Source organism: Rhineura floridana, chromosome 4 (genome assembly GCF_030035675.1).
Source record: "Rhineura floridana isolate rRhiFlo1 chromosome 4, rRhiFlo1.hap2, whole genome shotgun sequence".
In the NCBI taxonomy this organism is placed as follows: Eukaryota; Metazoa; Chordata; class Lepidosauria; order Squamata; family Rhineuridae; genus Rhineura; species Rhineura floridana.
The window spans coordinates 158,788,452-159,321,004 of NC_084483.1; the positions used below are offsets into that span (position 1 = coordinate 158,788,452).

The 532,553-nt window shown below is 42.3% G+C and overlaps 4 protein-coding genes and 1 pseudogene across 11 annotated transcripts; 4 read left to right on the forward strand and 1 right to left on the reverse strand.

Moving 5' to 3' along the window:
- Positions 1-58,863: 58,863 nt before the first annotated feature.
- On the forward strand, positions 58,864-64,942 carry MRPL33 (mitochondrial ribosomal protein L33). Its single transcript, XM_061624936.1, has 4 exons — positions 58,864-59,043; positions 60,888-60,906; positions 62,842-62,948; positions 64,635-64,942. The coding sequence occupies exons 1-4, from the start codon at positions 59,022-59,024 to the stop codon at positions 64,682-64,684; spliced, it is 198 nt and encodes a 65-aa protein (XP_061480920.1). The 5' UTR covers positions 58,864-59,021; the 3' UTR covers positions 64,685-64,942.
- RBKS (ribokinase) lies at positions 64,634-170,271 on the reverse strand. 6 transcript variants are annotated; one of them, XM_061624932.1, is made up of 9 exons: positions 170,223-170,271; positions 138,068-138,200; positions 136,577-136,729; positions 134,960-135,023; positions 130,102-130,164; positions 113,293-113,457; positions 108,169-108,260; positions 98,616-98,804; positions 64,634-65,991 (listed from the first exon to the last, which is right to left on the reverse strand). In XM_061624932.1, the coding sequence occupies exons 1-9, from the start codon at positions 170,228-170,230 to the stop codon at positions 65,818-65,820; spliced, it is 1,041 nt and encodes a 346-aa protein (XP_061480916.1). In that variant the 5' UTR covers positions 170,231-170,271; the 3' UTR covers positions 64,634-65,817. The 6 variants fall into 6 exon arrangements, with proteins under 6 accessions (XP_061480916.1, XP_061480919.1, XP_061480917.1 ...); XM_061624935.1 differs by lacking the exon at positions 170,223-170,271 and adding an exon at positions 170,035-170,157; XM_061624933.1 differs by lacking the exon at positions 170,223-170,271 and adding an exon at positions 169,935-170,157 and having other exon boundaries at positions 136,628-136,729.
- On the forward strand, positions 164,188-164,306 carry LOC133384627 (5S ribosomal RNA; annotated as a pseudogene).
- A 125-nt stretch (positions 170,272-170,396) lies between the features above and the next one.
- On the forward strand, positions 170,397-398,178 carry BABAM2 (BRISC and BRCA1 A complex member 2). 3 transcript variants are annotated; one of them, XM_061624941.1, is made up of 12 exons: positions 170,397-170,482; positions 179,002-179,154; positions 190,302-190,378; positions 201,890-201,984; positions 213,829-214,023; positions 214,487-214,561; positions 241,314-241,423; positions 323,070-323,169; positions 333,400-333,470; positions 334,999-335,081; positions 363,726-363,879; positions 393,990-398,178. In XM_061624941.1, exons 2-12 carry the CDS (start codon positions 179,027-179,029, stop codon positions 394,051-394,053), a joined length of 1,152 nt encoding a protein of 383 aa, XP_061480925.1. In that variant the 5' UTR covers positions 170,397-170,482; positions 179,002-179,026; the 3' UTR covers positions 394,054-398,178. The 3 variants fall into 3 exon arrangements, with proteins under 3 accessions (XP_061480925.1, XP_061480924.1, XP_061480923.1); XM_061624940.1 differs by lacking the exon at positions 393,990-398,178 and adding an exon at positions 368,279-368,788; XM_061624939.1 differs by lacking the exon at positions 393,990-398,178 and adding an exon at positions 364,400-365,457.
- On the forward strand, positions 280,867-286,776 carry LOC133383717 (uncharacterized). The gene is made up of 2 exons (XM_061624938.1): positions 280,867-283,215; positions 283,975-286,776. The coding sequence occupies exons 1-2, from the start codon at positions 281,649-281,651 to the stop codon at positions 286,200-286,202; spliced, it is 3,795 nt and encodes a 1,264-aa protein (XP_061480922.1). The 5' UTR covers positions 280,867-281,648; the 3' UTR covers positions 286,203-286,776.
- Positions 398,179-532,553: the final 134,375 nt, after the last annotated feature.

A 532,553-nucleotide genomic window follows, 5' to 3' on the forward strand; every position in this document is an offset into this window, starting at 1 on the left:
ACCCCATTTCTTCTTAATTTCTCATTTCCTGCATAAAATATTTTGTAGTTGCCTGATTGGAAATGTCCCATTCCCATCCATTTTAGTTCACTCACACCAAATATTGTAATGTTGATGCGTTCCATTTCTTGCTTGACAATTTCTAACTTTCCCTGGTTCATGCTTCTCACATTCCATGTTGCTATTGTGTGCATCGTACAACTCCGGACTCTCCTTTCGCATCTGTGCGCATCAGCCTCTGGGCTTCCTTTCGGCTTTCACCCAGGTGCGTCATTAGTCACAGCGCTACTTGTTCTTGTCCTTTGTTCTTCCCCAGTAGCTTGGTGAGTGCCTTCTGACCTGGGGGTCTCATCTTCCAGCACTATCTCGTGTTGCATTTTGGATACTCTGTTCATAGGGTTTTCGTGGTAAGAGATATTCAGAGGTGGTTTACCATTGCCTTCCTCTGAGTTTGGATGCATCTTAGTCTGGTGTTTCAGCTTTGACCATTCCAACTTGGGTGCCCCTGCTAGGAGTCTAACCTCTTGGTCTAGACTCTTGACGGCATTGCTCTTAGCTTCTTCAACACTCTCAAACCCCCTCACCACATTAAGGTGTGCATCAGAAGAGGAGGGATATGTATGTGTACATATATTCAATCATGTGAGCAGTCTGAAGCAGTATAATCCAGACACCAGTTTACCACCTCCCCTGCTGTTTATGAGAACTGTGAAGTGGACCTAAACATAAAGGAAACATTTCCACCTTAACTTTGATGGGATAATATCAGAAACTAAAAAGAGCTCTGGTAGATCAGGCTGATGGCCCATCTAGTCCAGCATCCTGTTCTCACAGTGGCCAACGAGATGCCTGTCAGAAGCCTGCAAGTAGGACTGGACTGCAACAGTACTCTCCCCGCTTATGAGTCCCAGCACCTGGCATTCAGAGGCATACTGCCTCCGATGGTGGAGGTACTACATAGCCATCATGGCTAGTAGCCATTGATAGCCTTGTCCTCCATTAACTTGTCTAATCTGCTTTTAAAGCCTCCAAGTTGGTGGTCATCACTGCCTCTTATGGGAGTAAATTCCATTGCTTAATTATGTGCAGAAAATTCAGCATTGTTGAAAGCGCTCGATGTATTGTATGTGGTGCATAGAGAAGTTTTCATATTCCTTTTGTAAAGTAACTTTTTAGTTCACACCTTACTTCAAATTTCAAAATAACTTCAAACTGCAGAACATGAGGAAAAGGTCAGTCACCACCATTTTTAACAGAAGGAATGAAACACACCTCCCCCCCCCACCGGCAAATTAGGTTTAAGAAGCCAGGGGCTTTTGATGATCAGAACTAAATCATTGTAAGAGGAGGTCTCTACTCAATCCTCATAAAGGCATATAGGCAAATATTGTATTTCTTCCTTTGTTCTCATATTTCAACAATTGTTTCTGTTGAGAACCATTTTCCATGCAGGACATGCTTTAGAATCCTTCTGTCATTTATTATCATAATAAATATTATCACAACATACCTGAAAAGTAGGCTGGGGTGAGGCCACTCAACAATCATACATACAGAGTGGGATTTTATCTGTGAACACTTGAATGGGATTGACTTATTTTTATTTAATTTGTAATGATCACCATTATGATTATATCATTTCTGCATCAGGATCTCAAGGTGGTGTATGTGATTCTCCCCCTCTTCAGGTAGGTTAGATTGACAGTGACTGGCCCAAGGTCACCCAGAGAGCTTCATGGCTGAGTGGGCTTTCAACCCTGGGTGTCTCATGTCCAACATTCTAACCCAATACTTTACTGCCTGTCTAGTGTGTTATGATCACATTATTCCACTGCTCTGTCAATTGTTCTGCCTTCTAGACTTTCTAGGCTCAAATCAAAATGCAGCTCTTAACCTTTAAACCCCTTCATGCCTTGGGGCCAGGGTAACTAAGGGCCAACTGTGTGCCCATGTGCCTGTCCAAACACTAAGATCCTTTACAAAGACTCTGTTGGGAATGCTTTGATTTGGATTCCTGCATTGAGCAGGGGGTTGGACCTGATGGCCTTATAGGCCCCTTCCAATTCTACTATTCTATGACTCTTCCCTGGCTTTCTTCTCTTTCCGAGATGGATACCAGGAAAGGGCATGTTGGTGGAGGCACCCTAATTATGCAATTCCAGCATCAGGCAGATTTTTTTTAAATTTTCCCTAGCTTTTTAGTTATTTAATTTAATCCATTATATCTCTGCTGAGGGCTGGTGGGTTTGTGCTGCTCTTTTGGAGTCTGCTGCTCTTGGTAGTGCTGTTTCTATGCTTTAATTGTTTTAATTATATTTGAAGGGTGGAAATCTGTAATAAATGCATACATCATAAGAACATAAGAAGAGCCTGGTATCACATCCTGATCTCACAGTGGCCAACCAGATGCCTGGGGGAAGCTCACAATCAGGACCTGAATGCAAGAGCACTCTCCCCTCCTGTGGTTTCCAACAAGTGGTATTCAGAAGCATGCTGCTTCCAACTGTGGAGGCAGAGCATAGCTATCAGGATTAGTAGCTATTTACATGCTGCTGGATCAGCAAATCAGTCCCACTTTTTTAAAAAAAAAAAGTGACGTAAAAAGGATTATTACATCCAGCATGTGACACACTGCAATAAATTATACGGGCAAGGACCAGGAATCTGTGGGACTTCTGGAGGGCCAATGGGCTGTAGCTATAGCACTCAGTCAGGCCCACACCACTGCTGGCTCCACAGCTCTGTAGTTTAGAAGTGTAGACTGCATATATGGACTTCACATGTGGCACATTTGCCAAAAAAGCTGGCTACCACTGGATCATTGTAACTAATTTAGTTGGAGAAATATGTGCATATCATATGACCAATCCAGGAGTAACTATGCCTTTCTGTGATGTAGCTGTGGATATATTAATCTTTAGTAAAGTAATGCTCAAGATTCTACAACAAAGGCTCTTACCATATGTGGAGCAAGAAATGCCAGACGTCCAAGATGGATTTAGAAAGGGAAGAGGCACCAGAGATCATATTGCAAACATACGTTGGATAATGGAGCAAGGAATTTCAGAAGAAAATCACCCTGTGCTTGTATAGATTACAGCAAAGCCTTTGACTGTGTAGATCATGAAAAGATGGAGGTTTTGTGGGTTGGTGGTTCTCAGGTCCAGGAGTTAGGTGGATGGCTTGTTTTATACACCTGATGGAACAGGGTCATGGGTTAGGAGTGCTTCTCAATTCCAAGAAGTCACTAGAGGCCAAAATAGCCTTGGTGGTCAGAGCTGCTTATGTCCATCTCTGATTGGTTCTCTAGCTATAGCTGTTCCTGGACTAGGACAGCCAACCCACTCTAATAACCTCCTGTGTAGACTACCGCAATTCACTCCACATTAGGCTTTCCTTAAAAATAGTCTGGAAGCTGCTGGTGGTGCAGAAAGCTACAACCCAGTTAGCAGGCACATCCAGACAAGATCATACCACTCCATTCCTAAAGTCAATGCATTGGTTACACATAAACTACCAAGCCCAACGCAAGGTACTGATATTAGTCTATAACGCCCTAAATGACCTGGGGTCTAGGTACTTGCCAAAACATGTTTTCCAATACTTGTCATCCCAAGCTTTAAGATTTATCAGAGTCCAATCATTGTTCCATCAACCAGTGTGGCAGGCAAGACAGTGACACGAGATAGGGCATTCTCAGTGGTGGCGCCCTGTTTATTGACATACAATTGAGATATGACAATCTTCTACATTATCTCTATTTAGATGACAGGTATAAATGTATTTATCTGTTCAGGTCTTTGGAACCTGATTATATCGATGCCAGTTAGTGTTTAAGCTTAGTGCTATAATTTTTATAACAGATATATGGTTTTATTCTTCTTTATTTAATATTACTGTTTTTATTGTATTTTGTTGTGTAAGTTGCCCTGTGCTCCAATCTGGAGGGGGGGCAGGGTATAAATCCTCTGAAATAAATAAATAAATATGCAGGGATTGTACATTTATATGGACAGTGAATTTTTAACATGGAAAGTGTCTCAGCTGCCTTGTCTAGAATTTTGTATTTTTGAATAAGTTAGGTTCTACACTGCTGTGTTTTCCAACCCTCTTGTGCTCTTCTGTCTCACAGAATCTTTTTGTACATTTGCCTGACATTTGTCTGAATATCCCACAATGCAACTGGGAGCACTGTGAATTCCAGATGGCTATTTAATTTGTACAATTCCATCTGTTTCTGTAAATCAGCACGTCTGGGGCCATGGCCCATAATGAACTTTCTGAGTCCAAAAGCACTATGGTAGCCCTTCAAACACTGAATAAGACGAAGTTTGGTGATGGGGTTTCATTGTCCCCAGAGGTAGCTTTGGAAAGAGAGCCTTTGTTTTTCAAATTGGCAACTGAGAACAGCTAATCTGGATGTCAGTTTCATAAATGAGCATAATAAGTCCTTTTAAATGTGCGGTTAGAAAATGAGCATGCTTTTGTGTCTGTCTGGTGTTTTTATTCAAGAAACAATTTGGGATTAAATCTAAGCAATCAAAGTCTATTCAACTACTCCCATCCTGTAAACAACACATAAATAGGGGGTTGTGTGCTTTGTATTGAGCTAAGCTTGAACTGTACTGCAGGCCAGTCCTTGTTGCCAGCACCAGGCTTTAGGTGATGCTCAGCACAGTGCCACTGATGAGCTCCCACCCACCCAAGCCAGCACACACATGCCACACCCTCAGTGGTAGCCTCACATTTATTATTATTATTATTGTTGTTGTTGTTGTTGTTGTTGTTGTTATTGCTGGCTTCTATCTACAGTGGCCACATACCACCTTACTTTACCCAGAATGCAATACTTCAGCCCATAGACCAATGAGGGTCTATCAACAGGAGGGGGATATTTGAAACTGGGTAGTAGTTATAAAACATCTGCAGATCTGGAGGTGGACTTTTTAAGGAGTTGCCTCATCACCACTGCCTCTTTTAGGACAGCAAATATGACCCCTCTGTTGTAAAGAGGCATTCACCACACCCAGTCTACCCCCTCTGGCTAGATTGCATTAGCCATGAAGAGCGAGGGTGAAGAGAACATGAGGTAGGCTGCACAGACAGATTCAAGCATCTAGTCCACATCCTCATGCTACAAAAAGGTTAAAATGATCCCACAACATCTGAGCAGATGTGGTCCTGGACATCTCATTAGGAACTATTACGAGCATCAAGGTTGGTGCAAATCCAAGTAACTTGATCCTCAGAAATGTCGAGGAAACCGGTCACAGCAAGTACCCAAGAGTTCCTAAACCAAATTAGTTTGGCTGTATTGCGGTACCCCTTTCACCATTTGAAATAAATCTGCTTGATCTCCACCTGAGGCTGCAACAAAAGGATTGCTGGTAAACTCCCTTTGCAGTGGCGGCTGGTGGTCCCAGTGTCAGTAGAGCAGTGGAATCCACTCCGGGTTTTAGTTTGAACTTTCAAGGAGCTGTCCGAGGTGTTCAGCAAAATCAATTGCTTCATCTAAAAAGTGAGTGAAATGCAGTCAATGGACAACTTAATCTCCAGCACAGCAAATTACTGTTTTTGATCTTTTTGTTTCAACAGAATAATAGTGTTGTCTAAAATGGAGCTACAATGAGATGTGGAGGCTGTGTTTCTGCTTAGGGGTGAGTTGTGTGGTTGATTTAAATTTGGGTACATGGGTGACTATATTCTGAATCAGGGAGCATGTGTTTATGGGGGAGTGAGTATGACTGTGTCATCGAACTGTGCACATGATGTACGTGTTTTGTGTACATACAACAAAGGTCCCTTTGGATATGCCAACTGCAAGGGCTGGAGCTAAGATTTCTGAGCTGCAAAGGTCATGGCATCTGCTCAGACTGGAAAATCACCCCCATTAGCCTAGGCTGGAAGGAACAGAAGGGACTCCAAATGAAGCATTTATAACGGCTAATGCTACATAAGGGATGGGAAATATAAAGACTCCTTCTCATGACCTCTGATCTTATGAGTAGAAGTGTATAGGATTCTACTGCAACAAATAAGACATTTTTCATTTATAGCCCATCCATCTTTATAAATTCTGGGGAGGGGGCTTCCAGTATATACAAAGTAAAAACAACAGTACAGAATAAAAAATGCCCATCTGTCAAAGCTGGCCCATGGGGGTGAGGGGAGAGAGTGAGCAAGCAGAGTTGAGCTCCCTGCCCAGTCAGCTGAGCATCTGCTTTCTGCAGGGATATTATATCGGGTGGGACAGGGATGCATTTGGGGAGAATAGCCTTGAGGGCCAAATGGGGAGGTCTCACTGGCTAAATCCAGCCCGGGGGGTGGTAGGGTTTCTTTGTGTGGACTGTTCAGTGTTTGGCTTTGTTCTATTTATTCTCAGTTGTATTGACCATGTTTTTAACTAGTTTTACTGCACATCGCCTGGAGGCTTCCAAGAATCTCTGTGAGGACTTCTTCTCTCCAGCTTCTCCACTCTACTACTCATGATCCCAGGCTGCTCAGGCTTGCCAGACATAGCAAATATGCATGCTAATTCCAGTCATGCACATACAATCATGTCTTGTTTGGCCCTTACAGGGGAATCAAAAACTTCCCTAAAGTTAAATTGCCTTTACCCGCCTTCTAAATAAGAGCAGCGGCAAGCACTGACAGAAGTTCATAGAAAGAGAAGAGGTCTCTGCAAAGATGACTCCTCCTCCTCCTCCCCCCATAAGGTGATAACAAGGGGGAGATAATAGAACCTTCCCCCTAGGTTAGTGGATAGGAGGATTCCCAAGGAGAGAAGTGTTTCCTAAAATATGCTGGACCATTTATAGAAACAGAGCTGTATGAGGCCTTGTAGGCCACCAAGTTCAGACCCTTCTTTGATGTAGGAAGCCTAGAGCTAGAAATCCCTGACAGATGGCTGTCTACATGGTGCAGATAGGTCAATTTACGGGAAGGGGCTGTAGCTTAGTGGTAGAGCATCTACTCTGTACTGTAGAAGGTCCCAGGTTCAATCCCTGGCATCTCAAGGTAGGCCTGGGAGTGACTACCTGCTTCTAGTCCTGGGTCAGTGCAAACAACGCTAGGCTAGATGGACCAAAGGTTTAACTCAGTATAAAGCAGCTTCCTATGTTCCTGTGCTTCCTACGTCCTACTCAGGAGTCAGACACAATAGTCTGACAAGTCCCACCACCTTTTTTAGATGGACATGTGCATTCGCTTATTTAAAATGTGGCAAGCCAGGCCTGCTGCATTTCAGGACCCTCCTACTTTTTATGCTGAGTGAGGCCCTGGACTTCTGCCCTGAAATCCCACCTAGATGGCACCACGACTATCCAGCCACGGCTGGAAGGCTTGCAGCAAAGGAGAGCTCTCTCCCCCACTCCCTGCCGTGCCAAATAAGTGGTGTTGAACTGCTTTTACTATTAAAAAGTTTCTCCTAGTGTTCAACCAAAATCGACCCCCCTGTAACATAAGCCCATTACAGTAGGGCCCCGCTTTACAGCGTTCCGCTAATACAGCGGTTGTGAATTGTAGAAAGGCTCCGCTTTACAGCGCTTGTTCCGCTTTTACGGCGGTTTTTTGCCGCTGGGCACCATTTTGGTCAACTTAAGTCAATGGGATCCGCTTTACAGTGGTTTTTGCTTTACAGCGCGGGTCCGGAACGTAACCCGCTGTATTAGTGGGGCCCTACTGTAGTTCTAGGCCTGCCCTCAGGGGCAGCAGAGAGCAAGTCTTTGCCCACTTCTCTGTGACATCCCTTTAAGTATTTAAAGAGTGCTATCAGGCCCCCTCTCAGTCTTCTCTTCTCGTGGGGAAGGGCTATAGCTCAGTGGCAGAGCACCTGCTTTGTATGCAGAAGGTCCCAGGTTCAGTTCCCACCGTCTCCAGGAAGAACTGGGAGACGCTCCTCTCTGAAACCTGGGAAAGCTGTTGCCAGTCATTGTGGACAAAACTGAACTATGGTTGCATTCAGTATAAGGCAGCTTTCCATGTTCCTGTGTATGACTTGTTTCCATACCATTGACCATCTCTGCTGCCCTCCTCCGGGCATATTCCATCCTTTCTGAAGTATGGTACCCAGAAATGGACACAGTACAGTAGGGCCCCACTCATACAGTGGGTTACGTTCCAGACCCCCACCTAAAATCGAAACCCGCCGAAAAGCAGAAGAACTCCTTCAATAAAATGGTGCCCAACACCCGAAAAACGCTGTAAAAGCGGAACAAGCGCCGTATGAGTGGGGCCTTACTCTAATTTTAGCCGCCATATTAGCAGGCCGCCAAAAAGCAGGGCCCTACTATACTCCAGATGTAGTCTGACCAGTGCAGAATAAAAGGGAACAATTATTTCTTGTGACTGGGAAGCAATGGTTCTATTAAGGGAGCCTAAACTCACATTCACCTTTTTTTGCAACCATATCACACTGCTCATGTTAAGCTTGTCTTGTGATCAACTATCACCCTGAGATCCTTTTCACATGTTCTGCTACTCCCAAGCCAGGCATTCTCCATCCTATGAAATATATTATACGGTGATAAATCAGATATAACAAGGATTCTCTTTTTATCTCTGTTATCCCTATAAGATGCTACCCCAGAGGCTACAATAGGAACATCTGCCTCTTCAGATCATAAAGAAATAGAATTCAATAAACAAAGTGTGGACAATGTTTGTGAAAATGTTCTCTCATTTTTTGTCCTCCTTGTTCTATAGCTATTCCACAAACCCTGAAAGAACCATAATGAAACAGCTACTTCAAGGGATAGACAATCTGAAGTTTGAATTCCAGTAGGGGGCTCTAATGCTATAGCAATAGGATCGATGGGAGAGCAGGCTGGCAAACCCAGTGGTGGAGAGTGGAGGGCAATTTCTAAAGTGACGTTAATTAATGAGTGCATGTGCAACTAAGGAAAAAGTCATCACATCCCACTCAAAAGACTGACCTTGATCCCCCTCTGGTTGCATTCTTTTCATTGAGTAGGAGATGTGGAAGCTGTCCTTTGTACACACCACAGGGAGAAAGTCTTCATGCAGGCTGAGTTTCATTCAGCTGCCAACTCTAAGAGTGTTGTTTTTCTTGTCTTCTCGTTTTCAAGGAGCACTTAGCCAGATGGCCTGGGTTGTGTGTGTGTGTGTTTTTTAAAATGCATTGTGCGTTGGTTGGATGTGTGCTTGGAGGAGCTGCCAGCTTCACACACACACAAAAAAAAGGAAGAAAGAGCAAAAGAAAATGCCATTTGGTATCTATCCTTGGTATCTGGCCAGCACTCTGTTCTACAAAAGGCGGAATCTTAGAAGTAACATTTCAGTCTTGGAGAAACTTTCATAAGAATAGGAGAAACCAGGACAAAGGTCCATCCAATCTAGTATTATGTTGCAGCCAGCCACCAGCCAAATACACTTCAGGATCAAAGACCAGGCCACGAAAGTGACGGCTCTTGTTCTTTGTCTCCAGCATCTGATATTTAGACATGGAAGGATGCCCATTTATGCATTGGCCTCCCAAAAGGGGACAAAAGAGGACACTAATTTGCATCAAATTTGCATATGCTAATTTATACATATAGTTGCACATTTGGACATAATTACTATAATTTAAATAGAAATACAATGCATCTCACCATACTGGGGAAGGCTGTGATCAGGTGGCCTTGTATCCCTATTTAGTCTGCACTGCACTCAAGAGTGGGGAACCTGTATCTCTCCAGATATTGCTGGACTACAGCTCCCATCATCTTTGACCACTGGCCATGCTGGCTGGGGCTGATGGGAGCTGGAGTTCAACAACATGTGGAGGGCTACAGGTTCCCCACCATTGTACTATTGGTGGGCAATGACAAGGCCCCTGCTGTCCCTTCTTTAACCCAGACATGGTCCAGACAGCACTTCAAACAGAGGACTTCTTTAAATAGAGAACTGCCCTGTGTAAAGGCCACCTTATATGGAGATCCCATTTAGTTGGTTAATTCCCATTGATAGACCTATTCACTATGCATTTGTCAATTCCTTTTAAAAAGCCTTCTAAACTTGTAGTCATCACTATATCTCTTGTGATAGTCAATGCCATGCATTCATTCTAACTAATTATTTATAGGTACTCCTTTTTGTTTGTTTCAGCTAAACCTATGGCAAATCATCTTAATTTGTGACTCCATATTCTAGTATTGTGAGACAGGGAAAAAAATGTTTATCCACACAGTTTATAACTGTATAAACGTCTACCAAATCTTGTGTACAATATATATCCCCTTGTTTATAGCTATGGAATAGGCAACTGCAAACATTTTGTGTACACCTTAAACTTTCATGTGCATGAACTGCATACATTCATGTATACCCTTTCCCACCTTTTGATGTATCTTATATTGACCTCTGGAGAGTCTGAGAGGCCACTCTCTATTATTCTCTCTTTCGTCTACAATTACATAATGCGAAGAAAAACTATTTTGTGTTTTGTTCTTGTTTGTAAAATTGATTCTTTCTGTTTAGAGGTTAGGCGATTCAAAAGAGTACAAGAGTTGTAACAGGTCAGCCTAGGAAAGTGAAACGTAAAGAGAAACTTACAGTGCAATCTCACACATATCAGCTCAGCCCCACTCAGTTCAGTGGGGCTTACTCCCAGGTAGGTGTATATAGAATTGCAACCTTAGTTTGCTATAGGGCATAGAACGAGAAACTTAGCAAAACTCTACTTACCTTCTGATTGGGCAAGAGGGTGGGAGGTGGATTAGAAGAGTGACTGTCAGGGCCAAATCACATGTAGCTGTGCCTTTAATTGCAGGGTGGTCCTAAATGATGCTGGCAAGCAATTTGTTTTAGTGGAGGTAGCCAGGAAATCAAGACTTCCACTTGGTAGTAGTGCTGAAGACCACAAGACAGGAGTGGTGAAGTCAGCCACTTTGCTTCCTCTCTTTCTCATGGTGCAGGTATAGCCTGTGCCACTATGCCGAGTCTTTTATGCCTTGCCTGGAAATGGAGCTAGCTCTTTCTTCTGTTCCTGCTTATTCCATGCTGTTGCTGTATCCCCATGTGCACAGGCAGCCTATATCATCCATAGAAAAGCCCAAGTTGCTCCGAAAAGATGCTCCCTGTTTTTCTCAGGGAATAGAATGCACAAATACATGTGGCATTACTAAAAGGCATCTGGTTAGCCACTGTGGGAACAGGAAGCTGGACTAGATGGGCCATGACCCTGATCCAGCAGACTCTTCTTATGTGTGTACAGTACATTACCCAAATTCATTCCTTTAGCAAGATTATCTGGTTCAAGCATGTTTTGCCAATACCAGGCTTCTCTGGAGGCTTGATGACAGTCCTTGGAGACAGCTGCTCACCAAAGCAATTCAGAAAGGGTAACCTGATATTAGGTTTGCCAAGGTTTGCTGGCCCCCTCAGTGGGGCCAGGGGATGACAACCAAGCTGAGCCTGGGGAATCAGAGACGATGGCTGTGGACACATTTGCAGTTATACTGGTTTCATTGTATCTCTACCGCTGTGTTGTGAATCTGGGGTCATACAATATCAGTCAAACTCCATTACTCCAAAATCTAGGATTTTTAAGATCAGATGCATTTCCCCTTCAAGCCAGCTTCACAGGGATCTCAGAACTGTTTGATCCATCAACCTGTTGCAACTCCCAGGTGTGTCCAGTGGATACAGATATGCTTTGCTGTGGGTGGTCCTAAAAGGTCTGACATGAGCAGTCAGTAGTGCGGCTGGGTGAATTCCAACCAAGCAATAAAGATGTGTACAGCTTCATTTCAAACCACACCTAGACAAAGTGGTCTTGCTGCTTGTTAAGGAACTAGTGTGCACGTAGCTGTACAAATCTGTCAGCCAGATTTGTGAGGCAGGCCAGATATGACAAGCTTGGCAGAATCTATGGTTTTGTGACATTTCAGATCCCAGTACTTTTATTCCAGACAGAACACAATTTGACTGGTTGATTCAGTAAAATACTGGCTGATTTGTTAGCTTGCTGCAGGTAGTTGCTAAGGTATACAGTGTCGATTTTCTGACCTGGAACATCTGAGGGACTGTGAAAAGAGTGAGGGGTGAAAAAACACTGACCACTTCAGCCCAACAATTAGTATTTTGTCTGTTCAGTACAGCCCAGAATCTACTGAGCATAGGCCTATGTCTGCCTTTATACAGTTAAGATCCAAACAATTCATACAGTCCCTTTCTCTCTGTTTTACCTGCAGGGCTTAGATTGCTATTTACTAACTTTCTTTCTGACAGAGCTCCCTTGCCTTTACTGGCTCAACCACAGGCAGAAATACAAAAAAGAACAAGAGATGAAGGGACAGCTTCATCTGCTGAAATTCTCCTTGCCATACAACTCTTGAAGGCAAGGAATGACATCAGGAAAATGAACTGTAGCAATCCTAAGCAGGATTGATTTTGGGGATCTATGGACTTCTTTAATTGATTTATATTATATTTATCTATTAATAGTCTGTTTAAATAAAATGGGAGATAGTGCCTCTTTGAATGGGTGAGGACCCCAATAAGTATAATTGATATTTTAATAATTCATAACAATATTATGTTAATAATATATTAATAACTAGTAAGAATAATTGCCAGGGCTGGCCCAAGACTGAAACAAAAGAACAAATAGTGCTCTTCCCTCAAGTTTAAAGTGCATATTAGTACCCCAAGCCAGCCAATTTATTTAGCACCTGAGGCAGACAATACCACAAATACCACTTCATGGGAGAAAAAATTAAATTAAATAACTAACCATTTGCTGCCCAAAGCAGTCACCCCACTCTTCCTAATGGTAGGGCCAGTCCTGATAATTGCCAACCAGTGAGAAACCTCTGGACTTAGAGCAATAGTGATAAGGATGTGGATACTGAATCAAAGGAAGCCATATTTGAAGGTATTCTCTACAACACTGTTCTTCAACCTTGGGATCCCAGAGATTGTTGGACTACAACTCCCATCATCCCAGATAGCATGGTCCATGGTCAGGGATGATGAGAGTTGTAGTCCATCAACATCTGGGGAGCCAAGGCTGAAGAACACTGCTCTGCAACTCAGGTGCTGAAGTGCTGTCAAAGAAGATATATTTGTACTTAAGAAGGATGTGTATGTGTGTATGTGAGTGAGTGAGTGAGAGAGAGAGAGAGTGCAACCATTAAGTCTGTATATTTCCTGATCATATCAAATTGTTTTCACTGAAATGACCAGAAATCAAGGACCATTAGGTTGACCAGCATTTCCATAGCAACAGAGGCTGAGGGCAGAGTTGGGCATTTAATTCAGATAGTGTTTATCCTCTCTACAGTAATAAACCTGCCATCACATTACTCTTAGAACAGCTTTGGTTAATCATGATAATGCACAATGCACATTTGTTGATAAGGTGATAGGGTGGCTACTTAGGAAATATGCCAGGCCTCCTGCAGCTGTAATAGTTGGGTAAAAGAGGCGATTTCAGTGGGTGTAGCTTGCATAGTACAGGCTATACCTACTGAAATGTCCTCTTTGACATAATTGTTAAAGGGGCAGGAACTCAGTCCTCTTTCTCAGCCAGCCAGTCTACATGATGAGGCTGACATAGGATCCCCCAGGGGGAGGAGTAGAAAAGGGGTTGCTACTTTTTAATGATGTGAGCAGGAGGATTTAGGACAAGGGGCATATTAAGTAAGGGTGAGTAATGTCCTTTTCTGCATTCAAGACCCCTGCTTTAATTTGAATCTGGTTAACCTGTAGACCCACTAGTATGGAAAGGGTATGTACCACAGTGTTCTCAACAACTATGTGCCAAATTTAAGGTATGTGTATCAGTGACAGTTATGTTTTGGGGAACATAACTGTCACTTTGAAAAGTTATAAAAATACTTGGAATGTTTATCATAATACACCAGTAAAACCCAGTGTTGGCCTTGCTCACTCCTGCCCCTCTGGGAAATGAGTGTAGTTGAGCTTGGATTCTCATTTGGAACTTAGATTGGTGTCTTGAATGTGCACACCAACATTTTTTCCTGTCCCTCAGTTGTCAAGAGCAATATTACATGGTGGTTTGTGGTCTGTCTTGCCTACTAGGACCCAGGGTCATTCAATGAAGGGAGACAAAAAGTAAGTACTTCTCCACACAGCACATAGTTGAACTATAGAATTGACTGGTACAAGATGTAGGGTTGGTCACCAACTTGGATGGCTTTAGAAGAGGATTAGACAAATTAATTATAAGGCTATCAATGGCTACTAGCCATGATGGCTACATTATACCTCCATTGTTGGAGGCAGTATGCCTCTGAATATCAGTTGCTTGGGTTCATGAGCAAGAAAGTGCTATTGTGCTCATGTCCTGCTTGGGAGGCATCTGGTTAGCCACTGTGAGGACAGAATGCTGGACTAGATGGGCCTTTGGTCTGATCCAGCAGGGTTCTTCTTACGTTCTTATGCTCCACTTGAAAATAGGTGCAGGAGTTCAGCTGGGATTCATAACCGAAATGTAGAATGGGGTCCTCAATATTTACAGAAACTGTCTTTTCCAGGGCTGGTCTGTCTGAACATGTTTGTTCCCTTTTATAAAATAAGAATAAACTATATGTCAATTCCTGGCCTGCAGGATGTTTATAAAGAGCCCCGAGATTAGATCCTTGCATAGGAGGTGGGTGCTATGCCCACACATGATTGGTGTTAAAGTAAAATAGAAGAAATCAGTTTCTTATGTTCAACCTATCTATATTTATACCAACAGTGTTACAAGCTGGCATATAATGCTGATGTATGAGTTCTTCCTCAGTGACAGTCTTCCATTTCCATCTGGTTTGTTTCCAGTTGCTTTATTTGATCACTTTTACTGCTTTGCATGTCCCAAATAGGCAGCATCTGCTCCTATTTAGTTCTCAGCAGCTGTGCTCTCTTCTGTTGCCTCTAACTTCTGCATCTTCAGATTAAAGAGTTAAGATTTTGCCTGGATTTCTTCACCATTGCATTTGTTCAGCTGAATGACCAGTGGACAGTAAATTAACTGCCAGGTGTGTGGGTTTGGTTTTTTTAATGATAATCACATTCTAAAGGGGTAAATAGGACAAATGGTTATCAGCACAGGAGCATCTGTTATCACATCTATTATGCAGAACAATTTGATTTAAAACAATAATCATTGAGCTAAACTGGCTTTGTTTGAACAAGTTTTACTTAGAATGCAATCCTAAACGTGTTTGTTCAGAAAGATGGCACATTAAATTTATTTTATTACATTGATTATATTCCTCCAATGAGTTAAAGATGCTGTGCATTTATCTCCCCCTCCTCATTTTATCCTTAAAACAACCCTGAGAGGTAGGCTAGGCTGAAAGACAGTGACTGGCCCAAGGTCACCCAGTAGCTTCATGACTGAGAGGGGATTTTAACTCTGCTGTCCCAGATCATAGTCTTGACACTCTAGCCATTACACCACACTGACCCAATGGGACTTAGTGCCTAATGAGTGTTCTTGGGATTGCAGCATTGAATTGTGGATTGTTGCATGACCAATGGCTAGCTTCTGTACTGGCCAATGGCTCCTACATGAGTGCCTTGGGAATCTGTGAGCCCATCAGGTCTGGGAAATGGATATCATTCACATGGATGCACTATTTGTGTGAACCGGTACTTCCATATCAGAGTAGCCTAAATATCCATTGCCTTCCAGGTCCCCCAGATCTGTACCAAGCTGCCCACGCAGGTGGAGAGGCCATTCTCTGTGTCCTATCTAGTATGGAGGCATGGTTGGTGGCAATGAGATTGGGCCTTCTCAGTTGCTACATTGGCCTCATTCATGTGTCATGGTAAGCACATCACAGTAAGCCATGGCTTAGCATGCATGAGCCAATTGCACCAGCTTCATTCCTTCCTGGTGCTCGGGAGAAACAAACCATGATCTCTGGCTTAGCATGATGTCTGAACTAGGGATTGTTGTTTGTTCTGCTGCAAACCATGACATTTTTTTAACCAAACATGGTTTTTTGGGGTGCAACAAACTATGATCTCTGGTTCAGATGAATTTTTATACACATTTTTTTAACAATTTACAGATTGATTTGAAAACAGGACAGAAGGGACTTGTGAATGAATACATGCAACATTGAAATGAACCAGAAATAGACTAATCTGTCTGCCCCTAAAATCTAAAACATGATCTACCTGGCAAGGCAAAGGTTTAGATTGTTTTCATCTGTTGTACCTGCCTCTGTTGTTGTGATAGTATTGTTTTATAATGATATTGTAATATTAATTGGTGTAATCTTCCATGAGTAATGCATATGCGTTAAAAGGACAGAGCAGAAATTCTTATCAGTTGGATTCAGACCTCCCATCATTACTAGAGTAGCCTCACTGAAATGAATGGGACTTATTAATCACGACTAGCTTCTCCCATTGATTTAAATGGGTCTCTCCTAAGTGTGACTAAGTTTGGATCCAACCCTATATAAATCAATAAAATAAATACATTGCAATTTGCACCGATATAATGGCTTGGAAAACATTGTGGTTCATACCAGTCTTGTGATGCGCACTTGGAAGATAAATGCCTAATATGAAACAACCTAAGACTATCTGGGAGCACTGACATTGAAATCTTAGGGTTGTTTCATATTAGTATTAGTATATACATTAAGTATATTGTATTTGTTGACTTTTATTCTGGCTTTCAAAAAACGAATGCTTAAAAAAAAAACCCTCTCACAGATCCAAGAGAGTTTTGTGAATTTCATCTCAAAGGGAAATGAAATGTGGTTCCACTTGGAGAATCCTGTTTTCTAAATGCCAGTTTCCCCCATTCTTGCTCTTTACAGATATGGCAGTTGTAGATAGTGGAATACTGCCCTGCAGGGGAGCAATTGTTTTTTAAGCTCCTCGTGTAATCTTAGTTTGTTATTGCTAAAGAGTTCCCTGACCAGGAGGCAAATGTTCAGCAGGAGCCAGAACTATATATAGCTGAAAGTTCCTAAGGGGGTAAAAAGCCAGCATGGCTGCTGCCTGACACACAGATGCTTTGAAATGCTTGCATGCATCTCGGGGACTTTGCTCATGTATCACTGGCATCTCTGTTTATGGTGCAACAGAGACCTAATCTAGATGTGGCTTCTGGGGCTGTTTGTAGCAGACACTCTCAAAGATCAGAGGAGTTTGTGTCTGTAGTACCAAGCAAGGCTGATAAACATATGTTATTATCTATTATTATTATCTTATTATTTCAATTTATGCATCATTTGACACAAAAAGAGTCTCCAAGCAGCTTTCAAAATGTAAAAACATAAAGCATGGCATAAAATCATAAAAAGAACAATGCATTACAATAACTGCCATATAATAACCTATAAAACCAACGGTAGCAAAAACTTAAGCAACGAGACACACCATGTATAGACAACAAAATCTTCGTCATCTTCAAATGCCTGGGAGAAGAGATACTTTCTTAGCTGGTGTCGAAATGATGTTAATGATGGTGCTAGGCAGATCTCACTGGGGAGAGAATTCCACAGGCAGGGAGCACCAACCAAAAATGCTTTCTCTGTTGCAACTAGGGATGGAATGATCTGTCCATTTCAGTTTTCTCATTTTTTTAATCTTAAATTCAGTTTTCCACACAAAAAAAATCTCCATGAAAATTCTTCAGCATTTTAGTGCGAATTTATCCTAATAAATACATTTTGTATGCAGTTGTCACTAATGTACACATTTTTGCAAGCAATCTATCCTAATGCATTATTTTCACCAATATATGCATTTTTAGGCACACTTTCCCCTTAATATATGCATTTTTGGAAACATTGCTTGGTTGGAGAACTGCATCACAAAATTCACATATGGGTGAATTTCAAAGGCTGGCTGTGTTTTGGTTTTCATATCATTTTGGACTATCATACTTTTGGTTATCATATTTTGGACACATAATGAAAAGACATGATTCACTAGAAAAGACAATAACAGAAGGGAGTAGAAAAAGAGGAAGGCCAAAGAAGAGATGGATTGATTCCATAAAGGAAGCCACAGACCTGAACTTACAAGATCTGAACAGGGTGGTTCATGACAGATGCTCTTGGAGGTCACTGATTCATAGGGTCGCCATAAGTCGTAATCGACTTGAAGGCACATAACAAATTATTTTGGAAAGTGCAAATTTGATAAATTTGGCTTGAAATGTAAACTGAAATGAATTTCTTGCCCTAGTTGTAACTGAACCTCCCTCAGAGGGAGCACCCAGAGGAGGGCCTTGAATGAATATTGAAGGACTGGATATTAGGAGAAGCACACAAAAAGATACTGGAGTACTGAAAAAGCTGTTAGACTCCTGTGCCATATTTTCTATCTTTGAATTGTGTGCACACACACAAAATAACATATTTTCAGATCTGACTTAGACAATTGCTTACTATATTTAGTATTTCATGAGACATTGTGGAAACATTTGTATTGAAGGAGACAACAAACTCCTCTCCGTGCAATGCAGCTTGACAATCCATCCTTCTCTTGCCTTATTTTTTTTAACAGTTCTTTTATAAATTTGCTCTTTGTTCTTCGACAAGCATTATGCAGGCCAACCAAATGATAAAGAGAAGGTTCCTGAATCTTTGGGTAGAATTTTTTTTTTGCAGGTTCAGCTTTTTGAATAAGTCTCTCCCACTAAACAATTATTAAAGATTCTGGAGCACTGTCCTCTAATGCATCTGCCTTCCCCTACTCCAACTAAGACAGATCTTTCCATTCTAAGCAGTAAATTAGGCCAGAACTCTTGGAGGGAGGTCTTCTGTATCTTTAAAAGTTGTGCAGGGAGAAGGGAGAATTCCACCTTGTGGTTTTTCTCATTACAGCATTGCAAGAACACCTGCACTTGGCTGACTTTCTCTTTTCCTAAAGATACAGGATCAGTCCCAAGCCATGAACCTGGCAACCCTAGTAACAAAGTACATGCAGTTGCTGCAGAAAACAGCAGCTGGATATCTAGTTCCTCCCTCCTGTTCTGTAATGTCTTGGGCAACTTAATTGTGTCTAAGTCAGGGATGGAGAACCTGTGGCCCTCCAGATGGTGTTGGACTCTATCTCCCATCAGCTCCAGACAGCATTGCCAAAAGTCAGGATGATGGGAGTGGAATCCAACAACATCTGGAGGGCCACAGGTTCCCTATCCCTGCTTTAAGCCACAACATTGTGCATTTCCCACCAGAAGCCAGGGATGGAGAAACACTTCTGGGAATGTTTCTTGCCACTTTTGCGCCTTTACAAGCTCTGCTCAAATCATCTGGGGAGGTTAAAAACACAGGGGAGGCTGATCTGTTGGGGCTAGTGCTTCACTGCCCCACCAACTTCAGTCTGTCCTTTGCCAGCCCCCACCTGTCTGCCTTCTTATTTATAACCAGTCCAGGGGGTGGCCCTGGCTATCAGCTTCCTCCTCCTCCTTAGCCTCAGTGTTGCTCTTGGAGAACTCATTAGGGAAGAGGATGGGGACATCATTTGATGGGGACAAAACTATAATTAGTTGGTTCTGCCTGTTATTGGCTCTGGCTCGCCAACTGTTAGGCTCCCTGTCTCTCACCCCACCAGTCCCACTGGGCTTCAGCCACCACCATAATACAAACATACAGGTGAAATCCCTTCATTGCCATTGGTTCTCTGTGCTAAGAAATGATTTATTCCAAATAATGTTAGATTCATATTGTAAATGCTTTTTATAAGCAATGTTGCTTTTTTAAAATAAACTTTAAACATCATGACAAATTACACACATTGCATGACTTCAGAAAACGTCCTGAATAAATCCCACAGTGCAAACAATTTTTCCAGCAACAGAAAATCCTGGTTTATTGGGATAGGAATAAGTATCTTCAGTTCTACAATTTTGTGACTCTAAACAGAGAAGAAGCCCATCAAGTGCTATTTGTATTTTGTGTTGGACTGTCTTTGAACATATCTAAGGCAGATTTTATACCAGTTTAACTGACAAGCCATCCCACAAAGAGTTCTGAGGATTTTAGTAGGTGAGAATGCTGTTACAGATTCCTTTATCTGTGTGCACACTGCACAGAGTTATAGTTCTGTTATCTGGGGAGAATGAATGGCCATTAATCAGTCTGTGACATAGATGTCCATCAAGGATTTTAAAGTTAATAGGATTGGGAAGCAGTTATTTGTTTGGTGCTAGAATGATCTATGATCAAAGTGGTTGGGATGCCCTGGATCCCTGAGCTGTAATCTCCACATACTTGCTCTAATAGTTTTTTTTAACTCCGGCTTTGAATCTGTGGTCAGTGGACATTACAAAAGAGCAACACATTTACATCCACTCTCTGTACTCTCCAGTCCCCACTGAAATCACAGCATGGTGTTTCTAAACAAGTTGTTATGTAACCCTCTTCCCCCACTTCCAAGGGTGTGACAGGAGAAAGGACAGATGGGCAGCTCTTATGAAATAGAAAGAGGAAATATCTTTTGGCAGGGACTGAGCAAAGGTCATGGTATACTCTGTGTGTGTCCGCAGAGATTTCAGCAGCATGTATATTATGAGGTAAAGTGGGATTGTAGTGAATTGGCAGAAAATAAAAACAGGTTTTGGGGAACTAACCCACCAAGGAAGTTTCTGATGCAAGAAACCGTCTGCTGAAAAGAGAGAGTTTAGATACATGTTTGCTGATCTCTTGGGTTCTTACACTTCCCTTTTTTATAGCAGGGATGGAGAACCTGCAGCCTCCAAATGCTGTTGGACTGCAACTCCCATCATCCTCACCATTGGCAGTGCTAGCAACAGCAGATAAGAGTTAGAGTCCAATAATATCTGCAGATCAATAGGTTCCCCACTCATTTTATAGATTGTTTAGCTCAGGGATAGCAAAGGTGATGCACTCCAGATGTTGTTGGATTCCAACTCCCATCAGCCCTAGCTAGCATAGCTAATGGTCAGGGATGATGGAAGCTATAGTCCATCAATATCTGCACCACATTGGCTATCCCTGATTAAGTCTATTGCTCAACGGCAGTTGAGTGATAACTAGAAAGAGCAATTCTGTGCTTTGGCTTTTCTTTTTATAGCCACTTGTCAAAAATGTGAACAGCTGTATTAAGGTTCATGGTTGGTCTATCTTGAACATCCTTCCCCAGCCTAGTGTCCTACAGATGTTTTGAATTGCAACTCCCATGAGCCCCTACCAGCATGGTTCTTTGCCTGGGTTGGTGGGAACTGTAGTCCACAACATCTGGAAAGCACCAAGTTGGAGAAGGATGCTCTAGACCAGCCTTTCCCAACCAGTGGGCCACAGATGTTGTTGGACCACAATTCCCATCTTTCCTGACCATTGGCAATGCTGGCTGAGGCTGATGGAAGTTGTGGTCCAACAACATCTGGTGGCCCACTAGTTGGGAAAGGCTGCTCTAGACCAAGGGTAGCCAACACGGTGCCTTCCAGATGTTTTGGATTACAACTCCCATTAGCCCCAGCCAATATGGTCAATGGTTAGCAATGAGAGTTTTAGTCCACAACATCTAGAGGGCATCATGTTGGCTTTCTGGCTCTAGACCGATATCTATTACGTATCCAAGTGCAGATACTTGAGGAAGTTTTATTTTTAAACAGCCCAGAGTTCTAGGAGTTCTCACAGTATGGTATATATCAGGGTAGGTGTGTGAAGCATCTTTTATAAAGTAGTAGCAGATTCTCTCTTCCATAAAAAATTATTTATTTATTTAATTTATTTATTTATTAAATTTTTATACCGCCCCATAGCCGAAGCTCTCTGGGCGGTTCACAACATCAAAATATCAACATACAATTTAAAACCACACATTAATCAATTTAAAACATGACTCATTAAATTTAAAAAAAAAAACTATACTAAACTAAAATACTAAAATACTAAAAATACTAAAATGCTAAATGCTACAATACTGAAATGTTAAAATGCTAAAATGCTAGAATGCCTGGGAGAAGAGGTAGGTCTTAACCTGGCGCTGAAAAGACAACGATGTTGGCGCCAGGCGTACCTCATCAGGGAGATTGTTCCACAATTCGGGGGCCACCACTGAGAAGGCCCTTTTTCTTGTTACCATCCTCCAGGCTTCCCTCTGAGTGGGCACCCGGAGAAGGGCCTTCGATGTTGAGCGCAGTGTACGGGTAGGTTCATATCGGGAGAGGCGTTCCATCAAGTATCGTGGTCCCAGGCCGTGTAAGGCTTTATAGGTTAAAACCAGCACCTTGAATCAAGCCCGGAAACATATAGGCAGCTAATGCAAGCGGGCCAGAACCGGTGTTATATGTTCGGACCGCCTGGTCCATGTTAACAATCTGGCTGCTGCATTTTGCACAAGCTGCAGTTTCCGAACCGTCTTCAAAGGCAGCCCCACGTAGAGCGCATTGCAGTAATCAAGTCTAGAGGTTACCAGAGCATGGACAACTGAAGCAAGGTCGTCCCTGTCCAGATAGGGGCGTAGCTGGGCCACCAACCAAAGTTGGTAGAAAGCAGTCCGTGCCACCGAGGCTACTTGAGCCTCAAGTGACAGGGATGGTTCTAAAAGTACTCCCAAGCTACGAACCTGTTCCTTCAGGGGGAGTGCAACCCCATCCAGGACAGGTTGAGCATCCACCATCTGGTCAGAAGAACCACCCACTAACAGCATCTCAGTCTTGTCTGGATTGAGCCTCAGTTTGTTAGCTCTCATCCAGTCCATTGTTGCAGCCAGGCATCGGTTCAGCACATTGACAGCCTCACCTGAAAAAGATGAAAAGGAGAAGTAGAGCTGCATGTCATCAGCATACTGGTGGCAATGCACTCCAAAACTCCTGATGACCGCACCCAGCGGCTTCATGTAGATGTTAAAGAGCATGGGGGACAGAACTGACCCCTGTGGAACTCCATACTGGAGGGTCCAGGGTGTCGAACAATGCTCCCCAAGCACTACCTTCTGGAGACGACCCGTCAAGTAGGAGGAAAACCACTGCCATGCAGTACCTCCAACTCCCAACTCAGCGAGCCTCCCCAGGAGGATACCATGGTCGATGGTATCGAAAGCCGCTGAGTGACCAAGGAGAATCAACAGAGTTACACTCCCCCTGTCTCTCTCCCGACAAAGGTCATCATACAGGGCGACCAAGGCTGTCTCCATGCCAAAACCAGGCCTGAAACCCGATTGAAATGGATCCAGATAATCGGTCTCATCCAAGAGTTTCTGGAGCTGGTCCCCAACCACTCGTTCTAGGACCTTGCCCAGAAATGGAACATTTGCTACCGGCCTATAGTTATTAACAATTTCTGGGTCCAGGGAAGATTTCTTCAGAAGCGGTCTCACTACCGCCTCTTTCAGGCAGTTAGGGACCACTCCCTCTCGCAATGAGGCGTTTATCACTTCCCTGGCCCAGCCGGCAGTTCCATCCCTGCTAGCTTTTATTAGCCAAGAGGGGCAAGGATCCAACACAGAAGTGGTTGCACGCACCTGTCCAAGCACCTTGTCAACGTCCTCGAGCTGCACCAACTGAAACTCATCCAAAAAATCAGGACAAGGCTGTGTTCTGGAGACCTCATATGATTCAACTGCTATAACATTGGAGTCCAAGTCCTGGCTGGTGCAAAAGATTTTATCTTAGAAGTGCCTAGCAAATTCATTACAGCGAGCCTTACTTGGTTCTACCATGTCCCTAGGGCCAGAATGTGATAGCCCTCGGACAATTTTAAAGAGCTCCGCTGGGCGGCAGATAGATGCTTTGATAGAAGTAGCAAAGTAACACTTTTTTGCCGCCCTCACTGCCCCTAGATACAACTTGGTATAGGCACTTACCAATGCATAATTGCATCCATCAGGAGTCTGTCTCCATCTGCACTCAAGCCGTCTCCTATATTGTTTCATCGCTCTCAGCTCTGGAGTGTACCATGGAGCCGTATGAGCTCTATACAAGAGAGGGCGCGCAGGAGCGATCATGTCAACCTGCCCAGGTCGTTTCTGTATTCCACAGTTCAACCAGGGTTTCGACAGGAGCGCCAGCCCTATCAGCCGGAAAACTCCCCAGAGCCCTTTGAAAACCATCCGGATTCATTAGTCTCCAAGGGCGGACCATCTTAATGGGTCCCCCACCCTTGCAGAGGGGAGAAGCCATTGTAAGTCTAAACTTCAACAAGCGGTGATCTGTCCACGACAAAGGGACTGATGTAAGATTCCCCACATTCAGATCACCATCTCCATGTCCAGTTGTGAAAACCAAGTCTAGAGTATGCCCTGCTACATGTGTTGGGCCAATAGCATGTTGGGACAGCCCCATGGTTGTCATGGCAGCCATGAAGTCCTGAGCCACCCCAGATAAGGTGGCCTCAGCATGAACATTGACATCCCCTAGCACCAACAGTCTAGGGGATCCCAACAGTATATCCGAGACCACCTCCATCAGCTCAGTTAGGGAGTCTGTTTGGCAGCGGGGTGGGCGGTACACCAACAGAATCCCCAATCTGTCCCCTTGACCCTTGCCTAATCTTTTATTGAATTCAATAGCACAGTTTACATTTGCTTTTTCTAATGGCAGAGAGTTTTATAGACTATGTTCTGTGCCAACTACACAGACATTGCTAGCTATAAATCTGGTATGTGTTAAAGTTACATAAGAAAAGCTCGGATGGATCAGGTCAGTGGACCATCTCATCCAGCATCCCATCCTCATGTGACCACAGGGATGCCTATGGGAAGCCAGCAAGCAACAGGCTTTCCCCCAAAGGATCTTTGCAACTGTTTGGTGAGAGTGCAGCAGAATATCCTCTGTTAGAGAACCTTAGCCTGTCTCCAACCTCTTCCCTTGCACAAAGGTTCTCTAGGGAGAGGGAAGAGTATTAAACCCATTTTGAGTCTGCAGTATAGATAAACCCTTAGTGTCAAAATTCTTTGTATCTGCTGTGCCAGCCAATAAGCACATGAGATACCCACTATGGTGTCACAAATCCTACTTCATGCATTGTGCCAGCACTGCAACTTAGCTTGAGAGATTGTGCTGGCATAACAGAATAGGACAGTGCCAATCAGCTGAAGAAAGAAAGAAAAAGACACCACCATCAGCAGATTTATTTATTTATTTTATTCAGCTTATATCCCGCCCGACTAGCAAACAGCTCTCTGGGCGGCAAACATAGAAACATATACAATAATAAAATTACAAGATCAATATAACAAATATAAAAGTACATCATCTAAAATACCAATTACAACATTTACATAAATAACTTAGATTAAAATGCCTCAGAGAAGAGAAAGGTTTTAACCTGGCGCCGAAAAGATAATAGTGTCGGCGCCAGGCGTACCTCCTCGGGGAGACTATTCCACAATTCGGGGGCCACCACTGAGAAGGCCCTAGATCTTGTTACTATGGGTTGGGACCCGGAGGAGGGCCTTCGTAGTAGACCGTAGTGTACGAGCCGGTTCATAACGGGAGAGGCGTTCCTGCAGGTATCGTGGTCCCGCGCCGTATAAGGCTTTATAGGTTAATACCAACACTTTGAATCTGGCCCGGTAGCATATTGGAAGCCAGTGCAGGCGAGCCAGAACAGGTGTTATATGCTCAGACCGCTTAGTTCTTGTTAGCAGTCTGGTCGCCGTATTTTGCACTAGCTGTAGCTTCCAAACCGTCTTCAGAGGTAGCCCTACGTAGAGCGCATTGCAGTAGTCCAAACATGAGGTTACCAGAGCATGAACCACTGATGTAAGGTCCTCCTTACTCAGATAGGGACGTAGCTGGGCTACCAACCGAAGTTGGTAAAACGCATTCCGTGCCACCGAGGCTACATGGGCCTCGAGTGATAGGGAAGAGTCTAAAACGACTCCCAAACTACGAACCTGATCCTCTAGGGGGAGTGTAACCCCGTCCAGGACAGGGTATGTATCCACCATCTGACCAGAGAAACCATCCACCAGCAACATCTCAGTCTTATCTGGATTGAGTCTCAGTTTGTTAGTTCTCATCCAGTCCATTGTCGCGTCCAGACAACGGTTCAGCACATTGACCGCCTCACCTGAAGAAGATGAAAAGGAGAAGTAGAGCTGCGTGTCATCAGCGTACTGATGACAACGCACTCCAAAACTCTGGATGACTGCACCCAACGGCTTCATATAGATATTAAAGAGCATGGGAGACAAGACCGAACCCTGCGGGACCCCATATTGGAGAACCCACGGGGTCGAGCAATGTTCCCCAAGTATTATCTTCTGGAGACGGCCCGCCAAGTAGGAGTGGAACCACTGCCAAGCAGTGCCTCCAACACCCAACTCCGCAAGTCTCTCCAGAAGGATACCATGGTCGATGGTATCAAAAGCCACTGAGAAATCAAGGAGAATCAACAGAGTTACACTCCCTCTGTCTCTCTCCCGACAAAGGTCATCATACAGGGCGACCAAGGCTGTCTCCATGCCAAAACCAGGCCTGAAACCCGATTGAAATGGATCCAGATAATCGGTTTCATCCAATAGCGCCTGGAGCTGGTCAGCAATCACTCGTTCCAAGACCTTGCCCAAGAATGGAACATTTGCCACTGGTCTATAGTTGTTAAAGTCCTCTGGGTCCAAGGAAGGTTTTTTCAGGAGTGGTCTCACCGCCGCTTCTTTCAGACAGCCAGGGACCACTCCCTCTCGTAAAGAGACATTTATCACTTCCTTGGCCCAGCCAGCTGTTCCATCCTTGCTAGTTTTTATAAGCCAAGAGGGGCAAGGATCAAATACCGAAGTGGTTGCACGTACCTGTCCAAGCACCTTGTCCACGTCCTCGAACTGAACCGACTGAAACTCATCCAACAAAACATGACTAGACTGTGTTCCAGACACCTCATTAGGACTAACTGTCATAAAATGGGAATCTAGGTCCCAACGAATGCATAAGATCTTATGCTGGAAGTGCTTAGCAAACTCATTACAGCGGGCTACCGATGTATCTACCATGTCCTGTGGGCCAGGGTGGAGTAGCCCTCGGACAACTCTAAAAAGCTCCGCTGGGCGGGAGAGAGATGACTTAATAGTGGCGGCGAAATGTTGTTTCTTCGCCGCCCTCACCACACCTACATACTGCTTGGTAGAAGCACAAACCAGCGCATAATTGCATTCGTCGGGAGTTCATCTCCAACTCCGCTCAAGCTGTCTCCTATCTTGCTTCATCGCTCTTAGCTCCGGAGTATACCAAGGAGCTGTATGAGCTCTACAAAGGAGAGGGCGTGCAGGAGCGATCGTGTCCACTGCCCGGGTCATCTCTGCATTCCACAGATTAGCCAGGGCTTCGACAGGAGCTCCAGTCCTATCAGCCGGAAAATCCCCCAGAGCCCTTTGAAAAGCATCAGGATTCATTAGTCTCCGGGGGTGGGCCATTTTAATAGGTCCCCCACCCTTGCAGAGGGAAAAGGCCACTGAAAGTCTAAACTTCAGCAAGCAGTGATCTGACCATGACAAAGGGAGAGATGTAAGACTCCCCACATCCAGATTACTATCCCCATGTCCAGTAGTAAAAACAAGGTCGAGAGTATGCCCCGATGTATGTGTTGGGCCACTAACACGTTGAGACAGCCCCATGGTTGTCATGGCGTCCATGAAGTCCTGAGCCGCCCCAGACAAAGAAGCCTCGGCATGGATGTTGACATCCCCCAGTACTAATAGTCTGGGGGATCTCAACAATACCTCCAAGACCACTTCCGTCAGCTCAGTTAGGGAAGCCATTGGGCAGCAAGGTGGGCGGTATACCAAAAGAATTCCCAGTCTGTCCCTCTGGCCCAACACAAGGTGCAAACACTCCAGACCCGTAACTGCATGGACATGGTGCTTGGTGAGTGAGATGGAACTCTTATAGACCACAGCAACCCCACCTCCCCGACCCTCAGATCTCCCATGATGCTGAACCAAATACCCCGGTGGGCAGAGCTGGGAGAGACTAACTCCACCCTGCTCACTTACCCAGGTCTCGGTTATGCATGCCAGATCGGCTGCCTCATCCATAATCAAATCATGGATGAGGGAGGTTTTATTTTGTACCGATCTGGCATTAAGAAGCAGCAACTGGAGATCTGAGGGTTGGCTGAGAGGACAACCAACAACCCTGCGGATATGAGAGGGACCGGAACAAGGCACAGCCACTACATGTCTGGGCCTCATTCCCCTTACCTGGCATGTCCCTCTCATAACACCATACCTCCCTCTGCCCGTCACTACGGCAATTGGGGGCCCCTCTAGTCTCCCCACTTGATAGAAAGATCTCTTCCCCAGGCACATTGTAAACTATAATACAAAAATACAAACAACCATATATACAAACATACACACTCACACACAACACACACTCACTATACAACCACACCATTCAAATTCAGCCAACATGCCAAAACCTAGGCCCGCATACTGTGCACGCAGATGCCAGCTGCAAGATCTCTCTTCTTCCCACCTAAACAGTCAGATGATGGTAAAGGCCCACAAAAACGTCAGCTGCGGTGAGAAACAAAGCCGCGGCGGCCACAAGGCGACAGCAGGCCAGGCACAGAGCAGCAGCAGTCTCTATGGGCAAAGCCGCAACGGCGGCAGTGACGGAGAAGCACACCGTAGCAGCAGCCGCAGAGAGGAAAACAAACAAAAAAACAAACAAACAGACACAGCACACACAAAAAAACCCAGGCCACCTCAGCCAGCCGGCTTATGTATCCCTCCAAAGAGGGACAGGTGATGGGAATCAGTCACAGCTGGCTGGGTACCTGGGGCCTGGTCCTGCAGATGTACGTCTGGCAGGCAGAAGTCCACAGGGAAGGATGGTGGAGATGGTGATCCAGCAGCAGCAGCAGCAGGCTCTCCTTCCCTGGGCAGCAGTGTTCTTCTCTTCCTGCAGGCACTGGGTCTCCCAGGCCACCTCAGCCAGCTGTGGTACCCTCCCACAAAGCTGTTACGAGCAGAAGGAGGATCTGACAGGGCAGGGGTGGGGTACCTGCCTGTGTCTCTCCAGATGTTGTGGGACTCCAGCTCCCACCATCCCTGGCCATTGCCAATGCTGGCTGAGGCTGAAGGGAGTTGGAGTACAATGATATCTGGAGGGCCACCAGTTCCCCAGTTCTGTAGTAGTAAGGCAAAGTCTGCTGAGGCTCAGCGATGCAGCATGCTCAGGGCATTCCAGATGCCCTAGAGCCATTGGATGAATACAACCATTTACCAAGCAGGATCTTAAAGTGGTGTTTATTGAACCAGTTAGGTAAGTGGATCCTCTGCAGCCTTTAGGGTGGTCATGTGTCCTACACTGCAGAGGGCAGTCCTCCATTTGAAGGAGTTCTCTGTTTGAAGGACTGACTGGCCCAAGTTCAGTTTAATGATCAAGAACCCTAAGAAGGGAAAGCAGAGGTCCTGAAGTACGAATGCCCATCAACAATTAGCACTTGAGCAGCAAGGTGAACAGGCAGACAGGTCACCTGGTCACAGTCTTCCCCCACTATGGAGAGTTGCATTTGCATTTCTATATAAATCTTAATAATTTGTTCTAAGTTTGCATCTACATATATAAATAAGAATATGTATCCTTCTTTGTCCTCTTCTTTGGCTGTGTATTTCCTCGTTTAGGGTGCTGTGTAAGTGCTGTCCTACAAGCCTCCTGTTAAGTGATGAGAAGAGCTTTCTCTATCACCCTCCCATTTCCTCGGATTTCAGCTGTAAATGCATCCGATAGACAATCCTATCCACTTGGCAAAAAGTTAAATTGACCAAGTTACCAAACCATAAGTCACCACTTTGTAAACAGTTGTCTGTATTCCCATCTACACTAATGTATGAGTATTATGTTATATCACAGTCACATCCACATCATACATTTAAAGCATTTTACACCACTTTATAAACAGTCATGGCTTCCCCAGAGAACCCTGGGTACTGTAGTTTGCTGAGGCTGCTGAGCGTTGTTAGGAGACCCTTATTCCCTCCAAGAGCTACAATTCCCATAGTTCCTTAGGAAGAGGAATTGATTGTTAAACCACAAGGTAAATGAATGAGGGTGCCTCCAGACTGTCACTATTTTGCAGGAGAGATTCAAACGCATTCTGAAAATTTAGACTTGTGCAATTAAAGTGGATTCAAGCACTCTTAGTGTAACAAATCCACTTAAAAACCCACACAGACTTTTTGCAGTTAGGGAAGTGATGGGGAAATGTATGGAAAAGTGTGGAATGAATGAATGATTAACATGAAGATGTATAAACACCCTGCAAGTAAATCAGGATAAATGCTCATTGTTGCATAACTTTCCTGCAAACAAGTCAGAAACAATGCTCAACAAAAGACCGGATATAACCTAACCTCCACATAAGCTTGTACAAACAAGAAAATCAGGATGAATGCTCAATAAATATATCATCTGGAGACGCCCTGAAAATGTAGTATAATTAATTAATTAATTAATTAATTAATTTTCTAGGTAGCCCCTCATCCAAATGGATCTCAGGGCAATACACAAAATATCATACAATCACATATAAGATCAAAACAGTCAAAACAAAACGTAAGAGCCGGCTGGATCAGGACAATGGCCCATCTAGTCCAGCACCCTGTTTTCACAGTGGCTGAGCAGATGTCTATATGGGCAGCCCAAAAGCAGGACCTGAGCACAACAGCACTCTCCACACTTATGATTCCCAGCACCTGGCATGAGGCATACTGCCTCCGACACTGGAGATAGAATATAGCCACGTCATCTCTAAAGGAAGGGGGTTCCATAACCGAGGCACTGCCATGGAGAAAGCTCTATCCTGTGTTAGCATCAGGCCATGCCTATTGGAGGGACCACAAGAAAGCAGGACCCAGCTAGGCAGATATGGGATGAGGTGGTCCTTTAAATATTTGGGCCATTAGTTGCTTAGGGCTTTATGCACTAATGTGAACCTCTTGAATTTGCCCCAGTAGCAAATGGGCACCAGTGCAACTCCCAAAGGATAGGTGTGTGATATGATTTTGCTTTCCCATAGATCACTTTGCCACATATTCTGCACTAGCTGCACTAGGATGGACAAGCCACGGACATGACAAAGAGTGGCCTTTGAAGCTGCAGGAACTCAAGTTCATTTTATGTGCACACACTGACACACATCCAACAGTGTGGGAGGCATTTCTCTGAGATGCATTCTATGTTCCTTGGGAGACTGTGTGAATATTGCAAAGATGAGTGTGGAGCCAACCTTGTGAGTTTTCCCCACCTGATCAGTGTCATGGCTGAGTGGAAAAGACCTACCTGATTGGCCTCATCCAAATATTCCCATACTCTCCAGTGCCATGGGATCACATATCTGGGAAGCGGCTCTCATGCCACTAAGTTCATATGGGAAAGGGCCTCTGCCTGAACTGCTCCCTCCCCGGAAGTCACAGATGTCTGTTCTGGGTTGCCAAAATACTGCATGAAAGCATGCTTACCTATATGAAGAAATACAGTGTTATGCATAGCACAGACTATCTTCAGCTTTGGGACTGGCTAGGTGCCTGCTTATTTACTGTGGGAAATGAACACAAACTGCTTGGAAATGTATACAGGTTTCATGCACTGACCTTTTTTCTTAGTATTTGTTTGTTATGCTTTGGTAACTGACAGTTCATAGCACATACAAAATATGAGCACCAGGCCAATATTTACATTGTTCTGATATATTTAGCCTACCACCCATCACTTCTTTCATCTCTCTCTCTTTCACTTCAGTGTTTCACCTCAACAGCTAGGTTACAGGTGCAGGGTTTTCCCTGCCAACATTGCAGGTGACTCCCTTGCCTTCTTATTCAATGCCAGGAACATAGCCACACCTGTTTGGCAATGAAAAGGGACCCAGTTGCATCCTGAAAGTACAGAGGGGATCATGTACACAATGATGATTTTAAAAAGGAAAGGAACATTGCAATCACAATGTGACAGGCCTTTTATTTTCTGTACTCAGGAAAAAGGTGTGGCATGATCCCGAATTGCTCTCTCACTCACTTTTTGGAGACTGGCATCTTTGTTAAAACAGATAACTTCATGTTTTAAATAGTTGCCCCTTAAAAAAAATATATAGCTCAGTTCTATACATCATAGGTCTTTTATTGGTAGGCTGTGAGCCATAACTTGCTTATGCCCTAACCCAGGGGTTCCCAGACCTTGGTCCATGGACGAGCTTCATTTAGGTGGTCCGTGGTACGTCTGCATCAAATATTCATACTGACTTTGAATTGTATTTTATTGCTGCTTTTATTTCTCATATTGTATTTCATTTTGCATTCTATGGAATGCAAACTGTAATACAATATAATATAATAGAAGCAATGCAAGTACCATTAAAAGTCAAGCAGCATCCAGCATTGCACATTACAACTGCTACAACTGGCAGAAAAATCACGAAAATCAGAAAAATCTGCCAAGATCATCAGCAATTTTCCAGTGGTTAATTGGAAAAAGTTTGGCAACCACTGCCCTAACCTAAGTTGGGTTGCCCAAAAAGCACAAGTACTATTTCCCCCACTTTTTTTCCCAGATGACAGAGAGAAAGAGAAGGAGAGCAAGAGATGGGATTATTTTATATATTGCTTAATACCAAAATAGGCTTCTAAGCACAAGCATTAAAGCAGAAAACATCCATAATTAGAATACACAATAAAACAATTCCATTAAAACATTACAATATAAATATCTATAATGAAAACATACAATAAGATAATACTGTTAAAACAAAGCAGTAATTGAAACAGGAGACTTAGGTTGAGAGATCAAGAGAATGCCTGTAAAAACAGGTCAGATACATCTTCAAAAGCCGACAGAATGGCAATATAGACAGGACCTCTCATATTTCAGTTGGGAGTGCCTTCCATAACAACAGTACCACCCCAGTGAAAAAGCCCACTTCAACATCACCACAAGCTGATAATCTTTATGCTGTGGAAAGCCTAACGAGATTCCATTTGTTGATCTTAATGCCCTTAATGGGTAATGGAAGAGAAGTTGGTCTTTCAAGTAACTTGGTTCAGAATTGTTTAGGGCTTTAAATGTAAGTAACAAGACCTTAAAACTGGCTTAGAGGCTAATAGGCAGCCAGTGATGTTATAAACAATACGCCCCAGTCCCTTTTAGGGATCCTGGTAGCTTGGATCCGCTCCCAATACTCACCCAATAGAGCTTAAGAACGAACGAAACAAGATGGAGGATAGAGTATATTTATTTCTAACACGTGCACGTGGAGAAGGGCCAAGCCAGTTCTGACAGACTCTGCTGGGTTGGCCTTTTTATAAGCTTTATTTTACTAATTATGCATGCATCAATCTCATCATATCTACATCATAACTACATCATTAATCCATGCCCATTTCCTCCTGGTAACCATATTAAGAGATTGTTTTTCACACTTGTTATGTTCACATTGACCTTGTATCTCTGCAACATAGTTTGCAACATAGTCTGGGCACAGGTGCATTTGCAACTAAAAGCCTGTGAGAACAACACAGTTATCTATTTTGCAGACACAGCTTTAAACAAACAATGATTCTTCAATTCAGCAAATTAGCATTTCTCCTTCCACACACACAAGTAAATTAACCATCAGCATTTTAGCACAAGCAAGGTGATTCCCAGTTCATTTCTACTATGAATTCAAAACAGGCCTAATATTTCTTTTTACTTTAACCATGCAAAGAAAGCTAATTAAACAAAATATGTTATTAATTCAGACAAGTAGAATTCAGTGTCACAATTCCCCCCTTAGAAGCTTTTTGAAATTTATATCATATAGCTTCTTCATTCTGAATCACTTGTTGATACATAATTCTACCATACATTTGCATGCTACTTTTAGTTACTACATTATCTATTATGCTATGAATACCATTCATGACCACAGGCATTAAGCAAGGCAAAAGCATACATCCCATTAAAATCAGAAGAACCAATACAATCATTGTCTTCATTCCTCCAAACCAATTGAACCAACTTCCCCAAGCTCCAAGATTTATTCCTTTCCAAGTTTGCACTGGGACATAAGCAAGCTTTTTGATCTTATTAGCAATGTCTTTTACTACATTGCCGTTGTCATCAATTTTCACACAACATTCTGTCAAATTAAGGAGTCCGCAGACACCTCCTTCTTTGGCTAACAAATAATCCAAGGCCAGTCGGTTTTGAAGTATCGCTTCTCTCATTTGAGTTGATTGATCAGCAAGCAAGGTTAAAGCTTCAGCTGTTTGATTGGTTATTATCTCTATTACCGCCTGAAGTCTAATAAGGCGATTCAAAATATATATTGGGCCACGGTATCCTGCTGAACCATCTTGTGCCCATGAAGCAGGATCATAATGTTCAATGATCCTTTCTGGAGGCCAAGTGTCCCTCCAACCATTATCTTGGCCTTTTGTCAAAGAAAGATCAAGTGCCCTTTTCTTTCTTTCAGACTGTTCTTCATCAAACACTGGGACTAAAGGATTTAAGTTTCCACCTTTTATGGTATACATTGGCTGTATGATTCCAACATAACAAATGCCAGTCCAATTTAAGGGAAGAATTGCATAAGCCTTTTGATCACAAATCCAATAGTGTCCTTTCAATGCAGGCATAGTAGTATTGTGTAAAATTGGGGACTTTTTATTATAAGGAATGTAGTAGGTATCTTTTGATCCAAGAGGACCTGTGACAATACGGTATCCTTTCCCCAAAATAAAACTACATTTCCATAATTGAGATTCATTTCTGTAGGTACATTTGGTATCATTATTGGTTTGGTTCCATACTGCCCAATAATTTTGAAATCCTAAAATAACAGTTCCATTAAGGTGCTTCCATAGCCAACCTTGTTCTTTTAAGATGGTAGGAATCGTTAGATTCCTTTCTTGGCAGTCACTCAATTGAACATCCGTGTAAGGATCTGAACATTTAGACCTGCATGAACTCCGATTACGTGCACCAGGAATACATGAGCACCATGTTCCATTTTTAAGTTGGATATGTGTATTATTCCATCGGGAAACAAATTTAGTACAGTTTGTAACTGGACAATCACTAATGGAACAATATTCACGCCATCCCAATGTCCAATTACATTTACTGGCTCCAACATATTTGCCTCTCAAAATATCCTGTTGGAGACAATATTTGCCCAAACTTGATTTGTACAACTCCCATTCATGTGGCTCTGTCCAGGTGCTCAAATTAACATGTACTTCACTTTTATTACTTAAAAGCCAATAGGGTGCAAGGGGAAATCCTATCCATGGCCATTTTAAAAATCCTTTTGGACTTCCACAGATCCAACAATTTGTAAGGTTAAACCCTTTAGCTACTTCTTGAGTGAGTTCAACAAACACATTTTCCCTTTTTTCCTTCTGGAATGAGCTCCTTTGATCTCTACATATTCTCGCTTCTTGAGTGGAAAAAGGAGTTGGGAAGCAGATATATACCACAAATAAAGAAGTGAGACACAAAATAGTACCAAGGATAGGCTTAAAGCCCAGAGAATTAATATCTGCTGAGTTTCTTCCCATTTTGACATGAGATACAATTTAGGCCACAAATCTAGTACACAAATCTAATACCACTGTTTGGAATTCTGTGATTCACCCAAGTCCGAACCACTGTATGCCACTGATATGGTCTATCAAGACGTGAACCAATTAAAGGTGGTCGTTTCTGAATTACTACTACAGGAACTCGAAGATACCTTTGATAGTTCCTTTCATTTCTTGCAGCTATTATTGCAATTAATGGGGAAGGTGGAACACTTCCTCCCATTGACTTAAAGACCTTGATCAAGGACGTAACGACCTGCCCTTACACGCCACACTCGTCGTCTGTATGTGAGATTCGCGTCTAAATCAGGATGATAATAATACTGTCTAGGATCTTTTGGTATATTGGCAGTCAATGGAACATGGGGCAAAATAACTTTTACTTCAACATGTCCCCAAGTTTGCAAATCTTCGAATCTCCAATTTACAGTGTATGCTTCCGGTGGCAATATTGGTGGAGACCCTCCCATCTAGGATCTTCTAGCACTTGTACGCTAACAGCTTGGATGGGAAAAAAGTTTCCCATACAATCTCAGTCTTTCTGTTTCTTCAACTTGAGCTTCAGGTTGAAACCCGGTATGGTTTCCGATAATCTCTTTTCTTCTGGCGTCTGATCCTTCGCCTTTCCAGAGGGGGAGTCCTTGGCTACTCCCTTCACTGGTTCCTGGGTAATTGTAGGTTCTGCTTTCTTTATCCTACTGGCATGGACCCACCGCTTATGGCCTACGAGCTTTACTGCCGATTCGGTGATCAAAATGATCTGCTCCGGTGGTCCCCACGTGGGCTGCAAAGGCTCTTGCGTCCACTTCCGAACTCGTACCCAATCTCCTGGTTGGTATTGGTGTATGGCCACATCCAAGGGTAACCTCTGAAACTCACGATTGTGCCTGTGAATAGAAGACAAGACACCCTGCAAGGCAGTAACATATTCTAATAATTGTCTGTTTCCCAATTCCCCATTAATCTCTGTCTGGGGCCCAGGCTCAATGGGAGGTCTGCCAAACAGTGACTCAAAGGGAGTCAGTTTTGTTTTTCCCCTGGGAGTGTTTCTCATGATAGTCAAAGCCAAAGGTAATGCTGTTATCCAATTTAGCTTAGTCTCTTGGCAAAGTTTAGTCAACAAAGTCTTAACCGTCCGGTTAGCACGTTCGACTTGACCGGATGATTGTGGTCTCCATGGGGTATGGAGGTTCCACTTGAATCCCAAGGCCACACTTACAGCACAAATTATTTTACTCACAAAATGTGGGCCTTGGTCTGACTCAAATGTCTCTGGCATAGAATATCTTGGAAAAATTTCCTTCAACAGTATCTTCGCTACTGTAATTGCTGTTGCTGCTCGCATGGGAAAGGCCTCTATCCATCCTGTCAATTGATCTATTATAACTAGCAGGTACTTATACCCTGCACATCTTGGTAATTCTGCAAAGTCTATTTGTAATCGCTGGAAAGGATAGTAGGCCCATGGTCTTCCTCCCATCGCTGGCGGTGGCTTTGGAGCAGGATTAGTTGCTGCGCAGATAGTACATCCATATACTGCTCGCTTTGTTTCTTCATACAATCCTGGTGCAACTATTTGTCTAATTAAAAGATCCCCTAAAGCATTGCCTCCAAGATGAGTCTGTTTATGAGTCTCTAGTACAAGAGCTCGAAGCACTGCCTTTGGGACAAAAATTAATCCTGTAGGTAATTGCCACCAACCATTGGATAACTTCTGAGCCCCATACTTTATTGCAGCATCTTCTTCTTTCTTAGAATATTGAGGGATCAACTCTCTCCATGGGATCATGATGCTCATTAAATTCTTCTCCAACGGCTGTCCACTCAATGCTGCTTCCTTTGCTGCTTCATCCGCTTGGTGATTCCCCTTTCGCCTAGCTGAATCTGATTCTTTTCCATGGGCCTTCACATGAATAATAGCTATCTTGTTTGGTAATTGAACACATTCCAAAAATTCCTTTATCATCTGTTGATGCTCAATTCTGTGTCCATCACTTTTAATAAAACCTCTTTCCTTCCACAACATAGCAAAAGCATGTGCAGTTTGGAATACATACTTAGAATCAGTGTATATATTCCCTTCTTGTTTATCCAATTCTTTCAGGGCCTCTATGGCTGCGGCCAGTTCCGCCATCTGGGCTGAGTAGGTAGGCGGCAATTTAACACTCTTTATAGGCTTCAAGTCCTCACATACGGCGCAACCTGCATACCGCTGTCCATCTATTACCTTCGAACTTCCATCCACATATAAATGTCGTCCTGCTATTGGCTGGTCAGTCAAATCTATCCGAGGTTTCAATGAACATTCTAATGTCTGGATACAATCATGTATTAATTCTCCCGGTTGGGGCAGTAGTGTTGCTGGATTCAAGGTATTACAAGCTTTCAGATGTAAGCCTTGTCGTGCTAGCAGCTGCTGTTCATACTGAGTAAGCCTACTTGGGCTAAGAACCTTAGCTGCCTTCTCTCCCAGGATCCTTTTCAAATCATGAGGTCCTAGTACTTCTACTGGGGCTCCCATCATGATCTTTTCAGCTTTCTTTAAAAGAATTCCTGTAGCTGCCACAATTCGCAAACATGCTGGCCATCCTCTTGCTACAGGATCCAATTGAGACGAGTAGTAACCCACTGGTAGATGGTCAGGGCCCCACTGCTGTGTCAAAACTCCACTCGCAGTTCCCTTGTTTTCTGAAACATAAAGTCTATATGGTTTAAGCCCATCTGGTAAGGCTAAAGCTGGTGCTTCTTGCAAAGCTTGTTTGATATTCTCAAAAGCTCGGTGACATTCTTTAGTCCATTTCCAATCTGTTTCCTTCTTCAATAACTCATACAAAGGAGTGGCATAGGTACTGTAGTTTGGTATCCACTGTCGGCAAAAGCCAGCCAAACCCAAGAACGATCGTAGCTCCCTAACATTTGGTGGTGGTGGTAAACCACAAATCGCTGTCCGCCTTTCAGTTGATAACATTCGTCCCTCCTGTGATAGTTGGTATCCTAGGTACGTTACTTGCTTCTGGTTCCATTGTACCTTATCCTTGGACACTCGATATCCACAGGCATACAAATGATTCAATAAACTCACAGCATCTTGTTCATTGCTCCTCTTATCTGGGCTACAGATCAAAAGATCATCCACATAGACTAGTAACGCTGACTTTGGTTGTCTTTGATACCATGGTCCTAAATCTTTCTGTAAAGCCTTTGTAAATTCTGATGGGGAACTGATAAACCCTTGAGGCAACACAGACCAGGTTAGCTGACACTGTTGATGATCAACTGGATCTTCCCATTGGAATGCAAAAAGGTCTTGACTATCTTCATGAAGAGGTATTGAAAAGAATGCATCCTTTAAATCAATAACAGTAAACCGGGTAGTATCGCTAGGTACATGAGCCAACAGAGTATGTGGGTTTGGCACTACTGGAACATCTTCTAAAACTTTTTCATTGATAGTTCGCAAGTCTTGCACCATCCTATACTGTCCTGGGCGGCCTTCCTTGGGAACTCCAAATATGGGGGTATTATGAGGACTAGTAGTTTGATGTAACCATTGGTAATGGATAAAGTCCGTTACTAGTTCCTTCAAACTCAAGCGTACTTCTAGCTTCAAAGGAAATTGACGTACTGGAGTTGGGCCTACCCCAGGCTTCAATCTGACCTTTACTGGTTCAGCATTGACCGCACGAGCAGGATTATTCTTTCTGGCCCAAATATCAGGATGGATTTCCTCTGGAGGCTCCCACTGTTGCTTCTCTTTAACTTCTAGCTCCCCCCTTAAGGTCATTTGGAAAGCGCATTCTTGTTGCTTTGGTATCATTACTTCCAGGGTTTTTCCTTTAAATATGATTTGGGCTTGAAGTTTTGCTAGAAGATCTCTTCCAAATATTGCAATAGGGCAATCATCCGAAACCAAAAACTGATGTGTAAAATATTGTTGCTTATCTTCTCTTCCTGGAAGGTGTACCTGGATGGGTTGGGACAAAGGGACTCGACGACGGTGTCCTTCTATTCCCATTACATCTTTGGTTTCTTTAGTGAGGGTCAAGGGTAGACGGGACATTGCTCGTGGAATCATAGAGAAGGCCGCTCCTGTATCTACTAGTCCTTGGATCGCCGAATTATTCAGGGTAAGGGACACATATGGTTCTTCCCGCGAGCCGCCCTCATATCCCATCCACCTTCATTCTGATTCCTCCTGTTCCCCTTTAGCAGCCATCATCCGCTCATAGGGTGGATTTGGATCAAGTGGGCCTCCCCGTCCATCTTGGCGAGGTCTAGATACCTCCTTATTTCTACAGTCTTTTGCCCAATGGCCTTTCTTCAAACACCTCGCACACTGGTCCTTCTCCAATCTCCTCCGTGGCCCCCTTGGCTTATCCGTTTGGTTTACACTAACCACTGCCGCAATCAAGTCGCACTGCTTTTCAAGCATGCTACATTGCTTCTTCATCAACTTTTCTCCTTCCTTCTTAGTCAATTCATCCCTATTCACATAAACCTTAAACGCGATGTCCATTATTTGTCCCAGTCTCATACCCATCACCCCTTCCACCTTCTGCAACTTCTTCCGAATATCTGAAGAACTTTGGCCAATAAACAAGGAAATTAAAAGCCGTTGATTTTCATCCGCCTCTGGATTAAGAGTGGTAAACCTTCGCATAGCTGTGGTAAGACGATTAAGAAAAGAAGAGGGAGTTTCCTCTTTCTCTTGATGGATTTCATATATCTTTGCCACATTCATTGGCTTAGGAATGGCATGTTTAAGTCCATGTAAAATTAATCTTTTATATCTAGTAATCTCAGGGGCTCCTATTCCTGGGGTCTGAATCCATCTACGAGGTTCTTGTGTCGGTAAAACATGTACTGGGGCTAAACCAGGTTCATTACCACCTTGTCTCTGCTCTTCCAATGCAAGAGCCGTGGCCTGAGAAAGTACTAGTGACTTTTCTTCTGAACTGAGAAGGGTATTCATCAATGTCTGAATATCAGCCCAAGTAGGGTGGTGGCTAGCAAAAATAGTCTCCCATAGTTGGCAATATTTATCTTGGTCTTCTCTCAGGCCTGGCGTCTGATTTTTCCAATTATATAAATCAGAAGTGGTAAAGGGCACATGTACATAAGCAACTTGTCCCTGGCCATCCAACATCTCTCGCATTGGTGCCATAAGGTGAGAGGCATCGGCCAAAATATCTTCTGGTGCAAGACTATTTCTCCCTTCATCTCTACTTATGGGAGTGGAGCTATATGTGTGCCCACTCCACAAGGTATGTCCATCCATTCCTTGGTTCTCCCTCCTAACTTCCTCAATCATCTGGAGACGTGGGTCAATCATTTGGGGCGAGGCTCCTAAATTCTGGCTTTGTCGCACAGAATAAGCATAACGATCCAAAATATCATATTCTTGTCGTATTCGCCTTAAGGATTGACTTAAATCCTGGAACCTCACTGCAGTTCCAGACGAAGTCCCAGCAATAGGTGATTGACTTGAATCCTGTTCCATTGCTGTACTTCCAGAGGAAGGGGTTCCAAAACTGGCGGACTGGGTCTGCTGAACAATAGACTGTTGATACGTTGGGGGCTGTACTTGAACTGATGGCACAGCCTGAACTGACGATTCAGCCTGAGCCTGGGTAGGTGGCTCAATTTGGGCTGGTGGCAATTGGACCGCCTGTGGTGGCTGAATTCCCTGTGGTGGCACTAGTAATACTGGTGGTGCTGGCAAAGGAATGGCCGGAGGTGGGGCCGTAGGCGAAACCAGCCATTCTTCTTCTTCTGCCTGAAGAACTGGGGGTTTTATTTCTAATTTCTTTCCCTTATTAATTTGGCATTGAGCCAAAGCCATTTCCAGCGCACACTCTGAAGGTGGGTCTAGGCAGATGATTCTCCACCCCCTAGCATACCACCACGATGTTAACTCGTCTGGCAGCATGTCAAAAAGGGTGGCTTCCAACCGCCGAGCCCTTGTAATGTTAAACGTTCCTCCCAGTGGCCAATCAATACCCAGCTCCACCCATGCTTCATTACAAAACATTGACAACTGCTCTTCATTCGGGACCGGCCCTCCAGAAGAGACAACACTTTTCTTAAACTCAGAGAAATTTTGCAAAATACATTCAAGGGGGGTCATTTTCCAAACGCCCTTTTTCTTTTGAGTCTTTCCAGACCCTTTCTTAACTTCCCTATGTGCTGTCTTCTCTATCCTCTCTTGTTTTGACGCACCCTCCCCCATGTTCCCTGTCCAGTCCTATCTGCCCTTTGCAGATGACGTATGACTTTTGGGGGTAGCCTCTCTGTCTACCTGGGGGGATGTCTGAGACAAAACAACAGACAGATAATATTCCGATGCACCCTTCCCCTCCCGTGTCCAAATGACACCCGGGTAGCCTCTCTGTCTAGGTAGCCTCTCCGTCTACCCTGGGGAGATGCCTAACACGGAACAACGGACAAATGACGTACAACACTCGCTTCCCGGTTTTTGCAGCCCTTCTCCTCGCGGAGGTAGGGAAACGCGCTACTCACGGTCCTCACTCGCTTCAGGGTAAACCTCTGAGGATAAGCCCTGTCTCATACACACACTTTCACACACCACTCTCTTCACACTTAAGCCCAATGAGCTCTTACCCCTTTCGAAGAGACGTTGGAACGTTGAAACCCCCTGCTCTTCTCCAATCCTCTCCAACCTTGTTTCGATTTAAAAGGGAGTCATCATGGGAATACCTCGTTGCCCCAATCTGCTCCCACAGGCTTGGGCAGGCTGAATATAGCCTGGAGCGCTCTTCCCAACCCCTGCAGGGACCACATCCAAGGCAAAGAGGAATGCCAACAAAATGAGTCCCGGTGGAGTCGCCAAATTGTTATAAACAATACGCCCCAGTCCCTTTAAGGGATCCTGGTAGCTTGGATCCGCTCCCAATACTCACCCAATAGAGCTTAAGAACGAACGAAACAAGATGGAGGATAGAGTATATTTATTTCTAACACGTGCACGTGGAGAAGGGCCAAGCCAGTTCTGACAGACTCTGCTGGGTTGGCCTTTTTATAAGCTTTATTTTACTAATTATGCATGCATCAATCTCATCATATCTACATCATAACTACATCATTAATCCATGCCCATTTCCTCCTGGTAACCATATTAGGAGATTGTTTTTCACACTTGTTATGTTCACATTGACCTTGTATCTCTGCAACATAGTTTGCAACATAGTCTGGGCACAGGTGCATTTGCAACTAAAAGCCTGTGAGAACAACACAGTTATCTATTTTGCAGACACAGCTTTAAACAAACAATGATTCTTCAATTCAGCAAATTAGCATTTCTCCTTCCACACACACAAGTAAATTAACCATCAGCATTTTAGCACAAGCAAGGTGATTCCCAGTTCATTTCTACTATGAATTCAAAACAGGCCTAATATTTCTTTTTACTTTAACCATGCAAAGAAAGCTAATTAAACAAAATATGTTATTAATTCAGACAAGTAGAATTCAGTGTCACAGTGATATGTGCCTAGTAAGGGTCACCATTCGTCACTCAGGCTGTGGCATTTTGTACCAGCTGCAGCCTCCAGACTAGCCATAAGGAAAGCCGCACACAGACTTTGGATTGGCTCCTACATGAGTGTTCAGGCCTATATAATGATGGGGCAATACAGTAGAAATTAGAAAGAGGGGGTGGTGATGGATGCATGCTTGTATTCACTGTAATATCTCATTCCACTTCTCCATTATTTCTGTATTTATTTATTTGAAACATTTGTTAGCCACTCTTTAGGCCTCGCTTCCAGGGCAGCTTACAGATAAGACACTAATATGTGATAAATTTATACAAAACAAATAAACCACAGTAGGCAGTACAAATCCAGCACCAAAGCAAAATAGAACACTAAATTAAACTAAACTAACAGGCCTTGTCAAATAAAGACCATCCACACATGAGGAAACTGCATTACTCTTCTGGTTTTCTTCCAAAAGTCAGATTTTTAAAAATCCAGTTTGAGAAAATATGGAGAAAAGACTCTGGGAAAACACAGATGGACAATAATTGGATGGTATTGTAATACGGATGGCCTGTAAAAAGTGAGAGAATCAGACATGGCAATTCTACACTAAAAGCCTAGTATGGAAGCACCCAAGATTCTAATCCGGTACTGAAAAGAGAATGGTGGGTGCCTCCAGACTGTCAGTACTTTGCAGGAGGGATTTGAGTGCATACTGGAAATTTAGGTTAGCCCAATGAAAGTGGATTAAAGCACTCTGTCACCCTAGTAACAAATTATTTTAAAAAGAAAGACTGTGGTTAAAGAAGTTGTCATATAACCTCCTCACAAACAAATCAGAACAAATGCTGTATAAAGACCAGATCTAATCTATGCTCTGCACAAGCTTTATTCAAGCAAATCAGGATGAATACTCAATAAATACATCATCTGGACTTGCCCATAGATGGCGGCAGGATAACTTTTCTGGAAATGAGAGAATTCCAAAGATGATGTCAGACCTCGGCCTAGCTCTGGAGTCCTGTTTGGGTGTGGGCAGAGGAGGATCAGAAGCGCTAGGGATGTGGTAAATGCTGGACTAGAAGTCAGGCAAACAACAATGAGAAGAGGCCAAAGGCACATGCAGAGTCACATCCAAGCATAACCTTGAGTTCCAACACAGCCAGCCATACAGGGGCTGGGTGAAGCAGAAGCAGAAACAGATGCAAGGTTAAAGTCAGGCAGAGATGTGAGGCAGCAGTGAGGTAGGCCACACACTCAGTATAAGTTGCTCAAACTGATTGTTATTGGACTTGACTGCAATGACTTTGTAGAGCGTGTGTGGCACACTGAACTGGAGTGCTAGGAAGCCAACTTTCTTTCTTCAGGCTGTAACTTCAATCTTAAGGATGCCCTTTTCCTTAAGGCCTAATCTGACTGTTCTTCTTATAAAACAGAGTACCTATGGCTTCTGAGGCCCCAATTTAGGGATGGAGGAGAATATCCCCTAAATAGGATTTAGTACCGGATTTTGACTGAATCTAACAGTCCACTGGTTTTTTGGACCGGCACTGATTTCATCCAGCAGGCCACAGCTGTAATCGGCACGGCTTTTTTCCTGATTTTTATTTATTTATTCATTTATTTTATTTATTATTTTATTTATATCCTGCCCTTCTTCCCAGCAGGAGCCCAGGGCTGCAAATTTTTCCAGATTTTACGTAATTATCTTCATAATTACAATTGCTATTATCCACTAACTTCCATGGATTTACAAAAGCATTTGTTAAAAATTACATAATTTTTTTTACCACCAAAAAACTCAACAGTGGATCAAATTGGCAAGTGCAAAAGCAAGCGGGATTGAACAACGGACTATTGGAATACAAGCAGATCAGAATTAGACAGCAAACTCCATCCCTACCCCAGTTCAACACACACACACACAGAGAGAGAGAGAGAGAGAGAGAGTTTTACAAATTGAATGCCACAACAGAAAAGACACTGTCAGATTACTTTTAAAAAGTAATAAATTACAGTTACAGTTACATGGCCAAAAAAAGTAGTAATTGCCATTACAATTACAATTGCTCTGAAAGTAACTGATTACTTTACTTTTCTTCCAAAGTAATCACTACAATTACATTTCAGTTACTTTTTTAAAGAAAAATGCCTACAAGGTGCTGGCCTTGGCTGCTGCACACCTAAGTAGCCTAAAACAACATTAAAAATAAACACACACATGCAGAGGTAGTAGAATAATTCTTTTTATCCATAAGATAGCAATGGTGGTCTCTCTGCTGGTAAGGGAGGTGGGGAGGGAGGCAGAGGCCACTACTCAGATCTTTGCACATCAAACGAAGCGCAACCCTCCCCAGCCAGCCAGCAAGCATAATTTCTCTCACTTAACCACCTCCCGGACCCTGCCCTGCCACCAACTAAGGGACACTCACTCAAGCAAACATTTTCCCCTGAGATGCAAAAAAGTTAAAATACTGCAAGTGCAGCACAGTAGCTAGAGAGGGTGGTGGAGGCCACTTTGTGTGCCAAGTGCAAACACAGTACATTCACTCTCTCTCTCTCTCTCTCTCTCTCTCTCACACACACACACACACACACACACACACACACACACACTGTCATCTTTCACCTCCACAGTTCTTTATCTCCATTCTGCTGCTGCCTCCTTTATCCATGTTCTTGACCTCCGGATCCTTTTCCCCTCCACTCCATTCTTCACCACCACTATCCATTTTTTAAAATAATTGTTTTCTCCACTCCACCCCGTCTCACTCTCCGCCTCCTCCCTCGTCGCCTCCTACCCATCCACAGAGCATGAGGAAAGAACGACACTGCACAGAAGCCCAGTTTGAGGCACATGATTTTCATCCACAAATCAGAGGAGCGGAAGACTTCCCCTGTTCTCTGCCCCCCCAAGTAATGCCCAAAAGTAATTCTGGAAATGTTACAATTACTCCACAAAAGTAGTAAAATTACTCCTAGTTCTATTACAATCAAAATGTAAAGGAATTACCCACTCCTTACTCAAAAAAGTAATGAATTACAAGTAATTCGTTACTTGTAACTACTTACTTCCAAGCTCTGCACCATGTCCATTGTTTTGGACATGGATCAGGGCCTCTGGGATTGGTCTTAATGGTCAGACCATATATTAGACTTTAGGTGGAAGTTAGTCAGAACATTACAAAAATGGTTTTTGTAAACTTTTATTATATGAAATAAAACATAGTATGTGTACAAGTGAGTTTCCAAACTGTGTGTTTCCAAAAACTGCCATAACATTTGCTTGTATAGAACAGGTTATGCTTCTTATATTTTTATTTGGATTTGCATCACATTCTCATAGGGTGTTGACAACTCTTCAAATCAAGAGTATCTGGGTGGGCCTGGGGCTGGCCAAGGGATGAAGAAAGGGATGACACCTAGTAATACTGGGAAGGTTGAGAAGCAGAGCTCCACTGAGCTATCTCTTCCCCTAATGTGTACAGCAGGGGTCACCAGTCTGTCACCTGCAGGTGCCATGGCATCCACAAAGGCCTTCAATGGCACCCCCAGCAGGCAGCAGGCAGCCCAGATTCTGAACTTACATTTTAAAAAAGTAAGTCTGTAGCCTCTAGCCTTCCTAGAATGAAAGTTATGGAGCAAAACATTCAGATACCTTTCTAAGCAATTTCTGTGAAATGAGCCAGCCTGGCTGCTCCTGCCTTTCAGTTTTATTAGCCAATGAGTAAAGTCAGAGCTGTGTTTGATAAGTGAGTTGTTTGAACACCAGGCAATAGGAACCCCTGGGCTCCGAAAGAGCTGCTGTTTTGCCTTCCCTTTTAGTCCACTTTTCCTACTTCTATCTTTTTTTAAGTCCTTGGAATCTCCATAGTTTGCCCTTTCCCCCTAACAACCAGGATGCATCTTTCCTGTGCTGAGTTCACCTGAGATCAGGTAATGCCTAGAAATTATTTTCTGCAAATATTATTACAGCTTTAAAGAACAGATGACTGATAGTGTTGTTGTTTTTTGACAACTGGCCTGAAACAAAAGTACCGTTCTAGGCCAGTTTCTTTCTGGTCATTTCTAGTCATCTAGGTTTCCTAGATCTAGCTAAAAGACTTAAACCCACAGGTGGTATTCAACTTTTTGCCCTAGCGCTACAGTTAGCGCTAGAGCAATGAGGTTCCCCCCCGCTTCCTCTGTGTCATCCTCAAATCTGCTCTGGAGGATTTTGGGAACCCCCAGAACAGATGTAGGGGGTGCACAGTGGAAGGTGAGGAAAAGATCGGTCTACTGCTCTACTGTTCAAGGAGAAATCCTTGTGCTGACGGAAGAGTTGCCTCAGCACTATGTTGAGTACAACCCTATGTTTGTTTTTCACCTCTTAATAACTTACCTGCATCCTGCTATAGCTAACACATATTAAAGGCTAATATTTTTTGCAATTTTTTTTCTGTAGAGAAAAAAGGTAAAACTTGCATATTTGGAATAAAGCCCTAAGGGAATACAGAGCTTATTCTTGCCATGTTGTAAGTGTCACACAGCCTGTCTCATCCATTACTAATGTTATTTTTCTAGTCCTGAAAAATGCTGTTTTTATGTTGTTTCAGTATCCTAAATGACTAATATAATGCAATCTATAATCATATCACCTAGTAACAGGTGGTGGTGGTGGTAATGTAAGAACTGTATTTTTTTAATATCAAAAGGATTTTTATATTGATTTTAATCTTTTTGTCCTCTCAGTTTCTCACTTTTCTAATGTTAAATTCAGTTCTCTACATTTCTGCAGAAATCTGCAATTTTTTTAAAAAAATCCTCATGAAAATTCTCCACCATTTTAGTGCAGATTTCTCCAAATAAACACATTTTTGTAGGATGTTTTGACAAAGGTACACATTTCTACAAGCCATTTCTCATCACATCATGCCTTTTTGCATGTTATTTTCACTCATATATTCATTTTTATGCATACTTTCCCCTAATAGTTGGTGAACTGCATCCCAAAATTCTAATAAATGCAAATTTTTGAAGGATGGCTGTGTTTCAGTTCTCACATTGTTTCAGAAAGTGCAAATTTGATAAATTCTGCTTGAAATGCAAACTGAATCGAAATTCTCACACATCCCTAATTGTAAGTCACTTTTGTGAAGAAAAGTGACTAATACATTTAATAAATAAATATAAGATAAATATTACTAGTAACGCTTGTGACAGATGGGGCTAGGATCCGCCCTTTTCCATCATTAGCCAATCCCGCAGTTGGAATGTTCAGAAGAGGCAGAGTGGAAAGGGCTGCTTCTTCAGTTAGAGAGAGAGGGGGGGAGAGAGTTGTGATGAGGGAGAAGAGATCAAACTGAGCTGGAGTCTGGTGTGATTAATTAATCTGGGTTGGGTTAGAATCAGAAGAGGGAGAAGGAGTATATAGAGGGTTAGAGGAAGAACGGGGTTAGGCAGGAATGGGAGATGTTATGAGGTATTAGGAGAGGAAAAGATTAAGGAAGAAACATTGAAAGAGAGGGGTCAAGGAAAGGCTACATCTGTAGCAGCATAACAGGCATGCCAGTTATACACATTTGTCTTGAAGAAGTTCTTGATTTAAAAATAAAACTTTTCTCTTTGCTTTATCCTACAGCCTGGCTCTGGTTAAATGTTGGGGGTTTAGCAAGGTTTTGGAATAACTGGGGAACCCATATGGAATGTGTCACACACCTGGAGTCATATTGGGACATGCATTCTCACCATTTACATTTCTGCTCTTATTTTGGGCAGTCACCTCACGGGCTGTCAGTGACCTAAGGGAGGTTACAAAAGGTAAGTGAGGTGGAACAGCTGGTTCCAGTGAGGTGGACCTGGCTTTCCTCATCTGGAGGTTTTAAGGGGGCTGTCACAACTCTCTTTTGAAATGTGACTATTTGGCAGCACATCACTTTATTGATTGATTGATTGTATTTATTGTATTTATATACCGCCCCATAGCCGAAGCTGTCTGGGCAGTATACAGTAACTAAAAACATTAAAAACAAATATACAAATTTAAAAACACATCTGTTAAAAACAATTTAAAACACAATTTAAAAACACATGCTAAAATGCCTGGGAGAAGAGGAAAGTCTTGACCTGGCGCCAAAAAGATAACAGTGTTGGCGCCAGGCGCACCTCGTCAAGTGCATCAATCCATAATTTGGGGGCCACCACTGAGAAGGCCCTCTCCCTTGTTGCCAGACTCCCAGCCTCCCTCGGAGGAGGCACCCGGAGGAGGGCCTTGCATGTTGAGCGTAGTGTACGGGTGGGTTCGTATCGGGAGAGGCGTTCCATCAGGTATTGTGGTCCCAAGCCGTGTAAGACTTTATAGGTTAAAACCAGCACCTTGAATCAAGCTCGGAAACATACAGGCAGCCAATGCAAGCGGGCCAGAATTGGTTTTATATGTTTGGACAGTCTGGTCCCTGTTACCAATCTGGCCGCTGCATTTTGGACAAGCTGCAGTTTCCGAACTGTCTTCAAAGGCAGCCCCACGTAGACCGCATAGCAGTAATCTAGCTTGGAAGTTACCAGAGCATGGACAACTGAAGCCAGGTTATCCCTGTCCAGATAGGGGCATAGCTGGGCCATCAAACGAAGTTGGTAGAAAGCACTCCGTGCCACCGAGGCTACCTGAGCCTCAGGTTACAGAGATGGTTCTAGGAGAACCCCCAAGCTACGAACCTGCTCCTTCAGGGAGAGTGCAACCCCATACAGGACAGGTTGGACATCCACCATCCGGTCAGAAGAACCACCCACTAGCAGCATCTCAGTCTTGTTTGGATTGAGCCTCAGTATATTAGCCCTCATCCAGTCCATTGTCACAGCCAGGCACTGGTTCAGCACACTGACAGCCTCACCTGAAGAAGATGAAAAGGAGAAATAGAGCTGCGTGTCATCAGCATATTGATGGCAAATCACTCCAAAGCTCCGGATGACAGCACCCAACAGTTTCATGTAGATGTTGAACAGCATGGGGAACAGAACTGACTCCTGCGGAACCCCATACTGGAGAGTCCAGGGTGCCGAGCAATGTTCTCCAAGCACCACCTTCTGGAGATGATCCGCCAAGTAGGAGCAGAACCACCTCCATGCAGTCCCTTCCACTCCCAACTCAGCCAGTCTCCCCAGAAGGATACCATGGTGGATGGTATCGAAAGCCGCTGAGAGATCAAGAAGAATCAACAGAGTTACACTCCCTCTGTCTCTCTCCCGACAAAGGCCATCATACAGGGCAACCAAGGCTGTTTCCATGCCAAAACCAGGCCTGAAACCCGACTGAAATGGATCCAGATAATCGGTCTCATCCAAGAGGGTCTGGAGCTGGCTTGCAACCACTTGTTCAAGGACCTTGCCCAGGAATGGAACATTTGCCACAGGCCTATAGTTACTAAGATTTTCTGGTGCCAAGGAGGATCTCTTCAGGAGTGGTCTCACTACTGCCTCTTACAGGCAGCCTGGGACCACCCCCTCTCGCAGAGAGGCATTAATCACTTCCCTGGCCCAGCCGACTGTTCCATGCCTGCTAGCTTTTATTAGCCAAGAAGGGCAAGGATCCAGGATAGAAGTGGCAAAGCAGTTGCAAGCGCACTTGGAGGAAGCGGATTATCTGGATCCATTTCAGTCGGGCTTCAGGCCTGGACATGGGACTGAAACAGCCTTGGTCGCCTTGGTAGATGATATGAGGAGGGCATGGGATAGGGGCGAATGCACCTTCCTTGTCCTCCTTGATCTCTCAGCGGCTTTCGATACCGTTGACCACGTTATCCTCTTGGACCGCCTGAAGAGGTTAGGCATGGGGGGCACTGTATTGCAGTGGTTCCATTCCTTCCTGTCTGGTAGGTACCAAATAGTGGCATTGGAGGATGAGGTCTCGGATCCTTGGCCTCTCACTTGTGGGGTGCCACAGGGTTCCATCCTCTCCCCGATGCTGTTCAACATCTATATAAAGCCGCTGGGGGCAGTCATCAGGAGATTTGGGCTGCAATGTCATCAGTATGTGGATGACACGCAGCTCTATCTCTCATTTAAATCTTCACCGACGTTGGCTGTAGAAACCCTGTCCAAGTGCCTGGAGTCGGTGAGTGGCTGGATGGGAAGGAATAAGCTGAAGCTGAACCCTGACAAAACTGAGGTGCTGTTTGTGGGAGACAAGGGAAGGCTGGGGGATGTGGACCTGGTGCTGAATGGGGTACGATTGCCCCTGAAAGACCAGGTCCGCAGCCTGGTGGTCATTCTTGACTCCCAGCTGTCCATGGAGGCTCAAGTCTCGGCTGTGAGCTGGGCGGCGCTGTATCAACTCCATCTGATACGGAGGCTGCGCCCCTACCTTCCCAACCATCTGCTCCCACCGGTGGTACATGCCCTGGTCACCTCTCGCCTAGACTACTGTAATGCGCTCTACGTGGGGTTACCCTTGAAAACGGTCTGGAAGCTGCAACTGGTACAGAAGGCGGCGGCTCATCTGATTAAAGGCAGCCGCTGGCAAGATCACATCACTCCAGTGCTGAAGGAGTTGCACTGGCTACCGGTTGTTTACCGGGCCCAATTCAAGGTGTTGGTTTTGACCTTTAAAACCCTACACAGTTTTAGCCCAGTCTATCTGAAGGAGCGCCTCCAGCATCGTCAGGGATGCCGCTCAACAAGATCAGCCTCAGAAGATCTTCTCTCGATCCCACCGGTTAAAACAGCTAGACTGGTGAGGACTAGAGAGAGGGCTTTTTCAATAGTGGCCCCCACCCTGTGGAACTCTCTCCCAAATGATCTCCGCTATGCCCCTTCTATGATGAGCTTCCGCCAGGCCTTGAAGACCTGGCTCTTCAGGCAGGCTTTTGGGGTGGGTTAGGTTTTTACTGTTATGGTTTTAAATTTTAACGTTTTAATGTATTTTTTTTATCTTGTACGTCGCCCAGAGTGGCTGCACAACCAGCCAGATGGGCGACTAATAAATTTAATAAATAAATAAATAAATAAATAAATAAGTGGTCGCACGAACCTGTCCAAGCACCTTGTCAACGTCCTCAAGCTGTACCAACTGAAACTCATCCAAGAAATCGGGACAAGGCTGTGCTCTGGATACCTCGTTTGATTCACCTGCTATAACACTGGAGTCTTAAGTCCTGGTGGATGCTAGAGATTTTATCCTGGAAGTGCCTGGCAAATTCATTACATCGGGCCTCAGATGGTTCTACCATGTCCCTGGGGCCAGAGTGTAATCCCCGGACAATTCTGAAGAGCTCTACTGGGCGGCAGATTGATGATTTGATGGTGGCAGCAAAATATTGGTTTTTTGCTGCCCTCACTGCCCCTAAATACAGCTTACCATAGGCACTTACCAGTGTGTAATTGCATCCACCCGGAATTCGTCTCCATCTGCGCTCAAGCCGTCTCCTATATTGTTTCATCGCTCTCAGCTCTGGGGTATACTATGGAGCCGTACGAGCTCCACACAGGATCTCCAGGAACTGTTGAAACTTCTGGCAAGTTAGGCAGAGCCAGACCATCTAGGTCACTGCTACATATCACAAGGCTGTTATTTTGAAAACTGATAATATGATGTATATTGGGGAAGAGGGTGAAAGTAAGTTGGTGTGTATAAGGTGAGGTGATATCTGACTTCTGTTGATGAATGTGCGCACAGCCTTTCACCTGCCCCTTCAAACGTCTGAAGTGTTAGGTGGAATAGAAGGGTGAGTGACAAAGTTGAGTGAATTTGAATGACTGTGCTTTTTCAAAGCAGATATGGGCAGTGGAAGGATCTCGCAGATTTGTCCAACTGTAGAAGTCCATTTTCCCCCAAACCCTGGCAGTCAGCATTGCATCAGTTTATAACACCATCCAGCTCCCACCAAATGTCACAACAGGGGCTTCTGAAGGACCATTATTTCCATGAGGAGAAGGGGAAGAAAGAGAAAGAGCCTGGTGAACTGCCACCAGCCATCTCCCTGTGGCGGCTCCCCCTTGCTCCAACTGTCACTACAGGGGCTTCTACAGAGTCACCTTGGGTCATATCCATGCCTACATTTCAAGCACATTTAAAGTACATAGATACCCCGAAGAATCCTGGAAACGGTAGTTTACCCCTCACAGAGCTACAATTCCCAGCACCCTTAACAAACTACAGTTCCCAGGATACTTTAGGGGAAGCTATGTGCTTTAAATGTAGGTGGTAAGTAAATGGACGTGACTTCGTTATGAGGGGAGTGGAGAAGAAGTCATATTACCGCTTGTTCTAAACCAACAGCTGTCTTTCCCTTTCATTGTAACATTTTTTAAATCGAAGCTTATTGTTGTAATAATCTTATGTACCACTTCATATGCCTCAAAAGTGGCATATAAAGACCTTAAATAAATAAATGTAGAGATATGGGTTTATTCCCCCTGCAACTGCTGAATTAATAAAATAAAATTTAGACTCTTGTGAGTTGTTGTTGTTGTCGTGTACCTCCAAGTCGACTATGACTTATGGCGACCCTATGAATCAGCGACCTCCAAGAGCATCTGTCATGAACCATCCTGCTCAGATCTTGTAAGTTCGGGTCTGTGGCTTACTTTATGGAATCAATCCATCTCTTATTTGGCCTTCCTCTTTTTCTACTCCCTTCTGTTTTTCCCAGCATTATTATCTTTTCTAATGAATCATGTCTTCTCATTATGTGTCCCAAGTATGATAACCTCAGTTTCATCATTTTAGCTTCTAGTGATAGTTCTGGTTTAATTTGTTCTAACACCTAATTATTTGTCTTTTTTGCAGTCCATGGTATGTGCAAAGCTCTCCTCCAACACCACATTTCAAATGCGTTAATTTTTCTTTTATCCCCTTTTTTCACTGTCCAACTTTCACATCCATACATAGAGATCGGAAATACCATGGTCTGACTGATCCTGACTTTAGTGTTCAGTGATACATCTTTGCATCTGAGGACCTTTTCTAGTTCTCTCACAGCTGCCCTTCCCAGTCCTAGTCTCCATTTTGATTAATGACTGTGCTGAGGTATTGATAATCCTTGGCATGTTCAATGTCCTCCTTGTCAACTTTAAAGTTAGATAAATCTTCTGTTGTCATTACTTTAGTCTTTTTGACGTTCAGCTGTAGTCCTACTTTTGTGCTTTCCTCTTTAACTTTCATCAGCATTCGTTTCAAATCATTACTGGTTTCTGCTAGTAGTATGGTATCATCTGCATATCTTGAATTATTGACATTTCTCCCTCCAGTTTTCACACCTCCTTCATCTTGGTCCAATCTTGCTTTCGTATGATATGTTCTGCGTATAGATTAAATAAATAAGGTGATAAAATACACCCCTGTCTCACACGCTTTCCGATGGGGAACCAATCAGTTTCTCTGTATTCTGTCCTTACAGTAGCCTCTTGTGCAGAGTATAAGTTGTGCATCATCTTGTGAGAAGGTATGCCAAATTCTCATCAAAAGTCTCCACTCTTATTTATTATTTGATATCAATGAACAGTAGGGAAAATGGCAGTGACATCATTTGTTCTTTGCAAACAGGCAGATTATTTAACAAAATAAAATGAAATCCTAGTTGATGATGTCTTGAGATACAAAGACATTTTAACTCACAGGCCAGTTGAAATAAACCATCCTGAGTGTTGCTTTTATATTCTACAAATTCTACAGTCAGATCCTATTTCAGGTTTTGCTCCAAATGAGACAAAAGTGGATCGGACAAAAGAATCCTAATGGCAGCACTATCTGATTGTCCTAAATGTTCCCTCTCCTGTTTCAGATGTTCCTGGAAAGCCTATTATTTGTGTAATGGGTCTAGATTTCTACAGGACTGTTCAGAACACTGATTAAATAAGTTTTGGTTGTATATAGATAAAATGGAAACAAGGCACAACATGTAAAACAAAATCAGCAGGGCCACCAAGAAGCCTGTCAAATCGACTCCCAATGAGGATGTCATGTTACTCCAGACCTCAGTTTTACTGTCATCCATTTGTTTTCATGCCATATAATATCACATTAACTAGCTGTTATTATGCATTCTTTCTTGGCCTCATTAATGTGCTTTCAGTATGTCAGGCTGACATATAGTTGTTGCACTGATAATTGCAGAACATTCAAGGACCTGGTACATCAATATTAATTCCTACATTAAGTTTCTCTAACTGAAATAGGAGGGGGGAAATAATTCCTGTATCCGATTGTATGTATAATAACCTCCTGCCAGAGTGTTTATTACCCAGCAAGCAAGCAGAAACAGATGCATCTTGGTTTATGTCCATCACCACCTACTTTTGTCGCTCATGTTATTACATTATCTGAACAGTTCAAATCCAACCTCGTTTCCTGCTGTAGCATGTTCCTGGAGTACGTGCAACTAGCATAAGACTGTTTTGATGGAGAAGTAGCATGCCAAAGCATGCCATGGCTGCAGGGCTGACCCAAGGCATTGCAGTGCCTGAAGATGAAAATTCAAATGGCATCCCTCACACAGTATTCATTATTATATTTTATTCCACTTTTCTTCCAAAGAGCTCAAAGTGGCATACATGGTTCTCAGCCCTTTCCTCTATATTTTATAATTACAATAACTATGTGAGGTAGGTTGGCTAAGAAAGAGTGACTGGCCCAAGGTCTCCCAGTGAGCTTTATGGCTGAGAATGGACTTCTCCAGGTCCCAGTCTGAAACTCTGGTCTCCAGGTCCTGGTCCAGTATTCTTACACCACACTGCCTCTCTAGTCCAACCCCATATCACACTAGCGCTTTTGAACAGCTTCTGATTATTTTAACTCCTGTTCATTACTTGTTCAGAAGAATGTTCTAGTCATTTGTGCCCCATGCATCAGTTCTGTTCATCTTCCACTTTGATGGCCTGAATGGCACCTCAAATCCACAATGTTGATAATGCAGGCCAGAATATGAAAGAGTTTTCATGCCATATAATATCACTCAGTTTTAAAGTCAACAGCACTTTCTAGCCAGTATCAATTTTATATTCAGATTCTACATGCATTTGAGCCTCATGAGTGAAAATGCCTTTACATCAGAGGTAGCCAACATGGTACCCTTCAATGTTTTTGGATGACAACACCCATCAGCCACAGCCAGCATGTCCAATAGTTACGGATGATGGGAGTTGTAGTCCAGCAACATCTGGAAGGCGCCACGTTGGCTAACCCAACCTTACAGGGCTACAAAAAAGTAAAAATATGATGACAAGTGCTGGGTTCAGATTCATGCCCAAGAAAAACATTTGCCTATATTTAATTACCATGATTTAATAAAAGTTTCCAAGATACAGTTCTCAAATAATTTGACAACTGGCAAAGCTTGGCACAACAGGGGCAGTGGGGACTGGGAAGAGAAAAGAGTTTAGGGATACATGGTTTGTAGGGAAAGAGAGAATAGTAGCAATCCATCAGAATATTTTCAGAGCTTGTCTTCATGACCATATGAGACAAAACTTGTATTTTGAAAAGAAAAAAAAATCTGCTTCTTACAGTCCAGTTCTAAGCATGTTTGTATAAAGGTAAACTCACTGAGTCCAGTAGGACATGTTCCCTGGGGTGAACAGAATGGCAGCTTTAGGGGGCTAATTGCTGTGCTACTTACTCATATTCCACAATTGCTAAGTGAACCTGCAGAGACATGGAATACACATAGAGCCCAAATATCTGGTCAAAAGTGTATTTTATGCATTTCTAAACTTTACAATGCATACAAATATGTGCACCATATGTTTCATAAGTAGCAAAAGAGAAACTCATGTGATGAGGGAAATAAAACCACATTCCACCATCTGTAGACACACCCAAACAGTAGCTGAAGTTTGGGGAGGCAATGTCTCAGTTGATCAAAGGGAAGTAGCACTGTGAGGGGCTTATGATTGAAGCTCCTCATCATGCCTATCAGCTGTTAAATGGAAGAAGACCCTTGCCCAGTCTATCTGGCTTGTTCAAAGGGGGCCTGCTTGTCTGGCTCAACACAAAAAAATCTACTGGCTGCAGTGTTATCCAAATGTCCACTAAGAAATGCCACATGATACACTAACCACCACCACGTCACATAGTGCTGTTATTCTGCAAGCAGCTCTCAGTCACACAAAGTATACTCCTGATTTCTCACAGCAACTATGCTGTTGCCTGCAGATGGGGTTTTGCAGTACTTGTTTCCCCCTATAATTTATGCATTTATCTAAAGCATTTTTACTCTGCTCTTCAGCCAAAAGAACTCCCAGTGTGGCTAACATAAAATGAGTAAAAACAAGATGGTCCTTGCCTGCAGGCTTACAATCTAAAGTGGTGGGGAACCCTTTTCAGCCCAAGGGCTGCATTCCCTTCTGGGGAACTTTCTGAGGGCCACAGGCCAATGGTGGGTGGGGTCACAGGCAAAAGTGGGAGATGCAATGAATGCAAATTTTACCTTTGTATAGGAGGGTAATTTCTACACATGCTCACATATCACTCTCTATCCTATATCCGGACAAGCAAGAGGCATTATCAAAAGTCAAACGCACATTCCAGCCTGGCAAAAGCACAAGGGGTGCAAAGCATGGCCAGTGAGGGGTGTGGCCTGGGAAGAGTTCTGAGGGCCAGACAGAGGGGCCTGAAGGGCCACATTTTGACCCCAGTCTGAGGTTCCCCGCTCCTGCTCTAAAGAACACAATGAAAAAGGGATAAGGAGGGAAGAGGAAACTTACGCAAACTCAGGCACCAGATCTTAAAGTTACACTGTAGTTCTTATAATGACAAACAGGAATGGAAACAGTTGAAGGAGGGGGGGAGTCTGACAGAGCTGGTTTCTCGGAAGAGCCAATGGTATGGTCCACTTCTCATCCCCCCCCCTCACCCCGCTGTAGCCTAATGAACAGGTCTCTGATGTTCATTCTCTGCTTCTGGATATATAGTTTCTTGCAGAATTCTCTTTCCCTTTATGCCTCAGTTCTTCCACTGATCTCAGTCTCTGATGTGGAGAAGCTGTGCTCTTCAATACAAGTTGGAAGGCTGCACTGATCTACTGCATATTGCTGGCAGTTGAAACCACAGAAGGAATCAGTTAGAAAGTGTATATGTCAGACTTTTCACTTTAAAAGCAGGGAAATGGGCATTGGCTCTTTAAACAACTTCTTCAGCCGGCTTCAAATTCTGGTAAAAGAAAATTGGTTAAGACTATGAATTACCATGCAGATATGCTCTGTAGGTCTCAAGCCACATCTTTCCCTCCTTCCATGTTACTGCCTGCCTGAGGAATTGGCTGAGTTTTATTTATTTATTTATTTAAAATATTACATACATATATATACACACACACTATATATATATATATAGCTGGTATTATAGCTCTTGAATGGTATGATAGATTTTTAAACACTATTTTTAGGCGCTTCTGAGCCCTTAAATGTGTCAGATGCAAGACCAGTCTGAATTTATAGTCAGAAGGTGAAGCAGACATGTCATAGCAAGGAAGCAGATGCTGTAACAATGAAATAAAAAGAGCCTGTATTACTTGTCGCTTATCACATATGAGAGAAAATTCAGTACTCATCCCCAATTTTGACAATTCAGCTCTGCGTAGATGGAAGACAATGACTGAATCATAGTAATACAAAGGTCATGAAAAAGTCTACAGTCCCTAATCTCAAATCAAGTGACATTCATTGATCGAGTGCCAAGCTATATGGTAATTCATTCAAACATATGCAAATTAAAACATTTCCCTTGCTTAGCTGTTGGGCGCGGGGAGAGAGATAAGGCTCAATCTGAATTGTTGTGAATATTTGTTCTGGAGAGCGGCAAAGGGTTAACGCCATAAAGGTGGAGACATGACCGTGAACAACAGCGGGCCCAAGAAAACAAGAGGAGGAGCGTTATGGGCGGTGTCTGGGAGGACAAAAGTTGAAGAGAGAATGAATCGGGAGGAGCTCAGTTGGGCAGTTTCTTTTTTCCCCCTCAGAATGAGATAGGCGGAGAGTTGCGACCCGGAAGTTGAAATGCGCACGGTCCGGAAGCGCTGGCGGCAGCCTGAAGGAGACGGCTAGCTAGATCTTCGTGGGGAACGGAGCCAGGCTGGCGTTGTTGCCGCCACTGCCATGTTTTTGACGGTGGCCAATTGTGAGTGGGGGAGGAAAGGCGCCAGAACCGCTTTGGAAAACGGCTGGCTGTGGCGGGGATGGGCCCCGGCCGATCCCGAAGCGTAACGGTTGCCGGGGTGCCTGGGAACACGGTAGAGAAGAGAGCTTCCCGGCGAGCAGCACTGCTCCTTCGGGAACCATGTCTCCCAGGGTGTAGCACCGCCCCGCTGCTGGGGTTTACTTCGATTCTAATATAGCAGTGCCCCCCCCTTTTCGGTACTTCTCAGGGGGCTGGTTTCTCCTGTGGCTCTCGATCGAAGACCACATGAAACAAATATGGTAGCTGGCTGATTGATATTACCTTACCTGCAAGGCACTCTCGTTTCTGGGACCCTGGCTGTTTCTGCTTGTCTGCTAAATATCTATCCTATTCTTCCTCCTAGCAACTGAAATGGTTTTCTTCCTAATTGCTCTAACCCCCCCCCCCATTTTAACCTCATAACAGCCCTATGGGGTACGTTCAGCTGAGAATTAGTGACTGACCCACTTGAGTAATTGATACGTATATCACTTCAGGTATTATGCGGGGGAAGGCCAAGCTTGCCATTGAGTGTACTTTGCCAGGGAACTGTAGCCAACACCGGCTCCTTGATGAATTTAGCTGACATGCACATTAGTTCAACATTCTCATGGGTTTAACTTAACATGTATGATGGGTCCCTTAGCCTCATTCACTGAATTTTTTGGGGGGAGGAGGAATTATTAGATTGTTATAAAGCATGCTAATTGCTTCATCACCCCCCTGTGATTTTCACAAGTGGTAATTGTAATTGAATACTGAAGTAGACAGTCTCTCCCACCACTGCTGTCAGGTCTCTTTTTTGTTTTTGCACAAATGTGAATAAATATTGCTGAGTTATCATGAACTGTTACAAAAAAGCCCATCCAGTCCAGTTTGTATATATGTTATCCATGACTGAATGACAGCTCTACAGTTTGTTTTGCGCATCTGGGATAAATGAAGTAGTATGAAAGCAGAGCATGCCTCTGGAAGTACATAGAACTGATCCCTGCCTGACTGGGATAAAGGAGATAGACTTGAATAGTGGTGATGTGATCACATTATATATATGTGATGATATACAACAGTAAAAAGGATAACTGAATGAAAGTCCTATTCTCAAACTCTTATAATGTGTTTGATCCTATAATTGATCATAGAAATGTCTAAAGTTCATAGGCCTACAGAAAAGTGTAATTTTTAGGCAGGCAAAGAATAGGGATTGTTCCTAGAGAATCTGAAGAGTGAATCATGTCAGAATATAGAAGGATTAGAGAAGAAAAGGCAGAAAATGAGTAAGGTCTAAAGAGAAGGTTTAGCTTGATGGGCAGAATGAAACATGGGCTTGAATAGGTGAAGAAGTGCCATTGGTGAAAAGCATTAGAATGGCATTTCACTTTCACTTTAGAACTGGGATGGGGAACCTGAGGCCCCCCAGATGTTGTTGGGCTACAATTCCCATCATCTCTGACCATTGGCCATGCTAATTGGGGCTGGTAAGAGTTAAGAGCTTTAGAACCCACCTGCTATTCCACCTTGCTGACCCATCTGGTTCATTGCAGCCTAGAAATACACTTAAGTTCTTAGAACTGCTATGTAGGAGCTGCTGGTGTAGAAGCCACACATAGTTTGGTATGTCTGTGCATTTAGAAAAGCATTTTAAAAACATGGAAAGACAACGTTCCTTTTGGCCACTATTTAGATGGTTAATACCCAATTTCTCAGTTCCTCTTGTGGGCAGGCATAATGCTGTACATTAACACAGAGTACAGAACATGATGGTAAAATATTTTCTCTTTTTCTTTCTTGTTCTGCAAAACCAGTGGCCAAGAGCAAATCAAAGTAAGTGAAAACTACCTACAATTCTGATTGCTTTCTGCCTACTGGGAGGAAGGGTGGGATCTATATAAAAAATCAGGTTATCAGTGGCCTTGTGTGGTCTTTGTTCCTGTTTATGGAAATTATGGTTCTTCTGTAATAGATTGTTGCTTGTCTGTAGCAATGTCACTACTGTCCTTCTACAGCAGGAAGAGACGTAACCACATGAGATTTTATGTACGCAATGTATGTGAGAAATTGGGGCCTGATAGTACTGTGTAAGAAATCTGTGACAGTGTTGTTTGTAACCGATTTTGTTAAACGGTTTGACTTGTTAGGCAAGTACCTGTTGAAGCAGAATATTTGGGGCTGAAATTGATGCAGAAGGCACAGTTCATTTGTAGTGAAGAATAGTGACAAGGGGCTTGTGAGGACTATGCAGTGAAATCTTGTAACCTGGAAGGCAGGTACATAGAATTTTCCTGTAATAAAGTATGGGTTGTATCCATTTAAGTCATTCTTTGACTAGAGTTATTGAAATAAATATATTTTTGTTATGTCTTTTGATTTCAGTGGGTCACTCTGAGTATGACTTAGGCTGCAACCCTAACCTCCATTTACCTGGGAGTTAGTCTTACAGCTGAGTAGATATGACTAGGACTGCACTGTTAGTTGGTCCCTCTATGTTTGATTTTTGAACACTAGACTTGGCTTAAGTTATGTTAGTTTTGTAAGCCTTGTATTTATTTTATTTATTTATTAGTTTATTATACTTGTATACCGCCCCATAGCCGAAGCTCTCTGGGCGGTTTACAGTAACTAAAAACAAATACAATTTAAAATACATCTTTTAAATAACAATTTAAAACACAATTTAAAAATTTAAAACAATATAAAACACATGCTAAAATGCCTGGGAGAAGAGGAAAGTCTTGACCTGGCGCCAAAAAAACAACAGTGTTCGCGCCAGGCGCACCTCGTCAGAAAGATCATTTGGGGGCCCTCTCCCTTGTTGCCATTCTCCGAGCTTCCCTTGTACCAGGGTTTCAGGCCTATACAGAGCTCTGCTGTTAAACCATATATATGGTAGTTCATGTATATTGCTGCAAAGCTGTATCACTTAAGCTTCTGGGTAGATATTAGGGAAAAACTCAGTCATTCATAAGGAATAGTGATATTCAGTTTACCTTTATTTTTGCAGGGCACAAATGGTTCATACAAATGTCTGGGAGGTGGTGATAGTGGGGAGAATCAAAACAGTCTCATAATTAAGGTGCAGAGCTTTTAAAAATCACCCTTCAGTGGAGCTTTTGCTAAGCCCCTGCTGTCTTTTGAAAATATCCCTCCAATTTTATTAGTTCAATCAAATTATGAACATACAAGTTTAAAGACAGGTTTTAAGGGAACAAATTGGCCTCAGCTTCATTAGTAACTGAATAAAGAGACATAATCTCCACCCAGCTGCTGAATGATGAAAAATCATTTGTGATTCAGGAGACTTAAGTCTGCTATCCTATATACACTTAGCTGTGAGAAAGTCCCATTGAATTCATTGAAACTTACCTTTCCATAGACATACACAGGGTTGCTCTGTTAAGAGCGTAAATGTAAGTCTGTTGTAGTATCTGTCTTAAAAATAGTGGAGATTCTGGGGGCTTAACAACGTCTCCTTTTTACAAAGCGTAACTGTTGTAAAGGTATTTTAATTCTGTTTTACTGTACTAGGGAATGAGAAAGAACAGTTTATTAAACAAAATATATCTCAAAGTATAATTATTATTCTTATACTGAAGGTTTGGTAATATAACCTTATCTAAATTTAGTAGGAAGAAAACAAACTAAATTTGTTAATATTGATAGCCCAACTTTATGCATCTTGAAATTAAATGACGAGTTATGGTAAAGCAGTAATAAATGGCAGACAGTAGTTCACCTTCTTATATTTGTTTGATATTCTAGGTATATCCTTGTGAGGATGTTGAGTGAAGCAGGAACAGGTTATTCTTTCAATATAAGAAGAGCTCGGCTTGGAGAAAAGTTGGTTAAACTGAGATATGATCCTTTTGGTAAGAAGTTAGGGAATAGTTTACAATGGTGTTGCAAACTGTACATAATTTGGCTTAACCACTTCTTGAATGTGAATAGTATGCATGTTCAAATTACCTTACAAAGATTCATCCTTGAAGTATCCTGATGGTTTTCAAAGGAGCAATGGATGCCATTAAAAACCTCTGAGCTATATAGAATGAAAGTGTCAGAGTGTGGGATGGCATACAATAGTGGATGAAATAAGACCTTTTCTGAATTGCATGAATGCTAGTACTGTTTAATAAGAACATATGGACTAGATTGCTTGAGGTTACATTGTAGCAATTTTTAGTCTATACTGTCAAAGGTAAACATTAAACTTAATATGGATACAAGCTTACATTTAGATCAGTTTTAAGTGATTGGTGCATTTGCCTCTCTTTATTCCTGGGGAAGCTGTAAAAACTGCAATTTCAACCTTTGCTTAATGGAAGAGTTGAGCGAGTTTGCTAGCTTACATTTATTGGCTAAAAAGCAGACTAGTGAATTCACCAATTTATTTATTAGCTAAAAAGGAACACAATAGTCGTACATGTGTCTGGAAGACAATCTGCCCCACTGATTTTTTTAAATGATGCTTGCTTACATATCATGTATTCGGGAGCATATAAGCCAGTGATTCTGAGCACACTTGTGTAGGCATTCTTTTGACATGTCAAAATGCATTCATTTCAGTATGACAGTTAGGAAAATACTGTGGTCCTGGAAGCTAATGCAGCCCTGAGACCTGGCAGAGCAACCATCCTTGGCACTGTTGGTAACATGCTGTTGGTGCATAAGGGCACCTGTAATGTCAGTGTGACATGGGAGGCAAATACTGTCCTGCCAAGACCTTGGATAGTAAGGATTTAGGGACAGTTTTCTTGACTGGTAAGTGGTGCTAAATAGCTCTGCATCTCACCAGAAACTGAATGTCTGCATTAGCTGCTGTGGTGCTGATGCTATGTTCTAGCTGCAGTGAGTTCTACAGTATAACCACAAAAACATTTGCCTTAATAGGAAGAAAAACATGGATGCTCTATAGCTCTTAAAGATCTGTCAGTATTAACAGTAGAAGATATTGATGAGCTAAAGTCAAGAGCTGGTAATCTGCCCTGATCCTTCTGCAACTGCCTCTCTTCCCTCCCTGTACTAGGCTAGGCCCAGCATTTATAGAGTTAGGACCATAAATGTTAAAGATGGATATGAATGAGAGGCAAGGAGGTAATATGGATAGGTATAGCTAGAAGGAACTGCAGGTCTAAGTACGCTGCTGATACGAGTGAGGCAGTTGAAAGAGTTATTTTAGAAGTTATGTCACTGATGTAAATTAGACAATTGTAAACACAGGCTGTTTTCTTTTTGAAAAGCAGAAAATAGTAAAAAAAATACTCTGAACTATTCTAATTCATAATAGCAGATTCCCCCATCTGTATGTTTGACTGTTGTGTTTTATAAAAATTTGGTGTTGAATCATTTATGCATACAGAAGATTTCAAACTTCAGAGGGATTCCATTTGTACACAGGCATTTGGGATTGTACTGACAGAAGTGTGATATTATGTGGCAAGATACACATGACTGGGTCAGTCATTGGTCTGTTGCTTATGAGCTTGGTCGTGTATGTAGGTTTGATGAGGCCTTTTGAAAACCTAAGCTTTTTTTGTTTCCTTTTCCATTCATAGTTAAAAACTATGTCCTCTTCAGAGAGCATAAAAAGATCCGTTCCCTGTAGTTGATGACTGGCTAAAATTAATTCATACATGAGGCAGACTCATGGGGGGAAATGCTAAGTCGACGACCCTGCAGTGTTCTCAGAAAGAAGAGGAAATGGACTGAGGTGGCTGTCTCCTGTGATTTGAAGGCCATTGTGAACAAGAACAATGTGGAAAAAGAAAGTTGTTGGTGTCTAGCCATGGATCATCATCAACAACTTACTTATCTTTTTGAGTTATTTTTACAGCTCTCAAATAATAAAATCCCCCCCCCGTTGTCTCTGTTTTTCATTTCAACACCACTGTGGAATTGCCTGCATTCTTGAGAAGGTTTATTTCACATAGCAATAAAACTAAAACTAGTAGTACTTTAGTTTCCAAAGTGTTCTTCGCCATCCGTCCATAGAAGGTACACAAATAATCAGTTCTCAGTTTCAAGGGAATATTCCTTAACAGCTACAGCTTGCTGGGCTTTCTGGCTACATAGTTGTATCCAAATGTTTTGCCATGGTTGAAAATGTTTCCAGTGAAACCAGTATTAAATCCCGCTCAGTTGAAGGCTTTATCAGCTAATTTCACCTAAAGCAGCCATTCCAAAAAATGTGAAGTATACTTGAGAGAGTGTTGCTATAATACTTGCATAGTCAGCTAGCCTCTTGTTAAATATTTGTGGTGTTTGCTGGTCCAGTATAAACACTGAACAAGAGTAGTTCCAGTTTTGTCAGTTGTTTGCCAACAGAAATTTCAGTTACCTGAGAAGTTTCATGCTTTGAAGATCTTGCCCTTTTGAGATCACAACTGCAGAAATGAATTTGTAAAACATTTATTAAGGCATCATTACAACATCAAAACAAATTGCCTCTCTTCACTTAACCCTTACTGGATTTGAAGAAAGAGAGTGTCTTGTTCACAGATCTGAATCTGAAGTGCTGCATCTATTTTTCTATGTCCTGGAATGCTACTGCAGTGAGTGATATACCCTGCAGACCTTAAAGGGGCAAGGACTTTAAGTAAGGGTATGTGTTCTATACAACTGTCCCTTCTTTTCAGCATTGACATGGAAGTTGTTGAAATTATGAATAATCAAGAGTGTACTCTTACCTGAACAAACTGAAAATCAGTGACCACCTTTTTGACAGTGTAGGGGAACAGCTTAGAATAGACCTTGGGGCAATTCCTTTCTAAATGGATAGGAAGTCTGTGTCCCTGTTGCTTGGACACTAACAGATGCAATGAAGTTACTCTTCCTCAGCATTTCCTCTAGAGGCAGATTGGGATAGTAAGCCAGATAGAAAGCCAGTGATCCCACAAAGCTGTCGCCTGCTCCCTAAAAGAAACAAACCAAAATTACTGCCACTTCAGATGTAGTTATATAGAAAGTCCTGTAAAGGGAAGGTTTGTCTAAATAAGCATCTTCGCATGAAATCTGAGGTTAATTGTCCGTGTGATTTACATACATGTTCCGCAATAAATACCTAGAATACGGTGAAGGTTGGCATTAATATATAAATAGTGATAATCTTGGATAACTACTTTCAGACACTCAGAGAGTTTATTTCCCTACCTTAACACACTAGTAAATCCAGACAGCCACATGTAAATTACTTAAATTAATTTGTATATTTCTGAATTGGGGACATGGATAAAGCTATCAGTGACTACTATCCATAATGGTTATGTACTACCTCCAGTGATGGAGGCAGTATGCCTCTGAATACCAGTTGGTGGGAATCACAGGTGCAAAGAGTGCTGTTGTACTCATGTCCTGCTTGGGAGCTTTCTATAGGCCAGGGAGAACAGCATATTTTTTTATACAGATGTAATATACTGTCACGTGGTCTATATAGATAACTTTTTAAAGGCAAACAACGTGAGTGTTTTAATCTCCTGCACAACTTAATGTAACAAAATAAGGGTATTCGATCTCTCGAAAGGCTGCATCCTATGTTAACACAATTCTCATAAATGTTTTATAAATCATAAAAGTTTCAATCCCGTATATATCAACATACTGTAAATATGCTCAAGCCTATGCTTGAGATCCATCTCCTGCTACAATGAAAAATTTGTCCATCTGTTCATAAAATTGTAGCTTTGATTGTCTGCCTTGCTTCTCAGATAAAATGTTAACTTAGCCATTGTAGTGAATTTCCATACTTTTATCATACCACTATGGGATGGTAGGTTGTCTCCACTTTTTCACACACAGAATTCTTCCCGCTGTTAACATGTAAGAAATTATTTTTGTTTTGATTGTACAGATGCCTGCATATAATTCAGGTTTTTCTTGGACTATGGTGTCCTCAAATTTCATTTATGTCCTTGCTTATTTTTCCTCCATTCACATTTCCACCACATATGAAAAAAAAATCACCAGGGTGTTGGTTTTTTTTTTTGGCATTTCCAGCATGTTGTGGGACTAGAATGTTGGACTAGGTGAGTCTTTGTTCTGATCCAGCAGGGCTCTTACATTGTACATTCTTATTCACAACATTTGTGTCAAATTATCAATGTTCATTCCTGAAAGTTTACATTCACCAAACATGTATAATCTGCAAGTTATAATGTGAATGACAGGGACACAACTATACTACAAATGTAGTACAGTTTCAGAACTGCTTAACACATGGCGTCTAAAAAAGATTAGAGATCTCTCATTACTGGCATCTGTACAGAATTCATCTTTCAAGATTCTTTGAGAAGGTGTGAAAAACACATTTCATATTTTAAATCTGTAGCACAGAGGCCCCTACTCAGCAGTCTAGCAGTCATCCTTGGTCTTTGAAGCTTCCTTCTGCATGGCCAATGTCCATGTTTGTGTGTGGTTGCTTTGCTCCCTGTGCATGTGCACACCCACCCACACAGTGGGTTTTTAGTAGAAGAAAGTCCCTCAACATCCTATTCTTCATGTGTAGTTCTTTGCCTCTGAAATCCAGCTGTGCTGTACATCTGGAGGTTCTAAAAGGCTGATGCACTTCTAATTCCTGCTGTTTATGCAGCTAAAAATGTAGGCACTGTGTTGGCTTCCTCCTGTCCCTGGTAGCCCTCATTGCAAAAGGGGATCAGCTTTGAATTGCCGGCTGCATGTTTCTGTCTGTGTTCTAGCCCAGAAAGCTAATATGCTTAACTGCCTGTAAGATTACCATCAAGGTGACATGAAAATTTTCATCTAACTTGGTGGTGGGGGGGGGGGGAAGGATCCTGTCTGATAATACACAAGGAGCTAGATGCTTTTTGCAATATACTCCTTTGGTGTGGCTACATTTAGAATACTATGTACAATTTGGTTTATCTGTCCTGAAAGAGGGTTCCATGGAGCTGAGAAAGATACAGAAACTGAAAAGATAAAAAGGCTTGAAACACTCAACAGGAGGCAAGTCTTGAGTATGTTCATTTGTGAGGCACATAAGCACCACTGCCCTCCAAGAATGCCTTCTTTCCTACCCATTTATTACAATAAAGAGAATAGACTAGGTCCTAAAATATGTATCTCAGATGTCAAAGGACAGGGTAAAGAGGTGTGCCTTCATCATATGATGAAAACTACGTCACAACGGTGCCACAAACAGCTCCGTGGGGAGGGAATTCCATAGCTTAGGGGCTAATCATAGAGAATGTCCTCTCCCAGGTTGCCCCCCCCCAAAAAAAAATTATGAGAGCAGTGGAATTACCAAGAGGGCCTCATCTGCTGATCTTAACACTGGAGAGGGTCTGTAAGGAAGGATTTTAGTTCATCTTCCACCAAAGCTTGATCCACCTTCCACTAACACATGGATGAGGAACCTCAGTCCCGGGACCAAACCAGCCCTCCATGCTTCTTTGTTTGGCTCTCTTCAGGCTATACTCTTCACCAGCCCTGCTTCATGTTCTCGAGTATTTTTGCCTCGCTGGAATGTGTCCTTGAACACTAATTGTCTTGCTTGCCTGGATAGGGTAGCTTTACAACTGTACAAAGGTAAAATTTACATCTGTTCCTATGCCCAATTTTGCCTCCCTCCCCCGCACTGGCCTGTGGCCCTTTGACAGTTGCACCAATGGGAATGCAGCGCTCGGACTTAAAAAGACCCCCACTAACAAGTTTATTTGATTTCAAGGGTTTGTCTACTCTACAGATGACTAAGTCTGGACCTAAGCCTAGGCCTCTTGCATTTTATTGTTTCGGCCCCAATGTAAAAAGTGAGGGGGGGGAGTGCAGATAGGCACCATGATATTTCCTGTGGGGAAAGTCTAAAATAGTGGTTCCCAACCTTTATGAGTATGGGACCCCCTTTATAAGCTCAAAATGTTTTGACCCCTCTTACCACGCTAATTGTAATTTTAGCTTCTGTTAATTGAAAAAATGCTGCGTGGCAAAATTACATCTCCAAATAACTCTTTCCATAAAAAGCTCCCTGCAGGCAGGGAGGTGTTGCTTTCTTTTCTTAATGCAAAGGTCCAATCAAATTGGTATTTCCCTCCCGCACACATACATAGTCTGAAGATGTACAGTCCTGTCTCCCAACACCAGTGGGTTACAGTGTTATTTATTTATTTATTGCATTTATATACCGCCTCATAGCCGAAGCTCTCTGGGCCGGTTACAACAATTAAAAACAAGTATACAAATTTAAAACCATACCTAATTAAAACCCATAAAAACCAATAGGCAAGTTAAAAACGTGCTATATCAGACCCTCAGTGCAATTTCTACCAAGCTGAAGTGTAGCTCCTTAGTGTTTACTGCACACGCTTAATTCCATAAAATACCATTATAATCTATAGATCCTAACGAGCACTTTGATCAGGGAGACGATACAACGTCCCCAGTACTAAATTACTCTGCCTATCAGGTTGGAAAATGTGATATAATCATGCCTCCATGTTAGATTCTTTCTCTGTGTGTAAACCCAGATGCACTTCTTTCCTGTTTGCAGTTAAGTATAAGCCATTGACAAAAGTAGTTCTTGTCCTTAACTTTGCATTTGGCAATGATGGGCAGTAGATTATTTTCTTAAAATTAAACTCTTTGTTTTTCTAGAAAATGAAAATGAGGTTTTCCAAATAAATAACCCTTTTCAAAATGACCTAGGGTTGTGGTTTGTTGTACTCTGGAGAAAATGGCTGATCTGGATTCTGAGCTATTTGTTGAAAAATGGCTATCTACAAGTGGTGGCCTTAACAGTAATGGCTGTGATGCTGCACTCTTACACACTTAAATGGGAGGAAGTCCTACCAAATTCGGTAAGACTTACTACTGAGTAGACATGCATACAATAGCACTGTTAGTCTATGTATGCTGATGTACTTGATACAAAGACTGGCGTGTTTAAAAACGCACGCACAACCATTTACTGTTAAAATACTTAGATGTAAAATGGTCAAAGAAATCTCACAGGCTTTAAAAAACAAATCATGACCATTTGCTCATAGCATTTAAAATGTCTCACATTTGATTCTCTATTAGTTACTATATAATTAGTAAATATATAGAATGATATTTCAGGAAAATTACTAGCAGGACTGTAGACTAAGATCCAGGGTCAAATCCCCACCCAGCCATGAAGCCCACTGGGTGACCTTGGGCCAGACACAGTCTTTCAGCCTGACCTATCTCACAGTGTTGATGTAAGGATAAAATGGAAAGGGGGGTAACCATGCACATCACCTCGAGCAACTTGGAGGAAAGGTGGGATATATGTGTAATAATACTTAAATAAATAAATGCATTTCAGCTGCAGTATGTGGACCCCAGCCTCAGCCAACCTGCTAAGCAATGTGGTAGTGGTAGGGATGCTAGATTATGAAGACAAAAGGGTGGTTAAATTTAGCAGGGGGGTTAGTGCTTTTAGACCTTGGGATGATCATCAGAACTGATGACTTGGTTAGGACTTGGTTAGTGTGCACTTGGGGAATGAGAATGGATCCAAAGACAGATCAGCGCATGCACACACACAAACACACCTGCCTCTCCTGCAAGCATCTGTAGGCGTGCATACATTTGGCACATGGGAGGGGGAATGCCCTGAACTGCCACAGCATCTTGGAGAGACATGGGGGGGTGGAGTGTAGGTGGAAGAAAGGGGGCGCTGATACACACAGCCTCAGAGATGGAGGGTGAACAAGTCCTGAGCTTCCTCACTGCTCTTTGGCTCCATCTGGGCTGAAGGTGAGATCTGGGCGGCCTTGCAAATAAGAGTAATATTTAAAAGGAGACAGCAGTGAATCAGGAGCCAAGAAAGGCAAGCAGGCTGGCTGCCAGGAAGGAAGGGGGAAACAGCCTTTCCTTGCAGCCTTGCTTCTCTTTGCTTCATGAAAAGCCCTGTCCTCTCGCTCTGAGTAAGGGTGTCGTCAGCAGCAGCAGTGCGAGGAGATGGGAGTCGATGATAGTAATCCCCTTTTCTTCCTGGTAGCTCCACCCTCAGCCTCCTTTGGCATCTGCCACATGTTTTATAGGCAGATGCTTGGTCTTGGCGCATCTGAAAGACACTCTGGCGCTTCAGCAAAAGTCCTTGCCTCTTGTTTGGAGCAAGGGGGAGGTGTCATCTGCAGCGGCAGTGGGGAGCAGACAGTGTCCAGGGAGTGAAGCTTTTTTTAAAAACATTAATAAATAATTCATTTCTTTACTGTTTGCAGCCCCCCTCTGGATTACTTCACAGCCCCCTGAGGGTCATGGCCCTTAGGTTGGAAACCACTGGTCTAAAAGGTTTGTGACTTTAAAATAAAATTGCAATTTATAAAGATGTGAACTACATGAAGAGAGAGAAAATATTCACAAAAGAATAGAAGTTGGATTTACACATCAAGATTCCTTGGCAGTAGGTTCAAGACTGACAAAAGGAAATGTTTGGAAACCACAAAATAAATTAATGGAATGACTGTATTAATGAAATGTGGTGGTGGCCATTTGCTTAGCTTATTCTCTTCTTATAAAGAAGTGGATAAAGTCATGAACGACAATGTCTATCAATGACTATTAGTCACTGCAGCAAAGAATGGAACTGCTATATGCAGAGACAATATATTTCTCATGTAAAGAGTGGCTTTATTTTCCAGTTCTTATTAGGCAACAGTTGCTGTATTTTATGTCCTTGAGCTCTTCAGAGGAAAGGCAGGGTATATACGTTTTAAATAAAATTAAACAAATAAAATTCCACCTTCTTTCTCTATTGGTCTATCTTTGGAAGAGTGATATCTTTCCTAATGGCCTTGAATCAATAGCAATACAAAGTCTCAAGTAGCAGGAACACAGGAATCTGCATTCTAATGAGTCACAACGTTGGGTCCATCTAGCTCAGTATTGCCTACACCGACTGGCAGCAACTCTCCAGGATTTCAGACGGGGTCTCTCCCAGTTCTACCTGGGGATGTTGGGGACTGATCTTGAGATGTTCTGCATGCAAAGCAGATGCTGTACCACTGAGCTACAACCATTTCCCAAGGAAATTATATCAAGCCTACATCTATCTGTATTTTGTACAGATTGTAAATATAATGAGTTAGTCCATAGTTCATGATTCCATGGTAACTTTATATAATAGCCTGAGAAGCTCTTTAAGGACAAGTGCATTATAACTGGAAATGTTCTTATGGGACAGCCTTATTTCCCCTCTATGAAGAACTTTTCATTCAGTCCCCTTAAAAAAATAAAAGGATATTCTTCATTGTACAAAATAAAATACTTTGCCAAAAGTACATTTTGGACTACACAGATAAGGGCATGATGCACGTTCCCTTCAACAACAACACTCAAGCCAGCAGTGGCAACCTCTGCCAACCTCTTTTTCAGAGTTATTTCCTCTTAGGGAAGAGTCATTGTGCAAGGCTCTAATAATAATCAGTCATTTAAAAAAGAATTTAGAAGTGGAAACCAGAAGTGTGAAATCAACGTGCAAGTCAAATTCTGCTCTGGTGACCCCAATTGTACATTTAAGTACTTTTCTGCTTTATCACACCAATTGCATTTAAAATGATAGCAAGTGCTGAAAGGAATGAAATATATTTAAAGACATCAAGGGAAAATGACAGCTTTAATAAACTGATGTAATAAGGTGGTGGATAAGACCAGGCTTGCTGCACTCAGAAAAGAAATTTACTTTGAATGACACCTGTTCTTCCTGTTTCATGCAGATGTGCATTAAAGGTAGTCTGAATGCTCTTTTAAAACAGAAAGGGCTAACTTTGATATCAGTGATCGGTAGAAGAGCAGTGGGGAGAGGCAGGGAGACAATTAGGTCCCCATTCTAAATTCCCCTGCCCTCCAGCACCTCCACTCACATGCCCACACGCATGTGTTTGTAAAGGCCATTAAACACTTCGCTTCGTAAAGTGTGGTCTGGGTATCAGAACTGGAAGTCAGGTCATCTCAAGTCGCTCTGCATGCTCCAGTTATTCCCGAGATGAGCAGTAAAGACACAGAATTTAGCTTTTTCTTTCTTTTTAAAGTACATTTCTGGCCCTTTTGGCTTTGAAGAAATGCTTGAAATTGTCTGGGGCAATGACTGAAACAGGAATGGGAAACCTTCTTTCACCCGAGAGTCATGTTCCCTTCAGGACAGCCTTCTGAGGGCCACATACCAGTGGTAGGCGGGACAGAGGTGAAAGTAGATGGAGCTACAAAGGTAAATTTTGTACACACTACACACACACCCCTTTATCCCTCATCCAGATAAGCAAAGGAAATTATCAGTGTTCAAGAACATATTCTAGCCTGGCAAAAACAATTGGTGTATGAAAAAGAGGCAGTGAGGGTGTGGCTTGTGGAGTGAATATTTGGCCTGTGGAGTATTCTGAGGGCCAGATTGAAAGGCCTAGAGGGCCACTTTTGGCCTCCTGGTCTCCCTGAAAAATGAAATGGATTGCCTTCAACTCAATTCTGACTGATGGGTGACCGTATGAATAGGGTTTTCATGGTAAGTGGTGTTCAGAGGTGGTTTTACCATTGCCTTCCTATGAGGCTGAGAGACAGTGACTGGCCCAAGGTCACCCAGTGAGCTGCATGGCTGTGTGAGGATTCGAACCCTGGTCTCCCAGGTCATAGTCCAAGACAACCACTACACCACACTGGCTCTCCCTACCTCTGGCCTAAAACCTTTGATGCCAGAGGTGTGACTGAAGTAGGTTTCTGGTGGGGCTTTAGTGCCCTGCATAGCTGCTCCACCCCCAAATATCAGTATAAACTGTTGTTGTTAATTTATATACTGCTTATATGCCAAATGGCTTCTGCTCTGTGCAAAAGTATGCATATTGGCATATTTTGCATAATTTATTCTTATTAAATAATTTAGTCCCCCCCTCAGAATTTTGATTGCAGGGGTGCAATTTCTTTGTTAAACAGCACACACAACCTTAGATCAAGGTTTGTATAGTCTAATATTTGCAATGTCAGATTTCTCTATGACAAAAAGTGAATTGCTTGTTTTGGGAGAGCTGCCACAGTTTGGTGAAATGTGGATGAAATCTGTTGGTATTCTATAGCAGTGCATTCCTGTGCTCTTTCACAACTCATTCCTTACTTTTAAAGCATTCCCAAAATAGGCTTGTGTAGTTTCATATTTAAAAGCACCAGGGAAAGGATCCATAAACTCTGCTTCAACTTATTTCATTCCTCACCAGTAGGAGATAAAACATGTATCTGGTCTGTTTCAACTTTGACATATTGCTTCTCATTTGTCATTCGATGGCCTTGGCCAACAGCTCCTCTCCCTCTTTTTGTTTCTTGCTATTTTGTCCTTCTTTTCTTCCATTCTTTCAACCTTTTTTTTTTTGGCTTCCCAGTCTGTAATATCCTTATGTTTGAGATTGCAAAATTCTGTATTACACAGTTAATCATGATTATGTTTGAACTTTAATCAAATTCTCTGTGGTACCTGCAATTCCTTCTAATCTTGTATTGTCTGCAGATACAACATGCATATCTTTATTCCAAGCCATTCATGCATATGTCAAACAGCTCTAACCCTTCAATAAAACAATAGCTAATAACTTCCTGCCATTTTGACACTGATCCATTGATTACTCTCTGGGTGTGGCTTCCTAACATGATCGCTATTCATCTTAATTCACCTCTCTATTCATGTACTTCCAATTTACTTATACACATGTTGTGTGACAAAATCAAAAGAGACTGCCTACGAGCTGGGTATTATCTGCTCTGAATGTCCCACAGCTTGGGACTACAATACCCATCAGTCCCAGCCAGCATGGCCAGAGTTTCTTTTTCCATGTTTGTCTACCTGCAGGCTGCTGGAGTAGAGGTCTGTCTATCTTTGAAGATCTCACAAAGACCCATAATATTTTTTAACTTAAGATTTCTTCAAGAATAGTCAATTTTTGATGAGTCTTTCTCCTATACTTTTGCCATTAATTTGTAGCCAAAGTACTTCAAGATGAATTAATTTTCAGGTTAGTTCCCCAAATGAGAACAGATGTCTTCACTACATAAATACTCTGTATTCGTAAATCCTGATATCAAGATTCCATGTTGGAGTCTGCAACAAGTGAAGTAACCCTCATATTACTGTCTGTCTTACTATCTAGGCTCTTTCTTTTTTCTCATTTATCTTTGCCTTGCAAGTCTTTATCAAAAAAAGGAAAACATATTCAAACAAAACAAAACCTGAACTTCAAAAAACAAGTTATTAAAAAAACTCACTAAATTTGCAAAGTTTATCTGAGTGGGTGTTTTGTTGGAGTGCTGCTAGCTTTGCTGTATGTTGTGTTTAGTGTGAGCCCTGGGGTGCACTTTGGGCCTTCTCCCAGCTGTGTGGGAGCTGCTCATCATCCACAACTAGCTCTCATGGGCTGGCAAAACATTTAAATTGCTCAGACATATGGACAGAAGTAGGCCTGTCCTTTGGATCTGGCACTGCACTGCGGGGAAGTGTCATTTCCACTCAGTTGGGTCCTCTCCATGCGGCCATTTAAATGTCCTCTCAGACTCATAGTTCACAGGGAATCAGCTCCCATAGTGCAGGAAGAATATCTGAAGAACACCTATGAAACCCCCACTTCTCTGAAACCCCCACTCTTGGGATCAGTTGGAAAGATTCTTGTGCTGGAAGGACTGCTGTTGTTGGATTTCTGTTAAAACTCTACAATTAAGCAGCTACTACATAGCCCTTGATGTCTGTAGATACTACTCAAAAACATTATATGGAGTGTTGTTTGAAAAGTATCCTAGTGCATCAGTCCTCAGGAATTTGTACCCACTTCCAGACAGATTTCCTGATGGTTAACCCCATGCATTTCTGAGAGATGAGCCCAGATAGAGTGTCTAGTGTGTGTATGGTTTCATTTCTTCTTGAAAACATCCTACTTCACAAAACCATTCAAGATCAAAGCATACAGAGACCTGGAGAGTTATCTAGTTTGTGGTGTACATTGCAAAAGAACCAAAGAGATACGCAACAATCAATCCTGTACAATCATCCCTCCCTTCTGTACATTGACCTAAAAAGAGCTCTGCAGCCTGTTAATTCTTGTCATCTCCAAAACACTTCATATTCTCAAGGCCCATCAATCACCTGGAAGATAGGAAATATCTCACTTTTGGACAGATTTGAGAACAGGCACAGCAGTAAAATGAATATACATTTTTGGAAGTGTCTGCTAGTTCTGAAGATCCAGCCTATCACATCCCTCTAATTTCTGAAGGATTATTGCAACTCTTGTCTTGCAGCACTACAGGGACACTCATGAAAGCTTTATTTACCGTTTCACTTCTAGTTTAGATATAATTTACCAAAGTCATCAGTTTCTGGCATGGTGACATTGTTCTCACCAACATGCTGCATGTGGCCTAGGACAACTAGATGTGGAATAACCTGTTAAGATTGTTGCATAGACTTCAATAGACAGAAAACTATTGGTGTGATGTTGCACAAACTAGTCTTAAGTCCTCTCTCAACCGTTAGCCTTGTGTTTGGAATTGAGCCCTCAGTATCTAAAATATTCAGGTACCCTCTATTTCCAGTTGGGTATTAATTTGCCCAGTGTTGAATATAGATTTTTAATAATGACTGATGTTCAGGAACTCTGCATTGTGCATTTCCAGAAAAATAATCTCAGTAGTCTTTTAAATTCATTTGTGCTGTGATTTACAGAGGAAGTTATTCTCTTGAACCAATATAATGAAGAATCTCTGTGAAATATTTACTGAGAAACAGTGTGAGAGAGAGAATTGTTCAAGACTTACTGATTATGATAGTTTTGATTCTGAGTCACTATTTCAGAAAACTATGGATGTGTCATCTCATAGTGAATTCTCTTTTCCCTCTGACTTAATGGTCATTAAGAACATTAGTAGCCTCCTGCTGGATCCAGAATCATTTTGTCTTAGCAGCTAAAATTCAGAGGGAAGACGACTGTGTGTGTATTTGTTTTGTGTGGGGAGATGGGCGCACAACAATCAACACACAATCTTGACAGGAAAGGGCTTTGATCCAATGGCATGGGTACCACAACAATTGGAAGTCTTTTATCTGCTGCAGCCTTCATCTGCCTTCACAGCTGTTGTAACATACACATTGTTATTCTCCCTGTTCTGCCATTGAGAACATTCTTGGGTCATTCTTTGTCTGGGTTCCTCTCCCTTGACCTTACCACCATGGGTGATCTTACTGGGAGTAAATTACTCCAGATGGCATCACTCACAGGATTCACTGGAACACACAAGCCCACTCACCACTGCAAGGTGACGATCCAGCGAGTGGGAAATTCAGAGGGATACAGCTTCTAAATGTGCAGGTCCCATTAGGCTAATAGCTGTTGATCAGGCATATCCAGGAATGGTCTAATGAAGCCACTGGCTATAAAGACATCTTGTGCTAGTGAATTTCATACATGTATTATGAATTTTATGAAGAACATTCTTCTGTCTATTCTGAATCTGTACCTGATCAATTTAATGGGGCAACCCCAAGTTCTAGTGCAGCCTTCCCCAAACTGCTAGCTGCAATTGATGGCACCAGGTTGGCAAAGGCTTTTCTAGCGTTATGGGAAGAAATGAACCATTTTTAAAATCTTCTTTCTTCTCCCCATTCATAATTTTATCAATCTCTTTCAGGTCCTTCTATAGTCATGCTTTCTTTTAAACTTATAAGCCCCAAACATTTTACCTTTTCCTGGTACAGAATGTCATGGCCTGGGCAGTGAGAGGTGCCTCATCAGACACATATCATGCTAGTACTGAGGGATCGGCACTGGCTGCCTATTAGCTATTAGGCCGGCTTTAAAAATGTTTACTTGCACATAAAATCCTAAACAACTTTACACTAGGTTACCCGAAAGCCTGACTTCTGCTCCATTGCTCTGTAAGGGCATTAAGAGCAGCAAATGGATTCTGATGAGCCTTGCTGGGGCTGGATGATTATCTGCCTGTGGTAATGTGAAAGTGGGATTTTTCATTGTACCAAGTCTATGTAATTCCCTGTTGAAATTTGAGATGTTCCATCTGTATTGCCATTCTGGTGGCTCTTAAATACTCACGTGTTCACACAAGCATTTTCTTGATCCTTTGACCGGGATCTCCTGTTTTTACTGTTATACTGCATTTATGATACTATTTTACTGCATTTTAATCATGGATTTCCATTCATTTTGTGCTATTTTGTTTTCATATTTTGCAAATCACTTAGAAGCTGGTTCCAATATTAAGCAGTATATAAATCAATAATAATATGTTCCCAGTATTGTATTACTTTGTTCCAACCAGTTCCTTTCACCGTGACTTTGTGAAGGAGTTTGTTCCTCTTATGTTTTCTAGTTTATTGGACTCTTATGCCCTCTCTGATATTGAGGAGCACCACTTTGTTCTTTTCTGTTCTTTTATATCTCCTAGTAACTGCATCCCACTGATACTCATTGTTCCACCAAGGACTCTCATACAAGCACTTTTCAAACGAAAAGGTGGCAGATAATGTTACTATCCTGTGGGGCTCATAGGCTGAAGTATGGACCTTCCATTTTCCCGAGTTAATCTTATCTGATCTGTGGTCTTGGGGATAATTTTGGTAACGAATGCTTTATAATAATGATATGATTTTGCATAGCTTTTTTTAACTCTACCATTAATACTTTCTTAGGTAGCTGGCACCTTTTAAGATGCACACAGTGAATCTGGGAACCTCCCGTTTACCCACCTTTTCATTTCAGCTATTATTTATTATGGCAGGCAGTGGCATTCTCAGGGTTTTCTCATCATCTTCTACCTGATCCTTTTAAATGAAGATTTTGGGGACTGAACCCAGGGCCTTCTGCATGTAAAGCAAATGCCCTATCACTGAGTTATGATCCCCTCCGCCCAAATAAAGGTACAGCCCCTGCTTCTCCTCCCACAACAGGGGTAGAACTAGCCACTTTCTGTTCCACAACTGACAGCCCTGGCCAAGGGAGTCAGCCTTCATTAAGGATGGGGTTTGCTGCCTAGTTCTGATCCACTTGTATTCCGATAGTCCGTTGTTCAATCCCAATCTGCCCTTTTTTGTTCCTGCTTGCTTTGGCATTTGCCAATTTGATCCGCTGGTGTGTTATTTTTTGGTTGTGAAAAAAAGTGTAATTTTTAACATAAATGCTTATGTAAATGATCACGGTGTTCCATGTGGTTTATTTTTTCCTATTTATCACACCTACACATTGTTATGAATGCATCAGTTTACAGGAAGTTACGAAGATAATTACAGAGAACATCTACGTACTCACAGGTCTTCTGGGAAATGTCTAGTAAAGGCAATGTATCATGTGTCATTGTCAAGTCCAGCATTCCCTTGCCCCAGCTCCAGTTCACTGCATGTCACTTGCAGAGGGTAAGGGTGGCAAAAGGCAATTCAATGGAACATACGAAGATGCCTTATATCAAGTTAGAGCATTGGTTCATCTAGTTCAGCATTGTCTACTTTGACTTCAGATGGAGTCCTTCCTAACCCTACCTGGAGGTGTTAGGGATTGAAACTGGGATCTTCTCTGTGAAAAGAAGATGCTTTGCCACTGAGCTACAACCCTTCCCCAATGACACAGAACAAAGGAAGTTGCCTTATACTGAGTCAGGTCATTGCTTCATCCAGCTTACTATTGACATCATGTCACACTTATATGTCAGTGGGAGGCATGGGTTGGCTGTGTGTATTGTCTCATTTATACTCCGGACATGACATTAAAGCAGTCTCCATTTTGGGGTCAGGGGAAAGAAGGATGGACAGGTGTTATAAGGATCAGTGTCCCTCTTGACACTTGACATTGCTGCTTGGGGCATTCACTGATGGATTGTTACATTGCTCCCTACCTATTCTCTAACACAGCAATGGCCACAGGTTTGCCCTCCAGATCTTGTTGTCGACAACTCCCATAATCATTGCCATGCTGGCTGAGGGCACCACACTGGCTACCCTACAGAAAGACTCATGACAGGGTCATTGCCCAAGCCTGCCATTTTTAAAAACAAGGTAAGTGCCCCAGTTTTCCACTCCAAGTGGCCATCTGACATACCTCTGCGCCAACATATTGTCTCTCACAGAGGAGTATTCTAACCTGTAGGGTTGGAAACCTTCCCACCAGCAGTTCAACTTGTGAATAACGTCCCCACCCACCCTGTTGCTTGATATGGTAAATTATGGCATTTACTTGCATGTAATACCTGTGCTATTCTTTGTTTTAGTGGACTGCACATCCAAACATAAGAAGGGCCCTGCTGGAAGTGGCCCATCTAGTCCAGCATCTTGTTCCCACAGAGGGCAATCAGATGCCTATGTGAAACACACAAGCAGGACATGAGTGCAACCTGGCATCTGAATGCTAGCAACGTGGGTGTCATCTGACTTTCAAAGGTAAGGGCATTTCAGACCCAGGGTGCCACTATGGATAAAGCCTACCCATGTGTCATTGCCATGTGTGCAGTTCCTGGAGGCGGAACTTTAAGGAGAGCCTCCTTTTAGAACCATTGTAACATGGTCTCAGTTGGTGGCTCCACTCCAAAGATAGGCTTTTTGCATCAGCTGCAATTTCTGATCTTCAAAGGCAGCCCTATGCAGAGTGCATTATAGTAATCCAAGTGGAAGGTTATCAGAGCATACGCTACTGAGGCAAAGATATCCCTATCCAGGAATGGTTGTCCAGGACACCTATCTTTCTCCAGGGGCAAGGTGATATCAAAGAGCACTCCCAGACTATGCTCCTGCTCCTTCAGGGAGAGTGCAACTTTGTCAAGAAGAGGCTGTTCCCCTAATTCCCAGACCTGGGAATCACTTCCATCTTATAATGATTTATGTTCAATTTATTAGCCCTCCTTGCAGCAGCCAGACATCAATCTAGAACCTGCACGGCCTCACCTGACTCAGATGACAAGGACTCTGCACCATCTGTGCTTAAATGTCTAAAGGGAGCTCCAAGAAGTTACACTTTCTGCCTTACTAGCTGTTCTCCCCTTGTTCTACAGTAACTGGTTCCAGTGACCGGTTCCAGTGACTGAGTAATGAGGGGAAGGCACTCTGCACATCCCTCTAGGCGTTCCCTTTTATTATTTTTTTCACACACACCCTAGGATAGCCCTGGAATTGAAAACAGTGTTCTGTGGCTGGGCTCTGGTCAAATTAAGACCTAGGGCTGCCTTACGTATGAGCGGTGAGGCTCTCTTTAAACTCAGAGGGAGAGCATGATGAGATATTGATTTTCATCATTGTCTTGATTTAGGGCACAGCTCACAATTCCCATCTCTCCAACAGCTGGATCTCCATTAAATTTTGCATTCCCATCTGGAAGGAGACTATGAAAGGCTGCAGGCCTTCTCCCCCTTAAAATGAGGGATAGAAAGGGATTTAATTAGGGAGCTGGGTGGCTTAGAAATAAGACCAGACCATGACCTGGGTGGTCTTCCAGCTCTCCTGCTACATATGTTAAGACTGTAAGCGGCACTGTGCAAACCTGTTTACATTTGCTCAATTTGCTTACATTATGTTTCCATTCATTGATCAAAAAGTCATTTATACTAAGTGGGGGGAAAGGCCTTTTTTTAATCATATGATGCTGTCTTGAACTAGGCCCTTGGGATCCAGTATTACGAGGCTTAGTATCTGGCTGTGTGGCAGTGAATCAAAGAGCAACCCTTGGCAACATATCCATTGCTTCATTATATGGAGATGATCTTTGAAAAATCTGTGCACCTCCCGATGCCTCATATTTCCTCTCTGCAAATTAGGGATAATAATGCCTTCTGATCTCAAAGGATAGCCAGATGCCCCAAGGTTTGCAAAGTACTTTGCAATTCTCAGATACATAATACAGGATTGTCAGCAAATAGAAGCAGTGGAGGTCCCCCCCTGCCCCTGGTTCTTTGTTAAAGGATCAGTTGGGATGGTGCCTAGAACAGTCCTAGTGAATGACAAAAAGCTCCTACATGCCATTGCAAATGCATGTGACTATTACTCATTCTCCTTCACATTTGGCTCCTCATCTGCAGGAATACCTGCAAAACATATTGACTCCAGCATGTCTCATCCCAGTAAGGACCATCTGCATGTGCTGAGCCTGACTAATCTCTTTGGCCCTAAGATTGTATTCTTATGCTTGCGCTATCCCAAATGTAACATCAATGCAGTGCTATATCCTATCCCCATGTAATGGAAGGGGCCGGTAGTCTTGCTATATAGCAGGAGAGTCATTTGGTGGATGGATCAAATTGGGGGGCACTCACGGAGTGTATTTCTCTATGCTGTTCAAACTTGGCAGATGGATGCTATAGTCAAGCAAGCACTCTCATTTGCTCTTAAGAGTTGTGATGGAACAATGGCAAGAGTCCAGGAGACTGATGATATCCAGTTGTGTCTGGATTCTGGAGCTGGAGGGCAATCACTTACTCAAAAATGTTCCCTAACCACTGAAGGTTGGAAATACAACGATAACTGGCTGAGGAGTATGTGCTCCATGGCTGATTTTTTTAGAATAATCCTAAATAACTGCAGATTTAAGGCTTAACAGCAGGGAAGGGGAACCTGTGGCTCTCCAGATGTTATTGGACCTCAATTCTCATTATCGTTAACCATTGTCCATCCTGGCTGGGGCCGATGGGAATTTATGTCCAGCAAAATTTGGAGGGCCACAAGTCTCTCATTCCTGCTGCATGGTTCCCCTACCTTCTTTGAATAAAGGCATTGCAGCAGTAGACATGATACTCACACCACAGTGTACTTCACTAAAATTTTGCACTAGCTGGGAGGTCACTTTCCTAGTCACAATTGCAAATGCCCCTGCCAGATCCTGCAACATGAGTAACAAGTGCATGTTTGTTGTGTGAAAAGAGAAGATGATCTGGAAAGGCCCCAAGGGTCTTTATTGGGATCAGAAGCTGGGATGATCTAAGAGACCTTGGTCTACGATAAAGCAAGTCAAGTCAGAGGGAATGATTTCAAGTCATGCGACTTTCACAGCCAAGCTGAACTTTAGGAAATAATAGATGCAGTGTTAAATAAAATTTAATAGCTGCTGATTGGAGCAGCTGGTGGGTTAATTTATTCTGTATGGCTCTTTGTATTATAAAAAATCGTTGGATTGCATATTTGTAGGCGAGAAAGCAGAAGGCTAAGTCACAGGGTTATTTTGGCTGCATGATAAATAAAGGGAGCTATTATACTATCACTATCTGGAGCATAATTTTTTTACAGTAATAGCCTCCACCTCACCATGCTGGTGTATGTGATTAACCACAATTAGAGCCCAATTGCTTGCCTACTCTTAACAGTTGCCACTGTTAACAGCCCCCTCAGTACCATTTTTCACTAAAGTGCAAACAGATATGGTAGGAAAAGGTTAACCACCCTCGTTCTGGTGAATTGCAGAAGTCTCCCTCAGACACTTTGTCTGCCAACGGCTTCATTTACTAGCAGCTGCTTTTTTCCATTGTCAGGAGGCTAACTGGAAAAAAAATCACTGTTCTTTGGGCAAACTGCATACTAGATAGCAAACACCAAGGGATATTATTGAATAGCAAAGGCATTTGATAGTATTAGAGCCAACCACAGGTTCCACTTCTGCTGATGCACAGAATTTTGAGTAATCAGTCACTGGATTAGGTTCAGTATTTATAACCTCCTGAGTCATAGCCGTTAGGCCACAAAGTCAGGAAACAAAGAATGGCTGTTTTTTAAAAGGCCTTTTTCCAAGGTTTATTTATATATGCTTCCATTTTATTTTATTTTTCATTCCAGTAGAAATTACACTTTCCTGGCTTGGGCCTACTCCAGAACGCAGAGAAACATTAAGGTGAAACCTGAAGAGTAGATAAGAGTTTGAAGAGAGGATGGGAAGTGTTGAGGAATGGAGTCTCTGGGATGGAGAACTGACCTAAGTTCTGTCACAGCATTCTGCTGAGATTAACCTTAGGTGTGGAGAAATTGCTGTTACAAATGGGAAGAATTCCTACCCTTATGCAGTAGTAATACAACATTTTATGTAGGATAAAATCATAAAATGGAGTTTGAAACAAACCGTTGTAGTCATCTAGTCAAATTCAAGAGTCCACACATACCCAGGCACCAGTTTTTGTTGTTGTCTACACTATTAGTGAAGGTCATGATTGGAGGCCTATGCAGGCCTCCACAGCATGAACAACACTGGTCCCCTCCAGACTGGGTTTTTTTTTTGCAGGTGCATTCTGCAACATCTCACTGATGTATTAATTGTGCATTAGTGGAGGATTTATACTGGACCATCTACATATCATTCAGCTTTATTAGTTGTTCTGCTATGTCTGGAGGTGCAGCCAAAGCAGGCCACCCTGAACCTCATGGAACGTTTGTGATATAGAAAGTTACAGGACTTCAGCAGGAAGCCACGGCACATTTACCAACTGGAAATGAAGCAGTACGTCTGTCCTGAAACTTTATCAGGCACAAACAGTATTGAAAGTGGGGTCGTGTATAAGCGCCCCAATACCATCATGAGCAAAAATCATCATGAATGTGCAATAAAAAACAAATCTAGAGGGCCCTATTATGAGTCTCCCACCCCCAACTCAGACCGGAAGATATCTGCTTATTCCAGGTACCCACTTAGCTTTGCCTCACACAGTTCCAGTTTATTTATTTATCTGGATGTTTATAACTTGCCATTCAATGATAAAATCACCCTGCTTACAATATATCAGAAGAAACTTGAAAACAAACATAACAACAAAATAAACAGCATCATAAAACTTCATCACCACATCAGCAGAAACAAATTATCAAAGGCTCAACTGAAAAATATCTCCTGGAATAAAATAGTCTTAAGATCACGTTTAACAGTAGGCAAAGCAAAGGCCTGATAAACCTCAAACCTATTGCATAGTTTAGTTGCTACAACTGAAAGGATTCTTTTTACAAATGAGCATTTTCCCATAAAAGCGCTTCATGGAGAATGGAAGAAGCCTATAGCCAATCCAAGATATTCTACTGCCTAAGGCAGACAAAATGCTTCCCTCTCCCCACTTTCTACTTATAGAAGCCACTTAGACTTGAGAGTTGATGTTTACTTCAATACAGTAACAGAGCAGCATTCTCCATTACACTCGAGGGTGGCAGGCTAGCTCATGGGACATAGGGTGGACACACATCTCCTGACTAGGGATGGGGGAGAAATTCAATTCAGTTCACATCTAAAGTCAAATCTATCAAATTCACTGTTTCCGAAGCAATATGAGAACGGAAACACAATGATCCTTCAAAATTTGCACTTATTTGAATTTTACAATGCAGTTCTCTAACCAAAGTTTACAAAAATGCTTATAATAGGGGAAAGTGTGCGTGAAAGTGAATATATTAATGAAAATAACATACAAAAATGCATTATAGTAAGAGAACGTGCATGCAAAAATGTGTACACTAGTCACAACTGCATACAAGAATGTGTTTATTAGGATAAATTTGCACTAAAATGCTGAAGAATTTTCTTGAAGATATTTTTTGCAAAAATTTTTAGAAATTGCTGCAGAAATGTAGATAATTCAATTTTAGACTGGAAAACTGAAAAATGGAGAGAACTGAAATGGACAGATCCTTCCATCCCTACTCCTGACCCTCAACATCTGCCATCTGAGGCAGCCACCACACACTAGCTAACAGGAGGACCAGCTGCCAGGCCCTGAGAAACTACCACCTTGCTCAGCTATTTATACGGTGAAATGCAGGTCAATATGTTTTATTGGCACAAAGAGCCCCCCTTTTGCATCTTGATATAAAAAGACATGGGGGAGAGGGAAGTTTCATAGACGTTGTGACTGTCTTGACAATTCAGGATTCTGGCAATGTGACCTATTGCAGGCAACCTCAGAGCTTCAGACAGAAGGCAATTAGACAGGAGACATTTTATGCTTGTTGCAACATTCTGGTGTAACAGAGCAGGTGAAAAGTTGCTGGTTTTATCTTAAGAAGACCATTATCTCCTAAGCCTACTTAAATACACCCCTGTGTATTTATTGTTATTTTCACTAAGGGAAAAAGTGGTGTGGTGTCTTTTAGAAATGGGGAAGGGAAGGTGGGAAGTATGTGAAAAGTAAATTTTGAACAGACACATCAATTCCCAGTGGAATTTTCTTATTCTGTGAATTAATTTTATTCTAACTTATGACTACTAAAAGTAGGGTTGCCATATTGCCCGGTTAGCCTGGTTTTACCCGGATTCTATGCATGCCACCCAGCGCCCAGCTAGCCCCTTAGGTGGCCCGGATTCTCAGCTTTAATTAAAAAAAAAAAGTTTCTAGGTGGTCCGGTTCTCGAGATACGCATAAAAACGTCAGCCGCCCCCCGACTGTTAAATCTTTCTTTAAACAGTACAGTACTACAGCACTTCCTAGCTTTAACCCCGCCCGTTCAGGATTGCAGCCAATCAGGGATTGTGTTTCAGTTTCATTGACCTGAGGCAGTGTCTAGAAAACAAAATGGTGGTTTCACCCCCTGTTTATCTGAAAATCTCATAAATTGGGTAAGTATATACATTTCAGTTTTTTTTCTCTTGTGTGCAGGAGTCAGATCTTGGGCAGTGTTTTGAAAACCTTCCCAATGCTTGCTTTTTGTAAAAGCAATGCTAATCCCATATGCCCAGAGTAAATCCCATTGAATTCAATAGGACTTACTTTTGAGTAGACATGGTTATGAATGTGCTGAAAATCAATGGGACTTTGGAGTGAATGTAAAAAAGAATTGTGTTTGTGTTCTAACTCTTTCTGCCCCCTTCTCCAGTCCTATTTTAAAGCAAGTAGGCAGGGCTTACTTAGGTATTACAGTTTTTATTCTGTAGGAAAGTAATACTGATTTTTTTTAAACTAATACTGATTTTTCTGCAATGACCAACTGGTTTGACAATAAACTATTATATGGGCTGTATGTATTCGTACATCTGCAGTGTGTGCATATGGAGTCTTCCCAGCACCCCTGTGAGGTAGGGTTGGAAACCAAGGCAGCTCACAACAAGAAATAAAGCCATTTAAAATCCAATAACCATAAAAACAAGTATAAACAGTTGCAAAACAGCGTAAAGTGGCATGATTCGGAATTTTGGGTTGTGTGAATGAAGTTGCTTATCACTTGAGGTTGCATTTCTGTCCCTGTTTGAGTAAGCCCCACTGAATACATTGGGACTTGCTTCTGAATAAATAAACCTAGGATTGCACTATAAATATCTTTACAGTTTGTGTAAATAATAAATATATTTGATAGTCATGCTTATATAAATACTTCTTCATTTATCATATTTTTGGTTTTTGGTTAGGAATCCTGACTGGTTGTGAGATGCTTAGTTTTTTGCCTTACTCATAGGAATCTTGTTGTGGTTGGTATGGTATTACATTTAGGAAAGTGATACTGCCTTCTGTGTTGTTTTTTTCCTATTTGCATTTCACTTATCTTTAACCTCACTCTGTTACAGCCATAGAAGCAACAGCAGCATATGCAAGATAATTAACTCCCATTAGTGATAAGAACAAGAATTTATCATTATTATTTCAATTAAAACAAGAGGCTTATCAATACTTTGAAGAGGACCAGATATTTATTTTGTTTCTGAGCCCAGGACTGGGTCTTTCATGATGCCCGGGGGGGGGGAGCAGGAGAGTAGTCGATAAGACAGACATCCTGGCATTGATAATCGAATTAGCAAGGTATGTGTGGGGTTGTTGCACACTTCCAGGCCCAGTTTCATTCTGAGTATGGAGGTGGAACCTGTGTAGATGTGGTTGATCAAAGGGAGAAGAAATTTTGAGTTAAGCAAAGCTCTGCTTTTATAAAACCTAAGAAATATACAGATACTTTGAATGTCTGAGTGCCTGCACCAGTGGAACACTGGAGGAACTTGTAAAACTTGCTGCAACAGTATTTAGAACTGAGCATGTGGTGTGAAAGACTCCTTTTCCTAACATTTTGGCTTCTTTTTCTCCACCCACCACATCTCTGAAATATATCGTATATGGTTAACCGTACTGCTGCCCTGACTTACTTTATGTTTGTTGCTATTTTGTGTTTTTATTATGTTTTTATATTGATTGTGTATTTTTATTGTTTTTATTATATTTGTAAGCTGTGCTGAGCTCTGTTTTTAACAGCAAAAGGGCAGGATATAAATTCTCTTAATCAATCAATCAATACTCCATAGTGTTGGAAACTCGAGTCTAGGCATTTAAGGCTGAAAATGTTGCTTTTAAAAAAAAGATTTCTCACATCTTTCCCCAGCTTTTGGTGGTAATTCCTAGGCACAAAAACAAAACAACTGGACAATCCAAATATTAACATGCAAATATTTGCATAATATGCAAATAACATGCAAATATTTGCATAATATGCAAATACTTTACATAATATGCAAATTAACCTGCCTGGATTTGTGTAACTGGAATATGGCAACCCTAACAGGTGCAGCATAATCCTATGCATGTTTATTCAGGTCTCATGGATTTCAATAGGATTCCCCTAGTAAGTAAGTATGCATAGGACTGCAGACTAACAGTGTAATCTTATGCATGCCTACTCAAAAAATGAGAAAAGAACCCGTAAAAGTGCAATCTTAAGCATGTTTATTCAAAAGCAAGTCTCTTTGAGTTAAATGAGGCTTACTCCCTAATATGGGAGTAAGCTACCATGGGCAATGGTCAGGAACGATGGGAGCTGTTGGCTACCCCTGCCCAAATGAGTATGCTTAGGATTGCGCTGTAGGGCTGCAGTCCTATATCCATTTACATTGGAGGAAGGGCAACTGAATTCAATGGCACTTACTTTTGAGTAAACATACTTAGGATTTTATTATATTTTTTCATATATAGTTAAAAGCTAGTTTGGTCTCCCTCTCTTTGCACCCAATAGGGATCAGAGTGCATTTTGATCACCATTTTGTTCACCATGGTGATCTCTTAAGCAGCAAAAGTAACTTGTAACTTTTGACAGTAACTTGTTACTGCGTGCTGTTTGAACAGAAGCAGTACTGATTTATAGTCTTTACAGATTCCTGTCCTGCAAAACATCCATCTTAATAACAAATAGTGCAAAAAATAGAAACAATCTGTTCTGTTTATAGCAGGATACATTTATGAATGGTTTTCAAAACAGCACTCTTTTTTTCTTTAAGCTCAGTTTTTATGAAATGAGCCCAAGATACATACATTTTAATTTTTTTATTATCTCTACTGTGAAGGAAAGACTGTAATTTTGGTATGGTTTATCCCAACCGACAGGAAGATTCCTGTTTTGCAATCAGTACTGCCAAGTGTGTGGCGAACATAGAGGCTGCATTCAGACTATCGTATCTCAGCTTAACAGCCGAAATAGAAAAGAGCTTTTCGGCTATTCCTGTAGCCCCATGGCTCTTCTTTTTGTGTGAGTGAGAGAACAAATCAAGAAATCTTTATTAACTCACTTTCCATTTTGTTCAGATATGGGTAATAGTCAACTAAGCCCTACTCAGAGTAGACCCACTGCAGTTAATAACTCTAAGTTAGTTATGTCTATTAACTTCAATGGGTCTACTCTGAGTAGGCCTAGCATTAAATACCATCATAAGGTTTAGAGCCGCAGAACAAGCCAGACCTATTTATTTATATATGAAATACATCATCTGCCCTTTACCCAGTGGTCTCTAGGCAAGTTACAATGAATATAATGATAAAAATACACAATTTAAAATTACAATAAAATAAAAGTTAAAGCAGCAGCATAACAGTATAGTACAATACAACCAAGGGATGTGGACCATCTAAAAACATCACCTCACCTAAGCTATAATTTGAAGTTGCTTTTGACCATACTTTCTAAAGTGTTGGCTATGGTTTCCTGGATAAAAGGGGAGACTATAGTTAATTGAAGACTTTGTGGTTTGTTTGTTCCCAGCACAAAGGAAAGAGTGAAGGGTCTGTGCGGGCAAACAAAAAGGCCTATTCATCTCTTGGCTGAGATATGACTGTCCAAACTGTATAGAATGTCAGTGCTCCCGGTAAGATTTCTAACGAAGGAGCAGGCATCCTCATGACTAGTGTCTGCACATGCTGTGGTTTGGGATACCCTTATCATCCCCTGGCTCAGGCACTGGAAGGTGCTTGTGGCTTTCACCAAGCCTCCTAAGCTTCCTCCATGCTCATGCAGCCCTGTGTTTTCTCTGTATGGACCGTTCATTCCAGATGAAAAAGGTGCAGTGCAATCCAAAGCATGTTTTTTTGGAGGGAAGTCCCATCGAGTTTAATGGGATTTACTTCTAGGTAATTGTGTATAGGACTGCAAACAAAGTGAAGATTTTTCTTTTCTTCTGTTTACTGGACGGTGAGCTGAAGTGGGCCAAATGCTGACTACAGGTGATTCACTACAGACGTCTTAAATGGAAGAGTTTTTAAGAATTTCTTCATTTCAATAAGCATTCTGCAGTTGCATGCTTGGCCATATAAAACAGTGCAATTTATATATGAGTGCTTGTTGGTTGTGGAAGGGAAGCAGGGAGAAAACCTTAAGGCTCCACCTACAGCTCAAACTTAAAACATCTATTTTATTTATTTATTTATTTATTTATTGTATTTATATACTGCCCCATAGCCGAAGCTCTCTGGGTGGTTTAATTTGCACGTCTGTTTACAAGACTTTTTCTGCATGATAAAATTACAAATGGCAGCATTTAGCCCTCTTCAGCCCAACAGCAGTGTTCAAAACAAGTGGTGCACACACACGCACAAACACACTGCTAGAGCGGAGGGCCCCCTGTAGCTCCAGGGGCCCTTGGGCCAGTGCCCCACCTGGCCGCCCTTTAGAACTGGCCCTGGTCTTTAGCATTGGATATTTAGAAATATACCATCTCTCAGTGCCAATTTTCTGAGGGGAGGGTTTGGCAAGATGCTCTTTTTGCGGGAAGCAGTGGCGTCACTAGGGTTGGTGTCACCCAGTGCGGCCCGCAGCGCCTTCTCTCTCTGAGCGATTGGGTGCATGGCGGACGCCCCTGGCGGGAAGTCCTCCCTGAGTGTGCCCATTTCCTCCTCACCACTGCCCTTTCCTGTGCCTCCCCCTCTGGGCCCCACTTTGCACTACGTCCCAGAAGGAGAGGACAAGGTGTGCAGGGTTGATGCTTCTCCTTGCTCCTCTCACTGCTTGTTGACTTAGCGAAGGCAGGTGAAACAGGTAACAGTGGCAAGGAGGAGGTGGAGTGTTAACAGGAGGTTCCAGGAATTGGACCTGGTCCTTGGGAAGTAGCATGGAGGGCTCCAATTAGCTACACGCGCGCATTGTTGCCATCAACAAAGATGGCAGCAGATGCTTCAGCCCCTTAGGGAAACCTCGGCCGCCATCTTGATTGACAGCAAACCTGCATGTGCTGCAAAAAACAATGGAAAGGTAGGTGAAGCATGGGGATAGTGGGGGATGGCGGGCAGCGCGGAAGCTCCTGTCTTGTGGTCTGCGGATGCTTAAGTTCCGCGGATCACGGAGGGCCCCAGGGCAGGCTGGTACCCAAGGGTCCTGGCATGCCTGGGGCAGGCCCTGCTAAAGACAAACAGCAGGGAAGGGCTGCTGTGTTTTTCTTGTGTCTTGTCTTTTTGTTTTTTTTCTTAGACGCCCATCTGTAAGCCTGCAAGGCAGGGACTGCCTTATTTTCACTGACTGTATGTAAGCCGCTCTGGGAGTCTGTTTGGCTGAAGAGAGGGTTACAAGTGCTCTAAATAAATACACTAATAGGCAAAAAATCTTGCAGGTTAAGAGTATACCTATAGCCAACAGATATTTCTATCAAACTTTAAAAAGCAGGGAAATTGGGCAGCTATAGTGAATGCACCAGGGGAGCAGGGGACCAGACATCATCTCTGAGATATTGTACTGCCCTACAAATTTGTCAAAATGCAAACACCATTTGGGTTGGTCTTACCAAGGAATGTTACCAAATTCTTCCAAGCTACACAGGAAGTGGATTGGACTGTGAAAGACTGTGAAAGTGGATCATTTGCATGCTTATTGAGTTCAATGGTATTTACTCCAGTGCAATCATGCTTAAGATAGGTAGAACTGACAATGGGAAGGGGGAGGGGGAAGGGAGGGGGAAGGAGGTGATTGGAGGGGGAGGTGACTGGAGGGGGAGGGGGAGGGAAGGGGCAAGAGGGAGGGGATAAGAGGGAGGAGAAGGGAGGGTGGGCTTGATCAGTAGCATACATTTTGAGTTCAGTGGGATTTATTTCTGTGCATTCATGTTTGAACATGGAAATGAACTGCCTTCAGCTTGATACCAACTTATGGCAACTCTGTTAATATGGTTTTCATGGTAAATGGTATTCAGAGGTGGTTTTACCATTGCCTTCCTCTGAGGCTGAGAGGCAGTGACTGGCCCAAGGTCAGCCAGCGAGCTTCATGGCTGTGTGGGGATTCAAACCCTGGTCTACCAGGTCGTGGTCCAACACTGACCTGGGGGAGGGGCACAGAGGGTAGGAGGAGGGGGAGGGTAGGAGATTGGTGGGTACTGGGCAGAGGGGAAGTCCCATTCCCTTCCAAAAGGAAAACATTGTGAACAGTATCATTGCTTTTCAGCGTTTCCCCCACTTTTTTATTCTACAGCAGGCAAATGTTGCCTCCACCCAAATTTAAACGAAAGCTGTCCCTGACATCCACAACAGACCTTTATTTCACTTTAGACAGTCACTGCTTCTCCAAAAGAATCCTGGGTAGTTAGTGAAAGGTGCTGAGAGTTGCTAGGAGATGTCCTGTTTATTTATTTATTTATTACATTTATATACCGCCCCATAGCCGAAGTTCTCTGGGCAGTTTACAGCAATTAAAAACAATTTAAAAAATCAATCAGAGTGGCCGACTGTTAAACCACTCTGGTCACTGGACCTCTGTCAGGAGAATAGCAGTCTCCTCTCAGCACCCTTCACAAACTGCACTTCCCAGGATTCTCTGAGGGAAGCCATGACTGTGTCACGTGAAATCAATGTCTGGTGTGGGTGTGGCCCCCTGATTAGCCAAGCCAAACAGCTGTGAGTCTGGCTTTTAGAACACTGACAGTTGGTTCTTACTGAGCATGCCTGACATTATCATTCAGTTCAATGCAAAATTTCTTAAATGAATTAAACATCAGCCAGGCATTTTTTTTAATTTTTAAACTGCAGAAGGTGAAGAGTATGGGGCATGGTCAGTAACAGGGTTACAGGTCCTCTGTGAACATGGCTGATTTTTAATGAATTTCAATAGATTAGGAGAACTCTCAGAGAAAAAAGTCCAAAAGGGGTCTATTTTTTCTCTCTCTCTCTTTAGATTTTGAACTCTCGATTCTTTCTGATTGTTTTGTTTATCGCCATGAAAATTGAGACGGTTGTTAAGCAAGCGTTTCTGAGTTCAGGACTATACGTTTTGTAAGGTTTTGTTCTGAAGTGATCTTTTGGGAAGCATCAGAATGGCATGGAGGTATTTTCAATTTAACATTGCAGAATGTGAAAAATCCACGCTGGCTATAGTATACAGCCACTCTTGTGGCTGTATAATAAAGTAACTTTTCCCCTTGATTATGTGCTTGTAGGCTTCCTGAAGGCATCTACCTGGCTGCGGTTGAAAATAGAAGGTTGGATTCAGACTTGTGCTTAGTGTATTTTCCTGTTGTGGTGGAGAAAGGGTGGGCAGTAAGGACATAAGAAGAGCCCTGCTGGATCAGGCCAAGGGCCCATCTAGTCCAGCACTTTCTTCTCACAGTGGCTAACCAGATGCCCCTGGGAAGCCCACAAGCAGGACCTGAGCACAACAGCACTCTCCCAACCTGCGATTTCCAGTAACTGGCAGTGATTTTTACCAATCCCTCCATCCTCTTGTAGTCCCTGAGAAGCTGCTCTGCAGGGTTGGAGGATGCTCTGGTACGGGGGGCTGCAGGGGAAAATAGGTGAAAACTACCCCTTTCCTCCAGTGGGAAGTTGGATCCTAGTTCCCTCTGCAAACACAAGAAGCCCTTGTATTTGCAGAGGGACAAGTGTGGATACATCCCAGTATTCTGAACCAGATGGACCCTTAGTCTGATCCAGACAGACTCCTTTTTTGTGCTGAATGAGCCTCACATCCTTAATGATAAATGTTAGACAGAAAATGCAGACACAATTTGATCTTGACAACTTTTTGAAAACCAAAAGCTACTAACACAACATTTTTCTGATGAATCTGGTTCATAATATTTGTGAAACTATTTTAATGCCTTTCACAGTAAGGAAAAAAAGGGAGAACAAGTTATATGATAATAGATTATTAGCCAAAGAGTGAGGTGCCAATAGTGCACAAGTAATGGACAACTAATAAGTACATTTGTTTCACTAAGCACTTCATTGTTATCTAATCAGTAAAAACTTGTCTATGAATACTCTTAGCCTAACCGCAAAGAGATAATCGGCGTGGACCACAACGTATGAAGGAAATACCACTTTAGAACAAAGGAAAGTAGACTGAAGACAGAGTCATGAGAAGCATATGGCTCAACAAAATAATATGAGCTTTCATTCCCAAAACAAAACATCAGCACTTTTATATTCAACCAACAGCTGAGCTCAGTCCAAACCATGGTTCAGCCTCAGAACCTGATTTTCAATGCCAGAATAAGCTTGGGATGTGGAAAGAAGCAGCAAGTGCCATACACAGAGATGAGGCTTTCAGTGCAGAGAGCGAAGTTTGAATCCTTGCACCTATCTTCTTGGAAACTGATCACTGCTCAAGATCAGCAAACACAACAACAACATTTCAAAGGGTAGCAGCTCTGCCAATAATTCTGTGTTTCTTTGAATGAGGACACTGACAAACCTTTCTTAGTACTCATATATACTGTGAAAATACTTAGGACCTTTCTGAAAAAAATAACAAAAGGATTTTCATCTGAGCCCAAGTAACAGGAGCCCAGGTCCAGCATGGGCAAGATCCTGTGATGGAGAACCAGTGTAGTGTAGTAGTTAGACACAACCCAGTACTAAAAAAAATTCCACTGCACAGTCCAAAAGGTACAGCAGATCTAAGGGCTGATGATTAGGACCTGGGAGACCAGAGTTCAAGCCCTTGAAGCTCACTGAATGACTTTGGGCCAGTCACTCTCTCTCAGACTAACCTAACTCACAGGGTTGTTTTTTGGATAAAACAGCACGAGGAAGAACCTTGTACACCACACCTTGAGCTCCTTAGAGAAAAGGTGTAATATAAATGTAACTAACTGACAAACAAACAAATGAACAGCATGGAACAGCCATGCTAGAGTGATGGTGTACGTGTTTGTGAGAAGGAAAAGGGGAACTCCTCAGCAAGACTATCCCCATCCTAAATCCCAGTCATCAAACCACTGTTCTGCTATTTCATTAAACCTTCTTTTCTTCCTTAACCTCTAGGCTGTGCCCTTCCCCATGTCTACCACTTGTATATGCACCCTGTTTAATTGTGAAAGCTTCATGAAACAGCAGGGCAGCAGTTATGGCTATAGGGTTCCAGGATTGGGATATTTTGCCAGGGTTTCTCCTTCCACCACCACCCCACCTCAATTTTAAAAATGTTCACAAGCACCCAAGCACCTTTGCTTTAATTGTACAGTGGGGAGTGCTCAGCCTCTAAAACAGTTAGAAAAATAACTTAAAAGAGATCTCAGAATGCAGAGGAGTAAGTAATTGTTCATCAGTAACAAGTAGGCAGTGACCAATGGATACTGATTACAGTTCTACAGCCACAGTACATTTGGTTAAGGATGGAGGACAAATGTGAATTTGATTGCATTTTAATGAGAAGCTATCTAATTTGCACTTTTTCAGACCAGGATATGCGAACTGAAATACAACTATTCTTTTAAATTCAACTTCCCAAAAAGTTGAGATACAGTTCTCCAACTAAGCAATATGTACAAAAATATTAGGGGCAAAGGTGCATAAAGATGCATATTAGTGAAAACAACATACACAATTTTTGGGGAAATTGCATGCGAAATGTCTATATTAGTAAAAGCTGCATACAAAAATGTGCTAGGAGAAATTCACACTAAAATGCTGATGAATTTTCGAGAGGATTTCCTTTTTTAAAAATCACAAATTGCTGTGGAAATGTAGAAAAGTGAATTTAAGATTGGAAAAATGAGCAACTTAAGAGAATCAAAATGGATAGATTTGTCCATCTCTACATTCCCCCAAAGAACAGGCTTTTTTGCAGTAAGGACAGTGATGTAAAAATGCACTGAAAAGTGTGGGATGACAATTGTATCATGATGTTGTATAACCTGTCCACAAACAAATCAGAATGAATGCTCAACAAACAGCTGGTGTTGTATAACCTCCCCACAAACATTTTGCAAACACATCAGGATAAACAAACAGGTCTTCTGGAAGCAACCTAGGAGACAGAGACTAGCTTAAAGTCACCCAGTGAATTTCGTGGTTTAGCAGGGATTTGAACCTACCTCTCCCTGGTTCTAGGTCACATCCACACCATAAATTTAAAGCATATTTATATCACTTTGACAGTCATGGTTTTCCCCAAAGAACTGTAGTTTACTCCTCATAGAGCCCAACACCTTTAACAAACTATAGTTCTGAGGATTCTTTGGCGAAAAACCATGCCTGTTAAAGTGGTACAAGAGTACTTTAAATTTATGGGGTGGGTCCCTAGACCAACACTCTAACTACCACATCACCCTGCTTCTGAGGTTTCCTGTTTCCACCCCCCTCCCCATCCCCCAGAACTGTTCAAAATTCACTTTAGCATGACAGCAGTTTGAAGGGAAACCCAGAAGCACACAGCAGCAATTAATCTTAAGGATGAAAAATTCGTGTGAATCACAAAACATGCAAGAATTGCTGCTTGGACCCTGGTTTATTTCTGCAGAGATTCATGGCCTGCTGTTAAAGGCTTAGGAGGGGGGAACGCCTGTGAGGAAAACTCTCAGAAACGTTCAGGTGTGTATATAGATGAATATGCTTGCCAGCCCCTTTGGATCTTGACTACTCCTGTACAGAATTCTGGTCTGCTACTGTTGGAGGTGTAAAGAGGTTTCAAGCCAGTCACAGTGGCAATGTGCACAGATGACCAACATCAGCATATATTTGTTTTCTTTGCCTTCCCCTGAATTGAACCAGCTCCCCATAACAGCAGGTACATAACAGCACAATGTTTTGCCTTTAACAAAAGTAGGGGGGCATATCACAATTGCTGCAGGAGAACACGTTACATTTCATGACATCAGACAGTTAAAATGTATAGTTAGTACATACAGTGCTTTCAGCAACATCACCAGAACTACTCTGGATTTACATCAGACAGAACTGTGAGTACAAAATGTCCTAGCTCCTGTAAATGTGGGTGAGATAAAATTGCTATCAGAACCTTAACTATTGCCTTTCTTGATGGTTGCTGCTGCTGAACAAATAATCCTAACATTCTATAGAAGAAGTGTTCAGTCAGTGCTTGATTATAAATAGGAAAGGTACCGGGGGGAGGAACCCCAATCTTAAACTTTATGAAAGATGCAGGTCATTGACCTTACAAATTGCAACAAAATTTATTTGGCACGGGATGCCACTTCTGCCTTTTTAACTATGCCCTGTGGAATTTGAGCACCTGATACTACTTAAGCTCTACAAAGCAAAGGCTTTTGCCAGTACAAACAGTTCAGGCATGTGTGGACAGAATCAGTCATTTAATTTTGGGGAGTCCTGAGGAGAGAATTGCTGGGTGTCTCCTTTCTCCCACCATAGAAAGTACAGGGGTGTTTGAGGTGATGGTGCTGAGGGATTATGTCGCCAGCTTGCACAAGTAACAACAGAGTTATCACTAACTCAATTTGCTGCAATACAGAATAGACAAAAGGCCGAAGGAGGAATACAGTGATTTCATCAGTACATACTGGTCTGGTCTTTCTACAGAATGCCAGTGTTTAAACCTTGGGTGATCTGACATTCACTGTGCAATGGGCTGGAAGATGATGGTTTGTTGGCATGCATTAAGACCACATCTGCACCTTACATTCAAAGCAATATTACACCACTTTAATTTATTTATTACTTTTATACCCTACTTTTCTTTTTCATGAAACCCAAGGCAACTTACATACGGTTCCCAAGCGGTCTCCCATCCAGGCACGGACCAGACCTGACCCTGCTTAGCTTCAGCAAGAAGCTGGCCTTATGTGTCTTCAGACCATAGCTTGAGACCAGTTAATAGTTATGGCTCAAAGAATCCTGAGAACTGTAGTTTTTTAAAGGTTCAGAGAGTTTTAGGAGATCCCCATTTCCCTCACAGAGCTACAATCCTGGACTGGTTTAATGATCAATCCGTCTGCTCAGGGAACTCAGGGAATTGTAGGTCTGTGAGGGGAATAGGGGTCGACTGATAACTATCAGCACCCTTAGCAAACTACAGTTCTTAGAATATTTTGGGGGAAGCCATGACTGTTAAAAAGGTACAAGAGTGCTTTAAATGTTAAGGTGCAGATGTGGTCTGAGTCTTGTCCAATGATATGGCTTACTCTGGGTTTTTAGTGCTCAAATAATCTTCCTCTGATAACTATACATACCGTGGTGTCCACAGCAGTGACCTTCTGAGCCTGAACATGTTTCGGGATGGGTTCCTTTGTGGAGACCACCACACAACCCTCTGGACCCAAGGTTACAATGGCTGTTTTACAGCCTCTCTCTAGCAGGATCAATCCCACACGCCCAGCATCTTCAGCATTACCAACTGCAATTCCTGTTAGAAGTTCTGCCTAGAGGAAAACATTAAATCAAATTTGTCAAAACAAAACAAAAACCACATCAGCTAGCATCTGTAAAAAAAAGTTAAAAACAAAAACACTGAATGAGTTGTTCAAGAATATCAGTGCTGTGAAACATATATGTAATATTTAATATTAAATGTACTGAGAATCAATGCCATGTAGCAGGAAATATAGTAAGAGGTGGAATAAATCTCTCTGGGAGCACAGATTAATGGATTAACCACTCAGCCATTATTTTATTATTTTCACTAATGAGGTATAGTACTGACATACGAGGGCTCATCCACACAGTGGTTTACTGTGTGTTTGGTGCCACTCACATCTCCTTCTAATTTGCATGGTTCACATGATGTAACTGGCAAATAGAAGCTATCACACAGTTTCCCCCCTGTAAATCTGTACTAACCTAATCCACTGATAATATTTATTTATTTATTTATTACATTTATATGCTGCCCCATAGCTGAAGCTCTCTGGGCAGTTTACAGCAATATAAAAAGGAAAGGAAAAAAGTTTTCACTCCGTATCTTTAGTGCTTGTACACACTTTGCTCTAATGCTTTTAGGTGGGTATGTCAATCGTTCCCCTCTCCATGCCCACTATCTCCTCCTCCCTTCTTTCATTTCATTTCCTGTGAGCTGACAAGCAACTTCCAGCTGCTCTCCTCCATTCTGCTGGCCTTTGTTATATTGCTGGAAATGGTGCCGTTATTCTTCTTTCCCCCCTGTGCGCAAATGAGTAACACTGCTCAAACAAAGATCTGTATTTCAGCTGTCTTGTACTAGTGAAAAACAAATAATTGCATTTCCGGGTTGTTGTTTTTTAAAATGGAACCTACTGCAGCTGGTAGAACAAACTGAGCATGGTCAGTTGCCAAGCAACCAGAGGGAGTGAAAATGTTAAATTGGGGGGAGGTCATTAGGAAACTGTGTGATTGATCCTTCCCCTCAGTGTGAATAGAAAACATTGTGTTTGCAGCTGACATTGAGCTGTGGACGGTGCAAATAGAAACAGAGGTAAAAACAGAGTCTTTAGTACAAAGTAATGCTCCCATGTGGATAAGTCCCGAGACTTAGAAGGCAGTATTCAACTAACTTTTTGTGCTAGAATTAGGCTGTGAGCACACTAGTTGCCTACAACAGAGCGGTTGCATTGGCCACACTTGGAGGGGGTAATGGGTTGATTTGCCAATCAGTTGCAAAATTTGTTTGAACCTATTTTTTTTTAAAAAAAGTGCACTCATGCTGGTCCCACCAGGTTTTAGAGTATAAAGGGGTGGGGTTTGACTAGTATTGTGTGCCCCTATATTTAAGAAAAAGGAGGTGGAGTTGCACTGGAACCGGCAGAACAGTAAGTGTGTCTCTACCCTGAGTGCTAGGACAATGGGGTTCCTCCCTCTCCTCCCCTGTGCTGTCCCCAAATCTGCTCTGGAGGGTTGGGTAAACCCTAGAACAGATTTCAGGGAATGTGCAAGGGAAGGCGACAGAGAGATTTTTCCATTGTGCAGGGAAAATCCTTGCGCTGATGGATGATCTACTTAGTGCTATGTTGAATACAACCCAGAGTACTGGGGTGAAGAGTAACGTAACAATGATAAAGATCTCTACAAATAATGAATTCAGGGCTTTGAGGTGCAGTCAATCCCAGCTTCCTAATTGTGCATGATACACATGTTCAAAAGCATAGTTTTGAAACACTGATACATTAAACAAGCTACATTTTTAGGTGCATATATAAAAAAAACCCACCTAGTGTAATGTATGAAGTGGCCAACTGTGTACTCTGCTTGTAATGGGGATTCCATCATGAGCTTACTTTGTTTAAAGGAGGTAAGAGATTTTCTATTGTTTATCCATGGAGCTGCTTTGCAAAACAATATGCAAAATAATAAAAAAGGCCGTGTTCCTTTCCATGGGAGGCTATTTTGAAAAGCTGCCGTAGGGGAAAGTAAGTGTATATGGATTAGTTTTGAAATTAACCATATATTTTGGAGGGAGGGAATAGCTTGGCTCATTTCTCAGACAATCCAATGTGAGCTGGCAGCAGGAGGGGGTCCACCCAGTGTGTGTGTGTGTGTGTGTGTGTGAGTGAGTGAGAGAGAGAGAGAGAGAGAGAGTGGTTTTGAAAAATGCGGAGGCAGAGAGAGAGTTAGCTGGAACTCAGGGTGCACTCTTTCAGAATGTCCAAGTTGCTCTCTGGGAATCTGCCTCATGGATCCATATATGCTATCCTTGTACCTTTATCGATAAACCATATATTATAAAGTATAACATTTTGAGCTGGAAGGACCCTTGGAGGCCATCTTATCCAAACCCTTGCTCAATGCAGAATTTACTTAGCATCCCTGGCAGATGGCTGTTCAGTCTCTGCTTAAATACCTCCAGGTAAGAAGAGCCTCCTGCCTCCTGGGGCAGTCTTTTCCACTTTCAAACAGCTCTTATGGTTAGCAAGTTTCTCCTAATGATTAGCCATCTGCTTCCTTACCATTTCCACCCATTACTTTTAGTCTAGAAATGAAGCCTTGTAGTACTGGCCCCAGCACTTCTCACTACATTAGGAAAATACTGATTGCTATTGTTGTTGAAAGATGTTGCTGTTGCTTTTAAACTATGTTAATATTTTGTTATTTAATTTTTTGTAAACTGTATTGTTTTTTTCTGATGTGTATTTTGTATTTGTGTTTATTTTTTGTGAGCCACCTTGGGGGCCTTTTTGGCCAAAAGGTGGCATAGAAATAAACCGTACCGTACCATGCCTCTTTCAAAAAGTGGGGAGCATGTTACAATGCTGCAATGAGGTCCTTGAAGGAAGGGCAGGTTACAAAACATAAATATATATATATACTGCTCTTGTTCATTTTACGGATTATAATACCTTGTTTGGCACAGAACGTTGTGTGTCGACTTAAGCATAGAGAGCACCCACACAGTCCTTGATCATTACTGTCTGATCCTCCTTCTCTGCTACACAGTATACAAAGATGGCTGCAGACTGTTTAGAAAAAGACAGATGCCTTTAGGAGATTCTGCTGCATCTGCCATCTGAAAAGTGTTGCCTCCAGCTGTATGCAACAACTGCAGTGCAGCTGAGATACAGAGGAAAAGAGGGGCACATAAAGGACATAGTGGAACAGGCCGGGAGCTAATTTCCCATAAAGGTAGCAGACACCAGACAGATGTTACATGCCAAAAGTTAAAATGTACTATGAAGTGTCAATTGTGAAATTAAATATAAAACTGCTGGGCTGTGTTGGAAAGTTCCTCCCTCCAATAAAATCACTTTAAAAAAAAGTTACAATTGGAGGAAACAACTAATGGCTGCTTTAAAAAAGAAAACTAAGACACAATTGCAGGAGGCCAAGTAGGATATTTTTAATAGCTTTCTATAGAGGATCACGTGAAAGAGATTCCCCACCAACACGTTTTGTAAATGGCATAAAACATTCACAGGGAGATGAGCAAATACTGAAAATAATTTTAAAAAACCCAAATTATTTATGTTGTTAATCCACAAGTCAGTCTACAGCCAACATGGTGGCCTCTAGAAGTTATTGGACCACAACTCCCATCATCCATGACCAGCCATGCTGGCTGGGGCTTATGGGAGTTGAAGTCCAACAACATCTGGAGGGCACCTCGATTTACAGCGTTCAAAGGGAACGGCAGTGATGCAGAACCAAGCTCGCTAGGTACACAGCCTAACTTTTTGTTTGGTTGGACCCACTCTTCCATGAAAATATCTGAATTGCCAAACCTTTAGGAAGATGACCAGATATGTCTGTACAGTCTCTGTGGGAAATGCAAAAATGGCAGTCTGCCCTCCAGCCCCACCCCATTTTATTCAGCAGCCAGATCACTCCCCCCCCATTAATAAGGGTTTTTCACTTGCCTTTAGATCCACATTACACATCACTTGGAGTTGTATGGCTGCTAATACTTTGATTATTGTTCTCACACCCTTTAGCTAATGTTTAATCAGGGGTCTGAAGGGGGTTCTAAGCACATTCAGCTGAATGTGCCTTGATGTCCCCTTCAGACCTTCACACTAAACATGCACATGTTGAGAGTGGAGGGGGTGAGGCCAGTGCATCGGGCCAGTGGGGCAGAGCCAGTGCATGTGACTCAGGCCCCTTACACATTTTTTTGCTTTTACATTCAGGCCGAACACTTAAAGAGGGCCTGTGCCATTACCAGTTGTGTTGTGTGGATAGTCACCATGCTTATTTGCATACATTTAAGCTTTAATTGAATTGTCACAGATTTCACTTTTTGCTCTTCATTGCCATTTGATGTCAATGTTTCCAACTCTCTACCCCCCTTTATACTCTTGTATAAAGACCTGCCAAATGAAGACAACACATGAATCTGATGAAGTGGAATCTAATCCATGGAAGCTTATGCCATAATAAATGTGCTTCTAGACTCTAGTAGTTTGGACTACTAGAGACCACAGCTTCTCCTTTGGCTGAAGATCTCCTGTTTCCTTTACACCTTTGTCTTTTGTTGCCCCTTATGCCTAGACTGAGCATGCATGTGATTTCTCCGTTCTGCAAAGTCATCTTTTCTACTAAACCTTTCTCACTTCTTTTAATCCACAGTCCAAGCCCAACTACATCTAACTGCATTTGCTGACATCTGTCCTGCGCAAACTCGAGGAACTCAGACTCGGACACGGCTGTAGTTTTTTTGTTTTATTGAAGTAAGAGAAAGTTTCAATTCAGTGCACTTCATGAATCTACCTACAGCTTACTCAGAACTCAGCATCTCTCTAGGACTAACTTGGCACAACTTGGTGGCATAAAGATGTTCACTCAGCAACTAACCCTCCCCCTTCACCCAACTTAAGTACAGCTGGGTGCCCCCCCTGCTTGCGTGTACCCTGAGGCATGGTTTGAGGCGGGCATGTAGTCGTGAACTCCTCCTGAGCTGTGTTTGTTGAATCTCCCACTGCATCCCCCCCTCCTGGACCTGGACAAAGGTGGGGTCTCAGTGTCAGTCCCATCCTCTCCCTCTACGGGCGGGAGGAGTGCTGTCTGGTGTTGGAGGAGTAAGAGGCCGGTCTGGGGGTCCCTCTTGGGTGCCTGGAGATGGCTTGTCAATACCCAGAGCAGGGGCTGCTTCGATGCCCCACCCCTTGCTGGGTCCTTCCCTGGCCAGGACGTCCCACTCCAAGTCTTCCTCCCCCCTCCTGTGCATTGATCCACCCCCAGCTAGCATGCCTCACAACAACATCCATGCCAGACTATCTTTGTATCTGCCTCCCTGCCCTTCTTCTGCCTTCTGCTGTCTACCTCACTAGTGAAATTTAGGACCAAACTAGCATACTTTTAACTGAAAATGTTTAACTCTCCTGAGAACCCAGTTATAGGATATCCTAAAAATTACTGGAAAATAAATAAAAAATAAACTGTGCATATGTTGAACATGTGTTTGCTGCATGCACATGTAAAGTGGGAGTTGGGGTGAGGTCAACCCTTTATAGAAGAGGAACATGGAGGGCAGCAAAATCCAAATAATTCCACCTTGTGCTCCAGCACTTTTAAGCATTTTCCCCAGTGCTCAGCAGGCAGAAAATTGCTTAAAGCAGGGGTGGGGACCCTCCAGCCGTATCTGGCTTTTGGAACTCTCCCGAGGCCATGTCCCTCCCTGGCCCTGCTTTGTGGTTTTGCCTGGCTGGAATGTGTGCTTGAGCTCTCATAACGCCTTTAGCTTGTCTGGATGGGGGACAGAGAGGGGTTTGCATCTGTGTGTAGAAACTAGCCTGTTGTACAAACATAGAATTTACATTTGTTGCTCTGCCCACTTTTGCTTCCGGTCTACCCACCACTGGCCTTTGGAAGGTTGCCCAGAAGTTCCCTATACCCGGCTTAAAGTTACAGAGTGAGGTGAAGTGGGAGGGGGACAGGTTTTGCTTCTCTTCCCCACATGCTCCTTTTTGTGGAAATAACAGCTCCCCATTGCATAAGGCAAATACATGTTCAATAATGTATACATGATTGCCCTGCATGTCTAGTTTGCTTTGAGACTGCATGTGACTTGAGAGCAGAGGCCTGTCTTTTTTTGCCTGGCACTTTCTTTAAAGTGCCATGGACATGATGGATGTAACACCTACAACAAATTTCTATTAAGTTTGAAATCATTTATTAGCACACAACCTTAGGGTTTGGCTTCCACAGATCCAACATCTGATATACTTATTCTGCATTTCTTTTATTAGAAGTCTTAGAAATAACAGAGAACCAGCACATTCCTGGGCAAACCTCAGGGATTAGGCTGTGCTACATCTGGTGCACAGTGAATTAACAAACCAGTTTCAACAGGCTTGATCTTTCTGGGAAAAGTCAGAAAAAAGTCCAAAGCTAAGCAAAAAATCAAGAACTGATAACTTTGCAAGATGCATTTTCAGTATTTTGTACATGAACCACGTACAAAGAATTAAAAGCTGCCCAAATAAAACTTTATTGAAGCAATGCAACACACGCACACACACACACACACACACACACACACAGAGAGAGAGAGAGAGAGAGAGAAAGAGAGAGAGAGATGTCCTTTGTGGTAGATAGTCCATTGATCTCAAAACCCTGCTTTGCTTCATTCTAGCACAAAAATTCATAATGAACAAAATGTTTTAGAATACCAAGTATTTGTGTTTGTCAAAGCATCCACAGTGTTTAGTGGATGTACTTCTGTCCAATGAATATCTGAGGGATACAGCCCACATGGCAGAGCTTGCAGCAACTTTTGATACTTCCAAGGCTTTGGAATGTCAAAGAATGGTTTAATGCCACTGTTGCTGAGAAGATAAATGACAGAAACTTCCTGTCTAATCCCATAACTGTTATCAGCCAATCATAAACGGATGATTACAAGTACACCATATGAATTATTAAGGCACCTGGCAGAAACTTCACAGTCCACATGGACAATGGAGCATAAATTTCCACTTCCCTTTAAAGTAGGTGACTAGTCACTGCAAAAAGTCAGATGGATGTTAATTCTGATGCACTCTGAATTTTCGTTTGCTTTATAAATATTTCAAGAGGATGACTGGCAGCTAATTTCCTCCGCCTTGCCCACAATCTTTTGCCAAACCAGAAGGGGTAACAATAAAGTGACACCTAAGCCTTGCCCACAGACTACTTTGATTTTAAATCAAGTACCTATCAACTTTTAAAGACTATGCCTGCATGGTGGTGCCTGCACCCTGATTGACATAGGATAAGTGATCATGTAAGAAACAGTTCCTCTTTAAACAGGAAAAATATAGTATGGAATTACCTGTGGCAAATTGTTTGATTTTGCAAGCAAGGTGTACCAAGTACCACAATTGCACCTGCATTCACAGAACTGTGCTGAACCACATAAATAAACCTTTAAAAGTACCTTCAAATTCTGCAAGGAACGTTCAGACACACAAAATTTTATATATAGCGGGCAGAGTGGCAGGGGAGAGAATAGATACCTAAAGCAACAAGCAAGTTCTTTTTATCTATCAGTATACTGTTTTGTACAGTCAGTATAACAAATTTAAAAATCAATCCATTTAACCTTTCATTAAGTAGCTTGAAGGCACATAACACACAAGTAGCTCTCTTTTATAAATAGGCAATATTTTTACTGTATTATCCATAAACCCTACTACATGGGATCTCCAACTTCTCAACATGCTGCCCTCAGTGGGAGGAAACCTGGAAAAAGAAATGGCGTAATTCTTTTCATCCTTTGGATAACATGGATGCATGAGAACTAGTGTGGACAGAGAACTGGGCTTGGATCTGGCAGACCTGCATTCGTATCCCATTTCTGCCATAGACTCACTGTGTGGACTTGCAGACATGGTTTGGATACAAGAGAACAAAATCCAGAGACCGGAGGCGCCAAGAGAGAAGTTCGCTCCTTGTCTGCATTGCCTTCAGTGAGGCAGTGTGCAGGTTTGGGCCATTCTTTAGTGTTATGAGAATGAGCCTATTTATTTATTGTTTATTTAAAGCATTTTTACCCTGCTTTTCAACTGAAAAAGCTCCTGAAGCAGGTTACAGATCAATAATAAAAAAGACAGTCCCTGCCTTCAGCCTTACAATCTAAAAGATGCAACAAAAGGGGAAAAGGGATGGATTGGAAGGTACCAGTTCTTACTGTTCTTATAATGGCTGGCTGGCATGGAAATAGTTCAGGGAGCCTGTTGGAATGGCCATGGCTATATGACAGATGAGAGAGGACAGAATAGCCCCACTTCTCTTTCTCTGCTGCAGTCTGATGGAATCCCCCCACCTCCAGCTTGTGCACTCTGCTCTCCTCCTCTGCCATGGCCATAAGGAATTCAGAAGCTTTCACATTTATTTTTGATTAACTGTAGTTTGCCATGTTGTACAAACCTCGACAAACTGTGGTTAATCTTAACTATTGTTAGTGAAAACAAAACAAACTTCAAAGTTTATGAAGTAGCTTGTTTTCACTAACCACAGTTAAGATTAATCACAGTTTAGGGTTCAGCTGGCACACTAAACTAATGGTTGAACTGAAACAGAAGCAGAAGCTTCTGATCTCCTTATTTATTTATTTACATTTGTCTGGCTGCCTAACAATGTATGTAATCTGGGCAGCTCACAGAAATTAAAATAATAAAATACAATATTAAAAATCCAAAACAAAATATTAAAAGCAAATTAAAATTTGTTCTTTCTGGTAGATATACAGTGTGACACAAATCATAGATCTGAAAAGTCCATATAATAAAAAAACACGTTAATGAAGAGGCCTGAGTGAATAAAAAGGTCTCACCTGTTGCTGAAAAATGTAAGGGTGGCACCAGGTGAGCCTATCTGGGGAGGGTATTCCGTAACTGGGTGCACCACAGAGAAGGCCCTCTACTAGGATCCATCTACCTCACTTCATCTAGTGAGGGCACTTGAGGCAGGGCCTCTGACAAAGATTTTAAGGACTAGGTAAGTATATACCAAACATAATATTTTATGCTGGAGAAGAGGGGAGGGGGAGCATGTGAGCCAGGGTTCAGCTAGGTTTGTTCTTGTAATGTTAAAACATAGTTAAACATAACATCCAAACCCAGCCATTGTGTGAAGCATAAATGGCTTTCAGGGTGGTAGTTCACACCCATGTTTCCTCCTGCTTTGCTATATGGCTATAACCAGTGAGATGGAGACAAAGATCTTTTTGGAGAATATTAGTTCTATTTCAAGAGCTATCCAGACTATTCCATGTAAAGTCAGTATTGCACAAGACAACATTTTTAGAACAAGTTACTTGCCTTGTAATACAGAAAACTCATTATTTTCAAAGTTGCATCTGTCCAGAGTGACCAAAATCATTGTTATGGGATCTGTATTTACCTCACTTTCATTGCAGCAGATGATATCAGAATGGGTATAAAATTGAGGATCAAGGTCAGCAATAGCTGGAGCAGGATTAAATAAAGTCTTCACTGTAAGAGAATGAAAACATTGTCTAAATCAATGGCTTATAATGCTTTATAAATAACTGGCCAGATTCCAGTGAACAATGTGTGTTGTTATGGCTAAGGCAACTTCAGCTCAACATCCCCCCCCGATATACAAATTACTTGCAGACACAGAAACCTCCAGCAAAATATCCTATTTTCTGATGTTACAAAACAAAGTGCAACTCTAATTCATAATAACAATGGTTTAGTTAATAGATTTCATAAGAATTATAAACCCCCAGAGATCATTATATGCATCTGTCATCAAAGAAAAAAAGGGAAATTAATTAGCAAGACGAAGACTCTGTTGAATTCAGAAAACAGAAAGTTCCATTAGTATTTAGCATTTCTTGAAGATATTCCATCTAACAATCACAAGGCAGTTTGCTACTGTTGATTTAAAACACAAAGATGCACAGGAAATCAGCTGACTGAATTCCATGGAAGAACCAAGCACAAAACACAGCTTTTCTTACACAGTGTGCTTTATCAACCTTCCATATAAAGTAAGCAATTCTCCAGGATAGAAACTTAACTGAGCTTGATATTGGTTATCCTCTTTACTCATCATTGCAGCAGAAATACTTCCAACATGGAACATGGCAGGAAATAAACCTCATATAGTAGAGTGGGCAGACTAGGACCACAACACCCAGTAAATAAGCAGCCTGGAGGATTCAACAAATCTGTTAATCCCACTAGCTCTCTGAAGTTTGGCCCTCCAAGGGTACCTATTCAGCTAGCTACTGAACCTGAATCCATTCTCAAAATTTTTGTCACAATTAATGCCTTGATGTCAATTGCTTGAGTCTCCGAAAAGATGCATAAGGAGATAGAAGGACACAGTTCTCCTGCAGTACTCACTAATGTACTGGGTGTAAGCTAAAGATGGACTCAAATTTTCATAAATGTTATGACAGTCTAACGGGACAAGCTGTGCTCCAAGCACTGGGGGCTGAATGAAAGTGATTTAATTTTCAGGGCTGCGGAGAGGGAGTGTACTTGCATTTTGATTTCAAGACACCATAGGCATATTCCCCCCTCCATTTCTCCCCACCCACCATGCTTTTCGTAACCTTTCTGTTGATATGGTATGCAGGAGTGGCAGTCCTAGTGCAACTGGAATCCATCCCCCACCACCCCCATGCTTCCGTGGGGGAATGATACATAATATACTTCCAGTGGCATTGTTGGGGAATGGTTGCTCTGGCTGCCGCACTGGGAGCAGCCATCCCACCCTCAGCATCCTCCCACAGAGGCATTGTGAGGGTAAATGGCCCCGGATCACGCATGGACAGGGGTGGGGAACTTTGGTCCTCTGGATGTTGCTGAAATACATCTCCCATCAAAATGATTCAAGGCTGATGGGATTCGTAGTCCAGCAACATCTGAAAGGCCAAAGGTTCCCCACTCCTGTTTTAGGAGGGAAAAAAATGAGGGGGATTTGTCTAAGCTATCCATAAATTGAAATGTAAGCACAAACAGACTGGAAATTAAAAAGACTTTCATCACTCCACTCCTGCAAATGGCTGAAAGCTCCTGCTGCAACCATTGCAGTACAAGAAGATGGCTGCTAAGGAACATCCAGGCCTACTGTGGTGTGACAGAATGATAGAAAAGGAGCTGGAATAGGACTACGGAGGTCCAAGACAGACCTATAAAATGCCAGCAATAACTTTCATCTGAAGGGATGGGGCAAACAACTGCCTCCACTCTACTGTTTGGAGGATGGTAGTCGACACAATGCTTTCCAGCCCCATCACGACACACAGGGGTAGAAAAGACAAGCACTATCTAAGTCTCTACTTTCAGGACTGCAAGCCTAGTCAGGGGGCTGCAATATGAAGCCTGCAGGCTATGACAAGACAGCTGAGGTCCATGCACTGTCATTATGTGGTGGTTCACTTTTCTTTTGAACAAAGGACAAAAGTCCCCATCTCAAGGAGGGAAAACAGATTTAGCAGGCTGGACATGGCAAAATCAGGGATGGGGTGCCTTTTCTTTTTTTCTTTTTTGTTTACTATTGAGGGCTGCATTGCTTCGGGGTAATCTGTTGGGGGCCATATTTTGGTGGTGGGTGGGGCTGAAGTCTTTCCTTCCTCTCTTCTACCACCCCTTCTCTCTCCTTCCCCTTCCCCACCCAATTGAGCTACTAGGAGGAGGGACAGATCACTATTGCCAGAGATCTGAACTGACTGCTTGCAGATGGCTTTTGAAATTAGGCCAAAGGTTGCCCACCCCTGTCCCAGGTGATTGAATGCAGAACGGTGGGTGAAGCAATGTTTATGTTTAGACACTTTTGAGAAACCAGGAGATTGTATTCAGCTAATTCCTACTCAGGGTGGACTGCCTTCAAGTCGATCCCGACTTATGGACGACCCTAAGAATAGGGTTTTCATGGTAAGTGGTATTCAGAGGGGGTTTACCATTGCCTCCCTCTGAGACTGAGAGGCAGTGACTGGACCAAGGTCACCCAGTGAGCTTCATGGCTCTGTGGGGATTCGAACCCTGGTCTCCCAGGTCATAGTCCAACACTCTAACCACTACACCACACAGGGTAGATCCACTGAAATTAATGGACCTAAGCTAGTCATGTCTAATAACTTCAATGGGTCTACTCAAAGTAGGGCTGGCATTGAATGTCACCTGCGGCCTATAAACGTGCAAACTCAGCTATTACATTTAACTAGGAAAGTGAACAAGAAGAATAGCATTCAAGGTCAAAGTGCTCCCATTACTTTGGTATCCTGGATTTAATGACCTGTTTTGGCATTGTGTCGGTCAAAAAAGAGCCCAGCACTAGCAGAAAAGCTGCCATAGGGAGCTTTAATGACTACTAGTAGGACACTGACACATCGGCGAGTGTAATCCCGTCAATCTGTAGCCTTATAAAACCAATGTACTGTAAGGGAATGGGAACAAGAGGGCTTACAACTACAAGCTTCCGTTTCCCCACTTTCCTCTTTCGAGCATGGCATCTGGGTGTGCATCTGTTAAACACAAACAGGCTAGTGTTCTTCCTCACATAACTCCCTGCATTAAACATGTGGAGACTGCAGACTAAAGGAAAGGAAATGTCACTAACACACTCCAGCTGGGAAGGTGTTTAAGACTACATAGTGTTAGCGAAGTGTTCATGGGGATCTGGTTATACAAGGCAGTTTGACATGTTTGGCCTCTCATCTAAGGCAGAGGTGGCCACAGATTTACTGGAATATAGATCACACTATGATGAAAGATGGAACAGGCTTACAGGATGGTTCTGAACTTTTGATGACACAGTCCCTTGCACTAAGTTGCTAATGCCTTTCTTGCTCACCTTCACCCAATGGGATTTGTCTTCTTTTGTTTTAATACTTGTATGAACTAATGAAACTTTTATTAATTCTTTTTCCATTCTACAAAAACAGTAAAGAGTCTTGCAGCGCCTTCAAGACTAACAAATTTATTATGGCCACTTCATCATATCCACAAGGTTGCTACTGTACCTTACAAATACTTATTTGTAGGTATGCCCCATTGAAACAAATGGGATTTCTACATATATTTTTTTACAACACAATCTTACGCAGGTTTGCTCAGAAGTAATTCCCAATGAATGCAATGAGGCATACCTCAGGTATTCGGAAAATTTTTGCAAATTACTTGGGAAGACAGACGGACTAATGTTAGCGTTTTGGAAGAAGCAAAGACTACCAGTGTTGAAACAATGATCCTTCAACATCAACTTTGCTGGACCGGCCATGTTGTTCAAATGCCTAATCACCGTCTTCCAAAGCAGCTACTTTACTCCCAACTTAAGGATGGAAAACAGAACATCGGTGGACAGCAAAAGAGGTTTAAACATGTTCTTAAAGCGAATCTAAAAAAATGTAACATGAACATCAACAACTGGGAAGTCTTCGCCCATGAAAGTCCCAAATGGAGGTTGGCTATTATCAAAGCTGCTGTGGACTTTGAAGAAGCATGAATACAGGGCGAATGGGACAAACGACCTAAGCGGAAGGCATATCAAACAAATCCTCGCTGCGACTATCTTCCATCTGGAAACCTATGTCCTCATTGTGGGAGGCTGTGTGGATCCAGAACTGGCCTCCACAGTCACTTGCGGACCCACTGTTAAAGACCTTATCTTGGAAGACAATCTTAATTGGCCAAGAGTGATTGCCAATGAATGAATGAATGAACCTCATGTAAATGTGTACAGGACTGCAGTCTTAGGTATTTCTAGGGTAAATATATAACAGGTAAGGAGAACAAGGAGGGGGACTGTAGGGGAAAGCAACTTCCAGAGGGTGGTGGTTGCTGAGTAAAGGGCTTTGTAGAAGAATTTAGTTTCACGAAACTTGGCTTGTTATTATGGATAATGCAACAGTTAAAAGAATCTGATCAATTTCTGAACAAGCCATCTTCAAACTATGGAGTTTCAAAGTTGGCTTGTTCAACTAACCATGATTTCCAGGATTGGACATAATTACAAGCAAGGTTTTGTGGAAAGTGAAGCTAAACTCTATTGAAGTCCTCCTCTCAGCCATTCAGGAGGAGGAAAGAGGGGCACATGCAAGCCCAAGGCTTGCAGTGGCTTCTTTGTGGCTCATACACATGATGTTTAACCGTGGTTTAATACAGCCTTCTCCAACTTGGTGCCTTGCAATTGTTTTTGGAGTGCAACTCCCATAAGGTCTACACCAAGCATGGCTAATGATCAGGGATGGTGAGTCTTGCAGTTCAAAATATTTAGATAGCACTAGTTTGAGGAAGGTTGTGTGAAATGTGCCAGTGAGTGTGTGACTGTTATGATCACTGAGATACAAGCTGTGCCACGCCAATCCAGTGAAATCACATTTTTGCTCCCCTCTCCAAGTCAGTAGATTATACTGGTCCTAGCTGCTGAATACCAGTCACCTTCTTCTTCACCAATTATTTTTAAAAATAGTTCTAAAACCCTACTGCCTTGAAAGGATGTAAAGCATTTAAAAAGTGAATAAATAATTGAGGCAGATTATTATCTTACCTCCACTGGTGTGGGCCATTTTCAGGGCTTCCAGGGAAACAGACGGGGTTATTTCAAGTTGGCAGACCATTACTTTGGCTTTAGAGATGACATGAGCAGCCCTCTTTAAGTCATCAGAATTCAAAAGCAAATTCGCTCCCGCAACAATGACAATAAAGTTTTGCCCTTAAAAAGAGAGAGAGTGAGAGAGAGCTTTTAAATCATTAAAACTAAATAGAACCATTCCTTTCTGCCACCTAAAAGGCAGAGCAAAAGGGATGGTTGTACGGCTTTCCCCTTCTTTTCAAATGGAGCCTGCAAATGGGAAACTTCCTGCTGGATTGTAGTCTAAAAAAATAGGATGGCTGAGCTTTTGAAAGGTCAAGCCTATGCATCAGATACATGAAGTGGAAAGGCAAACTGTTAAGTTAATTGATTGCCAGATTTTCACTAAGTTTCATTAAGAGGACATTGCAACTGAAATGTGTCAGTGGAATACTTCTTGGTCCGATTCTCTGAACGCAAATAGAACACCTCTCCCTATACCACGAGCTTTGAGGTCAGCCCTGTTTGTGGTCCCCCACCACCTTCACCACCGCAAGATGCAAAGAGGCTGATGACATGGGAGAGAGCGTTTTCTGTAGTGCCCCCCCCCGGACTCTGGAACTCCCTCCCTGGGGAAATACAGGCCATATTCACACCATACATTTATTCCACTATTATTCCATTTTAAACAATCATGGCTTCCCCCAAAGAATCCTGGGAAATGTAGTTTGTGAAGGGTGTTGAGAGTTGTTAGGAGACCCCCTGTTCTCCTCAAAGAGCTACAATTCCCCGAGTGGTTTAACAATCAACCCCTCTCCTCCAGGAACTCTGGGAATTGTAGCTTTGTGAGGGGAATAGGGGTCTCCTAACAACTCTCAGCACCCTTCACAAATTACACTTCACAACTATTTCACACAACTATTTCAAGTGGAATAACGGGAATAAATATACCCTGTGAATGCAGCTAAGGTCTGTACCCATAGTGGGTAGTTTTAAGAAATAAATCTTTTTTTCGCCAGGCATTTGGCTGAAAGGTTTTTATTTTTCTGTTTTACTGATCTGCTACTTTGTTGTTTGTTCTGTAACTTATGGAATGTTGTTACTGATTTTAAAAAGTGGCAGCTTCCAGTTGAGCATCCCCAACTTCACTGCTTCTCAGCTGTGCCAGATGAGTGTGTGTGTGTGGGGAGAGAGTGTGCCCTCTAGGCATGTGCATGAGAGAGACCCATTTTTTTCCTGCCCACTACTGACATGGAACTCTCAGAGGGTTGTCCCTTGGCCCAAAAAAGGTTTCATACCCCTGCTCTAAGTTCTTTTAATATGGGCTCTTGGGCTAAAATTAAGCCAGTGTGGAGAGGGAAATCATTCTGACACTTTATGTTTTAGCATTTATTTGTTTTTTTTTTTTTAAGAACAAGTACCGTAACCCATGACTAGAACTTGGAATTGAGTAGACTAAAAAATCTGGAATAAAATAAATGAACATCAAGTGTCGCTTATTTTAAAATAGCCAACTTCCTTGGCACTCCTTACAACAGACATCACAACTTCATATTTATATTCTGATGATGACATAAGAACTTGGGTAATTTTTACTGCACCTTATTCCAAGAGAGAGGGTTGGGAAGCTTGACAAGGGCCTGCATTTATCATAACGTACTATCAGTTCACTATAGAATGGAGCCCTGCCTTTAGGGCATGTTTCACATGGGAACTCTTGTACATTCTACTTCTCCAAGCCAGGAAATTGATGTAACTGTCTCATGTGATTACACTCCTGGTGTCTCCGTGACCCCAGGCCAGGGGGCGTCAATGCTGTTTCAACACACACTACACTAAGCCTGATTCTCCCCCTCAACAGTGTCTGCCTGCTCATGAGCTACTTCTATCTCTAAGGAGTGTTGCTAAGATTCTTGCCTCCACTATAATGGTCCCCTGGGTACAGGGGGTTGCACCCCAGTGCTGAATCAGTTCTAGTCTAGGTAACCACTCTGGCTGGGACTGCTGCTGAGGCATTGGTGCAATTGTTTAAGAACCAGTCTGCATCTGTGTTGGAACTGCTTTTTAATATGTTTTTTAAACCTTCTTCATCCCCCCCAAACATATTTAAAACCTTTTAAAAAAAGATGTTTTTAAAGCTTTTAAAAAAATGCTTTTAAATATGTTTTAAGATATTTTAAAGTCTGTTTTTATGATGTTTTAAGGTGTTTTCAGTGCTTTTCTTTGCCGCCCTGGGATCCTGGTGGGAGGAAGGGCGGGATATAAATCAATTAATAAATAGTTGTTATGTGCCTTCAAGCCAATTACGACTTATGGCGACCCTATGGATCAGCAACCTCCAATAGCATCTGTTGTGAACTCCCTGTTTAGATCTTGTAAGTTCAGATCTGTGGCTTCCTTTATGGAATCAATCCATCTCTTGTTTGGCCTTCCTCTTTTTCTACTCCCTTCTGTTTCTCCCAGTGTTATTGTCTTTTCTAGTAAATCATGTCTTCTCATTATGTGTCCAAAGTATGATAACCTCAGTTTCATCATTTTAGCTTCCAGTGATGGGTCTGGTTTAATTTGTTCTAATACTCAATTATTGTCTTTTTCGCAGTCCATGGTATGCACAAAGCTCTCCTCCAACACCACATTTCAAAGGAGTTGATTTTTCTCTTATCCGCTTTTTTCACTGTCCAACTTTCACATCCATACATAGAGATCGGGAATACCATGGTCTGAATCATCCTGACTTTAGTGTTCAGTGATACATCTTTGCATTTGAGGACCTTTTCTGGTTCTCTCATAGTTGCCCTCCCCAGTCCTAGCCTTCTTCTGATTTCTTGACCATTGTTTCCATTTTGGTTAATGACTGTGCCAAGGTATTGATAATTCTTGATAAGTTCAACGTCCTTGTCAACTTTAAAGTTACATAAATCTTCTGTTATCATTACTTTAGTCTTTTCGACGTTCAGCTGTAATCCTGCTTTTGTGCTTTCCTCTTTAACTTTCATCAGCATTCATTTCAAATCATTACTGGTTTCTGCTAAGAGTATGGTATCGTCTGCATATCTTAAATTATTGATATTTCTCCCTCCAATTTTCACACCTCCTTCATCTTGGTCCAATCCCACTTTCTGTATGATATGATCTGCTTATGGATTATACAAGTAGGGTGATAAAATACACCCCTGTCTCACACCCTTTCCGATAGGGAACCAATCGGTATCTCCATATTCTGTCCTTACAGTAGCCTCTTGTCCAGAGTATAGGGTGCACATCAGGACAATCAGATGCTGTGGCACCCGCATTTCTTTTAAAGCATTCCATAGTTTTCATGATCTACACAATCAAAGGCTTTGCTATAATCTATAAAGAAAATTTCAGATTTTCTTCTGAAATCGCTTGCTCCGTTCCATTATCCAATGTATATTTGCGATATGATCTCTGGTGCCTCTTCCCTTTCTAAATCCAGCTTGGATGTCTGGCATTTCTTGCTCCATATATGGTAAGAGCCTTTGTTGTAGAATCGTGAGCATTATTTTATTTGCATGGGATATTAAAGCAATAGCTTGATAATTACTCAATTCTCTGGGATCCCCTTTCTTTGGAATTGGGATGTATATTGAACGCTTTCATTCTGTGGGCCATTGTTAAGTTTTCCATATTTCTTGACAAAATTTGGACAGATTCGGTCTCAGTAGCTTGTAGCAACTCTATTGGTATGCTATCTCTTCCTGGTGATTTGTTTCTTCCACCTATTTTAAGAGCAGCTTTCACCTCATATTCTAAAATTTCTGGTTCTTCATCATACCGTTCCTCCATGAATGAATCTGTGCTTACATCTCTTTTATAGAATTCTTCAGTGTATTGCTTCCATCTTCCTTTTATTTCATCTCGGTCAGTCAGTGTGTTCCCCTGTTGATTATCTTTATTTTCTTTAAATTTCTCTAATCTTTTGGAATAGGACTCTTGTTCTACCCTTTTTGTTTTCTGTTTCTACACAATAACTATTGTAATAGTTCTCTTTGTCCCTACTTACTAGTCGTTGTATTGTCACATTTAGGGTTCTAACAGTGTTTGTGCCTCCTTTTGCTTTCCTTCTCTCTTTAACTGTTTTAAGAGTTTGGTCAGTCATCCACTGAGGTCTTTCTTTTTAACTAGAAGTATTTTTTTTTTGCATTCTTCCCTGATAATGTCTCTGACTTCACTCCATAGTTCTTCTGGTTCTCTGTCAACTAAGTTTAAAGCCTCAAATATGTCCCTTATTTCATCTTTATATTCTTCTGGGATGTTATTTAAATTGTATTTTGGCATTATGATTGCTTTGTTGGTCTTCTTTAGCTTTACTCTGATTTTGAATATGACCAGTTCATGATCTGTACTGCAGTCTGCTCCTGGTCTTGTTTTCGCAGAAAGTATGGAACTTCTCCGTCTTCTGCTACCAATTATATAATCAATTTGATTCGTATATTGACCATTGGGTGATGTCCACATGTACAGTCGTCTTTTTGGTTGCTCAAAAAATGTGTTTGCAAGAAACAAACTACTGGCTTGACAGAATTCCGTAAGTCTTTCTCCTGCTTCATTTCTGTCTCCTAAGCCCCATTTCCCCACAATTCCTAGTTCTTCTCTGTTCCCTACTTTTGCATTCCAGTCCCCCATGATTATCAGCACATCTTGTTTTGGTGTGTGATCAATTTCTTCCTGTACTTTTATGTAAAATCTCTCCAATTCCTCTTCCTCTGCGTTTGCAGTTGGAGTGTACACTTGGATGATGGTTATGTTAATAGGCTTCCCGTTAAATCTCATTGATACCACTCACTCAGACCTTGCGTAATAGCCCCTAATTGCTTTTGCTACATCACTTCTCACTATTAAAGCAACCCCGTTTCTTCTTAATTTCTCATTTCCTGCATAAAATATTTTGTAGTTGCCTGACTGAAAATGTCCCATTCCCATCCATTTTAATTCACTCACGCCAAGTATTGTAATGTTATGTTCCATTTCTTGTTTGACAATTTCTGTCTTTCCCAGGTTCATGCTTCTCACATTCAATGTTCCTATTATTTATTATTTTATTTATTTATTCAATTTGTATCCTGCCCTTCCTCCCAGCAAGAGCCCAGGACGTCATACAACTCTGGACTCTCCTTTTGCATCTGTGTGCATCAACCTCTGGGCTTCCTTTCAGCTTTGTCCCAGCTGCATCATTAGTCACAGCGCTACTCGTACTGGTCCTTTGTTCTTCCCCCGTAGCTTGGTGAGTGCCTTCTGACCTGGAGGTCTTATCTTCCAGCACTATCCTGTACTGCATTTTGGATACTCTTTTGATAGGGTTTTCATGGTACTAGGTATTCAAAGGTGGTTTATCATTGTCTTTCTCTGAGTTTCCAATTGCCTTCATCTGAGTAAATAAACGGAAATGGAAATGGACTGCCTTCAAGCTGATTCTGACTTATGGCGACCCTATGAATAGGATTTTCATGGTAAACGGTATTCAGAGGGGGTTTACCATTGCCTCCCTCTGAGGCTGAGAGGCAGTGACTGGCCCAAGGTCACCCAGTGAGCTTCATGGCTATGTGGGGATTCAAACCCTGGTCTCCCAGGTTGTAGTCCACCACTTAACCACTATACCACACTGGCTAAATAAATAAAAATAAACATAAGAAGAGCCTGCTGGATCAGGCCAGTGGCTTATCTAGTCCAGCATGCTGTTCTCATAGTGGCCAACCAGATGCCCATGGGAAGAATCTGTTTAAGCTGCTTTTTTTTTTTTTAATCTGTGGGCACTTCCATATGAGCTGCTTACTAAGCATGCGTCCTGATTTGTTTGTTGGGAGATTAGATGATGTTGTGTCAAAGCAAGTCTTATCCCACACTTTCCAGTGCATTTTTCCATCACTTTACTTATCACAAAAATTCAGATCTTCTGGGGTAGTGGGTTTATTGTGCATGACCTCCCAGTCAACTGTAATTACACAACCTGAATTTGCCAGCATGTGATGAAATCCCACCTGAAAATAGCCATAGTCTGGAAGGGTCCGGTGTCTTGCCCATTCCTACTGGGGCTTCTGAATCCTTGTAATTTCGTCCTTGCTCTCCCCAGGGGAGGCTTTCAAGTGCTCTAGTGGTGTGTGCTGAGACACCAGGACATTGGTATCAGTGGCATCACATCACCTCCAACCTGGCTGTTTACTTTTGGTTGCATACATTGTGCCACAGAGACACCTACAAGCATGGCAGCTCTTGACAGGATTAATAAGTAATTGTTACAAATTCAGTGGAAGAGTTACTTCTTCACATGCCCACTCCTACCAAATGCTAATGTTGGGGCTTGCAAATCATGAATGGCCCCTCGGTTGGTTGTGGATTGCTGTAGCCTGCAAATAAAGAGCTATGCTTCAGGAGTCTTTTTCTTGAATTAGACTTCAAAGTGCCTTGCGTGCAAAGCTTGCCTCCTAAAAATACTATGACAAGGATAACACTGTGATCTCATAGGGAGGAATTCAAGCTTTCCAAAGCAATTAGGCCTTTGAAAACACAGCTCACATTGTCACGTGTTAAAGTTTACTTTGGTTAAAGCCCAGGTTTCCCCTCTTTCTTTTCCCTAACAGACAAAAGGCCTGCTCTCAGAACATGTGGAGGGAGGGGGACATGCATGTTAGTCCCACCCCCAATGTCCTCACTGGCTCCACCCCCACCCTTCACATGCTGAGCAGAAAGGTCTGAAGGGAGAATATTTACACATTCAATTTTACCTCTTAGCACTTAGAATCTTTACTTCTGAATTCATGTATTCAGCTAAAATGGATATGAAAGTTGGACAGAGAAAAAAGTGAGTAAGAGAAAAATCAACTCATTTGAAATGTGGTGTTGGAGGAGAGCTTTGTGCATAACCTGGATCGTGAAAAAGACAAATAATTGGGTGTTAGAACAAATTAAACCAGAACTATCACTAGAAGCTAAAATGATGAAACTGAAGTTATCACACTTTGGACACATAATGAGAAGACATGATTCACTAGAAAAGACAATAATGCTGGGGAAAACAGAAGGGAGTAGAAAAAGAGGAAGGCCAAACAAGAGATGGATTAAGTCCATAAAGGAAGCCACAGACCTGAACTTACAAGATCTCAACAGGGTGGTTTACAACAGATGCTATTGGAGGTTGCTGATTCATAGGGTCGCCATAAGTCGTAATTGACTTGAAGGCACATAACAACAACAAAGTGCATTCAGCCAAATGCATGAGGATTCCCCTTTCATACCTTCCTGCTCAATGTACTAAATTCTGAGGTGGCACATGTTTTCAGTGAATGTCTGAACAGGGCTACATTCAATGAAAGAAACCTGCCCAACATGAACATGCCAGCCAAGAGTCTCTAGGTCGCACCTATTGTGCTCTGCATAGTGTCCATGTGGGGTCAAGGAAGGAGTCTGTGGGTGGAATCCAATGTGGTAGTAAGGTAATTGTTCTGTCAGCGTAAGGATTTCTGCTTGCACACCAGAAGCGTCTCACCTCCCCCCCTTATGCCTAAATATGTTCTAGGGGTTCCCTCAAGCCTCTGGAGCGGCTTTGGGAATGGTGCAGGGAGTGCGCAGGGGGAGGAGAGGGGGTAAGTTGCATTGCACAAACAATCCTTCCACGGATGGGATTCATTAGCAGAATACTGTTCCATGTGTAGTTTGTGGGGCTTTTGGGGCCCCCGGCAAATTGTCTTTGGGGTCAGTAACTTGGATTGCTAGAATGAGGGGCTAGTAACTTAGGCTGCTTGACTGTGGATTCCCAGCAGTGCTACAGGTCTCCAGAGAATCCCCCTCCTCTTCCTGGGATGAGGTCCTTCTGGAGTCATAGTTGGGTTGGACTCTGAGACATAGTTTGCACAAACTTCCACAGGAAAAAGGTAACAGCAACCGTTTGAAAGGTTAATACAGAGCATTACTGAAAAGTTAGTCCTTGAAATGAAGCAGATGATCCCATTGGCTGGAAAGTTTCCCAAACATAAGAAGGAATCAACTTGTTGAATCACACCAATGTTCTATCTACTCCAGTTGCTTATCTTCAACCACGGCTATCCAGATGTCCCTGGAAGATTCTCAAACAGTGCATGACTGAGATAATTATCTCCAATGCTTGCACTAGTGCCTCTGAATCAGGGAAATACTCTACTGTATCCAATGAAGTCATCCTGTTTATGCAAGGACTTCTGCGTGCCCAACACAATTTCCCCTCCTTCTCCTTGTATTCCTCCCTTAAAATCTGCTCGGGGGGGGGGGGACAGGGATGGGAATTTCTACTGTACAAATGAAGTGCTTGCCCAAATGGATACCTTCAATGGATGCAACCCAGAATTTCTGAGCAAAAGGTTCCATTTTTACCCATCATGGCCATTAAGAGACCTACCCTCAGTGGTTGCAGGGTTATTTTTAAAAAAGAGCCACATAAGCAAGTGCCCAACAACTGCATTTCATGTCATAGAATATGATTAACTATTGACAGCATGAAGAAGTAAGTCCCTTGGTCTGTTCTGAGCAAATAGTTGAGAGAGACACTGGATTCTAGAAGGTCGGCCAGAATCTGGAGCACCGGCCTTCATCAAGTGGATTAGGACCCCGTACCAAGGTGTTAGGACCTCAAGCTAATGTGGGTTACATTAGGGTCAAGCGGGGAGAGACAGAAAAAAGTGGGGAGCAAATGTGCTGTGCTTTCAATACTTGTATCTACACATGCTGAAATTCCCTCTTCAAAACAACTATTGAAGGTGCAGGAACCATGTCCTGTTTTTCACCAGGCCACCCACCCTATCTATCTATCTATCTATCTATCTATCTATCTATCTATCTATCTATCTATCTATCTATCTATCTATCTATCTATCTATCTATCTATCTATCTATCTATCTATCATCTATCTATCATCTATCTATCATCTATCATCTATCATCTATCATCTATCATCTATCATCTATCTATCTATCATCTATCTATCTATCTAATCTATCTATCTATTTTATTAGCTGCTTTTCTTCACAAAAGTGAATCCAAAGTGACTTACAATCAATAAAAAGGTTAAAACCAATATTAAAAACACAGTATATAAATATAAAAGGCAGTGGGAACAGCAGCACCCCTAAAAGAGGCTACAACATCAAAAGCCCTCCAAAAACCCTCCAAAATTAAGAGCCAAATACCTGGGAGAAGATAAATGCTTTGCCTGGCACCTAAAGATAGATAATGATGATGCCAGGTGTGCTTCCCTGGGGAGAGCATTCCATAAACAGGGGGCCACCATGGAGAAGGCCCTTTCTCATGTTATCACCCTCTGCACCTCCCTCAGAGGGGGCACACAAAGAAGAGGCTCTGATGACCAATGCATTGTCTGGTTCATATGTGGAGATGTGGTCCTTGAGATATTGGGGCCCTGAGCTGTATAAAGCTATATAAGCAGAAAAACAGCACTTTGAATTGAGCTCAGAAACTAATTGGTAGCTAAAGCAATTGTGCCAGAGTTGGTGTTATGTGCTCAGACCATCTGACCCTGGTAAGTAATCTGGCTGCTGAATTCTGCACCAGCTGCAGTTCCTCAACTGTCTTCAAAGGCAGCCCCACATATAATGAATTGCAGTAATCTAGCCTAGAGGTTACAAGAAGTCAGGCTATCCTTGTTCAGATAGGGTTGGAAGCTCGCCACCAAGGCCACTTGAGCCTCAAGTAACAGTAATGGATCCAGAAGTACCTCCAAGCTATGTACTTGCTCCTTCAGAGGGAGTGTAATCCCATCAAGAGCAAGCCATGTCCCCTCCATCTGGTCTAGGGAACAACCTACTAATAGGGCCAGTTTATTGGCTCTCATCCAGTCCATTACTGAGGCAAGACACCCATCTAGCACATCCACTTACACCTGAAGATGTAAAGGAAAGAGAGTAAGTCATCAGCACACTGCTGACAATGCACTCCAAATCTCCAGATGACTCCACTCAGAAGTTTTATGCAGATGTTGAATAGTATGGAGGACAAAATCAAATCCTGTGGAACCCCACACTGAAGGCTCCATGGGGCTGAACAACCAACTCCCCAAACACCACCCTCTGAGAGTGACCATCCAAGTAGGACTGGAACCAGTGTAAAGTGATGCCATCCACCCCCAGCTCACACAACCACAGATGATGATGATGATGATGATTTATTACATTTGTATACTGCCCCATAGCCGAAGCTCTCTGGGCGGTTTACAACAATTAAAAACAATAAAAACAAATACACAAATATACAAATTTAAAAACACTTAAAAAAAAATTAAAACACATGCTAAAATGCCTGGGAGAAGAGGAAATTCTTGACTTGGCACCGAAAAGATAACAGTGTTGGCGCCAGGCACACCTCGTCAGGAAGATCATTCCATAATTTGGGGGCCACCAATGAGAAAGCCCTCTCCCTTGTTGCCACCCTGCCAGCTGCCCTCGGAGTAGGCACACGGAGGAAGGTCTTAGATGTTGAGCATAATATACATGTGGCTTTTTGTCAGGAGAGGCGCTCCATCAGGTATTGTGGTCCTAAGCTGTGTAAGGCTTTATAGGTTAAAACCAGCACTTTGAATCAAGCTCAGAAATGTACAGGCAGTCAATGCAAGCAGGCCAGAATCGGTTTTATATGTTCGAACCATCTGGTCCTTGTTACCAATCTGGCTGCTGCATTTTGCACAAGCTGCAGTTTCTGAACTGCAGCATCTCAGTCTTGTCTGGACTGAGCCTCAATTTATTAGCCCTCATCCAGTCCATTGTCGCAGCCAGACACTGGTTCAGCACATTGACAGCCTCACCTGAAGAAGATGAAAAGGAGAAATAGAGCTGCGTGTCATCAGCATACTGATGGCAGCGCACTCCAAAGCTACGGATGACTGCACCCAACAGTTTCATGTAGATGTTGAACAGCATGGGGGACAGAATTGACCCCTGCCGAACCCCATACTGGAGAGTCCAGGGTGCCGAGCAATGCTCTCCAAGCACCACCTTCTGGAGGCGACCCGCCAAGTAGGAGTGGAACCACTGCCATGCAGTCCCTCCCACTCCCAACTCAGCCAGTCATCCCAGAAGGATACCATGGTCGATGGTATCGAAAACCGCTGAAAGATCAAGGAGAATCAACAGGGTCACACGATTCCTGTCTCGCTCCCGACAGAGGTCATCATACAGGGCGGCCAAGGCTGTTTCCGTGCCAAAACCAGGCCTGAAACCTGACTGAAATGGATCCAGATAATCGGTCTCATCCAAGAGGGTCTGGAGCTGGCCTGCAACCACTCATTCAAGGACCTTGCCCGGGAATGGAACATTTGCCACCAGCCTGTAATTATTAAGATTTTCTGGTTCCAAGGAGGATCTCTTCAGGAGTGGTCTCACTACAGCTTCTTTCAGGCAGCCAGAGACCACCCCCTCTCGCAGAGAGGCATTAATCACTTCCCTGGCCCAGCCGACTGTTCCATCCCTGCTAGCTTTTATTAGCCAAGAAGGGCAAGGATCCAGCATAGAAGTGGTTGCACGAACCTGTCCAAGCACCTTGTCAACGTCCTCAAGCTGTACCAACTGAAACTCATCCAAGAAATCGGTACAAGGCTGAGCTCTGGATACCTCACTTGATTCACCTGCTATAACACTGGAGTCTAAGTCCTGGCGGATGTTAAAGATTTTATTCTGGAAGTGCCTAGCAAATTCATTACAGCGGGCCTCAGATGGATCTACCATGTCCTTGGGGCCAGAGTGTAATAGCCCCCAGACAATTCTGAAGAGCTCCGCTGGGTGGCAGATTAATGATTTGATGATGGCAGCAAAATATTGGTTTTTTTGCTACCCTCACTGCCCCTAAACACAGCTTACCATATGCACTTACCAGTGTATAATTGCATCCACCAGGAGTTCGTCTCCATCTGCACTCAAGCCGTCTCCTATATTGTTTCATCGTTCTCAGCTCTGGGGTATACCATGGAGCCGTATGAGCTCTACACAGGAGAGGGTGCTCAGGAGCAATCGTGTCAACCGCCCAGGTCATTTCTGTATTTCACAGTTCAACCAGGGTTTCAACAGGAGCGCCAGCCCTATCAGCCGGAAAACTCCCAGAGCCATTTGGAAACCATCCGGATCAATTAGTCTCTGGGAGCGGACCAACTTAATAGGTCCCCCACCCTTGCAGAGGGGAAAAGCCACTGTAAATCTAAACTTCAGCAAGCAGTGATCTATCCATGACAGAGGGACTGACGTACGGCCCCCCACATTCAGATCACCAACTCCATGTCCAGTTGCAAAAACCTAATCTAGAGTATGCCCAGCAACATGTGTTGGGCCAATGGCATACTGGGACAGTCTCATGGTTGTCATGGAGACTATGAAATCCTGAGCCGCCCTGGATAAGGTGGCCTCAGCATGGATGTTGACATCCCCCAGAACCAACAGTCTGGGGGATCTCAACAGTACACCTGAGGCCACCTCCGTCAGCTCAGCTAGGGAGTCTGTTGGGCAGCGGGGTGGGCAGTATACCAACAGAATCCCCAGTCTGTCCCGCTGATCCAACACAAGGTGCAAACACTCCAGACCAGTAGTCACATGGACAGGGTGGTTGCAGAGGGAGATGGAGCTCCTATAGACCACAGCAACCCCCCTCCCTGACCCTCAGGTCTACCCTGATGCTGAACCAGGTACCCTGGTTGGTACAGCTGTGAGAAACTGACTCCTCCCTGCTCACCACCCAGGTCTCGGTTATACATACCAGATCAGCTGCCTCATCCACAATTAAATCATGAATGAGGGATACCTTATTAAGCACCAATCTGGCGTTTAGGAGCAGCATCCGGAGGTCTGAGAGCTGGCTGATAGGGCAACCAACAAACCTGTGGGTGCGGAGAGGACTGGAACAAGGAACTGTTGTTAACTGCCTGGGCCGCGTTCCCCTTACCTGGCAAGTCCTCCTCATCATGGTTGATGATATCAAAAGCCGCTGAGATCAAGAGTGATTAATAGGGACACACTCCCCCAATCTCTCTCCTGACTTAGATCATCACAGAGTGCGACCAAGGCAGTTTCTGTGCCAAAAACAGGTCTAAAGCCCTATTGAAATGGATCTAGAAAATCAGTTTCATCCAAGAGAGCCTGGATCTGGCCTGCAACCACACACTATTAGGGACATAAATGCCATTTATCATCGTCATCATCATCATCAATAGAATAAAACAGAACAGGAGATACAAACATATTGTAGGAAAGAGAAAAAGCACCTTTAAAAAAAAATAAAAATTAACAGTGGGACCTTGGTAGCAGTTTGGTGTTAAAGATGGGTCTCAGCTCTCAAAAGGCTGAGGGCTACTTCTCTAGAGCATAATAAAGAGGCAACCCAACCCCTTTATAGCAGGGTGCTAAATATAAATACAACAATCATACATAGAATAATTTACTTTTCGAACAGCGCAGTTGTATATAAGTATAACCTATAATTGCTGCCCTGGGCTCCTACTGGGGGAGAGAAAGAGAGAGAGAGAGAGAGAGAGAGAGAGAGAGATGACTGCTAACTAGAAGTAAACTCCATTGAGTTTAAAAGGATTTACTCCCATGTAGGTGTATTCAAGACTGCAGCCTTAATCAGGGAGTCACTGGATGTTTACCAGAAGCTTAGGTTTGTAGCTTAGGTTATACCCTGAATGACCCTGGAAATCTGTGCTGTGGTAATGTTGAAATTTCCAAACTGTGAAGGAGAGCAGAAGACAAGCTGGCCAAAATTTGCAGCTGTTGCTTCATATGCAGCATCAGGCTCTTGCCACTGGACAAGAGCAACCAAGCTCTGGCAAGCACTTGTCTCTACAACCAACCTGAGCAGCAAATTCAGGATTCCTATGTAGTATTTTCTAAATCACTTTTCTGTGATAAACAAGGAACAGTTGCTTGCCAAGTGACAGTGTTCAAGCAGCCAAGGTCAAGTTATGGGTGTAGCTCCTCTGTATTTACCAGCTGCCTATGTGGTTGAAAAGCCCAACATGCACTCTCTGAATGTGCTACAGCTGCCAAGTTTATTAAGCTCACACACAAGATCTAGGTAATATTCTCCCATTCCCCTCCAGAGTTAAAGTATGTGTTTGACATATTTTCCTTTCATCTCACATCTTTACATGTGTACACACACACATGCAGAAGCTTTTACTGGTACTAAGGTACTCTTAAGACCTTTTGTACTCAAGCATCTGCATGCACAGAAAAAAGTCTGACTTCAGTCTTTGTGTAATGATTAATTAATGGCAAAAGATACAGTTAAGCTGAAGCAGGCTTGTGCTGCTTTCCTGGGCTGGCTCCAAGTTTGAAGGGGCCCTCAGCAAACTGTCCCTGCCGCCTGCATTGTTGGGCCCAGCACTTATCTGGTAGTGTTGGTGGATGGCAGCACTGCTACAATGATCTGCAAGCTGCCATTTTAATTTCCAACAATGTCCAAGAACAATGCTACCTTGGGGCATTGTAAGAAATTAAAATGTTGAGCAACCTCCCCAGGGGAGGTTGTTAGCATAGTGGTGGGCCCTGCCTGGACATTGGGCCCTTGGCAGCTGCTCAAGGAAGCCATGTACTGGTCCTAGCTTCTATGTATATTGACCTATTATGATAATCTCATCTAGATTAGTTCATTCTTTGATTCTGGTCTCAAGACCGTCCAATATCCTTTGAAGCTTCTCAGTCACAACTTGTCACTACATCTGAACAGAGCCCATAACAGGGAACAAAGGAGATGTTATTCTCAATCTCAACCAGAATTACAGGCTCCAGGCTACTATGTCTCCTTCAACATCATTTTACTAGGCAGTGACAAAAAAAGCGCAAGAATCTTGGAGATGTTGGTCATGGAATAACATAGGTTAGGGCTGAACATAGGTTGGGGAGGTCCTTCAGAGTGGCATAGGGATGTTGTGCAGAGGGGGTGGGAGGAAAAGAGGAAATCAGAAGAATCCCTTGCATGAATGGAAAAGCATTTTGCCCTCCAGATCCCATCCTATATCTATATGTGCTGATCTATGCTGGATTTTTTGTGGAACTTATGCATGGGGAAATGGAGTTCAACCTTCAGTCTTAAGCAATAAATTCTGGGCAGGGTCAGCTTATCTGTAATAAACCTGATGTAGATATGACTGCTATTTAGCTCATATTTAACAAAAGTAGCTCCTAGAAAAGAGTATGATGGAATTTGATCAAGGATAACAGGTTTCAGCCAGTAGGTCAACCACCATCCTTTCCTCTTACAAGCCAGGAATGAATGTTTTTCTTTGGTTTTGTAAGGGCTAATCTACACTTTACAAGATAACAACTCCAATTTAAGAATAAGTCGAACCATGTAGAAAACTGCAGAGAGCATTTGGAGGGAGAGGCAACACACGTTAGTCTTGGGTAAGCAGGATGCTACCATTCTGTGAGGGCCTGCTAAGCCCCAAAACACCCTGACAAAGACTCACATATGGGTCAATGAAGTATCATAGCATATATACAGCCCGGCCAGAAATCCCCAAGCTTGTCTTCATGCTTCCTCTTATTCCCAGAAAAAGGAGAGCAGGACAGAACTGCAGATTGTATTGCTACCAAGCCTGCAGCAAAACAAATATAAACTTGAGATGATAGCAAAACCTTATAAGAAAGGATAGAGTAAATGGGAAGAGTAATGTTGTACTGAATAGTGTAACGAACTTGATATCAGCAAGGCCAGCCCCCTTGACAGTGAATGCACAGGATTGAGGGTTCTTGCTTTCTCCTTTCCTCTGTATCTATACAGAGTCCCTCTATGTCGAACGTTAGTTCAACTAAGCTCACAGGTTATCAACTGCACTTGTCTACTGCAGGCGGAAGATAGAGGAGACCCCACTCAAGAATTCTTGAGTCTTGGGAGGTATCAGAAGTTTTCTGTTTGGGAGTCAGACTTCAGACAGCAGAACAGTCTTTATAATACATGCTATTTATTCATATATTGCACACTACAACTAATAAAGTGCATTCTAGGTGGCCTAGCCATCATTACAGAAACAGAAAAATAGCAATACATAGCATGAAAAAAGTTGCTGGATATCCATTTAATATCAAAGTAAAAGCCTCTGAAGGAACTTAGTTAAAACAAGTTACAATAGATGAAGGGCTGAGTTAGAGCCAAAGTTACAAAGTACATGGAAATACATGTCATAATACATCACCCATCAGATATCATGGATGGAATAGATGGATGGTTCTCTTGATTTCTTTGACCTCCCACTCCAGCAGAGCTGAGGGGTCATGAGTGGTATAAAACCTGGCCTTTTATCCACTTTCTTATCAAAAGATATTGGCTATGTGCCCAAACATCTTATGTCTATGTATATTCCAGCTGTGCTCATAGGAAAATTACAGCTTTAGTCAGGACTTGAAGGCAAAAGGGGGGATTTTAAACTACTGCTTTACTAGTTGGCCTTATGCATGAAGCAGACTTTATAAGCTATTTCAGCACGTCTTAAGCATATTCTAAGCAATATAAGCAAATGTAAATGGTTTCAGCACATTTTATGCATATTTCAAGCCAATATCTGGGCTAGCCCATTGCAAACTGTACAGCTATCCTCCCTAGTTTTTTGTCTGTTTTTGGTGATTTTTTCCCTAGAAACATGATGGGAACTGTAATTTTCAGTGAACATTAAACCACAGTGCAGCTCAACCTAAGGAATATGGGACAGATAAGTTTAGCCTTTGGAATTCCAGAAAAATGGGTCAATTTGATATAATTAACGGAACTGGAGAAAATCCAGCATATCACAAGATACCCACCTTCGCTATTGACAATGATTGAAGCAGCTCCAGTTGCAGCTTCCTCAGTTTGGTTCACAAATTCTAAAAAAATTAAGTGTAATATTTTAACACAGTACTTTCAGCAATAAATAAATAAACAAACAAACAAATAATGCAATTTACACAAGTGAAAACTGGAACAAACTCACTGGCACATAAAAAATGTGGAGTGCTGTTACAAGTGTAGCAATGCCAGGAAACCCTCCCTCCATGTTAAATTACACCCACAAGGCAGCAAAATCAAACTCAAAATTAATTAATTATGGTTAATTTTCTGCTTCAGCAAAAGCTGATTTTTAACACAGACTTTACTGGAAGATGCAGTGTGCCGTTTATTCACGTATAATAAGGCAAAATAAACATTTATGTGACTTCTGCACATAACTGTGTACACAGGTATACATTTATTCTTCCATGCCTACATAGGAAAAGTCCCATATGTGACATGGCCTCAGGCCCCAGCATAAGAAGAGCCTTAGCTGGATCAGAGTTTACTACGAAGCATGTCCTGTGGCACTTAGTTGGGCTTAGTGTGTTTAGGATTACAGCCTAAAGGTCATAAGAACATAAGGAGAATCCTGCTAGATCAGACCAAAGGACTATCAAATTCAAGATCTTGTTTCCCATTGTGGCCAAACGGATGCCCATGGGAAAGTCCACAAGCAAGACATGTGCACAACAGCACTCTCCTGCTGGTGATCCCCAGCAATTGGCATACAAGGGCATACCGCTTATGATAATTGGAGGTAATACATAACCATTGTGAGTAGTAGCCATTGATTACCTTATTTTTAAAGTTAACCAGTCAGAGGCTTCTAGGCCCACAAGTAGGCATGAAAGTGATAGCCCTCCCATGTTGTTCCCTCTCTCCTGAAATTGGTATTCAGAAGAATACTGCCTCTGGGCCTGATGGTTCTGTTTCTGTATCATGTTTCATAACTACATATAGCCTATACACCTTTAATTTCTTTTTAAATTCACCTACGCTAGTGGCCATCACCACACTTCACAGCATCACTTTTTATAACTTCATTATACATTAAACTGGTTTGGATAATCATATCTCAGCTTATTAAGTTGAGATATGCATGACCTTTTTTGTTCACATGGAACCTCTTCACTCTGCCCTTTGCACGAGCTGGAATTAAACCAGGGAGCCTCTAATGATACACAGTTCCTGTTTTATTTGAACAGGAAAACCATGGTCGAAAGCAGTGGTTCTCAAACTTTTTTGGTTCGCAGCACACTGTAAAACATATACAAATTTTCTGGCACACTTCGTGTACACAATTAAAAATATATTAATATATAAAATAAAATTATAACATTTGCACAGCTTTCATGTCCTATTCTAAGGTCTTACTTCTGAATAGATACAGTCTGGATTGCACTGTAAAACATTATCCAAACTCCTGTGCTTGTTTGTGGAGAGATCACCCTTTATAACTGGGGTTACCATGGTCTTGTGTGCCCTACTACCACCTCGATCTGGACCTGGACCTTCACCAGTAACCCCAGGTATACCCACATAAATTCAGTTTTTTCTGATAATAGGGGGACACACACACACCGAATATTTGGTCACATCCACACCACACATTTCAAGCATAGGGCTTTCCCCAAAGAATCTTGAGAAGTCTAGGGTGTCAAGATGCTGTTAAAAATAAAGGCTGGGTCTTTAAGATAAAATAAAAAATGGAAACACTTATTAACACTGGCTATGGATCCTATTGTATTTGCCTTTTCGATTATAAGCCTGAGGGCAGGGTGTATCTTTTAAAAAAATCTTTGAACAATACCTCAAGTATTTTAGGCATTACAATGACGATGATGTCCACCACAACCTGAATCCATCCAGAACAAATCATGGGAAAGTAGGGCAAGGGTGTGTGGGGGAGACCATATCTATTTCACTACCTTCCCCCACCTCAGAAATAATAGAAACCTGGCAAGCACCCTTAGAAGGGGTGGCCCTGAAGGGACCGAGGCGGATGTGAGAAGGGTTTCCGAGAGGTGTGTAAAACCAAAGCTCTACCCCCAGCTCTCCTCACACAACACGGCCCGATGAAAAAGACCTCAGCAAGGCTCGACCTTCCCTTCAGTCAATCAACTTCCGAGCTGTAGCGAAGGCTTTCCAGAGGAAACCTCCACCTCGAGCGAGCCCCTTAAGAGCCAATCATGTTAAGGCGGCTTGAGATGGAAGGCGGGCGGGAACTGTGGGACCGAAAGGAGAGGGCAGGGAAATCCACTCTCCCTAGCTTTGCCGCCTTCTCATGCTTCCTTTCCTGTCCCACCCACCCCCCAGCGCGTGCCAGTTCCCTCTCAAATGGGTTTCTTCTCATTTTTAAAATATACTTTCATAATATTCGCAGCACACCTAGCCACCTCTTGCGTCACACCAGTGTGCCGCGGTGCACCATTTAAGAATCACTGGTCTAAAGACACTGGCTTGTTCCAAAGCTGGTAACCATAGTTTCCTGGTTTGGATGAAACAGGACACGATGGTTAATTAGAGACTTCCTGCTTCAATTGTGGCTCATGGGAAGAGGAGAAGCAAAGGGGCAGCAGCTGCAGACCAAATGCTGGAGCACTTTCAGCTTAATAAGTTGAGATATGATTGTCTGAATGCAGACACTGTGTGTGAACAAGTATTTTCTTTGCCTGTCTTGAACACACTGCCAATCAATTTCACTGGGTGACCAAGAGTTCTAATATTATGAGAGGAAGTTTTTTTTGTTTTACTCTATATTCACTTTCTCAGTTCCATGCATAATTTTATACATCTCCTATGCCTCTGCTTTGTTGAGAAGAGGAGGATTTTGCATATATGGCTATAGATGTGGATACTGCCTCTGGAACTTTCCAAAAGAAGTTCCCCTTTCGACTTCACAAACAAGTATGGCCACACATATGTGAAAGCGACCACACAGGTGGCTGTTTTTCCTTGTGTGCAATATCCAAATCAATACTTAGAAATGCCACTTAGGTAGCTATTAATACTTAATTGTAACAAGAGTATGCTATTAAAATGGCTGTTGATTTGGGTCCAGATTAAAATCAAATAAAATCAAACTGTGGATTTAGAGAACAGTTTGTGTTGCATCGCTACAATTTATCCTTGAGTCCTTGAGGAAAGACTGTAGCTCAGGTGTAGAGCACATACTTTGCGCGCATAAGGTCCCAGGCATCAACCCCTTGCGTCTCCAAATAGAATTGGGAAAGATTCTCGCCTGCAATCTTGGAGAGCTGGTTCTAGCCAGTGTAGTAAACAATGCTGAGCTACATGGACCAATGGTGTGACTCACTGTAGGACAGCTTCCTATGTTAGTATAATTTTATTTATTGTTTAAAGAATGCTTTTCACATTCTTCAGCCAAAAAAGGCTTCCAGATCAATAAAAACGATAAGACTCTGCCCTCAGGCTTCCACTCTAAAAAGACAGAACATAAAAAGTAAATGCAGCTTGTCCACTGTGTCACATGTGTTGGAAACCTCTCATTTAGATTACTGTAATGCACTCTATGTGGGGCTTCCCTTAAGGTTGGTCTGAAGACTGCAGCTGGTGCAGAATGCTGCATCCTGAGTAGTGAGAGGAGTCCCTTACCAGGCACATATCATGCCCAGGCAAAGCAACCTGCACTCACTGCCTATTAGCCACCAAACCAGTGTTGAGTTCTTATTTAAGCCCTAAACAACTCTGAACCAAGTTACCTGACAGACTGACTTCCCTTCATCGCCTAGTAATGGCATTAGGTTCAACAAATGGAACCTGGTTAGTCTTGCCATGACCTAATAATTAACAGCAAGTGATGATGCAGAGGCGGGCCTTTTCACTGGTGGTACCAGTGTTGTGGAATGTACTCCTTGCTGAAATGCCTCATCTGTACTGGCATTCTGTCAGCTTTTGAAGATGTACCTCTTTACACAGGCATTCCCTTGATCTCTCAAGCTGAGTTTCCTGTTTTCATTATCATGCTGTTTTAATGGGATTGTTTTATCGCATATTTTAAATATGGTGACCTGGGAGACCAGGGTTTGAATCCCCACACAGCCATGAAGCTCACTGGGTGACCTTGGGCCAGTCACTGCCCCTCAGCCTCAAAGGGAGGCAATGGTAACCCCCCTTTGAATACCGCTTACCATGAAAACCCTATTCATAGGGTCGCCATAAGTCAGGATCGACTTGAAGGCAGTCCATCTCGGTAGCCTGAACCATATGTATGTAATTGGTTTTTATACTTGGCAACTGCCTAGAAGCCTGTTTTAATTAAATCATCATCACAGAGGGAAAAAGTCAGTGGACATGACTAACTGAAGTCCATTCATTTCAATGGATCTATTCTAGCATTGGTGCAGAGCAGGGCAGAGCAGCACCCTCCCAGTGGCAGCAGTACTGTGACAAGACAAGGATGGGGCAGGATGAGGAGACAACAAGATCAGGGGAGCTCTAGGGTGGCAATGACTCTGCAGGTGAGCATGCACTTGCAGGCCCTGATACCAACCTAGAGCTTTCCTATGCAGTCTCACCCCCCTCATACCCAACCTGGCAAGTGCGGCACCATTGGAAGGATGCCACTGCTGTCCTTGCCCTCCACACACTGCTGGTCTACTCTCAGTGGAGACTGGTGGCTCCGATGTCAGTGGGGCAGTGAATCTGCTCCGGGTTTTAGCCCGAACTTTCAAGGAGCTGTTCAAGGTGCTGCAACTCAGCACCTTAGAGAGCTCCTTGAAAGTTCAGACTAAAACTCACAGCCTCACTGACACCAGAGCCACCAATCTCCACTGTCTATTTTATGCTTTAGTTGGATACAACATAGTTAATATGTGAAATATTTACCTGTAGGAATCCCATTTTTTGTTAAGTTTCCAATATAATCATTGCCAAAGGAATCCTTCCCAACCTACACAACAAAGGTTAAAAAATTAGATCTTTTACATTCAGCTGATGTGACACAACTATATATCGTACATAAGTTAAAGCATTGTATTCCAAATGCAAACATTCTGTGTATGCAAGGGAAAAGAGATACATTCTTTTCATATGCATCTTGACTTACTGAAGCCGTAGTCCCAGCAAAGTTTAACATGCAAACATTCTGCATTTCTGCTTTGTTACACCATTACAATTAAAGAAATGTTAACAGGCATTCTACTTTGCTGTGTAGCTGCAACTCATATTAGGATTCTAAGATGTCCCACTTGGGATCTCAATCACTGTATACAGTGATTGCAAAATAAAAACACTTTCCCCGAGTGTAGCGTAATTTCTCTCTGGGAGAAGAAAATGTTTAAAATGCAAAAATAGGATATCCATAAAAATAAGCTGTGCAAAACTAGATTTCATAAGTGAGCATTTAGTACCAAAGGCTGAAAGTGATTTCAAAATCAAACCACAAGACATAGCATTTTGGGAGATGCCATTAAGAAGCCATTAAGGATTATCACTGTTCCTAAGAAAAAACATGGAAGACAAGGATGTTTGGGTGATGATGGACGGTCATGGTCACAAACCAGAGAGGAATAATGCAAATAAACATGTAATGTGGTTCCTGAAATCCAGCAGGAGCAATTTGTAGTTTTAGGACTCCCAACTGGGCCTGGATTCCTATGCATGTTTCCAAAGACCTGTTTTTAGCTATGCTTCCCGAGAGTGTTATGGGTGGTTCAATGCACTACAACAGTGCAGAATGCAATATCTAATCATTTGTATGCCAACATCTTATCTTCAAAAACTTTCATTTCTTTCTTAAGCCCCTTCCTTCAAACAGTTGATAATGAAAGCTAGACTTTTTGGATGGGAACACAGTTGTCTATACAAGGAACTTTAGGTTGTAATTCACAGCTTTCCAATTAAGATGCATCTACCAATTTCTAAATTTTCCTCTGAGAGGATAACCCAGGAGTATCCAACACAGTGTTGTTGGACTACAACTCAGACAATCCCTGATCATTGGCCATGCTGGCTGGGACTGATGAGACTTGAAGTCCAACATCATCTGGAGGACACTATGTAAAGGGAACATGCAAGTTTGCTTATTCTAGTACTATGTTGCCACCCTTGGCATAAGCAGTGAATATAGAACATGAAACTAATTTCCAGCAGACGTTACAAATAAATGATTGTTGCCATGATTGCTGCATATACCCCTAGATTCTGGAAGCAAAACTAAACATTGTCCTATTATTGCAGAAATCTCTTTCCCAGGAATGTGGAGCCTGCAGCCCTCAAAATGTTATTGGACCCCAACTCCCACCAGCTTCATCCAGTATGGCCAAAGGTGGGATGATGGGAGTTGTAGTATAACATCTGGAGGGTCACAGGTTCCCCATCCCTGTGGTATACTACACTTATTTATCCACAGCTTAATAACATTTTTCTCTGGCTCTCCATCAGTAAATTTTCATGTGTTACTGAATGCCTGTCATTGTAATAGATATCTCATGGTTTACATACAACAGCTTCAAATATAGGCAAGCCTGCCTCAGGGAAGTGTCTAGATCCAACCTGCTGCCTTCCAGATTTTTGGACTTCAACTCTCATCAGTCCCAACCAGCACATCCAGTGTTCAGGGATGATGTGTTGGACACCAGGTTGGTTAAGATTGGTCTACAGAATCAAAATAAACTGTTAATATGCAAATTAATTATATTGGATGGGAGGAAGTATTTGCAAACATTTATTATTACACCATCTGTTCTGCATAACTAAAATCTATGGTTAACTTTTTTGAAATATGTTTATTTTTTATTGCATAGGAATCCCAATTTTCTTACAAAAATAACAAACCTAGTAAGATCAATATGGGGAGGGGGAATTAAGCTGGAGTTTAAGATGTCATAATTCGTTCTCCAAATTCATTGTAGTCACAGATGCACTCACAGCATATTTAAAGAAAACAGCAATATTGTTTCAGAGGATTAATTCACACATCTGTCCTGCAACCAACAGAGGTGCAGCTAGCATCGGCCCAGGACTGGAAAGCCTTCTACATTCTATACCCTGAATGCCACGGCTTCTGCTTACAAAGCACACCTTAGGTTCAGAGGTTGCTACTTTCATTCTCAAACTGTACCTTTTGAAACTGCTGCAAGGGAATAAAATAGAAGCTCAATAAGATACAGTGGGCATATTGGTGTTGGGTGGTCTGTTCAATGTGGAGGTGGGCCACACTTGCCTAAAAGTTCACGTTCACAGCTTGGAAGTGCTTCTCAGTTTGCTCCTTTAAGTTGACATGATGTCTGTGCCCAGGAGCATTTTTCACCAGTTTTGGGCCCCTTTCTGGAAGATCAGGACTGAACCATACAGCTCTTGACTTGACTAATGGCATCCATGGGATTGCCCCTGAAGACAATTTGGAAACATTAGCTGGTCCAGGATGTAGAAACAGTTTCCCCCAGCACTAGTTCACTGCAGCATTATTAGTAGTATAAGGTGCAGGTTTTAGCCTTCGAAAGAGGGATGGGGAACCTGTGGCCCTCCAAATGTTAAAACTACAGCTCCCATCATCCCTGACCATTGGCCACACTATCTGGGGCTGATGGTCAGGGATGGTGGGAGTTGGGAGTTCAACATTTGGAGGATCACAGGTCCCCATTCCTGTCTTAAACAATGAATCTGGGATACCTGGGATATTCCTATATATTCCTTCAGCAGAACTATAAATGGTGCTACCACCATCTCAAGTAAGAATACTGTTCCTAGAAGCAGAGCTTTTTGTAGTGGTGGCCCCTGTTGTATGGAACTCCTTCCTCAGGGAAATATGCCATGCTTGCCTAACTATGCTTTCTATTAGGCTTCTGAGGAGCCAGCTAAAGCACACTTTTAGAAAGCCGCCTTGAAACCTGCATTCTCAATTTGTTTTTGTTGTTGGTTTTAAAAATACATGCGCAACAATATGAATATTTGTGACAGATGCGAAACCAGAGGATGCACGTCAGTGCTTACCTTGCAGATCATTGAGGCTTTCGCCCCAAGTCGAGCAGCTTGGACACACTGGTTGGCCCCTTTCCCCCCAAATCCAGTGAAAAACCTGTGGCCATGTATGGTTTCTCCAGCTTTCGGTAGACGTGAAGTAAGACTTGAAATTAAAAACAGAAAAAGAAAAAAGATATTGCTTGCATGAATTATCAACTGAAATGATAAGAATCACAAACTTTTAATAGTTTAATAGCAATACCATTTGTTATTTATTATTATTACATTTTATATCCCACTTTTCCTCCAAGGAGCTGAAGGTGGTGTACAAACATAGTTCTCCCCCTTCCACTTTTATCCTCACAACAACCCTGTGAGGTAGGTTAGGTTGAGAGACAGTGACTGGCCCAAGGTCACCCAGTGAGCTTCATGGCTGAGTGGGGATTTGAACCATGGTCCCAGCTCGATCCCCAGCAACTGGGGAAAATATTAAATATTACACAGGCTCCATCTCTGTTATCTTTTCGGCACCTATTGAAAACCTTCCTCTTTCAACAAGCCTTTCAAGTTGAGACCTTATCCCAGTCTGCGTCTGGTTTGGAATTGCTTTTTAGGATGTTTTTAAACATTTTTTAAAAAAAGTTTTTAACCTTTTTTTAAAAAAAGATGTCTTAAAGCTTTAAAAATGTTTTTAAAGATGTTTTGTTTTAATGTATTTTAAAGTCTGTTTTTATGATGTTTTAAAGTGTTTTTAGTGCTTTTGTTTGCCGCCCTGGGCTCCTGCTGGGAGGAAGGGTGGGATATAAATCAAATAATAAATAAATAAATAAACAAACAAATAAATAAATAAATAAATCTGGCACTTAGCAGCATATCGCTTCTGATACTTAAGGCAATCACTACATCAATCACTGGAAACCAAAGCGAGGAGTGATTAGATGCAGGGAGCATTCAACAAGCAGTCCCAGACACACACAGAATTGGTAACAGAGCAACAATGTTCACCAGAAATAGTCAGATCCAGTCTGAATCTTTTCATAATGTCACTGACTCTGCCTTCTCCGAAGCTCCCTCAGAGCTAGCTTCTGTGAATACTTGTGCCTCTTCTTTGCTGGAGTATAGCCGTGCCTCTCCCCTCATAGCAAAGCACCCCTGATGCAGAAGTGGGTATAGTCATAGCATAAGTGTTGCATTGAGGGTGAATAAAAAACTTTCTAGAAAGGCTCCCACAGTTCATTAAAGGATGGGATAAAAGGTTTATCTATTTGTTTCATTTTAGTATCAAGATAGCATACATGCCACTCCCATACTGTCTTCTCAGTAACCCTGTGAAGAAGGTTTGACAAGAGAGAGAAAGAGTGACTTCCTCAGGATCACCCAGTGAGCTTCATGGGTGATATGAACTTGGATCTCCCAGGTCTAAGGACAGCAGCATTAACCATGACACCACACTGGTGATGTAGGTACTGATGCTGACAGTACCATATTGCTCAACAGCTTAGCACAGGGATAGATAACCTTAGTAATCTCCCACTGTTGTGTTGGACTACAACTCTCAGCATTCCTGATCATTGGCCATGCTGACTGGGGCTGACGGGAGCTGGAATCCAACATCTGGAGGCCCACATTTTCATCGGTGGCTTAGCACAAGAAGATGAGAAAGATAACATTTGCTGATCTGATGAAAACCGCTAAGCAATTTCTATGCAGTTCTTATGTATATTTATCTATGATATGTTTAATCAGAAAGAACAATTCTTCCTCATCTACCCTGCATGTTAAGCATACTCCCTAAAACTCATCTATACATAGTTCTGGAAGGTTCACTTTTACTGATACAGCTATTAATAAAAGAAAGCCTTGTTATAATGTAATGCTATTATCTTGTCACAGATTTCTGTAATGAGAAGCAATTATTAGATTTTGCTTTTCATCAAACTAGCTTAAAAAGCATTTCAGACCTCTCCTATGAACTGACAATGATGAGTAATCTGTGCGATTAAGGAAGCGTTAGAATTCTACACTTACTGACATTGCCACAAAAACGATGTATAATACATCAAAAAACATACATACGTTGAAAATGGCAGTATTACAAACTAAACAACTTTGTTAGGATGTTCAAATAATTGCATACAGTGTTTTCTAGGGCAATTCATAACTTTTGACTGCCATCAACTTAAGTCCTATGCAGACTTATCAGGGTTAATTCCTGTTGTACTTGGTGGTATTACTTCTGATGTAAGCATGGTTAGAACTGCATACACTGCAAGTGAAATTGGTATGTGCACACCACTAACAGAGTCTACAGATGAGTTAACATAATCATTTCCATTCCATTGTATAAAGCATACTCTGTAATGTCATCAGAATTAAATTAAATTAACTCTTTAGCCAATTATGTTCTCAGTTTAATTGTGCATGTTCCCAATTAATCTCGACTTTCATTAATATAATAGCCATTTTGCATTCACTGTTCTTTTTTTGGCACCATGTCACCTATCATGGTGCTTTGGCAATACAGGAAGGCTCCAAAGGGTTCTTCTCAAGGGACAGAATGGGATGATAGATAGATAGAAATGCCTAATGTGAATCCTCAACCATTTTGGGCCTGGGGACATGTTTGGAATTCTAAGACTGTAATGGGCACCACAGAATAAATACCCATTTCACAGGTGCATAACTACTGCTGCTCAGAACTCCTACCACCATCACCCAGAAAACAGGCAAAACATCTACATCCCCTCAAAGCAAATGAAACAAAAAAGCAAGCAAACCTCCACAAAAACAGACAACATCCCCAACCAAAAACCTCATTTTAAAAAATAAAAATTGGGAATTGACAGAGGTGGGCCCCAAGAGAGGTGTCTGAGGGCACCTTGATGCCCAAGGGTGCCACACTGGGGATCCCAAACCTATATGGTAATTTGTTGTGAGGCTTGCCATATTTTGATTTCAAAATTTTGGGTACCTGTGAGTAGCTGGGGGCAAAGCTTTTAATTAAGGAGGGTCTCAATTAAAATACCAAACAATGCCCCGAGGAGTGAATTTCCTTCTTAGGTTGAGGCAGGAGGAGGAAGAGGCGGCAGTGGTGGCTACATGTGCATTCCTTGCTAGGTGCACACCCCTATCCACATACTGGTGCAAGTGTATGATACGTTATTTCTGTTTTGCTGTAACGTGATCTGCATGTGTTGTACACCACCCAGGAATCTGATTTGATAAAAGGTGGGGGGCACAGGAATAATTTATTTCTTATACATTCTCTTCTCAAACAGAGCCCAGAACACCTTACAACATTCATAAAATTCAACATTAAAAAGAAAGTTAAAACACAATCACCATAAAAGACAGTAACACCGGCAAATCACACTCAGTTAATCATATGAGGCTACTCCCACTATGCTCAGAGGGCCTGCAGAAATAGGTAGGTCTTCAACAGTTGCCTGCATGAATTTAAAGAGGACAGGTGTATCTGTACTCAGAGTTCCATAAATGGGGTGCTGCCTCTGAAAAGGCTACACTGCATATAGTGCCCCCCTGCAAATCATACTCAAAGAGAGTACTATAAACAGCCGCCGCCGCCCCGATCTCAAAACCTAGGTTGGTTGGTACTGGGGAAGGCACTCCTCCAAGTACTTTCTAAAAATAAATGAGTAACAAAAATGAGCACATGTATTCAACATGACATATAGATTGAGACCATTCATTGGCCAAAATTTACCTCTTTCCCGAAGAGGCCATCAGAAATCCCATAGTACTGCTAAATTAATTCTCATTTATAGCTTCTGTTCATAGGTCCTTGCATTTGTTACATCATAAGAGAATCACCTGGAAAATTCTGATACGATCTCCTATCCCCTGTTGCCTCAGGGCTGTAGTTCCAAAACCTGTTTTCCTACAGACCGTTTGAAAATTGCTGAGGGTCTTGGTAGATAATGGTTATTCTCCCGGGTGGAACAACTGTAATGCACTGTGCTAGATGCTGTAATTGTAGTTTTACTGCTTCTTTTGTTTCAATATTGTATTTTATTGTTTTAATTTGAATTCCATAGAATTCAAATTGTAAGTGTTCTTCACAGACATGCCATGGACCATCTGAATGAAGCTTGCAGAGAACCACAGTTTGGGAACCCCTACCTCAGAATGAGCAGATCAGTGAGTCAGTCATTGGTAGCACTGTTCATCCAGTAATTAACATATACAGGGGAAAAATGAGACAGATTGAGACTCTACTACCTGGGGCTGGGATAGACCATTCAGGGAAGTAGTCTGAAAGCCATTTCCATTGTAGTACCTGCTTCCATGCATGCTGGCTCCATCAGCTCTAGAGAATTATGAGGGGGAAGCTACGGAGGACCTATATGCATGCACCATGCAGTCTTAAATGCAACATGTATATTGCAATCCTGTGCATGTCTTACTCCCATGTACACATGTATAGGATTGTTCACTAGCCTTAGTGAACTTAGTCTAAAGTGAACTAAATTAACATGATGCAGTTTGACCTTTACTCAATTTTTTTCTGGTGACACAGAAACAGTTGGGCACATTTATTGGGATCTTTGCATGCTGACCAGACAACAACAGTAAAGACCCCACCAATGGTTCATCTTCATCAGATTCATCGCAACCAAAGAGTTTGATTGGAAACTTCCATCAAAACATGTTTCATTATGGAGAGACTTAGGGATCATCCACAAGGTGGCTTACTGTGTGTTTGGTGCTACTCACACCTCCTTTAAATTTGCATGGTTCACATGATGTTACTGGCAAACAGAAGCTACCGCTTAGTTTTCCCTCTGTAAATCTATACTAATGCAATCCACTGATGAAACGAAAAGGGGGGGGGGAAGTCTTCACTCCATATTTCTAGTGCTTGCAGACACTTTGCTCAGATGCCCACTCCAATTCCTTAATTCATTTTATTTCCTGTAGGCTTTATTTCCTGTAGGCCGGTTGCTCTCCTCCATTCTCCTGGCCTTTTTTATGTTGCTCCAAATGGTGCCTTTATTTTCTTTTCCCCCTAACTTGTGTGCAAAAGCATAGCACTGCTCAAACAAAGATTTATATTTCAGCTGTATCCTAGCAGAGAAAACACAGATATTCGCAATTTTTTAAAGGAACCTACTGCTGCTGATAGAACACACTAAACATGTTTGGTCACCTAGCAACCAGAGGGAATGGAAATGTATAATTAGAGGGCGGGGCCACAAGTTAAAAGTGAAACTAATCCTCCCCAGAGGAATGCCTAATTGTGTGAATGGGAAACAGCAATTGGCAGCTGACTTTTAAGCAGGAACTGTGGACGATGCAAATGAAAAGCTAAGGTAAAAAAAAGTGTATTTCCTATCAAGAAATGCTCCCATGTAGATGAGTCCATACTAAGCTAAACATTCAACAAATCACAGCATCCCAACAGTCAACCAGAAACTAATTAAACTAGGATACAAACACACATCAACTCATAATACACACCATAACAAACACGACAAACTTAGCAGGCAAACTTAGACACAGTCAATAGAAACCACACATTCATAACTCTACCTCAGTCTAAACTCATTGCAAGGAACCATTTCCCACCCTCATCCTCTTCGCCATACTTAACATACTTAACAAGTATGGCTAAGACCAGTTCATCTCGCTGACATAATTTTTGTATACAAATACTGATTAAAAAAAAAATCTCCATAACACTGACATTTGGAGAGATTTGGATAATAATAAAAGAAAGTCAGATTTGAGGTAATTAACTGTTGTGTCAACCAGTAATTGATCCAAAAAACCACTATGACAGAATATCAATATACCCCCAGAGATTCTTTCTATACCTCCTCCTGCACACCAGGTGAATCCTCTGCTTGTCTAGACATGCTCATGCCCCCTGCCCTGGAACCAAGTTCTCCCCAAATGCAGCAGAAGCCACTGGAGAACAGAGATTAATTGGAGTATTGTTTTTAATCTTTAACCAAGCCATTACCTGGTTAGTTACACTAATTAATAAATACATGCTCTCAGTTTTATGTGTTTTTGTCTGTCTTAAAATGTTTACAATTTTGAAATTTGGGTGTAGTTTTAAAATTGTTTAAATATGTGTTTTAATTGTAGATGGAAGTTTTAGTTTGTACACCGCCCAGAGAGCTTCGGCTATGGGGCGGTATAGAAATTTAATAAATAAATATAATAAATAAATAAATAAATAATAATAGATCACATAAATGTGTAAAGAATGTGAAAATATTTTTTGTTCAAGAAGATACAAGAATGTAACCATATGACTTAAATCTCTATTCCATACTCTACCAACAAAACAAAACACCCTTCAATAAAAAAAAAATGGGGAAAAAATCAATGGCCATTAGCCCCAACTGCGAAATAGCACATCCACTTTCAGAGTCAGCATGTACTCATTACCAGTTGGTGGGATGCAACAATGGGGGAGGATTGTGCATTCAGACCCTGTCTGTTGGCTTCATAGAAGCATCTTGTTGTCCACTATAAAAACAAGAAACTGGAGTAGGTGGGCTCAGTATGACCCAGCATGGCTCTTCTTAATCGAAGAGAATTTAGCTACACTTTTACACACACGTCAACCACTTGTCATGCAGTCTACTCTCCTCTTCTACAAGGAGAAGCTAAAGCACAGCAATTTTACTTCTTTATGTGTGTCAGCAGTGTGCACTACAACCCTATGTAGTAAGAAGTAAGTCCCAGTGATGCTTAGTCCCAGTTAAGCGTGCATAGGATTGAATCCTCATGATGGGGTGGCTAGCCTGTGGCCCTCTACATGTACAACTTCCATAATCCCTGACTATTGCCTATGATGGCTGGGGCTGATGGGAAATGGATTCTCATCCCAGAGTACCACAAAAGGACATGACCTAGTCAAATTTAAGCACATTAAAAACACTGATTTTATCTACCTCTGTATCTAGACCCTCCGTGGCACAGAGAGGTAAGCGGCGGTAACGCAGCTGAAGCTCTGCTCATGGCCGGAGTTCGATTCCAACAGAAGGAGGAAGTCGAATCTCCGGTAAAAGGGGTCGAGGTCCACTCAGCCTTCCATCCATCCGTGGTCGGTAAAATGAGTACCAGGCATATGCTGTGGGGTAAAGAAGGCCAGGGAAGGAACTGGCAATCCCACCCCATATAAACGGTCTGCCTAGTAAACGTCGCAAGACGTCACCCTACGAGTCGGAAACGACTCGCACTATAAGTGCGGGGACACCTTTACCTTTTTATATCTATCTCAATCATTGAAATTGAAAGGAATTACAATGTTTCTAGATCATGTCCAAAGAAGTACATATTGGGAGAGAGAGAGGGGAGTGCAACCCTGCTCGTTCTCTCTGATCTCTTGGCAGCTTTTGATACTATTTATCACAGTATTCTTTTGGAGTGCATCAGGGAGGTGGGAGTTGGGGGTACTGTGCCTCAATGATTCCGCTCATACCTCCAGGGCCGCTTCCGAAAAGCAGTTATGGGAGGCTACTCTTCTGCAGCAGGGATACTGTCCTGTGGTGTTCTGCCTGATTCTATCTTGTCTTCCATGCTATTTAACATCTATATGAAGCTACTGTCATCAGAAGATTTGGAGAGAGGTGTCATCAATATGTAGATGACACCCAACTTTCCATTCCATCTGAATTGGGAAAGGCAGTTGAGGTGCTGGACTGGTGTTTGGAAGTGCTGATGGGCTGTATGTGGGCCAATAAATTGAGGCTGAATGTTGAAGAGACAGAGGTGTTATGTGTCCAGGGTTCTCCTGTCCAGGAGGTGGAGAAATAGCCTGTTCTAGACAGGGTTGTACTCCCCTCAAAGGAACAGGTCCACAGCTTGCGGGTACTCCTGGATCCAACATTGTCACTGGAGGCTCAGGTAGCCTCAGTGGCTAAGAGTGCCTTTTTGCAGCTCTGGCTGGTTTGCTTCAGCCCTTTTTGGACAGAGATGACTTGGCCACAGCACACCATGTTATGGTAACTTCCAGATTGGATTATTGCAATGCGCTCTATGTGGGGCTGCCCTTGAAGATGACTTGGAAACTTTAACTTGTCCTAAATGCAGCAGCCAGATTACTGGCTGGAGTTCCTTTCAGATCTCATATAACCTTTGTTTTAAAACAGCTGCATTGGTTACCATATTGTTTTCTGGGCCCAATTTAAGGCATTGACGCTAGTGTTTAAAGTCCTAAACAACTTAGGTCCCAAATATCTGAAAGACCGCCTCATTCCTTACAGACCCTCTTAGGTGTTGAGATCAGCAGAGGAGGCGCTTTCACCACACTCGGAAGTTCAGGTGGTGGCGGCCTGGGAGAGGGCATTCTCTGTGCTAGCCCCTACATTGTGGAATTCCCTCCCCTCCAAGGTGCATCTGGCAACTTCACTATACAGCTTTAGGCAAATGCTGAGGACCTCTTTACTCTGGCCTCTGACACCTAATGCATATAGTTTTAGTACCCACCTTCTTTTTTTATTCTGATTGTTTTTAACTGTTTTAAGATTGTATTTTGTTGTAATCCACCCTGGGACCTCTGAATGAAGAGTGCACCATAAATCCAATAGTAATAGTAATAATAATAGCAACAACAACAACCACAACTAAAAAATCCATAGCTATCAATGGAAAGAGATACATTTTTATTCATGGTAGTGAACATAGGACAGGAATAACTATATTTAATTGTGATATAAATGGTTCCTGCAACACAATGTTGCTGTATGGAGTGCTCCTCTGCAGGACTTCAGGCAGCCATGCTCTCTTTCAGGATACCCCATTCTACCACCCTGGCCTTCTATTTTTTTTCCCTCCTCGCAACAGGCAGCCAGCATTCTTTGACTTTTGAGCATCGTCAGTCTTCATTATTCCATCCCCCCTTTATGTTTTCCTAAAGTTTATTATTATTATTCTCTGAAACCACTGAGGTTCCCCTGAACCTGCTGATACTTCCCTCTTGGGTGGTGCTGTTCTGACTATGTAAGGGTCCAGATGCAGAGAATGAGTTCATTATTAGTGTACATTTTGCATGCCATAAAAGAGATTAAAATAATGTGTGCTCACTCATGGATTTGCATCTTCACTACAGAAGTATACTAAAGATAAGGATTGTAATAGAGGTCTTCAATGGAGAGTGATCTTCCTATAAATGGTGGTGCACAAAATTTGTCACACACCAAGAGTTTTTAGCAGAAGTCTTAAATGACAAGGGAATACATTGATTTGAAGAAAATACTTAATAACTAAGGAAACGGCAAAAGAACTGGCAGGGAAGCATGTTAAATGCCACATAGCAGAAGATGTTTACATAGGACTTTGTTCCTGGCAACAAAAAATGTTATAAGGGTGTTGACAACACAGCACAATGTTCAGTTTGTGAATATCTTAAAATATGGTGAGATGGAGTGAAAACTTTGCAGGGGATCCAAACATGTCTCTCAGCCTCCAAAGTCCAAGTAAGTGTAAGTGACAAAGCCACATGAGGGGGAAAGAGGGTGACAGCAACATAACATGATCAGAGTTGCTGATGTAATGTATTTTTTTTTAAATCGTTTAGCATCAAGGAGATATATTATGAACTTTGAGAAGTCTCACCCTATAGTGGTGAAAGTATGAGAATTTCAGGTTGATTACAGGATCAGCACAGATGTCTCTGAAGTCTTGCTGTTGGCTCCTCATAACTTTGGTTAAGGTAACCAAAATGAGGGCTGATTTGGTACACATGCTCAGTAGATAGCCAGGTGGCTAACAGAAGAGCCTAGGTGCTTGGCCCAAAATGTTGTCTATGTAGAATCTTGTTTATATAGTCCTGTTGACTCTACCTTTGGCTGAGCTATAAGAGTGAAGGAAGTCCGTATAAGATCTGGGCCAGATCTGCTTCTGTGTGAGTTGAGTTTTCTCATTTCTATGGAGAATCAGTTCAGGATGCAAGGAGATACATCAGGGTGAGAAATGAGTGGCTCTAGTCAGAGTGGCTACAAGGAATGTGGGCAATTGAGCATATTTGTGAGAAGGCAGGATAAGATGGCCTGTCACAGCATTTATGTAAGAGATGAAAAGGCAGGACAAGGATCCCAACCATACTTTAGTTTTGATAATAGGCATTTTACATGTTTCCTCATTTCCTACATTCCTTGGAAGCTGGGGGCCAATTATATTATCTGCTCAGCATTCAAGATTTACAAATTCCATTTATTCTCAATAAAGGATATGTGAAGGTGCTGGTAGCACAGAAGAAACTGTATCATCATAATGCAAGCACCCAGAAGCAGACAGTAGGCATTATTTGACTATTCTTTTGAACCTTCTTAAACTTCAGCATTAACCACTCTGTTAGACAGGGCCCAATTTCTGCAGTCTGGCACACCCTACTCACCTTTAGCACCAGATCAACCACTGAAGTTAATGTGATGCCACACATCACGCTTTTTACACCACCTTCTAGACCAGGCGTGGGAAACCTCCAGCCCACAGAGTTACAACCCATCATTCTTAAAATTCTTAAATGGATCTCATTCTTGTTCAGTTCTATTAATCCTTCACTTTCCTTGTCTAACTCTTAAGTTCCATGTAACATAGTTTAATGAACCACTCTTTCAGAAGAGGAATTTCCTTTCATTTCCAATATTTTGCATGAAGCATCCTAGCTGCTAATATTATATAAAAGATTAATATCAAAATCCTATTGGTATGAAATATGATTTCTTGCTAAAGCATTTTTTCCTCTGGAAAGTCCACCCAACAGTAGATAACATCGACTTTATCCATTCCACACTCGCAACACTGAACATTACCAGTATCAGGTACAGTATGCTTAAAGCAGTTAAATACCATTTGGTCCATTACTTGAGTTCTCTATTAACAATATAAATGTGATATATTTATTCATTTTTGTCCATATATATTTCTCCATATCCTCTAGAATCCTTTCTCTTATAATTCCTTCCCATTTTAAATTATAATCCATTTTTTGTCTTCTCCCTTATGCAGTATAACTTCATACATTTCAGACAGTATTTTCCTGTTTCTCTCAAATTAATCTTTCAAAAGTATTTAACTGTCTCAATTCCACTCCCTGATTTGTTTAAACAATCTCTAATTTGAAAATATTTGAGCACTAGCAGCCTTATATCATTCAGTTTTTCCCTCATCTGACTGAGGGACTTGACCTCACTACTATAAATCCAGTTGGTAAATTTATCAACTCCAACTTGTTGCTCATTAATAATTCCATTTTTGTAAGATTGTCAGTTAAATAACAGTGCCCAGTGGAGATTTTGATGGGCATAAATAGTTTTTAAATTTACCCCATACCTTCCATAAATTTGGACTGGTACTACTAATCCCCTTTTCCAGTTTTTATCTTAATTTTCCTTCCGCAAGAACACATTTGGTACAATTCCAGCAAAACATTTTTCCAAATTGTTTATAGAACCGTCTCCTCTTTCATCTGATCTGTTTCATGGGTTGCATTAGACCAATAGCTGATATCGAAGTATGTTTTACTCAGAATAGACCCATTGAAATAAATAAGCCTAAATTAGTCATGTCTCTTAATTTCAGTGGGTCTACTCTGAGTATAACTAACAGTGGATATGACCCCAAATATATAATTTAAGGAAAAATACCTCTATAGATGTCAGAAGGTCTCTGCTGTGACCAGTAGTCCATAAATTTGTTAATCCAGAATGCTTGAACCTAGAGCCACTTTGCTTTGAATGGAACAAAGCCACTTTATGTGGTTTTGAAGTTATACTGCCTAATATCAAAAGGTTACTGATCTCTGACAAACATATTTCTTAAATACATATGAATGGAAGGTTAAGGTCACAGTCTGATACATACTTACCTAGAAGTACTCCACTGACCATACTGGGACTTACTTCCGAGTCCCATGTAATCTGCATAGAATGCTGCAATGTTTTACATTAATTTCATTTTGAGGGAGTAAAGTAGTGCTTTCATTGCATGTTTCTTTGGAATTAGCTAAAGAGACAAAAACAGGGTCACCGTGTGACAGCAAATTGTAATGTTCCAAACTGAGGTATGGCAACAGAAATTACTCCACGTAATTCAATGCATAAACTGTAGTCATTATACTATGATTTAAATGTGTTCTTTCCACCCAAGTACAGAAGATGCTTTTGAGTGGCTAATTTTATTTTATTTTAAACACAACTATTTTCCTTCTAAGATCAAACGATACCAATTCATTTATTCCATTGCCCATGCTAAGGCCCTTGAGAATTAAGCAACAGTTTCCAAGCCTCATCTGGGCTATAATGCCGAGGAATTTGGTAAACGCAAGCCTTATCTCACAATCCATAATTTTTAATTGCCAGCACTCAGTGGAATGCCTCGATCTTCCACTGATGGCATCACAGTCTACTGCCATGGAAATAGTCAGCACTACAAACAGCGACCTCACCTCTATGGAAAACAGAGAAAACTGTTTAAAGTGGAAATGACAGCTGGGATAAATCAGCCTTCAAATACAAGAAACACTTACAGTAGCCTACTTAAACATATACACATACCAGTAGGACACACAACTTCCTGAATATGTCCATGGGTCCTTAGCACTCTTGCATTATTTCAACACCATCTGAGAATTTACTGTTGTCCTCCCAAAGCTGACCAACATCTCCAAACTCTGTTCCTCAGTTACCAGTATCCTGCACCCAGCTAACCTCTAATGCAGCCTTTCCCAACCAGTGTGCCTCCAGATGTTGTTGGACCACAACTCCCATCAGCCTCAGCCAGCATTGCCAATGGTGAGGAAGATGGGAGTTGTGGTCCAACAACATCTGGAGGCACACTGGTTGGGAAAGGCTGCTCTAATGTGATTGTGGTTATGGGCACCAAAGTTTAAGAAGGCTGTCAACAAACTGGATTGTGTCCAGAGGAAGCTAACAAAGATGGTGAGAGTCTTAGATGACAAATCCTATGTGGTAAAGTTGAGGGGGTCATGTTCAGCCTGCAGAAGAGACAATTTTAGAGGCAATACCAGAGCCATCCAAATATTTTTAAGGGCCGTCACATAGATAATGGAGCAAATTTGTTTTCTCTTGCTCCAGAGGGCAGCACATGAACCAACAGGTTCAAATTATAAGAAAAGGGATTTGAACTAAACATTAGGAAGAATTTCTTAACGGTATGAGCTGTTTGTGAGTGGAACAAACTGCCTTGGAGGTAGTGGGCTCTTCTTCATTAGACTGGCCATCTATCAAAGGATGCTGTAACAGCAGGTTTCCTATGTTGGCAGGGGGGTGGAACACAGAGCCGCCCCTAGGCATTGGGAAGCGGGGCAGTTGCCCCGGGCCCCGTGCTTTGGGGAGGCCCCGTGCTTAGTGATCTGCTCACCAGCCAGCTCCTCCCTCCCTGCCTGCTTGCCTTCGCCAGGCAGGGTGCAGCACTCACTTGCTCTCTTTCCTCCCAGGACGGGGGCTCACTTGCCTGCCCGCCATGCTGAAGCCGCCGCCGCTGCTCCTGCTGCAGTCAGCGAGTGGTAGCCCCCCCCCGGGGACAGCGAGCTGGGCCAGCAGTTCCGGGACCAGAGCCTGCACACCTACGGCGGCGACTCGGCCAAGACCATGACCCGGAGCAAATGTGCCCCCCCAACTTTGCTTTTGCCCCAGGCCCCACACATGCTAAGGGAGGGCCTGGTGGAACAGATGACCTTTGAGGGCATTTCCATCTCTATGTTTCTATGATTCTTAGCTCCCCATTTTGCCCCTTGCCATATTTTTTATATTCCTGCCACACACCAAGTACGTTCCAATGCAAACCACAAGTTGTAAACTATAGTACAAATCTTGGTTACAGATCACGGTTAGTTAGACTAGAGAGAAATAAACTATGAGCCCAGGTTTGGACAGTATGCTATAAGCCAAACTATTGCTTAGTATAATACAGCAGAAAAACAAAGAAGGAAGAGCAAAGAAGTCACAACCTCCTTTCTGGGAACCTGCACATATGCACTAAGCCATGACCTTGGTTAGTGTGATGTGCAAACCAGGCCATTGAAATTAATGTGCATGACTGATTTAGGTCCATTAATTTCAATGGGTCTACTCTTAGTAGAACCCAAACGAACCACACAATACAACTGTCAGGATTCTGACACACATCTCGGTGGTTCGGATAATACCTTCAGTGATCCAAGGTGCCCAAATTTCTGTGTATTTGCATATCTGGGATAAATAAAAATATATCCACACATGCCCAATTACTATAGGGAACAAAATCTGTGACTACAAACCATTTGGAAAGTGTAAATCAGAAATGCAACCAGCCATTCTAAAACATCTTTAATTTTTATGTCTTTTTGTCAAGTGCCTGCATGCAGATCTGCGAAACATATTTGCTGTGTTGTGTGGGTGAACAGATTTAATTACAGGCTAACTAACAATGAATTGGAATGATAACTCAAACGTTTCATTGAATGTTTATAGATGCATTTAAGGGTGGATGGAGAAAAGGAGCCGGAAGGTGGCCTCAGGCTCATTAAGGCAACATGAAAGAAGGCACACACATTCTGGAGGAGGAAAGGTGGAAAAGTCTAGGCAGATCACAGGGTGTGTGTGTGGAGGAATGTAGACAGAGATAAGGCTTGTGCAGTTAAGTAGAATCTTTTTCTTGCCAATGATCCCATCACAATTTTCAAATCTTAGGGAGATACAAATCTATAAAACAGGTTTTGCTGAGATCTATGAAGGGAATGGAAATGACTTACTTTAACTGGCAAGAGAAATAAGGAGACCAAGAAAGTATGTTCTAAAAGCAGCACAGATCATGGTGGCATATCAAAGGAGTTGTACAGAGCAGAAGCAAAAGACAACCATGTGCACAGATTTTAGAGCAGGGTTGAGAAACAACCCCGTGTTCAGTATTTTGGGCTTCACTGGAAATATATATCTTGAGCAATTGGCCTCACCCTCGTTTGCATGTCACAGTTAGCCAAACTATGGCTTACCAGGACCACTTGTGGCCAGTGAGAGAGGTTAATATGAGCCCAGGTTTGGATGACACACTAAGCCAAACCTTGGCTTAGCACAGCATGGTATGGGAGCAAGAAAGATGGGAGTGGGTGGAAGCAGCTGCAGGCTCCTCTCCAGAAGCCTGTATGTTTGCACAGTCCGAGGAAGCTCTAATTTGGCTTTCTGTGACATTCTAACCACACCACTGTGTATAACCTTATTAACTGAGTCCCACAAGTCTTTGTGGTAGACGAAACTAAAAGATGCTAATTTCTCGAGGTCTACTCAGTGCTTTTCATCGGTGAACCACAGTCTTAACAAATCTAAATCTGATATATCCAATATATCATAAAAGCTAATTTGTTCTACAGTATTCTTATTCAGCATGAGAGGTGTGCTATATATTTAAACCAGTATTGTGCCACTTTAAGCAGTCATAGCTTCTCCTCAAGAAACCTGGGAACTATAGTTTGTTAAGGACGCTGAGAGTTGTTAGGAGACCCTTTTCTGCTCACAGAGTTCCCTGGGAAGACGGATTGACTGTTAAAACATTCTGAGAACTGTAGCTCTGTGAGGGTAGAGGAGTCTCTTAACAAAACTCAGCACCTTAATAAACTACAGTTTCCAGGATTCAAGGGAATCCATTGTGGTATGATACTCCAGATGGGGCCAGTCTCAACTCAGTGACATAACAATTTGCAAGCACCTCTAAGAAAGTAAGGGAGTAAGACAAATAGAAAACCTCCATTCTCCTCAATAGAGAATTATCTCGTGTGCAGTTCAAAGTTTGCATGAACATAAATGTTCTTGCGCAAGCTTTTGTTAGACCTAACCCCACAGCTTACAGAGAAAGAGAATGGCTTTGTTGTGTATTTTCTCTAGGGTACATTCAGCATTCTTGTCGTTTATTAGCAAGGGACACCCTGAACAATGTTACCACCCATGGGCGTTCATAGGAATTTTTCTAGGGCAGGAATGGGGAAGAGAATACTAAATAAATATATGCTGTGTGGTCTGCATTATGTTTTATATTTTATTTTTGTACACTGCTCTGGTATTCCCTGAGTGTGGAGTGCTTTATAAATTCTGAAATAAAATAATACTGTTGCGCGCCTCCCCCAATCTCTGAGCGGTGAGATTTCCGGGGTCCCTGCGCTCATCCAGGGTTTGGTTTCCTTTGGGAAGGTCAGCGGAGACTATGGTGTATTTATGAAATATGGCTTATTTATTTACACACATTCCAACCTGAGCTCAACGATGGAGGGGGGTTCAAGGCATCAGCAGTCCAATATCCAGCTTTTCCATCTGGGTTGCAGGAGGCACCCCAAATGCCATGGTAGAGAGATCGCCTCTCTGCCTGCCTGCCACCCCAGCCATTCTCTAGAACACACTCAAAACTACCAGCCTCTGCTGGGCTCCAGGAGGGGTGGGGATCCTCTCCTGAAGAGCTTCAATGACAAAAGGGTCTACCTGGCCCATTCACCGTTGCTAGGCAACTGATCAGCCCATTACCTTACCTGGCCAATCTATTTGGTTAACAAAAGACTCATTTGACCAGCAGAGAGTTCCTCATTCCGAGGCACAGATCAGAGGCTGGAAAGGGGACACACAGGAATCATCCATCCCCACCCCCATGCTCATAACAATACAATAATAAACAAACTAGCATTAGATAACAGGTCTACCTTTACTGGTAAATCAGGCAACTGAGTAGCAGTGAGGCATGGATAGACCTGGCCTACAAAAAACTTGTATTATAAATCTGCTTCTTTTCTTCTGAGTGGGTAGACCTGCTATCCATCTACAGACAGACCTGGCACCCAGACAACATCTTTGTACTTAAAATCTCAGTTCTTTCTCATGCTCCTTGTAACCGTTCTAGCCCTGAACCAATTCCACATCACCTCTCCCACCCTGAATTTTCTTGAAAAAAAATCTCCAACATACTTCAAGGTTGGCATATGCAGTACATATGCTAGTCTAACTCCTTCCAGCAAAATGGGTGTAGCAGTATTGGACTACTTTACAAGGCAGGCATTACCCATGCTCCCACAGCCACCCATACAATATGGATATAATACTGCACTTCTGGTTCTTGTTCTGTCACTTGAAGGTCATGTGGCCTTGTTTTTTTTTTTTGTATGAAATAAGACCCAAGTTAGAAAGATCATGAACTCCTGCCTTTCCTGCTATCTTTGTTTTGGCATGGATGTACAGTCCTTCTTCCCAATCAAAGCTACACTAAAATCCTGGATTGTTTTCTACGGGCAGCAGTTCCACCTCCAGCAGGGAAGACCAAAATACAGTAAAGCGCATAAAAATGAACCAAGACGTTCCTTCTCTAAACCATGGATGTGTCACTCTCACCTTCCTTTTTTATAATAGCTAGCTCTGCTTTCCTAAATGTCAGTCATTGCCACCTATTCACCGAAAGGTGGGAGGAGGCTAGTTCCTCCAATTTTGCCTCACATCTCGAGGTCTACATGGGCGAGACACTTGCTTTTAAAAAAATGTAAGTTGGGAGTCTGGGGATTACTGTGCATTCGAGGGGGCAATTGCTCCTTTGGCACCCCTATGGATGCCCATGGCTGACCCAAAGGATAAAATTTCACACACATTCTATGTATAGAAGACTACTTGTCTGGTCCTTGAATTTTACTTTTAACACTGGAAACCTGACAGTGACCTCAACCACACGTGAGGCAATAGGCTAGTTTATGCAGTGCATGGCAGGCTGTATTGCACATACAGTTCTGTCCCCCCAGCAACTCACTACCCTCAGTCCCTAGCATCTGCTGCCTGAAGCATCCACCTCACTCTGCCCAATGGTAGGGCCAGCCCTGGTTGCCACAGTAAAATGAGAACAGAAGGCTCATGCCTCGCAACAGAGTGAACAAATATGGCAGGGATTTGTAGCATGCACAATACTAAGAATGGTTAAGTCCCATTGAGTTCAATATAAGTGTATTTAGGATTGCAGCCTTAGGGTACAATTTTCAACTGGATTTGCACAGGCTGAGAAGTGTTAAGAATGTTGTGGAAGCCAAGCTAGCCCCTTCGTGGGAGCCCCATGGCTCTGGAATTTGTTGGCAATTGGGCTCTGCCAGACCACAACTTTGAAGGCTTTTTGGAAAGGTTGGGGGTTGGACGTGATGGCCTTATAGGCCCGTTCAAACTCTTCTGTTCTGTGATTCTATGAAAACTAATCTTTTCCCAATGGGTTTCCCCTTAAGTATTTTTTTTAATTGATCTTTATACAGGGCTGCCCTTGTATCTTGTCTCATAGCTGCAACTAATGCACAATGCAGTGGCCAGATTGCTCACAGGAGCAGGTTACTGGTAATGTGTTACTCTTTTGCTGTGAGAGATGCACTGGTTGCTGATTTGCTACTGGGCCAGGTTCAAGGTTCTTGTGTTAATTCATAAAGCCCTAAAGAACTTGGATCCACAGTACCTTACAGACCACTTGATTCCTTATATTCCACCTTGATCGGTGAGATCTTCTGATGGAGCACTTTTGGTGCTTCCCCAATCATACTGAGGTTAGATTGAACTTTACCAGGGACCAAACCTTTAGTGTGTCAGGCTGTGCCCTATGGAACTCTTTGTCATAGAGGTCTGCAGGAGTCCTTCTTGCCTTCTTTTAGATGTCTTCTGAAAACAGTACTGTTCAGGCAGATCTTTGAAATGTGATTTTTTTTACCAGCAAGTATTATTATATTTTTATGTTGTACATTGCCTTGTTAATTGTTGACTGTGGTTATATTTTAGTAAATTTCTGGGTTGCTTACTTGCTCTATTAGCTGTTGGTTTGCTGGTATTTTACTTGCAAGTTATAGTACTATATATTTATGTTTTTATTGGAACCTGTTTTGGAAGAGTTTATTCCCAGAGATGGCATAGAAATATTTTAAATAAATGCTATGCTGGTGGAACACCAGATATGCTGCTTGCATGACAAATAAACCAGCAGAACTCCTCCAGTACAACAGCAGAAGATTCTGTTAGCAGAGCCATTCCTGCCTTAACGAAGTATAGGATTGCTCTGCCCTTCTTTTGCATATATTTATCATTACTGTTTATTTTGACTTTGTGTGAACCTTTGGTGGGTTGATGCTTTTTTTCATTCTCACAAATATAAGGCACATGTTTTTAATTGTTCCCCCACAGCCAATCAGCATATTAACAATCATTATTAACAGAACTGAGCACAGCATGGAACTAAAAATCAGGATGCTGTTCCTATCTTTCGGTGGTAAAAATAGCGAGCCAGAGGAAAAAGAATACCCATGAGAGGGTAAGATTTCAAATATAGTTTGTCCACAACAAGAAACATACGTGCTTGGTTTCAGGGTTATAGCTTCTCTTGTTCTCAAATAAATTAGAAGGAAGCATTATTGTTGCTCTTATTATTCCAGCACAGTTCTCTGCATTTTATTTCATCTATTACCATTATTTTCCACTTTAATTCCAGTTATTTTTATTGTGTCTTGTTCTCATTAGCCTTTTGCACTGGATGAAATCTTAAGCCAGTGCTGGCCATGTGTAGGTTCCCTTCGTTAGCGTTCCACAGTATTCCCACTATACTGCATGAATATATATGTTGATCTGGAATTAAATTCCACCAGAATAAGACAGCATGTTGATGTCTGTAGATTCACTTAATGAGATCAAAAGACTAAAGGCTTTGTGAACCTACTGGCAGCAAGACTCTGAAAGTCATTTTCAGTCCTTTCCCACATAAACCTTCCTGAATTCTAAAGCAGGATAGGGAACCTGCGGCCCGCCAGTTATTGTTGGACTAGCAGGTGAGGCTAATAAGAGCTGGAGTCCAAAATTATCTGTAGGACCACAGGTTCCTATTTGAGAAAATCATGTTTAACATCCCTTTTCCACAGAGGTTTAATAGATTAATATTTTATTAAATATAGAATATTATATTCCCACTGTCAATGACAAATTAAAATGCCAGTGCTGCCAATAAACATTTAAAATTCTAACATTGAAATGCTTACCAACAATCCCCAATGTTGGCAATTGTTTAGTGTCCATAAATGTGTCCAAGCCTGTGGCACTCCTTTCCAACAGATTAGACAAGCACCCTCCTTGCTGATCTTCAGGTGCATAACAAAGACTTTCTTATTCCAGCAGGCATTTTAAATGTATTGCTTGGGTTTATGTTCAGTTTTATGATGAATTTTTATTGTTTTATTCTCTGTATGGTTTATTTTCATGTACACCGCTTAGAAATGCTAATGATTAAATGTTATATAAATGCTTTAAACAAAGAAACATATGTTTATAATGCAGTGGAAAAACAGAGTGTGCTTTCGGACATCACAATAAATCAGTTTATCATGATGGGGAAAAGCCACAGTGAGCCTCAGGTTTGGGATTTACTCCCTCCTCTTCAAGCACAGCTCTGAAAGAGTTTGCTTTCTTTTTTAAAAATTAACCACAGTTTCACATAACATCTGAAACTCTGGTCAGTCTTAACTATTGTTTGTTGAAACAAATCAGCTTTATAATCCATTTGTTTTTATGCCATTTTTGTATTTTCCACATAGGTATTTCTTTCCTTCCGTCTGGGCTAAGTATGTATTGAATATGCAGCCATTCTGCTGCGGTGGTATCCCAGTATAATGTGAGCACAGGATTCATCTGTAAGGTTGCAATTCTACACACAGTTATCAAGGAGTAAGTCCTGTTGAACTCAATGGGGCTTTCTTCTGGGTAGACATACTGTACACAGGATGGTGCTGTAAATATATTTCAATATGTACAAGATCCAGATCTTAAACAAATCTGTCTGTGGTGTTACAGAAGTAGAACATTTGCCTGTTCTTTGTTGCACTTAAGTCAGTGTGGACACAAAAGTAATTTTAGTTTTGTAAGAGATGACATACTTTATTTTTACTTTTAGTTTGCCCTATCTAACTAGGTTTAGGGAAAGGACATAAAAGCTTCATAAAGGAAGTAAAACATCTCACTTATTATTCGTTGGTATTTATATATAATGTGATCAAAATATTTGCTTAAATTAGTGGTTTTCAAACTCTGTTCCTAGAAACGCTGGGATTTGACAAAAACCTTTCAGAGATTTCTTGATGAAAAGATAGGCAGTGATGGATATGCTGCCTGAAAGACAGCTGACATGCTATTTCTGATCTTTCTCTGCAATGCATAGTTGAACAGAAGTAACAGAAACATTCCAGGGTGACAACTGGACCTAACAGGCCTGGCTGTGTACTTATCAACTGAGTGCACACTAGACCAGGGACGGAGAACCTTTTGCAGTCCAAGAGCTGCATTCTCTCACGTACAAACGTCTAGGATCTGCCTGCCATTAGTGGGCAGGGCAAGAGGCAGAACTGGGCAGACCAACAGATGCAACTCTTACCTTGCATGGTAGGCTATATTCTGGCCACACAAAAGTTAGAGGTTTCCACACACACACACACACACACACACACACACACACACACACACACACACACACACACACACACACCCCACACCCCACACCCCACACACACACCCCACACCCCACACCCCACACACACACACACCCCACACACACACACACACACACCCCACACACACACACACACACACCCCACACACACACACACACACACCCCACACACACACACACACACACCCCACACACACACACACACACACACCCCACACACACACACACACACACACCCCACACACACACACACACACACACCCCACACACACACACACACACACACCCCACACACACACACACACACACACCCCACACACACACCCCACACACACACCCCACACACACCCCACACACACACCCCACACACACCCCACACACACACCCCACACACACACCCCACACACACCCCACACACACACCCCACACACACCCCACACACACACACCCCACACACACCCCACACACACCCCACACACACACACACACACACACACCCCACACACACACACACACACACACACACACACACCCACACACACACACACACACACACACACACACACACACACACACACCTCTCCATTACCCATCCAAACAAGCAAGACAAATGATCGAAGAGGCATCCTAGGCAGGCAAAAGCACTTCACTCACTGACCCAGCTTTACACCCTGGAGTAGTCAGAGGAACAGGAAGGGTTCCAAGAGCCACACAGAGAGGACTGTAGGAACACACTTGGCCTGAAGGTTCCCACTCATGGCCTAGACCATACTCCAGAATCCTCTGACACTTGTAGAAATTTTCCAGCCATCTTCAAGAATTCATCAACTGGGAAAAGTGTTCTTGGAATCTACTGACTAAATAAATAAGTCACCCATCACTTCTGTAACACGTTACAGCGGTGTCAGAACCATGTAAGCCTTTCATTTACAGCCGACAGGCGAAAGCACCATCAGTTGTCTTGTTCTTGTTTCAGCTGGACCATAGCTCAATGGGAGCTGCACGTAGAAGATCCCAGGTTCAATCCCAGGCATCTCTACTTAAAAGGCAATGGGAAAGTGCCCTGCTTGAGACACTGGTGAACTGCTGCCAGTCAGAGTAGTCAACATTGGGCTTATCAGACAAATAGCTCAACCTGGTATAAGAAGCCTCTGAACCAAGAAGGGAAAACTGGAGTGCTTGGTCTTAAATAATAGCATTGATAGTATAATGGAGTATAATGGAAGCATGGTGGAACCAAGAAAACCAGTAGGGCACAGTTATCCCTGGATATAAACTATATCGGAAGGACATAATGGAGGTGGTGAAAGAGGGCATTGAATCCAGCAAGCTAGAAACTCCCAAAGAGGCAGACTCCTCCGCAGAATCATTGTACATGATGATATTAGGCCCCAAGAGTAATTTAGTACTGGGGACATTCTTGTTTTTTTAACTACTATTTATTGAAGATTTTTACATACAGTTTGTAATTGGTACAACATACATTCGGTGTAGCAAACAAAATACAATGCATCTCTATTTTGAGAGCATAGAATAATATAATTAAATTCTTTCCAACAAAAACCTGTGTTGTAGTGCTGGTGACATTCTATTGTCACCCTGATCAAAATGCTCGGGGAGATCTTGAGATGAAAAAGGACATTGAGGAAGCATTCAAACGAGGAAATAGCTACATATGTGTTCCAGTCATGACAAAGAAGTAAAGTTCCTAGATACCCTAAATGACTGTGACCTAGAACATTTGGTCATTAAACCAACCAGAGAGGAGGGGACCCTGGATTTAATCTTAAGTGGTACCCAGGACCTGGTGCAAGATGTGTTTTTGAACCAATTGGAACTATTCATAGTGCTATTCAATTAAACATACATGTAAATGGCCAATTGCCAAGAAAATCCAACACAGTCACATTTGATTTCAAAAGCGAAAATTTCCCCAAAATGAGGGGATTGGTAAAAAGAAAGTTAAAAGACAGAGTCAACAAGGTCAAATCACTCCAAAATGTTTGGGAGTTATTTAAAAACACAATATTAGAAGCCCAACTGGAATGTTTACCGCAGATCAGGAAGGTACCACCAGGGCCAAGAGGATGTCAGCGAGGTTAATGAGCAGAGTCACAGAAGCTATTAGAGGCAAGGAGGTTTCCTTCAAAAAATGGAAGTCTTGTCCAGATGGGGAAAATAAAAAGGAGCACAACCTCTGGCAAAAGAAATATAAGAAGACAATAAGGGATGCTAAAAAAGAATTTGAGGAGCACTTTGCTAAGAACATAAAAACCACCAACAACAAAATTATTTAAATACATTCAAAGCAGGAGGTCGTATAGGGAGGTGATTGAACCCTTGGATGACAAGGGAGTCAAAGGTGTGTTAAAGCAGGATAAGGAGATTGCAGAGAAGTTAAATTAATTTTTTGCATCTATCTTCACAGTAGAGGATATAGGGTAGATCCCTGAACCTGAACTAACATTTGCAGGGAGTCTGAGGAACTGAGACAAATAATCGTGACAAGAGATGAAGTTTTAGATGTAATGGACAAAATAAAAACTGACAAATCGCCAGGTTTGGATGGCATCCACTTGAGACTTTTCAAAGAACTCAAATGTGAGATTCCTGGTACCTCACATCTGCCTCCATACCTGAGGACTGGAAAATGGCCAATATAACACCAATCTTTAGAAAGGAACTCATGTGGGATCCTGGAAATTACAGGCTGGTTAGCTTGACGTCTGTCCTGGGAAAACTGGTGGGAAGTATTGTTAAAGATAAAATAACCAAGTATATAGAAAAATAAGCCTTGCTGAAGCAAAGCCAGCATGGCTTCTGCAAGGGTAGTCTCAGAGCTTGGAAGTAATTAGTTACAAAATACAAATTACCTGTAATTCATTACTTTTTTGAGGTTCGAGTGGGTAATTCCTTTACATTTTGATTGTAATAGGAGTAATTTTATAACTTCTGAGGAGTAATTGTAGTTTCCAGCATTACTTTTGGCCATTATTTGGGGGGGGTGAACACAGGAAGTCTTCTGCTCCTCTGATTTGTGGATGGAAATCATGTGCCTCACATTGGGCTTCTGTGCAGCACTGCTTTTCCCTCATGCTCTGTAGGTGGATAGGAGGCGACAAGGGAGGAGGCGACAAGGGAGGAGGTGGAGAGTGAGATGGGGTGGAGCGGAGAAAGCAATCGTTTTACAAAATGGATGGTGGTGATGAAGAATGCAATGGAGGGAGAAAGGACCTGGAGCACAAGAACATGGATACAGGAGAAGGAGGCGGCAGCAGAATGGAGATAAAGAACTGTGGAGATGAAAGATGACAACGTGTGTGTGTGTGTGTGTGTGTGTGTGTGTGTGTGTGTGTGTGTGTGTGTGTGTGTGTGTGTGTGTGTGTGTGTGTGTGTGTGTGTGTGTGTGTGTGTGTGTGTGTGTGTGTGTGTGTGTGTGTGTGTGTGTGTGTGTGTGTGTGTGTGTGTGTGTGTGTGAGAGAGAGAGAGAGAGAGAGAGAGAGAGAGAGAGAGAGAGAGAGAGAGAGAGAGAGAGAGAGAGAGAGAGAGAGAGAGAGAGAGAGAGAGAGAGAGAGAGAGAGAGAGAGAGAGAGAGAGAGAGAGAGAGAGAGAGAGTGAATACTGTGTTTGTAACTGGCACACAAAGTGGCCTCCGCCACCCTCTCTCTGGCTACTTTGCTGTATTTGCAATGTTTTAACTTTTTTGCATCTCGGGAAAATGTTTGCTTGGGTGGATGTCCCTTAGTTGGTGGTAGGGCAGGGTCCGGGAGGTGGTTAAGTGCGAGAGATTAGGCTTGCTGGCTGAGCAGGGGGGGGGGGTCTGCACTTGGTTTGATGTGCAAAGATCTGCGTAGTGGCCTCTGTCTCCCTTCCCACCTCCCTTACCAATGGAGAGACCACTACTGCTATCTTATGGATAACAAGAATTATGCTACTACCTCTGTGTGTGCATGTTTATTTTAATGTTGTTTTAGGCGACTTAGGTGTGCAGCAACCAAGGCCAGCACCTTGTAGGCACTATAGTTTTTTTTAAAGTAACTTAAGTGTAATTGTAGTGATTACTTTTGAGTAACGGCAAAGTAATAAATTCCTTTCAGAACAATTGTGATTGTAATGGTAATTTATTCCTTTTTGGGGCCCTGTAACAGTAAATGTTGATTTATTCCTTTTAAAAGTAATCTTCCAAGCTCTGGGTAGTCTTGCCTCACCAACCTGTAGGAATTCTCTGAGAGTGTCAACAGGCATATAGACAGAGATGAGCCAGCTGACATAGTGTACTTGGATTTACAAAAAGCGTTTGACAAGGTACCTCACCAAAGTCTCCTGAGTAAGCTTAGCAGTCGTGGAATAAGAGGAGAGGTCCTCTTGTGGATCAGGAACTGGTTAAGCAGCAGAACGCAGACATTAGGAATAAATAGACAGTTTTCCCAATGGCAGGATATAGAAAGAGTCCCCCAAGGATCGTTACTGGGACATGTGCTTTTTAATATGTTCATAAATGATCTAAGGGTGAGCAGCGAGTGGCTGATACTAAATTGTTCAGTGTTATTAAAATAAAATATATTGTGAAGAGCTCCAAAAGGACCTTTTCAAACTGAGTGAATGGGCAGTAAAATGTCAAATCAAATTTAATGTGAGCAAGTGTAAATGATGCTTGTCAGGGCAAACCCCCTTAATTTCACATATATACTCATGGGGATGCCTACGGCCATACTACCCTGAACACGCCCGATCTTGTCTGATCTCAGAAGCTAAGCAGGGTCAGGTCTGGTTAGTACTTGGATGGGACACCACCTGGGAAAAGCTGGTACCATAGACTTAGAGGAAGGCAATGTTAAACCACCTCTGAATGCCATTATCCATGAAAACCCTATGAATACGCCCAAAAAGATTCATATGGTCACCATAAGTCGTAATCGACTTGAAGGCATATAACAACAACAAATACTCATGGGGTCTGAACGGGCAGTGACTGACCAGGAATGACACCTTGGGGTTGTATGGATACCCCAATGAAGATGTCAACCCAGTGTGCAGTAGCTGTGAAAAAGGCAAATTCCATGTTAGGGATGATTAGGAAAGGTATTGAAAATAAAACTGCTGATATCATAATGCCACTGTACAAATATATGGTGTGATCACATTTGGAATACTATGTACAGTTCTGGTCGCCTCACCTCAAAAAGGATATTGTAGAGTTGGGAAAGTTTCAAAAAAGGGCAACCAAGATGATCAAGGGAGTGGAGTGACCCCTATGAGGAAAGGGTGCAGCATTTGAAGCTTTTTAGTTTAGAGAAAAGGCAAGTAAGAGGTGATATGACAAGTTTATAAAATTATGCACGGCATGGAGGCAGTAGACAGAGAGTTTTTCTCCCTCTCCCTTAACACTAGAACATTCAATGAAGCTGAAAGATTCAGGACACATTAAAAAAAAGAAAGTACTTCTTTACACAGTGCATAGTTAAGCTATGGAACTTGCTCCCAGAGGAGGCAATGAAGGCCACCAACTTGGACAGCTTTAAAAGAGGATTAAACAAATTCATGGAGGATAATAGTATCAAAGGCTACTAGCAACAATGGCTATACTCTGCCTCCATGGTTGGAGGCAGTATGTTTCTGAACACCAGTTGCTGGAAATTGGGGGGGGGGGGAGGGGAAGAGTGCTCTTGTGGTCAGGTCCCGCCAACAGGACCTGAGCACAAGAGGTCATCTGGTTGGCCATTCTTGAGAACAGGCTGCTGGACTAGATGGGTCACTGGCTTGATCCAGGAGGGTCTCCTTATGTTCTTATGTCCTTAAGGTAGCTTCCTTTGTTCTGTTTGTTTGTTTGTTTGACTTAGTTTAAATCTGTTACTGGATCTTTGACAACTTCCGATTATTGTGAGTTGCCTCAGGGACTCTGGTTTAAATTGGGATACTAACTGAATAACATCAAGAAACAGATCACATGTAATGACAAAACATGGGATCCAGTGTGGACTGCATCTTAACCATCTTGTGTAAACCACAGATTGTATGAGAATATTGTACATGTGGATGGAAACTAAATAAGTAGTTACTTTTGTCTTAGTTGGAGGGAATATGGTCACTTTATTCACACCGAGCACTGGGAATTAGAACTCTTCAGTTCTCCTTGTATATTCCACTAAGAGCTGACATATTAACTCCAGAGAAATGAAAAGGCAAAGTCTATAGTGACGCAGTTTCATTAGGCTATGTCTATCTGTAAGAATGTGCAAACTTTTAACTTTGAATATTATTCCCTGCCTCACAAAAAGCTATGTGAATCTCAAAGAACTTCAAAAGCTTGACTGCTTTCCCAAATTAAAGTTGGTTTATGATGCAGGAAGCATCACAGTGGTACTTTAACTACCTTTTGTATTCAGTCATTATACTAAAAGAGATAAAGTTTTTCCCTACTTTTTCAGTTGAACTAATATGCGCAGAGAGATGACTGCAATTGCAAAACAAATGATAGCATTTATTTTGGACTTATTAGGAGCACGATCCTGTGTATACATCAATGTAGTCCACTCCTCTGTATATTTACTCAGAAGTAAGTCCCACTGAATTCACAGGAACTTACTGGTAAGTGTACATCTTAAGCAGACTTGGGAAGACATCTCGATGAAATCTATTAGGCTGCAGCAGAGAGAGAAGGGAAGTGGGGTTGCTATCACCTCTGTTGGAAGACCAGCTTCATCAGTCTTTTTGCCCCTCAACTGTCAACTGACATCAGCCTTTCAAGCAGGCTACAGCAGAGGGAGAGAAGGGAAGACGGGCCACTGAATTGGCTCTTCTGAGATATCAGCAACTTTTGGCTCCTCTCCCTGAATTCTTCCCATCTGTCTTGGTCATTATAATAACTTTATAACTATAAATCCCCCTCTAGGATGCACACCTTAATGTGGTGAGGGGGTCTGAGAGTGTTGAAGAAGCTGACAGCAATGCCATCAGGAGTCTAAACTCCTAGCAGGGGCACCCAAGGCGGAATGGTCAAAGCTGAGACACCAGGCTAAGATGCATCCAGATTCAGATGAAGGCAATAGTAAACCACCTCTGAATACCTCTTACCACGGAAACCCTGTGAACAGATTATCCAAAATGCAACACGAGATAGTGCTGGAAGATGAGACCCCCAGGTCAGAAGGCACTCAGTGGGCTACTGGGAAGAACAAAAGACCAGTACGAGTAGCACTGTGACTAATGATGCAGCTGGGTCAAAGCCGAAAGGAAGCCCAGAGGCTGATGTGAACAGATGAAAAAGGAGAGTCCGGAGTTGTATGACACACACAATAGGAACACGGAATGTGAGAAGCATGAACCAGGGAAAGTTAGAAATTGTCAAACAAGAAATGGAACGTGTCAACATTACAATACTTGGTGTGAGTGAATTAAAATGGACAGGAATGGGACATTTTCAGTCAGGCAATTAAAAAATATTTTATTCAGGAAATGAGAAATTAAGAAGAAATGGGGTTGCTTTAATAGTGAGAAGTGATGCAGCAAAAGCAATTAGGAGCTATAACGCAAGGACTGAGCGAGTGATATCAATGAGGTTAAATGGGAAACCTTTTAACATAACCATCATCCAAGTCTATGCTCCAAAGGCAAATGCAGAAGAAGAGGAATTGGAGAGATTTTACGCAGAAGTACAGGAAGAAATTGATCACACACCAAAACAAGATGTGATGATAATCATGGGGGACTGGAATGCAAAAGTAGGGAACAGAGAAGAACTAGGAGTTATGGGGAAATGGGACTTAGGAGACAGAAATGAAGCAGGAGAAAGACTTACTGAATTCTGTGAAGCCAATGATTTGTTTATTGCAAACACATTTTTTGAGCAATCAAAAAGACAACTGTACACGTGGACATCACCAAATGGTCAATATAGGAATCAAATTGATTATATAATTGGTAGCAGAAGATGGAGAAGTTCCATACTTTCTGCAAAAACAAGACCAGGAGCAGACTGCGGTACAGATCATGAACTGGTCGTATCGAAAATCAGAGTAAAGCTAAAGAACAACAACAAAGCAATCATAATAGCAAAATACAATTTAAAGAACATCCCAAAGAATATAAAGATCAAATAAGGAACAGGTTTAAGGCTTTAAACTTAGTTGACAGAGAACCAGAAGAACTATGGACTGAAGTCAGAGACATTATCAGGGAAGAATGCAAAAAAAATACCTCTAGCTAAAAAGAGAGAAAGACCTCAATGGATGGCTGAAAAACTATTAAAATTGTTAAAGAGAGAAGGAAAGCAAAAGCAAGAGGAGATAGAAACACAGCCAGAACCCTAAATGCAACAATACAGCGACTAGTACGCAGGGACAATGAGAACTATTACAATAGTTATTGTATAGAAATAGAAAAGGACAACAAAAAGGGTAGAACAAGAGCCCTATTCCAAAAGATCAGAGAAATGAAAGGAAAATTTAAACCAAGAGTAGGGAGGTTGAATAATCTACAGGGGAACACACTGACTGACAGAGATGAAATAAAAGGAAGATGGAAGCAATACATTGTAAAACTCTATAAAAGAGATGCCAGAATGACAGATTCATTCATGGAGGAACCGTATGATGAAGAACCAGAAATTTTAGAATGTGAGGTGAAAGCTGCTCTTAAAATACTTGGAAGAAACAAATCACCAGGAATAGATGGCATACCAATAGAGCTCCTACAAGCTACTGAGATTGAATCCAAATTTTGATAAAAATCTGTCAAGAAATATGGAAAACTAAACAATGGCCCACAGACTGGAAGAGTTCAATATACATCCCAATTCCAAAGAAAGGGGATCCCAGGGAATGCAGTAATTATCAAACTATTGCCTTAATATCCCATGCAAGTAAAGTAATGCTCAAGATTCTACAACAAAGGCTCTTACCATATATGGAGCAAGAAATGCCAGACGTCCAAGCTGGATTTAGAAAGGGAAGAGGTACCAGAGATCATATTGCAAACATACATTGGATAATGGAACGGAGCAAGGAATTTCAGAAGGAAATCACCCTGTGCTTTATAGATTACAGCAAAGCCTTTGTTGACTGTGTAGATCATGAAAAACTATGGAATGCTTTAAAAGAAATGGGGGTGCCACAGCATCTGATTGTCCTGATACACAACCTATACTCTGGACAAGAGGCTACTGTAAGGACAGAATATGGAGAAACCGACTGGTTCCCAATTGGAAAGGGTGTGAGACAGGGGTGTATTTTATCACCCTATTTGTTTAATTTATACGCAGAACATATCACGCAGAAAGCGGGATTGGACCAAGATGAAGGAGGTGTGAAAATTGGAGGGAGAAATATCAGTAATTTAAGTTATGCAGATGATACCATACTACTATCAGATACCAGTAATGATTTGAAACGAATGCTGGTCAAAGTTAAAGAGGAAAGCACAAAAGCAGGACTACAGCTGAACATCAAAAAGACTAAAGTAATGACAACAGAAGATTTATGTAACTTTAAAGTTGACAATGAGGAGATTGAACTTGTCAAGGATTATCAATACCTTGGCACAGTCATTAACTAAACTTGAGACAATAGTCAAAAAATCAGAAGAAGGCTAAGAATGGGGAGGGCCGCCATGAGAGAACTATAAAAGGTCCTCAACTGCAAAGATGTATCACTGAACACTAAAGTCAGGATCATATAGACCATGGTATTGCCGATCTCTATGTATGGATGTGAAAGTTGGACAGTGAAAAAGGCGGATAAGAGAAAAATCAACTCATTTGAAATGTGGTGCTGGAGGACAACTTTGCGCATACCATGGACCAAAAAAAGACAAATAATTGGGTGTAGAACAAATTAAACCATAACTGTCACTAGAAGCTAAAATGATGAAACTGAGGTTATCATACTTTGGACACATTGTGAGAAGACATGATTCGCTAGAAAAGACAATAATGCTGGGGAAAACAGAAGGGAGTAGAAAAAGAGGAAGGCCAAACAAGAGATGGATTGATTCCATAAAGGAAGCCACAGACCTGAACTTACAAGATCTGAACAGGGTGGTTCATGACAGATGCTTTTGGAGGTCACTGATTCATAGGGTCGCCTTAAGTCGTAATTGACTTGAAGGCATATAACAACAACTATGAATCAGTGCCGAAGTTTGCTTTCTCCCCCCTTCTCCCTTTTGTGTTGTGTCTTTCACTTTGTAAGCCTGAGGGGAGGGGCTGCCTTAAAATTTGATCTTTGTGAGCTACTTTGAAAGCCTTTTTTGGCTGAAGAGCAAGGGGGGGGTTATAACTGAAATAACTAAGCAAACTAAATTTCCAGAGAATTGGGCTGCATGACTGCAATGTTAAACACACAACTTCTGCCTGTGCCCCCACTCGACTTTGTGTACAGCTTAAAACACTGAGCCAGTGCAAAAACTGAAAAACTGGACTATAGCGAAGGATCCTTTTTGTAATACTAACCTCACCAGATCAGTCATACAGGATCCCACCACCACGACCTCAGCAACTGCCATACCAGACACAGGTTTATTAGCAGGATCCACCGCAATCTCAAATCTACCTGTTCTCCGCAGTAGCCCTCTAGCTGCCCCTTAATACCTTTCCACAACTCGCTCTGTCTGCAGAGGTCCTTCGCCTCCCTGATGAGTTCGCCGCCTAAGGCGTTTTACTCAGCCATTCCCCCCACACCAAACTTCGACTAACTTTCTGCAGTAAACAAAACGAGCTCAGTTATCATAATCACAGTACCCTATCATAACCTTGGTCCTCGGTCGGACGACTTAGAGAAGATTTTTTTTTCAGGCGCGCTTTAGCCGCCTATCTATACTTAGAAAGCCCCGATTTTTTTTATTTCTTTCCTTGGCTTTCGAGGACTCCTCGGCTGCGCGCCTGCTTTTATCAAACTTTCCGCGGGGGCGAGCACGTAGCGTTCGAGATGGTGTGGGAGGGTTTACGCAGGCGCACAGGGTGTATGGGTAAGGCGAGTGGTCGGTGCCGGTTTTTTGGAGGTTTGTTTGTATTCTCCCTTCCCCCCCATGCGGTCTCCAAGTATACGCAGTAGTAGTGGTAGGGGGAAACCAGAAATAACTGCGCCCCTTCAGATGGGGGGGGGACACGCGTTTGTGTGGGATTTCCCCTTCTTTCTTGGAGCAAAGCATAAAATATGGGAGTTGACTTTGGCGGGGGAAGGTTACAATAACCCTTCAAACCTGAGTATTTCACGATGGGGTGATGAGCTTTTTGTGGGACCGCCATAATTTAAGCTACTGTAAATTGTAGTGAAGTGTGTACTGTGCTTAGTAGCCAGTGGTACTACTAATTATGAAATATTACTACCAGGGGTGTAGTAGGCCGAGGTCTCAGGGGGGCCTTAAACTCCTTAATCTTTAGGGAGCAGGGTCTCCATGTCTGCAGCATCCTACAAGCCAGTCAGCATGAAAGGGGATTGTGTTAGCCACTGAGAAGAATATTCTAACATGCTTCTTGTCCTTTCCTGCTGATTGGAGCCAATCAGAGTGAAAGGAGCTGAGTCAGCCACTGAGAAGACTCTCCTTAGCAGCCAACGCTCTCCCCTTTCATGCTGATTGGAGACATCCGTTGTTGTGGGACAGCACATTGTACATTGCCATGAAGGCATTAACAAGGATCTCATTCTCAACCCAGCAGCAACAAAAAAGTGGGGGAGTGACTACCATGAAGGGACCCTGCAGTTCCAAATTTGCCACCTCACTTCTGATTAATGGAATCCTTCTAATACTGGCTGCTGTACATATTGGGTTTATGTGCCCTTAATACTTGATACAGGTAGAAATCCAATAGGTAAGGTCTCATGGTTAAGATTATGAGTTGGGAAGGCCTTGGCTCATCTCTGTGATCACCACTTAATTGTATCAGCTGCAGCCTTCCACCTGCAGGATTGGTCTAATAACTCTAGTAAACTGTATAGGGCGGTTGTAATGAAATTTATGTAATATATGTAAAGTATGCTTTCACCACTTAAGAAAGATTATATCAGTTCTAAGTATTAGAAAACTGGGGAAAACTGCGTGTGGAGGTATCATCTGAAAACAAAGAATAACCACCATCAATATGATAATGGGATCTTGAATAACTGTTGCCAGTCAAGAGTTGACAATACTGGGCTAGATTAATCAATGGGCTTACTTGGTATAAGATCATTTCATATGAAGATTGTGTAAAGGGTATACAGGTGGTCACATGTTTATCTTATTAACGAAGAGCAGTTAGTACAAGTTTGATTTTTCTGGAAGTTATGGACCTTAGTACCTTCTTTTGAGAGAACAGACTGTCAACAGGTTTTAAACGGATGGCTGCCAGCCATCCTCTGTTCAACATTTTTCCTGATGTGGATTCTCCATTCAGCTATTGAACTTATTCCTTTACTTTTCTTCAGCATCCTTATAACTTTAGGCACTTTTGTATTATGTAAATGTTGTGGGCAGATACAGATTTGACTTTCAGTATTGTGTCTGACAGTGTGCGTGCCCTTATGGGCTTGAAGTTTATACCAGAATGCTGATAGAGCTATTGTAAAGTGTTTATTCTATAAAGTGTTTAGATTGCCATGTGATACTGATGCCTTTTCCCATCCAGGATCTTGAAAGTGTTTGGTAGGGAGCTCACAGAAGATGAGTGACTGTATGATGGCTCACTATCTCCTAGGGATTACCCATACTGGATTCCTTGCGGTTAATCATTGGCCTACTTTTATTTGATTTGTGTGCATAGCAGTTGGAGAGCATTTTTTGAAGTTGTTGATGATGCCACCATACCGTCATCCAACCTAGGCTTTGAATCAGTGTTGTTAATTGCTATTTGATTTTGACCGAATGGTTGCATTGGAATGTAAAAAGAAAAAAATATGTTTTTTTCTCCCTTGAAATAGCCTGGGTGAGCCCCAGGAAAGGGCCGTAGCTCAGTGGTAGAGCACCTGCCTTGCATGCAGAAGGTCCCAAGTTCAACCTCTGGAATCTCCAGATAGGGCTAGGAAATACTTCCTGCCTGAAACTCGGAGAGCTGCTGCCAATCATTGTAGACAATACTGAGTTAGATGAACCAATAGCTTCACTCAGTATAAAGCAGCTTCCTATGTTCCTAGGTTTGCCCACTCTCCCTGCGCTTTCATTTCCATTTTTATGTAACCACAGTTTAGTGTTTTGCCTGAATGAGGACAAACTATGATTAGTTTTAACTGTGATTTAGACTTGGAAGCAAACCAGCTGTAATCCTTGGTGTATGACGCTAACTTGTTCTATTTAATCCATAGTTAAGACTAACCACAATTTTGTACATAATGCCAAACTAGTTAATTTAAATGGAAATGAAATCATACAGTGTCTTCCTTGCAGCTGCACTAGAAGAGGAGAGGGTGTGTGGGGAGTGAACAAACTTCAGGTTTGTTCATGTGTGAAAAAACAAAGTTTATTGTAGTGCCCAGTTGAGCCATGACAAAATTAAAATAGTGAAAAAAAAGCCCTGGGAATGAGAGACAGACATGTGAAATGGCCTCGAACCATACTAAGGGTTAGAGATATCTCAGGAAAAATAATGGGAATTCAACAGTGGAAGGATTTTATGCTTTTTATTGACTACACATTTCTTGACATATACAAGTCACACATAAGACTTTGGGCGCAGCCAATGAATCAGAACCAAATAGGTTACAAGCACATAATGGAGCTCTCAGCTCTGTTATATATTACAGTTCAGTATTATATACAGTGTCTTGCAAAAGTAATCAGACCCCTGACCAGTGCTGTCATATTACTGAATTACAAATGGTACATTGTAATTTTGTTCTGAATGATGATTTTATTTTGAAATGCTGAAGCTCAAAATCAATTATTGTAGGGTGATGTTAGTTTTATGTTGGGAAATGTTTGTAAGAAACAAAAAAATGAAGAATGTTGCTTGCATAAGTATGCAAACCCTGTGCTGTGGAAGCTCCCACTTTACACAGATAAAAGAAATTGCCCCGTTGAGGACACAGTTACCTTACCATTGGCCTCTACCTGTGAACCATTAAAGTTGCTGTCACATTGTCAGGATAAAAACCCCATTGTTGAAGGATCATTGGTCAGGCTGTGGATCTGAAGGAAAATGAAGACCAAAGAGCATACTACAGAAGTGAGAGATAATGTAATACAAAGGCATAGATTAGGAAAAGGGTACAAAATAATATCTAAGTGTTTGGATATCCCAGTTGGATCAATAATCAGGAAGTGGAAGCTGCATCACACCACCCAGGCACTGCCAAGAAAAGGCCGTCCCTCAAAACTCAGTGTTCGAACAAGAAGGAGAGTTGTGAGAGAAGCCACAGAGAGGCCAACAATTACTTTGAAAGAGCTACAGAGTTCAGTGGCTGGGAATGGAGTGATGGTGAACCAGTCAACCATATCAAAAGCTCTGCATAACACTGGCCTGTATGGGAGGGTGTCAAGAAAGAAGTCGTTACTCAAAAAGTACAGACTGAAAGCACATCTGGAGTTTGCCAGAAATCATGAGAGTGCCCCATCTGCAATGTGGGGAAAGGTTTTGTGGTAGGATGAGACCAAGATAGAGCTTTTTGGCCAAAACTCAAAAGCGCTATGTGTGGTGCAAACCTAACACTGCCCATGCCTCAAGACACACCATCCCTACAGTGAAGTATGATAGTAGCAGCCTCTTGCTGTGGGGCTGCTTCTCATCAGTGAGGACTGGGCTTCTTGTTCAAATTTAAGGAAGAATGGATGGAGCAACATACAGGGAAATATTGCAAGAGAACCTGCTTCAGTCCACTAAAAAAACTGAACCTTGGGAGGAAATTCACTTTTCAGCAGGACAATGATCCCAAGCACAAGGCCAAAGCAACGGTGGAGTGGCTAAAGAACAAAAAGATGAACGTCCTATAGTGGCCCAGTCATTGGCCCAGATTCCCATTGAGAATCTGTGGTGCTCTTTGATAATTGCAGTCCACAAGCGACATCCAACCAATCTGAACAACCTGGAGCGAATCTGCCAAAAAGAATGGGCCAAAATCCCTCCGACACTGTGTGCAAAGGTGGTACATACCTACCCCAAAAGACTTAAAGCTGTTATTGCAGTGAAAGGTGGCTCTACCAAATATTAATGTGTGTGTGTGGGGGGGGGGGTTGGACACTTATGCAAGCAACACATTTCAGTTTTTTAGGTTTGTTACAAACATTTCCCAACATAAAACCAATGTCACCTTACAGTAATTGATTTTAAGTTTCAGTGTTTCAAAATAAAATATCATACATAATGAAATTACAATGTACCATTTGTAATTCAGTAATGTGAGAGCATTGGTCAGGGGTCTGATTACTTTTGCAAGGCACTGTATTGGTCTTATACATCATTATACATTTCGGTATACAGGTAACATTTTATAAAAGTATATGGTTCTATTACTTGATAATTATACAAGTTAGAATGCAAACAAGTTGTTTTTTTCTGTTAGTACATTTCAATACACTTCTGTCTCTTATCTTGAAAGAAATGGAATGATCTCACTCTTGTAGAAGGCAAACCTTGGACCTCTTATCTAGCAGCATAGTGGTATGTTGGATCAGTCTGTAAGATTGATACTGAATGCAGGAACTTCTCTCACTTTTATAAGAATTTCTCAAGGCTGTGACCTTGGTCCACAGTTGTGTTCTTCTCAGTTGCCATCTCTACGTGCCTCCCGCCAGAGGCAGCAAACACCTCATGTCCCCTGCCAGCAGGGACAACAAACAGGAGTTTATCAGAACAACTAGTCAGTTTTACAGAAACAGGTGTTGTCCACACCATATAAGGAGCTTTCTCCCCTGGCTCCTATGTGTCCACAGGCAACTGCAGCTGGAAGCTACGTATCATCATCAGTACTTTGGCTGACTGCCCAGAACTAGACAAAGGAGGGGGAAGCAGAAAAACTTCTTCCCTTTTGACCTTTTTCAGGCTATAAGGAGGTTTGCATATCTGGACATATAACAGCCTATATATTTGGATTAAAACATGCACTGTAAAGACTCTTAAATGGGAAATACATACATTGAACATGGGGCCAGCCCACAACACATGCATCTTGTCTGGCTGCTTCTGATCATTGTTATTGTTCATGAATCTATTGCTGTGTTGTCAATTTATTTCTATAATTTACAGTATATCCTGTCCTTCTGCCAGCATATCTTGCAATGGGAATATTCTGTTCTGGTTCCATTGCTGGCTTCAGGGCATTAAAAGGAGCTAGAGGTGGAGAACCTATTTGGTTCCATGGGCCAGATCCTAATCAGGATCTGCCTTGCAGACCGTTATGACATCACATGATTGGCAGGTGGAGGGGCTCCCATCTGCCAAAATTCCTTGCACGTCTCTTAAGTCTCCATGATCTAGGACTTAAAGGAAGCAGGGGAGACTTGGAATAGCCCCTTCAAAGTCTGCCTGCACATTCCTTTTTTTTAAGACTTGAAAAGGGTTTTCTGACAGCTTGTTTCTTCTGCTATACTGTATCATGATTTTAACTGTCAAATTAGCTGATAATGACCTCCCTATGCAAAATTCAAATAGCAAAGATATGTAAGAAGACACCTACTGATCAATTATCCGTCAGTTGTGGAACTGTCTCTTTGCGATTGCTGTGCCAGATGTTGATCCTGAAAGTTTTCCTGGCAGTGTTGCCAAATTTTATTTTGGCAGTTAGGTTTGAAATTATTTTAGTATATTGATATGTTCACATGTTTTACATTTTTATTCATATTATCAGTTTTATGAGTTTTGTAGTATCGTGGACCAGATAGTACCAGAATAATCCAGACATTCCACGGTCTTGTGGCCTGCATAGAAAAATATTGTGGTTGCTGTATACTTGTGATGCTTCACTGATTTATAAACATGTGTATAAACAGAAGAAATGTGAGACATCAAGGTCCCTCTGAACAGCCGGCTGGCCAGGGAAGTGATTAATGCCTCTCTGCGAGAGGGGGTGGTCCCTGGCTGCCTGAAAGAGGCAGTAGTGAGACCATTCCTGAAGAGACCCTCCTTGGACCCAGAAAATCTTAATAACTATAGGCCGGTAGCAAATGCTCCATTCCTGGGCAAGGTCCTGGAACGAGTGGTTGCGGGCCAGCTCCAGACTCTCTTGGATGAGACTGATTATCTGGATCCATTTCAGTCGGGTTTCAGGCCTGGTTTTGGCACGGAAACAGCCTTGGTCGCCCTGTATGATGACCTTTGTCGGGAGAGAGACAGGGGGAGTGTGACTTTGTTGACTCTTCTTGATCTCGCAGCGGCTTTCGATACCATCAGCCATGATATCCTTCTGGGAAGACTAGCTGAGTTGGGAGTGGGAGGGACTGCATGGCGGTGGTTCCACTCCTACTTGACAGGTCGGCTCCAGAAGGTGGTGCTTTTGGGGAACATTGCTCTGCACCCTGGATTCTCCAGTATGGGGTTCCAAAGGGGTCAGTTCTGTTCCCCACGCAGTTCAACATCTACATGAAACCGTTGGGTTCGGTCATCTGGAGCTTTGGAGTGCGTTGCCATCAGTATGCTGATGACACGCAGCTCTATTTCTCCTTTTCATCTTCTTCAGGTGAGGCTGTCAATGTGCTGAACCGGTGCCTGGCTGCGACAATGAACTGGATGAGGGCTAATAAACTGAGGCTCAATCCAGACAAGACTGAGATGCTGTTAGTGGGTGGTTCTTCTGACCAGATGGTGAATGTCCAACCTGTCCTGGATGGGGTTGCACTCCCACTGAAAGTGCAGGTTCATAGCTTGAGGGTTCTCCTAGAACCATCTCTGTAACATGAGGCTCAGGTAGCCTCTGTGATGAGGAGTGCCTTCTACCAGCTTCGGCTGGTGGCCCAGCTGCGCCCCTATCTGGACAGGGATAACCTGGCTTCAGTTGTCCATGCTCTGGTAACCTCCAAGCTAGATTACTGCAATGCACTCTGTGGGGCTTCCTTTGAAGACGGTTCAGAAACTGCAGTTTGTGCAAAATGTAGCAGCCAGATTGGTAACAGGGACCAGATGGTCCGAACATATAAAACTGATTCTGGTCCGCTTGCATTGGCTGCCTGTATTTTTCCGAGCTCAATTCAAGGTGCTGGTTTTGACCTATAAAGCCTTACATGGCTTGGGGCCACAGTACCTGATGAAATGCCTCTCCCGATACGAACCCACCCATATACTACGCTCAACATCTAAGGCCCTCCTCTGAGGGAAGCTCGGAGGGTGGCAACAAGGGAGAGGGCCTTTTCAGTGGTGGCCCCCAAATTATGGAATGATCTTCCTGATGAGGTGCACCTGGCGGCATCACTGTTATCTTTTCGGCGCCAGGTCAAGACTTTCCTCTTCTCCCAGGCATTTTAGCATGTGTTTTTTTTAATTGTTTTAAATTTTTTAAAGTGCGTTTTAAATTGTTTTTAAATGTTGTTTTAAACTTGTACATTTGTTTTTACTGTTTTTAGTTACTGTAAACTGCCCAGAGAGCTTTGGCTATGGGGCGGTATACAAATACAATAAATAAATAAATAAATATAAACAAAAGTGAAGATTGACTGAAAGGCAAAATACACTTTAATCATTTATCTTATTTATCTTATTTCTGGGAATTTCAGTTTATAGCCTGTTGTGTTTTTATATGGGTATAATAATATGCTAATATGTGATCTCATATGCTTTTCATCTCCAAGTATGTAGTACATGCTAAATTTTCTAGTATTACTAAGAGAGACTTTTTCCCCAATATTTTCCAATTTTATTTGGATAAAAATAATAACCGGAGCATATATTTCAGTTTTGACTTATCAAGGTATTTTAGGTCTTTGCTTTATGAAGATATTGTTTAGAATAGAGAGTAAGTTTTGTAATAAACTTCAGTGATTGATACTACACAATTCTAAATGTGTTGACAATCACTAAACTCTTTGAGAGATTAATAAAAAGGGCACTGTCCAGTTTCTAGAGCTGAAATAAATATCTGGCCTCTACAATTTGTGATACATTGAGTCAAATGCAGCCCACCAGCTGAGTCTAGTTGCCTGTGGAATGCTTGACAACCACCACCCCGCCCCTGCTTTTGGCAGACCAGGCAGGTAGGAGAACCAGAAGATTTATCAAGTCAGTGGTGAGCTGTGCTCATCTTGGATGGTCATAAGTTGCAGCGTACTTCATAACGGATGAGTGAACAAAATAAGGGAGCCATGTTTTTGTAAGTGAGCTAGTTACTAAATATTAGTATTGGCAATGTGATCTTAAATATGGGCCATAGTTGAGTAGATGGATGAGTGCTAGTCCATCTCCCTCCCTATTACTACTTGGCTTTGCTCCCATCTCCTTTCCCTTGTTCCCCTACTTTTAGCAGTTCTTCTCTTAAGTTCCCTGCTTCCTTCATTTTTTCTTTGGCGCCCTTGTCTTTGTGCCTGCCTCATCTGTATCCGTGTGCCAGCTCTCTGAGTTGTCACTTTTTAAGGAAGTATAGCATGGATACCCTTTGATACTCTCTCAATTATTTCCCTTGCAGAACTGAGTACACCTTTTAAATTAATATGTCCCCTGAAGTTGCCTTGAACAAAATATCTCCATCACTTTCTCCTTTGATTTCCAATGTGGTCAGGAATGGAAAAGTAGGATTGGATGCAACTAACTGTTTAAGGATTACAGATCTGAAATCTGGGTAAGCACCTTCAATGTTTTTTTTAATAATGTTTTTAACCCTTTTTTAAAGGTGTTTTTAAAGCTTTTTTAAAAAAATGTTTTTAACGTTGTTTTGTTTTAATGTATTTTAAGGTCTGTTTTTATGATGTTTTAAAGTGTTTTTAGCGCTTCTGTTTGCCGCCCTAGGCTCCTGCTGGGAGGAAGGGCGGGATATAAATCAAATAATAAATAAATAAATAATGTATATGTGCCTTCTATTCAAAGTACCAATTTTTGTTATGTCAGTAATACCTTTAATTTATCTGGAATGAAGAGATTCTTTAAGGTTTTATGGAACTTTTAAACAATGCTGTAGAGATTGTAGTTTAATATATACTGCAAGCACTTGCATTAACATTCTTTTTCATCACTAGGTTTTTTATTAATTGATTTCAGAAGTGAGCCTAATGCATTTGAGCATTTCATGTCCATATCATGTTTTCATTTCTTAACCTTTTCTGTTGTCTATCTTATACATTTGACTATTGCCATCCTGATTGAAGCAATGCGCTCTATGTGGGGCTACCCTTGGAGGCTCCAGCTTGTGCCAAACACTGCAGCTACACTGTGGATGGGGACAGACCATTGCCAGCCCAAGCTCCAATGCTCAAAGGCTGCCCATACGTTCCTAGGCCAGGTTTTTAGGTTCTTGTATTAATTTACAAGGCCATTAACAACTTGGATCCAAGATACCTCACGGACTGTCTGATTACTAAAGTCTTTGGGGGAGTCACAGTCACTGGTCCCCCATGGCTCAGACAGACACACAGCTCGTATCCATCAGGAGCAGTGCATTCAGTATTGAATTTTATGGAGTTCCTTTCCAGTTCCATACATCCCCCTCCCTGTTGAACATCCAGTGCCTACTAAAGACTTTTTTTTATTCCCGTAGCCATTTTAACTGAATTCTGATTTTTTAATTTTAACTGATTTTTATTTTCATTGTATTGAGTTTTTTGTACAACACTTAAACAGTTGGAATTAAGCGATATATATATTGTCAAAAGAAATAAAAAATATGCTTGTATCATCCTTGGCTCACCTACTGGCACAGAGTTTTCAATTTGTGTTCATTTGTGCATGTTGATTCCATTATTTCTTTAGCTTGCTTCAAATGTACAGTCTCATTGATTGCTTGAGAATTGATAAGCAGAAGCTGAATGAGCTATCAAACGACTGCTTTGCCATGGACCTCGGTCTATGTCTAGTCAGATACAGAGAGTTGTGGGAATCAGTCCTAAGTTTAAGCTTCTGTTCTTAGACATTTATAGTCCAAGTAAACACAGTCTTATGTACTACTGTTTTATGTGAATTATTTGGGAAGTCAGGAATTAGCAACATAATTCTATCTTTTTCACTTATGGTTATCATAAAGGAATTATAGTGTATGTTGGCTAGAGAAATGTCTTAGGACTGGTTGTGGGCAGTATTCAACTAAACAATTGCATGTGCAGAATGACTTCTGTTTGCGCGAAGGGAATCCCCCTCCCCTTGTGGTGCCCCACGCCATCCCCAGATCTGCTCCGGGGGCTTGAAGAAAACCCCAGAGCAGGTTAGGGGGCACACAGGATGGAGAAAGGAAGAAACCCTTGTGCTGACAGAATTTTCACCTTAGTGCTATGTTGAATACAACCAAATGATAGCATACCTCATTTTTGATCCCATAGAGCCTGGCTGGGAGTCCAGCTTCTGTGAGTTCAAATCCCCACTCGTGTCTCCTGGGTGTAAAGGGCCAGCTAAAGATCACTCCACAGTGAGTGGCTCAGGGGTTACATGCCCTGCCACCTGTGCAGCCTTGGGCAAGATGCATAGTCCCAAGGAGCCCAGTTTTCCTCCAGCTGGCAGTTGCGGACAAGGAAGGGGCTGGCTTTTGCAGCTGTGGCAAGCTGAGCAGGCCCTAGCCAGCTGGGGAGGTCTAGCCTCAGAGGCAGGCAATGGTAAACCCCCTTTGAATACCGCTTACCATGAAAACCCTATTCATAGGGTAGCCATAAATCAGGATTGACTTGAAGGCAGTCCATTTCCATTTTCATCAGGATATATTACTATTTTAAAGTAGTTCTATCAGATGTGTGCACTGTGCATCATGTCAGAGTCAGATCCTGCACTACTTAAGAGTTTTTTTTGCAGTTGGAGAGGTGTTGCCAGAGTTGTTAAAGTTCAGACTAAAGTCTTCATTCCCTAAGGCCTGTCACATTATTATAAGCAGATTCTTCCATGCCCACATTTATTATTGCTGGGAGGCATTCTTATTATACAGTCTGGATCTGTTTTGTTACAGCTTGAACTCAGTGTATCTGTTCCTTTCCTCACTATGCTTTGTAAACAGTTATCCTTCTTTTTAAATATATAATTAAAATCTGTGCCCTGAAAGAGTGTGAAATTTCTCATTTCATGTCTAAATTTGTCAGTTTCCTTTAAACTTTACTCCTTGTCACAGGTTAAAAGCCCTTTATTATCTCTGTCACTCTCCTTGCAGTTCTCTTAAAGATTTTCATGGCATGGAGATGAAGTGTTGAGGAAAAGCTTGTCTGTCTGCCTGTCTGACAGTTGTCAAAGGCACCAGAGCTACATAACGGAGAAACAATGGCAAGCCTAAGTAGAGTAGAAACTAAGATACACTTCCATTGTAAAAAATAATTAACTTGGTATGGTCAATATAAAACCGGTGTAACCTTCCAAAAGTTGACCACTTCCCCAAAAGAATAGACAGCCCATGTTTATGGCTGAGGAAGGACTTTCACTCTAGAAAAGTACCATAGCTTAGTAAAAGCTGAAAAAGCTCACCCTGGACCTGTTGGTTTCTGACAACTACCGACTAGTTGCAAACACCCCCTTTTTAGGGAAGGTGGTTGAGAGGATTGTGGCGCAGCAGTTGTAAGTACTCTTGGATGAAACAGATTATTTTGACCCATCCCAGTCTGAGTTCAGGCCTGGTTATGGGACTGAATTGGCCTTGGTCGCCCTGATGGATGACCTATATCGGGAGAAGGACAAGAGGAGTGCGACCCTGTTATTCTTACTTGATCTCTCAGCGGCTTTTGATACCATTGACCATGGTATCCTTGTGGGTTGACTTGGTGAGCTGGGTATTGGAGGCACTGTTTTACAGTGGTTCCAATCCTATCTCTAGGGTCGATCTCAAAGAATAGCATTGGGTGACTGCCTTTTGGCCCCCTGGCAGTTGTGCTGTGGGGTGCCACAGGGTACCATCTTGTCCCCCATGCTGTTTAACATCTATAGGAAGCCCTTGGGAGCGGTCATCAGGAGATTTGGGGCAAGGTGTCAACTATGCTGACAACACCCAGCTCTATTTCTTTGTAACATCTGAATCAGGATTGGCCGTGCAAGCCCTTGACTGCTGCCTGGACTTGGTGGTGGGCTGAATGAGGGCCAATAAACTGAGTTTGAATCCTAGCAAGACGGAGGTACTGTGGTTGGTGGTTCCCGAATTTGGATAATTGGTCAGTTGCCTGCTTTGGGTGGGGTTGTACTTCCTCTGAAAGAGCAGGTCCGTAGTCTGGGGTGCTCCTGGATCCATCTTTGTCACTAGAGGCCCAGGTGACCTCAGTGGCTAGGAGTGCCTTTTACCAGCTTCGGCTAGTAAGACAGCTGTGTCCATTTCTGGACTGGGAAAGCCTGACCACTGTTGTCTACGCACTGGTAACCTCCAGGTTGGATTACTGTAATGCACTCTATGTGGGGCTGCCCTTGAGGTTGGTCCGCATCTGGTGCAAAATGTGGCAGCGAGATTGCTCACTGGGGCAGGGTATCGCCAATACCCCGCTACTGAAAGAATTGCACTGGCTGCCCATTTGCTACCGGGCCAAGTTCAAGGTTCTAGTTTTGGTGTACAAAGCCCTCTACAGCTTGGGACCAGGATACCTGAAAGACCGTCTTACCCCTTATATACCCAATCGATCACTGCGCTGTACAGATGAGGGCCTCCTGCAGATACCATCTTATCAGGAGGTCCATTCTGCACAACATAGGAAACGGACCTTTAGTGTGGCGTCACCTACCCTGTGGAATTCCCTCCCCTTGAATATTAGGCAGGCATCTCTGTTATATTTTCGGCGCCTTTTGAAAACTTTACTCTTTCAACAAGACTTTTAAGTTGAGACCTATCCCAGTCTGCATCTATGTTGGAATTGCTTTTTCATGTTTTCATAAAAACAATATGTTTTTAACCCTTTTTAAAAGATGCTTTAAAAGCTTTTTTTAAAAAAAATGTTTTTAAAGTTGTTTTATTTTGGTGTATTTTAGGGTCTCTTTTTGTGATGTTTTGATGTGTTTTAGTGCTTCTGTTTGCTGCCCTGGGCTCCTGCTGGGAGGAAGGGTGGGATATCAATCAATCAATCATTCAATCAATAAAAACACATGCTTTGCATGCAAAAGGTTCCAGGTTCAATCCCTCCAGTCCTTAAGTGGAGATTTGAAAGACCCTTATCTGAAACCCTGGAGTGCTGATTCCATTTGGTATAAGCAATACTGAGCTAGACGGACTAATTATATATAAGGCAGCTTCCTATGTTCATAAACATGACTCTTTCACCCAGCCAGAAGGCCACCAATAGATGTGGGATGGTAGCTCTAACTTGGTAAACATCCAGTGAAGCCTCAGTATTATTTTGTGTTGTGTTAGCCTCAATCACAAGTCCCAAGAAGCACTAGTTGTACATGTCTTTTTTTTACTGCAGAACCTCGCTATAACGTGAGGGTCTGGGGACAAAGGACATACCCATGTTATAGGGCGTCCACATTATAATGAAAACCACTTTCTGTAAACAGTATTTTACTTGGGGTACATAGTCATACCCATGGTATATCCAAATCCACGGTTCAGGGAGCCGTGTTATAGCAAGGTTCTACTATATTGTTTTTATAACAATTTAACAAAGAAGATAAAAGAAAACAGAAGAAGAAAAGAATGAAGGGGAAAAGGCCCTCATCAGTTCACATTAGGATACAGTAGCCATCAATACATCAGCTTAATTTAAACATATAACTTGTTATAAACTATCCAAATGTCCAAATAGGTGTCCACATGAAATTGATGTTTATAAGAAATATGCTCAAATATAACAAGGATAGTGAGGTTCTCAGACCATTGTATAATAGATGGTGGGAGTTTATCCTTTCAGACTCGAAGAATAAGTCACTTAGCAACCATAAGGGCTCACAAAGTCCACTTTTGTTATCCTGCCATTAGGTAATACATTTCAGTGACTGCCACTGCTGTCAAGCTCTAATGCTATGACACGTTTCTAGGCTGATTTCTTCATTATTGGGTCTAGCCTGACAGCTGACATTTCTGAGCTGTGGGGAATAATCAAGCACAGCTCACACAACTTAATAAGCATATTAACATAGGGATTTGCTCATATTTTAACATACAACAGTTTGCTGGGAAGGTGCCATATAGCTTATTTTATTATAATATATTTCAGCCTGTTTAAGGACACTCAAGGTGACTAACAATACTCATGTTGTTGTTATGTGCCTTCAAGTCGATTATGAAATATGGCGGCCCTATGAATCAGCAACCTCCAATTTGTTGTTTATTTACTTTATTTATTTATTATTTGATTTCTATCCCGCCCTTCCTCCCAGCAGGAGCCCAGGGCAGCAAACAAAAGCACAAAAAACTTTAAAACATCATAAAAACAAACTTTGAAACACATTACAACAAAACATCTTTAAAAACGTTTCTTAAAAAATCTTTCAAAACATCTTCTAAGATTAAAAACGTTTAAAAAAAGGTTTAAGAACATATTAAAAAGCAATTCCAACACAGACGCAGACTCTGATAGGTCTCAACTTAAGAAGCTTGTTGAAAGTGGAAGGTCGTCAGTAGGTGTTGAAAAGATAATAGAGATGGCACCTGTCTACTATTTAAGGGGAGGGAATTCCACAGGGTAGGTGCTGCCACAGTTGTTGTTGTTATATGCCTTCAAGTCGATTACGACTTATGGTGACCCTATGGATCAGTGACCTCCAAGAGCATCTATTATAAACCACCATGTTCAGATCTCGTAAGTTCAGGTCTGTGGCTTCCTTTATGGAATCAATCCATCTCTTGTTTGGTCTTCCTCTTTTTCTACTCCTTTCTGTTTTCCCCAGCATTATTGTCTTTTCTAGTGAACCATGTCTTCTTATTATGTGCCCAAAGTATGATAACCTCAGCTTCATCATTTTAGCTTCTAGTGATAATTCCGGTTTAATTTGTTCTAACACCCAATTATTTGTCTTTTTCACAATCCATGGTATGCGCAAAGCTCTCCTCCAACACCACATTTCAAATGAATTGATTTTTCTCTTATCTGCTTTTTTCACTGTCCAACTTTCACATCCATACCTAGAGATCAGCAATACCATGGTCTATATGATCCTGACTTTAGTGTTCAGTGATACATCATTGCATTTCTCCCTCCAATTTTCACACCTCCTTCATCTTGGTCCAATCCTGCTTTCTGTATGGTATGTTCTGCATATAGTTTAAACAAATAGGGTGATAAAATCACCCCCCCCCGTCTCACAGCCTTTCCGAAGGGGAACCAGTCGGTTTCTCCATATTCTGTCCTTACAGTAGCCTCTTGTCCAGAGTATCGGTTGCGCATCAGGACAGTCAGATGCTGTGGCACCCCTGTTTCTTTTAAAGCATTCCATAGTTTTTCATGATCTACACTATCAAAGGCTTTGCTGTAATCTATAAAGCACAGGGTGATTTCCTTCTGAAATTCCTTGCTCAGTTCCATTATCCAACGTATGTTTGTGATATGATCTCTGGTACCTCTTCCTTTTCTAAATCCAGCTTGGAGACTGGCATTTCTCGCTACATATATGGTAAGTGTCTTTGTTGTAGAAACTTGAGCATTACTTTACTTGCATGAGATATTAAGGCAATAGTTTGATAATTACTGCATTCCCTGGGATCCCCTTTCTCTGGAATAATAATACTTAAGATACAGATAAGCAATCAATAAACAACAATTTTTTTAAAAAAAATTAAATGTTCGATTGTTTATTTTTATCTTATTATGAGTATTGTTCATATGTGTCTTATTATGAACAATATTCATAGTAAGATACAAATAAACAAACAACAAATCAATTTAAAAAGATGAAATATTAGCAGCAGTAAAACTTAAAACTACCAGAGTTGGACATTGCCTAGGTCAAATGCACATCTGAACAGCAGCATCTAAACTTGGTGACTAAAACAACGGTACCTGATGGGACCAATTATGCCCATATGTACTGCCTGTCATTTAAGATCATCTGGCTCTGGTCTCCTTTGTGTACCTGGAATGAAAGATGTTAGACTGGCAGGCATGTGGGAGAGGGCCTTTTCAGTTTAGAGAAAGGCGACATGATAGAAGTATATAAAATGATGCATGGCATGGAGAAAGTGGCTAGAGAAAAGATTTTGTCCCTCTCTCAGATGACTCAAACTCAGGCATCCAATGAAGTTGAATGTTGGAAGATTCAAGACAGACAATAAAAAGTACTTCTTCACACAGTGTATAGTTAAACTATGGAATTTGCTCCTACAAGAGGCAGTGATGGCCACCAACTTGAACAACTTTAAAAGATGATTAGACAAATTCATAGTGGATAAGGCTACCAGTGGCTACTAGCCGTGAAGGTTATGCTCTACCTCCATAGTTGAAGGTGGTATGTGTCCAAATACCAGTTGCTGGAAACTGCAGGAGTGAAGAGTGCTCAGGTCTTGCTTGTGGGCTTCCCATGAGTAAGTGGTTGGCCACTGTGAGAGCACTGCTGGACTGGATGGGCCATTGGTCTGATCCAGTAGGCTCTTCTTATGCTCTTACATATTTGAATGCAAGCTGCTGGGGATCATGAGCTGGTGACAGTGCACTCATGTCCTGCTTACAGGGTTCCCATAAGCTTCTGGTTGGCCACTGTGGGAACACGGCACTGGTCTAGATGAGCCATTGGCCTGATCCAGCAGGGCCTTTCCTGTTTTATTTTCCTGTGTACCCAGCCAATGTATTTCATATGGTAGTGGGGCACAGAGCAAAGCTGTATCTGGAGGATTTTTAAAGGCATAGGTGGTCTTCAGATATCCAAGCTACATAGTGCTTTAAAGGTAAGAACCAGCTCTTTGGTCTTGGAAATTAATGGAGAGCCAATGAATAGTACTGGTGGTTTCTGGTCTGAAAAATGGGCTCCCATTATGAACTCTAGCTGCTGCATTCTGTACCGACTGAAGTTTCTGAAACCATCTTCACATATAGTATGTTGCAGTAGTCTAATTCAAAGATGATCATCACAGTCATAATAGTGGCCTAGTCTGTCTTTTCTGGGTGAAGGTGGTGCACTAAGCAAAACTGGGCACAAGTATTCCTAGCCATGGTTGTTACCTAGACTTGTTGGAGCCTTCCTGGATCCAGGAGCACTCTCAAGTTGTTGTTGTTGTTGTTAGATTTATATCCAGCCCTTCCTCCCAGCAGGAGCCCAGGGTGGCAAATCTGGTCCACTAGGCAGAGTGCAAACTCATCTAGAGCAGGGCAAAATCCTATACCCTCTAAATTAGTTAAACCCTTCAGCAACTGACACTGTATTTCTTCCATTATTTAGAGTAATGGTTGAGGGAAGATCATGTTTCCAAATATTAGTTTTTTTTCTACTAACACATTTGTGTTGGTTTTATGAAATGAATTTGATATTGAAAAATTGGACTCTTCAAGAAAGTTAGCTGTTCTTTCTCTCCCCCGAACATCCAAGGTTTAGTCATTTAGAACTGTTGTTCTAGATTGCCCATATTATGATGCTGCAGTGCACATTGTTGGACCTGCTTCCTCTGCTCTGTGGATGGTAGCAGAGCAAAAGCAAGCAAGAGGCAGCTGTAAACGATCTGTAAACACTGCAGGATATACTTCATTGTGTTTTCAAGGAATGTGAAGAATGTTCTTGCATGTTGCATACATCTGTTTGATTTATATCTTGGACGCCTGTATTAAATGCTCAGTTTTCTCACTTCCCTTTCTCTTGACAGCTTTTGTAGCTCCTTAAAAGTATTTTGCTAACTAATACTTCTTGCTCAGAAAGTACCAGTTTTTGAAATCGTTTGTGTAGCTTTATCAAAAAGTAATTTGGCAAAATGCAACTGCTGTCAGCTCTTGTGTCTCACTAGTAAAAAAAAATTTAAAAGCAGAATCTAACAACCTAGAAAAATACTTAGTATTGCTTTTAAGGATGCTATTATTAGATCTCTATTATAATGCAAAGTATATCATCCTTTCTCCCCCTGGTATTCTGTAGTGAACTAAAAGATGGGGTTTATTTGCAAAATCAGAAATACTTTATTGTATTCCAACTGGTATGTCTGGTTTGGAGAAGAGAAGACTGCATTAGGGGAGGGAGAGATGTGATAGCACTCTTCAAATACTCAAAGGGCTGCCACACAAGAGGAGAGCAAACACTTAGCCTCTGCTGCCTCAGAGGACAGGACTAGATTCATTACAGGAAGGTAGATTTTAATTAGACAGTGGAAGAAATGTCATGATAGACAGGCCAGTTTGACAGTGGACCCAACTACTTAGAGGGGTAGAGTCAACTTTCTATTGTGTATGCTCGAGCTTGAGGTTGGACTAAATGCCCTTCAAATCCATGATTTATGAAGGCAGTTGGAATTGCATGTCAAGTTATAGCTCAGGATGATGTCCAATAAGCAATAATTTGCTTTTGGTGATGTGCTTTTTGGCCACCTGTAAAGTAAAAGTGAACTGTCAAGGATCGCTGACCCTATGTGATTGTTACGATGGATGCTGGAGTCTGATGCAAAAGATGGATCTATCCATGAGTTTGAATAGGCATTAGGAACAGCTGGCCATATTGGGCAAAACTTAAACGTGAAGCTTTAACGATAGACTGTAAGGAAAGTTACTCACAGGCCATTGATTAGTCCCAGCATTTCTCCCTGTGGTGCAACCCTCCCATGAATCTGTGGTTACTCACTGCTTGATTTTGATTCCGTATCAACTGTCAACTGTCTCCTCCCTCTCTACATCTTGGGGAAATGCAGTGGCTGTTTAGCAATAGCAATGACACTGAGCATGACTGAAGGAGCCCATGGCAGTATGCAGGAGTTATTTTTAGACCATTCCTTTTGGCAGCTCTCCACAGAGAATCCCAAACTGCTTTGTTTTTTTAAATGAACTTTTGAAGTTTTTAATCAGATGTATGGAGGTGGAGGGAGGAAATCTGATTATATCAGATGCTAAGGATATGCATGTTTATAAATTAAAATGGGAGTGGGGAATAAAGCAAGACTACCATAAAGGCAATAGCAATCCATACATCACTAAAATAATTTAGTTAGGTTAAGAAGGTTGTAGGATGGCTTACTAAAGGGGCAAGTGAATCCTATTCATGATTACTTGTAAATAAGTCCTACTGTATTCATTGAAGTGAACTATCAATTTAAGGGTGCTTAGGACTGCTGATCATAGGGCCCAAGATGGTTGATATAGGGGAAGGTGCTCTATTAGGTATCAAACATGTAAACTGCTTTATAAATCAGAACTTCTGAACTCTAGATTTTTTCCTCTTAAACTTTCACACAGCATCATCTGTATACCTGTGTCTCTCCCCCCCCCCATTGCCACAGCCCCAACTTCTTCTTGTTCCTGATGATGCTAAGCCTCTCTGGAGGTGGATTCCAGGAAATCAGATTTGCTTGTCATGGTGTATGCTGTACCAAAAGATAAGAGGCATTATTGAAGAACACATAAGAAAAAGTGGATGAGGAGCACTTTTTGAAGTGTCTATCTCTTTACTTTTATTTTCCTAATAGGCTCAAGTGTAATGGACCTATCACCCCTATCTTGTTATTTCTAAAGTACTAACATATGCTAGATGCATTACAATAAATAGAAAGTGGCAACAGTTTTTGATTTTAGACTTCTAATATACTTTTGGTTTCCTGTATTTTTGTGTGAACCTAGAAGACAAAAAGAAAAAGGAAGCTCTCATTTTTATGTAATGTCTTTATAATACAACCAGTCAATATAATTCCATCTGGCCAATGTGTTGGTCATTGATCAGAATCTGGTATTTTGTGTATCTGGATGTATAAGTTGCCTCTTCTTTCCCTTCTAGCTGCACATCCTTGACTCTTGGACCCAACTGTGATCGCTTTAAGTTGCATATTCCATATGCTGGCGAAACACTAAAATGTAAGTGTCCAAACTTTAAAATCATCTTCTGATATCCTCCTTTGAGTGTCCTGCCCTTTGGGACTAGGCAGATGGTAACCAGGGAAAGAGTGGGTTCTGTGGAATGCTGTCCCCCATTAAGCTGCCCTGGAAGTTTTAAAATTGAAGGATGAGAGCAACATGTGTCTTAAATAAGATACCTTTTTATCTCATCTCCTTTACATGTTAGTTAAAAAATATGCATGTGTGTTGATTCCCTTTCACCAGTTTGTTAATCAACTTTGTCAGTTGTAACAAGCTGTTTTATTCGTTATGTGCTTCTGGGTCAATAGGTTCTGATGGATTTTAATTGTGTAGATTTTATCCTCTTCACACCGCACCGATGCTTCCTGGCTCTCAGGACAGCCATGGCAGCCCTTCTGCTGCAACCAGGAAATGCCCAGCTTGAGGAGAGAGGCTCCAACCATTCTCCTGTTCAGGAGGGCAAGACTCTATGAGGGAAGAAGGAAGGGCAGTTTTCCCTTCCAGTGCAGCCTTTTTAAACGGTGAGGGCTGGTCTCTTTTACAACTGACATGATCTGATGTGGAAGGTGGGTATTTGGTCTCATAGCTCCCTCTCTTGCTGCTGCTCCTCCATAACAGCAAGAGCAGCAGGGATGGGATGGGGATAAAAAAAACCTGCTGAATTTCCTGCCTGTGCAGGGAACCCAGTGGTGTCTTTGTGGGGGAGAAAGTTGGCCCAGGTGCTTTATCTTATAAAGTGCTGGGAGTAGGAGAAATTGGGCTTGGCAAACAGGCTTCCCCAGGCCACAGGATGAAAGTAAATAAGCAGTAGGCTACTTGCTTCCTTCGGCCAAACTGCAAGCACCAGCTCTCTCCCGCGCAGCCCTCAGTCTCTGGCAGCATGGGGCACTTGGCTTAAAAACGGGAGTTTATAATTATATTGGCATTTTTACTGCTTTTTGTGGAGAGTTGTTTCTGTTCTCATGGTGAAGCTTTTCTATTGTCTGCCCTTCTGTATAGGAGAAAGTTGACAAATCTCAATTCAGACTAAATCTCTCTCACATACATACCAGGCTGCACATCACATCACTCCAAAGCTGACAATAAGGTTTGAAGTCAGTGGGAGAAAACAAGTGGGAAGTGGTCAATGAATCACCCCCTAAAATGTAATCCAAACCCATTAAACTAGTGATGGAAACATGTAATTCAGCGGAGTTAAAGATGGCATCCTACATGATGTGGTAGCCTCTGGTTTTGTGGGTTACCACTTCTAGAGTTCATTCTGTTGCCTACATGCGATTTGTTTTATATTAGATGGAGATCTTTGAAACTGTTAATTGTGCAAGTCACATGTCTCTAATGAAAGAGAAATGGCATCAGGAAACAAATGAGCAACTAGAATTTTTAATCCTGTCTTTACTGCATGTGGTAATAATAGACTATTGTCTGTAAATGACCAGATGTGATAACTATTTCCTTAAAAAGGCCATTTTCATGAGGATTGCTTAGAATAGGCCCTATTTTTGTAGCCAGCTATCAGATTTTGGCATATCTATAAGGAGCTCATATACAAGGAACATGATGCTTAACTGGTGTAAGCTCCTGCTTTTAGGTAGGGTCTAGTTGTTCTCATGACACACTAGTATCCATTATATAATTATTCTTCCAGGGAAGCTTATTAAAACAAAGCAGATCAAACAAAATGGACCAAGCCCCATGTTAATCGGAAGAGCAATCATCAGTCAGATGATTTGATGTCATCTGAGAGATTCAGATATGAGTACCTTGCTGAAGCAGAGCCAGCATGGCTTCTGCAAGGGAAAGTCCTGTCTCAGTAACCTACTAGAATTTTTTGAGAGTGTCAACAAGCATATAGATAGAGGTGATCCAGTGGACATAGTGTACTTAGACTTTCAAAAAGCGTTTGACAAGGTACCTCACCAAAGACTTCTGAGGAAGCTTAGCAGTCATGGAATAAGAGGAGAGGTCCTCTTGTGGATAAGGAATTGGTTGAGAAGCAAAAAGCAGAGAGTAGGAATAAATGGACAGTTATCCCAATGGAGGGCTGTAGAAAGTGGAGTCCCTCAAGGATCAGTATTGGGACCTGTACTTTTCAACTTGTTCATTAATGACCTTGAATTAGGAGTGAGCAGTGAAGTGGCCAAGTTTGCTGACGACACTAAATTGTTCAGGGTTGTTAAAACAAAAAGGGATTGCGAAGAGCTCCAAAAAGACCTCTCCAAACTGAGTGAATGGGCGGAAAAATGGCAAATGCAATTCCATATAAACAAGTGTAAAATTATGCATATTGGAGCAAAAAATCTGAATTTCACATATACGCTCATGGGGTCTGAACTGGCGGTGACCGACCAGGAGAGATACCTCGGGGTTGTAGTGGACAGCACGATGAAAATGTCGACCCAGTGTGCGGCAGCTGTGAAAAAGGCAAATTCCATGCTAGCGATAATTAGGAAAGGTATTGAAAATAAAACAGCCGATATCATCATGCCGTTGTATAAATCTATGGTGCGGCCGCATTTGGAATACTGTGTACAGTTCTGGTCGCCTCATCTCAAAAAGGATATTCTAGAGTTGGAAAAGGTTCAGAAGAGGGCAACCAGAATGATCAAGGGGATGGAGCGACTCCCTTACGAGGAAAGGTTGCAGCATTTGGGGCTTTTTAGTTTAGAGAAAAGGCGGGTCAGAGGAGACATGATAGAAGTGTATAAAATTATGCATGGCATTGAGAAAGTGGATAGAGAAAAGTTCTTCTCCCTCTCTCATAATACTAGAACTCGTGGACATTCAAAGAAGCTGAATGTTGGAAGATTCAGGACAGACAAAAGGAAGTACTTCTTTACTCAGCGCATAGTTAAACTATGGAATTTGCTCCCACAAGATGCAGTAATGGCCACCAGCTTGGACGGCTTTAAAAGAAGATTAGACAAATTCATGGAGGACAGGGCTATCAATGGCTACTAGCCGTGATGGCTGTGCTGTGCCACCCTAGTCAGAGGCAGCATGCTTCTGAAAACCAGTTGCTGGAAGCCTCAGGAGGGGAGAGTGTTCTTGCACTCGGGTCCTGCTTACGGGCTTCCCCCAGGCACCTGGTTGGCCACTGTGAGAACAGGATGCTGGACTAGATGGGCCACTGGCCTGATCCAGCAGGCTCTTCTTATGTTCTTACCGTGGGTGACTTCCTTGGCCCACATGTACAAATTATTGCTTAAAAAAAGGCAATTCAGTATTTGTGGAAGAGGCCCTCTCCTGCAGAATGCTTCTGTATGTAGGGGATGAGATTATATTCTAGGCATCCTAGTCCCAAATTGCATAGGGCTTTGTATACCAGAACCAGTCTGGTAGCTAATTGGCAGTCAATTCAATTCTTTCATCAATATGATGGCAATACTCCACTCCTGTGAGCAGTCGAGCTGCCGCATTTTGCACTAGCTGCAGCTTCTGGGTTCACATCGAGCACATTGCAGTAAACCAGTCTGCAGGTTGCCAATATATAAACAACAGTGCTGTTCCAATTGTCCCGGCCCAGAAATGGCTGTATATGTTTGCTAGGATATATGTGTGTCACAAGGTAGAGTTGACCATTGAACCGCACTGTCACTGAGTCTATTTTCCATCAAGTCTGCAAAACTGTAACTAGGGGGAGTTATGTCTTAGCCCAGTCTGGGAACGGACTGCCAAGGCCGTTGCTATGGTAACCATCTGATAGATTGGGAAAGTTCCAACAGAGTCTGTAAGTTGTGTCTTCTGAATTATGCCTCTGAACTGAGAGGTTCTCTTCTGTGTCATGTCTTTGAACTGAGAACTTCTCTCCTGGGGGGGGAGCAACTCTACATGTAATCTTAAAGCCTTAAGCCGTAATGTCTTAATAAAGACTCTTAATATGCTCTAATGCTCTGAAGAAGTTTCTTGCTCAACTTAACTCCAAAGTAATGTATGCTGTTTCACGCAACAACGCACACACGTCAACAGGGTTATGGGCCCAGATCCACAGCGCATTACACGGGAGTAAGTGGCTGCTCTGAACGGCAGACGGAATTCCAGAGGGCAGCTTGATTGATTGTACCAGACGGAGGTGAGCAACATGGCTGTAAACCTGTCTGGGGGAGGCTTGCCAATGGAAAGATTGACGGAAAAGAATTATGGCAGCTGGAAGCCGAGGATGCGGGCTTTGCTGATAAAAGAGGATTTATGGGACACAATAGATGGACCCACTCCGCCGGTACTGACTGCGGCCTGGACGCGTAGAGATCAGAAGGCGCAGGCTTTTATACTTCTGGCTCTATCTGACTCTCAACTGCTACACGTGAGAGATTTTACAAACGCCAAACAGATGTGGGATGTGTTGGAGGCTCTTCATGTGCAACAGACTGCGGGATCTAGATTGTGTTTGGCACGGAAGCTTTACCAGATGCGCTTCACGGGTGAGTGCGAAATGAGTGAGCATCTCACGGAATTCAGACGCCTGTTTGCTGAGCTGACGGACCGAGGCGTCGAACACTCTGAACTTCAGAAGACCTATCTGATCCTGGCTTCGCTCAATGGGACTTGGAATAATATGGTCATGGCTTTCGAAGCCATGCCTGACGGAGGTCTGAACATTGCCTTTATTGAGGAAAAACTGACCCAGGAATGGCAGCGGAGACAAGAGGCGAAAAGTGCTGAGGAAAAGCAAAGAGCCAAGCTGAAAGAAGAAAGCAGCTGCAGACAGGAAAACAAGCGGGAGCAGCAGCGGCTGAAGTCTTGTTTTGCCTGTGGGGCTCGTGGGCATCTTCAAAGAGACTGTGCAATCAAGCGAAACTCCAGGGACGGAGGCTTGAAGCAGGGAAGTGTGAACTTTGTTTGTAAACAGAAGCCACAAACTTTAGCACCTATTGACTGGCTTGTTGACAGCAGGGCAAGCCATATATTAATCAAAGACAGAAGTTTGTTTTACACTTCAGAAAAAGTGCAGGATTTTGTGCAACTTGCTGATGGATCACAGAAACGGGTGGAAGCCCGAGGACTGGTGAGATTTAATAAACTTGGGATAATGTCAGAATGTTTGTTTGTTCCAGAATTGGCTCATAATATTTTATCAGTTCAAAAACTGGTGTATTCTGGGTATTGTTTAACATTTGATAGAGGAAAATGTTTTATACAGAGAAGAGGCAAATTGTCTGTCAGGGTTTTATGACACAAGGGATGTTTAGAATGACCGTGGGTGTGAAGTGTGCTAATGCCTTGAGTTTAATGGGGCGGAAACAGAATGACGGTCAGAGCTTTAAGAAGACAGCTGCTAAAAGCACACAGCCACAGTATTCATGTAATGCAGTCAGGCTGATGCTTGAAAGAGTGCATCGCAGCCGAGTTTACAAGCCACAGGGTAAGAGACGTGGCAAACGTGCACCTAGAGCACAAGAGAATGCATATTTCAGAGTTTGGTGTCCAGAAACACAAGCGCAAACATTTAAACCAGATCTTAACATAAATCTGAAAGGCACGAAGACAAAGAGTCTGGTTTTGTCAGGAGCAAAGACAGGAGGTCTTGAATGTTTTGTGGATGCAGATCATGCAGGGGAGCTGAGCAGACGTAAGTCAACCTCTGGCATAGTTGTGATGTGGCACGGGTCATGCATTGACTGGAGCAGCAAGAAACAAAACATGGTGGCTGACATAATGACCAAGCCTTTGTGTGAGGAGAAATTTAGCAAACTGGTGACAAGGCTTGGAATGAGCCAAAGTTTGATTGAATAAAGTTCTAGCTAAATGTACAGAGATGTTCTGAAATGTACTGTAATGTACTGAGATGTAATTCTGAACTGTACTGAAATGTATTGCAAGATGTATTGGAGAAATGTATTGTTGTTATTGTTGTAATGAATTACAGACATGATGGGAAAATGGGGGGATTGTTGACTATTGAACCGCACTGTCACTGTGTCTGTTTTCCATCAAGTCTGCAAAACTGTAACTAGGGGGAGTTATGTCTTAGCCCAGTCTGGGAACGGACTGCCAAGGCCGTTGCTATGGTAACCATCTGATAGACTGGGAAAGTTCCAACAGAGTCTGTAAGTTGTGTCTTCTGAATTATGCCTCTGAACTGTGAGGCTGGTCTTCTGTGTCATGTCTTTGAACTGAGCACTTCTCTCCTGGGGGGGGGGAGCAACTCTACATGTAATCTTAAAGCCTTAAGCCGTAATGTCTTAATAAAGACTCTTAATATGCTCTAATGCTCTGAAGAAGTTTCTTGCTCAACTTAACTCCAAAGTAATGTATGCTGTTTCACGCAACGACGCACACACGTCAACAGGTAGTACAGCATTTGGCTGGTAAGTTGCTATGGCAAAATACTTGGGTTGGCAAGGTATTTTTTTAATGCAAATGCAAGTCATGTAATGTAATATTTATAAACATGCAAGATACACTTGAATATTTTCATAATTTTATATGAATAAAAAGATAAAACTTTTGTCTTAATATACAACCTTCTTGTCGATTTGTAGAAGATTGCTTTAAGCTTAGTTCAAACAAGAAAATTACCCTGCAGTATCATGTAAATAATATGAAGCACAAAAGAGTCAGGGTGGTACATAGAGGTAATGAAGTGACCTCTGTTCAAACCCCTGTTCATCCATGGAGTTGTCTAGGTGACCTTTTGTCAGTTGCTAAATTAACATAACCTAATGTGCCACACATGATGGTTGTGAAGTTAAAATGGGATGATAACCATCCTGTATCCTGCTCTGATGTTCATAGAGGAAGGCATAGGAATATGATGAACTAAATCTAAAAATGGTTACAATGCCGTAGGTGAGACTTGCCGCAAGATGATTATTGTCAGACCTGTATAATATTGCAACTGCAAGAATATACTTCAGTGTTATGATTCTTGTAAATATAATGACTTTCCAATATCAGTTATGTCTTTTTACAAATCCATGTTATGGACTAGTAACAAGGTGGCTTTTGGGTGAATAGATCTTACCCAACGAAAATAGAATAGGTGAATAGGTGAATATTCAGGTGAATAGAACGAAAAATGTTGTAAGTGGCAAGCCCTGATAAGAAGGAATACATATTAAAAGTCATGCAAATATAGAAGTGATACAGATGTTAACAAATAGCAAATGAAAAGTGTTAATTTTTGAAAGTGTTATAAATGATAATATTTGTGGGTCTGTAGAAAATGTCTTTTAATTGGTGAAGGACGTTCATAATGTCAAGCGCTGGAAATACTTACTGTAAGAAGGCAACATACAGAAAAACCAGACATCCTGGTGCTAGAGGTATGGCTCTTATCTTTCAAGAGCAGAATAATTCTATGAAAGAAGGCAACAGAATGTCGTAATAAGAACGTTTTGAAACTTTCATGGTTTTCTCTTGTGAGGCTGGTGCTGGTGAAGTGCCTACTTCCTTTGTGGCTAACCGCTACATCCTCTCTGTAAGAGACTAGGTTTTTTCCACAAATCATCAATCATAACAGCTGCCATGCTACAAATTCAGGTAGTCTGTTCTGGTGCGTTAATCAGTTGGCATTTTAGAAGTATAGTTGCAAAATCCAGCCTGTTTTTCCATAATATTTAGAAATATTTTCTCTCAGTTGAAAACAGTAGGAAAACTGAATTTATCATGTTGGAAACTGATTTTGTAACAACACAATACATCTCACTTTGAAACTGATAACTAATCACATCATACTGTTGTCCAATTGTTGAAAGTTCCTTGGCTTTCATATGTGAACCAATATTTCATATTGCACTTGGGTTTATTATTTGCCCTTGTTTAATAAAATAAATAAATAAATAAATAAATTTAATTTTTGTGTCGCCTATCTGGCCGAAACCACTCTAGGCGACGTACAACATTAAAGTTCAAATACAATATAAATACATAATAAAATACAGTGCAGTCAACAATAATCATTTTAAAAGCAGCAGTACAGAACAGTTTAGGGCCATCAATAGACAGTTTTAAAACAATATAAAGAAATTAGCCCACCCCGGGGATCCCAAAGGCCTGTCCAAAGAGCCATGTTTTCAAGGCTCGGCGAAATGTATCTAGGGAAGGGGCATGGTGAAGATCGAACGGGAGGGAGTTCCAGAGAGTGGGGGCCGCCACTGAGAATGCCCTCTCTCTAGTCCCCACCAACCTAGCTGTTTTCGTTGGTGGGACGGAGAGAAGGCCCTGTGTGGCTGATCTGGTCGGGCAGCTTAGTTGGTGGTACTGGAGGTGCTCCTTCAGGTAAACTGGGCCGAGACCGTATAGGGATTTAAAGGTTAAGACCAACACCTTGAATTGGGCCCGGAAAACAACTGGAAGCCAATGTAGATGAATTAACACCAGCGTGATGTGATCACGGCGGCGGCTGTTTGTAAGCAGGCGTGCCGCCGCATTCTGCACCAGTTGTAGTTTCCGGACCGTTTTCAAGGGTAACCCCACGTAGAGCGCATTGCAGTAGTCTAATCGAGAGGTGACCAGGGCATGTACCACCAGTGGGAGCTGATGAATAGGGAGGTAGGGTTGCAACCTCCGTATGAGGTGTAGTTGATACCAAGCTGCCCGGCTCACTGCCGAAATCTGAGCCTCCATGAACAGCTTGGAATCAAGAACAACCCCGAGGCTGCGGACCTGATCCCTCAGGGGTAATCTTACCCCATTAAGATTCAGGTCAGCAACACCCAACTTTCCCCTGTCACCCACAAGTAGCACCTCGGTCTTATCAGGATTGAGCTTCAGCCTGTTTCTTCCCATCCACCCACTCACGGATTCCAGGCACTTGGACAAGGTCTCTGCAGCCAACTCCGGTGAAGATTTAAAGGAGAGATAGAGCTGCGTGTCATCAGCATATTGGTGACATCGCAGCCCAAAACTCCTGATGATAGCTCCCAGCGGTTTTACATAGATGTTAAATAGCATGGGAGAGAGGATAGAACCCTGTGGCACACCACAAGTGGGGGGCCAAGGGTCTGAAACCTCATCTCCCAATGCTACCTGTTGATGCCTGTCTCTTGAAGTTCATCAAATACTGATTTTGCTAAGACTATCAATCCTCATTGTGATCCTATGAAGCAAAAAAGATTAGTGCAGTTCAGATATAGTTTAGTTCATAGTTCCCTTTGTTTATATTTCACTTTTCTATTAGAATAAAAACCAGAGCTGCTTGCAATAGAAACACACAGTATAACAGACACATAATTAAAAATAGGCATCAGTATAAGAGCCCGGAGTATTGTCATTTAGGCAATGCTTAAAAACTAGAATATCAAATTAGGATCTGATCCTGGTTTGTAAGTAGCACTAAAATCACAGAACCCTGGTTTCAGTGGCCTAGTTCTCATGTCATGCTAAGCCAAACTATGGCTTAGTGGGACTTCGCAGGCTCCCGGAAAGGCGCTCGCAGCCACTTTGCTCCTCCCTGGTCCTTCTTGCTGCTGTTCCACACTGAGCTAAGCCAAAGATTGCCTTAGCATGATGTCCAAACTGGGGCTTATTGTTAAGTACTGTCCCTGCTCAATATGAGCTGTAACCAAGGTTCGTTGATGTGTGAACTGTCATGGGAAACTGTGGTTGGACAAACTATCATATGTTTGTTGAAGGGACGGGTGAGGAGGCATGATGGCACAAGACTCATTCTTGGTCCAATAAACCATGGATTGTCATACCAAGATTCCTATGTCTGAACTGGGCTATTGAATTGTAACTCAACAATACTTCCTATATGTAATTGTTCCTTTATAGATCCAGCTCTTGGATTTGTCCAGGAAAAGTCCCATCCTATCCCAGCATTCCAAGCTATACTACTTCCCTCGTCTTCACTCATTCATACCTCTGTGTCTCAAGGACCCTGCTTCCTAATCCATTTTTGTCTTACTATTCCCTTTTGTCTCTGAGTTGCAAAGGACCTGTACTTCTCAAATGACTGACGCTACTTTGCCATCTTTTTGTAGCTGCTTGCTCAGCACCTCCTATTTGGGCTAGGGTTCTTGTGCCTTTAATAGCTGAATGGCAGGCAGAAATTCAACAGGTCAAGCCTTTTCTTGTATGGAAATACAATTATGGGAGAGGATTCTCCATGACTGTACTTCCTCTAATTTTGTGTTATGCCATGCCCCCCATGACAGCCATTTGTGATTGGCACTCATGGCACTCCCTCAAAATTCAAAATGTGCCCACTGGTCCAAAAAACCACATAAATTAACAAGTAAAATAAAAATAGAGCATAAGGGATACAGTAGAAGAAAGCAGAAACTTGGCATAGCCCTTGTTTCTCAAAAGTTGTCTGGAAGAGAGAAGTGTTTCACTTGTATCTCAAAAGAAGGCAGGGAAGCGATCAGCCAAACCTCCCTTGGGAAGGTGTTCTGTAATCTGAGGGTGACAAATGGAAAACAGAAACCTTCTTCTGAATATGACTAAGCTAGCCTCCAATTATTATTATTATTATTATTATTATTTCAATTTATATACCGCCCTTAGCAGAATAGCTCTCAGGGCGGTGAACAAACAAGATAAAATACAATATATCATAATAAAAATCATAAAAACATATACAAACAAACAACAACAAAAACTACAAAAACACAATACGACAAAAATTAAAAATACGGATTAAAAGATTAAAATGGTTAAGAAAATTAAAATGCCTGGGATTCTGATGATTAAAAAGGAAAGGGACTGCCTTCAAGTCGATTCCGACTTATGGGCGACCCTATGAATAGGATTAGAGAACATGAAGTGATAATGACCTCGGCATGTGGGCAGGTATGTATGGGAATAGGTGGCTCTTCATGTACTTCAACCCCAGTTTGTTTATAAGTCAAAACTTGCCTGGAAACCAACTGGGGTCAGTATGATGGGTAGTTTTACTATGGTCACTGCATTCTGGACTGCTGTTTCTAAACTGTGTTCAGAGGCAGCCTTATATAGATATATATGTCATATTAAATTATATCACAGGTTCATAATAATACATTTTTCCATTAGAACAATATTTTAAGGAACTACTAGGGATAACTAAGAAATAACTACATTTTCTGGACTTAGACTGGGAGACTTTTTTAAGTATAGAATTTGTGTACATAAGTTCTCTTAAAGAAAATTCTTTAGATTAGGGGTTCCCAAACTGGTCTGTGAGCTTTGTTCAGGTGGTCCACGGCATGTCTGCATTAAATATTCATAGTGATGTTTAATTGTATTTTTATTGCTTCTTTTATTTCTTATATTGGATGTTATTCTATATTGCATGCAAATTGTAATACAATAGAATACGATATAAAAAATAAACAGTAAAAATACAAGTAAAAATCATGCAGGATCTAGCACAGCACATTACAACTGCTACAGCAGGCTGATAAATTCATTAAGTAGTCTACCAGTATTCAGGTGGTCCATAGGGAAAAAGTTTGGGAACCACTGGTTTAGAAACAGTGCTAAACCATGGTTTAGCATTAGAAGAATAAGCCTCACCATAGTCAGTATGTATTGACAGTTTTGCTATGGTGATAGTTAAGATATTTTCCTTGCTTGTTTCAGGGGATATAATTTTTAATGCCCACTATCCAGAACTGCCACCTGACTTCATCTTTGGAGAGGATGCTGAATTCCTGCCTGATCCATCGGCCTTACATGTGAGTACATATGCAGTATTTTGAGTGCAGCCATTACACTTGGCTTACTTATGGCCCTCAAGCTCTGGAATGATGTGTATTCATCCACCTTCATTTTGGAAAACCTTGCTTGTTCCATCAGGCATTTGGTGGTGATTATTTATTGCTCACATTAGCGGATTCTTTGCATTTTAATGTTTTGTGTATTTTTCACTGTATTTGGCTAATGATGTGTTTGAATTTTAATAATTATTATTAACTACTTTCAACTATTTGTTGCGGCAGCAGACTGAAAATGCATGAAAGAACAATAAGATAAGCTGAAGAGAAATTTTCTAGTCTTACCAAGATTTTCATCTTGTATTTTCACTGTTGGTTGAGTACATGCATGTTCTTTCACCCTCCCATTAATTGGGTTTACTTCTAAATTTCATATTTCAGGGTGTTGTCAATAGTTGTTCAGTCAGTGGCTTATAGAGAAAATAACTGCTATAAGTGTTCGTTTTCATAAAGACTACATTACCGTTAGCTGAAAAATGTAATCCTGGAGAAAGTCCGAAGACACTTTCCATTGCCTGACAGAATTATGACATTCGGGTTTACTTTTCTCAGCTACTGCTGAACAAGTTTGCATCTTTTGCTTTGGCTTTACAATAATTTTGCTTTTTTTGATAAACCTGCTGACACCAGGCTGGCCCAGAGCTTGGAAAAGTTACTTTTTTGAACTACAACTCCCAACAGCCCAATCCAGTGGCCATGCTGGCTGGGGCTGATGGGAGTTGTAGTTCAAAAAAGTAACTTTTCCACGCTCTGCTGGCCCTTAAGGTGATCACATTATTTCTTTAAGATGGAAGGATGATGTGGGATCTTGTTTTTCCAGCTGCTGTTACTGAGCTGAACTTTAACTGTTGCTTTTCTGCCTTTCTGAATCAATCCATTCTCATTTTTTGTAAGCAGGAACATTCTTGTCTTGATATAGCAGTCCTTTGAAGGATGACAAAACTGTACAATAGTTCTTATTTGGGTAAGATGTGGTCTGGGGGGTGGGGAATGAGGAACTCTCTTTCCATATACCCCTCTCTTGGAACCCTGAGAGTGGGATTGTGGAGAGCAGAAGGCAAGCAGCAGCATTCAGGGAGAGAAATTACTAAATCTGAGTGAAAGGAGAGGCCATGGGAGACATGTCAGCTAATGTCTTTGGCTCTCTCACCATAAAACTTCTTGATATGGGCCTAATAATCAGTTAGACTTGCCTTTAATAAACATTGTGTGGACTTTAAGAAGGGCTGATTTTATAATACAGAAAGTGCTGTTTGAGAGGTTGAGCATTGTCAGTCCTGTTTTAATATCTTGAAGCGTGGAAATGGTGGGGGTCTATTGTTGCAAGGCTTTGAAAGTGAAGAGTTAAGAGCATGTGTTGTAATAAGGATAGGCATGCTTTGAGGAAGGGAGGATGCCAGAGTCAAGTTTGTTAGATGGATAACATTTTGTTAATTAGCATCATGATCATAAATAGCGTTGCTGAAAACCACAGCTAAAATGTGGACGTCATTGTGTAATGCACAAAACAGATCATCCCTCCCTTGAGGAGCTGTTTTTGTTGCACCATGTTTATATTATGGAGAGAGACTCCGTCATGGCTAATTACATATGTCAAACAGTGCTGGCTATAAGAAGGAAGACTATAACCTTTTCCTTAGTAAGAGCCAGCTGTACTTTTTAAGTCATGATCAAGGAGCCATATTGTTGGACATATTCTGTCATGCTCATGTTCTCATGCTTTATGTGCCTTGCCAGTCTTAATTCCTGACCAATGAGCATAATCAATTTTTTTATTGTAGAAAATACAACCTGTAAGTTGTTGCTGTTTATTGTTCTTGCAAGCCCAGGATAGCGCCATTAGAATACTAGTGGGAAAGTCTCTGGCTTCCTGGCTTTGGGTTAGTACAGCAGCCTATGCATCCTTCTCTGCATCCTTGTGGTGCAGTTCAGTTTAGGGTTAGATTGTTACACTGCAATCCAGTACATGTCTACTCAGAAATAAGCTCAATAGGGTTCAATGGGACTTACTCCCAGGTAAGTGTGTACTGTACTGCTGCCTTAGTTTGCTAAATTGTTGGATTCTCACCACTACCCCTACCACCCTACTTTCATTGCTAAGCTTTGCTGGCTTCATTAGTGTTAACCTGTTACATTATCACTGTGTTAAATTGCATTGAGCAAGGTAATATTGATTTGCAAGTCCTTCAACCCCTCTCCCCCAAATCATGTTGCTTTCTTGTTCAACTAGGCCACTCATTATGGCATGGTTTGAATGTGAAATATTATCCTTGGCTAAATCTGGGTCTCGTCAGTAGCTGGGTTGAAAACGTCCTGGGATTTCTGTGTATATCATCTTGAAGTCCATAATGGAAGAAAGGAGGGTTATAAATGCTAGGAAAATTTCTACTAATTTCTACTAATATTGTTGGAAGAAGTTAGAAGTGATTGTACTTTCTGATATTATTATCTTATGCTGAGAGGAGACTCCTGTTCCCCTGACAGAGCTCCAGTGGCCAGAGTGGTTTGACAGTCAGCCGCTCTGACTGAAGCTCTATGAGGGGAACAGGACATCTCCTAGCAAATCTCAGCACCATTCACTAACTACACTTCCCAGGATTCTTTGGGAGAAGCCATGACTTTGTAAAGTGAAATAAAGGTCTGGTGTGGATGTGGCCAGGGACAGTTTTGGTTTAAATTTGGGTGGGAGGCTACATGTGCCTGCTGTAGGATAAAAAGTTGGGGAAATTGCTGAAAAGCAATGATACTGTTCAAAAAGCATGCAAATGGTCAAATCTGCCCTCCCCTCCTCCTCCCTCTTATCCCCTTCCTCTTGCACCTCCCCCCTCCTCCTCCCTCATGGCCAGTTTTACCTATCCTAAGCATGATTGCACGGGATTAAATCCCATTGAACTCAATAAACATGTAAATGATCAAACCTGCCCTCCTCCTCCTTCCCATCACCTTCTTTTTGCCCCTCCCCTTCACTTCCTTTCCTCTCCCCCTCCTTCTGCTCCCCTCTCCCTCCTTCCTCCTTCCCTCTATTCTCCCCTTCCCTCTTCCTCCCCCATGGTCAGTTTCACCTATCCTAAGCATGATTACAGGGGAGTAAATCCCACTGAACTCAATAAGCATGCAAATGATCAATCCATTCTCAGCAAACTTGCACAGGATCCCATTTCTTACCTTCCCGATTAAAAAGCAGAGAAATTTACTAATAGGCAAAAAACCTTGCGGTTTAAGAACCTACCTATAGCCCACAGATATTTCTATCAAACTTTAAAAAGCAGGGAAATTGGGTAGCTATAGTGAATGCACCAGGGGAGCAGGAGACCAGACCTCCTCTCAGATATTCTACTGCCCTGCAAATTTATCAAAATGCAAACACAATTTGGGTTGATCTTTCACAGTCCAATCCACTTCCTGTGTAGCTTGCAAGAATTTGGTAACATGTGCCTCTGAGCAATCTAGCTATTGAATTCTGCACCAGCTGCAGTTTCCTAACTGTCTTCAAAGGCAGATGTTTTGTCTTTTAATATATTGTTAAATATGTTTTGTTGTTGTTTAATATATTGTTGAAGATGATTTGTTTTAATATATTCTAAAGTCTGTTTTTATGATGTTTTAAAGTATTTTTAGTGCTTTTGTTTGCCGCTCTGGGCTCCTACTGGGAAGAAGGGTGGGATATAAATCTAATAATAAATAAATAGGCAGTCCCATGTATAATGCAGTGCAGTAATCTAGCCTAGAGGTTACAAGAAGTCAGTCTACCCCTGTTCAGATAGGGTTATAACTAGGCCACCAGCTGAAGCTGATGGATGGCACTCCTCGCCACTGAGGCCACTTGAGCCTCAAGCAACAGTAATGAGTCCAGAAGTACCCCCAAGCTATGCGCCTGCTCCTTCAGAGGGAGTATAATCCCATCAAGAGCAGGTCACATCCCTTCCATCCAATCTAGGGAACCACCCACTAATAGCGCCTCAGTCTTGTCTGGATTGAGCTTCAGCTTATTTATTTTTTATTTATTTTATTATACTTGTATACCGCCTCATAGCCGAAGCTCTCTGGGCGGTTTACAGTAACTAAAAACATTAAAACAAATACAATTTAAAACAGATCTTATAAAAACAATTTAAAACACAATTTAAAAATTTAAACAGTATAAAACACATGCTAAAATGCCAGAAGAGGAAAGTCTTAACCTGGTGCCGAAAAGATAACAGTGTTGGTGCCAGGCGCACCTGGCTTTCATCCAGTCCATTATTTAGGCAAGACATTGGTCTAGCACATCTGCTGCCACACCTGAAGATTTAAAGAAAAGATAGAGTTGTGTGTCTTCAGCATATTGCTGACAAAGTACTCCAGATCTCCAGATGCCTCCGCTGAGTGGTTTCATGTAGATGTTGAATGGTATGGGGATAAAGTTGAACCCTGAAGAACCCCACACTGAAGGTTCCACGGGGCCGATCAATACTCCCCAAGCACCACCCTCTGAGAGCGACTATCCAGATTAATAGAATCTGAGAATGGAACAGTCATCAGATTAAAGGTCATATTTTGCTGTTGGTGTGTGGGTTTTGGTACATATCAAAACTGCTTCAGAATAACATGTTTTTTGATAGATCATTTGTAGCAAATCTGTTTTGCTTGCCTATTGAACTTGTATAATGCTTGTGATTAATCAGTTAAGAAAAGCTTTGCACAAATGTAATCATATTAACTACTGTTGGCTTGATTTTTGTGTTTCCTGACATTTATTTCCTTGACAACTATTGCACTTAATTCCATACTCCTAAAAAAAAAAAAAAAAGAGCACCAACCAAAGATCTTGCAGTTTTCTGTAGTACAGCCAGAAAAAACAGTAGCAAGCTGTCTTCTTCAAAGTCACGTTCCTGGAAGATATTCTGGCAACCTGGATGCTTAAGCACATTCTTAAGAAAAACAAGTTCTATTTAATTAAGAAACTATTTGCTTATTCTCTTATTGACAGGAACAAACTGCATCTTATGCAGATTGTTCCTGGTTTTAGCAACGGATCATACCACATATATGGAAAAGATGTCTGTAGGCATACAAGCTCTGTGCTAAGTATTGTTCTGATAGTTCAGATCTAGACTCCTAATGGTTGGATAAATAGTCTATGAGCCAAAATTAGCTGACTGAGATTGGTGTCCACCAAGCATGCTGAGATGGCAGGCAGCAGTTCCACTGAAGTCAGTTGTTGCAGGATTGCAAGTATGTGTCATCTGGCACAATAGTAATGTAGATTGCTTCCTTTTAGAAGAGAGTACTGTTCTCTCACTCTGATGAGTTTGTAGCAATCTCTGCTAAGTATTCCGTTTTCTTTTTCTTGCCCTGAATGGTTTTCCAAAAGTGGAGGTGAGAGGGAATTTATTTTTGCATACTACCCAGAGCCATAGGAGCTGAGTGGGCTGGAAATCAAAACAAATTAAAGATGCACTAGCATTTTTTTAAATCCTATATTATTATTATTTATTAAATTTATATTAAATGATGAAACTGAGGTTATCATACTTTGGACACATAATGAGAAGACATGATTCACTAGAAAAGACAAGGGAAAAACAGAAGGAAGTAGAAAAAGAGGGAGGCCAAACAAGAGATGGATTGATTCCATAAAGGAAGCCACAGATCTGGACTTACCAGATCTGAACAGGGTGGTTCACGACAGATGCTCTTGGAGGTCACTGATTCATAGGGTCATCATAAGTCGTAATCAACTTGAAGGCACATAACAACAAAATTTATTAAATTTACATCCCTTCCTCCCAGTAGGAGCCCAGGGCCCAGAGCCCATCCATCTATATAAGATGGATGATGCAAACTGTCACTTCATATGTGAACTTACCTATTTTTGTTTTGTTTGATTAATTGTTTGTAACCATACCATTTGGGCTTTCATTTAATCTGAAACATTCCAAATGTTGGAGTTCAGTGTGATGCCTCCAGGTAATTCTGTTTAGAAAATGCATCCTAAGTTGTATCTGAACATACGGGGCATAACAGGACCAAAGTAGTTCAGAACTTCTAGGCCTTACTGACTTCAGTGAAGGAATGAAGACCTATGTTTTTAATGCTCTTACTAGGATTTGAAAATGCATAACTACTTTGGCTGCATCATGCACGTAATATTTTGGTAGATGTTAGAATCATAAAATTGGAAGGTCCCTCAGAGATCATCTAGTCCACCCCTCTGCCAGTGCAGGGCAAAGGTGCAATTGCCCAACTCAGTAAATATTGCTGTATTTACACCAAAAATCGTTATTAGCATACTGTAGATTGAACTACGTTAATAGGGTTTTTTAATACTTCAGTCTCACATTTCTGAAAAGAGATGCTTTATTTTAAAACACAGCTAAAAAGAATTTTTGATTGGATACAAACATAACGATCACTAGCTATTTCCATCCTTGGAAACCTACTTCTATTTGTCTTTATATCTATTTATATAGACATAAATATAGATATTCTTAAAAAGTGGGTGTAATTTATATCTTCTTCCACCGATAGCGTTTCTGTTTAGGGTTGGCTGTTTAAAAATTGGAAAAAGACTTGGGATGGGAACCGGAACGGTGCTCTCTACCGTTCCTACCCCCATCGGCAGTCCCTTTAACCTCTCAAAATGCCATTCTAGAATGACCCTTGAGCTTCAGTTTGGATCCTGATTTGGGGTCAGCTGTTTTATAGATCCAAAACAGAGAGAGGTAGTAAATGTAACCCCAAGTTAGTTAACTGATATATTAAGATAAATAAAACCAATTATTTACAGGGAACAATATTATATGAATGTATGTGAATGCTACTGGGAGACTAAAGAGATATTGTCATATATCCTGGAACTCTTCATAGCACAAATGGTTACAATTTCTTCTAAAGGAAGTTCAACAAATAAAACACACAATAATCATAAAAGACACGTGAACTCTCAAAGATAACTGTGAGAGCAGGAGAGAGCATACCAATAAAGTGTGTGGTTGTGCATGTTGCAGCTCCCATAATGGTGTGAGGACCAAGCATTCCTAACTTTGTTCATAGTGTCTTGCAACATCAATTTTAATGCTAAGCTGCTTCCCATGCAGTAACATTATCTGCTTCATAGAATACATGGCTGTGGTCACATATTGTCAGATTGGTGGTTGTATGACAATATTTAACTAGTGGCCAAACCATATTTCTTTAAAATATTTTAATACCCTCTTTACAATTAAAAACTTCCTCAACACAGCTTACAAAGCATAAAATATGTATTAATACAATTAACTAGAACAACATTAAAATAACATTCCAAATCAAAATTGGAACGTGCTGTACTCTGCCATGTAAATGTTACATATTTTATGAATTAAGACTCTCTAACATACACTTCCTTTTTTGCAATATATTTTTCAAAAGGCAGGAAATAAATGGATGTTTTTCAACACTGATTGTTTCCACACTTAACTTGAGAGAGAACTCCTTGCCCCTCTCCTCTGTTCAGCATGGGAGGGTGGATCATCCAATGAAGTGTAGGTATATCCTGGAATGAAGGAGACACCAAGCTAGTGCAAACACTCAGGGACTGAGGGGGAAGAGCTAACAGCCTCTCTTGCATTGTGGATTTTTTAAACGATATTTACTGAGACCTTTCATGGATGCTGTAGGAGGTACTGGCAGGCATACTGGTACCTGCAGGTGACATGTTGGTGACCTCTTTTGTATAACATAATCAGCAAATACTGTTTTCTGTGAGTTCATGATTTAGGAAATGAAAGTCTGGCTAAACACAGTTAACTAATGCTTTGGCCGCATTGTGAATTTACTGATTTTTTTTTTTAATATTAGCTTATACATTCAAGTAAATAGATTGCTTCCTGGAATCTTATCCACTTGAAAGCATTTGGTAAAAGCAGAAAAACTGTCTTTAGTCATACTACCCTTGAATGTGCCAGGAAAGAAGGCAGTCATCTGCAGGATGCTTCTGCCAGTGTATGTTGCCATTTCTGTGGTAGGGCACAATAAGCTATACCATATTTCTCTGCATGGAATATCTGGAAGCTATGTTAGACTCGGTGCCATTGTTTTGCTCATATTGTTGGAATAATGACGCTGGCACAATTGTTTCTCATTGCACCTTGTATCTTAATTTTGTTCCTGCTGCAGAACAGTAGTATAAGTAATGGAGTATACTTTTATAAGGGTGTGCTTATGCAAATAGAGTGAGGAGAGAGTGTGTGGTTCACAGCCCTGACCTAGTAGAGTGAATTTTCTGTGCAGAATTGGGGGGAAACAAAGCTTATTGAGAAAGCTTATAAGGACTGAGGACATGAAGAAGAGGCACTTCCAGTGTTATGTTTTGCTGCTGCCAAGATGTTGTTCTTTATTCAGTTTGGCGCAAACAAAATAGTTAAATATAGTGGCTGGGATCCAAAGGGCAACACGTAGAGCACTGCATGTACACTGAGGCTTTAACTGAGCCTTCAAAAATTTTCATTACACCTCTTAAAATGCTGATCCTGAAGACTAGGAGACCTTCTGGAGCAGGCCTTGAAGTGGCTTGAGGGAGTATACTTTGGTAGTCTATAAAAGAGATAGTAAAATATGGCAACTACGTCCCCCTCCCCTCTAAATTTACAGGAGTTCAGTGAAACTAGTCTCTTTGGTGTATGGAGTGTTTATTCCCCAACTTTTGTTTTACTGTAGATGGTAAGGGGCCAGTGTGGTGTAGAGTTAGAGTACTGGACTAGAACCTGGGAAACCAGGCTTCAAATCTGTATTCAGCCATGAAGCTCACTGGGTAATGTTGGGCCAGTCAGAGTCTCTCGGCCTAACCTACCTCACAGGGTTGTTTTGAGGATAAGGTGTGGAGGGGGAGAACCATGCATGCCACTTTGAGCTCCTTGGGGGAATAGTGGGATATAAATATATAAATAAATAAAATATCTTGATAAACTGATAATTCTAAACGACAACTTTAACAAAAGGGTGGTTTTAAATCAATATGAAAAAGATTGAATAAAATTGTTGATTTAAATCACGTATTTCCTGAAGAAATATGCATAGTAGGTGGTTCCTATTACAATTTGACTAATTGATCAAGAGGATTGAGCCTTTTTATTACCTAAGAGCATAAGCAAAACATTTAGCCATGTCTCTTGTACTGCAGACCTGTGTCATTTTAGACCAGAGTGACAATTGTGAAATTAGCAAGTCATTGGCTTGGCTTTCTTTTTGTATACATGCAAAGACAATAAGATTTTAATTGTCCAGAACTCTTCAACAATATGATTTGGTAGTTTGTCCAGTAATCTTAAATCTTATCCCCCCTCCCTGATATTTGTTCATTTTTATAGAAAATGCAGTTTTTAACTGAATAGGCTTGAGATGATGAGTGGACTTCAATATGTTATGTTCTGACTTTGGTTAAAACCAGGATATTTTTGTAAAGAGACACTTGCCATCACTTAAGTGTGTAAAATAAAAAGTATGACATAAAATACAAAATGTTCTCCTTGGAAAACATCCTAACAGTTTAATTTTTATATGTTTGTACTTCATTATCAGATTTTAAAAAATAGATTAAGATTTTGCTGGATAGCTTGCCTTATTTTTGTTCATCCTCAGAATGATTTTTCTGTTATGACATACTTTAAAAAAACTAGTTGGAATGAAAGATCTATTTTGTGAGATGAGTTCTATTTCTAAAATTGATGTGTTAGGGTGAAGCTATTCAAAAGCTCTGTTCTGATGCAACATTGATCAGGTTGACAAGAATAACCATGCTGTTGAATAGAACAAATGACTGTTTCCTCTCTTTCTTTTTTTTTTGGTATGGTGTTTTTTAAGTGCACTTGGGTGTGATTCTCAGGCTCAGTGGTATGGGTTGGGATACTCTGCTCCAATGCAGCATAGTTATTAAAATGTTGGCCACTTCCTTTAACACAATACTAGTGATGTAACACAATAGAAAAATGTGGGAGAGAGGGTATTCCTATTTCTCACTCAAGTGATGTCAGCCCATACTGACACATTACATCCGTCAGCTTTCTGGAAAAGCTGTTTGCTGAAAGTCTTGTAAAAAGGAAATAGAAGCTATACAGAACTTGCTTGATTTCTGATCTTGGAATGCAAGATTGATTTCCTACGGGACGCGCAGTGTTCTTTAGCTGATGAAGTCTGATAAACTGAATTTTCTTATCACTTGCTCTCTATAGCACATTAGTAAATTGATAGCCATTGAGCCTAATTAGCAGTTCTTAAATCATGGTATGTGCCAAGAATCACGACCCTTCTAGTCTCTGCACTATTTGAGACGACTCCTCTACTTCATGTGTAACTGAAACAAGTGTCCGCTTGTTGATGTTGATTGCCTTACACTGTTGAAAGAAACTAATTCTATTTTTTCTGTTTAACATCTGGTTTATTTTTTATTTTTGACCTTAAGATCTTTCTTAGACTAGGAAAGGAGTGAATGAACTCAAGACTTATTCCCAATTTGTTCCTTAGGACACAGTATTTTTCAAACAAGCCTTAGAGCTCTTTGCTTTCCAGGGGCCCTGCACTAAATAAAGTGGAGTACACATACTCCATACTATACTACTACTATACCATACTATACCATACTACTAACAAAAACCAGTAATTATTTGAAACTAATGCTGATAAAAGTTAAAGAAGAAAGCACAAAAGCAGGGCTGCAGCTGAATGACAACAGAAGATTTATGTAACTTTCAAGTTGACAACGAGGATATTAAACTTGTCAAGGATTATCAATACCTTGCACAGTCATTAACCAAAATGGAGACAATAGTCAAGAAATCAGAAGGAGGCTAGGACTGGGGAGGGCAGCTATGGGAGAAGTAGAAAAGGTCCTCAAATGCCTAGATGTATCACTGAACACTAAAGTCAGGATCATTCATGTTATTCCAGATCTCTATGTATGGATGTGAAAGTTGGACAGTGAAAAAAGTGGATAAGAGAAAAATCAAACTCATTTGAAATGTGGTGTTGGAAGAGAGCTTTGCAGATATCATGGACTGTGAAAATGACTAATTGGGTGTTAGAACAAATTAAACCAGAACTATCACTAGAAGCTAGAATGATGAAACTGAGGTTATCATACTTTGGACACATCATGAGAAGACATGATTCACTAGAAAAGACAATAATGCTGGGAAAAACAGTAGGGAGTAGAAAAAGAGGAAGGCCAAACAAGAGATGGATTTGATTCCATAAAGGAAGCCACAGACCTGAACTTACAAGATCTGAACAGGGTGGTTCATGGCAGATGCTCTTGGAGGTCGCTGATTCATAGGGTCACCATAAGTCATAATCAATTTGGAAACAGATAATAACACCACAATTGGTATAAATGTCTTTTTAAAAAGGTGTTTACTGTAGCTATCCTTTGATAAGAAAATGTTTGCAAACTAACATTTAGTGAGAGTTATTCTCCCATAAATCCTGTGCTCTGTATGTAGAGAGTGGACCAAAGATTGCTTTATTCTTCTGAATTTCTAATACTGAAAGTAAGTTGCTCCCTTCCAAATGTCACTGCAGGTTTTACCTAACATAGTTTACCTTTATTTACAAACACAGCCTGAGTTTGGCAGAAAATATAATTTCAGATGTTGCATTACAGCCTAATTTATCATTCACTCTAAGTTTTTGTTTCGGCAAGTATTGTATCTGTCTTAAGCATACAGAAATACCATACAGCTTGGTCTACTCAAGGCCTCTCCTTGGTTGGGCAGTGAAAAAGCAACTACATTACAGTACTCTTCCTCTGTTTGTAAATTAACTCAGTCTTTGTCTCAATTCGTTACTCAGAACTTGGCCTCATGGAATCCTTCAAACCCTGAATGCCTCCTGCTTGTTGTAAAAGAACTTGTGCAACAGTATCACCAGTTCCAGTGTAGCAGACTCCGTGAGAGCTCTCGCCTCATGTTTGAATATCAGACATTACTTGAAGAACCTCAATATGGGGAGAACATGGAAATTTATGCTAGCAAAAAGAACAATTGGGTAAGCTGTCACAAGTGCACTCACAAAATAATGTAGCACTTTTAGAGATTCCTATAGGAACTGTAGCCATAGGTTTGGAAAGGTTATTTGCGCTAGGTGTGTGACTCTCCAAGTGTATGAGATGTCCTCAGTTTGTCTTCTTCCTTGTCTCAGTTTACCTTCCTTGCTCTCTGCTTCCTCTTTTGTTCAGTACTACTGTTACTTTGCTAATTTAGATGTAAACAAATGTAGAAAAAAGATCACAGCAATGAAAAAACTTTTGTGTAATTTTTTTTAAAGTATAAATACTTACTCAGCTTCATTTATTACAGTGAGCTCTCCAAATTTTTAGTAATTCTTATCTCTTTGTTAATGAATGAAACAGTAAAACTTCCAAGAGGTTTGCTATACAATCCCTACTATTGCCTCTGCTGTACAGTGATATTACTCAAGAGAAGTCTCACTATTTTTTTTCATTTGATAGACTGGTGAATTTTCAGCTCGTTTTCTTCTGAAATTGCCGGTAGACTTCAGCAACATCCCCACTTACCTTCTCAAGGTAATGATCCACCAAAATTTATTTATTTATTTATTAAATTTCTATACCGCCCCATAGCCGAAGCTCTCTGGGCGGTTCACAACAAGCAAGCAAAACATCAAAATACAATTAAAACCAATATTAAACAATTTAAACACATTAAAAATATCAATATACTAGCATACTAAATAGTAAAATGTAATAGGATGTTAAAATGCTTAAAATGCCTGGGAGAAGAGGAATGTTTTAACCTGGCGCCGGAAAGATAATAATGTTGGCGCCAGGCGTGCCTCAGCAGGGAGATCGTTCCATAATTCGGGGGCCACCACTGAGAAAGCCCTTTTTCTTGTTACCGTCCTCTGAGCTTCCTTCTGTGTAGGTACCTGGAGGAGGGCCTTCGATGTTGATTGAAGTGTACAGGTAGGTTCGTATCGGGAGAGGCGTTCCATCAGGTATTGCGGTCCTAGGCCGTGTAAGGCTTTATAGGTTAAAACCAGCACCTTGAATCGAGCCCGGAAACATACAGGCAGCCAGTGCAAGCAGGCCAGAATCGGTGTTATATGTTCGGACCGCCTGGTCCCTGTTAACAATCTGGCTGCTGCATTTTGCACGAGCTGCAGTTTCCGAACCGTCTTCAAAGGCAGCCCCACGTAGAGCGCATTACAGTAATCTAATTTAGAGGTTACCAGAGCATGCACAACTGAAGCGAGATTGTCTCTGTCCAGATAGGGGCGTAGCTGGGCTACCAACTGAAGTTGGTAGAAAGTGTTCCGTGCCACCAAGGCTACCTGAGCCTCAAGTGACAAGGACGGTTCTTTTTTTTTTTTTTTTTTTTTTTCAATAATTTTTATTCAAATTTTCATAAAACATACAAGACAAAATCATAAAACATTCAAAGACAAAAAACAAAATCAAAAATAGTTAAACAAAAAGAAAAAAAGAAAAAAAAAACAAAAATAAAAAATAAAGAGTAAAATATTGACTTCCCATTTGTCAAAGATCAAATCAGTTATAAGTCTATAATATATAGCAATCCTGTCTCTTAAGTCATATTATAAAATCACTTTCCTCCAGTAGTTATCTTACTTAATCATCAAATCTCATAAACATTACTTTATTCTTTCCACAAAAAGTCAAAGAGAGATTTCAATTCTTTAAGAAATATATCTATCAATTTTTTTTTTCCAGATAAGCATATCGATTAATCCATCTCATTACTAATTATGATAATCTTATTGTCATAACCATAGTCAAAATAAACATTTCAATTAATCCATCACATCAGAATCTGTTAGGTTCAGTAATTTCAGTAGCCATTGTTCTATTATCTCTATTAGTTCCATTTTCCATCTTCCATCTTCAGTAGTCTTGTTAAGTCCAGTAATTTCAATATCCAATCTTCCATTATCAGTATTCCATAATAATCTTGCTGTCAAAGCCATAGTCATATAGTAAGAGTCTGATGGGAATTACCTCTATCCCAAATATTTTCTTGCCATCCATTCTGAATAGGTTGCTGAAATACTGCTGTAAAATCATATCTCTGTTCTTTTTTTCAAAATACACTGGGTCATCTCTTAAAAGTTTTTCCATTGTCACATGGCTGCAGTTAATTCCATAGATTTTCTCTATATTGGGCTCCATCACATCATTCCAGTCCAGAAGATAATCCATGCCATTGATAACTTTATCTCTAGAATCTTCATTAATTTCTTCAGAGATAACATTGAGTTCCAAACAATAGATTTTATTTCTAAAGTCCATAGACTCCAAATCTTGTTCCTGTTCCACGTTTGTTCCAATCTCCGGGATCTCCTCTCTCACAGGGACCCCTATTCCAGTCTCCAGGGTCTCCTCTCTCACAGGGACCCCTGTTCCAATCTCCGGGGTCTCCTCTCTCACAGGGACCCCTTCCAGGGTCACCTCTCTCACAGGGACCCTTATATCTTTAATCTCCTGCTTCATTTTACTCAATTCAATTTTCGTTATCTCAATCTCATCCATTATTTTCTGAAACATAGTTATTTCCAGATTCTCAGCCACTTTCTTAATTGCCATTTTAAAAGAAAAATATAGGAAAACCACTTCTTATTTCAGCAACAATTGGGTTAATACTCCAAACTTGGTGACATCACAGTATAAACAGAGCAGACAGCCTTATCTCTCCAATAGTTAAGTAAACAAAATGCAGTTCCCAGGATCGAAACAATTAATGGCAATCATCAAGAAACAGATTCGTCAAAATAAAATAGACCAAAAAGAGAGTAGTCTCAAAACAGTATAATATTTTTCAAAATAAAAATCTGGAATAGAAATCCCTCTTCTGTGTGTATCTTTAGAATGCAAATCCAGGACAGCTTTTTGCAACAAAAACAGAGATAAGCTATTAATTAGTGCGTAGCAGAGAGAAGTTACGGCTCCCCAGTGAGATGTCAAAAACCGATCAATCTGGCAAATCTCTTTTAAACAGCAACAATTTAAGTCAAGTAAAAGAAAAATATAGAAAGAAGGGTGCTTGCCTGTTAATGCGTTCTCTCTTAGAAGATAAGATGAACGTTCGCTTTAACAGATAGAGCTTGCTGTTGAAAATCCGTCCCACCTTCGTCGGCTGGACCTCGTCCCATAAATTAATGAGATCTGGTCGTCCCAACAAAAATAGGCTTTGAGGTTAATCTCTTCGTTTCTCCCTACCCGGGAGAAGTTTAATCAGTCAAAAAAAAGAAAAAACTGACTGATATATCTGAATAAGCTTCTTTTGAGGCAGGAGCCCGTCTCAAAAGCAGGCACAGGCTAAGTCACCCTTCCCGGAAGTCCGACAAGGACGGTTCTAAAAGAACGCCCATGCTACGAACCTGCTCCTTCAGGGGGAGTGCAACCCTATCCATGACAGGTTGAACATCCACCATCTGGTCAGAAGAACCACCCACTAACAGCTAGCCTATTATTCTGTGGAAAAATCTGAACTGATGAGACATTCATATTCTTCTAATCTTCCCAGGAATAAAGTGGAGAAACTTCTCTAAGAAAGTGACAATCCAGTATTTTAAACGACTTTCAAACATTTGTGTATAGGGGCACTGCTACTAGAATGACTTTGAATTCCAGTAACACTGATGGATTCTAACGTGGTTAGTGACTATATGTGGCCACATTTTAAAATTTAATTCTACAGTCATTTCTGGTTCCTGCTGTCTACTTTGGCATTCTTTCCCTTAAAAAGAAGGTGGGAAACGTTTTTGGCTCTTTTTTGGATGCTTTTCAGGATCTGCCTTGCAGGCCAAATTTGACAGATGGGTGAGGCCACCCACCTGTCAATCATGACCCCATTGTGATGTCACATGATTGACAGGTGGGCAGGGCCATCCACCTGTCAACAGCCCTTATGCTTCCCTTTTAAGTCTCTTCAGTTTGGGGACTTAAAGGGGGGAGACTTGGAAAAGCCCTTTCCAAATCTTCCCATATCTCCCTTTTAAAGTGATTTAAAGAGGGAAGGGGAAGAGAGATTTGCAAAAAGCTTTAAGACAGCCCCCATACTCCCATTTGACTAAATGGAAGTGCAGAACCTGTCTAAAAGTCATTGCAAAAGACTCTTGAAAGTAGCTTGCACAGCCAATCCAGGATTAAACACTGTCCTACTGCCCATTAGCTGATGTAACTAATGACGTCAAATGCCATCGCAGGCCAAATCAGACCCCCTGGGGGCCATGAAGAAATGAAGGGAAGCTGGGAATTGAAAGTAGAACTGGCAAAGATTCATAACGTTTTGGATGTATATTGTAGTCTTCCAAGACTACTTGGATTTCTATCAGTGCCCACTGCACTCAGACTGCAGTCCTGTAGACACTTACTGAGAGTAGTCCCCATTGAACTCAATGTGATTTACTGCTAAGTAGATATGCATGGGATTGCACTCTAATTTATTTAATTTAAACACCTTCTGGAACCTTCAGTGAGTCCAGTCAGTAGTATCTGAATGATAAGAAATAAATGTGTTACTGAAACACAGAATACACTAATGTTAAACTGTTATTAGAGAGATTTTAGGTATTCAAATGGCAAAAAGATATATTTAGGAAATAGTTTGAAATATTTTACTGAGTATGATGTAGACACTTAAAATGCTTCTAATTACATTCAGAATGAAATAATTAAGCCATAAGTAATATAGCAAAAACCAACTCTTCACATTCCTATGAAATGGGTGTGTTGAAAATGTGATTGCACACTAAGTTTCATTCTGATTAAATAACGTGTGTGGGAGTTCATGTTTTCGAAATAAAAGCTTGTGTTAATGGTCTTTAAAAGTTATGGGGTCAGTTCTATAAGAATACAGTTAATTAGTTTCAAGACATTTTTCTGCAAATTCAAGGTACTATTGCCATGATTGCTGTACTAAATCTGAATGGTTTCACAATGGGAAAAGAACTTGGTGCCGACTCAAATATGCAGGTTTTTTTTACTGTATTGTTCCTTTAGCAATTGTAAAGGTCCACCAATTTAAAGAACTTTGGAAATTAATACCTTTCCCTTACCATTTCTTCTAAATTCTATTTATACAGTAAGTACTGCTGTAATTGCTGGGAACTGATTGGAACCATGCAGTCTACAATCCAGCTCAAAGAAATATTATGTAGCCTTATCAAATAAGATATGCTTTTATGACCATTGAAATGAATACCCAGAAGTCCAATAAATTTTTAAGGTATTTTTCTGCCTGAAATTCAGTACTTGATTTACTGTTTGATTTACTATAACTATTAAATCTGAGGCTTATATAAATTTGGAATGTTAAAGAGTCACCACTTTAATATCTTGCGACATTATTGCCAAAGAACAGTATGCTCACCATTTCCTCTTGGGTTTGGTTTATGGCAAGTTGAAATCTGTATGTTGACGTTAGATGGTTTGGATCAACTCCTAAAACTGTTGAGTCCTGTTTACTGTGGTGTCCAAAAATCCTTGACCCAGAATGGCTGATGTTTCTTCTGAAATCATGTATTTTATGTTCTTATATCGATAAAGGACAAAGCATTATTGAGCTTCAGTATCATTAAGTACACTGTTATAATGTCAGATATTCGATTTGAATATTTGGCAGACAAGATTAGATTTTCACTTTTTCTATGTTTGCTATCTTTTTTGCAACCAGCAGCAAAATCCTGTGTAGAAATGCCAGTGGAACCGGTGAGGATATTAATGGCCATCTAGTTACAAATTCCATCTTAGGCTTTGCAGAGCACTCAAAGTGTTTGACTATAGGAAAGCAACTAGGAGCACAACACACAGCTGCAGAAAGCTGCTTTTTCTTCCCATCGCACTCTATAGATAAATGGGTCAGGGCATCAGCCCCTCTCACAAAGTTGCCCTGTGAAAGGTGTGGATCAGATACTAGTTCTTAGTTGCATTTCTCTGGCACTATAGCTACACAGTCATTTCTGAATTCAGATCTTTCCCTCATTACAAAATACTGATAAAAAATAATGTGCTTAGCGAATGGGATGTAAACTGACTAATAATAACTTTTTTATATATAAACACTGGCGAGAGGAGAAGAACAGGTGAATTGATGGTAGCTACTGGTAAAATTATTTTTGTAGATATAAAGCCATGGCTTTCCTGGCAGTCAGGAAGAAGAAGGGTATAGTCATGTCGCCACAGAATCATGTCTGAGTGATGTGGCCAGTAATATTGAGGGGGTTGCTTCCTCCCAAATTTTCATGAGATTTCACAAGTCTCCACTTGTCTGGCTACCAGTTTACTACTGGGCCCTATTTAAGGTGTTGATTTTGGTGCATAAACCCCTGTATGGGTCGGGACCCATACATTTAAAGGAGTGCCTCTCCCACTATATCCCAGCCTGCTTTAAGATCTACAGGGGAGGCCCTCCTTGCAGATCCATCAACAGCTGTGGTTTGTTGTGTGTTTACAAGATGCAAGGCCTTTTCTTTTATGGTGCCCCGGCTGTGGAATTCTTTTCCCTTGGTGATACAGCTGTCCCACAAGACAACAGCTTTCTGGCATCAAGTAAAGATCCTTTCCCACACTTCAGGCCTTTGGAGATGGTCTAGCTAAAGAAGTGGTTTCTCTGGAGCTAGATTGTCTTATAATAGTTATTGGTTTTATGGTTTTTGTGTTATGGTTGATGTGCAGTATTTTAATGTAATGTTGTGTTCTGTCCTGGGATTCTTTGGATTGAAAGGTGGATTGGTATAGGTATTGGTATTAGTATTGAAGTTCTTTGAGATGCAATATTGTCCGTATGTTTTGGAGGTTAGAGATATAATTGAGGTCTCAAGATACAGTGCAGATGTTTTGGATTTCTGGAAACACATTGGTCAAAAAAATACCCCTTGGGTTTAGGACTTCCAAAATTCACTCACGGAGCTGGAGCTTCAGTTTGAGCGCAATTTATTGCATTTAATCGGGGGGGAAGCAAGAGTGTTTCTTACTGTTGGTCAGATCAGACAATTCAAGAAGACTGCAAATGAGAGGGGTTATGTCAAGCCTTAGTCCTCATGTCATCTTGGACCACACTGATCCCTCTTCTCTAACGGCTGGCCTACCCTGTGCTATAGATAGCTCCAGCACCACAGAGTGTATAACCATCTGCAGATAAGACCTCTTCAAATGCTTCTGAGGCTACAAAAAACAGAGTGGACATCCTCAGCACGGCAACATAACTAGCAAGTCTCAGCAATGATCCTCAGTGCTGCTTCCAGATGGACAAAATGGGTTTGGCATTTGGGGTAGAGTTGAGAGCAGCGAAGGGATCCACCTTCTGCTTTTCCTTCCTTCCTTCTTTCTCTCTTTCTAGCATTTTAATCTGTTCCAGTCAAAAAGGCTCCCAGAGTAGCTTGCTTAAGATCAATAAAAAGAAGACTGTCCCTATATACAGACTCATGATCCTAAAAGGAAAAAGGGATGAGAGAGGAAAAGGAAAATAAGCAAACTCTAGGCACCGATTCTTAACTTACATAGTAGTTATTATAGTGACTGGCTCAGTTAGAAATCATTTATTTATTAAATTTATATCCTGCCCTTCCTCCCAGAAGGAGCACAGGCCAGGATATAAATCACCCATTCAGGGTGAGGAGGAGCCAAATGGAACTGGTAGAGTGGTCCTACTTCCCATCACTCCCTCTGCTGTAGCCAGATGATGGATAAGGGTGTCAGGAACCAGATGAAAGTTTTTCAGAAGAGCCATTGTAGTGGCCCTTCTCCCCCATCACTTTTGATTGGCTTAGCATTGTCCAGTTCCAAGTGCTGAATGCTTATAATCCACTGTCTGTCGCTGCAACAATATTTGTAATCCATGGAAGGGGTCCTCCCTCCTTATTTGTAACTGGCAGATACTACCGACTCTGAGGCAGCTGTTGTGAGGAAGGAGTCCTGACAGATGTTCCGGAAAACATGGTTTTTCTTGGTTTCCATTTTCTGTTTTTTGTATATAACAAAAGTAAAGCTACTTTGACTGAGCTACAAGAAAGCCAGTGAAATAAAACACTGATACATGATTAGTAAGGATGTGTATTAGTAAGACAGTGTGTCCCAAAGTACTCTGAATTACTTTTAAATTAAAATTTATTGGCAACTGTACTGTTGCAAATACTCAGCTATTTTGAAAATGCAGGATATCTAGAATCCTTTCTGCATATATAGGAAACTGCCTTTTGTATCCCTAAGTTGGGAACGCTAGAGCATCCTTTTTTCTTTTTCTTTTTTCTTTCCTGGATGTCAAGAGGAAGGTATTGGTGAAGGATGTTTGACTACAGGAGGCATGTCAATCAGTCATGAAGAAAAATGAATGACGGAGGTTTCCACAGTGAAAGTAAGGATGCTCTTCTCCTAAGAAAAGGTTTAGTGGATTGGGGGGAGATGCAAAAAGGGTGAAGTATGACAATTGCTAAGGAAAATACTAAAACTTGAAGGCTATTCTGATACAAAGAGGAAATACACACAGATCTTAAAAAACAAAAAATCTTTTATTCTGACCATACAGAATTCTCTTCCCACCTCTCCAACTTCTTTACTTTTTTCTATTATCCAGTCATGCCCTCTTTTTTCTTTATGTATTACTTGAGCCAGCAAATTTCCTTTCTTCTGTTGAAAAGCGCTTTCAGGTCGTGTTAAATGCTAGACAGATGGGAAAAATCATCTTAGCTGACTGATGTCTCTCTGATGATACATAAACCATCAGTTACTTGTTTGGAAGAACCCTGGGGCTGGTGGGTTGCTTAACCTCAAACAGTGATTGCTACAGAAGCTTGTTCCAAATCAGAGTTTTCACCGTTTTAGCATTTATAATGTTAACTGTTCAACTGAAACTTAATTCCGTATAATTTCAACCATTCTACGATGCTCATTTAAATGTTAATGTGCCCACTTTCTGATTTATTAAATTAGACTCTGAAGGGTTGGGCCTGTTAAATATTCTCATGAATCTGATTTGATGCAATTTGATAACAGATTTGTCATATGTTCCATGTTGCTTTTACATATAAATGCATGAGAAGTACTTTTCAGTTATCCTCGTAACATCACTGAAAGCACATTTGTGTAGGAGCTGCTCCCATTCTAAGGTAATTGTTCTGTGCCCAGAAGGGATTATGTGGAAACCATATGCAAGGAGACAGAGGTATATGAAAGGAAGGCCAGAGGACAAGGTTCCAATAGTGAAGGTAGGAGACTTCTGCCTCATGCTCTGGTTGTAGCTAAGGGGACAGAAGTGGTACAAGGCAGATGGATCACTGTGTGCTGCCATTGCTTCATCCCCATATCCTGTAAAACTGCAAAAGGTTTCCCCAATTGTTTTATAAAAATATGATTAGTGTCACTGAGCTGAAACACAACACTGAATTTGTGTAAACTTATATTTTTATGCAAGTAGAGTTGCATAACAGCTATCTGTTAAGCTTCCAGTGGCATAAGTGTTTGAGATCATGCTTACTTGGACAAGAACAGCTCCGTCCAGAGAGCTAGTAATGACCCTGGGAGCAGTAATCTTGTGGGCAATGTAAATGTATGAAGTGCCCTATTCATGGATACAGCTGCAATGACTGCTGCAGAGATTTTTTGATCATGGTAGTGGATGAACGTATCATTGCAATAATGGAAACTGCTGCTTGTCTATTGTAACTGTGGATGGGCAGGTTTACACATTGGCCTGGTTTGCATACCATGGTTTGTGAATGTACGGGCTGCAGGAGAAGTGATTGTGACAACTTCACTCTTCCCTGGTTATAGGCTGCTGTGCTGAGTTAAGCTGTAGTTTGACTTAGCATGTCATCCAAACCTGGTTTTAACACTGCTGGAGAAACCAAAAGCTGTAAACCAGAGGACATATTTTGGTTACAGCTCATGGTTAGTCTGGAGAGAGCTAAACCACAAGGCCAGGTGAAGGAGCCAAGGATAGCATGCTAAGCCAAACTATGGCTCAGGGCAGCAGTGAAATGACTTTAGAGGCTCTCTGGGAGCCCCCACACTTGCAGATTCACACTAAGCCACAGTTTAGCTTAGTATGATGTGCGAATCAGGCCACTGGGTTCTCCCCATCATGGCAGGCAAGCACTTGACCCTAGATGATGCTGAATGCATATGGATATACACGTCTCCCATGCATACTGTGACTTCCATTCACTGCAGTGACAAAGCCAGTTCTAGACTGCATCTTCATTACGTCTCCCACAATACCCTCACTCTTCTGTGATCTCTCCATTTTATCTATTTTTTAAATAAGGATCATGAAAATCTGAGGCATGTGTGGTGGAGAGTCACATGCAGGTCTTCACCTTTCCACATGGAAAATTTAATTTTTTTAAAAAATGTATGAACTTACCCTAAGTAGCAGTAGGCAAATACATTAATTCCTTTCCTGTGGCAAATTCTTTGCCTGATTAATCAATGACCTTATTCTAGTAAGCATTTCTGTTAGTATCTGTCTTGCTAATAACTGTATTGAGCCTAGAGCATACAAGGCAACATCTTACTCTTCAAAAATTGTTACATAGAAAAAAATTGTTGGTAATAATGTGGGCATCACTTGTCCAAGAACGTTAAGAGCCTCAGTCTGATTTTTCTAACCATAAAAGGCGATGTGTTATGTCTTCCTGTTTTGCATGGCTGGGAAAGGAGTAAAAAGAACTTTTATTGGAGAAGAATATTTCCATTCCAACAGTATGTGATAGAATAATATTCCTGAAAACAGCCTTTGCAGTAAACGGTTGCTTGCAATGTGATCCTTTTGACTGTTAATTACTATACTGTACTAGTCTATGAACAACTAGTTAATTGCTGTACTTGTTACTGTGTGCGTGAAAACGAACAAAATAAGTAGCAAAGAGAATCTAAGTAGTCTTTTTGATACAAAGTAGATTTTAGTGATTGCTTGAAAATTTTAAACAGAAGTTTATTGGGTAGCCAATTTCAGTGATAGTGTTTCCTGTTCATTTGGGGTGATACAAAATGTGAGGTCTGATGGGTGATGAAGCAGCTGAAGTCAAAGTACAAAGCAAGGGGGAAAGTCTTTAAAAATTGAAAGTTACATTTTGCAGTTCTGTTTCTGACAATCTGTTTTGTGCCCAGATGTAAATGTAAACATGGAATATTTTGTTTTATATGTGCCACAGCATTGTGATAGCCTTTCCCGTGGGGATAAGTGCAGGAGAATGCTAACCAAAAGCAGCAGCAGCCAAACAATTTATGATGTGAAAATTGTACATTTTGTTGTGAGAAAGCACAGACTTTCTCAGTCTCATGGTAGAGATCAGAAAACAAAAAATGGCCATCTGTGTACTTTTGGGTGACATATTTGCCCTGACTGAAATGTCCAACATTATGACGCTCTTTAATTCATATATTATATTCTGGGAGCTGAGAGATGGATAGGATTTCGGCTGTCTTTCAAATCCCTTCCCAAGGAATGCTATTGTCCAAGCCAGTTCAGAATCTTCATCTGTCAGGAAGACTGTCTGTTAATAGCTGCCCTTGGTGTTGATAATCCAAACCAGATCTTACTTGAAATAGATACTCTTTACCAGGAGTGTAGAACCTGTGTCCCTCCAGATATTGGATTCCGTTCCCATCAACACCAGCCATTATGGCCAATGGGATGATGGGAGTTGTAGTCTAGCAATATCTGGAGGGTCACAGGTTTCTCACCCCTGCTCTAGATTAACCTACATATGCTGTGGTGTATTTTGAACTTGTATGGGATATGTGTTTACCTTACATTCCTTAACAATGCTGTGTTGGTCCTGAGTAGCACTTGAACCAGTGCTAGAATCCACTTCTGTCCAGGGAGTTGCCAGTGTAGTTATGCAGAACAATTATTGAGCACATGGAAAAGGCAAACAAGGCAAGGGGACATTTTGGAATGTGTAGAAGGTATTGATTATCAGGTTGTCAAATTGTTTTTGGCCTTGAGATTGTAATATTCAGTTTCTCTCTGTGTGTGTATTTTTTTATGTTTCATCTGTTACCTTGTAATCTAAATAAAATGAAGAGTTGTGGGAAATGAAAAGGGGGAAGATCTGTTAAAGAAAGATAATTGAACTATTGACATATTTCAACATCCTTTAAATTTTTCTCTTTACTCTGAGACAGATCTTGGGGGGTACTTTCCCAGGGTATAGAGCAAAAAGGGAGACGATGCAGAATCAGGCAATGGAGGATGTATGCAGTCTTGGGTTTACACAGGTCATAGGTGCCAGGTGAACCCAGAGAGTGTGAAGGGGAATAGGGAGAGCAAAGAATACATGGATAAGGTTGAAGGATGAGATTGAAAACATTTAAAAGGTAATAGGAGTTCACAAATATTAGAAAAAACGGAGCAAATGTTCGGAAGAAAGAAGAGGAGTAAAATGATCATAGAAACACATTGTATTTTTATCTGTTGTGTTAGCTGCTTCGAGTGACTTTTAGTCATGAAAGTGGCCTGTAAATGTTTTAAATAAATAAAAATTAGATGAACTGAAAAAAAATCATCGCAGAAAGATATTTGAATGAAGAAACAGAAAGACCAAGGAAGAGTAGGTAATATGAGAAGTGAAGAGAAAGGCTTTCACAAATGTGCTCACCCACTTGCCACTGGTAAGCTCATATTTTAGCCTGGCAAGAGTAGTCCTCTTTGTCAAGCAGGACTAGTCATTTATTATTAAGCTTAGATGCAAAGCATAGGTAGCCTCTTAGGTTAGGCACAGCTACCTTGGTATAGAAAACACTAACCACTAAGATTCGAGTGGAGTGCCACAGGGTTCTGTCCTGGGGCCGATACTCTTCAACATTTTTATCAATGACTTAGATGATGGGGTGGAGGGAAGCCTTATGAAGTTTGCGGAAGATACGAAACTGGGAGGGATAGCTAACACAATGGAAGACAGGAATAAAATCCAAAGGGACCTGGATAGACTAGGAAATTGGGCTGAAATTAATAAAATGAAATTCAATAAAGACAAATGCAAGATTCTGGATTTAGGCCACAAAAACAAAATGCACGGGTACAGGATGGGAAATACCCGGCTTAGCAGTAGTCCGTGTGAGAAGGACCTTGGAATTGTAGTGGATCGCAAGTTGAACATGACCCAGCAGTGTGATGCTGTGGCAAAAAAGGCAAACGCGGTTTTGGGCTGCATAAACAGAGCTATAGTTTCCAGGTCGAGGGAAGTAATAGTCGCACTATATTCTGCATTAGTCAGGCCTCATCTGGAATATTGCGTTCAGTTCTGGGTGCCTCATTTTAAGAAAGATATAGACAAGTTAGAGCGGGTTCAGAAGAGGGCGACGAGGATGATAGCCGGTATGGAGAACAAGTCTTATGAGGAAAGGTTGAAGGAACTTGGCATGTTCAGTCTGGTGAAGAGAAGGCTGAGGGGTGACATGATTGCACTCTTTAAGTACCTGAAGGGCTGTCACATAGAGGAGGGTACAGATTTGTTCTCAGCTGCCCCAGAGGGTAGGACTAGGTCTAATGGTTTTAAGTTGCAGGAGCGTAGATTCAGATTGGACATTAGAAGGAACTTCTTGACAGTAAGGGCAGTTCGGCAATGGAACCGACTGCCTAGGGAGGTGGTGGGATCCCCTTCGCTGGATGTCTTCAAGCAGAGGCTGGATAGCTATCAGTGGGAGATGCTCTAGCTGTGGATATTCTGCTGTGAGCAGGGGGTTGGACTCGATGGCCTACAAGGCCCCTTCCAACTCTATGATTCTATGATTGCTTATGGGAACAAGATCTCTTTTTACTTTCCATGTTGATGTGTAAAAAAGATTGATCCTATTAATAGAGGTGTGCTTGTGATCATATCTGCAAGGGACATTGGTTTTACACAGTGATAGATTGGACAGTTAAAATGAAAAAGAAATATATTTGGATGCAAAATGCATATTTAAAATACAATGTAAGAAATCTGTGTCCAAGAATATATCTTGATAATATAAAGACCTTTGTGATGTGCCATTGAAAGATCTGAAAACAAATAGAGCATCATAGAAGGTATACAGCTTCTGCAATTAGATTTCAAGTTTAAAGTAAATAGTAATATTTATTACTTGTACTTCACAAAATCAAACCCTGTGTTATAACGTTCTCTAGATTCCTTGTTTCTTGTCAGTTCTTATCTCTTCCCATTAAGATGTTAGGCTCCTCAGGCAAGTATTCATCTTTTCCTTTATGTCTTGAATAGTGCAAGTAAATTGTCCTCACTTAGCAAAAAATATTACTTCAAGGTTTATTCAAAACTGTTCGGTACAGGTTTAGAGAGTTCTCATGTAGCTAAAATTACTGTCTTATTAGGAGGTCTGTTCCGCACAACATAGGAAATGGACCTTTAGTGTGGCAGCACCTACCCTGTGGTATTCCCTCCCATTAAATATTAGACATGTGCCATCTCTATAATCTTTTCGGCACCTATTGAAGACCTTCCTCTTTCAACAAGCCTTTTAAGTAGAGACCTTATCCCAGTCTGCGTCTGTATTGGAATTGCTTTTTAATATGTTTTAAAACCTTTTTTAAAAAACAATATATTTTTAACCTTTTTTAAAAAAGATGTCTTGGAAGCTTTTTAAAAAATGTTTTTAAAGATGTTTTATTTTAATGTATTTTAAAGTCCGTTTTTATGATGTTTTAAAGTGTTTTTAGTGCTTTTGTTTGCCACCCTGGGCTCCTGCTGGGAAGAAGGGTGGGATATAAATAAAAAAATAAAAAAATAAAAAATATGCTTTGAGTGTTTTACTTGCTGACCAAACACAAGCACATGACTGTAATGCTAAATCATTGTTACTGCACTACTATCTTGGAAGCAAAGATACCGTGTGCATTGCATGATGCAAAGAACACTCCCTTGCATGGGTGAGCCTGTCACCTGTGCACTGTTTTTTTGTGGTTGCTTTTAGCTTCCTAGGTTTGCTTTTGTACATAATAATACTCCACTCCAACAAAATAAATAGGATCCCCACAGGCATTAAGAATCAGAGTCTAGGACAAGTTGCTGATAGGAGCAGGAAAGACATGAAGACTCAATGCACTACATAAATCTTGAGATGTTCATAGTATTCATGCAGTACATATGGTTAGCAGATGAGAATTGAAGGAACCTTAGTAGGGTATTCACAGAGCAGTATTGCTGATAGGGATAGAAATATCCTTTAGCTAGACTGAAGTCAGTTTGGGGCTTCGTATTCTTTGTCTGACAATATGTACTTGGTTACAATAACTTTATATGTCACATTTTAAAACATTGTTTTGTCACAGTCTGGTGGAACTCTGTGTTCCTTTTTAAAAAAATACTTCTGAAACCTGTTCATTGGAAAGACAGTAGTTTTCCCAGTACATCATTTCTGACATAGACAAATGCATGTTTAGATATATAGCTTTAGTTTATAGTTCAGATTTACTGCTTTCCTTCCTCTTCAAACTCAAGGAAATAATGCAGTCTGTTCATGAATGAATGAATGAATGAATGAATGAATGAATCTTTATTTTTACCCCACCCTCTTTCCAAAACTGGAACTCAGGGCAGCTTACAAATAAAACTACACATAGGTAAAAAAACATACAAAAATATACAATTAAAATAGAATTAAACTATTTGTGACATTAAAACCATGAAACATACACTTAAGATACTAAGACAATTTAAAACATTAAGAATAGGATCATAGAACAATACAACAGGCCCTATCTTAAACATCTTCTAGTCCAAAAGCCTGTCGGAATAAAAAAGTCTTTCCTGTGATACATTTCATGTGAAATAGGAATAGTGGGCACAATCAGGAAATTCTCGTGAACGAGATGTGCATCTCTTGTTCCTTTCGAGAGGGAAAGAAGAACTTAGGTTGTGCCCTATTTGTGTAATATGTAAGCCAGCAATCTCTATTTAAAATGATATGGACTGAAGCTTTAAATATTGGTTGCCATCCTATGGTATTAATAATGACCATAAGTGTCTGGACGAGGGAGCCTTGACATAAATATTGAAGTTCCCCAACACGTTTGAGGTTCGCGATACCAGGTCCAGAATGGCCTTTGCTAGTTCAGCAACAAAGTTGGTCAGGCAGCAGGGTTGGGAATGTGATAACAGAATTCTTCTTGATCCTCAGTTCAAATGGCAAAACTGGCCATATTCTCCACTAGGTCGCTAGCCCGAACCTTCCTTCCTGGCCTCCTTTTCTGGGTTAATGCTGTTCCAGGTACCCAGTAGGAATAATCTAGATCAAAACTGACTCTCTTGCTTCATCCATCCACGGCTGTATAATATGCACCAGATTTCAAGCTGAGGAAAGTGGATGTTTTTACCTAATAATACTGACTTGAACAGCATCATATCCAGACTTGGGGTTGGCGGCAGGAGGATAGCATCTAAGGGAATTACGAAGATGCAAGTTCCTTGAGGTGAGAGAGATGTGCTGTGTGTGGTTCTGGTTGCCAGATATTGTAGAACAAGGAAAGGTGCAGAGAAGGACACCCCAAGTAATCAAGGTGTTGGAGCAACTCCTCTCTGAGGAAAAGTTATAACATTTGTAGCTTTTTAGTTGAGAAGTTTTTCTTCCTTTCTCAAAATACTGGAAACTGTGCCCTTAATGGTTGTTGGAAGATTCAGGACAAGTTGAAATGAAGTACTTTACAGGGCACATAGTTAAACTGCAGAATTCACTCCCGCAAGATGCTATGATGGCCATTAACTTGGACAGCCTTAAAAGGGACTTAGACAAGCATGTAGAGGTTAAGGTTACCAACAGCTGCTAAAAGCTATCAATGGTTGTTAGCCATGATGATTATGTTCTACTTCCAGTATATGGGTGGTATGCCTCTGAACAGCATTTGTGTGGGAACACAAGTTGGAGAACACTGCTGCCCCGGGCTCCTACTGGGAGGAAGGGTGGGATATAAATCTAATACCTACATACATACAGTTGTATTCATGTCCTGCTTATGGGCTTCTCGTAGGTATCTGGTTGGCCACTGTAAGAACTAGATGGGCCTTTGGTCTGATCCAGCAGGGAACTTCTTATGTAAAATAACCCTAAGGTACCTGGTAGCATTTTGTACTAAGGCATAATTGCCATTTTTCAAGGGAACACTAAGGATGGTTTTTGTTTAAACTTATGGCTGTGATGTATCACTGAACACTAAAGTCAGGATCATTCAGACCATGGTATTCCCGATCTCTATGTATGGATGTGAAAGTTGGACAGTAAAAAAAGTGCTAGAAGCTAAAATGATGAAAGTGAGGTTATCATGCTTTGGACACATCATGAGAAGACGTGATTCACTAGAAAAGACAATAATACTGGGAGAAACAGAAGGGAGTAGAAAAAGAGGAAGGCCAAGCAAGAGATGGATTGATAGCATAAAGGAAGCCACAGACCCGAACTTACAAGATCTGAACAGGGTGGTTCATGACAGATGCTCTTGGAGGTCACTGATTCATAGGGTCGCCATAAGTCATAATCGTCTTGAAGGCACATAACAACAACAACGTATCTGTCAATGTATTTATTTTTTGTGATTGAAATTATTTTTGTATTTCCTGGTTCATTGAAGGTAATTGAGATTATACCAAGTACTATTACACAAGATACAGTGTATGCCTTTTGTCTCATGTTGTAACTATATTTCACAGAAAACTGGTACCAGGAAACAAAACAAGACTTGGGAGAAAACATGTTATTGAACTTGAAGATCTTAACTTTTTAAAGTTCCTCCATCTGTTGGAACACTGAACATAGAAATCAATATATATTCTAAAGGGACCTGCTTAACTTGGAAAAGAGCATTGTAGTTTCTTTATTGATATTATTAATCAGCTTTATTCATTCTGATGATTTTTACTCCAGAAAGCTGTAACAAGTGAGACAAAAATAACTTTGCTAAGCAGGCTCCATGTGGTTAGAAAACTTACCAATATGTATGCAAGCAAATATTTTTCACAGTCTCAGCAGGAATTTTATCTCCCGTTTGGGCATGATTTGAACCGAGCCCTTCAGCTGAAGAGAATATATTTTGCGGGCAGGCGATAGGAAGTTATTACAGTCTTTTTCTTTTCTTGGTGGATCTTTTGTCATCAGGACTTGAGGTAAACTACTTTGAGCATTCAGATTTCATGAAAAGTATTCAAAATACACATCTGTTTGGAGACAGGTGGATATAAAATTCTAGGTGTTTTCATTTTTACTTAGTCAACGGAGCAATTTATGTAATGAGCACATAGAAATTGTAGTCTGCATGGGCCTCTCCTAGTTGTGAATTCCTCAAGTACTGCCATAAGGATTGCAAACAAGAGCTGGTGGAGAGGAGGTGTTTTTACTGTTGGAAATTCCAAAATAAGTCATTGGATCCAATCTAATATTTAATTATTCTATAGTACATTTGGGTATTTAACAATATTTATTACTTTTGTAGTGCCTACAAAGTGTTAGAATCTTAAAAGAAAAACCAAAATACTTGCCAAAGAGGCATATCACGTATTACACACTAATGAATGAAACATTGAAGCACTGCAATTTTAAAAAGCACCACTTCTATGGAGTTTGTGGGTGGGTAGAGAAGTGCATTTGTATGCGGTGGTGTTGTGTTAAACTTTTTAATATATATAATTGTTTTTTAATTTTTTATCATATCTGTAGCTACTCTATTTCCCTGATAGTTAAACATGTTTCAAACTGTTCCAAACTGTTTGTAGTTCAACAGGCAACTGCAAGAGTGGCAATATAAACCAATACACATTGGAATATCAGCAAAAGTATCTACATTCTGGATGTTAACTACATTCTGGATGTTGTGGTACCACTGTATAATTCATTGTCGCAAATAGCCGCTCACCTATTTTCAGTGCCGAATAAGCTTGACAATTGTATTTAGACAAGGATTGGCTGCTGTTCTCCATCAAGGATGCCTATAAACATTGATTACTTAGTTCTTGTTGTTTGAGTGACATTTCTGCTCTCTTCCTTGAGCTGTAGTAAGAGAAGGGATGGGGGAGAAAGCCAATTTGATTCACAATTTGAAAGTCGAACCTATCAAATTCACACTTTCCAAAACAATATAACCAAAATACAGCCATCCTACAAAATACACACTTACCTGAATTTTGTGATGCAGTTCTCCAACCAAACAATATCTACAGGGGAAAATGTGCATAAAATGATTATATTAGTGAAAATAACATACCAAATGCATTATATTAGGAGAAATTACTTGCAAAAATGTGTACATTGGTCAAAACTGCATACAAAAATGTGTTCAGTAGGAGAAATTCACACTAAAATGTAGAACAATTTTCATGAGGATTTTTTTAAATTGTAAATTGCTGCAGAAATGTGAACTGAATTTACCACCAGAAAAATGAGAAACTGAGCGAACTGAAATTGACAGGTCTTTCTATCCTAGTGAAGAGTCTGTCTTTCCCCAGCCAACAAGAGTAACTTTGCTGAAAAATAGCCCTACCCGCCACCAAACTGGGTAAGGTAGCCACTGTTACTTAAAACCTGCTACTGTGGGGCTAGCTATATTTTTATGCATAGAATATAATGTATATTGGAGAGGAGCTTCAATTCCAGCATATTTTATAGAAAACTTAACAAAATACAAGCTAGATTTTTCACTGAGCTGGAAAGCTTTTTTTGCAGGAGGCAGAAACTTCTTTCATATGCAGATGATCATAAAGATGCAGCATGAGGAAATCTTGCATACCTCTCTGCTTGTTTTGAGTGACTTTCTACTGCACAGAAGTAGAGTACAAGGGAGGAACTGCCTGAAATGAGACAGAAGGAACTTGCATGAGTTGAGCTCCATGTCATGCAAGGCTTCTCCATCTGATTACAGGCGATTTCCCCCTTGCCTGAAATCAGATGCAGCACAGGCCATCCTGTTCACAACCCTCTAAAAAGGAGGGGAAGAGAAAATTTGTTTGCACAAACTGCCTTCTTGTCACACAACCCCTGAATCCAACTCAGTATTTTTAGCTTCTAATATTTCCAGAATGAGGAAGTGGTCTCCAATACTGCTTATTTGACATAAGGCTATAAATGTTAATAATGAAAGGAGAGAGGAAAACTGTGGTGACCTTCAGTGTAACTGAAGAAGAATGATTAGGACAATTATGTAGGTTTGTGCAAAATGCTGAAGTGGGAACATGGAACACCCTCTCAGGTGGGTTTTAGTTACAATCAATTATGGATACTTAGGTAGTATAAATACTCCCTTCTGAAAAATCAAGATCCCTTCCTGAGTTTATACCTGGTTTTTAGGCTTCTAAATTTTAAAGGCCTTACTATACAATTTGGTTCTCCTGCAAACACAAGAGGAAATGTATTAGAGCAGATGTAAGGGTGTAGAGCAGATGTTTTAGTTGGACTAGCTATTAACACTCTGACTCATCATAAATCCTCAGTTCCAGTAAGTTCCCAATTTTTAGTTACAGTAGGTAGTAGGATGCAGGAAAACAGTGTGTTCATGTTTTGTGCTTTGTGTTTGGGTATTAATAGTTGGCAGGAATCCATTTTTTAAAAGGATACTCTTGTCTAGATGGTCAATAAAAATAAATTGCAAAAGGTATTCTGATTACTACATCACTATTAGGAATAAGAACTGGCACATTATTTAAATGATGCTAATGAATACCATACAAAATTCAGGTAAGAGAATTTTAGTGTAAATGTTGTGGGGTATACTGTTATGATTCTTTATTTTAAGAATGCATTGTTATTAAGTTACAAGTTTTTAAAGGAAACTTGTACCCCACAATTCCAACGCCCACGAGGCAATTTACAAGTGCAGCTACAAAAAATATCACAATTCCTGCATTTTGTACTGCTTCTCTTTTCCCCTGCTTGTCAGAAGCAACAAACTAAAAACCTTGGCTTGTCATTATGTGCAAACCTGGGCTTGTGATTTGTTTCTCTCCAAACAAACCATGAATGGTAGCCAAGATTTCATCTTGGCTAACTGATCCTGGTTTGGAGAGAAACAAATCACAAGCCTGGGTTCACATGTAACAACAAGCCAAGGTTTGTGGTTTGTTGCTTCCAGCGTGAATCTGGGATTTTTAAGCAGTGTGCATGCTGCTCATTCACATTAAACCATAGTTAAATGTTAAGTATTGTTTCATATTATGTGCCAACCAGGCCTCTAAGACTGACTATTATTATAAGAAGTAGAGGTGTGTCAGGGTGGGAGGTGTCACAGTACTAGGGATGGGATTCACTATCTATTCCATTCTGTTTTTCAATTCGTCAAATGGGCTGCCAATTCCTATTCACTATAAATTGTGTTCTGCTAGTTATCACGATTTTTTCTGAAAAATTATGTAATTTTCTCCTTATTTCTTATCTGCTGTATATTTATATAATGTATACAACAGCAGCAGAGTACAATAATTATGTAAATTATGTAATTCTCACTGCAAATTTAAAAAAATAACAGTGCTGCAAATGCATGCAAAGAGTGGGAGCCTGTTTAACTATGAGATAAACTTGTGGATTACCTCAGAATGCAATACCAGATCTGATTTTACAAATATTTTACCCCATCCCTACAAAGCACACAGAGAAAGAAGGATTATCCCTTCCTAACTGTGCCCCCCACCCCCAAAAAAGCCCTGTGCATGTAATTAGAATTGATGGGGGGGAACTTTCTCTTTACTCTAGTTGAAGGCCTTCTTTTCAAATTGTAGTTGTGGCAGAACAAGTAATATACACTGTGATCCAGGTGGTGGTTCCCTACCTCTGAATGAGATGACATAGAAAAAGAAAAGCTATAATGGAATGAGTGGCTGTGGTAATCCCTTTGATACATATGAAATGAAAAGGAGAAATCTGAAGATGGAGAGCTAGAAAGATAGAAGGGCACTGGACCCCACTGCAGAGAAGGAATCAAGGGCTGAGGAGATCACAAATATTGCAGCTTGAAATTGATAGACAAATGGTCAAGGAATACCTAATCACTTTGAACAAGTTCAAATCTGCAGGGCCCAATGAACTGCATTCTAGAGCAGCCTTTCCCAACCAGTGTGCCTCCAGATGTTGTTGGACCACAACTCCCATCAGCCTCAGCCAGCCTTGCCAATGGTCAGGAAAGATGGGAGTTGTGCTGCAACAGCATCTGGAGGCACACTGGTTGGGAAAGGCTGTTCTAGAGTCTTGAAGGAACTGGCTGAAGAAGTCTTGGAACCACTGTCTATTATCTTTGCGAAATCATGGAGCATGGGTGAAGTACAGGATTACTGGAGGAGGGCTAATGTTATTCCTATATTTAAAAAGGGCAAAAAAGAGGAACCTGGGAACTACAGACTAGTCAGCCTAACATCAATCCGTGGGAAAATTCTGGAGCAGATTATAAAGCAGTCAGTCTGTAAGCACCTTGAAAACAGTGCAGTGATTACTTGAAGCCAACATGGATTTACTAAGAACAAATCATACCAGACTAATCTTATCTCATCTCATTCTCAGCAAAGCATTTGAGAAAGTGCCCCATTATATTCTGATTAAAAAGCTAGCTAAATGTAGGCTGGATGGAAAAACCCAAAGTTGGCTACAGAATCGTACTCAAAGAGTGATTGTCAGTGGTTCCTTCTCAAACTGGGGGGAGGCAATGAGTGAGGTTTTATGGGGCTCGGTCCTGGAACCAGTGCTCTCAACATTCTTATTAATGACTTGGATGAGGAGTTGCAGGGAATGCTTATCAAGTTTGCAGATGATACAAAATTGGGAGGGATAGCTAATTCCCAGGAGGACAGAAACAAAATTCAAAGTGATCTTGATAGGCTGGAGCAGTGGGCTGAAAGCAACAGAATAAAATTTAACAGGGGTAAGTGCAAAGTTCTCCACCTAGGAAAAAGAAACCAAATGCACAGTTATTAAAATGGGGGATACGGATACTTGGCTCAGCAATACTATATGCGAGAAGGATTTGGGGATTATTGTTGATCACAAGCTGAATATGAGCCAACAGTGCACTGGGGTTGCAGAATAGGCAAATGCTATTTTAGGCTGCATTAACAGAAGTATAGTTTCCAAATCATGTGAAATATTAGTTCTCCTCTATTCAGCAGTGGTTAGGCCTCATCTTGAGTACTGCGTCCAGTTCTGGACATCACACTTTAAGAACGGGTTCAGAGAAGGGGAGCAAGGATGTTCAGGGTACTGGAAACAAAGCCCTATTAGGACGACTGAAAGAAATGGGCATGTTTAGCCTTGAGAAGAGAAGACTGAGGGTACCTATGATAGCAGTCTTCAAGTACTTGAAAGGTTGACACACAGAGGAGGGCCAGGATCTCTGCTCGATCATTCCAGAGTTCAGGACATGGAATAATTTCAAGTTGCAGGAAGCCAGATTTCAACTGAACATCAGGAAAAACTCCCTAACTGTTAGAGTAGTACAACAATGGAACAAATTCCCTAGGGAAGTGGTGGGCTCCCAACACTGGAGGCATTCAAGAGGCAGCTGGACAACCACCTGTCGGGTATCCTGTAATATGGATTCCTGCATTGAGCAGGGGATTGGAACTCGATGGCCTTCAACTCTACAATTCTATGATTCTGGTTTACAAAAAGTTTAGTGGAAATCGTGGTTTAAAAAATACTTCCAAGGTATACTTTATTTATTTATTGTATTTCTGATCCACTGTTCAACCTGAAGATTCCCAGAGCTGATCACAAAACACACACACACATGTATCAAATCAAACATAGAAACCCATAAAACAGCAATTATGGAACAGCAGTCCAGCAGCAGAAATGTCAGTTCTATATATCAGTCTCTGTTGCTGAACAATACTGGCTATCCACAATGAGAATAAGTAGTACTTTTTCATGACTTTTCCTCCCCCACCCTATGAAATATATGGTGTGAGATCCTTTTATTTGTAGCCTGAGAGCATCTTTCAAGGTGGGTTTAAAAAACTAATAGCAAACTCTAAACTTTATCTCCTAACCTACTTACAACTGTCTCTTCATCAGGCAAATGTGTAGAATTTTCTAACTCAGCCACTGTTGTATGTGTGTGTGGTTCTGAGTTTAATTGCCATTCTCACCAGAGAAACCGTTGTGAGGTAGGGAAGCAAGATCCAAACAGGCAGCAGAACAGACTTTCTCTGACCCTGCCCAAAAGCCCAACAGTCAGGGAAGAATATGGGAGGGATCTGTGTTAATCAGAAACTCATGTACTCTCTCCTTTTTGCAGCTTCTGTAGCTAACATAGTAGTTGTGGTGGCCTTAATAGTGCTGAAAGAAAAGTAGACATGTCTCTGAAGGATCTTCTCCATCCTTAAAACTTCCTGGACTTCCTCCAAGTGCCTTTTCTCTCCCATGAATGGGCTGAACCCGACAGAGTTTGAGAACCACTGGCCTAACTAGATCAGCTACAGATTTCATTTTTCATGGAAAATTACTATGTATAGCAGAAGAAACCTCTAATTTTTTTTTGAAACTTAGGAGCTTTTAATTATAATCCACAAGTTAATTATAATAATTTTAATCTATTTATTTTTTGCTGTTTTGCTCTGTTCTTAAGCATAAAAGGGAGCTTCTAATGATATACCAGAGCATAGTCAAAAGTGTATTCAAGCAAGGGATCACTTCCTCTGAATGGAAATGAAACCTTTTGGATCTGGGTTAAAAAAATTAAAACCAGAGAATTTCCCCCAATATTTTATTTTTGGAGGAACAAATATAAATTTGGAACACTGATTGGATTTAATGGTTTCAAAAACATATTGCAAGTGGATCCTTTTTTATCATTTATGAAGGTTGCTTGAAGATGTATACCCCACCTTTTAATCAGAATAGCAATCAATCTCAATCACTCTTCCTCTCTGAATCCAGCAGACCATCATCTGTTGGATCACATACAGGGCCAGAGCATGTTCCCTTCAATTCTGCAGTCCCAAGGCAACTGGAACCAGTATTATTTCAGGCAGGGAGTGGAGAAACAAAGCTTCTTATAACTCTTCTTCTGGTTGATGGATGGGGTGAAGTTGGTCTCACCCTTGCCATGATGCTTTTCCTGGGAGGCAGAGATGCAGCTTTCAGTGACCCCTGGTTCCTTAGCGGTAGAGGCCAAACTCTGCTTCCCCTCAAATTTTAAATTTATTACATTTAAGCTAATTTGGTGTAATTTATATGGATTTTGATGTGGAAACGTTGAAGCATTCTTAAAAATGAAAAATAAAGATGCATGATAGGTTTTCCCTTTAGATAAATAATTTGTAGGCATTGGGGAGGTATGGAGGTATTCGGCTGTTGTGAGTTTTGTCATTTGTTATCATATACTATATGCAATTCTGATATCCTTAGCAAGGAAGAAAAGGATATAAATTATTTTAAATAAACAAATACTCAAAATCTCTTTTCTCTCCATGCCCTGGACTGATTTGTTTTATTTTGAGATAGTTGGATTTCTACATTGCCCTATCCTTATAACTAAGTAGATTATATCTTCAAATGTTGCAAGTGCTTCTTCATAATCCTTACACAGGCCTAAGATAGAGCAATATTATTCTCATATTTCTTATGAGAAGGTAGCTGTGGCTGAGAGACAGTGGCTTCCTGAGTAAGATGGTTGGGGCAAGACTTGAACTGGGAACTTCCGGGTTCAGTCTTAGCTACTACTCCACCAGCATATAAAGAAGGAGTTACAGCAGGGATGGGTAAAATCATTTGGCAGCATTAAATCAGCATAAGCCTGTGTAAAACAGCAGAGAGAATTTATTTCAAATGCAGGTTGAAATAAACGCTTTTTAAAACCTACTGAAATAAAGGAGAGAGCCTATCAGACTTTTCCAGGAAGGAGTTCCATAAATGTTGTAACACTACTGAGAAAGCTCTATTCTTGCTTCCCACCAGTTGAGTTTTGAATGAGGGCAGAGACTTCAGTGATTGGGTAGATTTATATGGGTGAAGGCAGTCCTTCATATTACCTGGTTACAGATCATTCATAGCTTGGTTAATGCTAGCTGTTTAAACTGAACCCAGAAACTAATAGGAAACCAACATATTTGGTATAAAATCTACTGAGGTCAGATCTGCTTTCTTCTGATAAGCACATTCAGCCTGGAGAAGGTACACTTACATGTGCACAGCAACACATATGCAGCCTCTCCAATGTCTTGGAGCACTTTTCCTGCAGTCTGTTGAGCTGGGGAGCAGGCTGCAGCTATGAAGAAACAGACAAGAATGTAGGACTGACCTCATATTGTAACCAGGCTGTGGGACCTCCGGTTCTTGTTTAGGCATGTTACAAATTCCTCCGGTCTGTGTGGTACCATTTGTGGTACTTTTGCTTTGGTTTTTGCACCTACAGAGTATTTATCTTTCAAGTATCTGAGTTGTGATCATCAGGAAAAGTATTCCATCATGCTAACATAGTTGTTATATCTTAGTGACCTACCAGTCTTGTGTTCCCTTCCTGAATATAATTCCCCTTTGAATTATGGAAATAGAATAATCACTTTGAACATATGAAGCTGCCTTGTTAAGACCATTGCTCCATCTGTTCCAGTATTGGGCAGCAGCTCTCCAAAATCTCAGATAGAGGCCTTTCCCAGCTTTCCTACCAGAGACTGAACCTGACAATTTTCTGCATGCAAACCATTTTCTCTGTTTCTATGGGACTTTTTGCCAGAATATTTATTATCCGGGATATTAGTAATATTTGAAAGAGATGACTGCTCTTGTCATAGTTCCATTTTATTTTATTTTTTAAGGAAATAGGGCTAATCAAAACAATTGGAGAACTACATTTTCACATTTTGTGGGGTCAACTCACAGTGCATGGTGTTTCATATGGCTCCCTTTAGCATTTAGATCACTACTAGGCAACTGTGACTCCTTGCCTTAATTTTTGGTTGTGAAGAACAGTTTCAAATTGTGATTGCAAAATATTCCAGGACTGCAAATCATGAAGTAAAAATGAATCCAAATTCCTTGTTTGTTCTGATTATCAAGATTTTTTTTAAAAAAAGCTGACTTGAGTTTTGAGGGCAACAATTTCTGCAGAAGAATATTGTGACATGCCCGCTAGCAGTAATTTGACATCTGCCATGTTCATGGCAATGACGTGTAATTTATGTGGACCATACACAACTAATATATGCAGATTTGTCCCTGCTAATGTTATATTTTCCAGTGTGCCCCTCGGCGCTGAGCAAGTTGTCTCTAGATATTTTTAAAGGGTCAGAGTTGCAGACTGCAAATCTCTTGATCAGACCTTGGACTTTCTCCCATTATTGAATCTATGAGTGCTGTCAGTTGAAGTTGTTTTCTTTTTGTGTATGTTTGTTTATAGGATGCAAATGAAGACCCTGGGGAAGATGTTGCTCTTCTTTCAGTCAGTTTTGAGGATACAGAAGCTACTCAAGTTTTCCCCAAATTGTATTTGTCTCCAAGAATCGAACAGTAAGTGCAGAATCTCATACAGGATATTCTTGTTGTCATAACATTTAGTTATACTTCTCGTTCTTCATGTGAAAGTCTTGGGGAGCATAAAATTTCTCTGACTTTGAATTCATAGAAGCTTAGATTATAATGATTGTAAGTGGCTATGCTGCTAAAGCCATGCAGTTAGCCATGCCAGATCCATCTTTCAGTAGGTAATACTATTAGAGCTGAGCCATCACTGGCAGTGTTGGAAGCAGCCTACAGTTTCCTGAAATCATACTGATTGAAGGTCCCATCTGCTCCCTCTTGGCACTTCATTTCATTGACTCCAAGGAGACTAAGCAGTATCTTGGGCTTTAGTGCTTCAAAGATTTTTCTCAGATGTTTCCATGGGGGCGGGGAATATAAAATGGCACTGATGAACTGATCCTACCTTCTTGTCCGAATGGCCACTGCTTGAATTGATGCAAGCTGGTCAGTGCCTGCTCACCCACCCGCATGAACTGAATAACAACTTTGAAAGAAGAATAAATGGGAGGAAATAGTGATGATCACTCCATAAGAACCGTGTAGCTCATCAATGGCTCTAGCACCAGTTAAAACACAAGTAAAATAAATCAAAGCAATAGTTGTCATTCAGCAATGTCACAACTACATGAGTGCCACCATGCCACTCATCCTTCTGTCCAAGCTGTGCTTGTTGTTAACCTTTTCATTTTGTTTTCCTGTGCAGTGGGCATGCTCTCCTGTGTGCCATGCTATTGTTACAACTTGTATTTTAGCTGTAGCTGGAAGATATTTTTGTCTAAAGGCGTAAATCAGAGTGTCTGTGAAACTCTCTTGTCTTTGGCTGTTGTGCTAGTTTGTGTGCACAAAGTGCTTCTTCTTGTTGTTTCATTATTGTTCCTGTTACCCATTTTCCTCTGAATATCATGTAGTATTGTAGGAATGTGGTCTCGTGCTGTGGGACTGGGCATGTGATGTATATTACCCTGAGGCAGCCAATGTGTGCCTGGTGCTGTGTCATGATTATGAGTAGGTTGGTAGCCAAACTTCCAATCTGTGTAGTCAAGAATGGTGATTCTGTGGGCAATTGCTGGTTACAGTGGGCTTTTTATAATGGCCTCTGATGGCTAAGATGCCAAATAACTGGCTCATTTTCTATATCTCCCCTTCTGTGCAGGTCCAGCTTCAGGTGTTTTGGGGGGTGGGAGACTGGGATGCTACTTTTGGTGGGGCCCATAATACCTGCCATTTGACTTTGATTTGATGTGATTTAGTATTTCTGTGCAGCTCTTCCAGCAACCAAGTTGAGCTCAGACCAGCTCATCTCTTGGGAGCTCCTTTTGCTTGTGCACTTGAGCAGACTTTGCTAATAGCAGTTGCCCAGTGCAGTCCTGCCAGACAAGCCCACAAGGCCACAATCACAGTGCAGCTGCCTCACCCTCCCTCCCCATAGTGTTCCTGAGTGTATTTACCCTGCAGCAGTGGTGGCTCCTTAAAGCACTGCTGCTACTGGAAAAGCACACTAGCATGTACCGGTGGAAAGAGTGGAGCAGCTACCATCCTCTCCTTCTTGCATGCTCACTCACAAATGGAGTTATCAGTGGTAATGCTGTAATACGCAACTGCTATTGCCTACCAAGTAAGCCAGGGAATGCAAGAAAGAAGCTGGAGGCCACAGCACTCCCATGTGGTGGTGAATGACCATGCCAGACGAGCATCAGCCCCAGAAAGCCCTGGCAGGATACCTGGACATCAGCAAATGCTTCACTGTGCTGGCTGCTGCTATTAGGCCTGCTTTTGCCATACCACCATGCAGCTATGGCGATGCAGTTATGCTACTTTTTAAAAAATATATATTAAATGTATATCCCATCCTTCCTCCCAGAAGGAGCCCAGGGTGGCAAACAAGCGATAAAACACTAAAATGTCTATAAAACAAAACATCTTTTAAAAGTATTAAAAACAATTCCAGCACAGATGCTGACTGGAATAAAGTCTCTACTTAAAAGGCTTGTTGAAAGATGAAGGTCTTCAATAGATGCCAAAAAGATAACAGAGATGGCACCTGTCTAATATTTAAGGGGAGTGAATTCTGAAGTGTACTAAAGGTACACTTCCCAGGACCTCCTGATGAGATGGTATCTGCAGGAGGCCCTCACCTGCAGAGCACAGTGATCAACTGGATATATAAGGGGTAAGACGATCTTTCAGGTATCCTGGTCCCAAACTGTATAGGGCTTTATACACCAAAACCAGCATCTTGAACTTAGTATGGTAGCTAATGGGCAACCAGTGCAATTCGTTCAGCAGCAAGGTAACATATTGGTAATGTTGTGCCCCAGTGAGCAGTTGTGCCACTGCATTTTGCACCAGCTGGAGCTCAACCTCAAGGGCAGCCCCGCATAGAGTGCCTTACAGTAATCCAATCTGGAGGTTACTAGTGAATGGACAACAGTAGTCAGGCTATCCTGGTCCAGAAATGGCTGAACGCTGTCTTACCAACAAATCTGGTAAAAGCCCCTGTAGACACTGAGGTCATCTAGGCCTCTAGCGGCAAAGGTGGATCCAGGATCACCCCCAGACCACAAGCCTGCTCTTTAGGAGCAAGTACAACCCCATCCAAAGCAGGCAATTGACCAATTATCCGGATTCAGGAACTACCTGCCCACAGTGCCTCTATCCTGCTAGGATTCAGTCAGTTTATTGGCTTGCATCCAGCCACTACCGAGTCCAGGCACTAGTCTTGGGCTTGCACGGCCTTTCCAGATTCAGCTGTTACTGAGCTGGGTATTATCAGCATACTGCATTATAGCTGCATGTAGCATGAACTGCTTTTGCTGGTACAACACAACCTCAGATATATTGCCTGAGTGCAATACAACAAGCCTCATTCTGCAAGTACACGGAGCATTGGTGAAGTTTAATCCAAACCTTTTTTAATGCAGCACTTAATGTGAGATAGGATAAAACTATAGAATAATTTTGTTATATATAGTTGTTTGAATAGCATTCTCTTTAAATATGTCCTGTAGGAATAGAAAGAAGTTTCTCCAATATTTGCAGTATTTGAGGCAAACTGTAAGAATGCATTTGTTAAATTGCAGTCAGGAATCTGCCATCTAAAAAGGTATTTTGTCCAAGCATATGTCAGAATATTTTTCTTTAAAGTTATTGTACAATACACTTAGCACACTTGCTAATAAACTAATTTTGCTCCTAAAATGGAAGCATTGGGGAGAAAAATCTACTGCCTTCATTAGATTTTTCTTCTTCCATTTTTGGAGTTAAGTGCATCTCTGTTCCTTTTCCAGCCCCCCCCCTTTGTCCTTCTGTCTTGAAATGTCTGCTTCAGAGCTTCAGGCTTACATGTACTTTACCTTAGAGATAAGCATCCATGGAAAAAGTTCTTCTTTTGCTTTACATCTTAACAGATGAAGCTTTCGAAATAGAAAGTTATAAGTTGTTAACCTAGAAAAGAGTCTTGAAGGCTTTTAAGGTTTCTAGTGTCCTTAAATGGACACTGTATGTAAGGTGGGGAACCTTGTTCAAATATCTGGTCTAGACAACGCAGGATATTGGAAGAAAGAATGTTTCAGGTAACTAATATGAACAAATACATCCCACATAGGCTTGCTTTTATTTTAGATGTTCAGTGTGCACACACTTGGAATGTGGTCTCCCAGGAGATGCAAAGCTGGTAATTTGGGGGGGGGAACCAAACTGCAATCATATAGGATGAATCTTTGATTAGAATTTACCCTGATCACACTGAAGAAGGCTTTGGGGCTTGGGAGCATTCCTGGATCTACCTTTGATTCTTGAATAGCCGATGTAGCTAGAAATGCCCCCTCTAAAACAAAACGAACAATTTTGGGTGGTATATGCACTGTGTCTGCACCAGAGAAATGTATGCCTGGCTAACATAATACATGGTCCAGTAGTCTCTAGACTAACAGTTACAGTGCATCCTTTATGGGGCTACTTTTGAAAAATCTCCAGAATGCTAACTGCATTGTTGATGGCTATAGCTGAAGACAGTATTACTCTAGCTCTCAAATGATTGCACTGGTTACCAGAGAGTTGCCAAGCCCACTTCAAAGTATTGGTTTTAACTGTTCAAGTCCTAAGTGGTCTGGCTTGTGGATATCTGAAGGAACACCACCTTCTCTGTGCTGCCTTGTATGCCTTATAAGAAGATTCCCTCTTCTTTCAAAGTGTTGCTTGTAATAACCACAAAGGCACACTGAAGACAGCTTTATTGTCCAACACGTTTGAGTATTCTAACTCTTCCTCAGGGTGAATCAAAATATTTAGAAATGGTGTTAGACAGTTTGCTTTCCCTTCTGAATCACCCTTAAGGGAAAGTGTTAATATGCAAAAAAAATTGTAATTGTGTGCATCTTTTGAGATCGCCTTTCCTTTCCTTTCGGCTTTTCCTTTTCCTTCTTTCCTTTGCAGGTGACAGCAGCCAGAGAGCCTTTTTCATTGTATCACCTGTTCTTTGGAATACCTTTCTAAAAAAGTCTTTCCAATTCCCTCCCCTCCTCATGTTTAGAAGGCTGTTGGGGCAGGAAGTATGTTATAAACAAATAGCTGAATCGTGGGTTTGAGAGAGGTTTGGGGCCAAAATCTGTACCAAGAACAAGCTGGGAAAGCTAGGGTAGAGGGAGGCAAAACAACATTGCTAAACAGAACTTATGGTTGATAATAGCCTTTGGAAGATAGCTAATAGGTGGGCTAGAGTAAGGTGGAGAAGAAATAAAGGAAGGAAGCAGGCAGGTTCAGTGATACTGGCAAAGAATAAGGCACGACAATGAAACACAAACCAAAACATTTAAGGTGCTGCAGGAGCCTAGAGCAAGTAAATTTGTAATATGTGAGATTAAGCAGTCCTGAGGAATACTCCTCTAAAGCTGCTACTTGGATCGAGGGGATAGATGTCTGGCAACTGGCCCATAGCAGGAGGGAAAGGGTTAAACTCATCCTTCCACATGCTATAGTACTGATCATTCTTGCACACAACACTAGCAGCTGCTATTTTCATTTTTAAGACTATGCAAAGATGCATTTAACATCACATTTACTTTGACCCTATAGCAGCTACTGTCAAATTTAGCTTCTGAATAATTGCTTAAGATTTGTTTTATCAAAAGATAATTGTTCAGACACCTTTAAACATTCTTCAGCAATAGTAAAGTGATCAGATCATAAATACAAGCCATAATGGTCTTATGTGAAAAGGTTAACTGAGATACATGTCACAAGATTTTTTTACAGAAAGAAGTGCAAGAAACAGTGAACTTTTTTGTCTCAAAAAACCTAAATTACTCAGATTATTTCATTATTTTACTAATGAACCTGACTACATTTGTTAAAAAGAAGTCCAGTGCTTCAGCAAGTGTTTGTTACTGCTGCTGATTCTAATTACTAAAGTTGTTGATCTTGTGTGAAAAAGTATTAAACGTGACAATTTCGCAAAAACACAAAAGTTCAGTATAGTTAATGGCTTCCGATTTTCTTTGAGAACCTCTACGGCACAATGAATAAATTATGCCACCATTTTGTTGTTCTGTTGGACTGTCTTCAAATCGCCTTGGGGGTAATTTGTGGTGTTGTAGAAGAGGTTGACTATACAGAATTTCCCATTTTTTGCTGAGTGAGTTTTGCAGGTAAAGTATGTATGAAAAGTAGAGCACTAGAAGAGAGAGAGAAATGTTATTCAAAAGTCTGTTAAATTTGAATAATGAATGCTTACTTACTTTGACTTCATGTGTGTATATCTCACGCAAAACATGAGTAGTCACTTTAGTTTTGTCTTTTGATCCTGGTTTTCTTGTAATGTTCAACTTCACGGTGTATGTCCCCTTCTGGGAATCAATTGTCTAAATGTAGCCTTAATCCATCAAGGAGTCTTGAATGTCCAAGGGAAACTGCAATTTGACATTCACACAATTTCATGTAATTTTGCCAGAAACTGTAAAAGGCCTCCAGAAACCTACACTAAAGGCCACTAAAGTTTGCAAGAGCTCTTCAAGATTGTTGTTACTGTATTTACACACATTCACAGGGAAGAGCTGTGCCTAATCAGTCGTGAAAAGTTAACCAAGTAGTATTTATGGCAAAATTAAGAAAATATATCCAATATCAGTCTTCACAAGGAAAATCATTTTAAAGGACCAGCCTTTGCATAAACACCTCTTAGTGAGGTGTGAAAGGTGTGTTTGTCCCAAAACCTGCTTCTGTGTTTTGTCTCATCAGGTGCCCTATGTTGCACAGAATGATTGGATACTGTTTAGATGGGCCTACAACAGCCTCTGCAGGTGGATGCAAATCAGAAAAGAGCAAGGGCCCACTCACCCCTTCCAAGACGGAGGCAGGTTTATCAAGGAGAATGAATATGCATATCAATAAATTTTGTAGGAAGGATTAAAAAAAACCTCTTGTCCTCTTCTTAAAAAAATGGGTGACCCCTGCCTACCTTCTCCTCCAATTTACAAGATAGGGAAATGGAAGATTTTAATGAGATCACAGGCAGCTTGCTCTTTTTTTAATCCCCTGTAAGGTCCAAGGACTCATTTGGAAACAGCTGCTACAAGTCTTAAAATTGATGTTGTGAAATAGATGTTGGATACTCATGGTGATTAAGTTCACTGCTGTTATTTGGCAGTGGCAAGGAGAAAGGAGTTTGAATGACTAACATGGATTTTGTACATCAAGTCATTCAGCAATAATGCAGGGAATGGAGAGACATCAAATTCCTGCTGTCTCCTTTTAAAAGATTTTTTAAAGCACAGTGTATTACAGTTAGTACCAACAGGAGTTGCATGTTTATATTTCGATTACACTAAACACTGTATTATTGTTTGACTCACACTATCCAACTGTTTCCAAATTCGGGCAGCAAATTAAGTTCATTTCCAAATGATTGGGAGAGTGAACCAGTTGCAGTAATACGAATCTCCAGGGAACTCTTTCCAGTTAGCAGCCTTCCTTTTATAAACAGTGTATTATAGCTTCCTCTGGCTTCCAGTATGTTTCAATAATTGGTATTAGACCAGGAGATCCATCTGATAAAGTCACAGATAAACTGAGTAACTTTTACATTTTAATAAGCTCCTTCCACTCATTTATAAAACAAAATTTTAAACAGCAGTACTATATATTTCAAACAGGCACAATTATTAATTAAACATTTTCTTTTTTGCTGGCCAAGTCAGGTATTAGTGAAAGAATTTCAGGCTATAACCCTTCTAGGTCTCCAGTTTTTAGTATGCTTAACAATTTTTTGTATATCTCCCCAGAGTGAGTGTGTAATAACAATTGTCTTGGTTTGTGTCCTTGCTTTAATAAGATTCATTATAATCACATTTGCTGGCACAGGAAGTCCTATGGGCAGGACATAAGGGATTTCAACTCTGCAATGGAAAGTCCATTTCAAAGTGGTTCGCATGACCCTGCTTCTCAATGTTTCTTAGATGGTGTAGGAAAAACATTTTGGGCTCTTTGGGCTTGATGCACTTGTATACTAATTCAGTGATGTAGGATTCTGCTGCTAATTCAAATAGACCAATATTTGTAGTGTTTTATGAACAGTTTTGTTGAAGGATTTCTAGAAAAGTGATTTTGTTGGCATTTTTGTAGTACAAATGGGGAGCTGACATGATCTAGGCATGCTGATTTCAACGAACATGTCTCCCAGTATAGCCCTTGCATTTTAGGCCTCTGAAAGCTTTTATAATATTAACTCCTCTGGGAAATAAAGTCGTGACAGCTAGTTTCACCTTGGAGTAAGTCTCTAAAAATGGGCTCCTTGTGAAGTTTAGTGGACTTCTAAAGCAAATGAATTTGTGCCTTCTTCATCTAAGGTTAACATAATGGATTGTATTCAATGTAATGCTAAGGCGATTCTTCTGTCAGTGCAAGGATTTCTCCCCCTGCATGCCCTCTAAATCTGTTCTGGGAGTTCCCCCATTCATCTGGATCACATTTAGGGATGGCATGGGGCACATGCGGGGGAAGGAGAGAGTAGAAGTTCTTTGCACAAGCAAAAGGTGTTCTGCTCATGCAGTTATTTAGTTGAATGATGCCCAATTTATTTAAACCCAAACCCTGTGTAGATATTCATAAAATTACACCCAGTAGGGGAATTGACATTGCACTGGATTAGCCTCTGTTGCCTGATGTTGATACATTTGACTTTTATTTCCGTTAAGCCCTATACATGAAGAACCCAAATTATATGGGCTCTGTCTGCACAGTTTGCTTGAATGAGGACAGCAGATATATGTTGGGCTCTTTATGCTTGCATAAGTATTGTATTATATTGTTGAAATGTGATCTGCTCTGAAATCTGCTCTGGGGAACAGCTGCAGCACTAGGGACTGAAGAAGACCTGCCCTGGGAGTGAGTATCTGGGTGCTTGCTGCTCGCTCCTTTGGGCTGCTGTCTGTCAAGACAGCTGAAGTTCCTGGTAAGTGCTGCAAGGACTGGGACCCGCTGCCTGACCCTTGCTCCAGAGAGAGGCTGCAGTTAATCTTGCAGCCTCTTGCATCAGCTGCTGGCTGGGTCAGGAGGCATACAAGCCCAGCTGCCCTTGGGTGGCGGGTCTACTGCCGGTGGGGTTGCCACTGAAGGGGTGACACCAAAGGGGATTGCCCCTTGGGGAGCCCCTTAGGGAGTCCTGAGGGCGAGGGCGCTACCCCCTTCTATTACCTTTTCTTTTTTTAATGTGTTTTCTGTAAAACCAATATAGAGGAGATTGGTGGTGGGGAGGGTGTGTGGTGCATGTGTAGTTCCTGCACAGGGTGGGAGCCTGTGCAGTGAACTGAATGATGGGAGAAAGTTGCCAGATGCCTTCAGAGTGAGAGTCTGCAACTGGCAGAAGGCTGGCCCTTCCTGGGTGTGAGACAGGAGGGGGAGTAGATGGGCCCTGTGTGAAAAAGTTTGAATGGGTATGACTGTTTCCAATTCTTGCAGAGGCGTACTGGGATAATTCACTCATCTGCTGTGCCCACTGGCCTGTGTGTTGTTGTTGTTTAACGCCAGTTCGGTACACAATAAGTCCACTCTCATCCATGATTTGATTGTGGATGAAGGTGCCGATTTGGTGTGCATTACCAAGACCTAGGTGGGTGAGCTTGGAGGAGTTGATCTGACCCAACTTTGCCCACCTGGATACTCGGTGCAACACCAACACAGGCTGCAGGGACAGGGGGGAGGAGTTGCTGTGGTCTACAGAACTTCTGTCGCTGTCACCAGGAAACCACTCTGTCTTGGCTGTGAGGGCCTGCACCTGGTGTCGGGCCGAGTAGACAGTAAACTAGGGTTGCTGCTGGTGTATCATCCACCCTGCTGCCCAGCAGCTTTTCTGACCGTCTCAGCTGTGGTGTTGGAGGAGCCCAGAACGATAGTGCTGGGTGATTTCAATGTCCATGCTGAGGCTGCCTCTAGTGTTCCGGTTTGGGACTTCATGGTCTCCAGGACGACCATGGGGCTGTCTCAAGTTGTTATGCCCAACGCATAGGGCAGGGCACACCCTCGACTTGGTTTTTGCTCCAGATGGAGGAAGGGGTGGTCTGGAGATGGGGGTCGTGGATGTCACCCCATTGTCATGGTCAGATCACTTCCTGGTGAAGTTTAGACTTATGGCTCCGATCCTGCCCTGCAGGGGTGGTGGAGAGATTAAGATGGTCCACCCCGGAGCCTAATGGAATCCATAGGATTTCTGAATGCCCTGGGGGAGTTCCCAGTAGATAGAGCAGGTGACCCTGTTGAAGGTCTTGTCACTCTGTGGAACAGCAAGGCACATTGGGCTCTTGACACGGTTGCCCCCGAGCACCCTCTCCGGCATTGTGGAGCCCGGCTTCCACCTTGGTACATGAGTGAGCTAATGGCAATGAAAAAGGCTGGATGGCGGCTAGAGCGCAACAGACGTGCAGTGAGGCTGATCGGGCACGAGTAATACATCATAACCATGCCTACTGTGTGGTGGTGAGGGCAATGAAGAAGGCTCACTTCTCTGCCTCCATTGCATTCTCAAGTAGCCATCCAGTGGAGTTTTTCCGTATTGTCAGGAGTCTGTTGACATCAACTCCAGGCAATGGAGTTTTAGACCCTTTGGAGGCCCACTGTGAATTGTTTGCAAGGCACTTTGAGGGTAAAGTTGCTCGCCTCCGTAGCCGTCTTGATGCCCCAGCCACATCTACTGTAGTCCCCAATTAGGTGTCCAGACAAAAGTCTGCTGCAACTTCTTGGGAATGGTTTCAGTTGATGCAGCCTGATAACGTGAACAAGTTGCTTGCGATGATGCAGCCAGCAACGTGTCCTCTCGACCCTTGCTCTTCTTGGCTTATTAAAGCTTGCCGAGGGGGTCTGACCGGGTGGATCCAGGGTGTAGTCAACGCATCATTGCGGGAGGGAGTGGTTCCAGACACCTTGAAAGAGACAGTGATCTGATCACTCCTGAAAAAGCCCGCCCTGGACCCATTGGTTTGTGACAACTACCGACCAGTTGCAAATACCCCCTTGTTAGGGAAGGTGCTTGAGGGAGTTGTGGCGCAGCAATTGCAAGTACTTCTGGATGAAACAGATTATCTTGACCCATCCCAGTCTGGGTTCAGGCCTGCTTATGGGACTGAATCGGCCTTGGTCGCCCTGATGGATGACCTTTATCGGGAGAAGGACAGAGGAAGTGCGACCCTGTTATTCTTATTTGATCTCTCAGCAGCTTTTGATACCATTGACCATGGTATCCTTGTGGGCCGACTTGGTGAGATGGGTATTGGAGTCACTGTTTTACAATGGTTCTGATCCCATCTCCAGGGTCACTCTCAGAGAATAGCATTGGGTGACTGTCTTTCAGCCCTCTGGCAGTTGTGCTGTGGGTTGCCGCAGGGTACCATCTCGTCTCCCATGCTGTTTAACAACTATATGAAACCCTTGGGAGCAGTCATCAGGAGTTTTGGGGCAAGGTGCCAGCAGTATGCTGATGATACCCAGCTCTATTTCTCCGTAACGTCTGAATCAGGAGAGGCTGTGCAAGCCCTGGACCACTGCCTGGACTCGGTGGTGGGCTGGATGAGGGCCAATAAATTGAGTCTGTATCCTAGCAATATGGAGGTACTGTGGGTTTGTGGTTCCTGAGTTTTGATAATTGGTCAGTTGCCTGCTTTGGGTGGGGTTGTACTCCCTCTGGAAGAGCAGGTCTGTAGTCTGGGGGTGCTCCAGGATCCATCTTTGTTGCTAGATGCCCAGGTGACCTCGGTGACTAGGAGTGCCTTTTACCAGCTTTTGCTGGTTAGGCAGCTGCGGCCGTTTCCGGACCGGGATAGCCTGACCACTGTTGTCCACGCACTGGTAACCTCCAGGCTGGATTACTGTAATGCGCTCTATGTGGGGCTGCCCTTGAGGTTGGTCCAGAAGCTGCAGCTTGTGCAAAATGTGGTGGCGAGACTGCTCACTGGGGCAGGGTATCGCCAACATGTCACCCCACTGCTGAAAGAATTGGACTGGCCATTTGCTACCAGGCCAGGTTCAAGGTTCTAGTTTTGGTGTACAGTAGGGCCCTGCTTCTCGGCGTTCTGCTAATACGGCGCCAGCGGTACGATCAGCTGGAGGGGCGGTTGGAGTTCCCCACACTCCAGCTGATTGTGCCGGAGGAGGGGAAGATCAGCTGTAGCATGCTACAGCTGATCTTCTCTTCTGGCGCAATCAGACTCCCTCTTGAGCTGATTGCGCCCGAGATGGGGAAGATCTGATCTTCTCCTCCTCTGGTGAGATCAGCGGGTTAGGTTCCAGACCCCGGCACTACAGCTGATCTGCTTTCCGGCAGCTTTCGCTTTCCGGCAGGGGTCTGCAACCTAACCTGACGTATGAGCGAGGCCCTACTGTACAAAGCCCTATACAGCTCAGGACCAGGATACCTGAAAGACCGTCTTACCCCTTATATACCCAGTCGATCAGTGCGCTGTGCAGGTGAGGGCCTCCTGCAGATACCATCTTATAAGGAGGTCTGTTCTGCACAATATAGGAAATGGACCTTTAGTGTGGCAGCACCTACCCTGTGGAATTCCCTCCCCTTGAGTATTAGGCAGGCACCATCTCTGCTATCTTTTCAGCGCCTTTTGAAGACTTTCCTCTTTCAACAAGCCTTTTAAGTTGAGACCTATCCCAGTCTGCCCCTGTGTTAGAATTGCTTGTTAATGTTTTTTATAATGTTTTTAACCCTTTTTAAAAGATGTTTTTAAAGCTTTTTAAAAAAATGACTTTAATGTTGTTTTGTTTTATTGTACTTTAAGGTCTGTTTTTATGATGTTTTTAGCACTTCTGTTTGCTGCCCTGGGCTCCTGCTGGGAGGAAGGGTGGGATATAAATCAAATAATAAATAAATTGCTTGAGATGAAGGACAAGATATAAATCAAAGAAAGAGCCCGTGCAGTCATTGAGCATCAGTTAGGGTATGTATGTTGGGCGTTACTCATGACTACAGTATCACTGTAGGGAGAAGATGTCCCTTCTACCATGCTAGCATGTTCTTTACAAAACCAGCTATTAATTAATTGTATTAATTGTATTTATATCCCACTTTCACCAAATGGTCCCAATTTCCAGCCCTTTGAAATGCAGGCAATTGCTGCAGTGCATCTGTTGCCATGGTTTGTTTGCGCAGAGTCTCTTTTTTAAAGTTCCTCTTTCAAACATTGCTGTCACACATTGCATAATTGCATTACATATAAATGCAAAGTATACAAGAATTCCAATAAGCTGTCACCCTGCAATGAAAGACTCCTGCCACTTCTGCTTGTCACAATCACTCAGTTTCCTCTTTGCTCATCAATCATCTCTCTAGAGATAACTGGGCAAAAGCATCTAAATATTACCACTTGCTTAGAGGTTGTTTGCAAGTCTTTTGTCATCAAGACATGTGAAACATACAAGCTGAATCCATACCTTTTGGGCTTTGTGTGTTGTTTTTAAGATTGCCCATAATGTTACAAACATTTTGAACTTGAAATTCCATCTGGAATTGCACAGATCCCTTGTGGCCTTCCTCCCAGACCAATAAAAAGAACATATCAGTCCCTAAAGGATGAAACATGGATGTTTCTGTATTAAAGGTAAACAAAACTTTTGTTGACAGTTGGTTTTCACAAGAAAGATAGATCCACACACAGACACATGATTTTAAACAGATAAAATGTTAAATTCTAGACAAGTCAATTTATTTTGCTTTTAGCGACATAGAAGGAAAGAGGACTTAGAGGAAGACTACTTTTTTAAAAACCTGTCATCTGTAACATTTTGTTATATGTTCTCAAAAGCTTTGGTTATAATTCAGCTGATTTATGAATCAGATTTCCTAAAGTTGCACGTCATATTTAAATGCTCATTAAAATGTTTATTTGAAGTGGGTCTTATGCTGGTTTCAATGCATAAGGTAGCAAAGGTCAAGGGAAAATGACAGTAAATTTATTGATTTTATTTATTTAAACAAAATTTATATACTGATTACTAGAACAAAAGACCTCTAAGCAAGACAGATGGTGTATATGGTATGGCAGTACAAGTAAACCAGTGGTTTGGAACAAACACTGTAGAGAGATGTATCAGAATTGGAAAAGGGACATGGACTAGCATGAAGGTTTGGAGAAAAGTAGCCAGAAAATGGCTTATGCAATAAGAACACTGAAATAATTCCCAATATTGAATATGGGTATGTCTTTTTCCCCCTAGGCACACTTCCCATGTTCATTCACAGTGTCCCCTCAATTCTCTCCCATAAAGAAAATTATAATAGGGGGAAATGTCCTTACAAGTCAGAAACAGGAAACTCCAACAATCCAAGCTGTTTTCTTTTTATTACATTCCAGGGCTCATGCCATAAGTCATTTCTGCATCAAAATGACATTTTGGGAACCATGAATTTAACTTGATAGGGCATGGAGTTAAAATAAATATTGGAGATACAGCTATAAGAGACTGAGCATTGCTTAGAGCCTTTGAAATGGCCTTTTTCTTCACTGGCAGAATTGATACGTCTTTATGGGATGTTTTAGTTTTTAGTATAATTTTTACTTATAATTGAATAATAATTTTCATGTTCAGTTACTACTTTTTATGTATTTATGCAACAGCAATATCCAAGGCTTGGGGATTGGCCATTTTTGACCATCCCTCCCTTCCCCCACCAAGCCTTCATAAACCACCACTATTTTAAAAAAAGAGTCTTATGTTTTGTCACTTAGTTTGTACTTCTTGTCAGTTGTCTTGGGGGCCTGTTGCTAAGCAGAAAGGTGGGACAGAAATATTTTAAATAAATAGTAAATATTCTATTCACTTTTGTGATGAGATCAAAAGGCAAAAAGATTCTCTGTGTGTGGCCTTCCTTGTTTTTCTACCCCTGGAGTTGGTGTATTTGCGCATGGCAATGTTCAGTCCTTGAAGTGTGATGACTTTTTGAAGCATCTCTTCCATCCTTTGCCTTCATGGAGATATAATGATGTTTCAAAATGTTATCCTTCCTGAAGTCCACAGTGAAGTTGGCAGGTTATACATTTGAAAAAATATATATGTAAAACTCTCTGCAGGCTTTGACATGCGTAAATGTGAAAAAGTGTTAACTGTAGATCTGAAAGTTCTAAAGTGCCAAAAACTGTAAATAAAAGGATACAATGTGGCCTCCTGAGTTTGTTTTGTATTGTTCCCCATTGTTTTTGACTGTTCCATACCGCTCTGTGTAAAGTAGAAAATTAAGGTTTTTAAATGCATGGAAAGACTCCACTAGTATAGTAGACTCCCCACCTCACAAGGTCGCCTTCCCTGAGTTGGGCGATTGTCTCCGCAAACCATTCTGGTGTAAATACACTGCCATAATGCCTATAGAAGGCTAACGTTAGCACAACTTACACTGGGCAGCCACCTTTTAGGAGAAGGTCTTTGTAAACTTTCAAACAAAAGAACATGCACAGCTCTCTGTAAATTGTCTGTGATTGCAACCCACCACCCCATGGTGCTGATGCAATCTCCAGTCTCCTGATCCATGTTCCTGATCTGCATCTTGAGGCCCTGCATCCTATCTTCAGTAGATGCCAGTAGCCAGCAGCCATCTTGGGCAGGAAGGGCACCACACATTCCTTGGACAGGAACTGTTGCAACAAGCAGCAGCTAGTTACACAGACTTTGGAGAAGAAGATACCAAACAGGCATGACTGCTTCAATAAACCTAGTAGACGGAAGTTGAATGTTCCCCATATGTAGAAGCAGCTTCTCAGTTCTTTTCAAGTAAATGTTACAATAAGCTTTTTTTTTTTAAGGTTCTCTGTATGCTTAGATCGAAAAGCTAATTAGATTTGCTTTGGTGTTTTGGGTACACTTGCAAAATGTTTCTTGGGGAGGGGGGATGAGGGTGAGGAATTGCTGGGAAATCACACTGAAGCAGTACTAAAGACTGCCCAGCCCACACAAATTATGTCTCTGCTAGAACAAAACATGACTCCTGCTGGAAAAAAGTATGTCAAAATTACAGATTGCCATAGAGTTTAATGCTTCTCCAAGGAGTCCTGCTTAGAGTTGCCAATTTATACCCTTAAATGTGCACTTATCACAGTTGTAATGTGACTGGGGCATCAAATTTCCTGTTCCCAAAATGAAAGCTTCAGCCATTGCCATATCATTCTTTTGCCCTACACCATCGCCCACCAAAACCACACTAATCCAGGCACTAATTACTGAAGTGAGTAACAGTAGTTTTAAATTATCTAATTAGAATTTCTCCTCATAGTGATTGTAATGAGTTGGAAAAGGTTAATTTTTCAAAGCTAGTGACAAGCATGATTTCTGCTTAACTCCCTCTGTAAGCGTTCTTTTGTTGCAGTGTGGACATCATTTTTATCTATTTATTTATTTGTCCTTGGTAAGAGTCCAAACCCTGTTCAGATGTGAAATCTTGCCATTCAGAATGTTCAGTACTGTTACTGTGGCCAGTTTCATGTACAATGAGTTTTCTTATAATAAACACACATGACAACATTGCTCAGCTTTGAGATTGCCACTTCAGTCTGTATTTCACAATGTCCCTACAACTCTGGTTTTCTTTATAAGCATTCACTGAGCCATAGTTTGCCAGTCTATGAATTTAGCAGCAAACAACTTTCAATTGTTTGCCAGTTTGTTTCCAGGCCCAATTCAAGGTGCTCACTTTAGTGTTTAACGCCCTAAATTACTTAGTCTCCAAATATTTGAAAAGACTGCCTCCTTCCCTACAGATCCTCTCAGACGTTAAGATCAGCAGAGGGGGTTCTCTTGTTAGTTCCACCACCTTCAGAGTTTCGGGGGATAGATGCCCCAGGAGAGGGCATTCTCTGTGGCAGGCCCTAAGTTGTGGAATTCCCTGCCTACAGAGGTGTGTCTGTCATCTTCACAGTACAGTTTTTGTTGAATACTGAAGATGTACCTCTTTACCCTGGCTTTTGAGATTTGAGATATATATTTCTAGGACCCATCCTATTTTTGTAATTGTAATTTGTTTTAAACTGTTTTTAATGCTATATTTTTAATTGCTGTGACCCGCCCCGGGGCATTAGAGTGAAGGGCAGGTAATAAATCAAGATGATGCTGATGATGCTAAATCAGGAGCTTTTTGCTGAGACATTCTTCAGAGATTCTCTAAAGGATCTTCCCGCTTCTCTAAAGAAGACATGACTTGGTGATTTGGTGTGCCCTGCTAATGTAATCAGGAGGATCTGCACAAGGAGATTGTTCATTGTTTTTGTGAGTAGTGACCACCATTGGCACAAAGAACTCTCTTAGATAATTGTACAGATTGTTGTGTGTGCACACCTCCATTCCATATTGTATCTTACACGATCAAGGCTTTTAACATGAAATGTTGCATAAAATGTTAGCTTTTGTTCCAGTGAGAAACTATATGTATCTAAATAACCTAAAAGCAGTAATCAATCTATAACCTAACAGCAGTTATCAGTTCTGTTGCCTCTGAAGGCTTTATAGCAATATTGGATATTGTTTAGTAATAAATAATTGTCAGCATATTAAAGGAGCAAACCCTTGTTAGAAACAGAGATGAATTGACACCAGTGTTTTCGGGAACAAAACCTGTGCAAATGAAGTAAAACATTTCTGCTTGCAGATATGTGGTGTTTTAGTAAGAGAAAGGCTCTGCTCTTTTGTGTGGCTTAGCAATGTCAAGCACTCTTATCTTGCTGGAGGGAGCTGTGCTACTATAGTACTGTTCTGACCTTGCATAGCCTATATACTGGTTGAAGGCATGCACACAAAACCCCAGGTTACTTAAGGACACAGGCAGACCAGGAAAAATACGTCTGGGGCCCTGCCCACTTCTACGTTAGCAGATGTATCCCACAGTATTCTCCCTTCTTGATATTTTTCCAAGTTATTTTCAAAACTGTTTATGCTAATTGTTCCCTTGCGCTGTTTCTGGTAGTCTTTGTTCCATATGTTTGGTTCTGCATGCAAAAAGAATTCTGCCTGTGGCTGTTTGCCTTGTGTACAATTTTTAAGTTTGTGCCCCTTTGTTCTCTTTGGTAATAACTCTAAAAGCCTTCAGGCATGCATCTGCGCCATTCCCTTTGGAAGGTTTTCTATCTCCCTGTTATGTTTGAATTTGTTGCCCTCTCTCTTTGACAATAATTTGGTTTTTTTTAAAAAATCATCTTGAATAAATAACTTCTCTAGGTCAAAACATCTTATTGGATTGGTTTCTGGTTAGCTTTCTATTTTTCTGTAATTACATTTAATGGGGGAGGAATGAGAGTGATGCTGGTATAAAAGTTTCTTACAGCCTTCTAAGATCACATATTAACGAAGATAATGTACTTAGACTAACCTTTTGTGTACCATCCTGATTGTTTTTTAAATATACTACTAACCAGAGTTGATTCCTAGTCCTTTGATTGCCTTAAAGGTTCTTTGTATTCTAGCCCAGTTGTCACAGCCACACTCATATCATCTTTCCTCCTGACTTTGACACACAGCTTTGCTTTTCCCCTGAACCTTTGGAGGAAATATAGGCACAATCTGTACAGTACCTAGAATATTCAGACACTTCTCTAGCTGGTAGTAGTGGTCAAGAAGAATAGAGCAAGCAGTTAATGCTCTAAAAAATTAGCTGGATACTGAACCCTGTTTAAAATATCTTTTTCTTAGACATGTTCTGTTGCTGAGTTATCATTGCATTGTTTAAGAAAACAGTTCCTCAAATCTAACCCAATCCTTTTTACCTAACAATCATTTCATGTGCAAGGTGGAGTCTGTTACCGTTACCAAACCATTTTCTCTGTTCAAGGGAGGGCGACTTCCATCTCTATGATGCATCGACGTTTGTAAAATGTCAGTATTGATTAGTAGGATGCAAAATATCACAGGCAGTGAGTTCCCCACAATGAGGTTTATAGTCAAGTGGGTTATTGACCACCTTTTCCCACATGCAACCTGGAGGAGTACTTTTTAGAGGCCATTTTTTGTGTCCCACTGGCTTCAGAACTGAGGTGGATAGTGGCTTTTTCAGTTATCTTGCCCTGGCATTTGATGCCTGAATCTGATATTTTTTTGGCACCAGATGAAGACCTTTCTATGTTCCAAGGCCTTTTAAAGTTATTCTCAAGCTTTTTAGTACAGGAGTAGTCAAGGTGGTACCCTTCAAATGTTGTTGGTCTCCAGCTTTCATCAGCTCCAGTCAGCATGGCCAATGGTCAGGGATGATGGGAGTTGTAGTTCAGCCACATCTGGAGGGCACCACATAGGCTACCCCTGTGATAGTGTTGAACTGCTGTTTTTGTATGTATTATGATGACCCTGCTGATCCTCGATGTAGACATGGAATATTCCCCCCCCTTGCACAAGCCATTCACAGGTACTTGAATTTCTGCTATAGACACAGAATTTCATTTTTAGTTCTTAATGTTCCACTGCATGAGCAAACTGTATAATCATGTATGTGTTATTTTAGAGTTTAGACACACTAGTAAAGGAGGTTTAACCCACCAAGAGTATAGGGAAAATAATATTTGGTGACTGTGTCATATAATTATGAAGGCAAGGAAATTCCCAACTGGGGCAACTAATACCATGAGTCATCACAACCATGCAAAACATTAAGCACTTGGAATGAATATAGATCGTTGAGCACATAGAAGTTCCCATGCTTTTCTTAACTGTGAATGTATTGTTAACTTCCGTCTATTACAGTATGCTGAATTATGTTGACACATCTTTAGTTCTGCTTCCATCTTACAGAATTCAGCTGATTATTCAGCATCTGGACTACATGCCGTATTTTACTTGTTTTTAATTTGAAGATTCCATACTTGCCAGCTCTTTAATATTGTGAGAAATAAATACAGTATATGTCAGCTTTATGTTGCAGCAAGCTTGACTTAGAGAATCTCAGCAGATATCTGTTCCCCCTCCATTTAGATATATATCTGCATCCATGTGTGAAACATTATTTATGTACAAGAAAGCTGGGCTTTTCTGAATGCTAGCATGAGGAATTTTGGATATTGTGTACATTTTTGGCTTATCTGTATCTTGCTAGCAAATAATATATTTTGTCTTTTTTTCTAAAAACCAGAAACACAGAGCAGATGAAGTTTATGAGTGTTACACTGATGTAGATGCTTTTCCATCTATCATTAGTTTAAAAACAAATTATTCAGGACAAAATATGAAGGGAACTAACACAGATGTCACATAAAAAATGGAATGGAAGACAGTGTTGTTCTTTTCTTGCAGGTATTATATGAGTAAAACATGTTTATTCCCCCCTTCCAGTTAGGCTAAGTCAGCCACCCCCAACGTGGTGCCATTCAGATGTTTTGGACTCTCAGTTCCCATTAGACCTAGTCAATAATAGCAGTGTTAGAGTTGGAGTCCACAACATCTAGATGGCACCAGGTTGGAGAAGGCTGGTCTAAGTAGTGCTGAATTTCAGGCAAGTAGAACAATGTGTATTCAGATTCATTGTGCTATATTTTTAAATGACAGTGCTCAAGGTTTGCAGTGGGTGGAAGAAAGACTGTTTTGGTGGTGATGTCTTCTGCTTCTGTGTTAGAAAATGTTACTGGTCCCCAAACCCATTCCCTTCAGATTATAGGATGTTTTAACATTTGTGAAGCTAAACCATATTGTTTCAACATGTTCTATATGTGGTGTAAATAAATTGCAATTAATCTAATGCCTTCTATATATTCTTCCATGGTTTGGTCTTAGTCTTAATCTTTCCTGGCTAACTTGAGCTAAACGCTGATGTTCATATATTTTACAAAGGACACACTATTTCATCAGGAAAAGTTTTAACGACATGCTTAACTCTGTTCCATTGAAGCCAATGTAACTAAAAAGTGATTAATTTTGGCTGAAGCATCCCCAGAATCCTTAATGTAGAGGACTCTAGGGTACATTACTTAAATCCCAGAGCAGTTTCTACAGTAAAACATTAAAATACAATAAAAACATTAAGCTAAGAAATACAGTTAAACTCACCAATATGATCAAAATAAGGAAAACCAAGTACAGCAGCAGAAGAAACAAACCACACAATTATATGATTGTAGAAAAGTCAGTCATTTGGCTTTAGATTTTATGGAGAACCAAAAGCCAGAGAAAACTGTTCTGGAGTTACAGCTATTACGTTGCTGCTATAAAGAATCTTTGGGATTAGTATTGCATATTCTCAGAAATACTGTACTACTATTAAAATGTACTTAAATATGTTTCAAGGCAGCTTGCAAAAGCCAAAACCATAAAATGATTGAAATGCAGAAACCAGAACAATTAATTACACAATTAAGATGTATTTAATCATTCAATATGGAAACAAGGTCTTTTTTAACCATCTATTTGAAACATCAAAATCAGCCCTGAAAAGAGGTACCTTGCATTGTTTCCAAAATGTTAATGGGCAATGAATTTGTGCACCTCAAGAAGCTTATTCTACAGAGCTGGTAATTGCTTTCCTAGGCATGATTTTATGTAAGCAATAAACCATCTGACAGCTCTTCTGGTGCCATTCTAAGTCTAATAGCACCTTTTGCAGTTCTGTCTGTCATGTAAGGATCACTAAATGTATTACAAAACTTACTAAATGTATAATGACGTCTTGCGAAATACAAAGTTCCCGTGCATGCCATTCTGTTTCTTCCCTTCACAAGTTCTTTTTCCATCTCCAGCCTTGCTCTCTTTTCTTTCTAGCCTTATGCTAGAACCAGCTAAGTCATACTCAGAGTAGACCCGTTAAAATCAATGGACCAAAGTTACTGATGTTGGATGCCACCCTCTATTTTTTGATATATAATACAGTTTTAATAGCTTCTTGTAAACACATGCCATTTTAGTTGTTAAAAGGTGTTTCTGGCATGATCTCATAGGAATCTATGCTTAGGCCAGGCCAGACTATTGGTCCCTCTAGCACAGTATTGTCTGCTCTGATTGGCAGCGGCTCCCCAGGGTCTTGGGCAGAGGTCTTTCACACCTTTTTAACTGGAGATGCCAGGGACTGAATCTGAGATCTTCTGCAAAGCTTGTGCAAAGTGCTCTGCTACTGAGCTATGGGCCTTCCTATTTCCATGTAAAAATATTTAAGTCTGCCATGCCTCTGAGCCTTTTTGGTTCCAAAATCTGTTACTAGAGAACTGAATGCAGAAATGCCTCCTGTCGTATTGGAGTAGCAGGTAGTTTTTATGAAACCACATCTCTAATTGTGTGGTTTATAGTTAACGCTGATTATTTTGTTTGTGCTCATCATGACATGCTACCACACTTTTCCTATTAGTAAGCTTTAATGTCTTTGACCTTTAAGAAACTAGTTACTACACTTTCACAATTCAACTCACTATACTCCATGTTCTCTAAAGAAAATCGTGAGGTAATTTATTTTGTTACTACACATCATGGTAGTGTCACATTCATGTGGTTGACAATTTGCAGAGCTGAAAGAAAGGCATTGCTATTAGGCAGTCTGAGTATTTTTCTGCAATGCCAGTTTCTTTTTTTGTAAAGCAACAGGAGATCACAATAGCATTTTAGATCACAAGCGTAACCTTTGTGATTAAATAATTTAACACAAGAACAGTTAACCTTCCATTTTACCCTTTTTTTTGTACTAGTCTGGTAGTACATTCTTTGAAGAGAATGCTGGTTCTTTTATCATACTAAGGCAATAGAACCATTTCGCAAAAGTACGTGTGTGCATTCAGACCCTCTCAGAGTTTTGGAGAATGGCGATAAGGGAGAGGGCCTTTTCACTTGTACCCCTGACTATGGAATGCTCTTTCCAGCAAGGTCTGCCTGGAGCCAACATTATCCTTTTGGTGCCAGGTTAAGAACTTCCTGTACTCTCAGGCATTTGATGGCAGTTGGGCATTTGACAATTGAGTTGCATGTGTTATTTTTTGGTTAGTTTTTGGATGATACTGCTGCTTTTACTGTCCTAATGTTTACGTATTGATCTGTTTTTAATTTTTTTTAATCTTGTAAGTCACGTTGAGACTGTCATATACAAGTCAAATTACAAATTGAAATAATAATAATACATAAATAAAAATAATAAACCTTCCTCTTCAGGCCATAGAGTGAGAACCATCATGAAAAATGTGCTTCTGAACCTGCTGAGTTCTGATACTGATGGTCACCATTTTTAAGGGCAGGTACAGTGTTGGGGGTCATCATGGTTGGGTACCAGCCAAGGGCCATGGGGCTCAGAAGGCCCCACCTGCCAAACCCTCAGGATAGATATGAAGTGCCACCATTGAGTCATAGTGCAACAGGGCACTACTGCTGCTTATTGCTGTCAGTTGCTCTCCTCACCCTTCTAGACTTTTCTCTGCTGAGCTGTGAGGCAGAAATGCTTTGAATGGAAGCTAAGCCAGCACTCATCTCCAATCCGCAGTGGCCGCCTGCCATATCTCATTACCCATGTTGAGTCAGGCATTGCATTTTGGGTAATCAGACATGGTGGGCTACCATCACAGACTGGAATCAAGCACTGGCTTCTGTTCAAAACTCATACCAGCATACATCAGCCACCACCACCATCCTCCCAAGTCAGTCCAGTTCAGGGTGAGGACTGCTGGTGGAGAGATGTACAGTAGTGGCACCAACATGTAGCAATACTGGGAGAGGCCCAGGTTAAGGCAGGGTGGAGGCACACTGGTGGCACCATGACAAGAGTCCCCTGAAATCTGACAGCAGCCCTGCTTTAAGGCATATGATTATTATTTTTTGCATAATTTTTCACTCCTATTTCTGTTGGTTGTAAATCGCCAACATCACTATTTTTGGAGAATAAAATGGGAAGCATCTCTTTCAATAAAACAATGCAGGTTCAGGTAAATAAGTAAATCTAAAAATATTTCTTTTGGTATGGCATTTACAAGAATTTCCCCTATTTGCTTTCACTGTAATCAGACAACACTGTTATACATAAACCCATAATAAGTGTTTGTGTTTATGTCTGTCACCAAGAGGAATTAATTGCATTGTTTGGCTTTACAATAACATTGTTATTATAGACTAACCAGCACCTGTGTTTTGACCTCTAAAATGAGGTAAAATCTGTGGGAAGTCCATAATGCACGTTAGCTCTCCCTAGTGTAGTAACAATAGCAGGCAATTCCCTCAGTTGAGTCGGGGTAATACAGATTCTAAAACAGTTGAAGTATTTAGAAACTTTAATGATGCTAATGCAAGGAAGATACCGATCTGTTCTTTCTAGATACTTTGTCATGGGAGAGGGCATGGGAAGAGAAGACAAAAGCATTTTACATCATGATGTTTCTCCCCTTCTTCCACAAAGGAAAATAGCTGGAAAGGTAGAATCATAATATAAGTCCAAATGTTAAATGGAAGCAAAGCTGTCATGCAATTGCTAGGCTCTAGAGTTAACTGCTTGATATCGGCAAGGGTGACCCCCTTGCCAGTGAGTGCACAGGGTCAAGGGTTCTTGCTTTCACTCTTCCTCCGTATCTACATAGAGTCCTTTTATGTTGACCGTCAGTTCATCTAAGCTCATGGGTTATCAACAGCAGTCATCTGGTGTAGGAGAAAGACAGAGGAGACCCCACTGAAGAATTCTTGAGTCTTGGGGAGGTACCAGAAAATTTCTGTTTGGGAGTCAGACTTCAGACAGCAGAATAGTCTTTATAATATATGCTATTTATTCATATCTTGTACACTGCAACAAATAAAATACATTCTAGGTGGCCTTAGCCATCATTGCAGAAACAGAAAAATAGACATATATGTTATGTTTGTTTGTTATGTTACAATTTATTTCTATGCTGCCTTTTGGCCAAAAAGTCCCTCAAGGCAGCTCACAAAAAATAAACACAAATAAAAAATACACATCAGAAAAGATCAATACAGTTTACAAAAATTTAAATAAAATATTAACATTGTTAAAAAAGCAACATCAACATCTTTCAATAACAATACAATAACAGTCAGCACTTTCCTAACGTTCTGACGATGTCTACTAGTGCTTACATCAATGCGTTGACATCAAAGTGTGGTGCCATTAGGGTGTCCTGCTGGTACTGCATCTGCCAGTCCTGGTGCAGGAAAGGGAACAGGAACAATCCATTTTTTGCCAAAACAGACAGTGTCCACGGCAAAATAGTACTTCAGCTTGGTCATGGGAATGAAGCGATCGATGTCCTGGCCCACAGTCTCCTTGCCCTGGCTGGCCAGGCTGCTCCTGTAGGCCACCGTAAAGGTAGAGACAACGGGCTCGAAGAGGAAGGTGAAGGCTCGCTCAGCATAGGTGGGTCTGCCCACAGGGGAGGCCCCAGCACTGGAGCTCATGTCATCGAAGAGCCAGTGTGGGTCTGCCATCATGGCCGGGCTGGATGACAAGAGGTCTGGCGGGGAGGGCAGCGATGAGGAAGACACGGAAGATGAGGAAATGGAAGACACGGGGGGCGGGGGGGCAGTGCTTGGTGACTTTGGGGCTTTCGAAAGTAAGGGTGGCATGGCTGCCCCTCTGCCGGTAGCTTTGAAAAGGTCCGCCACCTGAGCAGTGACGGTTCTTAAAATAAAACACTAGCAGCTCATCCACTGCTCTTTCGGCACCGTCTTGTGGCTCCCTTGCAAGAACCTGCTTATGCCGCTCACACCTCTCATGCTGTTGAGTTGGTAGGTCTCCTGACTCTCTCTCCTGTCCCTACCCTCTTCCTTTCTCTTCTCACTCTCTCATGGACTTGATCCATTCCCCTTGCAGTGTGTGCCAGTAGTGATTCCCACTGTTGAAGTCTGGGAAGGTGCTGGGCTTGTGCCATCTAATCCTTGAGTGGGGTTTTATGGTGTAGTGGACCCACATCTCTCTTACCCCCATTCTGTAATAAACATTGGTGTGAGCATTCAGGACACCACTCTGCATTTCAAATACAAACACAAGTTATACCTTGGTATGATGTCTACCTAGAAGACTGAACTATCAAAATCCACACTGATGTGAACGTTCAGGGGACAAAAATGTAACGAACTCAGTAACGTAGTATCTCCCTTGAGCACTGAGACATTGATAGATATGTACATTTAGAATATAATTCTCCATTTGGAATTCAAACTTCCTACTCAGATATCATCTCCCAATTGTCAGGGGTCTGAATAAATATGCACAATAGATGCAGTATCTGAAGTAAGGCCTGTTGGAAGGGTCATCTTTAATAATACCGATAACATACTTGGCAGTGTGACAAAGAAATATGTTAACAGTACAAACCTATGCATATTTACTCAGAATCAAGTCTCGCTTTGTTCATTGGGGCTTTACTCTCTAGTAAGTGTGTTTAGGATTGCAGCCGAAGAGTATCAATAAAGTAAGAACAGTTAATAAGTTTTCTATTTTACATCTGCCTCCAGAAGCTATACTACAAATTAACTATATCTTTCGGGGGGGGGGGAATCAGTGGTAAGTTAATGAGGGCTGTAGACCTCGGCTCTCCTTCAATTATATTTGCAGATGGCATAAAAGCAACTTGGTGGCCTTAGCAATTTTTTTTTTTATGCTAAAAGAAATGTCATTCTACAGCATAAGTATTTAGCACAGTTGGCAGTCATAGCCAAACATATTGGCAGTCTAGAAGATAAGAAACAAGCACTTGAGATGCATACTTATTGATTGTAAACAAATGCAAGAACAGTTATGCAGAGTTATCCCAGATATTTTGGCCAAGAGATAAAATCAAATATTCTGCTCTGGCAAAATTTCTGAGAAAATTTGTAGATTTGTAATGTAGATTTGGACAAGACTACTGTTAGACCTTTGGGTTTATTTCAAGGAAAAAGTGGAATAACGGATATTTTATCCCAGTTTAATTTAACAGATGCTTGACATAAGGTGAAAGTAGGGATTAAAGATTTTACATATTTTTTGCCCCATTTTTATTCATTTTCCAAAATAGATTATGTACTCATGTCATCTACTTTAATATCTGCAATTACTCAAGCTAATATTCTTCCCAGGATTGTATCAGATCATGCTATGGTTGAGGTTTTTATTAATATGTCCACAGATAACTCATTTAGCCCTTCCTGGAGACTTGATCCCTTTATATTGAAGGACCAGCTGGCATCCCAAGTCTTGGCTGGAGCTTTAAAGGATTATTTTTCCTTTAATATTACTCCAGAGGTACATTTTAATACTATATGGGATGCTATGAAAGCTACTGTTAGGAGGCATTGTATTGCAGAGGGGGTAAAACGTAAAAAAAAGACTGGATCCGATTAAATTACAACTATTGGAAGAGATTAAATCCTTGGAACACCAACATAAAATTACAAGCTCTAAACAAATTTATACTAAATTATGTAGGAAACGTAAGGAATTAGAAGCATTGGACTCTACTAAAATAGCCAAATCATTATGGCTTATAAAACAAAAATATTATGAATCTGGTAATAAAAGTTCCAAATTACTTGGAAGTGCATTACGCTCTCAGTGCCTATTCTCACAAATACCGGTAATTCAAATGGAAGGAGAGAATCTTACTTATGACCCCAAAGTAATTAATTCTACGTTTACTAATTATTATCAAGAGTTGTATAAATTCACGCCCAAGAAGGAAAATTCGGGTGCAGATTACCTTCAAAGGCTTCCAGCCTTCATATTTATCAGAAGACCAAATATTAAGTCTTAATTCACCAATAACAATAGAAGAAGTGGCTACTGCTATTAAGAAATTAAAACAAAATAAAGCCCCTGGCCCTGACGGGTTTGGTAGTTCTTTTTATAAAAAATTTAAAGATATTCTTATTCCACATTTAGTTCAACTATTTAATCTTATATGGGAAGGTGGATCTTTACCTGATACCTGGAGCAAAATTTCTGAGAAAATTTAAGCCCACAGATTTGCAACAAGATTTTTTGTCTAGTGGAAGGACCCCCACAAATCCCTATATTGTCACCAAAGTTTGCTGAGGACAAAATGTTGAGGCAGATTTGAAAGTCTGGTAAAAACACATCTGAGTAATTTTAAAGAAAGCTGGAATTCTGATGAGAATAGCAAAATTTCAGGTGGTTGTAGGAATGAGCTCTCCAATGATTGTTTACAAAGCTATTCGTGAATGCTGCATGCTTCCAAGTGTCAGGGACAGGGGCTTTTGCAAGGATAATTCGTCTTTTCATAGCTGATGTCTCAACATAGTGCGTAACTTAAATTCACTGGCTTTGGCTATTTAATGTGCTTTGGTTATTCACTTTCAAGTTTAGCTCTCTTCCTGATCAAGATGTTTTAAATTATGCTGAATTCTTTTTCTCTGCCTTTTTTAGCTGCAGCATGCCTTGCACCCCCAGCAACCCGCTTACGTTTCTCCTTAAAGCTGCTTGAGGTGGGGTTGGTGATTGCAGTAGGATGGAGAAGTGGGAGAGGGAGCAGTTATTGACTCTTTCTCCTTGGCTATGTCACCAAGTGGATATGCACTCTACCAAAAGAAGAGAAGCTTTTGTTTACTAAAATTGGGCATTGGGGCTTTGTTAAGTGCGTTTGTATATAACCTAGTTTGCCTACCCCTTACCTCAACTTTCTGCATTGTTTCCATTCCTGGCCACCTTCCATGTGAATATTTCCCTGCAAGGTGTGTTTTTTACTGGTTAACATTCTTTTAGGCAAGAATAGACAAAGCACATTCTTCCCATCAGTCTAGATTGGAGAAGTCGTTATGGTAAACTCTGTGGTGTACCTCTCCTGTCTCTAGCTGTCCTCGCTAATTTTACAGACTTTGCTGGCATACTGTATGCTATCCAGCAGACTAGTGTTTATGGGTGGTTTCTGGTCCAATGAGTAATGAGTTTGGCTCATTTTCTGAACTTAATTTTAATTTTCTGTTCTTTTGATCACGTCAGTAGTTAATTTTCTCTTATTATAGTCTCCAGTGTTTCATACTGTCTTACAAAAAATATACTATGCCACATAAATCATTGTGGTGTGGAAAATGTCAGGCACATCTTCATGATGATGATGATGATGATGAATAAAATAGTGGAGATGTAATAGCCATATATAGATATTTCTAGATGACAGGGTCCAGAGAGAAAGACACAAAAAGACAAGTGGGGTCCTGCAACAAAGTATTGCACTGTGGAGTGCTTCTGCTCATATCCTTTGCACGGCCCTTCACTTTTGGCATGTAGATCACTAGATTTATTTTGTTGTTCATATCTGGGTGACAGCCTTCTCCCCATGTCCCACAAACTTTGTGGTAACCAAGAATACCCACTTCTGTGCATGATTTACAGACTGTGTCTGCACAGTGACGGCATGGCTGCCTTACAGTTATGAAGACCTAGAAATTGTGTAGAAGAGCACCAAAGTTACTTATAATAATCCACTCATATTACAGTAGGCTTCACCAACCTAGGGCCCTCCATGTGTTGGCTGTGGGTGTAATCCAAAACATCTGGAGGGCACCAGGTTGGAAAAGCCTTTATTAGAGGATTCTTATGCTCCTCCTTCACATTTGGAGTTCTTCAGGTAACCAACAAAGTTTATAATTTTGGGGAGGGAGGAGCTGGCTGAAGGCATCTAGAACAGTAGGTCCCAATTTGGGGTATATATGTATATATTTGAGTTGTCATGTTAGTTGCCCCACAGGGATTCATAGGAAAATAAACTCTCTCTTCCGCTCTCCCATGCATGTTCTAAGATATATTTATATTGTACTTTTCTCCTTTTTCAGTTGTGCAGGTTGGTAAAATCTAGGGGGAGGCAGAAGCATTGATAGTAGTTGTACTCAGGTATAGAGCTCTGAAGAGTTTGGACTATTGCACAAGTTACTGCCATTGTGTGGCAGGTGCATTAAATGGCTCCTCATACAATGGGCTATAATTCATCGTGGGAATCAGGACACTATCTGCTGCTATATTCAAACATTCATGTTGTTAATTGCAATTATATGTAATATATGAACTCACCCAAAGTGACGTTAGTATTCTTGACAGATAAATCATACCACGTTTTGTATGGAGTACTTCAAAACATAATATAGTAATCTGTGGAAAAATAATGATGAGATTACTTTAACTCCTGTTGTCCTGTCCAAATTTATCAGACGATACACAAGTGCCCAAACTTTCTTAAAGGTAGGTGTACATTTTGTTTAGCTGCAGCACTGGGGGACTGGAGAAGAGCTGCCCTGGGAATGAGTACTTGTGTTACTGGGGGCTGGCTTGCTCCTCTGGGTTGCTGTCTCTTGAGACTGCTGAGGCCCCAGGTAAGTGTAGTAAGGACTGAGACCCCCTGCCTGACCTGGAATCCAGAGAAAAGCTGCAATCAGTCTTGCAGCCTCTTGCATCAGCTCCTGGCTGGATCAAGGGGCATAAAAGCCTGGCAACCCGTGGGCTGTGGGTCTGCAACCAGCAGGGTCCCCACAGAAGGGGAAACATCAAAGGGGATTGTCTCCTGGGGAGCCCCAAGGGTGAGGGCACTACCCCCTTCTATTTTTTTTAAAGCCAATCAAGAGGAGATTGGTACTGGGGAGGATGTAAGGCGCATGTGTAGTTTCTGCGCAGGGTGAGAGCCTGTGCAGTGAACTGAATGATAAGAAGTCACCAGATGCCTTCAGAGTGACAATCTGCAAATGGCAGAAGGCTGGCCCTCCCTGGTTGTGAGACATTGAGGGAGTAGATGTGCCCTGTGTGGAAGATACTGAGTGGGTCCGGCTGTTCCCAGTTTTCTCAGAGGTGTACTGGGATAACTGGTTCTGGTAGGTTTTGTTGGTGGGCTCTTGTTGTGTCCATATCATGTGTTTAGGAGGAGTCTAAGTAAGGAGGGAGGTATAGCCATGGGGAGGTGATGAGCTACCATCAGGGGGGGCACTGTGCTTCAGTGGTTCTGCTCATACCTACAGAGCCACTTCCAAAAAGTAATTATGGGAGGCTATCATTCAGCACAATGAGAATTATCCTGTAGTGTTGCACAGGGTTCCATCTTGTCCCCTATGCTGTTTAACATCTATATGAAGCCACTGCAAGTTGTCGTCAGGAGACTTGGAGTGAGGTGCCATCAATATGCAGATGACACCCAGCTCTACCTCTCTGTTCCATCTGAATCAGGAGAGGCAGTTGAGGTGTTGAACCGATGCTTGGAGGCAGTGATGGACTGGATATGGGCCAATAAATTAAGGCTGAATCCTTAAGACAAAGGTGTTATGTATCCAGAGTTCTCATGTCCAGGAGGTGGGAAGATAGCCTGTTCTGGATGGGGTTGCTGTTTCCTTGAGAGCCTGCGGGTACCCCTTGATCCAACACTGTCACTGGAGGTTCAGGTGGCCCAGTGGCTAGGAGTGCCTTTTTCCAGCTCTGGCTGGTTTGCCAGCTTTGGCCCCTTTTGGACAGAGATGACTTGCCACAGTGCTCCATGTTCTGGTAACTTCCAGACTGGATTATTGCAAGGCACTCGAGGCCTGGTGCCAGAGTGCGACCAAGTTGGGCACTGGCTGAGGGCCGCTGCAGCTGAGAGGGGGCCCTGATGCTGGGGTTGGGTAGATGTAGTTCCTACTCTGTGATCCATGCTAGCATCAGGTCATGGACCATGCACTCTGCAACAAAATGCTAGCTTGGATCACAGAATGGGAGCCACCCTCCCAGCCAACACCCTTCCTCCTGCCGGCATGGGCTTAAAATAGGCCCGACCACTCTACTTCCTGTGTTGCTGCATTAGCATGCTAGTGTGCTGTGTCGCCACCAAAGGCCCAGTAAAGTCTAGTGCCCAAGGGCTTTCTACAGTCTGGTGCCGGCCCTGATTGGGCTGTACATGGAGCTGCCCTTGAAGATGACTTGGAAACTTCAACTGGTTCAAAATGCAGCAGGCAGATTACTGGCTGGGGTTTCCTTTAGAACTCATATAACCCCTGTTTTAAAACAGCTGCATTGGTTGCCAATTCATTTCCGGGCCCAGTTCAAGGTGCTCACATTAGTGTCTTAAGCCCTAAATAACTTAGGTCCCAAATATCTGAAAGACTCTCTCATTCCATGCAGACCCTCTGGGGATCAGCAGAGGGGGCCCTTTTGGTAGTTTCACTACCCTCAGATGTTTGGGGGGGTAGCCCAGGAGGGAGCATTCTCAGTGGCAGCTCCTAAACTGTGGAACTCCCTCCCCACCAAGGTGTGTCTGGCAAGTTCATTGTACAACTTTCGACCTATTTATTTATTTACTTGCTTACTTACTTACTTTTTTTATTTATATCCCGACCTTCCTCCAGCAGGAGCCCAGGGCGACAAACAAAAGCACTAAAAACAGTTTAAAACATCATAAAAACAGACTTTAAAATACATTAAAACAAAACATCTTTAAAAACATTTCTTTAAAAAAGCTTTCAAGACATCTTTTTTTAAAAAAAGGTTAAAAACATACTGTTCAAAAAAAAAAGATTTAAAAACATATTAAAAAGCAATTCCAACACAGATGCAGACTGGGATAAGGTCTCAACCTACAAGGCTTGTTGAAAGAGCCTTGTTGAAAGAGTCAATAGGCACCAACAAGATAACAGGGATGGTGCCTCTCTAATATTTAACCCTGGCTTTCAACACCTGAGATGTATATTTTGAGGACCCACCCTTTTTTCTGTGATGTTGCTTGGCTTGTTTTTAACTATATGTTTTTAAATTGTTGTAACCCGCTCTGGGACCTTTGGGTGAAGGGCGGGTAATAAATTCTGATGATGGTAATAATAATAATAATAATAGATGAGGGCAAGGCTGTCTACACCTTGTTCCTCACTCACACTCCTCCCATGGACAGGTTTCTTGTTGCTCATCTGTTGTGCCCACTGGCCTGTGTGTGCTGTTAACGGCAAATCGGTACACAATAAGACCACACTCATCCATGATTTGATCATGGATAAGAGTGCCAATTTGGTGTGTATTACTGAGGCTTGGGTGGGTGAGCTGGGAGGAGTTGATCTGACCCAGCTTTGCCTACCTGGATACTTGGTGCAACACCAGCACAGGCTGCAAAGACATGGGGGAGGGGTTGCTGTGGTCTACAGAACTTCCATCTCTGTCAAACATTCTGACTTGGAGCTGACTGTGAGGGCCTGCACCTGGTATCGGGCCAAGGACATGGTAAACTAGGGTTGCCAGTTGCCCAACAGCTTCTCTGACCAGGCTTGCAGAGGCCGTCTTAGCTGTGGTATTGGAGGAGCCCAGAGTGATAGTTCTGGGTGATTTCAGTGTCCATACTGAGGCTGCCTCTAGTGTTCTGGCTCGGGATTTCATGGCCTCCATGACAACCATGGGGCTATCTCAAGTTATCACCAGTCTGACACAATATGCAAGGCACACCCTTGAATTGGTTTTTGCTCCAGATGGAGGAAGGGGTGTTCTGGAGATAAGAGGGTGGATATCACCCCATTGTTATGGTCCGACTACTTCCTGGTGAAGTTTAGACTTATGGCTCCAATCCTCCCATGCAGGGGTGACAGACAGATTAAGATGGGCCACCCACAGAGACTAATGAAATCCACTGGATTCCTGAATGCCCTGGGGGAGTTCCCAGTAGATAGAGCAGGTGACCCTGTTGAAGACCTTGTGGAACAATGAGACACATTGGGCTCTTAACACGGTTGCCCCCTGACGGCTCTCTCCGACACTGTGGAAGTTGGTTTGCCCCTTGGTAAACCAGTGAACTAAGGGCAATGAAACAGGCCAGATGATGGCTAGAGAGCAAGTGGCGAAAGACATGCTGTGAGGCTGATCGGGCACAAGTAAAGCAGCATAACTGCACCTGCTGTGTGGCCGTGAGGGCAGTGAAGAAGGCCCTCTTCTGTGCCACCATCGCATCCTCAAGTAGCCATCCAGTGCAGCTTTTCCGTATTGTCAGGGGTCTGTGGACATCAACTCCAGGAAATGGAGTTTTAGACCCTTCAGAGGCCCACTGTGAATTGTTTGTGAGACAGTTTGAGGGTAAAGTTGCTTGCCTCCATAGCAATCTTGATGCCTCATCTACATCTATGGTAGTCCCAAGTGAGGTGTTCAGTGCAACCGTTCTTGGGAACGGTTTCAGTTGATGCAGCCTGATGACGTGGGCAAGGTGCTTGCAATGATGTAGCCAGAAATGTCTTCCCCTGACCTTTGCCCTTCTTGGCTTATTAAAGCTTGCCAAGGGGTATGACCCAGTGGATCCAGGGTGTGGTCAACACATCTTTGTAAGAGGGAGTGGGACCCAGCTGCCCTGAAAGGCAGTGCTCTGACCACTTCTGAAAAAGCCCATTCTGGACCCATTGGTTTGTGACAACTACAGTCTGGTCACAAATACCCCCTTTTTAGAGAAAGTGATCGAGAGGGTTGTGGCGCAGCAATTGCAAGTACTCTTGGATGAAACAGATTATCTTGACCAATTCCAATCTGAGTTCAGGTCTGGTTTGGGCTTGGTCACCCTGATGGATGACCTTTATTGGGAGAAAGACAGGGGGAATGTGATTCTGTTATTCTTTCTTGATCTCTCAGTGGATTTTGATACCATTGACCATGGTATCCTCCTGGGCGAACTTGGTGAGATGGGTATCAGAGGCACTGTTTTACAGTGGTCCCGATCCTATCTCCAGGGTCATTTTCAGAGAATAGCATTAGGTGATTGTCTTTCGGCCCCCAACAGTTGTGCTGTGGGTGCTGCAGGGTACCATCTTGTCCCCCATGCTGTTTAACATCTATATGAAGCTCCTGGGTGTGGGCATCAGGAGATCTGGGGCGTGGTGTCAGCAGTACACTGCTGATACCCATCTCTATTTTGCTGTAACATCTGAATCTGGAGAGGCCGTACAAGCCCTTGACCACTGCCTGGACTTCGTGGTGGGTGGTATGAGGGCCAGCAAATTGACTCTGAACCATACCAAGATGGAGGCTCTGTGGGTTGGTGGTTCACAAGTTTGAATAATTGGTCAATTGCCTGCTTTGGATGGGGGCGTACTTCCTCTGAAAGAGCAGGTTTGTAGTCTGGGGATGATCCTTGATCCATCTTTGTCACTAGAGGCCCAGGTGATCTCAGTGGCTAGGAGTGCCTTTTACCAGCTTTGACTGGCAAGACAGCTGCAGCCGTTTCTGGACCAGGAGAAAACTGTTGTCCAATGCTACTCTTACTAAGAATAAATTAGTTTGAATTAATGGACCTAAATTAATTGGGTCTATTAATTTCATTGGATCTATTCTGAGTAGAATTAACATTAGGTACAACCCTATCTGCCTTGGGTCTCTTCACCATTAATGAGCAGATTTAATCCATCCCTCTTCTATGAGAGGGGAAGTCTGGGTAATCATGCCTCAGAAGGCAGAAGAATGCCTCTCGATTGTACACCTTTTTACCTACACACTAGCATACCTGAAATAGTATTAGCAAAAGAAGGACCCTTCAGTGGTGTTGAATGCACTATTAGAATACATACCACCATATTTGTATAAAATTGCTGTGGTGTCATCACAGCATTTTGGCATAGTTACTGCTGTTGCATTTGAATAGATGTGATCCAATTTCAACATTAAAGTCCTGGTGGAACAAGTTATAGATTGGAATAAAAATAAATAATAAAGTTGTAAAGTCCTCCATCCCAGTTCTCCACACATGAATGCATCCAGCTAAGCTTCCTAGATCCATATTCACTAATAGGCAAGAAACCTTGCGGTTTAAGAACATACCTAGCCCATAGATATTTCTGTCAAACTTTAAAAAGCAAGGAAATTCAGCAGCTATAGTGCATGCCACCAGGGAAGCAGGAGGCCTGACCTCCTCTCTGAGATATTGTACTGCCCTACAAATTGGTCAAAATGCAAACACAATTTGTGTTGGTCTTTCACAGTCCAATCCATTTCCTGTGTAGCTTGGAAGAATTTGGTAACATGTGCCTCTGAGCATATGGTGAGTGGTGGCAACACCTGCCATCTTCAGCTATGGAGAATTACATTTTTGTATGTTTGTTGGTGTTCTCCCCTTGTTTCTTTCCTGTGTTACTATTGTTTCTACTATTGTTTCTACATTACTCATCCTAGGAATCTGTGTCAGATTTATTTTTATTAATTTCAAAGCCTTTTTATTGGTCAATGTCAGTGGTATTATTCCACAATTGTTTTTGGAGTTTCTTAGTGTATATTTTGCAGAGTGTTGCTGTGCTTCACATATTCACAGAAACAGAAGCAAAATAAAATGATTTACTATAGGAAACTTTACTAAAATTGCAAAGTAAATCGAACATATTTAATGTGACTGTGTGAACTATATCAACTGTATCTTAATATTGTTGCTTCCTTCCTGCTAAAACAAGAACAGCACAGCACATGTCTTCTTTCTATTATTTGGGCTGATTGCAGGTGTTGCCACCACTCACCATATGCTCAGAGGCACATGTTACCAAATTCTTGCAAGCTACACAGGAAGTAGATTGGATTGTGAAAGACCAACTCAAATTGTGTTTGCATTTTGACAAATTTGTGGGGCAGTACAATATCTGAGGCCATACTACCCTGAACAAGCCTGATCTCGTCTGATCTCGGAAGCCAAGTACTTGGTTAGTACTTGGATGGGAGACTGCTTTGGAATACCAGGTGCTGTACACTTAGAGGAAGGCAATGATAAACCACCTCTGAATACCTCTTACCATGAAAACCCTAAGAATATATCTAAAAAGATTCATAGGGTCTCCATAAGTCGCAATCAACTTGAAGGCATGCACCACCAACAAAACAATATCTGGGATAGGAGGTCAGGTCTCCTGCTCCCCAGGGCTGTAGAGTCGGTACGCCAGACCTTCGACTCCGACCCCTCTATTTTTCTACTGTCCGACTCTTTCATAAATGGCAAATGTATATTAACATCAGCTCCAGGGATTGGGCTCGTAGGAGTTGTAGTTCAAAAAAGTAACTTTTCCAAGCTCTGGATTCACGTGGTGGTGATGAAATGCCTTGTGCTACCATTTTACTACAGTGAATTTGTTATTACTAATTAATATACATTTGCCATTTATGAAGGAGTCGGAATCAGAGTCGGAGTCGGTACATTTCTACCGACTCCGACTCCACCCAAAATTGCTCCCGACTCCAACTCCACAGCCCTGCTGCTCCCCAGTGCATTCACTATAGCTGCCAAACTTCCATGCTTTTTAAAGTTTGATAGGAATATCTCTGGGCTATAGGTAAGTTCTTAAACTGCAAGGTTTTTTGCGTCTTAGTGGATTTCTCTGCTTTTTAATCCGGGAGGTAAGAAATGGGATCCTGTCTAACTTTGCTGAGAATGGATGCATGCTTATTGAGTTCAGTCGAATTTACTCCTCTGCAATCAAGCTTAGGATAGGTGAAACTGACCACGGGATGGGGAGGGAAGGGAAGGAGGGGGATGGGAGCAGGCAGGAGGGGGAGGAGAAGGGCAGATTAGATCATTTGCATGTTTATTGAGTTCAGTGAGATTTACTCCTGTGCAGTCATGCTTAGGATAGGTAAAACTGACTGGGAGGGAGGGCTGGAGTGGACAGGGGAGGAGGAAGAAGGAAGAGGGAAGGAGACAAGGAAGGGTGAGGAGAGGGGAAGGAGGGGAAAGTCAGGTCTGATCATTTGCATGTTTATTGAGTTCTGTGGGATTTACTCCCATACAATCGTGGTTAGGATAGATAAAACTGACCATGGAGGAGGAGAAGGGGGAGGGGAGAGGAGAGGAAAGGAGAAAGGGAGAGGAGGGGAGCAGAAGGAGGGGTAGGGGAAAAGAGGGGATTGGAAGGGAAGGGGCAAAAAGGAGGTGATGGGAGGAAGGAGGATGGGAGGGCAGGTTTGATCATTTGCATGCTTATTGAGTTCAATGGGAATTACTCCCATGCAACCATGCTTAAGATAGGTAAAACTGACCGGGGGGGAGGACGAGGGAAAGGAGGAGATTGGAAAGGGAGGGAGAGGGGAGGGAAGGGCAAAGGAAGGGGGAGGGAGAGGGAAGGGCAAAGGAAGGGGGAGGGAGAGGGAAGGAGAGAGGAGAAGGGGGTGAGTTTGATCATTTGCATACTTTTTGAGTTCAGTGGGATTTATTTTTGTGCAATCATGTTTAGGGTAGGTGAAACTGACCTGCAGAGGGGGGGAGTGGAGGAGATTGGTGGGTAGACACTGGGCAGAGGGGAAGCCCCTTTTGTTTCCAAAAGGAAAACATTGTGAACAGTATCATTGCTTTTCAGTGTTTCCCCCAACTTTTTATTCTATAGCAGGCGTATGTAGCCTCCCACCCCAATTTAAACCAAAGCTGTTTCTGGCCACATCCACACCAGGCCTTTATTTCACTTTAGACAGTCATGGCTTCTCCCAAAGAATCCTGGGAAGTGTAGTTAGTGAAGGGTGCTGAGAGTTGCTAGGAGATGCACCGTTCTCCTGACAGAGCTTCAGTCAGAGCACCTGACTGTTAAACCACTCTGGCCTCTGGAGCTCTGTCAGAGGAATAGGAGTCTCCTAACAACTCTCAGCACAAGCTACATTTCCCAGCATTGTTTTGGGGAAGCCATGACTGTTTAAAGTGAAATAAAGGTCTGGTGTGGGTGTGGCCCCCTGATTAGGCAAGCCCAGCAGCTGTGAGCCTGGCTTTTAGAACTCTGACAGTTGGTTCTTACTGAGCATGCCCAACTTTATAATTGAGTTCCCTGTAAAATTTCTTAAATAATTAAAACCAGCCAGGCATTTTAAAAAAATGTTAAACTGCAGAAGATGAAGGTCAGAGGATGGAGCAAGGTCAGTGATAGGATTACAGGTACTCTGTGAGCATGGCTGATTTTTAATTAATTTCAACAAATTATGAGAACTCTGATAGAAAACAGTCCAAAAGGTCTCTGGCTTTCTCTCTCTCTCTTTTTAGACTTTGAACAGTCAATTCTCTCTGACTGTTTTGTGTATTGCCATTAAAATTTAGAGCGTTGTTAAGCAAGCGTTTCTGAGTTCAGGACTATACATTTTGTAAGGTTTTGTTTTGAGTTGAGTTTATGGGAAGCATCAGAATGGCATGGGGGTATTTTCCATTTAACATTGCAGAATGTGAAAAATCCACGCTGACTATAGTATACAGCCACTCTTGTGGCTGTATAATGTAGGCACTTTATTAAAAGACTCCTGGATTCATTACATTTCCTGTAGAAGCTGTGAAACACTTCAAACTTTTGGAAACTGATGTAGTTTCTCTGTCCTTCCACCCCACCCATGATTCTCCATCAAACATGCACTGCTTTTCCATAGGAAGTGGGCCATCACTGTGGGTAACAGTTCCACCTATCGTGCGAAGGCAAGAATGTTTTTGAAGTCAAGACTAGGGACGTCATGCCCCTCCCACTCCCCAGTTCATTCTTGCCTTCGTACGAACAAGATTGGAATTTCACGTAGCATTTAGCTAAGTCTATCTCTCTTTAAAACCTTTTTTCCTTTTTTCCGTTTTTTGTGTCTAGCCTACTGAGGATCCCCTCAGAGACCGCGGCTGCGGCTCTCTTCCCCCTTTCCTCAAGGCTATTTAATTTCTTTTATTTCCTTGACTGGGGGCTCCCTCTGAGACCGCGGCTGCGGCTCTCTTTGTTTTGGCAGTTTCAAGCCCCCTCCCCCCCCCCGGCTCTGTCGTATCCGTAGCCAGGGGGCTCCCTCAGTGACCGCGGCTGCGGTTCTCTTTTTGATCGCTTTTGATCGCTTGTGAGGGAAGGGGAATCCCCCTCCCTCCCCCCCCGATCGTTACCACGGCTGCGGCTGATCCGATCTCTTGATCGCTTGTGAGGGAAGGGGAATCCACCCTCCTTCCCCCCCCGATCGTTGCCGCGGCTGCGGCTGATCCGATCTCAGCGGGAGCTTGCAGCTGCGGCTCCCGCTCTTACTCCTTACCGCAGATCGCCCTCGCTACGTGGCTTAAATCCCACTGCGAAGGGCTTTACAGACCGCTATTGCGGCTCTCTCTGCGGCCGCTGCCGTTTTTTGCCTCTTCCTGCCCTTCCAGAGTTTTTCCAGAGCCGCTACTGCGGCTTTCGGCGAGTCCGTGCTGGGCAGCCCTTCTCCCAGTTCGCTTCCGACGGCCGCCATTGCTCCTTCTTCCTCAGCCCCCTTTTGATCGTTTTTTTCCCGCCCGTTTTTCTGGGCGCCATTTTTTGAAATTCAAAATTCCCGCCTTTTTCGTTACCATTTTTTAAGCATCGGATACCTCCCCTGCAGGCTATCTATCTGTATGTTTGTGTATATGTGCTGCTGACAAATTTACACAAGGCTGATTTACACACATTTTTACTGTGGCTGTAATCATAGTGGCTGAATTGTATTATTAAGGCTGGAGCTCCAATCCTAGTGGGCTGGATTGTATTATCAAGGCTGGAGCTTTAATCCTAGTGGCTGGATTACATTATCAAGGCTGGAGTTTTAATCCTAGTGGCTGGATTACATTATCAAGGCTGGAGCTTTAATCCTAGTGGCTGGATTACATTATCAAGGCTGGAGCTTTAATATCAGTGGCTGACTTGTACTAAATCTGATTTACATTACATATCCTGCCCCCTATGGGGCTGTGAACAAGCCAAAAACCCAGCCTACAGCACTAATCTGAGTGTACCAACTCTAAAACAGCCTATATTATATTAACGTTGATACCTCTGTGCATTCTGCCCCCTCTGTGGCAGTGCATTCGCCATCTGCCAGTGTATCCTACCCCCTCCGTGGTAGTACGCTGTGCCAGTTCGGGTCTTTACATCCTGCCCCCTCCGTGGCAGTGTACTGCACCCAGGTTCATATAAGATGGCAGAACAGCCAGGCATGTCACCATCAACACACATGGTGCCAGATCAGCCAGACATGCCACAATCAGCCAAGCCACAACATACTAACACGTCTAAGACCAGACATGCCAAAGCACTGGCTAAGACAAAACATCTTTCCAGCCATAGTAAACCAAAGCGCCCTCGTTATGTCTCTGTGCCAACAACCACCACAGCACAGACACACATAAGTGATATTTTCCATTCTCCTGCTCCTGCCTCTGACGAGGAAGAGTTTGTTGGCTTTCCCCCTCACGGTTCGCCTAACGAACCTACCTCTGGCTTACCGCCTCAGACATCTGTTCCAATAGCCCACCAGGCACATACATCTCACACATCTGGTCTGCAGCTGTCTCCTGATTTCCTCTCCCAACTCCAAGCCATGCTGGCTTATTTCACACAAATGCAGTCACTACCACAGGTTCCTGCCAGACCCCCACTCAACATGGACCAACGCGCGTTCCATGCTGCTCATCCTTCCTGCTCGCCAGATCCCTTCGATTTAGCCAGAGGCAGATGTACGGACGAAGCCTCGTATGTGGAGGAGTTAACTTTCACTGACCATGTTGAAGGAGACGACTGGAGCGACTATTCAGATCATGAGGAGGATACATCGTATCGCTTGTTCAATACCTCAGATTACCAACCGCTCGCACGTAGGGTACTTCATACCCTTGGTCTCCAGACTGCGCCCTCAACTTCGTCCGCTCCAACTCTCAAAGGGGCCAAGGTCCTCAAATCCCCTGCACCTACTGAACACTACATCCCGGTGCCGGACCCAATTGCCAAATTAGCTTCCGAAGAATGGGCCCACCCGCTCAAAGCTCGACGCTTCAAGAACATGGCTGACAGACTTTACGCCCTAGCCCCAGACTTCGCCACCAAGTTAGATGTCCCTGGCATAGATGAACCGATCGCTCGCCTCGTTTCACGATCTATCTTGCCCAGGGAAGGGGAATCCCACCTAAAAGATACTACTGAACGTCGAATAGACTTCGCCCTCCGCAAGAACCACGAGGCCACTGCCCTAGCCATGCGTGCCTCTGCCTCAGCCTCCATCTTCTCCAGAGCATCTATGATGTGGCTGGATGACCTTCTAGAGGACGATAACCCTGATCCTGTCACCCTCAGAAGAGCACTATTGAAGTTACGTAAGACAGCAGCCTTTGTGGCCGATGCCACTTTGGATGCCACCCAATTAGGGGCACGAGCCATGACGACTCAAATAGTCGCTCGTCGCACCCTCTGGCTTCGCCACTGGCAAGCTGATTCAGCGGCTAGATTGAACCTGTCCAAGGCTCCTTACTCCGGATCTCTACTCTTCGGTGAGGAAGCTCTAAAGGCAGTTCTGGTTGATCCAAAAGACGCCCACAAACCGGTTCTAGCCACAATCAAGAACATCGAGCACAGGCCCCTCAGGCGATTTCCCTCCTTTCGTTCTAACCAGCCCTTTCGAGGAACGCGACCAGGAGGACGAGGCCGCGATTTCAGACCCTATGATTCCAACGCATTCAGGGGCTCCTGGAACCGACGCCCCCAGGGCAGAGGTCAGTACCAAGGGCGCAGGGGCAACTCATCGTCCTCATATAGGGGAGGTCCTCGCCTACACAAGTAGTATTAACGCCATCCCCATAGGTGGCAGATTACTTAATTTTGGAGATCGATGGCTGTGCCTTACTACGGTCCCCTGGATCAGGGACCTCTTCACTTATGGCTATACCATAGAGTTCTGGGCAACCCCATCAGACAGATTCCACCCGTCTCCTTGCCCAAGGGCACCAGCCAGGCACAACATCATGCAGACAGCTATACATCACCTCTTGCACATAGCGGCAATAGAGCCAGTTCCCACAACTGAGAGATCGGAAGGGGTGTACTCCCTCCTATTTGCTGTGCCAAAACGAGATTTATCTTGGAGGGCGGTATTGGACCTCAAGTTTGTCAACCGTTTTGTAACATACCGCAGGTTCAAAATGGAATCTCTCCATTCCATTACCGAGAGTCTGCATGAAGGAGACTTCCTGGCTTCTATCGACCTTAAGGAAGCGTATCTCCATGTACCCATTTGCATAGCCCACAGAAAGTTTCTTCGGTTTGCCTTTGGCCACCAACATTTTCAATACAGAGCGATGCCATTTGGCCTCTCCTCTGCTCCAAGAGTATTTTCCAAGGTGCTACTCATCCTAGTGGCTTACCTTCGGACCCAAGGGGTTCATATCTACCCATATTTGGACGATCTGCTTATACGGGCCAAATCTGAAGAGCTGGCTCATCATCATTTAATGATCACCCTCAATGTTTTGCAGACCTACGGCTGGCTGGTCAACTTCGACAAAAGCCATCTCCAACCAACCCAACGCCTACTACATCTTGGGGCAATGTTGGACACCCTGCAGGCAATGGTCTTCCTGTCTCCAGATCGCATCACTGCCATCACAAGCATCGCAAGGTCCCTGATGCAACAAACATCCGCAGACGTCATGCTTCTCGCCAGAGCGCTCGGGATGTTTATCTCCACAATCCACATTGTACCCTGGGCTCGAGCTCACACTCGGCCCCTTCAGTGGACTCTGTTGCCTTTTCAATAAGACATTGCCAGCTCCAACCATCGCAAAGTTCGTTTGAGCCCCGCTCTGCGCCTCTCCTTCCGCTGGTGGACCAAGGTTCAACACCTCTCCAAGGGCACGTCGTTCAGAGAACCCCGCAGAACCGTCGTGACCACAGACGCCAGCCTCATAGGTTGGGGAGCCCACTGCAACTCCCAGTATGTTCAGGGGGTTTGGCCCAACGCAGAGCGAGCTCGAAGCATCAACTGGCTGGAACTAAAGGCTGTCCACTTGGCTCTATGTCATTTTCAGTCTCTGTTCCCTTTGCATCATGTGCTCATTCGAACAGACAACACGTGTGTAAAATCACATTTGAACAGACAAGGGGGCACCAGGTCTCGTCCTCTGCAGGACTTAGCCTCCCTCATCTTTGTCTGGGCAGAACAACATCTACAATCCCTGAAAGCAGAGCACCTCAAAGGGATTTGGAATGTGACAGCAGACTGGCTCAGCAGACAACAGGTCTTCCCGGGAGAATGGAAACTTCATCCAGCCATTTTCCATCGTCTCCAGTGTCGGTTCGGCGCCCTCTCAGTCGACCTGTTTGCTTCCAGTCACAATTGCCAGCTTCCCAGGTACTTTGCCCGATACCTGGACTCAACAGCAGAAGCAGTGGATGCTCTGACAACACCGTGGCCAGACGGTCTATTGTACGCCTTTCCTCCCATACCATTGTTAGCCAAAACCTTGAGGAAGGCGCGAACCGAAAGGGCACAGTTGGTTCTGATAGCACCATTTTGGCCACGCCGTCCGTGGTTCTCACTTCTGGCAATGTCAATGATGGACCCTTGGACACTTCCAGTAACGCCAGACCTCTTATCCCAGGGTCCAGTACTGCACCAGGACCCTACTTGGCTCAATCTAACAGCGTGGTGTTTGAACGGAGACACTTGAGGTCAGCTGGACTGTCTGACGCTGTGATTGATATTATTTTGGCCTCGAGAAGACCATCTACCACTCGCATTTATCAACATACCTGGGTGGCTTTCTCCAAGTGGTGTCAGTCCCACCACCACGATCCATCCCAGGCCAATGTGCACCAGGTGCTCCAATTTCTCCATAGTGGCTTTATGATGGGACTTCGACCCAACACTCTACGTCGACATGCGTCTACTCTGTCATCCATTCTCTCAGTGTCCTCTCCTGGAGATCATATTTCCTCACATCCGTTCATCAAACGTTTTTTGAGGGGAGTCGCCCTACGCTCTCCGGCTGTTGTCCATCGGTTCCCCTCATGGAGTTTGCCGAAAGTTCTGCAGGCTTTGCAACGCCCTCCGTTTGAACCCATCAGAACTGTGCCCCTACGTATTCTGTCCTTCAAGGTCCTGTTTCTGATTGCAATCACATCTGCCAGACGCGTTTCGGAGTTGGGCGCATTGTCTTCCGCTAGACACCTCTGCGTCTTCCATAAGGACTCTGTTGTGCTGAAGACTGACCCTTCCTTTCGTCCCAAGGTCGATTCAGTTTTTCATTGCAACCAGGACATTGTTTTGCCTTCCTTTTGCCCGAATCCTACCCATCCTCTCGAGAAGGCTTGGCATTCGTTGGATGTCCGGAGGGCTCTCAAGACCTACCTGTCTAGGACCCAAGAGATTCGACGAACGGAGTCTCTGTTTGTATCCTTTCATCCAGGGTCTATGGGGCATAAAGTATCCAATCCTACCTTATCCCGTTGGTTAAGGGCATGCATTACCTTAGCATATGAGTCCCTGAAGCTGCCAGTTCCTGCTAGTATAACAGCTCATTCTACTAGGTCAGCTGCCACTTCGGCTGCTTTTGCTACTAATGCTCCTGTTGCCGATATTTGTAGGGCCGCAGTCTGGTCTTCCCCACACTCGTTTATAAGACATTATAAAATTGATCGTTATGCCTCTGCTGATGCTTCTTTTGGCAGACGAGTGTTGCAACAGGTTCTTAATGAGGATTAACATGTGGGTGGTCCCTCCCTATATGGGTTGCTTTGGTACATCCCACAGTGATGGCCCACTTCCTATGGAAAATGTACCATTGGTCTCACCTGAAAGGTGATTTTCATAGGAAGGGGCCATCACGACCCTCCCAGTTGGAGGATGACTAGTGATTTTATCAATGGGTTATATGTTATTGTTTCCATATTATATTTAAATGTAAGAGTGAAGTCAAGACTTTTAGTTCTGTTATGTTATGTAGTTAGGTTAGAGTCATGTTGTTATGCATGTGACTATTATGTTATTTTCCTGGCGGGCCTGTTGGCCTTGTTCTTGTATTTTTAGATATCTCTTTTAGACTCGCTACGAATGAACTGGAGAGTGGGAGGGGCATGACGTCCCTAGTCTTGACTTCAAAAACATTCTTGCCTTCGCACGATAGGTGGAACTGTTACCCACAGTGATGGCCCCTTCCTATGAAAATCACCTTTCAGGTGAGACCAATGGTACAATCCCTCCTCCTTCCATCTTAAGTGGATATGGCTTTACCAGGGCTCAGTATAGAAGTGGGGCTGTTTCACTCATGTCCTTCTTACATGCTTCCTACAGGCATATTTTTGTCCACTGTGAGAATAGGGTATTGGACTAGGTGTTCTGATCCAGGACAGCATTTGTGCTCTTTTCAAATATTAAGTGACAGCTTCCATTAAACAAGTATGAAGTTTTACTTTATAGTTTACTTTTTTTATATTCCAAGGAACATAGAATAAAATGAATTGATAGCTATCCTTATTAAAGGTAAAATGGATTATGCAGTGGCCATAGTGATTTCAATTCCATATCTTTGGCTTTGTTAATCATAAAAATATAAGCCCTCATAATAATTTATAATAATTTTGCAAGTTCTTATGTAAAAAGTTTTAACAACTTGAAACTGAAATCAACAAAGTTTAGTGTATATATACCCAAGTTGCTCTTTAGAAGACTTACCCATCATTTCACACTGCAGATTATTTCACATACCTTATTTTATAAAATATATCAGTATACTTGTATTTTAGAAAAAAAAGTTATGATGGTGAAAGGGAATAGATGGGATGATTAACCCCTGTTGTGTTAAAGAGAATTAGATAATTCTTCTGTGTTATAAGATTGATTGGGATATATTTGCTATCCATCACACATTTAGGTTTAGAACCATGCATATCCTCAGCATTGATTCTGTTGTGTGGTATCTCACACTATTTATTTATCAAGGCTTACAATACTAAAACATCAGTTTCAATAAACAGAACTTTTGCAGGACTTTACTTTCCTAAGATGAATCACAAACATGTTATCTTGTTCCTTAGTCCTTCAAAGTGTAGGAGAATATATAGTTAAGCTTCATATCATTTTCTTGAGATTTCTGAGAAAAAATAGTAAAAAAATTCAAACTGATTTGAGAATCATTTGGTGTACACCGTATGATACACTTGCTTCTTCAACTAGCAAAGTTTTAATAGATATCCATGCTCACTCTTATCCTCCTCTAAAACTGGAGGGAATCTGGCAGCAAGGTTTATGAATCTTAAAAAACATCTGATTTACATGGTTCACAACCTTCCGGGCTGTTTCTGCAGCAAAGTATAGTCAGTAGATTATCCTTTCCTCTAAGGATATTGGGATGTATCCAATGGTTGCATGAACAGAAGGCAACTCATGCAGCCAATCTTTTCCTCCTCTCCTCTGTAGGCAACCATACTCCTTGAAAAGCCTCTGCAGAGTCTTGGGAAGAATCTACTAAACATTTTGCTTTGTGTTGTATGGGGGTAAAGTCAGAGGGGAGAAATTGTCAAAAATCAGACGGCAGAATTTTGCAGGAGTGGAGGTTTGCTGCTGCAAGATTTCTCCCTCCCACTGCAGTCCCGTATGACACAGCCCACCATATAGTAGGTCTCACTGACCCTCCAGAGAGGCTTTTTGGAGGTGCAAGTGGCTGCAGGAGGGAGAAAGGGAAAGATCTGTTGTGTAGGCTGTAGTCTTGCTGCCATTGTCCATGCTCTGATAACCTCCCACTTATACATGGGACTATCTTTGAGAACAGTCCAGAAACTTCAGCTGCTCCAAATCTGGAAAGCAAGGATATTATGGGAACTGTAGTCCAGCAGCAAGGACTGGATGATATGACCATATTGTGCCAGTGGTTTTCCATCTGCACTGGCTGCTAATCTATTTCTGAGACCAATCCTGGTTTCATTTTTCCATCTCCCGTTCCCCACAATACCTCCACTAGCTGTTGAGGTGCATACACGTTTGGATTACTGGAACTGATTAGTAGAAAATTATTATTATTATTAGAATTAGAATTAGAGTTTATTACCCACCCTTCACCCAAAGGTCCCAGGGTGACTTACAACTTTCTTAAACACATAGTTAGAAACAGTTAAAAACAACCTAAACATCACAGAAAATAGGGTGGGTCCATATCAGCAGTGAAAGTGCATTGCTTTATATATGTAGAGGAAAGATTTTCTCCCAAGACTGGCAGCTCCAGGGAACATCATCAGTTCAGTGTACAAATATTACAACAATAAGTGCAATAAGATCTGCATTGGCAGTTGGAGCTCCCAGGAGGCTGGGGAAGAATAATAGAATTATGCAATCATAGAGTTGGAAGGGTCCTATAAGGCCATCAAGTCCAACCCCCTGCTCAATGCAGGAATCCAAATCAAAGCATTCCTGACAGATGGCTGTCCAGCTGCCTCTTGAATGCCTCCAGCGTCAGAGAGCCCACTACCTCTCTAGGTAATTGGTTCCATTGTCATATGGCTCTAACAGTTAGGAAGTTTTTCCTGATGTCCATTCGAAATCTGGCTTCCTGCAACTTGAGCCCATTATTCCGTGTCCTGCACTCTGGGATGATCGAGAAGAGATCCCGGCCCTCCTCTGTGTGACAACCTTTCATGTACTTGAAGAGTGCTATCATATGTCCCCTCAGTCTTCTCTTCTCCAGGCTAAACATGCCCAGTTCTTTCAGTCTCTCCTCATAGGGCTTTGTTTCCAGTCCCCTGATCATCTTTGTTGCCCTTCTCTGAACCCGTTCCAGTTTTTCTGCATCCTTCTTGAAATGCGGAGACCAGAACTGGACACAGTATTCAAGATGAGGCCTAACCAGTGCTGAATAGAGGGGAGCTAGTACTTCACGCAATTTGGAAACTATACTTCTGTTAATGCAGTCTAAGAGGACTTGCCGTCATCGCCCTCCCCAGCACTTTCCTTTTTGCTGCTGTTGGTCTCCTCTGGAGGAGAGAAGAGGGAGCCAGCAGTAGGTCATCTAGCCTGGTGAGAGGAACCCTCCTCTTGAGCTGTGTTTAAGGCAGGCTCCTAAAGCTCCTTGGAGTTCAGCAAGACGAGCACCTGGAACTTTATTGTCTGTTAGCTTTCTTTCATTTTCTTCTTTTGTACTTATGTGTAAATCTAGATTAGTTTTGTAATACTGGATTTATTTTATGTTTGTTAAATTGCTGGGTTTTGTCCCATTTGAATTTATTATGGAATGATCACCCTGAGGAGGTGTGCCTGGCACCAACACTGTTATCTTTTCGGCGCCAGGTCAAGACTTTCCTCTTCTTCCAGGCATTTTAGCATGTGTTTTTAAATTGTTTTTATATTGTTTTGAATTTTTAAATTGTTTTAAAATATGTTTTTAAATTGTGTATTTGTTTTAATGTTTTTAATTCCTGTAAACCGCTCAGAGAGCTTCGGCTATGGGGCAGTATACAAGTGCAATAAATAAATAATAAATATTATGTTTTGTTAACTGATTTCTCTTTCCCTGCCCCAATGAAACGTATTTTGAATGTTTGTTGTAAGCCGCTTTGGGCACAGCTTGCTGTAGAAAGGTGGCATACAAATAAACTCAACCAGCCAACCAATTCAGAACGCTGCTTCTAACCTTTAAAGTCCTGAACCAGCCTTTCCCACTCTTGGGTCCCCAGATGTTGTTGGAGTACAACTCCCATCAGCCCCAGGCAGCATGGCCAATGGCCAGGAATTATGGGAACTGTAGTTCAGCAACATCTGGGTGCCCAAAGGTTGGGAAAGGCTGTCCTAAACAGCTTGTGGCCATGTTAACTGAAGAACCACCTTCTCCCATATATACTCCAGTGTTATCTTCAGAGGCTGTTCTCCAAATGAGGTGTGATGGGAGGAGGCTGCTGGAGAAGGGGCCTTTTTGGTGCTTGTGGTGGCCCAGTTAGGGAATGTAATGGTGCATTCAGTGCCAGATGGCTTTTTATTTTCCCAGGCTTTAAAAAATGTTATGTTTTAACGTTGTTTTATATGGTTTGCTGTTGGTGGTTTTATCTCTTCTATTTTTATTTTGATTATTTTTTTTTGTCTTGTTGCTTTTAAATCATATTGTTTACTGCCCAGAACATGGTGGTTATTGGGTGATATACAAATGTCAAATAAATAAATCCCATCTGACTATTATTTTTCAGTGCCACAAGCATAGCTTCAGGTTGGTCTGGTAGCTTGAATGTTTGGATTTGGATGTGGAAAAGCCCACTCCAAGAAGGATATTGTGTGGCTATAATAAACTCCTTGAGTGATACAAATGTGACAAACAAATACTAAATCCACAAGTGAATTAGGAAATGGATGGATGAATAGTTGCTGGTTTAACAGACTTGTGTCTGCCCAGAGCTGTTCACATGTTATAAAATGATTTGTAGATTGATTAATTAAGGTGTTTGTAACTGCATTCAGCAAAGAAAATTCATTTTGCAAAAAAGGGAAAGCTGAAAAACACAGTTGTGTCTGACCTTTACTAGCAGCATAAAAATTATTTGTGTATGGAAATGAAAATGAACTGCCTTCGAGTCGATCCCGACTTAGGGCAACCCTATGAATAGGGTTTTCATGGTAAGCCGTATTCATAGGTGGTTTACCATTGCGTTCCTCTGAGGCTGAGAGGCAGTGAGTGGCCCAAGGTCACCCAGTGAGCTTCATGGCTTTGTGGGGATTCGAACCCTGGTCTCCCAGGTCATAGTCCAACACTCTTAACAGTACCAACCAAATTCTTTCCTATATCTACTTAATTAAGGCTTTGCTTTTCATGATCAGTGCAGCCTAACTTTTTAAGTCAGCATTAACTGTGATGCTCAGATTTTGCAGCAGCAGGTAGGTAGTTTCATTTAAAACTGTAGATATTTAAGCATTTCTAGATACATTAAAAGTAAAGAAAAGCACAGAGAATGCTAAAGGAAATCCTGCATTTAAAAATGAAACAAACTATAGTTGGTGGAACTATGTTGCTATGTTGTTGTTGTTAGTTGATAAACTAGTTTAAACAATGTTAAGACATGTGTCATATGTCAATTCTGGTTTCGGTCTCCCTCTCTTGTCTTTTACTCTTTATTGCTAAGCCAAAGTTTGCAGAAATATGTCTGCTTTTCTCTTATCTGCACTTATAGAAAAATCAGCGTGAAACAGCTGTACATTAATTACAAGTAATTTATGGAGCAGAGTACTGGACAGTAGTTTTAATCTAGAGTGGCCTGTAGAAGAATCTCCTTTGAACTTGCATCCAAATGTTTTTGTCATCTTTATCCTGGGTCAGTTTCTGTGAAAGCTTGGAAAACCTGGCTTACGTTATTACTTACACTTCAATTCCAGCTATATTTACTTAGAACCAAGCCATATTGATTGAAATGGGAGTTATCTTCTAAGAATGCATGATGAGGATTGCAACCATAGTGTTTTGAGCAGTAGTTAACTCTAATATTCTTATCTTTATGGATGAACTTACTTTTTCTCAAAGTTGACTGACCTTAAAAAGGCAAATATCACAGACTTGTCAAGGCACTAATTTGTTCTTAGGATTCTACTCAAAATCAGATCAGAAGACCTGATCTAAACATGATGCCATACCTTAACAAAAACCCATGCATCTAGCATCTTGTTTAAATATGATTGCCTTGCTTGTGCGTGCAGCCATACAAGGACATAAGAACCATCCTGCTGGATCAGATAAAAAAAAGTCCATCTAGACCAGGTTCCTGTTCCCCAGAGTGACCAAACAGATGCCTCAGGGAAGCACCGTGTAGTGCATTGCTTTTTTAGTAGCTAGTGTTCAGAATTGCTGCCTCTGAACCTGGAGGTTCCATATGACTAATAACCATTGATGTACCTTGAACGTGTCCTATGTAGACATTCTTTAAGCACCCCAGGGATCTACCTAGGTGGGTATAGTGCTAGTGTAATAACAATGCATGCATAGTGGCTTTGGTTTTAAATACAGTAGGGCCCCACTCATATGGCAGGTTACATTCCAGACCTCCGCCTAAAAGCAAAACCCGCCAAAAAGTGGAACTCCATCAATAAAATAGCGCCCAACACCTGAAAAATGCCATAAAAGCGGAACAAGCGCCATATGAGTGGGGCCTTACTCTATTTGAAAGCCACTGTATTAGCAGAATGCCAAAAAGCGGGGCCCTACTGTTTGATGCTGGATACTCAGGAAGGCACACAGATAATTTTTTCTTAGAGAGCCCACATCACTTTTAAAATGGAGCTTAATTTTTTTTTTTTGCATCCCACCCCCACAAGGAGAAGGTAATGAGTGTGTTGGGAAATCCTGAGCTACGCTGATTGCAGGATCTCCTGATGCACTGGTTACCTTCGCCCTGAGGTGAAGGAGGAATCGTACACAGATACTTTCCTTTGTCATGACAAATGCTCAGAAGATCTAAGAGTAAACCTATGCATATGTTAGAGCTGCTTTTTCCTTCATGGCATAATTTATTCCCATGAGCAATATCATTTTGTAAATTAGCTTGTAGATTTCATGAATTTTCAATACCCTAAGGTATAAGAACCATAATTTCCAATGGTGAGGGGAGAAAATAACTCCATTTAGGCCCCTCCTGTGAGGATTCTATCATCAAGACAGCCATCTGAGGGAAGAACTGTGTGGCAGAGCTGCCCTGACCCCTTGGCCTGGACATTGTCATCTGCTCTGTTCCTGGATCTGACCTGGGATCAAAAGTGCTCCCAAGGAGGAACTGCTTTTCATCAAGGGCAAAACAGCCAGAATCACCACTGGTATCGGTGAGGAGTTGCTGCTTTTCTAGAGTCCTGCTGGATCAAACCCAAAACCCATCTAGTCCAGCATCCTGTTTTTGCAGTGGCTAACCAGATGCCTATGGAATACCCACAAGCAGGACCTCAGTAGAAGACCACTCTCCATTCCTGCGGTTTACAGCAACTGGTATTCAAAAACACACTGCCTCCGACTATGGAGGCAGAACATAGCCATCATAGCTAGCAGCCATTGATAGCCTTATCTTCCATGAATTTGTCTGATCCTCTTTTAAAGACATCCAAGTTGGTGGCCATCGCTGTCTCTTGTAGGAGTAGATTCCATAGTTTAACTATGTGCAGTGTGAAGAAATACTTTCTTTTGTCTGTCCTAAATCTTCCAACATTCAACTACTTTGGACGTCCCTGAGTTCTAGTGTTTTGAGAGGGGAAAAATTCTTCCTATTCACTTTTCTCCACACCATGCACACACCTCTATCTTGTTCCCCCTCCTCATCCTTTTTCCTAACCTAAAAAGGCCCAAATGTTGAAACTTTTTCTCATAGGGTAGTTGGTTCAACCCCTTTATCATTTTCATTGCCCTTTTCTGAATCTTTTCCAGGTCTACAGTATCCTTTTTTGTGATGGTGCAACCATGACCAAATTCAAAATGTGACTGCGCCATAATCTGTATAACAGCATTATACTGGCATTTTCAATTGCTTTCCTAATGATCCCTAACATGGAATTCACCTTTTTCACAACTGCCGCACATTGGGTTAATATCTCCACTGAGCTATCCACTATGATTCCAAGGTCTCATTTCTGGTCAGTCTCCATCAGTTCAGAATCCATTAGCATATAAGGAATTTTTGGCCCACTATGCATCGTAGAAACAAGTTGCATTTTTTTTTTGTTAGAAGATCAGCAGTTTCCCCATTAGAGTGGATGCCATTCAGAACTGGTGATTTGACTTTTTAAAAAAATTATCTGTAAGGCCTAGAACTTCATCTTCTGTCACCACTATTTGTCTCAGATGTTCCTCAAACTCCCTTCCCATGAAAGTTAGTTTGGACCCAGGGATCTGCCCTACAACTTCCACTGTGAAGAATTCATTCAGCTTCTCTGAAATCTTTTTCTCCCTTTAGCACACTTTTGCTTCTTTGGTGTTGAAAGATCTAACCACCTCTGTAGCTGGTCTCGTAATGCTAATTTGAAAATTGTATTTGAAAATTTTGTTGGTGATGGACTTTATGTTTTTAATAATGTGCTCCTCAGTTTTTTTTCCTGGTTCCTTATTGCTTGCATTTTTTTGGCCAAAGTTTGTTTTTCTTTTTGTTCTCATTTGGAGAAGGCTTCTGTTTTCTAAAGGAAGCATTCTTGCTTCCTTGACTCTGCCCGTTAACCACACTGGCATCCTCTTGGCCCTGGTGTAACCTTTCTTGATCTGTAGCATACATTCTAGCTGAGCTTCTATTGTGATTTTGAACAACCCCCAAGCATTCTACAGTGATTTGACCTTCTCAACTTTCCCTCAACTTTTTAATCATTTTTACAAGTTCCTTTTTTAATAAGTGACTGTGTCAGATGTTCTTGATATTTGTCTACTTACATACATAATTAATTTGATAGCATTATGGTCACTGTTCCCAATCAATTCAGCCACACTTATATCATGCCCCAGGACACTACTTGACAATAAATCCAGGATCACCACTACTCTTGTTAATTGCATGACCAAATGTTTTAGGACACAGTCATTTATTAAAAAAGGAATTTGGCTGCAGGGGTGAGACTGTGCTGGGACCATCAAGGGGCAAGCTTTTCCACCTGCCTTGCCCCACCCTTCTGCTTGGATCTTTTCAGGAGGAGCTGCAGACTGAGATGTATTGCTGCTTTGCCCCCTCCTCTTAATAACATTTTTCTGGGGATTGTCCTTTACCAAGATGATGAGTGCTTTTTGTTTTTAGTTGTTGTTGCTTTTTAGAAATGTTATAATTTTGTTGGTTTGAATTCTTGTAGATTGTGTTGTTTTGATTTGTATTTATGTTTTTCAACTTGTGTGTGAGCCACCTTGGGGGCCTTTTTGGCCGAAAGGCGGCCTAGAAATAAACGCTAATGTAACATTTAGGGTTTCCAGAAATGTCACCTGATTGTTGTGACCAGAACATGCATTTACCCAGCTTATGTGATGATGATTGCTCTTTTGAACGCCTCCTTGATTTCATTCTCCATCTCAAAATCACCTTGTGCATTTTGTTTGGCGTGGGGAGGTGGGAGCGACAAAATTGTAAATTTCCAGTATTAAATTACTGTTGGCGCCTGTTAATTGATTTAGGGCTGCTATCCTAATCAGGGGACTTGCTACTAAATACGTGTTTAGTAACTTTGTGCCAGAAGATAAATTTTTGGTTGCTTGCTTTTTCATAGTTGCCTTGTCTGTAGTAAATGGCTTTACCTCAGCAGTTTTCCATGGAGGTTGCTGGCAGGTCCCTCTGGGAGCCAAGACCTGCATGGTGGGTGGATAGAAGGTGATGACAAAGCAATGGATGGAAAGTGTCTTCCATGGTTTTACATCACCTTCTTCCCCACCTCTGTGAACTATTCAGAAGCCCTTTTCCTCCCCAGTTTCTGTGTTCTTGGATCAACATACTGTTTCACAGGATGCACTGAAGAGAGAAGAGGCCTAGAGATTTAGAGTGCCTTTGTATTCAACAAAAAGCAAATTAAAAATTTGGTAGTTGAGAGAGAATAATAGTAGAACTGATTCCAAAGCAGAATCGGTGCAAGTGATAAAAGGCCGAAGGAGTCTACAGGTTGTTTTTGCCCAATCTCCTGCTTGTACATCACACAGCCAACACCAGACACATTCATCTAGTTCTTAGCTGCAACACATGACTGTTGCTTCTAGAACATTCATTGATTTTTTCAGAATGGGCAGCCCAAAACAGATTACAAGGCTCCTTTTCTATTAAAAGGCCATTTAACCAACATGAATTGTTCCATTTATGTATTCATTATCTTAGTATCCCACTATTTCTTCTAAGAATTCAGGAGCTGGAGTGTTGTGTGATGTCCAAAATAGTTTTAAAGATAGAGCCTTAAAATACCTGTATATGAAAACAAGTTTACTATGTGCTGAGGATCTACATTCCAGCTTCTGTCTATATGTTGGTCACTGTTTCTTTGTTGTTATTGTTGTTGCTCTTATGTAAAATGACAAAAATTTAAAAATTCAGGGGATGTACATGGGGTTCTATCTCCTATCCACTTAGCAGGAGAATCACTTCTTGACTTCACCAGTGGAACTTTATAACACATATTTAAGCCATTGTCTGGTTATCTCATTGATTCTTCATTGTATCACACCTCAATAATGGTACCTCTAAAAATCATAGAATCATAGAGTTGGAAGGGGCCTTGTAGGCCATCGAGTCCAACCCCCTGCTCACAGCAGGAAATCCACAGCTAGAGCATCTCCCGCAGATAGCTGTCCAGCCTCTGCTTGAAGACATCCAGCGAAGGGGATCCCACCACCTCCCTAGGCAGTCGGTTCCATTGCCGAACTGCCCTTACTGTCAAGAAGTTCCTTCTAATGTCCAATCTGAATCTACGCTCCTGCAACTTAAAACCATTAGACCTAGTCCTACCCTCTGGGGCAGCAGAGAACAAATCTGTACCCTGCTCTATGTGACAGCCCTTCAGGTACTTAAAGAGTGCAATCATGTCACCCCTCAGCCTTCTCTTCACCAGACTGAACATGCCAAGTTCCTTCAACCTTTCCTCATAAGACTTGTTCTCCATACCGGCTATTATCTTCGTCGCCCTCTTCTGAACCTGCTCTAACTTGTCTATATCTTTCTTAAAAAGAGGCGCCCAGAACTGAACGCAGTATTCCAGATGAGGCCTGACTAATGCAGAATATAGTGGAACTATTACTTCCCTCGACCTGGAAATTATAGCTCGGTTTATGCAGCCCAAAACCGCGTTTGCCTTTTTTGCCGCAGCATCACACTGCTGGGTCATGTTCAACTTGCGATCCACTACAATTCCAAGGTCCTTCTCACACGCACTATTGCTAAGCCGGGTATTTCCCATCCTGTACCCATGCATTTTGTTTTTGTGGCCTAAATCCAGAATCTTGCATTTGTCATTATTGAATTTCATTTTATTAATTTCAGCCCAATTTTCTAGTCTATCCAGGTTCCTTTGGATTTTATTCCTGTCTTCCATTGTGTTAGCTATCCCTCCCACTTTCGTATCATCCGCAAACTTCATAAGGCTTCCCTCCACCCCGTCATCAAAATGTTGAAGAGTATCGGCCCCAGGACAGAACCCTGTGGCACTCCACTCGAAACCTCCTTCCAGTCCGAAGCAGAGCCACCAACGACCACTTTTTGAGTACGGTTTTCCAACCAGTTGTGAATCCACCTGACAGTATTTCCATCTCGTCCGCATTTGACCAGTTTGCTAATCAAAAGGTCGTGGGGGACTTTGTCAAACGCTTTAATCTAGATAGATGACATCTACAGCATTTCCACCATCTACTAAGCTAGTGACCCGATCAAAAAAAGAGATGAGATTAGTTTGACAGGATTTTTTCTTGACAAACCCATGCTGGCTCCTACTAATCACAGCATTGTCATCTAGATAGTTGCTAATGGACTCTTTTATTATCTGTTCTAATATCTTTCCCGGTATTGAAGTCAGACTGACCGGCCTGTAATTCCCCGGATCCTCTTTTTTACCCTTTTTAAAGAGCGGGACGACGTTTGCCCGTCTCCAATCCTCCGGCACCTCTCCCGTTCTCCAGGATTTCTCAAAGGTGATGGCAAGAGGTTCCGAGAGTACATCAGCAAGTTCCTTCAATACTCTGGGATGCAGTTCATCAGGCCCTGGAGATTTGAACTCATTTAGGATAACTAGGTATTTCCTGACTATCTCCTTATCAATCTCGAACTGCAATCCCGACCCCTTACTGAGATTGCTACCAATGCAAGGTTGCACACTGTTCCCTTTTTGGGAGAAAACGGAGGCAAAATAGGCATTGAGCAGTTCTGCCTTTTCCTTGTTATCTGTCAACATTTTGCCATCCTCATTGAGCAGCAGTCCCACCGTTTCCTTGGTCTTTCTCTTGCTTCGAACATATCTGAAAAACCCCTTTTTGTTGTTCCTCGCTTCCCTCGCCAGCCTCAGCTCATTCTGGGTTTTAGCTTTCCTTACGCTATTCCTGCAAGCCCGAGCCGCTCGTCGGTACTCTTCCTTGGTGATGCGTCCTTCCTTCCATTCTTTATACATGCTCTTTTTTATTTTTACCTCCTCCATCAGTCTTCCGTGTAGCCACATTGGCTTTTTCCGATGTCTTCCGTTTTTCTTCCTCTTTGGAATTGTTTGCGATTGCGCTTTTTGTAATACGTTCTTCATGAACTCCCATGCTTCTTGGGCTCCTTTTTTCTTTAGTCTATCTAGCCACGGGATCCTACCCATCATTTCCCTGAGCTTGCTAAAATCGGCATTCCTGAAATCCAAGGTCCATATTTGACTATATTCTTCTTCGGCTTTCCCCAGAATCACGAATTCCAGCATTACATGGTCACTTTCCCCCAAGGTACCGACCGCTTTAATTCCTGTGACCAATTCGTTCCTGTTAGTTAAGATCAGGACCAGGATTGCCAATCCCCTTGTTCCTTCTTCTACTTTTTGAAAGAGGAAATTATCAGCAAGGCCCATCAGGAATTTGTTGGAGGTTTTGTGCTTCGCAGAGTTTGTCTCCCAGCAGATATCTGGGTAGTTGAAGTCCCCCATCACTACTACTTCTTGCCTCCTTGAGATTTCAGAGATTTGTTTGAAAAAGGCCTCATCTACCACCTCTTCTTGGCCAGGGGGTCTGTAGTAGACACCTACTACCATGTCGGTTTTATTTGTTTCTCCATTTATTTTTACCCAAATGGTCTCTACCGGACCACTTTGTTTGCTCTCTTGGATTTCCATAGAGGTGTATTTGTCTTTGACGTATAACACTACTCCCCCTCCTTTTCTGTTGCTTCTATTCTTTCTGTAGAGTTTATATCCTTGAATGGCTATATTCCAATCATGGGAGTCATCCCACCAAGTCTCTGTTATCCCTATGAAGTCATATTTGCCTTGATGCACTAAGACTTCAAGCTCCTCTTGCTTGTTTCCCAAGCTCCACGCGTTGGTATATAGACACCAGAAGTCTCTTTTGTTCTGATTGGATTCCTCCGTTAATATACCGTGAGCTTTGCCGTGCATCCCTTTCTCTCTCCCAGTGTCTCCTGTACCCTTCAAATCCTTGCGTTTACAACCCGCTGTCTTTGGATCGGTATTTAAGCTATCATCTCCATCCCCCAGAGGCTTTAGTTTAAAGCCCTCTTGATGAGTTTTGCCATACTTCTGCCAAAAGATTCTTCCCAGTCCTCGTGAGGTGAAGCCCATCTCTTGCCAACAGTCCCCCCTCCAAGAAGCTTAGACCATGGTCCCAGAATCCAAACCTCTCCCGTCGACACCATCTGTGTAACCAGTCGTTGACCTTCAGTATCTTCCTTTCCCTTTGTAGTCCTCTATCCTTCACGGGAAGAATTGACGAGAAGACCACCTGCGTCCCAAAATCCTTGACCTTCCTACCCAGAACCTCATAGTCTGAGGTGATCTGTTCCAAGGTGTTTCTGGCCGTGTCGTTTGTGCCCACATAGATGAGGAGAAAGGGGTACCTATCTTGGTTCCCAATGAGCATCGGCAGGTTGTCAGTGACGTCCCGGATGCGTGCCCCAGAGAGACAACAGACTTCCCGATTCATTTTGTCCGGCTGGCATACCGGTGCTTCTACCCCACTGAGCAACGACTCTCCAACCACCAGCACCCTCCTCTTTTTGCCGCGAGTGGTGGTTGCATCAGCTTCCTTCTTCTGGGGTGTGGAGTCTTCCTTTGCAGCCAGTGGCTCTTGGCAGGTGAGTTTGTTGAGGCTCTTCAGAGGTGCTGTCTGCCGAGAGATGCTGAAAGTGATTTGTTAGTTGCAGCAGTTCTGAATCCCTCCTGTTTTTCCTTGCCCTTACAGTGACAGTCCTCCATGGGGATTTGTTGCTGTTGCAGTCCTCTTCTTCCTTGTCGCTTTCTTTCTGTAGTTTGTGTCATTCCCTTAATTCCTCTTGTGTTCTATCGAGGAAGTCCTCATCTTCTGTGACAAGTTGCAGGGTGTCGATGCGTTGCTGCAGCCCCCTGACCTTTTCTTCTAGGAGTGCCACCAATCTGTACTTGCTGCAAGTGTAATCGCAGATGGTTTCCGTCAAGAAGATGAACATAGCGCACACCTTGCAGGTGACAACAACTGATTGATCCCCCTCCATTTTCTGTTTGTTGTTTACTATTCCTGTTGTCCGTGGCAGTCTTGTTGTTCCTGTTGTCAGTGCCATGAATTAGTTGAATGGATTGTAGTTTGTGTGTGTGTCTGTGTGTTTAATTCGCGCGCCGTCAAGCTTGCGCCACCGAGCCTGGTGGGAAGGAAAGTATGCAGATGAGCTGCTACCTCACCAGAGCTCCTCCTCCTCCTCTCTTGGTCAGCTGCCTCCCAAGTCTTTCAGGGTCAGGAATCCCGAGACCCTTCTCCCTCGCAGTGAGCGCCGCCGAGCCTCACTAGAGCTCCTCCTCCTCTCTTGGTCAGCTGCCTCCCAAGTCTTTCAGGGTCAGGAATCCTGAGTCCCTTCTCCCTCGCAGTGAGCGCCACCGAGCCTCACCAGAGCTCCTCCTCCTCTCACATACACCTTTTTGTCTGTTCATTACAATACATCATTTGCTAGCTGGTAGAGGGTGTGCTGGAGATGACATAAAATTGTATATGTAAACCAGGGCTTCTCAGTAGCCATGTTCACGCATCGCAGTAAAGCTAGTTATTCATACCTTTCTGGGCTGATTATCTTCTCCCCACTAGTGCGTAGAAGAAACAAACCTCTGATTTAAAGTTATATCTCAACAATGAATCATGATTTATTTGCTCCCAACAAAGCAAAGCAAGGTTTCTTCTTGGCTTAGATTGTTGTTTGCTGCAATGAGACAAACCATGCTTCTTGGTTCGAACCAGGGTTGTGGAGTCGGTACGTCAAACCTTCGACTCCGACTCCTCTATTTTTCTTCTGTCCGACTCCAACTCCTTCATAAATGGCAAATGTATATTAATTTATTAATATTAAAATAATTTTATTTTGAAGCTGGAGTCGGAGTTGGTACATTTCTACCGATTCCGACTCCACCCAAAATTGCTTCCGACTCCACAGCCGTGGTTCAAACTTACTGCTAAGCCAGGGATCGTGGTTTGTTTCCTCCATTTGCTGGTGACCCAGAAAGGTGTGATTATGGTAAACCATTAACTATGGTTTACTGTGATATCTGAAGTGGGCCAGTGCAATGTGGATCCTTTTATAAGAAGACACATGTAGATGCTTAAGGGAAGCATAAACTCCTCTGTGACACTTCCAACAACTCTTCTGACTAGCAGCTGCATATCGTGCCTGGCTCTGACATGTCTAGAGCCACCACCACCCTTTTCTCAGGACTTGTTTTTCTCTTTTGGAAAAGAAAGTTGGGGTGAGAGTTTTGTATGTACCCAACAGTCACAGTTTGCCTGATGCCATTGATTGCTAGTCATTAGGGAGGCCGGAACTGTGTGGGTATTTGATTCATGGAAGCTTGCTGTGGTATTATTATTGATAAAGGCAGAAATGCTGTCCAGTTACCAATATGATGATATGGGGGGGCAGGATAAGGTATGGGCATATAAGTATGAAACTAGTAAACAGAGGACAAATTTGGAACAGAGAGTCTCAAAGACAGTTTTTGTGGTCACATTCCTTGTTGTGAAGTGGTTTCTTGTGTCATCTGTGCCAAATGGGGTAATGCATAAAAAGTAATAAATCTGCAAAAGAGAGAGAGAGATAAAAGGAACTGATTAGTAATAAAAGGAAGTGGAGAAGAATAAGAAACACGGATGGCGATCAAAAGCCCATAATACCTGCCCACTTCCATTGGGAGTGGGAGAGAAGAAAGAGAGTTTTTCCCACCTTATGTCAGGCTCCCATTAAGTTTCAAATACTGTACATGACATATTTATTTATTTATTTATTTATTTATTAGATTTATTAGTCGCCCATCTGGCTGGTTGTCCAGTCACTCTGAGCGACGTACACAAAAAAGCATACAAATACATTAAAACAGTAAAATCTCAACCAAGAATAATAAAAACCTAACCCTATCTCTTAATATTATCTGTCCCTGAAATAAGCTACAAAATGAGACAGCACGAAGTGTATGTGTTTAGAGAATTAATGAAGGATGTATGCTGGTAAAATAAATTTTCTGGACAGTAGACCATGCCTTCCATCAATAGTAAATGGAACTGCACATACATTAACAGCCAGGTGAAAGGATAAGGATGTTGTGTTAAAATAGCCAAATACAAAATGTTTTTTTATGTTCAGGTACATCATTATTTAAAATATATGGGGATAAGCTTCTAACCAAATGGTTTACAAGTGCTCGAATGCTCTTTTCTGATACCTTCAGTTTTAATATATAGTGCACATATGATTACAGACATTTCTGAACTTGAGTTAGTGCTGAACAGTTTACCTGCATGGGCATAACCATATTTATGGTTAGATATATACACGCCTCTGCAGGTTTTCTTTATTTTACCAAACTCCACTCACAAACCTAGAGGTAATTCCCTGCATGGAGCAAATATAGAACATTGTTGTGGGTTTTAAGAACAACCAGCCTGTTTACCTACCTCTACCCCAAACCATGCAGGATTACCTCACCACCATGAGCTTCTTTTTGCAAATGTTGTAGAAAGCAAAGTTAATATTTTTTGATGACAGAGCTGGACAGTAGGCCAAAAATGGGTGGGAACCTCAGACTCTTGCACCAACTGCTCACTTCCACCAACTCCGTTGCAGCCGTCTAGTACCCTACTAGTTTGGCCTCACCCTGCTTTGTGCTAGACATAGGAAGCTGCCTTATACCAAGTCAGACCACTGGTCCATCTTGCTCAGTATTGTCTACACTGATTGGCACAATAGCTCTCCAGGATTTCAGACTCTCCAGCTCTACCTGGAGATACAAGGGATTGAACCTGGGACTTTCTGCATGCAAAGCATGTGCTCTGCCACTGAGCTGCAGTCGTTTCCCAGAGTCATGCCTACTCATGCAGGGGTCCCCAATCTTTTGGGGCCCGGGCACATGTTTTGGAATTGTAAAAACCTGCAGGTGGGATCACAAAATGCCCATTTCACATAAGAAAAAAATGGTGATGTTCAAAAACACCCCGTTCCCAAAACACAGGCAAAAAGCAGCCCCCACCCCAACAAAAGACAAAACACATGACTCCCCTTCTAACCAAACCAAAATAAGCAAACAAAAACACGCACCCCAACCAAACAACAACAAAAAGATAAAACACCCCCACTCCCAATAAACACAAAAAACAAGCAAAACAAAAAGAAATGTTCCCCAGTCTCTTAACTTGCTAGGCAGCAGCATTACCTTTCCCCCCCTTTCTTTTCAGGGGACTTTCAGGTGGAGGCTGGACAGCAAGGAACTGGCTTCCAGATGCCCTACCCTCTTCTTTTCTTATGAAGACTGCCTTAGATACCACATGAGCCCAGAGGCATTCTGAGAACAAGGAAAGAAGAGGGTGGGGTTACTGGATTCCCAGCACAATCCAAGGTTAAAAAAACAACCTCTGTGTGTGTGTGTGCGCGCACGCACACGCGCACACATGTTGTTGTTATGTGCCTTCAAGTCGATTATGACTTATGGCAACCCTATGAATCAGCGACCTCCAAGAGCATCTGTCATGAACCACCCTGTTCAGATCTTGTAAGTCCAGGTCTGTGGCTTCCTTTATGGAATCAATCCATCTCTTGTCTGGTCTTCCTCTTTTTCTACTCCCTTTTGTTTTTCCCAGCATTATTGTCTTTTTTAGTGGATCCTGTCATATCTCTAAAGCTCTATAACTTCCAGCTTGGTAACAGCATTTGTATGGGTATGTATGTATATACATGTATGTATGTATGTATATATGTTTGTGTGTGTGTATGTATGTGTGTGTGTGTGTGTATCTATCTATCTATCTATCTATCTATCTATCTATCTATCTATCTATCTATCTATCTATCTATCTATCTATCTATCTATCTATCTATCTATCTATCTATCTATCTAATTACGTTCAAAGAGAGAGAGAGAAGAGAGGTTGAGGACATTCTGGCTCCCTCAGGTGCCATGCTGAGGATTCCAAAGGTCTTTCTTATGGACACAAGCAGCAAGCAGCTCAAATGTGTTTTTCAGCAGAATAATAATGCAAGCTACTTAAGCTGCTGCTGAGGTCATAAAGCATACTCACAGAAATTGTTTTTCCAGCGTTTGTGCTTTGCTGTGGAAATATAGTTTTACTACTGCCATCTCCTGTTATAGTTTCAAGCCATTATGTTGTCAAAACGTCTTCTGAGGATTTCAGGTTGGCCTCTGTTCTAGTACTGCATAGTATAATATCTTCTATTTCTGGTGCCCTAACAACTCTTAAGTATTCAGATCTGGCCTTAAAATCTTCTAAATTGGCTGTCAAACAGACCAAGGAGCATGTCTGAGGAACTTTAAATCAACAGTTTTTTTGCAGTGAAAAAGCATGTAACTGAAAGGCACTCCATCATAATATTGACTTAAGTTCCCAGACCTAGACATGAGTTGAATATAATTTCAGGTTTACTACCTGTATCTGACACATAATATCTTAAGCCCTTTGTTATCTGATGCAGCCCAAGTCCCAGGGACCTCATTACATATTCTAACTCTTTATTGCAGCATCTTAAACACCACCGTCACTTATCATGGATTCCATCTCTGGTCTTCAGTGTGATTTCACTTGTCCATCTAGATTTGGATCGCTTGTCTATTCTGTTCACTACAGCCCCTAGCCAGACGGTTGTCTTTGACCATGACTCCTCTCAATACCGTGTCGGTTCACTCAAACAACTTACCCTGTGCTCCACTGGTCAATTCATGTCAAGCCTTGGATATGAAACCTAACTCAAGTGTGTAGGTTATGTGTAGGTTATCCAGTTGCAGGGGCCACTGATATCTTTTGATTCTACTAAGACATGTTCTTTATCATCTTTTCCCTCTACATCTAAAAGCTTGGGGACTTCCAGACGGTGTCCCTTGGCTTTTTGAGTCCTATCCAGCCCCTGGAAAACAATCACTCTTTTGGTTACAGACTAACACTTTTCCAAGAGTGGGGAATGGGAACTCATTACCTCAGATCATTAAATTTGCACTGTTGTGAAATTAAGTGGTGCAATCAGGTTTAATACCTTTCAGCTTCCTCTGTTGTAGTGGATGACCTATCCTATTTCTGCATTACTTCATGAAGTTCATGCTCTTACCAAAGAAACCACTGAGTCCATCCCCTTTTCTTAACATCATTGTACATTTTAATCCCACTATTGCCAGTCCCAAAGAAGAGCTAATATCTATCCATCTCCAGGATATCAATACATTGTTGAATCCCAAGATGTTTTGGATTATCTTTTTCTAATAGTCTTCCACTCTCAATAATTGCATAGTTTGCATCCATAGATCTCAAGGATGCTTATTTTTACATAGCTATTCAACCACAACCAAGTTGATTTCTTATCTCTGTAATGGTGTCTCATACTATTACTGTGTCCTATCCCTTAGACTGTCCACAGCTCCTAGAGTTTTACAAAATGGGTTGCAGTTATCAGTATCACACATCACAGGGGATTTTAAATCTTCCCATATATTCACACTTAATTACAAGTTACAGACTCCTGCTCTGCTGTGATGGCAGCAGGGCAACTCACCCTTGATCTCTTAGAATCACCCTGCCTATATATCAACAGGGAAAAATTTCATTCCAACTCAGCATGCCAGTTTCATTGGGGCTATTCTGGACTTCATTTGCTTTAGACCTTTCATACTCCTGGACTTAAGGGCTCTCCATTCTGTTACATCCAGCTACTCCTACAACCTCCATGGTGTCTCCAGGGCCTTGACCTTTGTCATCTCCTGTGCTTATCTGAGAATGAGACATTTGCAAATTTAGCTCCTTTTTCAGCAAAATAGGTTTAAAGATGCTCTTAAAGCAAATCTAAAAAAATGTAACATGAGCATCGAGAACTGGGAAGCTTTGGCCCATGAGCGTCCCAATTGGAGGTCGGCCATTATCTTTTTCTACAATAATTTTTATTCACATTTTCATAAAACATACAAAACAAAATCATAAAACATTCAAAGACAAAAAACAAAACAAAACAAAAATGATTAAACAAAAAAATAAAATGTTGACTTCCCATTTGTCGCAGATCAAATCAGTTGTAGGTCTACAATATATAACAATCCTGTCTCTTAAATTATATTATAAAATCACTTTCCTCCAGTAGTTATCTTAATTAATCATCAAATCTCATAAACATTACTTTATTCTTTCCACAAAAAGTCAGAGAGGTTTCAATTCTTTAAGAAATATATCTATCAATTTTTCTCCAAATAAACATGTCGATTAATCCATCTCGTTAATAATAATAATAATCTTATTGTCATAACCATAGTCCAAATAAACATATTGATTAATCCATCTCATCAAAATCTGTTAGGTCCAATAATTTCAATAGCCATTATTCCATTATCCATATTAATTCCATCTTCCATCTTCAATAGTCCTGTTAAGTCCAGTAATTTCAGTGTCCAATCTTCCATTATCAGTATTCCATAATAATCTTGCTGTCATAGCCATAGTCATATAATAAGAGTCTGATGGGAATTTCCTCTATCCCAAATATTTTCTTGCCATCAATTCTGAATAAGTTGCTGAAATATTGTTGTAAAGTCATATCTGTGTTCTTCTTTTTTACAAAATGCACTGGCTCATCTCTTGAGAGTTTTTCCATTGTCACATGGCTGCAGTTAATTCCATAGATTTTCTCTATATCAAGCTCCATCACGTCATTCCAGTCCAGAAGATTATCCAAGCCATTGATAACTTTATCTCTAATATCTTCATTAATTTCTTCAGAGATAATGTTAAATTCCAAACAGTAGATTTTATTTCTAATATCCATAAACTCCAGATCTTTTTCCAATTCCACATTTGTTCCAATCTCCAGGGCTTGTATCTTCCCTTTATTTTTTCTTTTCTCATCTCTGATCTCATTCTCCTCTCTCACAGGATCCCCTATTTCTTTAAGCTCCTGCGTCATTTTGCTCAGTTCAATTTTCAGCTCCTTACTGCCCTGTCGCAGGGTTTGTTTCGTTATCTCAATCTCATCCATTATTTTCTGAAACATAATTACTTCCAGATTCTCAGCCACTTTCTTGATTGCCATTTTTAAAACCACGAAAACAAAACAAAACAAAAATAAAGAAGAACCACTTCTTATTTCAGCAACAATTGGGTTAATATTCCAGGCTTGATGACATCACAGTATAAACAGAGCAGCCTGCCTTATCTCTCTATGTTCAAGAACACAAAACAAATTTAGTTCCCAGCATCAAAACAGTTAGTGGCGTCGTGAAGAAGCAGATTCGTCAAAATAAAATAGACCAAAAAGAGAATAGTCCCAGACAATATAATGTTCCTCGGAATAGAAATCCCTCTTCTGTTTATATCTTTAGAATGCACTTCCAGGACAGCTTTTTGCAATAGAAACAGAGATAAGCTGTTAATTTCGTGAATAACAGAGAAGAGTTATAGCTCACCCAGAAGTTCTTTAAAGCTGATTCATTTGACAAATCTCTTTTTGCTGCAACAATTTAAACCAAGTAAAAAAATAATAGAAAGAAGGGTGCTTGCCTGTTAGTCCTTTTTCTCTTTGAAGAAAAGATAAACGTATCGCATTAATCAGATAGAGCTTGTTCGGAAGTCCATCCGGCATTGCTGGCTGGACCTTTTCTCATAAATTAATGAAATCCAGTCCTCCCAACAAAAACAGGCTTTTGAGGTTGATCTCTACGTTTCTCCCTGCCCGGGAGAAATTTCATCAGTCAAAAAAAAATGTTCTGACTGATTTATATCTGAATAAGCTTCTTTTGAGGCGGGAGCCCGTCTCAAAAGCAGGCACAAGCGAAGTCACCCTTCCCGGAAGTCCGGAGGTCGGCCATTATCAAAGGTGCTATGGATTTCGAAAAAGCACGAGTACAGGGCGAAAGGGACAAACGAGATAAGCGGAAGGCACGTCAAGCAAATCCTCATTGTGACCATCTTCCATCTGGAAACCTATGTCCTCACTGTGGGAGGCTGTGTGGATCAAGAATTGGCCTCCACAGTCACTTATGGATCCACTGTTAAAGACCTTATCTTGGAAGACAATGTTACTCGGCCACGAGTGATCGCCAATGAAAATTTTATTTTTAACATTGCCTTGTTTTATTAGCCACTCAGGAAATATTAATTGATGGAATATTATAAAAATATACCAGTCTATGATGAGGGGCTCTTTTCACGCCTGTTGACTAAATTTTGTTGGAAAAGACTCGCAATTCTTTTTTCATCTACTGTAAAGGCAACTGCAACCAGTTTGGAGCCTTCCTGTAGTTCTCGCACCACCCAGGCAAATCTTATTGAACCTATAGTTATCACTCATCTGCTGGTTCTCCAAGACTGCTTTTCTTGTCACCATCAGATCTGCTCATTCAGCAATGGAATTGGCAATCCTATACTTCTGTCCCCACCTTCTTTTAAGGATGAATATGCATAATCATATGGTAGTGCTTTTTACCCCAAGTTTGTGTCCTACTATCACCATACTCAAGATAGGAACTTTCTTGTTTTCTTCCCAGGATTTAATGTAGGTACATAAGAAGAGACCTGCCGAATCAGAACAGTGCCCCATTTAGACCAGCATCCTGTTTTCACAGTGGCCAGCCAGATAGCCTGTGGGCAGGACCTGAGTGCAATAGCACTCTCCCCACTTATGATTCCCAGCATACCACTTCAAGATAATGGAGGTAACACACCACTATCATGAGTGGTTGCCTTTAATAGCCTTATTCTCCATGAATTTATATAATCCCCTTTAGTCCAAGTTATGGCCATTACTACATCTTGTGGTAGCACGTTCCATAGTTTAACTGTTTAATGATACCAGGGAGTGTTCTTTATACAGCTGAGACATTCATAGAGCTTCTACCTTATAGAATTATACTATTTGCAAGGAGAACTACCTTTTTGTATTTTCTCTCTCCTAAAGGCAACTACTGTATTCCAACAGGCACAACCATGCAAATAACTGCTCCCACATAGTTAATCTTGGAAAAGTAATAGTAACCCTCCAGGAGTCCCCTCCTCTGTTGTACTGCTCACGTGAGCAGCTGTCTGAGTGGGTTAGTTGGCTACAGTAACCATCTGTTCCTGCTTTTTAGATTGTAAGTTGGAGTGCAGGAACGGTCTTAATATGTACAACGCCTAGATACTGTAGACACTTGAGAAATAATAATTAAAAATGTGCACGGCATTTACTGGTTAGGAGGGGCTGCCACTCTGCCTGCTGTCTTGGAAAAGACACATAGTGGGAAAGATCAAAAAGAAGCGAATGTTTTGTTGGCAACTGCTGCAATGTCCCTAGGAAGGCCTGCCTCACGTTTTGAAAACTAAGTTGATCTTCCCAAACTAAGCTGCTACTATTGAAAGGAGGAAACGAAAAGGAAGGTGAAGTTTTGCCTGCAGGAGACTGAGAATGCAATTGTTTTATATGTGAGCAAATTTAAAAATTGGTAATGTTCCCCCCTCCCCCTCCCCAAATCGTCTCTACTTGGTGAGTCTTGCTGTTTCTGTAAATGTCTGACATAAGAAAGCATCTAACACCTAATTCCTGAGCATGGTTTTACTTGGATCAGGTAGGCAAGGGAATGACTAGCCAACTCCAGCTCCCCACTTGTCCCTCCATCACCCCCACATTCCAACTCCTTCCTTTCTTCTGAGAGGAAGGGCAGGCACCATCTTAGAATAGCCTATGGGAGAGGACAAGAAGTGAATTTCCTTGTGAGTAGCTCCATTCCTTGGGCAGGTTCTAAATACTTACAAAGTTATATTCTTGGTGGTCATAGTAGTAAACCACTGTTAATTAACAGTTACCATTGTTGCTGTTGAATGTCTTTTTCCAATGAGAATGCAAAACTGTAGAAACTTTTTTCGCAAGGAATTGGTTCCAGGGCCATCTTATATATGAAACACAACATAATGACAAGCAGAAGAAAGGACAAGTCCTCACTTCATGGCTGAGTGGGGAACTGAATCCAAGTCTGTCTGGTCCAAGTCCAGCATTTTTCCGCTATACCACATTGACACTCTGGATGCTCACACTGATGGGTTATTACATCATATACAATAGTAGTCCATTTTTCATGACAGTGTATTTGAAGTTACAAACTTCTCAAGAGTATTGATAGGAGGTCACTAAAGTGACATTCGGTGTCATGTTAGCAGACTTCCCCCTCCCCCTCACCCTCCATATCTGTTCCAGAGGTTACCCCAACTTTTCAGAGCAAATTATAGGGGTACATGGTGGGCTGCAAATGGAGGGGAATCTGTTCCACAATTGGTGCTTGTTCTGCTGTTTGACACACACTGCTGGATTTCACCCTAAAACATTATTTTAAGTTCAGTCATGCTGTTTGCAGTTTTTTGCGGCAAAATCATGTATGCGATTAAAAGACTTCCATTGTCATCATGCTCTTTTTGCTTTTGCTTTCCTTAGAGAAATAAATTTAATGAAGTGAAATTCAGTGATGTGACAGCTATGTATAGTTTTTAATCTTGTTCCTCCTAAGGACTTTTTAAAAATTATTTGTCAAGGTTGAAAGTTTACATACAGTGAATACTGGGGTAAAATAACCACAAATATGAATGCATCTTCAGTTGGGGGGGGGGAATATTTACATTAAGTGTTGTTTGGGTGGAGGGGGACAGAATAACCTGAATTTATTTTTATAGATCCAAACATCACAGGAAAAATGGAAACTGCAGAAAAGCTGAGAAGCAGAGGAACATGGTTGTCTTTATGATGTTACAGCTCACCAAGATAATTAATTATGTCCCTTAGAGAATGTTTTTCCACATTACTGACTTTTCTTAAGAAAAAAACCACTTACAGGCTGCTTTAGTTTGTTCAAAGCATATCTTGGGCATTTCAATCTAACCTTACTGAGATAATTGAATTTTCCCTGACCTCCTGCCTGCAAGCTAAATAATTAACTTCTGGCTATTGTTGTCCTTTTGACAGACCTTTAAGATATGGCCCAGAAAGAATACAATTTGTATTTGTTTAGCCAGACATTTGTGATAGTTTCTCATTTAGAATGGTTAATTTAATCTACCTTGGAACATGCCCATTAGAAGCAACTCCCTTTCAGTCTGTCTGTCTTTTTAGTTTTCTCCATCTATGAATTTATTATTTTATTGTATTGACAACTAGTTTAATGAGACTCCTGTTTCTTACCTCTGGTCTTCCATGGTGCATCATTAGGGTTGCGATATTTAAATTGGTTAGATTGATTTTAAAGCTTTTAATTCACTAAAAAGGTGCCCCCAATTAATTAGGTAGCAGACTAAAATAAAAAATAGTATTTTTAAGAATGTGAAAGCCCTGCAGGATTAGACCAAAGGCCCACCTAACATTTCTTTATTTGAGTCACCTTCCCATGCAAAATAACTTCAGTAATGACTGGTTGCACCCCATGCTGATATTTTCAGGATGGGATTGCGCATCTTTTCTAAAACCTGTGTAGGTGTAAATACTCCTGATACGGACTGTAGGCATTTGATCTGATTTAGCATCAGAAATGGAGGGGGCAGAGTGGTGGTGGTAACATTTCTTTAAGATGACAGAGTCAGTTAATTTTTCTTAAAGAGTTCAAATTATTAAGACTTTATTGCAGACAAAAAAAATCTCCGGTTAGAGTTTTTGAAAAACTATTTTTTCTATATTTATTTTCTGAAAATGGTGCAATCACTAAAGATTTATTAAAATAGCACAAAACTAGCTATCACGGTAACATAACACCTAATAAGTTTGGTTAAATATTTACTATTGAAATATTCATTAGAACATATTGATACAGTGTTTGATACTTTCATTTAAGGTATTTTACCCCACCTTTGGCGTTTGTAAGCCATCTTGAGGGCTTTTAAAACATAACATAAATATTCAATATGAAAGCAAAGCATACATAATTAATCTATAATAATTAATTAATTGTTTAATTAATTATTAATCATAATAATCTATAAGCTACAGAAAGAGAATTTATTTATTGTGATATGATCTGAGGACTAATTCAATCTGTTCTGTGCTGTTTACTATATCTATCAGTCACTTCATGCAATGAGTATGTAGACCAAAGGTGATGCACCTCTGTGCCTCAGGCTTGACATGGCCCTTAAGTAGGGTTGCCATATTCCAGTTCCACAAATCTGGGCAGGCTAATTTGCAAATTGCGCAAATTAAGCAAATTAATGGTTGCATTGTCCAGTTGTTTTGTTTTGTGCCTAGTAATTACCACCAAAAACTAGGGGTGTATATGAGGAATCTTTTTTTTAACTGACGTTTTCAGCCTTAAATGCCTAGACACTCATTTCCAATAATTTGGAATTTTTATGTATTTATTTATTTATCAATAAAGCTAAAATGATGAAACTGAGGTTATCATCTCAATAATGCTGGAGAAAACAGAAGGGCATAGAAAAAGAGGAAGAGCAAACAAAAGATTTATTTATTATATGACTCCCAGCAGGAGCACTAACAACACTTTAAATACGACTATGGAACCAATTACCTAGAGAGGTAGTGGGCTCTCCGACACTGGAGGCATTCAAGAGGCAGCTGGACAGCCATCTGTAGGGAATGCTTTGATTTGGATTCCTGCATTGAGCAGGAGGTTGGACTTGATGGCCTTATAGGCCCCTTCCAACTCTACTATTCTATGATTCTATGAAATCATAAAAACAGACTTTAAAATACATTAAAACAAAACGTCTTTAGAACGTTTTTAAAAGCTTTGAAAACATCTTTTTTAAAAAAAGAAAACTTACTAAGAAAAGTTTAAAAAATATTAAAAAGCAATTCCAACACAGACACAGACTGGAATAAGGTCTCAATTTAAAAGACTTGTTGAAAGAGGAGGGTCTTCAATAGGCACCGAAAAAATAACAGAGATGGTGCCTGCCTAATACTTAAGGGTAGGGAATTCCACAGGGTAGGGGCCGCCACACTAAAGGTCCATTTCCTATGTTGTGAAGAACGGACCTCCTGATAAGATGGTATCGTTGGAGATAGGATTGGAACCACTCTAAAACAGTGCCTCCGATACCCATCTCACCAAGTCGGCCCAGAAGAATACTGTGGTCAATGGTATCAAAAGCCACTGAGAGATCAAGTAAGAGTAATGGGTCGTACTTCCCCTGTCCTTCTCCCGATAAAGGTCATCCATCAGGGCGGCCAAGGCCTATTCAGTCCCATAACCAGGCCTGAACCCAGACTGGAACGGGTCAAGATAATCTATTTCATCCAAGAGTACTTGCAATTGTTGTGTAACAACCCTCTCCATCACCTTCCTGTTGCGCCCCAGGCGCAAGAGGAGTTAGCTCAGGGAATTGAATTGAACCAAGCCTCTTCTCGGGCTCTGGGCAGGACAGCCATCACCTCCCTTCACCAACACTCCCATGACCGACACCACGGAAGCTAGCGCTGCCACCGAAGGGGGACTTCAATGAACCATCCAAGCATTGTATGCCTAAGTCCAGAATCTCCAGGCAGTAACCCAGAATCTCCAATTCGAGAATGCAAAGCTTCGAGCCCTGATTGCCCAAGGAGGTGCGGCACCGGTGGCCGTGCCACCTGTGTGAGTCAAGGCGCCAGTGGGACTCCCTCCTCGCTATGGTGGCCAGAGTGACCAGATCACCATGTTCCTTGCCCAGTGTGAACTATACATACGCGTACGTCAAGCTGAGTTTCCGAATGATGATGTGAAGGTGGCATTTATCATCAGCCTCTTGGAAGGAGAAGCAGCCAAGTGGGCTACCCCATATCTCATAAGAAACAACCCTGTCCTGGGTCAATATACCACTTTCGTTGCAGTCATGACCAAGATATTTTGTGATCCTCAGCACAAAGGTACGGTCGCCCGCCAGCTAGAGACCTTGAAGCAGGGGAAGGGCTCCATGGTGACCTATACTAACACGTTTTGCATCTTAGCCCAGGAGGTGGAGTACAATGACCTGGCTTTGATGTACTTCTACCGGAATCTGCTTAGCCTGGAGGTGCTAGACAAATTGGCACGCATCTTCCTGTCTGGTAGGGCTGATTCAGTTATGTTTGCAGATAGACTGTCGGATTGAAGGTTGTCACTTGGAGCACAGGACAGAATTTCCATGTTCTCATGTTCCCACACCTCTCCCCCGCGTCTGTTTCCCGCCTAGCGTGGGAACCTTGACTTCATTGGGGGTGAAGCCCATACAAATCAGAGGGGCTAGACCATGTCTGTCGGTGGAGGAGAAGGAGAAGTGCAGGAGGGAGGGGTTATGTCTGTACTGTGGGAAAGGGGAGCACCTGGTCTGAGGATGCCCCTCCAAGGGAGAAAGAGCTCCGGTGCAGGAAAACTTCAAATCCCATCTCTCATAGAGGCCAAAGAGTTGGGAGCGACGCAGACGTGGCCATCGGTGCGGTGCTTTTACAACCAGCACGGGGGGGGGGGTCTGAGACCATGCGCTTACTATTCGCGGAAGTTGACAAGTACAGAGCAAAACTACACCGTGTGGGAAAAGAAGTTGCTGGCCATCTGGGATGCTTTAGAAACTTGGCTACACCTTTTGGAAGGAGCACAGCACGAGATTGAGGTGTGCACCGACCATCGGAACCTGAAGAGCCTCCACACTGCCCATAAGCTGAACCAGAGACAGGTGCACTGGGCGCAGTTCTTCGCTTGCTTCCACTTCAAGATCCATTACATTCCTCAGGTGCATAATAAGCGGGCAGATGCCCTGACCTACAAACTGGAATACCTGGAGAATCTGACTCCAAGACCACCCCAACTGATCATCCCCCTTGAGAAGGTAGTGGCAGGGGTGTGCCAGGACTCCTGGGTGGAGGATCTGCGGTTGGCGCAAGAACAAGATCCGTTTGTCCAGGAAAAGTGCTCAGAGTTAAAGGAGCAGCCTACTGGGAGTGCAGAGGGCTACATGCTGAAGGGGGGTGCTGTATCATCACAATGCTATGTACGTGCCCCCCGACGACATGAGAGCCAAGGTCCTGCATCAGTGTCACAACTCCCCCACTGCTGGGCACTTTGGAGTCTTCAAAACTTTGCAATCAGTCGCCAGGGAGTTTGGTGGTGCCGAATGAAGGGGGAGGTAGAGTGCTACGTCCAGTTCTGCCCCACCTGTGCCAGAGCTAAACATGTTATGGGATGGCCAGCAGGACTCTTAGAGCCGCTCCCTACCCCCCAGGGTCCTTGGCAGATGGTAACTATGGACTTCATCACTGACCTTCCCTCCTTGCAGGGGAAGACAACAGTGTTGTTGGTGGCGGATGCTTTTACTAAAATGGCTCATTTCATTCCGTGCACGGGACTCCCAAACACACAAGACGTGGCTCAACTGTATGTGCAGCACATGTACAGGTTGCACGGCCTCCCAGACAGTTTAGTTTTGTACCAAGGGACACAGTTTACGGCTCAGTTTTGGCACGCCTTGTGACAACTGCTGCAGAGCGAACTGAGACTATCATCGTCTCATCACCCGCAGACGGATGGTTAGACTGAGAGAGTGAATGCCACGTTGGAGCAATATCTCCGCTGTTATGTCAGCTACCAGCAGGACAACTGCCCTTAGCGGCGTTCACTTACAACAATGCAGTGCAAGCTACCACGCAACAGACTCCATTCTTCCTTAACCTGGGATACCACCCCCAAGAGTTCACTGCCCCACATAGCAGCCTCTCCATGCCAGCAGCTGAGAACTTTGTGCAAGAGCTCCAGGCAATGCAGCAGGTGTTAAAGGAACAGTTAGAGAGAGTGAAGGCGGAGTATAAGAGAGCTACAGATCAGCATCGACAGGAAGGGCCCGTAATCCGTGTGGGAGACAGGGTGTGGCTGTCTACACATTACCTGCCTACACGGAGGCACTGCCATAAGTTAGAAGATCGAGAGGTGGGCCCCTTTGAGGTGAAGGCTCAGATCAATCCAGTGGCTTTTTGTCTGAGGCTGCCTTCTTCCTTCAAGATACACCCAGTGTTTCTTCGTCCCCTACTTACTCTGGAACACCCTCCGGATCCCCACAGAATGCCAAAGGTGCCTGCGCCCCCCATTGCAGTGAATGGGCAAGAGGAATATGAAGTGGAGCAGATTTTGGACTTGCGGAAGTGCCGCGGGCAGCTTCAATATTTGATTCACTGGAAGAGATACGACCAGACGGAGCATACGTGGGAATCAGCCGACGATGTTCATGCATCAGACTTGGTGAGGGAATCCCATGATGTTTACCCGGACAAGTCCAAACCTGGACAATTGGGGGGAGATGGTGCATGGAGGGGGGGATGATTTTGCTCCCCAGGCACAAGAGGAGTTAGCTCAGGAAGAGGAGTCAGATGAGGTCCCTGGGAGTGTTGAAGGAAGCGGGAGCGCAGTCAGCCCACAGACTTCATTGGCCAGCCCCTCCATCGAGACAGTTCCCGCTCGCCTGCGAGCCCCCCACCTGAGCCGTTGGGAAACAACCCCTTGCCAACCACACCCCCACAGGAATCCCCGCCTGGCACTTCAAAAGCTTCCCCGCCAACCAGCTTCCCACTTCCTGAAGCCAAGCTGTCACCTATCAAAGCCCTGCTGTCAGATGGGCCGTTGGAGGCTCACCCCGTGCGAGAAAAGGGACCTTGAGAGGGTGGAACTTCAGAGGAACCGTCGTTCATGGGCAAAGGCCTTCCCTACCTAAACAAGTGCCCACCCAAGCTCTAGTGCTGATTCAACTCTATACACACACTGCAGAGACTGTTTAGGTAGCTTAGCTAGGGAAAGTAGTGAGCTAGAGTAGACAGGTTTATGAAGCGCGCTGCTTTGGATGTAACCATCACCCTAATAAAACATGAATTGAACCAAGCCTCGCCTCTGTCTCGGGCTCTGAGCAGGACACTTCCCTAAGAAGGGGGTATTTGCAACTGGTCGGTAATTGTCGCAGACCAATGGGTCCAGGGTGGGCTTTTTCAGGAGCGGTCATATCACCTCATGGGGGACAAGATGATATCTTGCAGCAGCTACAGCACAACTGCCAGGGAGCTGATAAGACAGTCACCAATGCTATTATCAGGAAACTACCTTGGAGATAGTATGGGAACCACTGTAAAACAGTGCCTCTGATAACCATCTTACAAAGTTGCCCCAGAAGGATACCATGGTCAATGGTATCAAAAGTTGCAGAGAGATCAAGTAAGAATAACAGGGTTGCACTCCCTCTGTCCTTCTCCCGATAAAGGTCATCCATCAGGGTGACCAAGGCCAATTCAGTCCCATAACCAGGCCTGAACTCAGGTTCGAACGGGTCAAGGTAATCTGTTTCATCCAAGAATATTTGCAGTTGTGCCACAACCCTCTCAAAAAGGGAGTATTTGTGACCAGGTGGTAGTTGTCACAAACAAATGGGTCCAGGGTGGGCTTTTTCAGGAGCAGTTGAATCGCTGCCTCTTTCAAAGTGGCTGGGACCATTTCCTCTTACGAAGATGTGGATCCATTCAGTCATACCCCCTCGGCAAGAGTTGAGAGGACACATTGCTGGCTGCATTGTCATGCGCATCAGGCCTCATCAGCTGAAACTGATCCCAGACATTTTAAAGCTGTCCAAGTTTATGGCCGTTACTAAATATTCTTGTAGCAAGTTCTATAATTTAACTATGTGTTGTGTGAGGAAGTACTTCCTTTTGTCTGTCCTGAATCTTACAACACCCAGCTTTATTGGATAACCCCGAGTTCTAGCATTATAACAACTTTCTAGACAACTTAGCTGTCTTGAGAGCCATTAGGACAAGGAAATTAGAGGCATTTGGTTATTGTACTGGCTATTTCATATTTTCCTTCCTTAGCCAGTAAGCCATGGAAACCTAGGTGTAAATAAGTTCTGAAGGGTTTTGAAAAACTTGGAATGGGATTTGATTTCCTTAATGTGCTGTTTAAATGTTGCTCTTTTAAGCATGTTTCCCACATGCCTGGATAGAATACCACCAGGCACAAGCATTAATTTGTGTTGCAGGAATTAGAGCTAAGGATGAGATCACATTTGTCATGTGCTATTCATTGCCACAGTTAAGACCTTATCAGCATTAGTACCGTACTTTCTGCAATCTAATCTTGCTCTTCCTTTTTCTTTCTTCACTCTAGATGTTAGTGTTATTTCCTTGTTCTTGCAGATATGTGCATCATGAATTATAAGTAGTGAAGAAACATGGAAAATTGTTCGCTTATTAACTATTAACTATAGAGATCAAACAAGAGGTCTTTTTTACGTTTCATAAGTGAAAAACTTCAATTTCCTCCTCATTTTAATTTATTTATGGCCTAACAGTGATCTTCTTTTCTGATCATTGTATTAAGTAGAACTTACCTGACCTTTACACATTACCCAAGACAACCATAAATTCAGTGTTCGTGTCCTTGAGAAAACTAAGGTATTTTCTTCCATTGTATCTATCCTTTTGTCATCAGAGGGTTGATTGACTCTTAGCCTAGTCACTTTGTAACATTGCAACTGTTTGCCAGGTTGTTGAAACTTTGGAAACTGTCTCATGTAAAAAGTGAACCAGACAACATAGGTAACATTTATAAGACCTTCCTATGCTGAAATACGTTAATATTGTTCTTTGTAGAAAATATCAGATAGGTGTGTGGCTCTGAAAAACTGAGGGGCCAGAATGTTTATAGTAGTGATAAAGAAATTATAACCACTCTCTGCCTGCCACATTTGCCCTTCTAATTTGGATTTTTAGTTACACTAAAGTGGTGTTCCACAAGTTAGTATACACAAAAAATCAATTGCTGGATGATGGTTTGGTCCACAGCAACATTAGCGATTTATATTGCAGTTTTAGTAAATGCCCTATGAAGAGCAATAACAGAGCCAATTGTGGAGAAGGAGGAATAATGTGGAAGACTATAGTGGAGACCTCTTGAAAGATCCAGGACCAGAAAGTGTACACTATTGGATGAGACCACCACATATGGTAGTATGTTCCCATCATGTGGCAGCCCTCTCAACAGTCTACAGTGTGTAAGATTTTTCTTTCCCAGCCTGAGTGGTGTGTAATATCAGCATAAAATAAGTTTCAGTGTAGTTTCACTTTATTTGGCTGAAATGGAGTGCAAAAGGGATTTTGTCCACAGAGTTCTCCAAGAACTATCTTCAATGGCCAGTCCCCAAGTCTGCCTCCTGTGCCTCTTCTAAACATTGTAGATCTGCAAAAAAAGACCATTATGTAATATAGAAATCATGCCTTGCAAATTGACAGGCCCGATTCAGAAACTTTCATTAAAGGTAAGTGTTATAGGAGGTCCTTCAGTCCTACCAATACGCGTTCCCCGACCTGAGCAAGGAATAACCAGTGTGCCTGGGGAGTCTGCACCTTGAGCACCAATTGAGTGCATGAAAGAGGGTTACCCTCATCAAAAAGGTCCCTAATCCAATATAACCCTTTTGCTTCCCAAGAACGAAATTGGGTATATTTAAATGGGTCACAGTAATGAGGGTGCTCCAAAAAGGGTAAGAGGGGAGATGGAGACAGAGCTAAACACTTGACCCATTTCATCCAGATTTTCATAATTTCAATAAGAAATTTATTAGAAACCCTGCTAAGCAACATCAGTGACAATTTAAAGAACAGCAGAGCCCAAAGGAAGGAGCCTTCCAAACCTAATTCCATGTGTACCCATTCCACCTTGTCATTTTATTTAATAACCTGAAGGAATTGTTTAAGATTATACGCTGCAAAATAAAGTTGCAAATTTGGAATCCCCAGATGGCGAAAACCCCTCAACTTTGTAAGTCGAGCCCTCTTCCCCTCATACATAAAGGATTGAATTAGCCTCTGCCATTTGTCCAGTTCTTTACTCACAACCCATATCGGAAGTGTGTAGAAGGAAAACAAAAATCTAGGTGGTGTAACCATTTTATTCACAGCTATACACCCTAACCATAGAAGATGGACTTCCCCCAGCCTTAAGATCTTTTTGTGTGTGTTTGAGAAGAGGACCAAAGTTGCATTTCTTAATTTGTTTCAAGTCTTTAGGCAGTAGTTCCTCACATTTCCAATGAAAGAATCTTGGGTAGTTCATCTGGAAAATGACACTTCCAGTCAAAGTAGACAATGCTGGACTAGATAGACCAATGGACTGACCCTGTCTAAGGCATCTTCAAATGTTCAGATTCAACCTATATATTTTATTTATAGGATGGTATCATGATGAAATTATAGGTAGTATAAACTAGACTTGACTAGTGAAATGTTGGTTGTACAGGGAAGTTACAGCTCTCGGTAAAGCTATGTTTTGCTGTCAGCTGATGGACCTGGTATAGGGAGTGAAAAGGAAATACTGAAGAAGATGGTCTTGACTTCTTCAGACTTCCTTCAAAATGGTAGTAATACGCAAATTTATTTAAACTGATTTTAATTAGTGAAAAATAAGATTATTAATCAACTAACATTATTTAATTGGTTGGTGGGGATTACTAAACAAAATAGAACTTTGCTTCCTGTGTGAAAACTCTGTCTGAAGATCAGATGAACCTAGTCTAAGCCTGACAGTATACCATGGTGCATTTCTGTCCCATCCTTCTGTTAGACCAGCATCATTCCAGGAAGATATGTCACTTTGAGCAATCTATCCTTCACACAATCTCAATGTAGAATAGCTGTCAAAAAGGCAAATTCAGTGTTGTCAACTACAAAATGCAGACCACCACCAAAAATATACAGTGTAATTCTTTAGAATGTGGTTGAACACCACCTCCTCCACCCACATTGGCAAGGGCCAACTTTTATCTAGTAGTCACAAGTAGATCACTAAGATTAGAAAGGAAGGGAGAAGGAGGCCACCCTTCATGACATAAGCCTGTGAGGGAAAAGAATGTTCTCTTGCACCCTCTCCATTGTGCACTGAACTACTGAGGATATACATTGAACTCTCATTGTCTCTCTTCTAACCTTAAAGCGTAAGCAGTTATTTCTCCACTAGAAGGGATAATGAAAAAGCTATATAGCTTGTTCCTCACAGAAATGGGAGGGAGGGGGTCTTGACCAGTTGTCAGAGTGCTGTTTTTACTAGCCACAGATTAGTGGCTAATTGCAAGTCCTTACCAATAGTTTGTAACCATTCAGTGGGGGTCTTTTCATTATTCCTTGAACACTAGTTACAGTTCTAGTAACACCATTTCAAAATGATCAAATGAAATCCAAACAGAAATGGAGAAGAACTATGAAGATGTTCCAATTCATATTATATTATCTGTACTCTCTGCTTATATTCTCATTGTTTCTGCATAAGCAGCTTATAACCCATTTCCTTTTTATCTTTTTTAGGTTCATAATAATTTTATTGTTGCACAGATGTGCAGCAGTATGTTTTGCTTGATGAACTCCTTTTAGTAATCAATCAAGTCAGGTTTAAAACTACTTTAGCTTGTAAATCTGTGGGCAGGGGCTGTGGCTACATAATTGGTCTGTAAGTACCTAACCCCTATGGGGTGCTTGATAAATACTATAATTATTTATTTATGTATTATTCAGTCTGCTACTGGTAGAGGTGTGAATTTTATCACTGTGTGATTCATTGGAGTTGAAAATAATTATTGCTTGGAACCTCCCCAGGAAGCCTGATTGATTTGAGCTTAAGAGAGGATTAATAATGAGTGTTTAGATGCAACATTTGTTGTGAGGATAAGATTGGGAGGGAGAGAACCATGTTTGTTACACCTTGAACTCCTTGGAGGAAAGGTGGGAAATAAATGTATCTCTTTGCTCAGGTGATCTGATGACAGTGATAAGCATTCTAGAAGTCATTTAAAAAAACCTTTTCCATATTAAAGCATTTTTGTAAGAGTGGAATACTGTGTAAAAATCCTATTTGTCATAAAAAGTTAAATGTGTTATTTATTTAATTTACTTTTTTATGTATCTTGTCCCAAGGCTCAGGGGGGAAAAAAATTTTTTTTAGATTCTTACGCATTTTATCCTTGCAGCATCTGTGTGTGGGAAGTTTAGGTTCAGAGAGACTTGCTCAAAGCCACAAACTAATCTTCATCACTGAGCTTAGACTGGAGCCTGATTCTCCCTTACCTAAACCAATACTTAAGCAATGGCTTCATACTGTAATTTTACTTTGACTGAAGTATTTATTTATTTATTACATTTATATTCCACCATTCCTTCAAGGAGCTCAAAGTGTAAGAGACATGGTTCTCTCTCTCCTAATTTTATCTTCACAACAGTTGAGCCAGTGAGCTTCCTGGCCAAGCAGGAATTTGAACCCTGGTTGCCCACATCCCAGTCCAACACTCTAACCATTACAACCACACACTATAAAGACACATTTTATTGTGTCTCTGTAATGTTTTATATTTGTGGTGTAATAATAATTTAGTATGAATGTGAACTTGTATGTAGTCCTATTTTTGTCTTCAATAAAAAAGAGATCTGAAAAAGGATAAATTATTATAAGAATATTAAAAGTAATATCTGATGTTGTTCATTGATCTCATCTTTCTAGTGCTCTTGGAGGATCTTCTGCCCTTCACATCCCTGCTTTTCCAGGTGGCGGCTGCCTCATTGATTATGTGCCCCAAGTATGTCAACTATTAACCAACAAGGTAATATAGTACATTACTTTTTCCATATTGAGATGTTTTACAAAAACGTTACTAGTGCGAAGGCTGGAATCCCAAAGAGCCATGGCTTGTTTATAAATGCTTACATAAATAGCCTAACTCAGTCTGGCGTGATAGGCTTGTGGGGTTTTTAGGCAACATCTTGCAATACTGCATGGCAAAATGTTTTTCCTACTGGTAGATATGACATTCGGCAGGAAGAATTCTTTTCTGAAAAAGTCAAGTTTTCATTGTGGGCCTGAGGTCTTGGGCATGCCTAAAGTTTCTCTTTGGATCTATTGGATTTCTATTACGTATATAATTGTATTATTTTCCTACTGGCTAATATTCAAGCAAGAGAAACTATTTTTCTTGTTTCTTCCAAGAGCTGTTCTTGGAATCTGATGGATTTTCTCCTGCTTCTAAGAAACAATACTGGATTCCTGCATTGAGCAGGGGGTTGGACTCGATGGCCTTATAGGCCCCTTCCAACTCTACTATTCTGTGATTCTATGGTATCAACTATACAACCAATGCTGCTTCCCAGCAAAACTATTTCAACAAGCTTTTCCCAACCTGGTGTTTTCCAGATGTTTTGGACTGCAACTGTTGTTAGCTGGGACTGAAAAGAGTTGTAGTCAAAAAACATCTGAAGGGGCACCAGTTTGGGGAAGTCTGGTTTAGATCTTCAGTGTAAAAAGATGCATCTATGTAGAGTTATACATGTTGATTATCACTGCATATTCTGGCTGCTTCATCTCTTAAAGGAAATGCTGTGCTCCTTTGGGATATTTCTCTGCAGACATTCAAAGGGCAGCTGCTGTTACATGTTGTAGAGCTTTAAGTAATTGAAAAGATAGTGATTGTGCACTTGAGTACAATACTTTTGAAGTTTCTTATAGGCTGGGATCCAAAGATGTCTATGCATGCACTGACTGGTTGCTGATTTTACCTTCAAGGAATTTCCTTGTGCCCAGTGCTTAGAAAGTTCATTTCAAAAAGGAACTAGCTCAAGTTTAACCTGTGCAAAAAGGAACTAGTTCCAGTTCAAGTTCATCCAAACAAACTGTTTAGTTCATAGAATCGTAGAGTTGGAAGGGGCCTATAAGGCCATCAAGTCCAACCGCCTGCTCAGTGCAGGAATCCAAATCAAAGCATTCCTGACAGATGGCTGTCCAGCTGCCTCTTGAATGCCTCCAGTGTCCGAGACCACTACTTCTCTAGGTAATTGGTTCCATTGCCGTATGGCTCTAACAGTTAGGAAGTTTTTCCTGATGTTCAGTCGAAATCTGGCTTCCTGCAACTTGAGCCCATTATTCTGTGTCCTGCACTCTGGGACGATTGAGAAGAGAACCTGGCCCTCCTCTGTGTGACATTTCATGTACTTGAAGAGTGCATATCTCCCCTCAGTCTTCTCTTCTCCAGGCTAAACATACCCAGCTCTTTCAGTCTCTCCTCATAGGGCTTTGTTTCCAGTCCCCTGATCATCCTCGTTGCCCTCCTCTGAACCCGTTCCAGTTTGTCTACATCCTTCTTGAAGTGCAGAGACCAGAACTGGATGCAGTACTCAAGATGAGGCCTAACCAGTGCTGAATAGAGGGGAACTAATACTTCACGCGATTTGGAAACTATACTTCTGTTAATGCAGCCTAATATAGCATTTGCCTTTTTTGCAGCCACATCGCACTGTTGGCTCATATTCAGCTTGTGATCAACGACAATTCCAAGATCCTTCTCACATGTTGTATTGCTGAGCCAAGTATCCCCCATCTTATAACTGTACATTTGGTTTCTTTTTCCTAAGTGTAGAACTTTGCATTTATCCCTGTTGAATTTCATTTTGTTGTTTTCAGCCCAGTGCTCCAGCCTATCAAGGTCCCTTTGAATTTTCTTTCTGTCTTCCACAGTATTAGCTGTGCCCCCAATTTTGTATCATCTGCAAATTTGATAAGCATGCTCTGTACCTCCTCATCCAAGTCGTTAATAAAAATGTTGAAGAGCACTGGGCCCAGGACCGAGCCCTGTGGTACCCCACTCGTTACTTCTCCCCAATTTGAAAAGGAACCACTGATAAGCACTCTTTGAGTACAATTTTGGAGCCAACTGTGGATCTACCTGATAGTTGTTCCATCCAGCCCACATTTAGCTAGCTTGCTAATCAGAATATCATGGGGCACTTTGTCAAAAGCTTTGCTGAAGTCGAGATATATTATGTCCACAGCATTCTCACAGTCTACAAGGGAGGTTACCCGATTCATAAAGCATTAATCCCTGGCAAACAAATCTTTAAGCATTCAAAACGTTAGAAGCAGCTGTGCTGAAATATAGGGTTCAAAAGTAAATTGGGGCCACACACAAGTAATAAGATGTTTAAGAAACAAAATGTCAGCAGGTGAAGCTTTCCGTATAATTGTATTTCCATAGTAGAAAAGACTTAGCTTGTTTAATTTGTGCTAGCCTCAGAGCTGTTAAGGGCACAAGGCATTATTCACTTTGTTTCTGTACCTGTTCTTCTTGCTGCAAACTGCTCCTGTTGGAAGATAAATGAATCTCATGAGCAGGAAATGCCTCACATTCCTTATTTCTGATTGCTTAATAACAGTGATTAAGTGACTAAGCATCCTAAGCAACGGCAGCACCTCCATATCTGCGAATAAGCCTTAGAATATTGCCTCCACGTTTTGCTTTCTAACTTTTTTTATAGATATCGGATTGACTGACTTTTTTTTTTAAAGAAAGCTATTTGTCCTGGCCTCCCAATTTGGTGCTGGTGTGCAGAGAGGCATGGAGTGAACATAAATATAAACTGGAAAGCATTCAAAGTTCTGGCCTAAAATAAACTTAATCCACCTTTTGTTCACCCTGCCACTATGGGAACGACTTCTAAGTGTACTTCAGAATTTTTTGAATTCATTCAGTGAACATTATTCAACTGAACTAGTTCATTCCAAACACTGTTTGTGCCTAATGGAATAGGTCCCCCAACCTTCAGTGGAAGGTTGTGGGGAAAGAGATGGTACGAGATGGAGTGGCTGAATAGCCTTAAACAAAAACATTTCTCTGATGGGAAATTAAGATAGAAGTCTTAGCTAAAAGATGGAGCCTGAGTAGGGAACATTTAATCTAGCCAAGTTGCTTCTTGCAAAAATGGTTTAAGTGCCGTCAGGCTAGGCCAGTCACCAGAAGGCCATTGTAGGAAGAAAGGAGCCTAGTGTGGAGATATTAGATGGGAGCACTCAGGAGTAAAGATAGATGCCCCCGAAGACTGCAATTCTAAACACACTTACTAAGGGACTAAGCCCCATAGAACTCAATAGGACTTACTTCTCAGTATATATGGTTTGGATTGTGTTGTTGGTAAAGCTTGACTAGGGATCCTCTGCAAAGATATCCATATCCAAGTAGGGTTGGCAACTGTTAGCGGTAGCCTGTTCAGTACCGAGTAGGTTAGATAAGCCAGAACACACAGGAGCTTGATAAGAAGAACTTTATTCGCAACACACAAATAAGTCCTTGTAACAGATAGATACACTTACTCACGTAAGAACGCTTGCAACAACACCACATCGACTTTTACTCCTAAACCCCCACACACGCTGCTGTCTCTATCCCTGTTTTATAGGCCCTGGGTAATTAGAGTTAATCTCCTGCAGCTGTGTAGCTGACGCAACCTGAGCCTTTGCTTTGGCTCTTTATTAACTCCTTGTTCCCCTGCATCCTTGGGGATCAAAACCAAACATAACATCACTGCATGTCTTCTACTGGTAACATTCCCCCACCTTTTGATTCTCGAGGAATGCAAACCTTTACAGTGTACACGCATATGCAACAATACATTTTACATTTGTAATACATTGTTATGTCGTTAACATCATCAATTCATCTATAATCAGTTATAGAGTCATCCAGTTTTTTCTACCCAATCTCTACCCCCATCCAGCATTGCGAACCACACTTTAAAATCTTGTTCGGTCCAGTCATCAACCTCATTATCAGGCTGTGCTGCTTTTTTATTTTGCTGGGTTGTTTTTACTGTTGCAATTTTAAATCTGTCTGGAGGCTTTCCCAGGTTGGGTCTTTGTGACCTGCAGGGTTCAATTACTGGTTGCTCGGAACATAGAGCTGTCTGACCCACCTCCTCCCCTTCTGTCTTTTCGTTTTCTGCTTCTTGCTTTCCGTAAAGGTAGGCTGGTTTTCCCTATTGGCTCCTGGGGATGCAGTTGTACTTACTGCCTCTTGTATTTCTACCTCATGTGTCTTAATTGGATTGACATACGCACCCCCTGCGTGCTCTTGTTGCTGCCTCTCATCAGCACATTTGTTTTCTATGTTTCCGTTCCAGAACATTACCAGGTTTTCCCCGGGTTTTTGGGGTTCTGGGTTCTCGGTTGTCACCTCCTGGCTTGTCATTACTCCCTGGGAGTTAACTACCCATATTCTGTATGCAGCTTTCTCATAGCCCAGGATCAACCCTTTTACCCAGTCATTACCTTGATCGCCGTTTCTATGTGCTTTGGGCACACACGCCCAGCATGCAGCACCAAATGGTTGTATGTGTGCGTGTTTGGGCTTATGCCCATATAACATTTCGTACGGTGTTTTATTTATGGGTATTGAGTACAATCTATTCAACACATAATTTGCATACATTGCGGCTTCTCCCCAGAACACTTGTGGTACGTGACAGCCATGCAGCATAGCACGCATCATATTCTGAAGGCTTTTATTTTTACGTTCAGCGGTTCCATTCTGATGCGGCGACCAAGAGGCTGTGAGAGAATGCTTTATGCCTCTTTCTTTAAGGAACCGTTTAAGTGAGACAGAGAGAAATTCCCCTCCCCTGTCTGAATGTAGCTGCGCCACCTTAACTTCGTGTTTTGCCTCCACCCACTTTACAAAGTGACGTATGTTTTGGTCTGCTTCGGCTTTAGCCTTGAGCAGATATACGAAGCTGTATCTGGTGAAATGGTCTACCAGTACTAAGTAAAACCTGGCACCTCCTTTTGATTTACGGAACGGACCCGCCAAATCCATGCTAATCAGCTCAAATGCTCTGTTTGCCTTACAATCACTTGATTTCTTAATAGGTGCAGCCTCTGCTTTCGTTTCTTTACACACAGTGCATTCAACATACTGTTTACAGTTTTTGAATTCAATATCCGCGCTGTGCTTAGGCATTAACTGGAGAGTTGAGAAACTCGCATGCCCTAGTTTTCTATGGAAGTCATGGATACATCCCACATGGTTAGGTTGGTTTAGTATGACATTCACTTTGGGAAATTCTTCTATTACATATAGTTCATTCTTTAAACGTCCCTTCGCTTGCACCTCTCCCTTTTTACTTTTGGTGCACACCCCTTTAGAGAATATAACATCATATTGCATTTTGTTTAACTTAGAAACAGACATGATATTTGTTTCTATCTTAGGGACATATAACACATTGGTTAGTACAGTGTTTAGACAGTCTAAATATGCTGTTCCCTTCCCTAGTACCTCTCTTTTGGTCCCGTCCGCCAAAATGACATGTTCACATGCAGGAGATAATACTTTAAACTGGGTCTTGTCGTTTATAAGGAAATGGGTTGCTCCCGAATCGACCACCCACATCGAGCCGTTCTCCTTTCCTTCTTCCCTTGTCTTGCTTGTCACGATCCGGACTGACTTGAATTCCTTCTCTCGCTCAGTTTTCTTTTTCACGGTACAGTCTTTACGCAGATGTTTATCAGACCCGCATCTGTAGCATTTCTTTACTGTGTAGTCTTTCTGGTCTCCTTTCCTCCTTGCTGGTCCGGCAGCAGCTGCTTGTCTCGTGCTGTTGTCCTTCCGTCTTTCCCATTCTTGGAGTAGTTTTCCGGAAACGTATTCTAAAGTCAGAACGTTGTCTGGCATGACCTCTAATGCGCTAATGACTGAGTCATATGAGGCGTCTAATGAGGAAAGTAGTACATATACTTGTTGGTGGTCAGAGTATACAACGTCTCTGTCTTGCAATTGCACAAACAAGCTACGTACTGTCTGTAAATGGTCGTGCATACTCACACCTTCCTGTAAGCGTGTTTGGAATAGTCTCCTCGTGAGCAATACTTTGCTGCCTGCTGTTGTTTTCACATGCACATTCCGGAGCGCTTCCCAGACGTCTTTGGCCGTCTCTTTGTCTCTTACATACAGCAGTTGAGAGTCTTGCACTCCTAGAATTACGGTGGCCTTTGCCTTTTGATCTTGGCGTTGCCACTCCTCCGTGGGGTAAGTTGGAATGTCAGTCTCAACGACATGCCATAAATCCTTACGGATCAGAAGCATTTCCATTTTCACCTTCCAACTCAAGTAGTTTGTTTCGTTGAGACGCTCTAGAGGCATTCCAGATGCGTAGGACATCGCCATCCTTGCCTCACTCATTAGGAGCTTGTTGGTGCGTGCTCCTTTCTTTCAGTGTGTCGGCTTACTGGTACTGTTGGGTCAGGCTGTAGACTGTGCCAGTCTGTAGGCTGGGCCCATAACCCTATTGTTAGCGGTAGCCTGTTCAGTACCGAGTAGGTTAGATAAGCCAGAACACACAGGAGCTTGATAAGAAGAACTTTATTCGCAACACACAAATAAGTTCTTGTAACAGATAGATACACTTACTCACGTAAGAACGCTTACAACAACACCACATTGACTTTTACTCCTAAACCCCCACACATGCTGCTGTCTCTATCCCTGTTTTATAGGCCCTGGGTAATTAGAGTTAATCTCCTGCAGCTGTGTAGCTGATGCAACCTGAGCCTTTGCTTTGGCTCTTTATTAACTCCTTGTTCCCCTGCATCCTTGGGGATCAAAACCAAACATAACATCACTGCATGTCTTCTACTGGTAACAGCAACCCCCTGTCTGGAATGCCCTGCCCCCTACCTTGTGTTTGTTGTTATGTGCCTTCAAGTCAGTTATGACTTATGGCGACCCTATGAATCAGTGACCAAACCTCCCTGTTCAGATCTTGTAGGTTCAAGTCTGTGGCTTCCTTTATGGAATCAATCCATCTCTTGTTTGGCCTTCCTTTTTTTCTACTCCCTTCTGTTTTTCCCAGCATTATTGTCTTTTCATGTGTCCAAAGTATGATAACCTCGGTTTCATCATTTTAGCTTCTAATGAAAGGTCTGGTTTAATTTGTTCTAACACCTAATTATTTGTCTTTTTCGTGGTCCATGGTTATCTACAAAGCTCTCCTCCAACACCAAAGAATAGCTTGGCCTTTTAGCTTTGGAAACTTGAGATCAGAGCTTTCAGTAATCTTAATTACCAAATATTCCAGATTTGTCATTTATTCCAATTTAAACTTTTCTTCTTCTGTAAAAACAGTCTCTAAATTACAACTTTACGAAGCTTTCTTTCAAATGCATTTCTATAACTTATGCTGAAATCTATCTTTAGAGTTGTTTTTGTTGTGGCTCTCTATTGAAGTTAGCTTTTTCATTGTTTTAGTTTTCAAGTGCACACAGCTGTTTTTAACCTTTTTTTTTTTTTAACTTGGTTAAAGTAGCTTATCTGTTTTTTCTATTCCCAGAGTAACATTTTAGATCCCACATAAAGCATTCAAAATAAGCATTTGTTCATAAACTGAAATACATCCAATTTTATAAATAGAATTATTTTATTTTGAGAGGGTGTAACATAGCTCTTAGCACTGATTGTATCTGGTTATTTCAAGTAATTTAGTGCAGCTGTTTGCCAGCCAAGGTAATCCAGCATTAACACAGCCAATATAAACAAGTATACTTTATTTTCTTACAGTCAGTATGAGGCTGTAGAAAGTTGCTGTACTAATATATTAATGGTGAATTCTTTGAGTGGCACCCTGGTCTAGAATATTTTCACAGGCACAACATATCTATAATACTTCTTTAACTTCATATTTTGTGACATTATGTTGGCATTTCAGTCGGCATGTTCTAAACTAAGGAATTAAGTGTTGGCACAGCAAATCTGAGGATTGTGAAATAAATGTAAAATTGCCTCTTGGCTTGGAAATCTAAGTCTCCTTGTGTAGCTTTTTGGGATAGATATTCTTTAGTATCTAGCTTACAGGTTTTAAATACATGACATTCCAGGGACGTATCATGTTACTTTGTTTTGCAGAAACAGCAAAATTATGTGACACCTTAAAGATGAGTAAATCTCTTAATTTTTAAGATGCCAAATACATTAAATAACTCTTACATATGCGAGTTTAATCTACCTATCTCTGTGACTAATATGTATATCAAAAAGATATTCCTGAATCCCATTCTGGTAAACGCTATATAAATATATTTTATTTATTTATTTATTTAAAATATTTCTATCCTGCCTTTCTACCCTACAATAGGGCACTCAGGGCGGCTACAATAAAATTGAACACATACATAATAAAATACACAATAAAAACACAAACATTACAGTAAATTAAAATGCATAGAATACAATTAAAATACATGAAATGCATTATGCATATACATACAAACATGTATGTATGTGCATACACATATGAGGGAGTGAGAATAAAAGAACTTCAAAGAAAAAAATAAAAGATAAAAAAACTTAAAACAGGGTCAGGCTGACCCGTCAGTCCCAACCAAAGGCTCTATGGAACAAAATAGTTTTTATAATTTTCCAGAAAACCATCAGGGAGGGAGCAAAACGGGCTTCTTGGGGCAGGGAATTCCACAATTGAAAAGGCTCTCTCCTACGTGCCTGTCAGTCTAACTTCTTTCACTCCAGGCATGCAGAGGAGACCAGAGGCAGATGATCTTAAATCCAGGGTAGGAACATATGGATGTAAGCAGTCCCTTAGGTACACTGGTCCCAGGCCGTTTAGGGCTTTAAAGGTCAAAACCAGTACTTTGAATTGGGCCCGGAAACAAACTGGGAGCCAGTGGAGTTGATAAAGCACAGGGGTGATATGCTCTCTGCACCATTCTCCAGTTAACATGCTGTGGCATTTTGGACCAACTGTAGTTTCCAAATCATTTTCAAAGGCAGCCCCGCATAGAGTGTGTTACAGTAATCAAGCCTCGATGTCACCAATGCGTGTGTCACTGTGGCCAAGTCAGCTGCTTCCAGGAACAGACGCAGCTGGTAGACCATTTTGAGAACTGTTTATAGAACTGTTATGTTATACTGTAATTTAATGTATAGGCTGCTTTTTGGCCCAAAGCGCCCCCCAAGCAGTAAACAGCATATTAATACAAAAGAAAGATACAATCAAAGTAGATATATACACTAAGGGCACAATCCACATGGTAGATACGCCAGGCTGAGTGACTTCAGGATGTGGAGGAGGAAGGGTGTTGGCACCACCAGGTTCTGCTGGCAGAAATGCCCCCCAAGTGCAACTGTGGCATTGCTGGGGAATGCATTTATCACCCGGGTGCAGCTGGGGCCCAGCTAGTGCAACTGAGCTCAGTGCAAATGGAGCTGGTAGAAGGCCTGAGAAAGGGGCATTTCAGGGGAGTGTTGGGGTGGAACCATCCTGAGCCCATTCATCTCAGTCCTGTGGCCCTATGTCCCAGCAGGCACTACACCAGAAAAAGGGGTGGCAGAAGGAAACATGCATTTCGTTTCTTTCCGCTGAGCCCTGCCAGCGCAGCCAGCGTCCTCCCTTCCGAGAGCCACCTGAACGGAGGTTGGATGTGAAGACCCCTTCTGCCAGCTCTGCTGCCACCATCCTCCCAACAAGTTGCATTGCACCCTTAGTCAATCATCAAACTATTATAAAATAATAAAATTGCAATATGCCTGATAGTGTATACTGTGATTTTGCTATTTTATATTGCAAAATCAGCCACTATCAGCCAAATAAAGTATAGTTATCAACTGACCCTAGAACTGTTTCATTCAACCCAGTCACCGCCTTTCAGTTCAACCTTCAGCTCTGTAGTCACTGTCCCCCTCTCTTGCTACATTAGGGTGAACAAGCACAGCCCCATGCTTACTTCATCAGCTCACTTGCTGATCTCTCTCTCTGCTGTATTACAGGACCCAGACAATCCAGTTTCCCAACAATACACTGCAGGAGGTGTAAAAATAAATTTAAAAAATTAAAACATATATACTATCCACTGATCACACTGGATATGTGTTTGTGAATGTATAAACTATATTATTAATAGGAAATAAGCCAATTTTTCCTAGTAAAATACCTCAAAATGAACAGTTTATTATTATTTAGCTTTATTGTGTCTTCATTGGTTTCTTCTTTTCTTTTTATTAAAGGTTCAGTATGTTATTCAGGGTTATCATAAGAGAAGAGAGTATATTGCTGCATTTCTTAGTCACTTTGGAACGTAAGTATTTACGCATTCATTTTTTTAATGGAATGGAAATATATATATATATATGCTCACTACCTACTCCTAGCCATGTGTATTCCGAAGTGTGTGTGCCTCCTTCCAGTTTTCAATTATATTTCAAATATGCATGTTTAGAATTGCAGCCCAGTTACCACCTCTTGGGGGACCCTCTGGTATGTGGATACTACTTGCATGTGGATAGGGCAGAGCCAAAGGCTTGCACGTGGGGCTGCAAAAGGAAGCAGTGATTTGCAAAATCACCTCCCCCACCCCTGTCCCTGGTGGAAGCCTCCATTGTTTGAATAGTTCTTCCTCAAACAGAAGAAGCTCTTCTGTTGTGAAAAGTACACTCAGGATCCAAGCCGAAACCACTGCTATTGCAGGTGATATCAACTGGAAGATGTAACTGAAAATTAAACTTTTATTTAAATTTTGGCAGTAGTAGCAGCCACCTGTGGAGGAACAAGTTTAAATTCCCACTGCAGTTCCGATCCAGATTTTTCTTCTCCCCCCCCCCAATTACTGCTGTTTTTATTGGAAGGAAACCTTGGTCCAGAACTGACACCCACCACCACTACCGTTGCCTTTAACTAAATAAATCACGCAAATGCTCACTGCTCACATCTCATTTGCCCTAAAGTAATTAGTTCAGCACTGTTCATTCTCTCATGCTGATCTGCATGTGGATAGAGCAGAAGCAAAGCCTTGGAATCCCCCCCCCGCCAATGTAATTTGCTTGACTTTCTTTGTCTGTCAGACAGAAATTAAAAATGGGGTGTAGCCATTTATGACTTTATGCCATCAGAAAACACTCCCACTTGTGCAAGGTGAGACAACTGTTTTTCATCAATCCCCCACTCTCCATACTGTATTGCGTACAGTTCCAAGAAAGTCACCTAAACATCAGAAGCAGCTTTTCAAGGAACACTTGATGTGACAGTCAGTTGGATGAAAATTGACTGCCCCCACTTTGCGCAAGAAGCACTTTCCTCTAGCATGTAGCATCATTAGGTACATCCCAATATTTTTATACAAACAGCCTTTCAAGTTTTAATTCTGCCACTGTTCTCAATCACTTTAAGTGCTGCTTTTTATGATTTGTTTTTGATTCTGCATATTTTTAAAAAGAATTTTATGTTCATTCTTCAGTGTTAAGGAGCTTTGGGTAGTTATTGGTAGAATACTGGAATATAAATATTTACGTTTAATAATAACCTCCTGTGCATATAGCTTATAGAACTGCATATCCACAGTGCAAGAAGGAATTATCTGAGGGCATAATGGCGCCTAAGTAGCTTGTGGGGAGAGGAGCCAAGACTGCTTGGTCTTTTTATGGGGGGTATTAATGGCCCTCCTATGGGGTAACTGCTTGAGGATAGGACTGGATTATACCCTGTGATAAGCCCATACGTATAGATGTGTATTCAGAGAAACGGATGGGCCCTATTGCCTGACTTTGCTCATATTTTAATCTGTTTTTATGCTTCTGTCTTAACAGTTAAAACTGTGTTGTTTTTTATAGTGGTGTGGTAGAATACGACGCTGAGGGTTTCACAAAACTCACCTTGTTACTGATGTGGAAAGATTTTTGCTTCCTGGTTCACAGTGAGTAATTATTTGCCCTGGGCACAGATGTTTAGCAGCTTGAAGATAAAAGCACTCAAAAGGGCAAAAACCAATTACAAGAGCTGTTTAAAGTTTTTGGCTATTTTTATCTTATAGTTACGTATTTTTGATGTGGCCCTCACACTTGCAAAATCCCACCTGCACCCTGAAAAAGGAGAGAGGTGCAGATTAGCAACATCCTCTGTGTGTGTATTCATCTGTCAGGTGTACCCTTTTCTGTAAGGGCAGGAGCAATGAATTAAGCACTACTTTCGTATAGACAATAGATGGTGTATTTATACATTGTTTTTGTATTTTATGTACCCTGCTCCTGATTTTCTCCTCCCTTATTTCTTAGGTTGTTGCTGTTATATTTGTAATAAGTTTTACAGTTGAATCTAATATTTTGTATTGTATTATATATTTCTTATTAGTATAATCGCTTTAATTTGTGTATGGTAAAGATATTGTGTTAATTATTGGCATATATTGTTTGCGACTCCTCCATGACAACATGACGGCAACAATTTTGGATAACAATGGCGCTCAAAGTGATCCATTCAAAGTGGGATCAGGCATCACACAGGGATGTGTCATTGCTCCGACCTTATTTGCTATTTTCATCGCCATGATTCTACACTTTTTGAGGGGAAACTTCCCACTGGTGTGGAAATCACATATCGAACTGTCGGGAGGATGAGCTGGGCTCCTGGGGGGTTGTCAGAAGAGGATTCAAATGGCTGGCAGAGGGCGGAGGGAGGAACTTACCCTCAGTGGAGCGAAGCCGAAACAGAGGACATGCCAGAGATAGGGTCGCCTAGCAACGGGGAGCCTGAGAGCCTTGAAGTTTTAGAATCCCCCCCAGACATTCCCAGGCCCTCCCTTCTCCGCAGCTCAGAGCAAGAGGGAGGGCTGATCACAGCAGAAAGGCGGAGAGATGGTTTACCCTCAGCTCCTCCTTTATCACCCATAGGGGAATCGGACACTTCAGAAGAGGAGGAGGTGATGCCTCCCCCCTCACCACGCACACGCAGACGGTTGAAAAGACAGGAGAGAAGGGGGGGAAGGCGGGCAGTACCTGAGGGGGAGTTAAGGAGGAGCGAAAGGTTGCGCGCCTGTTTAGCCCCTTCTTAAAGAACAGGCGGGAAGCAGCCCCTTGCTCTGTCAACTTTCTCCCAATGTCGCAGGACCTGTATCCCTGTATTGCTTCATGAGAAAGCACAGTCTTTGTTGGACATTACTCTAATAAAACACGAATTAACTACAACCTCTGGTCTGGTTCCTGAGTCGCATCCTGGGCCTGACAGCTTGACAGAGCCACCTAAATCACCCTCAACGCTCTCTTCACTTGACTGGGACAAGATGTCAAAGGGAGCAGCGGGGGGGACGAACCCCACTTCTGAGACGGAAGAAGTGAAATTCTTGAGGACTAAGGTAGCTGAATTGCAGACGGATGTCCAAGCCCTGCTAGCAGCAGTCAAGGCGCTGAAGACAGATAATCAAACCTTGAAGGCCACGATAGACCAGATGCAAACAGCCCCTCCAGCTGCCGCAGTAAAGGTTCCCATTGGATTGCCCCCAAAATACGCGGGACAAAGTGATCAGTTGGCAACTTTCGTGGCTCAATGTGAGTTATATCTGGATGTCAGGCACATGGAGTTTCCAGACGATGGGGCTAAAGTGGCCTTCGTGATTAGCCTCCTGGAGGGAGAAGCTGCAAAATGGGTGACTCCGTATCTCGTGAGAAAAGATACTGTCTTAAGAAGGTACAGAGGATTTATACAGGAGATGACCGAGATGTTCCAAGACCCGCAAAGAGCTGAAACAGTAGCACGGCAACTAGGCGCTCTGAAGCAAGCTAAAGGGACTGTTTCCGAGTACACTAACGCTTTTAAAATTCTGTCCCAGGAAACTGGTTACAATGACGCCGCCCTGATGTTTATGTACCGGAGTGGATTAAATGCTGAAATCCTGGATGAGTTGGCCAGGACCTCCCCCCCTGCTGACCTACCAGGGCTCATCCGGCTATGCCTACAGATAGATCACCGGATGGAAGGAAGGCGCCTGGAAAGGAAGCAGGAGGTCCCGAGATACTCAGCCTCGGCATCTCGCAGCAAGACCCTTCCCTCTGCAGGAATGGCAGGTAATGCAGCTGAGGGACAGGGAGGGGCTAGGCCAAGACTGTTGGAAGAAGAAAAGGAAAGGAACCGCCGAGAACGTTTATGCTTTTATTGTTCAAAGCCGGGCCACATGGCCAGAGACTGTGGACTAAAAGGGGGGAAAGCTGAGCCGTCGGGAAACTAGAACACCCAGTCCACGTGCAGGCCGGTGGACTGGGGGCAGCATTGTATAAAGGCCCCCCAACGATCCAACCTCCCTCAAAGGGGGTGTTGGTCTTGCCTATTCGGATTACAACTTCCAGAGGAGTGGTGTTTAATTCCACTGCCTTAATTGACAGTGGAGCCTCCACAAATTTTATTGATGTAAAGTTAGTCAAGCGTCATGGAATTTCCCGGTGGAAACTGAACGCTCCCCTAGCTGTGGAGACTATCGATGGGAGACCCCTGAAGTCAGGAAGGGTGACACAAGCCACGGAGGAAGTGAAACTTCAAATCCCCGGGCACGAAGAGTTCATTTCGCTATACGTGTCAGATCTCTCGAACTTTGAGGTGATTCTGGGAATGCCCTGGCTAGCAAAGCATGAACCCACAATAAGTTGGAAGGAGGTGGTGGTGTGGTTCACCTCACAGTATTGCCAGGAGAACTGTCAACCTGAAGGAATCAAGAACACCTTAGCGGGGGCAGTGCAAGAGATCGAGCAAGTGACCCTGCCGCCAAAGTTTGAAGAATTCAAAGATGTGTTTGATGAAACGGAGGCAGAGACTTTACCCCCCCACCGCCCTTACGACTGTGCGATTGATCTAGTGCCAGGAGCCAGCATTCCATCAGGGAGAATCTACTCTCTCACAGAGATTGAGAGGGAGGCCCTGAAGGAATTCCTGGATAAAAACCTGAGACGAGGATTCATACGCCCCTCACAATCCCCTGCTGGAGTGCCACTATTGTTTGTGAAAAAGAAGGGGGGGAACTCAGACCCTGTAACGACTATCGCGCATTGAACCAGATCACCATCCCCAACAGCTACCCGCTGCCCCTGATCTCAGAGTTGTTGGACCGACTGCGCTCTGCAAAAATCTTCACGAAGTTGGATTTGAGAGGAGCGTACAATCTGATCAGGATGAAGCAGGGAGATGAATGGAAAACAGGATTCTTGACCGCTTACGGACAGTATGAATACCTGGTCATGCCGTTCGGACTTTGTGGAAGTCCAGGAATTTTTCAAAAATTCATGAACGACGTGTTTAGAGACTTGTTGGACACATATGTAATCTGTTACTTAGATGATATCCTGGTGGTCTCAAAGAACCAGGAAGACCACGACCAGCATGTGAAGACGGTGTTGCAGAGACTGAGAGAAAATCACCTGTATGCTAAATTAGAGAAATGTGGATTTGACCTCAAGTCTCTAGACTTCCTTGGATATCGAATCTCAGCGGAAGGCGTGGAGATGGACCCAGGGAAAGTAAGCTGTATATTGGACTGGGGCCAACCTGTCACCAAAAAGGATGTACAACGGTTTTTGGGGTTTGCCAATTATTACAGAAAGTTCATTCCAGGGTTTTCCAAATTGACAGCTCCTCTGACTGACTGTTTAAGGGAAAAGAAGAAGTTTCAATGGACAGAGAATGCCACCCAGGCCTTTGAGGAGCTGAAGAGAAGGTTCGCTTCCGAGCCCATTCTGCACTTTGCTGACCCGACCCGCCCTTTCATCGTGGAAGCAGATGCTTCAGATTTTGCTATCGGGGGGGTCCTTCTGCAATTAGACCAAGAAGGAAAGGAGCCGCACCCCTGTGCGTACTTCTCTCGGAAGTTAAAGCCTGCAGAGAAGAATTACACAGTTTGGGAGAAGGAGCTGCTGGCCATCAAGGACTCTTTTGAAAACTGGAGACAATACCTAGAGGGGGCCCCTCATCAGATCGAACCTGGAAAGCCTCCAAACTGCCAGAAAGCTGAACCAGAGACAAATAAGATGGTCCCAGTTCTTCACCAGGTTTAACTTCAAGATCACTTACCAAACCCAAGCCAAAAACCAGAGAGCTGATGCCTTATCCAGACAGATGGGCAAACGGAACGCTTGAACGCCGTTTTGGAAAGATATTTAAGAAGTTATGTGTCCTATCAACAGACTGACTGGGTATCATATTTGCATTTTGCAGTTCGCCTACAACAATTCTCTACACTCCAGCACTCAACAAACCCCATTCTTCGCAAATTATGGATTCCATCCTAAAGTCTTTCCAAGCAGCTCAGAAGGAATGCTGGTACCAGCAGCTGAGGACTTCCTAAAAGAATTGCAAGCGGCGCAACAAACACTGAAACAGCAGTTAAACGAAGCCAAAACAGAGTACAAGCGAGTTGCTGACCTGCACAGGAAGGAGCCCCCCCCCCTTCAACCAGGAGACCAGGTATGGCTGTCTACCCGTTTCCTCCAGATACCGGGCAAATGTAGAAAATTACAAGACAAAAGGGTGGGTCCTTTTGAAATAGAAACTCAAATTAATCCCGTGGCGTACCGGCTGAAGCTACCTGACACGTTTAAAATACATCCTGTGTTTCATCGATCCCTCTTGACGAAAGCTGCCCCTCCCAGTGAGCTGCGGCCGGAGGAGCCTCCTGGGTCCCCACTCCTGATAAATGAGCAGCTTGAGTTTGAAGTTGAGGAAATCTTGGATTCCAGGATCAGACGCCAGAAGCTGCAGTATTTGATTCACTGGAAGGGCTATGGAGTGGCTGACAGATCATGGGAAAATGCAGATGATGTGCATGCTCCAGAGTTAGTAAAACTTTTCCATCAACGTTTTCCTCACCGCCCCAAGCCAGACAGGGGGAGGGGGGCACAGCTTGAGAAGGGGGATGGTGTCGGGAGGATGAGCTGGGCTCCTGGGGGGTTGTCAGAAGAGGATTCAAATGGCTGGCAGAGGGCGGAGGGAGGAACTTACCCTCAGTGGAGCGAAGCCGAAACAGAGGACATGCCAGAGATAGGGTCGCCTAGCAACGGGGAGCCTGAGAGCCTTGAAGTTTTAGAATCCCCCCCAGACATTCCCAGACCCTCCCTTCTCCGCAGCTCAGAGCAAGAGGGAGGGCTGATCACAGCAGAAAGGCGGAGAGATGGTTTACCCTCAGCTCCTTCTTTATCACCCATAGGGGAATCGGACACTTCAGAAGAAGAGGAGGTGATGCCTCCCCCCTCACCACGCACACGCAGACGGTTGAAAAGACAGGAGAGAAGGGGGGGAAGGCGGGCAGTACCTGAGGGGGAGTTAAGGAGGAGCGAAAGGTTGCGCGCCCGTTTAGCCCCTTCTTAAAGAACAGGCGGGAAGCAGCCCCTTGCTCTGTCAACTTTCTCCCAATGTCGCAGGACCTGTATCCCTGTATTGCTTCATGAGAAAGCGCAGTCTTTGTTGGACATTACTCTAATAAAACACGAATTAACTACAACCTCTGGTCTGGTTCCTGAGTCGCATCCTGGGCCTGACACGAACAGATGGAAAGCTTTTTAATCTCAGTAGGCTGAAAGCAAAAAGTAAGATAATTACAACCTCTGTCATAGAACTTCAATATGCCAATGATAATGTAGTCTCCGCACATTGAGGAAGATCTTCAAACTATCCTAAAGTCTTTGCAGAAGCATATGAGAAGCTTGGCCTCTCGCTTAATATCAAAAAACCCAAAGTGCTTCATCAGCAAGTGCGAACCAATCCCTCTGTAGCGCCATCAATCCAGCTTAATGGTGCGACACTGGAGAATGTCGATCACTTTTCTTATCTTGGCAGCCATCTCTCTGTAAAAGCTGACATCGACGCTGAAATTCAGCATCGTCTGAGCTCTGTTAGTGCTACATTCTCCCGAATGAAGTGGATCGGGATATTCGCAGGGAGACCAAAATACTTATTTACAAAGCCATTGTACTACCGACCTTAACTGTACGCCTGTGAAACATGGACCATCTATAAACACCACTCCCAACTTCTTGAAAGATTCCACCAACACTGCCTCCGGAAAATTCTGCAAATTACTTGGGAAAATAGGAGGACTAATGTTAGCGTATTGGAAGAAGCAAAGACCACCAGTGTTGAAACAATGATCCTCCAACATCAGCTTCGCTGGACCGGCCATGTTGTTCGAATGCCTGATCACTGTCTTCCAAAACAGCTACTTTACGCCCAACTTAAGGGTGGAAAACGGAATATCGGTGGACAGCAAAAGAGGTTTAAAGATGTTCTCAAAGCGATTCTAAAAAAATGTAACATGAACATTGACAACTGGGAAGTCTTCGCCCATGAACTTCCCAATTGGAGGTCTGCCATTATCAAAGGTGCTGTGGACTTTGAACAAGCACGAGTACAGGGCGAAAGGGACAAACGAGCTAATCGGAAGGCACATCAAGCAAATCCTCATTGTGACCATTTTCCATCTGGAAACCTATGTCCTCACTGTGGGAGGCTGTGTGGATCCAGAATTGGCCTCCACAGTCACTTACGGACCCATTGTTAAAGACCTTACCCTGGAAGACAATGTTACTCTGCTACGAGTGATCGCCAATGAATGAAGGGAAACATTCTGGCGGTGCAAGGATTTCTCCTTGCGCAACAGAATGTTCTCCCCCTCCCCCACTCGTCCCCTAAATCTATTCTGAGGTTTCCCCCAACCGTACAAATCAGATTTGGGGATGGTGCAGGGTGCATGCGGGAGGAGGAACGGGAAAGTCCCATTGCACAAGCAGAAGTCATTCCACTCGCACAATTACTTAGTTGAATACCTCTTTCTATTTCATGTTGAAGAAAACTATGATTTGCACAAACAGTAGTTTGCTGCATTTGGACAAAATGGCAAACAAAGTCTTGTCGCTGCTTGTTCTCATATGTAGGCAAACTGTAGTTAGTTACATTTGATTGGAACGTCTGTTTTTCCATGGAGCAATTTTGAAGGATTTGATATACTTATTCATTTTCCTCAAGCTACATGGTTGGTTGGTTGGTTCTTTGTTCTCTGTTGGGTTTTTTTTTTTTTATAATCTAGATTGTATTTTAAGCTTGCTTAAAATTCAAACATTTAAAGTCAGAAAGAACCTGTAATATTTTCTCATTAAAATTTAAATTTCCATGCTTCATGAAAGTCAAAATTCATTCTTCAGTAACCAAGGGTTTTAAATGTAAAATAATATTTTGAGCTTTCATTCTAATTAATTTTAAAGCTCTTAAGAAACATTTTTACAATTGAATAGCTTGTCACTGTCAGTTAATTGTACAGCTTTAGAGTTTACACAGTAACTTACACATGCTAGTTGTTGCATCACTAGCTTTGTTGAATAAACTAGGGTAAACCATTCCATGTATTAAAGGATATTGCAAAGAAAGCACTCAACATATACTTCATTCCTAAGTGATGTGATTTGATGTTGGCTTTCATCTCTAAGATGTGAATTTCAATGTAAAATGTTTAGTAGCACATGAAGTGTTACCAACATTTATGGAGAAAAACATTGTATTTTATCTAATTTTTGTTTTGCTTGTCTGTGGAAAACACAAAATACAGTTATTGGGTTCTATCCAACTAAGTCATATTCAGAGTACACTTCAAGTTAGCCATGATCAACATCAGTCCAGTGATTTCTGTGGGTCAGTTCTGAGTGTGGCCTAGTCAGATATATAACCCAATGTACATGTTTTTGATCCATTGCTGTGTTGTGTCAAGGCAAAACTGAAGTCTTCCTCTGAGATTTCCAGGTGTTATGTAATTTTTTGTCAACATAAATGTAATGTTCCAACGAAACATTTCAATTTTCAAATGAGAAATTATTTATATTAAAATTATTATTTTTTAAAATTATTTTTATTATTACTATATATATATCCTGCCCTTCCTCCCAAAGGGAGCCCATATATATAGTGGGGGTGGGAGGGAGAGAGTAGATTTAAAATAAATAAATACTTGCAAAGTGAGGAAATCAGTGCAGTAAGTGAAATCTGCTAGAATCTGGCATCCTTGAGATATGGGCAGAGCACGTAATTGTCAGATCAAAAAAGATAAGGAGACAGTTCTAGTGTTTGCATTCTGTGAACAAATAGGTGTTTTCACTATTCTATAACTTTTTATGTTTAAAAAAAGTGCTTGAGTCAAGGGTATCAAAGAACCTAAATGTTTGGCTATGTTCAGTTTCTGTTACGTTTAGTGGTTGATATTTTGATGAATGAGTTTGACTTGTGTTCCTGAATACGAATATGTTCTTATGTACGGGTTTACTTGAAGGTTTTGTCAGATTCCAAAATGTAAATTTTAGTTCATCGCATTGCTGATCTGAATCTTTTAACAGTTCTATGAAAACGTTACTGTAGGTACAATGTTACTTTTTAACAAGAGTACCCCTTAAAAAAGTTTCTATGACTGAATTGTTCATTACTAGGTGGTTGCTATCAGTCTGTTGAATCTTGAATGAGTATGAACTGCAAAGAGCTTATAATAATGATGCATTTTTGTTGAAATATTTTATCTTGGTGCTATATTGAAGGCAAAGATTCTTGTGGAGATGGATACAGGCATTAACATTTATCTAATTAGCATTGTGATGGACACATATATTTTGTATATTACTATTGTTTCATCTGCTTGGAAATGGAAATGGAAAGCACTTTAACAAATTGATTGAATGGCAATTATTTTCCTAGTAGCTTTCTTCATGCCACACAACTAAGGGAGAGGACTGAAAATGGCACTTAGGTACATTTGTTCAGATGCTATAATGATAGTATTTCCTTAGACACTTTTATGAATATATTATTTGGGGTTTCTGCAGAAAATGGAATTAATACTACATTTGGTAGGTCAGTTACTTGGACAAAAAGTAAATTTGGTCCAGATTAGAATTGCCCTCTAAGAAAAAGGTCTTAGCAACACCAGAACAAACCTAGGAACCTAGAAAGCTGCCTTATACCAAGTCAAACCATTGGTCCATGTAACTCAGTATTGTCTGCACTGACTGGCAGAGGCTTTCCAGGGCTTCAGTCAGGAGCCTTTCCCAGTCTTTCCTGGAGATGCCAGGGATTGAACCTGGGACCTTTTTGGATGACTGCATTTGAATCCAGTGCCTTAAAAGACTGGTATTTATAAACTTAGCTTAAATGTTGGATTCCTGTGAAATCATGATTAATAAATGCTGACAGGGGGGAAAAGGGCACTATTCAACAAAATATGTCAAAGGACACTATCCAACAAAATGCTTCCACTAGTGCAAGGGCTTGTGACTGCCAAACAGAGCTTCCCTTTCCTCTCCCCCTGTACGTTCCCTAAGTCTGTTCTGGGTTTTCTCGCAACTCTTCAAAGCAAATTTAGGGATGGTGTGGGGGAAGGAGAGAGAGGGAATTCTCTTGGTCTGCCCAAAGTCCTTGTCCTAGCAGACAAATACTGTCTGAAGACATGGGGATGGATTTTGTGTTGTAAAAGAAATAAGCGTGTGGAGTATGTGTGCCATATTCTTATTTTCTTTATAGAAGGAACCTTCTAAACTAAGCAAATGTTGCAAGAGACAAGGGAAAAGACTGTCATACACAAATGGCAAATCAGAGATACACACTAAATGGCTTCATGATCTCTACTGTAGTGCAGGTTTTCTATTGTCATTGCTCCTCTTCCACAGTGGTGCATTGGCTGGAACAGTTTTCTTCCCTTGCCTAGTCTTTGCTGATCTGAGACGTCTTTGGGCTGATTCAGCCTAAAACACTTGACCCCAGTAACTGCCTAAAATGTTTCAGTAGCCTTTCTCTGCTCACTTACTCCCATTTTATTTTTAAATTTTCTGAGTTACCTTTCTTGCAGATACTCAAGGCAACATGCAACCAAACTGCAGACCATTTCAAAAGAAAAAAAATAACAATATAATCTGTAAAATCCTTAAGACAAGACACTAAAACTGCATGATGTTGTTGTGCAAAAAAAGTGTACCAGCACTATAGTAGAAGTCATGGAATAATTTCGTGTTTATCTCTGGTTTGCCATTTGAGTCTTGACAACCTAATGACTGTCCCAATATAATGGACTTCTGCCATAAATTTTAATTTACTTCCCTGTTGCCAGTTACACTGTCAAACTACAGTATAGCGGTCTTCCACAGTTGCATTTGGAGCCAGAAAGCATCCATCCACTTTGTTCCTTAGCATCCTTCTCAGTACTCATCTACGTCTAGAGGATGTGACTCCCACAGTTGTAGTTTCACCAATAATACAATCCTGTTTCAACACCAAGGGACACTGTGTTCTATTAAAAGACAAAAAACACAAACTTTCATAACTGGTGCTGCATGTCCTTTTGGGTTTCAGTGTAGGTTTCTAAATGGCTCATGTTGGCATAATTAGAACTATGTAGTGAAATATATATTGGTGCCAGTGTAATCACTGTTAGGAAGGGTTGCTATAGCAACTTATGCAGGAGAAACAAAACTAAGAACTGGGAATTAGGGGAAAGGCCTTGAGAACTCAAAGGAAGATAAAGTACGAGCCATTAAGACTAAGCCTGTTTCTCATACATAGTAAACTCCCAAGGTCCTTATTAGAGGATAAGGTGGATTGTTCCTTTAAGTGCACTTTCAGGTTTCTTGTTCAGGCTAGTTGCCGAGACTCTTATGATATAGTAAAGAATTTGCTACTCTGGCTACATTTGAGTGCAACTTTTTCTTGCTGATAGTCTTATGATTTATTTACTCAGAAGTAAATCCCACTGTGTTCAGTGGGGCTTGGGTGTTCAGTGGAACTTGGATGTTCAGAGGACTACAGGTTTTGTAGCTGCATTAGACCACTCAGAGCAAGTGAAACATACTTTTGTTGTATTCAACAATTGTTCAAAATGTGGAAAGCAAACATTTGACTTGCACTGAAAGCTGCTTGTAGAAGCATCTGTATAGAGTTCTTTAAATCTATACTGTCAAGTTTATGATAAATAACTAAACAAAGAGTTAAGAAACTCTGCACTAACACACACATACTGAGAGAGAGAGAATACTAGACCAGTACTTGATCTGGTGGTCAAGAAGTGGGACCCATGTGGAACTTCAGCCAACAACACTGAACCCTTTTCCAAGAGCCTATGCACTGGGGGGAGGGGAAGAAGCTTAACAATAAAGGAGTGGGGGCCATCTTCTCTACAAATCAAAAATGGCATGGCTGCACCATCTTTGGTCCCCAACTGTTAAAGAAAAAGCCCCTTGGCATTTTAATGCATTTTCTCCTCCCTGTCTCCCTCCCCCCCACGCAGCAAAAGTGAATTTGAGTTGCTGCCGATTTATCCTGCTTCAGGATCTACTTGGGCAGAATGAATTTTTTCCCTGTCCCAGCAAACTGCACAAATCACTTCTGATGCATCCTCTGAGGAACAGCATACATCTGGGCAAGTAGTACAGATAGTTCCTGAGGGTCGCTGCTCCTCATAGGGAAAAATTACTTCAGGAAGTGAGTACTTACAGTCTCTGCTAGCTGCCTTCAACTCTGATGTGTCCCAACTCTACAAAAACAGGAGAAAGAGAGTAGCAACTTGGTCAGGTTTAGAGGAAGTGGAATTATACTCCAGGTGCTCCCTGCTTGAGCTAGTCTCTTCAAAAGCAAAAAGGTTGGCACCCTGTGTACCTGGAGTTAAAGCATGCCCATATCCCAGGAAAATGATCTTCCTGCCAGTGCATCTTCCCACAGAGAAACGTCAGCCCTAGAATCCATTAGGCTTAGCAATTCAGCGCTATCATTCGGTGATCAGTTTGGAGTCAGTTGGGAGACAGTGCAGCTTAGAACTTCCGTTATTGCTTTGTTATGCTGAATTTCCAGTATATATATGCCATTTGAGTATGCATCAGCACTCATTTGTCCCTAAAGGTCCAAACTGATCAGCATATTTCATTTCTTTCCCCCCCTTTTATTTACCAGGCATTGGATCATCACTTTGTTTTATCCAGCTGCATAGTGAACTAGTTTCCTCTCCTATATTTTCGTCCTGCATGCAGAATAACTAGGGACAGAAATTGTTGAAAGCTTAATTATGATATGAAATATATGAGCAGGTAAAGCACAATAGACAGCTGTTCATAGCCAAAATATACTAGATCCAGCATCTGGTTGGTCAGTGTGCATTTAAAAATATTACAATGTTCCTTTTGTTAGTAAGATTTTAGCCCTAAAGTCCTGGCCAAATTCCAATCTAGGTAATTACATTTGGCTGACCTATATTTCCCAGTTAGCCTTAATGGAATGTTCTTTACTCCCTTCTTTCCTATATACTATAGCCAGCATGGATTTTTCGCATTTGGCAATGTTAAATTGAAAATACCCCTCATGCCATTCTACTGCTTCCCATCAGCTCATTTCAAAACAAACCTTACAAAACTTTAAGTCCTGAACTCAGAAATGCTTGCTTAACAACCCTCTAAGTTTTCATGGCAATACACAAAACACTCAGAGAGAATCGAGAGTTCAAAGTGTAAAACAAGAGAAGAAATTCCAAACCCCTGTTGGCCTTTTTTCTGTCAATGGTCACATAATTTGTTGAAATTAATGAAAAATCAGCCATGTTCACAGACTACCTGTAATCCTATTAATGACCTTGCCGCATACTCTGACCTTCATTTTCTGCAGTTTAAAAGTTTAAAAAATGCCTAGCTGATTTTTAATTAATTTAAGATATTTAACATTGGAGTCAAAAATAAGCATGGGCATGCTCAGTAAGAACCAACAGTCAGTGTTTTAAAACCCAGACTCACAGCTGTTTGGCTTGGCTAATCAGGTGGCCACACCCACGCCAGATCTTTATTCCACTTTAAATAGTCATGGCTTCCCCTAAAGAAGTGTAGTTTGTGAAAGGTGCTGAAAGTTGTTAGGAGACTCTTATTCCCCTGACAGAGCTCTAATGGCCGGAGTGGTTTAACAGTCAGCCCCTCCTCTGGGGATTGTATCTCTGTTAGGGGAATAGGGCATCTTCTAGCAACTCTCAGCATCCTTCACAGACTACACTTCCCAGGATTCTTTGGGGGAAGCCATGATGGTCTAAAGTGAAATAAATGTCTGGTGTGGATGTGGCCAGGGACAGCTTTGGTTGAAATTTGGATGAGAGACTACATGTGCCTTCTGTAGAATAAAAAGGTGGAGGGAACTCTGAAAAACAGATATTGTTCACAATGTTTTCCTTTTGGAAAAAAAAGAGGCTTTCCCTCTTCCCAGTGCCCACCCACCCAATCTCCACCCCTCCCTCTTCCCTCCACCTTCCTCCTTGCCGTTACCCTTCCCCCTCCATCCCCTCCCTCAGGTCAGTTTCACCTATCCTAAGCATGATTGTACAGTTTTATATCCCATTGAACTCAAAAAGCATACAAACGATTAAACCTGCCCGGCCCTCCTCCTCCCTCCTATCTCCTCCCTCTTGCCCCTTCCCTCCCCTTTCCTTTGTGCCTACCACCCCTCCTCTTCCAATCCCCTCCCCCGTTCTCCTCCCCCCTCCCCCGTTCTCCTCCCCCGTTCTCCTCCCCCCTCCCCCGTTCTCCTCCCCCCTCCCCCGTTCTCCTCCCCCATGGACAGTTTTACCTATCCCAAGCATGATTGCACGGAAGTAAATCCCACTGAACTCAGTAAGCATGCATATGATCATATCTGCCTATCCCCTTCCCATTCTCCTCTCCTGCTGTCTCTCCTTCTCCGGATCCCCTCTTTCATCTTGCTCCTCCCCTGCCCACTGCAGCCCCCCCTTCTCCTCCCCTATGGCCAATTTCACCTATCCTAACCATGATTGCCTCCTCTAGGATGCACACCTTAATGTGGTGAGGGGGTTTGAGAGTGCTGAAGAAGCTCAGAACAATGCCTTCAGGAGTCTAGAACAAGAGGATAGACTCCTAGCAGGGTTACCCAAGGCGGAATGGTCAAAGCTGAGACACCAGACTAAGATGCAAACAGACTCGGAGGAAGGCAATGGTAAACCACCTCTGAATACCTCTTACCAAGAAAACCCTATGAACAGAGTATCCAAAATGCAACACGAGATAGTGCTGGACGATGAGATGGCACTCAATGAGCTACTGGGGAAGAACAACAGACAAGTACAAGTAGAGCTGTGACTAATGATGCTACTGGGTAAAAGCCGAATGGAAGCCCAGAGGCTGATGCGCACAGATGTGAGAGTCCGGAGCTGTACAATGTACACAATAGGAATGTGGAATGTGAGAAGCATGAACTAGGGAAAGTTAGAAATTGTCAAACAAGAAATGGAACGTGTCAACATTACAATACTTGATGTGAGTGAATTAAAATGCACAGGAATGGGACACTTTCAATCAGGCAACTACAAAATATTTTATGCAGGAAATGAGAAATTAAGAAGAAATGGGGTTGCTTTAATAGTGAGAAGTGATGCAGCAAAAGCAATTAGGAGCTATAACACAAAGATCTGAGCGAGTGATATCAATGAGATTAAACGGGAAACCTATTAACATAACTATCTTCCAAGTCTATGCTCCAATGGCAAACACAAAAAAGGAGGAATTGGAGAGATTTTACGCAGAAGTACAGGAAGAAATTGATCACACAGCAAAACAAGATGTTCTGATAATCATGGGGCACTGGATTGCAAAAGTAGGGAACAGAGAAGAACTAGAAATTGTGGGGAAATTGGGCATAGGAAATAGAAATGAAGCAAGAGAAAGCCTTACTGAATTCTGCAAAGCCAATAATTTGTTGATTGATTGATTGATTGATTGATTGATATCCCGCCCTTCCTCCCAGGAGGAGCCCAGGGCGGCAAACAGAAGCGCTAAAAACACTTTAAAACATCATAAAAACAGACCTTAAAATACATTAAAACAAAACAACATTAAAAACATTTTTAAAAGGGTTAAAAACATTATTTAAAAAAACATATTAACAAGCAATTCTAACACAAAAGCAGACTGGGATAAGTCTCAACTTAAAAGGCTTGTTGAAAGAGGAAGGTCTTCAAAAGGTGCCGAAAAGATAGCAGAGATGGCACCTGCCTAATATTCAAGGGGAGGGAATTCCACAGGGTAGGTGCCGCCACACTAAAGGTCCGCTTCCTATATTGTGCAGAACGAACCTCCTGATAAGATGGTATCTGCAGGAGCCCCTCACCTGCAGAGCGCAGTGATCGACTGGATATATAAGGAGTAAGACGGTCTTTCAGTTATCCTGGTCCCAAGCTGTATAGGGCTTTGTACACCAAAACTAGAACCTTGAACTTGGCCCGGTAGCAAATGGGCAGCCACTGCAATTCTTTCAGCAGCAGGGTGACATGTTGACGATACCCTGCCCCAGTGAGTAGTCTCGCTGCCACATTTTGCACCAGCCGCAGCTTCCTGACCAACCTCAAGGGCTGCCCCACATAGAGTGCATTACAGTAATTACTGGAGGTTACTAGTGCGTGGACAACAGTGGTCAGGCTATCCCAGTCCAGAAACGGCCGCAGCTATCTTACCAGCCAAAGCTGGTAAAAGGCACTCCTGGCCACAGAGGTCACCTGGGCCTCTAGCGACAAAGATGGATCCAGAAGCACCCCCAGACTACAGACCTGCTCTTTCAGAGGAAGTACAATCCCATCCAAAGCAGGCAACTGATGAGTTATCCAAACTCGGGAACCACAAATCCACAGTGCCTCCGTCTTGCTAGGATTCAGACTCAGTTTATTGGCCCTCATACAGCCCACCACCGATTCCAGGTAGCAGTCCAGAGCTTGCACGGCCTCTCCTGATTCAGATGTTACAGAGAAAGTGATCTGGATATCATCAGCATACTGCTGACACCTCGCCCCAAATCCCCTGATGACTGCTCCCAAGGGCTTCCTATAGATGTTAAACAGCATGGGGGACAAGATGGTACCCTGTGGCACCCCACAACACAACTGCCAGGGGGCTGAAAGACAGTTACCCAATGCTATTCTCTGAGAGTGACCCTGGAGATAGGATCGGAACCACTGTAAAACAGTACCTCCAATACCCATCTCACCAAGTTGGCCCAGAAGGATACCATGGTCAATGGTATCAAAAGCTGCTGAGAGATCAAGTAAGAATAACAGGGTCGCACTCCCCCTGTCCTTCTCCTGATAAAGGTCATCCATCAGGGCGACCAAGGCCGATTCAGTCCCATAACCAGGCCTGAACCCAGACTGGGATGGGTCAAGATAATCTGTACTTGCAATTGCTGCACCACAACCCTCTCAATCACCTTCCCCAAGAAGGAGGTATTTGCAACCGGATGGTAGTTGTCACAAACCAATGGGTCCAGGGTGGGCTTTTTCAGGAGTGGTTGGATCACCACCTCTCTCAAGGTGGCTGGAACCACTCTCTCCTGCAATAATGATTGACCACACCCTGGATCCACTTGGTCAGACCCCCTCAGCAAACTTTAATAACCCAAGAAGGGCTTGTTTTTTCCAAACACATTTTTTGAGCAACCAGAATGATGACTGTACACGTGGACATCACCAAATGGTCAATATAGGAATCAAATTGATTATATGACTGGTAGCAGAAAATGGAGAAGTTCCATGCTTTCTGTGAAAACAAGACGAGGAGTAGGCTGCAGTACAGATCTGTCTGTCATCCATCTATTTATTTATTTATTATTTGATTTACATCCCGCCCTTCCTCCCAGCAGGAGCCCAGGGTGACAAACAAAAGCACTAAAAACGCTTTAAAACATCATAAAAACAGACTTTAAAATACATTAAAACAAAACAACTTTAAAAACCTTCTTTAAAAATGCTTTGAAGACATCTTTTAAAAAATGTTGAAAAACATATTGTTTTTTTAAAAAAGCAATTCCAACACAGAAGCAGACTGGGACAAGGTCTCAACTTCAAAGGCTTTTTGAAAGAGGAAGGTCTTCAATAGGTGCCGAAAAGGTAACAGAGATGGCGCCTATCTAGTATTTAAGGGAAGGGAATTCCACAGGGTAGGTGCTGCCACACTAAAGGTCCACTTCCTATATTGTGCAGAACGGACCTCCTGATAAGATGGTATCTACAGGAGGCCCGCACCTGCAGAGAGCAGTGATCGACTGGGTATATAAGGGATAAGATGGTCTTTCAGGTATCCTGGTCCCAAGCTGTATAGGGCTTTCTACACCAAAACTAGAACTTGGACTTGGTCCAGTAGCAAATGTGCAGCCAGTGCAATTCTTTCAGCAGCGGGGTGACATGTTGGTGATACCCTGTCCCAGTGTACAGTCTTTTGGCAGCATTTTGAACCAGCTGCAGCTGGTAAAGGGCACTCCTAGCCAGTGAGGTCACCTGGGCCTCTAGCAACAAAGATGGATCCAGGAGCACCCTCAGACTACGGACCTGCTCTTTCAGAGGGAGTACAACCCCATCCAAAGCAGGCAACTGAACAATTATCTGAACTCGGGAACCACAAATCCACAGTGCCTCCATCTTGCTAGGATTCAGACTCAGTTTATTGGCCCTCATCCAGCCCACCACCGAATCCAGGCAGCAGTCCAGGGCTTGCACGGCCTCTCCTGATTCAAATGTTACATAGCAATAGAGCTGGGTATCATCAGCGTATTGCTGACACCTCACCCCAAATATCCTGATGACTGCTCCCAAGGGCTTCATATAGATGTTAAACAGCATAGGGGTCAAGATCGTACCCTGGGGCAATACACACAATAAATTTCCACTTTAATCCAAGAGTACTTGCAATTGCTGTGCCTCTCAACCCTTCCAATCACCTTCCCTAAAAAGGTGGTATTTGCAACTGGTCGGTAATTGTCACAGACCAATGGGTCCAGGGTGGGCTTTGTCAGGAGCCGATGGATCACAGCCTCTTTCAAGGCAGCTGGGACCACTCCCTCCTGCAATGATGCATTGACCACACCCTGGATCCACTCGGTCAAACCACCTCGGCAACCTTTAATAACCCAAGAAGGGCAAGAGTCGAGAGGACATGTTGCTGGCCGCGTCATCGCAAGCACCTTGTCTACGTCATCAGGCCGCATCAACTGAAACCATTCCCAAGAAGTTGCAGCAGACATTGCACTGGACACCTCATTGGAGACTACAGTAGATGTGGCTGGGGCATCAAGACTGCTACAGAGGCAAGCAACTTTACCCTCAAAGTGCCTTGCAAAAAATTCACAGTGAAATATGGTTTGTTTATTTACACAAATTCCAACCTGAGCTTAGGATGTAGGGGTTCAAGTCATCAGTAGTCCAATATCCAGTTTTTCCATCAGGGTTACAGGAGGCATCCCAAAGCCATGGTGCAGAGAGCCAGTCTCTCTTCCTACCTCCAGTTCCCAGCCTTTCTCAGACACAACTCAAAACACAAGCCTCTCCTCGGCCCCAAGAGGGGGGGGGAGGCTCTCCTGAAGAGTTTCAATGACAAAAGGATCTTCCTGGCCCATTCACCAGTCGATGGGCCCCTGATAGACCCATTAACCCACCTAGCCACTCTATTAGATTAACAATCATCTGACCAGCAGAGTGGGTTTCTCACCCACAGGCGTAAGTCTCCAAATCAGACTTCAAGAATTTTAGTCCTCAAACATTGAGCAGCTGTTGTAAAGGATTCGCTCACCAACATCATCGGATTCTTCCCCGAAATCATCGTCCATAGACTTGAAGTAGAACTTGTAGTTGGGCCGGTTGAGGAGCGCCTTGAAGTCGCCCAGCGTCACCTGCTCAGCCGGGATGGGCAGCTTCACCGGGTACAGCGTCTCCTGGTCGTTCAGATGGTAGATGATCTTGGTCTCCGCCACCATGGCCGCCACCGCTCCTCGTGGAGGACTCCTAGGGCAAAAGGCTCAAGGTGCCACCAGCCGAGCCCGGGCCTATTTGTACAGAAGCGGCCTGTCCCGCCGGCAGCAGCAGCAGCAACGAAGACAAGCAAGCTGCTTGCCTGCTTACCTGCCCACCTTGCTTTCTTTGCTCACTTGGTCCGGCGGCCTCTCAAGCCAGGGGGGCGGCTCGACTTATGGCGACCCTACAAATAGGGTTTTCATGGTGAGCAGTATTCAGAGGTTGTTTTACCATTGCCTTCCTCTGAGGCTGAGAGGCAGTGACGGGCCCAAGGTCACCCAGTGAGCTTCATGGCTGTGAGAGGATTCAAACCCTGGTCTCCCAGGTCATAGTCCAACACCTTAACCACTACACCACACTGGCTCTCACATGAAGTATAGAACCTCACAATTATTGTTCTTTCAAGTACCTCCTTAAGTTTCCACCAGGTGCTCTGCCAAGAAATTTAAATATAAGAAAGGAATTTGGTCAGACCGATGTTGGAAGGGTTGTGGTTTGATAGGTAATTGCCCACATATGTAATGGTCATGCACAAATATGCAAATCTTCTGCACTATGGTATGCAAGAAAATTACATTAATAAAGGCATACAGATTCCTTTTACCCTTATTTCTGTCATCTTGAACACTGCAGTCCTAAATGCTTAGTAGAGAGATTTTACTCAGTGAAACTTACTTCTGAGTAAAACTTCCCTAGGATTGTGCTGCAGTTTCATCACCTGTGATAGTTTAGGGTAGTATTCAATGCCAGTCCTACTCAGAACAGAGCCATTGAAGTTAATAAACATGATTAACTTTGGTTTATTAATTTAATGGATCCACTGTGAGTAGGACTTAATTGAATGCAACCCCATATGTACAGAATATTTCCACTAGTGTCTTCAAGTGAAAGATGCCTTTTGTATGTGAGGGAAAGGACAGCATGACTTCACAGGCTAATCTCATGTAGACCTGCTGGGAGGAAGGGCAGGATATAAAATAATAAATAAATATAGGTAACCCCCAGCATTTCTTTGCTGCTGCTATATGTACCTGGACAGGAGAGAACCCACTTCAAAATATTTGCTGATCTCCTTATATAATGTATGAATATGCAAGTGGAAGATTCCTATGTTAATAAAAACATTTATTACTCATCTACTGAAAAATCAGGTTATAATTAGAATTTTACACTTTGTGATTTTAGAACTATAAAACAACTAATTGAAACATTGGTTTTACCCAGTGTCATCATTGTTTTATTTATTTATTTATTTAAATACATTTATCCTTTCTGTACTTGCTTGGAACATCTAAGCAACTGACAATTCATATCATATAGGGTAAGTGTAAAACCACAATAAGCAACAATCAGTAAAAGCAACCAATAAAACAATCAAATAAACAAATCCATAAAAGCAGCAGCAACAGAAGCATAAAAACCACTCAAAAGAAGCCAGCTATTGAATAGTAGCATCTTGATCTGTTGCCTAAAAATATGCAAAGAGGTAGAGATGTGTCTCCTGAGACAGCAACTTCCAAAGCCTTACAATCCTCCAGTTCAGATTTAAAAATTTCCCAGGCCAGGGGTAAAGTCAGTATTGAAGAAAGTTGCGCGCTCTAGCTCACTATGTTTCATTCAGAAACCCAGGATCCAGCATTTGGCATTGGACTACTGCATACTGGTTCTTGAGATATGTGACCTCTTTCCCAATTTAAGAGAGAATATCTGATTTGAAATCTTGAGTAGTGTTAGTAGGGGTTGCTGAGCAGCTGTTCATGGTAGGGGCGTAATCTGAGAAATACAGTAGAATTTTCATAAGGGAGTACATAACTTTTTTCTTTTTGTATGTTATTCAATCTTACGCTGTTTCAAAGTGTAGGGCAGGTGTCTCCAAGGGCCTTTTCTCTGTGCCCCATCTTTCTGAAGTCAAGTTCCATAGCATGCAGTGTCTCAGAAATTAAACTTCTGAAAGTTGGAATTAAATACAAGTTATGTAAAGTGTACGTCTGAGGAAAGGTAACAGTATCAGGCTCATTGTGTTCTTCAAAACATGTATAGGATCATTAGCTCCCTAAACGTGTGTAAGGATTATTAAGGCCCCCCAAACCTTTTACGTTACAGTATTCTAGAATGTACTTTTATGATAGCTATGTTCCATTATGTATATCTGGATAACTTTTTTAAACATACTTTCTGAGAAGCAAGCCCCGTGAAACATAGTTCCAAGTAAACATTTTTAAGATTGGGCTACCAACCTCTTTCCATAGTACAAAAGCATATTGAACTCTTTGGTTATATTTTGAACTGTTTGTTTGCTGTACAGCAATATGCTTCTGAGTTAATAGGTGACTGATCTAATGGGTGGGACTTTGTCAAATATAGATTGAAGGGAAAGATAGAGCCAAACTTCTTCTGTATTTTTATGATCTTATTATATATTTGCCTTTAATAAAGTTACCTTATCTTTTTTCTTAGGATTTATAAACATGGGAGACAAGCCCAGTCTATAGAAGGAGGTTGAAAATATGAATAGAGCTATTGTTATGGAAAGCATTGCATTGTTGGATCAATTACAGTTAGACAATTATTAACATGCTGGACCCCTACATTCCTCCCATGCATTTCTTTTGGTTTTATTTGCTCAGTAGCAATGTTCCACAGAGTTTCCTATGCAGACCTTTTTGGTTATTTCTGTATTTTATTTTTTGTAATGTGCTGCATGCACATTGCTTCTCCTGCAATATAGTTCTGGATTTGGTTCAAGCAAAGTAATGTCAGTGTGGGGCATTCCTTAGAGCCATCTGCGTCAGTGTGTGCCTCATTGACTGAATTTCTTGGTGTGTTGCCTGCTTCATAATCTGTGTTTCCAATATACTAAGTAGGCTTCTAACATTCTCAGCCCTAAAGGAATTATTCAAATTAGATGGATGGATAACTAAATAGCATGGCATCAAGTGGGCATGGCTTGGCCAAATGGGAAGGTCTGGTGGGCCTAATTAGACTTGTGGAGTAGAGGTTCCCTACACCAATGCAGAGGGAGTCGGGGTCAAACTTCCTAAAATCAACTGTTGGAAAGCTTTGTGACTTGTAATACTTATAGGGAATATTCCCCAAATATTTCTTGAGGTCAAAGGAATCTTATGTCTTCCATTGACAAATTTTTCATTTTTCTTTTTAGTATGGTGACCATATATCACTGTTTAACAACAGAAGTGGTATAAACCTGTTAGCTGAAGTGACTCATATGTATGAAGTTATTTTTAGAATTTTAATGTGTGCTATTCAGAATTTTTTTTAAAAAGCTGGTATACAGCTAGAGCCCTTTATTATGGCTTACAGAGCTCATGAACTCAGCATCCCTTAAAAAGATGACTAAGCAAGGGGTCTGTTGGCACTTCCAGGAATTTACAGACATGAGTCATCCATCTATTGTCTGCAGACATAGCATCAAGGTACCTATGAGTCAACTTGTTTGGAAATAGTATTTGCAGCATTGGACATGAATGCCAACGCAGTGTTTTTATCTAACAAACTTAAGCATGGTTAAGTTGCTCACTTAAGTCAAATTCTTGCAATCTTTGGCATGTAGTCAGCTGACTGTAATATTTACACAAACTGGTGTCAGCATTTTTATCACTGTTAGAGCTGTTTCTTCATCTGATCTGTGATCACCAGTAAGACTGAATTCTACATAGAAGCCTCGGTTTATCTTTGCTTTCCCTATTCTATTGCCAAATCATGTCACTTCTATATGGCAAAATCTCTCTTTGCCCTCCTAGCTAAAACTCAGGGTTCATGTTCTGGTCATCTACTGCCTTGACTAATGCAACCTTCTATTTGGCCTTCCCTTGGCACAGCTCAGTCCTCTCATCTCTAGAGGTAACTCTGCTCATTGTTCTCTTCAAATGAGGCCTCTCCTCAGTTCTCTACATTGGTTTCCCAGCTTCTTCCTCACATCTGTTATAAAAACTCCTTGCTCTTACCTCTAAAGCTCTTCACAGCCTTGCTTCCATCCTATCTTCTGGCCTTATTCCCTGTCCAGTTCCTCCCCATCACTTTTGTTCCTCCAACTCTGTTGCCTCTACTGCTCAAGTGTCCTGCTCTCTCATGCAAAGCAGCTGCGCTAACCACTAAGTTACAGCCATTCCCTTAGACCTCTGCCCTTTCTTCCTTGTGCCCTGAACTCCCTCCTGGAATCCCACATAATGCTATCTTGGGCTATTTGTTCAAATCCCTCATACTTCTCCTGTTAAGCCTTTGGCTTAGCTACCTATTATTCACCTCAACTGACAACAAACCCTATGTAAGTTCAACTGCAATTGCATTCATTACATTGGCAGGTGAAGATGCACCTCTGGACCCAGGCTTTTTGGGAGGGGTGAAGTATATTGGCTAACTGAATTTTTGTAATTGCTGCTGATTTAATTTATAATTGGAATCTGGTATTTAGTTCTTTTAATTTTATTGCTTCATTTTAAAACTGTGGGTATTTCTGCCCCAGGACCTTCACTTGAAGGGAGAATGATAAATATTTTTAATTAATAAATAATAAATGGTGCCTATGCATATTCTTTCCCTCTTGCCGTTTTCCTTTCCCTCTCCATATCCTGTTGGGCTTTCCAGTGATGAAGGTCTAGGGGAATGGCTGTAGCTTAGTGGTTAGCGCAGCTGCTTTGCATGCAGAAGGTCCCTGGTTCAATCCCTGGCATCTCCAGATAGGGCTGGGGAAGACTCCCTGTCTCAAATCCTGGAGAGACACTACCAGTCAGTGTAGACAATATTGAGCGAGGTAGACCAATGGTCTCACTCCCTCGGTTCCTAAATTTAGATTGTTTTTAAATGGCTGTATGAGAACCAGTGTGGTGTACTGAGTGTTTAACTAAAACTGGGACGAATCAGGTTCAGCTCCCTCCTGAGCCATGAATGTGATTATGTGGTCTTGGGCCTGAGTCTACATGCTGACCTATGGGTTGTTGTGAAGATAATGTTGTGGGCAGGGGAAAGGAGCTATATAAGCCACCCTGGACTCTTTGAAGGGAAGGTGGGATACAAGTGTAATAAATAAATTTATTTATATTTATTTATTTATATTTATAAATTTATATTTAAATTTATTTATATTTATTTATTTATTAAATAAATGCACACCTATCTCTAGAATAATGACTGGCTACATTTCAAGACCACTGCTTGAGTGAAAGTTTTCAATTATAGTTATATTGTGTATTTATATTGATCTTTGTGTTTTGGGTGGGGTGAGTTTTCCTCTTGGAGGGAGTTAGGTTTTCATGAATTTGGGAAAACTTCTGAAAGAAACCAGAAATCAGCTGGGGTTAATAGGAGAAATATTCACAGGAAGCCTAGGGTCAGGAGAAGATGTTTGTTAACCCGAGCAGGTTGCTGGAAATGCAAAGGTACTATGGGCAAGAAAGTTAAGAAGGCACTGGGGGGGGTCAGCTTAATTGGGGACATTGATTCAATAACTGATCATAATTGAATCCTGAGTTGTAGTTAACTAGAACCCTTTTCTTCCCTTTTCTTTTGAAACAGTCCTACTTGGGGTGGGGGGGTACAGCAATCGCTGAAACACTAATCACAGCAAATGAAAGCTTCTCTGAATTGACAGTCATGTCTCTATTATGCTTTTAAACATGACTTCAACGCTATATACTTTGCTCTTTAAACAAAGCTTTTGGCTTACTTTATAAGAGTAAAAATGCTATTACTGCCTTTTTCAGTAAGTCAGAAGTTTTAAAAATCAAGATAATAGGAGACAGTCTTCAGTAAAAAGGCAAATGAAACTAATATAGCAGATAGTGTTAACTTTCTTCACTGAAGTTTTATTATCCTCTCTCATTGCTTTATACCAGTTACACAAAGCTATTTGGCTTTTCTTTTAAACAAAACTGATACTTGAGAAAAAGTAATTTAAAAAAACAACAAAACACATAAAGAAAATGAAATTTAACTACAAAGTACAAACAACAAAGTAAACTCTAACCTCAAAAACTGAGGCCTAGTCTTAGTGGTTTACATTGACCTCACAGAACATAACAGAACTTTTGATTCTTAGAAACTAAGAATAATGCTTCTTAGGCAAATAGCTTGCTTACTGATATATGACTTCACAGCCTGTCAATTTTATGTTAGAAGTATTTAATCTTACCTACTTTTTGAATGTTCTAACCTGAGACAGACCTGGTTGCATTAATGTTAGATATTGTACTTCCTCTTAAATATATTGGGTTATATCCAGTGCATTGTACGTATAAGCATACTCTTACAAGAGGGATTCCCGTGACATCATTACCTTGTGTCCCCCCCAAAAGCTTCTCCCAGGGGTACAATAGATGAGACACCACCTGCTGTATTAAAATTAAGGTCTACCACAAGGGTGGAGAAGTTTGGGCCTGTTTTTTCTATCCAGCCCTTGGCAATATTCCCAGTCCATACTACCTCCGCAGCGCACACGTTCCAGAGGGATTGGCTTCACTCGGGAGCTCCAGTTGGAAGCTCCAGTCAGAAGTTCCCAAGTGGAGCCAAGCTGAGCTGGGCTTGTATTTGGTGCCAAATTTAAAAGGTGCCAAATGCAAGCCCCACTTGTGTACTCTAAGACTCCCAATTGTTCCTTTGCAGCTACAGGTTGACCAGCCCCCACCTGATAGTGGGCATGGTGTGGAGAAAAGGGCCTTGTAGGCTAAAACAGAATCCCTGCCATGCCTAATTTGGCACTAAAGCCAAAGATTCCCCTGACCTAAGGCTTACCAAGCAATTTTAGTTCTCTCAGTGAAAGGAAACTTTAATTTATCACAAACAAAACATTATTACACTGATGAGCTTAGAAATTAAGCTATAGAAGCCACAATGTCAGTATAGAATTAAGTGGCTATTTGGTTTAGTGAAAAAATTTAGTTGTGTAAAATTGGAAGGTTTCAGGCCACACTAGACACATCTTAGGAAAACACATTCAGAAGAAAATGAAACAAAATGGGCTGTTTTCATTGTTCCTTTAAAAAAAACCTTGAGTGGTCTGTTCCCTGGGTCATTTTAGCTAAATAATCATTGTGGAAGATTAGTCATATAAGTTCAAGCAAAGCTACATGGAAACAATATCATGTACCAACATCCTGAGCTAACTTAGACTATTGCATTAGCACACAAGCATGGCTTAGATGTATTGCACCAAGAACAGTTGCAATACCTGACAGAAGTCATAGAATCATAGAGTTGGAAGGGGCCTATAAGTCCATCAAGTCCAACCCCCTGCTCAATGCTGGAATCCAAATCAAAGCACACCCAACAGATGGCTGTCCAGCTGCTCTTGAATGCCTCCAGTGTTGGGAGAGCCCAGCACCTCCCTAGGTAATTGGTTCCATTGTCGTACTGCTCTAACAGTCAGGAAGTTTTTCCTGATGTTCAGTTGAAATCTGGCTTCCTGCAACTTGAACTCATTATTCCGTGTCCTGCACTCCGGGATCAAGAAGAGATCCTGGCCCTCCTCTGTGTTGCAACTTTTCAAGTACTTGAAGAGTGCTGTCATATGTCCCCTCAGTCTTCTATTCTCAAGGCTAAACATGCCCAGTTCTTTCAGTCTCTCCTCGTAGGGCTTTGTTTCCAGTGCCCTGATCATCCTTGTTGCTCTCCTCTGAACCCATTCCAGTTTGTCTGCATCCTTCTTAAAGTGTGATGTCCAGAACTGGACACAGTACTCAAGGTGAAGCCTAACCAGTACCGAATAAAGGGGAACCAATACTTCGCGCAATTTGAAAAGTATACTTTTGTTAATGCAGCCTAAAATAGCATTTGCCTTTTTTGCAACAGCATCACACTGTTGGCTCATGTTCAACTTGTGATCAACAACAATTCCAAGATCCTTCTCTTATGTAGTATTGTGTAGTATCCCCAATCTTATAACTGTGCATTTGGTTTCTTTTTCCTAGGTGTAGAACTTCGCATTTATCCTTGTTAAATTTCATTCTGTTGTTTTCAGCCCAATGTTCCTGCCTATCAAAAATCCTTGGAATTTTGTTTCTGTCTTCCAGGTATTAGCATCCCTCCTAGTTTTGTATCATCAGCATATTTGATAAGCATTCCCTGCACTGCCTCATCCAAGTCATTAATAAAAACGTTGAAGAGAACTGGGCCTAGGACCGAGCCCTGCAGTAACCCGCTCATTACTTTCCCTCAGTTTCAGAAGGAACCATTGATAAGCACTCTTTGAGTACGATTCTGGAGCCAACTGTGGATCACCTGATAGTTGTTCCATCCAGCCCACATTTAGCCAGCTTGCTAATCAGAATATCATGGGACACTTTGTCAAAAGCTTTGCTGAAGTCAAGATATATTTTATCCACAGCATTTCCACAGTCTACTAGGGAGGTTCTTATTGTTGTTATGTGCCTTCAAGTCGATTGCGACTTACGGCGACCCTATGAATCAGCAACCTCCAATAGCATTAAGAGATGGATTGATTCCATAAAGGAAGCCACAGACCTGAACTTACAAGATCTGAACAGGGTGGTTCATAACAGATGCTATTGGAGGTCACTGATTCATAGGGTCAGTCGTAATCGACTTGAAGGCACATAACAACAACAACAAGCTTTCTGTGAAGCCACATTGGCTTCTTTTGCTGTCTTCCCCCTTTTTTCCTTAACAGAATTGTTTGCCATTTTGCCTTTAGAATTTCCTCTTTTAGAAAATCTCACCCATCTTGAACTCCTTTTCTCATTAGGGTTGCTTGCCACAGAACCTTACTTACCATTGTTCTGAGTTTATTAAAATCGGCTTTCCTGAAGTCCAGGGTATGCATATAGCTACCCTCAGCTTTTGCTTCCTGTAAAATCATTGGCATCACCTTCGTAGCCAGTCATTCACATGGAGTATTTTTCTTTCCCTTTCCACTCCTCCTCCAAGTACCAGAAGGATGGATGAGAAAACTATCTGGGCCCCAAAGTCCTTGAGTTTCCTTCCCAGAGCTTCAAAGTCTGATGTGATTTCGTCATAGCTCCACTTGCCAGTATCATTCATTCCCACATGGATGAGAAGAAAGGGATATCTGTCAGTGGGTTTTATGAGCAATGGCAACCCTTCCATCATATCTCTAATCTGTCCTCCAGGGAGGCAGCATACCTGGCGAGTCCATGGATCTTCTTGGCATACTTCGGTGTCAGTCCCACGCAGTAGGAGTCTCCCACCACTACTACTCTTCTCTTCTTATTGTGAGAAAAGAAGCAGCAAAGACAAGACTGCATAGCACAAAATTGAAGAGAATACGTAAAACCTATGGATTAAGTCTCCTGGGGTTGGAATTGAAAAACAACATTGTAGGATTGGTTTGATTCACTTGCCTCATAGAGGATGTCACTGTAGGTACTTCAGCCAGACCATTCAGTTCCTCGGTACGGATCTGTAGAATGGGTTGCCCATCTGTCTGAAGGCCTACCTTTTTTAGAGCAACCCACAAGGTCACCACATCTTAATAAATAATCACCACATAATGTATTTTGCTCTGTGCATGCATTGTTTGGTAGTGTTCAAAATATTTCAAATTTATATGACTATCCAGGAAAAAATATTGTTCTGTGTACCTCATTTTGTATAATCCGTCTCGGCAGAACATGAATAATCATTTAAAAATGAATATTTTTAAACACAGCTATGTATTAATCTGTGTATATTAGGAACACAATGAGCATTGACTAAGTGTCTATCTGATTGGAACGTGAGAAAGATAAAAACCTCTAACCTGTCATCTTTTTTCTTTCTTTGTAGTTGACCTGCCATTGTACTTTCCTCGGGACCAGCCAACTTTGACGTTTCAGTCTGTATATCACTTCACTAACAGTGGAGAGCTCTATTCCCAGGCCCAGAAAAATTATCCCTATAGTCCACGATGGGATGGCAATGAGATGGCCAAAAGAGCAAAGTAAGTCATACCTCTTTCTAAGCGGTAGTTGTGCAGCATACTACATATTTAGTTCCTTCTGTTTGAACTAGCTGAGTGCCTGTCAGATTTCATTAAGGGAAAGTGGGGAGAATGAAGCCTAAGCTCCTTTCTTACATGCCCAAACACACAGTTCCTTTCACTTTCTTCCCTTCAGACTTCTCCCTCACCCCAAATCACAGTACCTGTCTCCTTTCCTCCATAATGCAAGATCTATCAGCTCCCCTCTTTGAATGCAAAGCCAATTGCATTCAAAGGCCCCTTGCCAATTTAAAAAGCTCTGTTGACTGGCATTGCACAGACTGCCATCACCACCACAGAATAGGTCATGAAATGGATTTTAATCTTTGTTTGGTCATATTCACCTCAAGTGCTCTAGTTGTTGACCCTGCTGTTTAATTGCCCTCAGGTCCTTGGAATATCAAGGGGCCATCATGACTGTGATTTGGCTGCAGATGTTTAAAAATGATCAAATTGATAGCCTGTCATCTCCCAATTCCAGGAATCAACAAGGGCCTCAGCAGGAGCACTGGCCAAATCTGCATGAAATTCTCCCAGGGACATTAGGAAGCTATCTGGATCCTTACATCTTCAGTGGCAGAGGATCAGTCCAGTCCCTTGCAGAGGATCAGACCAGTCCCTGCAGCATGTAGCCCAAACCTGATTAGAGAGTGATCTGTCCACAGCAGTAGTCTTTATCAGCTTCCCTGTCCACAGATCCCAATCCCTAAATTAGAACAAAGCAATAAAGTGTGTCCCGCATATGCTTTGTGCCAGATGTAAACTGAGGTAGACCCATGGTTGTCGTCATAGCCATGAAATCCTGAGCAGCTACAGATAAGGTTGCTTCAGCATGTATGTTGAAATTCCCCAAAACTAAAGCCTTGGGGTTCTCTACACCACGTCCAAAGCCACCTCCACTAGCTCAACCTGGCATGTAATTGTTACTTTTGACTGTTTTTTTCTACTGTAGTGGGACTATACAACAGTATTTATCTGTTTTATTATGGTGGTGTTGAGCAAATCTACATTGCCCAAGGTCATTGCAAAGCAGCGCTTTGCTTTGTTTTGCTTCGCTTTACATCAAGGGCCAAAGTACTTTCAGTAAAATAAAGTGACTTCAGAAACCCAGAAAAATGGGAAACAAAATGAGGCAGCAAATGTCAGCAGGATGGAAACATTTGTAAAGGTGCTTTACATAGGCTTGTCAAATTGCAAAAATGTTGAAACAGCAACTTTAGAGATTACCAAACTACAAAAATAAACTAGTACAGCATATCAGACTTTGTGGCAAACTTGGAATGATTTAGTACGGAGAAAAGGGGAAGTAGTGCATGTAACTACTGAAGTGCTTCAAAAATGAAGATATGTGGTTCAGGTTGTGAAAATCAGTTAAGAGGTGATGTTTTCAGCTAAACAAAGGAGACATTAAACTACTGAAGTATATGTAGGTCTAATCATTCTTTGAATTATAGCAAAAAGCATCATTCGGGTAATCAGTTGGAAGGTCTGATTAACTGATTAATATACTGACATTGAATCATTGTGTAAAGTCAATACATTAAAAAGTCTCTGATCAATGATATGATTAATGAGTTTTATGAAAACAGTCAGTTAATCCAAGAATAAAAAAGATGACTAGTAAAACAGCTTTTAGATAGTTAGGGCTCTTTCCACCTCATGTTTTGTTTTATTTTGAAGCATGTGATCTATTCATTATCAGAAGGTATAGATTACCATTCAGTGTAAGCACATGGAAATCTGAAAGCATCCTGGGGTGAATAAAATTCCTTGTTGGTTTAAACAAAAGCTGTCAATTTAAGATGAAAGCCTTGAATCTGTGAAACTACTACAGCTGTGAAGGGAACTGTGCACCTGCATTTGCTTCACCACTGAAAGTGACAAGTTTCTGAACCAGACTGGTTGATTATTCAGTTTTTTTATTATTGGACAGTCACTGGAATATGCCATTTATTTTTTTTAAAAAACTTGCATAGGAGTACAGTAGTGTAGTATGTTAACTTTTTTATAATGATCTACACTGGTAAGTTGCTTAAAAGCAACATAATTACACCCAAAGGTTTGGTGTGGTTGAGAGCCCTACTTGTAAAATACAGAAGTGTCAAACAGTACCTACTTTTATGGTAGATGATATACTACAGTGGGAATTTTTAAAGTCATTGATCCAACATGGGAGGAGCTGCCAGTTGAGACATGCTTTCCTTTTATTGTCTTGGTTGGGTGTGTTCATATTATGTTGCCCTTCCAGGGTACTTGTACAGGTATTGCTCAGAAGATCAAGAGGAAAAGTTATAAATCATTATTGTATCCCACAAAAAATATTGGATAGTATAGACAGGAAATGTAGTGAAACAATTCAGAGGTCATTGAAAATTCTTATTACAAGAAAGTTTTTTTCTTTTTTAAAGAGCAAGTTAAAATCAACTGCCTTCACATTTTCTTCAGAAGTCTGGATGAGACTTCATAAAAGCTTGGGACTGATCATATTTCATTCCCTCCTTTTTCACTATTTCCTGTCACTTTGCCCTGGCCACTAGACTGACAAAGCAGCTCATGTACAGCAGTAGGCTTAAATAACGATGTGGGGTCTAAACTACTTATCAGAGGTTGGGATCGGACATCAGGGGATGGTTGTTACCTTCATGCCCATAGGTGGGTTCCCCAGAAGCATCAGTCTGGCCACTGTTGGAAACAGGAATAGATTCTGGACTAGATGGACCCTTGATCTGATCCAACAGGACTATTCTTGGCCAGAATTTAAGACAGTAAGGCTATACACAGAGTAATCCCATGCACACTAAACCCCATTGAGAGTAACAGAATTTACTTCCAAGCAGGCATGGATAGGATTATGCTATTAGGGAAATAAAAAGACATTAATACTTGTTAACCCTCATATTCAGAAGCTGGGTTTATTTTGTTTTGCCGCGTTATAGACATTCAAGTATCTGTCTTTAGGCTGTAAAGTAATTTTTGGAATTATTTAAGAAACTAAAAATATCTTTTTAGGCTGTCCTGATTTTTTCCCCATAAAAATTCATAAACACCCACAAAATCTCTTGTCACATAGGATATATTACTAGTAATGATAGTAGCGTGTTTCTTGCTTGTTGTTTTTATATGCTAATTTTATATGCTCCTGCTGGGAGGAAGGGCGGGATACAAATTAAATAAATAAATAATAGCTTTTGTTACCTAATTTGAAATGCCATTGTTGAATGAAATTGTAAGCTTTGTCCTACTTTATGTATGTTTGAAACATCCACCTTTTTTTCTTAATGCCTGCTTTTGCTTATAAATTCTCTCCGCTTCTCTTCTTCCAACACAGTAATTTTTTCACAAGCTTAGTCTATTTTTGCTTTAGTTTTTTATATGCAGAGCAACTCCATACTGTATATTACCAGAAGGGAGGGTAAGGTAATGACCAAGGCTGAAGGAGAACTGTAACGAATGGTGGCAGCGGTGAAGAGAATAACAATGCCAGTATTCAGAGTCTCTGGGAATACTAGTATTGGGACGTTACTGGTGGTTGCCTAGCAGGGGGATCTGTTGAGATCTGTGCTAGAGCGGGGAGAGAAACCATAAGAGAGCGGTCCGGACTGGTGGAGTCCCTGGTGGTGCCTAGTGACAGGCAGTAACCACGCGCAGGTAGGAACCTGACAGGGAGAGCCAGGGAAGGACGCCTCACATGTCCCCTACTTATTTATAAGGGAGAATTTACAGTCACATTTTCCTGAAAAGTCTTGTTTCCTCTCTTCCTGGGCTTTATGGATCCTTTGTTTAAAAAAATATTATGTCTAATCCTGAAATAAATATATTCATCCTTTTTTCTGTGCACTGACAGCCTACTGTAATGGGGCACAACTTGAAACTGTTTGTGTCTCCATTTTACTGCTTACAGTTTGAGTTGCTATCTTCTTTGGGGCCCATATATAATCTGTACATGAATATGAATGATGTAATGTGTTTTTCTGTTGCAGTTCATATGCCTATTTATGATCAAGTCAGATTAATGAAGAGGGGAGATCACGGGACAAAAATGGAGGGTATAGGTAAAGTGTAAGCTGGAGAAAGTTGAAGGATGATAAGGCAGAGGGATTAAACTGAAATATAGGAGCAAAACAAGGAGACGTGAGCAAGTAGCAAGGGCCATAAGCAGTGCCGGTGCCAGGCTATTTTGCTCCCTAGGCAAGGCTAACTACTTGCACACACCCCCCAAATTGCTAACTTCAGTTTTCAAAAACAGATGTCTTGTAGAAAAAATGAAAAGTACAAAACTTGAAACTGCTAAATTTATTTTAGTTGCGTTTTTACCAAGGGTTAAAAAAAACTAATATGTATAAAACTGTGCCCCTCAAAGGTCAGTACTGTGCCCCTCTGAGGTCTGCGCCCTAGGCGGCTGCCTAGTTGGCCTAATGATAGCACCGGCCCTGGCCATAAGGATGCAGACGGCTGAGAAGAAGGATTCACCCAGAAATTCACTCTGGTTTTAATGGCCTACATGAAAAAAAGGAAAGGGGGAGACATCTTTGAATTAGACGTCAAGTTTAGTTCTACTCTCACAACACAAAGGCTGCTTTTGCAGAAAAAGGGACTGTATGGAGACAGCAGCACACCATCACATGGAAACACACAGTTCATAGTAATCTGTGGTGGGCATAAAATATATTGCTAATTATGGAAAACTGATTCTGTTATTGGTGGTAAAGATATACAGCAGACCTTGGGTTTTTGTTTCCATGGGAAAAAATGTTGTGTTTTTCTCTTCTTAAGTAGGCATTCAAGTCCTGTGTAAACAGAACGTACAGTCTCTCAGCCTGCAATTTTATGTAGGAATATTGTAAATAAAGCTCACTTGTTTGTGCACGTAATACTTAGCTATTGGAAGCATGCCGGTTTAGTGTCTGTTCTCAGTTACACTTCATGCAGTTCCAGAAAATCCAATGAGGCTTCAGGAAATACAGGAGGGGGCTGGTTTTAGAGATGTTTCCATGTTATTGTTTGAATTCTATAAGTGCAAGTTAGTGCATTTTGTGCAAGTCTAGGGAAGGACAGCAAAAGTATTTAGCATCTTGAGAACCTTGCCCTTGACTTTTAAAAAAGGCATGTTTGTAGTCCCTATGGGTGCAAATATAAGCCTGAAACTATGTGTAGGACAATACCTGGTAAATTCTGATTAAAACATTTCAGAAATCTGAAAGTGGGGCTTCTGTTTCTGGCAGCTCCTTGCCCCTTTCCATAAGGAGCAGCAACAGGATAAATTATGTGAAGATAAAAATGTGCTTCATTTCAGACCTGGTATCAGCATGCCATATTGTTGGGCAGTTGCTGGTGAACCAGTGCCTTGTTAGGTCCTACCACACTGATGCCTGTCTGCCCTCTGGTCCTCTAGCAGCAACAGTTCACCAGATAGCTGCCATTTTGTTTTTCCCACAATGCCCCAAATGTTCAACCAGTCCAGGGCATTGCAGGTGAAATACTGGGGGCTTCGGGAGGGCTGTCATTTGTTTGTGGCATCTGGTGTTTTGTTCCTCCCTCTCAATGCCCCAGATTGACAATGTTCAGGACATGTGAGAAAAACAAAATCGCAAGTGTCAAGAGGGTACATTGCCACTCCTCCTTTAAACTGTTATTCTTTCCAGTTTAAAGAAGAAGAAAAGTCTGTTCTGCTGCCTTTCAGAGTAAGTTCCCCTTGTCCTTAGGAAGGAAACTGCTGATGGGCATGTTGCTGATGGCTCCCTAAACTTGGAGCCCCCAGGAGAGACTCTTCTATGAAAGTGCCTGCAGCCACATTTTTTGTATTTTAAATGTTAGAAAGTATTACCCTTAAAAAAAAACAACTATCCTCATGGAGGATAATGCTATCAATGGCTACTAGCCATGATGGCTGTGATCTGCCTCCATAGTCAGAGGCAGTATGCTTCCAAATACCAGCAGATTGTGCTTGTGGGCTTCCCACAAGCACCTGGTTGGACAGTGTGAGAACAGGATGCTGGGCTAGATGGGCCACTGGCCTAATCCAGCAGGCTCCTCATATGTTCTTATGTTTCCATCCAGATTAGGGGCAACCTTTTACTCTATTAAAATGACTTTTGATCAAATAAATGAGACAGATTAATTAACTAAACTTTGCCAATTTAATTAGAAGTTATGATAATGAGATTTCATTCTGGGAGCTGGCAAGTAGAGTAGAGTGGAATCTGTGAAAAAACACAAAGGATCCAAATTTACCTTTTCTAAGTAAGCAAAGCCTACCCTGACTTAAAGGTACTGTAATTTCAAGAAATTGTTCACTTAATAAAATGTATCTAATGGGGGTAAGATGCCAACACCTAGAAAGATGGAGGTAGGACATTTTACTCAAATACCACATAATATTTTATTATTAATCTGCTTACTACATTTATTAGCTTAACAGCTCTAGAAACAAAATCTTCTGATAGATGCTGTGGTAGAGATAAATAGAACACCAGTGGACCAAAAATGAATGTGGATGATGGCCTGCAACAGAGGAGCAATCTATATTTCAGTGAAATCTGTGTATGTTCATGACAGTGGGTGCCAATATAGTAGTGTTTGGCTAGTTAAAAACACATTTTTCATGTTCATTTTGAAAAGTATCGACTTGGATAGCTGAGTGCATCTCTTAAGACATGGTATGTTGGTTTCTGACAGGTGCCTGCCAGGGATCTTCAGTGCTGTCATGCATAATGTGGATTTCAGCCAAATTAGGAGGGTTGGGAAACTTATTTCAGGTCACTTCTCATTAAATCTTTGACTGGAGCAAAGGAAAAACAATGATTAAAGATGTAATGCCATGGTAGGAGATATGAATATGTGAAATGCTTGGCAGAAATAACAAATATACAAAATTGAAGCATTCCATCTAGCAAAATCTGAAGTATTAAATTAGGGATCTTAAATTAATTTCTTTAGTACAAATGTAGAATCTCTTATGTCAGATAATACATTTTTTAAAAGTGCAGCTTTCCCCCTAGTATCCAGAAATGAGTGCTCTTTAATTATGCATTGATCTACACACTGACATTCTTTACAAGGATATTTCTGCCCTCTTGAATATGAAATTGGGTAGGAGATTATATAACTCTAGCCCAAGCTCTGCTATTTCCTTCTGCACCCGAAATATGGCAGACTGTGTGGGAACACCTTGACAGAGAGCATGCATTCTGGCTCTAGTCTTAGCAGAGTCTTTTGGCCTGGAGAAAAAGGAAAAGAAATCCAAAATAATAAGCTGAAGAATCCTTCATGAGTAATGTTGGTTTTAACGCAAGTATTAATCTAGTCCATAGAATATGATACACTAGTATACTTCCATGCTAAATATATGGTATATTTCATATAATCTAGAACAGTGACAATGCTTTGAGTGACTCCCATTTTCATAGACAGTCAAGACTCCCAATGATTACTAATTTTGAAAGGAAAAAGGAAGTTTAAAAAGCAGAAATGAATGCATAACTGTAACTTTAGAAAGCAGAAATAAAGTTGCTGTGATCTGTTCTAAAGCAACAGGCCACCACCTGATGAAACCAAACATTTTTATGTATACTGAGAAAAATGTGAAGGAAATATAATATTTTATGTTGTCTATAAATTTGATAAGAATTGCTTCTATCCCTTCATCTAAGTCATTGTTAAATGTATTGAAGAGTACTGCAGCATCCTATGCAAAACCTTCCTCCAGTTTGATGAGGAGCCTTTGATGTTTGAGTACAGTTTCCCAACTTACCTGTGAGTCCACCTGAAACTAATATTTGGTCTCCACTTAGCCTGGTTACTAACCAAAACTTTTGGGGGAAAGTTTCTGTTCAAACATCCACAGGAGCTTGGCACACAATCAGATTGAAGTGATGAGTTGATCTCCACATTTGAGTCTGGAAACGGATGCTGTATAGATTTATGGCAAATAATTGTGTATGCTATATAATAACTTAGAAAAACAAACACAGTCTAATTTGAAAATGGACCAACCCAACAACATGCTCTACTGGAATACAATCTACGCAACCTTTCATCTTAAAGCATAATGGGTAGCTTAATTTAAATGTTTGTGCACAACCAAACACAATTACAGCTAAGGAAACAAAATAGATGGAATTTTGCTTTCCTTTTGTTGAGCAAAAGGATTGTTGATTACAGTAATTAGAAACAGAAAAGATGTTAAAGTGTTAATTTGAACTTGTACAGATCCTGACTTGAATGAAAGTTGATTTTTAACAATGCTTGCATCTATCATTAAAAATATTTGAAATGTTTTATGTGACCTTGGAATGTTCATGAACTTTGTTTATGGGGTGAATGCTTAACATAAGACTTTCTTTTCTGGATCATAGGAATAGTTCTGAGTATAATGATACATTACAGTTCCATTTAATCCTGTTATGAAATGTAACATACATACCAAACCACATTTGAAACAATAACTGTTTGCAATTTTAAATTCATATTGTTTATCTGAATAAACACTGTGGAGTTAGATAGCACTTTAAAGTACTATGCATACATGAATTCAGAAAGAGACAAGGAGATGACAAACATTTAAATGCATTGTATTGTCTCACATTAAGTTAGAGTTACTATCACACCAGCTGTGACCTGAGGACACATGATCAGGCTTACAACTAGCCACTGAGAAAGTTGGGCAACTGCCAGAGAGTATACTGCTGATTGGAGCCCCCCCCCAATTGCTGCTGAATTTTAAAATGAATAAATAATTCACTAATCGGCAAAAAACCTTGTGGTTTAAGAACGTACCTATAGCCAACAGATATTTCTGTCAGACTTTAAAAAGCAGGGAAATTGGGCAGCTATAGTGAATGCACCAGGGGAGCAGGAGACCTGGCCTCCTCTCTGACATATTGTACTGCCCTACAAATTTGTCAAAATGCAAACACCATTTGGGTTGGTCTTTCACAGTCCAATCCACTTCCTGTGTAGCTTGGAAGAATTTGGTAACATGTGCCTCTGAACATATGGTGAGTGGTGGCAATACCTGCCATCTCCAAAGATGGAGAATGACATTTTTGTCTGTTTGTTGGGGTTCTTTTTACTTTGCTTCTTTCCTGTGTTACTACTGTTTCTACAGAGAATCTAACCTAGAAAGTTGTATCTCTCTCATTATTCATCCTAGAAATCTGTGTCAAATTTATTTGTATTAATTTCAAAGCCTTTGTATTGGTCAATGTCATATAATGGTGAAGACAGCCTTTTGTGTTTCAAACCGGAGGTTATGCTGTATTTCTATTTTGGGTACATTAACAGCTGAATCTGAAACTGCAGTTTGATGTAAAATCAGGCTGGTTACAATATGTTGTTACTTAAGCAATGAATCTAGCTGTTGGAAAAAACAAACTTGGCTTGCCCAGAATGCATGTGTTCAGCCTGCTATACTTAAACCACTCCACTTAAGGAGAGGTGGGCATGATCAATTAAAAACATAGAACATACCTAGACATTTGCTAGAATATATTTCACCTCCCACTGTTTTATTTTGTGCAAACTAAGGCCTCATGTCCATTGGAGACTATTCTGTAGAATAGTCAGTGCCGTTATTCCACAATTGTTTTTGGAGTTATTTTAGTGTTGCAAAGTGTTGCTGTACACATCTTCACAGAAACAGAAGCAAAAGAAAATGATTTACTATAGGAAATTTCACTAAAATTGGGAAGTATATCAAACATATTTAAAATGACTCTGTGCTTCCTCTGTGCTAAAACAAGATCAGCACAGCACATGTCTTGTTTCTTTAATTTGGGCTGATTGCAGGTGTTGCCACCACTCACCATATGTTCAGAGGCACATGTTACCAAATGTGAAAGATGTTATGTTACCAACATGTTATCAACTGTGAAAGACCAACCCAAATTGTGTTTGCATTTTGACCAATTTGTAGGGCAGTACAATATCTCAGAGAGGAGGTCGGGTCTCCTGCTCCCCTGGTGCATTCACTATATCTACCTAATTTTCCTGCTTTTTAACGTTTGATAGAAATATCTGTTGGCTGTAGGTACATTCTTAAACCACAGGGTTTTTTTCCCCCCTATTAATTTCTCTGCTTTTTAATCCAGGAGGTAAGAAATGGGATCCTGTGCAAGTTTGCTGAGCGTGGATTGATGATTTGCATGCTTATTGAGTTCAGTGGGATTTACGCCCTTACAGTCATGGTTGGGATAGGTAAAAATGACCAGGTGGGGGAAGAGAAGAGGGAGGGAGGCAGGAGGGGCTGGAGTGGGCAGGAGAGGAGGAAGAAGAAAGAGGGGAAGAGAGGAAGAAGGGAGAGGGGAGGAGAAGGAGAGGAAAGGCAGGTCAGATCATTTGCATGCTTATTGAGTTCAGTGAGATTTACTCCCGTGGTTAGGATAGATAAAAGTGACCGAGGGGGAGGGGAGGGGAGAGGGAAGGGAGGGGAGAGGGGAGCGGGAGGAGGGGGAAAGAGGGGATTGGAAGGGGAGGAGAAGGGGTGAGGAAGTGGGAGGGAAGGGGCAAAAATGGAGGTGATGGGAGGGAGGAGGAGGGTAGGGTAGGTTGGACCATTTGCATACTTATTGATTTCAATGGGATTCCCGTACAATCATGCTTAAGATAGGTAAAGTGACCATGGGGGTGTTCTGCCCAGAGTTTGAATCATGAAACGGAGGCGAAACTGGAATCAATTCTTGTTTTATTAAAGTAACATCAAAGGCAAGGCGTCTCATAGAGGTCTCTGGCTAGCTCGCTGTAGTCCCTAACTAACTACTCAGGTTTACTCTGCAGCGTGTAAGGGGAGTTGACTCAGCAACCCGCAACCAGGGGTGCGGGCTTAAATAGGGAAGGTTTTCGCTTTCAACCTCTGACTCCTGCGCGGTGCCTCCTTCTGACCAAGCCTCTTTTCTCGGCATCGCGCAAGGGGTGACAGAGGGCGTGCACACGTCTGTTCATCGGACAGTCTAGACTCCTCAAATGCCTGCTCCATTGAAGGGGGAGGAGACATTTCTGGCGGGGAGGCGTTTGAAGGGCCAGCCAAGGACTCCTGGGGGGGTGGAGTTGTCGCACATGAGAGATCTTGCTCCAACAGCTCTCCTGGGGCTCTTGATAAAGGAGGGGTCTCCGCGGGAGTGGGCAACATTCCCGTGGGAATCGGAGAGTGGTTGTGCATGTCTCCCTCCCCCAGATTTTCAAGAGCAGCCTCCCCATCTGACATCTCTACCATCTGCAGAGCTGGGGGTGTGCCCTCCCCCTCGCTCTGCATTGGGAAGGGGTCCTGAGGCTCCCCCACCTCTTGCTCCAGGCCGCCCTGGGCCCCCTGGGTCTCAACAGGGGGATGGAAAGGAGGAGGAGGGGATTGGAAGGGGAGTGGCAAAGGAAGGGGGAGGGAAAGTGCAAGAGGGAAAGGATATGAGAGAGGAAGAGGGGAGGGCAGATTTGATCATTTGCATGCCTTTTGAGTTCAGTGGAATTTACTCCTGTGCAATCATGCTTAGGATAGGTGAAACTGACCTTGGGGAGGGGCAGGGAGGGGGAAGGGGAAGAGAGGGAGGAAGGGGGAGGGGAGGAGATTGGGTGGGTGGGCACTGGGCAGAGGGAAAGCTGCTTTCCTTTCCAAAAGGAAAACATTGTAAACAGTATCGTTTTTCAGGGTTTTCCCTAACTTTTTATCTATTATTTATTTATTACATTTATACTCTGCCTTTCTTTTCATCATAGAAACCCAAGGCGGCTTACATATGGTTCCCAGGTGGTCTCCCATCCAGGAACTGACCAGACCTGACCCTGCTTAGCTTCAGCAGGGTGCTGGCCTTATGTGCCTTCAGACCATAGCCTGGGACCTTTTTATTATACAGCAGGCACATATAGTCTCCCACCCAAATTTAAACCAAAGCTGTCCCTGGCCTCATCCACACCAGAACTCTGTTTCACTTTACAAAGTCATGGCTTCTCCCAAAGAATCCTGGGAGGTGTAGTTAGTGAAAGGTGCTGAGAGTTGCTAGGAGATGCCTGTTCCCCTCACAGAGCTACAATCAGAGTGACTGACTATTAAACCACTCTGGTCACTGGAGTTCTGTCAGGAGAATAGCAGTCTCCTCTCAGCACCCATCACAAACTACACTTCCCAGGATTCTCTGAGGAAAGCCATGACTGTCTCACATGAAATCAAAGTCTGGTGTGGGTGTGGCCCCCTGATTAGGCAAGCCCAGCAGCTGTGAGTCTGGCTTTTAGAACACTGATAGTTGGTTCTTACTGAGCATGCCTAGGCTTATCATAGACTCCATTGCTAAATTTTTTGAATAAATGAAAAATCAGCCAGGCATTTTTTAAACTTTTCAACTGCAGAAGATGAAGGTCAGAGTATGGGGCAAGGTCAGCGATAGGATTACAGGTACTCTGTGAACATGATTTTTAATGAATTTCAACAAATTATGAGACCACTGTCAGAAAAAAGTCCTGAAGGGGTCTGTTTTTTCTCTCTTTTTACATGTTGAACTCTCAATTTTCTCTGACTGTTTGTGTATTGCCATGAAAATTTAGAGGGTTATTAAGCAAGCATTTCTGAGTTCTGGAATATAAGTTTTGTAAGGTTTTGTTTTAAAATGAGCTGATGGGAAGCAGTAGAATGTCATGGGGGGCATTTTCCATTTAACATTGCTGAATGCAAGAAATCCATGCTGGCTATAATATGCAGCCACTCTTGTGGGTTTTTAAAACTGCAATGTGCTGTCGATGTAGATGGGGTGGGTAGTCCCAGAACCATGCAATTTGATTGTCTGATAGCAGGGTCACTTCCTCTTGAGCTGACTGCCCTGAGTCCATTTGTTGCAAGAGCTGAAGAACTCAACTAGCCACAGCATTGGGGTTTAACTTTAGGCATTGCTGTTTTGCAGAGCTTGGAAAAGTTACTTTTTTGAACTACAATTCCCATCAGCCCCAGCCAACATGGCCACTGGATTGGGCTGGTGGGAGTTGTAGTTCAAAAAAGTAACTTTTCCAAGCTCTGCTGTTTTGTGAGGTTAAGCTCTGAGGTCCCCTCTGTGTTCTCCTATGATCCTAGTAACAGAGCGAAGTCTGAGTTCAGGCAGCCTCTCCTGACCACCTCAGCAATTCCAGTGTCTGCCTGCCAGCACGTATGCCAGAATCGGCCTGTATGCTTGCCCCCCTGCCCCACATGAGCTCACCAATCTGACAGGATCACTGCATCAAGGTTGGGACCAGAAGAGCATGATAGTGGCAAAGGGAGTGTAGCAATAGAGTAGCAGCCTGCCTGATGGTCAGGATCAGGGTCCCTCACGTGAGCAAATGAGTGTCTCTGGATTGTGGCCTTTACATGTGTGAGAGCAAATGTGTTGCTTGTTTGTATGTGTGAATGAAAGAGGGTGCTTCTGTCAGTGTCCTCTGTGAGGCTGTGCAATCACACGTACCCAAGAGGGGTCACTTGGGTCTTCAGAAACCTGGTGTAGACTTTGCACATGAGCTTTAAAATCATCCATTCTGAGCTGCAGCTTAAGCCACTTGTGAGGAGGCAGCTTCCATCTGCTCATGCTGTTGTGAGTATTTGCAGGAAGTTGCTCCAGCAAGTAAGGCCAGGCTGGACGGCACACCTCCCTCTTTGAGTACGGAGATAAAACAGAAATGCTGAGAGAGAGGCGTGGGCTTGAGGGGAAGAGAACAGCCAAAGATACAGCTGCAGGAAACACCCCACAATGTGCTTCCAAAAGGAGCACAGACAGGCAAGAAAGAGGGTGGTTCCCTCTGCCTCAATATTGCATGCAACCTAATACTGACAGGCTGAGTAGGAGGGATCCCTAATGAGCCAAAGAGAAGGTTACCAGAGTGAGGGAAAGAAGCAATAGCACTGTCTGTGTTAATTGTGCACAGGGGCCAGCCTAGGAGAAGGAAGTGGGGAGGAACCTGAGCATAAGAAAATAGGAGAAGCCCATAGGAGGATCTTGTGATGAACGAGGCTTGTGATTCTGAGAACAAAGGTCTACTCTGAAGCAAGAGTAGCCTGGTATTCTGAGGAACCTAAAGGGGATGGATTAGAGGGGAGACCACCCCACTGTGAACTGCAACACAAAAAGTATCTGAATTTTTTATTCAGAGAATAAAAATCATCATCATGTGTTGTTATTTAATTGATTACCCACCCTTCACCAGAAGGTCCCAGGGCCGATCACAACAATATAAAATACAATATTAAAACAGTTTAAAACAAATTTACTTAGTGCAATCTATGTACATGGTGTTTACATGAACAGGAGGGTATGAGAGGTCCCTAACCTAAGGGGCTTCCAATTTCCCTGAGGGAAACAGAGGAAGGAGGGAATGGAGGCATGGGTGTGTTACTGTTCTTGAATGACCTGGAAATGTGCAATCTGAGTGGACACAGTTTTCTTTCCTCCCATGCAAAGATAATCATCATGTAAGGAAAGAGATTCACCCGATCACTTTTTAAAAGTTACTCATGGCAAAAGATACCATGTTGTGTGTGTACTTCAGCCATGATGGTACTTTATACTTTGCTGTTCCTCCAAAGAGCTCAGAGCAGCTTACATGTTGTTCCAAAGCAGTTGCCAACAAAGCGGTGCATTGGTTACTAGGTACTAAGAAGTGTTAAAGCATTTTTCCACAGCAAGGAGGGCAGTGACTTTTCCACTTTCCACACAGCCATGCAGGCCTCTTCTCTACTATAGCTAAAGCAGCTGCTTGGGATCAGTTTCTACATGTTTTTAAACGTAACCCTTTCGCCTTGATCACTTCAGTTATATAAGTAGCAATAAAACTAAATACCTTGAAATCATTTGTGTTCTTTTATAACCATCCCCACCCCTAGTGTGTGTCTCCGGGTCAATGCATCTGGGAAGGTGGTAACCCCATCTTTGAGAACATTGTATTATCTGTCTTTTGTGCTTTTAAAGGTTAATTACTGGGAGTTGCACAAAAAGAGCCAGCCAGACTATCTGTGGTCCAGGGAAGGGTTGGCCCTTTCCTCATCAGATGCCCAAGAACAGACTGCTGTGGGTGGCAAGCATTTTCAAAACAAGTTTTCTTTGTTTCAAGACAAGTTGCAGCAAGAACAGAGAACTATAAAGCCTTTAGAATTACCAGTCTGAGCTTCAAAAAGTATATAGTAAGAGGGATTTACAAGTATTTGGATGCACTTTGTGGCCACACTGTTGACATCCTTTATGTAACATGACATCATTATGAATTGGCAACATCATAATTACAGTCTGAGCTGAATAGTTCGAAGACACAAAGTCATATGATCTCTGCGCTGATCTTTCTTGAGATTAGCTGTAGCTTTCATCTAATATATTCTCCTGATTTTCGCTGGTCTGAATTATTTTGATTGAGAAAGGATTTGGTCTGAACTGCAAAGCATTTGATATTGAACGCCTACTCTATGGGGATGAGTGACGTCTAATAAGATGAACAGAAATGCTTGATAAAAGCCACACTACTATGATGTTCTCATATTAGTATTTCTGAAAAGCATTTTCTGCCACCTTTTCCAGTTTATCACTTAGCCTCTGATTGTAGCGCTGAAACAAATGTAAGAGACGTTGTAATTAATGTTATAATTCTTAGTTTGTTCTGTTTTAATTTGGTATTCTTCTGAACAGCATGCTGATGAAAAGAAGAAATAGGTCCACAAATAGCTTAAAAGTATTTGTTTTAATTTTATTTAACACATCTTTATTGTTGCAGTCAATGACCAGCATAAAATAGAAACATTTAACAAAATTTATATACAGCTTAAATATGAAAATTTCTAAGCAGTTTACAAAAAACATTAAAATTATCAATAAAAAAGTTGAAAGCAAGTAATTAAAACATATTTAAAACACCTGCTAACTAAAAAAAAAGTATAGATCAACATTTATGTGTCTGGAAAGTCTTGTCTAAACAGAAAAGTTTTCAGCAGGCGCCAAAAGGAATATAGTGAAGACTTCTGCTTGCTGTCAATAGGCAGGGAGTTCCAAAGAGCAGGTGCTGCCACACTAAAATAACTATTTCTTACAGGTGTGAAACGAGTATTATGTGGCACCTGTAACAAGGTGCTCAAGTGGTCATATATGGGGAAAGGCGATGTTGCAAGTAAACTAGTCCCCAGCTGCTAAGGGCTTTATATACTAGTAGTAACACCTTGAACTTGGCCTGGTAACAGATTGACAACCAGTGCATATCTCTGAGCAGAGGTGTTATATGCTGACAAGGTCTTACCCCCATCAGCAATCTGGTTGCAGCATTCTGCACTAATTGTAGTTTCTGGGTCAAGTACATGGGGAGCCCCGCATAGAGCAATCACCCAACTCTTCTCTCTGGTCTTAGTCCTGTAGGTAGGACTGGAACCACCATAACACAGTGCCCCCAATTCCCATTCCACAGAGCTGGTCCAGGAAGATCCCGTGGTCAGTGATATTGAAAGCCATGGAGAGACCAAGAAGCCGGAGCAAGGTCACACTCCCTTTGTCCCGCTTTCTATAGAGGTCATCCATCAGAGCAACCAAGGCTGACTCAGTCCTATGGCAAGGCCTGAACCCAGATTGGAACAGATCTAGATAATCTATGTAATCCGAGAATGCATGCAGCTGCCCCACCACTACCCTCTCTACCACCTTTCCCAAGCAGGGGGTTTGTGACTATTCCAATCCAAGAGGTCCAGTGCTGGTTTTTTTAGGAGTGGCCTCACCACCATCTCTTTCCAGGCCACCAGGACCACCCCCTCAAGCAATGAAGCATGAACCACACTCTGGACCCAACCAGTCAAACCCCTTCCGCTAGATGTAATAAACCAGGAGGGACAGTGGTCAAGAGAACATGTGGCTGAATGTGTAGCTGCCAGCACCTTCTACACATCAGCTGACTGCATAAGCTGAAACTGATCCCACAACACATCACCCGCTCCTACACTGCGTACTTCATCTGAAACTGCAACAAGAACAGAGTCAAGGTCATTCCAAAATCAAGTGACTTTATCTTCAACGTGTATAGCCAGTTGGTCCTCAAATGCTCCAGAGGTCCCTCCCCATAATGGAAGTCAGTAACCTCTAAACCTTTCAAATAACTCAGCTAGTCAGCTACTAAAGAATGCAATGCAAGCTGCAAAGTAAGCCTTCGCAGCCTGCGCTGTCACATGGCAGGCATGATTGTGTAGACTAACCAGTGTTCAGTTGACTTCAGAGTGAGACTTGCGCTCTAGTCTTCATCTGGATTGCTTCATAGTCTGAAGCTCCCTAGAATCCCAAGGAGCCACTTGGGCTCCACAGTGCTGGAGAGAACAGTCAGCATGTCAATGGCCTATTCCATAGTGAGACCAAGGCTTCAGCAGGATCGTCAGCTTTCTCTGCTGAAAAATCCCCCAGAGCATTCAGGAGCACATCAGGTTCCATGCTGTTTATCCTGATACCTTTCTCTTTAATGTAGAACTACTTTTGAATTCATAGTTCTTTCAAGTATCTGAATCTTCCAGCCTCGTGTGACCATTCAGTCCTTTGCCTCACACATCTGTGCTTCCCATACACCCCAATTTCTTGGTCCAGTGCCTTCTGCCTGTGGGCTCCCCATATCTTAGCTGGCCTCTGGGGCCCTTTCTACTGACCTATCTCTCTGCTTCTCTCCCTGCTTACTGGCAACAGTGTATAAAAATCCTGTTCCTTATTTCCATAATGAATTTTTTTTCATAGACAAACTGACTTTCTTTCCATTCTGAGGTATCCATAGCTTACTATATTGTGACAAGAAGCTTGTGCTTCTAGAGAAGCTGATACTGAAACACTAATTAGCAATGATAACTCCCACATCTCTTGAAAACCACCAATAAGGAGAAGCCCAAGTGAGCTTAATTGCTGCTGTCCCCAGGTAAGAATGACTGCAGAGCAATCAGTGGTCTTGTAGAAGGAAATGGCATGTTACATAATGTTGACAACAGCTTAATTTAGTTTTTCTAGAGGCTTGTCACTTGTTATTGAAAATTGAGGTTAAGTCAAACTGTTATGTACTGATGATGAATTGTTTACTGTAGGTGCTGACTTTACACTTCATACTGAAACTCTTTTCAACCATCTTTGGACCATCAAGTGGTGTTTGCTCTTTCTTCGTGATGACAATTTCTGACACTTAAGGCACTGGGGCATGTACAGCTAGGGTATTAACAAATAGAAGTATGTCAACATGAACAGTTACAACATGTAAAGAAGGCTAAGACGCTCTCACTGTTAAATAACATGGCATTTGTGTACTCTTGAGCAAGTGAAATGTGAAGTCTCCCTTGATAGCTTCTTGAGTGTGAATGATAAAAGACACTAATGATTTGCCTTGTATTGATATAGGTCTGTAGTGTATTTATGTAGAGTTTGAATCCCAGCTTGCTAGATCAAACTCAGTCCTTTTTAGAATCTTAGGAGGAGTATTCATCTCTACAATCCTGAGGCACAATCTGGCTAAACTATTCACTGTGTTTCTCCATACAATGTCATTTTTCAAACAGTTTGTGTTCCTTCCTTGTATTTCCTCTATTGTTGCAACCGGATGCCATGAAAACATTATGGCCCATCTTCAGAGCACACTAAGGCCTAACAATATACAACTCCCAACTGATTTGCTGCTTATTTCTTTTAGATATTCACTCTTAGCTTTAGCAAAGCATCCCTTCTCTTGCAAAGAATAATGCTAAGCAGAAATAATTGTTTTGCTTTCTTAAAGAAAGTAGGGACAGTTCAAAATGTTGCATGTTCCCTCCCCCCCCCCCGGTTTTTGAAAATAACTTTAGTTACATTCAGCCTTACAGGTCAAATAGTCCACATTTGTTCGGGTGGGTGAGTAGGTAGGTTTGAAGTTATTCATCCCCACCCTTCAAAAAAAATTGTCTGGATGGCTTTGAAATAAAAACAGAATGCTATATATAGAAAGGGAAAATGTATACAGTAAAACAGCCAAAGTGGCTAACAGTATAAAATCTATTAAAGAGCACCTCAATGGTAGCACAACAACCATCAAAACCCTGAAAAACAGCAGCAAGGGAAACCGATCCCTATCCTCTCCTCCTTCAGTCCCCAAATTTGTGGCAGAATAAAACAGCCATAGCCTGATTTCAGAAAGTTAAAATAGATGTAGCCACTGACGTATCTGTATTATATTTTCTGGAAACCTGGCAAAGCATTGCTATTAGAACCCAATTACTGCTGAGCATTTTTGGCAATCTTGAGTTAGCAGAGGAGCTGAAAACCTCTTTGACCTATCTCAATTCCACACAGATAATTTTCCCCTGTCCTTGAATGCTGTGGTGATTATCTTATACTAGGTGAACACATGTGCAAACCAGCCTTGTAACATGAGCTTTGAGAAGACACTTTTCACCTCTGCATCTTGGATCTCCACCCCATCTTTCAGTATGCTTGTTGTCTGCATCAGGTGCTCTGTGTGTATGTGTTCACTAACTTGCACATCCTATTCTTCATTTCCTTTTTGTGGTGCTAGTTAATGACTGTAACACACACTAATAAATGACAGCGCTAAGAATAGAACTTAAAAACATGCATTGTAGGTATGGAAGAGAGGAAGATTTCAAACCACTTCTGGAATCGTGAGTCTTTTTTTAGTCTGAGTCAGTCAGCATTCTAAAAAAAACCCAACAAATAATAATTATAATTATTTAGGAATATTGCTTTAGGTTCTGAATTGCTGAGAACATGAACTCATTAAGCAAGAATGGGTTTAATAAGTGTGCACAGTTAGTAGTTAGCCCCTTCCCTTCTGTCTGTTCTGGTGTTTGCTTATATAAGAAAGTGGGATACATGCTATTATATTTTAAAACAGATATTAAGTGTAGCTACTACATATATCACATTACTTTGCAATGTAATGATTGGTATGATAGTCTGAATATTCATTCATTAATATTCGGGCTTTCCCCCAGTTGCTTAAGACATCACACATAGGTATGCTAGGCAATCTGCCATCCTGGCACTGACCAGACCAGACCTGTTTAGCTTCAGTAAGCTTATTGTGCTATGTGCCATTCCATTGGGCATATGGTCTGCTTGCTACATGTTTAGTCAGCATTAGACTATAGTAAGTGGTTAAAGGTTTGGTTTATTTTTAATCATTCACTGACAACAATATAGGGCTTACCTTCCCTTCAACAGTTTTACAGAATCATACTCCATGAATCCTTGATAACATCCTAAAGCAGGGGCAGAGAATCTCTGATCCACCAGATAACAACATAAGAAGAGCCTGCTGGATCAGGCCAGTGGCCCATCCAGTCCAGCATCCTGTTTTCACACTGGCCAACCAGATACCCATGGGAAGCCCACTAGCAGAACCTTAGCACAAGAGCACTCTCCTTCCCCCTGCAGTGTCCAGCAGCTGGTATTCAGAAGTGTACCTCCTCAAACAGAGCATAGTTATTGTGGCCTTTGATACTGAATTCGTCTAATCCTGTTTTAAAGCTGCCCAAGGTGCTGGCCATCACTGCCTCCTTTAGGAGATATTGTTGGACTACAATTCCTATTAGCGGCAGCCAGCATGGCCAATAGTCAGGGGTTCTGTGAGTTGCAGTCCATTAATATCTGGAAGGCCACAGGTTCCCCATTATTCTCCTAAAGGAAGGTCCTGAGGCTGCTGCTTTAGTTTTGGTGTTACACGATATGGTACCTCTACTAAATTCCTACTTTCTATCTTCAGTTTGTTGGGGTGGGGAGTTGCCCCACAGTTTTGGTGTCATTCCTTATTATATGGCACACAAATTGATGCGTTTTGTTTAATGCAGTGTTTAACATGTTGGATTATGTCATTGGTTTAAAATGTTTAAAAGAATTTTTTGTAAGCTGCTTTGAGAGCTTCTGATACAAAGAGATACTCGATACAAACATCCACACATAGAAGCAAGCTTCCATGTGTGTCTCACTTGCTGGATCAGGAACCATGTGCATTTTGTCAGACTGCATTGCTTTTGAAGGACAAGTGCTTGAAGGCATGTTTTAAGACACATGTTGATATAACTATTATTTATTTATTTATTTATTTTATTTAACTAGTCACACAGATGCCATATTTATACATTAGTAACACTGGATCAGGACTCAAATGGCCTTAACTTTTTCAAGATTGTTCCATGTCTAAACATAATTTTTTAAAAAGAATGAAAGGGACCTAAATGTAAGACGGCTGCACACTATCACCAATTTGAAGTGCAAAGGCACTGTTGCAGAGTGAGAAGTTTCTTCACTCTTGTACTGCTAAGCAGAACTTATAGAAAAGTAAATGCTAGGTAAACTACAGTTGTTCATACACTATAGTACCTGTACCAACAACTTGGGAAGATACATTATGTGACTTAAAGCGACATTAAATATGAGTCCACTGCAAACTTTGAAAACATTATGGGGAAAATGCATCATGCCAAATTATAACAGAATTCAGGAGGTGAAAGTGGAACATCCAATGTACTAGCATCATGTGAAAGACATTAGGAACAGATATAAGTACCACCTGAAAACTGATTTCTTCATGGCATGAGTATAATATATTCTAGGTGTCATCATGTAATAAGAGAACCGCGTTTCACATGTCTGGAAACATTTTTGTTCTGTTCTGCATTTCACATGTACGGAAAAGTTTTTGTGTTGCTTCACAAGATTAACTTTGTTTTTGTTTCTTTCACAGCAGTCTTTTGTAAATTTATGGTGAATTGATTCATTTGAAAGCTATTTCCATCTGTTGCAGGGCAATAGCTTCTTTAATCCAGCTCTCTTTCATAGTAGCAGTAAGACTTTGATATCAGCTACCCACATTTCATGCAAGCCAGATGGTATGGGGTGAACTGCCATCTCCTTCCCTTGCCCTCAAGTTGTTAGCAATTTGATTAGTTTCTAATTGTGCTTTCCTCACTCTTTTTCCACAAAGAAACTCTCAAGATATCTTGTAACTTCTCTTTACATTTATAAGATAAGACAGTTCATCCTTATTTCTTATTCGTGATATTTGCTGTATCTTGTTTGTTTACTCTGCACCACCATTTCTTAAATTCTATGAAATTGCACCCTAGTTCTGAGTTTATTAAATATTTCATATATGCTAGTGTAGAACTTAAAATGAGTAGATCCATCTGACACTTACAATTCATATGTTCCATCCCCCTCCCCCCACAGTGGTACACATGCACACACACACACCTCATTTCTTTTCCCCAGCCCTTCCTCCTACTTACACTTCCTCTACTTAAAAGAAAATTAGCAAATATAACAAAAAGAAACATTATAGTTTACATTAACAATAATCCATCAATCCTGACTTATATATAGGTAGTCCATATATCTAAATACAGTAATACCTCAGTTAATGAATCCTTCAGGAATGAAACTCTTTTTAACTAAGGATTTTTTAAGGTGCAACTGATCAGCTCTACTATGCTATCAATAAACTTTCAAGCCTGGCCTTTGTTTTAAGGTGAAACTGACTAGCCTGTGTCTTTGCTTTGCTGGGGTGAAACTGACAACCTTGTGTGTTTACTTTGCATTAAAGAGATCTCTTGGTTTCTCCAGGAACTCGGGAGAGAAGGATCCAGTACATTCATTGGAGGAGAAGGAGGAGAGGGGGAGGGGGAGGTGCCAGGTAGGCACCCTTTAAAGCCCCTGTTGAAGCTGTCCCCACTATCTATGAGCGGGTGTAGGAACCTATCCATATTCTTTCTTTGTTATTCCTACCTCTTCTACCAAAGTTTCTGTTAAAGGTACACATCCACTTTGTTAACTGAGATATCCAAATATGATTGATAATTATAAGACATTCAAATATAGAAAGGACAGTTAGTTCTTCAGACAACCGAGTAGTGGATAGTGGCTGTTTAAAACTTCAAGGCTGGAAAGATAGTCTGTTTGCAACCATAACGGCTCACAGGATCATACCTCTCCAGCCTGTTGTAACTGCACTGACAGTAGCTGAGAGCTTTTAACAGTCTTTGTGGAGGGCAGAGCACACACTTTGAAAAAATTGATGACTCTGTGAAGGCCTATCACCAATAAAATGGTTTCTGTCCGTCTCTACAGATTACCCATTTTATTTTTTAAATTATGTTTTTATTAAAAAGGAAAAACATCTTCAAGCAATTGTACAGGAAAGACAAAGAGTAACATACTTATAACCACTGAGACATGGTAGGAAAGACGGAGTCCAAGTATCATTTTGAGAATTCTGCTATCCACTGTTGTCATTCTCTTAATCATTTATTGTATTTCATCTCAGATACATTTAAGTGCAGAAGTAGTATCTCTGATAACACAATAGAGCATTCCAATTAAGGCAGTAATGACAATTCTGAGTATATAATTTCAGCCCCCCCTCTAGGATGCACACCTTAATGTGGTGAGGGGTTGAGAGTGTTGAAGAAGCTGAGAGCAATGCCGTCAGGAGGCTAGACCTAGAGGCTAGACTCCTAGCAGGGGCACCCAAGGTGGAATGGTCAAAGCTGAGACACCAGACTAAGATGCATCCAAACTCAGAGGACGGAAATGATAAACCACCTCTTAATACCTCTTACCATGAAAACCCTATGAACAGAGTATCCAAACTGCAACACGAGATAGTGCTGGAAGATGAGACCCCTGGGTCAGAAGGCACTCAGTGAGCTACTGGGGAAGAACAAAGGACAAGTACGAGTAGCGCTGTCACTAATGACGCAGCTGGGTGAAAGCCGAAAGGAAGCCCAGAGGCTGATGCACACAGATGCAAAAGGAGAGTCCGAAGTTGTACGATGCACACAATAGGAACATGGAATGTGAGAAGCATAAACCAGGGAAAGTTAGAAATTGTCAAGCAAGAAATGGAACGTATCAACATTACAATACTTGGTGTGAGTGTATTAAAATGGACGGGAATGGGACATTTTCAATCGGGCAACTGCAAAATATTTTATGCAGGAAATGAGAAATTAAAAAGAAACGGTTGCTTTAATAGTGAGAAGTGATGTAGCAAAAACGAGCTATAACGCAAGGTCTGAGCAAGTGATATCAATGAGATTTAACGGGAAACCTACTAACATAACTGGTAGCAGAAGATGGAGAAGTTCCATACTTCCTGCGAAAACAAGACCAGGAGCAGACTATGGTACTTATTTATTTATTTATTTATTTATTTTATTATTTATTTATTTTATTATTTAATTTGTATCCCACCTTTCCTCCCAACAGGAGCCCAGGGCAGCAAACAAAGTGCTAGAAACACTTTAAAACATCATAAAAACAGATTTTAAAATACATTAAAAGATTCATTAAGATCTTAAAATACATTAAAAATAGATCATGAACTAGTCATATCAAAAATCAGAGTAAAGCTAAAGAAGAACAACGAAACAATCGTAATGCCAAAATACAATTTAAATAACATCCCAAAGAATATAAAGATCAAATAAGGAACAGATTTGAGGCTTTAAACTTAGTTGACAGAGAACCAGAGGAACTATGGAGTGAAGTCAGAGACATTATCAAGGAAGAATGCAAGAAGACAATACCTCTAGTTAAAAAAGTGAGAAAGACCTCAATGGATGACTGAAGAAACTCTTAACATGGTTAAAGAGAGAAGGAAAGCAAAAGCAAAACGAGATAGAAACACAGTCAGAACCCTAAATGCAACAATACAGGGACTAGTACGTAGGGTCAAAGATAACGATTACAATGGTTATTGTATAGAAATAGAAGAAGACAAACAGAAGGGTAAAACAAGAGCCCTATTTCAAAAGATTAGAGAAATTAAAGGGAAATTTAAACCAAGGGTAGGGATGTTGAATAATCAACAGGGGAACACACTGACTGACCGAGATGAAATAAAAGGAAGATGGGAGCAATACACTGAAGAACTCTATAAAAGAGATGCAAGGATGACAGTTTCATTCATGGAGGAATGGTATGATGAAAAACAAGAAATTTTAGAATATGAGGTGAAAGCTGCTCTTAAAATACTTGGAAGAAACAAATCACCAGGAACAGATCCCATACCAATAGAGTTGCTATAAGCTACTGAGACTGAATCTGTCCACATTTTGACAAAAATTTGTCAAGAAATATGAAAAATTAAACAATGGCCCACAGACTGGAAGCGTTCCATATACATCCCAGTTCCAAAGAAAGGGGATCCCAGGGAATGCAATAATTATCGAACTATTGCTTTAATATCCCATGCAAGTAAAGTAATGCTCAAGATTCTACAATGAAGGCTCTTACCATATATGGAGCGAGAAATGCCAGATGTCCAAGCTGGATTTAGAAAGAGAAGAGGTACCAGAGATCATATCACAAACATACATTGGATAATGGAATGGACCAAGGAATTTCAGAAGGAAATCACCCTGTGCTTTATAGATTACAGCAAAGCCTTTGATTGTGTAGATCATGAAAACCTATGGAATGCTTTAAAAGAAATGGGGGTGCCACAGTATCTGATTGTCCTGATGCACACGCTATACTCTGGACAAGAGGCTACTGTAAGGACAGAATATGGAGAAACCGATTGGTTCCCCATCGGAAAGGATGTGAGACGGGTGTATTTTACCACCTCACTTGTTTAATCTATGCACTGACATATCATACGGAAAGTGGGATTGGACCAAGATGAAGGAGGTGTGAAAAATGGAGGGAGAAATACCAATAAATTCAGATATGCAGTCGATACCATACTGTCAGCAGAAACCAGTAATGATTTAAAGCAAATGCTGATGAAAGTTAAAGAGGAAAGCACAAAAGCAGGACTACAGGTGAACGTCAAGAAGACTAAAGTAATGACAACAGAAGATTTATGCAACTTTAAAGTTCACGACAAGGACATTGAACTTGGTAAGGACTGTCAATACTTTGGCACAGTCATTAACCAAAAATGGAGACAATAGTCAAGAAATTAGACGAAGGCTAGGACTGGGGAGGGCAGCTATGAAAGAACTAGAAAAGGTCTCAAATGCAAAGATGTATCACTGAACACTAAAGTCAGGATCATTCAGACTATGGTATTCCTGATCTCTATGTATGGATGTGAAAGTTGGACAGTGAAAAAAGCGGATAAGAGAAAAACCAACTCATTTGAAACGTGGTGTTGGAGGAGAGCTTTGCGGATACCATGGACTGCAAAAAAGACAATTGGGTGCTAGAACAAATTAAACCAGAACTATCACTAGAAGCTAGAATGATGAAACTGAGGTTATCATACTTTGGACACATCATGAGAAGACCCGATTCACTAGAAAAGACAATAATGCTGGGAAAAACCGAAGGAGTAGAAAAAGAGGAGGGCCAAACAAGAGATGGATTGATTCCATAAAGGAAGCCACAGACCTGTACTTACAAGATCTGAACAGGGTGGTTCATGACAGATGCTATTGGAGGTCGCTGATTCATACAGTCACCATAAGTCGTAATCGACTTGAAGGCACCTAACAACAACAACAATGGTTTCAGTAAAGGTGACAGAAGATAAGATACCTCACTTCCAAGTTTCTCCTTGATACATCTATAGCATTTGTTTTATTCTTACTCCTAAAAGCTCAGGGCCTTATACCAGCCTTATGTGAAGCCTTCATGATAGTGCTTATAGTGGATGCCACAAATACACCATCCCTGTCAAGCCTTTCCCACCAACAGAGCCTGGTAGATCAAAGAATCTGGAGGCAGAGCCTGGTAGGTCAGGAGGTGTAGCCCACATTAATACTCGTGTATCTAAGGGTTATAGCTATTGCATGCACTTCCAAGTCACCTTGCCATAAAGAATCCACCTAATACAGTCCAGACTATGACTGTGCCCTAAATGAAAAAGAATGAAATAAGTTGATGTCTTGGGATTTTGAGTATAGGTCCATTGTGTGATGAAAGAATTAAGCAGAAAGAATTGCTGAAAAATATTTAACCATTTTATAGGAGAGGAATATGTAAGGCTTTGGTATCAATATGCAATATTCTCTTTTTAGAACAAACAGAAGGGATCTGTTGACTTCATGCCCTGCTTTCTAGAGGCATTAAATTGGCCACTCTTGCAAACTCCTGCTGGACTAGATGGAGGCAAGTGACTTGTCCAAGATTGTCCAACTGAATACAAGGCAAAGATGGGGTTTGAGCCCCAAGCCACTTTTCAATTTTGCAAATCAATAGCCATTGTGCAGGTAGCAAGCCAGTTAATGTCCCACACAAAATCCGAACTCAACACCCCTTTGTTTGATTTATTCCACCTCCTCCATTCCCACAGCCCTTTTTCCTTATCCCTGTTAACAGGGTCAGCCCTACCATAATGCAAAGTGAGGCAGCAGCCTTACTCTGCAGATGATGAGGGGCAGCAGTAGCAGCAGTCCCTTGGCAGTTCCTCTTAAGCCCCCCAGCCGTTCCCTTCTGTTAGAGGAGAGACCAATGTATGCTACATGGCCCAGCCTGCCCCATCATCCCATGCTAGCCTGCTGCCTCAGGTGCACTGGAGGATGCTATCCCATCACCATTCTTGAAGTGCAGATTCACCTGTCAGTTGTATGTGAAATAGGAAAGGGGTACCATCCAGACTTTCACCTTAGGCAGAAAAATATCTTGGGCTAGCCCTGTGTGTTAGCGCTGGCACCTAAATGAGTGTTCTCTTCTTTTCAGTTTACTACTTTCATTAATGACATCTTGGGAAATGCTGGAGGCGGGCTCCCAGAAACAGGAGAAAAATTGCTTTGTAGTTTCAAATAAAGCAATGTGCAACCACTCACCCAGCAGTAATGAGTTGGTCTTATACACTCACCCCTCCTCCATGATTTAGTTCTTCTAAAACACAAGAACCTATTAAGGAACTCATAGGGACAGGCAGACTTGCAGTCTACCCTTTTGCTCCGATACTGGCATATTGACACTACCACCAGGGTTTCATCAGGTTCCATCTGCCATCTTGGACGAAGGAAAAGCTTGTATTCATTTTTACTATATTCCCTTCCTCAAGATGGCAGTACAGAGTGCAGTGGAAACTGAACAAGGATCCTCTGGTGAGTGTTTCATTCTTGGCACATTTTGTTTTACATACCAAGCCAATGTTGTAGGCAACTATTAATGATTTCCACAGGTCCAAGATGGGAGGAAACAGGGTGAAATGGACTCTGTAAAAGACTACCTTAAATCTTCCTGCCTCTTAGAAATATAAAGGAGCATAAAACATTGCTAATGTGGTGCTATTGCAAAAAAAGGCAACTTATTTTGATGAAAAAATAAATGTATTGCATGCAAGATGTCAATAAGAGGTACCATTTTATTCAGTTCTGGTTAGGCCCTCTGCTAGAATATGGATAAGCTAGTTTCTATAAGTCATAAAGCTTTGGGTAAACAAGGAAAGGAAGAAGCAGGTTGTGCTTAGCTTTGATTAAGCCTAGTGCACAGTGGAAATTTAAACATTGGGTTCATTTTGTGTACACATGTATTCAGGGAACTGCTAGCAAATTGTTTAAGCTGTTGGACAGTAAGGAAATTTGTTTGGCATCACTGGGGATTCCCCTTCTGTAGAATGTTAAAAAGGAGCTTTTGCTGTTGTTTTTGTACAGTTAGATTCCACATTTCTAGGATACCACCAGATATTTTTGTGATAAAGTCATTAGCATTTCTTCAGTATGGTTGAGGTCAAGGAAAGTTTTTAAGTGCTGGAAAGTGGGCTACACTGGTTTTGACATATTCCAGTTTTGTGATTCTATGATTACTCAGGTTTATAAGCCTCCACCATTAAGATAAATACTTGGAGTTCAGAAGCTGCTAATGCCTCTATCCAGATTGTGACATTCAGAGGTATTTTTTCCTTTACTTGCTTTAGGGATGCTTGGCATAGAATTTTGTATCAAGAAATGCCTGGAATTTTGGCAACTTTGATCATGCTAGTCAATGTAATAAAGCTAAGAACATGATTTACAGCTACCTTCTCTCCAGAAATTTACCCAGAAAGGCATGAGATGAGAGAGAAATATCCATATGTAACATAGCTCTTCTACAGAAAAAGAAGGGAAGATTAATGTCTGCTCAGATTTATTTTATTTTTACATATCCTTGCAAGTAAGCAGTAGTGAATCCCTTTTGGGTTTGTTTGTTTTTTGTATATAGTTACAAGATGCACATTATTGTGAAATTATTTGAACTTATTCATCTTATGGGTAAACATAACATTCTCTGCCCATTATAGGAACAGTGTGGATTCTGAGCCTGAGCCTCAAAAGTGTTCATTTAATGCATTCATCAGTTCCAGAACATACACAAAATATTCTGATTATACAATTATTTTAAAATACCATGTTTTCTCTCAAAAACCTGAATTAACTAATCCCCTTAAGATCAACTCTACCTCTGGCAGCCCTGCTTTGCTACTTACCTGGATGTAGATCTTAGTTCACTCCCAGCTGCATCATTTATTTTCTCAGTTGGTGGTTCATATACACTCAGTATCCATGTCCCATCATCTTAGGTAAATCCAATTACCCCAGAAGCATAACAGTCACGGATATCAGAGACTCTCTACCACCTAACTCTGAAGCAAATACTTCAGACAGTGGCAAGCATGTCAATTTCTTGAAGCTCTTTGGAGAAGAGTACCTTTTCCTGTTGATCTCTGCAAAATACTGCTCTGCTTAGCATAAGGGAATTAGATTTATTATATCTGGGCTTGGGGAAAGAGTGAAGAGAGTGCAATTGCAGTTTATACTAAGCTGACTGCAAAATGTATTTCAGAGGGAAAGGCAACAGATTAAATAACAAAACAGCAATAAACAACATCAAAATGGAAACCCACTGAGAAAAAGATTGAAGTGTGCAACCTGGTCATGATTCAAGACTTGAGGGACATATCTGCTAGTGGTTTTCTTTATGAACATGAATAGTCTTTTGTTATAGCAAGACTATCCCCTATACATTTTTTGTGGATCAGAGATTGTGCTGCTAGGCTTCAACAAGCCAGGCACAAGTGTAGCACAAACAGAGTTTTAATCAGGAAAGGTTCTTGATCTGTTTTGAGGTTTTCACATTAGCAGATCTTGTCAGTGTATGTGCAGCATATTCTCATTTTGCTCTTTACTAACATCAACCTTTTTCGTCCTCCACTAGGGCTCACTTCAAAACATTTGTCCCTCAGTTCCAGGAGGCAGCATTTGCCAATGGAAAACTCTAAGATAAAAGGGGTAAAACAGCTTATCCTGAGAGGATGCCAAACAGTCATGTCCAAATGCCTGTCAACAGACTTCAAGATGGCTTCCTGCAAAGAATTTGGACTTCAGTCTCTCTTAGTGTGTTTTGCCTCTGGAATGTAATTGTGATCAGCGCAGATTGAATTTACTCTTGTATAATGAGGACCTTGGCTGGCTAAATATATTATGTGTTCTTTCACTCAGTTTTCCTACATGCACACACATTTTTTTATTTACTAACATGATTTAAATTAAAAATGTATTGGATAGATGTGATTTCCCCCCCTTGTGATGACTTATTTCTATCATTGTTTTCCTATGCCAGTGTTTGGGGCTTTTCTGTAAAATTTTCCTTAATAGAATTTCAACTTTTGGCACATTAGAAGTAAACACTTTGAGCAATAAGTCCACTGGAGAAAGTGCTACCATATTACACCTTTATAATTTCCCAAAATTCATCTCCACATGAGCCTGAAAGAATACAACTAGAGAAACCTTTAAGTGCCACGAAAGTGGCCTTGATGGCACATAACTTTTCGTATTTCTAATTGGAAGGCTCCCCCCTCCCCAATTGTAAGATACAGCTTCATACTTTGGTTAACAGTACAAAGTTTGAGATGAGCTATCTGGTTACCATCCAACATACTACCTAGAACTGTCTACTATTTGAACACCAGTAGTGTCTAAAAATTGGTTTTGCTGAGTTTTCATGCTGTGACATCATTTTATGTTCTAACTCTGGTGAGAAACATAAATGCCACTGTTGAAAAAGGCTTTGAATGTCAACAGCTTAATTGATTCCTTTATTAATTTATAATGCATAGTCATTCAACCTAAAACTTGCAGTTTATTTCACATCTAGACGACTTTATGAGTAAACATCATTGGATGTATCATCTTTTCTAACACATACATACATACAACCTCTCTGAGCCATTTGTTTTCCTTTCCTGTGATACATTTAGGCAAGCCCCTTGTCTCTGACTAGCAGTGGACTAACTTCCCATATTTTGTAAATAGCTCAGGGTACTTTCCAGCAAGGAATAAAATGTGCATAAGTAGTATGTTGGTTCAGGGAACAAAACTGAAGAATTACTGTTGTATTCAGAACATCTGCAGTTGCCTAATATAATCATTATAGATAGGATTGAATTCAAATATAACTGACATTATAAGGTTGTATCTGAGTAAGGGTGCAATCCTGCTGGTTGTTATGCAAGGCTGAGGAGCTTCAGGATGTGGCATAGCTGCAGTGGACAAGGAAGGATGTTGGCGCCACTGGGCCTCCACCAGCAGACATCCCCTTGCCCCAAGTGTAGCCATGGCACAGTGGCAATGCAGCCAGGGAACACCACCACCATATGGGTGCTGCCAGTTCAGCTTAGACTCACACAAGTGGAGCCAGCGGAAGGCCTGAAAAATGGTGTTCCAGAGGGTGTTGTGGATGAAACTGAGGGGAGGGGGTCTTACATCACATCCTGAGCCTGTCCAGTTTGGTCCTGCAGCCCTCAGTCCCAGCAGCCGATACTCTGGGAAAAGGAGTGGCAGAAGGAAACAGACCCCGTCCTCCCCTCCCAGCAGCTCTTGAACAGAGGTTGGCTGTGACTGCCCCTTCCGCTGGCTCCTCTTCTGCCAGCTTCCAACAAGTTGGATTGCGCCCTTAGTTATACTCAGAATAATATGGATTTGAAATAAATGGTTTTAGGTTGGTCATGACTAACTTAAGTCCACTGATTTCAATAGGTCTGCTTGGTCAGATACCACCTAGACATTCTTAGAATCCTAGGGGGGGTCAGTGTTATATATTATGTCTATAAGAAACTACCAAATTACATTGCCTTTTAATTAACAATCATACCCTTAGATGGAGGGGCAGTGTTCAAAAACACTTTGAACCGCAAGTCAACGAAAATTCTATCTCTGGATTGGCTTTCATGCTTTGATGCTGTCTTTCAGGAGATTTTTTCCACTGGTAAAAACTATGCACTTAGTTTATTTATATTCCACTTGTTCACAATAAACTTCCAAAAACAGCTCACAATAAATATTCTGATAAAAACAACATATTAAAAAAAAGTTACAAAGCATCAGTAAATTCAAGTTAGACAAAGTCCACAATTAGATAAATTCAATATTACAATGAAATAATCTAGACAATGCACAATAAGAACAAAAATAACAGGCCAATAAAATTAAGCTATTCCACATGACTTTTTCTAGTCTTGCTGCACTCCAAGGGGCTGCAGCAGCTGGCTTAAATACAATTCAGAGAGGACAGGATCTTCTTACCAGGCTAGATCGGCCTTCTCCAGCCTAATGCCCTCCAGGTGTTCTGACTTACAGTCCCATCAACCCTGACATTTGGGTGTGCTGGCGTGGGGCTGATGGGATTTGTAGCCCAAAATATCTAGAGGACACAGAGTGGGGAAGACTGGGCTAGTTAGTTCACAGCTGGCTCCCTCATCTCTGCTGCAGAGAAAACAGGGAGCACTAAAAGGGAAGGTCTCAGGAGTGGTTTCTCCAGCCTCCCAGCTGTTCCAGCTGCTAATACTGGTCTTGCTGTACTCCAAGGGACCATATCAGCCTGGTTTAAACACAGTTCAGAGGACGAGCGTTCTTCATCAGGCGCAATGGTTTACAGTGCTTTCTATCTCCACACCAGCATGCTGGGCTAAAAAACTTTTAGAACTACTTCACACAAGTCCACATTTTTTACATCCTGTATGAATCCTGTATGTAGTTCATCACAGGATGAACTGTCTGAATTTAATAAAATACTGAAGTTACTTATAGATCGGATTGGTCACTTAGTGTTGGCCAATGTCAGTCAGTTATACTGTCAAATATTTTAAGATGTTAGTTGTTTTAACAGTTGCAAAAAGACAATAAAATGTAAATGTACTGCCTTCAAGTCGATTCCAATTTATGGCGACCCTATGAATAGGGTTTTCATGAGGCTGAGAGGCAGTGACTGGCCCAAGGTCACCCAGTGAGCTTCATGGCTATGTGGGGATTTGAACCCTGGTCTCCCAGGAACTGACATCTAAATTGAAGATGCTATTGGAGGTCACTGAGTTGTACTTGACTTGAAGGCACATAACAACAACAAATTGAAGTCCATTGCTTTCCAGCACCTATGAGATCACATAGCAAGTGCAGTGGACTTGATGGTAGTTCTGAGGCCTGAACAAATGTGCCCATTTGATCAACTGTGTAGGACTTCAAACCTCATTCCATGGTGGAAATATCTCCTGTGTGAAACAGAACCATTTTATTCCAAATAAGTATGCTTAGGGTCACAGCCTAGGTTCACATTTAGAATTCACAAAAATGATCAAGGTTGCATCTTCCTTCTGGATCAGTTCCATCATTAACTGACCAGTGTCTAAAAACAAATTAGCAAGACCAGGCATTAATGAGCATTTAAGAAACCACAAATTGGCAATTGTTCAGTTACAAAATACAATGCATGCATAGAATCTGATGACTAATAAGTGTAAGAAGCTAAGTACCTCCATCTGCTTCTTTGTAAAGAAGCAATCTCAGTTGTAACTTATGGGTGCATGTAAGAATGCTTCCACATTAGCCCTTTTCTTCTTTTTGGTTGATACCATGTAGCCAGTCATTTATAACTGATAATTCAGACAACCTTCCTCCCAAATGATTACATTATCACTTTATTATGGCTAGTTTAAGTGGGGGACAGAATACTTCTATTGCAGAACTAACAAGAGGAACCATCTCCCCTGGTGCAGAGGAGTGGTCAGTATACTGTTTCGTTGGCATGGTCAATGATATATGCATTAGGTGTTACCACTATTACCTTCACCTCTGCTGCCTGGTGAAACTGTTATGGTGTGTGTGAAAGCGAAATCTTGTCAGTTTACCTCGTCATGTAATTTCATTAAATTTTTACTGTGTTCACCACCACTGATGCACACATGTCCTTTCCTTTTTTTTGACTAAACTATGCATATTCTTCCCAAAGCCTGATGAGGAGGAATGCTGGGCTTCTCCCTGATTTAGTTCATTCTTGTGGCTTCTTACCTGTCCTTCCACCAGGCAGTAACAGTAGATGCTTTCAGATTGCAATTAAAAAAGTAAAAACATTTTGTTAATGTGTGGGAACTTATTGCAGCAGACCAAGGGTAACACTAGTAATAGTTTACAAAAAAAAATGATTTTATTGTTATTAAGAGGCACCACCATAAGATGCTTTGACATTTATGCCAATTTTCTTTTACTATACATTTGGTGCATTCATTAATTACATGGGTAAATAATGAAGATTTGCATGAAAGTATTTGGACTGGAATCAAATCCACAATGACTCATTAAGCAATCTGGGTTCCCTTAGGCAGTCACTGTCTCTATGCCTAACCTACCTCAGAGGGTTATTGGGAAAGTAAAAACAGAGGTGACCCATGTAAGCCATTCTGAGCTTCTCAGAAGGAAAGGATTTAAATACTGCAAATGCATATTGCTAGATGTACAAAATGAGTCTAACGTGATGTGGCATGGCATTGGCAGACCCCTATGCAGGACTGGATCTTCCGCTCAATCGCTATAAACGGAGACCAAATGGCATCCCAGTCTTTGGCATGCCCCCTCCCTCCTTCTGTTCAACTTTGGAATATCTTAATTACTGGTTGGATTTGGAGCCTATTTTCATGACTTTGATAAATGATTTGCATGCATGATGTATCCCTGTCATTAAAATGATACATTTGATTGCATGGATCTGCAATCATTCTCGTGCACATTGTTGCATGGGCACCAATGTTGTAAATTCCTACCCACCCACCGTGATGATAAAAAGAAAACCCAATGTCCAGGTTGCTGTTTCTAGCTTTACCAGTGAAGACAAACATGTTTCGCTGCAAGGAGATCGCATGTGACAAGCACCTCCAAGGCTGTCAGCCCAGGTGATTACCTGCCTCATCTCACCCTAAATCTAAACCTATCTATAAAGCAGTGGAGTAGTTTAAAAGATGAGCTGATGCAAGCTGATGTGTTCCCCACTCCCAACTACTTTTAACAAATTTTTCCTCCAAAGCAGAGAGCAAAGGTAACTACCACCTGAGCTAAAAGAGTTTTAACAAGGTGTTTTTTTCTGGTGGGCATGCATAGGCAGGAGGAGGAGGTTCAGCTCTTCTGCCCTCTCACTCTTGCAGCTCTCACTCACCAACTCTTATTTTACAGATAATCAGCAGGATGCAGGTTGGCTCCTGTTGCTATTCCGTCTAGTTCCAGGCTTCAGGATTTGTGAGGCCTCCCACTCACTTGCCTTCACATGTTTCACTCTTTTCAGCCACTGAACTTCAGCTTCATTTGTACAGCAATTAATTGTGAAGAGGGAATTTGGACAAGAGGGGAAGCAAAGATCAGTTGTTGAACATAATGCTTGGAAGTGTCAAGAAATGAGCAAAGAAAGCAGGCATAGAATATTTAGTAGGTGCCCTGCTGATTTGCCAGGGCCACAATCCAAACCACCAGATGAGTCCCCAGCGTGGCTTAAAAAGAAATAAAACATCTACATGCAAGGCTTTTAATGAATCAATAAAGAATAAACACAATCTTAAATAGCTGGAAAGCAAGCAAATGCTTAATTGCAGGTGCCTTCAGAATAAATAGGGAGTAAAAGTCTAACATTATTTATGCCTGTAGTTCTCTAGAGTTTTCTTGTTTCCAGAACTGGCCGAAGAATTAATACATTCTTGTTGAATAAATGTCCTTTGCAAACCGCCTGCAGTGAAAATTGATCTCTGGGTTGTTACATGTTTTCATCAAAGTGTATTGAAGCCATAATGTTTCTTTTTCCACCAGTGAAAATTGTAAAGTAGTGCCAATGAAATGCAAACCTCTTATGTTTAGTTCCAACTGTGTGGAGCTGTAAAAGTCCTTGACTTGTGGTGTAGCAAATCATTTTTACAAACTGGTTAAGTCTGCCAATGAACCAGGATACCTTTGTCGTGCCTCTGTTTTTGTTCATGATGTTTCAAGCTGATAACAATTTGACATATTGTTTCTTTTCATCCACCATCCCCTACAGCTAAAAGATTTTTTAATAATCGCTTTGAAAATACAAAAAAATTGGGGGTTTGTATGTCTGGAAAGATTGTAGTGCTAGCATAAGGTATCTTATTACCACATCCACAACTAGGGCTTCTGTTTATCTGACTGGGGGTGGGGGGAGGGTGGTCAATGGTGACTGTTTTGGTACAACAGCAGTTGTTGCCACCTGTGCTGATTAGGATGATTTGTCCAGCTTAGCATTTCTTGGCATTGAGATGGTTACCCTGAACATGTGGATTGTGGTTGAACGGTGCTCTGAGTCACTGTTCATAAAATGCTACATCTAGAAAATGCTCTATCCAGAAATGTCCTGAATTCTGTGTCTATGGATACAGGGTGCTGTGTACTCAATAGGGCAATTTATCACATCCAAAAGGGCAATCCCCATGAGATTCTGATTGGAAAACAAAGTGGATCCCTAAATGGTGGGATACTACTGTATTTGACAAAGGGTAGTATTACTTAGTTGATTTATATTCCAACAAGTTCATGGTGGCATCCATGGGTCTTTCCACATCCCCATTTTATCTTCCCAACAACCACGTGAGGTAGGGTGGGCTCCAAGTGAGTGGTCCACGATCGCCCAGGAAACTTCATGGCTCAGCAGGGATTTGAACGCCTGTCTCCCTGGCATGGTGTTCAGAATGACTAATGACATATATGTCTGCTCAACATGTTAGTATTTGTGGGGGAAAAGCATTTAGCTTCTATAATTATTTTTAAAAAATTAAATCAATGCAGGCTTAGGAGAGAAGAGTGGGAAATGCACCGTTGATTGCAGGGCTCCTATACAACAGATGTCTGCAACTCAAGCATAGTCCAGACTATACACCAAGTTAGTAATGAAAACTAGTTGGAGGGAGAATGGAATTTTTCTTGCTGCTGCTGTTGCAAATGTGTGTTTGAATCCTAGCAAAACTGATTTTCTTACCATTGCCATGCTCTCTGGGAGGAAGTGTTTGGATTCCCTTGCTGCTGCAGAGATAGTAATTTGAAAAATGTAATCTGAGCTGTGACTCAGTGATAGAACAATCGCTCTGTAAACAGAAAGTCCCAAATTCAATCCCCAGCATCTCCATGTAGGGCTGGAAGAAAATGCTAAATGGAACCCTGGAGAACCACTCCCAGTTGGTCCGTCTAGCTCCGTAGATCTACACTAATGGCAAGGCAGCTTCCTATCTTCCTATGCTGTGTTATCACTGCAGAAGGCAGAGGGTGCTCAGAACAGCCTCATCTGGAGAGGTCTCCCACTATCTCTTAGCACCTTCAGCTTTCCTCAAGTTGCCACATGCCCATTTCACTTAACCTGCTGATGAACCAAGGAAGCACAATGACATTTTCTGGTTCTTACCATCAGCAAGGTGAGTTTTGAGTAAAGAGGGAGTCATCCTGCTACAGAGCACTAACAGTATTCTAGCCAGCAAAGATAAATGACATTTTCATTCTAATGGGGTCAGGTGGCTTAATAGGACATTTTCCACATGGTGGTGGATTATATAATTATGTGCTGGGCCTTGGCATTTCTGGCTCTAACAGCACCTTGGACTCCTTTTTATAAATGACTCACTATGTGTGTGAGCCTAATTATGGGCTACTTGAATGAAAAAGCAAAGTAACTGGATATTCCTGTGCAACTCCCAGTGAAGTGGCATTTGTTGCCCTTGTGAATTGGCCACTGCAAAGCTATGTAAACATCTGATTATGTTGATGGAACATGAAGGGGGAAAATCAAAGGGAAGGACTTAACCAACACAACCAGACCCTTGAGTGGAAGCATTGGATTTGCCAACTTTAATGTCAGACTGTTGAGTTTCATTTCCTGTCTGTGGTGCTAGCTAGCCAATAATGTGGTGCTTTATGTAGAAGCAGACACTCCCACACAATCCATAATAATCTGCTTTGCTGACTCTGAAGTCAGTCAGGCTGTTTGTGGGGTCGTTTTTGCAACACCAAATGACATTAGATCACTGTTTAGTGTTAGTAAGATGTGCTGATACAATTCAGTCGAACTCTGGACATTTTCTTTAAAGTTAAAACTCAAAACACCATAGTTTTATGCACCATTGAGATGTCATGCTCCCTCAAAAGACTATTTTCTCCCTTGTTGGTCTATTTGCTTGAAATGCCCATCCAGACTGCCTGCAGGGTCCCTCTTTTGTGTCATTAAAATTCTTTCTCAAAACCCACCTGTTCTGTGACACCTTTGACACAACCCTCTAGTTCTCTTGCCTTTCTGTAGCTCAGCTTAAGCATGTACAACAAATCACAAACTGCTTCCTTGTCTACCACTGCCTCCATTTGCCTCCCCTTCCTCAGAGAAACAAATGTGCTGAAGTTTAGAACTGTAAGCTCTTCAGGGCAGAGACCTATCATTTTCTACTCTGAATGAACACCAGTTTGTCACTTTCTTTTTCTGCAAAAAATCATAAATTCTACAAAGTACCATGCACACTGATCGATCAATCTAACTACAATACTTTCGTAAGTGTCACGCTGCAGTTTGCTTGGCCACAAACACGGGGCACGGAGATCTACAGTGTGATGATTCTGAGGAGCTGCCACGAGGCTTCCTTTTCCTCCAAGCAGTATGGTGGTGAGGGCAAGCAGATGGGTGAAACCAGGCGGAGAGCAGGAGAGTGAGCCGGCAGCAGCAGAGGGCAGCAGCCTGGGTGAACCACTTCATGGGAGGCCTCAATATCGTTACGGTGAGGCCTTCCTTTCCTCCAAGCTGCGGAGGCAAGACCAGGTGGAGAGCAGGACAGTGGGAGAGGGAACGGGGATGGGGGTGACCTGTTGGAGCTGCACAGCTAGTTCATGTGAGGCCTTGCTGTCACTACCATAAAGCCTCCCTTTTCTCCAAACCATGGGAGGAGGAGGAAGAGAGGGAGAAGAAAGGAGGGTGGGTGAATTTAGACAGAGGCCAAGCAAGTAGGCGGTGCCTGGGCAAGCTGCAGAGCAACAGGTTGGGGCAGCTCCTCAGCAAGTGTCCTACTTTGCTGCCATCGCTGCCATCACCACCTAACTTACCAATGAAGGGCAAGAAGGAGGGAAGTGGCAGGAGAGCAGGACAACAAGACAGTTGCTATGGAGCTGCCCAGGGCTGTGCTGTCTGTCCTTCCTGTGCAGCTTGCCTTGTGTGGCTCCCTGTGCTCCCTGTGCTCGCCTCCCTCCTCTGCTTTCCTTCTCCTCTGTGGCAGGAGGTCTGGGGGAAGAGGTGCCTTGGTGGCCTGGGGGAGGGGCCATCATGAGGAGAGTGGGGCAGTGGCACCCACACAGCAACACCTGGAGCCACTGGGTGATTTGGTGTGGGTGCCTTGGGGTTCCCATTCCTGGGGTTAGGTTGTGGGGTTGGTGCACAAAGCACGCAGGAGTGGGGCCCCTCGTATACCAATATTTCTTTACACTTTGCACTTATAATCCATCACCCACAGAATAGTTCCAGGACAGGTTGCATAAAATAACAGTAATTAAAGCAATATAAAATTAATTGAACTCACCAGGTTAAAACCACAAAACTAAACAAAATCAAAATTGCAGCAAAACAGGAGCATAAGGGAAAACATCCACTCACCCAAAAGCCTGGGTAAAGAGAGGTGTGCCTTACAACTGTGGGTTGTATTCAACTAAGTCCTACTCAGAGTAGACCCATTCAAATGAATTGACGTTAGTTAATTATGTCTATTAAGTCCAATAAGTCTCCACTGAGTAGGATTATCACTCTGTGCAATGATGGCTCAAGATACTTAATACAAATAATAGATGTAATCCAAATAAGAAAATGTAATTCTTTGCTAGGTTTTTTTGGGATGGGGGGGTAATGACTAAACCAGTCACTCAAAATTCTCATTATTTTATGGAACTTTTGAGATTCTTTTTTGAGTCATTTTTTAAAAAACAATAAAAACAACTTTAAATCCTGTAACTTTTAAATGTCTGCAGTTTAACCATCAGACTTGTACAAACCACAGACTTTCAGTATTGTGATGGACATAAGATGATCCGTCCCTGGAGACTAATGGAATCCACAGGATTCCTGAGTGCCCTGGGGGAGTTCCCTGTAGATAGAGCAGGTGACCCTGTTGAAGCCCTTGTCATGCTGTGGAACAGCAAAGTGAGTCGGGCTCTTGACATGGTTGCCCCTGAGTGTCCTCTCTGGCAATGTGGAGCCTGGTTTGCACCTTGGTACACCAGTGAGCTAAGGGCAATGAAACAGGCCGGACGACGGCTAGAGCACAAGTGGAGAAAGATGCGCTATGAGGCTGATCGGGCACAAGTAAAACATCATAACCGTGCCTACTGCATGGCGGTGAGGGTGGCAAAGAAGGCCCACTTCTCTGCCACTATCACATCCTCAAGTAGCTGTCCAGTGGAGCTTTTCCATATTGTCAGGAGTCTGTTGACATCAACTCCAGGAAATGGAGTTTTAGACCCTTTGGAGGCCCACTGTGAATTGTTTGCAAGGCACTTTGAGGGTAAAGTTGCTTGCCTCCATAGCAATCTTGATGCCTCATCCACATCTACTGTAGTCCCCAGTGAGGAGTCCAGTGCAACGTCTGCTGCAACTTCTTGGAAAGGTTTCAGTTGATGCGGCCTGCTGACATGGACAAGGTGCTAGCAACGATGGTGCTAGCAACGATGCGGCCAGCAACATGTCCTCTGGACCCTTGCCCTTCTTGGCTTATGAAAGCTTGCCAAGGGGGTTTGACGAAGTGGATCCAGGGTATGGTCAATGCATCGCTGTGTGAGAGAATGGTTTAAGCCGCCCTGAAAGAGGTGGTGATCCAACCACTCCTGAAAAAGCACATCCTGGACCAATTGGTTTGCGACAATTATTGTCCGTTGCAAATACCCCCTTTATAGGGAAGGTGATTGAGTACTCTTGGATGAAACAGATTATCCTGACCCAGTCGAGTCTGGGTTCAGGCCTGGTTATGGGACTGAATCGGCCTTGATCACCCTGATGGATGACCTTTATCGGGAGAAGGACAGGGGAAGTGCGACCCTGTTACTCTTACTTGATCTCAGTGGCTTTTGATACCAATGACCATGGTATTCTTCTGGGCAAACTTGGTGAGATGGGTATCAGAGGCACTGTTTTACAGTTGTTCTGATCCTATCTCCAAGGTTGTTTTCAAATAATAGCATTGGGTGATTGTTTTTTGGCCCCCTGACAGTTGTTCTGTGGGGTGCCGAAGGGCACCAGCTTGTTCCCCATACTGTTTAACATCTCTACGAAGCCCTTGGACATGGTCATCAGGAGATTTGGGGTGAGGTGTCAGTAGTATGCTGATGATACCCAGCTCTATTTCTCTGTAACATCTGAATCGGGAGAGCCGTGCAAGCCTTGGACCACTGCCTGGACTTGGTGGTGGGCTGGATGACGGCCAATAAATTGAGTCTGAATCCTAGCAAGTCGGATTGGGTTGGAGGTTCCCGAGTTCAGATAATTGGTCAATTGTCTGCTTTGGATGGGGTTGTACTCTCTCTGAAAGAGCAAGTCCATAGTCTGGGGGTGCTCCTGGATCCATCTTTGTCACTAGAACTCCAGGTGACCTCAGTGGCTAGGAGTGCCTTTTACCACCTTTGGCTAGTAAGACAGCTGCAGCTGTTTCTGGACCAGGATAGCTTGACCACTGTTGTCTATGTACTGGTAACCTCCAGGCTGGATTACTGTAATGCGCTCTATGTGGGGCTACTTTTAAGATTGGTCCGGAAACTGCAGCTGGTGCAAAATGCTGCAGCGAGACTGCTCACTGGGGCAGGGTATCACCAACATGTCACCCCACTGCCGAAAAAATTGCACTAGCTACCTAATAGCTTACAGGCTAGGTTCAGGGTTCTAGTTTTGGTGTACAAAGCCCTATATAGTTTGGGACCAGGATACCTGAAAGACCGTCTTATCCCTTATATATATACCCAGTCAATCACTGCGCTCTGCAGGTGAGAGCCTCCCATAGATATTGTTGTGCGCCTCCCCAATCTCTGAGCGGTGAGATTACCGGAGTCCCTGTGCTCCTCCAGGGTTTGGTTTCCTTTGGGAAGAAGGTCAGCGGAGACTGCGGTGTCTTTATGAAATATGGTTTATTTATTTACACACATTCCAACCTGAGCTTAAGATGCAGGGGGTTCAAGGCATCAGCAGTCCAATATCCAGCTTTTCCATCTGTATTACAGGATGCACCCCAAATGCCATGGTGCAGAGAGCCAGTCTCTCTCCTGCCTCAAGTCTCTAAGCACTCTTAAGACACACTAAAACTACAAGCCTCTGCTGGGCTCCAGAAGGGGGAGGGAAGGCACTCCTGAACAGTTTCCATGACAAAAGGATCTTCTTGGCCCATTCAGCAGTTGCTGGGCAACTGATAGACCCATTATCCTACCTGGCCACTCTATTTGGTTAACAAAAGATTCATTTGACCAGCAGAGAGTTCCTCATTCCAAGGCACAGGATTCCAAATCAGAGGCTGGAAAGGGGACACACAGGAATCATCCATCCCAACCCCCATGGAAATAACAATGTCATCTTATCAGGAGGTCTGTTCTGCACAACATTGGAAACCAACCTTTAGTGTAGTGGCACCTACCTTTTGGAATTTCCTCCCCTTAAATATTAGACAGGTGCCTGTTATCTTTTTGGTGCTTACTGAAGACCTTCCTCTTTCAACAAACCTTTTAAGTAGAGCCCTTCTCCCAGTCTGCGTCTGGGTTGGAATTGCTTTTTAATATATTTTTAAACTTTCTTTTTTAAAAAATAGATGTTTTAAAAGCTTTTAAAAATGTTTTTAAAGATGTTTTGTTTTAATATGTTTTTAGTGGTTGTTTTGTTTGAATATATTTTAAAGTCTGTTTTTATGATGTTTTAAAGTGTTTTTAGTGCTTTCATTTGCCGCCCTGGGCTCCTACTGGGAGAAAGGGCGGGATATATCAAATAAATAAATAAATAAATAAATAAATAAATAAATAAATGTATGTTATAATAATCCATCTTGCAAACAGGTAGCTGTTTGTTCTCCCTGCTTCTCTGAGAGGTACTAGGCTTGGGAAGGTGCATTTTACTCTATTGTAACACAATACTGCAGATTGTTTTTTTTTGTAATATTGAGGAGAAAGCAGGACTTCTCTATAGCCCCTGCCCACATGGGCAGAACCTAGCCAGTAGCCATAGATGCTCATTTTAGGAAAGCATATTTAAGCTCCATTAAACACATGTCTTTAGCTATTAGCTGAACAAACAGCAGAAAGAAGAGGTCTTTGCCTTCCTTGCCATAGCACCATGGCAGTTTTCCTTGCAGGTGGGAGACTGGATAAAGTTTGCTCCTCAAAGAAAGCCTCTGCTGTATGCTTTGGGGGTTCTTCTGTAGTATCAGTCATATCAGGTTTGAGTTTCCTTGTCTTGTTCCTGCATACATCAGGACCCTGGCTAGTGGTTGGGACCAACCTAGCTGTCCCCAAGCTAGTGCCCTCCAGATATTTTGGACTACATCGTCATCATTTTCCATCCTTCACTGAAAGGTCCCAGGGCAGGTCACAATGATATAAAATACAATATTAAAAACAGTTTAAAACAAATTAACATCTTCCATTATCCCTGACCATTGGCCATGCTGGCTACGGCTGACAAAAGCTGGAGTCCCAGGTTGGAGAAGGCTGACCTACAGCCAGCTTGTCAATTTACATGGCAGCCACCCTGCTAAGTGATGTTCACTTCCCACTAAATTTTGTAGTGCTGAAGTGGCATGGGATTGGCATGCAGTGTTGTAATCCTTGAAAGTGTCATTAAACTTTTTAAAGATGGCTTTGTCTTATATAGCAAACAGCATAGCCAGCATCAGTGCTGCTGTGCAGCCACTGATCATATGCAGTGCCTGAAGACTTGATACCTATATCTATCTACAAGGTATTTGAGCTCAGATACTAATAAACATGAAGAGTCCTCTGCCAGCTAGTTTGTTTTATGCAATTCTACCACTTTGCTCTATGAAATACTTTGTTTTGAAGCTTTTGGTGTGCACGTGCTTGGTTTTATCTCTCAAGATTTAATCACACAGACAAAACAGCTGTTTAGGAAGCAGGCTAACAACAACAAAAAACAGTGGAAGAAAACAAACACTCGGGGACTTGATTATCTTCGCTTTCCATTGTGACATTTTTCTGTCAGCCAGAATATCCAGAAGTCCCCAGAGCAATCCTGTGTCAACACCCCCCTTTGGACTTTGTGATCTGGACTTGCTATTGTCCCCGTTTGCTGTGCAAATGGACAGAGCCAACTTGCTGGCACATGCAGCCTAAGCAGTTGTGGAGTGTCAATATTTTTTTTAGGAGGCCCAGAGAAGCATGTAGATGTAGAGAAGTGCACTCAGAATGCTCTGCAGTGTCAGGGGATCCTGAGATTCTCTCTCTCTCTTGCTCACAGCCATCCCCGAGTTGTGTCTCAGGTTCTTCTGCACTGTTGCAAAGGATCCTCTCTCAGATGATGTGGTGCTGCAGCTTGTGGAAGGAAAAATATCTACAATAACAGTGCAATCCTATACATGTCTACTCAGACGTAAGTCCTATTGAGTTCAATAGAACTTACTCCCAGGAAAGTGGATATAGGATTACAGAGTGTTATAGAGCGTCTCAAGCCATGGTTCTTATTTTGTTTTGCATTAGGCCCCATATCACCACTACATCCCCTTTATAAGTTAAAGGAACATGTTGTGTTTATGGGGTAGCTAGGCATGCTGCAAAATAAGGTGCTGGTGAGATCCCAGCTACCTACCGTAAGCTCCCATCTGTGTTATACATTTAAAGCACTGTGATACCACTTTGAACAGTCATGGCTTCCCCAAAGAATTCTGGGAACTGTGGTTTATTAAGGGTTCTGAGAGTTGTTAGGAGACCCCTGTTCCCTCCACAAAACCATAATTCCCAGAGTAGTTTAACAGTTAATTCCTCTTCTCCCAGAACTCTGGGAAGCCATGTGCTTTAAATGTATGGTGTGGATATAACCTCAAGCTGCGTATACACACCATACATTTAAACCACATTCCCCTTAAAGAATCTTGGGAACTGTAGTTTGTTAAGGGTCCTTAACAAACAGCTACAGTTCCCATGATTCTTTGCAGCAGGGGGAACATCTTTTAAATGTGTGGCATGTATGCAGCCTCAGTCATTATCATTCTTGTTAGCTCCTACAGTCTGACAATCATGCAAATTCCTACAGTAGCTATGTAAGTTGCAAGGATTCATTTGAGCCATCTGCAGCCAGTATTATTTGTGTAGGTAGTGTCTAAAGTTACCTCTGCTGCCTTACTGCCCAACTTCCCCAATGAAGTGAGATGGCCAGGCAGGGCCAGCCTCTTGAGTGGTGCTTTGTTTTCCTCTGGCTCTTTAAAAACACAGCTTCTGGCACTTTTCCTCCCATTGTGTGGATTCCTGTGTCCAGCTGCTTGCACCTGAAGCTGGCCACATTTGCTTCCTTCCCCTCTCATACATTCCCTCTCCCTTTCTCTTTCTCCAGGCCTAACACACAAGTAAGGATAGAACCCAGTGCTGGCCCTGCATTCACCACTTCCTCCCCACTAACCATCCTACGAGGGCTGCTGCTCTGGTCCTTTGAACTCCATCCAGAAGTGCGTGGGGAGACGGCATTAAAAAGTGCTTACTCCAAGCTTTGCCCTGCAAGTGCTGCTGCTAGTTTCCACTGGCATAGAGCCAGAGGAATCATCCTCTGTGTACAGCACGCAGGCTGGCATCTCTCTGAGGAACTGTGTGTGTGTGTGTGAGTGAGAGAGAGAGAGAGAGAGAGAGAGTTGGTTGTACAGGTACCTAAGAGGTCTGTGACACCTGCATGACTGGCCCCTTGCCAGGAATCCCTCTCCTGCACATAACAAACATGTATGAACATATTTCTCTTTCATTAATTTAAGGGACAGTGTCTGCCAGCTTAGGCCCTGGATGATATTTTGTTTAGGTAGAGATAACATGAAAAGAAAGAGGCAAAGTTTGATGTCATTCTCACAAACATTATCAGGGAAGAATGCAAAAAGACAATACCTCTTGATAAAAAGAGAGAAAGACCTCAATAGATGACTGAAGAAACTCTTAACATGGTTAAAGAGAGATGGAAAGGAAAAGGAGATAGAAACACTGTTATAACCTTAAATGCAATAATACAGAGACTAGTACGTAGGGACAAAGAGAACTATTAAAATGGTTATTGTATAGAAGTAGAAGAGGACAACAAAAAGGGAAGAACAAGAGCCCTATTCCAAAAGATTAGAGAAATTAAAGGGAAATTTAAACCAAGAGTAGGGATGTTGAATATTCAACAGGGGAACACACTGACTGACCAAGATAAAATAAAAGGAAGATGGAAGCAATACACTGAAGAACTATATAAAAGAGATGCAAGGATGGCAGATTCATTCAAGGAAGAACTGTATGATGAAGACCCAGAAGTTTTAGAATGTGAGGTGAAAGCTGCTCTTTAAATACTTGGAAGAGACAAATCACCAGGAACAGATAGCATACCAACAGAGTTGCTACAAACTACTGAGCCTGAATCTGTCCAAATTTTGACAAAAATTTGTCAACAAATATGGAAAACTAAACAATGGCCCACAGACTGGAAGCGTTCAATATACATCCCAATTCCAAAGAAAGTAATTATTGAACTATTGCTTTAATATCCCATGCAAGTAAACTAAAGCTCAAGATTCTACAACAAAGGTGAGAATTGCCAGATGACCAAGCTGGATTTAGAAAGGGAAGAGGTACCAGAGATCATATCGCAAACATATGTTGGATAATGGAACTGACCAAGGAATTTCAGAAGAAAATCAACCTGTGCTTTATAGATAACAGCAAAGCCTTTCGTTGTGTAGATCATGAAAAACTATGGAATGCTTTAAAACAGCGGATGAGAGAAAAATCAAGTGATTTGAAATGTGGTGTTGGAGGAGAGCTTTGTGGGTACCATGGACAAAGAAAAAGATAAATAATTGAGTGTTAGAACAAATTAAACCACACAGACCTGAACTTACAAGATCTGAACAGGGTGGTTTATAACAGATGTTATTGGGGGTTGCTGATTCATAAGGTCACCATAAGTTGAAATCGACTTGAAGGCATCTAACAACAACTGACTGTTGCAATGCAGTTCTCCAGCCAAGCCATGTGTACAAAAATGCATATACTAAGGTAAAATGTGTATAAAAATAAATATATAAGTGAAAATAACATTAACATGTATTATATTAGAAAAAATGCTTTGAAAAAATGTATATGTTGGCACAATTGCATAAAATCATGTGCATATTTGGAGAAATGTGCTAGTGCATTTTCATGAGGACTCCAATAATTTGCAAACCAATGCAGAAATGTGGAGCACTGAACTTCAGATTGGAAAAGTGAGGAATTGAGAGGAAGCAAAATTGACATTCACCGATCCCCAATTACAACCCCCATCACTCCAGCCAACATGGCATGGCTGATGGTCTGGGACGATGGCACCAGTAGAGAAAGGCTGTTCTAAAATGTAGTGGAAGTGGCTTCAACTCACAGTTGTTACATTTTGAGTTGTTGTTACAGAAGATTGTGTGCATAGGGGAAAAAAACATTTCCACCAGACTTAGGATGTATGTCTCTGAAGAGTCACTGCCATGCAGAGTAGGCAGCATCAAACTAGATGGGCCAATGGTCTGAATCAGTATAGGTTAGTTTCATACGATGGAATAATATTAGCAGATTAGCTAGGTGAACTCTTCTCAGTCGGTAATCATGCAATGTTACTGTTGAGAAAATGTAGGTGAAATACCTGAAAGACTGTCTTACCCCTTATATATCCAGTCGATCACTGCGCTCTGCAGGTGAGGGTCTCCTGCAGATACCATCTTATCAGGAGGTTCGTTCTGCACAATATAGGACGCGGACCTTTAGTGTGGCGGCACCTACCCTGTGGAATTCCCTCCCTTTGAATATTAGGCAGGCGCCATCTCTGCTATCTTTTTGGCGCCTTTTGAAGACTCTCCTCTTTCAACAAGACTTTTAGGTGGAGACCTATCCCAGTCTGCGTCTGTGTTAGAATTGCTTAATATGTTTTTAATAATGTTTTTAACCCTTTTTAAAAGTTGTTTTTTTAAAAAACGTTTTTAACACTGTTTTGTTTTAATGTATTTTAAGATCTGTTTTTGTGATGTTTTAAAGTATTTTTAGTGCTTTGTTTGCCACCCTGGGCTCCTGCTGGGAGGAAGGGCAGGATACAAATTAAATAATAAAATAAAAATAAATAAATAAAAACTCCTTGAGACAAGCAGAAGCTGAGTAAAGCACTTGTGCTAATATACACTCTTCTTGTTGTTACCTTAGAATGAACAGTCCCTAAGGCAGGGATGGGTATCCTGTGGCCCTCTAGATGTTGGACTACAGCTCCCTTATTCCCGTACTGTTGACCATGCTGGCTAGGGCTGATAGGAGTTAAAGTCCAATATCTGGACGGTCACGGGTTCCACATCCCTGACTCAAGGCAATAGCAAGAGCCAGGACATTACCTGCCATGATATTGTCCATTACAGTGCCAATCAAAACAGCTTTCAATATTTGTAGCTTCCTGAGGGAACTTAGAGGACTCTGTCCTCACCTTTGCTTAATCTCACTGTGGCTAGTTCCTTTTCCATTGCAACTCTCAGAACTTACCCATTGTCCCTTGGAAAAGAGGGAGAGAAATATGCTTTGGGAGTGTTTTTTCACCCAGAAGAAAACAGGGGTGATTGTGTGGCTCCCAAGAGTTTTACTTTTCCTCCTAAAAGGGGGGCGGGGGGGCAGAACTGCACATCTTCAGACAGAGCCACAGGCTGCCATACATACATGCAGCTGCTGATAGTGGGAAGGGATATAGCTGGAGGAACTGAGTCAATAGCCACTAATTGTGTGAGAAAGCTAGTGTGAGAAAACAGTCCTTCTAGCTCACTGATGGATGTCACATATCTCTGATTTTTTCTTCCTTCCCCTCCCTTCCTCCAACAGTAACTGTGCTAAATGTGGCTAAATGTGCTTTGCTGTGTTAAGCTGCAGGCAAAAGACAAAAGAGAAATTGCTTCTCTGGCTCGTTTGGTGTTCTCAGTAAGCAAACCTGTGAGCATGTTGGTTTTGGATACCATTTCAAAAGCATGTTTAATAATGGAGAAGAAATCATGCCATAATTGAGTATTATTTTAATATACTCAATATTTTAATTCACTAATAGGCAAAAAACTATGCAGTTTATGAACGTACCTATAGGCCAACAGATATTTCTATCTTAAAATTTTGAGATGGAGAAATTGGGCATCTATAGTGAATGTACCAGGGGAGCAGGAGACCTGATCTCCTCTCTGAGATATTGTACTACCCTACAAATTTGTCAAAATGCAAACACGATTTGGGTTGGTCTTTCACAGTCCAATCCATTTCCTGTGTAGCTTGGAAGAATTGGGTAGCATGTGCTTCTGAGCATATGGTGAGTGGTCGCAACACCTGCCTTCTCCAAAGATGGAGAATTACATTTCTGTATGTTTGTTGGTGTTCTTCTTTCTTTGCTTCTTTCCTGTGTTACTACAGTTTCTACAGAGAAGCTAACCTAGAAAATTATATGTCTGTCATTATTCATCCTAGAAATCTGTGTCAAATTTATTTTTTATTAATTTCAAAGCCTTTTCATTGGTCAATGTAATATGATGGTGAAAACAGCCTTTTGTGTTTCAAACTGGAGGTTATGCTTTATTTCTATTTTGGGTGCATTAACAGTTGAATCTGAAACTGCAGTTTGATGTAAAATCAGACTGATTACAATATGTTGCTACTTAAGCAATGACTCTCGCTATTGGAAAAAACAAACCTGGCTTGCCCAAGATGCATGTTTTCAGCCTGCTATGCTTAAACAACTCCACTTAAGGAAAGGTGGGCATGGTCAATTAAAAACATAGAGCACACCTAGAATTCTGCTACAATATATTTCACTTCCCACTGTTTTATCTTGTGCAAACTGAGACACTTCTCATGTCCATTGGAAACTATTCCGCTGAATAGTCAGTGCCATTGTTCCACAATTGTTTTTGGAGTTTTTTTAGTGTTGCAGAGTGCTGCTGTACTTTACACATTCACAGATACAGAAGCAAAAGAGAATGATTTACTATAGGAAACTTCACTAAAATTGCAAAGTAAATCAGACATATTTAAAGTGACTATCTGAACTCTATCAACTGTCTTAATATTGTTGCTTCCTCCCTGCTAAAACAAGATCAGCACAGCACAGTCATAAGAACATAAGAACATAAGAAGAGCCTGCTGGATCAGGCCAGTGGCCCATCTAGTCCAGCATCCTGTTCTCACAGTGGCCAACCAGGTGCCTGGGGGAAGCCCGCAAGCAGGACCCGAGTGCAAGAACACTCTCCCCTTCTGAGGCTTCCGGCAACTGGTTTTCAGAAGCATGCTGCCTCTGACTAGGGTGGCACAGCACAGCCATCACGGCTAGTAGCCATTGATAGCCCTGTCCTCCATGAATTTGTCTAATCTTCTTTTAAAGCTGTCCAAGCTGGTGGCCATTACTGCATCTTGTGGGAGCAAATTCCATAATTTAACTATGCGCTGAGTAAAAAAGTACTTCTTTTGTCTGTCCTGAATCTTCCAACATTCAGCTTCTTTGAATGTCCACGAGTTCTAGTATTATGAGAGACGGAGAAGAACTTTTCTCTATCCACTTTCTCAATGCCATGCATAATTTTATACACTTCTATCATGTCTCCTCTGACTCGCCTTTTCTCTAAACTAAAAAGCCCCAAATGCTGCAACCTTTCCTCGTAAGGGAGTCGCTCCATCCCCTTGATCATTCTGGTTGCCCTCTTCTGAACCTTTTCCAACTCTATAATATCCTTTTTGAGATGAGGCGACCAGAACTGTACACAGTATTCCAAATGCGGCCGCACCATAGATTTATACAACGGCATTATGATATCGGCTGTTTTATTTTCAATACCTTTCCTAATTATCGCTAGCATGGAATTTGCCTTTTTCACAGCTGCTGCACACTGGGTCGACATTTTCATCGTGCTGTCCACTACAACCCCGAGGTCTCTCTCCTGGTTGGCCAGTTCAGACCCCATGAGCGTATATGTGAAATTCAGATTTTTTGCTCCAATATGCATAATTTTACACTTGTTTATATTGAATTGCATTTGCCATTTTTCCGCCCATTCACTCAGTTTGGAGAGATCTTTTTGGAGCTCTTCACAATCCCTTTTTGTTCTAACAACCCTGAACAATTTAGTGTCATCAGCAAACTTGGCCACTTCACTGCTCACTCCTAATTCTAGGTCATTAATGAACAAGTTGAAAAGTACAGGTCCCAATACCGATCCTTGAGGGACTCCACTTTCTACAGCCCTCCATTGGGAGAACTGTCCGTTTATTCCTACTCTCTGCTTTCTGCTTCTTAACCAATTCCTTATCCACAAGAGGACCTCTCCTCTTATTCCATGACTGCTAAGCTTCCTCAGAAGTCTTTGGTGAGGTACCTTGTCAAACGCTTTTTGAAAGTCTAAGTACACTATGTCCACTGGATCACCTCTATCTATATGCTTGTTGACACTCTCAAAGAATTCTAATAGGTTACTGAGACAGGACTTTCCCTTGCAGAAGCCATGCTGGCTCTGCTTCAGCAAGGCTTGTTCTTCTATGTGCTTAGTTAATCTAGCTTTAATAATAGTTTCTACCAGTTTTCCAGGGACAGAAGTTAAGCTAACTGGCCTGTAATTTCGGGGATCCCCTCTGGATCCCTTTTTGAATATTGGCATTACATTTGCCACTTTCCAGTCCTCAGGCACGGAGGAGGACCCGAGGGACAAGTTACATATTTTAGTTAGCAGATCAGCAATTTCACATTTGAGTTCTTTGAGAACTCTCGGGTGGATGCCATCCGGGCCCGGTGATTTGTCAGTTTTTATATTGTCCATGAAGCCTACAACTTCCTCTCTCGTTACCACTATTTGTCTCAGTTCCTCAGAACCCCTTCCTGCAAATGTTAGTTCAGGTTCAGGGATCTGCCCTATATCTTCCACTGTGAAGACAGATGCAAAGAATTCATTTAGCTTCTCTGCAATCTCCTTATCGTTCTTTAGTACACCTTTGACTCCCTTATCATCCAAGGGTCCAATCGCCTCCCTAGATGGTCTCCTGCTTTGAATGTATTTATAGAATTTTTTGTTGTTGGTTTTTATGTTCTTAGCAATGTGCTCCTCAAATTCTTTTTTAGCATCCCTTATTGTCTTCTTGCATTTCTTTTGCCAGAGTTTGTGTTCTTTTTTATTTTCTTCATTTGGACAAGACTTCCATTTTCTGAAGGAAGACTTTTTGCCTCTAAGAGCTTCCTTGACTTTGCTCGTTAACCATGCTGGCATCTTCTTGGCCCTGGCGGTACCTTTTCTGATCTGCGGTATGCACTCCAGTTGAGCTTCTAATATAGTGTTTTTAAACAATTTCCAAGCATTTTCGAGTGATGTGACCCTCTGGACTTTGTTTTTCAGCTTTCTTTTTACCAATCCCCTCATTTTTGTGAAGTTTCCTCTCTTGAAGTCAAAAGTGACCGTGTTGGATTTTCTTGGCAATTGGCCATTTACATGTATGTTTAATTTAATAGCACTGTGGTCACTGCTCCCAATCGGTTCAACAACACTTACATCTCGCACCAGGTCCCGGTCCCCACTGAGGATTAAGTCCAGGGTTGCCGTCCCTCTGGTCGGTTCCATGACCAACTGCTCTAGGGAATAGTCATTTAGAATATCTAGAAACTTTGCTTTGTCATGACTGGAACACATATGCGGCCAGTCTATGTCCGGGTAGTTGAAGTCACCCATTACTACCACATTTCCTAGTTTGGATGCTTCCTCAATTTCATATCTCATCTCAAGGTCTCCCTGAGCATTTTGATCAGGGGGACGATAGATCGTTCCCAGTATTAAGTCCCTCCTGGGGCATGGTATCACCACCCACAACGATTCTGTGGAGGAGTCTGCCTATTTTGGGGTTTCGAGCTTGCTGGATTCAATGCCTTCTTTCACGTATAGAGCGACTCCGCCACCAATACGTCCTTCCCTGTCCTTCCGATATAGTTTATATCCAGGGATAACCGTATCCCACTGGTTTTCTCCATTCCACCAGGTCTCCGTTATGCTCACTGTATCAATGCTCTCCTCTAAGACCAAGCACTCCAGTTCTCCCATCTTGGTTCGGAGGCTCCTAGCATTAGCGTACAGGCACTTGTAAGCAGTGTCTCTCTTCAAGTGTCTTTCGCACTTGTGGTTTGGCCTGTGGTAATTTTGCCCTTCTGAATTTATATCCTGTGCCCCTGCTCTCACAATGCCTACTTCTAGGCCTACCCCTTTTAAAATTTCATCATTTCTTTGGTTTTTATCCCAGGGGGGAGGTTTATTCTGAACCGGACCTTTCTTAGCTCCTGTCAGGTTTCCCCCCTCAGTCAGTTTAAAAGCTGCTCTGCTACCTTTTTAATTTTAAGTGCCAGCAGTCTGGTTCCATTCTGGTTCAAGTGGAGCCCGTCCCTTTTGTACAGGCCCGGCTTGTCCCAAAATGTTCCCCAGTGCCTAACAAATCTAAACCCTTCCACCCGACACCATCGTCTCATCCACGCATTGAGACTGCTTGTTTCTGTTATTTGGGCTGATTACAGGTGTTGCCATCACTCACTATATGCTTAGAGGCAAATTTTACCAAATTCTTCCAAGCTACACAGGAAGTGGATTGGACTGCGAAAGACCAACCCAAATGGTGTTTGCATTTTGACAAATTTTAGGTCTCCTGCTCCCCTGGTGCATTCACTAGAGCTGCAGAATTTCTCTGCTTTTAAAAGTTTGATACAAATATCTTTTCGCTATAGTTACGTTTTTATCCGCAAGCTTTTTTTGCCTATTAGTGAATTTCTCTGCTTTTTAATCCGGGAGGTAAAAGATGAAATCCTGTGCAAGTTTGCTGAGAATGGATTGATCATTTGCATGCTTTTTGAGTTCTGTGGGATTTACTCCCCTGCAATCATGCTTAGGATAGGTGAAATTGACCACAGGGGATGGGGAGGGGAGGAGGAGGAAAGGTAGAGGGGAATGGGAGCAGGCAGGAGGGGAGGGGAGGAGGAGGGCAGGTTTGATCATTGGCATCCTTATTGAGTTCAGTGGGATTTACTCCAGAGTGATCATGCTTAGGATAGGTAAAACTGACCATGGAAGGGAGAAGGAGGAGATGGAGGGAGTGCTGGAGTGGGCAGGGGAGGAGGAAGAAGGAAGAGGGGAGGGGAGGAAGAAGGGAGGAGGAAGAGAGAGGATAGGGGGAGGAGGGGAAAGGCAGGTCTGATCATTTGCACACTTATTGAGTTCAATGGATTTACCCCCATTCAGTCCTGCTTAGGATAGGTAAAACTGAAAATGGGAGATGAGGGGGGAGAGGGGTGGGGGAGGAGGATGAGGGGAAGGAGGGGATCAGAAGGGGATGGGGATGGGGAAGGAGGGGCAAAGAAGCAGGAGGGAAAGGGCAAAAGGGAGGTGATGGGGATGGCAGGTTTGATCATTTGCATGCTTATTGAGTTCAATAGGATTTATTCCCATGCAGGCATGCTGAAGGGAGGTAAAAGTGACTGGGGGGAGGGGGAGGGGAGGGGGAAAGAGGGGATTGGAAGGGTATGTGGGAAGGAGGGAGCAAGAGGAAGGGGATAGGAAGGAGGAGGAGGGAGGGGAGGGCAAGTTTGATCATTTACATGCTATTTGAGTTCAGTGGTATTTACTCCTGTGCAATCATGCTTAGGATAGGTGAAACTGACCTAGGGGCAGGGCAGGGAGGGGAGGGAGGAAGGGGGAGGGGAGGGGAGGAGATTGGGTGGGTGGGCACTGGGCAGAGGGGAAGCTCCTTTCCTTTCTAAAAGGAAAACACTGTGAACTGTATCATTCTTTTTCAGGGTTTTCCCCAACTTTTTATTCTACAGCAGGCACATGTAGCCTCCCACCCAAATTTAAACCAAAGCTGTCACTGGCCACATCCACACCAGGCCTTTATTTCACTTTAGACAGTCATGGCCTCTCCCAAAGAATCCTGGGAAGTGTAGTTAGTGAAGGGTGCTGAGAGTTGCTAGGGCAGGCTCTATTTCCCTCACAGAGCTTCGATCAGAGTGGCTGACTGTTAAACCAGTCTGGCCACTGGAGCTCTGTCAGTGGAATAGGAGTCTTCTCTCAGCACCCTTTACCTACTACACTTCCCAGGATTCTTTGGGGGAAGCCATGACTGTCTGAAGTGAAATAAAGGTCTGGTGTGGGTGTGGCCTCCTGATTAACCAAGCCAAGCAGCTGTGAGTCTGGCTTTTAGAACACTAACAGTTGGTTCTTACTGACCATGCCCAGCCTTATCATTGAGTTCAATGCAAAATTTATTAAATTAATTAAAAATCAGCCAGGCATTTTTTTAACTTTTAAACTGCAAAAGATGAAGGTTATAGTATGGGGTAAGGTCAGTAATAGGATTACAGGTCCTCTGTGAACATGGCTGATTTTTAATTAATTTCAGCAATGAGACCACTGACAGAAAAGTCCAAAAGAGGTCTGGTAAAATTTTCTCTCTCTCTTTTTACACTTTGAACTCTCGATTCTCTCTGACTGTTTTGTGTATCGCCATTAAAATTTATTTTTTTTTTCAATAATTTTTATTCAAATTTTCATAAAACATACAAGACAAAATCATAAAACATTCAAAGACAAAAAACAAAATCAAAAATAGTTAAACAAAAAGAAAAAAAGAAAAAAAAAAACAAAAATAAAAAATAAAGAGTAAAATATTGACTTCCCATTTGTCAAAGATCAAATCAGTTATAAGTCTATAATATATAACAATCCTGTCTCTTAAGTCATATTATAAAATCACTTTCCTCCAGTAGTTATCTTACTTAATCATCAAATCTCATAAACATTACTTTATTCTTTCCACAAAAAGTCAAAGAGAGGTTTCAATTCTTTAAGAAATATATCTATCAATTTTTTTTTCCAGATAAGCATATCGATTAATCCATCTCATTACTAATTATGATAATCTTATTGTCATAACCATAGTCAAAATAAACATTTCAATTAATCCATCACATCAGAATCTGTTAGGTTCAGTAATTTCAGTAGCCATTGTTCTATTATCCCTATTAGTTCCATTTTCCATCTTCCATCTTCAGTAGTCTTGTTAAGTCCAGTAATTTCAGTATCCAATCTTCCATTATCAGTATTCCATAATAATCTTGCTGTCAAAGCCATAGTCATATAGTAAGAGTCTGATGGGAATTACCTCTATCCCAAATATTTTCTTGCCATCCATTCTGAATAGGTTGCTGAAATACTGCTGTAAAATCATATCTCTGTTCTTTTTTTCAAAATACACTGGGTCATCTCTTGAAAGTTTTTCCATTGTCACATGGCTGCAGTTAATTCCATAGATTTTCTCTATATTGGGCTCCATCACATCATTCCAGTCCAGAAGATTATCCATGCCATTGATAACTTTATCTCTAGAATCTTCATTAATTTCTTCAGAGATAACATTGAGTTCCAAACAATAGATTTTATTTCTAAAGTCCATAGACTCCAAATCTTGTTCCTGTTCCACGTTTGTTCCAATCTCCGGGATCTCCTCTCTCACAGGGACCCCTGTTCCAGTCTCCAGGGTCTCCTCTCTCACAGGGACCCCTGTTCCAGTCTCCAGGGTCTCCTCTCTCACAAGGACCCCTATGTCTTTAATCTCCTGTGTCTCCAAACAATAGATTTTGTTTCTAAAGTCCATAGACTCCAAATCTTTTTCCTGTTCCACGTTTGTTCCAATCTCCGGGGTCTCCTCTCTCACAGGGACCCCTTCCAGGGTCACCTCTCTCACAGGGACCCCTATATCTTTAATCTCCTGCTTCATTTTACTCAATTCAATTTTCAGCTCCTTACAACCCTGTCGCAGGTTTTGTTTCGTTATCTCAATCTCATCCATTATTTTCTGAAACATAGTTATTTCCAGCTTCTCAGCCACTTTCTTAATTGCCATTTTAAAAGAAAAATATAGGAAAACCACTTCTTATTTCAGCAACAATTGGGTTAATACTCCAAACTTGGTGACATCACAGTATAAACAGAGCAGACAGCCTTATCTCTCCATGCTTAAGTAAACAAAATGCAGTTCCCAGGATCGAAACAATTAATGGCGGTCGTCAGGAAACAGATTCGTCAAAATAAAATAGACCAAAAAGAGAGTAGTCTCAGACAATATAATATTCTTCAAAATAAAAATCTGGAATAGAAATCCCTCTTCTGTGTATATCTTTAGAATGCAAATCCAGGACAGCTTTTTGCAACAAAAACAGAGATAAGCTATTAATTAGTGAGTAGCAGAGAGAAGTTATGGCTCCCCAGTGAGATGTCAAAAACCGATCAATCTGGCAAATCTCTTTTAAACAGCAACAATTTAAGTCAAGTAAAAGAAAAATATAGAAAGAAGGGTGCTTGCCTGTTAGTGCGTTCTCTCTTAGAAGATAAGATGAACGTTCGCTTTATCAGATAGAGCTTGTTGTTGAAAATCCGTCCCACCTTCGTCGGCTGGACCTCGTCCCATAAATTAATGAGATCTGGTCGTCCCAACAAAAATAGGCTTTGAGGTTAATCTCTTCGTTTCTCCCTACCCGGGAGAAGTTTAATCAGTCAAAAAAAAAAAAAAACTGACTGATATATCTGAATAAGCTTCTTTTGAGGCAGGAGCCCGTCTCAAAAGCAGGCACAGGCTAAGTCACCCTTCCCGGAAGTCCTCGATTCTCTCTGACTGTTTTGTGTATCGCCATTAAAATTTAGAGGGTTGTTAAGCAAGCGCAGTGGGGAGGAGAGCCTGGCTGAGAGTCCAGAGTCTGTGAGTTCAAATCCCTGCTCATGTCTCCTGGGTGTAAAGGGCCAGCTAAAAGATCACCCTCATAGTGAGTTGCTCAGGGATTACGTGCCCTGCCACCTGTGCAGCTGTGGACAAGCTGGACAGTCCCAAGGTGCCCAGTTGCCCCCCAGCTGGCAGTCGCGGACAAGGAAGGGGCTGGCTTGTGCAGCTGTGGCAAGCTGAGCAGGCCCTAGCCAGCTGGGGAGGACTAGCCTCAGAGGGAGGCAATGGTAAACCCCCTCTGAATTCCGCTTACTATTCATAGCGTAGCCATAGGTCAGGATCGACTTGAAGGTAGTGCATTTCCATTTTAAGCAAGCTTTTCTGAGTTCAGGAGTGTAAGTTTTGTAAGGTTTTGTTTTAAAATGAGCTGATGGGAAGCATCAGAATGGCATGAGGGGAGTATTTTCAATTTAACATTACGGAATGCAAAAAAAATCATGCTGACTATAGTAAACAGCCGTTCTCATGGCTGTATAATACCTTACATGATATTTGATGCTCATTTAGTGCCCCATACCAGTTTATGTGCAGTACAGGTGCCTAATTATGCTTTAATAATTACACTACAAAGCAACATATGCACACAAAATCCCACAGACTCTAATGTGGTAAATGTACATCCACAGCCACCACTGGGGCTAAGGTTAAGTTCTTAGTGCAGCCTTCCTCAACCTCATGTAGTCTGTATTATAAATCCCATCAGCTCCAGACAGCCTAGTGATGGCAGTTGTAGTCTAAAACTACTAGAGGGCACCAGGTTGAGGAAGGCTGCTTTAGAGTTTCCAACAAAGCCAAATCACTCTGAATTTGGCTACTAGCTCAATATTACTGTACTTCATTGGGAATCACTTGGGGCTCAGCCCATTCTCATGGACAAAAATATGTTTCTCTGCACCAGATGTTCCTCTATTTGATTAGTTAACCATTCTGGTTCTTTCCCACATGGCAAAACTGATGTCATGTTGGGTGAGGTCCTTAATAAGACATCTTTCGATCTCTTTTCACTCTTGGTCTTCTGCCCAGTACAAACTCACTGAGCAGCAAACATGCCTTTAGTGCCCGCCCTTCAGTGATCAAAGGATGGTGTCCCCAACACAGAGGGCACACATAGCCCAATAAAGCCAAAATGTTTGGTAAACACTGTTTTAGTGCTGGTTGTGCAATCTCAGTGCAGCATTTCTTGATTTGCGATTTTATCTTGCTCTTTACGATGCCTAATAGCTTGAAGGTGCTCCCTGATTACATTTTTCCAGTTCATCGACACACTGGCAATAACTTGTCCACGTTTCCCAGCCTCCAGATAAGGTGGAAATCAGAACAGTGTAGTAAATACAGACTGCTGTGTTGTTTCCTGATGAGATGCTGCAGTCAGTGGCATATGCTTCACATCTTTTCACTGTGGATAAATGGGGGCCTGCTGCAAACAGGTTGTGCAGATCCAGTTTTCTGTGTGCACATTTGGCATGTTAGCTTCCAAACATTCCCATTTTTTTTCAATCATGAATATATATAGATATAGATATTTTACTGCTTGTTGTCCAGACCAGTGTGCAGAGTTTGACAGAGTGTATCCAGAGGTTTGTTTGGTTTTTGTCCCGCTCCTTAATCACTCTGTCCTCCACTGCCTTTGTTTTTTCTGGGCATGCATGTAGGCATTTCTGTACCTATATGCACACCACTTTTAAAAAAGAAAAGTGCACAAGAGCGCAAGAGCAAATATTACTTGCCTTATCCAGCTAGTTATCGTGTTTCACCATGGTTGAAATGGAACTTGTGCACTTTTTTTTGGTGTGTGGGTGGGCTTCCCATTTTCATTTTTAAAAAATACCGAGGTCTTGTAAAAGAGTGATATTTATCTAACTAAGGGTTGCATAACAGGAAAGATTTCTTTTGTTTCTTCTCTTTTTAAAAGGCAATCATATGTACTGTGATGATCATCCCCAAGGAACAACTCTTCTTAACCAAGTTGTTGAAATTTGAATATGCCTTCAGCATGCAGCAATTGATGGAAATAGGCATGCTTGTATTATTTGGGTCACTAGTAACAAAATGACTTGGTTGTACTCATGTAAGGAGCCAACAGAAGTAGGGTTGTGACATTAGAGGCTACTTACCAAAACATCACAAAATGTGATAAACCACTCACTCACCCCTCCAAATATACTAATATGCCTCCACACCAGCATTGGCTGCAGATGTATAATGGACTGTTTTTCTGTAGTAGGGGAAATCCAGATTAAATGTAAAAAAGGCATAGGCCGGCATTTGATAACATTATTTCTTTATTTATATGCCACCATTCCTTCCAGAAGAAGTCCAGGGCAGCAAACAAAAACACTAAAAACATATTTAAAAATAAATCTTTAAAACATCAAAAAAAAAATTCCATTGGGATAAAGTCTCTACTTAAATAAAAAGTCTTCAGTAGGCACTGAAAATATAACAGAGATGGCACCTCTCTAATATTTAAGGGGAGGGAAGTCCAAAAGGTAGATGCCACAACATTAAAAGTCCACTTCCTATGTTGTGCAGAACGGACCTCCTGATGAGATGGTATCTGCAGGAGGCCCTCGCCTGCACAGTGCAGTAATAAGGGATAAGACGGTCTTCCAGGTATCCTGGTTCCAAGCTGTATAGGGCTTTCTACACCAAAACCAGCACCTTGAATTTAACCTGGTAGCTAATGGGCAGTTAGTGCAATTCTTTCAGCAGTGGGGTAACATGCTGGCAATATCCTGCCCCAGTAAGCAGTCGTGCTGCTACATTTTACATCAGCTGCAGCTTCTGGACCAACCTCAAGGGCAGCCCCACATAGAGTGCAATGCATTACAGTAATCCAGCCTGGAAGTTACCAGCACACAGACAACAGCAGTCAGGCTATCCTGGCCCAGAAAAGGGCATAGCTGTCTTACTGGCCAAAGCTGGTAAAAGATTCTTCTAGCCACTGAGGTCACCTGGCACTCTAGCAACAAAGATGGGTCCAGTATCATGTGGACTTGCGTCCGCTCTGGAAGCACCTGCAAGTAGCATGGGTAGCAGAAGTTAAACCTGGTAAAATGCCATCAAGGTAAATGGCATTAGCACCAATGCTAGACTAGTCTTTGGCTGTTGTGAGGCTGCACCTCCCATATCCTTCTTCCCAGCTAAGACCCTGCCTTAAAAACTGGTTTTCTCAAGATAGCAGTAATAAGGAAGCTGGGCTACTTTGTAACTTTAAGAGGCCTCTGGCAGTGCTTTTCATGTCTGTTCCCAGGAATCCCAGCCTTGTAGACGGCCTTCTAGGTGCAGCATTTGGGCGTGGGAAGCACAAAGCACCAGCCAATCTCCTCCCCCTCCCCTCACTCACTGGTGGAGAGAATGTGAAGGCCAGACCAGAGGAAGAAAAAGGCAGTGATCTTCCCGCTCACTCCATGCAAGAGAGTGTGTTAGCTTACATAATGGGCTATGTAATGATCAAGTTAACAGACAATTTAGTATGAATACCAGAAATTAAATGAATGGCATATTTTAATGTCATTTATTTATTTATTTATTTGTTTATTTGATTATTTGTTTATTTGATTATTTATTTATTTATTTATTTATTTATTTATTTGTATCCCACCCTTCCTCCCAGCAGGAGCCCAGGGCAGCAAACAAAGCACTAAAAACACTTTAAAACATCAGAAAAACATCTTAAAATACATTAAAACAAAACAGTGTTAAAAACATTTTAAAAAAGAACTTTAACAAAGGGTTAAAAACATTATTAAAAAACATATTAAGCAATTCTAACACAGACGCAGACTGGGATAGGTCTCAACCTAAAAGGCTTGTTGAAAGAGGAAAGTCTTCAAAAGACGCCGAAAAGATAACAGAGATGGTGCCTGCCTAATATTTAGGGGGAGGGAATTCCACAGGGTAGGTGCCGCCACACCAAAGGTCTGTTTCCTATGTTGTGCAGATCCTACCTGCTCGTGGTTACTGCCTGTCTCTAGGCACCACTAGGGACTCCACCAGTCTGGACCGCTCTCTCTTATGATTTCTCTCCCCGCTCTAGCACAGATCTCAACAGATCCCCCTGCTAGGCAACCACCAGTAACGTCCCAATACTAGTATTCCCAGAGACTCTGAATACTGGTATTGTTATTCTCTTCACCGCTGCCACCATTTGTTACAGTTCCCCTTCAGCCTTGGTCATTACCTTACCCTCCCTTCTGGTCTGTGAAACCCCAGCCAAGGATCAGGCCGAAATGTCAGTTTGGACTAAAGGAAGTAATCTATTTAGGACATAAGGTGGGGAGTGGGAAAATCACCCCCTTATGGAGCACCTCCTTTTTGATCTCATTCAAAACTTTCCCATTCGCACGGTACGGAACAGATCTGATTGGGGCATGATCTCCAGTATCAATGGAATGTATAACTATACTGGTTCGGCCAGGTTTGTTGCTAAAGAGATTCCTATAGGTTTTCAAAACTCTCAGAATCTCTTCTTTTACTTCCTCCTCTATCTCCTCTGACCATTCCACTTGATCTACCCCTCCTTTGTCTTTGCTTTCCTGTACCAAATCTGGAAGTTCAGGCCCACTTCCCTCAGGGAATAAGGTAACTTGCAACACCTTTGCATCCCTGGTATGGTAAGGCTTCAACATATTTACATGAACCACTTTGCTTTTGTTTAATTGGTCTGTGGTGATTACATATGTCACTGTGTCAAGCCTTTCTCTGATGGTATATGGTCCTTCCCAGTTAGCCTGTAATTTGTCATGTTTCCTGGGTATGAACGCCATAACCATATCTCCCACATCATACACACGTTCTCTGGTTGTTCTGTCATACCAGTAACTTTGCTTCTCCTGTGCATGACTCAAATTCTCTTTCACTACTTCCATCATTGATGTTAATTTATTGCGGAATTCCAATACAAAATCTACTACAGAAGTTCTGTACTCTCCCAGAGTTCCTTCCCATGAATTCTTTAGCAGTTCCAAAGGTCCCCTCACTTTTCTAGTAAACATTAGTTCAAAGGGTGAGAAGCCTGTTGACTCCTGAGGGACTTCTCTGTATGCAAATAAGAAGCATCCCAACCGTTCATCCCAGTCTTGTGGGTGATCTTGAACATAGCTTCTTATCATGCCCTTCAAAACTCCATTAAATCTGGTTCTGTATTTGCTAGGTACTATCAATTGCTTCACTGGTTCACATTCATCCTTTCTCTCAGCAGGCATCCACAGTCTATATAAAATCCCATTCTCACACACAACTTGATTCCTCAGTTTGTCAGTGAAAGGAATCTGTTGGGTCAGAGCTTGTTCCTTTATATGCTTCAAACTTATTTCTTTATGCAGCTCTTCCCTGAATTGCTCTGCTTCTTCCCCAGAGACCACTTGATACAGTTTGTCTTCTTCAGCAGGCCTGCTAGTGGTTGCTATGGTGACCTGAGGCTGGTTAACAGATTCCACCCTGTTTGTTTCAGCCCCCCTTAATATGGCTTCTTTTTCTCTGCCAATTTACTGTCTGGTCACTACATAGATCTTTCCTTGGGCGCCCATTACATCCCTTCCCAGTATTACTGGTTCTTGTTGCTGGGCATTAATGCCTACTTTATATCGGCCCTCTCGGCCTCTCCAAGTCATATCCACCAGGGCCACAGGCAAACTTTCTGGTTGACCCCTCACTCCTTGGATAGTCACAGTTTCCTGAGGTAATATTACCTCAGATTTTATTAAATCTGGCCTCAGTAATGTCTGAGCGGCACCAGTATCAAGCAATGCCCAATAATATGCCCCTTGTACTCTCACTTCCTCTCTCAGACTTGAATCAAGGTCTGTTACTTCTGTCCAGTTTATCTGGCAAAACTGAACCTTTTTCGCTGTTTCTAAAGCCTTGGGCTCTGTTTTCACTGCCCTTGCCTGAGCAGGATTACTAATGGGGTTGGCAACCTCACATTGAAAACGTAGGTGCCCTGGTCTACCACATTTGTAGCATAATTTCTCCTCACTTTTAGGGTACACAGATCCACTCTGGGGTGTCCTGTGCCCTTCAGATTTTAATGGAGGACTCACTCGCTGTGGTACCACATCCCTTCTGCCAGCACTATATGGTCTGGGTTTAAACTCTCTTGATGTTTTCCCCACCCAGCCAGTTCTATTGGAGGCGAAGTGATCCGCCATCTCTGCGGCCTCCTGCACAGATGTAGGGGAACGGTCTTTGACCAGGAGCCTTGTTTCTGGTGGTAACTGATGGTATAATTGATCCAGTATCATGAGGCTTTTCACCTCTTCCACTGACTGAGCTTTGGCAATACTCATCCACTTTCCAAATATATCCATCAACTTTGCTCCCAGTTCCACAAAAGACCTCCCTGTCTGTATCTGGCAATTTCTGAAAAGCTTTCTAAAATAATCAGGCCCCAGTCTGAATCTTTTAAACACTGCTTCTTTGAATTCAGCATAGGTGACGGGCTTGTCTGAGGGGAAATATTGGTATACCTCAGCCAATTCCCCTTTAATCAGGTTTGATAAATACTGCATGTATTTATCTTCAGGTAGCCCCCACAACTGAGCTGCTTTTTCAAAGGTGCTGAGGTAAATTTGAGGATCTTGACCAGGCTCATAGACAGCAAAGTCCTTTGGAGTAATTTTTATTTTTGCTCCATCTCTCTCTTTCCTTGTCTCCTCAGAGTGAAATTTCTCTCTATCAAATTTTAACTTTTCTACTTGTAATTCAGCATCCAATGCTCGTTGCTTCTCCCTCTCCTCAAACCCCAATCTCATTCTCTCAATTTCCAACTCCCTCTGTTTTTCCTTCTCTGCACCTTCCATCCTCAATCTCTCACCTTCCAACTCCCGCTGTTTATCTTTTTCCTCAGCCTCCATCCTCAATCTCTCAGCTTCCAACTCTCTCTGCTTGTCTTTTTCCTCAGCCCCCATCCTCAATCTCTCAGCTTCCAACTCTCTCTGTTTTTCCTTCTCTGCACCTTCCATCCTCAACTTCTCTCTCAAGTACTCTATATAAGCGGGATTGCTTAAATATCCTTCTGGGGTCTCTTCTCTGACAGGTTGTTTTTGCTGGGCAGTTGCAAATCCTATAAGTGCTACCCTCAATTCATTTACCCCTTTACCCTCATGAGGTAAATTGAATGTTATGCACTTCTCCACCAGCTCCTCTCTTTTCATTTTTATGTATTCAGCCATGGTGTTTGAGTTCACTCACTCTTTGCCACACACTCTTTGCCAGTCACTCTCACAAGAAATCTTGTTTTGTTATTTCTGTTTGCCACACAACTATTAGGGATTGTCTAGTATTCGTATCTCACTGCTACAGCCAACACCTGTGACGTAGTCTCCTTTGTCACCACGTGTCTTTGGGACTCTCTTTGGTTCGTATCTGGATTCTCTGTTGTTCGTATCCCACCGCTACTGACACCACATGTGAGGCGTCCTTCCCTGGCTCTCCCTGTCAGGTTCCTACCTGCTCGTGGTTACTGCCTGTCTCTAGGCACCACCAGGGACTCCACCAGTCCGGACCGCTCTCTCTTATGATTTCTCTCCCCACTCTAGCACAGATCTCAACAGATCCCCCTGCTAGGCAACCACCAGTAACGTCCCAATACTAGTATTCCCAGAGACTCTGAATACTGGTATTGTTATTCTCTTCACCGCTGCCACCATTTGTTACAGTTCCCCTTCAGCCTTGGTCATTACCTTACCCTCCCTTCTGGTCTGTGAAACCCCAGCCAAGGATCAGGCCTTTGGTAAACCAAATTAAGTATTTATTACAGATAACAAAGCTAACAAGATTAACAAGATTTCTTCTTAAGGCACATAAGCATATGGTTTTACTCAATACTAATCCGAACTCCACCTCCCTCCTTCTCCACTCTCTCCTGGCAAACAACTCTCTCAAACCCCACCAAGCAATCCACTCTTTCTCTTCTCCCCCCCAGATTCCACTCTCACTCTTCCTTTTATACATTCAGCCATTTTAAACACTCAGCCAATCATCTCGCATTCTACTGCCCATTCACTCCCCCTCTTTCACTCCACTTACCATGTATCTTCTAAAACAACAACATTTACCATATATACATTAATATAGGAACATCACAGCCCTCACCTGCAGAGCGCAGTGACCGACTGGGTATATACGGGATAAGATGGTCTTTCAGGTATTCTGGTCCCGAGCTATATAGGGCTTTGTACACCAAAACTAGAAACTTGAACTTGGCCCAGTAGCAAATGGGCAGCCAGTGCAATTCTTTCAGCAGCGGAGTGACATGTTGGTGATACCCTGCCCCAGTGAGCAGTCTCGCTGCTGCATTTTGCACTAGCTGCAGCTTCCGGACCAACCTCAAGGGCAGCCCCACATAGAGTGCATTACAGTAATCCAGCCTAGAGGTTACCAGTGCGTGGACAACAGTGGTCAGGCTATCTCGGTCTAGAAACGGCTGCAGCTGTCTCATCAGCCGAAGCTGGTAAAAGGCACTCCTAGCCACTGAGGTCACCTGGAGTTCTAGCGACAAAGATGGATCCAGGAGCACACCCAGGCTACGGACCTACTCTTTCAGAGGGAGTACAACCCTGTCCAAAGCAGGCAACTGACCAGTTATCTGAACTTGGGACCACCAACATACAGCGTCTCCGTCTTGCTAGGATTCAGACTCAGTTTATTGGCCCTCATCCAGCCCACCACCGAGTCCAGGCAGCTGTCCAGGGCTTGCACGGCCTCTCCCGATTCAGATGTTATGGAGAAATAGAGCTGGGTATCATCAGCATACTGTTGACACCTCACCCCAAATCTCCTGATGACTGCTCCCAAAGGCTTCATATAGACGTTAAACAGCATGGGGGACAAGATGGTACCCTGTGGCACCCCACAGCACAGCTGCCAGAGAGCCAAAAGACAGTCACCCAGTGCTGTTCTCTGAGAGCGACCCTGGAGATAGGATTGGAACCACTGTAAAACAGTGCCTCCAATACCCATCTCACCAAGTCGGCCCAGAAGGATACCATGGTCAATGGTATCAAAAGCCGCTGAGAGATCAAGTAAGAATAACAGGGTCGCACTCTCCCTGTCCTTCTCCCGATAAAGGTCATCTATCATGGCAACCAAGGCCAATTCAATCACATAACCAGGCCTGAACCCAGACTGGAATGGGTCAGGATAATCTGTTTCATCCAAGAGTACTTGCAGTTGCTGCACCACAACCCTCTCAATCACCTTCCCCAAGAAGGAGGTATTTGCAACTGGTCGGTAATTGTCACAAACCAATTGGTCCAGGGTGGGCTTTTTCAGGAGTGGTCGAATCACCGCCTCTTTCAAGGCAGCTGGAACCACTCCCTCTCGCAATGATGCATTGACCACACCCTGGATCCACCCGGTCAGACCCTCTCGGCAAGCTTTAATAAGCCAAGAAGGGCAAGAGTCGAGAGGACATGTTGCTGGCCGCTTCATCGCAAGCACCTTGTCCACGTCATCATGCCGCATCAACTGAAACCGTTCCCAAGAAGTTGCAGCAGACATTGCACTGGACACCTCATTGGGGACTACAGTAGATGTGGATGGGGCATCAAGACTGCTACGGAGGCAAGCAAATTTACCCAACTTTTAAAAAAGGATGTCAAGGATACAGGAAACAAGGGGTCCTCTCCAGGTCTCTGGGTGAGTCACCTTAATCTCCAGAGTTTTTGCTTTCATTTTTTTAAAAATTAAGTTTCTAGGTGGTTTGGTTCAAAACATATAAACCAATATGTCCGCTCCCACCCACCCCCAACGTCTGTTAGTACCAGCTGCTCTAATCCCTGCCCTTTCAGGTTCTTAGCCAATAGGTGAAGTCAGGGTTGTGACTGACAATAGCAACAGCTAAACCTCATTTCAAGTTCTGAGAACAGTTTCCTTTTCCTGTTTGTCTCACATCAGTAAATATATAGCTTTCAGCAGCATAAAGAGTACTTTCTCTGTACAGGATTGGACTGAGTAAACATGCATGGGATTGCACTACAACAGAAGATCACAGCAGGATCTTGTTAGGCATGCACAGTAAAAAACATTACTTATAATAAAAGTGTACATGGAGGGTTTTTTTAATTACTTGCAAAAATGGCATATTATACATTTTATCTTTCAAATAATTTTTGAACAGAAGTTTTAAAAAGTGTACACACTGCAGTGTTATATTTTTCTAATTAAGGAGTAAAACAAATCTAAATTTTACTGGACTATTGAACAGGGCAGTTTATTTGTCTTACTCATAACCTGTTTTGAAAACCTAGTATGAAGCTTTTCTGGAAGTAAAGCTGCAATGCTAATTCCACATGTCTGGGGAGTTAACCCCATCGAATTCAGTAGGATTTACTTATGAGTAGACATGGTTAGGATTGTGCTGAAAATCAGTGGGACTTTTGAGTGAACATAGGAAAGGATTGTGTTGTAAATCTTTACCCCTCCGATCCTTTTTTTTAAAGTTGCTAGGCAGGGCTTACTTAGGTGTCACTGCTCTTATTTGGCTGGAAACTAATATTTTTTTAATAAATGTTCTGTAATGTCCAACTATTATATGGGGTTTATGTATTTTTACATCTCCAGTGTGTGTGTGTATGGAATCTTTCCAACAATCCTGTGAGGCAGGGTTAGAAACCAAGGAAGCTCACAAGGACATATAAAGCCATTTAAAATCCAGTAACGATAAAACAAGTATAAAGCAATTGCAAAACAGCTTAACATGGCATGATTCTGAATTTTGGATGGGGTGAATGAAGTTCCTTATCACTGAATTGCAGTCGTATACATGCTTCCCTGTAGTGAGTAAGCCCCATTGAATACATTGGGACTTGCTTCTGAGTAAACATGTATAGGATTGCACTATAAATATCTTTACAGTTTGGGTAAATAATAAACGTCTTTGACATTCATGTTTATATAAATATTTCTTCATACTATGTCTTGATATGTATCTGATTTCACACTATGGTTGTAAATTATTATTTACAAATTATTATTTCCTCTACATTTTAAGTGTGCCCTTCTTCCTTGGGGTGATCATGGTCCCCCCCCCTGTCATTTTCACCCTGAGAAGCAGATTAGGCTGAGAGATGGTATGTAGCCCATGGTCACCCAGTAAATTTTGTAGCTGATTTTCATTTTAAAATTTAATTAAAATGATTTATATGCAGGCAATGTTTATGAAGTAATGCAGATCCACATAACACATTTAAAGCACATCCAACCCTCATTTAAAGCACATGACTTCCTGGGAAGTATAGTTTCCTCCTCTCAGTTATAGTACCCACCACCCTTAACAGACTATAGTTCTCAGGATTCTGTAGTGGGATTCATGTGCTTCAAATGTACTGTTGAATGTGCTTTAAATGCATGGTGTGGATCTGCCCTAGTATGCTGTGCATTCATCAGTGAATTGAAAAGAACAATTTTAAAATATTTTTTTTAAACAGGGGAAGGGCTGTAGCTCAGTGGTAGGGCACCTTCATGCAAAGGTCCAAAATTCAATCTCTGGACGGTACTATTGCCTGGAGTCCTGGAGAGCCAGTGCTAATCCATGTCATCAGTAGTGAGCTAGATGGTAACAAATGGCCTGACTTGGTACAAAAAAGGAAAGAGACTGAAGGGCCACAGTGACTCTGAAAATTATTTTTGTATTTTATCTACAGCATTTATATATGGCTTTATTGTAAAAAAAAAAAACCTCAAAATGGTTTATAGATGGAATTAAAACAATACAATTATTGGCAAAAACAGTTAAAGACAGGTATTTTAAAATATTCAAAATAATAAAAGCAACAATGAGTTAAAAACAAAAAACATAATAGTTTCTACATGCCTGGGTAGGCTTGCCTAACCAAAAATGTTTTTAGCAGGTGCCAAAATGAGTACAATGAAGGTGCCTGCCTAATGTAAATAGGCAGGGAGTTCCAAAGCATAGGTACTGCCACACTAAAGGACTGATTTCTTACAAGAGCAGAACAAGTACTATATGAAACCCATAATATGGAAAGCACACCTTGAACTTGGCCTGGTAGCAAATCGGCAACCAGTGCAGATTTCAGAGCAGAGGTATTATGTGCTGATAGAGTCTCATTCATGTCAGCAATCATGCCACAGCATCCTACACTAACTGCAGGCCCCAGGTCAGGTTGTGCTGCATGGGGATTTCTGTGACCTTGGCTGACTGGCTGCCAGGAATTTTTTTGTTTTAGTTAGGAACCCTGACCCTGTGGGATGCTGAGTTTTCTGGCTTATTCATAGAAATCTTGTTGTGGTTGGTATGGTATTGCATTTAGGAAATCATCATTGTCTTTTCTTTTTGTTTTTCTATTTGCATTTCATTTACTTCTGACCTTACTCCCTTACATACATAGAAGCAACAACAGTGGTTCCATGTGGTCAGCTCAACCCTCTTAAACCCACAGATGATGCACCTTGTTTTCTGCATGATGGTTTGTTTCTTGCCCAATAGTGGTAAAAGAGAATTTACATACAGGGAAGTGTGGCTTCAATTGCTGTTGTTCCCAATCTACTGACCATGAAGGTAGACCAAACCATGTGTGTTTTCTCTCTGTCAATTACTACTCACTGGAATTGGGTTGGCTGTCAAAGTGAGTTTATAGCAGCCCACAGGATAGGCAGGAAAGAGTTGCGAATCTTCTTAACTCTTACTCATTTCTCAAACCTCTCTCTGCAGTGAAGGGTCAAGTCTATAAAGATGTTTGGAGCAGCCATGTTAAAAGGCAATCAGGGCATTCCAGGCAGGGGGTTGCCAACCATGCTTTGATATGGATATTGTTGCAGAGGATCCCTAGTCAAGCCTTACCAACAGCACAATCTTAACCATATCTACTCAGAAGTAAGTCCTGTTGAGTTCTATGGGGCTTAGTCCCTTAGTGTGTTTAGAATTGCAGCCTTCAGGGGCATCCAACTTTACTCCTGAGTGATCCCATCTAACATCTCCACAACATTAGGCTCCCTTCTTCCTACAATGGCTTTCTGGTGACTGGCCTAGCCTGAGGGCACTTAAACCCTTCTTGCCAGAAGCAAGTAGGCTAGATTAAGTGTTCCTTACCCAAGATGTCTAAGCAGATGAGAAGGAATGATCCCATTACTTCAGCTGAGCCTAGAAACACCCTCATTTAGCTAAGATTTCTATGTTAATTTTCAATCCGAGAATTTTTTTTGTTTGAGGGGTATGTTCTAAGCAACTGTGGTTGATGCTTAATGACATCACTAGGGCATGCCCCCTATGACATAACTAGGGCACACCCCTGAAATCTCAAGGTTTGCTTCTGACCTGGCAACCCTTGTCATGGAGGAGAGGAGAAAGGCCCTGGGCTAAAAGCTGTGCCTGCCTCCTGGCTTTCCTGAAGAGGGGTGGGAAGGCACTCAGTGGCCCACAGCTCTGATCTCACTGAAAGGTGGAGACTTGGAGCAGCCATGCAGGGCTGGCCCATTTCACAGAAATGGCAGTGGGGATCACTCAAGATGTACCCATTCCACCCATCTGTCAGCAGCCCTTGCCATGTGGAAAGCCCAGGCTTACCTTATGTTGGAGTGGCCGCTGCTATTGCCACTACTGCTCTTCAAAAGCACACCGCTGACCACCAGCATGGAACCCGCTGGCCTAGAATATGCCCAGAATATTCTGTAACATACAGGAGTTCTGTGTTACCTAGCAGTTCCTGTCAGACAGGCTGATATGGAAAGGGTTTCCGGCAGGCAGAATGTCTGAAAACCACTGCCTCGCGTCATGTAAAAATGGCAGGATTCCAATGACTTAACCAGTACTATTCATTTAGTACATTATGGGACGCAAGGCAGCAGTGTATAAGGGGATTCCCAGGTGGTCTCTCATGCAGGATCTGGTAATGCCTAGACCTGCTTAGCTTCAGCACATTGGCCACAGCATGTGCCTTCAGACAATTCCTCCTGGGGGCAGGACCTAAAGAAACAGGTTCACATGACAAGGCAACAGATTTAGACGAGACACTAGAAAGAAGACTGCCTGGGAAGGTAGTGGATCCTCTTTTGTTAAAAATACTTTTAAGCAAAGGCTGGATGACCACCAATCACGGATGCTGTAGTAGTGGATTTCCTCCATTGACATGGAGTTGGGCTGGGTTACCTTACCTCTGAGGTCCCTTCCTATGGTTCTACGACAGTGGAGACTGGTCCCTTAGGGATAATGGGGTACTGCCCTCACAAAGCAAGGTGTGCCCTCAGCCAGCTACCACCTGACCTACAACCAGCTAAGGAGTGGCTCTGCCTATCATTGGCTCTGCCTGTTGCTGGTCTCTTTGCCTTCCACCCTACCAGTCCCAATGGGCACCAGCCACTACTGCTAGGGACCTGCTTTGATGCTTTGTACCAGGAGTACTGTGAAAAGACTAAAAAGAGTCCAAAACTATCTGAAGAAAGAGCCTTAATAACAACATAGTGAAAATCAGGGAGTGTTACTATCATCTGGGCTTTGGGGGAAGATCAGCGGCATCCAATTATTCAAGTTACAATTTATATTTTATTCCCCCCCTCCCTCAGCCCCAGTATTGTTTTGCACTTGTCTGGTTGACCATGACTGCAGTGAACTAGGTGTGCAGGACCACACGTGTGCAGGTATGCACTTACACAAAAATCAGGCTGACTGCTTTTTATAGGCTCTGATCCTGTGCCTTTAAAAACAGTTTAATTTCCAGTAACATTTATCTCCAGGCCATGTCACCTCTAGGCATTAAAAAACGTTAACTGCTGCTGGTTTCAGCAGTTCAAGCTGCGGGATTATGCCAGGCTATTCCTCCCCTGGTCAGCTATCAACATAAAACATTGGACGCCTCACTGCATCTCAGAAAAGGACAAGGTAAAGCTGGAAAAGGATGAGAAAAGGGCAACCAAAATAATCAGTGAGCTGAAGTAATTCCCCTATGAGGAAAGGCTATAATGTTTGAGGATTTTAGTTTACCAAAAAAATGGCAAGGAAGCGGGGGGGGGGGACTGAGGTTTAGAAAATTATGCATGGTGTAGATAAAGTGATGAGAGAGAAGTTTTCCTTCGTTTCTCATAGTACTAGAACCGAGGGTCATCCAATGAAGCAGAATGGTGGGAGACTCAGGACAGACAATAGGAAGTGATTCTTTGCAAGGTGGATTGTTAAAACTATGGAATTTGCTACCACAAGATGTGGTACAAGATGTGGTGATGGCCATCAGATTGTTTTAAAAGGGGACTAGACAAATTCCTGGATGAAAAAGTTATCCATGGCTACTAGTCATTATGACTGTATTATTTCCTGCCGGATCACATTTCTGAATACTGGTCACTGGCAAAGAACAAAGGGAAGGGGCTAATGCCCTCATTTCCTGCTTTGGGGCTTTCAGAGGCATCTGGCTAGCCACTTTGCAAAACAGGTTGCTGGACTAGGTAGACCTTTGGTCTGATCCAATAGGGGTCTTATTTTCTTAAAATTAGGAAACTTTGCTGATGGCATTTGCTCTCATTTTTAAGAAGGTAGGAAATTGCCTTTTAAGTCAGATGACTGGTCCGTCTAGCTTAGTATTATTTACACTGATTGGCAGCAGCTCTCAGGATTTTAGAGAGGAATGTACCTGGGGATTCTGTGGATTAAACCTTTTGCATGAAAAGTGTGTGCCCTACCTACCACTGAGCTCTTCCTGCAGCTCTTCCTTAGCCAAAAGAAATTTAAAAAAGAAAAGGGATTGGGGAATGCCCACCACAGGGGCCACCAACATGGGCCATGCACATGTGTCCAAAGAGTCACATGCCCCCACTGAAATTAGGCTTGAACAAAACAGTCTGTTGCAGCCTATAGAAGAGATTGTGGTGTGTGCTTAGATGTGGTATGTTTGTGGTGCCCACAAGGGTCTACAAAAGTTTGCAACCCCTGGACTACAGTGTGCTAAATTCTACAAGGGCAGAAAGAAAGAAAAATCCAGCAAAAAAACACTGTGACAGTAAGGTGATTTTCCAATGCATGGGCTTAAACCACTTGGATTGTGTCCATTGGAAACAAAGGGGTTTGATGTTCCTGGTTCTGACAGGGCACATACACATCCCTAGAGCCAATGTGGTGTAGTGGTTAGAGGGTCAGACTTGGATTTGGGAGACTCAGGTCCAAATCTGTACTCAGCTATGAAGCTCAGTGGGTGACTTTGGTTCAGTCATGGTCTCTCAGCCTAACCTACATCACAGGGTTATTGCGAGGACCAAATGGGGAGGGGGAAGACTTGAGCTGCTTCTGGGAATTGTGAGATATAGATGTAATAATAAAACAAATAAAACTTTCCCATTCCATGGCCTTTGAGAGCCTTGACTGCACAGCAAATACTTTTGTTTGAATTAGTTTTCACCTAATTCAGCCCAGCCGTTGGTCAGGAAACGGAGATCTGAGAAAGGTTTCAATCCACATGGAAAGTTAAAGCCAGTCAGGTATGAAGCATTTCTTCCATTTACAGTTATGGTCACTTGAATGTACTCACATGTGATCCACTGGCTGGAAGGCTGGACTCGGGTGATTTGGGGTCAGCTTCCATTGGAGTCACACACTCCCTTTGTGGCCATATGCATGCCAATGTTTGGCCCATTCTCCTCCTGCCATTGGTTGCCACTTCAGCCAGTTCTCTCCCTAACATTCCTCCCTCCCTCTCCTCCATCACTGCAGTCTGGCCATCTCAGTCCTTAAGGCTCTCCACAGTCTCCTTGCCACTTCTTGCAACCGGGCCTAATCTGTTATCTTACACTGCAGTCTAAGGGCATTTCCTATGGGCAATAGTTCCAGCAAGGGTAGCATCACTGCAGGAAGAACCTCAAAGAATAATGACTCATTAGCATGGATGTTTGCCACTACCTTCAATGTTTTTGTCCTATGCCTCCAGTTAGATTGCCTTCTTCCATGTCAAGGATGCATACTTTTATATTTCGTTATGGTAGGGGTAGGCCAATATGGGGCCCTCCAGATGTTGCTGATTGCACCTCCTATGATCAAGAATGATGGAAGTTGTAGTCCAAAACATCTGGAGGGCACCAATCTGGAGGGTGCCTTATGAACGACAAGGGGCAGTGGTTTCAGAACCTTAGAAGAGTCCTGCTGGATTAGATCAAAGGCCTATCTCAGGAGTGGGGAACTGAATCCAGCTGACAGGTTGGATCCTGAGCACTCTAAGCGGGCCACTTTGACAGCTGGGTAGGGCCACCTCGCTGTTAATCACCTAATGCCACCATGATGTCATGTGTTCAACTTCAAAGGAAAGAATTGAGAGCACACCCTTACTTTCTTCCTTTGCATGTGTGGCTTAATTTCAAGCTGCACCTGCAAAGGAAGATCCTTTGCATTCCTGGCTTTCAAGCAAAGAAAGTATCGTAATGCCTTTATGCACTCCTGCTTTTTTGCTGCTGAAAGTCAGTGCTTTTTGAATTGGCACCTTTTCCTTTCACTGCGGCTTGAAGTTACCCACATGTGACATCATATATGACAACAGAGCCAGGAAAGGGGGTCATGGTTTGTTCAAAATGGTGTGGTAGGCCAACCTCCTAGGCCTGAGAGCCCTATCTAGACTAGTATTCTGCTCTCATAATGGCCACCCAGATACCTAGGGGGAAGCCCAAAAGCAGGACCTGAGCACGACAGTACTCTCCCAACTTGTGATTCCCAACAACTGGCATTCAGAGGCATACATCTTTTGTTGGTGGAGGCAGTACACAGCGATTATGACTAGTAGCCATTGCCACTCCTATCTTTCAATAATTTTTCTAAACTCCATTTAAAGCCATCTGAGTTGGTGGCCATCACTAAATCTTGCAATAGTGAATTCCATAAATTATGGTGATGATGATTGCATTTATATCCCGCTTTTCCTCCAAGGAGCTTAAGGTGGCATACATAGTTCTCCCCACCTCAATTTTATCCTCACAATAACCCTGTGACGTAGGTTAAGCTGAGAGATACAGTGACTGGCCCAAGCTCGCCCAGTGAGCTTCATGGCTGAGTGAGAATTTGAATCCTGGTTTCCCAGGACTTTGTCCGACTCAAACCACTTTGTCACACAGCACAGAGTGAAACAGACAGCCAGTGTTTCATTCTGTGCTGTGTGACAAAATACTTTATATCTCACTTTTTAGAAAGCTTCTCATAAGGTGGCAATATAAATTTATTGCAATGGTTGGATGTTGCACTAGGAGAACCAGGTATACCACCTTAGGTTCCTTGTAGGAGAGGTGGGATATAAATATAATAAATGAATAAATTGCTTTCACCCTCAAAGAGACAGACCTTTAAGCTTTGCAGCTCCATGTATAGCAGTTGCTTGACAACACTGGCAATTTCTGCAACGGCAGATCATGCAATTTTCGTGGAATGTCAATAGCACATTTGGCATCAATGCCTTTGACCTAGTTTTCACTGAAGCTGTAACCCAGTCTCAGGGCTGTACCACATTAGACTGCAAGTGAGGGCTCACACTGATGCTCCTTCCTACAAAGTAATTCCCTCCATAAAGAAACCAGGTATCTCCTGGAGAAGGTTAGACTACAATCCATCTCCCTGGCAGCTAGTTCTTTATATGGAAGGGATTTTATATTTAGGACCAAAAAATATTCAGTTATATATGTACCTATCTGCAGTCTGAACCAATGCAGCCCAGATACAGGTTTACCATGTTGGTGAGGCTTGGTACAGCTCATTCAGAGGTTTACTACCTCAGTTTTCTCAGACTATGTGCTTGTATATATGTATTGCACATATGCATAATTTATATATATCCAAACCATTTTGAGCAGCTCACTGCCTGTTTCTGGGTGGAACTATCACGATCATCTGTTTTTACTTCATTCTCAAGAAAATGTGCTATTTTAGTATCTTCCCGTCGACTGTAATGGAATCTGTGTTCCTTCACCCTGTTTCTTTTTCCATGCTCCTTTTGCTGATCAAAGGTCTTTTATCCAAAACCATTTCATGACATAAACACCAGCTTGTTTAGCCTGTAAGATATATTATGTAAATGAGTACTCCTACTCTTCCCTCTCCCCCTCTTTTCTTTTCCACGGGGTGTGTGTGGAGAGTAAAGAACAACCTTCTTTTAGATTATATGATCATAAGAGGAACCCTGCTGGATCAGACCAAAGGAAGCCTTGCCCACAATGCCTTGCCTTCTTGAGTTGGAGGACCAACTCTCTCCTCATTTTTTAAAATATTCTCCCAAAGGAGACCAGGGTGGCAAATACTTCTGTTATAAAAATACAATTAAAAACAAAATAAAAACATTTTTAAACTGTTAAAAGGCATCTAAAAACAAAACATGTAGCCAAATCATGTGTCTGGATAGGCCCACTGAAACAGAAATGTTTTCAGCAGGCGTCTAAAAGAATACAATGGTGGCACCTGCCTAATGTCAATAGACAGGGAGTTCCAAAGTACACGTGCTACCACACTAAAGGCATGGCTCCTTACAAACACAGAATGGACATTGCGTGGCAATGCAGACATGCAAGTTCTACAGATTGAACTGATCAAGTTGGCACATATGGGGTGAGGTGATCCCTTAAGTATGAACCAGCCTGGACCCTGTGATCGTCATCAGAGGCCCTTTTCTATGTGCCCCGTCTGAGGACTGTGTGGAGGGTGGGCACATGAGAAAATGCCTTTTTAGTGGTGCTTCCCCTTTTGTGGACTGCTCTCCCCAGAGGGATGCTCCTGACACCATCCTTGCCGGTTTTTAGGCCCCAGGCTAAATCCTTTTTGCTCCCTCAGGTATTTGGTATTCCTAGGGTGGTGATAATAATGCCAAAGGTCATTAATAGGCTCTCAGGATGGGAAAGACCCTTGCCTAGGACCCTGGACAGGCACTGCCAGGTAGTCTGACTGGGAATAAGGATCTAGGTAGGTTTCTGCCTTTGTGCAGAAGGTAGCTTGTGGTGTTAAGCTCCTGTTCTCTTCTTGCTTTAGGATTCAGCTCCCAGATTTGCTGCTGATTGGTTGCTGTTAATGGCAGTTGGATGACTTCCCCGAGGGGATGCCTTTGTTCCCCTAGATGTACAACGAGTGATTGGCTGCTTTGCAGGGATGTTGTGAACTTTAATTAATGAATGCTTGTAATGCACTTTGATGCTCTTGGATGAAAGGTGCTATGTAATTGCAAAGTGTTATTAATATAAGCCAGAACTTCACACGCTGTCTTTGCCTGGCAGGAGGGGTGATGAGATGCTATCAGTTTGTGTTGCATACATTAACAGAAGCTGCCTCAGCATGACTTACTGCATGTTTATTAAGAGCTGCTGCAGTTTCCATCCAGGCAAGTACAGTCCCACCCAATGCCCACTTCTTATTATTGCAAGGCAAAGACAACAGTGATCTCATGGAAATTCAGCAACAATAATTCTCTAGCATTTCTTCAAGGCATAATATGATGCTGATACTATGGCAGAAAAGACAAGTTTTATTTTGGGCTCAGATCAAGCACAGTTCAATAATGAACAAATCAAGCATGTACTAAAAAAAATCTATTCCCCTTCTTCCCATTGACCTTTCTCTTTTGTGATCTATCAGAATATGTGGGTGAGGAGGAGCCTTGATCACAGCTAGATAAAGGCTGACCTCTGACCCCTGCTGCCTGCTTCAAGCTCTGCCTCACTGTTTTCTTACGTGCAAGAGCAGAATATGTTTCAGTGTCTAGGCAACTTAGAAAGGCATATCTCAACTAAACAACCTTGGGAAGAATTTTATTCTTGAAAGGCGGTATAAAAAATTATTAAATAAATGAAATTAATAATCCTGGAAGCCCATTCACCTTATTGGGAGGTATGTACTACACATTTCAGTAGTGGCTTATCAACACGACAGCTACAACAGGCAGCATTGGCTAAAGGGCTCCTTTCCAACCACCTGTGATGCCCCACACTGGTGGCAGGAAAAGAGATACTGGCATTAATCAGTCTCTGTCCATTTAATTTCTAGCTGTAGGCATCAGACTCAAAAAGTACTGGAAGTGCTAACTATAAACATTCTGGGGAGGGCTCTTAGCAAAATGGTAGAGCATTTGCTTACCATGGATATTTCCTAGGTTCAACCCCTGGCACTCTACTTCACAGGTAGCCAACCTGGTGCCCTCCAGACATTGTTGGACTACAACTCCCATCATCCCTGACTGTTAGCCATGATGGGTGGGGCTGATGGGATTTAGAGTCCAGCAACATCTGGAGGGCACCTTGATGGCTATTCCTGCTCTAGTTGAAGAATCTCAGATAGAAGTGCTAGGGAAACCTTGGAGACTCATTGCCAGGGTGACTTGGCATAAGGCAGCTCCTTGCCTCTGAAGATGAAGACCAAAGTGGATGTGATAGAGAAAGACCCTAAACAGTATCTATTGGGGAAGGGCGGGGGGAGGAGGATGAGCTTCAATTTTGCAGCCACAATGGGGATAGGTAGGACAGGAGTCTCCATATGCCCTTTTCCTGATTAAAGGCATCTCCATCTTTTACCTGCTATTAGTCCCTCACTGGGGGCAGGGAGGAAACAGGTTACTCTATTATTAGGGTCAGCCCAAGACAATTTACTGCCTTAGTGAATGCCCCCTCCCCAAGTTAAGGTGCATAGTAGCCAATGCTGCCCAAATTATTTTGTCACCTAAGTCTGGAAATCCCACAAGCGCCTCTCCCTAGTCATCGTCGTCATCACCACCACCATCATCAATACATTGCTGCCCTTTCACTCTTCCTAATAGTAGGGTTGGCTTGTGGGTGCCTATCATTCTTCTCCCAGCAGGGTTAATAGCAGCTTAGGGTGGAGTGGGGTGATTTTGATTGGGGGGATGGAAGGTTTAAACATCACCTCCCCTGCTGCTGCTGCTAATCCAGCAAAGAAGAAATCAGAAGATCTGTTCACAGCTCTCTCTTGAATCACGTCTGCTTCATTCCTAAAGTCTCCAGAGCAGGCTTTCCCAACCTGATGTCCTCCAGATGTTTTGGACTTCAACTTCCATCAGCACGTGCTGACTGAGGCTGATGGGAGCTGGAACCCAAAACATCTGGAGGGCAGCAGCTTGGGGATGCCTGCTCCAGACCAAACAAATGTACATATGGCACCAGGCAAATAACTTTTTATTTGCCCAGGCATTTCAGCATGCAATGAACCAACCCAGACCCTGCGTTCAGCATCGGAGGCTCTTTTTTGTGTGCCCCCTCTGAGAGAGGTGTGGAGGGTGGCAACACGGTAATGGGCCTTCTCAGTGATGGCCCCCAGCTTGTGGAACACTGTCCCCAGAGAGGCATGCCTGGCACCTTCATTATCTATCTTTAGGCACCAGGCAAAAACATTCCTCTTCTCCCAGGCATCTTAATTTTTGGAGGGTTTTTGGAGCTTTTGAAATTTTATTTTATTTTTAATTAAATTTATACCCCACCGTTTTTCCAAATTGGAACTCATGGCGGCTTCCAGATAAAAAACAGATACAATTAAAACCTACCAAAGTTAAAAGCATATAATACATAAACAAATAAATATAGACAGATATAATTAAAAAATGAACTCTAATTTAAAATAGCATTAAACTGTTTCTGATAATTAAAAACTATACTAATAAAATCAGAATAATTAAAAAATAAACAAGCAAGAACAATATAACCTCCTTTTGGGCCTATCCTTAGCCGCCTTCGGAATCAAAGGCTTGCTGAAATAAGAAAGTTTTTACCTGTCGACGAAAGGACTGCAGGGAAGAGGCCATTCTTATCTCCTTAGGGAGGGAATTCCAAAGCCTAGGGGCAGCCACCGAGAAGGCCCTATCTCGTATCCTCACTAGTTGTACTTGTGCGGATGAAGGTATTGAAAGAAGGGCCTCTCCTGAGGATCTCAGGGCCCGGGCAGGCACATAGAGGGCGATGCGGTCTGACAAATAGCCTGAACCCAAGCCGTGTAGGGCTTTATAGGTCAACACCAGCACTTTGAATTGTGTCCGGAAACAAACTGGCAGCCAGTGGAGCTTTTTTAACAGGGGAGTTGTATGGTCCCCAGTTAACATTCTGGCTGCAGCACGTTGTACCAGCTGAAGTTTCTGAGCAGTCTTCAGAGGCAGCCCCACGTAGAGCGTGTTACAGTATTGTAGCCTCTTTTAGGAGGTCGGTTGTTCCATCATCTTATCCATATTTTTTAAAAAACTTTTAGTTGGGTTAGTTTAATATTGTTTTTAATCTTTTTACTTTATGTTGCTTGGGGTTCATTTTTATGAAGAAAAGTGACAAATAAATAAATCTAAGTTGCCTCAAATACAGTTCTGTTCTGCTGAATGTTATGGCTTTGCTTTAATTGCTATTCTAGTATTGTTTTAGATATACTGTTTTTATGATTTTATTGTGCACTGTCCAGATAATTTTTTACTGAAAGAATTGACATAAACATCTTCAAAATAAATAAATACTAGGATCCTTGTACTAGGTGTTGCTGGGGAATTCTAAGAAACTAAAAAAATCAGTGCAGTTTTGAAATCAGTGATTAAAACCAATGCAGTTTTGAAAGATTCAGTGTGCCATCTTGATTCAAAGTGGCATCCAAATGTATCCAAACACAACAACCTGTTCCTTCATCTCAGGAACCATCAAGCAAAATTTGGTTACAGTATCTTAAGAGGTGTCCAAATGCAGAGCAAACAGACAAACAACTTCTCAAAATGTGTATCAGAAGTGGAGGCTTATCTATTAGAGCTTTCAAAGCTCAGCCATACCAACGGAAATGCCCAGCAACTTTTAAAGAAGTTTTTCCCCAACTCTTAAAACCACAACTCTTAAAACCACACATTCTACCAGAATCCATTTCAGTGTGTAAAGACAGTCCTGAGTACTTCTCTGTCAGTCTCCTGTTCTCTGGCCAACCAGCTCTCTGCACCAATCAGCCAATCTCAGTCCAAAAGGATTGCTATAGCCAGGAGGTCTCATCCATCTGTCTCCAGGCAGAAAAACCATGTGATAGTATTTTTTTTATTTTACCAGTAGTACTTGCTTATTTGCTCCAGTTGTGCAGTTTTCTTCTCCCTCCTATTGTCATTATCCCTTCTGTTCAGCATCTAAGCTTAACTGGACTATTTTTTTGTGTAGACCCAGGAGCTGTTCTGAGCATGCTCAGAGCTGTTACCTTCAAGGCCACACCTGAAAGCAGGTTCTTTGTTGACAGGCAGGAGAGGGGAGTGGTTGTTATCTGCTTATTTTAACTTTTTTAACTGTTTACCTTTATTTTTGTGAATGGGCTGGGGGATATTATTGGAGGATTGGGAGAAGAAATGGTGGACTATAGTCTGTACCCATACACATGATGGATGGTTGGGAGTGGGGTAGCTGATGAATATTAGTTGTTTTCCAATCCCCAACATGCCCACCTTCCATGTGCTTGGTAGTTGCCCTCCTCTTCTCCAAACGTGCTTGCTCCCAAAAGCTTTTGGAAAGCTGGGACCAGAAGTCTCCACTCTCCTAACATCCCACCCACCTTTTTATTCTAAAATCCCACAAGATGTTTGTGCTTGCTATTTTACTTATAAAGAAGTGAATGCTTTTCTAAAAAATAATTTTAAAAATGAAAGCAGATCACTCTGCTTTCTACAATCCCCCATACCCAGTGGCTGCAGGCCTAAAATCACTTCTTAGGAATCAATCCCCTGTCCACACTAATTTGGGAATAAAATCAAGTGGGATTTATGCATCTAAAACATGCAAAAATCAGGCCAGATTAAGATTGACTGAAGCCTTGGATCTGCAAAAATTTGCAGGGGGGCAGGCAGAAAAACATAGCCCTTTACAAAGATGCTTCACTCTGGTAAAAGGAACTTTGATGCCTATTATATAAGCACTAAGTCCCCTTTTGCATTTTATTCCTCCTCCTGTATCTCCACACCGTGTTAGTCTGAGGTAGGTTAGGCTTAGAGATGATAATTGCCCCAAAGGCCAGTGTGAGAGCCAATGTGGAATAGTGGTTAGAGTATCAGGCTAGGACCTGCGATAGCAGGGTTCAAATCCCCACTCAGCCATGAGGTCACTGCGTGATCTTGGGCCAGTTGCAGGCTCTCAGCCTTCTTACCTCACTGAGTTATTGCGAGGATAAAATGGGGAGGGAGAGAACCATGTACATAGGGTTGCCACATTGCCCAGTTAGCTGGGTTTTACCCAGATTATAGCCCTGCTACCCGGTGCCTGCTTAGCCCATTAGGTGGCCTGGATTTCCCGGGCGGGTGCCGAGCTGCAGAGACTGGCAAGGAGAAAAGAAGAAAGGCATACAGGGAAGGCAAGGTGGATAGTGCTCAAGGCTGGCACCAGCCTGCCCCAGGCCCCGGCACATGCACGCACGTTCTACTTCCCTCCCTCTCCCTTGACATAAATGCTGGTCGCACTGCGGGCACAACCCTGCCATCAACCAAGATGGCGGTCAAGGCTTCCCTAAGGGGCTGATGCCTCTGCCACCATCTTGGTTGATGGCTTGCGTGCGTGCGTGCGTGCGTGCGTGCGTGCAGCAGCCTCTTAGGAAAACCTCAGTTGCCATCTTGGTTGATGGCAGGGTTGCGACCACAGAATGACCAGCATTTATGTCAAGGGAGAGGTAGGTGGAGCATGCAGGAGGGCACCGCAGGCCTATGGGGTGTGTGTGCCTGGGAGCTCCCTCTCTTGATCCGCGGCAGGGTCAGGATTTGTGGGACTGGAATATGGCAACCCTACATGTATGCTACCTTGAGCTCTTTGGAGACAAGGGGAATATAAATGTAATAATTAACTCAAGCAAGAAGTGAGCAGAAACAATGAGTTGAGTTTTAAATGTGAAACTGCACATGTTCAGGGTATTTTCTTTCTGTTTAACATGTTTGACAAAATGTTTTTGTTTGTGTTTTGTTAAGAGTTGTGAAACTGCACATGCTCAGAGTATTTTTAGTAGTTTTATGGCATAATAAATTCGCTAGTCTTGGAGACTACTCAAGACTTGTTCTGTGGTACCTTATTTGATGTTCCTTTCTAGAAGGGAAGCCTGTTTTGGAAACTGCACCAGGGCCCCCAACCACACTAATGTTGCCTTAATTGCAGCATAAGCTTCATGGATTACCAAGAAAGCTTATCCCATAATACATTTTTTTAATTTGTTTATTTAAATAACTATTACATTAATATCCCAGCTTTCCTCCAAGAAGCTCAAGGTGGCATACAAAATGGTTTTTGTCTTTTTTTCTAAGGTGATCGTAAGAGAGCCAGTGTGGTGTAGTGGTTAAGGTGTTGGACTACAACAATCCCCACATAGCCACAAAGCTCACTAGGTGACCTTGGGCCAGTCACTGCTTCTCAGCCTTATGAAAACCCTATTCATTGGGTTGCCATAAGTCAGAATCAACTTGAAGGCAGTACATTTACATTTTTAAGGTGATCCTATTGTTCTATTCTTTTGCTAAAATGGTACTATGGCCTATTTTACAGGGTTGTTTTGAGGATAAAAGACTATAAAACACTTGGCCAAATGTAAAATGCCATTACAAAAAGTAAGAAGCTGCAGAGTATGGTTCAGATAAGAATGCAGCGTACATAGCCTGCATCTGAGTGCAGATGGAGATGAACTCCTGGTGGATGCACTTATGCACTGATAAGTGCCTATGGTAAGCTGTATTTAGGGACAGTGAGGGCAGCAAAAAACCAATATTTTGCTGCCACTATCAAATCATCACTCTGCCGCCCAGTGGAGCTATTCAGAATTGTCCGGGGGCTATTACACTCTGGCCCCTGGGACATGGTAGATCCATCTGAGGCCCACTGCAATGAATTTGCTAGGCACTTCCAGGATAAAATCTTTAGCATCCGCCAGGACTTAGACTCCAGTGTTATAGCAGGTGAATCAAGCGAGGTATCCAGAGCATAGCCTTGTCCCGATTTCTTGGATGAGTTTCAGTTGGTGCAGCTTGAGGACGCTGACAAGGTGCTTGGACAGGTTTGTGTAACCACTTCTGTGCTGGATCCTTGCCCTTCTTGGGTAATAAAAGCTAGCAGGTATGGAACAACTGGCTGGGCCAGGGAAGTGATTAATGCCTCTCTGCGAGAGGGGGTGGTCCCTGGCTGCGTGAAAGAGGCGGTACTGAGACCACTTCTGAAGAGACCCTCACTGGACCTATAAAATCTGAATAACTATAGGCCGGTAGCAAATGTTCCATTCCTGGGCAAGGTCCTGGAACGAGTGGTTGTGGGCCAGCTCCAGACCCTCTTGGATGAGACCGATTATCTGGATCCATTTCAGTCGGGTTTCAGGCCTCGTTTTGGCATGGAAACAGCCTTGGTCACCCTGTATGATGACCTCTGTCGGGAGAGAGACAGGGGGAGTGTGACTCTGTTGATTCTCGATCTCTCAGCAGCTTTCGATACCATCGACCATGGTATCCTTCTGGGAAGACTGGCTGAGTTGGGAGTGGGAGGGACTGCATGGCAGGTCGCCTCCAGAAGGTAGTGCTTGGGGAACATTGCTCGGCACCCTGGACTCTCCAGTATGGGGTTCCACAATGGTCAGTTCTGTCCCTCATGCTGTTCAACATCTACATGAAACTGTTGGGTTCGGTCATCCGGAGCTTTGGAGTGAGTTGCCATCAGTATGCTGATGACACGCAGCTCTATTTCTCCTTTTCATCTTCTTCAGATGAGGCTGTCAATGTGCTGAACCGGTGCCTGGTTGCGACAATGGACTGGGTGAGGGCTAATAAACTGAGGCTCAGTCCAGACAAGACTGAGATGCTGCTAGTGGGTGGTTCTCCTGACCGGATGGTGGATGTCCAACCTGTCCTGGATGGGGTTGCACTCCCCCTGAAGGAGCAGGTTCGTAGCATGGGGGTTCTCCTAGAATCATCTCTGTCACGTGAGGCTCAGGTAGCCTTGGTGGCACGGAGTGCCTTCTACTAACTTCGGTTGGTGGCCCAGCTACGCTCCTATCTGGACAGGGATAACCTGGCTTCAGTTGTCCATGCTCTGGTAACCTCCAAGCTAGATTACTGCAATGCACTCTACGTGGGGCTGCCTTTGAAGATGGTTTGGAAACTGCAGCTTGTGCAGAATGCACGGCCAGATTGGTAACAGGGACCAGATGATTCGAACACATAAAACTGATTCTGGCCCACTTGCATTGGCTGCCTGTATGTTTCCGGGCTCGATTCAAGGTGCTGGTTTCAACCTATAAACCCTTACATGGCTTAGGATCACAATACCTGATGGACCGCCTCTCCCGACATGAACCCACCCATACATTACGCTCAACATCTAAGGCCCTCCTCTGGGTACCTACTGCCCTGGCAGCTGGGAGGCTGACAACAAGGGAGAGGGCCTTCTCAGTGGTGGCCCCCAAATTATGGAATGAATCTGTTGACGAGGTGCGCCTGGCGCCAACACTGTTATCCTTTTGGCGCCAGGTCAACACTTTCCTCTTTTCCCAGGCATTTTAGCATGTGTTTTTAAATTGTTTTTTGTGTTTTAAAATTTGTATATTTGTTTTTATTGTTTTTAATTGCTGTAAACCGCTCAGAGAGCTTCGACTATGGGGCAGTATATAAATGTAATAAATAAATAAATAAATAAATAAATGTATGTAGTATGGGAGCACAGAATACACCCTGCCTGCACAACCCCCACCCCCTGCAAGCTTGTCCCAGCAGGCAGCCACACACTGGATTTACTGAGGATGTCTGTGGAAAGTCCAGTGTTTGTAGGTCTGAATATCCTGGCTGTATTCCAGATTATTTTTTCTTTTTAGGTTGTGTTTATTCATAATTCCCAACCTGAACCCCCACCCTTCCCCCAATTCAAAACCAGGGACTGGCAGGCTGGAAAAGGATTTATTTTATATTATTTTATTTTATTTTGAGTATTCGTTATTTATCAGCATTGCATTTACATCCACTCTCCCTTTCCTTCAAGGAACTCAATGTGGCATTCATGGGTTTCCTTTCCTCCATGTTATCCTCACAACAACTCTTTGAGGTGGGTTAGGCCAAGAGACAGTGACTGGCCCAAGGTTACACAGTGAATTTCCTGGTTGAGTGGTGATTTTAACTGTAGTCTCCCAGGTCCTAGCCCACTTAATTTCTCTGCATTTTATTCCACATTCTGGAAAAAAGATGTGGAAATGAATAAGCTGGGGGAGGGGGGAAATAATATTTTCCTGTAGTTCTGGGAAGTCCTGTGTGGCACCTTTGAGACTAACCAGTTCAGGCTGCAATCCTGTACATACTTCTCAGGGAACAATACATAGGGAATTCAGTGGGGGCTTTCCTCTGAATAATGTACGATTGTTGTTGTTATTGTGCCCTCAAGTCTATTACAACTAGGGTTGCCAGGTCCCAAGCATCCCAAACCCTGAGATTTCAGGGGTGGGCCCTAATGATGTCATGAGGGTGTACCCTAGTGACATCACAGGGCAGACCTTAGTGACATCATGGGGCAGGTCTTAGTGACATCATAGGGTAGGCCCCCAGTGAGATGTCACAGAGTGGGGACCTTGTGGTGGCAGTCCCCCTGCCACATTCTTACCCCCACCCACCAGCTCATTCTCCCTGGCACCTTCCTACCTACCCCCCACTCTTTCCCAGTGGGTACCTTCCTACTCACCCCGCCCCACTCAGTTCCCCACCCACCCCACTCACTCCCCCAGTCACTTTCCTACTTACCCCCACCCCACTCATTTTCTTTTGTGCCTTCCTACACTCCCACTCATTACCCCTGCCCACCCACACACCCCACTCACTTCCGCTGCCCCTCACTCACCTACCCATCCCACTCACTCATCCCACTTACTCACTTCCCCCACCAACTCACTTACCCCACTCACGCCCCCAGGCACTTTCCTTCCTACCCCACCCCACTCATTTTCTCTTGTGCCTTCCTAACCTCCCACTCACTTCCCGGCCACCCACAACAGTCACTCCCCCTGCCCCTCAGATGGCATATGCATGTCTGAGAAGGTAGAATACACATGTGCAGCTGGGTGGGAGCCCAGAAAAACTGGAGATCTAGCAACTTGGGGGTGATCTGACCAGAGGTCTGGAGAGCACCCTAGAAACCAGAGTCTCCAGCTGGAAGCCGGAGGGCTGGTAACCCTAATTATGACTTATGGCAACCCAATGAATCAGCAATCTCCAATAGCATCGTGAACCATCCTGTTCAAATCTTGTAAGTTCAGGTCTGTGGCTTCCTTTATGGAATCAATCCATCTCTTGTTTGGGCTTCCTCTTTTTCTACTCCCTTCTGTTTTTGTCTTTTCTAGTGAATCATCTTGTCATTATGTGTCCAAAATATGATAACCTCCGTTTCATCATTTTAGCTTCTAGTGATCGTTCTGGTTTAATTTGTTCTAACACCCAATTGTTTGTCTTTTTCATAGTCTATGGTATGCGGAAATCTCTCCTCCAACACCACATTTCAAATGAGTTGATTTTTCTCTTACCCGCTTTTTTCACTGTCCAACTTTCACATCCATACATAGAGATCGGGAATACCATGGTCTGAATGATCCTGACTTTAGTGTTCAGTGAGACATCTTTGCATTTGAGGACCTTTTCTAGTTCTCTCATAGCTGCTCTAATCGTAGCCTTCTTCTGATTTCTTGACTATTGTGACTGTGCCAAGGTATTGATAATCCTTGAAAAGTTCAATGTCCTCGTTGTCAACTTGAAAGTTACATAAATCTTCTGTTGTCATTACGTTAGTCTTCTTGACATTCAGCTGTAGTCCTGATTTGTGCTTTCCTCTTCAACTTTCATCAGCATTCGTTTCAAATCATTACTGGTTTCTGCTAAGAGTATTGTATCATCTGCATATCTTAAATTATTGATATTTCTCTCTCCAGTTTTCACACCTCCTTCATCTTGGTCCAATCCCGCTTTCCGTATGATATGTTCTGCGTATAGATTAAACAAATAGGGTGATAAAATACACCCGTCTCACACCCTTTCCGATGGGGAACCAATAGGTTTTTCCATATTCTGTCCTTCCATATTCTGTCCTTGTGCAGAGTATAGGTTGCCCATCAGAACAGTCAGATGCTGTGCCACCCCCATTCCTTTTAAGCAATTCCATAGTTTTTCATGATCTACACAGTCAAAGGCTTTGCTGTAATCTATAAAGCACATAGTGATTTCCTTCTTAAATTCCTTGGTCCGTTCCATTATCCAACATATGTTTGCGATATGATCTCTGGTACCTCTTCCCTTTCTAAATCCAGTTTAGATGTCTGACATTTCTCTTTCCATATATGGTAAGGGCCTTTGTTGTAGAATCTTGAGCATTACTTTACTTGCATGGCATATTAAGGCAATAGTTCGATAATTACTGCATTCTCTGGGATCACCTTTCTTTGGAATTGGGGTGTATATCGAATGCTTCCAGTCTGTGGGCCATTGTTTAGTTTTCCATATTTGTTGACAAATTTTTGTCAAAATTTGGACAGATTCAGTCTCAGTAACTTGTAGCAACTCTATTGGTATGCCATCTGTTCCTGCTGATTTGTTTCTTCCAACTATTTTAAGAGCAGCTTTCACCTTACATTCTAAAATTTCTGGTTCTTCATCATACGGTTCCTCCATAAATTAATCTGTCATCCTTGCATCTCTTTTATATAGTTCTTCAATGTATTGCTTCCATCTTCCTTTGATTTAATCTCGGTCAGTCAGTCAGTGTGTCCCCCTGTTGATTATTCAACATCCCTACTCTTGGTTTAAATTTCCCTTTCATTTCTCTAATCTTTTGGAACAGGACTTAATTCTGCCTTTTTTGTTGTCCTCTGTTTCTATACAATAACTATTGTAATAGTTGCAAGAAACAGATTAATGGCTTCGCAGAATTCAATAAGTCTTTCTCCTGCTTCATTTCTATCTCCTAAGCCCCATTTCCCCACAGTTTTCTAGTTCTTCTTTGTTCCATACTTTTGCATTCCAATCCCCTTGATTATCAGCACATCTTGTTTTGGTGTGTGATCAATTTCTTCCTGTACTTCTGCGTAAAATCTCTCCATTTCCTCTTCTTTTGAGTTTGCCGTTGGAGCATAGACTTGGATTATGTTTATGTTAATAGGTTTCCCATTTAATCTCATTGATATAACTCACTCAGACCTTGCATTATAGCTCCTAATTACTTTTGCTACATCACTTCTCACTATTAAAGCATCCCTGTTTCTTTTTAATTTCTCATTTCCTGCATAAAATATTTTGTAGTTGCCTGATTGAAAGTGTCCCATTCCCATCCATTTTAATTCACTCACACCAAGTATTGTAATGTTGATACGTTCCATTTCTTGCTTGACAATTTCTAACTTTCCCTGGTTCATGCTTCTCACATTCCATGTTCCTATTGTGTACGTCGTACAACTCCGGACTCTCCTTTTGCATCTGTGCACATCAGCCTCTGGACTTCCATTCGACTTTGACCCAGTGGTGTCATTAGTCACAGCGCTACTCATACTTGTCATTTGTTCTTCCTCAGTAGCTCATTGAGTGCCATCTGACCTGGCGGTCTCATTTTCCAGCACTATCTCGTGTTGCATTTTGGATACTCTGTTTATAGGGTTTTCATGGTAAGAGGCATTCAGAGGTGGTTTACCATTGCCTTCCTCTGAGTTTAGATGCATCTTAGTCTGGTGCCTCAGCTTTGACCATTCTGCCTTGGGTGCCCCTGCTAGAAGTCTAGCCTCTTGGTCTAGACTCCTGAGGACATTGCTCTCCTCCTCAGCTTCTTTGACATTCTCAAACCCACTCACCACGTTAAGGTGTGCATCCTAAAGGAGGCAAAATTCAGAGAAGCATGAATTTTAAAGGATGGCTGTATTTTGGTTCATGCACAGTTTCAGAAAGTCTAGATTAGTTAGGTTTACCTTTAAATGCAAACTGAATTGAATTTCTCCCATCCCTAGTTGTAGTCCAAAATATGTGGAAGGCACAGAAGGCTGTTTTAGAATTCATAGCAGTCTCAAATAAGAACATAAGAAAAGCCTGCTGGATCAGGCCAATGGCACATCCAGTCCAGCATCCTGTTTTAACTTTGGCCAACCAGTTGCCCATGGGAAACCCACAAGTGGGACCTGAGTGCAAGGGCACTTTCCCCTCCTGCATTTTCCAGTGACTGGTGTTCAGAAACATACTGTCTCTCACTATGGAGGCACAGCATAGCCATCATGGCTAGTAGCCATTGATAGCCTTATCCTCCATGAATGTGTCTAATTCTCTTTTAGAAGCCAGCCAAGTTGGTAGCCATCCTGCCTTTCGTGGGAGCAAATGTCATAATGCCATGATACAGATCTATTGTGCAGCCACATTTGGAATATGGTGTATAGTTCTGTTCACCTCACCTCAAAAAGGATTTTGTAAAGCTGGAGAAGGCTCAGAAAAGGGCAACCAAAATGATCAAGGGGATGGGACAACTCCCCTGTAAGGAAAGGTTGTAGCATTTGGGGCTTTATAGTTTAAAGAAAAGGTAAATAAGAAGTGACATGATAGTTTTATTTTCAATACCTTTCCTAATGATCCCTAGCATGGAATTTGCCTTTTTCACAGCCATCGCACACTAGGTCGACATAATCGAACTATCCACTACAACCCCAAGGTCTTGTTCCTGGTTAGTCACTGCTAGTTCAGACCCTATGAGCACACATGTGAAATTAAGATGTTTTGGCTCCAATATGCATAACTTTACACTTGTTTAGATTGAATTGCCTTTGCCATTTCACCACCCATTCACTCAGTTTGGAGGGGTCCTTTTGGAGCTCTTCACAATCCCTTTTTGTTTTAACAACGCTGAATAATGAAGTATCATCAGCAAACCTTGCCACCTCATAGCTCACTCCCAACTCTAGATCATTTATGAACAAGTTAAAAAGCACAGATCCCAATACCGATCCTTGGGGGACTCTGCTTTCTGCAGCCCTCCATTAGAACTGTCCACTTGTTCCTACTCTCTGCTTTCTGTTTCCTAGCCATTTCCTAATCCACAAAAGGATTTTTCCTCTTATTCCACAACTGCTAAGCTTACTCAGGAGTCTTTGTTAAGCTTCTCTACCCATATGGTGCTTCTCTAGAATAGCCAGAAAGCAAGACTGGACGTTTCTTTTAACTGACAGTGAAAGTCAAAGGGTAGTCATGTCTTTTCCTTCCTACTAAGAGAGCTGAGTTAATACAACAGACTTCTGGATTTTCCTTGTGTAACAGATGTGACGTCTTGAGGTAAACCACACAAAACCTGCAACTATTACTGCTGTATTTTTTATATGACCTTCCTGTAAAAAAAAGCAGTGCGGGTTGGTTCTCAGCAAAATGTGCTTATTTCTCCAAGAATGGCACTTCCAGTCAAACAGGGACTAGGCACTAAAAGGAAAAATAGTTACCGACATCTTAAAAAAAAGAGAGAGAGGAAAAAGACGTTAGCAATTATGATCGAAGGCTCTCCCTTTCTGGTAGTTCATGATGAAACACCATTATAACATGAAAAGTCACTGGGTTGTGTGTGTGTATGCAAGACTGTCAGTCTTTGCCTTTTTAAAGCTAATTTTAAAAAATAGTCCATTAAGGAGGAGAAGCCAAACATGATGGATTTTCTCCAATATTATCTTCAACCCAGAAGGTTACTCTACATTTCTTTTTCAGGTGTACACCTAAAATATTTTTATGTGTATATCTAAGAACAGGAGGGAACACAGCAAAGAGACAGAACATATTGTTTGTATTTTATTGTAAGCTGCTTAGTTCAGTTTGGTGTAGAAAGGTGGGATATAAAATATATATAAATCCAAGAGGTGAAATTTGGAGCAGAGAAGCAGCATTGGAGGGGGATGAGGGTTGCTGAATTCTTTTTTCACTCACAGCTTCTCTGCTTGAAATTGCACACCCAGATACTTACCTTCCTGTGAAGTAACAATTACATGTGAGGCTGCGTTTGGGAATCCAGAGGCAGAAAGTGCCTTAGGGAAATATATTGGGTTGTAAACTCTCCTGTGATCATAAGTGACGAAGGGTGGTTTAGAAATTGAATAAAATAAAATAAAGTAAAAATAAAATAAATGTTATCTGGCAATGCACAATAAATTCCCAATTGCCTTCTAGACAAAGGGGCTCGTTCCAAAGGCATTTCAAGCTGGAATGGGTTTTAAATAGTCTTCACTTGGTATAAAATAAATAACCAGATGAAGACTTTTCTTAGATGTTTAAAAATAATTTTTAGTTTCCCTCAATGGTAGCCAGTGTGGCCTGTCTTAATGGGCATTGTTGCAAGAAGTAGCACATGCAAATGACCAGTCCTGGGTCTTCATCCTGGAAGAAGTTGCAACCATAAGATGGGGAGGGGGACCTATGGCCTCCAGCTGTTGCTGGAATACAGCTTCTCATCACCCCTGACCATTGACCATGCTGACTGAGGGTGATGGGAGTTGGAGTCCACAGGCTACCCACACCTGCCTAAGATCAACTATTGCCTCCTTTCCTCCCTCCCAAAATGCTAATGACAGTCAACTGTTTCTTGCAGTTCATCCTAGTTTATCAGTGCTTTGTTTGCTTTTCTAATTGCTGAACTCTCAAGTCTGAGCATGTTCCACGGTCATCTCAACCTTGTAGGGCTACCAAGAAGATCTACAGCTGGTGCTTTTGGGTCTCTCTGCTCTTTGCAATCAGAGAATCTCTAGGCAGTATAACCAGCCTGGCAGTGGAGAGGTCTACTCTTGGTGCTTTGTTTGTCAAAAGAGGGCTGCAGATTAACCCTACTTTCAAACCCCAGGAATTGTAGGGGCTTGATGTGGAGGAAAATGCACACTGTGCTCAGAAACACTCTCCACTCCAGTCACCGTATAGAGGCAGAGAAAAAGCATCTCAGCTAATAATATGGGCAACATGTTGAGTTCTGAGCAAGACTGGCCCTACCGTTAGGCAGAATGAGGTAATCACCTCAGGTGTAAATGCTGAGGGAAGGCCAGGTGCCCTCAGGTGTGATGGGGCATGTCACCAGTGCTGATACAAGAAGTCAGATTGGCTTCTGTACATGGAAAGGACAAGGGAACATCTTACTCTTCACTCTGGCAGCAAAATGTCTTGCGCTAGTCCTGGCTGCAGGTCCTGACAGCAAAGAACCATTTATCAAGTTAACACTGAATTCCCTGTTAGCCAATGATAATCTCCACACTCTCATTGTTTGGCAGGAGAGATTCAATCACATAAAAAAAAAGTGCATTTGTGCAATAAAAGTGCTCTGGTGCAAAAAAAAATCCACTTAAAAAAAATGGATTTTGCAGTTAGGAAAGCAACAGGAAATGCACTAAAATGTGTTAGACAAATGACTGATGGGCAGAAATATAATCTCCACGCAAGCAAATCAGGATGAATGCTTGTTGTTGTATAATCTTCCTACAGACAAATAAGAACAAATGTTCAAAAAAGAGTGGACATTGTGCAACCTCTCTGTAAGCTTTGTGCAAGCAAATCAGGATGAGTGCTCAATAAACAGGTCACCAGGAAGAGCCAAATGTGTGGATTTCCAGTACAGATGGGGCAGAAGGGGAAGGGTTGTGGCTCAGTGGTAGAGCACCTGCTTCACATATTAGAAGGTCCCAGGTTCAATTCCTAGCGTCTCCAGGTAGGCCTGGGAGAGACCCCTTTTTGAAATCCCGGAGAGCCACTTTTATTCAGTATAGACAATATTATGCTAGATGGGGCCAGTGGTCTGACTCAGTACAAGGCAGCTTTGAGTTCCTGTTGTATTTTGTTAGTTCTATGTTTACTTGCTCCCTCTACAAAAATGTTGTTCATATGTTATCTAACTGCAGAGAAAGTTTGGTTATTTTCCTCAGTTTCCTCCTTCAATGCCTTGCAACAAGCTGCTCCAGTGCAGAGCAGCCGACAGCCACCGATGCAAAGTGCCCATCCACGAAAGCAGGAGTGGGCCCCAAGGGCTGCATGTTGTAGGAGCCCGGGGGAGGGTGCACACTCATGCACATGCACCTTCCCTTTATCACTCACATACACACGCACACACAGTCAGCCATACCATTCACAGTGTGATATTCTAAAATGCATATACATTGGTATGTTAACATCCTATTTATGTGTGCAGACTTTGCTCTCAGAGGCAGAGGCAGGGGTGGGAGGCACAGTGAGAACAACCACAAGGAAACAGAGAGTGAGATCAGAGAGATAAAGGGAAAGACTGACAAGAGAATTTATTTAGTACTTATCTGAGGGTAGACATGTACCAAGCATTCAGAGAATCCCATTTCTCAGCTGGGCGCCAATTCATGGTAGGGTTATTGGATTTAAAAACAAACAAACTGCTTTATAGAAAAAGTGGTTCAACAAATGCTTGCACAGACAGTGGCCTCACAACCCTGAAAAATGCATGGCTAAGGCAAGCTCTCATGAACCACCGAATCGGGCTCAAACTAAAACATAATGAGGAATCTCTGGTATCTTTGTCTTTTGAAAAAAAATGCTGCAGTGGAACCCAGTTTAGATCAGGACTGTGGGACGGTCCCTGTACTGTTTTTCCAGTGCAAATCCCACCCCCACCCATAGAGCTGTTATTATATGCAGACAGAGAGTAAAACATATAGGTAGCTTTTACCCATTCACTTTTTTTCCTGCATGTGTAGAGGCAGGCCCAATGTCAGCACCCAGCATGGTCAGGCAAGCGCTGGAGCCCAGGAGGACCCACCTGAGCTGAAAGCAGTCACTGACATCCCTTTTGCTTTCTCTCTTTTTCTGCTATCTTCATTTCCTCACAGTGACTGTGGACCCCACTACAGCAGGGCCCACTGATGTTCTGTGAAAAAGAAGATGATGGCTGCCCATAGCCTCAGCTGGTGCTTCACTCTGCAGTGTGTTTGTTGTTGTAGTAGAAATGATAAAAAGGAACTCCTGCACCAGCATGGGCATTGGGGGGAGGGCACCTGGGCACACAGCATGGTGCTGGCTCTATGTGCAGGTCAGAGGAGAAGCCAGGGGACACACAAAGGTTAAGGACAGGAGCAGCCCTGTAGGCATGATGCTGCTTTCCTGGCTATAGTTCTTGCACCAATAAATATCTTGATGTTAACTGTATGGCTACAGTTAACTTAAACACTTTCATTATGTAAATAGCAAGCAGGGCAGAGCTTATCCAGCTTCAAGTCTACAAAGGATAAAGAGGGAAATTCTAATCCTTTCCACCCCTGCTGTGGTCCCAAAGAATACTGACACTCCACAAATGCTGTTTGGCTCAGGAGGGAGGGAAGCCTCTATTGGTGGCTGCTATTTACATAAGAAAAAGGGAGTATATGAACTATGCATCCACACAATTAACATCACATCTAGAGGGATATGATCACAAGCCCAGAATTAACAGAAGGAATACACTTAGCTGAGAGAAGAATATGAGCTGTATATAGCTATAATGTTAACTGGATTGCAGCATGGGGATCATATCAACCCTGTGCTTTATTGACTCCACTGGCTTCCAATTTGTTTCCGGGCCCAATTCAAAGTGCTGTTTTTGACCTTTAAAGCCCTAAACGGCCTTGGACCAATGTACCTGAGACCACTTACACCCATATGTACCTGCCTGTGATTTAAGATCGGCTGCCTCTGGTCTCCTCAGTGTGCCTGGAATGAAAGATGTTACAGTGGTAGCCACGCAGCAGAGCCATTTCAGCCATGGCCCCCAAGCTCTGCAATGCCCTACCCCAAGAAGCCTGCTCTGCTCCCTCCCTGATGGTGTTCCACAGATTTGTGAAAACCATCTTGTTGCAGAGACCCTTTGGTAGGGACTGAAGGCTGAGCCTGAAACTGATTTTATTTCCCCCCTTTTTATTTTTACTTCTTTAGCCCCCTTCCAATATCATTCTCCTAGATTTCTTAACTGTATTTTATGCATTTTGTATCTATTTTAACTTTGTGTGTGTTTTTATTGTATATGATTTTATTGTGAGCCTCCCTGAGTGCCCTATTTTAGGGTAGAAGGGCCAGATAGAACAATTTTTCATAAACAAATAAATAAATAGCTGAAAGATGGAGCGGATGTTTTGCATGCAGCAAGGTCTCAGGTTTGTTCTCTGGCTTCTTCAGTGAAAAGGATCTCCTTCAAACAGCAGGGCTAGGAAAGGCCCCTGCCTGGGGGGGGGGGTTGGAAAGCTGTGGCCAATCAAAGTAGACCGGCGGGGAAGGGACTTCATTGTTCTCTATAAGGCAGCTCCATAAATTTATAGGTGGAATAACTTCTGTGAGAAAACTGGCTATGTGTAGGTAACTGCAGGGTGTCTTGTGCATGTGAACATCAAGGAGCTGAACCCAATGGTGTTTCAAAGGGCTCTGGCAGTAGCTCAAAAAGAAGAGCAGAGACAGCCAGTTCCCATTCACAGGCAAGTCCCTACACTTCAGTAGGGTGAACATTATGATTTAAATGTGATCCTCAGCCCTGGGGCTGTTGTGCAAATTGACAAGACTTCTAATAAACACATAAATGCTGCAGATTGCTGAAGTAGGTAAATTAAATGGCAATGAGTTTTTAGAATAAATATTAAATGTCAGAATTACTTTTGATAGACTTGGAACATACAGAGCCATTGAGAAAATTAAAACTTACATATAGGTCTGCACCACTCCTGATTCACCAAGTTGACTGCAGCCTGTACAGTAGTCCATTTGGGACTTTATAAACATTCTGTTTTTGTTAGGGACTGTAAAAACGGGAGGGGGCTGTTGAGGTCAGTGCAAATGGCAGCTAAGCCAAGGTTTGGCTTACTTTGCTGTCTGAATTGTCATAATTGAGGAGATCTTGCCTCCTTAACCACGATCTGTGTAGCCAAGCTTTCTCCTATGGTTACAGGTTGTGGTTACGGAGGAGAGATCTTAACCACAGTCCTCAGTTCGAATGAGCCAAATGAAAGCCAAAACTTGGCTTAGCTGCTGTTGCACTGACCTGAAAAGCCTAGAGCCGAGTGAAGCAGGTGTGAGCTCATTGCTGGGAGCAAGCACATTCGCATGGTAACAGTAAGCCATACTCTGTGTGAGCCAGGCCTTTTCTTCATTGCAAATCCCCATCTATGGACTATGCTCCCCAGTGAGGTCCGCCTAGTGCCTTCATTGTCATCTTTTTGGTGCCAGGTAAAGACGCATCTTTTCTCCCAGGCATTTGATAGATTGAGATGATGTTATGTTTTAATATGCTGCCAAACCTTCCTGGGTCTGCATGGGGGTGCTATTACTATTGATTTGTTGTTGTTTATTGTCATGTTTTATTTGATATTGTTTTAACATTGTGTAAATCACTTGGGGACCTTTGGGAATCAACCGACTAATAATAATAATAATAATAATAATAATAATAATAGGAAGAGGGTGAAAAACTGACCAATTTCTCCATATCATGCATAATCTCTATTGTGCTTCACCTCCCCATTTGCTTGCTTTTTCTAAATTAACCCCCTAATTATATATTTCTTCATATGGAAGTTGCTCCAGTCAGTTGATTACCTACTGGGAGGAAGGACGGGATATAAATCTAATAATAATAATAATAATGGAATGGGAGAGGCACCATCTTGTCCTTTGCCTCAGGCAGCAAAATGTCTTGGGTCACCCCTGGCCACAGGCTCCCCTCATTCCTTATCTGAGGGCACTGCCTTATCCTGAGTCAGATCACTGGCCCCTCTAGCTGAATGCTGTCTCTAGTCATCATAGCTCTCCAGGGTTTCAGGCAGAAGTCTTTCCCAGCCTTACCTGGAGATGCCAGGGACTGAGCCTAGGCCCTTCTACATGCAAAGCAGATGCTCTATCCCTGTGTTACTTGGCCAGTCCTGAACATCCACAGTCCAAGCCATGCCTCACAAAAGATGCAATTCAAGAGCCCCATCCCACCCACCCTCTTTTATTATTTCAACTCCAACCTCCTGCTGCACAGTCGTCTTTTCTTTTTAGCAATTAGAGATGTGCGTGATGAGCCCTACCAACCTCTTAAGGCCTTTGTGCACGTGCTGCTGACACAACCACACCATGGTTTCTAATGGACCTACATATCATGTCTACAATACTCTGTTGTATTAGGAAGGCCCATTACAACAGGGATGGGGAAGCTGTGGCCAGGAGTTTAGCGAGAAAATTTTCATTGGATAGGCAGAGACAAAAATGGGGGGTGGATGGGTTATTTATTTATTTATATTTATTTATTTATTGCACTTGTATACCGCCCCATAGCCGAAGCTCTCTGGGTGGTTTACAGCAATCAAAAACATTAAAACAAATATACAATTTAAAATACATATTTTAAAAACAATTTAAAACACAATCTAAAAATTTAAAACAATTTAAAACACATGCTAAAATGCCTGGGAGAAGAGGAAAGTCTTGTCCTGGTGCCGAAAAGATAACATTGTTGGCGCCAGGCGCACCTCATCATACAGGTCATTCCATAATTTTGGGGCCACCACTGAGAAGGCCCTCTCCCTTGTTGCCATCCTCCGAGCTTCCCTTGGAGTAGGCACCCGGAGGAGGGCCTTTGATCTTGAACATAGTGTACAGGTGGGTTCGTATCAGGAGAGGTGTTCCATCAGGTATTGTAGTCCCAAGCCGTGTAAGGCTTTATAAGTCAAAACCAGCACCTTGAATCAAGCCCGGAAACATACAGGCAGCCAATGCAAGCGGGCCAGAATTGGTTTTATATGTTTGGACAGTCTGGTCCCTGTTACCAATCTGGCCGCTGCATTTTGCACAAGCTGCAGTTTCCGAACCGTCTTCAAAGGCAGCCCCACGTAGAGTGCATTGCAGTAATCTAATCTGGAGGTTACCAGAGCATGGACAACTCAAGCCAGGTTATCCCTCTCCAGATAGGGACGTAGTTGGGCCACCAACCGAAGTTGGTAGAAGGCACTCCGTGCCACCGAGGCTACCTGAGCCTCAAGTGACAGAGATGGTTCTAGGTGAACCCCCAAGCTACGAGCCTGCTCTTTCAGGGGGAGTGCAACCCCATCCAGGACAGGTTGGACATCCACCATCTGGTCAGAAGAGCCACCCACTAGCAGCATCTCAGTCTTGTCTGGATTGAGCCTCAGTTTATTAGCCCTCATCCAGTCCATTGTTGCAACCAGGCACCGGTTCAGCACATTGACAGCCTCACCTGAAGAAGATGAAAAGGAGAAACAGAGCTGCGTGTCATCAGCATACTGATGGCAACGCACTCCAAAGCTCTGGATGACCACACCCAACGGTTTCATGTAGATGTTGAACAGCATGGAGGACAGAACTGACCTCTGCGGAACCCCATACTGGAGAGTCCAGGGTGCCGAGTAATGTTCCCCAAGCACCACCTTCTGGAGGCGACCTGCCAAGTAGGAGCGGAACCACCTCCATGCAGTCCCTCCCACTCCCAACTCAGCCAGTCTTCCCAGAAGGATACCATGGTCGATGGTATCAAAAGCTGCTGAGAGATCAAGGAGAATCAACAGAGTCACACTCCCCCTGTCTCTATCCCGACAGAGGTCATCATACAGGGCGACCAAGGCTGTTTCCGTGCCAAAACGAGGCCTGAAACCCAACTGAAATGGATCCAGATATTTGGTCTCATCCAAGAGGGTCTGGAGCTGGCCTGCAACCACTCGTTCCAGGACCTTGCCCAGGAATGGAACATTTGCTACCGGCCTATAGTTATTCAGATTTTCTGGGTCCAGGGAGGGCCTCTTCAGGAGTGGTCTCACTACTGCCTCTTTCACGCAGCCAGGGACCACCCCCTCTCGCAGAGAGGCATTAATCACTTCCCTGGCCCAGCTGGCTGTTCCATACCTGCTAGCTTTTATTACCCAAGAAGGGCAAGGATCCAGCACAGAAGTGGTTGCACGAACCTGTCCAAGCACCTTGTCAACGTCCTCAAGCTGCACCAACTGAAACTCTGTGCTCTGGATTCACCTGCTTGATTCACCTGCTATAACACTGGAGTCTAAGTCCTGGCGGATGCTAAAGATTTTATCCTGGAAGTGCCTAGCAAATTTATTGCAGCGGGCCTCAGATGGGGTTGGGGCATTGGTTACTACAAAAGAAGTTTCTGGTAGGAAAATGTTTTCTTAGGTGATGACAAAAATAAGCCCCAATTTATGTATTTTAATAAGGAACTATGATTTGTGAAGTTTACAAAAAAGCAAATCAAATTAAAATACAATATTTTCCACATGCAAAATAGTTATGTAAACTAAATAACAGTGACTAGGAGGTAAACGTATATTCTGCGGGTCATACTACCATAATGATCTAAACAGTTAATATAGTCTGATGCACTGTGATTTCTCTGCAGACTTGCAGAGGAACTGTACACTTGAAATTCCTTCAAATATGTTACTTTCAAAAGCCAAGATTACTAAGTTTGCTACCTGAAGACAGCAGAAGAAGCCAATGTGGCTTCACAAAAAACTTAGAGATGACTTGAAAACAAAAAAAGACACATACAGTAGAAGGAAGGCCAGACCAGAAGGGAAGAGTACAGACAGGTAGCATAGAATTGCAGGTGTGGCGGCAGGAAGGCTAAAGTTGAGAATGAGCTAAGGTTAGTGAGGGATGCTAAAAGCAACAAAAAAGCTTTCTTCAGGTACAGTAGGGCCCCGCTTATACGGCGGGTTAGGGACCAGGCCCCCGCCGTAAAGCGGAACCCATTGACTATAATGGGTCGCGTCGCGCGAAAATGACGCGAAAATGCTGAAAAATGCCGAAAAAATGCAAAATCGGCTTTAAAACGGGGAATTTCCCCTAATTGAAAGCCACCGCATCAGCGGAACGCCGGAAAGCGGGGCCCTACTGTACATCCATAGTAAAAGACAGAGAAAAGATAATGGTGGTACAGCTACTCAGTGAGGATGGCAAAATGATAACAGATGACAAAGAAAAGGCAGAAGTGCTCAGTTCCTATTTTGGCTCAGTCTTCTGCCAAAAGAGGATCTGTGCTGCCTCCGTAGGGTTAGAATTGTATATACAGATACTCCTCCTGTTGTGTTAAATAAGGCATTTATTTGGTTAAGAGTTATGGAATTCTAGAGGGCTGTCTCTATGCTCCCTTAGCCTCACAGTAACTTCCTGTCAGGTGATATTCACCCCTCTCTTTAATTGGTTAGTTATTTTTTCCCTCCAAAAACCTGCCTCAGTTTGTTTCAGTCATCAGTGAAGCTAGCAGCAGGCCTAGTAGCACCAGAGGACAACACTCCTTTTTTACCTATCTCTCTCTCAGAAGCTATCTCTCTCTCAGAAGATACTTCTCTACCAGAATTGCCTCTTCCAGAAGCTTCTTTCTCAGAAGGTAACTCTCCTCCATTTAATCTACCTCATCAACAATCCTACATTATAATTACCTGCTATCAACCTTCTTCATCATCATCACCCTCCTCAGTTCATCATCCCCAGAGACTGTATGCTTTCTTTTAAGTTTCTGTATACCTTTGTGTTTTCTGGTTTAATAAAATAGTTCTGATTAAAAGAGAGAGATTGAGTTGACTGTCTGGCAAAGTGGGTTTCAGAACCACGGGCTCAGAATAGGATCTATGACCCTCAAGGCAAGTGTGAAGTACAAGTTGAAGGGGCAGTATTGCAGCTTGAAATTGATAGACAAATGGTCAAGGAATACCTAATAACTTTGAGCGAGTTCAAATCTTCAGGGCCCAATGAACTGCATCCGAAAGTAATGAAGGAACTGACTGAAAAACTGTCGGAACCACTGTCTACAATCTTTGCAAAATGGTGGAGAATGGGTGAAGTGCCAGGTGACTGGAAGAGGGCTAAAAGCCAATATGTATTTATCAAGAACAAATCCCGCCAGACTAATCTTATCTCATTTTTTGATCGGGTAACCTGCCTGATAGACTTCAGGAATGCTGTGGACATAATATATATCGACTTCAGCAAAGCTTTTGACAAAGTGCCCCATGATATTCAGATTAGCAAGCTAGCTAAATGTGGGCTGAATGGAACAACTTTCATGTAGAACCACAGTTGGCTACAAAATTGTTCTCAGAGACTGGTTATCAATGGTTCCTTCTCAAACTGGGGGTGGTAACGAGCAGGGTACCACAGGGCTCAGTCCTGGGGCCAGTGATCTTCAATGTTTTTATCAATGACTTGGATGAGGAGGTGCAGGGAATGCTTAACAAATTTGCAAATGAGATAAAATTGGGAGGGATAGCTAATACCTAGGAGAACAGAAACAAAATTCAAAATAATCTTGGTGGGTTAGGGCATTGGGCTGAAAACAACAGAATGAAATTTAACAGGGATAAGTGCAAAGTTCTACAGCTAGGAAAAAGAAACCAAAGCACCATTATAAATTGGGGGATACTTGGCTCAACAATACTACATATGAGAAGGATCTTGGAATTGTTGTTGATCACAAGCTGAATATGAACCAAGAGTGTGATGTGGCTGCAAAAAAAGCAAATGCTTTTGTAGGCTGCATTAACAGAAGTATAGTTTCCAAATTGTGTGAAGTAGTAGTTCCCTCTATTCAGCATGGGTTAGGCCTCATCTTGAGTACTGTGTCCAGTTCTGGACACCACACTTTAAGAAGGATGCAGACTAACGAACAGGTTCAGAGGAGGGCAATGAGGATGATCAGGTGAGTGGAAACAAAGCCCTATGAGGAGAGACAAAGAACTGGGCATGTTTAGCCTTGAGAAGAGATGAATGAGGGGAGATATAAGTACTTGTAAGGTTGTCACACAGAGGAGGGCCAGGATCTCCTCTTGATCGTCCCAGAATGCAGGACACGGAATAATGGGCTCAAGTTGCAGGAAGCCAGATTTCGACTGAACATCAGGAAAAACTTCCTGTCAGAGCAGTACGACAATGGAACCAATTACCTAAGGAGATGCTGGGCTCTCCAACATTGGAGGCATTCAAGAGGCAGCTGGACACCCACCTGTCGGGTATGCTGTAATATGGATTCTTGCATTGAGCAGAGGGTTGGAACTCAATGGCCTTGTAGGCTCCTTCCAGCACTACTTTTCTATGAAGTTTGTTTTTCTCTGATGAACAATTGAACACCTGTATGGTGTCAACATATGTGTCAAAGTTGAGAATGAATTTTCACACATAGCGGTAGATGCACCAGAGTTGAGTCCTGCAGCATACAGTGTGTACATGCGTGGAAAGGCTTGCTTATACAGGTATAATGTTTTAGTAAGCTCAGTTCTCCTGATGCAGCTGATTCCTGGAACTAACTACTCTGGTCTCCTTTGCCATGCCAGGAAAGCAACTAAGAGAAGTTTCACATTAAAAATTAAATTAATACCTATAAACATCACTTTTCATAAGGAAACGTTTTACGCATGTCACATAGAAACTATACATCTCTCTGAACTACAGGTGCTAGAATCAACGGTACAATCACACAATCCCTGTTCACAGAAAGGCCCTGGGCCAGCCAGCTAACACTGCTTCTGTTGGCTCTACCAGCAAATCTCACACAGCCTATTCTGGTAGTATATAAATTCGCAAGAGAAAAGTTAAATAAGGTGAATTATTTTTAACAATCATTTGCAGAGTTGGGTAGAGGTCTAAAACTGTTGCAACTAAGGCTCTGTTATACTCTTCAAATGGAACCACCTTGAAAGGATTGACAGGATATATTTTTCAACCTTTTAAACAGACTAGGGAAGAAATGTCCCCTCCCACACACAATATTCCAGCTCCCCATTGCCTGAGCTAAGTTGGTAAGGTCTCATTAGGCTTCCTGGGCCTTGGAGAGCCAACTCATTCACCTCTCTGTTTCTTCTCGAGTCCTGCCCTAGACTAGGCTAGGCTGCTGTACAATCTACGCCCAAACGCTTAGGCACACTCACCAGACGCGCTAATAACACCCACCACCTCCAGAGGCTGATTGAGCATTACGGGGGAGGGGGGATGCTTTGCAGTGCAAAACCATACTGCCCTTCCCACCTTCCTCCAGTTGCAAACTCTTACGTTTGCCAACTCCCTCCCCAACCATCAAGACTTGTGTTCACTTCATTCACACTTTTAACTCTTATATTTACTGTGTTTACATTCCCTTGGTAACTCTGCCTTGCCCCTCTTTGGATGCCTGAACTGTATTTTTAAAAGGTCAACTGAATTTTTAAGTTACTGCAATGCTAGAAATGTGGGGATAGAATGAAAATTTCATGGGGGGGGCAGAATTATCATGGGGGGGCAATGCCCTCATTCCCCCCCCCGTTGCTACACCCCTTGCTGTGGCCCTCTAGATGTTGTTGGTTTCCAGCTCCCATCAGCCCCAGTCATGGCCAATGTAACAATTCAACAATAAATAAATCAGACTGGTGGGAACTAGGAAGAAGGTGGAGGAAAACTACTCACATCATTTTTGACAACTATTTTGCAAGTAATGACGGGCTGGATCAAGCTACTTTTGGGAAAGGTTGCTATGTCCTCTACAGGTTTTACAGTGGAAGCTGGCAGAGAATCTTTGCTTAAATTGGCTTTTCTTGACTAAATTTGAGGTTCCTTTTCAGGTTCCTTCAGACTTTATGGAGGACTGGGATTTCAATATGTCATCTGCCTGTCTTAGCCTGTGTCTGCATCATCAGTCTTGTCAGTTTTAGTCTCTTGCTGGCCTAAAATAATTATGTGTTTCCCATCTACATGTGGTTCTCCGTCTGGGAATTGCACGCTTGTTATTTTTTAAAAAACCTTTTTAATTTATGTAATTTTACCCATGCACTTTTCTAATGAGTGTCTAGTGTGTCAAAAAAAGAGGGGAAGAGGAATCCTGAAGTGCCCCCATATTTCGGGGGGGGGGCAAGAGAGATTAATTTTCACGGATTGATAAAGCAGATTGTGTTCAGGATCATGGAATAGCAGATCTTGAGATCCAGTTTTTATGTTTATTTTTGTTAGTAGAGAACATTGGCAACATTTCCAGAGTTATGAAAATTCATAACTTCAAAAAGGTTGGGATAGGGGGTACAACATAATATTTTGACTGCATTGATTGCGTAAGAACATTTCTACCTCTTTAATAAGATGTGTGATTTCCCATATGAAAATTAGACAGTAGAACACAATCACAGTTAATGGAGTGCAGGTTGGCCATTGTCCCCCTCCCCATAAAAATGGCAATGGCAGATCATGTGAAAAGTGTCTGATGTGATCACTACCTTAACATCTAGTTCAGTGCTCAGAGCAAGAATCATAAATTTTGAAGTTGGAATTTGCAAGGGATCTTGAAAGACATCAAATCCAGCCCCCTGTTCATTGCAGGATCTACAGTGTAGGGTGCAACTACAGCATCCATAACACTTGGCCATCCATTTTCTGTTTCAGTGCCTCCAATGAAGGAGAGCTCACCACCTTCTAAGGCAGTCTGTTCCACTGTGCAACACCTCTTACCATTAGAAAATTTATCCTAATGTTTAGCCAAAATCTATTTTCTTACTATTTCCGCCCAGTAGTTCTAGTCCTGCCTTCTGGAGCAATGAAAACAAGTCTGTTCCATTTTCTGCCTGAGCCTGGCCTTCACATTTTTGAAAATTGCTATCAAGTCTCTCCTTAATCTTATATTCTCCACAGGGATGTAGTCATCCAGGGACTCGGGTCTTAGACCCCTTACTTTTTGGGAGTAGGGTTCCAGCAGGGTCCCTATGTTTCCAGCATCCTGTGAGGCAACCATCATGAAGTGGGAGTATGTTAGTCACTTAGAAGTGTCTTCTAACATGATTACTTGTCCTTTCCTGCTCACTGGAGCCAATCAGAATGAAAGGACGTGAGTCAGCCACTAAGAAGACTCTTCTCAGTAGCTAACACTCTCCCCTTTCACACTGATTGGCTCCTAGGGATGTCTGTTGTTGTGGGAGAAGGCATGAACAAGGATCTAATTTTCAACTCAGCAGCAAAAAAAAAAGATGGGAGGGGGTATGGCTGTAACTATCATGAAGGGACCCTGCACTTCTAATTTGCAGACCCCTCACCATCCTGGTTGCCCTCCTAAGGACATGCTCCAATTTTTCCATGATCTTCTTAAAACATGGCACCCAGAACTGCACACAGTACTCCAGGCACATCCTGAGAGCACATAACAGACCTATTACTTCTCATGATATGGACACTATGTTTCTGTTCGTTCACCTAAAACTGCATTACCATTTTAGCAACCTCATTGCACTGCTTGCTCATGTTCAGCTAGTTACCTACCTAGATCCAAGGTTAGGAACTGGATATGTGAGAAAGAGTGGATTTTTTACTGTTTTAATATAGAAAAGGAATCATAAAAACTTTTAAAACTCTAAATTATTTTTATACTAGAGTGGAATGTGTGTTAAGTGAACAGTGATATAATAGAAAAATTCTAAACTTTTGGAAGTATTTATAACTCATTATATAAAGTTATAAGTCACGTGTATTGTCTGTTAAATATATTGTATATTTAAATTATGATGTACATAATTTATAAAAGCCTTGCACATTATTGCTATGCAGTTACATAGGCTCCTAAGATTAATCACACTGCTGGTTTACTTATTGATATTTAACAATGTTTTATTGATGGATTCTCTTTTTTTACTGATATATTTCTGTGTATAATGTTCTATGTATATGACATTATGGTATTTTATGTAAACCGCATAGGGATTTTGTATATTAAGCAGTATACAAATATTATTTAAATAAATAAATATATACTGCCCTCTCACAACACTTCAGGGTGGTGTACGCAAACTAAAAAAACCTTTAAAAGCAATATAGAACAATCATTAAAATGATTGACTACTAAAAAAAACAACTGCATAGGTCTGTTGGTATAAAAAAAAGTCTTCAAGAGATGCCTCAAAGTCAAAAGTGAATCTGTGCTGGAAGTGTTGACTTATGGTTGCAGCCAGTCGGGCCTCAGTAACACAGGGGACAATTAAACAGCACTCCTCAAGATGATCTCAGTGATTCGGATAGAATATAAGGGCTCAGGCAGTCCTCACGGTATCCTGGATCCAAGTTGCTCAGGGCTTTGTATATCAACACAAGAGCCTTGAAGCTTGTGTCCATATACACACACACTGTGCACACATATATTTCCATCCTATACTTTTGCATCAGTTTTATCCTGCATGGAAAAGGTGATAGCTATTTTGTTGTATCAGACCCTCTGGAGACCTTTTATTAGCAGCACAGATTCATACTCAATATATGTAGGTAGTATATCTTGATGGATTCAATAGGAGCTGCAGATTCAGCACTAGATTGGCTAACCAAAACAGCAGGGAAATTTGCTCTATGAATGGTAGCAATTACAGTGTTCAGTTATTTCAGATATCCTCAACCCTGACCTGTCATCATCATAAGGAAACACAGCAGCAACTGGACACATTGTGCAAGGATATTTCCCCAATGATCTCAGAGCCCCCTCCACATTGTTGTTATTGTTATGTAACTCCAAGTTGACTACAGCTTATGGCGACCCTGTGAATCAGTGACCTCCAAGAACATATGTTGTAAACCACCCTGTTCAGATCTTGTAAGTTCAGGTCTGTGGCTTCCTTTATGGAATCAATCCATCTTTTGTTTGGCCTTCCGCTTTTTCTACTCCCTTCTGTTTTTCCCAGCATTATTATATTTTCTAATGAATCATGTCTTCTCATTATGTGTCCAAAGTATGATAACCTCAATTTCATCATTTTAGCTACTAGTGATAGTTCTGGTTTAATTTGTTCTATCACCCAATTATTTGTCTTTTTCGCAGTCCATGGTATCCACAAAGCTCTTCTCCAACACCACATTTCAAAGGAGTTGATTTTTCTCTTATCCGCTTTTTTCACTGTCCAACTTTCACATCCATACATAAATCTCAACACCCCCACCTTTCATCCTTCCGAAGGAATACTATTCCATACTGGGTGGAGACAACATCTTAATAACAACAACCAGACCTTCAAAAGTGAAAAACAGCTACAGGAAGGATTGTAAATAAATGTCCCACAAAACCCAGAATAAGACAAAAGATAATCAGTGTGGATTGTGTTCACAATATCTGTATTAATTTAGACCACTGCAACTGTGTTGGTTGCAAAGATTAAAAAAAGAGAGGGTTATGATGCTTTTTAGTTGGGTCTACTGTAAGTTCAGCTCTTCCCTAAAATTTGTTCTCAAGAGCACTGTCCTAATTTTTAGCTCTACCAAGGATAAAAACAAACAAAATGTTGTAACAGCTTTTGCCAACTTGGTATGCTCCAGATGTTTTGGACTGCAATTCCTGTTGGGGCTGATGGGTATTGTGGTCCAAAAGATCTGGAGGGCACCAGGCTGACAAATGTTGTGTTACAGTAACAACACCAGCCTGACTGCAGCTGAATTTAATTTATCCTTTTGCCCAAGCCACAGATTGTTGCCAATGCCGCCAAAAAAAACAACAAAAAAAACACCCAACTAAAAGTAGATCTAACCCCAGTGTGAAGATGTCACATTCCCCATTTTGGCAGGCCTGAAAAACACCCTGCCATTTCTCCTCCCTCTTTCTTACTCTTTCCTGGAGATCTTTCTCCTCTTCGTTATTATGTGGAATTTTAACTGCATGGTCTCTTCAAGTTAGTGAAGCAAGTTAACAACTCACTATTTTGCTGAAGTGGAAATGGAACATCCCCCACTCAATGGTTACTTTCTGCACTGGGGGGAAGCAAACACCTGTGTTTTCTTTGCTTCTCTTTAACGTATGAAGTGGCTGAATACATTGAATGTGCTGCTGGTCCCTTGCCTTCTGCCTCGAGTGTCTTCTGGTCACTATAGATAAGAATCTATTGTTAAAGGACTGGGGGTCCTATAACATGTCTTGGGTGGGTCTCCTCCAAGCCTGTAATTCTGTATCGGTAAGGTTGGAATCTATAGCAGGAGGAAACCACTGAACTGGTCAAACCAGCCTCTTTGATAATGGCACCAGCCAAGTCTGTTAAACATCCCGTCTGCATGACTAAAGAGTGGCCACTTGCCATAGGAACAACTGCCTGGCAGAGCAGTGCTCTTTCAGGAGGGTGTAGACCCTTCCCTTGCCTGGCTGGAAGCCATATCATCTTGTAGGTAGGAAAACAACAGCCCAGGAGCTATCCTTTTCATCTTGCTCTGGAGCTGGGAGCTGGAAAAACAGAGAGGCTGGACTTGCTCTCTGTGCTGAGAGTGAGATCCAAGCTATGACTTTGGGAAGCCTTCCTAGAAACCCAATGAGGGAGCAATATCTGTTGGATTGTTAATGCTGTGAGCGCTTCCACCTTATGCTCAGGTTGTATATATGTATAAATAAAACCATATATCATAAATCAATCACATTCTCCGCTGACCTTAGCTCCAAGGAAAGCAAACCCTGAATAAGTACTTGAACCCCTGAAGTCTCTCACCACTTAGAGACTGGGGTATGCACAACACTATAAATAAAGGAAGCTGTCTTACAATGAGTCAAGCCATTGGTCTGACCCAAGTTCAATTTCTGAAGACTATGCAGAATGCCAGAGATTCAATTTCAGCACCTCCAGTTAGGGGGAAAGACTATAGCCCAATTATATATGAGTGAGGTTCTGCCTCTGGTACTTAAATGTCTGATAGCCAAGTCACACATTCAGATGGATTTGGCAATTGTTGGACTTAAATGCCTATCAGCCCCAGCCAGCATGGTCAATAGCTGAGGATGATGGGAACTCTAATCTGGCAACATCTGGAAAGCCAAAGCCATCCCTGCTTTGATCTGACTACTGCCACTTCTCTGCTCACCTTCTGTTCTTCTAGTCTTCTAATTCTTCTGTCAGCCATCTTGGGAAGGCCCTGTTGGTTTTGGTGCCAGTGGCTGGCGCTGACTTTGGCAGGGCAATAGTAGTTCCCTATTTATGGAATGCCCTCCCTGATTTGTGTGTATGTCTCTATTATTAACATTCCGGATCATTTAAAAATATTCCTATTCGCCTATTCCTATTCAGACGACTATAATATATTGTTCCTGGCAGTTTTGAAATTATTAGCTTTGTGGATATGAGACTGTTTTAAAATGTTTTTAATGGCTGTAAATTTAAAAAAATGTTTTAAATTGTATTATTTTGCAGTTGTTTGCTATCTGGCCTCCTTTGGGAGGAAGGGTGGGATAGACATTTTATTTATTTTTACTACTGCTGCTGCTACTACTTTCAGGTAACCTAAGTCAGACAGCAAAAATAGTTATTGAGGCAGCTATAATTCTTATGTTTGTATTTGGGGGCTTAGTTTATTCAGTCATCTCATTGGAAGAATCTAGTGCTGTTTGGCTTCTCTCAGACTGTTAACTGGGTTGAATAACAACCCATAAAAATGTTCACATATGACCTGTTCTACTTGCCTCTTAAGGTTAAAACAATTATGTTCCAATGTTTTGGTGCAACGGACAAATAGTTCCCAGTGAGATAGCTCATGGATAGATAATGCACTAAGAAAACAAGTATTAGATGGACCAAGATGGTAAACCTGATAGTGTGTGGTCTATCTGCAGCCACTGTGAAAGAGCTGATGCCACTAGAAAGATCTGTGATGGCCAACAACTACAGTACAGGGCGGAAGCAGTATTGGCAGTTTTTGTGCCCACAGGAAAAAAAATGAGTGACATGTCTCTCTGTGTATGTGAATTCTAAAATTCTGTAATAATCATATCCCTGGCTAGTAAATTTTCCAAAGGTTGCCAGTACATGGAGCCAGCCCTTGTCATTCCGTGCTTTTTTGTTATGGTACTTTTTTTGTGTGATGGTACAGAGTACCAGCACCAATTCTTTTGGCTCTATCCTGCCCTTTCCCCAAAAGTAGTATGAGTGGATGGTGAGGATATGGCCCTACTTTTCTGAAACTCATCAGCACAGGGGCCAAGGAGTCAGGTGGAGCCATTAAGGTAAGCTGGCTTGCAGATTTGAGGAGCCTTGGGGGAGTGGTGTGGGGGGGGAAGAAATTCCCTGAGCCCAGCTCTTTGTACATATAGCTGCCGCTGTGAAGCACCATCAGTCATGAGGCGTTTATCTAAAGAATGGGAGAAAGAGAACAGAAGTCTTTGCCAGGAGCAAACAAAGTGGCATGCCTCTTAAATAATTACCCCAGGACTGATTACCTTTCCAAGTAATTAAACATTATGAAAGGTTATTAACATGCTGATAATTACACAGCACTGAAAATTGCCAGCGCAGCGTGCGGGAGCAGACAACTGGATGGCTGAGAACAGGTTTCTGTAACCTTGCAAATGCCTCGGCCTGCTCATTATCAACCGACTGCTACAGAAAAAGGGGTGGGAAATAAAAGGCCTGGTTCTGTAAAAACAACAACAGCAACAATGAGAAGAATCCATACAAGGCAAGAGAGAGAGAGAGAGAGAGAGAGAGAGAGTTGAGGGGAAGCTTTCAGGCCATAAAAGAGACATGGTGCTTTAAAATTGCACTGAGACAGCAAGGAAGAGGAGAGAGGTATACGTGCCACAAAACAGAAAGCCTCACCCACAGACGTGGAGCGATCTAAATTATGCCTCTCTGAACCAGCCTGGCCAATTGTGCCTGGGGCGGGTTAACTCCAGCGTAAGGCCAGCCAAACAGGTGTTCACCAGCTTTTTAATTCCACAGAAGGTGTGTAGGTGGTAGTGGCAGAGGGTACCTCCCACATCTACAGAATCAGCACATTTACAGCCCTGCTGGCCATGCCAGCTGTCTGTCACCACCATTCTCTTTTAGGGTTGCTCCACTTTCCATAGGCTTCCCAGTACCGTGATGGTTGCCTAGCTTTGCTCCACAGTTTCCAGAATAGACTAAAATGTGGGTTCATGAAAGAATATTTCCCTCAGTATATGCCCGTTTTTCCCAGTGACAGCAAAGTGAATGAGCTAGGCCTGTCTTTACAGAAAGTGCCATGTAGCAGGGCCCCTCCTCCATCCGTAGGCCCTGATGGACTTACCTGGTGGTGGCAGCAGTGGTGGCTGTAGTGCCTCTGAGCAGTGCAGGGTGGATCTAGTCACCAGTTTAAGGGCCATAGTTCAGTGGTACTGAAACCAGCAAGGTCCCCAGTTCAATCCCCGGTGTTTCCAGGTAGGGCTGGGTGAGAACCCTGTCTGAAATCCTGGAGCACTGCTGCCAGTCCGTGTAGACATTACTGAGCTAGAGAGACCAATGGCTCAGTATACGGCAGCTTCCTATGTTCCTAATTTCTCTCAGTGCCTCCATGAAATAGTGTTGCTCCACAGCATTGTGGGAAATTAAAATGGCAGCTAGAGGCTGCTGCTGCCTGACAGTGCTTGGAGCACCAGGCCAAGGCGAGCATGAATAGTTGGCCCTGCCAGAGTGTTGAGCACCAGCTGTTGCCCAAGGATACCAAGTACTGATGCCATTCCTGGCAAAGATGGACAGGGTCCCTGTGCCTTTCATCGTTGTATAGAAGAGGGATTTGGGGCAGGTGCATCTTTGTCAAAAACTTACACATGTCCAAATTCCCTCTACCAGCTATTCCTGAAAGGTTCAGGAATCCTTGCATCTGGCCACCTCCTCTCACACTTGCTGCCATTCTCCTCTTAAAGACCCCTCCCCCCAAAAAACAAATAAAAATTAAATGGTGATGATTCAGACCACATTAAATCAAAGTGGGCCCACCAATTGAAGACCCTTTTGCTTGTGGATATCTCATAGCAGATTTCTTCTTTCAGGGTGGGTGGAGGCCAGAAAGAAAAATCTTTGTGGTGTTGCAGGTTCAAGAGCTTTTTTGGCTTTCTAAGCATTTAGTACAGATCTTTTGCTGTGATGGCTTCATACCTATAGTCTGTTAACTAATACATTCAACGGAGTAAATGGCTGGAGTTTTCATCTTGCGCTTCCAGTTTACATGACATCTGAAAGATGAATGGCATAATTGTAGGCAAATCTATGACCTGTGGGTCTGGCTGGTATCTCACTAGCAAGAGCATAAATCTAAAACTCTTAAACCGCAACCAGAATGTGTGAGCGCTTACATGTAATTTGAGAACCAAATTGCAGAGCGTGAAAACAAGTGTAAATAAAAGTGTATCACAGTTCCAAGCAACTGTTCAAGTGGTAGAGGAGTGGGACTAAAGAAACTAGAGGTGCACGAGGCCCAGCTTTTTTGACCACCACAGGACTCTCCATAAAGGTCCAGATTTAGGGGCAGGAAACCTAGTTTAAGGCCTAGGATGTGCCTGTCATGGGCAATTCATTCACGTAGCACTTGAAAGAAATTATACAAACAGTTCATCTTCATTTGTAAAGCTGGAACCATTGCATTAATGCAGGGATGGAGAACCTGTGGCCTTCCAGATATTGTTGGACTATAACTCCCTTAATGGCTGACCATTGGCTTTGCTGGTGGGGGCTGATGGGAGTTGGAGTCCAACAACATCTGAAGGACCACAGGTTCCCCATTCTCATGTTAACCTTTTCTTTAAATTCATGGGAAGGAGATGGCTTGCCTATTGTATGTCTTGGCAATTCTTACCCAGAAAAATCTATATTATGAGGTGATCGGTTAATATAAATAATAAATAAATAGCTACATTATGACAGAGGAATTTTGGAGCGCAAAAGACTAAAATATTGAGCTACAGCAGTGGTTCCTAACCTTTATGAGTACAGGACACCCTTTGGAACCTCAAACTTTTTTGTGACCCCCCCCCCCATATGTTAATTGTTGCTCTTCCTGCTGCTGCTACTCTGGCCATCACCGCAATTTGCATGCAGGTGGAGAAACAGAGGCAGAAGAGAGAGAGAAATCTGCCTGTCAGTAAATTAAAGCCCAATAAATATACAATAAATTTAAACGCATGGTTCACACAAGCCTATATGTAAAATCAAAATAGGAGCAAACTTGGGCGCCGGGAGTGGGGACAGCAAATGTAAATGGGCAGAGAGAGAAGAAAAAGAGAAATAGACATAATGCTTAGGAAGGGGGCAGGGTTAGAGGGAGGAAAGACATGTCAAGTTGTAAGTGGGGGAGAGGTTCTGTGGGTCTAAAGAAGGCAGTGTTAGGTCCAAACCCAACACGCAAGTCACCCTGTCAACCCCAACTCGCTTATTACACCCGGGAAGAGTGCAGAGTTGAGTGCAAATGAACCCACTATCAGAGATCAAGTAACATGAGACAAAAACCTTTGCAAAGGGGACCCAATACTTACAAGCCGAAGCAGGCCAGCATGGGAACCTCGTTTATTGGTGTCCAAGGGTTTATATAGGCTTACCCCAAAGTTTACGATATCGGGTTCACGTCATAAAATACAAAAGAAGCAATTTCTAACTGTTATAGCTTTGGGGCATATGTAAGGAGGTAAGGGGGTACAGGGGGAAGGACAAAGTGGAAACATAAAGACTATCTTTCAGACTCTATGTCTGCATACTTCGCATGTCCTTGAGATAAGCACTATGCAACAACAGACAAAGGCAACTATTGAGGGGAGGCCCAGCTGCAACCGGGCGCCCCCTAAACTGGAGACAGACATGATATTACTTTGCTTGCATATCAAAGGAGTATTGCAAGTCAAGGCTTGTGGGACATTGGAAAGCATTTGACATTTCTATGCAAGGAGCATTTGTAACAATAAGCAAGGCCATAAGCATAAATGTGATACAGAAATGCATAGTAGGGAAGTTTCCAGCTTAAACCGGCTTTTATTATGCGAGCCACTGGAATGTAGGTAAGGGTCAGGTCACCAGGAAATAAACCGACATTTTATATCAAAAGTCAAATAAAGGCCACTTTGGTTCTATTTCCCGTGAAGCCCAAGCTGGTTTAGGTAGGACAAGTGAACTATAGTTTTACAAGCACTGGGAGTTTCAATTTATCCTTAACAGTCCCCCCTTTCAGCCCTGAGAGACTAACTAGTCTCTCAGGTAGCTGTATTACCTTGCTTGGGTTGCCAAATCGGTCTCAAAGCCATTTCCATGTAAGTCGGTTGCGGTTTTCGGGAAAGGGACAGTGTGAGCTTGCCCAAACAGACCGAGGCCAATTGCATCAAATTAGGAATGCATTGCAAACAACAGCAAACAGAAATCAACAAAGCAAGTACCATAGCAATGTAAAATAATATTTTGTGCCAGTCAGGCCATGCAGAAAACCAGTCAGAAAACCCAGAGAACAAAGAGAAATTCCCAATGTGCTCTACCTCATGATAAATATTACCGATATCATTAATGTGTTTAATGACGTCAGCTTTGCTGTCCGTAATATGGGTACAACATTCGCTCCCTATTAACGAACAGACCCCCCCGTGAGAGCTCAATAAAAAATCCAAGGCGAGCCGATTTTGCAAAACTACAGTTCTAATTTGTCCTTGTTCATTTGTAAGGTCTGAAAAGGAAATGGCCGAATCATTCATAAAACGTTTAAAGGCTTGAGAAAGTTCTATGAGTTCCTGGTATGTTTTAGCTGTGCCATACATCGGAAAAAACCCTCTCAGCACTGCCTCCCCTGTGCCTCTCTTGTTATGGCGGCGCAGAGTGGGCAGAGTGGGGGAAACCCGAAGCCCTGGCACCACCCTTCCTAAAGTACAGGTCCAAGAGCCTGATGCTGGTAGTTTCCTTACCGCTGAGTGTCGACAAAGCCACCAGAGTCCAGCTGGGGTTTGGTGGTCCACTAAGTCCGTGAGGAAAGGCACCAGATGATGGTCTGCAAAAGTCAGCCGCAACAAATGCTGCCACATGGATAACCAAGTTAAGCCCTCTGCTCTGTGTGTCCCATTTAAAAATGTCCAATTACCCGGGTTTGTAGAGTAAATCAAGCCATCACACATCATCCCCCCCGTCGGCTGGCTTCCGCTGCCTACACAGACTGATCTGGCGATGGGCCTGCTTAGAACCAGCCCCCCTTCACTTCCGGGAAGGGTGACTTAGCCTGTGCCTGCTTTTGAGACGGGCTCCTGCCTCAAAAGAAGCTTATTCAGATATATCAGTCAGTTTTTTTTTTTTTTTTGACTGATTAAACTTCTCCCGGGTAGGGAGAAACGAAGAGATTAACCTCAAAGCCTATTTTTGTTGGGACGACCAGATCTCATTAATTTATGGGACGAGGTCCAGCCGACGAAGGTGGGACGGATTTTCAACAACAAGCTCTATCTGATAAAGCGAACGTTCATCTTATCTTCTAAGAGAGAACGCACTAACAGGCAAGCACCCTTCTTTCTATATTTTTCTTTTACTTGACTTAAATTGTTGCTGTTTAAAAGAGATTTGCCAGATTGATCGGTTTTTGACATCTCACTGGGGAGCCATAACTTCTCTCTGCTACTCACTAATTAATAGCTTATCTCTGTTTTTGTTGCAAAAAGCTGTCCTGGATTTGCATTCTAAAGATATACACAGAAGAGGGATTTCTATTCCAGATTTTTATTTTGAAGAATATTATATTGTCTGAGACTACTCTCTTTTTGGTCTATTTTATTTTGACGAATCTGTTTCCTGACGACCGCCATTAATTGTTTTGATCCTGGGAACTGCATTTTGTTTACTTAAGCATGGAGAGATAAGGCTGTCTGCTCTGTTTATACTGTGATGTCACCAAGTTTGGAGTATTAACCCAATTGTTGCTGAAATAAGAAGTGGTTTTCCTATATTTTTCTTTTAAAATGGCAATTAAGAAAGTGGCTGAGAATCTGGAAATAACTATGTTTCAGAAAATAATGGATGAGATTGAGATAACGAAACAAAACCTGCGACAGGGTTGTAAGGAGCTGAAAATTGAATTGAGTAAAATGAAGCAGGAGATTAAAGATATAGGGGTCCCTGTGAGAGAGGTGACCCTGGAAGGGGTCCCTGTGAGAGAGGAGACCCCGGAGATTGGAACAAACGTGGAACAGGAAAAAGATTTGGAGTCTATGGACTTTAGAAACAAAATCTATTGTTTGGAGACACAGGAGATTAAAGACATAGGGGTCCTTGTGAGAGAGGAGACCCTGGAGACTGGAACAGGGGTCCCTGTGAGAGAGGAGACCCTGGAGACTGGAACAGGGGTCCCTGTGAGAGAGGAGATCCCGGAGATTGGAACAAACGTGGAACAGGAACAAGATTTGGAGTCTATGGACTTTAGAAATAAAATCTATTGTTTGGAACTCAATGTTATCTCTGAAGAAATTAATGAAGATTCTAGAGATAAAGTTATCAATGGCATGGATAATCTTCTGGACTGGATTGATGTGATGGAGCCCAATATAGAGAAAATCTATGGAATTAACTGCAGCCATGTGACAATGGAAAAACTTTCAAGAGACGACCCAGTGTATTTTGAAAAAAAGAACAGAGATATGATTTTACAGCAGTATTTCAGCAACCTATTCAGAATGGATGGCAAGAAAATATTTGGGATAGAGGTAATTCCCATCAGACTCTTACTATATGACTATGGCTTTGACAGCAAGATTATTATGGAATACTGATAATGGAAGATTGGATACTGAAATTACTGGACTTAACAAGACTACTGAAGATGGAAGATGGAAAATGGAACTAATAGGGATAATAGAACAATGGCTATTGAAATTACTGAACCTAACAGATTCTGATGTGATGGATTAATTGAAATGTTTATTTTGACTATGGTTTTGACAATAAGATTATCATAATTAGTAATGAGATGGATTAATCGATATGCTTATCTGGAAAAAAAAATTGATAGATATATTTCTTAAAGAATTGAAACCTCTCTTTGACTTTTTGTGGAAAGAATAAAGTAATGTTTATGAGATTTGATGATTAAGTAAGATAACTACTGGAGGAAAGTGATTTTATAATATGACTTAAGAGACAGGATTGTTATATATTATAGACTTATAACTGATTTGATCTTTGACAAATGGGAAGTCAATATTTTACTCTTTATTTTTTTTTTCTTTTTTTTTTCTTTTTTTCTTTTTTTTGTTTAACTATTTTTGATTTTGTTTTTTGTCTTTGAATGTTTCATGATTTCGTCTTGTATGTTTTATGAAAATCTGAATAAAAATTATTGAAAAAAAAAAAAAAAGAACCAGCCCCCCTTCTAGTTCCTGTGAGCTGGAATGTGAAGCAAAGGAAAGATATTCTTTTAACGGCAAAGGGGCCCCAGTCAAGGGGACTCCAGCCTGTCCATGTGGTGGTGTGTGTGCACAGACATAACAAGTGCCCTTCTTAGGAGCTGTCTCTTCCATTAAGGCAACAAACGTATTTCCGTCCCACCCATCGCCTATTTTAGTATTTCTTTGTTTAAACCCACCTAATGTCTTTTTGTTATGTGTAGCCTGTGTTACCTGCTTCTGTACGGGTTTCTGAGCGCTAAGTTTATCATTCAGCCACGCATAGCAAGATGGTATACCGATACCCACACAAAACTTCTGTTTTTCTGTTGTCCTGAGCTGAAAAGTAATTCTATTATCTTGTGTCTGAAAAGTAAGCATGTTATACTCTGCTCTTATGGACTTTACATCCACATTAGGGGGACAACCATAGTTAGGCATAGGGCGATATTGTCTGCACCGAAGTGCGAGTCTGATGGGCCATTCAATTTCCACACGGATACAATGTACTACCCAGCTGCCTGTATAATTGTGTTGCAATATAACAGCCGCTTTATGACATAACCGTCCCGCAATGTCGGCCTTCACCATCCCTTCCTTTATCTGGTCCACATCATACAGGAAGGGATCTGGACAGTCCTGGGTTTTCGGAATTGTTCGTCCAAAATCTTTCAGATAATAATAGTCATTGTCACTGCATATTTTCACATTTGGGGGGCAACATAAGGGCCAGGCATGGTGAATCAAAACACCCGCGACCCACAAATAGGCAGACATCCTCCATTCGTGTCGGAGCATTCTTGCGTTGCTGTTTACTCGATGTCTGCGTCTTGGAAAGGGAGTTGAGCCGCCTGCCACTGACCGGTTTCTTCGTTCCTCTGCAAACGTATTTTGGGGACCTGGGGAGGTGGAGGTGCCGCTACCACAGCAGGCTTTACGTGGGAATGATGTATCCACGACTTCCGTCCTTCCAGGAAGATGGCTGCTTGTGTAGTTAAAAGGACTTGATGTGGTCCTGTAAATCTTGGCTGCAAAGAATCGCCCCTCACGAATTTCTTTGCCCAGACAAAGTCCCCAGGACAGTATGGATGCACCTGGTCCTCAAGGGGCACCGTCTTGGTGGATCCGGCAGCTTTCCACAGTTCACGGAGTCTATTCTGCAGAGAAAGATACTGGGATACAGTTATGTGATCCCCCCCCAATAGTGAAACATCCACATTTGGCAAGCTCCCCCCTTTTGTGGGAGGCCTGCCATACATTAATTCAAACGGCGAGAGCCCTAAGGCTCGGGTAGGGCGGGTGCGCAAATGGAAAAGAACGAGAGGGAGTACCTGAGGCCACCTTAAACCTGTTTCCTGAGTATACTTAGCCAATGCAGTCTTAATTTCCCGGTTCTGTCTCTCCGTCGCCCCGGACGATTGTGGATGATAAACAGTGTGGAATAGATGTTTGATTCCCAAACCTTCTTCAGCTTTTGTCAAAACCTTTAGGGATATCAACAAAGTCAATTTGAAGATGTAAAAATGGTGCAGCCGGTACGGGTCTGCCCCCTTGCGGGGCCCTGTTTGGTAAAACTGGGCCGTTTGCTTGGCAAATGTGACATGCTTTCACTATTGCACCACATACTGGTTGAATTCCGGGAGCATACCAGAAGCGTGTGATCGAGTCCACTAGCGGATGTTTACCATAGTGACCCCCGTGGTCGTGGAACCATTTCGCTGCTGTGTGGTACAAAGCCCTGGGAAGGCACGCTCGACCGTCAGGCATAGTCCATAACTGCTGTTTCAAGATCGCTCCTAGCTCGGTCCATCGCTTCAGTTCCTGCGGGGGTATTGAAACAGATACAGGCGGGACAAAAGCAGTGGTTGCCAGCGCCAAAGTCGGCATACTTATAGGAAGCAATGCCGCTTGGCGCGCTGTTTGATCTGCCAGGGCGTTTCCTAGTGTCACAGGATCTTGTTCCTTGGTGTGTGCTTTACAATGCACCACTGCTAGCTGTAAAGGTTCAAGAATAGTTTGTAACAACTCTTGTACAAGTTCCAGATGTTGGATTGGTTTGCCCTCCGCAGTAGTAAACCCCCTGTACTTCCACAAATGGATATGACAATGTATGACCCCAAAAGCATACCTGCTATCTGTGAAGATGGTCACCTTTTTACCTGCCGACAACTGGCATGCTCTGGCTAAAGCGTAGATCTCTGCCGCTTGTGCCCCCCATCGTCCTGGGAGCGCCGCTGCCTCTATTACTTCCCATTGTGTTGTGATTGCAAACCCCGTGTATCTTACCCCATCCTGGTAGTAAGAACTGCTGTCAGTGAAGAGAACGACATCTGAGTCCGGTAGCGGTTCATCAGACAGGTCCGGTCTGATCTGCAAGGTGGATTGCAAAACTTGTACGCAGTCATGGTCCGGGAAAGGCGGAGGCAACTCAGGCAGGAGGGTGGCTGGGTTTAACGGCCCGCAACGTTCAAACCGCACATTAGGATCCTCCAGCGGCTCTGCTTCCAGCTGTTGTTGTCTCTGCGCTGAAAACACTTGCATGGTACCTTTTCGCAATAAAGCTGAAAGTGCATGCGAAGTCCAGACAGTAGTGGAATGACCGAGGGTCAATCCCTTTACCTTGGTCAAGAGTAAAGCCGCCGCTGTCAGCATGCGTGTACATGTGGGAGTCCCGCGAGCCACATTGTCAATTTGCTGTGAATAAAACGCCACCGGAAAGTGACTGGGACCATACAGTTGTGTCAGAACTCCGCTAGCCACCCCCGTTCTTTCATGGACAAACAAATGAAAGGGTTTACCATAATTTGGCAGTTTCAGAGACATAGATGTGGCCACACTTTGTTTTAGTAAGTCAAACGCCTTTTCATTGTCCCGGCTCCATTGTATCAAATCAGGGGCTTTACTTGCAGTAAGCGCGTGTAGCGGTTTGCTCAATTCTCCACAGGATGGCAGCCAGGGTCTGCAAAACCCAATCAGTCCCAGGAACCCTCTTAACTGTCTCTTTGTCTTTGGGAGCGGACAATTCTGTATGGTGGAAACGCGCCCGGGATCCATTTGTCACCCCTCTGGCGTTAAAATGAACCCCAAATATTTAACTTTCTCTGATAGCCACTGAATTTTCTTCGGGTTGATTTTATGACCCCTTGAATGCAAGTATAGTAGGAAAGCCTTACCGTCTTCTCGCAGCGCCCCCTGGTGTCCGTTGGCAATCAAGATGTCATCAACGTACAAAACAAGAACTGAACCCCCTTTTGGGGTGAACCCCCCGAGGTCGTCCCGTAGACACTGGCTAAATACCCCGGGACTATCGCAGTATCCCTGAGGAATTCGGGTCCAAACGAAAGAGCGCTGGTCCCATTCGAACCTGAACAAATGTTGCGAATCTGGGTGGAGAGGGATGCTGAAAAAGGCATTTTTTAGATCAATGACGGTAAACCACTTCGCGTCCCATGGAATCTGACTGATGATTGTCACCGGGTCTGGAACAACAGTGTGTAAAGGGATCACATACCTGTTTACCACCCTCAAGTCTTGACAAAATCTCCACCGGACTGGATCTCCGGGTTTCTTTGGGGGTTTCTTTATAGGTAGAATAGGCGTGTTGCAGGGGGTTTGCTGCGGCCGGATGACTCCTTTTGCAATAAAACCTTCAATTATGGGGCGTATGCCTTCTCTTGCTTCTAATGACAAAGGATACTGTGCAACGTTGGGTGGTGGAAGGAATGGTTTTACCTGGATTCTGACAGGGCTTACCGATCGCAACAATCCCACATCTGTATCCTCTGTACCCCACAAGTCGGGTGGCAAGTCAACGAGATCTTCTGGTAAGCTGTGACCTATATGTTTGTGTTTAACTGTGTTCCCCACAGGCACCCTGTGATGCGTCCTTCCCTGGCTCTCCCTGTCAGGTTCCTACCTGCTCGTGGTTACTGCCTGTCTCTAGGCACCACCAGGGACTCCACCAGTCCGGACCGCTCTCTCTTATGATTTCTCTCCCTGCTCTAGCACAGATCTCAACAGATCCCCCTGCTAGGCAACCACCAGTAACGTCCCAATACTAGTATTCCCAGAGACTCTGAATACTGGTATTGTTATTCTCTTCACCGCTGCCACCATTTGTTACAGTTCCCCTTCAGCCTTGGTCATTACCTTACCCTCCCTTCTGGTCTGTGAAACTCCAGCCAAGGATCAGGCCTTTGGTAAACCAAATTAAGTATTTATTACAGATAACAAAGCTAACAAGATTAACAAGATTTCTTCTTAAGGCACATAAGCATATGGTTTTACTCAATACTAATCCGAACACCTCCCTCCTTCTCCACTCTCTCCTGGCAAACAACTCTCTCAAACCCCACCAAGCAATCCACTCTTTCTCTTCTCCCCCCTTGATTCCACAATTCACCACCTCACATTCACACAGATTTACCTGTCATCCTTTCATTTATACTGTCAGCCATTTTAAACATTCAGCCAATCATCAAGCATTCTATTGCCCATTCACTCCCCCTCCTCTTTCACTACTTACCATGTATACTCTAAACAACCAGCACTTACCATATATACACTAATATATAGGAACATCACATTCCCCCCCCTTAAACAACGGCAGAGTATTATTCCTGTTCCAGGATTTATACGTCGCGTTAACAAATAAAAGTCTCTATGGGGAAAATGTCTTTCTTTGTTCCTCTGTCTGGTCACGTCACTGCAGTCCCAGCCACTTGCCTGGAAAGTCCATCGGCCAGTACATTGTCCTTGCCTTTGATGAACTGGAAGTCCACTTGATAGTCCTGTAGGGCCCAGCACCACCTCTGCAGCATAGTGTTATGGTTTTTCATAGTCTGCAACCATAACAAGGCCCGATGATCCGTAGTCACTGTGAATCTTCGTCCCCACACGTATGGGCGCAACTTGTTCAGTCCCCACACGACCGCTAGGCACTCCTTCTGGACCGACGAATAGTTTTTCTCCCTCGGCGTCAGCTTGAGACTCAGGTACGCCACTGGATGTCTGGTGCCTTCTCTCTCCTGCAGCAAGACGACTCCCAGCGCGAGGTCCGACGCATCTGTCGCCATGATGAATGGTTTCTCATAGTCTGGTGCTATTAATATGGGTCCTTGGCACAAGGCTTGCTTCAGCAGATCAAAAGCCTTCTGACATTCATCCGTCCATACCACACGCTCAGAACACTTCTTCTTTGTTAATTCATGCAAGGGGGTTGCTATTTCCCCAAAATTTCTCACAAACTTCCTATAAAATCCAGCCACACCCAGAAATGCCCTTACTTGTTTTTTGGTTAAGGAGATTGGCCACGCTTGTATTGCCTCCACCTTGCTCCATAAGGGGGTGATTTTCCCACTCCCCACCTTATGTCCTAAATAGATTACTTCCTTTAGTCCAAACTGGCATTTCTTAGCTTTTATTGTGAGGCCTGCTTTTCTTAAGGCCTCCAATACTGGGACAGTAATTTTATTGATTAGCCGATAATCAATGCAAAACCTTGTCGTTCCATCTTTTTTCAGAACCAGGACAATACTTGAGGCCCAGGGACTGATGGATTCCCTGATCACTCCTAATTCCAGCATATCTTCCACCTCCTTTTTGATCTCATTCAAAACTTTCCCATTCGCACGGTACGGAACAGATCTGATTGGGGCATGATCTCCAGTATCAATGGAATGTATAACTATACTGGTTCGGCCAGGTTTGTTGCTAAAGAGATTCCTATAGGTTTTCAAAACTCTCAGAATCTCTTCTTTTACTTCCTCCTCTATCTCCTCTGACCATTCCACTTGATCTACCCCTCCTTTGTCTTTGCTTTCCTGTACCAAATCTGGAAGTTCAGGCCCACTTCCCTCAGGGAATAAGGTAACTTGCAACACCTTTGCATCCCTGGTATGGTAAGGCTTTAACATATTTACATGAACCACTTTGCTTTTGTTTAATTGGTCTGTGGTGATTACATATGTCACTGTGTCAAGCCTTTCTCTGATGGTATATGGTCCTTCCCAGTTAGCCTGTAATTTGTCATGTTTCCTGGGTATGAACGCCATAACCATATCTCCCACATTATACACACGTTCTCTGGCTGTTCTGTCATACCAGTAACTTTGCTTCTGCTGAGCTTGACTCAAATTCTTTTTCACCACCTCCATCATTTGTTTCACTGGTTCACATTCATCCTTTCTCTCAGCAGGCATCCACAGTCTATATAAAATCCCATTCTCACACACAACTTGATTCCTCAGTTTGTCAGTGAAAGGAATCTGTTGGGCCAGAGCCTGTTCCTTTATTTGATTCAAACTGGTATCGTTATGCAGCTCTTCCCTGAATTGATCTGCTTCTTCCCCAGAGACCACTTGATCCAGTTTGTCTTCTTCAGCAGGCCTGCTAGTGGTTGCTATGGTGACCTGAGGCTGGTTAACAGATTCCACCCTGTTTGTTTCAGCCCCCCTTAATATGGCTTCTTTTTCTCTGCCAATTTGCTGTCTGGTCACTACATAGATCTTTCCTTGGGCGCCCATTACATCCCTTCCCAGTATTACTGGTTCTTGTTGCTGGGCATTAATGCCTACTTTATATCGGCCCTCTCGGCCTCTCCAAGTCATTTCCACCAGGGCCACAGGCAAACTTTCTGGTTGACCCCTCACTCCTTGGATAGTCACAGTTTCCTGAGGTAATATTACCTCAGATTTTATTAAATCTGGCCTCAGTAATGTCTGAGTGGCACCAGTATCAAGCAATGCCCAATAATTTGCCCCTTGTACTCTCACTTCCTCTCTCAGACTTGAATCAAGGTCTGTTACTTCTGTCCAGTTTATCTGGCAAAACTGAACCTTTTTCGCTGTTTCTAACGCCTTGGGCTCTGTTTTCACTGCCCTTGTCTGAGCAGGATTACTAATAGGGTTGGCAACCTCACATTGAAAATGTAGGTGCCCTGGTCTACCACATTTGTAGCATAATTTCTCCTCACTTTTAGGGTACACAGATCCACTCTGAGGTGTCCTGTGCCCTTCAGATTTTAATGGAGGACTCACTCGCTGTGGTACCACATCCCTTCTGCCAGCACTATATTGTCTGGGTTTAAACTCTCTTGATGTTTTCCCCACCCAGCCAGTTCTATTGGAGGCGAAGTGATCCGCCATCTCTGCGGCCTCCTGCACAGATGTAGGGGAACGGTCTTTGACCAGGAGCCTTGTTTCTGGTGGTAACTGATGGTATAATTGATCCAGTATCATGAGGCTTTTCACCTCTTCCACTGACTGAGCTTTGGCACTACTCATCCACTTTCCAAATATATCCATCAACTTTGCTCCCAGTTCCACAAAAGACCTCCCTGTCTGTATCTGGCAATTTCTGAAAAGCTTTCTAAAATAATCAGGCCCCAGTCTGAATCTTTTAAACACTGCTTCTTTGAATTCAGCATAGGTGACGGGCTTGTCTGAGGGGAAATATTGGTATACCTCAGCCAATTCCCCTTTAATCAGGTTTGATAAATACTGCATGTATTTATCTTCAGGTAGCCCCCACAACTGAGCTGCTTTTTCAAAGGTGCTGAGGTAAATTTGAGGATCTTGACCAGGCTCATAGACAGCAAAGTCCTTTGGAGTAATTTTTATTTTTGCTCCATCTCTCTCTTTCCTTGTCTCCTCAGAGTGAAATTTCTCTCTATCAAATTTTAACTTTTCTACTTGTAATTCAGCATCCAATGCTCGTTGCTTCTCCCTCTCCTCAAACCCCAATCTCATTCTCTCAATTTCCAACTCCCTCTGTTTTTCCTTCTCTGCACCTTCCATCCTCAATCTCTCAGCTTCCAACTCTCTCTGCTTGTCTTTTTCCTCAGCCCTCATCCTCAATCTCTCAGCTTCCAACTCTCTCTGTTTTTCCTTCTCTGCACCTTCGATCCTCAACTTCTCTCTCAAGTACTCTATATAAGCGGGATTGCTTAAATATCCTTCTGGGGTCTCTTCTCTGACAGGTTGTTTTTGCTGGGCAGTTGCAAATCCTATAAGTGCTACCCTCAATTCATCTACCCCTTTACCCTCATGAGGTAAATTGAATGTTATGCACTTCTCCACCAGCTCCTCTCTTTTCATTTTTATGTATTCAGCCATGGTGTTTGAGTTCACTCACTCTTTGCCACACACTCTTTGCCAGTCACTCTCACAAGAAATCTTGTTTTGTTATTTCTGTTTGCCACACAACTATTAGGGATTGTCTAGTATTCGTATCTCACTGCTACAGCCAACACCTGTGACGTAGTCTCCTTTGTCACCACGTGTCTTTGGGACTCTCTTTGGTTCGTATCTGGATTCTCTGTTGTTCGTATCCCACCACTACTGACACCACATGTGAGGCGTCCTTCCCTGGCTCTCCCTGTCAGGTTCCTACCTGCTCGTGGTTACTGCCTGTCTCTAGGCACCACCAGGGACTCCACCAGTCCGGACCGCTCTCTCTTATGATTTCTCTCCCCGCTCTAGCACAGATCTCAACAGATCCCCCTGCTAGGCAACCACCAGTAACGTCCCAATACTAGTATTCCCAGAGACTCTGAATACTGGTATTGTTATTCTCTTCACCGCTGCCACCATTTGTTACAGTTCCCCTTCAGCCTTGGTCATTACCTTACCCTCCCTTCTGGTCTGTGAAACCCCAGCCAAGGATCAGGCCTTTGGTAAACCAAATTAAGTATTTATTACAGATAACAAAGCTAACAAGATTAACAAGATTTCTTCTTAAGGCACATAAGCATATGGTTTTACTCAATACTAATCCGAACTCCACCCCCCTCCTTCACTCTCTCCTGGCAAACAACTCTCTCAAACCCCACCAAGCAATCCACTCTTTCTCTTCTCCCCCCCAGATTCCACTCTCACTCTTCCTTTTATACATTCAGCCATTTTAAACACTCAGCCAATCATCTCGCATTCTACTGCCCATTCACTCCCCCTCTTTCACTCCACTTACCATGTATCTTCTAAAACAACAACACTTACCATATATACATTAATGTAGGAACATCACAGCCCTCACCTGCAGAGCGCAGTGACCGACTGGGTATATACGGGATAAGATGGTCTTTCAGGTATTCTGGTCCCGAGCTGTATAGGGCTTTGTACACCAAAACTAGAAACTTGAACTTGGCCCAGTAGCAAATGGGCAGCCAGTGCAATTCTTTCAGCAGCGAAGTGACATGTTGGTGATACCCTGCCCCAGTGAGCAGTCTCGCTGCTGCATTTTGCACTAGCTGCAGCTTCCGGACCAACCTCAAGGGCAGCCCCACATAGAGCGCATTACAGTAATCCAGCCTAGAGGTTACCAGTGCGTGGACAACAGTGGTCAGGCTATCTCGGTCTAGAAAGGGCTGCAGCTGTCTCATCAGCCGAAGCTGGTAAAAGGCACTCCTAGCCACTGAGGTCACCTGGAGTTCTAGCGACAAAGATGGATCCAGGAGCACACCCAGGCTACGGACCTACTCTTTCAGAGGGAGTACTACCCTGTCCAAAGCAGGCAACTGACCAGTTATCTGAACTTGGGACCACCAACATACAGCGTCTCCGTCTTGCTAGGATTCAGACTCAGTTTATTGGCCCTCATCCAGCCCACCACCGAGTCCAGGCAGCTGTCCAGGGCTTGCACGGCTTCTCCCGATTCAGATGTTACGGAGAAATAGAGCTGGGTATCATCAGCATACTGTTGACACCTCACCCCAAATCTCCTGATGACTGCTCCCAAAGGCTTCATATAGACGTTAAACAGCATGGGGGACAAGATGGTACCCTGCGGCACCCCACAGCACAGCTGCCAGGGAGCCAAAAGACAGTCACCCAGTGCTATTCTCTGAGAGCGACCCTGGAGATAGGATTGGAACCACTGTAAAACAGTGCCTCCAATACCCATCTCACCAAGTCGGCCCAGAAGGATACCATGGTCAATGGTATCAAAAGCCGCTGAGAGATCAAGTAAGAATAACAGGGTCGCACTCTCCCTGTCCTTCTCCCGATAAAGGTCATCTATCATGGCAACCAAGGCCAATTCAATCCCATAACCAGGCCTGAACCCAGACTGGAATGGGTCAGGATAATCTGTTTCATCCAAGAGTACTTGCAGTTGCTGCACCACAACCCTCTCAATCACCTTCCCCAAGAAGGAGGTATTTGCAACTGGTCGGTAATTGTCACAAACCAATTGGTCCAGGGTGGGCTTTTTCAGGAGTGGTCGAATCACCGCCTCTTTCAAGGCAGCTGGAACCACTCCCTCCCGCAATGATGCATTGACCACACCCTGGATCCACCCGGTCAGACCCTCTCGGCAAGCTTTAATAAGCCAAGAAGGGCAAGAGTCGAGAGGACATGTTGCTGGCCGCTTCATCGCAAGCACCTTGTCCACGTCATCATGCCGCATCAACTGAAACCGTTCCCAAGAAGTTGCAGCAGACATTGCACTGGACACCTCATTGGGGACTACAGTAGATGTGGATGGGGCATCAAGACTGCTACGGAGGCAAGCAAATTTACCCAACTTTTAAAAAAGGATGTCAAGGATACAGGAAACAAGGGGTCCTCTCCAGGTCTCTGGGTGAGTCACCTTAATCTCCAGAGTTTTTGCTTTCATTTTTTTAAAAATTAAGTTTCTAGGTGGTTTGGTTCAAAACATATAAACCAATATGTCCGCTCCCACCCACCCCCAACGTCTGTTAGTACCAGCTGCTCTAATCCCTGCCCTTTCAGGTTCTTAGCCAATAGGTGAAGTCAGGGTTGTGACTGACAATAGCAACAGCTAAACCTCATTTCAAGTTCTGAGAACAGTTTCCTTTTCCTGTTTGTCTCACATCAGTAAATATATAGCTGATATGTACCCCCAATACACTCATCAACAAACCCACCCCGTCAGGGGTGCAGGTTAAGGTAGCCTCCAGTTTACATAACATATCACGGCCCATTAAAGAAATAGGGCATGAAGCAGAATAAAGAAAAATATGGTTAAACATTTTATCATTGTATTTTACTTGCAATGGTAACGTTATGCACATTGGTGTGGGGTTTCCGTCTACCCCCATTGTCATTTTCACTTCTTTACTTAACCAACTATCAGATGCAACATTTATCAGGGAGTATGTGGCTCCAGTATCCACCAGAAAAGTCACCATTTGCCCCTGCACGTTTAAGGACAGTCTGGGTTCTTGGATTGGGAGAGAGAGAGAGAGAAAGAAACCTGCCAGAGACATAAGATTCATTAGGCCCGCTCCCAGCCCCTCCCTATCCACATTTAGTCATTGCTGGTTCACTGGGCGTCCGCCGTACTGGTCCCATGAAGCCGGTGTCTGTTGAGCGGCAGGTGGAGGTGGGGGCGGAAAATCTGCGTTCGTGCCTGTAAAATCTGGGTAAGAAGGGTTGTTAGGGGTGTACTGCGCATTCCCTGTCCTCCACGGACAGTCTTTCTTGAAATGAGAATAATCACCACATTGAAAACAAGCCCTATCTCCCTGCCACGAATGCCTCATCTGTCCCCTTCCTCTCTGGTCTCCGGCTCTCGGCCCCCTGGGAAAACCTCTTCCCCTGCCTCGAAATCCTCTATTTGGTGGCTGGCCTCTTATTGCAAGAGCCAGCATTTCAAAATCCTCCTTCTTCTCCTTTTTTCTACTTTTCTCCTTGTCTTTGTCCCACACAAAATCCGCTACTTCCAAAATCACAGTCACAGCCTCCCCCCCCCATCCGGGTCTGAAATTCAGAAAATAATCCCTCACCGCTGGCTGCGCTTGATGAACAAAATTGGCAATGAGGGTCGGATGGTCCAGCACGTTTTCTGGGTTCAGATTGGTATAACTACGTGCTCCCTCCAACAAGCGCGACCAGAATTTTCTGGGAGGTTCGCTGGCTTCTTGTTTGATCGCCATAAATTTAGCTTGGTTGGGGGGTTTCTGTGACATTCGCTCCAAGTGTGTCAAAATCCTATCCCTGTCGGTCTGCAGCTGGGCGCGGCGAGGCTGCGTCCAGTCTCCCGCTGCCCAAGCTGCAGCCGTTTGCACTCGGTCCGACCAAGCTCTATTTGTTGCCGCCTCCGCAGCCCAAGCAGTCTCCATTGTCCACAACCTGCTACGTTCTTCACCTGTCAGTACCCTTCTCAACGAATGCTCCACATCCGAGTACGTCGGATTGTGGCTTTCAAACAATCTGCCTAACAGTTCTCTAATTCTCCTTGGCTGTTCCCCGAAAGTTCCAGCCATTCTACTCCATTCTTTTAAGTCCCATTCCAACCAACTCTTTAGTTCAACCACCTCAGTACGCTGGATACCCCTGTGGCCATCCACGTACGGCTGATCATGTACAAGCAAAGGCATCTCCAACGCTTCTGCCTCTTTTCTTTTCTTTTCTTTTCCTTTTTTCGCTTGCACGTGTCCATGCCCCCTGAGGCCCCCTTCTCTTTCCCCTTTTCATCTGTCTCATCGTCTGACACAAATGAAAAGGCCCCTTCCTCCGGATTGGGATCTCCGCCCCCGGGAGCTGGGAGCGGATCCGGAGCAGAGGGTATTATAGAACGATTCAAGACCATTCTTTTACTTGACGTGTCGTCATTAAAATAATGAGGAGGGGGTTCCTCAATGGACAAAGTTCTCACTGCCATCAAAGTAAGACTATCCCATTTTTGCGACCCTATTTTCCATAGGAGCCAACATTCCAATTGATCCGGGTGGGTATCCCCAATCCGTCTCTGCACTCCCAGTAGCGGAGCGGTTTCAAAGGACCCACCCCTTGGCCACCGTTCACCCGGCACCGACACTGCAGTCATCCGCGGCCACTCCTCCTCACAGAGCTCTATCATCTTTTTCTTTTTCAGGCCTCTCCTTCGCACAGGCAATTCCTCCTCTTGCCACAGCATACACATGATTCCCAAAGGGCTGTCCTTTACCGGCACACTCCCTTTATTTCCCATGACGTCTGATAACGGGTTTTTCCTCAACTGTGCTTTATCCCCAAAGTGTCAAAGCCGCCCGCTTTTATTGATAACTGAGAAAATTCTCTCGTGGCGCCTGTTATCAAATTAAGGGGTGCAATGGCAAAAAGGGGGTCTGCACAAGGGATCCCGGACGAGCCCCCAATTGTTAGGTCCAAACCCAACACGCAAGTCGCCCTGTCAACCCCAACTCGCTTATTACACCCGGGAAGAGTGCGGAGTTGAGTGCAAATGAACCCACTATCAGAGGTCAAGTAACACGAGACAAAAAGCTTTGCAAAGGGGACCCAATACTTACAAGCCAAAGCAGGCCAGCATGGGAACCTCGTTTATTGGTGTCCAAGGGTTTATATAGGCTTACCCCGAAGTTTACAATATCGGGTTCACGTCATAAAATACAAAAGAAGCAATTTCTAACTGTTATAGCTTTGGGGCATATGTAAGGAGGTAAGGGGGTACAGGGGGAAGGACAAAAGAGGAAACATCAAGACTATCTTTCAGACTCTATGTCTGCATACTTCACATGTCCTTGAGATAAGCACTATGCAACAACAGACAAAGGCAACTATTGAGGGGAGGTCCAGCTGCAACCGGGCGCCCCCTAAACTGGAGACAGACATGATATTACTTTGCTTACATATCAAAGGAGTATTGCAAGTCAAGGCTTGTGGGACATTGGAAAGCATTTGACATTTCTATGCAAGGAGCATTTGTAACAATAAGAAAGGCCATAAGCATAAATGTGATACAGAAATGCATAGTAGGGAAGTTTCCAGCTTAAACCGGCTTTTATTATGCGAGCCACTGGAATGTAGGTAAGGGTCAGGTCACCAGGAAATAAACCGACATTTTATATCAAAAGTCAAATAAAGGCCACTTTGGTTCTATTTCCCATGAAGCCCAAGCTGGTTTAGGTAGGACAAGTGAACTATAGTTTTACAAGCACTGGGGGTTTCAATTTATCCCTAACAGCAGTAAGAGGTGGTGGCAGCTGCAAGTGAAGAGGACCAGCCATATGGGAGGGAGGGCACTCAGGACATGAGAAGGAGAGGGAGGGAGGGTTGGAGTAAAGTGGGCTGTGCCATTCTAGGTGCTTCCTTTTTTGGAGTGACTGTGGTGGCAGAGAGACCTCAAAACAAATGCACATGGTTCCACTCCTCTTCTTTCCCTGACTCCCCCCTCCTGTCCCCTTACTCCAAAGAGAGGGTGTCCCGTGGGAGGAAGAAGAGGGAAGTAAATGGCGTGCATGAGGGTGAAATCCTCCCCAACTGCTGCCTCTTTCTCTCTCCCTCTCTCAGGCAAAGGGATGAGGGAGTGACCTCCCCTTCTTTTCTCTCCCTCACCCCCCTCCCTCACTACCACCTTCCTCTTAGCCTGGTAATGGCCTGTGTGGGACTACAGGAAAATGCACAGAGAGGGGAGAGGGTGCTTCCCTTGCTGCGTGCCTTTCCATGTCATTCACATTGCAGGAGTCTGGTGGGTTGTGGGAAGGGATTATGAGAAGGCCAAGGGTCCCCCCTCCCCTACACACACACACCCCTCCCACTCAGTACATGTTTGCCACCAGGTATGCACTCTCCTTCTGCTATTGCTGCTGCCACCACCGGTCCATGCAGCATACACAGGCTGGGACTACCTTTCTCCATGAGTGGTTAAAGAGCTTGGAGCTCAGGAAGAGCAATCAGGAGGTGGTCTCCTTGAGGGGCGAGTTGAGGAGGAATAAAAGTCGCTTGCACTTGCTCAGTTTGTTTCAGCCATCCTGAAGACTTTTTTTAAAAAAAACCCTCTCTTGACTCTTCACGGCCCCCCCGGATGACTTCCTGGCCACTCTGGGGGATCATGGACCCCAGGTTGGGAACCACTGAGCTATAGTATCAAAAACATGGCACCTCTCACTGAATAATGACTGGAGCATTCTGTTTTTAAGAATCCTTCTCAGATTGCTGGTACCACCAGCTTAATTGTACTAAAACCCTATAGTCTTTTCCCCAGCTGTCTTTGAAAACGGACTTCTCAGCAATTAATCAATATCACTTGCCAGAAGGGAGAGTTTTGTTTACCAGCAGCAACACAGTCCCCTGGGTTTATGTGTCAAATTCTCTTGTGTCAAGGAATAAGAACATGATCTTTAAAAAACAGACTCACCTCTGATCTCCACCTAAAAATTCTGAATTCATTTTATTACAGAATGAATTGTCACATGCAAGAGCTTGCTTTGACAGATGCAAGACGTTGTCATGGAATCATAGAGCTGGAAAGGGCCTTATAGGCTATCATGGAAATCCAGACCTAAGGCTGCAGTCCTAACCTCAGTTACCTGAGAGTAAGTCCACTGAATTCAATTAGTCCAGATAACAGAAACAAGACGTGCTGTGCTGATCTTGTTTTAGCAGGGAGAAAGCAACAATATTAAGACAGTTGATATAGTTCAGATAGTCACTTTAAATATGTTTGATTTACTTTGCAATTTGAGTGAAGTTTCCTATAATAAATCATTTTCTATTGCTTCTGTTTCTGTGAATATGTGAAATACAGCAACACTTTGCAAAATTTTCACTAAAAACACTCCAAAAACAATTGTGGAATAATGGCACTGACTAGTCTGCTTAATAGTCTCCAATTGACAGGAGGAGTGTCTCAGAGGACACAAGATATATAAATAATATAAATAAAATAATGGGAGGTGAAATATATTGTAGCAAATTTCTAGGTGTGCTCTATGTTTTTAATTGACCATGATCACCATGTTTTAATTGACCATTCTCAATGTTTTTAATTGCTCTATGCTCTATGTTTTTACTTGACCATGCTTAAGTGGAATAGTTTAAGCATAGCAGGCTGAAAACATGCATCTTGGGCAGTTGTTGTTGTTGTTATGTGCCTCCAAGTCGACTACGACTTATGGCGACCCTATGAATCGGTGACCTCCGAGAGCATCTGTCATGAACCACCCTGTTCAGATCTTGTAAGTTCAGGTCTGTGGCTTCCTTTATGGAATTAATCCATCTCTTGTTTGGCCTTCCTCTTTTTCTACTTCCTTCTGTTTTTCCAAGCATTATTATTTTTTCTAATGAATCATGTCTTCTCATGATGTGTCCAAAGTACGATAACCTCAATTTCATTATTTTAGCTTCTAGTGATAGTTCTGGTTTAATTTGTTCTAACACCCAATAATTTGTCTTTTTTGCAGTCCATGGTATCCGCAAAGCTGTTCTCCAACACCACATTTCAAATGCGTTGATTTTCCTCTTATCAGCTTTTTTCACTGTCCAACTTTCGCATCCATACATAGAGATCGGAAATACCATGGTCTGAATGATCCTGACTTTAGTGTTCAGTGATACATCTTTGCATTTGAGGACCTTTTCTAGTTCTTTCACAGCTGCTCTCCCAGTCCTAGCCTTCTTCTGATTTCTTGACTATTGTCTCCATTTTGGTTAATGATTGTGCCAAGATAAATCCTTGACAAGTTCAATGTCCTCATTGTCAACTGTAAAGTTACATAAATCTTCTGTTGTCATTACTTTAGTCTTTTTGACGTTCAGCTGTAGTCCTGCTTTTGTGCTTTCCTCTTTAACTTTCATCAGCATTCGTTTCAAATCATTACTGGTTTCTGCTAGTAGTATGGTATCGTCTGCATATCTTAAATTATTGATATTTCTCCCTCCAATTTTCACACCTCCTTCTTCTTGGTCCAATCCTGCTTTCTGATGATACGTTCTGCGTATAGATTAAATAAATAGGGTGATAAAATACACCCGTCTCACACCCTTTCCGATGAGAAACCAATCGGTTTCTCCATATTCTGTCCTTACAGTAGTCTCTTGTGCAGAGTATAGGTTGCGCATCAGGACAATCAGATGCTGTGGCACCCCCATTTCTTTTAAAGCATTCCATAGTTTTTCATGATCTACACAGTCAAAGGCTTTGCTGTAATCTATAAAGCACAGGGTAATTTTCTTCTGAAATTCCTTGCTCTGTTCCATTATCCAACGTATGTTTGTGATATGATCTCTGGTACCTCTTCCTTTTCTAAATCCAGCTTGGACGTCTGGCATTTCTTGCTCCATATATGGCAAGAGCCTTTGTTGTAGAATCTTGAACATTACTTTACCTGCATGGGATATTAAGGCAATAGTTCGATAATTACTGCATTCCCTGGGATCCCCTTTCTTTGGAATTGGGATGTATATTGAATGCTTCGAGTCTGTGGGCCATTGTTTAGTTTTCCATATTTGTTGACACATTTTTGTCAAAATTTGGACAGATTCAGTCTCAGTAGCTTGTAGCAACTCTATTGGTATGCTATCTATTCCTGGTGATTTGTTTCTTTCAAGTATTTTAAGAGCAGCTTTCACCTCACATTCTAAAATTTCTGGTTCTTCATCATACGGTTCCTCTGTGAATGAATCTGTCATCCTGGCATCTCTTTTATAGAGTTCTTCAGTGTATTGCTTCCATCTTCCTTTTATTTCATCTCTGTCATTCAGCGTGTTCCCCTGTTGATTATTCAACATCCCTACCCTTGGTTTAAATTTCCCTTTCATTTCTCTAATCTTTTGGAACAGGGCTCTTGTTCTACCCTTTTTGTTGTCCTCTTCTATTTCTATACAGTAACTGTTGTAATAGTTCTCTTTGTCCCTATGTATTAGTCGCTGTATTGTTGCATTTGGGGTTCTGACTGTGTTTCTATCTTCTTTTGCTTTTGCTTTCCTTCTCTTTTTAACCATTTGAAGAGTTTCTTCAGTCATCCATTGGGGTCTTTCTCTCTTTTTAACACGAGGTATTGTCTTTTTGCATTCTTCCCTGATAACGTCTCTGACTTCATTCCATAGTTCTTCTGGTTCTCTGTCAACTAAGTTTAAAGCCTCAAACCTGTTCCTTATTTGATCTTTATATGCTTCTGGGATGTTATTTAAATTATATTTTGGCGTTATGATTGCTTTGTTGGTCTTCTTTAGCTTTACTCTGATTTTCGATACGACCAGTTCATGATCTGTACCGCAGTCTGCTTCTGGTCTTGTTTTTGCAGAAAGTATGGAACTTCTCCACCTTCTGCTACCAATTATATAATCAATTTGATTCCTATATTGACCATTTGGTGATGTCCACGTGTATAGTTGTCTTTTTGGTTGTTCAAAAAATGTGTTTGCAAGAAACAAATTATTGGCTTCACAGAATTCAATAAGTCTTTCTCCTGCTTCATTTCTGTCTCCTAGGCCCCATTTCCCCACAATTCCTAATTCTTCTCTGTTCCCTACTTTTGCATTCCAATCCTCCATGATTATCAGCACATCTTGTTTTGGTGATCAATTGCTTCCTGTACTTCTGCATAAAATCTCTCAAATTCCTCTTCTTCTGCATTTGCCGTTGGAGCATAGACTTGGATGATGGTTATGTTAATAGGTTTCCCATTTAATCTCACTGATATCATTCGCTCAGACCTTGCATTATAGCTCCTAATTGCTCTTGCTACATCACTTCTCACTATTAAAGCAACCCCATTTCTTCTTAATTTCTCATTTCCGGCATAAAATATTTTGTAGTTGCCTGATTGGAAATGTCCCATTCCCATCCATTTTAGTTCGCTCACACCAAGTGTTGTAATGTTGATGTGTTCCATTTCTTGCTTGACAATTTCTAACTTTCCCTGGTTCATGCTTCTCACATTCCATGTTCCTATTGTGTGCATCGTACAACTCCAGACTCTCCTTTCGCATCTGGGCGCATCAGCCTCTGGGCTTTGACCCAGCTGCGTCATTAGTCACAGATTCATTGCTTAAGTAGCAACATATTGTAATCAGTCTGATTTTACATCATACTGCAGTTTGAAACCCAAAAGGCTGTCTTCACCATCATATGACATTGACTAATATAAAGGCTTTGAAATTAATGAAAATAAATTTGACACAGATTTCTAGGATGAATAAGAAATAAGATTTTCTAGCTTAGATTCTCTGTAGAAACAGTAGTAACACAGGAAAGAAGCAAAGAAAGAAGAACACTAACAAATAGAAAAATGTAATTATCCATCTTTGGAGATGGCAGGTGCTGCCACCACTCACCATATGCTTAGAGGCACACGTTACCAAATTATTCCAAGCTACACAGGAAGTGGATTGCACTGTGAAAGACCAACCCAAATTGTGTTTGCATTTTTACATATTTGCAGGGCAGTACAATATTTCAGAGAAGAGGTCAGGTCTCCTGCTCCCCTAGTGCATTCACTACAGCTGCCCAATTTTCCTGCTTTATAAAGTTTGATAAAATTATTTGTTGGCAATAGGTACGTTCTTAAACCGCAACTTTTTTTTGCCTGTTAGTGAATTTCTCTGCTTTTTAACCTGGGAGGTAAGAAATGGGAGCCTGTGCAAGTTTGCTGAGAATGGATTGATCATTTGCATGCTTATTGAGTTCAGTGGGATTTACTCCTGTACAATCTTACCTAGGAAAGATGAAACTGACCTGGTGGAGGGACAGGGAAGGGGAGGAGGGGAAGGGAGGGAGAAAGGGAGGGAGGGGAGTGGGAAGGGGAGGGGATTGGTTGGGTGGGCACTGAAAGAAAGCCCCTTTCCTTGCCAAAAGGAAAACACTGTTTTTCAGGGTTTCCCCCACCTTTTTATTCTACAGCACGCACATGTAGTCTCCCACCCAAATTTAAACTAAAGCTGTCCTTGGCCACATCCACACCAGACCTTTATTTCACTTTAGGCAACCATGGCTTCCCTCAAAGAATCCTGGGAAGTATAGTTTGTGAAGGGTGCTGAGAGCTGCTAGAAGATGCCCTATTCCCCTCACAGAGCTACAATCCCCAGAAGGAAGGGCTGACTGTTCAACCACTGTGGCCACTGGTGCTCTTTCAGGGTGATAGGAGTCTCCTAACAACTCTCAGCACCCTTCAAAAACTGCACTTCCCAGGATTCTTTGGGGGAAGCCATGACTGTTTCAAGTAGAATAAATGTCTGGCATGGGTGTGGCCACCTGATTAGCCAAACCAAACAGCTGTGAGTCTGGGTTTTAGAACACTGACAGTTGATTCTTACTAAGCATGCCTACGCTATCATAGACTCCAATGTTAAATTTCTTAAATTAATTAAAATCAGCCATGCATTTTTTAAACTTTTAAACTGCAGAAGATGAAGGTCACAGTATGGAGCAAGGTCAGTAATAAGATTACAGATACTCTGTGAACATGGCTGATTTTTAATTAATTTTAACAAATTATGAGAACTCTGACAAAAAAAAGTCCAACAGGGGTCTGGATTTTTCTCTCCGGTTTTACACTTTGAACTCTAGATTCTCTTTGAGTGTTTTGTGGATCACTATGAAAACTTAGAGGGTTGTTAAGCAATCATTTCTGAGTTCAGGACTATACGTTTTGTAAGATTTTGTTTTGAAATGAGCTTATGGGAAGCAGCAGAATGGTGGGGGGTATTTTCAATTTATCATTGCAGAATGCGAAAAATCCATGCTGGCTATAGTACACAGCCACTCTCATGGCTGTATAATATAAGAAATAAAAGAAACAATAAAAGTATAGTTAAAATTAATATTTAATTTGGACATGCCACAGACCACCGGAATAAAGCTCACTGATCACTGGTGATCCATGAACCACTGATGATCCACAGACCACAGTTTGGGAACCCCTGTTCTATTGTCAGACTCCTCTTACCATCAAGAAATTTCTCCTAATATTCAATGAAAATTTACTCTCCTATAACTTATGTCCATTTGATCTGGTCCTGTCCTCTGGGGCAGCAGAGAATAAGCCTTTCTCCTGTTGTTTGTAATAGCTAATCTGCTATTTGAATATTGCTGTCCTGTCCCCCTGCTTAGCCTTCTCTTCTCCAGGCTAAACATACCCACTTCCTTCCACCTTCCCTTAGAGAACTTGTTTTCCTTACTGCTGATCATCTTTTGTTGCCCTTGTCAATAAAAATGTTAGATGTTATGTATACACATGGGTCTTCCTAACCCCCCACCCCAAACTGCCCATATTGCATATCTAATGAGGTAGGCTTAAAAAGAGCAGAAATTATCACTATGTGGAAGAGGACATACTTCATATGTAAAAAGTCCCAGATTTGGTTCCTGGTTGTTTCTGTTCCCCATCCCCAAATCCCCCAAGTTTACCTCCCACTACCACGACAGACAGAGAAAGAGATTATGCAGGCATGCATGCACACACATGTATGTGCCATGCACACACATACTTTGGTTTTCTCAGAGTAAAAGTCGAAGCCCATAGAATTCAAACAGACTCTCTTGAATTTGCATTTTATAGGGAGTCCCCCACATTCATTCATTCATTGGCGGTCACTTGTGGCTGAGTAAGATTGTCTTCCAAGATAAGGTCTTTAACAGTGGGTCCGTAAGTGACTGTGGAGGCCAATTCTGGATCCACACAGCCTCCCACAGTGAGGACATAGGTTTCCAGATGGAAGATGGTCGCAGCGAGGATTTGTTTGACGTGCCTTACACTTTGCTCATTTGTCCCGTTCGCCCTGTATTCGTGCTTCTTCAAAGTCCATAGCACCTTTGATAATGGCAGACCTCCAATTGGGACGTTCATGGGTGAAGACTTCCCAGTTGTCAATGTTCATGTTACATTTTTTTAGATTCGCTTTAAGAACATCTTTAAACCTCTTTTGCTGTCCACCGATGTTCCGTTTTCCACCCTTAAGTTGGGAGTAAAGTAGCTGCTTTGGAAGACAGTGATTAGGCATTTGAACAACATGGCCGGTCCAGCGAAGTTGATGTTGAAGGATCATTGTTTCAACACTGGTAGTCTTTGCTTCTTCCAAAACGCTAACATTAGTCTGTCTGTCTTCCCCAGTAATTTTTCCAGAGGCAGCATTGGTGGAATCTTTCAAGAAGCTGGGAGTGACATTTATAAATGGTCCATGTTTCACAGGCATACAGTAAAGTTGGTAGTACAATGGCTTTGTAAATAAGCATTTTGGTCTCCCTGCGAATATCCCGATCCTTGAACACTCTATGCTTCTTTCGGGAGAATGCGGCACTCGCAGAGCTCAGACGATGCTGAATTTCAACATTGATGTCAGCTTTTACAGAGAGATAGCTGCTGAGATAGGTGAAGTGATCAACGTTCTCCAACATCACCCCATTAAGCTGGATTGATGGTGCTACAGAGGGACTAGTTCGCACCTGTTGATGAAGGACTTTGGTTTTTTTAATATTAAGTGAGAGCCCAAGCTTTCCATATGCTTCTGCGAAGACATTTAGGATAGTTTGAAGATCTTTCTCTGAATGTGCAAAGCAATGGTTCTCAAACTTTTTTGGTTTGCAGCACACTGTAAAACAAAAGTGTTCTGGCTCATTTCGTGTACAAAATTAAAAATATATTAATATATAAAATAAAATTATAACATTTGCACAGCTTTCATGTCCGATTCTAAGGCCTTACTTCTGAATAGATATAGTCAGGATTGCACTGTAAAACATTATCCAGACTCCTGTGCCTGTTTGTGGAGAGATCACCCTTTATAACTGAGGTTACCATGGTCTTGTGTGCCCTACTACCACTTCGATCTGGACCTGGACCTTCACCAGTAACCCCAGGTATACCCACATAAATTCAGCTTTTTCTGATAATAGGAGGACACACACTCCCCGAATATTTGGTCACATCCACACCACACATTTCAAGCATAGGGCTTTCCCCAAAGAATCTTGAGAAGTCTAGTGTGTCAGGATGCTGTTAAAAATAAAGGCTGGGTCTTTAAGATAAAATAAAAAATGGAAACACTTATAATTAAACACTGGCTATGGATCCTATTGTATTTGCCTTTTCGATTATAAGCCTGAGGGCAGGGTGTATCTTTTAAAAAAATCTTTGAACAATACCTCAAGTATTTTAGGCATTACAATGACAATGATGACCACCACAACCTGAATCCATCCAGAACAAATCATGGGAAAGTAGGGCAAGGGTGTGCGGAGGAGACCATATCTATTTCACTACCTTCCCCCACCTCAGAAATAATAGAAACCTGGCAAGCACCCTTAGAAGGGGTGGCCCTGAAGGGACCGAGGCGGACGTGAGAAGAGTTTCCGAGAGGTGTGTAAAACCAAAGCTCTACCCCCAGCTGTCCTCACACAACACGGCCCGATGAAAAAGACCGCAGCAAGGCTCGACCTTCCCTTCAGCCAATCTACTTCTGAGTTCTAGTGAAGGCTTTCCAGAGCAAACCTCCACCTCGAGCGAGCCCCTTAAGAGCCAATCAAGTTAAGGTGGCTTGAGATGGAAGGCGGGCGGGAACTGTGGGACCGAAAGGAGAGGGCAGGAAAATCCACTCTCCCTAGCTTTGCCGCCTTCTCATGCTTCCTTTCCTGTCCCACCCACCCCCCAGCATGCACCGGTTCCCTCTCAAATGGGTTTCTTTCTTCTCATTTTTAAAATATACTTTCATAATATTCGCGGCACACCTAGCAGGGCCGGCACCAGGCATGTGGGGGCCCTTGCGCGTTAGCTTGCCCTGGCCGTCCAGTTGGGGTGTGTGTGTGTGTGTGCACATGCGCATATGCGCCCCCCCACAGCCCCCTACCTGTCTAGTCTTTACCATTGCCCTTAACGAAGATGGCGGCCGTGGTTTCCCTAAGGGGAATGAAGCCTCCGCCGCCATCTTTGTTGATGGCACACGTGCGTGCTACACGCACACATCTCTGCTATCAACTAAGATGGCGGTAGCGGCTTCAGTACCTTAGGGAAGCTGTGGCCGCCATCTTCATTAAGGACAATGCTAAAAAGCTGGCTGACAGGTAAGTGGGGGGGGCGTGGATCGCGGAGGGGTAGTGGAGGGGCCCTCAGGGGCCCTCGGGCCAGTGCCCAACCTGGCTGCCCTTTAGAACTGGCCCTGACACCTAGCCACCTCTTGTGGCGCACCAGTGTGCCGCAGTGCACCATTTGAGAATCACTGGTGCAGAGACTACATTATCATTGGCATATTGTTCTATGACAGAGGTTGGCATTACCTTACTTTTTGCTTTCAGCCTACTGAGATTAAAAAGCTTTCCATCTGTTTGATATATGATTTCCACACCAGTAGGAAGTTTCCCCTCAATAAGGTGTAGAATCATAGCAATGAAGATAGCAAATAAGGTAGGAGCAATGACGCATCCCTATTTTACGCCTGATCCGACTCTGAATGGATTGCTCTGAAAGCCATTGTTGTCCAAAATTGTTGCTGTCATGTTGTCATGAAGGAGTTGCAAAATATTCACAAATTTATCAGGGCATTCAGTTTTCAGAAGGATGGTCCAGAAAGCAGTTCGATTCACAGTGTCAAAGGCCTTAGTCAGATCAATAAATGCCATATATAAAGGTCGATTCTGCTCCCGGAATTTTTCTTGAAGCTGTTGTGCAGTGACGATCATGTCCACTGTCCCCCTGGAAGGGTGGAAACCATTTTGAGATTCGGGGAGGACATCCTCTGAGATCGGCAGGAGGCGATTTGCGAGGATCCTTGCAAGGATTTTACCTGCGGTAGCAAGAAAAGAGATACCTCGATAGTTCCCGCAATCTGTTCTATCACCCTTCTTTAAAAGGGTGATAATTATGGCGTCCCTAAAGTCTTCTGGGATTTCCTCCCACACCCAGATTTTTTTGATGAGCTTATGAAGTTGTTGTGCCCACCTTTCTTTAAAGACTTCAGCAGGAATCCCATCAGGTCCACTAGCTTTGTTGTTCTTCATTTGATTGATGGCTTTACTGACTTCATCCAAATTAGGGGATACTGCAAGCTCGTCTCTAGTTTGTTGTTGTGGAATTTGCAAGAAGACCTCATCAGCCACAACAGAGTTACAATTCAGGAGGTTGTGGTAATGCTCTTTCCAGCACAGTGCAATAGATTCTTTATCCTTAAGTTTGCTACCATCCGTTGAATGTAAGGAATTTGTACCGTAATTTATTAGTTCATAGATGGCCTTTGTGGCATTAAAAAAGCCCTGTTCATTGTGAGCATTTGCAAAATGCTGGATTTCTTAAGTGTTCTTAAGTTCTCTAGTTCTTCTTTGGACCTCAGCCTTCGCACTGGCATAGATTTTTTTCTTGGCAGCACAGTTAATGTCTTTCTCCCCATAGAATTCAAACAGACTCTCTTGAATTTGCATTTTATATGGAGTCCCCCACAAAAGCACCATCAACTTAAAGCTTATAGTAGACAGCACAGTAAAAATCACAGGCTAGAGGTATAGAACCCCATGCTTCTAAATATGTTTTACACAGAATGGCATTGCCAATAAAATCACTGGCAAATCTCAGAACACAACTGTGGAGACTGGTGACCAGCAAATCACAGCTCTGGAAATCACTGGATCTATGGTATTTATGGTTTTAACAACAGAAGACAGATGTGATCTGTCATTTGCATTTTCCAAAGGATCCATTTTACTAGATCCAACTTGTGTGTGCCTGCTTTTCCCCCTCCCAACACCTGTGGCACCCTACTTTTTGACCCATGGCTGCTCAGCTCTTGCCCCCCCCATCCTCCAAGTCTGCCAGATCAGTGTCCTGTTGTACTTTATGTAAGCTGCTCAGGGGCTGGTCTGAGTCCTCAGATGTTCAAAGCGCTGAAAAAGGAAGTGGGAGAGAACAACACTCTTCCTGCTTCCTCTTTCACCTTTATTTGCTTTTCAAGGCTCTGACACCTGAGCTCTGATCAATCTGAATCTTGAAAAGCAAATAAAGGTGAAGGAGAGAGTGGGAAGGAATATTAGTCTTCAACACTTCCTCCTTCAGCTCTATATACTTTTCAAGCATGATACTGGGATGAAGGGCAGGATATAAATCAAATAAATAGATAGATAGATAAGGTAAGCACCTTGCTACCTCATGGCAAAGGGGGCAGTGAGCATAAGGGGGACTCAGATGCTTTGCTGGCACCAGGGGAAGTTTTCAAGAGCACCATTGCACCACATTGGCAACCCTGGGGCTAAAGGATCTCAGGTTGATAAGAAATATCTCTGCCTACGACTTTGGAGAGTTGCTGCCAATCAGAGAGGACAAACTAGGCTAGACAGAGAAGTCACCTGACCTGGAAAAAGAGTAACTTCTTATGCTGCCTACAATCTCATGTCACAATAAATTTCTCAGCCTGCAGCTAGACAATCGTTATTTTTCAAAGAGGTACAGGAAAGAAGTTATTGCCCATTGTTTGCACAATCAACTCATGATTGTCACTGATCAAAACATTTTGCATGGTTTTGGTATTCTGGAAAACCTATTTGAATAGAATATTGAGATTTTAAAAACCAATGAGCCTATAAACTACACTATAGAAACGCCTCTATTGCAGGAGTGGGGAACCTCTGGACCCCCAGATGTTGTTGAACTCCAGTTCCCATCAGCCCCAGCCAGCATGGCCAATGGTCAGGGATGATGGGAGCTGTAATACAACATCTGGAGGGCGGGGCCACACATCCCTACTCTAATGCCACTTTCAGTTTTTTTGTTTGTCTGTTTCTAGGCAAAGTCTTTAAGGTGTCACAAGACTTGTTTTATGGCACCAGATTCAGATCAACACAACTGCTCTTCCAGAATAGCTGTATCCATTTTTCACCCATCTTTCTTGTATAATGCTTTACCCTTCTCTACATTTTACCTGCCCTGAAACTTGGTTTGTTTTGCAGGTTTTAAGCAGTGATGTGGTTACGTAATTTTCAACTCTAGTTTAGTGATTAGTGATTCAAGTGTAGTGACTAGATTAGTGATCTTGTGGGGCACTGCTTTTTAGATGGTAATGTAAATTATTTCACCTACTTCCAAATGTGGCCAGCCAGCCCTGCTGCATCTGGGGGGGGGGAAGGGTATCCACAAGCGGAGAAGGGGGTGCATGCCCCCTCAAATTTTAAATGTAATGGTGGGTGGAATGGGATGCCAATAACCTGTACTAACAATTAACAGACCTTGAGCCTCCCCTGTAAATATTTCTGCGTAGAGTCTTGCCTGGAGCAGGGGTGTAGTCATCCAGGGTTGCAGGGGGTCATATACCCATTACTTTTTGGGGAGTAGGGTCCCAGCCAGATCCCTGTGTATGTATCACTCAGGGAGTGTGCTAGCCATGGAGAACAGTCCTTGTCCTTTTGGGCTGATTGGAACCAATCAGAGTTTAAGGAGGTAAGTCAGCCACTGAGAAGACTCTTATCAGTAGCTTACCCACAGCCTCCCCTTTCCTGCTGGTGGGCTCCTAGGAATGTCTGTTGCAGTGGAGTGTGGACTTGCAAGAGGACAGGGAGAGCAAGGGAGACAAGGGAAAGTGGGAAAGGGTGTGTGGCTGTAACAGGGGCATGGTGTGAGTATCATTAAGGAACCCTGCACTTCTGAATTTACCATTAGACTACTGGCCTGGGGGCCTTCCATTCTCCTAAGCGAAGCCCTGGATTTCTGCCCCAAAGTCCTGCTTTGATGCCGTCCCTGGTTTTGAGACTGCCTACACACTTACCCATTTTGTAGTGCAAAAATGTAGTTTTTCTCAATACAGAATCGTCCACATTTCTCCTCAACATTCTGCTTTCAGTCTACATTGATTGCAGATCCTGCTGTCCAGACAGGTGGTTGTGGTTACTTGATATGTGTTTGAAAACCCTCCTCTTGCGATCTTCGTATACGCCCACCCACAGTGTCATTCAGCAGGTGAGGGTACACCCCCCATTGCTGAAACCACTTGCATCTGTTTTCAAATGGCCACACAGTGGGGTACTGCAGAATCAATCTGCAATGAGCTTTTCTTTTTGGAAGGAAACCTGTTTGTCAAGAAGTACTTTTCAGGCACGAAAAATATGCAATAGGTCTAGATTGTGCGTGTATTAGGCAGAAAAAAGAACTCAGTCTCCATTGATTCTAGAATAAAATGTTGTGTGTACACAGCAGCCTAAGAGGTCTCTTGATGCTTTCATGCTGCAAAGCTGGTCCATGGGAACTGGAGTGATGTGCACAGAGATTAGAAATAACAATGTAGAAAAGGCTGCAACTAAGCTGGATTGTGTAATTCCACAAACCAGTTGGGCAGGGACCACATTGTCCCTATGTGCTGTATACAATACCTTGTTCACAAGTGGGACAAAATAAAACGGTTAAATATTAGGAGGAGGAGGAAATCCAGAGGCAATGCCATTGGGATAGCAGTACCAGCTCTATTTAGTTAGAAACCCATTACCCAGTGTCCTTGGCAAACACTGAATTTACATTACCCACATGTGGGACAGCCCAGCCAGTTGCGGTCATAACCTGCTGAACATAAGTACTTTGGAAGGAGTGTGAGAGCATCCCTAGGCAGGGTAAGAATGAATGTGCAGAAAATGTGAAAACCTCCTTCAGTGAGGTGTGGATGCCTTCTGATTTCCAAAAGGCACAGATGGTATTAAGGGATCACTAAGCTCAGACTTTAAGACACTGCCATGAACTGAAATCCTGCTACCTCACCATCATGTCCCAGCCATATTGGGTCTCTTCACACTGTCTGTCTTAACTCTACACTTTATTGGCTCTGCAGGTCAGTTTATATACTGACCATGCACTGTGGTAACATGAAATGTATTGCTTCAGCCTGAAGGAGAGGGATTGTTATGTTTGACTATTTCTGCATCTAATGCATTGTCTGACTAGGCTAGACCGAGCTGGAACAGAAAAGCAAATGTCTAACCCCTCTCCCCCTCTAAAGGTGCATATTATATTTATTTAAGGTATTTATATACCATTTTTCACAGATCTCACAAGGTGGGTTTATATAAGATTATTATAACAATAAAAATGTTGCAAAAAATGGAAAACACAACTGTTGGTTTTAGCAGTATCTGCTTCTCCTCTGACCGCCTCATAACAAGATGGTCCTTCAGAAGCCCCTCTACTGGCAATTGGCCAGATGTATGCGATGAGGTGCGCCTGGCACCGACACTGCTATCTTTTCGGCGCCAGGTGAAAACCTTTTTATATTCCCAGGCATTTTAATGCGTACTATTAATATTTATTGATGTATTTTGCTGCTGCTTTGATTATTTTGTTTATGTCTGTTTGGTTTTGATTCTATTGTATTATTGTATTTATATATTTTCTGATTGCTTTATTGTTATGTACACTGCCCAGAGAGCCCTTGGGCTTAGGGCGGTATATAAATTAAATTAAATAAATAAAATAAATAAAATAAAATAAATAAACAGGGCTGGGCCTAGTACTGGGCAGAGTGAGGCGACTGCCTCAGTTGGCAGATACTGGTGGGGGGTAGCACCTCTCTCTTGCCTCCTAAGCCTTTGAAAGTACCCTGTGGCCCTCAGGTGCTGTAGAGGAGGCTGCCCTGTCACCAGCGTTGAAGTAAGATCTGACTGGATTATGTGTGTGGAATGGGGGGGCACCATCTTGCCCTTTGTGTTTGGCAGCAAAATGCCTTGGGCCAGCCTTGAGAGAGGTGGGGGAGGACCCTATGGGTACACTGGTAGACATCATGTGGCCAGTCATTTTAATAATTGCTTTATACTGTTTTTATGTTTTACTGTTGTACATCGCCCTGATATTGCAAGTACATAAATATGAAATAGCAAGAACTAAAATATAAGTAATCTAATCTAAAACAAGTTTAATAAGATACATTTCATTTGAATACAATAGAAAAGCAAGTGCCAAGTGCTTGTGAGTCACCCCAGCACCTTGCCACTTATCAGCTGGAATACTGGAAGCTCAATAGGAAATTTATTGAGCGACTGAAAAAAACACAGCCAGCTTTCTTTATTTCTCTGTAGTTAGATAGCCTTCTCTTATATCTCTTGTTCTTACATCTTTGTAGTTAAAAAGGGATTAGAGAGAGGGTGACTTGAAGTTTTTTAAAATTAAATTCAGAGAATAGGCTTGGTGTATCTTTGAAATTACTGGGATTCGACCTGACATTCTGTGGTCTCCTCATGTGGTGAAGAGAATTGTACCATATCTCCTCTACCAGCTGGAACACCTAGGGACAGTAAAAACTCTAGTACAGGCATGGGGAAGCTGTGGCCCTTTAGGTGTTGTTTGATTGCAACTCCCATTATCCCAAGTCAGCATTGTCACAACTTCTGGAGGGCCACAGCTTCCCCAGCTCTGCTCCTGTGACTGCCTCGCCGTGTGGTTTTACATGCACTTGGTAAATTGTCATGTGTGTTCATCCAGTCTTTCTCTTTTATCAAAGTGTTTCAAAATAATAGTAAAATAATTGCTTTTAGAAGAGAAACACAAGAACAAAAACCAGGAATGACAAATTCAAGAGTCCTATAACAAGGACAATGAAGTAAGAACATAAGAACATAAGAAGAGCCTGCTGGATCAGGCCAGTGGCCCATCTAGTCCAGCATCCTGTTCTCACAGTGGCCTACCAGGTGCCTGGGGGAAGCCCGCAAGCAGGACCCGAGTGCAAGAACACTCTCCCCTCCTGAGGCTTCCGGCAACTGGTTTTCAGAAACATACTGCCTCTGACTAGGGTGGCAGAGCACAGCCATCATGGCTAGTAGCCATTGATAGCCCTGTCCTCCATGAATTTGTCTAATCTTCTTTTAAAGCCATCCAAGCTGGTGGCCATTACTGCATCTTGTGGGAGCAAATTCCATAGTTTAACTATGCGCTGAGTAAAGAAGTACTTCCTTTTGTCTGTCCTGAATCTTCCAACATTCAGCTTCTTTGAATGTCCCCGAGTTCTTGTATTATGGGAGAGGGAGAAGAACTTTTCTCTATCCACTTTCTCAATGCCATGCATAATTTTATACACTTCTATCATGTCTCCTCTGACCCGCCTTTTCTCTAAACTAAAAAGCCCCAAATGCTGCAACCTTTCCTCGTAAGGGAGTCGCTCCATCCCCTTGATCATTCTGGTTGCCCTCTTCTGAACCTTTTCCAACTCTAGAATATCCTTTTTGAGATGAGGCGACCAGAACTGTACACAGTATTCCAAATGCGGCCGCACCATAGATTTATACAACGGCATTATGATATCGGCTGTTTTATTTTCAATACCTTTCCTAATTATTGCTAGCATGGAATTTGCCTTTTTCACAGCTGCCGCACACTGGGTCGACATTTTCATCGTGCTGTCCACTACAACCCCGAGGTCTCTCTCCTGGTCGGTCACCGCCAGTTCAGACCCCATGAGCGTATATGTGAAATTCAGGTTTTTTGCTCCAATATGCATAATTTTACACTTGTTTATATTGAATTGCATTTGCCATTTTTCCGCCCATTCACTCAGTTTGGAGAGATCTTTTTGGAGCTCTTCACAATCCCTTTTTGTTTTAACAACCCTGAACAATTTAGTGTCGTCAGCAAACTTGGCCACTTCACTGCTCACTCCTAATTCTAGGTCATTAATGAACAAGTTGAAAAGTACAGGTCCCAATACCGATCCTTGAGGGACTCCACTTTCTACAGCCCTCCATTGGGAGAACTGTCCGTTTATTCCTACTCTCTGCTTTCTGCTTCTTAACCAATCCCTTATCCACAAGAGGACCTCTCCTCTTATTCCATGACTGCTAAGCTTCCTCAGAAGTCTTTGGTGAGGTACCTTGTCAAAAGCTTTTTGAAAGTCTAAGTACACTATGTCCACTGGATCACCTCTATCTATATGCTTGTTGACACTCTCAAAGAATTCTAGTAGGTTACTGAGACAGGACTTTCCCTTGCAGAAGCCATGCTGGCTCTGCTTCAGCAAGGCTTGTTCTTCTATGTGCTTAGTTAATCTAGCTTTAATAATACTTTCTACTAGTTTCCCAGGGACAGAAGTTAAGCTAACTGGCCTGTAATTTCCGGGATCCCCTCTGGATCCCTTTTTGAAGATTGACGTTACATTTGCCACTTTCCAGTCCTCAGGCACAGAGGAGGACCCGAGGGACAAGTTACATATTTTAGTTAGCAGATCAGCAATTTCACATTTGAATTCTTTGAGAACTCTCGGGTGGATGCCATCCAGGCCTGGTGATTTGTCAGTTTTTATATTGTCCATTAAGCCTACAGCTTCCTCTCTCGTTACCACTATTTGTCTCAGTTCCTCAGAATCCCTTCCTGCAAATGTTAGTTCAGGTTCAGGGATCTGCCCTATATCTTCCACTGTGAAGACAGATGCAAAGAATTCATTTAGCTTCTCTGCAATCTTCTTATCGTTCTTTAGTACGCCTTTGACTCCCTTATCATCCAAGGGTCCAACTGCCTCCCTAGATGGTCTCCTGCTTTGAATGTATTTATAGAATTTTTTGTTGTTGGTTTTTATGCTCTTAGCAATATGCTCCTCAAATTCTTTTTTAGCATCCCTTATTGTCTTCTTGCATTTCTTTTGCCAGAGTTTGTGTCCTTTTTTATTTTCTTCATTTGGACAAGACTTCCATTTTCTGAAGGAAGACTTTTTGCCTCTAAGAGCTTCCTTGACTTTGCTCGTTAACCATGCTGGCATCTTCTTGGCTCTGGCGGTACCTTTTCTGATCTGCGGTATGCACTCCAGTTGAGCTTCTAATATAGTGTTTTTAAACAATTTCCAAGCATTTTCGAGTGATGTGACACTCTGGACTTTGTTTTTCAGCTTTCTTTTTACCAATCCCCTCATTTTTGTGAAGTTTCCTCTCTTGAAGTCAAAAGTGACCGTGTTGGATTTTCTTGGCAATTGGCCATTTACATGTATGTTTAATTTAATAGCACTATGGTCACTGCTCCCAATCGGTTCAACAACACTTACATCTCGCACCAGGTCTCAGTCCCCACTGAGGATTAAGTCCAGGGTTGCCGTCCCTCTGGTCGGTTCCATGACCAACTGGTCTAGGGAATAGTCATTTAGAATATCTAGAAATTTTGCTTCTTTGTCATGACTGGAACACATATGCGGCCAGTCTATGTCTGGGTAGTTGAAGTCACCCATTACTACCACATTTCTTAGTTTGGATGCTTCCTCAATTTCATATCTCATCTCAAGGTCTCCCTGAGCATTTTGAGTACAAGCAGAATGTTAGTAACTAACTGGTAGTATAATCCAAGGAGGTGGTTTTGCTTGAAAAACAAAAGTAAGTGTGGACTAACCTAAGGTATTATTATCTATGCAACCTTGCATCTTGTGCGGGCTTTTAGATCTATGCAAATAAGGTGTAATTAGGCTTGCCGCTGGCCAGTTTTAAACCTGCCCAGCTTTGTTTCTTCTCAATTATTGCACATGTTTAGTCTGTCCTTGATTCTTACAAGAATCTCACAATCTTACATTCTTACTAATGTGTAAAGTCCAGAGCTTGGAAAAGTTACTTTTTTTGAACTACAACTCCCATCAGCCCCAGCCAGCATGGCCACTGGATTGGGCTGATGGGAGTTGTAGTTCAAAAAAGTAACTTTTCCAAGCTCTGGAAAGTCCCTTTCTCTCAGCCTCAAATTTGGGTTTCATTGATACAGAATTTGCATTTCATTTGGGAAGAATGTGCCAGCATCTACTACAAATGCATAACATGCAAAATATAGTGCAATATTTTTGCCTTGATATGAGAAAAATGATTGGAAGGCCTACATGTGCAGTTGTTATCCAGACCCATGCAGTGTATCTATATGATACCATTGGTGTGTACAGTTGTTCAATATATGTAGCTGAAAACACATTTTGCTACATGTGCACATTGCACATTGCAGTTTTATGGGTTCACATAAGAGGTTTTAGATGGTTCTGTTAAAAAAAAAAGTAATGTGTGCAGTGAAGCAGCCTTGAGAAGGAAGGAACTTATACTGCTGTATAAAAGGATTGCCTTCTCCCACATAAACCTGCCTGGTCCTTGTGATCCTCACTGGAGGACCTTCTCCAGGTTTCCCCACCCAATGAAGTGAGGTGGGTGTATACAAGGGAGAGGGCCAATAATGCTGCTTAGACTCAGGTCTTAATAGGCTCCAGGTGAAGACCGTTTTGTTCTTCCAGGCTTTTTGATTGCAATTGAGAAGAGTTGTATGTCAGTAGTAGAGCACATGCTTTGCATGCAAAAGGTCCCAGGTTCAGTTCCCGACGTCTCCAGTACAGCTGGAAAAGAGTTTAGTTTGAAACTCTGGAGAGTAGCTGCCAGTCAGTGTCAACAGTAGTGGACTACATGGGTCAGTGGTCTGACTCAGTATGAGGCAGCTTCCTATTGGTATCGTCATTTTGTGCTTTTAGCTTTTTGGGTTTTTAGATACTATGGCTATGCTGGCTTTTAGATTTATTTTCTTTTATTGCTATTTGTATTATTTATAACTGATTTTATCATTTTGATTGTTTAACTTTTGGTTTGTTGTCGTATTTTTAATGGCTTTGTAAAGTGCCCAGAGAGTTATGCTGTAAGGGTGGGACATAAATCTAATAAATAAATAACAATAAAAAATAACTAACTGCTGAAATTTAACATAGTGTGTGAGATATCAGAATTAGGACACATGCACAAGAGTCCACTTTTTATTTCAGATTAATTAATTCATAAACTACCATCCTGTTGATGTGCCTGCAAACATTGGTGAAGATTAGAATTCCCGCTCCTTGTAAGAACTGACTCAGTGTGATCAGTCTAAAAGCCCATCCAGACCAGCATCCTGTTTGCATTCCCAGTGGCCAGCCAGATGCTTCTGGGAAGATTTTAAGAATGGCATGACAGCAACATTCTCCATGTATAAACATGTGTTTGAAAATTCACCCCTTTAACACACTTTAGCTTTTGTAAATATAAAATGGTAATGCAAGCACAGGCATTAAAGAGAGCCAGTGTGGTGTAGTGATTAGAGAACCAGTCCAGACTAGAACCAGGGAGACCTAGGTTCAAATCTCCATACAACTATAAGGTTCACTGGATGATCTTGGGCCAATCAGTATAACCCAGCCTAATGTACCTCATAGAGCTGTTGTGTGGATAAAAATGAGGGAGAGGGATAGAGAGAATCATGGATGCCACCTTGAGCTCTTTGGAGGAAAGGAAGGATATAAATGCAATAAATAAATGTTGAAGAGGAGGCACTAATTCATGCTAAAACAACCAAGAGTCTTGTAGCATCTTAAACGCTAACGAACTCATTATGGCATAAGCCCGAGTTTTATTTATTTATTTTATTTTTGCAGCAAGAGAGTAACACAACTACTCCTCTGGTAATCCATGCTAAGCGATCCTGACTGTGCATCCTGACAAGTCTAGGAAGAGAATAAGCATCTTTCAACTTTTTAAAAATTTAAACGCTGTGCCTTTTGCCTGTCTCAAGTCCTGCTTAGGACTGCTCCCAAAAGAAACAGACAGCGGTAATCAATCAATAGGCTAAAGTTACTGCCTGCAGTATTGAGGTTTTGACTAGGAAGAGATCTGCATGAGCAACTGGGCTCTTTTCATGTTATTCTCTGGCAGGAGCTTCCGGCATGGTTTACTAGTGGGAGCTGACAAACAGGAATAAGGTTTTGAAATGGTTGTTTACTGAGTCAAACAACCAGGCCATACAGGGAGAGCCACTGCCAGGGACGAAAAGAAAACAAGTGCACACGTATATGGTCTTTTTGTATGAATAGAGTGTGGCTAATAGCCACTGACATGTGCAAGCAAATTACCAAACTATTCCTGGGTTCATATTGCACAATCCAATGAGGAAGCTGCTGCTGGTGGTTTTTCATCAGCTTACATTTAAAATAGTAAAGATGCATTTGGGGAAGGGCTGTAGCTCCATGGTTGAGCTTTGCATGCAGAAGGTCCCAGGTACAATCTCTGGCATCTCCAGGTAGGGCTGAGAAGGACTCCTGCCTGAAATCCTGGAGAGCCACTCCCAGTCAGTGAAGACAAAATTGAGCTAGATGAGCCAATTGTCTGGTTCAGTATAAGGGATCTTCCTGTGTCCCTGTTGTGTTTTATTAGTTATAGGTTCACTTGCTCCCTCCACAAAAATGCCATGTAGGGAGCAGGTCTAGAATCATAGGTAGGCATCATTGCTGAGTCCCATACCCCTGCAGGGGCCCCACTGCCAACCCCCAGAGTTTTCTTGTTGTCACTTCTGCCCTCTCTGAGCATGCAAGCAGTGACAACAGTGTGGCTTCCCATGTCTTGCACTCCCCCCTTGGGCAGCAATGTGGCTTGGGCCAAGAGGAAGAGGACAAATGAATGGGCAGTGGCGACATCAGTGAGGAGACAAGGGAGTCTACTCAGGGAGGGAGGCCCACTAAGGGCATCTTGCTTAAGGGCCCCCCAAAATAAGGAGCTAGCATTGTTAGGGAGGATGGCTCAGACCACATGTGATTTTATCTCAGGAGCACTTATTTATGGGGTGGGCAACCTTTTTCAGCCCAGGGGCCACATTGTCTTGTGAGGAACCCTCCAACAGTTCAGTGCTAGGTGGAGCCAGAACACAAAAATGGGTGGTTGCCAACTTCTTTCCCAGCCCCTGTTCCTATGCCTTTAACAGCTACTACACCTACAGACACTAGAGTTGCTATTGCTCGTTGCTAAACCATGAAAAACTTCACCAGCCAATTTCCACTGCCATTTTAAAGGCTCAGAAAGAGGCAGAGTAATTTATTTTCTAGCCAGTTCACAATCCTATGAAGGGAAAGGGCATGATTGGCAGCAAGGTCTTGGATATATTCAAGAGTAAATGGCAAAGAGTGAATATAACGCACTGTGTATTTTAAAAGCATTTTAATTAATTAATTAATTAATTGGTTTATATCCCACCCTTCCTCCCAGTAGGAGCCCAGGGTGGCAAACAAAAGCAGTAAAAACACCTTAAATCATGAAAACAGACTTTAAAATACATTAAAACAAAACATCTTTAAAAACATTTTTTTAAAAAAGCTTTAAAAATATCTTTTAAAAAAAAGGTTTAAAAGCATATCTTTTTTAAAAAAGAAGGTTTAAAAACATATTAAAAAGCAACTCCGACACAGACACAGAATAGGATAAGGTCTCAACTTAAAAGGCTTGTTGAAGAGGAAGGTCTTCAGTAGGTGCAGGAAAGATAACAGAGATGGCGCCCGACTAATATTTAAGGGGAGGGAATTTCAAAGGGTAGGTGCCACTACACTAAAGGTCTGTTTCCTATGTTGTGCAGAACGGACCTCCTGATAAGATGATATCTGCAGGAGGCCCTCACCTGCAGAGCACAGTAATCAACAGGGTATAAAAGGGATAAGATAGTCTTTCAGGTATCCTGGTCCCAAGCTGTATAGGGCTTTGTACACCAAAACCAGAACCTTGGACTTAGCCCAGTAGCTAATAGGTAACCAGTGCAATTCTTTCAGCAGTGGGGTGACATGTTGGCAATACCCTGCTCCAGTGAACAGTTTTGCTGCAACATTTTGCACCAGCTGCAGCTTCCGGACCAACTTCAAGGGCAGCCCCACATAGAGCACATTACAGTAATCCAGCCTGGAAGTTACCAGTGCACAGACAACATTGGTCAGGCTATCCCAGTCCAGAAAAGGCTGTAGCTGGTAAAAGGCACTCCTAGCCACTGAGGTCACCTAGACTTGTAGCAACAAAGATGGATCCAGGAGCACCCCCAGACCACGGACCTGATCTTTCAGAGGGAGTACGACCCCATCAAAAGTAGGCAACTGACCAATTATCTGAACTCGGGAACCACCAACCCACAGCATCTCCGACTTGCTAGGATTCAGACTCAGTTTACTGGCCCTCATCCAGCCCACCACTGAGTCCAGGTAGCAGTCCAGGGCTTGCACGGCCTCTCCCGATTCAGATGTTACAGAGAAATAGAGCTGGGCATCATCATGCCTCATGCCAAATCTCCTGATGATGTCTCCCAAAGACTTCATATAGATGTTAAACAGCATGGGGGACAAGATGGTACCCTGCGGCACCCCACAGCACAACTGCCTCTGGTACCCATCTCACCAAGTCAGTCCAGAATATCATGGTCAATGGTATCAAAAGCCACTGAGAGATCAAGTAAGAGTAACAGAGTTGCACTCCTCCTGTCCTTCTCCTGATAAAGGTCATCCAACAGGGCGACCAAGGCTGATTCACTCCCATAACCAGGCCTGAACCCAGACTGGAATGGGTCAAGATAATCTGTTTCATCCAAGAATACTTGCAGTGGCTGCGCCACAACCCTCTCAATCACCTTCCCTAACAAGGGGGTATTTGCGACCGGTTGGTACGTGTCACAAACCAATTGGTCCAGGGTGGGCTTTTTCAGGAGCAGTCGGATCACCCACCTCTTTCAGGGCAGCTGGAACCACTCCCTCCCACAACAATGCATTGGCCACACCCTGGAATCGGATCCACTTGACTAAACCCCCTCGGCAAGTTTTAATAAGCCAAGAGGGGCAAGGGTCGAGATGACACGTTGCTGGCTGCATCACTGCAAGCTCCTTGTCCACGTCATCAGGCTGCATCAACTGAAACTGTTCCCAAGAAGTTGCAGCAGATGTTGCACTGGACACCTCACTGGGAACTACAGTATATGTGGATGGGGCATCAAGATTGCTACGGAGGTGAGCAACTTTACCCTCAAAGTGCCTTGCAAACAATTCACAGTGGACCTCCAAAGGGTCTAAAACTCCATTTCCTGGAGAGGATGTCAACAGACCCCTAATGACATGGAAAAGCTCCACTGGATGGCTACTTGAGAATGCAATGGAGGCAGAGAAGTGGGCCTTCTTTGCCACCCTCACCACCGCACAGTAGGCAAGGTTATGATGTTTTACTCATGCCCAGTCAGTCTCACAGCACATCTTTCGCCATCGTCTAGCCTGTCGTCTAGCCGTTGTCTAGCCTGTTTCATTGCCCTTAGCTCACTGATGTACCAAGGTGCAAACCGGGCTCCACAGTGTCAGAGAGGGCGCTCGGGGGCAACTGTGTCAAGAGCCTGACGCGCCTTGCTGTTCCACAGCATGACAAGGGCTTCAACAAGGTCACCTGGTCTATCGGAATTCCTGCAGGGCATTCAGGAATCCAGTGAATTCCATTAGTCTCAGGGGGCGGACCATCTTAATCTGTCCACCACCCCTGCAGGGCAGGATCGGAGCCATAAGTCTAAACTTCACCAGGAAGTCATCTGACCATGACAATGGGGTGACATCCACTCCCCGTATCTCCAGACCACCCCTTCCTCCATCTGGAGCAAAAACCAAGTTGAGGGTGTGCCCTGCCCTGTGTGTTGGGCCGGTGACAACTTGAGACAGCCCCATGGTCATCATGGAGACCATGAAGTCCCAAGCCAGAACACTAGAGGCAGCCTCAGCATGGACATTGAAATCACCCAGCACTATCATTCTGGGCTCCTCCAATACCACAGCTGAGATGGCCTCTGGCAGCCCAGTCAGAGAAGCTGCAGGGCAGAAGGGTGGATGGTACACTAGCAGCAACCCTAGTTTACTGTCACCTTGGCCCAACACCAGGTGCAGGCCCTCTCAGTCAGCTCTAAGACAGAGTGGTTTCCTGGTTACAGAGATGGAAGTTCTGTAAACTACAGCAACTCCTCCCTCCCCTCTGCATCCCTGCAGCCTGTGCTGATGTTGCACCAAGTAGCCAGGTGGGCAAAGCTAAGTCAGATCAACTCCTCCCAGCTCACCCACCCAGGTCTCCGTAATGCACACCAAATTGGCACCTTCATCCACAATCAAATCATGGATGAGTGTGGTCTTATTGTGTACCGATCTGGTGTTAAACAACAACACATACAGGCCAGTGGGCACAGCAGATAAGCAACGAGGAACCCATCCATGAGAGCAGTGGGAATGAGGAACAAGGCATAGACAGCCTTGCCCTCATCTTCTATGGTAGTTCACCACCTCCCCATGGCTATACTTCCCTCTACCCGTCATCACTGAAATTGGGGTGGCATCACCCATGTTCCTCCATACTACGACTCCTCCTAAACACCTGATATGGACCCAACAAGAGCCCACCAACAAAACCTACCTGAACCTGTTATCCCAGTAGGCCTCTGAGAGAATTGGGAACAGTCAGACCCACTTAGTATCTTTCACACAGGGCCCATCTACTCCCCCCGTCTCACACCCAGGGAGGGCCAGCCTTCTGCCAGGTGCAGACTCTCACTCTGAAGGCATCTGGCGACTTTCTCCTATCATTCAGTTCACTGCACAGGTTCTCACCCTGCACAGGAACTACACATGCACCATACGCCCTCCCTGCTACTAATCTCCTCTAGATTGGTTAGAAGATGAAAAAGGAAATAGAAGGGGGTAGCACCCTCAGGACTCCCTAAGGGGCAATCCCCTTTTGTTTCCCCTATGATGGTGACCCAGCTGCTGGCAGATCTGCCGACCAAGGGCAGCTGTGCTTTTATGCCTCCTGACCCAGCCAGGAGCTGATACAAGAGGCTGCAAGATTAATTGCAGCCTCTTTCTGGAGCCAGAGTCAGGCAGGGAATCCCAGTCCTTGCAGCACTTACTAGGGACTTCAGCAGTCTTAAGAGACAGCAACCCAGAGGAGCAAGCAAGCAAGCACCCAGATGCTCAGATACTCACTCCCAGGGCAGGTCTTCTCCTGGGGGGACTCCCATTGCTGCAGCTGTTCCCCAGCATGGGTGGCAATTACTTTTTAATACCATATTATGACCAAAGACAGGTCATGGGTGGAGAATCTCAGGAGACTAGGAGCCCAATGCAGCCCTCCAAGCCTCTCTATCTCTTCGGGCTCTTCCAGGCCACACCAGTCCTGATCCGCACTCTCCTTGAGCGCTTTTGCCTGGCTGGAATGTCTCCTGGAACTGTGATGATACCTCTTGCATATGGGGATAGAGAGATGTATCGGTCTCTGAATTTTGCACGGCTGGAATGTAGCCTACTATGCAAAGGTAAGAGTCACATCCATTGCTCTACCGCATTTTGCCTTTGGCCCCACCCACCACTGGGCCTCTGGAAGGTTCCCCACAACAGCAGAAGAATGTGGCCCTCAGACTGAACTCCTGATAAAATTGCTTCTGAGATATAATAACGCCCTACGTCTCGGAGGCCTGAAACAACACTGTTGTTCCTCTCCTCTTGTTTTTGCCGACACCTGCATATTGGAAGCCAGAGTGTAAGAGGCATGGACTGCACTTAGCCAAAATCAAGGACGATAAATGGAACTGGGACTGTTCCTTCACCACACCTGTGGTGGGCAGAAGCAGCATCACACCAAGGCTTAAGTCTTTATAGAGAGAAATTTCCCTTCCCTCTCAACAAAGAACTGTCATTCCTTCTTCCTCTCCTCCTTAATAACAGCAGCTGGAGTACCCTGGTGAGTGAGTGCATGCATGCTAATACCTGTCTGAGCCGCAAGGCACAGTAGCACAGCCCCTTCAGGCAGAAAAACATCTCTCCTGAGCCAAAGTGGCAGCTAAACTCACACGACAGTCTCTCCGGAAGCAAAACCAACAAGAAAGGAGGAGGACAGAGCCTTGGTTCCCAATACAGTGAAGGGAGGAAGGAGGCAGATGGTGGGGGACATTAGAAATTAAATACTTTTTCCACTCTGTTGAGAACCTCACCATTGCCTTCAAGTGTTTTAATCACTGAGAGCCAGCTTGGTTCACTGGTCAGAGTATCAAGCCAGGGGTCAAATTATAAGTGATCCGACTTAAAATGCATCTTTACATTTAGCTTTTTAAAAATGCAAATAGCTGTTTTTTGGTTTGGGGGTTTGTTGTCGTCGTTTTTGCTAACTATTAGGATCACAGCATAAGAACGTAAGAAGAGTCCTGCAGGATCAGGCCAAAGACCCATCTAGCCCAGCATCCTGTTCTCACAGAGGCCAATGAGATGCCAATGGCAAAGCAGGCAGAGGGAGGAGGTTAACCCCTTTCCCTCCTGCTGTAATCCTGAGGGAAGCCCCTTCTCTGAAGAGGATATTTGCTTTGGGAGGAAATCCCTCCATGATGCCAGCGAGTTTTGCAGTAGCTGACTTTTGTTTTACTGTATTTTGAATGGCTTTCATTGTACACTTTTTATTTGTTGCAAACCATTGTTGCTGATGTTTTGTTTTAAAATGAAATAGCAGTATACAAACATGTTTATAAATAAACCTGTGGTTGAAGAGTGGGGTAAGACACCTTCTAAGCCAACAAATATTTAAGAACAGAGAGGCCCTGGCTGCTTTGCACATGAGTCACCACTCAAGACTAAGGTCAGTTAGGCCCTATAATTAAGTAGAGTGAGGCGGGCAACTATTTTGCATATTCTTTCTTTTTAAATATGTTGCTGTTGTTTTTCTGCTGCCAGGAGGAGAGAGGGGTGCATGTGGGACTTTTCTGCTTCAGATGCTACAACATGACTGGGTACTCTGCCCCTTGACTGGGTGGGGAGGTGCTATTTGCTGCTTCACCTCAGGCAGTGAAATGTCTTGGGCTGGCTGTGGCAGCTATATGTGGTACACAGTGACAGCAAACATAACTGTTCTGTGTATATTGTTAGGATAAAGGATGTAACTCAATGGTAAAGCATTGGCTTTGCATGCAGAAGGTTCCATTCTTGGTATCTCCAGGTAGGGCTGGTAAAGACTCCCTGTCTGAAACCCTGGAGAGCCCCTGCCAGTCATAAGAACATAAGAAGAGCCTGCTTAATCATGCCAATTACCCCTCTAGACCAGCATCCTGTTCTCACAGTGGTCAACCAGATACCTATGGGAAGCCCACAAGCAGGAATTGACCACAAGATCACTTTCCGCTTCCTGCAGTTGCCAGCAGCTGGTATTCAGAAGCATGCTGCCTCTGCTGCCTCTGACCATGGAGGCATTCAGTGTAGACAATACTGATCCTGATGGACAATGGTCTGACTTGGTATAAGGCAGCTTCCCAGGCCTGGCTCCAGGGGGTGGCCAGGTTGGGCACTGGCTGAGGGCCCCTGCAGCTGAGAGGGGGTTTTGTGGCTGGGTCTGGGAGGGTGGAGCTCCTGTGGCGGTCACAGGGCACAATTGCAAATCATGCCATGCTACCCAATCCTGGCCCAGATAGCATTTTAAGAGTGACACCCTCCTAGACTACACCCCTCCTGCAGCTAGTGCAGTCTTAAATAGGCCCAGCTGCATGACATTCTGCATCACTGCATCAGTGCACTGTGTGCACATTAGTGTGCTGATGCAGCAACACAGAAAGGTGCATCAACACATTCCCTCCATCATCTTGGGTGATGGCAGATGTGCACTTCCACTCACTAGTGCGCTGATGTGGCAGTGCAGGAGGAGGAACAGGCTTAAATAGGCCCAGCTGTGCGACCTGCGACAACACCCCCCCACACCATTTTGAATGATGGTGTGTGTGTGTGCGCGTGCACATGCTGATGTGACGATGCAGGAAGTTGCATGGCTGGGCCTATGTAAGCCAGTGCTGGTTGCATGGGGGCAGGATGTTGAGGGCCCGCTACAGTCTGGTGCCAGCCCTAAAGCTTCCTATGATATTACATTGAAATTTCTCACAACAGTGTGCCCAGACATCTTTAGAAACCTGTATGTATGAGTCCAGGGACACAGATGGGGCCAACCGATTCTGAGTTGAGTGTACAGAGTTATTTAAAAATGCATGTACATGCATGCCTGTGCATGCATGCAGTCCACATTGCTGCAGGATACAATGGTGTGCATACAGCAACTGTATAAATAATGTGTCACTACTATCACAGACACACATACACATATCATACCCTCTTCTCCCCTCTGATCAGCCTCATCCCCCTCTTCAGCTGATCCATGTAGCTAAGAAGAGAGCTATTTTCATCCCCATTGCTAATGCACCTCAGTGATCTATGAGATCATATAAGGATCACCATCCTGGTGGAAGGACACAACCCAGTGCTGCAAAGGGAATAACATTTGTTAGGAATAAAGCACCAGTGCTCATAACAAGTAATCTGAACCAGTGCAAGGGAGGGCAATAGACAGAAAGGCAACCTATTCTTCCCTTCCTGATTCCTTCTTTAGCAACTACTTGTTGGGTTTTCACTCAGGATTTAGCTTCTCCCTTCCTCTTCCTTTCTCATCAGTATCTAGCATTTGTGAGTGGAAGTGTCATGACTCTACAATGCCCACATGTATGTCTGTAGTCAGAACGACATTATTTCCCAGTAGTAATAAACCTTAAGTTTCTTTATTCTTTCAGCTGCTGGTCTTATGATACTATTTATTTTTGCACTCCACTGCAATATATACCAAATGCTGATAAAATCAAGCAATAGGATTGTTGTTATTTTTCACAAACACAAAAAAATACTAATGGAAGGGGGCTAATAGGCTAGTTGAAATGGCTTCAGGGGCTGGATCTGGCCAGCAGGCCACCAGTTCTCCAACCCAACATTAAACACAATCACATATTGACCACAGCTGTTCTAACAGCAGCATCTAATGCATGCGGCCCGTTAAAAAGCAGTTAGGGCTTTTTAGTTGATGGGGTAAGGATGAGGATCTGTGTTTTGATTAGGGATGGAAGATCCCCATTGTTACGTTTTTACATGTCATCATTTCTAATCCCAGCCTGTGGCTTGGGGATGGTTCATGACTGCTCATTTGGGTGTAGGCATATCAGGAAGCTGACGATCACCCAGCCAGTCTGGAAGATTTAGGATTAGGGCATATGGCCTCTTTTCAGCTAACACACCAGGACTTGGTTTGTCAGCTTATATCTCCACCTGTTCATACATTTACAAGGAAAATGTTAATTGCTGAACCTTTGGTGTAAATATAACAACAGATTCTACCCCAAAAGCTGCAACTTATTGTTTGTCTTATGAAATTGCACAAATGGCATCGCAGAAGTGTTGCCATATGTCCACCAGCAGTGTGGAGTCCACCAAGTTCGTGCAAATATTATGTGAATTACATTGTGAGTATGTAAATAAGCTGCACAAATTAGGTGAGGCCCTCTGGTTCACAATATGTTTTCAGCAAGTCTCTCAGTGTGCTGAACTAATTGGCCATTTCTGATGTTACCTTTACAGTGGTTCTGCGTTGACTTCCTTCATTCTGTCTGTGTGCATTTCAAGATTGCATCATTGCACAGTAATCTGGTGCTAGCACAACGGCACCATAAAAAGTATCATTGCTGTAACAGCATTGTGGTATAGGAGTTTAGCTTTTCTTGGCCTTACTGGCTGTGTCACTTTGGACAAGTTAAAAAGAGCCAGGCCCACCAAAGGTCCTCAGCTCCTAGGAATAAATATTAATTAATTAAAGTGAGGGTGTTATTTTAGTTATTTGCTCCATCTTGCAAACTGTCACTAAGTCCTTGGACCATGTAACATCAAAGCCTTGCTCATCAGCCTGCCAGTGATCCTCCCTTGCCCTGGAACTTGGGTTGGTCTTAACTTGCTTAATACTCAGGCAAGACTGGACTTAGCAAGCATGCATGTTATCTCTTGTTTTTTTGGAAACAGATTGTTTCATTGCTCAATGAAGACAGGCAGCTCTGAATGTATGTCTGGGGCACTGTGAGCCAGGCTTGTTTAGAGTTACTTTGGCGAACTAATTTATTACAAAAGGACTTTATCGCCACCAGATCACAAACGTTACATGCAGCTGATTATTTTCTCATGGGATGAACTGTTTGTTTTTTATGTGTGAGAGAGCAAATGAGCAATGGTCATAGAGAGTCCAGTTCTGCTCAGACTTCAAAAACAGCTGAAACTAATGGAATTTTCAAGGGTTGTTTTTAGTCCAAGCAACCACAGAATCACTCCCTAAAGCCATAACAGCCTGTAAGGGGACAGATTATCCCTTTTCCAGTGCTCTTTGAGTGTTCTAGTAAGCTTCTTGGTAGTAATCAGCATTTCTGCATCTGTTGTTGTTTTTATTTAATTTATATACCACTTAATGCCAATAGATTTTAAGTGCCAACTGACAAAGTAGTAGCAGGATGGCTAATCCCAACTACACACTCTTCACATGGCAATTTTCCTACACAGACATACTTTCCAGGTCGGAAAAAGCTATCAAGTGATGAATGCATACACATGCATTCTTATGTAAATAGTACATGTGTAATGATCCTCCATGGTGCAGAGTGATAAGCGGCGGTAACGCAGCCGAAGTTCTGCTCACGGCTGGAGTTTGATTCCAACGGAAGGAGGAAGTCAAATCTCCGGTAAAAGGGGTCAAGGTCCACTCAGCCTTCCATCCATCCGTGGTCGGTAAAATGAGTACCCGGCATACACTGGGGGGTAAAGAAAGGCCGGGGAAGGAACTGGCAATCCCACCCCATATATATGGTCTGCCTAGTAAACGTCGCAAGATGTCACCCTAAGAGTCGGAAACGACTCACACTATAAGTGCGGGGACACCTTTACCTTTTTTTTACATGTGTATTTGTCATATAGGATGGCGTGCAAACCATGAATAACCCTTCCCCCTCATAGCTGTGATATCTGTGTAGGAAAATTATAATGTTTGAGGACGTTTCCACAAAGCATTTTTTTCCTGGATCTCAACTGCACTAGCTCAGTACATGACATTTCCAAGCCACACAGCTCCCCATAAAAAACCCCACCAGGTTCCCTGCCTGTTGGCATGGCAGACCAGTGCTTGGACATTTCATTTAAAAAAGGAATTCATTCCAGATCGCCCCCTCCAAAAAGGAACTAATTCCATTCCAATTCACTACTCAGTTCAATTCACAATTAATTCACGTGGTCCTAGGCATTGTTTTTTAGCCTTCCAAATGTTACAAGTGGTTCTGGTAAAGTATAAAACATACTTAAGAAGATTAAGAAAACATCAAAACACACACAGTGTAATGTGAACAATTGTTTCATTTATTTTCCCCAATAATTATTATCTGTAATCTTAAACAGCAGCAGCACTTTGCAGAAAGGTAAAAATGGCAAATGCAATGGCCACAAACACACAACTAAATGTAATGATATATATGAATCAAAATTAAAATTGAATTAAATTAAAAACCCAAAGTTCCACCACAAAAGAAACTTAATTCAAGTTCAGTTCACCCAGAAATTATAGGATTTACTTTCAGGTGTAATTGAGAGATTTTTGAATTAATTCAGTGAATCAGTTAATCTGAATTAGTTTGATTCAAGCACAGTGGCAGGCATGGGACATCTCAGGTCACACGTGGATACAACAGTCCACCCCAGGAAAGTGAGCTGTTTGTGCAAGGAACTGCATGTCACATTGTTACACTTCTCACACAGAGCCGCATTCTCTCTCCCATGCTGTGTGCTCAAGTATGTTTCAGGAGTCTGGAAAGCTGCCCTGTAGATACAGATTCTTACACTCACTGTGCGATATGATGATTGCTGGTTCAGCATGCTTGCATCCTGCAATGCACTGGTAATGTCTGGAGTGGAGAAGCCCTGTGGGACAAGTAGGTCCTGTGGCTACTTCCAGTATAAACTTGGCTCCCCTACCTATCCACCCCAGGTGGAGCTGTAGGAAGTAATCATACTATCTGCCCTTCCCATGTGCTTCCATATTTTAAATGCTAGAGATACATCTTGGGATCTGACCAGGCAGAAGCACCAACCATCCTGCAGAGGTTACATAGGATAGGAATCAGCCCTAATGGAAGTTTTAATGCCCATTTTTAATTTGTTTGACAAATTTAATACCCTGCCCTTCAGCCCCAAAGAGCATCCAGGTGGCATTACAAAAGTGAAAGCAATTAAAAAGAACAACAAAACACAACCAACAGCAAAAAGCAAGTCAGGCAGGCAAAGCAAAAGCAATATTGGGACCTGCTCCAACTCAACATTTCCCTCTGCCCACAGGGCCAACTTACACCAGCTGCTCTGTGGGAAGGAAGCAGAGAGTGAAGGAAGCAAAGGCAACATCAGGGCCTCTCCTCATTCTATACATGTGCTTTAAAAAAAAAAAATCTACGTTCAGGACATTACATTTATCTCTGTTGAATTTCATGGCCCAGTGTTCCAAATTGTCAGCTTGATCCTGTCTTCTATGATGTTAACCACTCATCCCAGCTTCTTCTCATCTGAAAATTTGATAAGTAGCCCCTCTGTGCCCTCATCCATGTTTGAACACCACAGGGCCTAACTCACTTAAGACCTCTCTCCAAGTTGACACAGCACCATTAATACACGGACATAAGGCACTGGAAGCTGCCTTATATTGAGTCAGATCATCGGTCTATCTAGCAAGTATTGTCTACACTGACTGGCAGCAGCCCTCCAGAGTTTCAGGCAGGGTCGTCTCCAAGTCTTATCTGGAGATGCCAGGGATTGATCCTGGGAGTATCTGCCTTGAAAGCAAGGCAGATACTCTACCAGTAAGCTATGACTCTCCCCGATAATCATCATCATACTAAATAATTTATTAATTTATATATCACTTAATGTCAATGGTTTCTAAGTATAAAAACCAATTGCAGAAGCATTAAAGTATAAAACCCATAAAGATAAACAGTTCCATTAAAACATTAAAATATAAACATCCATATTAAAACAATACAATAAATAAAACAGGAGACTCAAGTGACGAGATCAAGGGAACGCCCATGTTAACACTGGTGGAATGCTGTTACAGATACGGCCTCCCATATTTCAATGGGGAGTGCACTCCATCACACCAGTACCACCAGTGAAAAGGCCCATCTCCACAGCACAATAACCCAGCCTAATAATTAGGCTATGGCAAGACTAACTGGGCTCCATTTGTTGTTCTTAATGTCCTTGCCGAGCAATGGAGAGAAATATAGTCTTTCAGGTAACCTGGTTGAAAGTTGTTTAGGTCCTGATGCACAACCTATACTCTGCACAGAATATGGAGAAATTGATTGGTTCCCAGTCGGAAAGGGTGTGCAACAGTGGTGTATTTTATCACCCTATTTGTTTAATCTATATGCAGAACATATCATACAGAAAGCAGGAAGATGAAGGAGGTATGAAAGTTGGAGGGAGAAATATCAATAATTTAAGATAAGCAGATGATACCATACTCTTAGCATAAACCAGTAATGATTTGAAACAAATGCTGTTGAAAGTTAAAAGGAAAGCACAAAAGCAGGACTACAGCTGAACATCAAGAAGAATAAAGTAATGGCAACAGAAGATTTATGTAACTTTAAAGTTGACAATGAGGACACTGAACTTCTCAGGGATTATCAATACCTTGGCACAGTCATTAACCAAAATGGGGACAATAGTCAAGAAATCAGAAGAAGGCTAGGACTGGGAGAGCAGCTGTGAAAGAACTAGAAAAGGTCCTCAAATGCAAAGATGTCTCACTGAACACTAAAGTCAGGATTCAGACTATGGTATTCCCAATCTCTAAGTATGGATGTGAAGTTCTATAGTAAAAAAAGCACATAAGAGAAAAATCAACTCATTTGAAATGTGGTGTTGGAAGAAACCATGGACTGCAAAAAAGACAAATAATTGGGAGTTAGAACAAATTAAACCACTAAAATTATGAAACTGAGGTTATAATCCTTCAGACACATAATGAGAAGACATGATTCACTAGAAAAGACAATAATGCTGGGAAAAACAGAAAGGATTAGAAAAAGAGGAAGACCAAACAAGAGATGGATTGATTCCATAAAGGAAGCCACGGACCTGAACTTAACAAGATCTGAGCAGGGTGGTTTATAACAGATGCTATTGGAGGTCGCTGATTTATAGGGTCGCCATAAGTTGTAATTGACTTAAAGGGACATAACAACAAC

Excerpts from the sequence above, each read along its gene's own strand:
- RBKS (XM_061624930.1), bottom strand. The coding sequence starts at position 169,987 with ATGGCAGTTGCTGAGGTCGTGGTGGTGGGATCCTGTATGACTGATCTG. Across the intron at positions 136,730-138,067 it reads AAGCCTCAATGATCTGCAAG|ACCAATCTTAACCAACCTGG; the intron begins GTAAGCACTGAC and ends TTGATTCTGTAG. Across the intron at positions 65,992-98,615 it reads TCACTGCTGTGGACACCACG|GGAGCAGGCGACAGCTTTGT; the intron begins GTATGTATAGTT and ends TGTTTCTTTTAG.
- BABAM2 (XM_061624939.1), top strand. The coding sequence starts at position 179,027 with ATGTCCCCTGAAGTTGCCTTGAACAAAATATCTCCATCACTTTCTCCT. Across the intron at positions 190,379-201,889 it reads TGCTGGCGAAACACTAAAAT|GGGATATAATTTTTAATGCC; the intron begins GTAAGTGTCCAA and ends TGCTTGTTTCAG. Across the intron at positions 241,424-323,069 it reads TTGTCTCCAAGAATCGAACA|TGCTCTTGGAGGATCTTCTG; the intron begins GTAAGTGCAGAA and ends TCATCTTTCTAG.
- MRPL33 (XM_061624936.1), top strand. The coding sequence starts at position 59,022 with ATGTTTTTGACGGTGGCCAATT. Across the intron at positions 62,949-64,634 it reads ACTGAGATATGATCCTTTTG|TTAAAAACTATGTCCTCTTC; the intron begins GTAAGAAGTTAG and ends TTCCATTCATAG.
- LOC133383717 (XM_061624938.1), top strand. The coding sequence starts at position 281,649 with ATGGCAGAACAGCCAGGCATGTCACCATCAACACACATGGTGCCAGAT. Across the intron at positions 283,216-283,974 it reads CCGACGCCCCCAGGGCAGAG|ACCTACGGCTGGCTGGTCAA; the intron begins GTCAGTACCAAG and ends AATGTTTTGCAG.